This window comes from Crotalus tigris, unplaced genomic scaffold (genome assembly GCF_016545835.1).
Source record: "Crotalus tigris isolate CLP2741 ecotype Arizona unplaced genomic scaffold, ASM1654583v1 scf7180000017740.2609645, whole genome shotgun sequence".
Taxonomy (NCBI): domain Eukaryota; kingdom Metazoa; phylum Chordata; class Lepidosauria; order Squamata; family Viperidae; genus Crotalus; species Crotalus tigris.
In genome coordinates this window covers 1,314,110-1,805,349 of record NW_024096606.1, presented here as the reverse complement: position 1 = coordinate 1,805,349, position 491,240 = coordinate 1,314,110, and the positions used below count along the sequence as shown (strand labels likewise).

Below are 491,240 nucleotides of genomic sequence, written 5' to 3'. Positions count from 1 at the left end.
TTTGAAAGCCAAACTAAGCATCTTTTCAGAAAATGTTATTAAAATACTTATCTTTTGTGAGTTACTTTATTACATCTTTCACTTCAATGCATCTGATGAAGAGACTAATTATCAAATTCTTTTAAGTTTGAAAGGTAAAGAAAATTGCAATTCTATGTCTCTTCAATCAGAAATTAATAATTAAGATTTAGCTTGTGAGTATAGATGCATTCCAACTCAGTCTTAACACCCATTGCAAAAATATTTGGGGAGAAGGTAAGATTTTCAAGTCTATTGAAAATCAACTTAAAACCAGTTAAGACCAATTTGTTATTTACCTTATGGTTTTAACCTATTTGGGAAATATACCGTAGATTAGGGGTTTGGTTTCAGATATAGTAAGTTGGCATATTTTACTTAGTTCTACTTGTTTGCATGGGGCAGAGTACTGTATATTCAGCGCTGTCTGTTCGTTTAATCAACAAAGTTTGAGTTAACGTGGTGAGTAAACATGGTTGTAAGTTTTTTTCACACTCAGCTTCAGCTCAAGCCTTCTCCACAGTTCAGCATGATACAAAAAAACAAGACAATATAGTTTGCTAGTGAATACTATAACATTGGCACATTTCTCAGTCAATTTAACATACTGTAACTGCATTTGTCAATTGCTTTCCTATTTTATAGGCATAAGAATGAGCATAAAGATGTAGAAGCTCAACCATTCTGAACATTTGAATTCAAATAATCACAAAGACGGGACAGTATAATGCACAATAGTTTCACACAATGACATACGGGAATTAATAATTGTGCCGCAATGAGCAATTTTTCATTTCCGTTATTGTTATTCATTTATAACATAAAATGTAAATATATAAAAGCAAATAGTAGGGGACAACAGTAGAGAAAGGGAAAACAAAAAAAGTGTGAAGAAAGGGAGGGGAAGAAACAAAAGGCATTGACTTCTGACTCTATTGCAGTAAAATCAGACATTAAAATCCAGTCTCAACTTTTTACATTTGTATAGTAGTATGCACTAGCCATTTCTGTATTGGCAAATCAGTCTCATCAGTAAAACACAAAATCATATCATTTTTTCCCACCTCAAGCACAAAGTCCAGAAGCGGTTTCCAAGTAGAAACAAAGGTACTTATGTTCTTTTATCAACGCAGTCAATTTGGCCATCTCTGCTAATTCCATCAGCTTTTGTAACCATTCATCTATGGTAGGAATTGAGGCATCCTTCCACTTTTGTGCATAGAGCAATCTTGCTGTTGTCACCATATATAAAATCAGAGTTCAAATTTTTTTTCCAGTTCTCTTTCCATTAGGCCTGGAAGGAAAGTTTCTGGTTTAATCTTTATGTTCACTTTAAGAATTCTTTGCGTTAATGTATGAATCCTACTCCAATAGAAAGAGCATCTTTGGTAAAACATTTGTTTTAATTACTGAAATTCTGCCAAGTAATGATAAATGTAGTTTGTCCCATCTTTGTAAATCTTTTTTGATATCATTCCAAAGAGGTATATAATTATTTAGTTTTGTCTTTGTGTTTGTCAACATTACCCCAAATATTTCACCTTTATCTTCAACCTTAAAACCAGCCATATTACCATCCTGGGAGGATATATTCTTGATCAACGTTGTTTTCTGTATTTATTTTAAAACCTGCTACAACTACAAACTCATTTAATTTCCTCAATATATATTCTATCTTATTTTTTGGGTCCTGTGGGAATATAACCAAGTCATCAGCAAATGCCCTCAATTTATAAGCTTCTTTCTTGATATTTATATCCATTATTCTCTCATCTTGCCTAATATCTCTATTTAAAATTTCCAATGCCAAAATAACAAGGGAGACAAGGGGCATCCTTGTTTCATACCCTTTTGAATATTGTAGAGATAGAGGTCATGTGGAGTTCGTGTGCAGCACACTGCTTCGGCTCAAATACATGATTTCACCTAGTTCACACCAACAGGATGTTGCAGAAAACTGCCCCTGGCTGGTAAATTCTTAAGTATTGACAAGGGAGTATCCACCAATAAAAGTGCTGTTGCTATGCTGTTGCTACTTTATCTTTTGCTGCTTGGAAAAACTGTATAAAAGCAATAAACACTGCAAAAGGCACTCTGCAATGACTGGCCTCTGATTCCGTCACCTGGCACCCCAGATGGGACCCCCCTGTGGGTAGCAACAGCCAACATACTTACCAGCATCTGGAACAGACCCCTAGGTGTACCTTCGTCCTCCAGGACCCCTCAGTGGTAAGTATGGGTTGCAATCTATCTCAACACCAGCAGAAACATGTACAGGTACTTCGATTCCTGTTACACAAGTCAGGCGTGACAGCGCCTGAGGCAGACATTAGGAAGCTGGTAGGGAGGTAGGGAACATTGCCCCTGGTATCCAAAGCGCAGGACGCTCTGTTTACGAGATTGGGTAAAGATAGGGCATACTTTACATCTTGAACCCCGGGCTCCAGTACAGATATGACATCGATGATATCAATGCCGTCAAACATTGGAAAAATTTGGCTCTGATGCTTCGGCAGGGCAACAATTAACTACAAGCCCCCCCCCCGCCTGATTACGATCAGGTAAAACTTATTCCCCCGAAAGCATCTCCAATTGGACCTTCAGCTCCTTCTGAAGAGGCTAATTCTTTTGCTTCTTTACGGCCATTGTACACCCCCATAAGGAAAATATTAGAGGAACTGTAGGATGCTAAGAAAAAGACGCAGGCATTTCTTGAGCAGAGGTTTGAAGCAGCAGGACACAGCTTGACAAACTCTTGAGTTTATTCCTTCTTATATACTTTTTACATACGTAGGCTTTGCCATTAACTGCTGACGTTTTACATTTAGAAGTTTAACCTTTAGCTGTTGACATAAAGTAATTGAAAAATTCCTTCATATAAGCAATTATTTTCTAGTAACATATTACATGGTCAGAGATCAGGTAAAGACAAATACGGGTAGATGAAAGACAGGAAGAGATAAAGATGGGAAAAGATAAGGGAAGGAACTAAGCATATCTGTTTAGGTAGATAAGATATTAAATCAAAAGGGGGTGATCTTTTGGCTGCTTCCTTGGGACAAAGGGTATCAAAAGGTTATGAGGTTTGTGGGGGGGGGGGAAGCATGGCAGTTTGCTGCGCGTGCAAATTCCCCCACATCTCACTTTTCTCTATTTTATTAATGAGGACATTATTCTAAGTGGAGTAGTTAGTGGGTCTTAGTCAGGAGACATATAACTTTGCACTTGTTTATACAAAGCATAACTTGTTCTTGAGGTAAGTTAATGGTAGTTTAGTGTGAAAAATTGAAAGTAGAGGGAAAAAAAGACATTGAATAACCATATATGTGCATAATTAAAAGATATCTCTTGAAAGGAGGTACAATTTAAAATTCTTTGACTGACATGTATACAATGAGGTTTTTTAGATGAAGTAGTACAATTGACAATTTTTTCATAAGTAAGATTTGTAGGAACAGCTACAATTGGTGTATGTAAAACAATAGCATCAAGGGTTAACATGTAAGAGCATGACCCTAACATGACATAGTTGCATAATGAAATTCATTGTCTGATAAAAAATTGCTTAAACCAGTATAATTTTTTAAAAAAAAATTGAAGCTGGAACACACAAAGGTATAAGACAGGTAGAGAGTAGATTTTCCATATCATATGATTCAGAAATACAAAGGTCTGTCACTTTTGTGATATTAGCTAATTGCACCCAAATATTATATTTCATCCGTGATTCTAAAGGATGAGTGGGAGAGCTTGAGCCCCCACACAGCAATTAAGAAGGAAAGAGAGGCAAAGAATGACTAAGGAATTTGCAGTCAAAACCACAAATATGGCAGCGCATAAATTCTCTGGTGTAAGTTCTTTTCCCTGTTGCCACAGAACCATCTGTGCTTTGAAGATTAGGTTTTTCACATCGTCCCAGGTTGTTGGTCAGCTGCGATGGCGAGAGCAAAAGGGACGTTGTGCTGTCTGAAGAGTCACCTGCTTCATTTCTAGTATTGAGTTCTGGACTTGATGCCATGACATCTTTGGCTGGTTGCACACACTGGGCTGGAATCCAGAGAGGGCCTGTAGGAGCAAGCAGAGCAAGCATAGCCTCGCCCCCAAGTTAGTAAGGGAATTGGATCTAACCAATTGCTGATAACATACCAATGGATTAGGGAGCACAGCTTTCTGCTGAAAGTGACACTGGTAGGCAGTAGTTTTTTGAAAAGAAATATTTAGCTGATTTAAAGTTATTAGGACTTTATTGACTTGATGATTTATCCATGCCAAATTAGGTACCCTTGATCCCTCCTTTTTTATTTGTTTATGAAGGCAGTCCTTAAAGGACCGATACATATGTGAGAAACAAAGGATAGCTGCTGTAAAGTTAAAAACAAAGCCATAAGATTGGGGTCGATCCTGGGCATGATGTAAGCACCTGTAAGATTAAAAATAAGTTGGCACACATAATGAGAATAAGAGATTAAGTTAAAAATCTGTTGAGAAAAGGTGTGGAAAGCTAAAATAGCAGCAGAAGAGATAAGTTATTCTGAAAATAAAATTGAAAATCAAATTTTGGGATAGGAATAACAATATTAATTAAATCAGTCCCATTTCAAGGACAAGCTTGATTGTGTCCTAAGGTTATTTCAGCAACAGCCTGGATAAAAGATAAAACATTTTGGGATGGGATAAGTAAAGCCATTCAATACAATATACTTTTTGCGCTTCTAACACAGCTAATATTCCTGTAAGTATCTTACTAGTAAGAAATATCAAAAGCGTTAAGTGACAATTCCTATGTGGAATTCTGTCCACAAATTGAGTACTCAAGTACTTAATTTGCTCAACTGTGGTAAATGCTGGAACTACAAATGAGATCTCCAGGTTGTTTTCCTTTGGTCAATAAGTTAAATTTCAAGTTAATCAAAGATGGAAACAAATTTATATTAAGTAGGTTAAACATTTACAAAACTTAAATAAAACAATTCAGAGTTATTTCTTTTGGTTGATAGATAAAGATTTTGCCAACTGAAACTGCAAGAGCGGGGATTAAATTTCATCTCCATTTGCAAACTGGAATTCTAAGCAGAGAGGAAAAAAAAGTTTAAAATGAACAGTCCCCCCCCTTCTTCTTTCTGTCTCTCTTGCTCTTAAAGCAACACAGCCAGTTGAAAAACAAAAGAGACAGGAAAAGTTTTTGTTACAAACTTCTCACCACTAAAAAATAGTTTTTTCTCCTTGACATGCATTTTCCATAAATTTTCTCACACATTCTCCATGGGACTCTTCTCATGCAAACACTTACTATTACTTTTCAATTACAACAATAAAATCTGCAGTTTTTTATTTCTTTTACAGCCTGGGAGAGAGTGGGTGGGGGTGGGGTTTGAGGGATAACACACAAACATACGTATCAACAAATTAATTCATTCATTTTCATTCTAACTGCTTGTATAAACAATTCCACATACAAATATTTCATTTCATACTTTCTCCAGGCAAACTATTTATTTTTAAATAAGGCCTTTTTGTATTGTTGTTATCAGAGAGGGTTTGACCCTCTTCCAAGTCTTGGAAATAACACAGAACAACACAGACAAACACATATATACAAATACCAATAAAACAACATTGATTTAAACATATGGCTTGTCCTGCAAAAAGCGAGAAAAATCATGAGATGATTCCAACCAAACATGTGTTTTTTGTTTTTTTTAAATAGGGCCCTTTTAATCATCTCCTATTTTTCTCACCATTCCAAGCCCAAGCATAATGTTCTGGGTGGCCACACAAACATATACACATATACACACATATACATAAACAAAAGACACATCAATTTGGGGTTTGAGGCTAAAACAGGCCTCCCCTTTTAATTAAAAAGGAGGAGAACATTTATGGTTACTTCCAACTTATCCCAGCAATTTCAAAAGACATTGGTGAAAAAAACCACCAATGAAAAAGAGGAGAGGAGATCGTGGAGGATGAATGAAAACTTATTTAGACAAGAAAAGAATGTCCAAAAATTAAAGGAGCATTTAAAGGACTATTTTGTTTTAAATATGCATAAGGGAACTTCAATGTCTATGGTATGGGATGCAGGTAAAGCCTTCATGCGAGGGATTTTAATACAAATGAATAATGCTTATAGACAGAAGCAGATTCAGAAACGTAAGGAATTGGAAAATGAGATTAAATTAAAAGAAAAAACCTTGATTTTAAATCCCACAGATGAGAAGGTTAAAGAATCTATAAAATTGCTTAAATCACAATTTAACATGCTGATGGCTGACCAAACTGCAACTAATTTATTGTATATGAAACAAAATACATTTTGTAATGCTAACAAACCAGGGAGATGGTTGGCATATCAATTGAGAAAGAAACAGAGACAGAGAATTATAGATAAAATAAATTATAATGGTAAATTGGTATATCAGAAGGAGTTGATTAAGAAATCTTTTTTAGATTACTACCAAAAATTATACAAGAGTACTAAAGTACAGGTTTCAGATATAGATAACTACTTAAATCAAGCCAACTTCCCTAAATTAACAGAAGATCAGAAACAAGAAATTAATGGTTTGATTACTAATGAGGAAATTGAGATGGTGATTAAAGAATTAAAATTAGGTAAAGCACCGGGCACGGACGGCCTGACATCTATTTATTATAAAACTTTGATACAAGAGATGGTTCAACCTTTAAGAGAACTTTTTAATAATATATTACAGGACTCAGAGATTCCCCCGTCATGGAGTAGAGCTTTTATATCTTTAATTCCAAAAGAAGATCAAGATCTTACTTTACCAAAGAATTATAGACCTATATCTCTTTTAAATGTAGATTATAAGATTTTTGCGAAAATTTTAGCCAATAGGCTCATGAGGGTTTTGAATCATGTTATACACAGAGACCAAACAGGTTTCATAACTGGAAGGTATATAAAGAATAATGTCAGACAAATTATTAATTTATTAGAATACTTAGATAAAAACAATCAAGTTTCCGCAGGATTGATATTTTTAGATGCTGAAAAAGCTTTTGATCAAGTGGATTGGCAATTTATGTTAAGATTAATTGAGAAAATGAATTTTGGAGGAAAAATTCTACAAGCTCTTGGTGTTATTTATCAAAAACAAATGCACAACTTATAGTTAATGGGGGTTTGTCAGAGGTTTTTACAATAGAAAAAGGGACTAGACAGGGATGTCCATTGTCACCACTGCTGTTTGTTTTAACTTTGGAAATATTGCTGATTAAAATTCGAGAATCACAGCAAATAAAAGGAATAGAAGTCAATAAAAAAGAATATAAATTAAGAGCTTTTGCAGATGATTTGGTGGTTACCTTATCACAACCTATTCATTCTGTAGTAGAGTTACTACAATTGATACATCAATATGGACGGGTTTCAGGTTTTAAAATTAACAACAATAAGACTAAAATATTATCCAAAAATAGGACCAATCTTGATAAGCAGACCTTGGTTAATTTGACAGATTTTGAGGTTGTTGATAAGGTAAAATATTTGGGGGTTATTTTACCTGTCTCTAATGCAAAACTGTATAAAAATAATTATGAAAAGCTGTGGGTCAAGATACAAAGAGAATTGAAAAATTGGGAGAAGTTGCAATTATCTCTTCTGGGAAGAATTGCGGCGATTAAAATGAATGTTCTGCCAAAGTTTCTTTTTTTATTTCAAATGATACCTATTTTAAAGAATGAGGTTAACTTAAATGAATGGCAGAAAGGTATCAACAAATTTATCTGGGCAGGGAAAAAACCAAGAGTAAAACTTAAAATTATGCAAGATACTCGTGAGAGAGGTGGACTCAAGGTACCGAACTTGAAATTGTATTATGATGCTGTGGTTTTAACATTAATTAGTGATTGGATTAACTTAACAAATGTAGAAATACTCCTCTTGGAGGGGTGGGATCTACTTTTTGGATGGCATGCCTATTTAATTTTTAATAAAAAGATTGACAGGGTTTTTAAATCTCATATTATAAGGATTTCCTTACTTCGAGTCTGGAGGAAATATTATAGAACTGATTCTAAAATTCCATTATCGGCCATACCATGGCATGCGATAGAGGGGATAAGGAGAGGAGTTAAGATGGATAGTGTTTCTTATGCACAATTACTTAGATGGGATGGTAAAAATTGGCAGTTAAAATCTTTGGAAGATTTAGCACAAGAAAATATTATATATTCATGGTTTCAGTACAGATAAATTGTGGATAGATGGAAGGTAGATTGTAATGTGGGTTTGCTTAGAGAAGATGAGAATTTTTTTAAACAAGTAAAAGATCAAAGACGAACTCACATTAAGAGAATTTATGGGGTGTTAGTAGAATTGGACTCAGAAGCAGAATTAGTTAAAGAATGTATGATTAAATGGGCACAAAATTTTGGTGAACCGGTTTTATTAGATACTTGGGAAACTATTTGGGTGAGAAATGTTAAATTTACACAAGCTCAGAATTTAAGGGAGAATTTTTACAAAATGTTTTACAGATGGTACCTTGATCCACAAAAAATGTCTCGTATGTATCCTGACTTACAGCCCAAATGTTGGAGATGTGGATGTCTGGATGCTACTTATTATCATATCTGGTGGTCGTGTAAAAATATAAAAGCCTTTTGGATTAAGATATGGTGGAATATTCCAAGAATTTTTAGAAGGAGGGTAAAATTTACCCCACAATTGTTTTTGTTAGGTATTGTTATTGATTGTGATACCAAGGAGATTACATTGATGTTAAATTTAATTACAGCTGCAAGATTGTTAGTAGGGCAATGTTGGAAGAAGGAATCTTTGCCTACTTTGCAAGAGTGGTTTCTCAAAGTTTCTTACTTGGCGGAAATGGCAAAGATTTCGGCTTTCTTGAAGGATCAATCGCAAGAGAAGTACGTTGCGGTATGGAAAAAATGGATAGATTTTATACAACATAAGTTGGATATAAAAAAATATTATTTAGTTTTTTAATAATTTATATTTAAAATGGAATATTTTGCTTCTTTTTTTCTCTTTTTTTTCTTCTTTCTGTTCTTCTTTTTTCCCTTTTTTTCTCTTCCTCTATTTTTTTCCTTGTTAAACATTTATTTATTTATTTTATATATATATACTATTGTTAATTATTTTATAATTTTTCTAATTAATGTATTTAGATTTTTAACTAATGCTAGACTCATTTATGGTTTATATTTTTTTTCTTAAGTTTTTTTGGTCAAATTTTAATTAAGCCTATATTCAGCTCTGGGAAGATTGGGGGTGGGAATGGGAGGGTTGGGGAGGTGGGGGGGAAGATTGTTTTGTTTTTGTTTTTGTAAAATTTTAAAAATTTAATAAAAATTATCTTTGAAAAAAAAAAGACATTGGTGAAAGACTAAAAGGAATATTGAAGGTGTGAAGGGTGAGGGAAATGTAGCAGCCTCCTCTCCTTACCTCTTGACAAAAGGGAATTGAATAGAGCCAGATTAAAAGGGGAAAAAAGAAAAAAAAATTGCTTTCAGTTCTTTGAATTTTCTTTTCTTTTTTCTTCCGTGGCTTTAGTTGTTATCAGATAAACTAGCCAGCCGGAGGTTTACAAAATTTTTCAGTGTTGTCTTGTTAAAGATTATTTATACTTCCACACATCAACACAAAGCACCATCAGACATTGTCTGACAGGGTTAAACTTAACAGCTACTTGAAGTTTCAAAACATCCCAATTGTTCAAAACACATTGCAGAGGAGTACATTTTAATTTAATTTGTTTCTTTAAATTCCTCTGACCATTCCCCATATATATTTTTTCTACTTCAAGATTGTTCCTCTAATATTTTCCTTATGGGGGTGTATGGTGGCTGTAAGGAGGCAAAAGAATTAGCCTCTTCAGAAGGAGCTGAAAATCCAATTAAAGATGCTTTCGGAGGCACAGTTTTTACTTTGATCCTAATCAGGTGTGGGGCTTGTAGTTAATTGTTACCCTGCTGAAGCATCTGAGCCAAATTTTTCCACTGCTTGATGGCATTGATGCCATTGATGTAATACCTGTACTGGAGCCCAAGATTCAAGATGTAAAGTATGCCCTATTTTTTTCCCAATCTTGTAACCTAAGCGTCCAGCGCTTAGGATATCAAGGGGAATGTTTCCCTACCTCACCCATCAGCTTCCTTTTATCTGCATCAGGCGTTTTCATGCCTGATATGTGTAACAGGAATCTGAGTTCCTTTGCTGGTGCTGAGATAGATTGCAACCCTTACTTATCACTGAGGGGTCCCATAGGACGAAAGTGCACTTAGGGGTCTATTCCAGATGCTGGTAAGTAAGTTGGCTGTTGCTCCCTCAGAAGGGGGGGCTGTCCCAGTTGCTCGATGGGAGGGCTGCCCCACGTTGGGCACCAGATGTAGGATGCTAAGAAAAAGACACAGGCATGTCTTGAGCAGAGGTTTGAAGCAGCAGGACACAGCTTGACAAACTCTGAGTTTATTCCTTCTTATATACTTTTTACATACATAGGCTTTGCCATTAACTGCTGACGTTTTACATTTAGAAGTTTAACCTTTAGCTGTAATTGAAAAATTCCTTCATATAAGCAATTATTTTCTAGTAACATATTACATGGTCAGAGATCAGGTAAAGACAAATACAGGTAGATGAAAGACAGGAAGAGATAAAGATGGGAAGAGATAAGGGAAGGAACTAAGCATATTATCTGTTTAGGTAGGTAAAATATTAAATCAAAAGGGGGTGATCTTTTGGCTGCTTCCTTGGGACAAAGGGTATCAAAAGGTTATGAGGTTTGTGGGGGGGAAGCATGGCAGTTTGCTGCGCGTGCAAATTCCCCCACAAGGAACAATTAGAAAAGGGGGGGGGGAATGTAGAAGAAATTGCTGATATGCTTTCTGTTTGTCCAGTACACACCATGGGACAAGTAAATCAGAATGGAGCTCAAATAGTGGAATATCGCCCTTTGTCATATGCAATTTTAACAGAACTGAGAAAAGGAATTAGAGATATGGGGTTGGGAAGTACCTATGTGCAGGAAATGCTGGAAGCCACCATGGGAAATCATATCTTAATACCTGAAGATTGGAAAACTACCTTTTGCATGTTGTTTACTCCAGCGCAATATGTAGTTTGAAACAGCGAGTTTAAACATCAATGTGCGGTGCGTGCTCTTAACTTGGGGGAGGGTCTTTATTCCTGATCAATCAATTGCAAGGTGCCTTTTGAAGTATGGACTGATCACAAAAATTTGGAGGCACTGAAACCCACCCATAAACTGTCTCCCAAACAAGTTCAATGGGCTCAATATTTTAATCATTTCAACTTTACTCTAAAGTACATTCCGGGAGGGAAAAACATCTTAGCAGATGCCCTCTCCAGGCTACCCCAGTACAAGAGCCATCATGAAGAGATCGTGAATTCCATCATTGCACTACCACAAACAATCTCTCAAATAACCCCAGCTGGCCAATTACAAGCAAAGCCATCTGAGCCAGACAGCTCACTGACAAAAAAGTTGAAGAATTGAAAACTGACTCCTGGTTTAAAGAAAATCAGACCATACTGACTTATCGAGATGGGTTAGCTTGGAAGGGGTCAAAACTGTATTTGCCCAAATCTCTTAGTCCAAGCACTTCAGCATAGTCATTATACCACACAAGCTGGCCACTTTAGATATTTAAAAACTTTAATTTGGTCTGGAGGCAGTTTTGGTGGCTGGATTTGAAAAAAGATGTTGAAAACTATGTAAAAAGCTGTGCAATGTGTGCAACGATGAAGAAACACCCTGGAAGACCCCCTGGACTTTTGCAGCGAATGGCGGATCCTTCCCAAACATGGGAGGAGATTGCCATGGATTTTATAGTGGAGTTACCGGAAAGTAGAGGAAATATGGTAATATGGATTGTGGTTGATCTTTTCTCAAAGAAAGCCCATTTCATAGCCTGCTCAGGTCTCCCTTCTGCCCAGAAGTTAGCAAAAAATGTTCTTTGAGCATATCTACTGGCTCCACAGAGCACCAAATCAGATTATTTCAGACAGGGGAGTTCAGTTTACTGCTAGGTTTTGGAGAAACTTTCTTAAATTGATTGGATCCACACAAGGGCTGTCATCGGCTTTTCATCCATCTATGAATGGAGCCTCTGAAAAGGTGAATGCAATGGTGGAAGAATACATCAGATGCTATGTGGATTACCAGAAGATGAACTGGGACCTCCTCCCTTTCGCTGAAGTGGCTTACAATAACACCGTGCATAGCAGCACTAGACCCATTCCTTTTAAAATAGCTACTGGTAGAGAATTCATCCCTATGCCTGAATACCCACAGGACCCTCCTGCTTCTCAGACTTTAGATCAGTTGGTGGCATCCTGGAAGCTGTTTGGGACAATACTAAAAAAGCTTTAGAGAAAACTTCAAAAATCTACAAAGAACAAGCTGATAAAAAAGGGCTCCTCAGAAACCATTCTATGTCGGGGAGAAGGTTTATCTTTCTACAAAATATTTAAGACTCAAGTTGCCTAGCAAAAAGCAAGGACCAAAATACCTTGGACCTTTCCCTATAGTTCGGATTATAAATCCAGTAACAGTAGAATTAAAACTCCCTCACCTCTTGGGAAAAACCTACCCAGCATGTGGGTCGTTATGCCCACAGTAAAAAATGAAAATAAAGGTTATCTGCCGCTTGCCAGCTACGCCTCGGCCGGCACAGGGGGTGGCACCACACATGCGCTGCCGGGCAGGGAAAGTCCTCGACTTATGACCGGTTGGGTAGTCCTCGACTTACGACTGGTTGGGGGTCGCTGCATTAAAAAGGTTGAGAACTACTTCTGTATTGTTTAACAGTTGCTGTTACTGAAAGCCAGACTGGCTGTCTCCAAGCTGATAATGAGGTTTGGGGCAGGAAACTGTTACTTTAAACCTATTGGTTGCCACTTAGAGGCTAACTGTATAAATAGCTGTGCAGCAGCCTTTAGGGCTGCTTCTGTTCTGCGTTAATACACTTGTTTGCTGTTTCAATACTCTGCCTCGCTCAATGCCTAAAGAACCAAAGATATAACAATCTTCATTTTAGATGTCAAAAGGGTTTTGCGGCTCCCAGTGTTTTCTTTTGGGTGGGAAACAGGTCCAAGTGGCCCTTTCAGTGTTTAAGGTTGCTGACCCCTGGTCTAGTTATACTTTTTAGATACACTTTCCACTCTAGCAGGCAAGCTGGAAGTAATATGCAAGGAATAAGTTTTTGTTATCTGTTCTGATGTCAATCCTTAAGACTACAGCTTCTTGCCACCAGTTCTTACTTTTTGCATACCAGGCACATCTATTGTATCTATACTTTGCCTATCATTAAATAAGCAAACAGCAATGACTGCAATTCTTCTTCTGCCTTTTCTCCAGTTTTCTTTTCCCAAGGAAACTCCAAAATGTCTGCTACAGCAGGGGTCTTCAAACGTAGCCCTTTTATGACTTGTGGACTTCAACTCCCAATTGTGATTTTAAAATGTGTATTGAGTGATTCTGTGGGACTAATAAACCATGGCTTTCCATAATTAAACCATGGCTTTCAGAATGTATGAATAGAGTCTCAAAACAGATTCAATATGCATATTGTGTGCTTAACTATGGAGAAGCTGCCATTGAATGGGTTCATGCAACATGCAAAAATAAAATCAAATGCATCATTTAGGTTAGTATAATACTGTATGTGAACGGGTTAGGGTACATTATTATACTAACTTAAATGATGCATTTGATTCTATTTTTGCATGTTGCATGAACTCATTCAATGGCAGCTTCTCCATAGTTAAGCACGCAATATGCATATTGAATCTGTTTTGAGACTCTATTCATACATTGTGAAAACCATGGTTTAATTATGGAAAGCCATGGTTTATTAGTCCCACAGAATCACTCAATACACATTTTAAAATCACAATTGCTCCCCGATATGGACAGCTGTAACGTCATTTGCCTTTGTGATTTCGGATGCAGACTCCTGAACTTCACATTTTAAGTTCATTCATCCATTCATTTGGCTTTCATTATGAATATTTGGCTCCTTTGATCCTGGTTGACTAACAAATGACAAAAACTTAGGTTCGTCCTTCGGGGTGTGCTGATGGTGGTTCTGAAAGGGCAGATCTGAGGGTTCCTTCTCGACTCATTTCTCCCGAACCAGTTTTGGCTTCTGATACACTAGAAAAGGCGACCTTCCACTCCTTTTGCGCTTCCTCGGAATCCGGCTACTCAGGAAAAGAGGCGGCCGCATTACCACAAACGGCAGCACCCATGTCTCAGCCTTTCACAAAGGCGCGAAAAGAGACACTAATAGCCATTGCACCCCGGCCGCCTTCTCAGTAGCTGCTCAGTGCAGGCGCCGCCCCTTTGGCTGTGGCCGCTGAGGGAGGGACCCAAGCAGAGAGAGCTCGGACTTCGAGTGCTGATTTCTCGATTACGTTGGGCTCCTGCCGTCTCCTTTCCCAAAGCCGTGAAGTCGACCTCGCAAAGCAACTCCAGACCGCCGGCCTCTGGAGGCGAGCCATCTGTCCGCCTGCGAGAGACCATGGGTGAGTAGAGCACCGCAGCTGCGGTTCGGCTTTCCTCCGCCTCCCAAAACATTCCTAAACTTCTCCGGCTTCTCATTCACCGTTAATTTCTTCCTTGGCTGTGGTAGATTTGAATCCGAAACGAAGCGTAAGAGCCCCCACGTGGGTACCTTGACCAAGATAATGCATGTTACAGAAAGATCTCCTTAAGCTTCGGGCTTCCTGGCTCGTTTTTATCCGGATTGGCGAGACATCTTTTGGCTTGGTGGACTGAAATAGGACAGACTCTATACATGTTCTTTGGTCACTGCGTTGGGCATTCTTTTTTTTGGAGAGGGGAAGGAGGCTCTCTGACACTGAAAAGAGATTGCAAGGATTTTCTCTTTGGTTGTGGTGTTAGAGACATGGTGGAAGAATATCTAAGAGATTGCTGGATGAAGCACCCAGTGAAGGTTGTACAATAGAGGGAACACCCAATTGCCAAAAAGGCTGTTTCTCCCTTAAGTCTGTGGAGCTCTAGATCCACTGTGCCTCTATTTGCTGCATATTTTCTTGCACCAGTAGAATCATATATCCTAGATGGAGCCCATGGTGCCCATAAAGCAGCCTTGGAGAAAGCACAGTAAACTTAAACTAGATGGTTTCTATACTTGAGTTTGACCACTCTCCTGATTATTACAGCACCACTTTGGTTTTTCTTTTTGTCCATGTTTTTTTTTTTTTTGAAAGTTAGAACTACATCCTGCAGTCTGGTTAGAACTGGAAAAAGGTGGTTAATAAATTTAAGACTAAAGGCAGATGTATTTCAGAATAATCTTAACTACTAAACAGAACTAGGAATTTATAGTTGGCTATAAATCATTTGTCTGGATTTGTGTACTTCTTGGATTTAAAAAATGCTTCATTAACTTGATCTTTGAAAGTCCGGGAGTTCCCCAGTGAATAGCTCTTTGTTGAACTGAAGTACAACATCTTTCCTTTTCATATTAATATTAAGCCATTGTTAAAGCATTTGGGTTATTACAATAGCTTCTCTGAAGCTTAGCATTCACACTGAAACAATATTGCAAAGATGGTGCTAATTTATTCCAGCTGTAGTCAAAAATTTCAGAGATCTCTTGGATAGAATGAATTAGACATGCTAAACGTTCTCTGTGGCACACCTAACCTTAATACTTGTGCAATGAGCAAAGTTTTTTTAATGTATAATCAGACACTACTCAAGTTGTGCATGTGTTTGTATGTGCACTCATGTTTGTGTGTGTATAATTAAAGAAATATCAACAGCTCATAACTGGGGTAACTGATTTGAATTAATTGTTAAGGCCAGCTTGCTCCTTTGTTTGGGAATGGAGAGAGAAAATAAGTCACAATGTCAGATGTCCAGCTAGTGAATCCAAGAAAGGAACTCCTGGGACATAATTCTTCCCAAAAGTAACACTTTTACTGAATACACTACATTGGTACAAAAGAAGCAAAACCAGCTCTGAATTTCCCACTTGAATGTCCACCTAATTAAACTTGAATTCCCCCTTTGACCATTGTGATGTCCAATCACATATGCTCTTTTTGTTATGGGAACTGCTTGGACAGCGTGACCTTGAAGGGAGAAGCAGGGTCTCATGATTTGCAGATGGATTCTTGGCATTCCATTCCTACCCAATACAATTCAACCACCTCCCTTCTGATTGTTGCCAAGTTGAGAGCAGAGAAAAAACTAGGTGAAAAGCAAATCACTCTTAACATGCCAATCCACCAGAAGAATAAAACAGCTATAATGAACACAGACACACAAATTCATAAACAATTACCATGTACAAAGCATTGTTTCACATTGGTCGCTTAGAATACCTGGCGTGAAAGTTCTTTACCAGTCTAGCCACTCTAACGTCCTTTGCTGCCACCCATTCAGCATCTGCTATGAGATAGCCCTTTCACTATACAAGGTATTGCAACTTTCCCCTAGAATCCAAGATGCCCTTAATCTCATAGTGTTCCTCCCTTTTTATAAGGATCAGAGCAGAAGGATCCCCCTGACCAGTCTTAGCTTAGAATCTTGAATGGACTTTAGTAGACTGCAATGAAACATTGGGTGGACCCACCTAAAACTTCTCAGCATCTGTAGCTCCACTGTCACCGGGTTTATAATTTGCACAATGGAGAAAGGACCCATATACTTAGGACCTAACTTCTTACAGGGCTGTTTTAGGTTTAAATACTTTTTGGCCATGTACACTTTATCCCCCACCCTGAACTTCCTTTGAGGAGCTCTCTTTTGATCAGCTTGCTTTTTCTGGGCCTCTCTTACTTTCCCTAGTGCTTGTGCATGATAATCCAAGTGTGTCATGCCCCTGTCGGAGCCTGAATCTGCTGAGGAAGATGAGCTAGAACTGGAGCCGATGGAGGAGGCATTGTTGGCTTCAGAGGAATATGGGGAGGAGCAGGCTGAGGCAGGCCAGGGCCTTTCAGGATTGGGATGGCTTGAAGGCAAGGAGGAACAGGGGCAGGAGAGACAGAGCTCAGGTGATGAGCAAGGGCTTCCCCCTCCTGATCCTAGAGCACAGAGAGTGGAGAGAAGGAGGGAACAACTACTTGGGAGGAGAGCGCCCCGCCTCTCTCCACAAGGCACATCTGGGGACTGAGACTTAAGGAGACACTATGGGGAGGGGCATTTGTCAGGAACAAAGGCTGAATTATTGGAGGTTTGTGTGCCGTTGCTGACATTGGAAACAACTCTCTGATATCTTGTTCTGTGTTGTGTCTACCTGTAAACCCTGAAACTCTGACCAATTGACTGGCTGACAAACTTGATTTGGTGCTCCAAGCTCAGTTTGAATTTTGGCTTCTCTTCTGAAACTACTTAGGCAAGCTTGTATTTCCACGGACTCATTAGATTTTGATGTATATTCCTTTCTTTGTTATCTACTTGGCCTTGAGTAAACTGCTGTTCTAATCTAAAAAACATTTGAAACTACTTGCAGCCAGAGGCTGCTGAAGGTGTGTGTGTGTGTGTATCGTTACTTGTTCTAGGACTTGCCAGGAACATGGGAACATTTGGGGAACATTTGGAGCAATAAAGGAGCAGTTTGAATGGCCAGTTGACTGTGTTGCCTCTGTGCCGTGCGCTGAGTCATCACAAACTACCTCTCAGAAAGTCCGTCCATTCTGCCTGTGTAGTGGAAGTCGAGGTCCTGGGGGGAAGCTCTGGCATGGCTATGTACTCAACCTCCATAGCCACCTTAAAAGGGGTAAGTCTTGTGCTGCTATGCACCGAGTTGTTGTAGGGCCAGTGGTTCTTAACCTGGGCGATATTGCCCCCCAGGGGGTGATTTTGTTTTTCAGGGGGGCGATGGAACAAAAAGGGGTGACGTGGGGGCGAAGGAACAAAAAGGGGGCAATATGGGGGCGATTGAGCGAGAAGTTTTGGGGACGCTTTTGAGACATTTTCGTACAGTGAATCGCTGTATATCTGTTGTACAAAAACATCAGATTGCTCGCTATTAGTGGATTGAATTGTGTTTTCAAATGTTCCTCCAGCTAGCTTCAGTACAGAATGCTGTACATATGTGAATATGCATCACTTATCTTCATGCGCGTTCATAGCAGCCTCTACCCATACAGTGGTGCGCCATTGGCCAGAATGGGCAGTGATGAAAAGGGAGCACTTCTTTCGAAACATCGCATGCTGAGTGCTGTCCCCTGTGATGTCAGCTGTAGTGTTGACATCATAGTTTGAGTTTTCAGCTTTGTTTTCGAATTTTTGTTGTGATCTGTAAAACATTTTGTGTGTCTCTTTGTATTGTACTTTTTTAGCGTGCACTTCAATTTGATATTATATTTTCTTTGTGTCTTTTTAATCCTTTTTACAGTGTGCATGACTATATATACTTTCCTCAAATCTTAATTTAGTTTCAGAGTTTTCGTCTTGAAATTCTTAGTTCCTGCATTGCGGTTTGTTCTTATGCCCTTTTTATATTTCTTTTTGCGTCTTAAATTTCACTTGTAATTCAATCATTAAATGTTACTGTTTTTCTTTTCGGGCATTTCACTTTCTTGCAATTGAATTTTGTTTTCAGCGGTCATTACATTTAAGTGTCTTGAATAAATAAGATAATAATGAAATACATGTATCACGAAGTTTGGGAATAAAGTGACGGGTGGCATCAAAATTTTTCACACAGTTGAGATATGGGAAAAAGACTGGAAATAAACTATTTGCATCAATATGTCCTGATGACAATTTTAAAGAAAACAAAAAAAAGTGTTTGGATAAATTGAAGAATTATTATGTTGTGATTGAGAGGTTATGTTGGGGGAGGGGGGATGACAACTTCCTCATTGGCTCAAGGGGGCGATTTGTTCAAAAAGGTTAAGAACCACTGTTGTAGGCTATCTCAGCAAACAGTTGCAGGTCAGCCCAGTTAGTTTGCTGATAATTTACATAACTTCTTAGGTATTGCTCCACTATTGACTTTGTTTGTTCTGCACCTCGTTAGTATTGGGATAAAAAGTGGAGCTAAGCCCCTGGGAAGAGCCTATCAGGCTCATGAACTCCCACCAGAACTTTGCAGTAAACTGCACCCCCAGTCTGAAATAATCCTCTTTGGGACCCCATGCAGTCTGTAAATGTGTTGCACAAACAATTTTGCTAGAAGTCAGGCTGAGTGGAGTTTTGAACAAGGTATGAAATGTGCCTGCTTGAAGAACAGGTCAACAATGGTCCATATTACAGTGTTCCCACCACTTTCTGGCAGCTCAGCTATGAAGTCTATCTCTTCCCACAGCAGGGTTGGGTTGGCTACTGGCTGCAACAATCCAGGAGTTTTCTCAGGCAATCGCTTCATAGATGTGCATATAGGGCAACTTGCCACATAGGATTCTATGTCCTTTTTCATCCTTGGCCACCAAAATGGCCTTTTTATAAAGTGCAGGGTCTTTACAAATCTGAAGTGTCCCGCTGGCTTTGCATTGTGACTCCTTTGTACGGCCACTGTTCTCTGGCTGGCTGGGACATACACTTTACTCCCCTTCCATGCTAAAGCTTGCTTCAGCATCAAGTCTCTCTTATGCTTTTGGAACTATCATTCCCTCCCAGGGCTTCTCCTAGTCGCTGGATCAGTGAGTCTCCTCCTGATTGAGGGGGTTCTTCTGTAGCTGTCTCACAGCGTGCCAGTGCCACAAGTTGCTGAGATGGGATGATAGAGTTAATTATCTCTTCCCTAGTGCTCTTATATTGAGGCAGGCATGAGAGGGCATTGGCGAGGAAGTTTTTATACCCCAACAAATAATGTAAGGTGAAATTGAACTGGTTGAAGTATTGAGCCCATCGGACTTGCTTAGGGGACAGTTTCCTTGGGGCCTTCACTGCTTACAGATTCTTGTGGTCAATCCAAACTTTGAACTGGATTTTGCTTCCCTCTAAAAACTGTCTTCAGGTGAGGAGGGCCCAGCAGACAGCATAAGCCTCCTTTTCAGAGATTGCTCACTGCCTCTTGGAGTCAGACAGTTTCTAAGACATATAGGTGCAAAGTTGCAGCTCTCCCCTTACATTTCTCTGCATTAAGACTTCCCCCATGGCCACATTGCTGGCATCTGCCTGGATCATGAATGGCTTGTCTGGGTGCAGGTGTTTCAATATTGGCTCAGCAGCAAAAAGTCTCTTTAGTTTTTCAAAAGCCGCTTGGCAAATGACAGTCCAGTTCAAGGGTTGACTAGGTCTGGGCTTCATCCCCTCTCCCATTTTTTCATGATGGGCAGGGCTATCTGTGCGAACATGTGAATTAATTGCCTTTAGAGGTTTGCAAATGCCGGGAAACTCTGCAGTTGCCTTCTGGTCCATGGGGACTCCCATTCTAATATTGCCATTGCCTTTCCTGGATCCATTTCTACTTCCTCCCTGGAGATATGATAACCTAAGTAGTCTAGACTGGTTTTGCAGAAGTCACATTTGGATAACTTCGTGTACAGCAGGGTTTTTAGCAGCTTCTCTAGCACAGCTCTAACTAGCTTTATGTGTTCTTCCATGGTCTCAGTATAGATGAAAATATCATCCAAGTACACCAGCACCCCTTTATACAGGTGTTCATGTAGGACGTCATTAGTTGTATGAACATGGGGTGCCCCTTGCAGTCCAAACAGCATTGCTCGAAATTGGTAGCATCCCAAGAGACTGTTGAATGCAGTCTTCCACTCATCCCCTTCCCTAATTCACACTCAGTAATATGCTTCCCTCAAATCCAGCTTGGTTAAAATCTTCCCCTTGGACAAATAACCCAACATGTCCTTCGTTAGGGGGAGGGGCTACATGTTCTCCATGGAAATGGCATTTATCCCCCTATAATCCATGCACATTCTCAGGGACCCATTTTTCTTTTCTCTGAAAAGCACAGGGGCTGCCACCCTCAATTTGGCTGGTTGGATGAAGCCCCTGACTACGTTCTTATCTATGAATCCCCTAAGCTCCTCCATCTCTCTAGATATCATGGAGTACATGTTTGGGTCTGGCAGTTTAGTCTCTGACATAATTTCAATTTCTGTTGGGCAGTGAGGTGGCAGTACATCCGACTTCATCTCACTGAACACCTCAGCAAGATCACAGTATTTCCCCAGAATGAGTGGTTCCAACCCCTCACCCTTGGTTAGCACATTAGCCGGTTCCACTTTCACCTCTCTAATTTCAGGCTCGGGGCTGATACTTGGGGCTTTCTTCAGTTCTTGCTGCTTAGCCACCCCTTTTTTTCATGCACCACTTGCCATCACCACAATCTACTGCCGGGTTCCACTTCTTCAGCCAGGCTACTCCCAGGATCATAGTCTCTGTCATTCCTGGGGCTGCAATGAAGTGGATAGTCTCTATGTTCCTCCCAATCCTTAGGCTCACTGGTTCCATCAAGCAGGTTGCTGGCACTCCCCCGGGAGGGAACTGTCTAGCTGTTGAAATCCCATGAGTCACCTTAGTTTCCTGAGTCTCAACCCCCCAAGCTGATCAGGCACCAGGTGCAAACTGGCCACACCCATCCCCCACCCCGGCTTACTTTTGGGGTAGGGCTTATATTAGGCCCACCCCCAAAAATCAAACTAAGTCTTATTTTGGGGGTAGGTCTTATTTTCAGGAAAACACGGTAGTGACAGCTAAAACATCTTTCCCTTATTATGCCCAAAGTTCCACAGGTTAGGCTGTATATACTGAATGAATGAATAAATGAATAAACAAACAAACAAGCCGAGGTGGCGCAGCAGTTAGAGTGCAGTACTGCAGGCCACTTTAGCTGACTGTGTTCAGCAGGTCAGCGGTTCAAATCTCACCGGCTCAAGGTTGACTCAGCCTTCCATCCTTCCGGGGTAGGTAAAATGAGGACCCAGATTGTTGGGGGCAATGTAAATATATATATACATTGCTTACTGGTGTACACCGCTTAGAGAGTGCTTGCACTTAAAGCGGTATATAAGTCTCATAAATAAATAAATAAATAAATAAATAAATAAACAAAAGTAACTATTGGAACCATCTGGATGCTTAATTGTAGCAGCGTAGTGGGAATAGATAAATGAAAGAACTCCAATCTTCCTGCTTATGCTTTCTCGTTAAAGAGCAGCAGCATGCTAGGAAAAACTTACCAATTTCATTTATTTGACCATAGGGAAAGAACTAGAATAAGATTCAATAGGGAGTTTATTGAGCAATCTGTTTGAGACAGTCTGTTTCTCGTTTATCTCAACCTTTCTTATATTATTGTTGGGGAGAAGGCTAATGAGTTGAAAGCCCCTTGTAAGTTGACTTCTGTTATGTGCTCCTGGCTACTTTCCTTCATGACCAGAGGCAAGCTTGCTGACCAATAACCAGCCAAGACACAGTGAAGGCCTTTTGTTTCATTTATTGCAATAAGCGGGGAGAGAAGCTATCAAAGCTTGGTTCTCTCCAAAGTTTTAACCCAAAATATCTCCTTCTTTTATTCATCCCTATCACCGGCCGCTACACCCCATTGGCTGAGGTAGTATGAGGTTACACTCTTTCCATCAGCCTATACACATTTCCTGATAACATACTAAATCATATTCACTTATACAATAAGAATAAGAAAAATTAGACATGGAAATGGTTATTTTAAACTCAGTATAAGTTAAACAATAAGTTCTTTTCCTGCTTTTCAATTCAATGTGCCTCTCTTCTTATCTTATTCAGCTTATTTTCCTATTTTCCATTCAACCTTCCTTCCTGGCTAGCCATTTCTTTAAAAAAACTATTTATCTATTTTATGACTTTCCTCTTCCTTTCTCAGACCCAACTATTTTTGCCTTATCTTACTTCCTTAATCTCTTCCTGACTCTCACCATCTGTATTTTTCTTATTCAATTAGTTTCCATTGTCTCTGAAGATTTATCATATTGATGCATATTTATCACTTGTATGTTCAGGGGCAAAAACATAATACAGTATAAATAACAAATAAATGGGAGATGGCATCTCTGCTAAATATATTGAATAATCCCTTTTATAAGTGACAGGCTGCTTATAAAAGCTATATTCACAAATGGAAATGAGAGATGATGAAGTTGCAGGTTCTAAATGTATGCCCTTTTGTGTGACTCCCTGCTGATTTTTTTTCCTAGGAGTCAATGGTCAGGGATAAAAAAAAAGTTCTTTCTGTTTTCTTCTTATGATGTGGTAGGAAGATTTTGTGTCAGTTGGAGCTGGCTAATTTCTTGTATGTTCCTTATTTTCAATTTCTCAACTCCATTTTCAGAGAGAACCCTGTTACGTACATGGGAAAGATCCTCATAGCCAGATTCTTTGGCATGAATGTTTCTGAACTGAATAGGTCTTAAACCAGCAGAACACTCTGGTTTTCATAAGAGAAGAGGAAATAAGGCCATTTCTCTCTCTCCCTACCATTTTAAAGTAGATGGTTAGAAAATACTAAGGCAACAGTGATCATCAATTGTTCGAATAGTGTCTCCTTTTCTGAGAAGATTATGCATATTTTCAAACAGTAGTTTGAGAAGGGAATTTTGGCATTTACTTCAATGGGCCTTGCTTTCAAGTTCAAGTTCTGCCTTGGACTAACTCCACAGACAAGGATCGGATTCTGAAAACACATGGTTTTTTGGCTTCCTCAGATGGGGACAGAGATGAATATGTGCCTATTTAACTATATTTTATTTATTTAATTAAAATGTTCTCTAAATAATGGATTCCAAAATGGCATTCAGAACTAACTAAATTAGTCAACATGATAACCATGTAAGAAAAATAATAATGTTGTTGACCTTGCACTATACTAGCTATCATAGTTAAACTTACATTGTTGATGAAAAGTTAGTGCTGGGTGCTACTTTGAAACAGAGAAGTTAAGAATGTATTTTTATTGTCCGATACAAGGTTTGCTGTGTAAAATTTGACCCAAGAAAAGAAAGACAATTGTGTTTGTGTTTCAACTGTGCTTTCTTCTTTTGAACAGCTGGAGACAAACTCTGAAAGAAAAGCAATCCTCTTTCTTCCTATTGAGCTCTACAGTTTGTTTGGGCAGGATTAAAAATCCTTTATGAGCCACAATAATGGTCAAATTAGATTAATATTGGTCATTATAACTGGCTACATTTCAATTAGAGGATCCTTTTAGACCATTCTTCCTTCCTTCCTTCCTTCCTTCCTTCCTTCCTTCCTTCCTTCCTTCCTTCCTTCCTTCCTTCCTTCCTTCCTTCCTTCTATTGTTCTATTGCCCTTTTCATTTGTTCTATATGAATTATTTTCCACAGAAACATACAGGGATTAAATACATTATGAGTACAGGTAGTCCTCAATTTATGTTGCTAAGCGAGACATTTGTTAAGTGAGTTTTGCTCCATTTTACGACTTTTCTTGCCACAGTTGTTAAGTGAATCGCTGCAGTTGTTAGGTTAGTATCATGGTTGTTAAGTGAATCTAGTTTCTCCATTGACTTTGTCAGAAGGTTGCAAAAGAGGATCACATGACTTTGGTACACTGCCACAGTCATAAATATGAGTCAGTTGCCAAGCATTTTAATTTGGATCACATGACCATGCAGATGCTGCCACAGTCGTGTGAAAAATGGTCATAAGTAGAGGATTACGTCTTTATGAAGCAGATGTACAGATTTATCTACTAAAATTCTTTTTTTCTTGATTATATTTATTTAACTACAGGTAGTCCTTGACTTACAACAGTTCATTTAGTGACCGTTCATAGTTACAGTGGCACTGAAAAAGTGACTTATGACCATTTTTCACACTTTTTTTTTGTAAAAAAATGTTTATTTTCAATTTTTCATTACATTCATAAAGAGTACTTCAGATAAAGAATAGAATAAGTTTATACACACAACTTTCGGTATTGCTCACCCATTTCCCCCCAAATCGCATCCACCCTCTAACCTCTTCTCTCACTTCCCTCTTTCCCTCTTCTTCTTCACTCTCCCCCTCTCCTCCTTCTCCTCAACCTTACTACTTACTTCTCCCCTTCCTCCTATCTTCATTTTTCACACTTATGACAGTTGCAGCATCCCCATGATCATGTGATCAAAATTCAGACCCTTGGCAACTGACTCATGATAGTTGCAGTGTCCCAAGGTCATGAAATCACCTTTTGAGACCTGACAAGCAAACTCAATGGGGAACAACTGGCAAGAAAGGTCGTAAAATGGGGCAAAACTCACTTGACAAATGTCTTGCTTAGCAACATAAATTTTGGGATCAATTGTTGTAACTCAAGGACTACCATAGAGCAATTAAAACATAAAACATCATTAATATCACAAGAAATACAAAAAAGCAGCATGGATAGCAACTATCCCAACCCCAATCCCCAGTGGCATTATCAGGTCTTCAGAGTCATCCAAAAGACTACCAGGTTGGAGTTAGTATAAGCTATGTGGGGATGGTGTTTTGAGAAACGAGCCCTTTGACAGAAAAGTTTTGTCTGTATGTTGCAAGTCATGATTCCTCTAAAGTTAAGGATAAAAATCCCATGCATATTGCAGTTTAACATTAGAGCTTGGAATATCTTTGGGTAACTGTTTTTTAGTTAAGTTTTGAAATAAAGGTCCAGATAGACTTAAGGTTACTTTGACCTTAATGTGTATTTATTTCAATTTAGTCTTTTGAAAACTCTGTGCATTATTACTACTTGATTTGATCTGGCAGAGTTAACATTCTCAGAGTTCCTTTGAGGAAACCATGCCACCCCTCAAACCTAGAAGTGTCCTTCTCTATAATTGCACCTATGTTATGGAATAATGTTTCCCCAAGATCTGGAGGGCCCTCGCCCCGCTAGTGTTTTGAAGAGCCTTGAAGACCTAACTTGTTACCCTGGCCTTTGGTGAGGGTGAATGAAAACCCCTTTGGATTGTGTGCATGTGCCAGGGCCCCTAAAATTTATTTGCCTTCAATTCCCTTATTTCTTCCTTTCCAGCTTTTCCCTATATATTCATTTTCGGGGCCTGCCATTCTCTTGGGGGAGGGGTGCTTGAATGGGGGAAAGAGTTGCTTTGTTTTGTTCTGTATGAAATGCTCTCCCTCAAGATGTGAGGAATGTGACCTGAAAACATCTGTCTTATCTCCAGACAATGGAACCTGCGATCGTTGGGAAACAAAACCGAGAGAGTCCTTGAAAGAGGTGCTAAATCCCCTGGTTCTCCAGCAGGATGGATGTAGAATCTACCGATGGGTAATTTCAGCCTTCCTGCTCAGTGAGACTAAGACAAAGCTTTAGCCACGCATCCCTCTGGGTGTGTCTTCCCAGTTTTTGTCTTAGTCTCAGCTCATTAGGGCGTAAAAATTTTAGGCTCCATAGCTAGATTAGATTTATTCAGACTTGATTGGATTTTTCTCAACTTCTAAATTCTTAAATTACTTCAACTAATTGGATTTGGCTCAATTGGAAAGTATTTGGCAAGGACTCTGTCCTTTCAAACATTTGGAGCTCTTTCTGTGCACGGGGGTTGAAGGCTGCAGGCCTTAATCAGGTGGGGGCTCCCATCCCGACGGATCAAAGCTCTCCACGATTCAGACGACCAGCTGGTCAGCGGAGAATGGAAGCTTTCTTGAGAGCGGCCGCCGGGGTTCCTTTTGCTGCGAATGTCGAAGCTACGAGGCTTTTTTCCTGCAGCCACAACCGGATTGCAGCGGAGGCTGCGCAATGAACCACAAGTGATTTTCGCAAACGGGGGGAACAGGGACCGTCCTGTTTAACCATTTGATTGCTGGATTTGTGGTTGTGTCTGGTTTTTTCACTGCCCCTTCTTGCTAGAACTTTGCTCTTAGCTTCTTGGGAGGCTCAGAAGGGAGCGTGGCCGCCATTTTGACCACATGGTCATAGCGCGGCCGCCATTTTGAGAGGCCCACAAGGCAGACGCCATTTTGTTGGGACCTATTGTGCTACATAGCAACATCTGATATTGCCTTAGTGCCTTGGTCTGCGAGTCAGGCCCGTACCGGGATGTAAAATAATTCTCCTACACCCACAGCAAGTGTGGTAAAACTCTAGGGTGTTTTTTTTTTCCAAATTCATGGGGCTTTGCCTTGCCTTAAGTGTATCATTGTGTTAACTTCTTATTGAGGATCAGGTTCAAATCCTTAAGACCTGTGTAAGTGGAGTGAGGAGGTAATCTTTTTGACCACCTGTTTCAATTAGTCAGTGGCCTTTAGCCACAGGACCTAGACAGGCAGTATTAGAAGACTGTCTGGCTGTTCTTGCCATTGCCATTGTTCAGAGCGAGGATCGGTTTCCCATCTCTGACTACTTGATCTGCGTGCTTGGGTTCCCCCCACTTCTGGATATCCCTGACCAGGATTATCTAGACTGCAATGGCAGACAGTTCCTCAGCCCAGGCACCTCAAGGTTCCAGTGTCCCCCCCCCCGTGCAAACAAAATGCAAATCAGATGAATTGGAAGTGGGGGGGGGGGAGAAAAAAGCCAAAACAAAACATTTATCAGTCAAAGAGACTTCTAAAGCAGCCAAGCGAGAGGCCTCGAGGAGACATCTGGCGCTGGAGAAAGAATTCTCCAAGGCACAAAGGCTCAGGTCCAGTGGGACTGAAGTGGTTTCCCCCATCTCATTGAACACTCCCACGTTTGAGCCACCTCTTGCCTCTTCACAGGATGCCCCGCAGGCATGGTCTCCTCAGGGGGAAACTGAGCGCTCTTCTTCTTCTTCTTTGCACCAGGGAACCGAGAGCAGGCGTGCTCCAACAGAGGTTGGGGCCAGTTCTAGGGAACAGGGAGACATGTGGTCCCAAAGCCAATTCCAGGCATTCATGCATCACGCTTTTAAGCAATTTATGTCCTCCTCTGGGAGTAGTCAAGGGCCTTGACATCTCCCTCCTCCCCCACCTATTCCTCCTTCCCAGGTGGAATACGACACGAGACCCGGTTCTGGTGTCTCCAAGACCTCCTCCCAATTAGGTGAGGAGGGTTCAATAGACCTGGAAATAGCCGACACGCCCTTGTCTGAGGATGAGGAGGCAGCACCTGAGCAGGTGACTACTTCGGGTCTCTTTGACCCTTCTCTTTTCAGGTCTCTTCTCTTAAAGGCCAGTTCCACGGCCAGCCTGACCTCGGCTCAGGAGGACAACCATCCACCTCCACTAGCCAGGAGTCCAACCCCTTATTTACAGAGAAGGTCGTAGAGGAGAAACAAATTCCCTGTCTGCTAGTTTTCCGGACTACGGTAGAGAAACAGTGGTCATCCCTGGCCACCACTCCTTCTCCAAGCAGTATGGAAAAGAAATTCTATAATGTCTCTTCTTCCTTTGCCTCTCTCTTAGAGGTGCCGGCCGTGGACGCTCCTTTAACCTCTCTGTTCTCCACCACTGCTATCCCAGGGGACATGGCTGAGTTCCTGAAAGTGGAGGACAAAAAGTTCTAGTTCTCTCTTCGCAGAGCTCACCAGTCTTCGGCATGGGCGATCAAGGTGGTGACCTTATCCTCTTTCTTTGCAAGATCATCAATAATGTGGCTCCAGGATCTTCAGGCGCTCATTCCTCCGGACCAGGTCAGGGCACATCAGACACTGGGGAAGCTAGTAGCAGCCTCAGAGTACGTTGCTGATGCATCTCTTCATTCGGTCAGGTGCTCGGCCAGATTTATTGCTGCCACAGTTGCCTCTCATATGATGCTGTGGTTGAAACAGTGGCGAACTGACTTAAAGTCAAAGTGGCGCCTGTCAACCTCCAAGTATAGTGGAACACACTTATTGCAGTCCTAGAACCACATGTCATTGAGGGCAAGGACAAGCGTAAGGTCCTGGCGCACCCCTCTAAAAAATCAGATAGGCGGCCTCAACAGGAATACCATAGACAGCCATTGCGTCCCAGTGGACCTTGGGAGTGGAGGCAGCCCTTTCGGGCAGGGCAGTCCTGGGATTGGCCCAGAGGCTTACGATCCTATCCCCCCAGGCAGGATCGTCAACAGGACCGCCAGAATAGTGGAACCAGGGGTCAATCCCAAGCCAAACATCCTTTCAGGGGTTCAGGCAGTCATCCTTACAGGCGGTCCAAGTGATGCCAAGGAGGACTACCCCATAGGGGGTCGCCTGGCACTGTTTTACAACATCTGGGAGGGCATAACCACCGACGCTTGGGTCAGAGAAACCATAAGACAGGGTCTTTCTATAAAATTTCAATCTTCTCCCCCAGATCGTTTCATACAGTGCCTGGTTTCAAGAAACATGACAAAAGCACAATTAGTCACCACAGCCATCGCCCACTTACTAGACATCAGGGCCATAGAACTGGTACCTCAGGATCAGATAGGAGAGGGGTTCTACTCCATCCTATTCATAGTTCCCAAAGCCTCAGGAGAATGGAGGGCGATATTGGACCTAAAGGGTCTAATTATTTCTTAACCTACAGAAGGTTCAAGATGCAGACCCTAAAGTCCATCTTGGCCAGCATCAGGAAGGGGAACTTCCTTTCCTCCATCGACCTGACAGAGGCTTACCTTCACATCCCGATTCTCCCAGAGCACCGCAGGTTCCTGCGGTTCTGTTATGCACACCAGCATTACCAGTACAAGGCCCTCCCCTTTGGCCTCTCTTCAGCCCCGAGGGTCTTCACAAAAATTTTGGCCGTACTGGCGGCCCATCTAAGGATGATGCCTGTGCGCGTACAGTGTTATCTGGACGACATACTAGTGCAGTCCAGATCCTTCCAGTCACCTCAGTCAGATCTGGAAGTCACGATTCAGACACTTCAGGATCATGGGTTCTCCGTGAACTTCAAAAAAAGTCACACAACACCTACAAGACGTCTGCTCCACCTGGGAGCATTGATAGATTTGGGTCTATGCAAGGTCTATCTCTCTCAGGAGCATCGGATCAGCATCTGAAAACTAGTCCAACAAGTTCGGAGAGAGAAGATGGTACCCCTGGTACAACTATCCCAACTCTTTGGAAAGATGTTCTCTTGCATGGGCAGGCTTCACTCCAGGAACCTTCAGTGGTTCCTTCTTCCCTTCCAGAAATGGAATATCAGTGCTTCCATCAAGAAAGTCAGGCTTCCCCATCACACGCTGTCATCACTCCTATGGTGGGCCTTGACCGCCATGACCAAGGGCTCCATTTTCAAGGAGCCTCCCAGGATCACCTTGACTACAGACGCCAGTCTGTTCGGTTGGGGGGCCCATCTTCAGAACCACCTGGCCCAGGGTCAGTGGTCCAGGTCAGACCTGGCTCACAACATAAATTGGCTCGAGCTCAGGGCCATCCACCTAGCTCTCCAACAGTTCTCCTCCCTTGTGTCAGGGAAACACGTATTGATCCTGACAGACAACATTGCAGCCAAGGCTCACATCAACAAGCAGGGAGGGACCCGCTCCTGGTCACTCATGCAGGAAGCCCTGACCATAGGGCTTTGGGCAGAGTCTACTCTGAGCTCCATCAGAGCGGAACACATCTCGGGGGAGGCAAATCAACAGGCAGACTCCCTGAGCAGGGCCACAGTGGACCACTCAGAGTGGAGGCTGGACCCGAACCTGTTAAGGGAAATATCGTACAGGCCATCCATGTCTAAATCTCTTTGCCTCCCCGGGGAATGCGCAGCTCCCCAGATTCTTCACCAGGTTCCCAGCAAGGGGGCGGAGGGAACAGACGCCCTCCGGTACAGGTGGCCTGAGGGCATGCTTTATGCCTTCCCTCCCCTCCCGTTGCTGCAAGTGACAATATGCAAGCTGATTCAAGAGCAGGCGGAGATGGACTTCTGGTGGATCTGCGCATGCGATGGCGGCTACTTTGTAGCCGTCCTCCTGGGTAAGTGTTTGAATCGCTATGAACAGCGGCCATCAGCTGTTCAGCGGTTCAAAATCCCCCTCCCGGGCAAAGGGGGGGGGGAAGAGGGTTGTCTGAATAGTGGTAGAGCCACTCTCATGCACCCCCAAGATTTTTTTGGGGGGGTGAGAGGAGTGCTCCCACGGAGTTCAGACTGTCTCCGCTTCCCAGCTGCTTTTGTCCCTAGGAACAAAACAAGCCGCTGCAACCACCTCCGCGATTAAAGTGATCTGGTGAGTTTTTTTAGAGGCGGACAGAGCTGAGTAGAGGATTTAGCTTTTGCTTTCTTTGATTTTATTTGGATTTTAAGTTTAAAGATTTACTTTTACTTTTATATTCCCTCTTTTTATTTTTTTCCTTTTGTTGAAAGGGAAAGTAAAATGGCAATCGGCAAGCCTTTCGGTTTTTTTGGGGGGGGGGAAGGTAGAATGGCGATCGGCAGGCTTTTTGGTGTTTTTTTTTATCCTTTTCCTTTTTTTAATGATTGGAACGGAATGTGGATTTGATTTTGATGTTGGGTTTGGATTTTAGAAGCATTATTATTTTTGTTTAACTTCTTTGTTTTGCTTTTTGTACTTTTAAAAAAATGGAATGGATTTTTTCTATTTAATTATTTTTTTCTTCTTCCCTTTTCTTTTTTTAACTCCTTTCTTTTTATTATAATGATCTCCTTTTGAAGGATTTTTTGATTTTTTGGAGTTAATCTCTCTTTTTCTTTTGTTTAATTTTTGTAACTTTTAAGAAGGAGTAAAGATTTTTCTAAGATGGCTCCAAAGCGTTCAGTATTTTTTTGTTATAATGATCTCCTTTTGAAGGATTTTTTGAATTTTTTTTGGACTTAATCTCTCTTTTTCTTTTGCTTAATTTTTGTAATTTTTAAGAAGGAGTAAAGATTTTTTTTAAGATGGCTCCAAAGCGTCCAGTAATTCCTACAGCTCCTGAGGTGGTTTCTTCTTCGGTGTTATCATCAGTGCAACAACCTAAATCAATAGCTTCACCCTCTTCCTTGGTACAGCCAATAATTGTGAAGGATTTGCAAGATATGATGGGAAATGTTATATCTCAAATTAGGGCAGAAATGAAAGAGATTTTAGAGGAAAATAATAAGATTTTGAGGCAAGAGATAGTTTTGGCTCTAAAAGGAGTTGCCTCTGTTCTTGAAAAGCTGAACTCTCGTGTAGAAGAGGTAGAAGAAAAAAGTGGAATTGATGGAGGGAAAATTTGAAAGCATGGAAAAAGAAATGGAAAATGAGATTCTTATGCTTCAATATAGACAAATGGAATATGCCTTAAGAATCAGAGGTTTGGGAGAGTCTGTGCAAGGAGATCTGAGAGAGATGGTTGCAAAGGACTTTGCTGTGATTTTGAATAAAGAAAAAGAGGAAATACTTAGTGAAATTGAAAAATTATTTAGAGTTAACTCTTGGTGGCAGTGCAAAAGAATTTGCCAAGAGATGTGGTAATTTACTTTGGGAAAAGATCCCTGCGCAATGAAATTATACAAGCTTTTTATAAGAAGAGGTTTCAAATTGCTTCACAAGATGTTATAATTTTAAAGGAGATCCCATCTAAAATTTTAAGAAGAAGAAAGGAGTTTGCTTTTTTAGCAGATGAACTTAAAAAGAGACGAATCTTGTTCAGATGGGATGTTCCGATTGGAATGGTGGTGAATTACCTGGCGATATGTTATAGACTTAATACTGTTTCTCAAGCAAAAGACTTTTATACTTCGGTCCTGGGGGTATGTTCATCGCCATCTATTAAGTTTAAAGCTTTGGAAGAAAAGAAGGTAGAATTGCAGTCTGAAGAGCCTATACTTATGAAAATTGGGAAACCTCAGTTTGAGGGGCCTCAACAAGTCGAGATGAAGGAGCAGAGGACAACTCGTGCAACATATAATCGTAAAGAAAAAGAGTAACAGAAGAAGGAGTTTAAGGAAGCCTCACAAGTATTGGCTCCTGAGTCTGTGGGAGAAGCAGGATTTATAAACTTTTTGGAGCTACATTTAAGGACAGATTTCAAAGCACTTCTTTCGAGATTTATGGATACAAAGATGGAGATCGAATGAAAATTCTAGATAAGAAGTTTAAGTTTAAGTACTTAGTTTAAGTATTCAAAAGAGTACTGAGTCTGTGGGAGAAGCAAGATTTACAAACTTTTTGGAGTTAGCTTTAAGGGCAGTTTTCAAAGCACTTCTTTTGAGGTTTATGGACAAGAGAGACTGATAAGGAATGTGTTTATTATGGATGGAATTTGTTATTGGTAAAGATTTAAATGTGTATAAGGGAATTTTAATGGTTTATGGACAAGAGAGACTGATAAGGAATGTGTTTATTGTGGATGGAATTTGTTATTGGTAAAGATTTAAATGTGTATAAGGGAATTCTAATGTTTTAAGTAATGTTCAAATTTGTGTTTTGGAGGGAGTTTATAAAGAATGATGGATAATAACATAAGTATGATATGAAAAGGTTCAGAGTATATTATAATGTGTTTAATGATTGGGTTTTTATTATTATTATTATTATTATTATTATTATTATTATTATTATTATTATTATTAGAGAAGATAACTTGTTTAATTAAATGTACCTAGATTTGTTTAGGATTTATATGTTTTTTAAGTTTTTTTTTTTGATAGGAGAGAAGATTATGGAGATTGAATGAAAATCTTAGATAAGAAGTTTAAGTTTAAGTATTTAGTTTAAGTATTCAAAGAGTATTTAGTTTTAATGGTATAATGAAGGTTTATATGTTTATTTTTGTGTTCTAGGATAAAGAAAGAGGGAGAGATTAGATTTTATATTGTAGGTATAGATATTCAAAGAAAGTAATGTTTAAATTTGTGTTTTGGAGGGAGTTTATACAGAATGATGGATAATAATATAAGTATGATACTAGAAAATGTTTAGAGTATATTATAATGTGTTTAATGATTGCAATTATTATTTTTTAGAGAAGATAACCTATTTAATTTAATGTATTTAGATTTGTTTAGGATTTATATGTGTTTTAAGTTTTTCTTTTCTTTTTCTGAAAAATTTTAATTAAGCCTGTACTCAGCTCTGGGAAGGTTGGGGGAGGGTTTGGGAGGTTTGGGGAGGTGGGGGAGGGTATGGGAGGGTGGGGGGGTTTGGGGAGGGGATTTGTTTAGTAAAATTTAAAAAACTTTCAATAAAAAAAAAGAGCAGGCGGAGATAATCTTAATTGCTCCGTACTGGCCAAGGTGTCCGTGGTTTCCCGACCTTGTGGATCTGTCGCTCTCACTACTGTGGAGGATTCCCCCGGACCGAGTGGCCCTCAGCCAGGGGAATCTCCAACAGCCAGATCCACAGTGGCTTCAATTAGCCGCCTGGCACTTGAGCGGGAAAGTCTGACTAGGCAATCCTATTTCTCCGGGTTGATCTCGATGATCCAAGCCTCCAGGCACACCTTGACTAATAGGATTTATGATGCCACATGGAGAAACTCCTGCTCGTGGTGCAACAGGCAGTGGCTCTCGCCGCTCTCTGTAACCATTCCAGACATATTGGAGTATTTACTGGAAGGGCTAAATAAGGGTTTGTCACCCAGTACCATACGCAGGCAGGTAGCGGCATTATCAATGGTTCTCACCTGTGACAACCTAGTTCCCTTGTTGCAACACCTAGCAGTCAGTGCTTTTCTCAAGGGCGCGGTTAACGCTAGGCCACCTACGGTACATCGTTACCCATCTTGGGATTTGTCCAAGGTGTTGCAGGCTTTAACCTCACCCATTTGAACCTCTTAGCCCTTGCTCCCTTCAATTTCTTACCTTGAAGGTGGCCTTCCTAGTGGCCATCACGTCAGCCAGGAGGATTTCAGAATTGGCCGCTCTATTGGTCAGAGATGACCTATGTACCTTCCATGAGGTTGGATCCCTCCTTTATTCCAAAGGTTAATACAGGGTTCCATAGGTCCCAGGACTTGGTCCTCCCTAACTTCTGCCCTAATCCCTCACATCATCTGGAAAGACAGTGGCATAAGTTAGACATGCGCAGGGCCCATGTCATTAAGAGAACCTCGACCTTTCAAAAGTCGGAGGCTTTGTTCGTGTCCTTTCAACCCTCTGCAATGGGTCGGAAAGTTTCTTCTTCCACCATTGGCAGATGGATTAGGGCTTGCATTTCTAGGGCTTACCTTTCTCAGTCTCTTCCAGTTCCTTCACACATCACGGCTCACTCAATGCGTAGGGCAGCGTCTTCAGCGGCCTGGTCTACCCAGGCTTCAATTGAGATTTGTAGGGCAGCGATATGGTCTTCTCCCTCTTCCTTCATTAAACATTATAGGATTGATCAGTTTGCAGCAGTGGAGGCTGCTTTTGGTAGGCGAGTCCCACAGCAAGTGGTTACTTCTCAGGGGACACAGGCCTAGACTTCCCCTCCCTATAGGGACATGAGCGGCTTTGGTATGTCCCATCGGTGGATTCTACATCCATCCTGCTGGAGAAGGGGCGTTGTCTTACCTGAATGCCTTTTCTCAGCAGGATGGTGTAGAATCCACACACCCCCATTCAGGTAGTCTAGGCATGTGTATTAACTTTTTATTTGGAGCCTTGCGCCAAGACTTTGTCAGAGATACTTCGCCTCGACAAAAACTGGGAAGACACACCCAGAGGGGGGCGTGGCTAAAGCTTTGTCTTAGTCTCACTGAGCAGGAAGGCTGAAATTACCCATCGGTGGATTCTACACCATCTTGCTGAGAAAAGGCATTCAGGTAAGACAATGCCCCTTCTCATAATAACCTGGAGCCTGTGGATTGGCTGGATTTCAACCAGATGGTTGGACATTGGGGGGAGGAGTTTTGAATTGCCATTTTCACATATTCTTTCATGCACTAAATCTTCAGACCTTGCTTTGCTCTCTTGCCATCACTAACTCTCAATAAAAAGTTCCTTTTGAAATGATGCCTGTTTCAAGAGTTCTATTTCTTGAGAAGTCTAGTTGAGGCAGGTCCTTACATAAAGCAAGGTCTGCAATAGTACCCTACCGAGGGGCAAAATATGTCTCTGCATGGCAGCGACATGGGAGAAACTGGAATTAAGGACTGCAGTGAGCTGCTCATCCAGATCTATTCCGGAGAAGGCACCTCCACCTGGGTGGAGGAAGCTGCTGCCCTAAAAGACTCCTTGAGGCTGAGATGGTCGCTTGGCATTGGGAAAAAAGAGGACTGGGAAGAAAGAACTCAAAGAGTTACTTTCACCCGAGGAGGTCAGAAGAAGACCTGAAAGAAAAAGACAGAGCTGCTTTCCAATGATGAAGAGCCGGATAAGCAATAAGCTTTGATGGAAAGGATTCTGAAGTGAGCCATGACTTACATGATGGAAGCTTTGGAGGACCTAAAAGCCAAATCCCTGGGCTTCCCAGAAAAAGAAGAAGGATTGGTTGAGAAGGTTGAGCATGGAGGAGGCAAGACTGCAAGGACTGAGGCCATAAATGGGGCTGCGGGTTCAACTGAAACAGTGATGGCCACTCCAGCGGCACAGCAGCGAGCAGCCCCTCAGAGAGCTCAGACCCTATAACAGCCCAGAGAGAGGACTCTCCCAGACAAGCCAAAGTTAGTTCCATTAGGAGTCAAGTTTGACAGGTATCCCCAGCAGTTGGTGTTCTTCCTGGCTCACATCCTCACATACATGCAAGTGTATAGGAGGTCTCTACCCAACGATGCAGTCAAGATCAAGGTCATCACCCTAGCCCTGGAAGGAACTGCAGCCAGATGGATGGTAACCCTGTATAACTGTGATGCGCCTGAACCCAGAAACTTCAACCGGTTCATGACCACACTGTTTTGAGGACTGCCTGACAGACTGAAAGGCTCAGGACTATATAAAAACAGTAAAACAGGGACATCGACCGCTATCTGAATATATGGAAAAGTTCCGTGACCTGGCCTGCCACCTCAACTGCTAATAAGCTGTTTCCAAGATGGGTTAAACAATGATCTGTATAATGTGTGTGTTGCCTGCGAAGCACCTGCCCTACTATACGAATGTATGTCCTGGCTAAAGAAGTGGAAATTGACCAGGCCCGTAACCTGAACCATCCCACAAAGCCAGGGAAACGCAGCCAGCCTGAGAGAAGGGGAGAGGCCAGCAAAACTCCTGCTAACCAGCCGTGCTCCACCACCTGTTTCAAGTGCAGCAAGGAAGGGCATCAGACCATAGAATGCCGTAGCAAGACTCCAGATAGGAAGCCAGATCGCTCTTATGGGAGGGAGTCAAGCAAGCTGAGTCAACACCCGAAAGACACAGCCCTGAAGTCCATCGAGGTCATGGGGTTCCCCGAACCCCAAAGACAAGGGGTAGAGCTCCAATTCCACTGGAGTTGGGGATGTTGGAGAGCGAGTATGACAACGACCCATTGGTAAGTGGGCCAAGTGACCCCATAACTATGACCATAGAACTATCAATCCTGGCACAGGCAGGAGGATGGCCCTAACCACACTGCTGGACTTGAGATGCACCCAGTACCTCATAAGCTCCAACCTAGTCAGGAAAATGGGGGTTCCCCTTAGGAAACTCAAAGACCCCATTGCATTCTGCCAACTTGATGAGTCAGTAGCAGGGGGCGTCCTGGCAAGCTTTGTCACTGAGCCCCTGGGACTAACCATGGGAAGACACTCAGAGACTTTGGTGTTTATTATGGCTCCCGGCATGGAATGGCTCCTTGTCCTTGGGCTAGCTGGGTTAAAAAAATAGAACTCCCTAATTGACTGGAGAGAGGGATGGCTAAGGTTCCTAAGGAGGAGAGCTCCCCCCCCCAGGATTGCCCAGAATTAGAGTGGAAGGTCTGAAGTGTTAGCCTCCGCAGTAAGCGAACAGGAGCTCTAGAGCATTCTGAAAGAGTACCATGATCTAGCTGAGGTTTTCTGAGAAAAGAGGTCGGATGAGCTTTCCCCTCACCCACCTATGGACTGTGCAATTAAGATCATTCTGGGGGCTAAATTGCCTAAACCCAAGCTATATTTCATGACTCCTAGGGAGCTGGATGAACTATGCAAGTTCATCGACAAGAACCTAGCCCAAGGGTTCATCCAGACCACCAGATCCCGGGTAGCAGTCCCCATGCTATTCAGAGAGAAGAATTATGGGTCTCTTTGCTTCTGCATAGACTATATATGTTTGAATGCAGTATCAATGGAAAATGTGTACCCCCTGCCTCTGATGCGGGACATGCTAGCTCACCTGGCAAAAGGGAAAGTTTTTTCTAAGCTAGACCTGTGGGATGCATACAATTGCATCAGGATTAAAGAGGGAGCTGAGTGGAAGACTGCTTTCAACTGCCCTCTGGCTTGCTTCCAATTCAGGGTGCTCCCTTTTGGACTACTTCATGCAATTAATCAATGAGGTCCTACATGAGCACCTGTACACGGGTGTTTTGGTGTATTTGGAAAATATCCTGATCTACATTGAGACAAAAGCCAAACATGTGAAGCTAGTTAGGGCAGTCCTAAAGAAGCTCTGTGCTGTTAAATTGTATACTAAGCTCTCGAAGTGTGAATTCCACAAAGCTAGAATTGATTATCTGGGCTACCGCATTTCCCATGAGGGTGTGGAGATAGACTCTGAGAAAGTGCAGGCTGTCATGAAGTGAATCCCTCCCTGCACCCAGAAGCAGCTACAGAGTTTTCTGGGGTTTGCCAACTTTTATAGGCAATTCATCTCTTTGTTTGCCCAAATTGCACTCCCTATCATGAACTTACTGAAAACTAAGGGAGGGGATAAACTGAAGCCTAGCCAGTCATTAAATGTACTGCTGAATGTCAAGCCACATTCAAGAAACTTAAAAGACTTTTTTCCGCAGAACCGATGCTAAAACACCCAGACCTGGAAAAGCTGTTTGTGATTTAGGCAGATGCTAGAAATGTGGCAGTGTAGGTGGTGTTACTGGAGAAGAATCAGCAGGGTCAGTTACAACCCTGTGCCTATAGGTCTAAAAAATTATCCGAGACTGAACAATGATGGACAGCTTGGGAGAAGGAAGTCTATGCTGTGAGATGGGCACTCTTGACCTGGAGGCATTTCTTAGAAGGTAGTAAAATCCCTTTTCAGGTCTGGTGTCAATGCTGCTAACACTGGATGTTCTTGCTTTGACAAAATATGCAGAGCTGTGTGGTATTTTTAGAGTTAACTTAGATGATGCTGGGAGGGGAGGAGAAAGAATGTTTGTGTGGGTTACTTTAGATAAGAATCCCGCGCTACAGAAACAGAAGAGAACCTTTGGCCTTCAAACTGATTGGAGAACGTGATTTATGACAGCAAATTAAGGGAGGGAAACATGCTGGCAAAATATGTGCTCAGGAGAGGGGAATTCAGATCTTGGCATCCCTCCATGCCATGCCGACACTTTGTTACGTGAGTAAAAACTTTTTAGGATAAACAATGCATGGAAGTTCTTTGAAGTGTTTCATTAGTCAGAACCACGACTGATCATAAGAATCTTGAAGCTTTGTAAATCCCTAGGAGGCTGTCTTCAAAACAGGCTTGCTGGGTCCAGCACTTCCATCATTTTAATTTCTCCATCCACTATCTGCCAAGAGGGAAAAAATTCAGGGCAGATGCTTTGTCAAGGATGCCACAATATAATAGTGTGAAAGCAGAGGTAGTTAAGCCTCTACTTTCCCCACAAAAACTAGCAGCTCTGGCCACCATGAGAACGCAATCTAAGAAAACCCCACTGTTGGACAACATGGTGGTTGGGGAGTTCAAGAAAGCACTGGAAAAGGATGAATGGTTCCGCAGCCATACAAATATCTGTTCAATACGAGCTTTGGATGACGCCAGAGAGGCTTATAAGGCACAGACTGACAAAAAAAGAATAAAGCCTAAACCTTTTCATGTGGGGACAGAGTTTACCTTTTCACTAGATTTTTACAGTCACTACAACCATCGAAGAAATTGGGACCAAAATACATCGGCCCTTTTCCCATTAAATGCATCATTAATCCTGTCACAGTGGAGCTGGAACTCCCTAAGAGTTTGAGACAAATCCACTCAATTTTCCACTGCTGTTTTTTGAAACCTGAAATCACCTCTAAACTACGGCTGGTTGCTGCTCCTGTCCCTCCACCCATTATGGTAGAGGGTGAGCAACACTTTGAAATTAAAGACATTTTAGATTCATGCAAACATCACGGTGTGTGCAGTACTTAGTAGCCTGGAAGGACTTGCCCACTTCACAAAATGAATGGGTTTATAAAAAAATGCATTAATGACCCTAGGTTGCTCAAATGCTTTCATAAACATTATGCAGATAAACCTGATTGATGTTTGTGTTTTCTCCTTTCCCCTCCTATTTTGTTTTGCAGGTGGATTTGTCTTTCTATTTGAGGGGTATGTCAGGGCTCCTAAAATGTATTTGCTTTCAATTCCCTTATTTCTTCCTGTCTTGCTTTTCCCTATATATTCATTTTGGGGCGTGCCATTCTGTTGGAGGAGGGGTACTTGCATGGGGGAAAATAGTTGCTTTGCTTTGTTCTGTGTGAAATGCCCTCCCTCGGGGTGTGAAGAATGTGACCTGAAAACATCTGTGTTATCTTCAGACAGCAGAATCTGGGACTGTTGGGAAACGAAACTGAGAGAGTCCTTGAAAGAGGCGCTAAATCCCCTGGTTCTCATAACAGCCTGGCACCTGTGGATTGGCTGGATTTCAGCCAGACGGTTGGACATTGGGGGGATGAGTTTTGAATTGCCATTTTGACATATTCTTTCACGCATTAAATCGTCAGACCTTGCTTTTCTCTCTTGCCATCACTAACTTTCAATGAAAAGTTCCTTTGAAATGTTGCCTGTTTCAAGAGTACTACTTTCTTTGGAAGTCTAGTTAAGGCAGGTCCTTACAGCATGCGTTTATTTTTTGTTTCTGTCTATTTTTGTCATCCTTACCACCTTCTTCATTTTTTAAAATAGTACTTCTCTTGTTTTTAATGTTTTTACTTGTGAAGTTGCCAGAGTCATGGGGAGTCAGATGGCACATAAATTCATAATTTTTAGTGATACTTTGGCTGAATACAGGCAGGCATCAACATAATTGATTTAGCAAGAACAAAACATTTCCATAGTCTGCAAATACTTCCCAGTTGGTGGCTTTTTATTTGACATTAAATTTGTCACCAAAAGTTTGCTGGAAACCATATCATTAAAAAATGAGAACAATACTTGAAAATTGGTCTGTTAGAACTAAGAAAATATTAATGAAAGAAAAGTATCAAGTAAATATATATAAATTGATCTGTTAAACTTTTCAAATTCCACCTGTCTTTTCAAATATTTCATTTGAAGACCAAAAGGATTTAATTTTCCTATTTATTATAAATTCTATGTGTGTACATGCACATGGTGTCCTTTTTAAAAAAATATTCTTATGTTTTTCTTGGAACCATCTGACCAGTTGCTACTTTGTGTATCAGTTTTCTCAGGCTCACAGATTGAGCCATCATTTTGCTGATCCTATATATCTGATTCAGCCTTTTTCTTAACAAAAATACTATTTTATGACCACCGGTATCTCAAGAAGCAGAAATTAAACCATCTACTCCTTCTCAATTTCCCTTTGGGAGTTGATTTGCAATACTGTGTTTATAAATGAATTATATAGAAAATAGGGGTGACATGATAGCAGTATTCCAGTATTTGAGGGGCTGCCACAAAGAAGAGGGTGTCAAATTATTCTCAAAAGCACCAGACGGCAAGACAAGAAACAATAGTTGGAAACTGATCAAAGAGAGAAGCAACCTGGAATTAAGGAGAAATTTCCAGACAGTGAGGACAATTAACCAGTGGAACAGCTTGCCTCCAGAAATCGTGGGCGCTCCATCACTGGAGGTTTTAAAGAAGAGACTAGACAATCATTTGTCTGAAATGGTATAGGTGCTTGATCAGGGGGCTGGACTACAAGAATAGGATAGGATAGGATAGGATCTTGGAGGTCTTCTAGTCCAGCCCCCTGCTCAAGCAGCAGAACCTACACTGTCTCAGACAGGTGAATGTCTAGTCTCTTCTTAAGAACCTTCAATGATGGAGCACCCACGATTTCCGAAGGCAAGCTGTTCCACTGGTTGATTGTCCTCACTGTAAGGAAATTTCTCCTTAATTCAGTTTGCTTCTCTCTTTGTTCAGTTTCCAATCATTGTTTCTCGTCCTTCCATCTGGTGCTTTAATGAACAATCTGGCCCCCTCTGCCTTGTGGCAGCCCCTCAATACTGGAATACTGCTATCATGTCTCCCCTATTTCTTCTTTTCTTTAGATTAGCCAAACCCAAGTCCCTTAGCCGTTCTTCGTATGTTTTAGTTTCCAGGCCTTTGATCATTTTAGTTGCTCTTCTCTGAATTTTTTCCAAACTCTCAACATCTTTTTTGTGATATGGTGACCAAAACTGGCTGCAGTATTCCAGGTGTGGTTTTATTAGGGTTTTATAAAGCAGTACTAATACTTTGTGTGATCTTGATTCTATGCCTCTATTTATACAACCCAGGATTGCTTTTTTTGGTTGTTGCTGCACACTGCTGGTTAACTGTCAAGTGATCGTCCACTAGGACTCCAAGATCCCTCTCACAGTTCCTGTTTTTAAGCCAGTTCTCTCCAAATCTGTATTTGTGCCTTTAGTTTTTCCTACCTAAATGTAAGACTTTGCTTTTCTCTACATTGAAACTCTTTTTCTTGGATAGGGCCCATTGTTCAGGTTTGTCAAGATCTTTTTGGATCCTGAGTTTGTTTTCTGGGGTGTTGGCTATTCCTGTCAGTTTGATGTCATCTGCAAATTTGATGAGTTCCCCTTCAATTCCCTTATCTAAGTCATTGATGAAGATATTGAAGAGTACTGGGCCTAAGATGGAACCTTGTTGTACCCCACTGCTTACTTCTCTCCGTATGGATGTAGTGCTGTTAGGGACTACTCGTTGAGTATGGTTTGCCAGCCAGCTACAGATCCATCTGGTGGTGATGTTATCTATTCTACCTTTTTCTAGCTTACCAAGGAGTAGGTTGAGGTCTACCTTCTCAAATGCCTTACTGAAGTCTAAATATACTACATCCATAGTATTTCGTTGGTCTATTAGTTTAGTTACTTTGTTGAAGAATGAAATAAGATTGGTTTGGCATGATCTGTTTTTAACAAAACTGTGCTGGCTACTAGTTATACCTTTGTTTGCTTCTAGTTGTTCACAGATATGTTTTTTGATTATCTTTTCTAGGATCTTCCCAGATATTGATGTTAAACTGATTGGTCTGTAGTTTCCTGGGTCCGTTTTTTTTCCTTTCTTGAAGATGGGGATCACATCAGCCCTTTTCTAATCCTCCGGTACTTCCCTAGTGCTCCATGATTTTTAAAGATGTGGTGCAATGGTTCTGAGATAACATCCGCCAGCTCCTTCAGAACTCTGGGATGTAATGTGTCAGACTCCAGTTATTTATATTCAGCAAGGTCAGATTACCATTTTCCTGCTTATTTTTATTTTTGTTTCTAATTTATCTTTTGCAGTGTTTTTTTTTTTTTTTTTTGTATATTGGGCTATAGTTTCTTTTTGTGTCAAGACTGATGCAAAGTAAGAGTTAAGCAGCTCTGCTTTCTCCCTGTTGCCTGCTATCTTCTCTCTTTAGTGGACCTACAGTTTCCTTGGCTTTTTTCTTGTTTTTAATATGTTGGAATAATTTTTTTTTATTATCCATGATTTCTGTTGCAAGTCTTTGTTCGTTCTGAACCTTTGCTTTTCTGACTTCATCTTTGCATGTTCTGGCTGTCTGCTGATAACCGGCCTTAGTTATGTGCCCCTCTGTCCATTTTTTGTATTTGTCCTTTTTGTCTTTCAGTTTGTCAGAGAGATCGTTGTGCAAGCATAATATTGAAACTCTGGACCTGGTCTGTTTTCTGATCACCCCCTCAACACCCAGTTGAGAATGTGGCTGAGTGTTCTGTCAGTGGCATTTTCAGTGACCACATCTTCCGTGTGTAATGGTGTGTCTGGAAGATCCTGGATTGCCAGGGTGCGAGCTGTAGGGGCTGGATCTGGATCTGTTTGTGGTGGGGCAGTCAGCTGAGTGCATCAGCATGGCCCATTTCCTTGCCAGGCTTATGTACTAGCCTGTATGAATAGGCAGCCATAAAGATTGACCATCGCAGCATCCTTGGTGACAGGATCTGCGGAGTTTGCTTGTCAGCCGTAAAAAGGCCAAGCAGCGGCTTGTGATCTGTAAAAACTATAAAGGGTCACCCATATAAGTAATCATGGAATTTCTTAATTCCTGCAACAATACTGAGAGCTTCTTTGTCGATTTGAGCATAGTTTCTCTCTGCTGGAGATAATGTCCTAGAATAGTAAGCAATAGGGGCTTCCTGACCGTTTAGCATTCAATGACTTAACACTGCTCCAATGCCATAAGGCAAGGCATCACTTCTCGTTAAAGTGAGCTAACACGGAGCTCGAAGATAGTGATTTGACTGCTCTGAATGCCTTGTCACGGTTCTTTGTACAACCCAAGGTGCATTTTTGTTTAGCAGATGGTGGAGTGGCTCTGCCAATGCTGCTTTGTGTGGCAGAAATGAGTGATAAAAGTTTAATAGTCTTAAGAATGCCTGTAGCTCCCTCTTGGATTTAGGCCTGGGGGCTTGCTGAATGGCTTTAAGCTTAGCCTCAGATGGATGGATCCCAGCAGCATCTATCCGGAATCCCAGGAACTCAGTAGTCCATGCCAATTTGTCACTTGCCCTTTTTTAACTTAAGTTCCGCCTCACGGAAACTTTGAAGCACTGCCCTGAATGATTCTGCTAGGACTGCAGCTGACTCTCCTGCAATTAGGACGTGATCGAAATAAGGGCAGACGCTGGTATATCTTTTAGTGTCCTTTCCATAACACTTTGAAACAAGCCAGGGGCTACACTTACCCCAAACAGCTGGCAGCGTACTCGGAATACCCCTCTGTGGGTGACGATGGTCTGCGCTTCTGTTGTAGCATCATCAGTTGGCAGCTATTGGTATGCTTGTGCAAGGTCTAGCTTGGCAAACAGACAGCCCCCTTGGAGTGAAGCTAGAATGTGGCTTACCACTGGAACCGGGTAAGCGTGCTGTTGAAGTGCCTTGTTAATTGTGCACTTGTAGTCTGCACAGATGTGAACTTCTCCATTCGGCTTTACAGGAGTCACTATGGGAGTCTCCCACAGGCTATTGTCCATGGGTTGGAGCACTCCCTGTTCACTAGTTTGTCCAGCTCCGCATCTATTTTTGGTTTTAAAGCTAAAGGCACTCTGCACAGTTTAATTCTAATTGGAGTGACTGTTGGGTCAAGGTTTAGGAAATGGTGCCCCTTTGTATCGTCCTAGGTCAGAACTGAACACATCAGCATACTCTTGGCATACTGCTGCCAGGTCATCTGTTTGTCTGCGATGGATGCCCGTTATACGGATGCCCAGGGCTTCGAACCAGTCTAATCCAATGAAACTGGTGCGCTGACCATCGACGACTACCACTCGGAGGGGGACCCCCAAAGTCTTTGAATTTGACCATTACAGTGGCTTCACCCCTAACAGCCACGCAGCAATTTTGAAAATCAGTCAGGATGAGGCTTGACGGTTTGATTTGAACTCGCCTCTTGCCTTGTCTACAAATATACTCGAAGGTCCTGTATGAAATGATAGATAGAGCTGATCCAGTGTCTAGCTCCATTGAACATGGACCCCTTGAAGCTTAACTTGCAGTCTCAATTTCTCTTTGAGGAGGTATTGGGCTCCCGTCCGCTGAATACTCCTCCCTGAACAGTATCCAACCCTGTTCTGTCCCGGGGCCCATTTACCTTTCTACGGTAGATCTGCAGGGCTAACTTCTTTCTGGCGACCTTTACAGACCCTGGCGATGTGGCCTTGCTTTCCACAAGCTCGGCACATGGCTGTGCGAAACCTGAACTCAGTTATTTTATGTTGTCCTCCACAGCTAGCGCAGTTTAGAGGAAGGATTGCATGTTCTACTGTGTGATGCTTTCTGACAGGTTCTTTCTGGAGCCAGTCAATCTCATCAACTTCTTCTCGTTCACTCAGTCTCTCAGTAGTCTCCTGATGTATTGCTGTGGGGCTGAAATGTGTTTTCTGAGACCAGACAGCCTTCACTGCTCCGCCGGCAGCCTCATCTGCCATGACTTCCTTCAGAGTATCTTGGAAGGTCAAATTCTCCTTTGCAATAGGCGCTGTTGCAACTGTGTTCAATAGTCCACACACGAGTCTGTCTCTTAGACTATCTTCCAAGTCAGGGAACTCACAGTTGTGAGAAGCCTGACGAAGCACTGCCACGAACTCAGCTACTGATTCTCCTGACTTTTGCTTCGGTTGCTCAAACGCGTGATGCCAAGCGATGACGGACAACTTTGGTTCGAAGTGCTCCTTTAGCCTCCTCTTTAAGTCAGCATAGGTTACTGATTCGATGCTGGCTGGTGCTACCAGATTCTTGGCGATGTCGAACGTAGCCTGTCCACACGCACAGAGTAAGGTAGCCACTTTCAAGCCATCTTCTCTAACCTAGTTGGCCTGCAAGTAGTTGTCCACCCTGGAGATGTAAGAATTCTACTGTTCTGGATGGCAGACATTGAATTCGTTCAGCCTGCCCAGCTTGGCCATGGTAGAATTTTAGTGAGGTCTTGGATGCTGCCTCTCTTGCTGCGATTGGAAATGAGCTGCCTAGATCCTGGGGACGGATCCCTCAGGACACTATGCCTCTAGTTTGGCTTACTGGCAGGCAGGGTGGGGACATGGTCCCAACAGGGCTCTGGTACCTGAGCTAACACCCTGTGACTTCAACTCTAATAGACATCATTCTGTTTGTCAGCAAGATCCCACCTTCGTCGCCACTGTTGCATAGTGGGTTCTTGGAGGCATTGACCAGGCTGGGTTAATGTAACATCATTTATTACAATAGGAAATAGAACTGGCTTAACCAGCTGAATGACGGCTATTTATACTTGCCACCTCTAGGCGGTGACCAATCAAATCAAATTGTGTTTTCCTGCTCAAACTTAAAGTTAAATTTCCCTCCAAAACGGTTGGAGACACATTTAAACCAAAACATATCAACTCTTAATATCAATACATAACAAGAACTAACTAGCAATTCTTTTATTCCAAATGACAATTTTGTTGGGTTCCTGTGGCAAGGAAAAGGTGAATGGAGTGAAAATACTGCCATTCAGTTTGTCACAACTGTGTACTTTATTGTACATTTAAAATGCTAACATTCATAAATTTTGAATTATATAATCGTAGAACTGTGGCACTGGAAGGAATTGCAATGATGGTTGTCCAGTTTCTTCTTAAAATATCCAAAGGTGGAGAAATCTTGCATAAATTGATTGTTGCATGTTGTACATACATGAGTTTCCATATATATAAATGAAATCTACGTAGCTGCAAATTATTTCCATTATTTTTGTCTTAGTTTACGTGGTCATGATAATAGTTTATAATCATCTTCTCTGTAGCTCTTTTTTATGTTTCCGAATAAAGCTATCACGTTTCCCTGTTAATGTTATAAACAAATATTTAAAGGCTCATCACTCAGTCCTGGTGAAAAAAAGATCCATTAATAGCTACCAGAAACAAAAATGTAAATATTTTAACCCTGTTCAAATAACCCCACTTTATATTCCTTCTATTTCTTTTTAAAAAGCTCGATCTTTGGCCTCCTTAAATAATATCCCATAAATTGATTTCATATTATTTTCTCTTTATCTCTTCTCCAGCATGATGACTGAAGAATCCACCAATGGGTTATTTCAGTCCTCCTGCCCAATCAGACTAAGTTGTCAAGTTGTCACGCCCCTCTTTGTCTGGGACCTCCCAGTTTCATCTTAGTCTTTCGCCCATGAGGACGTGATAACCTGACTCTCAGTTCATTTGGATAGCAGGTCAGACTAGATATTAGCAATCCATTGGTGGATTCTTCTTGAGATTGGGAGAATTAGTGGTGATTATTCCTTTCTCTGGGAGATCTGAATCCTTTTTCCCTTTCCCTTAAGGGCTAGAGTAACATTCCTCTCCAGGATAGGGGGAATGGTGTCTTTTCCTTGAATTCAGCAGTCTGCTGAGTTGTTCCCAAATCTGTGCTAGATAGGAGTGGGGAGAGTGTTCCCTTCGTTATAGTTAGAGGGGGATTGAGTATTCCCACTCCCCTGGCAAGCGCGCGTGTTTTCTGGCTAGTGACCGCCATTTTGAGGCCACGTGGCTTCTTCTCTGACCGGGCCCGGTTAGTGATTCCCCATAATGGCTGCCATTTTGACTCTGTGGAACTCAGCTTTTGCCGAAGTTTCCTCCAGCTGAAGAGCAGCTGAGTTGATCGCTTGGAGTGTGCGACGGGCGGAATATTGCCTAGATTTTGTTTGTTTTCTCTTCGGCTGCCAGTGAGCCGTTCGCGCCTAACAACTGTTAGGCACGATTTGCTAAACTGATTTTCTGCATTTTGGAAAAGCCTCGAATTTTGCCTTCTTAACTTCAGTGTACCTTTTGACTGTTTTACGGGTTTCATCTTACCTCCCCCCCTTCCTTCCTCATCTGAGCTCAAGGCGTCTGCCATTTTGAGGCACATTTCCACAGGGAAATGTCCATTTAACACCCAGGCTAGGATGCCATTTTGTAAGCTTGCTCAAATAACTTTCTGCAGATATATTTTGTTCTGCATGGTTATAACTGGTATAGTTACATATATTTCTACATTACCTATATTAACTCTATCATTGAGCTTAAGTTTCTCAGAACCTATTATTCCTATTGAAGACATCAAATCTCAACAAAAGTGTGGAATCATTGCTGAAGCTACAGTCCTTCAGGCCCTGCTCGCCACATTGCCTATATCTGCCACTCTGCATTTAGTGGTTGCTTCAAGATCCTGACCATTGCCACTATTGTGAGACAAGTGTGATTTTGTCACCAACTTGGCCTCAGGTCCACTGCATTGCCTTGGTGACGAGCGCTTCGGGCGCCAAGCGTGAGCCCAGGTTAGCCAGTGGGCCAGCTCACGCTAATCCACGTGCAGTCAGTCCCTCTTTGGGGGGCCTCCTGACGTCTCTTGCAGAGCGAGTCAGTTCCAGAATTGCCTCTGGGGTGCATCTTGATTGATAACCACTGAGCCACAGCCTTTGGACACAGACAACACTTCCGTCCAAGCTGAGCCGGCATCCGAGGCAACTAGAGGTAAGGCCAAAGCCAAATCAAAGTACGGCAGAAAGGCTGGCAAGGCAAGTGATAGGCAGGCTGACCGAACACACAGAGCCCTGGAGAAGCAATTCTCCCAGGCCCAACGCTTGTCAGCTGAACGTGGTCATATGCTTCCAACCTCCACACCACCTGAGACGGGGGCGTATCTACAGTCCACATCGAGAGCTTGGTCACCTGAGAATGTGCTTCAGCAGGTCTTGACTCAGACCTTTGGTCAGGGAGGACCACCTCTGTTTGGGGAGGACCTTCATTTGCCTGGCCCGTCAACGGCACCCACCGCTGCCATCACACTGACTGCTGTGGGGTTACGGCTTCTGCTTGAGCAGTCCTTCTCTGACCAGCTCCAAGTGTGGATATCACAGGCTGTGTTCCAAGCCATGGCATCATCGGGTCACCATCAGGCGTCCCCCATTCTGGGGCCTTCTTCTGCACCTGCCACCTCCGCATGACCTCCACTGGATCGCTTAGGTATGGTTTCCCCATCCCATTCTCCTGAATCTGACCCTTCCAATGTTTCGGATTATGAGGAAAGTATGGACCGTTGGTCTGATTGTGAGGAACCTACCCATGAGTCTCAGCCCATGGCAGAGCTCTTTAACGCATCGCTTTTCCTTCCTTGCTGCGCAGGGCCTGTACAGCGGGTAAGCTTTCCTCCCATCCGGCTCCAACCCCACAGCCTTCCTCTGATCAGGACACTAATCCCCTGTTTGCTGAGCCTGTAGTCAAACACCTCCAAATTCCCTATCCCCCATTATTCCTAAAGAATATTCAGGGGCAGTGGGAATCACCAGCAGCTCAGCCGACCCAGGGAGCGGTTGAGCGCAAGATAGTGGACATGGCAAAGAATTTGGCAGATTTATTGGAGGTGCCCAAAGTGGATGAGTCACTGACTCCACTTTTTTTGACAGCCAGTCTCCCGGCAGATGTCTCGGATGCCCTTAAGGTGGAAGATAAAAAATCTGAACTGGCCTTATGCAAAGTTCACTTGGCATCTGCATGGGCAGCAAAGGCGGCAACTTCCACTTCTTTCTTTGCCAGGATTTCCATTACCTGGCTTAGACAGTTGCAAGACAGAATTCCCTTGGAGGAGGTCAGGATCCATCAGGATTTAACCAAACTAATAGCCACATCCGAGTATATGGCGGATGTCTCCTTGTACTCGGCCAAGCACTCAGCCCGAGCAATGGCTTCCAGCGTAGTCGCTCGGAGGCTTCTATGGCTTAAAAACTGGAGAGCTGAGAGCAAACATAAGTGGTGTGCGGCCACTGCCCCCTTCACAGGTGGCAGATTATTTGGGGATGCTCTAACTCCATATATCATCGAAAACAAACAAAAACAAAAAGTTATTTCTCATTTGGCAAGGAGAACTAACAGACGTTTGCTTCCTTACAGTCGCCATCAGTCCTTTTGGACTGGGGCTGCAACAGATCCTGGACAACCCTACTGACCCCCAGCCCCTAAGAGTGAGTGCTCCTTTGACAGGGCAAGCTATAGGGACAGAACCCGGTACCAGCCCCAAAATAAGCCTTCCTTTCGTGGCAGAGGGGGTCGCCCCTTCCGTTGCACCAAGTGACTCAGAGGAGACCTCCCCCGTTGGCGGCAGACTTACTCTCTTTATCCGCCAATGGGAAAACACGACCACAGATTCCTGGGTTCTGCGCACCATAAGAGAAGGCCTGTCCCTGGAGTTCAAATCCATGCCAGTAGACCATTTCGTGTCTTGCCCAGCCATGAGAAACTCAATAAAAAGAGGGCTCATGGAGGATGCCATCCAACACTTACTCAGCATCAAGGCCATAGAGGAGGTCCCCCTGAATTAGGTGGGACTGGGGTATTACTCCATTCTATTTGTAGTCCCAAAATCTTCAGGGGGATGGAGGGCAATCCTCGACCTCAAGGGGCTGAACTTCCACCTTCAATACCGGAGGTTCAAAATGCAGACGTTACATTCCATCTTGAGCAGTATCAGTATCTATTGACTTCAATAGATCTAAACGAGGCATACCTGCACATTCCTATCCTCCCGGACCATTGCAGGTATCTGCGGTTCTGTTATCTCAACCGCCACTTTCAATACAGGGCTCTACCATTCAGCCTCTCCTTGGCCCCCAGGGTCTTTACCAAGATCCTGGCAGTGCTGGCAGCTCATTTAAGGTTGGTCCCGGTATGGGTCCAGTGTTATCTGGATGACATTCTGATCCAGTCTATGTCAGTCTCAGCAGCCCAGTCGGGTTTGGCCCTCACAATAAGGACCCTATAGAACCACGGGTTCTTGATAAATTTCAAAAAGAGCCAGATGACTCCCTCGGCCCGCCTGTTACATCTGGGCACGGTGATAGACACGGACTCTTGTCACATGTACTTATCAGAGGAGCAGCGCAGGAACATCAGAGAACTGGCACTCAGGGTGTGCAGAAGCAGGGCTGTGTCATTGGCCACACTTTCTCCATCAGAATGGATGTAGAATCCACTGATTGGGTAATTTAATCCCTCCTGCTCAGACTAAGAAACAAAAAAACTTTGCCACGCCTCCTTCTGGGTGTGACTTTCCCCAGTTTTTTCTTAGTCTCGAGCTCAGCTAGACGCGTTTTGGAAGGCTCCTCAGGTAGCTTGCTTCTCTAATTTTTTTTTTTTGGGATTTATCGTTGAACTTGGCTACTCTTAAATTCAAAATTGATCTAAATTGGCTTTGCTTCACAACTCAGAAATCCTAGGAGATTGTGTGTGTGGGGGGGATAAGGACTCTGTCCTTGCTCCTCTGCAGCCCTTTGAGCTTTGAAAAAGGGGAGGCTGCAGGCTTTCGTTCGGAAGGGAGCTCCCTTCGACAATCTGTAGACTCTTTGCGATCCATCAATCAGCCAGACAGTGGAGATCGTTTTGCCTGCGTGGAGGCCTCCGGAGCACTATTTCTCACCTCGAGGCCTCGAGGGAGACTTTTCCTGACTCCGGATTGCAGCTGCTACCAATCGCAAGTGCTTGGGGACCTGGGGGGGGGGGGAGGAAACAAAAAAGTCAAGCCTTTTTTCGTTTTCCAGATTCTCCTTTTAAACAGATCCCAGGGTTTTCCCTCCTTGCTTCTCCAAGGGTTTTCAGGCCTAGCGGCCGCCATTTTGACCACGTGGCTTAGCGCGGCTGTTACTAAGAGGGCCCATGTGGCGGATGCCATTTTGGAGGCCTGTTTAAATTTATTTACAACATCATTTGCAGTTATTCCTGCATTATCGCAGATTTGGATTTGTTGCCTGAGTGCCTTGGTCTGTGAGCAGACCCGTTCGGGGGGGGGAAGATATTTGTGTACCACAGTGCTTGTGGTGCAGCTTGCTGGGGCTACCCCAGGTGTGGGCCTTGCCTGCATCTGAGCAGGCCAAGGTGTTATTTTCTGGGCTTAAGGCCTAGAAAAGGAGGGCGAAGAGATCTTCTTTTTTGACCACCTGTTCTCAGTTAGTCAGTGACCTTTTGTCACAGGGCCTGCGCAGACAGCATTAGAACACTGTCTGGCTGCTCTTGCCATTGCCTTCTGTTCAGAGCGAGGATCGGTTTTCCATCTCTGACTGTGATCTGCGTGTTGGTTCCCCCCAGCTCTAGGTACAATTGCCTAGAAGTACCTAGATTGCAATGGCAGACAGTTCCTCGCCCCAGGCATCTCAGACCAGTGCCCCCCCACACAAGTAAAGCGCAGATCAGAGGAATTGGACGTGGGGGGGAAGAAAAAAGCTAAAACCAAACATTTGTCTTCTAAAGATACCTCCAAGTCAGCCGGGCGAGAGGCCACAAGGAGACACCTAGCACTGGAGAGAGAATTCTCCAAGGCACAAAGGCTCAGGTCCAGTGGGGGCTGAAATGGTTTCCCCCGCCCCACTGGATGCCCCTTTGTCGGAACTTCAATTTGAATCATTGCAGGATGCCCCAAGGCCTCGGTCTCCTCAGGGGGAAACTGAGCAGGTTGGTCCTCCTCGTTTCTCCCCTTCACTGTCACACCATACAACTGAGAGCAGGCGTGCCTCAACGGAGGTTGGGGCCAGCTCCAGGGACCAAGGGGAAATGTGGTCCCAGGCTCAATTCCAGGCCTTTATGCACCATGCATTCAGGCAGTTTATGTCATCCTCTGGAGGTAGCCAAGTGCAGTCGCATCCTACTTCTCCCACTTCCATTCCCCCACCTCGGGCGGAGCGTGGCACTAGACCTAGCTCCGATGTTTCGGAAACCTCCTCACAATTAGGGAAGGAGGGGTCAGTGGAGCTAGGAGTAGCAGACACTCCTTTGTCTGAGGAGGAGGAACCAACACCTGAGCAGGTGACCTCTTCCGGTCTCTTTGATCCGTCCGTTTTTCAGTCTCTCCTCACAAAGGCCATTGACACGGTAAAACTTACCTCGGCCCAGGAGGAGGCACCATCTTCCTCGGCCAACCGGGAAGCAAACCCCTTGTTTGCGGAAAAGGTCAAGGAGGACCCGCAGATCCCATGTCCACTAGTCTTCAAGACTATGGTGGAAAAGCAGTGGGCTTCACTAGCTACCACGCCTTCCCAGAGCAGTTTGGACAAGAAACTTTACAATGTCTCTTCTTCCTTCGCTTCTCTTCTAGAAGTTCCATCTGTGGATGTTCTGCTGACTTCTCTGTTCTCCAATACAGCAGTTCCCGGAGACATGGCTGAATTCTTGAAGGCTGAGGACAAAAAGTTCAAGTTCTCCTTTCGTAGAGCTCACCAATCTTCAGCTTGGGCCATAAGGGCGGCAACCTCTTCCTCCTTCTTTGCACATTCAGCAATCATGTGGATGCAGGAACTCCAGGCGCTCATTCCACCGGATCAGGTCAGAGCGCACCAAGCAATAGGCAAAGTCGTGGCAGCATCCGAATATATTGTGGATGCTTCCTTGCACTCGGACAGATGTTCGGCCAGATCTGTTGCTGCCTCAGTGGCTTCACGCAGGCTGCTCTGGTTGAAGCAATGGAACACTGATTTAAAGGCAAAGTGGTGCCTAGCAACATCTAAGTACAGTGGCACTCATCTTTTCAGCCCAGTCCTAGAGCCTCACATTATTGATGGCAAGGACAAGCGCAAGGTGATGGCCCATCCCTCCAAAAAATTGGATAGACGGCCCCAGCAGGATTATCATAGACCAGCATTCCGTCCCAGTAGCTCCTGGGACTGGAGACAGCCCTTTCGGGCAGGGCAGTCCTGGGATTGGCCCAAAGGCTCGTGATCCTAATCTTTCAGACAGGATCGCCAACAGGACCACCAGTTTAGCGGAGCCAGGGGTCAGTCCCAGACCAAGCGCCCCTTCAGGGGATTGGGCAGTCGTCCTTACAGGCGGTCCAAGTGACGCCAAGGAGGATTACCCCATTGGGGGTCGACTGGCACTGTTTTACGACATCTGGGAGACCACAACCACGGACGCTTGGGTCAGGGAGACAATAAGAAGGGGTCTCTCCCTAGAGTTTCGATCTTCTCCCCCAGATCATTTCATACAGTGCCCGGTTTCAAACAATACTTCAAAAGCACAACTAGTCACGACAGCTATCGCACATTTATTAGAAATCAGAGCCATAGAAAGGGTTCCTCAGGACAAGATCGGGGAAGGGTTCTACTCCATCCTGTTTGTAGTTCCCAAAGCCTCAGGTGGTTGGAGGGCGATACTGGACCTAAAAGGTCTAAATTACTTCCTCACTTACAGGAAATTCAAGATGCAGACCCTAAAGTCCATCTTGGCAAGTATCAGAAAGGGGGATTTCCTTTCCTCCATCAACCTGACAGAGGCTTACCTACACATTCCGATCATCCAGGAACATTGCAGGTTCCTGTGGTTCTGTTACACACGCAGTCACTACCAGTACCGGGCCCTCCCGTTCGGCCTATCATCTGCCCCGAGGGTCTTTACAAAAGTCTTGGCCATGCTGGTGGCTCATCTAAGAATGAAGCCCGTACGGGTACAGTGCTACCTAGACGACATACTGATACAGTCCAAATCTTTCTGATCAGGTCAGTTGGACCTGGCAATCACAATTCAAACACTTCAGGATCACGGGTTTTCCGTGAATTTCAAAAAGAGTCACACTACCCCCACAAGACGCCTGCTCCATCTGGGAGCATTGATAGATTCCAGCCTATGCAAGGTATATCTCTCCCAGGAGCGTCAAGTCAGCATTCGGAAGCTGGCTCAGCAGATCCGAAGGGAAAAGAGGGTACCACTGGTACAACTATCCCAGCTCCTGGGGAAGATGGTCTCTTGCTTGGGCATTGTTCCATGGGCCAGGCTACACTCCAGGAACCTCCAGTGGTTCCTCCTTCCCTTTCAAAGATGCAAAGTCAGTGCCTCCAACAGGAAAGTCAGGGTTCCCCATCACACTCTGACCTCCCTTCTATGGTGGACTTCGTCTGCCTTGAGCAAAGGTACCCTTTTCAAGGAACCTCCCAGAATTACCCTGACCACAGACGCCAGTCTGTTCGGTTGGGGGGCACATCTTCAGAGCCACATAGCTCAGGGTCAGTGGTCCAGTTCGGACCTGACACACAACATAAATTGGCTGGAGCTCAGGGCCATCCACCTGGCTCTCCAAAGGTTTTCTCCCCTTATGTCAGGGAAACACGTGTTGGTCCTGACAGACAACATTGCGGCCAAGGCTCACGTAAACAAACAAGGGGGGACCCACTCTTGGTCACTCATGCAGGAAGCCCTGGCCATAGGACTTTGGGCAGAGTCCACTCTGAGTTCCATCAGAGTGGAACACATCTCGGGGGAGGCGAATCAACAGGCAGACTCCCTGAGCAGGGCCACAGTGGATCACTCAGAGTGGAAACTGGACTCAGGTCTGTTCAGGGAAATATCACACAGGTTCAGGCAGCCCATCTTAGATCTCTTCGCCTCCCCAAACAACGCTCAGCTCCCCAGGTTCTTTTCCCGGTTCCCGTCAAGGGGGGCGGAGGGAACGGACGCCCTCCGGAGCAGATGGCCGGAGGGCGTACTTTATGCCTTCCCTCCTCTTCCGCTACTACAAGCAACTATCCGCAAGCTCCTCCAGGAACAGGCGGAGCTGATCTTAGTTGCTCCATATTGGCCAAGACGCCCGTGGTTTGCCAACCTGGTGGACTTGTCGCTCTCACCACCATGGAAGATTCCCCCGGACCGAGTAGCTCTCAGCCAGGGGAACCTCCATCATCCGGACCCGCAGTGGCTTCAATTAGCCGCTTGGCACTTGAGTGGGAGAGTCTAGCCAAACAGTTTTTCTCCTCTGGGGTTATCTCTGTCATCCAGGCCTCACGGCGTCCCTCGACCAACAGGATCTATGACGCCACTTAGAGAGGTTTCTGCTCTTGGTGTACCAAAAAGCGACTTTCACCACTTGCTATCACCATTCCAGACATATTGGACTTCTTACTTGAGGGGTTAACTGGAGGTCTCTCAACCAGTACCATATGTTGGCAGTTAGCTGCCTTGTCGACGGTCCTCACCTGTGACAACCAAGTTTCCCTGTCTCAACATCCAGCAGTTAGTGCCTTTCTCAAGGGCGCAGCCAACGTAGGGACACCTACGGTTCATCGTTACCCATCCTGGGACCTGTCCAGGGTGTTGCAGACCTTAGTTTCTCCTCCATTCGAACCTCTGAGCACTTGCTCCTTTCACTTTCTTACACTGAAGGTGGCCTTCCTAGTGGCCATCACGTCGGCCAGGAGAATTTCAGAATTGGCTGCCTTATCGGTCAGAGAGGACTTATGCACATTCCATGAGGACAGAGTGGTCCTCAGGCTGGATCCTGCATTCATTCCTAAGGTCAATACAGGGTTTCATTGTTCTCAGGACCTAGTCCTTCCTAACTTCTGTCCTAACCCTTCCCACCGTCTGGAGAGACAGTGGCATACCTTGGACATGCGCAGGGCTCTGCGCCATTACATTAAACAAACCTCGGTCTTCAGGAAATCTGAGGCATTATTTGTGTCCTTTCAGCCCTCTACCATGGGTCGGAAGGTCTCTACTATTGGTCGGTGGATTAGGGCGTATATTTCCAGGGCTTATATTTCTCAGTCCCTTCCAGTCCCTTCACATATTACAGCTCACTCTACACGTAGTGCTGCTGCCTCGGCGGCCTGGTCTATCCAGGCATCACTCGAGATTTGCAGGGCAGCGACTTGGTCCTCTCCCTTCTCATTCATAAAACATTACAGAATAGATCAGTTTGCAGCAGTGGAGGCTGCTTTCAGAAGGAGAGTCCTACAGTGAGTGGTTGGTTCTCAGGGGACACAAGCCTAGACTTCCCTCCCTGTGGGGACATGAGCAGCTTTGGTATGTCCCAATCAGTGGATTCTCCATCCATTCTGATGGAGAAAAGAGCGTTGTCTTACCTGAATGCTTTTTCTCATCAGGATGGTGTAGAATCCACACACCCCCTGTTAGTGTTAGTCTAGGCATGCATGTTTTTGTTTGGAGCCTTGCATCTGGATGCTTTGCCTCGAAAAAACTGGGGAAAGTCACACCCAGAAGGAGGCATGGCAAAGTTTTTTTGTTTCTTAGTCTGAGCAGGAGGGATTAAATTACCCAATCAGTGGATTCTACACCATCCTGATGAGAAAAAGCGTTCAGGTAAGACAACGCTCTTTTCTCAGCTTCTAGGGAAGTTAATATCATGCATAGCAATAGTGTCGTGGGCCCGACTACATGCGCGGGCCCTTCAGTGTTTCCCCTTCCCATACCAGAGACAGCACACCAGTACATCCAACTAGTTGGTACGCGTTCCTCATCAGGTATGTCTCTCTCTTGGCTGGTGGACTTCATGGGCCATTCACAAGGGGATTCTATTCAAAGAGCCCAGTCGCATCAGTGTGACCACAGACGCAAGTCTCTTCGGTTGGGGTGCACACCTCCAAACCCAAATGGCTCAGGGTCAGTGGTCACAGACAGACCTGAGGCACAGCATAAATTGGTTGGAGCTCAGAGCGATCGACCTAGCTCTCAAACAATTTCACACAGTAATCAGAGGGCTACATGTGCTGGTCCTGACGAACAACATGGGTGCAAAAGCTCACATGAATCAGCAAGGGGACACCAGGTCCAAGTCCCTCATGACAGAGGCTTGAGCATTGGGCTCCTGGGCAGAGAAACATCTGCTCTCCATCAGGGCCGAGCATATATCGGGAGAGGCAAATAGGCAGGCAGACTTCCTCAGCAGGTCGATAGTGGACCATTTGGAGTGGATGTTACATCCAGATATCTTCAGGGAGATCTCGGACAGATTTGGTCGTCCGATCGTGGACCTGTTCACCTCGCCAGGGAACATCCAGCTGCCCAGATTCTTTTCTCGGTTTCCCCTCTCGGGGAGCGGAGGGGGCAGATGCCGCAAGGCCCATTGTACACTTGTCTCCCACTGCCTCTGCTTCCAGCAGTTATCAGAAAGATCCTGGAGGAGCAGGTGGAAGTGATCTTTATTGCTCCTCACTGGCCCAGGAGACCATGGTTCGCAGACCTGGTGAGCCTTTCAGCCTCAGCCCCATGGAGGATTCCTGACAACCGAGTACAGTTGACGCAGGGAGATCTTCAGCATCCAGACCCCCAATGGCTTCAGTTGACCGCCTGGCACTTGAATACCGCACCCTGACTGGGGAATCATATTCGGCGGAGGTGATAGATATGATCCAGGCTGCCAGGAGACCGGCGACTAACTGTATTTATGACCATACGTGGAGAAACTTTTGTCACTGGTGCAACAGGAATCACATAAATCTGTCACAGGTAACCATTCCCAAGGTGCTAGAATATTTAATGGAGGGCGTCAAAAAGGGGTTGGCGCCCAACACTATCTGCAGACAGCTATCAGCACTTTCCTCTGTACTTTCATGGGACTCCTCAGAGTCCTTATCTAGGCACCCTACCATCCGGTCCTTCCTCAAGGGAGTCACTAATAGTAGACCCCCTGTGGTTCATAAGTATCCTTCCTGGAACTTACCCCGGGTTCTTCAGGCACTAACCTCATCTCCCTTTGAACCACTTAGAACGTGTTCCTTATGGTACTTGTCACTCAAGATCTCCTTTCTGATTGCAATTACTTCGGCCAGGCGCATATCGAAATTGGCTACCTTATTGATCAGAAAGGACCTGTGCATGTTTCATGAGGACAGAGTGGTCCTTAGGCTAGACCCTTCATTTATTCCAAAAATAAACACAGTATTCCATAGAGCACAGGAGGTCATTCTTCCAGACTTCTGTCCTCGCCCATCGCATGACTTGGAATGGTAATGGCACTCACTTAACATAAGGAGAGCCTTACGCTGTTATATCAAGCGCACGGCGCCTTTCTGTAAGTCGGAAGCCCTGTTTGTTTCCTTTCAGCCTTCTTCAATGGGCCAAAAGGTGTCAGCTTCCACCATAGTTAGGTGGATCAGGGCCTGTATCGCAAGCGCGTACGTCTCACTTGCCCTTCCCGTTCCTGTTCATGTGATGGCTCACTCAACCCACAGTGCTGCCACAACTGCAGTGTGGGCAACCCAAGCGTCCATTGAAGACATTTGCAGGGCGGCGACATTGTCTTCGCCTTCCCCCTTCATTAGACATTACCGTTTGGACAAATTTGTGTCGGCTGAGGCCGCTTTCGGTAGGCGTATTTTACAACAAGTAGTCACACCATCAGGGGGACCGGCCCCAACTGACTCCCACCCATAGGGACTTCGGAAGCTTTGGTATATCCCATTGGTGGATTCTTCAGTCATCATGCTGGAGAAGGAGCGTTGGCTTACCTGAACGCCTTTTCTCAGCATGATGATGAAGAATCCACGCCCTCCCTTCTAGAGGTCAGTTAGGTCCAGGTTGGGGGCCTGTTCTTCTTGTTTTTTTCTGGGTACCTGCTTGAGAGTCATCACGTCGAACTGTTGTCATTGGCTACGCCGTCAATGAAACTGGCAGGTCCCAGACAAAGAGGGGCGTGACAACTTGACAACTTAGTCTGATTGGGCAGGAGGACTGAAATAACCCATTGGTGGATTCTTCATCATCATGCTGAGAAAAGGCGTTCAGGTAAGCCAACGCTCCTTCTCAGGAACATCTTCAGTAGTTCAATACGTTCCTTTTGTAAATCCAAGATAAAAAGTCTTTTCCAAGTCATTCTTCTGATTTCTTATTTGTATGTTCCCTTTAATTATTAATACATCACCTGGTTTTATGTGTAAATCTATTATGACTTCTTTTTCCATATCACTTTTGTAGTCCAACATTTTAAAATGTTTTTTTCAAATCCACAGCATCATTTTCTCTATCAGTCTTGTAGTCTGACATTTTTTAAAAATCCATTTTTAAATCCACATTCAAATCAGTCTCAGTCTCTATTTTGTCCAATAAAATCTATTCTCACTTATGTAGCCTCTATTAAATCCCTTACAGTGGCAGATAATCTTGAAAGTAATTTCTGAGTACTTCATTCTCAGAAAACCCTAATTTCTTTTATAGTCAAATAATGTTACTCCATTTTATTAAAGGGCCACTTCTCCTTTAGTTCTCTCTGGTTCCCTCTAGTCAAGCTTCAAAGCCCTCTCTTATCATATGTTTGTTTTCCAATCGGCAAAATGTTCCCGTGGGAGGATTTCTTATAATTTCAAAACCTTCATTTATACTTTTGCAAGATTTTAAACAACCTATAAAAATATTCTTTCGAGTCCCACTTTTGCTGTTTTCCAAAAATTAATTTTTTCTCTTTAATCCTTAAACTTATATGAAACTATTTTCATGAAGGGTAGAAGGAAACTCCCCTAGTGTGATGAAACTTGCATTTCCAACTAAAAAAATGTATCAATAACTAGCAATTTCCTAAGGTGGTTAAGAAAAGAAGTGGGCAAATTCAGTGTCCAAATGAAGGAAGGCATCAAACTTCAGTTTAGGCAGGATAATTTTCCCCTGGCTTCCAGGGCTTTGAAAATCCATTGAATATTGCTATTTTACCATCTGTTCATGGGGAGTCTCTCTATGAGCATATTTGAGGGTGATTCTAGTCCTGTTCTTGATCAGAGGAGTCAATCCATTTACTGGTTCTTCTTTCTGCTGCGGCCATTGGCTCTGCTCTCATGGAGCTATCTTCGCTCTGCCATTGCTTCCCTGAAAGTCCCTTATCACCTTTGTTGGTGTCCTCTGAATCTTTTTCAGACTATATATGGCCTTAGAAAAATAAACTATCCATAGTAACTCTAGATTGCCATTGCCAAATGGAGACAGGCAATGATTTTAATGATTTTTGTAACATCTTTCTAATGCAATCCAGAGCCGGATTAGCCCTTCTACTAGATGTCTCACACTGCTGATTTATGTTCAGTTTATGGTTAGTGATCACACCCAAGTCTTTCTCAGATGTAATTTTCCAAGCCATGAATCACACATCTTGTATATGTGATCTACATTTTTATTCATAAATATAACATCTTGCATATATCCCTACTCCTTTCAACCCAGCCTTCCAATGCATCCAGATTAGACTGCAATTTCATTTTGTCATCTAGGCTGTTGGTTTGACTTCTCAGTATAGAAGTTTGCTCTTATGCTGTGGAATAACTTGTTAATTATTCAAGGTAGAAAATAAAAACATTGTTACATGGAGAACCTGTGGAAAGAAAGACAGACTACATATATTTCTATAAGTGGTTTCCATGAGCTGAGATAATGAAATGCTGTATACCAGATTTTAGCTTCTCTATTTGTTAACTATTTGAAAGATACAGATGAAAAATCATTACATAGTACTTCTGATTGAGTCTAGAGAAGACTATTGGGCTGTTCATTTGGAAATGACTTCCTTTTTTCAGTAAACCAGAACCTGAATTTACATATTATTATATGGCTTAATCAAATTTTCTTAGTTTGGACTGACATGTTATGTGAATTTGTATGTTATGGTGGTAAATGAGAGTTATGATTTAACATGTTGTGTTTATTTCATAAATATTAACTCATCCAATCATGCTGTGCCATCTTATTGTCTCAATCAATTATGTTAATCATATGAATAAGCATATTCATTGCTTATACATTTCTTAAATTTATATCCCTTGTTTTCACCTGGATAATACAGAAAGAAATTAGTTGTACCAATCAAGGAGATTATTCAGGGTTGAAATGAGGGGGTAGCACTGAAGATGTTACCTAGTTTGGTTAATGAAATGTCTGCAAAAAAACCCTCAACCAAGCTCCGAGAGCACCAAGGACCCCTCAGAACTTAGTTGGCTTTATCTCCATAACAAGTTGTAAAAATGCTTGGGTTGATGCTTGCAGACTATACTTATGATATCCTGATCTACTGCATGGGGAATAAAACTAGATTTAAATCTAGTTTTTCCAAAGCCAAGTCCCAAGCAAATTCAGTAAAAAGACCTCCCATCCTTTTTTTTTTTTAAATGACTATTTGAATAGAAATAGGCCTTAGTAAAGTTAGCTGCTGATAGAATTGGTTTTGTAAGATATAGCAAGGAGATTTCTATACAGGATAATGAAAAGAACAGCATTCGACAATGAGAATATTATATCAAACTTGATAACACAGATAAGTTCAAAATTAGATATACTGTATTTCTTTTATTATAGTGTGAGTCAAGAGATAATGTGAAGTGCATTGTTGCTAACCACAAATGAGATGAAAGAATTCAGAGAGTTCTGAGAAACAATTACCCTTTTGCTTCATATTCTTTTTCTCTCTCTGTCATTCACAATATAACACAATGAAAGCATTAGCTTCCCTCAAACTCTATTCTGGAAGATGATAGCAGCTTTCTAGTGTTGATCTCAGCAACCACTATATAAAATATGCTCCCTATGATTCAGGGAGTGGTAAATGACCATTAGCATGAGGAGCCATCAGTAATCCAATTCTTCATGAACCCTTTTTAAAATAATACAAATGGGCTGCCATTGGCAGCAACTGCTGACTTCTTATTTCTCCATTTGTATGCTAAGTAAAAATAAAATTATTCTATTCTGAATTTTCCTGCATCTAGTTTCAATGGATGATCGTGAGTTGTGAGTGAGAAATAAAAAAAATCTTTTTTAAAAAAACAAGTGTTATTAATTTTCCAGTTTTACATCCAAGTATTTAGGAAGCAGCATGGTGATTGGGTAGTCAATGATCCAGTAACAAAATCTTTCATACATGTCAAGGATTACATCATCAAGAATTCCCTCTCTATTTCCCTTGATTATTATATCACATTCAAATTAATACATTTCTAATTATAACTCAATCAATTAGAGCATTTATCAATATATTTTAACTTACACATATCTGTTGAGTCCTTGGTGAAAAGCAGACACGAGAAGCAGTTGTAGTTCTCAGGTTTTCTTTTATTCTGTGTTCAGCTTACAGGTGAAGGCTTCAGCAACGCCCAAAACCTCCCAGCCTCTTATATAGGCAATCCCCGGGTCAATGTGTTACTTTTCCCGCGCCAGCACCCGCGCATGCACACAGGCGCTGGCGACAGCCTGTCTGGTCCCGGGCAGCTTGCACCTGCCCGGGACTGCCTGCAAACGCCCCGAGTCCATTTGCAAGGCTCGGGACATAACACCCCTTTCCCCCGGGTTAAGACTACTACCAACATACAATTAGTTCTTGAAACAGTGTTCTACTCCCCAGTGCTCCTACTGTTCACTGGCTTTTGTTTAGCCAGCAATGTTATGTAATCCTCTAAGTACTTAGGAGATTTCCTTACTCTCTGTGACCTTCTCAGCTCTGGGTTTCTGATAGGTGTTCCCTGACTGGAGGGAGATGTGAGCCTGTTCTCCTTATCATGCCTTGGTGCCTTCCAAGGACTGTGCCCCAATGCCTGGCCTGCTTGCTTGCCCACCGGGCTCGTCAGGCCAGGGCTTCTGTCACTTTGTGACCTGGTTGACCCGCCTAGCTGTAGGCCCTCGGGCCTCTTGAAGTGATAGCCACTGCTGGGCATCTCTGTAGAACCTCCTAGGTCCGTCCAAGACCTGTCAGGAGGCTGTCCATCCCCTAAACCCCGTTCTGTGTCTGGGCTTATGTAGGTTTCTGTGCCTTCCCCAAACTCAGTTACTCCCTGATTTGGGCTAGAGGTGTTGTAGTCGGGACTTGGTTCCTCGACCACCTCCCTGTATGTTTGACCCCCTGTAGGACTTGGGGTAAGGTCAGGCCAACTCTGGGGATTATGTGCCAGCTCTCTTGCGGGGTATGATTTATTGGGATGCTCCCGGGTATCCTCCCTGACTGGAGTACTGTGCTGTGCAGGTGAATAGTGATTGTACCCCCGGGGTGACTCCCTGGCTGGAGTAGGCGTGAATGCCTGGTAGTTGGATAGGCTCTTAGAATTCCTGTTTGGGGCACTCGCGGAATCTTGGAATGGGCCGTTTGTGGCTCCATCATTGGAGGTGGGCAGCAACTCGTGCCCCTCCCTTTGCTCTAAAGGGTCCCCCTCCCCCCCGGAAAAGACCCAGGGGTCTCATCTGGAAGATCCCGCCTAGGGCGGAGTTGGTCAATGTGCCGACGCAGGACATGACCGTTGTCCAGGGCTACCTCATAGGATAGAGGACCTGTGACCCTGGAAATAGAAGCGGGCACCCATGTATGACCAGGCCCGTAATTGCGAGTCCAAACCGGGGCACCCACAAGTAATTGTCTAGGTGCCCGAGGATGTGAGGTAGATGAAGGCAGTCTGTCTGGATGCAACCGGTCAAGTTTTGTAGTAAGTTTACGCCCCCAGCGAAGTTCAGCTGGGCTTCTCCCTGTAGAAGTGGACGGTGTGGTGCGGTAAGAAAGGAGAAAGTCAGCCAACCTGTGATGCCAGTCCCCATAGGTGAGTCTTTTCAAGGCGTCCTTTGTGATGTGGACCATGCGTTCAGCCATACCGTTGGTGGACGGGTGGAAGGGTGCAGACGTGGCATGACGAATCATGTTAGCCTGTAAGAAAGCTTGGAATTCGGAGGAAGTAAATTGAGGGCCGTTGTCAGACACAATGACATCTGGAAGCCCGTGTGTAGCAAAAATCCCCCTCAGTACCTGAATAGTCTTTGCAGTGGTGGTGGATGAGACAGGTACAACCTCAAGCCATTTTGAATGACTGTCAACGAGGACCAAGAAGAACTGGCCCTGAAAGGGCCCAGCGTAGTCAATGTGCACCCTAGACCATGGGGACTGTGTATCCTCCCATCTATGCACAGGAGCTTGGGGCATCTCTGGGCGAGAGCGCTGGCACAGGTGGCATGCATGCACCTTAGCCTCAATGTCCTTATCTAAACCAGGCCACCACAAGTGGCTGCGCGCAAGGGCCTTCATGCGAACAATGCCAGGATGACCCTCGTGGAGGGACTCTAAGATCCTAGTCCTCATTGAGGTGGGAATGACAACTCTGTTTCCCCAAAGCAGACAACCCTGAGAAGTGGACAACTCGTTCCTTTTGGACCAGAAACTCTGAAACTCAGGACTAGGGCAGTGCTCAGGCCATCCAGACAAAACCCAAGAAAGGACACGTGAAAGTGTGTGATCTGTGCCTGTTTCAGCGGCAACATCCCTGGCATTCAGAGGGGACTCGGGCAAGGCTTGGATGGATAGAATGTTGACAGCTGGCGCAGGGTCAGCTTCTACTACTGGCAGGGGCAATCTACTGAGGCCATCAGCATGGCCCATTTCTTTCCCAGGCTTGTGTAGTAAGGAAAAATCATATGCAGACAGAAAAATAGACCACCTAAGCATTCTAGGGGAAATGATTTGGGGAGTTTGTTTACGTGTGGTAAACAGTCCCAGCAGAGGCTTATGGTCAGTGAAGACCGTGAAATGCCTGCCATACAAGAAATCATGGAATTTTTTAATTCCAGCAACAACAGCCAGAGCCTCCCTGTCTATCTGAGCGTAGTTGCGCTCAGCAGAAGACAGTGTTCTGGAGTAATATGCAACAGGAACCTGAGTTCCATCAGACCTGAGGTGGCTCAGGACGGCTCCTACCCCGTAAGGGGAAGCATCACAAGCGATGCACACAGGAAGGGACTCATTGAAGTGTGCAAGTACACTGTTAGAAGTGAGTAAGGCCTTGACCTCATTGAAACTAGCCTCATGTGTTTGTGACCATTGCCACACTGCTTGTTTGTCTAATAGCCTGTGAAGAGGCTCAGCTACACTAGCTTTATGTGGAAGAAAGGAATTGTAGAAATTCAGGAGGCCCAGAAAGGCCTGAAGTTCAGCCTTAGACTTTGGCCTAGGTGCTTCTAAAATGGCAGTTAGTTTGGATTCAGCAGGGTGAATCCCAGCAGCATCAATTTTGAATCCCAGAAATTCAGTAGAAGGCACCCCAATTTTGCATTTGTCTTTTTTGAGCTTGAGGCCTGTTTTCCTGAATCTTAACAGAACAGCCCTTAGCCTTTCAGCTAGAATGTGTGTGGAGTCTCCTGCAATTAAGACATCATCAAAGTAGGGGCAAACCCCCGGTATGCCCCGTAGTGTGTTTTCCATTACGCTTTGGAAAATCCCAGGAGCGACATTCACTCCAAACTGTAGCCTTTTTACCTTAAAGGCTCCCCTGTGGGTCACAATAGTCTGAGCTATAGCAGCATCATCATCAACAGGCAGCTGTTGATACGCTTGAGCTAGGTCAAGCTTTGCAAAAACGCGCCCCTCCTTGAGGGAGGCCAGAATATGACTGACCACAGGAACAGGATAGGCATGTTGCTGCAATGCCTTATTAAGAGTGCATTTGTAGTCAGCACAAATGCGAATGTCCCCATTTGCCTTTAGAGGCGTGACAATGGGGGTCTCCCAAGGGCTGGAATCAACAGGTTCTAGGATTCCCTGTTGGATCAGTTTGTCTAACTCAGTGTCAATTTTACTCTTTAAAGCAAAAGGGACCCTTCTTGCTTTAATTCTAATGGGTGTGACAGTGGGGTCTAGTTTTAAGGACACAGGGGGTCCCTTGAATGTGCCCATCTGGGGGCTGAAGACATCTGCAAATTCTTTGCAGACTTCCTGTAGGTCGAGTGTTTGTAAGCTGTTGAGCCCCGTGACGTGTATCCCCAAGGCTTCAAACCAATCGAGTCCTATGAGACTCGTTCGTTCACCCCCTACTACTAATATGTCTAGTGGACCTTCAAAATTCTTATACTGTACGTTAAGGGTGGCCTCCCCCTTAACACACACTCTCGAATTTTGAAAGTCTGTTAACACAATGTCAGAAGGCCTTAATTTAGCCTGAGTTCCACTGCCGGAACAAATCTTCCTAAATGTATGTAAGGATATGATTGAAAGGGCAGACCCCGTGTCTAGTTCCATAGTTAATGGAACCCCTTGTAGCTTCACCTTGAGTGACAGCTTTTTCTTGATGGGCTTGTGTGTGCCTGTCCTGAAGATGCTTCTTCGCGAAGCGCAAAAACCTACCCTATTCTGGCTGGGGACCCTGGTACCTTTCAGGCACAGTTCTTCCTGAGGTTGTACCTTTCGTCGGCCCAGACACACAGCTGCAATATGTCCTTGTTTCCCGCACGCCCGGCAGATAGCGGAGCGGAACTTGCAGTCGGTTCTCCTGTGGCGACCTCCACAGCCGATGCACTTGAGGGGAACTGCAGAGCTTCCTTTCTGATTCCCTTCCTTCGTGGGGTGGAGACGGTCGACTTCCTCATCCGGATCCTCCTCGGAGTTCCCTTGGACGTCCTCTTGGTGCACGGATGCAACATCTGGACTGTTCCTGATCGGCCGCATGTTTTGACGGCGCCGCCTGCTGCTTCTTCTGCGGTGACCTCTCTTAAGGCATCTTGGAAGGACAAGTCTTCTTTGGCGAAAAGCCTCTGTTGTAGATCTCGATGCCTTAAGCCGCACACGAATCGGTCCCTCAGTCGTTCTTCGAGGTCCTTGAACTCGCAGTGCTTGGCGGCCTTCCTCAATGCGGTGATGTATTCTTTGGCCGACTCTCCGGATCGTTGATCCCTCTGCTCGAAGGTGTGGCGCCATGCGATGACGGACATCTTGGGCTGGAAGTGCTCCTTCAATAGCTTCTTTAGATCTGCGTAGCTGACAGACTCTAATGGGACAGGCGCTGCAAGGTTCTCTGCGATTTCGAAGGCGTCTTGACCGCAGACACAAAGCAGGGTGGCAGCCTTCAAGCTATCTTCCCTCACTTGGTTTACCTTGAGGTAATTTTCCACCCTGGCTACGTAGGACTCCCACCGCTCTGGATGTGAGACGTCGAATTCCGAAAGCCTTCCGACTTTTGCCATTTTCAGAAGACGGGTCTATCAGCCAGCCTACCCCCGAATGCGCACTGGATTGGCGGGTAGCTGCCGAGTCAACGCCGTTCCGCCGCTCAGGACTCACTTGGGTAAGCTTACACCTCTTCCTTTCCAGGCGATGTAAGGCATCCCACCTTCGTCGCCAGTGTTGAGTCCTTGGCGAAAAGCAGACACGAGAAGCAGTTGTAGTTCTCAGGTTTTCTTTTATTCTGTGTTCAGCTTACAGGTGAAGGCTTCAGCAACGTCCAAAACCTCCCAGCCTCTTATATAGGCAATCCCCGGGTCAATGTGTTACTTTTCCCGCGCCAGCACCCGCGCATGCGCACAGGCGCTGGCGACAGCCTGTCTGGTCCCGGGCAGCTTGCACCTGCCCGGGACTGCCTGCAAACGCCCCGAGCCCGTTTGCAAGGCTCGGGACATAACAATATCCGTGTCATGTTTTTAAATTTTACCTAATTTCAATTACAGTATTCCAGTTTAGCCTTTAATATATATAATATTTAGATTTTGGATAACCCAAATGTCCCTTATTTCATTACAAATAGTTGTCATATCTAAAATACACATATTGTTTACTTAAGTACATTCTTACTTTATTTCACAAATATATTGTATTTCTCATCCTAGTACCTCATCATTTACTAATAAAGTATCCTTTATTGTCTCAATCCAACTTCCATGTTATAATTCAAAACTATAATCTAATGGCTAATTTTCATTTCCCTTATAAATCTAAGTCCTAAATATTAAATCAGTTAATATCTTTTAAAACCTCCTTAGCCCATTAAGTAAGATTTTAGGCTCTTCCATTATAAGTAAAAAAAAAATAAAAAAAAAATCCCATTTTTAAAGTCTAACTATAGCTTTCTTTTTGTGCCAAGCAGGCTTCTATACCAGTGCCTTTAGATCCTCAAGTGGATCTCCCTTCATTCCTAGACATGTTATTTGAATCAAGGGAGACCATCCAGTTATCAATTTTTCAAAGGAATTGGCCCCTTTATAATCATTGGATTGTTGCCCTAATAGTTAAAATCTCCCTGTTTGGTTTAGAATATTTGTCGTCAGTTCAGTCTGGTCTTCTTCCAGTTTCATCTGGCTTGAGTAAGAGGTCATGTCCAATATTGTAATTGTTCTTTGGTTATCTAGGTTATCTAGGTTCTCAATATTGTGTGTTTGTTAATCCTTAGCACCCTCCATCTTAGTGTTGCTTTCTTCGGTTTCTGTTGCTTTTTGAGTTGTAAATTTTTTAGTTGAAATCAAGGTTTGACTGTCAAAGTTCTCAATAGATTGTGCTTGTTGTTCTTTAAAGTCTTCTTTGATATTAATTTGTTTCATTAGTTGAAATCTGGGCTTCATTTTGTAAATTTAAGGTGGAACCTTTGTCTTTCAATCTGGAATTCATTAACTCAGTAGCTTCAAGGATTTTTCAAGTATAAGTTTATAGTTAAGTTGTGGGTAGTATTTCTCCATTTCTATGGTGTTTACAGATAGTCCTTTAGTGGAGACTATTGTTGATGAAAGTCAGTGAATGTCCGCCTCCACTATTCCTAGCGGTTGTTTTCATCACCCAGCTGTTTCAAATTCTTATCTTTTTGAGATAGTACCAAGGACAAATCTGGGCAGTTAGCAGGTCTCATAGTCAAAAGAAATTCACTTGATATACCAGGCTTTGCCACAAGATGTCCCCAATAGCATGTAAGTCTTTTTCCAAACTGAAGTTAGGCTTTTATCCAGTTTATTTTTTTTTCTTTTTTTTTGAACTTAATAAGTAGATAAGGTAATAAGTCCCTGTAGAAATGGGAACTTTTGGGGACCCCAAATATCCAAAAAGTGCAAGTCCAGTTATTTAGTTGTTTAGTTTAGTTGTTCTTTTCTTTTCAAAGCTTTATTTTCCCAGAGTAGGCAGACGTCGCAATGTTAAAAGGGGGGGAAAAATTTCAAGAGGCTTTTACAGGAAGATAGTTGGGATATAAGAAAAGTAAGGTAACGTTTCACCCAATTCCTCCGCGGTGCTATCATTGTGCTTGGTGGTGATTTTGGCTTTTGGCTGGTATGGCTTAGTGATTGGCCATGTTGATGGCCGATGTTTTCTCCGTCAGTCCAAAGGAGCTGCCTTGAATCAAATGGAAGGGCTGCCGCCCTTCCGCAATCTGTCGAGGGTCCTCCTCATGGTTGTCACCCCTCCAGGGCGACTTTCAACCCTTTTCAGGGCCTCCCGACGAAGGGAAACTGGGTGGCGGAGAGGGCGCTCCCTGCACACATCCGCCAGTGCTGCGATCGCAAACCAGAAACCAGAAATAAAAAAATTCTATGCAGTATCTAGATACTGTATGATTTGATATACCTTCCATTACATTTCTCTTTACTTCTTTCATTCCAGGCTAAAGAAATCCAATTGCTATAATATTTTTCCATTGGCTAAGCTGCTTTAGGTCTCTAAACATTTTTGCTCCCTTTCATCATTTTGTAAGCCATGCTGATTTATTTCAGCAAGCATTGTTCTTTGTATTTGCTTATTTTGTCACAAATCATATTTCCAATATGTATTGGTTGGTCATAACTTATATTCCTGAGAACATATGTGACCAAAAGTTTTCTTTATTGTCCCTCCCATCATTTAAAAAAACAACAACCATGGGGTAACATTGGCTATTTTCCAGTCCCACTCAGATGCTAAGGTTCATGAGAATGTTTGAATTGTGAAAAGATCAGCAATTTCATATTTAAGATGTTTAAGAAATCATTGATGCATATTGCCAATTCTAGGGAGTAATGCTCAAAGGACACAATGCTAGATCAGTCATGATTGCTATCTTAAGAGAGTGGTTCCAGCTTTTTTTTTTTTTTTTAAACAACCCATATCTCATCATTGTATAGAGAAAAAAAGTGCTGCATGCTTTAGTTTCTGCTGGATGGATAGCTTCTGTACTGCAATTTCCCACTAACTGCTACTAAACCTGGCTTCTTCATCAACCTTCTTCTCAGCCAGGAAGGAAAGTGGCTATTAGTGGACTTAAAAACTATATGTTTCTATGATCTTCAGAGGCCCAACATGGAAGAAAATAGAAAAAGAGAATTTAGAAAGAATCCAACAATTATAGTAAAATGCCATGGGGACACTTTTTATGGTTATTTATCCATTCATATTTTAAGTAGAAGATATACCTGACTTGTCCAATCCTGTTGGGGATTCAGCATCCAAAATTCTCAAACAGTTTGCCATGTTAGTTGAAGATTCCAGCAGTTTATATTTCCAACTCATATGGAGGGCACTAGTATAGGAAAACTAAGCTTGAGAGAAATGTATATTGTAAAGCATATTCAGTGACTTCATTCTAAACATATTTCCCTTCCAAGATTGTTCTCCCATAAGCATTGTATAATATCTCCAGCTGAATGACTTATTCATTATTTCAGCAGTGTTTAAAACTGTGCATTTTCTGTGTCCCATTCAAGTAGATCAGACATCTGCTTTGCTTTTTATCAGGAATGTTTATTTTTACAGCAGTTGAGAAGTTGACATTGTTGTAAGTTCCACTGCTAATAAGAATGGAAATTAAACAAGCTAATAAACCATATTTCTATTATCTTCTTATATTTTAGAAGAGATTTTAGAATAATCAGAAATAGGAATGTACCAGGAATATTTGTTAGTGTGTGTTTATTTAAATATTGTGGTTAATTCTTAAAAGGCATGGATTATCTTTCAGTCACCAAAAGCTTTGAAAGTATGATGAAGAGAGTGCTCTCCATATATTCTCTTTCTTAGGGGAAGCCACCAAGAAAATACTTCCTAAGTGTACATATATTTTTGTGGAATGTATGTTTATTACAATCCTGGACTTATTAAATAAGGTCTTATCTACACTTCAGATCATTTCTGTGTTTTAAATATTTTGTTTAAAAACAGTCAGCTAATATTTGTTAGATTTAAGGCTTAGTTGTGTGGAAATCACTGAGTAGTTGTCAGCTCACTTGGTATTCATCTGTTCAAGATATTCCACGAAACCTGATCCTTTTCTCTTATTCGTAATGGCTGGTGGTCAGAAGCCATTGAGTACTTTTCCTTCTTCCTTTTCTTTGGTTTGGCTGCCTTTTCCTAATCTTTTCCACTTCCAACTCTGGGGAAAAATAGCTGAGCAAAGGGAATACAGGAACAAAATATTTTTCCTTCTTGTAAAACAAAAGATTATTGTAGAGAAAATAAAGGAATAATAATGGGGGGGAGGGAGAGAGCATTCAAGCTGCCAAAACTGATTGCTATTAAAATTGCTGGGGTGGTGGTGATGGTGGTGGTTATATATGTGAAATGGATAAAATATATCTCCATAATTTAATAAGGATTGATCCTAATCTGAGGACATTTCCAATGACAAGGAGGTTCAGATGACTGAAAAAGAAAAGTTTATATAAAGCACCTTTTACTATCCTGGATACCCTTCAGATGGATGGATCAGTTTCCACAGTTTCTTAAACCACCATTGCAGTTACAGAGATTTCTGAAAATTGAACTCCACACCCTTGTTGATGAAGTCTAATCTAGGAATAGAATTTTAAATGACTTGTGTTTCCCTATGTACATGAGAAAAGTATATCTTCCTTCCCATGTCCTTACTACTTTCTGTAGAGGGACGATTGAAAGCATCCTGTCATATTGCATTACTGTCTGGTTTGGAAACATTACTGCTTCAGACAGGAAGGAGGTACAGAGAGTGGTATGGATGGCAGAAAAGATTATTGGTAGTTCATTTCCTTCTATCCAGGATATAGTATATAAGTGATGCTTGAGCAGTGTCCGCAGCATTGTCTGTGACGCTACATATCCTTTTCATGACTTGTTTTCGTTACCTTTTTGGAGAAAGCTTCGTGGTATCTGAAGTAGAACATCCAGATCAGTCACAGTTTTGTTCCATATAGCATCAGCCTTGTGAACTCTTTTTTAATGTGGGCCAGTGTGCTCATAATAAAAAATGACAATAAAGGTTATCCTATCCTATCCTATCCTATCCTATCCTATCCTATCCTATGCTATCCTACCCTACCCTACCCTACCCTACCGTACCGTACCGTACCCTACCCTACCCTATATAAATAATATCTAGGAAAGGGTTGCCTTCTTCTTTTCAGCAACACGCAAATTATTGCCTGATTTCTGTTCACCCTAAATTGTAAGAAAATTTAGAAGTGTCTAAAATGGCTTTTAAAAAAATATAGCAAATCACTGGATTTTCTCCAGCATGATGACTGAAGAATCCACCAATGGGTTATTTCATTCCTCCTGCCCAATCAGACTAAGATGTGAAGTTGTCACACCTCCTCATTAACTAGGTCCTCCCAGTTTTCATCTTAGTCTTTTGCCCATGAGGACGTAATAATTTGACTCTCTTCATGAAAAGCAGATCAGGCTAGATATTTAATTCATTGGTGGATTGTTCCTGGAGTATAGTAGTGTTAGATTGGTTTCTTTCTCTGGGCAGTTTTGGTTATTTTGTTTGCCTTCCTTTCTTTCTCTTTCCTTCTATTACCTGGGAGCAGAGCTTATCCCTCTCCTGGCTGGGGGGGGGTGTCTGCCTATGTTTTCCTAACTATTCAGTTAGCTGCATTAATTCCCAGGGTAACATCAAGGTGTGTGTGTGTGTGGGGGGGGGTTGTTCCCTTCTTCTCGCTAGCTAAGGAGATTGTTTTTGATCAGTATTTTGGAACTAAAACCAGTTCCTTGTGGCGGCTGCCATTTTGAGGCCATGTGGAGCCTTCTCTGACTGGGATCAGTCAGAGTCCTTCTAGTGGTGGCCATTTTGAATTCCCAAAGTTAAAGTTAATTGTTGCAATTGGACTGTTAGCAAGCTTCCTCCTTGCTCATTGTGCAAAATTGGTTTAAAACAAAGTCATTATTGTTTCCAGAGCCATTTATTCGGCTGCCGCTAAAGGAGGCAAAGCCTCATTGCTGCAGCAGACTCGTGGGCACTTAGGAAAAAAAGCCTCATTTTTGCTCCTTTTATTATTTACTGACATAGTCCTTTTGGAATTCGACTGAGGTCCGTTCCTTCGCCTACTCCTATCTAGCAAAGGTAGTTTTTCGTCTGAATCGAAGCGTCTGCCATTTTGCCAACTACTGTCTCATTGGGAAATGCCCAGGACAGGCAGGGATGCCATTTTTGGAGTTGGTTGTTTATAATTACCTCACAATTTAATTAATATTGCCTTTCTCATATTTATTTTCATCCTAATTTGCGATTAAGGTTCTGTTTCAGAATCTACTATTCGTTGCAATTAGCAACAAATTTGGGGCAATTATCATTGCAACGGAGGTCCAGCAGGCCCTGCTCGCCATTCCCTGCCTGAGTTCTGCCACCCTGAACCTAGTGGTTGCCTACAGGATCCTGACCATTGCCACTAGCGAGACACATGTGATTTCGTCACCATTCTGATCTGGTTGAAAGTGCTTCCAGCACATTGGTGACGAGCGCTCCACAGCGCCCAGCGTGAGCCCAGGTTGCCAGGGGCGGTTCACGCTTTTTTCTCCACGTACAGTCAGTCCCGCTGAGGGCTCCTGATGTCTACTGCAGGGTCACTCAATTTCTGAGTCCTGCTTGGGGGCATTACATCGACATGGCAGAACCCACTGAGCCACAGCCTTTGGACACCATGGTCCAAGCCGAGCCAGTTTCTGAAGTGCCTACAGGTAAGGCCAAAGCAAAATCTAAATACAGAAGGAAGGCTGGTAAGACAAGCAATAAGATGGCTGACAGAACACATAGAGCCCTGGAGAAGCAATTCTCCCAGGCCCAACGCTTGTCAACTGAACAGGATTACATACCTCCTGAGACACATCCCCACCTGAGACACATGTACCGTCCACATCGGGAGCATGGTTGCCTTTGAGCCCAATCTAGCAGGTCTCTGATCAGACCTTTGGTCAAGTGGGTCCACCCATGTTTGGGGAGGACCTTGATTTGCCCGGCCCATCATGTGTGCCCACTGCTACATTAACTCCAATGGCTGTGGGGTCGCGACCTCCGCTAGAGCCATCTTTTTCAGCACAGCTCCAATCGTGGATATTGCAGGCGGTGATCCAGGCCATAGCATCATCGGGTATCCACCAGGCCTCACTAGTTCCTGGTCCTTCCTCTGCACCAGCTTCCTCATCTCGACCCACAGAGGATCGTTCAGGTAGGGTTTCCCCATCCCGATCTCCAGACTCCGAGTCTTCCAATGTCTCGGATTATGACGAAAGGGGGGACTGCTGGTCTGAGTGTGAGGAGCCGACCCATGAGTCTCAGCCCATGGCAGAGCTATTCAATGCCTCGCTCTTTCTGTCATTGCTGTACAGGGCTTGTGCAGTGAGCAAACTTTCCTCCGTCTCTTCTCCGGCCCCTCAGCCTTCCACAGATCAGGACTCAAATCCTCTATTTGCCGAACCGGTAGACAAGCACCTCCATATTCCATGTCCCCCCATATTCCTGAAGAACATTCAGGGACAATGGGAATCTCCAGCTGCTCAACCTTCCCAAGGAGCATCTGAACACAAGATTGTGGACATGGCAAAGAATCTGACTGACCTTTTAGAGGTGCCTAAGGTGGATAAATCCTTAGCCCCACTGTTTTCTACAGCCAGCCTTCCGGTGGATGTCTTAGATGCCCTTAAGGCGGAAGATAAAAAGTCTGAATTGACCTTACGCAAGGTTCACTTAGCATCCGCTTGGGCTACAAAGGCGGCAACTTCCATTTCCTTTTTTGCAAGGATTTCAATTATCTGGCTCAGACAATTGCAAGACAGGATTCCTCTGGAGGAGGTTAGTATCCATCAGGACCTTACTAAGCTTATAGCCACATCTGAGAATATGGCAGATGTCTCAATGTACTCAGTCAAGCATTCAGCCAGGGCAATGGCTTCCGGCATAGTCGCCAGGAGGCTACTTTGGCTCAAGAACTGGAGAGCTGAAAGCAAGCACAAGTGGCATGCGGCCATTGCCCCCTTCACGGGTAGCCGACTGTTTGGGGAAGCATTGACCCCATACCTTATTGAGAATAAACAGAAACAAAAGGTCATCTCTCACTTAGTTAGGAAATCCAACAGGCGTTACCTCCCTTACAGCTGCCGTCAGTCCTTTCGGACTGCATCCACATCAGAACAGGGACAACCTTACAGACCCTCAGCTCCGAAGGCTGACGGCCCCTTTGACAGAGCGGGGTATAGGGACAGATCCCGATACCAATCCCAGACCAAACCTTCCTTCTGTGGCAGAGGGGGCCACCCCTTCCGCCGCTCCAAGTGACTCAGAGGGGACCCCCCCCATTGGCGGCAGGCTAACCCTTTTCATCCGCCAATGGGAAAGCACCACCACGGACTCCTGGGTTATGAGCACCATAAGGGAAGGCCTGTCTCTGGAGTTCAAGTCCCATCCAATAGATCACTTTGTCTCTTGCCCAGCCATGAGAAATCATATAAAAAGAGGTCTCATGGAAGATGCCATCCAACATCTCCTCAGCATCAAAGCCATAGAGGAGGTTTCCTTGTCCCAATGGGGATCGGGGTATTACTCCATCCTCTTTGTAGTTCCAAAATCCTCAGGAGGATGGAGAGCAATCCTAGACCTCAAGAGGCTGAACCTCCACCTACAATACAGGAGGTTCAAGATGCAGACGTTGCACTCCATACTAGGCAGTATCAGGATGGGAGATCTTCTAACATCAATAGACCTCAAGGAGGCATATTTGCATATCCCTATCCACCTGGCACATCACAAATACCTGCGGTTTTGTTACCTCAACCGTCATTTTCAATACAGGGCCCTATCATTCGGTCTTTCCTCTGCCCCCAGGGTCTTCACCCAAATACTGGCAGTTCTGGTGGCCCATTTAAGGTTGGTCCTGGTGCGCGTCCAGTGTTATCTGGATGACATTCTGATCCAATCGCTGTCAACAACATCCGCCCAGTCAGATCTGGATCTTACAATCAGGACTCTTCAGAATCATGGGTTCTTAATAAATTTCAAAAAGAGCCAGACAACACCATCGACCCCTCTGTTACACCTGGGAGCAGTGATCGACACGGACAATTGTCACGTGTACCTATAGGAGGAAAGGCGCAAGAGCATCAGAGACCTGACACTCAAGGTATGCAGCAACAGGACAGTAACATTAGCTCTCCTTTCCCAGTTACTGGGGAAGTTGATATTCTGCATAGCGATAGTACCGTGGGCCTGACTACATGCTCGAGCCCTACAGTGGTTTCTGCTTCCACATCAAAGACAACATATAAATACCTCCAACCAGCTGCTGCGTGTTCCTTGTCAGGTTCATTGTCTCTCAACTGGTGGGCTTCCTCGGCCATATGCAAGGGGACCCTATTCAAAGAGTCCACTTGCATCAATATGACCATGGACACGAGTCTTTTCGGTTGGGGCGCTCATCTCCAAACACGGATGGCTCAGGTTCAGTGGTCACAGACAGACCGGAGGCACAGCATAAATTGGTTGGAGCTCAGAGCGATCCACCTAGCTCTCAGACATTTCCACTCAGTAGTCAGGGGGCAGCATGTGCTGGTCCTGAAAGACAACATGGCAGCAAAGGCCCACGTCAATCGACGGGGGTACCCGGTCAAAGTCCCTCATGGCAGAAACTCGGGCATTGAGCTCCTGGGTGGAGAAACATTTACTCTCCATCAGGGCAGAGCACATTTTGGGGGAGGTGAATCGGCAGGCAGATTTTCTCAGCAGGTCAATAGTGGACCATTCGGAGTGGAAGTTACATCTGGATGTCTTCAGGGAGATCACGGACAGATTTGGTCATCCGATAGTGGACCTGTTCACTTCGCCAGAGAACACCCAACTACCCAGGTTTTTCTCCCGGTTCCCCTCTCGGGGGGCAGAGGGGGCGGACGCCCTATGCAGTCAATGGCCGCGAGGCCTCTTGTATGCCTTTCCCCCACTGCCTCTGTTACCAGCAGCTATCAGGAAGATCCTGGCGGAGCAGACGGAGGTAATATTTATTGCTCCTCACTGGCCCAAAAGGCCATGGTTTGCAGACCTGGTGAGCCTTTCCGTCTCTGCTCCATGGAAGATTCCAGACCATTGCATTTGGTTGACACAGGGAGATCTTCAGCATCCAGATCCCCAATGGCTTCAGTTGACCGTCTGGCACTTGAACGCTGCACCTTGACTCGAGAGTCCTATTCGTCAGGGGTGATCGATATGATTCAGGCTGCCAGGAGACTGTCGACTAACCGTATTTACAACCATACATGGAAGAACTTCTGTCGGTGTGACAGGAATCACGTGAGTCTGTCACAAGTAACCATCCCCAAGGTGTTAGAATACTTGCTGGAGGGCATCAACAAGGGGTTGTCGGCCAACACTATCCGTAGACAGCTAGCAGCCCTTTCCACAGTGTTTTCTTGGGACTCTTCAGAGTCCTTGTCTAGACACCCTACAATCAGATCTTTCCTAAAGGGAGTTACCAATAGCAAACCCTCTGTGATTCATAGGTATCCCTCTTGGGATCTACCCAAAGTCTTACAAGCTCTAACCTCTTCCCTCTTTGAACCACTTAGAACATGTTTGTTGCGGTACCTGTCGCTGAGGGTTTCATTTCTGATAGCCATAACTTCTGCCAGACGTATATCGGAATTAGCTGCCTTGTCGATCAGGAAGGAGGACAGGGTGATTCTTCAATTAGATCCCTCGTTTATTCCAAAAATAAACACGGTGTTCCATAGGGCACAAGAGGTTATTCTCCCGGACTTCTGTCCCTACCCGTCACATGACTTGAAATGGCAATAGCACTCCTTAGACGTGCGGAGAGCTTTGCGCTGTTATATCAAATGCACAGCATCTTTCTGTAAATCAGAAGCCCTGTTTATATCCTTCCAGCCTTCCTCAATGGGCCAAAAGGTTTCGGCTTCCACTATAAAATATAAACTGTTGATTTAAAATCATCCAAAACATGGAAAGTTCTATAGAAAAAGTTGAATAGAATAGAGCTAGAAGGGACCTTGGAGGTCTTCTAGTCCAGCCCCCTGCTCAAGCAGGAGAACCTATACCATTTCAGAAAAATGATTGCTTAGTCTCTTCTTTAAAACCTTCAGTGATGGAGCGCCCACGATTTCTGAAGGCAAGCTGTTCCACTGGTTAATTGTTCTCACTGTCAGGAAGTTTCTCCTTAATTCCAGGTTGCTTCTTTCTTTGGTCAGTTTCCAACCATTGTTTCTTGTCCTGCCCTCTGGTGCTTTGGAGAATAGTTTGATGCCCTTTAATTAGCTTATTATACTGTGTTTTTTATTTGCATTTATTTTGTAAATGGTGCTTCCTCCTGTATCCTAACCTTGTCTTTAAAATTGCAAAAGCATTAAGAAGATTAGGGGCTCACTTCTTAATAAACAATATTTCTTTGATATTTAATATTTTTCTTTTTCTGTTTTGATCAGTAGAAAAATTGTATATTTGTTAGTAAGCAAATATTAAAAAATGGTAATTGTATTCTTCTTTTCATTTTAATTAGAATCCTGTCATTCTTTTCTCTTTAAAGTAGGAAAAGACCTTAGTTCAACTTTGCTTGTTCAAATATTCATTAGTGTTGCCAATTATTGGATTGGTGCCTCAGATGGTTTTGAAAAGGTAGAGTTTTTGATAATGGGTGTCTACATAATGAAGACAAAATATATTAGGCATTTGGATTCCACATTTAAAATATATTTTACATTAATAATAATAATAGTAGTAAAGTTGGAAGGGACCTTGGAGGTCATCTAGACCAACCCCCTGCTCGGGCAGGAAACCCTACAACATTTCGGACAAATGGGTGTCCAGTCTCTTCTTAAAAACTTCCAGTGTTGGAGCATTTACTGCTTCTGGAGGCAAGCTGTTCCACTGATTAATTGTTCTCACTGTCAGGAAGTTTCTCCTTAGTTCTAGGTTGCTTCTCTCCTTGATTAGTTTCCACCCGTTGCTTCTTGTCCTGCCTTCAGGTGCTTTGGAAAATAGCTTAATTCCCTCTTCTTTATGGCAGCCCCTGAGATATTGGAATACTGCTATCATGTTATAGTTAACTATAAAACTATAATTTGTAACTAGACTTTTTTTAAAAAAAATGCAACTGTTTTCTATGAACAACATATATCTAAAAATACTCTGTTTGGAAGAAAGGATTTATTAAAGGCAAGGCAGTTGGATTTCTAGTTGGGTGTATCTGTTACAGGTAGTCCTCGACTTACAACAGTTCATTTAGTGACCCTTCAAAGTTACAACAGCACTGAAAAAAGTGACTGATGACCATTTTTCACACTTATGATCATTGTGGCATTCCCCATGGTCACATGATCAATTGACTCATATTTATGATGGTTGCAGTGTCCCAGGGTCCTGTGATCCCCTTTTGCAACCTTCTGACAAGCAAAATCAATAGGGAAGCCAGATTCGTTTAACAACTGTGTTACTAAGTTAACAACTGCAGTGATTCACTTAACAACTGTCTCACTTAGCAACATTAATTTTGAGCTCCATTGTGATTGTAAATTGAGGACTATCTGTATTTTGTTTTTTGTCTGTATATTATACCTGTATCCCATCTCGTTATTAATTTGTATTGAATGCATGCTTCCTGGTGAAGATTGGACTTTGATCTGTAAAACACTTATTTCTTGGCTTTTTTGTTGTATCAACTTCCTTTGTTTCCACCTGTTTTGAGTTTTTGTGCATTTTGTGCAGTTTTATCTTGTTCAGTTAGTCTTGCTTGCTGAAATTTTGGCCTTTAGTTATCCACATTGAACCTTCTGGGCATCTGACTTGGTTCTCCAGCTCTTCACAACTCCTGTCCCAATTTTGCATGGATTTGAGCATTCAGTTCTCACTATGCTCACAAACACAGTCAATGGAATATAAGAGCAATTTTTGCCAAGAACCCCAGACAGAAAAAAGGTTGATAATCTTAAGAGTTCTCATGCAAATTGTTTTTAATATTTGAACTTAAAAATATGTTTAAACTGATGACCAGAGTGAGCATTTTGAACTACAAATAAGGTTTAGTTAGGAATATTATTATATATAATTTTGTATTTTCACACTCTTCATTCATAAAAATTGTAAAATGTCAAAAAATATTGAAGATGAAAAGCAACAGGTTCCTAGTCTAATGCCTCTACAACTATTATCTATTTTAACAATTTATTGCATAAGCTTAATTCTCTTTCCTCTTTCTTATCTGGTTTTCAGTGACTAAAGTTGTAAAACATGTTGCTTTCTGGAATGAAATTTGTATTTCCTGTATAAGACCTTGTGGAGGCAGCTTGGCCTAGAAAGAGATACAACATTGCTATATTCTGTTCTAACTCTGAAAAACTGAGGGGATCTTTGGAATTAAATAGGGCAAGTTGCCTGGATATATTCAGTTTTGAACAAATACTGCTTTGTGTTTTGGCATCCCCATGCTTTCCACCCCCATCTTTTGATAACTAAAGAGACAGTGAGAAAAAAATAACTGGTAAAAGAAAATGAGAGAAGAGGAAAAAATGAAGAATATTAATGGATGCTATAAAAGTTGGAGGCATCATTTTAAATCCTTTGTTTATCTCTAAAGTATTAAAAAGTAACCTCGGTTTTGTACAATTAAGATTAATATTCTATCCTTCAAAATCTTATTAAGAAATAATAAGATACATAAATAAAAAGTACCAAACCTTTTGAAAGATCCTTCAGAATTTCCAGAGTAGCAATCTTTCTGGACCGTCCCTCTCTCCTCACCTTATGATCAGGTGAATTAGGAAGAAGCCTGTCTGAGGAGTTTTCTCAAATTAATTTCTTGGAATGGATTTAAGCTGCTCTTTTCTGATTGTTTCCTTGGTAACAGATTTTCCTACTACCCTTCAGGCCAATGCCTATGCTTTCTACAACTTCTGATAGACTTGAGCAGCCACAGAGCATTCTATATTTCTATCTTTTTTATATATATTGAAGGAACCTAGTCATGCACATCAGCCCTCAGTCCTTCGTTATTTGCTGACGTTCTGTAAATGCCTTCTTCTGCCTTCTTCAAGATGCCATCCTATAAATGAAATGTGACTAATGTTCCTGAATATCTGGCCACCTGAGTCAACAAGCTAGAAATCTTATGAATTAGAATTTTAATATATCTAGAGCAGTGGTTCTCAACCTGTGGGTCGGGACCCCATTTGGGGTCGAATGACCATTTCACGGGGGTCACCAAACCATGCTGTCCGCCATTTTTTTCCCTTTTCCCTAGCTGTCCTACTCCCTAATTGGTGGCCACACCCACTTGGGGGTCACCACAACATGGGGAACTGTATTGTGGGGTCACGGCATTAGAAAGGTTGAGAATCACTGATCTAGAGAATATCAGGTTAGAGAGGTCATCAAACTTTAAAATTTTGCAGTAGCACCTGATTTGCTGAAATTTTACAGAGCTAAGCAATTATATTTAATATATCTGTTAACATAGCCATAATGGATAGAACAGTTTAAATCAAGAATAAAGATGAACTATCTTTCTCTCTCTCTCTCTCTCTCTCTCTCTCTCTCTCTCTCTCTCTCTCTCTCTCTCTCTCTCTCTCTCTCTCTCTCTCTCTCTCTCTCTCCCTCCCTCCCTGTCCCTCCCTCCCTCCCTCCCTCCCTCTGTGTGTGTGTGTGTGTGTTTTGTTGAGGTTGGATGTGGTACAATTTAAGCATAGCTTTAAAAATGGGAGGCATTGATATGGGTTTAAAAATTGCAGCATCCACTCTATAATACTTAGAAAAGTATGTTTTTCCCCATTTTCATTAATATTAATTTTGTCCCATCCTTTCTTGTTATACTGAAGGTATTCTCAAAATAAAGCATTGGGCACTAAAACTGTTTTGTAACATCATAGTTATTCATAGGATAATTCATTTCAGATAGTTTATATTACATAAACATATGATTGTAATACTTGCTGCATGTCCATGTATATGGAGTGCCCACAGTTCAGGTGGTTTTTTTTAATGGGTTTAAGTATATTGAAGAGAACCAATTTAGTGCAGTGGTTAAAGACACAGGACTAAAAATCCAGAGATTGTAAATTCTAGTCCTTCTTTGGGCACAAAGCCAGTTGAATTACTTTGAGCGAGACATACTTCTAAGAAAGAAGCAATGGCAAATCACATCTGAAGATGTTGCTAAGAAAACTGCAGGCACCAGGAGTAAAGAAGGGCTATAACCTTTATGAGACTGAATATACCTGTTGTCTCTCCTCTCCTCTTATGGGTCACAGCCACAGTTTTCACTTCCCAAGAGGGTGGGAAGAGTATAACTAAAATAGGAAGTTTTAGGTGATGTTGCTGCACCCATTTATCCTTCCCTTATACTAAAAAAATATTTCTGGGTTATTTATGCCATGTCCTGCCTTGTCATTTTCTCAACTCTCCTCAGTTCGAGATGTTTAGAAGCAGGGTTAGCATTAAATACAACTGCAAATGAATATTTTTCATTTTGTGCTTTATTTTTGCTGATTCATTCTTCAATTTCCATTTGATGTTGCTTCATTCATTCATTTTCATTTCATTATTGTCAGGTTCTTTTTATCATCCGTTTCACATCTATTTTAAAATAAAGTTTGTTTTCTGTTATTTCTAAAATCAACAATTTCTGTTTGAAGATGGCGTAAGTCCCAAATGTTGTCAGTTTTCCGATAGGATCAGATCTGACAATTTCAAACAAATAGCAAAATTGGTCTCCTTATATTGGTCATTTCCAGATGTGTTGGGTGCAGTTTTCATCAAGTCCATTCATCATGGATATTAGCCATAAGAGTGATGCCATTCAACTTAGGAGGGGAAAAGGTAGCTACAAAGGTCTGCTTCTCCTCCCCAATCCCCAGTCCTTTGTATTGCTAAGCATTGTGATGCAATATGTCTTATTAATTTCATGAATCCCTCTTTGGAAAATAAATTGAAGAAGTAAAACAAAACTTCTTTCATTTCTTCCTCTGTGTTTGTTTCTCAAAGAAACATATGGAGAGTATTTGTTTCATTTAGAAATAAATGTATACCTCTGTGATTGCATGTAGATAGCTAATTAGTACCAGCAGCATGCCTTTAGTGCAGTGGTTCTCAACCTTTTTAATGCTGCGACCCCAACCAGTCGTAGGTCGAGGACTACCCAACCGGTCGTAAGTAGAGGACTACCCAACCGGTCGTAAGTCGAGGACTACCCAACCGGTTGTAAGTTGAGGACTTTCCTTGCCTGGGAGCGCCGCGCATGCGTGGTGCTGCCCCCTGCGCCGGCCGAGGCGTAGCTGGCAAGCGGCAGAGACGGAGCAGGCCGACCACCGGCTGGGCCACCAGCTGGCCCAGCCCAAGGGAGGTAAGGCATCCACCGGGCCCCACGCGCACCAGCAACTCTCCCTGTGCCCGCCGGCCTCCCACCTCCCACCCCTGGCCCTCTTTTACTTACATTTTTAGTAATTGCTCAGCAGGGAGGGGTGGAAACTTCCAGACAGCTCACCTTCGCTGCAGACAATTTGCAGCACCGTTTGCAGAATGGGATTTTTGGCGGGCTCAGCAGGGCAGAGAAAGCCTGGACAATTCCTATTGGCTTTTGAAAGCCAATAGAATTAGACTCTATTCAAGAGAGCCTATTCTATTGGCTTTCAAAAGCCAATAGAATAAAAGGGAGTAGCACAGCTAAGGAAAAGGGGAAAAAAATGGCAGACTGCGTTGTTTGGCAACCCCCGTGAAATCGTTGTTTGACCCGAAATGGGGTCGCGACCCACAGGTTGAGAACCGCTGCTTTAGTGTTATGCCTTCAAACCATCTTCCGGTCTTTCTTTCTTTCACAGCAATGAAACTGATCTCCCTAAAGTGGGAGAAGATCTTCTGCTGAAGACCTTACTTCTGAGGGCTTATATTTATATACTTCTGTTTTCTGGGTTATTCCTCACCAACATGGTAGCATCCAGATATCTTGGAATACAACTGATATATATATATATATATATATATATATATATATATATATATATATATATATATATATATATATATATATATAAGGTACCTGATGAACAAAGATACTGTAGGTTATCCTGTGTTGAGTGTGAATTCTGGGCGATAATAGTCCCGGCACCAGATTATTATTTGAAACATCCTTTTGGTTCAGAGTTTTAAATGCTGCTTTTTCATTAATTTATATACAACTGTGTACTGAAAATAGAAGTCAGAGCAGTTTAGTGATCTCAGCTTTGAATTCCTTGAATTAAAGGGTCTTTTGTATACAACAAACACACCACATCTGTAACTGTGCACTATAGCTAAGATGTCTGAAATTGGTCAGATTGATTATGGTATCAGCCATTGTGACTCAGTCATGACTCTTTATGTGTTCATGGATTGAGCATCACCAAGGAAACGTGTAACTTTTAACCTTCTCTAGATTTATCCAAGGAGTGAAACTTCATTTGTAGTATAAAAAAATGTTAGGAAGGACTTTGATTTCTTATGGACAATAGATGCACCTCAAGAGTTTAACAGAAAGCCAGAAAAAGTAGCTGTGGTTGTTCAAAGAGGAATTATAGTTCAAATACAAAGATAGTCATTTGGGATGGTCAGATTTCTATTTGTTACCCTTAGAATGAATATGTGTGTAAAACCATGTCTGCAGACTATATCTTATTATGTGTGGAACAATATATTACTTTTGTAATGCACTGGGTTATCTGTTCATACATCCTAAATCAAATATGTATCCATGTCCTTTGGATTTTTCATAGGAAATGCTACAGTACTGCTTGTATGTCCAATGTTTCATTTTCACTAGGAAAGCAATGATGTGAAAGGAAGTAAGTAACAGCTGCCATTTTTGAGATATTAACTGTGGGGGTTTGCTTTCTGTCACCCACGTGTGCAATCTGTTAATACACATCCTGTTCATTTTATATCTGCATTGTGAGATTTTTACTGAGCCATCGGATACAAGTAACACATTAAGTTCCAACCATGGTAATATGCTAGTGATCTTGATATGTTGAAAATACCACAGTATTCTCTGTGTTCTCATGATTAAAGGCATAATATTCTTTCACAAACATCAGTGTTAGTTTGTGAATATTAAACTCTCATTTTTATTGTAAGGTAGGAGGGCACGCTCAGGTTGTTCCGTGATGAGACATATACCTGTGCAAACCCACAGTGCTGTGTTAACACACTACCTTCAGTAGCAGGACTGAGAAGAGATTATGGTCTATTTTCACCAATGTAGAATTAAGTAGATCAACAGACTGACGTGGTGTGAAGAGTTTTATACGGTATGTTCCTGGGAAAGGATATAAATATTTTCTTCCTATGTTTTAAATACTGCATTTGTTTTGTTTTTAAGCACTTGTTCTTCAGCTTCTTTGATAAACATGATAGCCCTTGCATAGAAGCAAGTACTGGTAAAGAAAAGGACAAGAAAATTTAGCATTCTTAAGCCTTAACTTTGGGTTGTTGTTCCATACAATGTTTAACTGCATATAGTTTTTAATCACTATATAAGTGTTACATTGGAATGATTTATGTTGGAATGAAAAAGTGATTAGGAACATGAATTATTGCTTTTATTGTTGCAGAAAGAAGCTCTGATCCTTAGCTCATCATACTAACTGCTATATTGACACAGAATAGATGTCAAGCAGAAATATGAGACAGTTTAGTTTCTTACTTAATTTGAACATCTTCATTTATTTACTGCTTTGGACAATACTAGTTCCCCAAACTAATTGCACATTCTTGTTTTACATCACATTAGATGTCAGCGTGCCATTTCAAATCTTCCCCTAAAAATTGGAAGCCAGGGTTTGTGCATAAACACAATGAACTTTTTGAGGGTTATCTAGATCAAAGATGGGAAATCTGTGGCCTCGTACATCTTGTCAAAAGTGAGATCAAACTCTCTTTAAAATACACTGTGATATTATTGAACATCCAGTTTAAGAGCACAGCCTGACTGTAATGAAACTTGTACCCTCCATAGGTAACTGTCTAGTCCCATGGTGGCAAACCTATGGCACGCGTGCCACAGGTGGCAAGCAAAGCCCTCTCTGTGGGCACGCGCGCCATCGCCCCAGTCCTAGACCTTCAGCTGGGTTTTATAAAACCTTTTCGCTTTAGGCCTCTGCCCTGTGTGCAAAAAAAAGAGGTTCAATCAATCAATCAATTTCAACTTCTCACGGGGAAAAAAAGATCTCGCAAAGTTGGAATTGATTGATTGAACTTTTTAGTCCCACCCAGTCTACCGTTACCACCAATTGCGCCCACCCAATTGGCCATACCCACCCAGCACCCGATGATACATAAGTGGGTTTTGGGTTGCAGTTTGGGCACTCAATCTCTAAAAGGTTCGCCATCACTGGTCTAGTCTGTGCCCTTATGGTTTGATGGTCAATGTAACAAATCTTCTCTATCACATATGTTTGGGGGTTCTGAGCCATTTCCTATTTGGAGGCTGCTTGGCAGATGCTTCAGTACATTAAATATTCTTCTTTTTTGTGTGCTGTGATTAAAACAGAAAAGAGGACTTGGAGGAGGGAAAAGAAGGAAATTAAATGTTCCTCAAGAGGAAAGACAAGGGCACCTATGCTTATTTAGGCAAAGTGAGAAAAACATTCACCATCCAAAATAATACATTTGGAATTGCAGAAAATCCTCCCAGGGAAACCAGTATAGAAATGCAGTAATATATTTGCCACCAACAAAACTAGCATAGCCTATTGCATCACTTGTTGTTCATCAAGCCAGTTATAGTTTTTTGCCATACACTGTAGCTAACTTCTCTCCTAAAATCATTCTATCAGGCTGCAAAGAGGGAAGGCAAGAAACAATTACTCCCCAGGTCAGCTGGGACCAATAACTTTGTTTCACATCTTTAAACTGTTTTTGTTCTAATTGGTTGTAATGAAAAGACTGTCAAGAGCCAACTTACATCACAATGTACAATTGCTGATCATAATAACCATGAATGCTGGAAGTGGCTTGTACTAGCTCACAAGAATTGAATGTTAAATGTTCTGGAATTTTATGAGCTGGTTAAAAGTTGAGCTGAACTGTGACATTTAATGTGCTGGTTGGAGGTTAATGCCATAGTGCAGCACAGTGGTAATAATGGCATTGACAGAGCCAAATATTAAACATTGACCAGCACGACTGCTTGTAATGTTAACAATTTGCATTTTCCTTCATTGTCTTTTATCTCTCCCCGCCCCCTTTTATCTGTACAGACTGAAAGAACAGAGCAAGGAGAGTGATTTCTGAGCTCCATTTGGAGACTCTCAGTGGAAGTGAATAGTGTGTTTATCACACTTTGTTTTGTTGTTTCTGGTCCTAAACAGGCAACAAAATAGGAAGTGTATCAAACATATGGTGCAAAAACTTTACATGAATTTGTGGCTTGTCAGTTCCACACACAATTTAGGCTATCCTATCCTTTTTCAGAAAGCATTGGAGAGATTTCCTTGCTTTTTTTTTCTGTTGTCAAGTAAAGCTTTCAATATCTAGTTTAATGAAGAGAAGGACGAGGGGGGACATGATAGCAGTGTTCCAATATCTCAGGGGCTGCCACAAAGAAGAGGGAGTCAAGCTATTTTCCAAAGTGCCTGAAGGCAGGACAAGAAGCAACGGACGGAAATTAATCAAGGAGAGAAGCAACCTAGAACTAAGGAGAAACTTCCTGTCAGTTAGAACAATTAACCAGTGGAACAGCCTGCCTCCAGAAGCAGTGAATGCTCCAACACTGGAAGTTTTTAAGAAGAGACTGGACAGTCATTTGTCCGAAATGGTATATAGATTCCTGCTTGAGCAGGGGGTTGGACTAGATGACCTCCAAGGTCCCTTCCATTTTATTATTATTATTATTATTATTATTATTATTATTATTATTATTATTATTATTATTATTATCGATCATCGCACAGTCAGCCAGATGTTCAGACTGGATTTGGCATTTTGTCTACCTATCGAGTCCTTACCCAGGACCTGGGATAGGCAGATGTGATGTTTGATGGTATTACAGATATCGTCGCAGGATGGAAGCAGTTCCTAATAAGGCCGCCTTTTGCAATTGACTAATAGCGAATTTGTCAATGCCAATGGTGTTCAAGTGGTGCTCCAGTTTTTTGGGATTGCACCCAAGGAGCCTATGACTATTGGTACTACCCTTGCTTGCTTTTGCCACAGTCTTTCTATTTCTATTTGTAGGTCTTTGTATTTTGTTATCTTCTCCAGTTCTTTCTCTTCTATTCTGCTATCTCCAGGCACTGCCACGTCCACTATCCAGACTTTTTTGTCTTTCTTATCGACAATTGTTAAGTCTGGGGTGTTATGTTGCAGGTGCTTGTCTGTTTGAATTCTGAAGTCCCAGAGCAGTTTAATTTTATCATTTTCTATGACTTTCTCTATTTTATGATCCCACCAGTTTTTGCTTACAGGCAAATGATATTTTTTGCAGATCTTCCAATGCACCATTGTTGCTACTTTGTCATGCCGCTGCTTGTAATCAGTTTGTGCAATCTTCTTGCAACAGCTTACCAAGTGGTCCACTGTTTCTTCAGCTTCTTTGCATAGGCGGCACTTACTGTCTGTTGCTGTCTTCTCAATTTTGACTTTGTATGCATTTGTCCTTAAGGCTTGGTCTTGTGCAGCCAGAATTAGTCCCTCGGTCTCTTTCTTCAATTTTCCTGCTCTTAGCCATTGCCAGGTTTTATTATTATCTGCTTTCCCAGCTATTTTTTTCATGTATTGACCATGTAGTGCTTTGTCTTCCCATGCCTCTAATCTGTTCTTCATTTGGTCTTTCTTGTAGGCCAGTTTGGTCTCTCCAGTAGTCAGTAAGCCTTCCTGATATACTAATTTCAGTGCATCTTCATCATTGTTCTTCAGATATTCTTCCAAAGCCATTTTTTCTTCTTCAACCATCTGATGTACTTGTAGCATTCCACGCCCACCTATTTGCCTTGGTAGATAAAGTCTATCAATGTCACTGCGTGGATGAAGGGCATGATTCATTGTCATTATTTTTTCTGGTCTGCCTATCCATTGCTTTTAGTTCTGCTTGAGTCCAGTCCACTATTCCAGCTGTGTACCTAATGACTTTGCCCAGGTGTTGATGCCTTTATGGTATTTCTCCATTGAGTTTGGATTTTAAGATCTTCTTCACTCTCTTGATGTATTCACCTCTAATCTTTTTCTTGACTTCAGTGTGCTTGATGTTGTCAGCTTGAAGGATACCCAAGTATTTGTAGTACTCTTCCTCATCCAGACTCTTAATGTTATTTTCGTGGGGCATCTTGATTCCTTCAGTTTTCATTATTTTTCCTTGTTTGATAGTAAGTGTGGCACATTTGTCCAAGCCAAACTCCATTACAATATCTTGGCTATATATACGGACAGTGTTGAGCAGCGATTCTATTTCAGATGATGTTTTTCCATACAGCTTCAGATCATCCATATAAAGGAGGTGGGATAGTCTGGCAGATGTTTTTGATGTTTGATAGCCATGTCCTGAGTTATTCAGTATTGTTGACAGAGGAAACAGTGCAATAACAAATAGTAATGGTGATAATGAATCTCCTTGAAATATTCCTCTCTTGATATTAACCTCTCCCAGCCTCTCACCATTGATCTGCAACTGTGTCTTCCATTGTGCCATCGATCTTTGCACAAATTTTCTGATGTTTCTACTGACTCCTGTTATTTCTAGGCACTTTATTATCCAATCATGTGGCAGAGAGTCAAATGCCTTTTTGTAGTCAATCCATGCCACATTCAGGTTGGTCTTCCTTCTCTTGCAGTTTTCCAAGATCATTTTGTCTATTAGGAGTTGATCTTTTGTTCCTCTGCTATTGGGGCGGTTTCCTTTCTGCTCAGGTGGAAAGAGATTGTTTTCAACTAGATGCTGTTGTACTGCATCAGCTACCACACCAGTTAGTAATTTGAAAGTTGTTGGTAAGCAGGTAATTGGCCTGTAGTTACCTGGTGTTGCCCCTTTTGCTGGATTTTTCATTATTAGGTAGGTTTTCCCAGTTGTTAGCCACTTTTCAATTTCTCCTCCTTGTAGTATATTGTTGAACTGCTTGGCAATGAGTGGGTGTATAACAGTTAGATGTTTCAACCAAAACCCATGCAGTTCATCTTCACCTGGTGCTGACCAATTTTTGATTTTCTTTGCTCTTTTTTCTACCATTTTTGTTGTTATTACTAGTTCTTTCATTTCAACTTCTGTTTTATTTGCATCCACCTCTTTTAACCAAGCCGCATCCTTGTTGTATTTCTTTGGGTTATCCCATACCTGCTTCCAGAACTGCACTGTTTCTTCCTTGTCAGGTACTGACTGATTCCTTGCAGTTTCTCCATTGATGGATTGGTAGAAATGTTTCTGATTGGATTGAAATTGGAGGTTCTGCCTATAGTTTGCAATTCGAGCTTCATATCTACTGATTTTCCTGGCTATAGCTGTTATTTGTTGCTTTATTATTTCCAGTGCTTCCTTGATCTTCCTTGTTTCTAAGTGGTATTTCTTGATTAGGTATTCTTTGGTCTTCTTGTTCTTCAGCTTCTTTTCTTTCATCTGTTCTAGCTTGCTTGCATGTGATCTTAACTTGCTGATCTTATTTTCTAGTCTAACCTTCCATTTTTCTGGTGCACTGTTTGTTTGTTTTTCTTTTTTGTTGATTTTGCATCCCAGGTATTCTGTTGTTGTTGTTATTATTATTATTATTATTATTATTATTATTATTATTATTATTTAGTAGTAGTAGTAGTAGTAGTATATTTTGTCTTTAAAATATATGTTTTGTTTCATTATGAAAGTTGCAATATTGTGTAACAATATGTTAAAAGTATACCAGTAGGGGCCATCAAATACCTATTCAAAATTACACACCAGATATGTTTTTCTATATCAGGGGTGTCAAACTGCCGGCCCAGAGGCCGGACACATCACACAGAAGCCGCGCCCACCCCATTGCCGGCAATGGCAAAACTCCTGATATGTTGCGTGACATCATGTGACATCGTGAGTTTGACATGTCTGTTCTATATGTAGAAGATATTTTATTATACTTAGAATAAATGATAGAATCAAGTGTCTTCTATACACAAAGAACACTACCCTGTTTGCTAATTTAAAATAAGTATCTCAGAGGGCTCCTACTGCAATTTTAAATGTTTGCAAAAGAATTGCTGAGTTTTGTAGCATGTCAAAATATTCTAAAATGTTACATTTGAAATGTATATAATAAAGTGTTTTGCAGTGTCATCTTGTTAACTGTTTTTCTAGCAAAAAAATTAGATAACAGAAATAGGTTTCTAAAAATTTGAATTTGTGGAAACTGTAACAAAGGTTACATACATTTTCTTGAAGAAGCTACACAATCTTTTAAGAATTATTACATTTGTTATTTTATGTGGTAAATAAGATACGGTAAACAAAAGTTGATTACAAAAGAAGTTGACAAGGAGGCTTTCGGTTTTGTGCAGTAGTGCAGCAGCCAAGGGATCGCAGGGCTCCACACTCTACAGCCGATTTCTGCCTGCTAGGGGACCCTAAATGGGCCTGATGTTGCCCTGTAGAGGCAACAAAGAAGGAAGGAAATCCCACCGATTGCGGAGAGATGGTGGTCAATCTGATCGGTTTGGGAAAAGCCCTCCAGAAACCAGCAGGAGAAAGGTTAGGTTAACTTCAGAGTCTAGCCCAAGCTACAAGCAGCCGAAGCCCAAAAGCACTACTTTAAGCTAATTGTAAACAACGTATTTGGAACTGGTAAGAACAGTGATTTTCTCTCTTCTACTTGAAAATTGATTTCCTGGAGAAAAAAAGAAAGAAAAACCCCAAGAAGCAAAAAGCCTCCAAAAGTGAGAAGGGGAGGGATCTTTGCCCCACCCTCCTACAGATGGAAGCGGTGAATTAAACTTTTCAGGGGGAACAGAAATATACTGAAATGAAATGAATATATGACTTAATTTGGATAAGTTTGAAATTGGTGGAATCTGTTAAGATTTTCCTTTTAAATCATGAAAATAGAAGTAAACAATTGTCTATTACTGACTGGTGCTGACATCTAGTGGTGGATGAAAATATACAACAGCAGTTGCTTTATTACAGGGACTGGCAAAGCCCAGGAAAAGATAACTTGGTTTTGGTGACCTTCAATGTCTTAATAACAGAGAACAGCTGTAACAAAAAAAGAAAGAAAACATTTTGGGCAATCTACAAAGTGAAAATTATAAACTCTAAAAAAAAAAAAAAGAATTGACCTTTCTGGATTACAAATACCAACTCAATTGTGACTCTAAAGCTGTTTGCAGAGAAAGGGAAACCCTGATTTTTAGCTGTCATGGAAAACCAGTGATCTGCAGAAAGAATATACCAAGAAAAAACAAATACTTTCCAGAAGGAGATCTATTCTATGTTGCAACTAATCCAAACAACAAGGATCTCAAACCACAAGGAAATTAAAAATAACTTTGAAAATATAAATGAACACATCTCCAATTTAATTTTACAACACAAAAATTCTCAGAATATAAAAACAGAGAATGAGCAGAAAAAACAGACAACTGAATATGAGACAGAGGAGAGAGATTTCAAGATGGAACTTAACAATAGAAGAAAGTATGACTTAGATGGAAAAAAACTTACAGGAAATACTGGATATGGAAAAGGTAACCTATATCCTAAGATTACAAAATAAGTTTGAGGACAAGAAAAAAGATTTGACAAAATGGATTCTGCCAGGAGAACTATGAGAACTTGAGAGACAAAAAATGATAAATAAAATCAAGAAGGAACGAAACGAAAAGATTCTCAATGAATATGGTGAAACCTTCCTACAAAAACATCTTACCTGTTTTGCCTTTTGTACCTGCAACAACACTTTTAAGATTATGGATAGATACTTTGATTCAGTGAAGCATATTGATCATGAAAGACGTTCGGCGCAAAAAAAAAAAAACAGGCTAAAGTGAGAATTAAGAAATTAGATGATGGGGTTTACCAGAGGGAATATTAAAAATTAAACATCTATTTGAATATGGTTAAAGAAATAGAAAGATTTTGGATATAAATGAAGATTAGTTTAAGAGGGATGAACCCCTCAAGTAACATAGTATTTTTTCTTTCTTTTTTTCTTTGTATTTTGTTTTTTAACATGAGAAATATAAAAATGTTGGGATAGTTTATATCAGGGGTGTCAAACTCAATTTCATTGAGGGCCACATCAGCATTGCGGTTGCCCTCGGTGGGCTGGATGGGTGTGGCCAGGGTGGGTGCAGCCTACTGGGTGGGCATGGATGGAGAGGGTGTGGCCTACTGGGTGGGCATGGCCAGCTCTACATCGTTTGTGTCAAGTGTGCCTGTGGGGGCCTGGGAAGGAGTGGGACAGATCTGAGGGTCTCAGGCAGAAGGGGGTGAGACTAGGGCAGGTGCCAAGGCATGGTCCACTGGAGGAGCCTCACTGTTCCTCTCAGGCCATGTGGGGTGGCTGGATGGTGGTGTGGGCTGCCCGGAGCCCTGGGCAGCAGAGGTCAAATACCCAGCCTCACCTTCGAGCACCTGCGGTGCCAAGCCCAGTCCCACTTCCCCAAGGGGGCATCCAGCTGCACTTATCTCCTTCTCAAGGCTGCTGCTCTCCTTAGTCAGGTTGCTCATGATATGTATGAGGGCAAAGTCAGAGGGAGGCCCATTCCCTCTCCATGGGAGTAGACCCGGCTTTGTATCCAAAGCTTCCTTAGCAATAGGATGGGAGAACGCCAGGATAGGCCAGGAGGAGGAGCAAGGGGATGGTGAAAGGGCAACAAGGCAGGACTAAGGCAGGAGTTCCCTCAGACCCTCCCTCTCCTTCTTTCCTTCCTTCCTTCCTAAGTACAGAGTGGTGGGAAAATATTTGAGATGAGGGAGTGAGAAAAACAGGCAAGGAATACAGTTGGGGAGGTGTCACCCTTCATGAGGAATGAAGAAATGCACCATCACCTGGAAGTAGCCAGCACACGGCCCTCACCTACTTCACACATCTGGCTTGGTGGGCTCTGGGAGAGGGGATGCCATGAGCAGTGTGAGAGTCAAATTGCCTGCACAATGCTGCCCAGCCCCCAGCCCCCAGCCTGCGGGGCACTCTCCTCACAGCGCCGAGAGGTTGAGCCGGGCGGTGCAAAGCTCGTCAGCTTTGCACCTTGCTACCAGCTGAAACTGGGCAGACTGGGGGCTAGGTAGCATTGCACTTCTCATCAGATTCATGCCACCCAGCTCAGTTCTTGCCGCTGTGAGGAGAGTGCCCCACTGCCTGCTGAAACTGGGCAGGCTGGGGGCTGGGCAGCCTCACACTTCTTTTGGGATTTGCGTCGCCTAGCTTAGCCTCTCGGCTCTGTGAGGAGAGCACCCCGCTGCCTGCCAAAACCCCTCCCCCAGATTTCATCAAGCCGGATATGTGAAGTAGGCGAGGGCCATTTGCTGGTCACTTCCAGGCGATGGTGCATTTCTTCATTCCTCACAAAGGGTGACACCTCCCTAGCATCCTCGCTGTTTCCAGACAACCTTGTGGAGCTAAGACTGAATGCGTTTCAGCATAGATGGCCACCACAAAATTGTACATTGGCTCCCAGCCAGCCTGGGCCAGGGCCAAGGCAGAGGGGGCCATTCTCTCACTGTTTCCAGGATGGCTTCGCGGGCCAGATGAAACCACTTTGCGGGCTGCATCCGGCCCCCGGGCCTTGTGTTTGACATGTCTCGTTTATATAAAAGAAATGTTTTCTCTGTTTTTCTCTTTTTTTTTAAGATATGAGAAATGTAAAAGTGTTGGGATCGCTTGTTTGAGAAAAAAGACTTAAATACTTAAGTTCAAGTGTAACTAATTTGAGAAAATCTTAACTGATAAGAATGTTTTGAATATTGTGGGGAAAACAAATTTAAATAAGAATTCTGTAAACAGGATCTGTGATGAGTAATTATAAAAGAATCTTTATATTAATGTAGTTATTATTTGCAGAAACATGAGAAAAATGTCTATATTTAATTGTCATTTATTCAAATAATAAGAACTGTATTTAAGGTTGGCAAAAGAGAATATTATTGGAAGAAGAGAAAATCAAGCAAAGCCATTATATGGACTATAGAATTATAGAAATTAACTGTTATTGACTGTTTTTTAAATACTAACCCAGACAACATGCTGTTTACCAAATATTAAGGTGAGTATGTTAAAATCAATAAAACATTTTTTTTAAAAAAAGAAGGTGACAAGACTCCTTAAATGTTTGTTTTCCAAAGTGTGAAAAACCATCTTTGACATACAGTAGAAAAAACATACATTTTAAAGTCTGCTTCTAATTTGACTTGGCTTGGGTCCTTTTGCTTAACTGCCAGGGTGGTTTAAAACAGGGATACAGTGTTGCAATAACGCCGTGATGCTTTCATCCTTTGTATGTTGAATGGAAAAGTTGAAAACTATCTGTTCAAGTGGACTTGAATAGACTTGAAAAATATCTATTCATAGGACTTTTACAATTACATCAACATGGCCACCCCTGCATGTCCTCAAGTGTGACTTAGCATCCTTTTGTCCATTGTGTTGAATGGACATTGAAGTAGTCTGTATTCAGAAGCCTCATTAAGGTAATTGCTTGAATCTTTCTCATTTGCTTTCAGGTAGACTGGACCTCACACATTTCACATTGTTGTTGTACAACAGTTATAAGGGTATCTTCTTAGAACTAATCGGCAATAAATATTTATTAAGTATTCTCCCCCTTTTACTACTGAGGCTGTGTAGTGAGTTTCCCCTCCTTGTATACACAATTTCTTTATAGGCAGTTATATGTAAAGACAGTGTAGCTTTCATGCTATTATTTTAAAATAGTCTGGACACCAGGAGGGCAGAACAGAATGTGAGGATGATGTAGAGGGGCATTATTTATTTTCAATTTGGGAATGAGTTCTCGCTAACTCATGGATGATTGCCCCTGAATCCTATGCATTGCAGAAGTGGCTAGCCCCACTGGAAAAGGAAGGGGCTGGGCTTGTATACTGGCATCCAGAAATTCCACCTCATTATAAGACCAGAAATGGAATTTGTACTACACAAAAGCCTTGGAAATGCCACAGCCCCTGTTTTGTAAAGTAAAGTAGATCACAGCTTACTTGGTCAGTAGAAAAATGTGGGATAGACAGTACTACCCCCCAGAGGAATTTGCAGTGGAACTCAGTGGTCCTTAATGGAACTGTATCTATGTGGACGGAAGCATGCAGTGCAGTACCTGCATACTTCCCTCCAAGTTGCTCTTCAGCATCTTCATAAGTGACCTAGATGAGGGGATAGAAGGAAAACCCATCAAATTTGCAGACAATTCCAAGCTAGAGATGAGAGGAATTGCCAACACTTTGGAAGATAGACTCAAAATTCAGAAGGCTCTTGACAGACGTTAGTATTGGGCCCTATCCAACAAAATGCAGTTCAGTGGTGAGAAAAGTAAGATCTTGCACTTAGGTAGAAAAAAATCAAATGCACAGCTATAGAATAGGCAGTACCTGGCTCAACAGTAGTAGCTGTGAGAGGGATCGAGGTGTCCTATGGATCACCATTTAAGTATAAGCCAGCAATGTTTGCAACTGCCAAAAAAGCCAAAGCAGTCCTAGGATGTACCAGCAGAGGAATAGCATCAAAATCATAAGAAGTGACAGTACTGTTCTATACTGCATCAGTAAGGCCACACTTGGAATACTGTATCCTGTTCTGCTCACTATGATACAAAAAAGATGTTGAACCCCTAGAAAGAGTGCAGAGAAAATGAATGGCTAAGGGAACTAGTATGTTTGGCTAATGAAGTGATGTGACATAATAATCATCTTTCAATTCTTGAAAGGCTAACACAGGGAAGCACCTGAGGGCAGGACAAGAAGCAATGGGTGGAAGTTCACCAGAGGGAGATCCAATTCTGGAACTAAGCAGAACTTTCCTAACTTTGAGAACAATATGTCAGCGGAACAGCTGCCTTTTGGAGTTGTGGGTACTGTATCACTGGAGGTTTTCAAGAAAAGATTGGACATTTATCCAGGATGGAATAAGGATCCTGTCTTGGACAATGGGTTGGATTAGAAGACCTTCATGGTCCCTTCCAGCCCTGTGATTCTGTATGCTTAGAGGAGGCCACAGACAAACTTTTTTTCTTGCGTGAAAACACATCCATCATTTTGTGTGTGCATACCCAAAATGGAGCAATGACATAGGATGGGGAAGAAAACAAAGTTGTATAAAATTGCCCATAGAACACATAATCATGAACTTATGCTTGGTTTTTTTAAAAAAAATTTGGATGGTTGTGGTAAATGAATGTACAGTGAATCTTAGTGGAAATAATCATGCTATATTTTGGGATGATCTGACCTTGTAATTCTTAGGTGGAATAGTACATTTAATACAACCATTATACTTCATGTTCTCTATTTTAGCCAGAATATGAGTTATGGAGTTTTTGTTCCTACTCTATTACCAGGTTCATTTCTGAGGTGGGAATAAACATGGGCAGTTGCTTGAATCAGAGATGAAGTTTATTCTGAGAGTGCAATATTCAGTCAGCTGTCAGAGGTGGCCATGCCAATCCCTACCCTGCAAACCCTTATATAGGGAAACCTTTGCCTTTGATTGTCTTGCAGTGGCTCTCAATCTTTTGGGCACCAGGGACCAGTTCTGTGGACAGAGGTTTTTCAGCAGATTGGAGGGGTCGTGGTTTCGTGTGCTGCCTACATCCCGCAGATGAGGCTTTGTTTGTTTGTGCAACCCGATTTCTGACATGCCGCAGACCAATGCCAGTCCATGGACTGGGGGTTGGACCCCAGCTCTGAAGCACGCAAAAGCATTCCCTCTAGCAATTCCAAGAAAATACACTTATCCTGAATTAAGAGAAATGCCACTTTTGCAGTCAAGCGCTGTTGAGCTGTGATTTCTCCTTGTTTAACATTTGTTAATTAAAAGCAGTGATTTCTTTGGGGGAGAGGACCTTCTTTTTTTATTTAATCAAAGACATTTTCTAGAACCTATTTTACTTTACAATTTTGAATCTTTTGTCCTGATTACCAAAGAAGAATGTGTAGTGGGAGCACTATGATTTTATTTCTACAATTTATATGTGAACTATAAGTGTTGAAAAACCAAAATTGTAGGAGTCACCTAAAGTTTTGGTATTAAGAGCTGATCTTTAGATTAATTTAGAAACTAGTATATTTTTGACAAGCAGAAGAAGCAAGAGGGTTTAACATTTTTGTATGTAATTAGTAAGATTCAGTGGGCAAATATGTTGTTGCTTGAAGGAAACAGAAAAAAATAGATGCAAAACTACTATCAGCAGACAAAACAAATTTTAAAATATTTGTTTCAGTATTTAAGTTGAGTATTTAAACTTCATTGATAAATAAGCACCACAGCTTTTAATTTTTCTTGTGCAAGTTGCTACCTAGCTCTTAAAGATTATTTCAGTTCATGTTAAAATTTCATTTGTATGGGAGAATGTACAGGACATTGCAAGTGGAAAATGTTGCTTCTAAAAGTTGACAAAGCTGCATTGTAGAACAAGAAGCAACTCAGATTGTCCATTGTTCTCATTTTAGTTTGGCAGTAAGATGCTAATTCATTGTGTTTTTGATTGGATACTTTTAAAAATGTGTTTGTTTCATGTCATGAATACAAAGATATGTTTTCTTTCATCTTTACAGTGTTTAACCTCTTACTGAATATACTAAAATATCAAAGACTGGCTTATGTAGCATTACCTAATATATTAACTATAGTGGAATGCATATTTTATATGTATTTTCTCAAAATTAAATCTCACATGCTTCCAGAAAAATACCTATAGTAATAATATGGAAATATTTCATAATATTTATGAATATGAGTTTAACTATTTGTTTGTTTGTTTGTTCTTTTTGTTGAGGTTGAAGTGTCAGACTGATAAAGATAATGCCTTGCTTACATATCCATTACACTCCATGATACATTTCCTATTTACAAAACTGTTGTTCTCAAGTAATAATCCCCACATGTAGTTGAAATATATTGAAGCAAGAGGAAAATAGCAATATAACCAAAATTTGTTCCAGAAAGATATTATGTGTGATGAGCAGCAATATTTAGCTTTGGGGTTTATTTCTTTGGGTTTTTTTTTTTAAAGAGGCAGATATTACTGTATGAACTCACTTCAGAAAGGAGCCTGAAGAATTATAATGTGACACAATCATGGCTGTGAGGAATTCAAAGGATTATGTTGCTTCAATCTTTCAAAAGAATTCTAGCTCATAGAGAGTGATATCAAGTGACTAAAAGAATTAACAGAAGGAATCGGATATGAAAAATTTCTGTTTGATTTATCTAACCTCCTATCCTGTTTACCTGGATACCTGGTTACCTATCCTGACCTACATTGGTTAAAAATCCTCTTTTTTATATATATAAATATATTATTAAGTTTTTATAGTTACACATCTAAACAATGAGTTGTCTGGGTTCACATATTTAACATTAATAGTAATACAACTTCCATTTCTACTCTCTACTCCATTTTTCTAGCCATTTATAGAAATTATCCCATGTTTGGAAATATTCTATATCTTCTTTCTCTTTCATTTTCAGTGTGAGCCTATCCATTTCTCCAGCATAGGAGATGGAGAATCCACCAATGGGTTAGCTCTGTCTTCCTGCCCATTAGACTAAGTCAGTCAAACTTGCCACGCCCGTCCTGGACCAATACACACCCAGTCTTGACTTAGTCTGCAGCCCAGATGTACATGACAATTTTGGCTCCCAGCTTAGCAGCAGGTTGTACTACACCTATCCCATTCATGGATTCTTTCCCTTTTTTTGATCTCCGCGGTCATCTCAACAGCGCTGGGATCAACTGGCTGGAGGCTTGGGATTTCCCCAGAGCCCTACGGAGTGCGGAGGCTTCAGCTCCCTCAATTCCGAGGCTGATCATTTTCCTCTCACAGCGCTGGGATCAGCGCTGTTTCCGGACGCCCTCGTTACAGCCCTGGGATTCCCCCACGCCTGTTTGTCATTGTAGGGGCGTCCGCTTGGTTTTCCTTTTGACCCGACCATTTAGGCTGCCATTTTAGCCACCACATGGCATGCCGCCGCCGCCAATCGACCTCATCTGGACGGCTCACAGCTTCCCCTTCTCGGTGCAGCACTGAGACTTTCCCAAGTGCCCCTCAGTTGTTGTGCAGGTTTTTTCTCCTTGGGATCTTTAGTGGCCTGACCGGCGCGGCCGCCATTTTGATCACCATGTGGCGAGCCGCCGTCACCAATTGAAGCTCAGGGCCCATCTTTCTCCTTCTCAGCTGGTAAGCAGCGGAGGATCATCCTCAGGGCCCACCCCTTCCCCTTCTCAGTTGGCAAGTGGCAGAGGACCCTCCAGCAAAACTAAAAGGTCACTCTGTCCGGTTCTCACAGGCCCAGGCCCAGCAGAGGCTGCAGCAACTGTGGCCGCCATTTTGGACAATCTCAACAGCCGGGAATCGATCACTTCCAGGGAGAACACGTGCAGGGGGGAAGGTGCTCATAATCAGACAGGGCCACTAAGTATGCACAAACAGTCCTCTTCACTTCACAAATAACAGTCTATTGCAAATAGGCCTACAGATAAGGAACACAGGCCTCAACTGGTGCCTCATTTACTGACCTGGCCACCATTCAGTAGGCTATGCATGTGCTGGCTGTCATCACGTATGTGATTTTGCCACCTCCATAGATTCAACCCACTGCGTGAACATGCTGACACTCACCACCTTTGGCATTGTCACCACCAAGCGCTCTACAAGCAAGCTGGCTGTCATTGCTTATGTGATTTTGCCGCGGCCATAGACATGACCAGACCACTAACGGGCAACTACCGGTCAGGTAGCCAGGGAAGCAGGGCAGACCAAGCAAATATTACTTAAGCATCCGCCTGCTCCAACCTTACTAGTCTAATCCACTGAGTGATCCACGGTCACATCTTGTACTTGGCTTCATTGACCCGAGTTCCCTCTCAGCACAACCTGAGATATCTCACCTTATGATGGATGACACCACGATGCCCCAACCTCAAGACACCACCTCTTCATCCATTAGTCAAAAGAAGCATAAATCCTCCAAACAGGAGGCGGCCGGCAAGATCAAGGCCAAGGCAAAAACCATTTCGGGAAGGAAACTTTCCAAACTGGCAGAAAAACAGGCTAGCAGGAGGCACCAGGCTCTGGAGAAGGCATTTTCCAAAGCACAGAGGCAGGCCAGGGCAGAGACGGAGCAGACAGAGACCTCAGTCTTTTACCTCCCTTTGGGCCCTCCAACTCTGCTCAAGGGGTCTGGTCCCCGGAGGAGATTCCCACACACCTCCCTTCTTCTGGGGAGGATCATAATCCAATCATCCATCAGCCATCATCAGCGCTGTAGGCCCCACAGTCGGGCCCAGAGGCCACTTTCACTCCCACAGCTGCTGGTCTCAGGATATCTGAGCCTCAAGGAGCCCTTTCCACTGAACACCTTCAGGCTTTAATCTCAGGCAGTCGACCAGGCTTTTGCCACCAGGTCTTACCATATGTCCAGACCCGAGTTGGTTGCATCCATGCTTCCATCATAACTTCTCCAGTCGGGAGCACCAGAGTACCATGGTTCTCCCTCGCCATCCCGATGCACTCATAGCAGGCCCTCATCTCCTGTGGAGCACAACCAACCAGACATACCATGGTCAGAGGAGGGAGACCCCCCCTGACCCCCTGCCATTTGGAGGTCTCTTTTACCCGGCTCTTTTCTTGCCACTGCTTTGCAAGGCCAGCATTACTGCTAATATAGGTCCTGATCGGATTCCTCAGCCAGGCCCTTCAACTAGTTCAGATCCAAACCTGGTGTTTTCTGAGCCCGTCGTGACTCAGCACCATGTCCCCTGTCCCCCTTTATTCTTGAACGCCATTCGGAAGCAATGGGCTTCACCTGGCACCTTCCCTTCTCTGGGAGGAACGGACAGGAAACTGTTCAGCACAGCACCAGACTTGGCTGATGCTCTTGAGGTGCCAACAGTGGATGAACCCTTGACCCCTCTCTTGTCCTCGTCTGCGGTGTCGGGGGATATGGCCGAGGCATTGAAGGCTGAGGACAGGAGTTGGGAATTGACGTTCTGCAGGACACATCAGGCGGCTACTTATGCATCTTTCTTTTCCAGGATCTCTCTCCTCTGGCTCCGTCAACTCCAGGCCAGGATTCCTCCAGAGGAGGTACGCATGCACCAATAACTGAGCAAATTAGTTGCACATCAGAATATGTCTCTGATGCTGCATGCAGCCAGGTTTTCCTCCAGGACCATAGCCTCCAAGGTCACAGCACGATGACTATGTGGCTCAAGCATTGGCAGGCTGACGCCAAATCCAAGTGGCGTTTGGCTGCGGCCCCTTATGAGGGTGGTCAGCTGTTTGGAGAGGCCGTAGCTCCTTATTTGACTGAGAATAAGGATAAGCAGAAGGTGATGACCCACCTCAGCAGGTGGGCTGACAGGCGTTCTAATCCATACACCTGCAGGCAGTCCTTTCGGTCAGGGACAGGCTCGGGTTCCACATAGCCCCCCCCCCGCTTCTTCACAGCCAGACAGGACCACCCGTCCAACAGATCGGGCTCTAGACCCAGGCAGCAGTACCAGGGCAAGTGGCCCGTTTGGGGGGGGTTGCCCATTTAGAAGGTCCAAGTGACTCTTGGGAAGTACCTCACATAGGTGGCACCACAGACTCCTGGATCCTCCAAACCATCCGATATGGTCTGTCCCTAGAATTCATGTCCAACCCACCAGGGCATTTCATTTCTTGCCCACAATCAAAGAACCCAGTCAAAAAGGGCCTCATGCAAGAGGCCATTCAACACCTCCTGGAGATAAGAGCCATAGAATCGGTGCTGGCTGGTCAACAGGGGAGGGGATTCTATTCCATCCTCTTTGTGGTTCCCAAGGCCTCGGGAGGATGGAGGGCGATTCTCGACCTCAAAGGTCTGAACTCCCATATTGCATACAGGAAATTCAAGATGCAAACGCTCCAGTCCATCTGTAAGGAAAGGATACTTCCTGACTTCCATAGACCTCACGGAAACGTATCTCCACATCCCCATCCTCCCTGACCACCGGCAGTTTCTCAGGTTCTGTTATATGGGCCATCATTACCAGTACAAAGCCCTGTCATTCGGCCTTTCATCAGCTCCAAGGGTGTTTACCAAAATCCTGGCAGTGCTCACCACACACTTGAGACTGGTATCGGTACACATTCAATGCTATCTGGACAACATTCTCATCCAGTCGCCTTCCATGCTGGCTGCCCAGTTGGATCTGACGTTATCGACCAAGACCCTCCAAGACCACGGATTCTCGGTGAACTTTCAAAAGAACCAGACAGTTCCCTCGACCCACCTCCTCCACCTAGGGGCAGTCATAGACACACTAATGCCAGGTCTACCTGTCTCAGGAACGTCAGGACAGTATCTGAGTCCTGGTCTGCAAGGTCCGCAGGGAGCGTGTGGTGACACTGGCAATGCTTTCCCAGTTACTGGAAAAGATGATATCCTGCATCACAATTGTGCCTTGGGCCAAACTGCACTCCAGGAACCACCAATGGTTCTTGCTCTCATTTCAAAGATTAGGTACCAGCTCCTCCAACCAAAGGGTAAGGGTTTCTGCCCAGATCCTAAGTTCCCTTCGGTGGTGGTCCTCCCCAGCAGTAGCCAGAGGGTCATTCTTCAAGGAACCTGTTCAGCTCACCTTTATGACAGACGCCAGTCTGTTCGGCTGGGGAGCACACCTCAGTCGCAGTTGGCTCAGGGCCAGTGGTCCTAGTTAGACCTGAGGCACAACATCAATTGGTTGGAGCTCAGAGCCATACACTTGGCTCTCCGCCACTTCTGCAACAGCGTTGTGAGGCAACACATGCTAGTCCTCACGGACAACATGGCAGCAAAGGCCCACATGAACCGGCAAGGGGGTACCCATTCCAGGTCCCTCATGGCTGAGGCCCAATTGTTGGGCTCCTGGGCAGAGACCAACCTTTCTTCTCTCAGGGCCGAGCACATCTTGGGGCAGGCAAATCGACAGGTGGACTTTTTAAGCAGGTCGACTGTGGATCATTCCGAATGGTGCCTGCACCCAGACCTCTTTGCAGAGATATCGGAGAGGTTCGGCTGACTGGTTCTGGACTTGTTTGCTTCTCCAGCGAACTCCCAACTCCCAAAATTCTTCTCCCAGTTCCCATCTCCGGGGGCGGAGAGACCAGATGCTCTCTGGAGTCCATGGCCACGGGGCCTGCTTTACACATTTCCTCCTCTTCCTCTGATCCCAGTAGCTATCCGCAAGATACTGCAAGACTGGGTGGAGGTGATATTAGTGGCTCCACATTGGTCACGGAGGCCGTGGTTCGCCGACCTGGTGAATCTCTCCAGATCTTCCCCATGGAGGATTCCCCCAGGTCGCACAACTCTCAGCCAGGGAATTCTACAACACATAGAACCCAAGTGGCTGCAGTTAGCCACCTGGCACTTGAACGCCAGATCCTGACTCAGGAATCCTATTTGTCAGGCATAATTTCCATGATTCAGGCCTCCTGACGGCCGGCAACGAATCGCATCTATAACTGTTATTGGTGCGAAAGGCAGCAACTCGATATTTCAGATATGACTATTCCAAAGATTTTGGACTACTTACTCGAAGGCCTCAATAAGGGCTTGGCGCCTAATACCATCTGCAGGCAGGTTGCGGTTCTATCCACTCTACTTACCTGTGCCAACTCAGTGCCTTTGGTCCAACATCTCACGATATGTTCCTTTTTTTTTTTATTGAAAAATTTTTAAAAACTTTTACAAAGACAGAAAAAAAAACAATGACAACTACAATAAGACAAAAAACAAAACAAAACAACACAACCCTCCCCCAACCCTTCCCAAATCACCCCCTCCCTCCCCCCCGAGCTTCCCAGAGCAGAATATAGGCTTAATTAAAAGAAATTAACAAAATTATAAGATAATTAAGAACAAAATATATATGAATAAAGAATTATAAACCTTAAAAAGAAAAAATATTTTTTAAAAAAAAAAAAGCAAAGCAAAGAAAAAAAAGTAGAGTTTTTATACAAGTTATAAAAAAGCTAAATGGTATTTTTTCATATCCAATTTAAATTGTATAAAATTTATCCATTTTTCCCATACAGCAAAAAAATTCTCTTGCATTTGCTCTTTTAAGAAAGCCGAAATCTTTGCCATTTCCGCCAAATAAGATACTTTAAAAAACCACTCTTGCAAAGTAGGCAAAGATTCCTTCTTCCAATATTGACCTACTAGCAGCCTTGCGGCTGTAATCAAATTCAACATCAATATAACCTCCTTAGCATCACAATCAGTAACAATACCAAGCAAAAACAATTGTGGAGTAAATTTTACCCTCTTTCTAAAAATTCTCTGAATATTCCACCATATCTTAATCCAAAAAGCTTTTATATTTTTACACAACCACCGAATATGATAATAAGTGGCATCCAAACAGCCACATCTCCAACATTTAGGCTGTAAGTCAGGATACATGAGAGACATCTTTTGTGGATCAAGGTGCCATCTATAAAACATTTTATAAAAATTCTCCCTTAAATTCTGGGCTTGTGTAAATTTAACATTTCTCACCCAGATAGTTTCCCAGGTATCCAGTAGAACTGGTTCACCAAAATTCTGCGCCCATTTAATCATACAATCTTTAATTAATTCTGATTCTGAATCCAGTTCCACTAGCACCCCATAAATTCTTTTAATATGAGTTTGTCTTTGATCCTTTACTTGCTTGAAAAGATTTTGATCTTCTCTAAGCAAACTTAAATTACGATCCATCTTCCATCTATCTAATAGTTGTCTATATTGAAACCAAGAATAGGTAATATTTTCATGTAACAAATCTTCCGAAGATTTTAACTGCCAATTTAGACCATCCCATCTAAGTAATTGTGTATAAGACACCGTATCCATTTTAACACCTCTCTTTATCCCCTCTATCGCATGCCAAGGTATAGCCCATAATGGTATTTTAAAATCAATTTTATAATATTTCCTCCAGACTCTAAATAGAGAAATCCTTAAAATATGAGATTTAAAAGCCCGATCCACTTTTTTTATTAAATATTAAATAGGCATGCCAACCAAAAAGTAAATCCCATCCCTCCAAATGGAGTATCTCTGAATTTGTTAAGTTTACCCAATCACTAATTAACGTAAAAACCACTGCATCATAATATAATTTCAAATTCGGTACCTTGAGTCCACCTCTCTCACGGAAGTCCTGCATAATTTTAAACTTTACCCTTGGTTTTTTCCCTGCCCAAATAAATTTGTTAATACCTTTCTGCCATTCGTTTAAATTAATCTCATTCTTAATCTCTACTTACCTGTGCCAACTCAGTGCCTTTGGTCCAACATCTCACGATATGTTCCTTTTTCAAGGGTGCCACCAACACAAAGTCACCCGTGGTTCATAGGTATCCCTCTTGGGAGTTGCCGCAGGTCCTACAGGCCCTCACCAAGCCGCCGTTTGAGCCTATCATAACTTGTGCCCTGCAGTCCTTATCTCTCAAGGTCGCCTTCCTGGTAGCGATTACATCAGCCAGGTGAATCTCTGAGCTTGCGGCACTGTCTGTCAGGGATGACCTATGCACCTTTCACCAGAACCGGGTGGTCCTTTGCTTGGACCCTACATTCATCCCCAAGGTCAACACCTTTTTTCATAGGGCTCAGGAAATTGTACTGCTGGATTTTTGCCCTAATCCGTCTCATGACTTGGAAAGGCAATGGCATACACTGGATGTCCGCAGGGCATTACGCTACTATATCAAGCGAACGGCAACCTTCCACAAGTCTGAAGCCCTCTTCGTTTCCTTTCACCATTCCTCAATGGGACAGAGGGTATCTGCCTCAACTATAGGCAGGTGGATCAGGGCTTGCGTCGTGGGGGCGTACCAGTCGTATTTCCTGTCAGTTCCAATCCTGTCATGGCGCATTCAATGCGCAGTGCTGCGACCTCCATGGCATGGGCCACACAGGCGTCAATTGAGAACGTTTGTAGGGTGGCGACGTGGTCTTCGCCTTCCCTATTTGTGAGGCATTATAAACTGGACAAGTTTGCCTCTGCGGATACCTCCTTTGGACGGAGGGTCCTCCAACAAGTGGTACCTAGGGATGAGACACTGGCCCTGACTATTTCCCTCCCATAGGGACAGTGAGGCTTTGGTATGTCCCATTGGTGGATTCTCCATCTGCTATGCTGGAGAAGGGGCGTTGTCTTATCTGAACACCTTTTCTCAGCATGGATATGGAGAATCCACTCCCACCCCTTAGGGTCAGTCAGGTCCAGTGTTAGGGGTCTGGGAGCCAATACGTAAGACTATCGTCAGTGGCTTTCGCCCTCGTCAAGACTGGATGTGTCCTGGTTTTAGGACGGGCGTGGCAAGTTTGACTGACTTAGTCTAATGGGCAGGAAGATAGAGCTATCCCGTTGGTGGATTCTCCATCACCATGCTGAGAAAAGGCATTCAGGTAAGATAGCGCCCCTTCTGCACAATCTAAAATTTTTCCTGATTATGTCTTCTTCCGATGGTGTTTCTTCATTTTTCCAATACTGTACAAATGCAATTCTCGCTTCTGTTAATACATATAATATTAAATATATACATTTTTGTCATAGTTCTCTGTAATTATACCTAAAAGAAATAATTCTGGCTTAAAATCTACATGTTTTCTTAACATTTTTTATAACCACATGTGTAATTTTCATCTGATGACATATATCGTCAAACACTGTTTGATCTTTATAGAAACCATATGTTTTAGCATCTTTTTCGTATCTCATTTGCATTTGCAAGTGTGGCCACCCATGATAGCTCAATACCCTGTTCTTCCAGTTCTTGTTTAGTTTGTAATTTCCCATCAGTATTCGAAATGTCTTTGTATGTCATAAGTTTCTCATGGTTGATTAAATTTGGGTGCACAAACACTTCCATTGTCGAGATCCATCCTGGTATTTTCATATAAGTTTTCATTTTTATCTTTTCCCATGTCAAAAGCAAGGCATTTCTTATATAATGATTTTGAAAGTATTAATGAACTTTATTCTTCCCATACCATAGAAAGGCATGCCATCCAAGTTATAGGTCATATCCTTCTAGGTATAGTAGTCTTTTGTATCTAAGTGTTATCCACCCTTTTAGCCATGTTGATGCAGCTGCTTGATAGTATAGAACCCAGTCTGTTAGCCCAAATCCTCCTTTTTTTTTTTTTTTTGCTTCTTGTAGCAATTTCAGTCTTATTATGGCTTTTGATGAATTTCAAAGTTAATGCATTTAACTCATAAAAAAATTTCTCTAATTTTATAGTTATTGTTTGGAATAGGAAAAGTAGTTTTGGTAAAATATTCATTTTCACCATCATTATTCTTCCCAAGATTGATAGTTGTAAATTTTTCCATCTTTCCAAATCTGCTTTTATTTGTTTTAATAGTTTAAGATAATTATCTTCTTGTAATGTCACACACCTTGCTGTTAAATATATGTCCAGGTATTTAACTTTCTTAACTATCTGAAGATCTGTTTTTTCTGACAATTGATTTTTTTATCTATATGTAAGTTTTTTAACTATCACTTTAGTCTTATCTCTGTTTATTTTCAATCCTGCAACTTCTCCAAATTCTTCAATTTTTGTCAATAATTTAGGGCTTGTCTCCAAGGGATCTTCTAAAATAAATACCAGATCATCCACAAATGCTTGTAATTTATATTTTTCCTCTTTTATCTCTGTACCTTTAATTTCTGGGTCCTGTCTAACATTTCTATTCAGCATTCTAGAGTTAAAAAAAATAATAATGGGCACCCTTGTCTTGTGCCTTTTTTAATATTAAAATTCTCTGTAAAATCTCCATTCTCCAGCATATAAGGAATGTAGAATCCACGAATGGGTTTTAGAAGTCCTGTAGCCCAATTAGACCAATCAATCAAAGTTGCCACGCCCCTGCTGGACTGGACCATGCCGCAGTTTCTTTTTGGTCTCAGCCCAGAAGAGACGTGGTACTTTGGCTCCCGGAATAGATTTAGGAGGACAGGTAGTATTTGCCTTATCTCATTTCATGGATTCTTTGTTCCTTTTGTCAGCTAGCCAGCACTGGGCTCAGCGCTGACCTAGCTTGCAAATTAGCTTTGTTTCCTTGCCCTCGACAAATTCCAACCGCTGATCAGCTGATCGTTGCAATCGCTGCTTCCTGTGCAGCACGGCGATCGGATTCTTTTGATTATAGCCTTGCCTGGGTTTGTTTTGTTGATTCTGCCCGATCTTTTCTTCTGTTTCTTTCAAGAATTCCCAGACCTCGTTTTAGCACTCGCCTTTTGATTTCCTCTCACAGGCCGTCGTGGGCGCCATTTTGAGGCTCGCCGCATGATCGTTCCTTTTCCCAGCTATTTTTCGTTGCTTTTGCTTGTTTCCTTCCTCTGACAGCGTGGGTAGTCAGGGCAGTGGGAACCTTCTCCCTTAAATTTGACCAGCGAGGGACAGTGTTCCTCAACTCTCGCTGGGGGTATAGGGGCTCCTATATCCCTCATTGTATTCCAGTCCCTTCTCCATTCTTGCGGACGCCATTTTAGGCCACCATGTGGCTGGCAAAGGGAATTTCAGTTCCCATTTCTCTTCTGTTTCATCTTTCCTCTGCATCGTACAGATTTATTTACCATTTATCAGTTGTTATCTGTATTTTTCCTCTGAGCATACAGTGTTAAACACCTTCCACATTCCTGCCTGCTAGATTGCTCTAACCATTGAGCTACAATCAATTGGGCTTTTTCTTTTCCTTGCCTGTTTCCGGTGTCTGCATCTAGTGGACTGGCAATTGCTGTCCTAGCTGCCACTAAGTGAGACATAAGGGTCCCCGTTGCAAAAAAATAAAAATAAATAAATAAAAATATATATATTTTTAATAAATAACAATAATAAATCAATTGTTTATAATACTGATAACCAAGGACACTGAACAATTGAAAGGGGAGAGGACAGCTCCCTGGGCGACGCGCGACTTACATTACGCAGTGTGACTCTGCGCTTAACGGCGGGCCAGACTTCACAGACCCTCGTGTAGGCCTATACCACCTAGATGGGCCGTAGCCTCACCTCCTGCGGACCAGGACAGCTTCAGTGATCTGCTGGAAAACTCCTGTTGTTTATTCACCATGGCAGACAACACCATTCCACAGGCTTCCAGTGGAAATAGGAAACACAAGTCACCCAACCAAGAAGCGGCCCCAAAGATCAAGGCCAAGACTAAGCGGGCCTCTAAGATGGACGAAAAGCAGCCTGGTAGCAGGCATAGGGCGTTGGAAAGACAATTTCCCAAGGCCCAACAACGTGCAGCAGAGGTACTACCTGCCTCAACTTTCCCCCCTTACATGCACAACAGAGGGCCCACGCCCCTTGCCCTTTGCGTGCACTTGGTCCCCTGAACAAGCTCTAGATCAAGGTCCCTCACTTGGATTCAGCCGGGATCACCATTCTCTCTTTGAACAGGATCTGAGAGTGCAGGTTCAAGATCCAGTACTGGGCACCGAACTCATCTCTCCCTCAGTGGCTTGTGGAAACCCAGGGAGTTTCTCCCTAATGCAGTGGTTCTCAACCTTTTTAATGCCGCGACCCCCAACTGGTCGTAAGTCGACTACTCAACCGGTCGTAAGTCGAGGACTACTCAAGTGGTGCAGCATCGTTTGCATGGGACTTTTGGCGGGCTCAGCAGGGCAGAGACAGCCTGGACAATTCCTATTGGCTTTTGAAAGCCAATAGAATTAGACTCTATTCAAGAGAGTCTATTCTATTGGCTTTCAAAAGCCAATAGAATAAAAGGGAGTAGCACAGCTAAGAAAAAAGGGGAAAAAATGGTGGACTGCGTTGTTTGGCAACCCCCGTGAAATGGTCGTTCGACCCCAAATGGGGTCCCGACCCACAGGTTGAGAACCACTGCCCTAACAGGTCTGCCTCAGGTTCCGTCTGCATCATTCACTCCTATGGCGGTCGGCCTTCAGTCCCCGGAACAACCTTCATTTACTGTCCAGCTCCAGACCATGATTTCACAGGCAGTTGCTCAAGCCATGGCATCTTCAGCAAGGGCCCTACCGATCCTGGGGCCATCAAACTTCCCTCCATCCATGGGGACTACACGGTCCAGGGATTATGGGTTCCCAGACCTGGCCACTCCTCCACATTCTGGTGGCAGCGAGGTATCTGAATATTCTGAGCAGGTCCTCGAAGAGGGTCTGTGGTCAGATGACGAGGATACCCCCATGGAGGCCACTCCCTTGGTCGGAGTGTTCAATCCTGCTTCCTTTCCTTTGCTCTTACGCAAGGCCTGCACCACCGGAAAGATCGAACTAGTGAAACTCCAAGTGGCCGATCAGGATTCTGGACGGAGTTCTGATCCGCTGTTTTCAGAACCAGTCACAAAGAACCAGCAGATCCCTTGCCCTCCCATGTTTTTGAAATCTGTTCAGGATCAATGGGGATCTCCTGGCACCTTCTCAGCCCTTGGGCGGAAACTTTTAAATATGGTCTCTATCCTCAATGACGCTCTGGAGGTTCCGGGAGTAGACTTTGTTTCTCCCATTTTGTCAGACTCCAAGATTCCAGGGGATATGTCTGAGGCTCTGAAGGCCGAGGACAAAAAATCAGAGATTTCTTTCTGTAGAACATACCTGGCCTCGGCATGGGCGATAAGAGCTTCCACATCAAACTCCTTTTTCGCCAGGATTTCACTGATGTGGCTTCACGAACTTCAGTCCAGGATCTCCCCAGACAAGGTAAGGATGCACCAGGACATCACAAAATTATGGGCAGCATTAGAATACATAGCGGACATGTCTCTGCAATCGGCCAGGTTCTCGGCCCGTGCCATAGCCTCTAACGTTGCCGCACATAGATTGTTCTGGCTTAAGAACTGGCGTGCTGACACTAGACACAAATGGAGGGTGGCTACTGCCCCTAATCAGAGTGGTCACCTCTTTGGGGAGGCTCTGACTCTTTACCTGGTGGAAAACAGAGAAAAGAAGAGAGTACTCTTTCAGCTTTCCAAAAGAACAGACAGACGTTTCAATCCATACAACCGCCATCCTTCCTTTTGGGCAGGCTCAGACCAGGCTTCAGGGAGCGTCTCTTGGTCCTTTCCAGCAGGGCCGAACCATTCCTCAGACCAGTCTGGCTACAGAGACAGGCCCAAACCACAATTTCAGAACAAGCGGCCCTTTTGTGGTAGGGGAGGTCATCCCTTCCATAGGTCAAAATGACTCAGAACGGACTCCTCCCATAGGCGGCAGACTGGTTTATTAGTTCCACAAATGGGAAAACAGCACCACAGACACTTGGGTTCTCACCACCATCAGAGACGGTCTATCTCTGGAGTTCTTAAAAAAAACCCTCAGCAATTTATCGCTGCCCCCTGTCGCAAAACCCCAAAAAACAGGACCTCATGAAGCTAGCCATTCAACATCTATTAAACATAGAGGCCATAGAGCAGGTACCGTCGGATCAATTGGGGCAGGGGTTCTACTCCATCCTCTTTGTGGTTCCGAAAGCCTCGGGGGGATGGAGAGGGATACTTGATCTCAAGGTCCTAAATTTGTACCTAGTATATCACAAGTTCAAGATCCAAACTCTTCACTCCATCTTGGTCAGCATTCATTGGGGGATTTCCTGATGTCAATTGATCTTACAGAAGCATACCTTCATATTCCCATATATCCAGGTCACAGATAGTTTCTCAAATTCAGGTATTCCAACCATCATTATCAATACAAGGCTTTGCCATTCGGTCTGTCATCGGCCTCCAGGGTCTCCATCAAAGTCCTGACGGTGCTTGCCGCACAGCTCAGATTGGTGCCAGTCCACATTCAGTGTTACTTGGATGACATTCTAATCCAGTTGTCCTCGGCACCAAACGCTCGGTCGGACATGGCTTTAACAATCAAGACACTTCAGGATCATGGTTTTTTGATCAACTTCCAAAAGAGCCCCTTGACTCCAGTCAACCGACTGTTACACTTGGGCGCAATATCAACCTATGCCAAGTTTTCTTATCTCAGGAGCGTCAGGTCAGCATATGTACACTGATTCTCAAAGTGTGCAGGGAAAAACGGGTTACCCTAGCCCTGCTCTCACCGCTGTTGGAAAAACTGATTTCATGCATTGCCATAGTACCCTGGGCCAGACTCCATATGAGACAGCTTCAGTGGTTTTTGCTCCCCTACCAGAGGAGGGGTGTAGCTTCCTTTCTCCAGAGGGTACGGGTCCCAGCACAGATGCTCACATCCCTTCTCTGGTGGCTATCCCCGGCTTTGTCCAAGGGATCCCTTTTCAGGGAACTGGTTTGAGTAACCTTGACCACGGACGCCAGCCTATTCGGATGGGGGGCACACCTCCAATTTCAATTCACCCAGGGCCGGTGGTCCCAGCGGGACTTCAAACAAAACATCAATTGGCTAGAGCTCAGGGCCATACACCTGGCACTTCGCCACTTCCTCAAATCGATTGTGGGTTGCCACGTGTTGGTCCTGACAGACAACATGGCAGCAAAGGCCCATGTAAACAGGCAGGGTGGAACTCGATCTCAGGCCCTGATGTCCGAGGCCCAGCTACTGGATCATGGGTGGAATGGAATCTTCTTTCTCTGAAGGCAGAGCACATCTCAGGGGAGGCGAACCAGAAGGTGGATTACCTGAGTCGTTCTATGGTAGATCATTCAGTGGCGTCTGCATCCCCGACTCTTCCGGGAGATTACGCATCGGTTTTGTCAGCCCATGGTTGACCTATTCGCTTCTGCGGCGAACATCCAACTACCTTGGTTTCTTTCTCGCTTCCCCTCTCGGGGGGGGGGAGGGAACAGCTGCCGTCCGCAGTCCTTGGCTGGAGGGACTACTATATGCTTTTCCTCCTTTTCCTCTGGTTCCGGCTGTCATCAGAAAACTGTTGCAGGAACAAGTGAAGCTTATATTTGTGGCCCCACACTGGCCGAGGCGTCCATGGTTCGCAGATCTCGTGAACCTCGCCATAGCTCCTCCGTGGAGGGTTCCTCCAGATGGATAATTTTAACGCAAGGGGCCATACGACACCCAGACCTGCAGTGGCTCCAATTAGCCACCTGGCATCTGAATGCCAGTTCCTGACAAATTGGATTTACGATGCCACTTGGAGAAACTTCTGTCACTGATGTGACCGCAATAGTTTGCCTATCTCTTCTGTCACTATCTCGAGTATCTCTTGTAGGGAGTGGATATGAGCCTAGCACCCAGCACTCTCCATAGGCAAGTGGTGGCACTTTCCACAGTTTTCACCTGTGCCAATTCTGCACCATTGTCTCATCACCCGAGGGTGCGATCCTTTATCAAAGGGGTTACAAACAGCAAGCCTCCTGTAGTCCATCGTTACCCCACTTGGGAATTACCCCAGGTTCTACAGGCTCTTACCGGATCTCCCTTTGAACCCATTAGATCTTGCACTCTTCATCTCTTGTCTCATAAGGTGGCCTTCTTGGTTGCAATCACATCGGCAAGGCGTGTTTCGGAACTGGCAGCTCTTTCAGTTAGGGAGGACCTGTGTACCTTCCACCATGACAGAGTGGAACTGCAATTGGACCCCTTGTTCATCCTCAAGGTAAACACCTTGTTTCATCGGGCACAGGAGATCGTGTTGCCGGACTTTTGTCCCATGTCCTGGAGCAGCAGTGGCACTCCCTGGATGTGCACAGGGCGCTACAATATTACCTTAAGAGGACTTCTCCTTTTCGTAAATCTGAGGCACTCTTTGTCTCCTTCTGTATGGGTTCCAAGGATCAGAAGGTTTCTTCTTCTACTATTGCCCAGTGGATTAAGGCCTGCATTGCAGAGTCATATCAGGTTTGCTCCTTGCCTGTTCCAAGATGTCTAATGGCATATTCCATGCGCAGTGCTTCCACATCGGCTGCGTGGCAAACTCAAGCTTCCATAGTTGACATCTGTAGGGCGGCGACATGGTTATCGCCTTCCCCTTTCATCTGCCATTACAAACTTGACAAATTTGCTTCTGCGGAGGCCTCTTTTGGCCGCTGGGTCTTACAACAGGTGGTCCACTTCAGCACCGACATTTGACCGGCCTGTGTCCCACCCATGGGGTCACATGGGCTTTGGTATGTCCTATTTGTGGATTCTACATTCCTTACATGCTGGAGAAGGGGCGTTGTCTTACCTGAATGCCTTTTCTCAGCATTTCTCATTTCCGCAGTCAGGTCAGTGTCAGTAGTCCAGGAGCCAACATGTCACACAATCATTGGCTTCACCCTTTTCGAAACTGGGGCATGGTCCAGTCCAGCAGGTGCGTGGCAACTTTGATTGATTGGTCTAATTGGGCTAGAGGACTTCTAAAACCCATTCGTGGATTCTACATTCCTCATGCTGAGAAAAGGCGTTCAGGTAAGACAACACCCCTTTACAATTACTTTGGCCGTTTGTCTATGGTAAATTTTTAAATTATATTTATAAAATTTTCTCCAAAGTCCATATAGTTTAATTGTTGTATCATAAATTGCTAGTTGACATTATCAAAAGCTTTCTGTGCATCTAAAACAATTAATGCCATTTGTTTCCCTGGATGCATTTCGTAATATTCCAAAGTATGTAAGATCATTCTTAGATTGTTCTTTATTTGTCTCTTTGGTAAAAATCCATTTTGACCTGGATGTATAAATTCAGTCAAAAATCTCTTCAGTCTTTCTGCTATTATTGAAGCAAAAATTTTGTAATCTGCATTTAATAAAGATATTGGTCTGTAATTCTTTATCTGAGTCAAATTTGAATCTTTTTTTGGTATTAAAGTGATATTGGCTTCTATCCATGTATTTGGTAATTTGGCCTCCACTAAAACTTCATTACATACTTCTTGCATTAATGGGCTTAGTAGTATATCTTGTAGGCTTTTATAAAATTCTCCGGGTAGCTCATCTGGGCCTTGTGTCTTGTCATTTTTTTGTCTTTTTATAGTTTCTGTCAGCTCCATCACTGTTATTTTCTCATTTAACATGTTTTTGAAGTTCTCTAGAATCTTTGGTAAATTAGCATTTTCTATATATTGCCTTTTTTTTCCTGAGTAATTTCTTCTTTATCATAAAGTGTTTCATAAAATTCTTTAATTATTTTTTTATTATATCATTTTGGTATTGTAAATCGCCTCTCACATCTTGCAATTTATCTGTTTTTTCTCTTTCTTTTTTCAATTTATAGGCTAACCATCTGCCCGGCTTATTAGCATTTTCAAAAAAGTTTTTTTTTTGCTCTTTTGATTTGTTGGGCCATTTCTTCAGCTTCTATTACGTTTAATTTGTGTTTTACTATCTCCATTTGATTTTTAAGCATCTTCTTTTGGGGGTCTCTTTGTAATTCTAATTTCATTAATTCTTCTTTTAGTTTTGTTTGTTCTTGGTTTTTTCCTTGTTCTTTTTTGCCATTGTAAGTTATAGCTAATCCTCTAAAATATGCTTTGGCTGTATCCCAAATGTTTTGAAGTAATGTATCCTCTTTCTTATGTTCTTTAAAGAAAAATTCCATTTCCTTTGCTACTTTTTGTATAAAGATTTTGTATAAAGATTGATTCAATGTCCATCTTAGTTTTTTCTTTGTTCCTCTCCATGTCATCTTTATCGAATTGTGATCCGCCTATAGATTAGTTTCTATCTCAATCTCTTGTATATTTATTCTTAGTTCAGCAAATATCCATATCATATTGATTCTATTTATGCCTATTTGAGTAAAATATGTATTGAGATTTCTTTGGGTTTTTCTATCTCCATATATCCTGTATACAAATTTCTTCTGCCATTAAAAAAAAAGCCTTAGGTAGAATGTTCCTACCTTTTCCTCCTATTACACTACTTCTGTAATCTAGCTTTCCATCTACAATTACATTAAAGTCTCCTTTTTTTTTTTTACTGAAAATTTTTTAAAAGTTTTTACAAAAAACAGAAAACAACAATACAACGACAAAAAAGAACAGGATTAAACAAAACAAAACAAAACAAGCCTCCCCCAACCCTCCCCAAACCACCCACACCCTCCCCCCCCAGAGCTTCCCAGAGCAGAATATAGGCTTAATTTAAAAAGTTAAAAAAATTGTATAAAAAGAAAAAAAAGAAAAAAGAAAGATTAAGAATAGAATATATATATATATATATATATATATATATATATATATATATATATATATGTCAAAATAATGATCACCAAGAGAATATCTATCAAAAATAGAATTTAATCCACCAAGCTTTCGTCAAATACATTTGACATCGTCAGGGTTAAAAGGCAAACGCCGGGAGAAGTCTTATATACAGTTGTTTAATGCCTGTTTCCGGCTCCTGGAGCGTGTCATCGGCCCCAGCTGATCGAGTTGAGTCTCAAGCGCACGCCCCACATCAGCATCTATCCTCTTTCCATTGCTAATTTGCATTCTGTCATACGTTACTCCGTTAGCTGTTTCAGAGTTGGGGGTCAGGATCTTTTTGTCTCCCCTGCTCATAACTCCCCCACCATCCCACACACGGCTTCCCTTAGGGAGCGGGGGTGGGCAATTATTTAAATTGCTTCCAATATCCCTGCAAGCCCCAAGACCACTTTGATCTTGTTTATCTATCCCTCGGGGTTGTAACGCAGGCTCATAGTCACCACCCATGCTATTCCTCCTCCCCTCCTCCTTCCCGTGAGTTCTCCTAAATGATCTACTGTTCGTTTCCACGCTCTCTCCCTTGCGCACACTCAAGATGTTTTCTGCCATTGTCCCATTGTCAGTGCCTTGTTGTTCCGTCCATTGTCGGTAAGCACCATTCCCACTCATCCCCAATTCTCCATTCTCACTCCGTACGGGGCTCTTCCCCTTTAATTGCAGTCGCTGTTTCACTCCGCAGCTTTGTGTTGAGAATGTCAGAGGGGGGTGCCTTCCTCTGCTCGACTGCGACCGGGTTATCATAATGTGCCTGGTAGTATCCTCAAAGGGGGATTCATCCTCGTTCTCATCGTCCTCGTTAGACTTTATTATATTCCGTTTTCCTTCCGGTTCCTCAAGCCCCACTCCATCTCCATTCCGTCCCAAAAAGAGTCTGCTCCCGGCGGATCGTGGCAAACCTAGCCGCAGTTGTCCGCTGGAGTTAGTCTGTTGTCGATCCGGGAGGGAGGAGCTGTCAACAGAGGCTCCATTGGTGTAATTACGCAGGGAGGGGGGCCGGGTGGTATTTTGATTACAAGACCTTGTTTAAATGGGTGCAATCGCACTGCAGCACCATGGAGTCTAAGGCAGAAGAAAGAAAACATCTATTCCGCATATGCCGGATGAATGGGTACCCCCTAAGGTTTATTAAGCGACACAGTATGGTATCAGACCCCCGAAACGGACAGCAAAGAGAGGAACCCCGGACACGAACCGTACAGGTGTCTCTACCGTACATTAGTAATGTGTCAGAAGCCACAGCCAGGCTTCTGGCACCCCACAATATACAGGTAGCCCACAAACCTACCCAGACCTTACGAGCTAAAGTGATGCGCCCCAAGGACCAGCTCCCTACCGCCGAGAGATCAGCTATAGTTTATAAGATCAACTGCATGGGGTGCCAGAGTAATTATGTAGGCGAGACCTCAAAAAAAGACTCGTCTACATGAGCATAGGTTGGCTATTAGACGAGGCGAACAACATTCGCAGATTTGGGCCCATGTAGCAGAATACGACCATTGCTTTGACTTTGAGAATGCCCAAATCTTGGCCAACGACACGACAAAAGGAGGTCGCCTACTGAAAGAGGCATGGTTTTCAGGAACGGAGTCCATCAATCGGCGCGTAGACTTGTGTGCAGCGCACCAAGCTCTGAAAATGTGGAGTGCCAGCAACCGTACTAACATGTGGGGGGGACCCAATCAAAAAACTTGTAATCAAAATACCACCCGGCCCCCCTCCCTGCGTAATTACACCAATGGAGCCTCTGTTGACAGCTCCTCCCTCCCGGATCGACAACAGACTAACTCCAGTGGACAACTGCGGCTAGGTTTGCCACGATCCGCCGGGAGCAGACTCTTTTTGGGACGGAATGGAGATGGAGTGGGGCTTGAGGAACCGGAAGGAAAACGGAATATAATAAAGCCTAACGAGGACCATGAGAACGAGGATGAACCCCCCTTTGAGGATACTACCAGGCACATTATGATAACCCAGTCGCAGTCGAGCAGAGGAAGGCACCCCCCTCTGACATTCTCAACACAAAGCTGCGGAGTGAAACAGCGACTGCAATTAAAGGGGAAGAGCCCCGTACGGAGTGAGAATGGAGAATTGGGGATGAGTGGGAATGGTGCTTACCGACAATGGACGGAACAACAAGGCACTGACAATGGGACAATGGCAGAAAACATCTTGAGTGTGTGCAAGGGAGAGAGCGTGGAAACGAACAGTAGATCATTTAGGAGAACTCACGGGAAGGAGGAGGGGAGGAGGAATAGTATGGGTGGTGACTATGAGCCTGCGTTACAACCCCGAGGGATAGATAAACAAGATCAAAGTGGTCTTGGGGCTTGCAGGGATATTGGAAGCAATTTAAATAATTGCCCACCCCCGCTCCCTAAGGGAAGCCGTGTGTGGGATGGTGGGGGAGTTATGAGCAGGGGAGACAAAAAGATCCTGACCCCCAACTCTGAAACAGCTAACGGAGTAACGTATGACAGAATGCAAATTAGCAATGGAAAGAGGATAGATGCTGATGTGGGGCGTGCGCTTGAGACTCAACTCGATCAGCTGGGGCCGATGACACGCTCCAGGAGCCGGAAACAGGCATTAAACAACTGTATATAAGACTTCCCCCGGCGTTTGCCTTTTAACCCTGACGATGTCAAATGTATTTGACGAAAGCTTGGTGGATTAAATTCTATTTTTGATAGATATTCTCTTGGTGATCATTATTTTGACAATATGAATACCCCCAAGAGTCGCATTTTTGTTTTTATTTCTATATATATATATATATATATATATATATATATATATATATATATATATATATATATATATATATATATATAAATTATAAAAAAGCTAAATAATCTTTTTTTATATCCAATTTAAATTGTATAAACTTTATCCATTTGTCCCAAATAGCAAAAAATTTCTCTTGCGATTGTTCTTTTAAGAAAGCTGAAATCTTTGCCATTTCCGCCAGGTAAGATACTTTAAAAAACCACTCCTGCAAGGTAGGCAAAGATTCCTTCTTCCAGTATTGTCCTACTAACAACCTTGCGGCTGTGATCAGATTCAACATCAATATAACCTCCTTTGCATCGCAATCAGTAACTATACCTAACAAAAATAATTGTGGAGTAAATTTTACCCTCTTTCTAAAGATTCTCTGAATATTCCACCATATCTTAATCCAAAAAGCTTTTATATTTTTACACGACCACCAAATATGATAATAGGTGGCGTCCAAACAACCACATCTCCAACATTTAGGCTGTAGGTCAGGATACATGAGAGACATTTTTTGTGGATCAAGGTGCCATCTATAAAACATTTTATAAAAATTCTCCCTTAAATTCTGGGCTTGTGTAAATTTAACATTCCTCACCCAGATAATTTCCCAGATATCCAGTGGAACTGGTTCTCCAAAATTCTGCGCCCATTTAATCATACAATCTTTAATTAATTCTGATTCTGAATCCAGTTCCACTAGAACCCCATAAATTCTCTTAATATGGGTTTGTCTTTGATCCTTTACTTGCTTGAAAAGATTTTCATCTTCTCTAAGAAAACCCACCTTACGATCCAACTTCCATCTATCTGCTAATTGTCTATATTGAAACCAAGAATAAGTAATATTTTCATATACTAACTCTTCCAATAATTTTAACTGCCAGTTATGTCCATCCCATCTAAGTAATTGTGTATAAGACACCGTATCCATTTTAACACCTCTCCTTATGCCCTTTATCGCATGCCAAGGTATAGCCCACAGTGGTATTTTAAAATCACTTTTATAATATTTTCTCCAAACCCTAAGTAAAGAAGTTCTTATAATATGAGATTTAAAAACCCGATCCACTTTCTTATTAAATATTAAATAGGCATGCCAACCGAAAAGTAAATCCCATCCCTCCAGATGGAGTATCTCCAAATTTGTTAAATTTACCCAATCACTAATTAATGTTAAAGCCACTGCATCGTGGTATAATTTCAAATTCGGTACCTTGAGTCCACCTCTCTCACGGGAATCTTGCATGATTTTAAACTTTACCCTTGGTTTTTTCCCTGCCCAAATAAATTTATTAATACCTTTCTGCCATTCGTTTAAATTAATCTCATTCTTCAAAATCGGTAACATTTGAAACAAAAAGAGAAACTTGGGTAGGACATTCATTTTAATCACTGCAATTCTTCCCATGAGAGATAGCTGCAACTTCTCCCAATTCCTCAAGTCTTTCTGTATCCTAACCCACAACTTTTCATAATTATTCTTAAACAGTTTTGCATTAGAAACAGATAAAATAACCCCCAGGTATTTTACCTTATTAACAATTTCAAAACCAGTCAGATTAGCCAAAATTTGTTTATCCCGAGTAGTCATATTTTTAGGTAATATCTTAGTCTTATTAACATTGATCTTGAAACCCGAAACCAGTCCATATTGATGAATCAGCTGCAATAACATTACTACAGAATAAATAGGTTGAGACAAAGTAACCACCAAATCATCTGCAAAAGCTCTCAACTTATATTCTTTTTTGTTAACTTCTATTCCTTTTATTTCCTGTGACCCTCGAATCTTGATCAACAAAATTTCCAATGTTAAAACAAACAATAACGGCGACAATGGACATCCCTGTCTAGTACCTTTCTCTATTGTAAAAACCTCTGACAAACCCCCATTAACAATAAGTTGTGCCGTTTGTTTTTGATATATCGCAGTAAAAGCTTGTAATATTTTTTCACCAAAATTCATCTCTTCAATTACTCGTAACATAAAATACCAATTCAGTTGATCAAAAGCTTTTTCAGCGTCTAAAAATATCAACCCTGCAGGAATTTGGTTATTCTTGTCCAAATATTCTAGTAAATTAATAATTTGTCTAGCATTATTTTTCATATATCTACCAGTTATAAAACCAGATTGGTCCCTTTGTATGAGGTGGTGCACAACCCTCATGAGCCTATTAGCTAAATTTTTTGCAAAAATCTTATAATCAACATTTAAGAGAGATATAGGTCTGTAATTCTTTGGTAAAGTAAGGTCTTGATCCTCTTTTGGAATCAAGGATATAAAAGCACTGCGCCATGATGGAGGGATCTCTGAACCCTGTAAAATACTATTAAAAAGGTCAGCTAATGGTTGTATCATCTCTTCCATTAAAGTTTTATAATAAACAGATGTCAAGCCATCCGTACCCAGTGCTTTCCCTAATTTCAATTGTTTAATTACTATCGCAATTTCCTCATTAGTAATTAAACCATTAATTTCATGTTTCTGATCTTCTGTCAATTTAGGGAAATTAGCCTCACTTAAATATTTGTTTATATCTAGAGTTTGTACATTAGTAGATTTATATAGTTTTTGATAGTAATCTAAAAAAATTTCTTAATCAATTCCTTCTGGTACACTAATTTACCCTTATAATTTATTTTATCTATTATTCTCTGTCTCTGTTTCTTTCTTAATTGGTAAGCCAACCATCTCCCTGGTTTATTGGCATTACAAAATGTATTTTGTTTCATAAACAATAAGTTAGTTGCAGATTGATCTGCCATCAACATATTAAATTGTGTTCTTAGCAACTTTATAGATTCTTTAATCTTTTCATCTAAAGGAGTTAAAATCAAAGCCTTTTCTTTTAATTTAATCTCATCTTTCAATTCTTTACGTTTCTGAATCTGCTTTTGTCTATGAAAATTATTCATTTTTATCAAGATCCCACGCATAAATGCTTTACCTGCATCCCATACCATTGACATTGGTGTCCCCTTATACATATTCAAAGCAAAATAGTCCTTTAAACACTCCTTTAACTTTTGAACATTCTTTTCTTGTCTAAATAAATTTTCATTCACCCTCCAGGATCTTCTCTCCTCTTTTTCTTGAATCAGCTCCATCCAGACTGGACTATGATCCGTCAACGACCTAGGAAAAATCTTTACATTCTTTACCTTATTATATAAATCCGTTGTAATAAAAAAAAATCAATCCTTGAAAAGGATTGATGTCTATCTGAAAAAAAGGTGAAGTCTCTCTCCTCTTGATTATGTTCCCGCCAATAGTCTCTCAATTCCCAGTCTTCTTTCATATCAAAAAAGGCTTTAGGTAATTTAGCCTGTTTAAAAAGAGGAGAAGAACTTTTCTTGTCCCTTTGTGTGTCTAAGACACCATTCCAATCCCCCATTAATATCACGGATCTATAATCCAGCGAGATTATTTTCTGATGTAACAGTCTATAAAATTGTTCCTGTTGTTGATTTGGTGCGTAAAGTCCCACTATGAGTATTTTCTTACTATATAAACCAAGTTCAATCATTACATATCTTCCTTGGGGGTCTGATTCTACCAGACAAACTGGTAAGTTTTGCTTAACATAAATAACCACTCCCCCTTTCTTCCCAGGAGCAGGAGATACAAAATGAGATCCCAGACGGGCATTAGCTAAATATTTTTGATCTTTAAGTAGGATATGAGTTTCCTGCAAGCAAATAACATCAGTGTTATGTTGTTTTAAGTAGTGAAAGATTTTCTTTCTTTTCTGAGGGGAATTAAGACCGTTAACATTCCAGGTCAGAAACTTTGCCATCTCCCTTAACCAGGAGCCTGGAGAAGACTGCCTGAAGATCTGCCATTGCTGTATGTGTTGCAGAACTCTTGGGTCTTGCTCCTCCCACCGGCAATGAGGCACTTTCCAAAGAAGATTCTTTAGTTTCTTTCTTTTGTTGCTCCTTTTCCTTACGTCTATGTGCTGCATGGGTCATCCTCTGCTCTTTAACCTCTGTTTGACGTTGCCATTCCAGTTGTAACTTCCCGGCAGAGATCAGACCTAATGCTTCAGATTGCTGTTCCAGCTCTTTACCACTCAAAGGTTTCTGAACAGATGACGCTGAGCCTGCACCCAGGACCGTATTATAAAACTCTTTAGCTTTAGCAACCATATTCAACCTATAACGCATCCCCGCATGGCTCAGAGCGATACCCATCGGAATCTCCCATCTGAATGGCATCAATCTTGCTTTAAGCTCATTAGCTAAGAAAGCAAAGTCTTTCCTGTTTCTTAAAATTTTAGATGGAATTTCCTTTAAAATAATAACATCTTGAGCAGCAATCTGGAATCTCTTGTTATAAAAAGCTTGTATGACTTCATTACGCAGGGATCTCTTTGTAAAATAAATCACCACATCTCTGGGCAAATTCTTCTGCTTTGCAATCCAAGAATTAACTCTATAAACTTTTTCCACTTCTCTGCGTAATTCATCTTTATCCATATTCAAAGCAACAGCTAGGTCATTAAGCACCATCTCTGTCAAATCTTGATTCATGTCCTCCTTCAGACCTCTGATTCTCAAAGCATATTCCATTTCTCTATACTGGGACATAAGAATATCCTCTTGTGAAATCTCCATCTTCCTTTCCATATCTTGAAATTTATCCTCAAAAAAATCAACTTTATCTGTGACTTCCTCCACCCTCGAGTCCAACTTCACCACCACGGAGGCCAGGCCTGATAAGGCTGTAACTATATCTTGCCTCAAAATAGTATTATTATCCTCTAATAACTCCTTCATTTCCTTCATTTCCTTCATTTCCTCTTTGCTTTCAGATTTGATCTGTAGAAAAAGCTGCTTCATTTCATCCCTAATTTGGGATACAGCATTTCCCATTATGTCTTTAATCTCTTGTGCAGACAGGCCTGGCAAAGGAGGGGAGGGTGGGGGCTGCGCTGGTGGTACAGGTTTAAGTTGTTGTTGCACAGTTAAAGTTGTGGGAGAGGAAACCACCTTGGATAGTATAGAAGGCGGTTGTCTCTTTGAAGCCATTTTTCAAAACAAAATTATCTCTTTCCTTCTTTCCAAAAAAAAAAGAAAAGGGAAATAATAATTAAGAAAAAAACAAAAATACTGTAAAATACTTTTCTTTCCAAAAAGAAAAAAAATCAAAAAAGGAGTCCAAAGCTCACTCAAGAAGAAAGAAAAAGGAAAGTAGAAAGAGAAAGTCAAAAACAATCATTTAAGTCCATTTCCTTCCAGAGAAATAAGAACAAAGAGAAAAGAAAAAAAAACCGAGCACTTTCAAAATGCCATCTTAATTGCTCTCTCCGTACCAGCAAAAAGGAACAAAGGGAAAAAAGACCAAAATTAATTAAAAAGGAAAAGTAAAATACTAAACTCTAAAAGAACATCCTTTAAACCGCCCTGTCCGCTTCAAAAGTAACTCACCGAAACTCTTTAACTGCGGAGGTGGAAGCGACGTTTCCTTTTGCTTCCGAAGAAGCAAAAACAGCTGGGAGGCGGAGATAGGCAGGAGCTCCGAGGGAGCGCTCCGTCTCCCCCCTCAAAGAAAAAAATCCAGAGGGGGTTCGGAGGTTCTACCTCTACTCCTGCAGTCTCTACCCCTTCCCTTTGCCCGGGAAGGGGATTCCGAACCGCGGGCCAGCTGGTGAACGCTGCGCTCCGCGGATCTGACGCCGTCCCAGGAGGACGGCTACAAGGTAGCCGCCATCATCGCCGCTGCCTACCGGAAGTCTCCTTCTAAGCAAATATTTTGATATTCCATTTCCATTATTTTCTTATGTATTTTTTGATAAAATTCTTGTTTGTTATTCAGTGCATAAATTGCAACCATCATTGTTTTTGATTTAACATCATTTCCACCATTAACATTCTTCCTTCTTCATTTGTATAAATTTGTTTTGGGTTCATTGTTTCTTTAATATATAAAGCTACTCTTCTTTTCTTTTGTTGTTGATGAAAAGAAGAGCTTTCCAATTTTTGGGCATTCCAGAAATTTATAATGTTGTTTTTTAATATGTGTTTCTTGAAGACAAACTATATCCATTTTTAGTTTTTGTAGTCGTATAAATTTTTTTCCTCTTTACAGGGGAGTTCAATCCATTTATATTCATTGAAAGAATCCCGTTATCCTTCTTCATCTTTTTCAATTATTTTTAGATTTTATTCTTCTAGTTGTTCTTATCAGTCTCTGTTCTTTTCCGTTTGCCCCTTCTTGATTTATATTATCTGTGTCTTCTTCTTCCTTTTGTTTAGCCACCCCTTCTATTGCTGTCTCTTCCTGTTTTCTAGATTCCCATTCTGATTGAAATTCCAAGCTTCCTTCTTCAAAAAAACCTCTGTGTCTGTCATAAACTCCATTGCTTTAAAGACAGAGTCCAATCTGTATCTTTTGGAGTCCTAATTGAATAGTATCCCCTCTGGCATTAACCATCTAAAATTCACTCCTTTTTTGATTAGTTTTTTGGTCAAGGATTGATAGTCTCTTCATGAGTCCCTTATCCTTCTAGGTATCTGCCTCAAGACTACAATTTCTTTTCCCTTGTATTGCAGTGGGTCATCTCATCTCTTATTGATTTTTTGACAAATTTAATATCTACCTCTCTAGGAACTTCATTTCTTCTTGCATAGCTTGAATCAATTCTAAATGATCAATCTCTCCTTCCATTTCCTGTTTTCAGTTTCCAACACTCCAGCTAGCAGTTCTGTCATCAAGTCCGCAAGATCTTCTTTATCTTCCTTATGTTCTGAAATCTTAAAAAGTGAGATGCCTTTTCCATTTCCAAAACCGCTATTGAGTCTTCCAGTTCTTTATTTGCCTGCATCAATCTTTGATTTTCATCTTTTATTTCTTCCAGCTTTTGATATGTTTCTACTGATTTGTCTTCTGCTTTCTGAATCCTTTGCTCATTCTTTGTAATCTTCTGTTGAAAGTTTTCTAATTGAGATTTCAAGTCATGGATTTCTTCTTTCATTTTATCAAAGTTATCTTTCATCTCTTTGTGATTTCTCTTCATGTCTTCTTTGTGTGAAGTAATAGCCTCCTGGATTGCTTGTAATGTAGTTTGCATTTCCTTCTGGAAGCTGTTGGTTTTTTCTAGTTGTAACATTGCGTCAATTGATCTCTGATGCATCGGACTGGGTTTAGTAGATGATGGTGCTGAGTATGGTTTTTTGCTAATTTTAGCTAGATTAGGAACACTCATTTTTATTCCCAACCTCTAGACCTCCTCAGTTCTAATATATTCCCCAGTTATCAATCTTATACAAAACCTTCAGTCTTATAATCAATATTACAATACGTCCTTTAAGTTTGTATCAGACGATTCTTATAGTCTTTATCTGTAGTCTCTTGTAATCTAATAGGTTTCCCTCCCCCCAACAGGGGGGAAAAGGAGGGAAGAGAATTTGTTAGTTCAGTTCTGTTCTTCAATCTTAACTCAAATAATTATCCAAAAGTCCAATGTTATCAATCAGCTCCAATTTGTAGGCCAAAAAGAGTCCTATTGTGTAAAGGTTATAATCCACAGGGTCTCCCCCAAATGGAATCACCAAGAGTCAGATTTCTTCTGCCTCTAAAAATAAAAATCTATAATCCAATAGATTCCCCATGAAAAAAGGGAAGAAAAAAATTTATAACCCACTTTTGTCTTTCCACACCAACTCCAAATAGTTATCCAATAAACCAAAATCATCAATCAGTCAAGGTTTATAATCCTCAAGGCCCTACTATTCCAAGTTAATAATCCATAGAGCCTCTCCCAAAGAGAATAAGCAACTGTCAAGTTTTTTCTGTCTCTGAATAGTTCTTGATGTTGCAGCTCAAGCAATGTTTATAATCCAGGAAAGCCAGATGGCTTCAAAGTAGTTTATATTTATAATCCATCCTGCAGGAAAACAGCCCAAAGAGTTCTTCTTCTTCAGATTGCAGTTCAGCTGCAATCTGAAAGGCTGAGAAGTTCAGGCACATCAAAGAACCTATCTCTCTATGGGCTTGCTTAAAGAAGACGAAAACCTTTTTAAACATGTAAAAGATCAAAGGCGAACTCATATTAAGAGAATTTATGGGGTTCTAGTAGAACTGGATTCAGAATCAGAACTAATTAAAGAATGTATGATTAAATGGGCACAAAATTTTGGTGAACCAGTTCTACTGGATACCTGGGAAACTATCTGGGTGAGGAATGTTAAATTCACACAAGCCCAGAACTTAAGGGAGAATTTCTATAAAATGTTTTATAGATGGCACCTTGATCCACAAAAAATGTCTCGTATGTATCCTGACTTACAGCCTAAATGTTGGAGATGTGGTTGTTTGGATGCTACTTATTATCATATTTGGTGGTCGTGTAAAAATATAAAAGCCTTTTGGATTAAGATATGGTGGAATATTCAAAGAATTTTTAGAAAGAGGGTAAAATTTACCCCACAATTGTTTTTGTTAGGTATTGTTACTGATTGTGACGCTAAGGAGGTTATATTGATGTTAAATTTGATTACAGCCGCAAGGCTGTTAGTAGGGCAATATTGGAAGAAGGAATCCTTGCCTACCTTGCAAGAGTGGTTTTTTAAAGTTTCTTATTTGGCAGAAATGGCAAAGATTTTGGCTTTCTTAAAGGAGCAATTGCAAGAGAAATTCTTTGCGGTATAGGAAAAATGGATAAATTTTATACAATATAAATTGGATATAAAAATATCATTTAGTTTTTCAATAACTTATATATAAATTTTAATATTTTATAGATTGTACTTTTTCCATATCTCTTTTCTTCTTTCTCTTTTTTTTTCTTACTTTTTTCTCTTTCAAGTACTTTTTCTTTTTAATATTTATGCTTTTTTCTTATATATATATTATTGTTAATTACTTTACAAGTTGTTTATGTAATGTATTTAGATAAACTTATGATTTATATTTTTTCAATTTTTTTTTTAAGACTCTTAAAAATTTTAACTAAGCCTATACTCAGCTCTGGGAAGGTTGGGGGGGATGGAGAGGGAGGGTTGGGGTGGGTGGGTTAGGGTTGTTTTTTGTTTTTTGTCTTTTTTTTTCTTCTTTCTTATTTGTAAAAACTTTAAAATTTTCAAAAAAAAAAAAAAAAGAACCTATCTCTGTCTGGGCTTCAAGCCAAGGTCATTCTTTCCAAACAGAGTGCAAAAAAAAAAAAGTCTTAGTGCTATTCCTCTTTTCCACCACTAGATCTCATTAAATGTCTATCTTTCAACCAGGACTTATTTCTCAAAAGTTCAATCTGGTATTTTTCAAAGCAAATAAAGTTTTTAAGATATTTGAAGTCTCCCAAATTTTTCAATATTACAACTTTAAATTATTTCCAATTTAGTTTTATAATCTGACTATTTTTCTCTCCAAAGATGTTAAACCACCACTGTTCTTCTAGGGGGAGGGCACTAAGAACTCCCCCCCACTTGCTTCTGGGAGCTTTGCCTTTTGGAATTATTTTTTCCAGGGAGATTTTTTTTAAAAAAGTAGAGCAAGAAAAAAAAGTAATCTCACCCGCTCCAAATGCATTGCTTAAATTTTCTAGTTGGTGCTCCCCCCCCCCGGTTGACAGGAGCTTCTGACTGGCTGCCAAACTGCAGCCAGTCTTTCACCAGCTGATTTAGAGGGCTTCCTCAGATGAAACGGATTGACTGCCATCAATCCGTGATCTATGAGGATCCCCTCTTCGTCACCTCTCCAGGGAGATTTTAGGCCCTTTTCAGGCCCCCAGCAGGATGAAATCGAACACAGGAGGAAGAGTCCTGCTTCCCTGTATCCGTCTTGCTCCAACACGATACTGAGAAGCCCATTAAAAACCCTCTTTTTATGAGCCATTGCACTCACCGTTGCAGGAACCCTTTTCTTCTGCCTCTGTCAATGCCTTCCCCTTTGCATTAACAGTTTAAAAGCTTACTTCCCTTCATCCCAGAATCCCAATAAAAGCACTCATTAAGACTCCTTGATGATGTGTCAAATTGACAAAAAATATCAAATCAGTTCTTAATCTTGTGCCAGTATAACTATGGGTGACACCCTCCCACACAACTTATTTGGCACAACGTGGGGAATTGTAGTAAAAATGCACCCCAGCCCCTTTTCTGTATCCCCAAAAACATAAGAATAATGCTCAAAGCAAGAAAAAGCTCCCAGGAATCGCTAAAAGTAAAAGAACGCCATCTCCCGTTTTTTTCTCTAAGCTGTCAGATAGTAGCTGCAGGCAAACTGGCATGTGCCTCAGCTTAAAGAAAAGAAACAATGTTGCAATCAGGAACCTGAATGACCCCAGTTATTGCAAAAAGCGGAAACATCGTCTCAAGCCTCTAATCACAAAAAGAACTCGCTAGAAGCAATAGAAAGATTAAAGATAAGGGGATAAAAATAATTACATTTGTTTGACAGGATTAAAACCCAAGGAAGCCAATACTTTAGACTTATCACCCATTGCTTGTTTTTACAAAACAAGTAAACCAATCAAATAATAAAAGCAAACAAAGCAAGACTTTAAATTACAAAATGCTGTAAAAACTGTATAAAAATCCTTGTACTCACTAAATTAATATTTCAGCTGTCCCAGAGCCGCATGCTGTTGTCGTTTCTGCCCAATTAAAGATCTTCTTTTCAAGCTGCTGTCTTCATCCTTTATTTCCTGCAGTGTGCCCGTTTCTCCGAGCTGGGGACCCAAGCCAATTTCTTCCAACAGTATTAAAGTATTAATGAGAACCAGCTGGTACAGTTATTAAGGCATCAGACTAGAAACTGGAAGACTGAATTTTGATTCCACCTTAACCACGAAGCCAACAAAGTAACTTTGGGCAAATCACTCTCTCTCTCCCTCTCTCAGCCATAAGAAGCAAGCAATAGCAAACCACTTCTGAAAACACTGCAGAGAAAACTGCTAGGACTTGCCCAGGCATTTGCCAAAAGTCAAGAATGATTTGAAATCACACACATCACAGAACAGTGTAAATAACATATTTTCCAGCACTGGAGATGGATAATCCACAAATGGGTTAACTTAATCCTCCTGCCCAATCAGATCAAGTCAGCCAAACTTGCCACGCCTGTCCTGGGCCTGTTTTCTCAGTCTCGACTTGATCTTGCCCAGAACAGACATGCATGTTTGGCTCACAGGCAGGTAGATCTTAACCTATTGGTGGATTATCCATTAGTCTTCTAATAGCTTTAATAATTTTCAATAACTTCTAGCCCTCTGAGTAGCGCTGGGACCAGCGCTCTTCTAGAGGACTCTACCTTCATCTGATTCCCATTGGGATTCAGTAACAAACAGAGGCTTCCGTTTCTCCCTTCCCTTTCTAACACAGCGCTGAGCTCAGTGCTGTTGCAAATTCCCCCCCCCATTCCCCCCAGCTCACCTTCGGTGTCGGAGCTTCCGTTTGCAGCTCCGACGGACCTTACGGCGTTCAGATCAGCCCCATGGAGGCCGCGGGGCCTCGGCTTGGAAATCATCGCACCGGAGGCTTTCAGCATTCCCGAAATGCCTCCGATCAGCTGGGGAGGCCGTTTTGCCCCCATCTCTTTCCGAGAATCGCGTCTCGGGTTGGGTGAGCATTGCAGCCGTTTGAAACTGGAGGGGGTGAATGGAGTTTGGGACATGGCCGCCATTTTGCAGACCGTGTGGTCATCCCCAGTCCTTGCCGGCTGCAAGGGGAGGCGGGGGGAGGCGGGGAAGGGATTTCCACCCAATTTCTGCATTTGTTAGCTTTCCTTTAAGGGTCATCTCCCCTTCATTGTATATCAGTCTGGGAATAAAAATTCATCTTAAGTAGAAGGCCCAGGCCTAGGCAGGAGCCCCACTGGTTACGGCTGCCATCTTAGAGGCCTCGTCATTTTCCCAAGGCTGCCATTTTGGAGGCTCCTCATGCTCCAGCCCAAGGCCTTACTGAGACCTTTTTCTGATCAAAGCCCTTCCTGAGTTCCTTGTATCCAAGGATTCCCTGGGATCTTTCTCTTGTCATCCCTGGAAATTCCTTTTGTGACATTTGTCCTTTCCTCTTTCATTCCTTGCATAGGCCCAATTAATTTAATTGGGCCCTCTGGTGTCTCCAGTCCTGGTCATCACCTGGCTAGCTGATTAACACAGTAGTTCCCAGCCTCTGACTCTATTAGTTGCCATCTTTTTACATCGCTGGCCTGGCAACACAGCAAGCCTCACTAGCAGGCCGCAATCCACCCTCTGGGGGAAATTATAGCAACTGCAAGTAGGACTGGTCTTTTGGATACCACTGGTGACCAGGGGAGGGGGGGAGGGCAGTTCTTACCAGCCGTTGCCCTACACCTTTATTAGTCAATTGATCCTTTTTCCAGGGGTACCTTCTCGTGCACCTGAAGTTTTTATACCAACATGGAGGATAACATGGCCTCCCAATCCAAGGATGCCTCCCCTCCTTCCTCCATCTGGAAAAGGCCCACGTCCCCTAGCCAAGAGGCTGCTGGTAGGATCTCAGCTGAGGTCAAATCCAAGGCTCTCTCTGGTGGGGAAATCTCCAAATTGGCTGAAAAACAGGCCAGCAGGAGACACCAGACATTGGAAAAAGAGTTTTCAAAGGCTCAAAAACAGGCTAGGGCCGAGACTGCTCAGACTGAGTCTACCTGTTTTGACTTGCCTCTCGGTCTCTCCTCTTCTGCCCAGGAAGTCTGGTCTCCGGCAGAGCCTTCTACTTCCTCTGGTCAGCCCGGGCTGGAATCTGACACACATACATTCAGGTCTCCAACCACCCCACGGGTACAGCAGGCCACAGAGGCCACCTTCATGCCCACGGCCGCAGGGCTCAGAGGAGAGGAGTCTGCCTTTCCTCCCCTAGAGGATAGGCTTCAAGTCCTGGTGGCTCAGGTGGTGGAGAGGGCTCTCGCGGCCAGGTCTCCACTGGTAACCAGGGCGGATTCCTTGCTTTCCCTTCTTCTTTCTCGCCCAGCTCATCAGAGTTCTCACGATCCTCCCTCCCCTCCCATTCCTCGTATAGTGGGGTCTCATTAACCCCGGAGCAGGAGCAGGCGCCGGATCCGCCCCCGTTCGGCGGTCTATTCAATCCATCTCTCTTTCTACCCCTACTTCGTAAAGCTAGTTCTCCAGCGCACATGGGACCTGACCGGTCCGCTCCAGCGACAACTGCAATGGATTCAGAGGGGGACCCCATTTTTGTCAAACCATGTTCCCTGTCCACTGTTATTCTCAATGCAGTTAAGAAACAATGGGCTTCCCTGGGCACCTTTCCTCTTCCAGGTGGGAATGATAAAAAGTTGTTTAGCATGGTCTCAGATTTAGCAGAGGCACTGGATGTGCCCACAGTGGATGAGCCCCTGTCCTACCTCTTCTCCCCTACCACTATTTCAAAGGATATGTCTGAGGCCTTAAAAACTGAGGAACGCAGATCAGAACTGGTATTTAGGAGGACACACCAGGCGGCAGCATGGTTTATTAGGGCTTCTACTTCAGCCTCATTTTTCACTAGATACACCCTCATCTGGCTTCGTTAGCTCCAGGCCAGGATCCCCCTGGACGATATCCGCACACATCAGGACCTGAGCAAGTTAGTGGCCATGATGGAATACGCTTCCGATGCAACTCTACACGCTGCACAGTTTTCCTCCAGGTCCTTGGCGTCCAATGTGACAGCTTGTCACCTGCTATGGCTAAGACACTGGCAGGCAGACACCAAGGCCAAGTGGTGTTTGGCAGCAGCCCCATACCAGGGTAGCAAACTATTCGGGAATGCTTTAGCCCCGTTTCTGACTGAGAATAAGGATAAAAAGAAAATTTTGGCCCACCTTACCAAATGGTCCAATAGGCGGACTAATCCTTATAACCAGAGACAGTTCTTTTGATCTGCCCCTACTCCTTCAACTATGCAACCTTCACGACTCTTCACTCCCAGGCAAGATCGTCCGGTCGATAGACCGGCCACAAGACCCAGGCAACAGTTTCAGTCCAAATGACCCTTTTGAGATGGGGGACGTCCTTTCCACAGGAAGTGACTCCTGAGTGGATCCTCCCATAGGGGGCAGGCTGTCCTATTTGTCACTCAATGGGAGGTCACCACCACAGACGCCTGGGTCTTGGACACCATTCGACACGGTCTATCCCTAGAATTCACTGCCAGTCCACCAAGACGGTTCATTTCTTGCTCCCAGTCAAAAAAATCACTAAGGAAAGGTCTCATGCAGGAGGCCATCCATCACTTATTAGACATAAGGGCCATAGAACCGATACCTCCGGCTCAATGGGGTTGCGGATTTTACTCCATTCTCTTTGTGGTCCCCAAGACCTCGGGAGGATGGAGAGCAATATTAGACCTAAAAGGCCTGAAATTTTATCTGGCATACCGAAGGTTCAAAATGCAAACACTTCAGTCCATCTTAGGCAGCATTCGAAAGGGGGACTTTCTAACATCCGTAGACCTCACAGAGGCATACTTACACATCCCTATCATTCCCGGCCACCGCCAGTTTCTCAGATTCAGTTACATGGGGCATCATTATCAATACAGGGCACTCCCATTCAGGCTGTCGTTGGCCCCAAGGGTGTTTTCCAACGTCCTGGCGGTCCTAGCCGCACACCTGGGGTTGATGCCGATTCAGGTGCAATGTTACCTGGACGACATCTTAATACAGTCGTCTTCTCCCTGGGGGGCTCAGTCAGACCTGAGACAGGTGATCGAGGTCCTGCAGAGTCACGGCTTTTTGGTCAACTTCAAGAAAAATCAGACAGTCCCATCGACCAGATTGCTCCACTTAGGAGCCATAATAGACACAATAGAATGTCGGGTTTATCTGTCCCAGGAACGCAGGGATAGCATATGGGACCTGGTTCTCAAGGTCTGCAGGGACAGGACTCTGTCACCCTCCGGTGTCTCCAGGCTTCTGGGAAAGATGATATCGTGCATCTTGATTGTTCCCTGGGCCAGGTTACACTCACGGACTCTCCAGTGGTTTCTGCTTCCATACCAGAAGCAGGACACCAGAACTTCCACCCGAGAGGTAAGGATTCCACCACAAATCCTGCGCTCGCTCAGATGGTGGATCTCTCCCACCATGGCCAGAGGGTCTCTTTTCAAGGAGCCTAGATCATGATAGATGCCAGCCTGTTCAGCTGGGGAGCACACTATCAGTCACAGTGGGCCCAGGGACGTTGGTCTCAGTCAGACCTGAGGCACAATATCAATTGGCTGGAACTCAGAGCCATACATCTAGCCCTCGGTCACTTCCGCCACAGCATTGCGAAACAACACATATTAGTCCTCACGGACAACATGACGGCAAAGGCCCATGTGAACCGGCAGGGGGGTACCCAATCCCGTACCATCCTGACCAAGGCCCAGCTGCTGGGTTCCTGGGCAGAGACCAACCTTGCCTCAGTCAGGGCAGACCACATCTTGGGATAGGCAAACAAAAGGGCAGACTTTCTGAGCAGGTCAACTGTGGACCACTCAGAATGGCATCTGCACCTGGATCTATTCAGGGAGATCCTCCCTATCATAGATCTGTTTGCCCCCCAGGCAAACACACAACTTCCGCAATTCTTTTCGCGCTTCCCAACTCAAGGGGCAGAGAGAGTAGATGCCCTTGGGGTTCCATGGCCAGAAGGTCTCCTCTATGCCTTTCCCCCTCTTCCTCTTCTCCTGGCGGTCATCCGCAAGCTTCTGCAAGAGAGGGCAGAGGTTCTCTTGATAGCCCCTTACTGGCCGCGGAAACCTTGGTTCGCCGACCTTGTCAGCCTTTCCCTGTCATGCCCTTGGAAACTTCCTCCGGACCGGGTATCACTAACTCAGGGGGATCTGATTCACCCGGACCCTGTTAGCTGTATGGCACTTGAGTGCCGGCTCCTGTCCCGGCAGTCCTGTTTGCCAGGGGTCATTGCCATAATCCAGGCATCTCGTAGACCGGCTACCAATCGCATCTATGATGCCACGTAGCAGAATTTTTGCTGGTGGTGTTCCACTAACCACCTGCCTTTATTGGAATTGACCATTCCAAATATTTTGGACTACTTACTTGAGGGTCTGAATAAGGGATTAGCACCTAACACATTGTGCAGACAGGTGGCAGCCCTCTCTACATTGATTACTTGCAACACTGTTAGTTCTCTGGGCCAACATCCCTTGATCTGTTCCTTCCTCAAGTGTGCAATAATACTAGGCCTCCTGTCGTCCACAGATATCCCTCGTGGGAATTGCCTCGGGTCCTTCAGGCTCTCACAAAAGCTCCTTTCAAACCCCTCAGTTCATGCAACATGAGATCCTTATCCCTCAAGGTCGCTTTCTTGGTGGCCATCGCTTCGGCCTGGCATATTTCTGAGATGGCAGCACTCTCAGTCAGGGATGATTTATGTATTTTTCACCAGGACCGTGTTACCCTTCGCTTAGACCCCACCTTTGTCCCCAAAGTCAACTCTCTTTTTCATAGGACTCAGGATATCGTTCTCCCTGATTCCTGCCCTAATCCTTCCCATGATCTGGAATGACAATGGCATTCCCTGGACATCTGCCGGGCTCTCCGTTATTATATCAAGCGGACGGCTACCTTCTGCAGCTCTGAGGCACTTTTCGTCTCGTTCCACCCTTCTTCCAAGGGTCAGAAGGTCGCAACCTCCACGATCGGCCGGTGGATAAGAGCCTACATTGCGGGGGCATACCAGTCCGATTCCTTGCCGGTTCCACGTCATGTTACGGCCCACTCTACGCATAGTGCAGCCACATCTGTGGCTTGGGCCATGCAGGCTTCCATTGAGGAGGTGTGTAGGGCGGCCATGTGGTCTTCGCCATTGCCATTCATACAGCATTACAAACTGGACAGGAACGCATCTGCCGAGGCCTCCATTGGCAGGAGGGTTCTACAACAGGTGGTGCCCCGTGACACGGGTCCAAACTTGCCCGCTTCCTCCTGTAAGGACAGTGGGCTTTGGTATGTCCCATTGGTGGATTATCCATCTCCAGTGCTGGAGAAGGGGCATTGTCTTACCTGAACGCCTTTTCTCAGCACAGAGATGGATAATCCACACCCACCCATTTAGGTCCTTAGGCCTACGGTTAGTTTCTGTGAGCCAACATGTCATGCTATCAGTCAGTAGCTGCGCCCTCATCAAGACTGGGATAACTGGCCCAGGACAGGCGTGGCAAGTTTGTCTGACTTGATCTGATTGGGCAGGAGGATTAAGTTAACCCATTGGTAGATTATCCATCTCCGTGCTGAGAAAAGGCGTTCAGGTAAGACAACGCCCCTTTAATTTAGTTTCACTGGTGTTTGAGTTTGAATTTTTAAATTTTCATATGGTTTCACTGGACTCATATATACATTTTACAATTGCAACTGATATCATGTGCAAAAATGGCAGAAACCTATATTGCTGATTTATAGCAATTTGCCATCCATTTTGGTTTTTTGGATTTTCTAGTACTAGAAACTAACTAGGGATCTTGGGGGCTGCAGGGAGATAATTGAGGAAATTATAGGTCCAAGGTAATAGATAAATAACCAGTTTAAAATACATTTTTTCAAGATTATAGAAAAAAAATCTTGGAGAACAATAACCCAAAAACTATCTATGAAGAGTTTATTTTGGAATTATTAAAGATTATTTGAGCCCACTCAGCCTTCTTATAATTTTTACTTTAAAAATATCTCTTGTAACAAATGTACAAATTGAAGAGGCAAACCTTGCCAACAAATTATGCCAAAGATCTGCTAAATCAGAAAAACAAGTGGTGAGGTGTTACTTCTAAAGCTAACTTTATAAAAAAAATAGTACGTTTTAATTAGGACATTGTTCTGCCCTCATGCAGCACAGCCTCCATAGATTCTTTTTTGAATAGTTTCTGTTGTATATGTGTTGTTATTTGTTCATCTGTGATATATTTGCTTTGAAAGAGATTCGGTGAAAGATTTCAACCTTTTTTATAATACCTGATTAAAACTTTGCAGGTTTAATGTTGTTTGAAGAATCTGTGGTAGAGTCCTTGTTGTGCTCTCTGAGCTTGGTTTCTTTCTTTCAGACATTTCATTACCCAACTAGGTAACATCATCACTGTTAGAAGGGAATAGGGTTTACTCTCTGTTTATATACTAGTGGGTTGCTCTGTCAGTGTTGGTGGGAGTGTTCTTTGTGGTTCCTTGATTAGATTGTTGCTTACTATTAGCTTGTTTGTCTGAGTTCGTAGTTCCTTGATTGGGATATTGACCCCAAAGTTCAACCTGAACTGCAACTATTCTCTTCTATCGAAGAATCTGTTATCTGTCAGAACAATGCTGTAGAACAGAATATTAACTGTTTCCCTTTAGAGGTTTATGGCCTTTGGATATCTGTATCATTTCAGATGATTCCACCTTTAAATATTAAAACTGAGTTTGTTATACTGAGAATATGGAATAGATTCAAATGCAGGCTGTGCCCGAAAACACCTTTGTGGGTCTTAGCACAAGAAGCATTTTAAATCAGAAATAATAGGCAAGCACTAATAGTTAATATAATTGTGAGATACTGGAATTCTGTCAAGAGAAATATCAAATAAAATCAAGTCACATAGGGGAGATGGGCAGAATATAAATTTAATAAATTTGGCAGAGGGACATAGTTGTCAATGATTTTCTTATTTACAGTAGTGGCCAAAATTGTGGAAACCTTTTGGGAAAAGTATACAGTAGAAATGCCACCTTTGGTTAAGTTTCCACCAATTTTTCTTCTAATTTCTGTATAATTGTAGCCTTGTTCACTTAATAATACTATTTTACATCGCTTTCTGGGCAACCAGTCAACTCTTTTGCACCATTACTTTAATTTTATTAGGTTTTACAAGCTCACTGAATGAAAGGACACAAAAAAACCGAACCAACTTGATAGAGATCACTCTCAGCTTCAATACATGACATCAATAACTGAATCCTACTGTGATCTGATTGGCTCATTGCCGAAACAAGATGACACCTGATTGACTCTCTAAACACTCATGCTCATTGGCTACAGTCACATGAAGGAAAGCTACCTGATATCAACCTAAGCAAGTTGTGCTTCCTTTTTCTGATTATTTGGCTATAACTTTTCATACAATACAGTACAGATAATTGAACAAACTTTGTTGCATTACATTCTTGATTAAATTATCTTTCCATTGATATATAATTTTATGGTATTACTCCAAAAAAAGTGGTGTTATTAGCCATCAAACCTCAAAAATACACTTTTCCCAAAAGGTTTCCACAATTTTGGCCACTACTGTACAGTTATCAGAAAGATGTAAAGTAGATAAAATTTTGTGGTATGGAACATTGTAAGACTTTGAAACATAATTGGATACAAATGATATAGTTGTGATTGCTAAAATGTATAAACTTGACATTTGAAGCAGAAGAACAAGTTAAGGAATGTATTATACAGATGGAACAATGGGGAAAATTGGTTGAAAGGAGAGATTTACATTATGATATCTTAAACAGATTTTTTTATAAAATGATGTGTAATTGGTATATGACACACTAGAAAAATTATCTAGAATGTATGAAGATACTTCAACTTTATGCTGCAAATGTGAACAACTAGAAGGATGATTTTATCATGCTTGGCAGACATGCAAAAAAGCTAGAAAATGTTGGGTGTTTCATAGAATTTTAAAGATTTCGACTGAAACCAGAAATTTTCCTCTTGGGACTGATGGATAAGCAGTTGGAAAAAAAAGTTATGGAATACTGTTTTTATATATGATAAGTGCAGTGAGATTATTATATTCACAAAAACAGAAAGATTTTTCTGGTACCATTTTTCTTTTTGCCCTTTTAGGGTTTTTTGTTCCTTTCCCCCTTTTTCTCTTTTCTTTTTCACTGTAGTTTGTGGTAGTCTTATTCTTGTGTTTAAAATTTTCAATAAACTCAGTGCATTAAAATGAATACTAAAATTAAGCCAATCATTAGTTTATTGAACTGCATACCCTTTTGGTATATATTATCATTTCTTAAAAGTAATCTTACTTGTCAAGAAGCATTGCCAAACATTCCTGAATAAACCTAGTAGTTTTATGATAAGAAAGTGGATTTTATATGGATCAATGATCAATTTAAGAACAAGAATTCAAGCAAAATAACTGTTCTGATTTGTATTAGTAGTGTGAGAAGTATTAGACTTCTGCATGGGCTCCTTGCATAAAGGACACCAATTGATATCAACATAGCAAGTATGATCCTGGAGTACTAGGGAACTACCAGAGGACTGGAAAAGTGCTGATGTAGTTCCCAACTTCAAAAAAAAGGGGGGAATGGGAATTGATCCAGGAAACTACAGACCTATCAGCCTGACCTCAGTACCTGGGAAGATTTTGGAAAAAATAAAGCAACGAATTAGCAAACACCTAGAGGCAAACAAAGTCATAATCAAAACCCAACATGGATTTGTCAAAAACAGATTATGCCAGACAAATCTTATTGCATTCTTTGATCAGGAGATGAAATTAGTGGACCAGAGGAATGCTGTGGATATAATTTACTTGGACTTCAGTAAGGCATTTGATAAAATAGACCACACCGTACTACTTGATAAAATAGAAAAATGTAGGTTAGACAGCATCACCAGCAGACAGATTTGTAGCTGGCTGATCGGCCATACTCAATGTGTGGTCCTCAATGGAACTGCATCTACACGGAGGGAAGTGTGTAGTGGCTCTGTTCTGGGCCCAGTGCTCTTTGTCATCTGCATCAATGATTTGGATGAGGGGATAGATAGGGAACTCATCAGATTTGCAAATGACACCAAGCTGGCAGGAATAGCCAACACTCCAGAAGATAGGCTTAAGATACAGAAGGATCTTGACAGACCTACATATTGGGCGCTATCTAACAAAATGAAACTCTATTATTGCTACTGTATACATATATACATATCTTTCATATGTCCTTCTTCCATTAAAGTTTCTGATCTAATCTTGTGAGAAAAGTCTGCTTATCACCTTCATTTTTTCTTAGCTATATTTAGAAATGTCAGTTTCTACTGACCTGAAGAAAACTTGCTGCATTCAATTAAACTCTTTCCCAGTATACCTTATATTATACAGATGGTTATTTTGAAGATTTTCAGTACAATCTTGCTAACCTCCTGTGCTATAACACAAATTTACTTTGTAACCTGATGAAATATCTTATTTTCCTTTTCTTTTCCTTCATCTTCATGAAGATAGTGCTTAATACCATATGTTCATCCTGAGGTTAGGGAGCCGTGATTCATAAGTGGCATTTGTTCTTGTTAAGTATTGCTTAGTGCTATTGGTTTCCAGCTTCAGTTATTTTTAAAAATTCCAGTTCTGATGCAAAATTATGCAAAACCAAGGCCATATGGGAACAGTTTTCTCCAGATCTATGTACTGATAAAATCATCAACTTTTTTTTAAAGAAAGCCATGTATTTTCTGACATTATAGAATTGAAGTTAGAATTTATTACAGTTTTCTCTTGCTCAGTAAAAAATTACTTATGATGTTAGTAAAACATCATTCTGTAATTAAAACCTGGTATTAACAGCAAGATTTCTGTTATCCATTCACATGTTCTTTAGTTTTTGCTAAAAAGCAGTTATACAATTCAGCATATTTTAGAACATAGGACTTTTTATTATTTGGAATGGATATTTGAGGTTTTATTTGTTATAAAATCTGGCCAAACTTGTTTTAGTATAAAACATGACAGTACCCATGTTCCAAAGAGAAGTGAAGTAAATTTATAGTGTTTCTGTACATTCTCTTCTACCCATCTGCCTATTGGTTTCTAACCTATATTGGTTCTGGCTGATTTAGTGCTTGGTAAATATCTGTTGATGTGATAGATACTGTGTTAAATGAATTGATATTAAAAAGTGTTCATAGAATATTAAATTAGTACTAAATATTAAATTAGTAAACCAATGAGTAGCTGTGGAGATAGTATACTTAGACTTCATCAAGGCATTTAACAAAGTAGATCACAACCTACTGTCAAGATGGATTTTGACAGACTTGAACAATCTAACAAAATGAAATTCAATGTAGAGAAAGGTAGTCTTATATTTTGGAAAGAAAAACAAAAAGTACACATATAGATTGGGTGAAACCAGGGTTAATAGCAGCAACTGTAAGAGGGAACTTGGAGTCTTAGTGGACAATCAATTAAATATGAGCCAACAGTGTGCAGCAGCAGCCAAAAAAGCCAATGCAATCCTAAGTTGTATTAACAAAGGGATTCAAAAGATTGTGTGAGGTACTAATACCACTCTATAAAGCCTTAGTAAGACCACATTTAGAATACTGCAACCAGTTTTTGTCTCCACACTATAAAAAAGATGTTGAGACTCTAGAAAAAGTGCAGAGAAGAGCAACAAAGATGATTAGGGGCCTGGAAGCTAAAACATATGATGAAACTAACAGGAACTGGGTATGGCTAGTCTAATGAAGAGAAGGACCAGGGGAGACATGACAACAGTGTTCCAATATTTGAGGGGCTGTCACAGAAAGCAGGGGGTCTACTTATTTTTCAAAGCACGTGAAGCGAGACAAGATATAACGTTTGGAAACTGGAGAGATTCAACCTAGAAATAAGAAGACATTTTCTGACAGTGAGAACAATCAACCAATGGAACAGATTGCCTTCTGAAGTTGTGGGAACTTCACTGGAAGCTTTCAGGAAGAGACTGGACTGCCATCTGTCAGAAATGGTGTAGGTCTCTTGCTTGGGGGGTTGGACTAGATGACTACAAGGCCCCTTCCAACTCTGTTATTCTATTTTATTTAATTATTAGTCTTGTATATCAGATGTGCAGAGATAGGTGCCTTAGCTATGGAGCCATTTGGCCACATTTTGAAAGAAAATATTTTGCATTATTCACAAGCCAGTTACTAATTGAACATTAACTCTGGTATTCCTTCTCCTGCCACAAAGAAGAGGGGGTCAAATCACCGGGACCTGATAGACTACATCCCAGAGTTCTGAAAGAGCTGGCAGATGTTATCTCAGAACCGTGGCACCACATCTTTCATAAATCCTGGAGCGCCTGGGAAGTACCAGAGGATTAGAAAAGGGCTGATGTGGTCCCCATCTTCAAGAAAGGGGGAAAAAAGGATCCAGGAAACTACAGACCAATCAGTTTAATATCAATACCTGGAAAGATCCTAGAAAAGATAATCAAAAAACATCTGCGAACAACTAGAAGCAAACAAAGACATAACTAGTGCCAGCACGGTTTTGTTAAAAATAGATCATGCCAAACTAATCTCATCTCATTCTTTGATAAAGTGACTAAATTAGTAGACCAGCGAAACACAATGGATATAGTATACTTATATTTCAGTAAGCCATTTGACAATGTAGATCACAACTTACTCCTTGGTAAATTAGGAAAAGGTAGAATAGACAACATCATCACCAGATGGATCTGTTGCTGGCTAACAAATTGTACTCAGCTAGTAGTCTCAATGGCACTACCTCCACATGGAGAGAAGTAAGCAGTGGGGTACCACAAGGTTCTGTCTTAGGCCCAGTACTCTTCAATATCTTCATCAATGACTTAGATGAGGGAATTGAAGGGGAATTCATCAAATTTGCAGATGACATCAAACTGACAGGAGTAGCCAACACCTCAGAAGACACCTCAGGGTCCAATAAGATCTTGACAAACTTGAACAATGGCCCTATCCAACAAAAAGAATTTTAATGTGGAGAAAAGCAAAGTCTTACATTAAGACTTAAAAACAGTAACTGTGAGAGGGACCTTGGAGTCCTAGTGGCAATAACTTGACTATTATCCAGCAGTGTGCAGCAGGAACTAAAAAAGCTGGGTTGTATAAACAGAGGCAGAGAATCAAGTTCTCACAAAGTATTAGTACCGCTTTATAAAAACCTAGTACCATTTGGACCTGTTTCCTACAGAAAAGAAAACAGCAGGAGCCACAAAACCCTGCTGCTTCCCCCCCCCCAGCATTCCACCACTCCACTGCTGCTGCTGCTTCCCCCCCCCCGTGTGCAGAGCACCCTACCACTGCTTTTTCCTCCTACCTCCCGTGCCTAGCTGTCGCTTCTCCAGCACTGGAGATGGAGAATCCACCAATGGGTTTAGACTGTGTTCCTGCCCAATCAGATCAAGGCAGTCAAAGTTGCCACGCCTCTCCTGGGCTAGAAGATCCCAGTCTTGACTTGACCTTGCCCATGGACAGATGTGCCAGTTTGGCTCTTAGGCAGGTATAGTCTCCATTGGTGGATTTTCCATCTTTCTTTGACTTTAAACAGTTTTCTGCTCAGTGCTGGGCTGAGCAGTGGGATCGGATTGCTGTTTATTTCCAACCCCCCCCCTTCCCCTCTTAGCTTTAAAGTGAGGCTTAGTTCAGCTTCTCTTTCTGCGTTTGGTTAGCTTTCGGTTTCATTTTTTTCCATTCCTCCCTAACCTTCTTTATTGGTTCTCTATTAAGTTCAATACCTTTTATTAATTCTTCACAAACATCAATAGTTATTTTTTTCTCTATTTTGCTCTGCTTTCCTTCCCTGGTTGGGGTTTGCAACCGCAGCTCCAAGGCTGCGATTCAGGAGGGGGGGGTAGAAGTACTAATCAATCAGGGAGGCTTCCCTGAGGATTATTTTTGTTTCGTTTTTGTGTGCATAGGTCCAAGGACGCAATTGAATTAGGGCAAAGCAGGAAGGCTTCCCAATATTTTAAAACGCTGTTTTCATGATTTACGGAGCTGCCTTTGCAGTTCTAGCAGTCTAAAGGCTCATTCTTTTCTAATTGCAGTCCTCGTCACCAGCTGAGCACACGCCGCTCCGAACTGGGTTTTTTTTCATTAAATCAGCTGGCTGGCGGCTCCTTTAGGCGGCTAAAAAGGGCAGAAGACGCAGGCAAGCTCCGTTTGTTTTTTTGGAGGCTGCGACCACGCTGCCTAAGCTATTGATTGATTTCTCTGTTGGGAAAGTCCTCTGGATTCTTTAGGGACAATCAAACCACATCGTGGTGGCCAATTAGCTCTTTCAGAATTGCGTCCACCATTTTGTGGACACTGGGCACCATTCTCTATTGTTTAATAGCCTCAGTGAGTTTCATTTTCACAACGGCCGCCATTTTGAGAACTAACAGTTCTCTTCATATTCTATCTGCCAGTCCTGGTTTGTTTGTTTGTTCGGAGCCTACACTAATCCTCTTATCCAATCAGTTATTCAATTGATAACACTAATCCTTCTGGCAGAATTTGAATTGGTGTCTCCTCATCTACACTTAACATTATTTACATACACAGTAGGTCCTTGACTCTCCCTGTATAGCAGTATTGGATTCCAGGTGTACACTTTTGTGCACCTGTGTTATCCATAAATTGGCAGTCTTTGGATACCAGGTGTACCCCATCGTGCACCTATGCTATCCACAAATTAGTAGCCCTTGGATACCAGGTGTACCCTATCATGCACCTGTGTTATCCATAAATTAGCAGTCCTTGGATACCAGGTGTACCCCATCGTGCACCTGTGTTATCCACAAATTAGTAGGACTTGGATACCAGATGTACTCTATTGTGCACCTGTGTTATCCATAAATTAGCAGTCCTTGGATACCAGGTGTACCTCATCGTGCACCTGTGTTATTCACAAATTGGCAGTTCTTGGATACCAGGTTACCCTATCGTGCACCTGTGTTATCCACAAATCAGCTGTCCTTGGTTACCAGGTGTACCCTATCATGCATCTGTGATTATCCAAGTAGACAATAACAGCTGTCTCTGGATTCCAGGGGTACCCTATCGTGCTCCTGTGCTTATCCACAGTAGACAAACAGCTGCCTCTGGATACCAGGAGTACCCAATCGTGCTTCTGTGATAATCCATGAGGATGGAGGAGCCTGGCTCTTCCAAGAAAGGAGCTTCACCACTCTCATCAGCCTCTAAAAGACAGAAGTCTTCTAATCAAGAGGCGGCAGGAAAGATTTCAGCCAAGGCTAGGTCTGCAGGCAAAACATCAAAAAAGGAGGAAAAACAGGCCAGTAGGAGACACCAGGCATTAGAGAGGGTATTCTCTAAAGTTAAAAGGCAGGCCAGGACTGAAGCAACTCAGGCTGAAGTTCCTTCATTTGATTTACCACTGGGACCCTCTGCTTCCCCTCTGGGAATCTGGTCCACAGGGGATACCCTGTATCTCTCTACTAGGTGATTCATCTCATCAGGAACACATCGTGCAGCCTATGGCTCAGCGGGCTCATCAGTCGGCCCCGGAAGCCACATTTACTCCTACTGCGGCTGGACTCAGACCAACAGAGCCGGTTCCTCTTCCCTCAGAGGACCGCCTAAATGAGTTGATTGCACAGGCGGTAGCACGTGCCCTTCAGGCTGGATCTCAGGTGCCTAGGTCTACCTCGGTTTCCCCCTACCGATCCACCAGCCAACTACCGAGGCATATGGTGCACCTAATTCACTTTCACAGTCTTCTTACTCTGAGGGTTCATCCTTTCATGAGTATGATGCGGATGTGGGGATTCCAATGTTGGATGAGGAGGAAGACCCTCCCGAAATGCCATCCTTTACGGGTCTCTTTAATCCGTCTCATTTTGTCCCCTTGCTCTGAAAGGCCACTTCAACGGCCCATCTTGGCCCGAGCCTTCCACATCAACATTGACTGCTGCTCCGGACTCAGAGGCAGATCCGAATTTCATGGAATCGGTAACCACACAACACCACAGACCTTGTCCATCTATGTTTCTAAATGAAATCAGGAAACAATGGGAATCCCCGGGTACCCTCCCCATTCCCAGTGGCAATGAGAAAAGGCTTTATAACATGGCCCAGGACTTGGCAGATGCTCTGGAGGTCCCCAAGGTGGACGAACCCTTGGGACACCTGGTATCTCCCACTGCCACTCCTGGAGACGTGTCTGATGCCCTAAAGGCAGAAGACCGTAAAAAGGAGCTAACTTTTTGTAAGAAACACCAAGCTACAGCTTGGGCTATTAGGGCAGCTACATCAGCCTCTTTCTTTAATAGGTCTGCTCTCTGCTGGCTCAGACAGCTTCAGGCCAGAATTCCAGTGGAAGATATCCGAACCCACCAGGATTTGAGCAAGATGGTGGTAGCAATGGAATATGCTTCCGATGCAATGCTACAGGTGGCCAGATTTTCATCCAGGGCAATGGCTTCCAACATTACTGGATGCTGTATGCTTTGGCTGAAACACTGGCATGCAGATGCCAGGTCCAAATGGCGCCTGACTGCCGCCCCTTACCGGGGGGGGGGAAGCTGTTTGGGGAAGCTTTAGAGACGTACCTTACAGAGAATAAGGATAAGCGTAAGGTCCTCAATCATCTTATTAAGTGTCCGAACAAAAGATCCAACACATACTCACAGAGGCAGTCTTTCCGTACAGGGACTAGGCCCAATTATTGCTATCCACCCCGTTTCTTTCCTGTCAGCTAGGACAGACAGGACAGACAATCAGACAGAATGGGCTCTAAGCCCGTACAACAATTTCAGGGCAAACGGCCCTTTCATGGGAACGGTCGGCCCTTCCGTCATTCCAGATGACTCTCCAACGGTCCCTCCCATAGGCAGCAGACTTTCTCTCTTTGTCAGTCAGTGGGAGGTCACCACCACAGATTCATGGGTGCTGAACATGGTTCGCTACAGGCTCTCCCTAGAATTCCTCACCTACCCTCTGAATCGCTTTATCTCTTGTCCCCAATCAAGAAATCTCACAAAGAAAAGGTTCATGCAACAGGCCATTCAGCACCTCGTAAGCATAAGGGCCATAGAACCGGTACTGTTGGATCATAGAGGTCAGGGATTCTACTCCATCCTCTTCGTCGTCCCCAAGGCCTCGGGGGGATGGAGAGCAATCCTAGATCTAAAAAGACTAAACTGGCATCTTGTTTATCACAAATTCAAAATGCAAACGCTCCAGTCACTTCTCGGAAGCGCAAGAAGAGGAGACTTCCTGATGTCCGTAGACCTCACGGAAGCTTATCTTCACATCCCCATCTCTCTCAGCCACCGCACTATCAATACAGGCCTTTACCTTTCGGTCTAGCCTCGGCCCCGAGGGTTTTTACTAAAGTCCTCGCTGTGCTAGCAGCTCACCTCCGGATGGTGCCAGTCAGAGTCCAGTGCTACCTGGACGACATTCTGATTCTGTCATCATCAGGACAAGCCATTCTGGCGGATCTAAAATGGGTGATCCACCTTCTTCAAAACCACGGGTTTTCGGTAAATTTTTCCAAGAGTCATTTGTCCCCCACAACAAGACTATTACACCTAGGGGCCCTCATAGACATGGTCGACTGCAGGGTTTTTCTATCCCAAGAACGTCGGGACAGCATACGACAGTCCTACAAATCTGCGGGAGCAGCATGGCAACACGAGCAAGTCTCTCCCAATTACTGGGAAAATTGATATCGGCCATTGCCATCGTGTCTTGGGCCAGGCTCCATTCCAGGACACTTAAGTGGTTTCTGCTCCCTTTCCAGAGACGGAACCTCAGCTCATCCATTTGGAGAGTGCGGATCCCACTCAAAGTGTTGCGCTCCCTGGTGGTGGCTCTCACCGGCCATGCTCAGGGGGTCCTCCTTCAAGGAGCCGGACCGAATTACTCTGACGACCGACGCCAGTCTGTACGGTTGGGGTGCACACCTACAATCACAGTGGGCCCAAGGCCATTGGTCCCGATCTGACCTATGACACAATATAAACTGGTTGGAGTTCAGAGCCATACACCTGGCCCTGCGTCACTTCCGCAACTCAGTAGCGAAACATCACGTACTGGTCCTCACGGACAATATTGCTGCCAAGGTCCATGTGAATCGGCAAGGGGGCACTCGATCCTGTGCCTTCCTGATTGAGGCTCTTCTTCTGGGTTCTTGGGCAGAGTCAAATCTGGCCTCCATCAAGGCAGGTCACATATCAGGGGAGGCAAACACGCAAGCGGATCTCCTCAGCAGGACGACGGTGAACCACTCAGAGTGGCGCCTGCACCCGAGGATTTTCAGGGAAATATCCAACAGTTTTGGTCTTCCGATTCTAGACCTATTCGCCTCCTTGACAAATGCTCAGGAACTGAGGTTCTTCTTCCGTTTCCCATGCCCAGGGCAGAGTGCACAGACACTCTATGGAGTCTGTGGCCGGAGGGTCTGCTCTACGCCTTCCCTCCTCTTCCTCTCCTCCCAGTGGTCATACGCAAGATCCTCAGGGAAAGAGCGGAAGTTCTCCTAGTGGCACCATACTGGCCTCAGAGACCGTGGTTCGCCGACTTAGTGAACCTCTCACTAGCGGAACCGTGGAGGATTCCTCTGGACAGGGTCTCGCTCAGTCAGGGGACACTACTTCACCCAGACCCCCAATGGCTTTAGTTAGCCATATGGCACTTGAGCATTCAGGTTTAGCTCAGGAACACTGCTCGCCAGGAGTCATTTCTATAATCCAGGCTTCCCGTCGGGCCTCTACCAACTGTATTTATGAGGCCATGTGGAGAAATTTCTGTTCATGGTGCTCAAGGCACCACTTGACTTTACTGGATCTGACAATTCCTCACATATTGGACTACCTACTGGAGGGTCTGGAGAGGGGTTTGGCTCCCAACACACTACGCAGACAGATTGCTGCTCTTTCCACCATCCTTACATGTGAATCTGCAACTTCCCTGGGTCACCATCCCTTGATCTGATTATTTATCAAGGGTGCTACCAACACCAAGCCCCCTGTAGTCCATAGATATCCCTCCTGGGAATTACTGAGGGTCTTGCGGACTCTTACCAATCCGCCCTTTGAACCCCTCAGAACATGTGATTTGTGATTCTTATCACTCAAAGTAGCATTTTGGTGGCTATCACATCCGCGCGGCAGATTTCCGAATTAGCTGCTCTCTCCACCAGAGATGATTTGTGTATCTTTCACTGGGACTGAGTGGTCCTTCATCTTGATCCGACTTTTGTTCCAAAGGTAAATTCCTTATTTCACAGGACTCAGGAAATTGTGTTACCAGATTTCTGTCCTAATCCCTCACACGATCTGGAATGGCAGTGGCATCTGCTGGACGTCCGCAGAGCACTCTGTTATTATATCTCACGGACAGTTGCCTTCCACTCTACCAAAGCCCTTTTCGTTTCATATCATCCTCCTTCCAGGGGCAGGAAAGTGTCGTTCTCCACGATTGGCAGGTGGATTAGGGCTTGTATTGCGGAGGCGTATAGGGAGGATTCAGTGGCGGTTCCAGGGTGCATCACGGCCCATTCCACCCGTAGCACGGCTACTTCCGCAGCTTGGGACACTCATGCGTCCATTGAGGACGTTTGCAGAGTGGCCACATGGTCCTCTCCATTAGGCATTACATTAGGCATTACAAAATTGACAAGTTTGCCTCAGCGGAGGCATCCTTTGGCAGAAGGATTCTGCAACAGGTACTATCTCAAAGTGCCACACTGGGCAGGCCTGATTCCCTCCCTTAGGGACAATAAGCTTTGGTATGTCCCATTGGTGGATTCTCCATCTCCAGTGCTGGAGAAGGGGCATTGTCTTACCTGAACGCCTTTTCTCAGCATGGAGATGGAGAATCCACTCCCACCCTAGCAGGTTATTAGGTCTAGTTTTACATTTATGAGCCAACACGTTTTGCTGTCAGTCATGCCTTTGTCAAGACTGGGATCTTCTAGCCCAGGAGAGGCATGGCACCTTTGGCTGACTTGATCTGATTGGGCAGGAACACAGTCTAAACCCATTGGTGGATTCTCCATCTCCGTGCTGAGAAAAGGCATTCAGGTAAGACAACACCCCTTTCCCCTCCTACCTCCCCCATGTGGAGCGCCCTACCATCGCTTTTCCCTCCTACCTCCTCTGCCCTGCTGCTATTTTTCCCTTCTACCTCCCCTGTACGGAGCACCCTACCACCGCTTTTCCCTCCTACCTCCCCCGCACAGAGTGCCCTGCTGCCGCGGCTTTCTCCAGCAGCAAAGATGGAGTTTGGGAAGCAGTGGCAGGGCATAGCCCAGGCATGGCCCAGCAGCAAAGCTTGTCCTCCTCACTCAAGAGGCCACCAGTGGCTCCTTGGCTCTATCCAAGTTGAAAGTGAAGATGCAGCAGCAGGATTGTTCTCCAACAATTAGAGCCACATGTGCTGCTCGCTCGTGTGTGCCCGTCTTATTGACAGCAATCCTGCTGCTGTGCCTCCACTTTGATGGAGCAGAGGAGAACAAGGAGGAGAAGAGTGGTGAGGCCAGTCAGGTAAAGGGTAGGTCGGGCGATGGTGGCTGGCTGGCTGAGGGGAATCATGGCCACTCGGGGGGGGGGGGATCTGCCAAGCCTCATGCCAGTGGAATTGGCAGCTCCCCCCCACTCGGCCCGTATTCCTGGCTCCATACAAGATGCTTGGTAGAACACCCCCGTGCCCCCAGTCAGATCCACGCGACTCCGACACAGTTCTCCATCACTTCTTCCACCGCTGTGTGCAGTCTTCTTTTGTTTGTGGGAGTAAAAAAAAAGTTCAATCAATCAATTCCAACTTCGCGAAATCTTTTTTTTCCCATGAAAATTTGGAATTGATTGATTGAACTTTTTTTTTTAGGTGGGATGAAAGAGTTGCTTGTGGCTCCAGAGCCACAGGTTGCCAACCCCTGCCCTAGTAAGACCACACCTGGAATACTGCAACCAATTTTAGTCACCATATCACAAAAAGATATGAGAATTGGAAAAATTTCAGAGAAGAGCAACTAAGATGATCAAAGGTCTGGAGACTAAAACATATGAAGAATGGCAATGGGATTTGGGTTTGGTTAGTCTAAAGAAAAGAAGAAATAGGGGAGACATGATAGCAGTGTTCTAGTATATGAGGGGCTGCCACAAGGCAGAGGGGGCCAGGTTGTTCACCAAAGCACCAGAGGGAAGGACGAGAAACAATGGTTGGAAACTGATCAAAGAGAGAAGCAACCTGGGATTAAGAAGAAACTTCCTGACAGTGAGGACAATCAACCAATGGAACAGATTACCCCCATAAGTACGAGCAGTTCATCACTGGAGATTTTCAAGAAGAGACTAGAAATTCACCTGTCTGAGACAGTATAGGTTCTCCTGCTTGAGCAGGGGGCTGGACTAGAAGATCTCCATGGTGCCTTCCAGCTCTACTCTACTCTATATACTCTACTCTACTCTACTTTACTCTACTCTACTCTAATCTACTCAGCACCTGAAGGCAGGACAAGAAGTAATGGATGGAAATTAATCAAGGAGAGAAGCAACCTAGAACTAAGCAGAAATTTCCTAAATGAACAATTAATCAGTGGAATGATGTGCTTCCAGAAGTTGTGGATGCTCCAACACTGGAGGTTTTTAAAAAGAGATTAGATAATTTGTCTAAATTGATATAGGGTCTCCTGCTCAAGCAGGCGGTTGGACTAGAAGACCTCCAAGTTTCCTTCCAACTGTGTTATTCAGTTAAGTAAAAAAGAAGCAATCTTCCTCATCTTGGTACTATACAAATATTTATAAATATATTTAAACAGAGGCATAGAATCAAGATCACATGAAGTATTAATACTGCCTTATAAAACCCTAGTAAGATCACACCTGGAATACTGCAGCCAATTTTGGTCACCATGCCACAAAAAAGATGTTGAGAGTTTGGAAAAAATTCAGAGAAGAGCAACTAAGATGATCAAAGGCCTGGAGACTAAAACATACAAAGAACAGCTGCGGGATTTGGGTTTCACTAGTCTAAAGAAAAGAAGAAATAGGGGAGACATGATAGCATTATTCCAGTATATGAGGGGCTGTCACAAGGAAGAGGGTCACATTGTGCACCAGAGAGAAGGATGAGAAACAATGGTTGGAAACTGATCAAAGAGAGAAGCAACCTGGAATTAAGGAGAAACTTCCTGACAGTGAGGCCAATCAACCAGTGGAACAGCTTGCCTCCAGAAATCGTGGGTGCTCCATCACTGGAGATTTTAAAGAAGAGATTAGATCAATCTTTAAATCAGAAATAGTTGCTTTCAGGGGAACTTGATTTAATTTAAAGTTGTTTATGTACTAAGACAACTATCAACCTTGGCTGTCTATCAAGGGGCAGGCTGATTACTGGTGCACTAGAGACAACAGTGCTCTCTGGGAACATACGTTATCACATAGCACAGGCTTTTCAGCTAGGACACTTCATAATTCCTTGGTAGAGAAGTAGAAAAGTATTTCAGGCATCCAGTTATCACTTTTGCAATAAAACATCATAAAGTGCCATTTAGCACATCTATGTGTGGGTTGATACTGCTGAGTAATGCAGTTATTTTAGAGCCAGGTGCTAAGCAACACTACTGAAGTTGCCATGGAGAAAAACTTTGCTTTTCCCTCCCTCTTGATTATTTTAATATATGCTTGGAACTTACCTTTCAAATTATTTGACTTTTTATCCCACACTCTCCTATACATAAAGCCTTATAATATTCTTTTTCTCAACAGTCCTGGAAGTAGGGAAATGGGACTCATTAATCCTATTTCACAGATAAGGAACTGCAGATCATGAAGATTCTTGGCCAAAAAAATTTAGAAGGAAAAATATGCAGAAAAAATACTGAATTTTGATCAAAGAAGTTGATAGCATGTATATTTAGGACGAGGTGGAAAAGCTCTGAAAGGCCATATCTCAATAGTACTTTTTGAGAATGACAAGACTCAAAATACAGATAACGTTTACACAAGCATAAACAGTTCTGGTTTTCAGTGTAAGTGAATTTAAAAACGCAATGTTCTTAAAATTAACGATTTGTCTGGCAAATATGGCTTCATTGCAAGCAGAGATATACAGCATAACATTTCATTCTAGGAATCTTCAGGGATACTGAACTTCAATTCTCATAATTCTTAGCTGGTACACCAGAGGCCATGTTGACAGGAAATTGTGAAATCTGAACATTAGAACAGAACAGAATAGAATAGAATAAAATCTGTAAGGGACCTTGGAGGTCTTCTAGCTCAAGCAGGAGAACCTAGATCAATTGCCTAGAGTAGGGCTTTTCAACCTTTTCACCGATTGTACCACTTTTAGAATATGGCAATATTCGAGTACCATCAGATGCCTAGCAAGGTGTCAAAAACCTGATGACTAAACAATCCCAGAAAAAAAGTGATAAAGTACAGGTAATCCTTGACTTACAACAGTTCGCTTAGTGACTGTTCAAAGTTACAATGGCACTGAAAAAAGTGACTTATGACCATTTTTCACATTTATGACCATTGCAGCATCCTCAGGGTCATGTGATTTACAGTTGGATGCTTGGCACCAATTCATATTTATGATGGTCACATTGTCTCAAGATCACGTGATCCCCTGACTTGGGGAAACCAGATTCACTTAACACCATGTTACTAATTTAACAACTGAAGTGATTCACTTAACAACTGTGGCATTAAAAGTCATAAAATGGGGCAAAACTCATTTAACATATTTCCCCCCTTTTTATATTCTCTCTTCTCTCCCCCTTTATATCCTCTCTTCTCTCCCCCCTTTTATATCCTCTCTTCTCTCCCCCCTTTTATATCCTCTCTTCTCTTCCCCTCCGCAGAAACTAGGCAGGCAACACCTTGCTCAGCTCCAGCTAAATATCTGCCTGAAGACTGCGTGAGGCTTCCTGCCACCCCCAATCAACTGGAGCTGTGCGCGCTGATCCTGGACTCTCAGCAGGATCCAGGCAGGCAACGCCTCATGCAGCTCCAGCTGAATCTCTGCCTGAAGACTGCCTGAGGCTGCCTGCCACCCCCAATCAGCTGGAGCTATGTCCACTGATCCTGGGCTTTTCGCAGGACCCAGGCAATGCCTCACGGAGCTCCAGCTGAATCTCCACCCCAAGACTGCGTGAGGCTGCCTGCCAACCCCAAGGCCACCGCAAAATCAGCTGGAGCTATGCGCTTCGATCCTGGGCTCTTAGTAGGACCCAGGCAACACCTCATGCAGTTCCAGCTGATTTTCCCACAAGCCTGTGCAGCCCTGCCACCGCTTCACCTCATCCACTTTTACACTTTTTTTACACTTTTTTTTTTACAAGTGCTGTTCAACCCTTTGTATGCATACCACTTGCTAGGTGCCAACATACCACTAGTGGTGCACGTACCACCGGTTGAAAAGCCCTGGTCTAGAGAATGTCATTCATGGCAGTCATGAGAATAAGAATTGAATTTTTATTTCTTCCTTGGTGCATATGTTCTGTATTATCTCAAATGATTCCTTATAGAACCATAAAAATTTAATAGAAGTACAAAAATGTTTTACCAAGTACCTTTTTAAAGCTACCTGAAAATATTGCATTATTAACTTTACTATGTTCTTAAGCGAATTACAAAAGATGAATATTTTTTATACTTTTTACATAAAAAGAGAAAAACAAAGAAAAACATAGGATAATGATACTGAGAGTTATATAAATTCACATTGTTTCTTAAATTCTTCAGTTTTATTCTATGGTCTTCAAATAATAGTGCAAGGAAACAGAATTGTTTAAAATAGAAGCAATTTATATAGGGATTAGGTGAGCTTTCTTTTTAAATATGATCCCTTCACCCCAAGACTAAAAACATTGCCAGAGAGAAACTGGGATGAATGTTGAAAAGCTGAGGACCAGATTGAAAAATGAGGTATTATGTGAATTACACCTCCTGAAATATCTGAAAATTCATGTGACTAGGATGTCAAGCCCTCCAGGCTGGACACAAACGTGTGGGGGGAGGGCGAGGACAGCGCAAAGGGAACGAACAATGGCAGCAAGCCACCCACCCCCAACCAGCCACAGCTGCCACCGCGACCTGCTGGTGTATGGGTGTACACCGGTCATCCTTGGAGCCTTCGCTGAGTCACCAAAACTGCCGACAGGCTGCCCATTATCCCTGGCGGTGTTCCTGGACTGGCAACCAGCTGATGGGCTGGCAGATGGGTGGACGGTCAAGGGACAGTTCGCTGACAGCCCACAGGACAACTGGATGTTGGGGACTTACAGGGAGGCAGCTAAGGCGTTAGCGAGGCGGACGGGTTATAGGCAGCGGAGACTGATGGGGTTGCTGTTGGTCGTTTAATAGATTCCCAGCCAGATGCTGGTCAGATGGGTGGGGGTGGGATCTGGTGTGTATTTAAATGGCACTGGGAGGCGATTTCTCCCAGTGTGAACTTTGAGAGCACGTGAAGCACAGTTTGTTTGCCTTGCATGTCAACAGTTCCTCACAGTAAACCTTGATTCTGCTTGTGATTTGCTTGCCTCGGGGTCTTTCTTGCCAGAAGTCAGGTAGGACCATTGACATAGGATTTTACTAAAGCACATCTCCTGGATGATGCTTTGTATTTATTCTGGTGAGGATAACTATATAATATTATAAACAATGCATGTTCTCTGTCAAGCGTGTATCATGGAGGCAGCCCATCCTGGATGGGTTGCACAATTTGGGAGTTGCAGAAATGCTATACTAATTATTAGAGGAAAGGTAGGCAACTCCTTCAGCCTGGAGAACTATGAACTCTAGAAGAGCATGTACCCACTTACAAGTATATTTGTACAGATACTGATTTAAAAATGTACACATCTGCACTTTGATCACAGGATGTGAAGAATTAAATGATGGTTTCAAAATATATTGCCATAAAAAGATCTCTGTGTATTTGAAAACTTGAGAGTATCTTTTTGGAAATTACTTGGAGTATTTGAATAAAGAAGATTGAGAGAGGAAGAGGGAGAGGGAGAAAGAGATCCAATTTTTTCAAGAAGATTGTTGAAATTGTGGTGATGTGAGAATTCTTCAAGAGTCGAGAAGTAGAGCACTTTGTGGTGAAAACAGTATAGAACTGTTAATTAAATCACTTCAATACCAAATCAGAACACAAATGGCTACTGCAGCTAATCCTTTTAGCACTTCCGCTATATAATCCTTTTTGAAAAAAATAGAATCTGGATTCTAATTTAAAAGGGACAAACAGCTATTCCTTTAGCAATTACTATATATGAATAATGTGCTGCTTGTATGCATAGTTGTTATTAAGTGATCATTAAAACTTGCTTTGCCCAATTAATAATCACAGAAATGATCCTTATTGTTTAATCTTTATTGTTGTAGAGCAGGGGTCCCCAACCCCTGGCCTGTGGACAGGCACTGGGCCATGGCATACCAGCAGCCAGGTCACGCAAACAAGCAAAGCCCCATCCATGGGATGCATTCAGGACGCAAAACTGCTCCCCCTCCAGTCTGTGAAAAAAACTTTCACTATGGAACTGGACCCTGGTGCCCAAAAGACTGGGGGCAACTGTTGTAGAGCATAGTAACAGAATCTTAAAAATCTGCCAAGCCTTGGTCTTTCCTAACTTATACTAAAGAAAATCAAGGCAGGTTTATTTTAAGTTTCTTTCTCATGCCTTCTCCTTTTCTAGGACTGAATTGTCTTTTATTTTTCCTTATTTGTTCCTGCGTGCTTTCTTCAACATTATCTCCATATTCCTTTACATAGAAATGCTTTAAATCTGATTTCAAAAATGAAAAAAGAATAGCTTTAAATATGGTAAATAGTACGAGTTCAACATAATAAAGGGAGAGAAAAAAGCCTTTTAAAGCTTTTGTTTCCATATGCAATATTCTATAGACTATTGACCCATAAGCGAAGTCTTGCTTGGCTATTAATCAGATCCCTCATGTGAACCTATTCTTGGATTGAAAAAATAAGCTAAATGTTGATTGCCATATAAGATTGGCAAAAATTAAACCATGTGTTTTAAATTAGGTTATTTAAACAGTTCCTACATATCATATTTTATAGACAAAGAATCCATTTTGGAGAGACTCAGGGTTTCAGTAACAAGTTAGAAACAGTTGCTAAAATATATTAATGACTGAATGTGATTATTAAAATTCATACTGGATCAGTGGTTTATTTTTTTTCATTCAGTATTTCAGTAAGAAAAGTTAAAATAAGACTACATCTTGGCACCAGTTCTGTTCATTCTGTATATTCCTAATGGATAATTAAAATGTCCAGTATTCCCCTATACAGACAATATAGCTTTATTTTATGCTCGTATTTTAAAAAAAACCCTTGTTCTAGATTATAAAATCGTTATTTTATTACTTTACAGATTTTAAATATATTGAAGTATAAAGTCTTTGTTTTTTATTCTAGCAAGACTAAGGTGTTATTTGATCACCCTGAATTGTCAGGTGCAAGAAACCAAGAGGCAGGATAGAGTTCAGAAAGCACTGTGAGTTTATTCCATGGAACCTATACATAAAAATCTAATCTAATAATGATCAAGGTAAATTGGTACCAGATAAAAGTCAACAGACTTCAAGGGGGACTGGACTTAGTATCTTCAGGGGCATAGGTATTCTAAACTGATGATGTGTTTGACCCTACCCTTGGGCTCATTCTCATCCACTCTTACATGAATAGTGCAATATACTTTATTTGTGGGTTGGGTTGTGTGACAGCATACTGAGATATACTGTAAATCAAGAAACAATTGAATTGCCTCTACTTGCCTACTCATTGGAGGCCACAGAAAAATTAATATGTATACCAGAGTTTCTCAACTTTTGCAACTTTAAGATGTGCAGACTTCAGCTTACAGAATTGCCCAGCCAGCATGGTTTGGTTGGAGAATTCTGGGGATTGAAGTCCACACATCTTAAAGTGGCCAAGGTTGAAAAACATTGATCTGAAATATAAGTGTTTAGTAGAATTACTGCTAAAAATATTTGTTTCCAAGACAATGACTTAGCTGCTACAGTGCAGGAATTTGAAATACATATCTAGATATTAACTTGCTATAATTAAAAGTAAATTTTGTATATCTTTTCATCAAAACCATCCAGCACATAAGTGGCTATCCTAGTTTAAAAGCTTCTATCCACCTATAAAAACATATGCATCCTTTTGCATTAGTTAAAAATGTTAAGACCAAATCAACATCTAACAACTTTTTGTTTTTTAAGATTTGCAGAATAGTTATGCACCTCTTCTGGCTAAACTGCATTCTATAATGTATCTCACTATTTGGGGTATCAGTCTTTTCATACTCAGGTGTTCTCTTGGCTTACAATGGTGCAGTTCTCAACTTTAAATGCAAATTCACATATATTTTCCCAACAAGTTTAAGCAAAATGGCTGTTTCACAGAAACAATAGAATGGTGCTTAAAGAAACATCTGTAAGATATATCTAGTAAAAAAAATTACAATTACCCTCTAAATCAGTAAATGCATATTGACTTACATGAAATAAATCTGATGAATGTGCAGTCACAATTCAAATCCAAAAATATAGTAAAACATACCTTATAACCTCCCCTCAAAAAGTGCAGACAAATTCATATCCCCTTATCATACAGAGACATAATAATAAAGAAAATTCATATTCTATACTCACTCTTTGGGGCTCTTTTGTCCCAAATGCCCTGATAATTTAAATAAAAGTACTAATATTTCAGAAATATCTTCCCTTACACCCAGGTGCTCTTTGCATTCCTCTAGTAAGAGACAATGTAATTGTTCTGTCACTATTTGAAAACCCTCTTCAGCACTTTCTTTAAGGACAGTTTCTGTAGATTGGTTTGATTTTGTTTGGAACATGGCTCAGATTTCCAAAGACAAACAAACTCACTTGGGATTTCAGGAACAGAGTTTTATTGAAATAAAGCTTTTGCATAAGCTGGTGGTCTTAAATGTAGGAGATTAAGCCACACACATAATTTTTAAAAGCACATATTTATATCCTCTCACAAAGCTGGTCTCCCCCCCCCAATCATACTCAACAGCCCACCTGTTCATCCCGATCATCTAATCCGAAGCACCTAAACAGAATTCATTTCAGTTCATCCCCTCCCTGGAAAAAGCCCTTATATTTCATATACCTGCTAACCATGACCTTTTTTTTTTTGCATGTCCAAGTTTTTTAGTAATTTTCCGATATTGCATTTACATATTTGAAAAGTAGCGTGGCTGTTGAGCATCGTAATTCCATTACATTTAATTATCATCAGTACAAATCTCAAAGTATTACAACAAAAAATTCCCTCTCTTTCCCCCATAAGATCTACTATCATATTCAGCTCAATACAGCTCTTATTCTATCAATCAAACAGAAAATACCTTTCTAATATTCATCAATAATCTTCAGTCTATATATATCTTAATTAATTTGACATTCCATATTTTAGACAATCACCTAATAAGTTTTTCTTAACTTTAATTTTGCATTAATATTTAAATTTAACGTTTAATCTTTATCATTTCCAGATTTTAAATGATCTCAATTTCTCAGTCTCCTGTCTCATATTTAGGGCTAATAATTTTTCTTTTCTTTTCCTTTTTCTACTTTTTTCCTTTCTTCCTTTCCAGAAAAAGAGAAAAATAAATAAATAAACCATCAGCATTTATACCACAAGCTAATATACGAGTTTAATTATTAGTATTTCTAAGTTTTATTTAACCTATGTCTCAACTCATGACAATATCGTAAATTCAAGTCTTAGTTATCTATAAACATTCTAACTTTTAGCAAATCAGTAACCTGGTAATTGATTTTCCCTTAATATTTTAATTTAACATTTAATATTTATCTTTTTTCCAAATTTTAATTAAACACAATTCCTTTATCACAATTCCTCATGTGATCTAATATTTAAAATATAAACCTTATATGTAAATTCTATCATATATCTTAACAAACTAATAAGACAATATAATATTCTTATTTCAATATTTATATTTCTAGATTTTATAAAACCAATTTTTTTATCTCAAATCATTACAATATCTTATGTTCAAAATACATATTCTATCCATTTAAATATATTCTATTTTAGATATCATATATAGATCAAAATCCCAATCCCTTTCAGTCTAATTCTAGCTTTTTTCCTCTGCCAAATCATCTTTTGTACTTTTGCTTGTAAATCATCAAAAAGATCTCCTTGTATTGTTGTAACTATTGTTTGATATTTTTTATTTTTGTAAAAAGTTTTTATTTTCAATTTTACAATACATTACATTCTTAAAAATACTTCAGATAAAAAATAAAACAAATTGATACACACCACTTTTGGTATTGCTCACCCATTTCCCCCCAAATCACATCCACTCTCTAACCAACTTGCCTCTTTCCCTCTTCTTCCTCTTCCTCACTCACCCCCTCTCCTCCTTCTCCTCAACTTTCCTACTTGCTTCTCACCTTCTTCTATCCTCTCGCTCTGGATGCGGTCCAGGGTAAATGCCCGAGCAATTCCTCTCTCCAAATTGAATCATCAATATTATATACAATAAAACTATTTCTACTTATCTGAGTTACTTAAACTTCAACCCATCCTCTCCCCACCCCCCTCACCCACCCACCCCCGACTTCCCAGAGCAAAGTACAGGGTTATACAAACATATTAAACATAATCTATTTAAGTTTACTAATTATACGATAACCAAAATCATACTAACCCTTAACTCTCTTCAAACTTTAACATCATAAGTTAAAAACAAATTCATTACTCATAAAATAAATGAAATTTGTAGTTCCATACTTCTTCTGAACATATTCTATCCATTTTCTCCATACATTAAAATATCTCTCTTGTGAATGGTCCTTTAAATAAATAAGAAATTTTAGTCATTTCTGCTAAATTAGAAACCTTAAATACCCATTCTTCTAAAGAAGGCAGAGTATCCTTCTTCCAATATTGACCCACCAATAACCTTGCTGCTGTTATTAAATTCAACATTAAGATAGTTTCTTTAGCATCAAAATCCACCAAAATACTCAAAAGAAACAACTGGGGAGTAAAGTTAATCTTCCTTTTAAAAACCTTTTGAATGTTCCACCAAATCATAATCCAAAAGGCTTTAATATTTTTACAAGTCCACCAAATATGAAAATAGGTTGCATCCAAGAACCACATCTCCAACATTTAGGTTGCAGGTTTGGATAAATACAAGACAACTTTTTAGGATCCAGATGCCATCTATAAAACATTTTATAAAAATTTTCCCTCAAATTTTGAGCCTGTGTAAATTTAACATTTCTAATCCAAATTACCTCCTATAAGTCCAATGAAATCGGTTCCTGAATATTCTGGGCCCATTTAATCATACAATCTTTTACTAACTCTGTTTCCGAATCCAATTTTATTAACTCATTGTAAATTCTTTTAATATGGGCATGTTTCTGATTCTTAATTTGAATTACCAAATTTTCATCTACTAGAGTAATTCCCACTTTCTTATCTAAAGTCCACCTCTGCACTATTTGCAAATATTGAAACCACGATTGTAAAATATTTTCTTGCCTTAACACATCTGAAGACTTTAGTTGTCAATCAGTACCCGACCAAATAAGTAACTCTTTGTACGAAATGTTATCAAAATTCACCCCCTTAGAGACCCCCTGAATTGCTTGTCCAGGAATCCCCCAAATAGGTATTTTATAATTTAACTTATAATAATATTTCTTCTAAACTCGAAGTAGAGCATATCTTAAAATATGTGACTTAAAGACCCAATCTACTTTCTTATAAAAAATTAAATATGCATGCCAACCATATAATAAGTCCCACCCTTCAAGAACAAGAATATCTTTATTTGTTAAATTAAGCCAGTCACTTACTAAAGTTAAAGTGGCTGCATCATAATATAATTTCAAATTAGGTGCTTTAAGTCCACCTTTTTCTCTAGCATCTTGTAAAATCTTAAACTTTACCCTTGGTTTCTTCCCACCCCAAATAAATTTATTAATACCCTTCTGCCACTCATCCAAATTAGCATCCTTCTTTAAAATAGGTATCATCTGAAACAAAAAAAGAAACTTTGGTAGGACATTCATCTTTACTACTGAAATTCTCCCCAGTAGTGATAGTTGCAATTTTTGCCAATCATTTAAATCTTTTTGAACTTTAACCCATAAGCGTTCATAATTGTTCTTATACAATTTTCCATTAGATGTTGTAATATATACTCCTAAATACTTAACCTTGTTAACTACTTCATAACCTGTTGCTTCAGCTATAAAATCTTTTCCCTTCATAGACATATTTTTCAACAATATTTTAGTTTTATTCTTATTCACCTTAAAACCAGAGACCTGTCCATACTGTGCTAAAATTTCAACCAAATCTTTGACCGAATCTGTTGGATGGGATAACGTCACAACCAAATCATCAGCAAAAGCTCTCAGCCTGTAATCAATCTTACTTATTTTTATTCCTTTTAATCTAGATGAATCTCGAATTTTAATAAGTAAAATCTCCATTGTTAATACAAATAACAAGGGGGATAAAGGACAACCCTGTCTTGTACCTTTTCCTATTTTAAATACATCTGTTAATCCCCCATTAATTATAATTTGTGCCAATTGTTGCTGATATATGGCCTTGAGAGCACACAAAAATTTATCCCCAAAATTCATTTCCTCTACAACTTTCAATAGAAATTTCCAATCTAATTGATCAAAAGCTTTCTCAGCATCTATAAATATTAAAGCAGCAGGGATTTGGTTGTTCTTATCCAAATATTCTATTAAATTGACATTTGTCTTACATTATTTTTCATATATCTTCCCATTATAAATCCAGATTGGTCAGTATGAATCAGTTGTTTCAAAATCTGCATTAATCTATTTGCCAATATCTTTGCAAAAATCTTATAATCTGTATTTAAAAGAGATATAGGCCTGTAATTTCTAGGTTGGGACAGATCCTGGTCTTCCTTTGGAATCAATGATATGAAGGCCGTTCTCCAAGATGGAGGTAACTTTGCTCCGGACAAGATATCATTAAAAAGTTCCTTTAACGGTTCTATCATTTCTTCAGATAGCATCTTATAATAAATTGCTGTTAGCCATCAGTACCTGGAGTCTTACCAACCTTCAATTGTTTAATAGCAAAAATAATCTCTTCAGAGGTAATTAAACCATTAATCCCATCACGTTGGTCACTCGTAAGTCTAGGAAAATGTGCTTCCTGTAGATATTTTTCTATATCTGAAGTTTGTGTAGTTTCACTAGCATATAACTTTGAGTAAAAATCTAAAAAAGACTTTTTAATCAGATTTTGTTGATAGACTTCTTTACCTTTATAAATTATTTTATCTATAATCCTCGATTTCTGTTTCTTACGTAATTGATAAGCCAACCATCTACCAGGTTTATTTGCATTACAAAATGTATTATGTTTCACATACCTCAAATTAGTTGCCATCTGATCCGCTAATAACATATTAAATTGCTCCTTCAGCAGAGTAATAGAAACCTTTAAATTATTATCCATTGGGTTTGATATTAAAATCTTTTCCTTACATTTAATCTCATCCTCAAGATCTTTACATTTCTGAGTCTGTTTACATCTATAAGCATTATTCATAGATATCAAAATCCCTCTCATATATGCTTTACTAGAATCCCATACATTGGCATCGAGGTACCCTTGTTCATATTCCAAGTAAAAAATTCCTTTAAATAACCATTACATCGCTGTATATTCTCTTCATATCTAAATAAGTTCTCATTCAACCTCCAAGACCTTCTAGTCCTTCCTTCCAACGAAATTTCCAACCATACAGGACTATGATCTGAAATTATTCTAGGAAATATCTTGATATTCTTCACCCTAGAAAGGAAATCATTAGTAACCAAAAAAAATCAATTCTAGAATAAGATTGGTGCCTATCTGAAAAAAAGGTAAAATCTTTTTCCTCAATGTTCCATTCTCTCCAAATGTCTCTAAGTTCCAAATCATCCTTTAAATAAAAAAAAACTTTAGGAAGTCTTGCATGATTAGAAACTTTAGAAGAACCCTTCTTATCTTTGCTTGAATCTAAAACACCATTCCAATCTCCCATCATAATAACTGACTTGTAATCCAAAGAAGTTAATTTCTGGTGAATTATCTTACAAAAATATTTTTGTTGTTGATTGGGAGCATATAATCCAACAAGAAGAGTTCTCTTATCATTTATTAATAAATCAATAATAACATATCTTCCTTGTGGATCAGAGTCAATTAACTTCGGTGAAAGCTCCTTTCTCACATAAATAATTACACCTCCTTTTTTCTGCAAAGCAGGAGCTATGAAATGTATCCCCAGCCGGGGATTAAACAAATATTTTTGATCTTTAGAAATAATATGAGTCTCTTGTAAACAAATAATATCATTTCTGTGTTGTTTCAAATAATGAAAGATTTTCTTTCTCTTCTGTGGTGAATTAAGCCCATTAACATTCCAGGTTAGAAGCTTTGCCATTCTTGGCAGGTTGAAGCTTTGGAACAAACCTCTAGATTTGCAGTTGATGACCTCTTTGGCTTTGCTCCTCCCACTGGCTCCGAAGTAGACTGTGATGAGACTCCATCATCTACCTTTTGTTGTTGTTGCTGTTGTTGTTGTTGTTGTCTTTCTCTGCGTTTATAAGCAACACGTGTAATTCTCTGTTCCCTTGGGTCTTCCGTTATTTGCAAATTCTGTTGCATAGATTCAACCAGTAATTCTTCTCCCAAAAATGGCATTGAACCTACAGCCAACTGTGCTTCTGCCTTACTCTTATCTTTTTTTGATCTTGGAGATGGTGGTGGACTTCCTTTTAAAATAGTAACATAAAAATCTCTTGCTTTTGAAATTGTATTAAGATGATATCATGTGCCAACGTAAGTCACCACTATCCCCACAGGTATATCCCATCCAAATTGAATTTGTCATTTCTTAAGTTCTTCAGCCAAAAAAGCAAAGTCTTTTCTTTTTCTGAGAATTTTGGAAGGTATTCCCTTTAAAACTATCACATCCTGAGCTGCAATCTGAAATCTTTGTTTGTAGAAGGCCTGTATAATTTCATTACGAAGTGATTTTCTCGCAAAATAAACAACCACATCTCTTGGTAATTTTCTCTGTTTTGCAACCCACGAATTAACTCTGAAAATTTTTTCTATATCTCTCAACATTACTTCAGGATCAAGTTCCAAAATAGAAGCCAGTTCTACTGCAATTTCTTCTTTCAAATTCTCCTGAACATTTTCCTTCAAGCCTCTTATCCTCAAAGCATACTCCATTTCTCTATATTGTGACATTATAATTTCATTCTGTGCAACATCCACATTATCTTCTATTTTTTCAACTCTATCTTGTAATATTTCAACATTTCTAGCCACTTCATCCATCCGATCATCAATCTTTTCCACAAGGCCAGCAAGCCCTCGGAGTGCCAACACAATATCTTCCCTGAGCTCATTATTTTTTTGAGCCAGGAGCTCTGCTGTTTTTTCTAGTGTCTTATCTAAAGCATGTAAATCTTTAAGTGTAGGTGTCTGAGGTGGAGGCGAAGGTGGAGAAGGTTTAGGTTTAGGTTGTTGTACAGTCTGAGTTACTGGAGAGGCAGTTGAAGTTTTAGGAAGAGAAGAAGGTCCAGGACGTTTTGAAGCCATTTTTAAAAGAAAAAAAAAGAAAGGGTTCCCCCCCTTCCTTTTTTCAAAAAGTAGTAAAATAAGAATAAAGGAGAAGAAAAAGCAATTCCCCCTTTAAAAGAAAATTTTTTTCTTTAAGTAAACCAAGTCTGTTACGTTGTTAAAACTTTGTTGCCAGTTAGAAATAGTGAATGGAAAGTAAAAAGTGAAAGTTCTCAGACAAAGAAAGTAACAAAGAAGCAGGATTCATCTGCCATATTTCTTCACTCCAATTGAAATAATATCAGGAGAAGATGTTAATTCTCACTGAGTTAGGTTTAAAATAAAATCATCCAATTCTTATCTTCCTGACCGCCCTGTCTGCTTTTAAGTTGACTTACTGTTTTCATTTAAACAGCAGCAGTGGAGGCAGCGTCTAGCTTCGTTCTCCCGCCGGAGAACAAAGGCATCCAGGAAAACAGAGCAGCACCCAGACTCCGAGGGAGCTCTCACTGTTCATCTCCCAGGGAAAAATTGGGAGACTTGTGAGGCTCTACCTCTATCCAGGCAAGGGCTCACCTTCCTCCCTTCGCCTGAGAAGAAGGTTTCAGGCTGCAAAACAGCTGATCGGTGCTGTTTTGCCAGCTTTTACACTTCCCTGTGACGATGGCTGTCAGATAGCCGCCATTGTCACTGGCGCAGCCACCGGAAGTCCAACTATTGTTTGATATTGATAAAGGCATTCAGTTGCTTTTTTCTTAAGAGAGCTAGCTGATTTAACAGGTCGTCTCTTTATTTTTCCAGTTCGATGCAGTTGTCCCAAAGTATTTATCTTGTCTTTTATCTGTTTTTCTTTTTTGTCTTTAAATTCCTTCTGGTTTATAAGAAAAATCCTTTTCTTGTTCTCTATTATCAGTTTCCTCTCTGTGTTTTCCTCAGTTTGTATTTGTTGAGTATCTAAGTCTTCTGTCATAACATTTGGTTGTTTCCCTTTCTCTATAGAATTCTGTATATATGATTCTTTAGTTGAAGTCATAGTTTGAGCTTGCATACAAAGAGTTTGGATAATTGCTTTTAACATATAAAGAATTTGTTCCTGTACTTCCTCTGTGGGAGAAATCCATTCCTGTTCTTCTTCCATTGTCGTGTATTAAACTAAACAAAAAACTTACAATCAGAAAGTCCACCAAGTAAAAAGCTGAGCTGAGTTTCTTGCAGATGGTGCTTCAAGGTTACTTTGTATCTTATCTGTTTTTAAGGCAATCAACAAGTCTCTCTTAAAGAATAGCAGGTTACAGTCTCAAATTTAGCCAGCAAATATCATTTCAGAGTTAGTTAGATCTTTTCAGTTTTCTTTTTCCCCTCTATTTTAAAGGGGAGAAGAAGAACCCAAATCTTCAATAATAGTTAGAGTAAAAATCAGAGAAGAAGAAAAAAACAGAGAACATAAAGTCTTATAATCCACCGGTTTTAAAAAATAGAGTTCCAATTAGGATCCCAGTATTTTTCCCAACATTTTAGACTCCCAAGTGGTTGATAGCTGCTGTTTCTGGAGGGAGGGCTAAAATCCCCCTTCCCTCACCACAGGGGAGAAAGTACTTTAGCAGCTTAGGCAGGTAATTAAGTAATTAGGATGTAAGAGAGGCAGATCTCACCCAATCCTTTCCACACTGCTTTGAAGTTGCCAGATGTTAATGTGTCTTCGGCTGTTAGCAGCCTAGGGACGAGCCATATTTCTATGGCCGGTCCTTTTGTCCGCCGGTTTGGAGAGATTGCCATGTCTAACAGGAGCGTTACTGCTCTCCTGCGATCCAGCAAAAGCCCCTCCTTGCTGATCCCCTCTCCGGGGCAATTTTCAGCCCTTTTCAGGGCCCCCTAGCGATGCAAAACTGAACGGGGGAGAGAGAGCAGATCTCCCAGCCGTCCATAGCAGCTGCGTGACAAAACCGGAAGCCCATGACCTTTTGCTGACATTAGCCCTATCTTTATTTTTATATTTTCTCTTGCTTGCGGTTATATCTAGCTTCCTACAAAACCTATATATTTCAAAATAATTATCTTGCATATGTCAAAGGCCCTACTTCTAAAAGCTGAAGTTACTCCATTTTGCCATTATTTAGCATACTCCTTAAATTCTTATTGAATGTCTTTATATGACACAGCCAATGTGTTACTCTTATCTGTATATCTTTAAAATAGATGGATTTGTACTTTCATATATCATTAAACAATTTCTGTTATTATTTTATCTCTTACAATTTGTTCCTTTGAAGAATTTTTTTTCAAATGACAAATAGTTAAGTATAACCATTGGCAAAAAGCCATTAAATGCCAATTGGTATAATGCTGTTCTTCAAGCTCTAAAATTATATCAGCAAAATAGATTCCATTCCATTAATTTTGTAGGAGAGCAACATTTTATTTTCTACCCAAGCTTTGGAGCTCCATGGTAGATATGCTTTAGAAACATTCTTGCTAATTTCTTTGTGGAGGGGAGACTGGTACAGGCAATGCAATGAGCTTGTTTAGAAAAAAGGTCTATCACAGTCCATATTACTGTATTTCCCCTACTTTCCAGCAATTTTATAATAAATCCATGGCTATTTCTTCCCAGGGTTGGGAAGGATCTGCAACTTGTAATAATCCAGGGGGGGTTTCCTGGACATTTTTTCAGGTTGCACAAGTTGTGCAGCTTTTCACATACTTTTCAACACCCTTCTTCAGTCCCAGCCACCAAAACTGCCATCGAATCAAATGTAAAGTTTTCAGATCACCAAAGTGACCCGCTTGTTTGCTATTGTGATTGCATTTGAGAGCCTGAACTCTGAGAGACTCTGGTAGATATAGTTTCAATCCTTTCCAAGCTAACCTGTCCTGACAAGTCACTATGGTTTTATTTGCTAAGAACCAGCAATCAGTTTTCAACTCTTCCATTTCAGTGTTTTAGTAATTGGGTTATCCGGATCAGTTGATTTCGTGTGCGATGGGCCCCCTGTTTTCACTTGAGAAACCAACTCTGATTGCAGAATAATGGAGTTCACAATCTCTTCTTGATGGCTTTTGTATTGGGGCAGTCTGGATTGGGCGTCAGCTAGGAAATGTTTTCCTCCCGGAATGTATTTTAGTGTAAAGTTGAAACGGTTAAAATATTGGGCCCATCGGACTTGGTTAGGGGATAATTTGTGAGGGGTTTTCAGTGCCTCTAGATTTTTGTAATCAGTCCATACTTCTTCAAAAGGTAAATCACTCCCCTCAAGACAATGACATCAAGTAAGCAGAGCCCATCTCCAGCAAAAGCCTCTTTCTCCCAGGTTGCTCACCTTTGTTCAGTGTCAGTTAATTTTTGGGAGGTGTAAGCGCAAGGCTGTAAATTTCCATTGTCATTCTTTTGCAAAAGAACAGCCCCCACTGCAACATTGCTGCATCAGCTTGAATGGTAAATTGCTTTTCAGGATCAGGATGTTTGAGAATAGATTTTCAAAAGCAGTTTGGCACTAAATGGACCATGGAAGCAGTTGGCAGGGTTGCAGCTTCCCACCCACTTTACCTGTCTGTCAGGGCCCACTTTAAAACCTCATCTCAAGAAAGCAGGACTCTTGGAACAGTTTCATTCCAAAAGAACTTTTATTAGGAGAAGCTGATAGCAGGCATAATAGGCAGGACCTGAGGGTTTCCCGCTCAGATCAATAGGTTAGAAGAGTCCCAAGCAAACCCCACCCCAATACTTCACCTGGTCAGTTTGAATGGGCCAATCCTCAGTGTTAAGTCTGCTGTGGGAAAGGAGCTGATAACGGGGTCCGTTCCCATGCTTGTGAAGATGTTGTTGGGTCTTCGCAACTTCCTTTCCACAAGGAGAGATAAGCTAGATGTCTGGAGGCACATTCCTTTCTCACCCCAAGGTAACATCAAGAGAGAGACAGTTCAAAGAGTAAGTTTGTAGAAACAGTGGAAAGGATACATTGTAGCAAAGCAGAGAAACATACCACAGAGCCTTCCCCTCTCCCTCTCAGGAGAATGGCAGAACCCTCAGAAAGAAAGGAAGAAAGAATGGGTTCTGACAGTCTTTAACAGCTCTGTCTGTCCCTGCTTCTGAAGCCTGACCTGGCAATTGGGGCTACCATAGCACCAACAGTGCTCAGGGCTTTTAGGACATCGGTAATGACTGGGGCTAAGTGAATGATGATACCAATCTGGGCTATGGGGATGCCTGTAATATTCTGATGGAATGTCTGTAATATTCCGGACTGACCTGTCGTTTGGGTTGATCTGGACTGGCCTGGTGTCAATAGCGGTCCGGGTTCTGCCAGTGCACTGGGCTCGATGTCAGGTCAGGCTTCAGAAGCAGGGAGGTGGCCCGCTTGATCACCACAGGGCTAGGGCTTTGTTGGGATGGTGGATTTTCCTGCGACCACTTGTCCTCTCGCTCACCTGTAAATATCTGGTGGATAGCCTGTATCCCTTCACCCATCTCCAGCTGATCAAACTTCTCCCTTAGGCCTTACACTGAGTGGCTGTGGATGGCAATCAGATACTTCCACTCACTGGATTTATCCCAGGCTGATGGTCGCTTTGCCTTCATCGGTACAGGTGAAGGGAGACCTTGCAATGAAATCAGTGGGAATTCAAACTCTGCAGCTTTCAACCTGCTCTTTAGTAGCAATACAGCATCAGACCGCCAAGTCCTCCTGAAGACACTGGCTTCCTTCTCCTGAGTCAGCTTCTCCACCAGGACTTCATGGGACTTTGGTCTCGCTCCAGCTGCCAGGACCACACTTTCCACAAAAGTAGCAGCCTACATCCCATACGCTGCAGCTGCCCCCAGGCTCGGGATTGATTCCCCTTTTTTCCCATTTCTGTGTCTTCCTTGAGTCTTTGTTTTCCTCCCAAGGTTTGGGTAGGTGACCGGGGCTCAGGACCCCATGGATAAATGGAATTTGGAGTCTTGGTTTAATGTCATGGTTCCGATAGATGAGACCAGAAGAAATAAGAACTCTGAGGCAATTGCTTTCCTCAAAGAACACTTTTAATGGCTACATAATATCAGTATGAACAAAGGTGAAACCAAGACTGAAAGTTCCCTCCCCCCCCCAAAGATTACAAAGTAAAAGTTGAACTTCCCATCCATTTGTGTGTCATAAATCACAATCCCCAACTAACACCTTTGGCAGGCTTTCTAACGGTAGCTCCAGCCCGCCAAACAGTTAAGATGCTTGACTTTGGTTCCCACAAGAAAGTTATTGTTTTGACTAAACTATAAGAATGCATCTTCCCCCCCTCTCATTGCTGTGGCAGCTGAAAAATGAAGAAACATGGCTGTATTCAGAGTGTTTGAAGGTTTGAAACAGGTATTAATAAGCTTTGTTCTAAGAATTAGACAAGAAAAGGGCAAAAACAAGTAGACCCATTAATGAAGAAGGGGAACATGAGGAAGGGAGGGGTGGAGAAAAAGAATCCTGGAAACTTGTTGGATGCTGTAAGGACTTGCCTCCGTTTCTCTACCTAGAAATCAGAACTCTTGAAACTGGCATCATTTCCAAAGGAACTGTTATTGGCAGGTACATAAAGCAGGAAAGTTAGGCAGGATCTGAATACTTCCCGGCCAAATCAATAGGTTAAACCTGTGAAACAATAACCCTTCCCCAGCTGTCGATCCGGTCAGTTCAAACAGGCCAATCCATAGGTGACATTGAGCTGTGGGAAAGCAACCAATAAGGCGCCTCTCTCAAGGTTGTTAGGTGTTCTCCAGTTCCTCCCTGCACGCTGGGATAAGGCAGATGGCCCCAAGGCATTCCTTTCACACCCCATAAATGATACATCAAAGCAGATAGAGGAAACAGTCGACATGCACTACAAGCCCCTGGCTACCCCCCCCCCACATAGAAGAATGGCAGAACATGAATAACCTAAACCCAGAGAATATGCTTGATTAATAATTAAGGGTTCTGACATGCTTTCCCCCCTAGAAAAATGAGAGGTCCACCTGGAGATAAAGAAAATAACAAAGAGGGAGAGAGTTGAAACAACAATGTTAGGCTTATCTGGCTAACAAGCATGGAAGTTTTTTAACAGTCGGGGAACCCTGGTATGCTTTTTATGCACCCACTCATTTTGTGATGGTGAGAGGTCTTTCCATGCCACCAAGTATTGGGTCGACCCAATGTTTCATGGAGTCTAATAACTCTTTAAATTCAAAATGTTGCTCCCCTTCCACCATAATGGGTTGTGGGGGAGGGAGCTTTTGCTGGCCTTAAAGAGGAGATTAGTTCCTGTTTAAAGGCTGCAGTGAAATACAGGGTAGACCTGTCTCAATGGTTTTGGGAGTTCCAATTCCACTGTTACTGGGTTAATTATGCATTTTATGGGGAAGGGTCCTACGAGTTTTGGTTCTAGCTTATTCGATGGCTGCAGGGATTTTAGAAATTTGGTTGAGAGATATACTGTACTTTCCCCCCTGTTTTGAATGGTTTAGGTTCCATTCGTTTCTTATCTGCCTGAATTTTATAAGCTTCCCTCGCTTCATCTAAAGCTTTTCTAACCACAGGGCCAGGTGTTTTGCAGCTGTTTAATTCACTCTTTCAAAGAGGGGATGGTGAGCTCGTTAACAGGTAACTCGAGCATTGGGTTGAAACTTTGTCCTGTTGCCACTTGGAACTCAGTATTAAAATAATACCTACGATGCTTCATAAATTACCAACAAGACAACTGGACTGAGCTGTTGCCTTTCTCAGAAGTCGCTTACAACAATGTAGTGCATTCAAGTACTTTTCCCACACTGCCCACCTCTTTTCTATTTCAGTGAGCTTTTTGGATGTGTACGCACAAAGTTGCATTTTCTCTTCCTGAATCTCTTGGAGCAGCACTGCCCCCACCGCAATATCGTTAGTGTCTGCCTGAATGACAAATGGCTTCCCTGGCTCTGGGTGTTTTAATACCGGCTCAGCCCAAAAAAGTCTTTTTAATTTCTCAAAAGCTGCTTGGCACTCCATAGTCCATAACGGCTGACTAGGTTTCAGTTTTTCCACCCCTTTTGTTTTTAGTAGGTTTGTGATGGGGATGGCAATTTGGGTGAAAGAGGGAATAAACTGTCTGTAGAAATTCATGAACCCAAAGAAGATTTGCAATTGCTTCTGTATGCGAGGCAGCACCCACTCCAACACTGGCCATACCTTCTCTGGGTCCATTTCTATCCCCTGGTGGGAAATCTGGTAACCCAAGTAATCAATTTTTCCATGTGGAACTCATACTTTGATAGCCTGGCATAGAGGCGTGCTGCACGTAGCTTGTTTAAAACTGCTCTGACCAATTTGATATGTTCCTCCTTCGTCTTGGTGAATATTAGGATGTCCTCCAAATACACTAGAACCCCCTTGTACAAGTGCTCCTGGAGAACCTCATTTATCATCTGCATAAATACTACGGGCACCCCTTGTAATCCAAAAGGCAGGACTCGGAACTGGAAGTACCCCAAGGGGCAATTACAGTAAATGTCATTTTCCACTCATCCCCTTTCTTTATCCTAACTCAGTAGTATGCTTCTCTTAAATCCAGTTTGGAGTATATTTTCCCCTTGGAAAGGTGGGCCAGCATGTCCTTCATTAATAGCAAGAGGTAGACAGTCTCACAAACAGTGTTTAGAGACCTTTAATCCATACACAGGCGTAGAGACCCATCTTTCTTCTCCAGTACAGGAGATGGAGAATCCACCAATGGGTTTTCTCTGTCTGCCTGCTCTTGAGACCAAGTAGCCAAACTTGACATGCCCCCTCTTGCTAGGAGATCCAGTCTTAACTTGGTCTCAAGCTCTTGAAGATGTATCTGGTTTGGCTCTCAATAGCCAGCAGGTTAGAGATTATTCCTTTGGTGAATTCTCCATTTCTCAAATTGGCAAGATCCAAATTAAAACTAATAAAGCCCCACTTGTACTTAAATCAGTATTAAACAACTGAGTTAACTGTAGGTGGGGTGGGGGGGGAAATCACACTAACGCCACCCCTTTTTTCCCCAGGGACCCAGGGGGGAAATCTTATAGGGGCTCTTGGGAACGTGTTTCCTTTTTTCCCCAATTTCCCTCCTTAGGGCTTCTCCTTGCAGGCTGATCATTTCAGCTCAGCCATTTTGCCTTTTGCCTCGGAGGCTTCCGAGGCTGCTGAAACTAGCCGCGGCCACCATTTTGTTTGCCGTTTCAGGCAAACAAACCTCGGACCTTGCTTGTTCACCTCGGAGGCTTCCGAGGCTGCCTGAATCAGCCACAGCTTTCATTTTGTTTGCTGTTCAGGCAAACAGAGCTCTTAAATTTGCATTTTGACTCGGAGGCTTCCGAGGGTGCCTCAGCCAGCCACGGATCCTAATTGTTTGCTGTTCTCATGCAAACAAAGCTATTTCCACCTTCGTGAGTTGCCTGTCGCTCAGGAGGCAGACCACGACGGGGAAATAACACAGGCACTCCTGCTTCTCAGCGAGAGCTAAGGAGACCAGGAGGAATTTTTAGGGGGCCGCACAGCCTGTTCTCGGCGGAGAATGAGTCGCAGCCACCATTTTAAAACAGCGTGACTCAGGAGACAAATATTAAGTAAACATCAATTACTGAAATTATCTTCCTATGCCTAATCAATCATACTTCAGAATACAATCTCATCTGAAAACGTGATTCCAACTGAGGAAATACAGGCAAAGGGGCTCCTCTAGGCCAACAGGCCCATTTCTGCAGCAGTGGCCATTTTGAGGTCCACGTGGTGGCACCAAGGCCTAGAGAGGCCTGACTTTAGTGAATACACAGGCCCAAAACACAGAGATTCTTATCAATTGCACTCGCATCTTCCTGTTGCCCACTTATATTTCCTGAGGCCTCTGCACCCCTCGTGGGTACTTTGCCTATTTTTCCATTCTTCTGGTGCACCTTGACTGGCTATCTAAGGCCTTCGGGCGGAGCCCAGACAGTGGTTCCAAACATGCCTTTGGTATCTTACCCAAGAACCGTGACCATAGCCCAGAGAGAAATTTTTTTTATATCTGGTCAGGTGGTCAGGGGAACAAGTCTTGTTGCTAGTTCCAATCTCACTCCCACCAGCTGCTTGCGTGCCAGAGTGTACTCTCAGCTTGCCTGGGACGGCTCCACTGGGATGGAAGGCTCCATGTTACCTCAATCCTTGAGCACTGCCTCTCCATCCTCCAGTCACAGCTGCACTAATCCCCCGGAACAGAGGGCGACAGGCAAGGCAAAATCCAAAACTAAGCAGACACTCAAGTCTTCCAAGCTGGCAGAGAAGCAAGTCAGCTGTAGGCACCAGGCCCTGGAGAAGGCGTTCTCCAGGGCACAGAGGCAGGCTGGACAAGATGCAATGCAATTGACGGGCCCTGACGTGGATTTACCACTGGGGCCCTCAACCTCGACTCAAGGCGTGTGGTCCATTCCTGGGACGCCGCTCACTTTAGGTTCTTCACCACCTTCAGTGGCACAACACACAGCTCTCTCCCCAGACACAGTACCAGAGGCCACTTTTACTCCCACAGCGGCTGGGCTCAGGGGACCGGACCTTGGAGATATTTTCTCTAATGGCCGCCTTGAGGCCTTACTATCAAAAGTAGTGGACAGAGCCCTGGCTCAGCGCTTCCTTCAGCCACCGATGCAAGGGGCTCCAATATTTTGTGAAAAGGTGGCAACTGAACACCATGTCCCGTGCCCTTCTATTTTCCTGAAAGGGATCAAGAAGCCATGGGCTTCCCCTGCTTCCTTTCCTACCATTGGCGGAAATGACAAAAAGATTTTTAGCACCTCCACAGACCTCTCAGACGCCTTGGAAGTTCCTAAGATAGACGAGGCATGGACACCCCTGGTATCGCAGACGGCGATTGCGGGGGACCTAGTGGATGCGCTTAAAGCAGATGACAAGAAATGGGAGCACACCTTCTGGAAGACCCATCAATCTGCAGCATGGGCAATTAAAACAGCTAGCTGTGCGTCCTTTTTTTTTCAGGACTACCCTATTATGGCTGCGCCAGCTTCAGGCTAGGGTACCTGTTGAGGACCTGCAGACTCACCAGGACCTGAGCAAGATGGTAGTGGCCACCAAGTATGCAGCGAACATTACGCTCCAGTCCACAGTTTTTGCCTCTAGGTCCCTTGCCTCTAACATCACTGCCAGACGAATGCTGTGGCTCAAACATTGGCAGGCTGACCCCAAACTCAAATGGCGTCTAGCGACTTCCCCTTATCTGGGGAACAACCTGTTTGGCGAGGCCTTGGCTCCTTACCTTGTGGAGAACAAGGACAAGCTCAAGGTCATGGCTCATATTACCTAGAAGGCCGAAAAAAGACCTACCCCCTACCTTTGTAGGCAGTCCTTTCGGCAGTCAGCAGGCACAGCAGTCCCCCAACCATCCTGATCATACACCTCCCAACAGGAAAGGCCGTATGATCGCCCTTATGATAGACCAGGGTTCCGACCAAGACAACAGGCCCAGACCAAGAGGCCATTTCGAGGGACGGGACATCCCTAGAGAAAATCCAAATGACTCCTACTCTGTTCTATCCATAGGGGGAAGACTGACCCACTTCTTCCATCAGTGGGAACTCACCACCACAGACAACTGGGTCACATTTATGATTCCACTTGGAAAAGTTTTTGCCATTGGTGTCATAGACGACAGTTAGACATTCAGATAGTGGAGTATCTCTTGGAAGGTCTGGACAAAGGCCTCGCACCCGCAACGATTCACAGACAGGTGGCAGCCTTGTCCATAATACTTACCTGCGCGGACTCTGGACCCCTGGCCCATCATCCTAGGATTCGCGCCTTTATCAAGGGCGCATGTAACACCAGACCTCCTGTGGTACACAGGTACCCCTCCTGGGAACTACCTCGGGTCCTTCGCGCCCTAACAAAAACGCCCTTTGAACCTTTAGCAACTGTCCTGTTGTGGAGTCTTTCTATTAAGGTGGCGTTTTTAATTGCCATCACATCGGCCAGACATATCTCTGAGCTGGCCACCCTTTTGATCAGGAATGACCTCTGCATCTTTCACAGTGACTGGGTGGTCCTTCGCCTGGACCCCACGTTTGTACCCAAGGTAAACTCGCTTTTTCATAGAGCATAGGAAGTCATACTACCAAACTTTTGCCCAGATCCTTCCCATGACTTGGAGCCAGAGTGGCACATGCTGGACGTCCACAGGGCCCTGCAGCATTATATCAAGCGCACGGCACCTTTTCATAGATCCGAGGCCCTATTTGTATCTTTCTGTCCAGCTTCTCTGGGACAGAAGGTTTCAGCTGGCACTATAGGCAGGTGGATTCGGAGCTGCATCGCGGAGGCACACCAGTCTTCTTCCCTGCCAGCTCCAAGTCATCTCACAGCCCATTCCACTTGCAGTGCTGCGACTTCTGCAGCATGGGCCACTCAAGCGTCCATCGAGGAGATTTGCAGGGCTGCGACATGGTCCTCGCCTTCCCCATTTGTACACCATTACAAAATAGACTGATTTGCCTCTGTGGATGCCTCTTTTGGCCAGAGGGTCCTTCAACAAGTGGTCTCCGAATACACTAGTCCAGGCTTATCTGTTTCCCACCCATAGGGACAGTGAGGCTTTGGTATGTCCCATTGGTGGATTCTCCATCTCCTGTACTGGAGAAGGGGCGTTGTCTTACCTGAACGCCTTTTCTCAGTATGGAGATGGAGAATCCACACCCACCCTTTAAGTCAGTTAGGCCTTATTTAAGGGTTTGAGAGCCAACACCTCGTCCACCTTCAGCCACTTTCGCCCTCGTTAAGACTGGATCTCCTAGCAAGAGGGGGCATGTCAAGTTTGGCTACTTGGTCTCAAGAGCAGGCAGACAGAGAAAACCCATTGGTGGATTCTCCATCTCTGTACTGAGAAAAGGCGTTCAGGTAAGACAACGCCCCTTCTCCCAGAATAACACGGGAGTAGCCGTCTTCAGCCATGCCGGGTGAATGAACCCCTATGCTAAATTCTTTTCGATGAACTTCTGCAGAAACTGGAATGGGGAACCATCTCCACCTGTTCTGCCATGGGAAAAATGAATTGACCTGTTTCCCCTTCTGGAGAACAGGCACTTGGAGCAGCAGAGGTTGAAGGAGCTTGTTGAGAGCCAAAAAACGATGCTTCCATGGATCAGAAGTAATCTGACCAACCTTTGCCTCATTCTTTTGCCTTGCAGCTTTGGAGAATTGTTTTTTTTAATGCCTAGGGCCTCCTCCTTGCTTCTTTCTCAGCAGCTGGAAGACCTTTTGCCAGAGATAGCTTTGGATCTGAGTTTTCCAGAAGCCTCCTGCTTGGCTGATCTGGATTTCTTGTGCCTGGAGGAACGGCTGGAGGCACCTTGAGATATCTGAGCTTCTGTGGTTTTATCTGCCATTGCAAAATCAGAGATATCACAGAAATGGCAATCTCAATGTGTTTGCAACAGAGAGGTGATCCCAGTAGCAAGGAGCCAACTTGTGGCTGGAAGTAGTGGCTGCACAACCAACTTAATGGGAGAGCCGAGGTGGCGCAGCAGTTAGAGTGCAGTACTGCAGGCCACTTTAGCTGACTGTGTTCAGCAGGTCAGCGGTTCAAATCTCACCGGCTCAAGGTTGACTCAGCCTTCCATCCTTCCGGGGTAGGTAAAATGAGGACCCAGATTGTTGGGGGCAATGTAAATATATATATACATTGCTTACTGGTGTACACCGCTTAGAGAGTGCTTGCACTTAAAGCGGTATATAAGTCTCATAAAATAATAAATAAATAAATAGCCAGGATACTCACAATGCTGGTAGTGGCAGGAAAACCAGCTTAATGCGGTAGCCAGCATACTTATGATCCTGTTAGTGGCGGCAAGACCAACTTAATAGTGTAGCCAGCACACTTCTGATCCTGTTAGTGGTGGCAGGACCAACTTAATGGGGTAGCCAGCATACTTATGATCCTGTTAGTGGTGGCAAGACCAACTTAATAGGGTAGCCAGCACACTTCTGATTCTGTTAGTGGAGGCAAGACCAACTTAATGGGGTAGCCAGCACACTGATAATCCTGTTAGTGGTGGCAAGTCCAACTTAATGGAGTAGTCAGCACACTTATAAGCAGTGAAATCGGTGGTAGGAAGAGGCGCTGAAAATGGCAGCAGTTAAAGCAGGCACTCAGTCATGCCCTGAAGCCTTTGGAAATTGAGTCCTGAAGGAAGCTGTTGTTGTTGCCTCTAATTGTAATAGCCTTGGTATGTGGCGAGCTGCCAAGGAGCCTGGGATTAGAGAAGTAGAACCTTCAAAATATTGCTCCTTAACTCTGGCCTTCTGAATGGCCTGAGAGTGTTTGTAAGGCTTTCAAAATGGTGGCCGGTAATAAGTGACCTCCTGCACCATTGTTATGTCCGAATTAATAAATGCGGCAGCTGCTTCTATGGCTGACTAATAAGACTGCAGACTTAATTCTGGCCAAAATTGACTCTATTTGAGTCTAAACGGCCCTTGCTGGAAGGGAGGGTCCCCCCCACTCAGGAACAATAAAAGTGGCGCTCAAAATGGTGACCGCTGCACTTCTGCCCTGCCTGGGAGCTATAAATAGCTCGAGGCTTCAGCCGAAGCTTACAAAACCACTCTGACACTCAGCGGTTTGAAAAAGCAGCACTGATATCAGCACAGAGAAGGGAAGGGAAGAGAAGAGAAGGTACAACCTGGGAAAATCCACAGTTTTGTCTTTCTGCTAGAGCAAGAGCCAATCTTCACCATGCCTCTCTTGGGCTATTCTTACTTGAGGAAGCGGTCAGAGCGCGTTGGCCCCTCACCCTCATCTTTGCTGACATTTAGCGATCTCTCCATCTCATGCTTTTCCAACTGGGTTGATGGCTGCCACGCTTGAGGGTGACTTTCCAGGCTTTCGTGTCCCAGTTATCCTTCCCCACTCCGATTGACCACCTCGGTTTCTCACGAGTGTCTGCCTCGTTGCACGAGCTGGTGGAGTCCAAGCTGCTGCTGCTCGGGCAAGCCTTTAGCAAGGCCCCCTCCAAGTGCTTGGTTTCTCTCTTCTCAACTCTGTGATTAGACATTATTTTGCATGGTCCCCACAGTAGGATTACTGTGGGTTGACCACTTTATAGATCCTGCCTAAGGTAAGGACCTGCCTCCATTTCTCTACCAAAAAAGCAGAACTCTTGAAACTGGCATCATTTCAAAAGGAACTTTTATTGGCAGAAACAGAAAGCAGGAAAGCTAGGCAGGATCTGAGGACTTCCCGCTCAAAGATGTTGAGACTCTAGAAAGAGTACAGAGAAGAGCAACAAAGATGATCAGGGACTGGAGGCTAAAACATATAAGGAACAGTTGCTGGAATTGGGTATGTCTAGTCTAATGAAGAGAAGGACAAGGGGTGACATGATAGCAGTGTTCCAATATCTCAGGGGCTGCCACAAAGAAGAGGGAGTCAAGTTATTCTCCAAAGCACCTGAAGGCAGGACAAGAAGCAATGGATGAAAATTAACCAAAGTGAGAAGCAACCTAGAACTAAGGAGAAATTTTCTGACAGTTAGAACAATTAATCAGTGGAACAACCTGCCTCCAGAAGCTCTGAATGCTCCAATACTGGAAGTTTTTAAGAAGAGACTGGACAGCCATTTGTCTGAAATGGTATAGGGTTTCCTGCCTGAGCAGGGGGTTAGACTAGATGACCTCCAAGGTCCCTTCCAACTTTATTATTGTTGTTGTTATTAAATCAATAGGTTAAACCCGCGAAACAATAATCCCTCCCCAACTGTCCATCCACTCGGTTCAAACAGGCCAATCCACAGGTGACATTGAGCTGTGGGAAAGCAACTGATAAAGCACCTCTCTCAAGGTTGTTAGGTCTTCTCCAGTTCCTGAGATAAGGCAGATGGCCCCGAGGCATTCTTTTCACACCCCATAAAGGATACATCAAAGCAGATAGAGGAAACAGTCTACGTGCACTACAAGCCCCTGGCTACCCCCCTCCCCCCATAGGAGAATGGCAGAACCTGAATAACCTAAACCCAGAGAATATACATTATTAATAATTGAGGGTTTTGACAGATGCTTTGTCTTTGTCAAAATAGTAATTTTAATATGTATCTTGCCTGAGGGTACCTCTCATATTACCATTAAAGAAAATGTCTTGGACCAGTCCAATCTAAGCAGAAGTTTTTATGCCTTTTCTTCAAATCTAATAGGAAATAAATATATGTCATGACATAATATGGCTTGATAACCTTAATAATAACATTAGCGGGATTCATGTCACTCTCTTTTTTCTAAAATGCTAAGCTCTAAGTACTACTCTTCCATCTTCTACAGATACTGAGAATGTAAAATTATAACACTCAAGGTTCTTTTGCTATAAAAAGTAAAGTAAAGGAAATACATTAAATCTGCCCATTTTATTATAAGTTCCCTCCATGTGATTAAAATGACTTGCTAATGTTTTTTGACCATTTTGAATTTGCTTAAAATCCTAAAAACAAGGCAACCTGTGAAAGATACCAAACTCTAATACCTATTTTGTTATGTATATCTTAAGACCAAAAGGCATGTGGTTCCTTTCTGTTGAATACCTTTTTCATTTGGGATGGTGAAAAAGGATAGATTCAATTTTGTCATCTCTTGATCAAACTTAATTTAAAGTTCTTCAAAAAAAAAACCATTGCTGTAGTCTGTCTCTTGAGAATCCTTTGACTCTTCTATCATCTTTTGCTGACAAGAAACTGCAATTCTGAAGGATCCCAATAAAGGAAAAAAATTATCCTGCCATACTAATATAAAATTGCAGGGAAAGAAAAATTGTACCTTTTCCAAATCAGCTCAAATTGTTCTGGCAATTTCTAAGTTTTCACATCATGTTGAAAACCTGTGATATTTCATGATGCTTAGATAATATTAAACTTCCAACTGGAAACAACTTATTTCTACTGTAGGTTGGAAATCAATGGTCAGGTTGAGTTGACTGGCATATTGAGTATATGCTACCTATACTATAGAAGTTACAATTCTTTTCTTAATCTGACACATTTCCAGCAATACTGGGACTACAGAGTGAATGGATGTTTTGCTTTGGTTATCTTCTAGTTATCTTCATATATGCTGGATGGAAATTAAGAACATTGAAATCCAACCTATCTGGAAGCTGATTTAGTGAATGAAAAGGCAACATGTTACCACTGAAGAAAAACTAAGTGTTGCATTGAATTATCAAAAATAGGCTCCAGGCTTGGAATGCATAACAACCAGCTTTCAAAATACCATATCCACATCCAAATCAAATTCTCTTTGATTTGTAACACATTTTATTTATCATATTTATGATTTTGAAAACTAAAATTTCAAACAGAATATGCAAAATAAAATAAACCCCAAACAGCTTAGAGATAGGCAGACTTCAAACTTCAAACAAACTTTTAAAAAAAAAAAAAAAAAAAAAGTCTGGCTGCTTTTTGTTTAGGCTTTGAAACTGCAGCAGCTTAATGCTTTCATTGTGTGAAGGGGATATATGCTAATTTGAAGTCTATTTCCCATCAGAACCCCTTTCGGTCATATCATAGTTGAGATATGAATGATGATAAAAGGGGGAAGTATAGAGAGGCCTATATTATGGGAGGATTGCTCTTCTATTATTATGACTTGGGAATAGAGCTGAGGAATTCAGTCAACCATGAGGACTTGTTGGCTATTTAGGGCTGAGTGAGTTTGCATGGGTTAAGTCTGTTTGCCCTCTCCAACTGATTTTTGTGGTAATTATTATCTCTTTGGGAGCCTCTTCACGTATTACTCTTCACATATTACTCTTCACATAATTGTGTAAAAGTGACAAGGTATTATGAACAGCCCCACTTTGATACTCTCAAATAAACTAATTCACAAGCCAATAGCAAAACAGGAGTAGCTACAAAAATGAGGTTGTATTCCCAATTCTGCTTAGTTGGAAGTGTCAAAGAAAGATATGAGTTTTGAACGTCATGATATGGTATCCATTTGTTTTATCCATTTATGCGTCAGAAACTGACACAGAAGTAAATGAGCTACATAAGGAGGATATTTCTTCAAGTCAAGCAGGAAACCTAATTGATTATAGGGAGAAAAAACCAACATCTATTGAGCAGAAAAGTACAACTTATATGGTACAGTAGTTATTAATGGGCAGTGAATATTAAGAAACTTCTAGAAATGTTGCCTTGCTTCTTTGGATGTTTGAAAATGATACATCATACATGGGCTTGATATTTGATAAAATTGATAGTTCCAAATCTTCCTTTAATTAGGAGATTTTATTTTCACATTTTTGGGTAAAAGAATTGTCATATTATTTCCCCTCCATTATTACAAAAATGGTCAACTAAATTAAGATACAATGTATTTGTGGTGGCCTTTGTTATTAAGAGCAGATCTATCTATTGGCCTTTGATGCTTTGGAAAGAGAGGTGTTTGGGTTTTTTTCAATTTGTGCCTCAAGAAATTTCAAGAGTATTTACAGATCCATGTGGGAGAAAACTGGCATGTAGAGGGGCTTGGAAGTGAGGTAGTGTCTTATCTTGCTTCCCAGAAGTTTGAATGAATAAGGATTTTTTTTTAAAAAAAAGAGGCAATGGGAGTATTTTATGCTTCTTTTACAAAAATATTAAATGTCCAATTTTAACAATAAAAATGTATGGCTGTCCTTAACCTCAGCTTTAATACAGGACTTCTGCCAGTCAAACCACAAAGGATTTTATTTATTAGTGCAAGATTTTAATCTGTTTGCAATCTTATCAAAAACAGTAAGACCACATCTACATGAGCCACCAGTGAATCAGCACCCTGCCTGCAATTTCCCATGCCACCCCTTCTCTTTTCATCAGATGAACCAATTTATTGCCAGATCAATGCATCTCAAATCAGATTTAAAGCAATTTTCTTTTATAGTGTGGTTAATCTGAGAGGGGGCAGGTTTTCCACTGGATGGAACTCCAGCATCACCCCGCTTCCCTTAGACTCAGTGCTGATGGCCCTGGCGAAGGGGAAGGCCTTCTCATCCCCAAGAGGCAGCCAGGACTACTTTCCCTGCTGTGCCCTGCCCGAGCCCAGCCCCAGAGCTGCCCTCTGCGAGAGTCAGGATGCCTTTTGAGGCTTGCCCTCTGATCCTGCCTTTCATCCCTCACCTATTTCTCGGCCCTGCCCACCATGCACCTCACTCACATACCTCGGGGTCCTGCAGCCAGGTCACCCCTTCCCACTCCACTATCTGTCTCACCTTGTCTCACCCCATGGCGACACCGGCAGAAGCAGCAGAAATCCTGTCCAGCAGGATCCTCATTGCCCCTCCACTCTCCTCCAGCCCTGGAAGCCCAGCCTGGCCAAGGAGAGCGAGCATAGCAGCAGCAGCCTCAAGGAGGAGGTAAATGCAGCTGGGTGCCCCCTTGGGGAAATGGAGCTGAGCTGTGGTATCCCAGTACCCTGGGAGCTTGAGGGCACAGCTGGGCAGTTACCCTTTGCTGCCTAAGGCTCTAGGTAGCCCAAGGGACCGTCAACACTAACTGGATGCTCAGATTGTCCTCTGGGTGGATCCATGCATTAGGCCATGGTGTTCCGTCAGCCCTGTGTCCCAGGGCTCGGGGCACAGTCGTCCTTCTCTACGGGTGCTCATGTGTCACCAGATGCCCAGCTTTTCCAGGCCATGGCTTCACATCTGGTGTGAATGCTGCAATCCCTTCTCCAGCCCTGCCACGCAGCAGAGAGGGTAACTCAGAACTGACCCCCCCCCCAAATGCTCAGCTCCTGCTGACCCATGCTCATGTCTCCCTGCCTTTTGTCCTATGGCCCATCCCGGCTCTCGAGCTCTCGGGGCACCGGGACCCTGCAGCCCAGTCCCATTTTCCTGAGGGGGCACCTGGCCATGCTTATCTCCTCAAGACTACAGCTGCTGCGCTCACTCTTCTTGGGGGACAGTGAGGCTTCTCTGGTAGATGACACTTTGGTGCTTGCCCTGGTCTTGCCTTCCTCCACTGGAGACCTCCAGATCCCCCCTTCCAGCCTTGCCTGGCCCCCCACAGGCACTCTTCAACATGAGCAATGTCAAGCTGGCCATATCTATTTGGCCATGTTGAGTTGGCCACACCCACCCAGCCATGTCCACCTGGCTCTTTGAGGGCAACCATAATGCTGTTAAGGCCCTCAATGAAATTGAGTTTGATGCCCCTGGCATAGGATAATAACCACATTACTGAACAGAGGTTGTGTCAATCCAGGATCATTTGTTAGATATGAAGCTCACTGGGTGATATCAGCTGGTATCATACATGTCTTTCTCATTTTCATTCTTTCTGCGCTCAAGGTAATAACATGAAAAGATAGAATTATGCAAGTCACTGAAGGAAAGAAGGAAGGGAGGGAGGGAGAAAGGAAGTTGCTATAGGGTTATTTATCTCTAGGATACAGAGCAAAAGGTGTTCTAATAAAAGAAATGTGTATTCATGCACGTAATGTTAATGTGATACATGTATTTATATTTCACAGTATTTATAATGATCTAATCTTGAAGGAATCTGGGTTTATAAATCTGTACCATTTTTGATAGGTTTATTCATTTCTTATTTTCACCAATACTTCAGAATTGTCCAACTTTGCCTTGCTATTATCATGAAGTGGCTTATTATTCTCCCTATCTGATCCCTATCTCTCTGGTAAATCTATATGACAAGGTAGATTACATACTATTCAGTTTTAAAAGCCTACATGCCATCTCTGAGTGTTGATATTGGCATTATTATAGCTTTAGGAATAGGCCTTCAGTTCTAATCAACCACTGCACACTCAGATATGTTCACCAACATGTGTGTATATGTGCAAATGTTCTAGTATCCTGAATTGTTCTCTGGAAAAGGTGCTCACTATCAATGGAAACTAAATGCTTAATTTTATATCAAAGGCAACATTTGTGAAGATATATGATTTACGTATAAATGATCCTGTAACAGTGCCACACAAAGCACATTTGTTATTTTAAATAACTGCATTTTTAAACATGTAGAGATATTCCGATTCTTTTCTTTGATTAACATTTAGTTTTGATTGTGACTTATTTTTCATGACTTATTCAAGACTTATTTTTATTCTTCAGTATTCAGATTATTGTGGTTTGATTATGTTTCATCTATGCCAGGGGTGTCAAACTCGCAATGTCACGTGATGTGTTGCAATGTATCGCAACTTTTTTGCCATTGCTGGCAATGGGGTGGGTGCAGTTTCGCTATGATGCATCTGGCCCATGGGCCACCAGTTTGACATCCCTGACCTATGCCATTCTCTCCATTGGGGATGCGACCACTTACTTCAAGCTAGACCTGTTAGCACCATGTGGGGCTTTAAAGTGCTAGATCTGTCTTTTTTATAATAAAGTTTGAGTTTGAAAATCAAAATAAAATTTGTTAAAGTGCAATTGTCATAAAAAGGCTACAGTAGAATAAATCAATAAATTGTATTGTTTAGTTAATGTGATGGTTTGCTTTGCTTAATAAGTGATATTATAAACTTGCAAATATATTGATTCTTGAAATGGAAAATATAATTTCGTGTGTTCTATCTATTTCAGTGAATTTTTAAAGAGAACATTTCTTCATGGACTCAAGTGCTTTCCTAGAACCTAAGAAAAAAGGAAAATCTGTGGATTCAGTGGTCTTTCTCCAGTAATTTGGAAATATCTACCTCAAAACAGAGTTGTTTCAAACTGAAAACTTCCAAAATGATTGAAACATCATTGAAACCACTGGTTTGAATGGCTTTGCATCCAGTATCTATCTTTAAAGCATATCATTTTTACTTTACTTTGTAAGTGTAGTTTATTATTTTCTGAGAACAGTGTTGAACATTTAGATGAAAAAAGCATATGGCACAGGTTTTATGCCAAAATTTAACAAGAAAGATTCTCTCTAATGCATACACTTATTATGAGCTTAAGTCTCTGGAAATACTCAATCAGTGTGGCAATAAAGAATGCCAAAAGGTAGTCCCAATATGTGTCTAAAACTTATTCTTATCAAAGGTAAAATATATGTAATGGTTTTTCAGTTTCTGGAAAGTATAAAATACATAAGCAAACAAAGAAAATATTTTGATTTAAAGGAACATATAGATAACTTCTATTATATTATAATATATTTATTCAGCTTCTACTAAAATCTGGATGTAGCTGGGCATTGTACCTTAGAAAACTAGTTAACTTTTTAAAATTATTATTTACTTTAAAATCTAAGATGATGAGCACAGCATCTCAGTTATTTTTAAAACCATCCTGTCATCTTCTAAGGCTTTAAGAATGAGATGACCCATTGGGAACCAGAGGTTGAGATGTTACGTATCTCATTTAGTCTCACCTGCACATGTGTGTATCTGTCTGTACTTATGAAACAATGTTTAATTGCTCCAGGTTGCTGACTGGCACAATGATGGCTTATCTATTGGGGAGGGGGGTTATCATTTCCAAAAATTGAATTAAAAATCCTACATCCATGAAATTAAAAGTTAACATATAAATGGGCACATTCCAGGTTTTATGTAAAACCATTGAGCATATGGAATAAATCAAAATGCAAACATTATCTTGCAGTCCTGCAGGACAAAGTGCCTTGTTTGATGCTATGGAGCCTCCCTAGAGATGGTGCAGAAAATGGGCTTGGGTGATTGCTGAGTAATCCAGCAGGAGGGGTTCCATTCATTCCCTCAGATGCAGCCCTTTTTGGTTGTCACAAATCTATTCTTCACTAAAGAATTGATTTAACAGGCATAGGGAGAAGCGGAGAATGGGGAGCATGTGAAAGAAAAGGAAGCTAACTGATCCTTCATGTTTCCTTTACAAATGTGTGGAGGGAAAGGAGACAATCAAGCACAGAACTGGGGTCTCTGACGTATAGCTGAGTGCTTCCAGCAGAGATCTTTATAGACCAGTAGGCAGATCGAGACTGAAGCTGACCAGACTTTGTGCATCTTGGAAAAGAGAACTATCTACTATAGTGAGAAACGAAGTCACTCAATTATTGCAATAGCAAAGAAGTGACAGAAGGAAAGGAGGAAGGAAGACTGTACTGGGGACAGGAGCGAAAGCATTTTTGGTGGATGGTATAAAGCCAGCCATGGAAACTGCAGTGGAGGAAAATAGAGAACAAAGGCAAGAGAAAAAAGGTACCCAGAAGTCAAAACAATAGACTGTTTAAATCTTTTTAAGCGCCTCCAGTTCTGAAAAGATTGAGGCTGTGTTTGATGCTCTCTCTTTAGAGCCCTGCTTAAATGATCATTTGTTGTATCTTTCAGTTTCTGTGTTCTGCAGGGCTTGATAGCTGATTAATGGAACTGTTACCTATTACTTCAGCTCTGTATTATTTTCAGTTCTTCTCATTTCCACAAAAATTCAGTTTGCAGAAGAATAGCGAGGTATATGGATGTGCCTTATGCGTATGATTTGAATCTGTATGATTTAAATCAGTGTGAAGCTTTGTACCAACATGGGTTTGATATGAGGCTCTATGGGGTCTGTCTTTCATTAGACAGCATCTAGTTATATCTTGCATTTCTCTAACATACAGGGAGAGATTGGTGAACACATTTGCTGCAAATAAGAAACAACACCATATTTGAAAGAAATGTTCCAAAATAGATTTGTAGAGTTCAGAATGGCAGGGTGGCAAGTGAGAATGAATTTGAATATTGCTGGTGATATATTGTTCTGAAAGATTCATACACATCAAAATTGGCAAGTTTTGTAATGCTTTGTTTAATTAACCATTTCTTATACTCAGGTTATGCACAATACTGCTGAAAATATTATTGACGTGTAATTGTCACCAAAGCTATTGACTTGAAAGGGAATGAATATAGATAGAGGATTGCATTTAATGGTAATAGGTTGTCTTGTATGATATGGCTTTTAGCCCATTTGAGTATTATTTATTATTAGTAACATTTTAGTTTTTGTTTTGTAACCACTAATTTAATATCTGAATAATACAGATTTGAAACAACTAAAATAAATATGTTAATTAAATAATTTAACTGTATAGAGATCTGTTCTGCAAATTAATTTCCTCTTTTTACAGTAATTAATTTCTAGCTACAAGAAGGGTTTCTAAGTTGAATAAAATAAATTTTTCAAACAGCTAGAGCATCCGCATCATCCTCTAGAGAAATTATCTAAAATTTAAAATGCTAAAAGCTTAAAATCTGGAAAAAATTATCCATTTTCCACACCAGTAATCAGCAACACTGAACGTTTTTTTAAAAATACAACATTGTTTTAAAAGATGCTTTAAAAACCTAAATAGCTTTTAATTCTCCACAGCTCATTTTTTAAAACTGAGTTTATAAATAGCTGTCAGTTACAGTTACTTTTGCATATGGGAATTGAATCAGTGGTGTGCTTCATAAGTCATGAATTTGTTTTTCACAGATTAATAAAATTTAAACAATTTATAATTGAACATTTCTATTATAAATAGCTGATCCAGGATATACCTGAAATTAATTATAGTTGCTTAACCAGGCTTTGACGTCCTGATAATTTTTCATTTAATTTCTTTACTGAAATTGTGAAGATTTTCCTCCAGATTTGATTTGTAGTATGCATTCAGTGATCTTTATGAATGTTACTATGTAGTGATGTTTAAACAATTATTTCCCAAATTCATTAATGTTTTTCCAGTAAGTATTATAAGCTATAGATAAATATAACTACCTTTTTAATTATCAACATTGTTGATAATTAATTTTTAAATTTAAAAAAGGTAATTTTTTATCTTTTTAAGGTATAATTCTTTTTTAAAAAATTGAGCTTTGATGTAGTTTATACATATTTTTTCATTTGATTAGCTTTATAATAGTGAAATTATTAATGCAATTGTCAGCACTAAATAAGGCATCAATATATTTAATTTAACTTTTAAAAAGTTTGGCCCATTATACCCATCCATTTATATACTGATAATATTTGGAAGTCCTTAGGATGTGATTAAAAATATTTTGGATGGGAATGTGTTCCACTTATTTCTACTATTGAATATAATAAAATTCTAAACTAGAAGTTCTAGAGGACATTAGTTTGCCCCTGTGGGATATCTTTGTTTAAATCAGAGATATATTCAAATCTATGTTCTTATTTATTTTATTTTATTTTTCCGCATTGCATTTTGATGAAAAGCTAAAGATTGCCATTATAGACAGAAAATGTCTTCAATATACAGCATACAAACGACATTTAGATTGCTGTGAAATTAACATAAACCATTAATCAAAATTGACTGAATCTTATTGTAGGCTAGTGGGAAAAAAATGAAGGAAACCATTAAAACAACTTCCTTTGGGCAATACACAGTCATAATATACACACAGAGTTGTAATATCCTTAAAATATCTGTTTCTCTCAAGATGAGCTGTTCTGACACCTAACTTCATTTTAATTGGAGAATCTGCATGGCATTTATGTTAATATAATGATGCATTCTGAAACATAAGAGCATCTTGTAAGGAATAAGTTATTCATGTAATTGTTTAACAGATATTTTACAGAGCTGTGAAAGTGATTGATTGCATTTAAAGCCAAAAATGTATAAATTATTTTAAATGACAGCATTTATCTTGCAAGCATTAAATTAAATAAAAAACGGAAGCTGAGAATATAGAGATTTATTGAGATTGAATAAATCAGTAATGCATGTCACTTTCTATCAGTATTAGAGAATGTATACCCTGATGTATATTAGCACAGACAAGATATTTTCATTTAACGTGGGGAAAAAGTTGTAAAATGCCACAGACATTTATTCTAGATGTCTAGAGAAAAGGTTAGTGAATTAAAAAAACAAATCAGAAGTACTGCTGCATGTATAATATGTTTAGTTTACAAAGGAACTGAACAAAATTTCTACTACTTTGTGGACCTATTTGGGAGTAAGCTCTGTTAATATCAGTGGTGTCTACTTTTGAGTAAATATACAAAATATTTCACTATATGAGAGGTGAAAGCTAATAAATATTTGAAGTTTGGTCACGGTAAGAAAGAATTAGAGATGTCAGATGAAAATCTTACTTCTACTTGAATAAAATTGAAATAGTAATAATGTATATTAAGAAAGTATTAATATTTAATTGTAAGAGTTTTTTTATAAAAAGTAAGTTATACTACAATAGACTTACAACAGTTACATAACATTTTATTCCTTTTAGGAGAAACCACTGAATAGGGGTAGCATCCTTGACATGGCCATTTTGTCTTCTCCAGGAAGTTCAGAATAGTGTTATTCTAATATTCAAGGATTTTTTTTAAAGGTCAAGAGCCTAGCCTAGCCCCATTTCCCCAAGAGAGTGCCCAGCTGCGCTTACCTCCTCCTCGAGGCTGCTGCTGCTGTGCTCGCTCTCCTTGGCCAAGTTGCTCATGGTGTTGCGGGAGGGCAAAGTGTGTGGGTCAGAGGGAGGCCCACTCCCTCTCCGCGCGAGGAGACCCAGCTTTGTAACCAAAGCATCCTCAGCAATAGGATGGGAGACCACCAGAAGAGGTCAGGAGGAGGGGACAAGGGGATGGTGAAAGGACAGCAGGGCTGCTCGTGGCCAAGTGCTAAGGCAGGACTTCCCTCAGACCCTTTCTCCCTCTCATTATAATCTATCTTCCTTCCTTTCCCCCCTTTCTTCTTTTTCCTTCCCTCTTCATTCTCCTTTCCTTCTTCCTTCCCCTCTTTCCTTCTTTTTCCTGTTTGTCTTTCCTCTTTCCCTTTCTCCTTTCCTTCTTGGATGCTCAAGTGCAAAAGGGGAAACATTTCTAGATGCCTCTTTGCCTTGTGATCAAATGCCACTTTTGTGGCCATTTAAAAGACTGAGAACAAACCAGGCTCAGTTTATCCCATGCTTGCATTTAGTGGGGGCGTCCACAAACAACAGTACAGCAGAACTGTCAAAATGGTGGCTGTGACAATTGATCAGAGTTTCTCTGTTTTTTATGTGCAACAGCTTTAGCATTTAGGAACAGAGGTAAGTTAGTTGCTTTTCTATTAATACATAATTCTTTAAAAGAGCTCTCCTACAGGGACCCTGCCATGGTCTAATTCAGACTGGAAATATAGCAAAGGAAGATACTTCCCCCCTACTCTGCTTTGTCCTGTTTTCTCCACTGGAAATGACTGTTAGCAGCACACAAGGAGGGGATACTTTCCTAAGAGCTCACAATTCAAGAATACCAGTGTTAATTTGGATTGCTAATAAAGTCCTGTCTGTGACAAAAGAGAACACAAAATTGTTTGTCCTTTGAGCCCAAGTCTCAATGGATCCAGGATTGAAGCAGAACTGCGTGAACTAGGGCATCTCCAACCAAGTTGCTTCTCCTTCCTTCCTTTTTTCCTTTCTTCCTTTTTTCCTTCCTTCCTTCCCTGTCACCCTCTCTTCCTTCCTCCCTCCATTCCTCCCTTCCCCCATCTTCCCTCCCACCCTCCATTCCTTTCTCTCACCCTCCATTCCTTCCTTCCTCCATTCCTCCCTCCCTTTTTTCCCTCCCTCCCACCCTCTCTTCCTCCCTCCTTCCATTCCTTCCTTCCGTTCCTTCCTTCCTCCATTCGTTCCTTTGCATTCTCATCTCTTTCCTTCCTCCATGCTCAGGAAGGGGTGATGGGAGAGAGACAGATTGCCAGAGATTGCTATCTCACGTGGGCGGGTGGGAACTGTCCTGGTGAAAGAAACGCCTCATGGCTGCCAGGCTGGAGGTGCTGGTGGGAGGGGTGGCGGTGCTGATCTTCAATCTGGTTGCATCCATCAAAGCTGAAATGCGCTCCACGGGGCATCCCCACCCTGCCTCCTGTGTCCGTGTGCATGCAAGCAGAGTCTGGCATCCCTGCTGGCTGTCTTGCCCTGCAGGCTGACTTCACCCAGGATTCTGGGGCTGCTCCGGTGCTGCTCCATGGCTGCTCTATGGAACCTTCATTCCTTCTGTCCTTCTCATGTCTTTCCTTCCTCTGTGCTCAGGAAGGGGTGATAGGAGGGGGAGAGTTTGCCAGCGCTGCCATGCAGCTCAGTCCATCAAAGCCAGAACACGCTCAGCCTTAATCCTGGAACCAGCAAGGAGCTGCCCCACCGCCTCTGCCCTGCCACCCAGGTGTGCACACAGGAGACGGCCAGCACCGGCGTCCTGGGTGAAGTCAGCCTATGAGATAAGACAGCCAGCAGGGATGCTGGACTCTGCACGCGCGCACACCCAGGAGGAGGAGCAGGACTGCCCCGTGGAGTGCATTCTGGCTTTGGTGGACACAATCATGTTGTAGATCAGTGCCACCACCCCTCCCACCAGCACCTCCAGCCTCGCAGCCACAAGGCTTTTCTTTCACTGGGACAGCCCCCGCCTGCCGCAAGACCAGCAGCAATCTCTCCCATCACCCCTTCCCGAGCTCAGAGGAAGGAAAGAGATGAGAAGGAAGAAAGGAACGAAGATTCCATGGAGCAGCCCTGGAATCAGCAAGGAGCTGCCCCACTGCCTCTGCTCTGCCCCCTGGGTGTGTGCAAAGGTGATGATCAATGCTGGCATCCTGGGTGAAGTCAGCCTGCAGGGATGCCGGATTCCATTTGCGCGTGCACCCACAGGGTAGAGCACAGCTGAACACATTCTGGCTTTGATGGATGCAACCTCGTTGTAGATCATTGCCCGGTCAGCCTAGGTCATTTCCAGAACAGGTCCTGGGCCGGACAGAACCACATATTGGGCTGGACCTGGCCCGCAGGCCTTGTGTTTGACGTGTCTGCTTTAGATAAATCCATGACCGGATTTTTATTTATCCCTTCTCCTAGGTCAGCTTACTAGTCATACTATCTTCAGGAGATTGTCAGTGAAAAGAAACAGGCCACAAGTACCTCTCCCTATTGGCACTCAGAGTCATTTCAGCTTCACTCAGTGTCTGCCTTTTTCTTTGTTTTATATTATGGCTTGTTGGCATGGAAATAAAATAGTTGCAATCTGTTGCATTTCAAAGTGATTTGGTTGCTTTAGACAAGTCAGGTTTTGGCCATAACAGTGGACTTGGGCATGATTCTCCCCAGTGCCTCCTTTACCATTACACTAAATCAGGAACAGTTGCTCAGATGCAGATAAATAGATAGATAGATAGGTGGATAGGTAGGTAGGTGTTGGCATTTTGGTTCATGTAGGAACACACTTGGTTCAAAAAGAAAGTTAACTTGTCAGGGTCTCTGTTAACTTGTCAGGGTTTAAAAGGTGGGGGTGTTATGGATTGTTGCCTGTCTAGCAAGCCATCCATACTGTTGCATCAGGCCATGTTGAATGCCCCCTGCCTGATCAAACCTTGGCATGGGCCCTGGGCTGATGTAGCATCGTTGATGGTATTCAGGGCTGCGTGGCTGATGGCAAGGCTCAGGGCTTCAACAATGATAGTGATGGTCCAAGCTGTCCCGGTATAGGTGACGATCAGGGCTCTCCCTACGCAAGTGCTAGTCCGGGCTATGGTGGCATGGATACCGGTCGGGGCTCGCATAGGGGTGGCACCCTTGGGGCTAAAATACCACTCTCAACACCTTGGGCTGTCATGTCGCTGGTGGTGGTCGGGGCTAGCACGCTGCCGACGATCCGGGCTTTTCCTTTGCACTGGGCTTGAGGTTAAAGCTGGTGAGTTTGGTCGTGGGGAAGTGGTTCTGGCCCCACCGATGGGACTGGGGCTTCTCCTGGGCTGAGAATGGTCTTGGAGGTGCCTGACATCTTGTTCGCTGGTAAGCAATGGGCGGGTGGCCTGCTCCTTGCTTCCCACATCTAGCCCTTCGAATATCTCCCTCAAATGCTTGACTGACTGGCTTCGGATTGCTGTCAGATACTTCCACTCACCTGACTCATCCAATGGCGCCACCGACTTAGCTGCTCTACAATCAGGAGAGTGCAACTCCTGGGAGGCAAGCAGTAGAAATTCAACTTCAGCGATCTTTGAAGCATTCTTCTTTGGCTGGGCCATCTCTGAACACCATGAGTCTCTGCTAGGCAGGCTCCATTCCAATGACCAGATGTGATCTTGGGTCTTTGGTCTTGCCCCTGTCACTGGAGTCTCAGAAACCAGACTATCGGTGCGATGGCCTGCACTCCATCAGCCAATGTAGTAGCTGTGGTTATGGTGCTGGTGACAGGTTCCTCCTTCTTCGCCATTTTGGGATCTTCCCTGAGTCTTTGTCAGCCTCCCTTCTGCTTTGGGTAGGTGACTGGAGCTCAGGTCCCCATAAAATTAAAGAAAAAGTCAGTCTTGGGTTAATGTCATGGTTCCGATAGATGAAACCAATTAAAAAAACTTCAAGGCAAAGATTTCTTCCTTAAATAACATTTTATTCAGGAAACAAAGTATAGGCACTTATATAGTTGAACCCAAGACTGAAGTTCCCTCCCCCAGATACAAAGTAACAAGTTGTAATTCCCATCTCAGAAAAGCTGTCATAAATCACATTCACCAATTATTCCAAAACGCGGGCTCTCCTCCCAACTTCTCAACTTGCCAAAACTTTATCTAACATTAACCTTGAGTTCACACACACCTGCAATTGTTATGGCTAACTGAAAATGCTCAAGCATTCCCCTCATCCCCCCTTCTACATCTAAATATCTCAAACAGCAGAACAAGCACAGTAAAAGCAAAAGGTAAAATGGTTGCAGTTTCTTAATTGTCACAACGTTGACAGGAAGTACATTACAGAAGACCCATAGGTTATTCACTCCCTTACCAGCACAAGAATTCCCCCCATAGAATGGCAGAACCCAAAAATGAAAGCATAACAAAGAAATACATTGAGGGTCTGACATGCCACCCCTCTTAAAAAAGAAAGAGATCCACCTGGAGAAGAGAAAATAATAACAGGGAGAGAAAATGAAACATACCGGTTAGTCAGGTTTATCATGGTAATGAATATGAAAATGTTTGAGCAGTCTAGGGGCCCTCACATGTTTCTTGTGTATCCACTCGTTCTGGGAAGCCAGGACGTCCTTCCATGCCTCTAAGTATTGGGTGGCCCCATGGTGCTTCTTGGAGTCTAGGTTTTCCCTGATTTCAAAATTTTGTTCACCTTCCACCATGATAGGTTGTGGTGGAGGGGCTACTGTTGACCTTAAGATTGAATTTGTCTCTGGCTTTAGCAAGCTACAGTGGAATACTGGATGGATCTGTCTTAATGTCTTGGGGAGTTCAAGCTCTACTGTGACTGGGTTGATGATGTGTTTAATAGGGAAGGGTCCCACAAATTTTGGCCCTAATTTCTTGGATGGCTGCAGGAATCTAGTGGAGAAGTATACCTTGTCCTCCACTCTAAAAGACTTGGACTCCACCCTTTTTTTATCTGCCTGGGCTTTATTGGCTTCTCTAGCTTTGTCTAAGGCTTTTCTAACAACTGGCCACATGTTTTGCAATTGTGAGATCCATTGGTATGACATAGTTGGCATAACAGAAACCTGGTGGGATGAAACCCATGAATGGAATGGACTGATAGATGGATACAAATTGTTTAAAAGAAACAGGTCTACAAAAAGAGAAGGGGGAATTGCACTATATGTAAGAGAATACTACATATCTACAGAAATGCACATGATCAAAGATAAAATCCCCCCAGAATGTATTTGAGTCAATATAAAAGAAAAAAAAGTGACATTGCCATAGGTGTATATTACAGGCCACCCAACCAGTCAGAAGAAATAGACAAACTCTTTGTCAAATGCATGTAGGAAGCATACCACAGTAGTAATGGGAGACTTCAACTATCCAGATTCAACTGGGAGACAAACTCTGCAGTGAGTAAGAGATCAAACAGATTCCTAACCAACCTAGCCGACAACTTTGTCACCCAAAAGGTAGAGGAGGGAACTAGACATAAAGCTATACTTACAAACAGAGAAGAAGTCATAGAGGGAATCGAAATTACCAGAAACTTGAGCGAAAGTGGCCGCTGGAATTTATTATAATAAATAAATACTGGAATTTAATATAATGCAAACTCTAGCAACAGAAAACAATCCAACCAATGTCCTAAACTTCAAAAGAGCCGACTTTAACAAACTCAGAGAGAACCTAGGAAAAATCTCATGGATGAAAATCCTAAAGGGAAAAACAACACAGGAAGAATAGGAAACCCTGAAAAATGTGATTACAAAAGCCCAGACCAGCACAATACCATTGAGAAAGAAAAACGTATTTCATGTCAAGGGGGGGGGGAGTCTTACATTCAGGATGGTGAGTCCTCCTTCTTCTGGCTCTGCACCTATCACCACTGGCTGGTGTAGTTCGAGCTTGGGTCCTCGCTGCAGTTGTGGTTCCCATGGTGTCCGTGGTGTTGGCTGAGGTGCCTGAGTTGGAGGATTTGTTCTCCCCCCTTCCAACTCCTCCACCAGCTTCTCCTCATCCTTGGCAGGGGCCTTTTCTTCCTCTTTGAGGTTTTTAAAAGCCTCCACCATCAGACCTATGGCTTGCTTAAGGAAGCAGTAGTTACCATGGAAGCAGATTAATAACAGCTCAGTAGTTTGCCTAAAGCTGACAGTGAACCTAGTTACAGATTTAACACACTCACAAAAAGAGGCCAGTTAAAAACTGGACCAATGTTATTCTCTGGAAATGAAAGCTTTTGAATGCCAGTGTGCAAATATATGGACACATGCACACCAACACCTTTTTTTTTTTAAAGAGAGAGATTCAAATAGATGAAAAACAAAAATTCTCTCTTCTGGAAATTGTTAGATACAGATGCTGCAAAACAGACTAACAATCCACTATGTGCAATCAGTGCACAAAAGAGTGCAATAATACGAACCACAGACAACCATCCCAGGATTATGTTTTGATCTGAATATTGTTGTAGAGGGAATCTACTGAAAAATACAGGAAATGAATGTCTGTGTGAATTAAACATAAAAGTATAAAAATTAAATTGTACACAAATAATTTCTAAGGTGAAAAAATGCTACCATTTTACACTTTTTCCTATCATTTGTGCTATAAAAACATTTGAGAGAATTCTTATCAGTTTTTTTTTAAATCCATCATTTCATCATTCCATCAGTGAAGAAGAGGGAGATTTGTCTTCCCCATTTTACTGGCAAAGTTGTTAAAAATGCTTTCCTGGGTTCCTCCAACTAACTTTCTTTTAAAGATCCAGTAAATAAATAGAAAACAAAAACAGAGATTCACTGATTGAGGTGCTTTCAGGAAGGAGCAGTCCAGCAGCCCAGGACAAAATGACCATATAGGAACATTGATACTTTTCAAGGCATGCAAATTATATTTGTTTCCATCATATTCTGGTTCATTCATTGCTTTTGTGCTTTGATTTGTTTTCCTGCAGAACCTCATGAACCACATTCAGCTATGGATTTGCCAGTCAACCGTAGCTTGCAATCAACCCATTTATCCTTTCTATATAACAAAATCATCTTAACGTAGCTGTTTCACACTAACTGTCGACTTTTCTACTGAGTCCACATTCATTCAGCATCCATACAGTCTTGACCTTATGTCTTATTTCTGTATAATAAATTCCAGATGCATTTTTCATTGCATCATGCAGTCTGCCCAACATTTGCACTTGGGTTCTCAACCGACGTGACATGATCTTTTAAACAAAAGTTCATATGGATTTACATCTTCAATTTTACATATAGGATCATTCAATTCTTACACATTTATCTGTAAACAGCTCAACCAACCAAGTTTGCAATAATGGCTAATATCTGTATCTTGGGTGTAGGATGAGAATGAAGGTTCATTCTGGCTGTCATTCTCCAACCTCTAGGAATAGCAATAGTGCTTAAACCCACAGCCACAATCCGCCAGGAATTATCCAGAACCAAAGACAAGACACAGAAGGATGATATAATGATATAAGAATACTGTATAATGTAGAAAATCAATTGTAACAACAGCAACCAATTCTACGTGGGACAAACATCACATCAATTAAAAACCAGAATCCATGAATACCAGCTGGCAGTCAAATGCCACGATCCCAAATCCTTAATCTCTACCCACACCAACACCAAACAGCACCAGTTTGATTGGAGCAATACAAAAATCATCGGCCACACTACCACCCGCCATGCTTATGAGTTTATCAAAACCTGGCCCTCTGCAAGCAATTCCATCAACAGACAACCTACAACCAGCCTGCGAACCCCTCAGAATTGAAATCAATCGCACAGCTAACAAGAGACAGCCACTGACCCTCAACCATCCTATGCAAGCCCCCCAAGCAGCACTTTACCTCCCCGTGACCCTCACATGATGTAACCTCCCCATCACAAGACTCCCACTGATGACTCCCACTTGACCCATCACAAGACCCTCACTTGACACACCTATACCTGACCCATCACAAGACCTACTGATCATACGAAGCCCTTATAAACAGATGAACACTGACAATGACATCCCCTGAACTCTGCTGAAGGTGTTAGCTAGCCTGGTAATGAAACGTTCGGAAACCAACCCACAAGCTTGGACAATGAACCTTCACCCTCATCCTTCTCAGTGTTGAACTACTTGCTATACATTTCATTCACAGCATTTTATGACCTTTTTTTTTCTTGGAACACTTTTGCAGTTTTCATTTTCCAATTCCACTCATCAACAAATCATCACAATTTGTGCATAAATCTCTAGGATATTACTTCAATATCCCAAATCATTCCATAATTTTTATTCTAAATTCATTCAGTCTGCTGCAGCATTCTTGCTTAGACTATCCGCTTTCAAAACAATCTTTTGTTTTCATTGCTCCATGTTTTCTTTGCTTTCATTAACTATATTATTCATTGAACTATCCTTTTCTTTCTATACACATGTCTGTCTCTCATTCTCAGTTTTGTAGCATTCTTCTTTCCCTCATCTGTATCTTCTTTCCTTTTATCATTTCATTTAACATTCTTTATTGTTTCATTTAACATTTACCAGAACCTTGAGCAACAGCTACCACGTCATACTGGAATTTAATATAACACAAACACTAGCAACAGAAAACAATCCAACCAGGGTCTTAAACTTAAAAAGAGCTGACTTTAACAAATTCAAAGAGAATCTAGGAAAGATCCCAAGGATGAAAATCCTAAAGGGGAAAGCAACCCAAGAAGCATGGGAAACCCTGAAAAATGTGATCATAAAAGAGATTGATAAGGATGTAGTTTTTTACGGATGGAATTAGTTATTGGTGAAGATTGAAATGTTTAATGTGTTTATTAACTTTGTTGTTTTAAGTTTTGAACCTTTAATGATAATATTGTTTAAATTTGTGTTTTGAAGGGATTATAATTTGCTTATTTTAGTGAGTGGATTCTAATTTTTAAATTTTAAAAATTTGTGGTTTTGGAGGGAGTTTATATAGAGTGATGATTGTATTTAGATTTGTTTAGGATTTAAAAGTGTTTTTAGTTTTTAAATATTATTATTAATATTTTTAAGACAAAATAATTTGTTTAATTAAATGTGCTTAGATTTGTTTAGGACTTATAGGTTTTTTAAGTTTTTTTTTTTTTTTTCTTCTTTTCTAGGAGAGAAGATTATGAAGATTGAAGGAAATATGTACTTACTTTAAGTTCTTTAAGAGTATTTAGCTTTAATCAAAGATTTGTATGTTTATTTTTTCGTTTTAGGATAAAGAAAGAGGGAGAAATTAGATTTTATATTATAGATATAGATATTCAAAGAAAGTAATGTTTAATTTGTGTTTTTGGAGGGAGCTTATATAGAATGATGATTGTATTTAAATTTGTTTAGGTTTTAAAAGTGTTTTAAGTTTTTTTTGAATTAAGCCTGTACTCAGCTCTGGGAAGTCCAGGGGAGGGTTTGGGAGGTTGGGAAGGGGGGGGGTGAGGTAGGGGGGGGTATGGGAAGGGGATTTGTTTAAAAAAGCCCAGTCCAGCAGAATACCATTGAGAAAGAAAAACAAGACATCCAAGAAGAAACCAGCATGGCTGCACAAAGATCTGTCTAACAAGACAAAAAGACAAATACAAAATATGGAAAGAGGAGCACATAACTAAAGCCAATTATCAGCAGATAGCCAGAACATGCAAAGATGAAGTCAGGAAAGCAAAGGCTCAGAATGAACAAAGACTTGCAACAGAAATCAAGGACAATAAAAAAAGTTTCTTCCAACATATTAACAACAATAAAAAAATCAAGCAAACTGTAGGCCCACTAAAGAGAACAGATGGCAAGGAAATTACAGGCAACAGGGAGAAAGCAGAACTGCTTAACTCATACTTTGTGTCAGTGTTCACACAAAAAGCCCCCTGGTTATTGTGGCTCTTCCACTGACAATGTCCCCGTAAGCTGGGATGGGGTTGGCTACATCAGCCACCATGGTCTATGATTAATCACACCTTTCTCCTTGCCTTCCAGGTGGAGCCCTGCTAGAGGGGGCCGCCTGTCAAGCCTCTGTGGGCTCGACACTGATGGGAGGGGGAGGGGGACAAGGACAGCACCTGGGGCATCCAGATACAGAAGAGGAGACCAGCGACAAAACCAACGGCAACAGCCCTTCCCTCCCCCGTTACCTGGACCGTCGAAGAGGAAGCTGGCAGAGCATGGCGCCGTGGCCATTGGCTCCGCAATATCATCCCAGTTAACAGCTGACTGGCTCCATGGCTGGCCTGCCAAACAGCTGTTCATTGTAGGGAAGCACCAGGACACCAGAAGACTCCAGTGCATGCTGACGAGTAGCTGGTCGGTGCAGGGAAGCTACACGGAGCCAGGAGCCTGCAGTGCATCCTGCCTGGCTGCTCTTATCAACGCGCACACCAGATGCTGGTTAGGTGGGTGGGGCCCAATTGGTAAATGCATATGTAGGAGCTGGGAGACAATTGCTCCCAGCACTCCTAGCCCTAACTTTGTTTGCTGTTTCTGTGACTAAATGCATGCCAGAACGTTCCGTGATTAAAGCCAGCCACCTGTGAATTCAATGGCTTGTTTCTTGTTGGAGCCAGGGGTGTGGTAAGGACTTCTGACACCAACACATCAAAAAAACCACTGCAAAAGGCATACTAGAAAGAAAAATTAAAATAAGCAAGAAAATGGTAAGGGAACACTTATCCAACCTTAATGAATACAAATCACCAGGACCTGACAGGCTACATCCCAGAGTTCAGAAAGAGTTGGCAGATGTACCATATCTTTCAAAACTCCTGGAGCACTGGGGAAGTATCTGAGGATTGGAAAAGGGCTGATGTGGTTCCCACCTTCAAGAAAGGGGGGAAAAAACAGACCCAGGAAACTACAGACCAATCAGTTTAACATCAATACCTGCGAAGATCCTAAAAAAGATAATTAAAAAACAGATCTGCAAACAACTAGAAGCAAACAAAGTCATAACTAGTAGCCAGCACAGGTTTGTTAAAAACAGATCATGCCAAACCAATCTTATCTCATTCTTCGATAAAATGACTAAACTAGTAGAACAGCAAAACACAGTGGACGTAGTATACTTAGATTTCAGCAGCAACCAAAAAAGCTACTACAATCTTAGGTTGTATAAGTGGGCATAGAATCAAGATCACGTGAAGTATTATTATCGCTTTATAAAATCCTAGTAAAACCATACTTAATATACTGCAGCCAATTTTGGTCACCATATCACAAAAAAGATGTTGGGAGTTTGGATAAAATTCAGAGAAGAGCAACTAAGTTGATCAAAGACCTGAAGACTAAAACAACAAAGAATGGCTATGGGACTTGGGTTTGGCTAGTCTAAAGAAAAGAAGAATTAGGAGAGACATGATAGTAATGTTCCAATATCTGAGGGGCTGCCACAAGGCAGAGGGGGCCAGGTTGTTCACCAAAGCACCAGAGGGAAGGATGAGAAACAATGGTTGGAAAGTGATCAGAGAAGCAACCTCAAATTAAGGAGAAACTTCCTGACAGAACAATCAACCAGTGGAACAGCTTACCCCCAGAAATTGTGGGTGCTCCATCACTGGGGATTTTTAAGAAGAGACTGGACATTCACCTGTCTGAGATGGTATAGGTTGTCTTGCTTGAGTAGATGGCTGGACTAGAAGATCTCCATGGAGCCTTCCAGCTCTATTCTGTTCTGTTCTATTATTTTCCAGTACAGGAGATGGAGAATCCACCAATGGGTTTTCTCTGTCTGCCTGCTCTTGAGACCAAGTAGCCAAACTTGACACGCCTCCTCTTGCTAGGAGATCCAGTCTTAACTTGGTCTCAAGCTCTTGAAGACGTATCTGGTTTGGCTCTCAATAGCTAGCAGGTTAGAGATTATTCCTTTGGTGAATTCTCCATTTCTCAAATTGGCAAGATCCAAATTAAAACTAATAAAGCCCCACTTGTACTTAAATCAGTATTAAACAACTGAGTTAACTGTAGGTGGGGTGGGGGGGAAATCACACTAACGCCACTCCTTTTTTCCCCAGGGACCCGGGGGGGGGGAATCTTATAGGGGCTCTTGGGAACGCGTTTCCTTTTTTCCCCAATTTCCCTTCTTAGGGCTTCTCCTTGCAGGCTGATCATTTCAGCTCAGCCATTTTGCATTTCGCCTCAGAGGCTTCCGAGGCTACTGAAATTAGCCGCGGCTGCCATTTTGTTTGCTGTTTCAGGCAAACAAACCTCGGACCTTGCTTGTTCACCTCGGAGGCTTCCGAGGCTGCCTGAATCAGCCACAGCTTTCGTTTTGTTCGCTGTTCAGGCAAACAGAGCTCTTAAATTTGCATTTTGACTCGGAGGCTTCCAAGGGTGCCTCAGCCAGCCGCGGATCCTAATTGTTTGCTGTTCTCATGCAAACAAAGCTATTTCCACCTTCGTGAGTTGCCTGCCGCTCAGGAGGCAGACCACAACGGGGAAATAACACAGGTACTCCTGCTTCTCAGCGAGAGCTAAGGAGACCAGGAGGAGTTTTTAGGGGGCCGCACAGCCTGTTCTCGGCAGACAACGAGTCGCGGCCGCCATTTTAAAACAGCGTGACTCAGGAGACAAATATTAAATAAACATCCATTACCGAAATTACCTTCCTATGCCTAATCAGTCATACCTCAGAATACAATCTCACCTGAAAGCGTGATTCCAACTGAGGAAATACAGGCAAAGGGGCTCCTCTAGGCCAACAAGCCCATTTCTGCAGCAGTGGCCATTTTGAGGTCCACGTGGTGGCACCAAGGCCTAGAGAGGCCTGACTTTAGTGAATACACAGACCCAAAACACAGTGATTCTTATCAATTGCACTCACATCTTCCTGTTCCCACTTATTTTTCCTGAGGCCTCTGCACCCCTCGTGGGTACTTTGCCTATTTTTCCATTTTTCTGGTGCACCTTGACTGGCCATCTAAGGCCTCCGGGTGGAGCCCAGACAGTGGTTCCAAATGTGCCTTCGGTATCTCACTCAAGAACCGTGACCGTAGCTCAGAGAGAAAATTTTTTTATATCTGGTCAGGTGGTCAGGGGAACAAGTCTTGTTGCTAGATCCAATCTCACTCCCGCCAGCTGCTTGCCTTCCAGAGCGTACTCTCAGCTTGCCTGGGACAGCTCCACCGGGATGGAAGGCTCCATGTTACCTCAATCCTTGGGCACTGCCTCTCCATCCTCCAGTCACAGCTGCACTAATCCCCCGGAACAGAGGGCGACAGGCAAGGCAAAATCCAAGACGAAGCAGACGCTCAAGTCTTCCAAGCTGGCAGAGAAGCAAGCCAGCTGTAGGCACCAGGTCCTGGAGAAGGAGTTCTCCAGGGCACAGAGGCAGGCTGGACTAGATGCAATGCAATTGATGGGCCCTGACGTGGATTTACCACTGGGGCCCTCAACCTCGACTCAAGGCGTGTGGTCCATTCCTGGGACGCCGCTCACTTTAGGTTCTTCACCACCTTCAGTGGCACAACACACAGCTCTCTCCCCAGACACAGTACCAGAGGCCACTTTTACTCCCACAGCCGCTGGACTCAGGGGACCGGACCTTGGAGATATTTTCTCTGATGGCCGCCTTGAGGCCTTACTATCAAAAGTAGTGGACAGGGCCCTGGCTCAGCGCTTCCTTCAGCCACCGGTGCAAGGGGCTCCCACTCCAACCATGCCACCGTGTGGGCTCCCCACCGACCTTGCCATACCCCAGGAGCCCACTTCTCCCGCACACTCATCCATGAGCGAATATTCATCCCCTCCTGGTGAGGAGCTACTGGATATCATCTTATCAGAGGATGAGGAACTTCCCCCTGAGCCCTCCTCCTCGGGAAGTCTTTTCAATTCGGCCCTTTTTCTTTCAATCCTAAGAAAGGCCACGGCAACAGCCAGTTTTGGTTCTGATCATTTCCCACAACCTCAGGTCCTGTCGGACACCGGCCCCAATCCGATATTTTGCGAAAAGGTGGCAACTGAACACCATGTCCCGTGCCCTTCTATTTTCCTGAAGGGGATCAAGAAGCCGTGGGCTTCTCTTGCTTCCTTTCCTACCATTGGCGGAAATGACAAAAAGATTTTTAGCACCTCCACAGACCTCTCAGATGCCTTGGAAGTTCCTAAGATAGACGAGGCATGGACACCCCTGGTATCGCAGACAGCGATTGCGGGGGACCTAGCGGATGCGCTTAAAAGAGATGACAAGAAATGGGAGCACACCTTCCGGAAGACCCATCAATCTGTGGCATGGGCAATTAAAACGGCTAGCTGTGCGTCCTTTTTTGTCAGGACTACCCTATTATGGCTGCACCAGCTTCAGGCTAGGGTACCTGTTGAGGATCTGCAGACTCACCAGGACCTGAGCAAGATGGTAGCGGCCACCGAGTATGCAGCGGACGTTACGCTCCAGTCTGCAGTTTTTGCCTCTAGGTCCCTTGCCTCTAACATCATTGCCAGATGAATGTTGTGGCTCAAACATTGGCAGGCTGATGCCAAACTCAAATGGCATCTAGCAACTTCCCCTATCTGGGCAACAACCTGTTCAGCGAGGCCTTGGCTCCTTACCTTGTGGAGAACAAGGACAAGCGCAAGGTCATGGCTCATATAACCAAGAAGGCCGAAAAACGACCTACCACCTACTTTCGTAGGCAGTCCTTTCGGCAGTCAGCAGGCACAGCAGTCCCCCAACCATCCCGATCACACACACCCCGACAGGAAAGGCCGTATGATCACTCTTACGACAGACCAGGGTTCCAACCAAAACAACAGGCCCAGACCAAGAGGCCATTTTGAGGGATGGGATGTCCCTACAGAAAATCCAAATGACTCCTACTCTGTTCTACCCACTGGGGGAAGACTGACCCACTTCTTCCATCAGTGGGAACTCACCACCACAGACAACTGGGTCTTACAAACCATCTAGTTCGGCCTATCCCTGGAGTTTCGATCACAACCCCCAGATCGACTAGTGGTCTGTTCGGTTTCCAGGGATCCCCTCAAACAGGGTCTCATGTAGGAGGCCATCCAACATCTTTTGGACATTCAGGCCATAGAACCGGTACCGACAGAGTACAGGGGCAGAGGGTTCTACTCCATCCTCTTTGTGGTTCCCAAAACGTCAGGGGGTTGGAGAGCAATCCTAGACCTCAAGCGTCTCAACCATTACATCACTTACAAAAAATTTAAGATGCAATCCCTCCAGTTCATCCTGGGAGGCATTAGGCAGGGAGACTTCCTGGCGTCCATAGACCTCATGGAAGCATATCTGCACATTTTCATTCATCCAGCTCACAGAAGGTTCCTAAGATTCTGTTACAAGGGCAGACATTTCCAGTACAGGGCACTTCCATTCGGCCTCTCATCAGCACCCAGGGTGTTCACCAAACTCCTGGCCATGCCAGCTGCCCAGTTGAGGAAAGTTCCAATACGCGTCCAGTGCTACCTGGACGACATCCTGATCCAAGCATCATCAGCCCAGGCAGCTCAGGCAGACATGAATTGCACCATTCAGGTCCTTCAACAACATGGCTTTTCAGTCAACTTTCAAAAAAGCCAGATTGTTCCCTCACCCAGGCTTCTGCACCTGGGAGCTGTCATAGACACCTCCAATTGCATGGTCTATCTCTCCTAGGAGCGAGTGGTCAGTATTAGGGAGTTGGCTCGCAGGATATACAGGGTTCGTTCAGTTCCACTAGTCTTACTATCCCAACTGTTAGGGAAGATGGTATCCTGAATAGCCATAGTTCCCTGGGCCAGACTTCACCTGCGGGACCTCCAATGGTTCCTCCTTCCCTTCCAACGACTGAATGTCAGTGCATCCAACCGTCAAGTCAGGGTGCCGCTTCACGTTTGCAGATCGCTTCGCTGGTGGTTCTCTCAAGCGGTGACCAGAGGGTCGCCATTCAAGGAACCGGATCACATCACCATCATGACAGATGCCAGTCTGTTCGGTTGGGGAGCTCATCTTCAGTCTCAGTTTGCACAGGGCCGTTGGTCCAGCGCAGACTTGAGACACAACATCAATTAGTTGGAACTCAGGGCCATCTACCTGGCCCTCCGCAAGTTCACACGCACAATCAAAGGTCACCACAATCAAAGGTCCAGGTCCCTTATGTCTGAGGCACGGACCCTGGGCTCCTGGGCAGACTCCAACCTGGCCTCCACCAGGGCCGAGTATATCTCGAGGGTCAACAGTCAACAAGCGGACTCCCTGAGTCGAGCCACAGTGGACCCCTCGGAGTGGGGGTTACATCCGGAGCTGTTCTCTGAGATTTTTCACAGGTTCGGAAAACCGGTCATCAACCTGTTTGCATCATCGATCAATGCCCAACTTCCCAGGTTCTATTTTCGCTACTTTCTACCGGAGGCGGAGGGAATGGACGCCCTACAGATTCTGTGGCCACCGGGGCTCCTCTACGCTTTTTCACCATTGCCACTCATACCGGCGACCATTCGCAAATTGCTCCAGGAGCAGGCGGAATTGATCCTCGTGGCCCCCTACTGGCCACAGAAGCCGTGGTTCGCTGACCTGATGTCTCTTTCCAAATATTTCCTATGGCGGATTCCACCTCATCACGTATCTCTGCATCAGGGTTCACTCCAACATCCGGACCCCCAGTGTTTGCAGCTAGCTGTCTGGCACTTGAACACAGCATAATGACACAAGAGCTATTCTCCCCTCGTGCCATCACTATGATTCAGGCGTCCCGCCGTCCAGCGACCAATCGCATTTATGATTCCACTTGGAAAAGTTTTTGCCATTGGTGTCATAGTCGACAGTTAGACATTCACAAACTATCCATCCCTTAGATAGTGGAGTACCTCTTGGAAGGTCTGGACAAAGGCCTCGTACCCGCGACGATTCACAGATAGGTGGCAGCCTTGTCCACAATACTTACCTGTGCGGACTCTGGACCCCTGGCCCATCATCCTAGGATTCGCGCCTTTATCAAGGGCGCATGTAACACCAGACCTCCTGTGCTACACAGGTACCCCTCCTGGGAACTACCTCGGGTCCTTCGCGCCCTAACAAAAACGCCCTTTGAACCTTTAGCAACTGTCCCGTTGCGGAGTCTTTCTATCAAGGTGGTGTTTTTAATTGCCATCACATCGGCCAGATGTATCTCTGAGCTGGCCGCCCTTTTGATCAGGAATGACCTCTGCATCTTTCACAGTGACTGGGTGGACCCCACGTTTGTACCCAAGGTAAACTCGCTTTTTCATAGAGCACAGGAAGTCATACTACCAAACTTTTGCCCAGATCCTTCCCATGACTTGGAGCCAGAGTGGCACATGCTGGACGTCCGCAGGGCCCTGCAGCATTATATCAAGCGCACGGCACCTTTTCATAGATCCGAGGCCCTATTTGTATCTTTCTGTCCAGCTTCTCTGGGACAGAAGGTTTCAACTGGCACTATAGGCAGGTGGATTCGGAGCTGCATCGCGGAGGCATACCAGTCTTCTTCCCTGCCAGTTCCAAGTCATCTCACGGCCCATTCCACTTGCAGTGCTGTGGCTTTTGCAGCATGGGCCACTCAGGCGTCCATCGAGGAGATTTGCAGGGCTGCGACATGGTCCTCGCCTTCCCTGTTTGTATGCCATTACAAAATAGACCGCTTTGCCTCAGCAGACTCCTCCTTTGGTCGGAGGGTCCTTCAACAAGTAGCCTCCGAAGACACTAGTCTGGCCTTATCTGTTTCCCACCCATAGGGACAGTGAGGCTTTGGTATGTCCCATTGGTGGATTCTCCATCTCCTGTACTGGAGAAGGGGCGTTTTCTTACCTGAACGCCTTTTCTCAGTATGGAGGCGGAGAATCCACACCCATCCTTTAGATCAGTTAGGCCTTATTTAAGAGTTTGAGAGCCAACGCCTCGTCCACCTTCAGCCACTTTCGCCCTCGTTAAGACTGGATCTCCTAGCAAGAGGGGACGTGTCAAGTTTGACTACTTGGTCTCAAGAGCAGGCAGACAGAGAAAACCCATTGGTGGATTCTCCATCTCTGTACTGAGAAAAGGCGTTCAGGTAAGACAACGCCCCTTCTGTTCCTTAAGGCAGGGGTCGGCAACCTTAAACACTCAAAGAGCCATTTGGACCCGTTTCCCACAGAAAAAAAACACTGGTAGCCACAAAACCCTGTAGCCACAAAATTCTGCTGCTCCCTCCCCCCCAGAATTCCACTGCTGCTGCTGCTGCTGCTGCTTACCCCCTTCACGGAGCACCCTGCTGCTGCATTTTCCTCCTACGTCCCCCACACGGAGTGCCCCCACCACTTTTCCCTACCTTCCCCACACGGAGCGCCCTGCCACTGCTTTTCCCTCCTACCTCCCCTGTACAGAGTGCCCTGCCGCCGCTTTTCCCTCCTACCTCCCCTGCCCTGAGCACCCTGCCACTGTGGCTTTCCCCAGCAGCAAAGGTGGAGTTTGGGAGGCAGCGGCAGGGCATAGCCCAGCAGCAAAGCTCGTCCTCCCCACTCAAGGTGCAGCAGCAGGATTGCTCTCAATAAGGCAGGCACACATGAGCGAGCAGCGTACCTGACTCTTATTGTTTGAGAGCAATCCCGCTGCTGTGCCTCCGCTTTTTTCAACCATAATTTCCCCCCCTCCCCAACCAGCCAGCTCTTCATGAATTTTACATGGTCATAAAAATGTTTCACCACCTTTATCAATATTCTCAATATGGTGAATAATTCTGCTGCTGCACCTCCATTTTCTTCAGCCATCATCACCCGTCCCCAGCCAGCCAGCCAGCATCACCGATCTTCTTCTCATGATCACCCCATCCCAGCCAGCCAGCCACCATTGCCGATCTTCTTCTCATAATCCCTCCCTTTCCAGCCAGTCATCACCCCTGACCTCATAATTGCCCCCTCCCCAGCCAGCCAGCCACCATCCCCGACCTCCATCTCAACTGGCCAGCTGGCCTCATGCTCTTTTCCTCCTCCTCCTCCTCCTCCACACTCAATCGGCTGCTAGCGGCTTGGGTGGCTCTGCTCCATCCGAGTTGAAGAAAGCAGAGGCGCAGCAGAAAGCAGCTTTCTTCAATTTGGATGGAGCAGAGCCAACCAAGACACTAGCAGCCAATTGAGTGCGGAGGAGGAGGAGGAGAGCGTGAGGTCGGCTGGCCAGGTAAGGAGTAGATCAGCGATGGTGGCTGGCTGGCTGGCTGGGGAAGGGGTGATCATGAGGAGGAGATCAGTGATGGTAGCTGGCTGGCTGGTCAGGGGGATCATGGCCACTTGGGGGGCTTTGCAAAGCCTCATGGCAGTGGCACTTCCCCCCTGATGACAGGGGCTACTAATTGCCTTGTGGGCAATAGCGGTTTGACTATTTCAGCTTTCATGCTGTTGTATTGCGGCATCCGTGACAGGGCATCTATCAAAAAGTTTTTCTCTCCAGGTAAGTATCGGAGAGTAAAATTGAATCGGTGGAAGTGCTGGGCCCATCAAGCTTGTTTAAGGGACAGCTTCCTGGGGCACTTTAAAGCTTTGAGGCTTTTATGATTAGTCCATACTTGGAAAGGAATCTTGTTCCCTTCCAGGAAGTGCCTCCAGATAAGGAGGGCCGAGTGCACAGCTTCCTTCTCCCAGACAGCCCATCTTTGCTCATTTCTGTGAGTTTCTTTGAGGTGTAGGCACAAAGTTGCAGTTGGCCTTCCTGGTTTTCCTGGAGTAGTACCACACCCACTGCTATGTTGCTGGCATCAACCTGGATGACAAACAGTTTTTCTGGATCATATTGTAGGTCACTCATTCCTTGAATACAGTATAAGGTTTTCTGCTCTCAAAGTTGTCTTCTGGAAACTATCAAAGATAGATATTCTGGAGAACATGATAATCAGCATTCATGCTTCCTGGATTATGATAAATTTGTGCTTTTACTAGTTTTTAGGTTTTTCTTATTTTAAAAAAAAAACTGATAATACTGTGTATATAAATAAAATAAATAAATAGAACAGCTAATATACAATGTAACTCAAACTTCAAACAGCACATTAAACTTTAATACAAATCATGCTGATTAAATTTTTCACAGTATTGGCAGAAATTGTTTCACATGTAGAATATTTTCCATTTAGAGTTGTAGCTCGGAGTTCTAGTTTTTCCACCAAAGTAATACAGTTATAGTTTCTAGACATGCATGCTAACTCCAGTTTGATGTGACAAACAGATAATCGTTTGCACAGCCAGTAGAAGTTAATGTACAGTTGAATGCATTACAAATGTGCATAGGGAAATACTAAGAAATGATTATGTTAAATGGTTCTAGCTTTTAAGCAGAAAGATAAGATTAATTGAATGAAAATACCATATTCTATGAGATGGTAATGTCTATTTGGATTTCTGTCCAATGTATCTAAGAGTCAGATTCTTACAGTAACAAAATTAGTGGTATGAGATTGGCATAAGTAAAAAGATTTCAACTCCCATTTAAACAATTAATATTTTATATACTATTTTAATGATAGGGGTGCTAATGGAGTGGTATGTTAGTTGCTGATTTACATGAAACATTACAGAACATTACACTTACTTGCCTCTAACCCAAACTCAGCTGAAGATTGATTTGGAATCAGTGTTCTTCCAATATGTAAGTAAAATGTTTGATTATATTCAGCAAACAAAATTACAGTTCCCTTAATTTTCCAATGAGTTCCCATTTAATCATTATATAAATTAGCAGGGATTTTATGAAAACAATGCATTTAGAGAATCTGATTCCCTTTCATTTGTGTTCTGCTACATAATATTGTCTCTTAGGAATTAATTAATAAATTAGGGAGATAACTGCTAAAGGAAAAAATCAGTCTATTTTAGGAAGAACATGAGTTTAGGTTGAATCTTTGGCAATTCCATGATTTTGATACAAAAATGCATCTTTGGAGCATTTCTGAATAGATATTGCTTTGCAACAGATTATAAAATAAAATAAGTTCTTGCAAATGGCCAACTCCTAGCAGACAAAATATCTTATTTGGACCCCTTAGTGGGTTGGGTTTTTTTTGTACTGAAAAGGAAGAAAAATGGCCAAAATGGTGGGAAAATATAGGAAGATTAGAAATTATAAATGAAATATGATGCTGCCTCAATTCCCTAAACCAATCCATAAATTGGAGTAGGTGATAATTGCATTATAAAAGCTGTATTTAGTTATGACTATCTACTATATTGGATCATTCAATTTTACCTATTCCAGAAAATAGGAGAAAGAGGAGGAAAAAGTTATTTTTCTGTCTTATTTGTAAATCACCACTTCAGCTAGATTATCACAAAAACATGCTCAATTGTATGGTAGTGGAAAAAAATCAATACAATATATTGCAACTCCATTTTATCTACCCCACCCACCACCCCAAGGCATTAACTTTGTAATACCACAACAATTGAACTGATTCACTTTATTATACTTTCTACATCTGGAAATGATTTTCTTTGGCTGGCTTTAGTGAAAAGCTAACAATAATACATGTGTTTTAGCACAATTAAATTACTTTAGTTTTTCTATTCTATCAGCTGTAGAAGGGCATTTTGCCAGTAAAGAAGGCATTGAAAGAATGAATCAGATGAAGAATAAAAATACAATTTTAAAACAAATGATTTTGTTTAGCACTGAATATTATTAATGATGGAATGGATTTAAAATACAAGTTTATATGTTTTGAAGAATCTAATAGGCAGTCTAGATTTTGCTATTATCTGTGGCTTCTAAAATTTGATGCTAGTTAATTTTTCCTCTTTTTACTGAAATCTGAAAGTGGTTATTTTTGTTCTGAATGCTCCCTGTTCCTGCTTTTTGATATTTAATATTGAATTGAATGAAGTAATAAAATATGACTATGTTGGAAACTCTGACATTTTACCACCTAAAATTGGCAGTGATCACCAGACCAGAAATGGAAATTGGCATGTACCAATGGATACACAAGAGCTCAAGGCTACACCAGTACCATCATGTGTCACCATTGAAAGGCAATATTAGTCAAGGTAAATAAAAGGATGGAGTCAAATATCTACATGAGTTTAAATACAATAAGAATTGCTTTCATGAGCTTTAGCAATATTTCAAAAATATGTGACTTTGATTTTAGATTAGAAACTAATTATTACACGTGGCTTATTTCTTTTGCTTTTGAACTTATTTGAAGAAAACTTCAATTGTATGATTTTAAAAGCTACCATTACTATTCAGAACAAATGTTTTTTTAGTATCTTTGGGGGATCATCTATTTGACTTCAGTTCCTGCTTCCTTGAATTGAATATTTGCCTAATCCCATTACAGTTTTGAATGTTGTGGGACAAGCCATGTAGGGGTGGGAAGGTACTGTAAGATTTTTTTTAAAACAAATTTCTTGATAATTAATATCCTTTACAAAGCTTTAAAATTAAATTAAAAAATAATTAGCCACTTTCCATTATGAGGAAGGACATGTCTGTGCTTTGTATTATGACCATGATCAGAGCTGGATCTCAAAGTATACTTTTCATTAAAAAAAAAAAAATCTATAAAGCATTTGTAAAATTTGAAGAGCATCCAATAATGTCTTAGTTTGAAAAACCCAGAGTTATTTGTCTTGGATACTAAGATAAATGAATTTATGAAACCTTCAAAATAGCCCTAGCATAGAAAATACTCTAAATAATATTTAGTCAATGGTCTATATGGTATTTTCCCCATGCAATGGGTTTTTTTTTACAGTTCAGTAGATATCAGTATTAATTCCATCTTTTAAATGTTTTCAGAGGATATGCTTCTTTGACAAATGAGTTTTGAAGAAGGGGCCATGTTATACTAATTTTATACTGGTGGCTAATTAAGCTATAAAGAAGAGCTGTTCCAAATAGACCAGTTTTGTAATTTGGTTCCACACTGTTTGTCACTGAAAATTCTTGTATGTTGGTGGTTGGGTAAATTTTCTTTTTGTTTACCTCCTCTTTCCCCCGCCTTCTCAAAAAACTTTCCTCATAGGGAATGTTCTGGTTTTCCCTGTAAGGAAATTTTTTGGAGATTATTTATAGAATAATCTTTGCTTATCTTTTGTCTCTTGTTCCATAAGGTAGAAATAAGAGTGGGAATCAGGATTAAGAGTAAGACTCAGAATATTACCAGCAGATGGATTTCTAACTGGCTGACAAACCATACTCAGTGAGTAGTCCTTAATGGTACTACATCTACATGAACGGAAGTAAACAATGAGGGACCGCAAGGTTCTGTCTTAGGCCCAGTACTCTTCAATATCTTCATAAATGACATAGATGACTAGAAGGAGAACTCATCAAATTTTCAGATGACATTAAGCTGGCAGGAATAGCCAACACCCAGAAGACAAGCTCAGGATCCAAAAAGATCTCAACAGACTTGAACAATGGGCCTATCCAACATGAAATTTAATGTGGAGAAAAGCAAACTGTTACACCTAGGTGGGAAAAACTAAAAGTACAAATACAGAATAGTGAAACCTGGCTCAAAAACAATAACTGTGAGAGGGACCTTGGAGTCCTAGTGGACAATCACTTATGAGCCAGCAGTGTGCAGCAGCAGCCAAAAAAGCTAATATACTCCTTGGTTGCATAAACAGAGGCATCACATGGCTCAAAATCAGAATCAAAATCATGTGAAGTATTATAAATTATTTGTTGGAATATTCATGAACAGGAAGAGTCATGTGGTAACTCAGTAAGCCAATGTGAAGAAAGTGCTACTGAGTCTGTGCAAAAGAGTATTGAGTTAGGAGCTGGATTTCCAGTCTCATGTCTGTCTCTGGTCTGTCTCTGTAAGAAGTCTTCGTTAAGCTATGTTGCTGTAAAGAAGAATGGTATTGTAAATATTTTTATATAAATATAAAGTTATTTGAATCAGCTAAATGCAGTCAACTGTGAGAGCTTCTGATTTATTTTTCACCAATAGAGAAAATTAAAAATCTCTAACAGGTTATGGGCCCAGAGCTTACTAAGGACTGCATTGTAATTTAAAGCTGGAAGAAATTGCCTGTGTTTAGAAAGTATAAGAACAAGGCAGAATAAGCAGAATGGCTGCAATGGAATTTGAGGAAAACTCTGTGCCTCGTTTAGGCCAGAAGAATTACACTGTATGGGCTGCAAAAATGGAATGTTTGCTGAAAGCTAAAGAGTTGTGGTATATTGTTGAAAATCCACCACAAGTGTTTGCAGCTGCAGATCAGAAAAGCCATGATCAAGCAATGGCTTATCTCATCTTGAATTTAGGTGATGAACAATTTCTAAATGTTGCAAATTTAAAGACTGCAAAGGAGATTTGGTTGAAGTTGAGAGCTGTGCACGTGAATGTTTCTGCATGCAATATAGTGCAATTGTCAAGAAAACTTTACAGAGCCTGTTTGCAACCAGGTGAATCTGTGGAACAGCATTTAAATAAAATGCAAAGTTTATTTTTGGACTTAGAACAACGTGGGATTATATTCCCTGAGTCCCAGAAGGTTTTATTGGTGTTGAACAGTTTAGATAAAACCTGGGACACAGTTTCTGCAATATTTGAGTGCAAAGAAGAGCAAGACTTAAAGTTTGAGGCTTTAAAGGCATGTTTGCTTAATGAAGAACAAAAACACCATTTTAGAAGCAGCCAGGAGGAGGAGAAATTCCTGAGGAGGGGGTCCAGACTGCAAGTCTCCAGAGGAGAAGAAACAAGCAGATCAGACCTGGACCAAATTGCAACAAAGGAGAGATTTTGCAAGCAGAGAGCAAGCAGAGAGCGGGAAAAGACTTGCTACATTTGTGGAGAAAAGACACATTTGCAAAGGAACTGTTTGCAGAGGAACAATTTGCAGAAAAAGACATTTGTGCAAGGAAAAAGGACTGTTTTGCAAAAGGAACATTTTGGTGTTGCAAAAGTTTGCAATAGCAACAACAGAGACAAGTGGCTAATAGATAGTGGGGCAAGTCAAACAATTGTTAATGACTCTGAATTATTTTGCAGGTTTGTTCCAGTAGCACAAGAAGCTGTGGCTTTGGCAAATGGTCAGAAAGCAAAAGTCATTGGAAAAGGCGATGTAAAAATTCCATATTTGGAATCAAAGTTTACCAATGTGCTTTGTGTACCTGAGATGGAACATAATTTGTTAAGTGTGTCTAATTTAGACAAACAAGGTTTTGAGATCATTTTTGTAAATGGGAAATGTCTCATCAAAAGGAATGGGAATATTTGTGCAGAAGGCATAAAGGAAGATAATCTATATGTATTGCAGGGACAAAAGGTTCAATGTTCCCATATATTTAAGAATGTTGATTCATGTGTTCATCTTCTACATAGAAGACTTGGCCATGTAAGCTTTAAAGTTTTGCAGCAAATGCAAGATTTTGCAGAAGGGCTAAATTTGAAGGGATGCAAAACATATTTGGACTGTGCAGTATGCAAAGCATCAAAGTCAAAGGCATTCCCAGTTAGTAAATGTAGCACAAGACAAACAAAAAGAGTTCTAGAGCTGGTCCATGCAGATCTGGTGGGACCTATGCAAGCCAGTTTGGGAGGAGCAAAATATGCACTGGTAATTGTTGATGATTATAGCAGGTATTCATTTTGCTACTTGCTTAGAGCAAAGACAGAGGTGCTACAACAATTCAAGCAGTGTGTAAGTTTTGTAGAGAGAAGGTACAGACAACAAATGTGTCAGTTGCAAACTGACAGAGGTACTGAATTTATGTCAACTAAATTCCAACAATGGTTGGGGCAGTTGGGGATAAGACACAGACGTACAAATCCTTACACAGCAGCAGAGAACGGTGTAGCTGAAAGAAGGAATGGTGTTTTGCAAACAATGAAAGATTCATTATTGGAGGATTCTGGTATGAGCAGAATCATATTGGGGAGAAGCCATATTGACTGCTAATTATATAGTTAACAGGCTGTGGAGTTCCTCCATTAATAATACTCCATATGCCATTCTATATGGGAGAAAGCCATCATTAGTATTATAAGTATTATTTATAAATCCTTAGGAAGACCATGCCTGGAATACTGCATCCAGTTTTGGTCACCATATTACAAAAAAGATGTTGAACTTTGGAAAAAGTGCAAAGAAGAGCAACTAAGATAATTAAAGGCATGAAGACAAAAACATATGAAGAATTGGTTGCAGGAATTGGGTATGGTTAATGTAGAGAAAAGAAGGACTAGGGGTAACATGATAGCAGTATTCCAGTATTTGAGGGGCTGCCACAAAGAAGAGGGGGGTCAATTTATTTTCCAAATCACCAGAAGGCAAGACAAGAAACAACAGATGGAAACTAATCAAGGAGAGAAGCAATCTGGAATTAAGGAGAAACTTTCTAAACAGTGAGAACAATTAACCAATGGAATAGCTTGCCTTCAGAAGTTGTAGGTGCTCCATCACTGGAGGTTTTTAAAGAAAAGACTGGACAGCCACCTGTCTGAAATGGTATAGGATCTCCTGCTTGAACAGGGAGTTGGACTAGAAGATCTCCAAGATCCCTTCCAGCTCTATTCTGATTGAGTATTCCATTAGGTAGAAATAAGTTGATTCTATCCAACTCTCTCCCATATCTTTACATCATATTGGGCAAATACAATTATGATATAAAATTGCAAAATTACAAATGATGTACACATTGATTGAACAGCAACCGTACATTCTGGAGCACTTTGCAGAAAGACAACCATCCACAGTTATCAGCTCATTTTATTGATATAAATTCTAAATAGTTTTCAAGAAACTTCTTGTATTAAGGTGCAGTATCTTTGATATGATTGATAATTAAGAACTTTTAAAGGACTGGTTTGTAAAAATCTTTTCATTTTTTTTAATAGACTCAATATGCCATATCTCTTTTCATGCTTGATTTCTTGACTCCATTACAGTAGTTGCTTCTCTTGATCTTTCCTAACCAAGTTAAATAAATTAGAAACAAAACTCAAATTTTGAAAATAAAAGCTTATTCCATTTTTCCCATTTGCATAATAACCCCACAACATAGGAATATTTAGGAGACAATTTTGTTATTGAACATCACTTAAAATTCATTTATGTCTTAATGCACTTAAAGATAGAACTTGCAGAAAGAAGCTGAGATATCCATTTCTATGTTGACTCCTAGATAATTTTCCATAATGCTACCTCACATGTTTTTACTTGGGAAGAGATGTTGATGTGTCTGTTCCCAAGTTCCATGCCTTAACAAACTGAAATGCATACTCATGTTTTCTAGCAGTAAAGTGGATTCCCTTAATCAAATATTTCAGTATCAAGGTTCATTTGCATAGTTTGATTTACAGTACAGATAAATACATACAAGTAATCCCTATACCCCTAAATAAAACTGAATGAAGATAAAAGTAGGAAAAGCAAACAGTATATATTAAACTTAGAAAAACAAAAAAAGAAATGGAAAAGATGGATAAAAATTCAAGCAAACCTTTGTTGTAGGGCTGTTTGTTGTGACAAACAACAAAAGGACAATGAGAAACATTTCTGCAAAATGCATACAAACTTTAGCAAATGCCAGCACATATCAAACAAAAACACCTTACTAATTGTTGGAAGCATAAGGAGAAGATTATCAGACTAAAATTACCTTCCCTCCTAAGAAAAGAGGAAAAAGGGAATTTCAACAGGTCCTCCAATCAACTGTCCACCAAAGAACACGCAAGAAACAAAAATAAAGGTGAAATGGAAGACAGATTGCTCCATTGAGAGTATAAGCCACTAACCTTGTCTCAAGGCCAAGGATGTATAATGTCATCCTCTATCTGCTCCCAATATTCCAGGAAGGCCACTTCCACCCATCCTTTCCTGCTATACATCAAAAGTAGCATTCTGTGTCATATGCTGGCCCAACAAGTACAAGCTATTTTTCCTGCCATTCTTCATTCCATTGCAGGCAAATGCTTCTAGTTCAGTTGACTACTGTGCTCTGTAACAAACACAACTCCCTCCCCAACAGTTATGATCTCTGCCTTCCAGAGCCATTTTGTCCTGTTTTCCCCACCCTCTTCTGGTGAACCTCTGGTATCTCCTCCTTTATTTCACTGTTGGACCAATAACATGCTGTACTTCTTTTGTTTTTACAAGTTCACAGGTGGAATAATGAAAAGCTACAATTTCTTCTTTTTTAACAAGCTGACCAATAGAATGATAAAAGGTTGAGGTTATTTTCTTTTCTATCTTTCCTTTTTCTCCCTTTACTGTTTTTAAACTAAATTTTCTGATGGAACAGAATGGTGCTGAAAGTCAACATCTTTAGCCCCAATTGGATGAGGAGTGTGATCTGAGATGACTTAGAGGCTGTCTATATGGATTTTGTCTGGTGTGGGGAAAGCAGAGAAGAATCAGGGCAATTGGTTCTTTGAGGAGTGATGGAACAGGCAATAATATCATGGTGGTGATGGGCAGAGCCAGATGTGACAGGGAGAGGGGCAAACAAACCACTTGCAGGAAAATCAGTTTTGACATCTGAAATCAATTCGGTGTTCCAGTTCCCATGATCTGTGTGACGGAATATCTACAGATTGTGTAAACCCAGAGGAGGAGCACAACGGAACTCCCAACTCCCAGCTGATCACAAGTGGCTGTAAAAATGACTGTTTCTGCTGCCTGGTCACTAAAATCAACTGTCTGAAGAATGTGGGCAATCTCTAGATATCTTTCTTACAGAGAGAATTTTGACAGTCTGGATCTCACATATAACTGCGTTTTCGCCTGAAATGCTCCTGCAATCTGCACAGAGTGGGGAAAATGTGAGCACTAGTTTTGTTCACCTCACTAGAAGTCCATCATGTTCTGAGCCATAAATAAACTTTATTTTTTGTACTATCTCTTTAAGATTGAAAAATCTTCAGAACTACTAGCCAACACATCACTGACTGAGTTTCCCTTCAACCTTTTTAAAAGAAAGAAAACTAATTCTTTTCAGCTTTGAAAAGAAGCTCCAACTTTTTGCAATAATACAGTAAAGGGGTGACTTAAATTTTAGACTTGTTTCTAAACAGTTAAAATACTAAGACTGTGAAAATGATTTAAAGAAGGATTTTGAAACTAATTAGAAAGATTCTCATATGAGAAAAAAATCTGCTTTGTTTATATGTCAATGAAAAACAAGACTTTGAAGGACAACTACTAAAGCATATTATGGCTACTTTAAAGGAACCTTTTGATCTGTGGGTATGTGAAGTGCTTGAGCTTTGTAACACTTTACTAGAATTAAAAGTTGTTACTGAAGATGTATAAACAAATTCCTTTGAAGACAATAAAAATGGACTTTGAAATGGACCTAAAAGTTACAACTTACAAGAAAGAAATGGAAATTTAGATTTACAAGTAGAATTGCATAATCATTTAAAAACCAAAAAAGATGTAAAATAATGTACTTAAAGAGTGATATGAATTATCCTTTTAAATTGAAATATAAGGGATTTATTGTAGTTATTTCATGGACAGTACAAATGAATTTAGATAAAGATGATAAGAACTTTAAGAGAACAGACAAAGTGACTAGAAAAAACAGGAGTTAAATATTTATGGGATTTAAGGAAGAAGGAAGGAAAAAAACTGGGAAGAAGGAAAAAAACTACAAAATTGGCTTATTTGGTTATAGTTAAATAAGGAGTGTTATTTAATGGCTACCTGGATTGTATACTGTGTTTCCCCGAAAATAAGACTAGATCTTATACTTATTTTTGCTCCAAAAGACAGATTAGGGCTTATTTTCGAGTGATGTCTTATTTTTTCATGTACAGGAGGTGTCAAGCACATGGGGACCAACGGTATCTGGCAGCAGCTGCAGCCCACTGGCCCCTTGGCCAGTGCACTCTGGTGCTGCAAAGCCCGTGCAGCGCAGGTGAGCGGGAGCGTTGCTACTGCTGTCCCACCGTCTGCTTGCCCATGGCCACAATGGGACAGGTGGCCATGCGGCATATCCGGCAGGCCAGTGCCGCCACCATGAAGTGAGGCAAGGCAGGTTGCGGAGCACCAGCCCACCGGATGCACCACGCGTCCACCTGCCCTGTTGCAACCATGGTCAAGCAGACGGTGGGACGAAGAAAGTAAAGCCCATTGTGTTAAAAGGTTTCCTTCTCAAATAAACGTAGAGTTCTCACAGTGTCACAAGCTACCAGCATTAAGAGTTATTTTCTAAAATAAACTATGTGTGTACGTGCACACACACACCTATCATAGCCAAAGATCTTCTTTGGGAGGAATAAAACCACCTAGACATGATAAGAGCCAAAAGGAAACTAATGGCTGCCAAAGTCCTCTCCTGAGCCTACTTCAGTCTTACAGTGTCTTGTCTGCTGAAGGGCAGGGCTGGGCACCACATAGCTGCTGGCCAAGGAAATTGACGCCTGCAATGCAGGCAACGTAAACAGAGAGTGTGAGAGAGAAGCGGATTGAAGTTTGCAAAGGGGTATCCTGAGGCAAGGTGCGGCACAGAAAACCAAAACTGGGGAGCCCAGCCACAACAGGCTAAAGTCTGACATTTCCACCCGATGAAAATAAATTAACATATACATGAGTTCAAACAAAAGTTTGGTACCTTCCTGTAAGTTGAACGCCTCAGCCCCTTGCCATTCCTGCCAGATGCCCAGCTGTCGCCTTCCCGGGACTGTGCCAACTTCTTTGGAGAGAGTGGCTCACACTTCCCCCTCCTTCTTAACATGGGAAGGGATGCGGCTGCAGGAACCTGGCAGCAGCACATGCCAGAATGTCAGCAGCAGCCAGCGAGTCAACCAGCCAGCCAGGGATTGAGCAAGTGAGCGAGCAAGTGTGACATCAGTCAGGCGGGACCCTAGCATTTTGTATTAGCCAGGAATCCCTTCTGAGTGACTTGGGAGTGCGCGGGTATGCACCACTGAAGACCCCTCTGTCCAGGGAGGTGGAGGTGGCAGCAAAGGAAGGGGAACGAAGGCAACAGGAGTTTCTTTGCCTGACCCCAAAGACTAGAGAGGAGAATCGCTTTATTTTTGGATGAAAAATTATGCCAGGTCTTATTTTCTTATTGAGTCTTATTTTGGGGAAAATACGATAGTTTCTCTTTTGGAAATGTTCAATGATATAATGGATTACTTTGTAATATTTATGTTATTATTTTGGTGTAATAAGAAATTGTTGTTTCTGGTAATGTATAATAGCTTTCAATTTTATTATTATTAGTATTTTGTAATATTTAATTATTAAGAGAGGGTTGAGGACACTTTAGGCTAAATGGAAATGGAGATTATATACTTATGTTCTTAGTATTTTTATTAATTTTTACTAGATTTTGTTAATCAATAAAGAGAGCTAAAGATTTAGAGATGAGTTTGTATAAAAAGCATGGTAAAAATAAAAAATTCCTTCTCACTCTTATGGGTGGTCTGTGTCTTCCTCAGTCTTGGGTCCTCTATCAGAGGCCTGGGAGTTTGAGGGTTCTGTACAGTTCAGTATCTTAGCTGTTCCTAGCTCTGCACATTTCTGGATGGAGAGCTCTGGTGTTGTCCCTGGATCTGTTGGAGCCATTCTCACAGTTCAGGAGTCACAGCCCCCAGTTCTTCTCCCACCACTGGGACCACTTTGGCTTTTACTTTCCACATTCTCTCTAGTTCCTCCTTCAAGCCTTGGTATTTTTGCAGCTTCTCATACTCCTTCCTGATGTTATTGTCACTTGGCACTGTTACATCTATCACCACTGTTATCTTCTGGTCTTTGTCAACTACTATGATGTCTAGTTGATTGGCCAGTACCTACCTGCCTGTATATCTGGATCTGGAAATCCCACAGGATCATAGCTTTCTTATTTTCCACAATCTTCTGTGGGATCTTGTATTAGTTGTTTTGCTAGCTTTCTTTATTTAATATAATTCTTAATACATTTTTTTAAAAAAATAAACATAGAGGAGAGAGAACAGAGTAAGGAAGGAAACAGGGCTGTAACAGAAGAGATTCTTGAGTGTAGGCAAGGCGGGAAGCATGAAAAGAGTCTCAGACTACACATTAGTAAGTACACAGTAAATTGTGTGAAAGAAGTCCTTAGACGAGCTTTTAAGATTAATATCGGGCTCTGAAAGATTAGCAAACTCAAGAAGAAGAACAAATTACATTAAGTGCCAAGTGCAACCACACCCTTAATATCCTGAGTCTGTCTAATACAAGGATCCCCAACTCCCGGTCTGTGGACCAGTACTGGGCTGCGGCATGCCAGCAACCGGGCCGCACAAACAAGAAAAGCTCCGTCCGCGGGATGCAGGCAGAATACAAAACCATGCCCCCTCCAGTCTGTGGAAAAACCTCTCTCCACATAACCGGTCCCTGGTGCCCAAAAGGTTGGGGACCTCTGGTCTAATAGATGAAGTTCAAGAATCAAATTGAAGATTACAGACAGTGGGTATTTTTGTTAGGTGCCATGATATAACTTGATAAGTTGTTGAGAGACAAATGCACTTATAATAACTCTAATGCTGAGTGGAGGTACTAAATTGAAATGCAATGAACAAAAGAAAGTAGAAACCCGTATCTTTTTAGAATGCACTTTATACAGTACATTTCATATTAACTACATCAAAGGATTTTTTAGCATTCAACAAAATTAGAACAACTGATTTCAGTTTGTCTGCCATGATATCCATAGTATCAGTCACAAGAAGGATATGGTCAAATACTTTGTATTTTTTTATAAATCCAATTTGAGATGAATGAATTACAGACAGCATTGTTTTTGTAGCCTCCTGATTAGAGTTGCAGTTAATATTTTAATATTCACATTGTAAAAATATTGGTTCTATTGTTTGTTCATCTTCTCTTTCTCAGGCTTTAATATTGCTGCAATATATAATATTGCTGCATTATATAATATTGCCTCATAAAATAATACAAAAATAAAAATTAAATGATTGATTATAGAACTCCAGTATTAGTGCTAATAAGTCCGTAAACATTATTTCAAAGATATGGGTCAAAAAGAATGTCCTTGCTCTTGTTTTCATGTGTCTAGATATATTTATTACCACAAACGGGAAAGAGATAGATCAATACTGATGCCAAACATGGAATCAACTTCTTGCATTTAGAAGTCACGGATCAAGCATACTTCTATTTGTTAAATCCTATATTGACACATATCTTCACTGACTGTCAGACAAGTTGACTTCTAAATGCCAGGCTGTTGATTAACAGTTGCTTCTTCACAAACTGACCAGCAAACTGTTCAAACTAGTTTAAATTGAAGTCACATAACAATATTTATTTTCAGTCAAAAGTATGTCATTATGGTTAATTGCCCTGATAAATCCTAAACATCTGTCCATATACCTTCTAGTTCAGTGGTTCTCAACCTTTTTAATGCTGCGACCCCCAACCAGTCGTAAGTCGAGAACTACTCAACTGGTCGTAGTCGAGGACTACTCAACTGGTGCAGCACCGTTTGCAGATGGGACTTTTGGCGGGCTCAGAGATAGCCTGGACAATTCCTATTGGCTTTTGAAAGCCAATAGAATTAGACTCTATTCAAGAGAGTCTATTCTATTGGCTTTCAAAAGCCAATAGAATAAAAGGGAGTAGCACAGCTAAGGAAAAGGGGGGGGGAATGGCGACTGCGTTGTTTGGTGACCCCCGTGAAATGGTCATTCGACCCCAAATGGGGTCCCGACCCACAGGTTGAGAACCACTGTTCTAGTTGATGGGAAGAGAGTAATACAATGTTCTCTTGCAAGGTATTCTCTAAATTAGTGATCTTGCTTTACAGAATGGAATTAGAATAATGACCACTTCATATGAATCTACTTAGAAAAATGTGTTTCAAATACATAGTGCAAATACATGGTCTATTTGTACATAGACGTAGTAAAAGAATGAATATAAAAGCAGAAGTGATTTGATTCTTAACAATGAAAATTAATAGAATCAGTGAATATTACAAGAATGATGAACTGATAACAGAACTATCTGTTTTGGGGGGCAAATGTTAGGAGTAGATGTTGGGGAGAAAAGGATATTGGAGAAAAATAAAAGTAGAAAAAAGGTTAAAGTAGAATGATTGCAGTAAAAAAAGTACAAGACTTGAATGAAACAATGTAGAAGACAGCTTAATCTCTGAAGAGAATGATTGGAAAATAGGCAAAAGGAAAGAGGAATTGCATGTTTCTTGGAGCAGAGCAAATAGAAATATATTTCATAGAATCACTGAATGTCAAAATGGTACAAGTGGAAAATATGAATAGAATAGAATAGAGCTGGAAGGGACCTTGGAGGTCTTCTACTCCAGCCCGCTGCTCAAGCAGGAGAACCTATACCATCTCAGACAAGTGACTGTCTTAGCCTCTTCTTAAAAATCTCCAGTGATGGAGCACCAACGATTTCTGGAGGCAAGCTGTTCCACTGGTTAATTGTCCTCACTGACAGGAAGTTTCCCCTTAATTCTAGATTGCTTCTCTCTTTGATCAGTTTCCAATCATTGTTTCTTGTCCTTACCTCTGGTGCTTTGGTGAATAAACTGACCCCCTCTTCTATGTGGCAGCCCTTCAAATACTGCAATACTGCTATAATGTCTCCCCTATTTCTTCTTTTCTTTAGACTAGCCCAGGGGTAGGCAACCTGGGCTCTTTTACGACTCGTGGACTTCAACTCCCAGAATTCCTGAGTCAGTGTAGCTGACTCAGGAATTCTGGGAGTTGAAGTCCACGAGTCATAAAAGAGCCGAGGTTGCCTACCCCTGGACTAGCCAAACCCAAGTCCTGCAGCCGTTCTTCCTTTGTTTTAGTCTCCAGGCCTTTGATCATCTTAGTTGCTCTTCTCTGAAATTTTTCCAACTCGATTACAGTTTGCCAGCCAGCTACAGAGCCATCTGGTGATGATGTTGTCTATTCCACCTTTTTCTAGCTTACCAAAGAGTAGGTTGTGGTCTATCTTATCAAATGTCTTACTGAAGTCTAAGTATACTATGTCCACAGTATTTTGCTGGTCTATTAGTTTAGTCACTTTATCGAAGAAAGAAATAAGGTTGGTTTGGCATGATCTGTTTTAACTTTGTTTCTAGTTGTTCGCAGATCTGTTTTTTGATTATCTTTTCCAGGATCCTCCCAGGTATTGATGTTAGACTGATTGGTCTGTAGTTTCCTGGGTCCTTTTTTCCCCCTTCCTTGAAGATGGGAAAGATGGAAGATCAGTCCTCTTCCAGTCCTCAGGTATTTCCCCGGTGTTCCAGGATTTTTGAAAGATATGGTGCAATGGTTCTGAGATAAAATCTGCCAGCTCCTTCAGTACTCTAGGATGTAATCTGTCGGGTTCTGGTTAAGGTCAGATAGGTGCATTTTCTTGCTCATTTTTATTTTTGTTTCTAGTTTGTCTTTTGCAGTGGTTTTTTTGGTATGTTGGGCTATGGTTTCTTTTTTGGTGAAGACTCATGTATGAGTTAAGCAGTTCTGTTTTCTCCCTGTTGCCTGTAATTTCCTTGCCATCTGTTCTCTTTAGTGGGCCTACAATATCCTTGACTTTTTTCTTGTTAATATGTTGGAAGAAACTTTTTTTATTATCCTTGATTTATGTTGCAAGTCTTTGTTTGTTCTGAGCCTTTGCGGCAACACCCTCTCCTTGACCCCCGGGGGCCTCCCGCGTCTCTCTGTGCCAGATAGCAATTGGCCACACCGGTCAGCTGCTTCGCTGGCGGCCGTGGGCTTTGCCAGCTTCCTTCCGCGCTGCTCAGCTGTTTTGTGGCTGGCCATCTGCCTGCTGCTTCAGCCCGTCGACGGTGGCTCCCCTGGAGGTACGTTGTTGACCAGCTGCCCCCCCCACAGTCTGGCGGTTCCATTGGCGGCTCTGAGTTCCCTGTCCTGGGAGCGGCAAGCCGTCGGGCTGCAAAGAGAAGGGGGAACAGAGGGCCGTACTTGGCAGCCAGCTGGTCCGTTCTTGTGGCTGGGGCAGCACTGGCATTTTCCCAGCTCTGTGGCGGCGTCCGGCATTGGAGCGGTGGCTGGCAGCTGTGTATCACCCCCCAACCGTGATTGGCAAGCCCTGTGGGGCTTGACATGTGGCCCCCTCTACCACGGGTCCTCCTGGAAGATAAAAGGACGTGGGTGAATACATGTTACTGCAGCTATCCATCCCCGGTTTCCCTGGACACCTATGGTGGAATGCACATACCAACTGAGGGGCGTGCACGTCCTCCTCCCCAACCCAGGACACCTCTGAGAGGGGGTATCCTTTCCACCAGAGAAGGTATTGCACCCGCCCCCAACGAGTTCAGGAATCAATACCTTGTATTGTGACCCCACAACCAGTCCTGGTGCGTTGGACGTGGGAGGGGTCCCATGCTCTAGTTTTAGAAGACTTCCATGAAACACGGGGTGTACCTTCCCCATAAATGGAGGTAACCGCAACCGTACTGTTACCGGGTTGATTACTTGGGTTATTTGGAATGGCCTATATATTTGGGTCCTAACTTCCTACAGGGCACCTTCAATCGGAGGTACTTTGTTGACAGGTATACCCAGTCACCCACCCGGAAGGGTCTGTGCTCAGCCCTCTTTCTGTCGGCTTGTGCTTTAACTGTTTTTTTGGCTTGTGCTAAGGCCTCCTTCACTTTTCCCCACAACCCAGCCAATTGTGTCATCCACATCTGGGGGGTGTGCTGGGTGCTCACCCCCTGTGGCCACTCAGGGATGGGGACAAACTCCACCCTGTGCACCACCCGGAAGGTACTGCTGTGCACCGTATTGTTGTACACCACTTCAGCAAATGGTAGGAGATCCACCCAATCCGTTTGCTGGTATGTGATATAACTACAGAGATAACGCTCGACAATGGCGTTTGCTCGTTCTGCCACCCCTTTGGTGCTGGGGTGATATGCTGAACTGAGGCCCTTGGACAACCCCACCAGATGGAGGAAATCACGCCAAAACTGTGCCATAAACTGCACCCCTCGATCCGAAATTACATGACGGGGCACCCCGTGGAGGTGGTAGATATGTTGTATGAAAAGACTAGCCAGACGTTGGGCTGAAGGCAATCCTTTACAAGGGACGAAGTGGGCTTGTTTGGAGAAAAGGTCAATGACCATTCAAATCACAGTGTGACCACGACTCTCTGGTAAGTCCACCATGAAATCCATCGCGATCTCCTCCCACAGTTGCATCGGGTCAGCCACCTTCTGCAACAATCCCATCGGCTTTCCCACATGGGGTTTGGTAGTGGCACAAGCGTGGCAGTCCTTTACGTATGCTTCCACGTCTGGTTTCAGCCGGGGCCACCAAAACTGCCATTGCACCAGGTGCAATGTTTTCAAAAACCCGAAGTGGCCAGCCTGCTTAGCGTCGTGGCATCGCTGGAGGACAGTTCGTTGTAGGCTGTCAGGAACATACAGTTTGTCACCCTTCCAGGCCAACCCTGCGCTCTGTGTTAATAGTCCTGGATGGTCACGCAGGCACGCCTCACCTAACACAGCCACCCGTAGTTCTTGACGTGTATCATCCGCCACTGTACGTGGGGCTATCCGAGCTACCCCTTGACTATAGGGAGGCATAATTGCTTGCACCACTTCCTCTCTCTTGCTGTGGTATTGTGGCATGTGTGATAACGTGTCCGCTAGGAAATTCCTGCCCACCGGGATGTATTTCAAGGTGAACTTGAAATGGGCAAAGTATTGAGCCCACCTGACATGTTTGGGCAACAGGCATCATGGTGTTTGTAATGCCTCGAGGTTTTCATGGTCCATCCATACCTTGAATGGCACTGTAGCTCCTTCCAGGAGATGCCTCCACGTCGCAAGTGCCCACCGTACCATGAAAGCCTCCTTTTCCCAAATAGCCCACCCCCTTTTGGTTACGGTGAGCTTGTGGGATATGTAGGCACAGGGTTGTAACACCCCTTGGTTGTTCTTTTATAGAAGCACTGCTCCAACGGCCACGTCACAGGCATCGGCTTATACCACAAAGGGAGTATTGGGATTTGGGTGAAGCAACACGGGCTCTTCCGCAAAGAGGGCTTTTAGGTCCTTGAAGGCCTTCTGACAAGCCATGGTCCAATCCAATGGTTGGCCAGGTCGGGGTTTGCCGGCTAGGTGCTTCGTCCGCAGCAGCTCCTTTAACGGATGGACCACCGTGGCAAAGGAGGTTATAAATTGCCGGTAGAAATTAGCAAACCCCAGAAAGCTCTGCAACTGGTGGCGCGTCTTGGGGGCTTGCCACTCCAGTACCGCCTTTACTTTGTGAGGATCCATCTCTACACCGTCCCCTGAACTCCAATATCCCAGATAGTCCAGACGCTCCTGATGGAATTCACATTTCTATAGTTTTACATACAAGTGAGCGTCAAGGAGTTTTTGTAACACCTGCCTTACGAGACAGACGTGTTCCTCCATGGTGGTGGTGTAGATCAGGATATCTTCAAAGTAAACCAGGACCCGCGGTATAGATGCTCATGCAACACTTGATTAATCAGCTGCATGAATACCGCAGGGGCCCCTTGTAGCCCAAACTCGGAATTGAAAACTACCGAGTGGGCAGTTAAAGGCTGTCTTCCACTCGTCTCCATGCCATATCCGCACCCTGTAGTACACTTCTCAAAGGTATAATTTGGTGAACACCCGCCCCTTGCCCAACTGGGCCAGCAAATCCTTCATAAGCAGGAGGGGATATAGATGTTCAACACAGACTGCAATGAGTCCTCGAAAATCGACACACAGACGAAGTGACCTGTCCTTCTTTTCCTTGAATAACACTGGGGCAGTGATCTGAGAATGGGCTGGCTGAATAAACCCCCTTTCCAGATTCTGGTCAATATACCATTGCAGCTCCTCGAGTTCCTTGGGCGCCATGGCATACATTCGGGGCTTCGGGAGTTTGACCCCCAGTATAATCTCAATAGCGCAATCCGTTGGACAGTGGGGCAGTAACTGGTTACACTCTCTCTCACTAAACACATTGGCCAGATCGCTATACTCCTCCGGGAAAGGGTCCATTTCCCCTCCCCTTCATTTTGTGGCTGACCCGTAGTCATGTGCACCAGGTCCTGGTCTTTGGAACTCGGGCTAGATGGTTGGGGCCAACCCTCAGGTGTAACCGACGGTAACCACCTTCCCACCAAATAGTAGGGGCCCATTTATCTAACCAGGCCAGACCTAGGATTACTGCCTCAGTCATGGATGGAGCGACAGTAAAACGGAGGACCTCCCAATGTGCCCCAGCTCCAAATGACGTGAGTGGCTGCCCCCCCCCAGCAGGGACCCATCTACCTGCTCAAAGCAGACAGGGTGGGCCAACCAGTGCAGTTTGATACCACTCTCTACCACTACTGCTGTACTTATTAAGCACCACATACACCCGGTGTCTATAAGAGCCTGACACTCCCTCCGCACCCTGGTCTGTGGACTGACTAACACTATGGGTAGGACGAAGGGGCATATGGGCTCACTCACCATCGGGTCATCTGCTGTGTCATCTTGACTTTCATCATTGGCCACCCAATACCTCACCACTACTGTGGCATCCTCATCCACCAGAGGTACCCACTGGAGCGTTGGGGTCATCGCCTGTTTTGCCGCTCTCAACCTCTCTGGCCCTTTTTCGGTGTTGGAGTAGGCCCACTGGTCGTCGCGGGACTCCGTGGGGTGGAGGCTGGACATTCGACTGCCCGTGACCTGGCTGATTACACCGGAAGCAACAGAAGGCAGACCCAAAGGAGGGCCAGGAGGCCTGGCAGGCTGATTGATTGGCCCTGTCCACCCTCCCGTGGTCCCCCCAATGGCCTCTGCAGCTGGCTGGTGTCCCCTTCCCCTCTGTGGAACTCTTTCAGGCCTGTATCCAGATCCACTGCCACTTTACACTACTCTCAAAGGCAGTGTGGCACACCACGGTACACACAGGCCTGGCATAGTTCTTGATCGAGGCCTGCCTGAAAATGGTGGACCAGCAACCGCTCTGGCCAAGAGGAACACAATCTGCCCACCAGGCTTTGGAAATCCCGGACATAATCTGCCGCAGACCGGCCCCATTGTTTCAGCGACAGGATCTCTGCTTCAGCCCGCTGGAGACGTGATGTGTCTTCAAACTGGGCATGCAGGGCTTCTAAGAGCAGGCCTGCGTTGCCCAATTCCTGGGTGTGGTCACTGTAAAGGACAGCAGCCCACGCCACTAACTCCCCCTGCAGTCCTGCTGTGACCGCCAACACCATTGCCCATTGAGATGGGTACATACGGGCATAGCGATCCAGGTGACTGATCACATGACTCAAAAACATGGCCAGCTGGTCAGGGTTCCCATCGAATGAGATGGGTATGGGTGGCGGTCCCCACACGCCTCCTGGACCCCACGGAGCTGCAGGTTGTCCGATGGCCCCAGCAGCGTCACCTCGAGACCCAGGACCAGGGCCTTGTGATCTTGGTGTTCTGCCTGCAGATGCAGCCCAGGCATCACCCCCTGACCCACCTGGCCATGTTGACTGGAGCTGCATGGCTGTCCCACCGGACAGAGGACCTTTGGCCCCTGGAGCGCTCAGGGTTGGTGGCAGCTGAAGCCGCAGACTGCTTAGCCAAAAGTGGGATGACTCGGTGCACCCTGAGGACCCATCCTCCCGTTGCCACGAAGAGGCTCCCTGGTAGCTGGCCTCACCAAAGCGGTCACGTAATACGTCCATCGTGTACTGGCCAGGGGTAGTTGAGTAACTCCATTCCTCCTCCTCATCCCCCGTGACATGCCTCTCCCTCCATTCCATGAGGGACAGCTTGGCGCTTGGTGTGCGTATCTGGCTGGTATCCACATGAGCCAAAGCCGGATTCTGCCACCACTCCCCCAGGACCGGTGAAGCCGTGACCTCCTATGCCTCAACCAACAGTGCCGTGGGCTGTACTGTCTTTGGCCTGACCACCGGTTGCTCCTTTTGGCCCTCTGTGGCTGGGTTAGGGCCTGCTGCTCCAACCGGAGCAGCCTCCTCCATCTCCTGAAGAACCTCCTGTTTGCCCTCCACCATTCCCTCCAAGAGTAGGGGTAAGGGCAGGGGAAAGCAAACAAGACAAGACTTACTGTCACAAACATCCTTTGTCGTCCAGGAAAGCAAAAACCAGGAACGTAGGTACAAGGTGAAATCAAGGGTTTAATCCTTAACAAGCAAAAAGTCAGCACTGGGAGTGAATTGCTCCCAGTGCTTTACATAACTGTGCCACACCTGAGAACCCCACCCCCAGCTGCTAACCACCATCTGCCTGACTATTCTGAAAGCCTCTTCCATTCAGCTATGCCCTTCCTCTGGAGTTGCCCCGCCCTGCTGTTTTCCAATCTGGCTGCCCAGGCTTGGTTCCACGCTTCCAGGGTCTTCCGAGCCTCTGCTGCTCCAACTAGCCGGCAACGCCCTCTCCTTGACCCCCAGAGGCCTCCTGCATCTCTCTGTGTCAGATAGCAATCGGACACGCCAGTCAGCTGCTTCGCTGGTGGCCGCAGGCTTTGCCAGCTTCCTTCCGCGCCACTCAGTTGTTTCGTGGCTGGCTGGCTGCCTGCTGCTTCAGCCCATCGACGGCGGCTCCCCTGGAGGTACGTTGTCAACCGGCCATCCCCCCACAGTCCGGCGATTCCATCGGCGGCTCTGAGCTCCCTGCCCCGGGAGCAGCAAGCCGTTGGGCCGCAAAGAGAAGGGGGAACAGAAGGCCGTACTTGGCAGCCAGTTGGTCCGTTCTTGCGGTTAATGCGGCACTGGCGTCTTCCCAGCTCTGTGGCGGCATCCGGCATTGGAGTGGGGCTGGCAGCTGCATATCACCCCCCCCAACCGTGATTGGCAAGCCCTGTGGGGCTTGACATCCTGACTTCATCTTTGTATGTTCTCTTTGTCTGCTGATAATCAGCTTTAGTTATGTTCCCCTCTTTCCATTTTTTGTATTTGTCCTTTTTGTCTTTCAGTTTATTAGAGAGATCTTTGTGCAGCCATGCTGGTTGTCTTGGATGTCTTGTTTTTCTTTCTCAGTGGTATTGTGCTGGACTGGGCTTTTATGATCACATTTTTCAGGGTTTCTCATGCTTCTTGGGTTGCTTTCCCCTTTAGGATTTTCATCCTTGGGATCTTTCCTAGGTTCTCTCTGAGTTTGTTAGTCAGCTCTTTTGAAGGCCCTGGTTGGATTGTTTTCTGTTGCTAGTGTTTGTGTTATATTAAATTCCAGTATGACGTGGTCGCTGTTGCTCAAGGTTCTGGTAAATGTTAAATGTATTGATAAAGAATGTTAAATGAAATGATAAAGGGAAAGAAGATGCAGATGAGGGAAAGAAGAATGCTACAAAACTGAGAATGAGAGACAGATATGTGTATAGAAAGAAAAGGATAGTTCAATGAATAATATAGTTAATGAAAGCAAGAAATGGTTAAGATTAAAGGGGGCAAAGAAAACATGGAGCAATGAAAACAAAAGATTGTTTTGGAAGTGGATAGTCTAAGCAAGAATGCTGCAGCAGACTGAATGAATTTAGAATAAAAATTATGGAATGATTTGGGATATTGAAGTAATATCCTAGAGCAGTGATGGCGAACCTTTTAGAGACTGAGTGCCCAAAAACTGGCCCCACCCCCGCTTGCCTGGAGGGCCACTCACTGCCTCCAGGGCCCGCCACAGATCGCACAGGCAGCCCAGCAGCGCCATGGCAGCCACACCCTCTGCCCGCACCCCACAGCATCAACTGTGCACGCTGCCTGGCTACCATGTCCTTGGCTGTGCTGCTCCGCGTGGGCCACACTCTGGGGCAACTCTCCTCCAGGGGGCTCCTGGTAAGGAGGGGGTCGTGGGGGGAGGCAAGGCTGGGGGTTGTGGGCGGAGGCAAGGCTGGGGCAACAGCATGTGTGCCCACAGAGAGGGCTCTGAGTGTCGCCTCTGGCACCCATGCCATAGGTTCGCCACCACTGTCGTAGAGATTTATGCACAAATTGTGATTTTGTTGACAAGTGGAATTGGAAAATGAAAACTGCAAAAGTGCTCCAAAAAAAAAAGGTCATAAAATGCTGTGAATGAAATGTGTAGCAAGTAGTTCAAAACTGAGAAGGATGAGGGTGAAGATTCATTGTCCAAGCTTGTGGGTTGGTTTCCGAACATTTCATTACCAGGCTAGCTAACACCTTCAGCAGAGTTCAGGGGATGTCAGTGTCAGTGTTCATCTGTTTATAAGGGCTTCGTATGATCAGTAGGTCTTGTGATGGATCAGGTATAGGTGTGTCAAGTGAGGGTCTTGTAATGGGTTTTGTAATGGGTCTTGTGATGGGTCAAGTGGGAGTCATCAGTGGGAGTCTTGTGAAGGGAAGGTTACATCATGTGAGGGTCACTGGGAGGTAAAGTGCTGATTGGGGGGGGCTTGTGTGGGATGGTTGAGGGTCAGTGGCTGTCTCTTGTTAGCTGTGCGATTGATTTGAATTCTGAGGGGTTTGAAGACTATTATAGGTCAATGTGTCTGTTTATGGAATTGCTAGTGGAGGGCCAGGCTTTGATAAACTCATAAGCATGGCAGGTGGTAGCGTGGGCGATGATTTTTGTGTGAATGATCCTAAATGTGTAAGAACTGAATGATCCTATATGTAATATTGATAATGTGAATCCATATGAACTTTTGTTTAAAAGATCATGTCACGTCAGTTGAAAACCCAAGTGCAAATGTTGGGCAGACTGCATGATGCAATAAAAAATGCATCTGGAATTTATTATACAGAAATAAGACATAAGGTCAAGACTGTATGGATGCTGAATGAATGTGGACTCAGTAGAAAAGTCAACAGTTAGTGTGAAACAGCTACCTTAAGATGATTTTGTTATATAGAAAGGATAAATGGATTGATTGCGAGCTACGGTTGACTGGCAAATCCATAGCTGAATGTGGTTCATGAGGTTCTGCAGGAAAACAAATCAAAGCACAAAAGCAATGAATGAACCAGAATATGATGGAAACAAATATAATTTGCATGCCTTGAAAAGTATCAATGTTCCTATATGGTCATTTTGTCCTGGGCTGCTGGACTGCTCCTTCCTGAAAGCACCTCAATCAGTGAATCTCTGTTTTTGTTTTCTATTTATTTACTGGATCTTTAAAAGAAAGTTAGTTGGAGGAACCCAGGAAAGCATTTTTAACAACTTTGCCAGTAAAATGGGGAAGACAAATCTCCTTCTTCTTCACTGATGGAATGATGAAATGATGGATTTAAAAAAAAACTGATAAGAATTCTCTCAAATGTTTTTATAGCACAAATGATAGGAAAAAGTGTAAAATGGTAGCATTTTTTCACCTTAGAAATTATTTGTGTACAATTTAATTTTTATACTTTTATGTTTAATTCACACAGACATTCATTTCCTGTATTTTTCAGTAGATTCCCTCTCAACAATATTCAGATCAAAACATAATCCTGGGATGGTTGTCTGTGGTTCATATTATTGCACTCTTTTGTGCACTGATTGCACATAGTGGATTGTTAGTCTGTTTTGCAGCATCTGTATCTAACAATTTCCAGAAGAGAGAATTTTTGTTTTTCATCTATTTGAATCTCTCTCTTTAAAAAAGAAAAGAAAAAGGTGTTGGTGTGCATGTGTCCATATATTTGCACACTGGCATTCTAAAGCTTTCATTTCTAGAGAATAACATTGGTCCAGTTTTTAACTGGCCTCTTTTTGTGAGTGTGTTAAATCTGTAGCTAGGTTCACTGTCAGCTTTAGGCAAACTACTGAGCTGTTATTAATCTGCTTCCATGGTAACTGCTGCTTACAAGCCTGAGGGCAAAATTTTGTTCTTTTGCTAAACAGCACAAGAGGTTCTAGTGATACTTTAGACAAAATGACCATTGAAAGGCAATTGCATTGATGTGTATCAGTCATGCATATTTTAAACTCGAAGTATTTTGGTATCTTGGGATAGTGCACATGATCACTATACTTTCACATTCTATTTTTAATATTTTCCTGTGCAGTTTTTTTATTGTTATTTATGCCATTTGTATTTGCATTTTACATATACAGTAAGCTTTTATCTCCTCAAAGAGAGATATAATTTACATAATTTAAATGGAACAATTCTTTTCTTGGTAATTGCTAATATCTGGATAGTGTTTTCTTTTTTGTATGCCACCCACAATTATATTTAGTATCTTTTTATTTAATTAAGGAAATTATACTAATAAAATTATTTCATAAAACAAAAAGATTGTGAAGATTTAATCACAAATCTTTTGAAGCAACTCACAATGAATCCACAAAAAAAAAATTGGTGGAAAATCTATTTTATTGACCAAATAAAAAGAATGACTTTCTCATTGGCTTCTGCTTTTTATGTGAAAATAGTATTGTTGAAAGAAAAATCAGGTCCAGTTTCAAGCCAGGAATAAAAAACATTGGAGGCTTACTCCTTAGGAAAGAAGGTATTGCTTAGCAGAACCAGCAACAGCATGCAGTTCTGGGACAGCTGACAAAATAGCTGAGTGAGTAGATGGATCTTTATAGGATTCTGATTGAGATGCTCCAGGGGGCTGTGCAACATAGTGAGCCTTGTGCCTTTCCTATTCTAATAGTGGTGGGTTAATCCTATTATGTCCTAAAGCTCATGTCCTGTCTTTAGAATTTGGGTGGGAAAATGTAAATTCTTAATCCCATCAGCTGTGGGGGCTGAAGGTGTTTTGTTTATGAATAGATTAGCCCAGTCTTTTTTAATAGGTAGAAAAATATCCATCTCTTCTGCTTGAGGAAGACTGGGGCTGCTTTCTGTCTTTGTTAAGATTTTTCTCCATTTATCCTTTGGGGAAATATAATATTCTGCCTCTTTTTAATATTAAGAATAAAGGATATTTTAATCTGGGGAGGGGGGGCTTCCTACAATCCCCCCTTTGTACCATATAAGTGTGTGTGACACACTTTTACTGGCACAAGATTAAGAATTGATCTGATCAGGGAGACTTGATGGGTGCTTTTATGGGGGGGGGTGTCCAGGGTGCGGGGAAGCAAGTTCTCAAATTGTTAATGCAAAGGAGAAGGCATTGATAGAGGCAGTAGAAAAGGATCCCTGCAGTGGGTCCCGAAAGGAGAGCTTTCAACCCATGAAGGTCTAGAAGCCAGGGCAAAAGTTCTGTGAAGTAGAAAATTTTTTTATGGTATCCAATATTCTGTGCCAATTCTTTTGAGATGTTTGATGTCACTTTCTGTGAACTTTCAGCCACATTTGAAGCAAACACATGCCCCAAAATTCTTCGCAGCTATGGTTTTGCCTTAGTAAATAATTACTGGCTGCCCATTTTCAAGGGTTGCTTCCTGAATATGCCTTAGCTTTTAGTTTAATACATCCAGGGTTTGTGATGTCAAATTGGGGTTAGCCAGTGTGCAAGCCAGTCTATTTTAATTTCCTAAATTACACACAGTGAGCCCTAGGACTCCCACTAATGAGTCTACCAGTGCAACATATTATGCCTTACTGGGCAGCATCATTTGTAAGTCACAATCAGGGGTTGGGGTTTGGAGATCTCTTTTCTGTTATCTCTTCAATGTGTGCATATGGATTGTTAATCATCTGAAGTGGCATGCTGCCTCCCATGGAATTGGCAGTAAGGTATGACTGCATGGACCTTAGTGCCACAGAGCAAGAACCAGCCTAGGGGAGCTTTACATGGAGGTAGGTGAAGGGGATAGCCTCAGTGTGGTTCTGAATGGTGTGGGTGCGTGGACACACTTCTACAAGACAGGTAATACAGATTTCCCTCCCACCAGACAGAAGTCTGAGGTGTTTGGGACTTGCTGGGCCAACCACTTTCAAAAATGCATACATTTAACTAGTTAATTACAAGATAAATGAGGAAAGGAAAACAAAAACTTTACAAGGAGTTTCCGCCCTCCCCCCATTGTCTTTCCACTTTTCTTCTGAGGCTTTATGTGGGGGGGGGGCAATGAATCCAAAAGTCCTTCTTTTCTCTGCAGCTTTCACAGGCATCTGGGTGATGTAGAACCTGGGAAGATCTGTTCCACTCTGGTTGCATGGTGACTTTCTAGTAGATGACTGGATCCAAACCCAATTCCCCGGCTCAAATGAATGGAGGGTCTCTTTTGGAGGCAGCATCTGGGTCAGTGTGCTCTGCTTCTAAAGGTTGCGGAGTTGTCTGTGTAGGACTGAAATATATGAGAACAGGGCCCATTCCTCCTTTTGTGGGTGACCATTCCAGAAGAGGCTGTAAGGACCCACCCCACTTTGCATCTTAAGAAGACAGAACTCTTGGAATAATTCTTCCAACAGGAATCCTTTATTAAGAGAAAATGTTTGCAGGCATTCTAGACAGGACTTGGGTTCCAAGCTCTCCCATTCGAGGTTTTAAGGGGTTCCCCAGTAGTCCCACACAATCACCCCCCTCTACCAGTGACAGTTCAGGCATCACAATCCCACCCCTGTTTCCTTTCTACCGGCTGGATGGAGACTTCAGAGAAAACTACATGAAAGGTAAATAGCCTCCTTTTTTATGATAAGGCCTTTTGGTGCTATCCACATTCAAACCCTTTGAAGTTGTACCAAAGGAAGTGAGGGCCATAAAGCCCCTTTGTTCACCCCCTTCTCTTTCTTTATGACAGAATCCAGAGAGAGCAGAAATGGGGTTTTCTATAATTGATAACTGGAGATGAAGTATAATTGGATTCTGACATCTGGCCCCCTTAAAAATAAGAGAGTTCCACCTGAAAGAAAACAAAACAGGTATACAAGTTAGTCAGGCTTGTTAGGATACTCTGTGTGAAACTTCTTCAATAGCTTCGGGGCTCTGACATGACGTTTATGGACCCACTCGTTTTGTGAGGGAGGGAGGTGTTTCCAGGCAACTAGGTACTGAGTTGCTCCATGATATCTCCTAGAGTCAAGGATTTCCTTTATTTCGAAGTGTTGTTCGCCCTCCACCATGATTGGAGGTGGTGGGGGGGGATTTTTGGCCATAGAGGTGACTGATGCTCTCTTTTCAGCAAGCTGCAATGAAAAATTGGGTGTATTTGCCTGAGATTTTTGGGTAATTCTAATTCTACTGTTACTGGATTTATGATTCTTTTAATTGGAAAAGGTCCTATATATTTTGGTCCAAGTTTTTTACAGGGCTGTAGGGACTTTAGGTATTTTGTAGATAGGTACACCATTTCACCTATAATGAATGGTGTAGGCTCAATCCTTTTTTTATCGGCTTGTGCTTTGTATGCCTGCCTAGCTTCATCTAGTGCTTTTCTAACTATTGGCCAGGTGTTTTGTAGTTTTTCCATCCATTCTTTCAGTGATGGGATCATTGGTTCGTTTGGGGTTAATTCTGGCATGGGGCTGAAACTTTGACCGTTGGTTATTTGAAAAGGAGTGTAGCCTGTTCTGGAGTGGACTGCATTATTGTAGGCAACTTCTGCAAAAGGGAGTAAGTCTGTCCAATCACTTTGCTGAAAATTTAAAAAACATCTTAAATATTGCTCAAGTACTGCATGACAAAGTTCCGTTTGTCCATCTGTCTGAGGGTGATGGCTAGATGTCAGTCCTTGAGTGGTCCCTAAGAGGGATAAAAATTCCTTTCAAACAGACGTAAATTGCACTCCCCTATCAGAGATGATGCGTTGGGGTGCCCCGTGCAATCTGTAAATGTGCTGGATGAAAAGTTTTGCTAAGGCCTTTGCAGTGGGAATTTTTTGGCAAGGGATAAAGTGCACCTGTTTGGAAAATAGGTCCGTGACTGTCCAGATAACAGTATTCCCATTGCTTTCTGGCAATTCCACTATAAAATCCATGGCTATTTCCCTCCAGGGGGCTGAGGGACTTGCCACTGGTTGTAATAGCCCTGGCGATTTCCCTTGCAACCTCTTTGCTGATGCACAGGTTGGGCAGCTGGCAACATAACTTTCTATGTCCTTTTTTATTGATGGCCACCAAAATTGCCGTTTAATTAAGTGTAAAGTTTTTACAAATCCAAAATGCCCTGCTGATTTTGTGTCATGGCAAAGGTGCATGAAAGTGACTCTTTGAGTTGTTGGTATATATAACTTTTCCCCTACCCAAGGCAACCTGTCTCTCATTGTGCACACATTTTTGTTTTTCTGGAACCATTCATCTGTTTCCAAACTTTCTCCCTGGTAAATGTTTGAGCTTGAATTGGAACTGGTGAAAATGCTGGGACCAGCGGGCTTGTTTGGGATTGAGTTTCCTGAGCGTTTTCAGGGCTTCCAAATTTTTGTGATCAGTCCACACCTGGAAGGGGATTTTGTTGCCTTCCAGGAACTGTCGCCATGTGAGTAATGCCCAACGTATCCCATAAGCCTCCTTCTCCCATACGGGCCAGCGATCCCATCACTGAAAGAATGGATGGAAAAATTACAAAACACCTGGCCAATAGTTAGAAAACCAGTACTAAGGCACCCAGACATGGACAAGCCCTTCGTAATACAGGCAGATGCAAATGATGTGGCAGTGGGGGCTGTTCTATTACAAGAAAATGATGATGGAGTATTGCAACCCTGTGCATATACATCCAAGAAACTCATAGAAACAGAACAGCGCTGGCCTGTATGGGAGAAGGAGGCTTATGGGATACGTTGGGCATTACTCACATGGCGACAGTTCCTGGAAGGCAACAAAATCCCCTTCCAGGTGTGGACTGATCACAAAAATTTGGAAGCCCTGAAAATGTCCAGGAAACTCAATCCCAAACAAGCCCGCTGGTCCCAGCATTTTCACCAGTTCCAATTTAAGCTCAAACATTTACCAGGGAGAAAGAACTTCCTGGCAGATGCACTATCTCGCATGCCTCAATATAACAGCACACGAACCACAGACTCTAAAGCAATAATGGCAGAGTCACAACTGGCAGCACCAGTAACCACAAGAACCCAAGCCAAATTAAAACCACAACTGGACAGCCAAACTGGAATTGAATTCAGAAAAAGTTTGGAAACAGATGAATGGTTCCAGAAAAACAAAAATGTGTGCACAATGAGAGACGGGTTGCCTTGGGTAGGGGAAAAGTTATATATACCAACAACCCAAAGAGTCACTTTCATGCAGCTTTGCCATGACACAAAATCAGCAGGGCATTTTGGATTTGTAAAAACTTTACATTTAATTAAACGGCAATTTTGGTGGCCATCCATGAAAAAGGACATAGAAAGTTATGTAGCCAGTTGTCCAAAATGTGCCATGGCAAAGAGGTTGCAAGGGAAAGTGCCAGGACTATTGCAAACAGTGGCAAGTCCCTCAGCCCCCTGGAGAGAAATAGCCATGGATTTTATAGTGGAATTGCCAGAAAGCAATGGGAATACTGTGGTCTGGACGGTCACGGACTTGTTTTCCAAACAGGTGCACTTTATCCCTTGCCAAAAGATTCCCACTGCAAAAGCCTTAGCAAAACTTTTCATCCAGCACATTTACAGTTTGCATGGGGCACCCCAACGCATCATCTCTGACAGGGGGGTACAATTTACAACTACATTTTGGAAGGAATTTTTATCCCTCTTAGGAACCACTCAGGGACTGACATCTAGTCACCACCCACAAGAAAATGGGGGGGCTGAAATAATGAACTCCGTACTTAAGCAATATTTAAGATGTTTTCTTAGTTTCCAGCAGACCGGGTGGGCGGACTTACTCCCTTTTGCAGAAGTTGCCTACAATAATGCAGTCCACTCCAGCATGGGTTACACTCCTTTTCAAATAACCACCGGTCAAAGTTTCAACCCCATGCCAGAGTTAACCCCAAACGAACCAACGATCCCTTCACTGAAAGAATGGATGGAAAAACTACAAAACACCTGGCCAATAGTTAGAAAGGCACTAGATGAAGCTAGGCAGGCATACAAAGCACAAGCCGATAAAAAAAAAAGGGTTGAGCCTACACCATTCATTATAGGAGAAATGGTGTACTTATCTACAAAATATCTAAAGTCCCTACAGCCCTGTAAAAAACTTGGACCAAAATATATAGGACCTTTTCCAATTAAAAGAATCATAAATCCAGTAACAGTAGAATTAGAATTACCCAAAAATCTCAGGCAAATACACCCAATTTTTCATTGCAGCTTGCTGAAAAGAGAGCATCAGTCACTCTACGGCCAAAAATCCCCCCCACCACCACCTCCAATCATGGTGGAGGGCGAACAACACTTCAAAATAAAGGAAATCCTTGACTCTAGGAGATATCATGGAGCAACTCAGTACCTAGTTGCCTGGAAACACCTCCCTCCCTCACAAAACGAGTGGGTCCATAAACGTCATGTCAGAGCCCCGAAGCTATTGAAGAAGTTTCACACAGAGTATCCTAACAAGCCTGACTAACTTTTATACCTGTTTTGTTTTCTTTCAGGTGGATCTCTCTTATTTTTAAGGGGGGGCGGATGTCAGAATCCAATTATACTTCATCTCCAGTTATCAATTATAGAAAACCCCATTTCTGCCCTCTCTGGATTCTGTCATAAAGAGAGAGAAGGGGTGAACAAAGGGGCTTTATGGCCCTCACTTCCTTCGGTACAACTTCAAAGGGATTGAATGTGGTTAGCACCAAAAGGCCTTATCATAACAAAGGAGGCTATTTACCTTTCATGTAGTTTATCTGAAGTCTCCATCCAGCCGGCAGAAAGGAAAAAAAGGGTGGGATTGTGATGCCTGAAACTGTCACTGGAAGAGGGGGATGATTGGGTGGGACTACTGGGGAACCCCTTAAAACCTCGAATGGGAGAGCTTGAACCCCAAGTCCTGTCTAGAACGCCTGCAACCATTTTCTCTTAATAAAGGACAGAGGCATTGTTGGTCTAACATAGGAATAGAGAACAGAGGATAAGAAATGGAGAGATGGAGTGGAGTGGGTAGCTTGCAGGCAGGGTTTGAAATTCTGCATTTGTTAAATAGACAGATAAAATCCACGTATAACATATACAGTAAATGCAAGAATAAACTTTTTTTCTCTAAATGAACTTAAAACATTCCCTCCAGACAACCTTAAGCTGTTAAAGGTACAGAGGGAAGGAAAAAGGGAACACAATTCTTTTCACCCTGTTTTGCTAGCTAGGCAAACTAGATTGAAGATATTTTCCTTTCTTGTGGCTTATTTTAACATATTTTTTTTCCTAGCAGAATTTTAAATTCCTGTCTCTAGGGATTAGAGACATTTAACAGTTACATTTACCTAATACACAAAGACTTTGACACACATACACACACAAAGACAAGGGAAAGAGAAAAGGAAAGAAAAACAGAACTCTCAAGTTTTCACAACCTGGTCATTCCCACCATAAATCTCAGATAATTCAAATTAAGGAAGGCAGAAGTCTTAACAAACATATTAAGTGGTTTCATAGAAGAGAGAAAGGGGAAAAATCAATGTTACTATATATTTTCTTTTCTTTTTAAGTAGGACAGGCACCAGCCTCTCATCCCAAGCCACAAGCAAGTCTCCTAGAGGGGATCCTGGCAAGACCCTTGAACTACAGCTTCCCTTGTTCCCCTTCCGATATGAGGTTCAATCGGCTTAGCCGGGTCTCCCTTGTGGCCAAGCTTGCCTGTCAGTTTACGAATAAAAAAGGGTCCAGGAGGACTCTGGTTTCCTATCAGAGTAAGGGCATCTCCTTCCATGGGAATACCCACCAATGGTTTTGAGACCAAAAGGGGGTCCAGGATGACCTGCTGCTCCCCTTGCATTGAATATAGGGACCTCGTTCCAACGGCCTACCTTGCCTCATGGTTTTCAGATCCAGGAGAGTCTGGGAGGATCTGCCGCTCTCCTCAGCAGTGAGTACGGGCACCTCCTACTGAATGGACTTGCTCAGTGATTTCCCACCTGATTGCCCAGGTCTGACTCTCTCACTTACTTTTCCATTCCATTTTCACACAGCCTCTCTTTTTTGCCTAACAGAAGATCCTGCACTCTGGCCAAACCCCGTTGCTTTCCAGATCTAGGTGTAGCTAGGAAAGGCACAGAGGGAGCAGAATCCAGCTGTGTTTGAGAGAAGGGTCCTTTCACTCACACACAAAGGCATACACATATTTTCCTTGCTGTACTGGGCTTTAAAAGTTAAAATTTAGAGGTACTCACCTTCTTTCCAAGCAATCATTGAGCTTGAGACTCAAAACTCCCTTTACTACCCTTGCTCCAAATGGGCAAGGTCCAGGAAACCCACCCACAGACACAAGTGGTCTGCTACTGGCAAGGTGGAGGCTTATCCATGCCCAGTCCATTGGTCAGGTTAGCTTGGAGTCCCATATGGGGTGCCCAATTGTTGAAAGAAAAATCAGGTACAGCTGAGAATAAAAAACATGGAGGCTGACTGCTTAGGAAAGAAGATTCTTGTTTATTGATGAGCAGAACCAGAAACAGCATGTAGTTCTGGGACAGCTGACAAAATGGCTGAGTGAGTGGATTGATGTTTATAGGATTCTGATTGAAATGCTCCAGGGGGCTGTGCAATGTAGTGAGCTGTGCCTTTGCTATTCTAATAGTGGTGGGTTAATCCTATTATGTCCTAAAGCTCATGTCCTGTCAAATAGCTTCTTTTGACAAGAATTAATAGTTTTGTTTCATAGCACTTGTTCAATGTGCTTCTCATTGTATATCCAGGGAATATATAAAACCATTTGTCAAGAATGTGAATGTTCTCAAAGCCAGATGAGGGTGACTTTTAATGTGGAGAAATCAAAATTGAGAGATGAAACAAATTTATATAGAATTGAATCTGGATTATCCTGGGACATATATGTTTGCCTTAGTTCATAAGATTTATGTACGTTTTTCAGCACTGTTGGGGCAAGAGGGGCAAACCAGCCCCTTTACTGGACTTCCATGAAGTTTTGGTCCTGATTATTACTATCCATTTGGAACAGTGCTCATTTAAAAGCCACTTTTTCAAACAACTGGGGAGCAGCAGGACTTCATGGAGTGTATACTGAGTTTCAGTGACAGAAGTCTAAGAGTATCTAGAAATCCATCAGACAGATTACCAGCAAGCCCCATTTCATTGTAGCAGCAGAGTGTGAGAATCCTTTGCTTTCCAAGGACTGAACACAATACAGCATAGCAAATCTGTACACATTGCTTTATTGCAGTACATAATTTTACCTTCCCTAGTAATAGACTATTACTCTCCACTCTTCTAGGATTTTCAAGGTAATATTGCCATGTAAATATGTCTTTAAAACTCAGCTTTTTAATACTTAATCCAAACAAAATCTCAAAGTCTATAAAGTAGCATACAATCTTTGCCTTTCCCCTAAAGTTCTTGTTCCATGTCTTTTTTCCTTTTCTTTCTTTCTTTCTTTCTTTCTTTCTTTCTTTCTTTCTTTCTTTCTTTCTTTCTTTCTTTCTTTCTTTCTTTTTCTTTTTCTTTCTTTCTTTCCTCCTTCTCCTTCATTTATATAGCTGTCTATCCCACCAAATTACTTTGGGTGGCAAACAATAATCAGATAAAACTGTGCTAGTTGGAATGGAGTGTTGGTGTGATTGTTCCTCTCCAAATTGTAACTAAGTTCCAACAAAGCTCCAGTCAGGACTCCCACTACGATATGCTGCTCATCAGAGTTTGTTGTCCTAGTAGTTGAAAGATTGCTGCCAATCTCCAGATGTCACCTCCGCATCCTGTCTCTGTGTTGTTTACTATCACCTTTCCTCCTATACTCCTCTCTGTTAGTGTTTGCTTTAGTAAGTGAAGGAGTTGGGTGGCAGTCACACTGCCTCTGGACGGGGACACATCCTTCAAAACACTAAGGTGTCATTTAACAGTGGCTTAGATGCTTATGAGTAAAGTTATGAATGAATGTACAAATGTATGAAGGAAATGAGGATGGGATGTGTTTCTACCTGACTGCAGCTGCTTTGTCAAAGTGTGCATAGCAACCCCAACTTGGTCCCTTACAGAGAATGATGATTCCTTTATTGTGACTTGCCCCAACATTCTTTATTCTCTGTCAGTAAATTCTTTTGAGCATTTACTCTAGTTTGAGTCTGATTGTTAGCTGTTTTGGCTTGCTGTATTACTTAGATTTTGTTTGCTTTCTATATTTAATGTAACAAATTCATTTGGTATGATGGATACCACTTTCCTTTGCTGTCCTAATCTACCCTTCTTCTTTCTGTACCTGACATAGAACAAATAATTTCATTAACGCAATGAAATTATTTGACTTCAGTTCCTATGCTTATCTATGCATTCAGATCCTACAGTTAGTTTATTTCAGTAAGGAAGGGATTAACAATCTCTGCAAACACCTCCCCTGTTACATTCCAGGTTGTCTGACATATATGAAAGGGTTTGCTCCATGGAAGGAAATATTATTGCTACAATTTCATCAAATTATGTTCCAATACAACTGTTACATATATCCTTTTCAAAGAGAACTATATAAAAGTATAGCTCAAAAAACATTTGAATTGTATTGTTGAAATTTGAGAAATCTGATCCTATCATAAAGCTGGGTTTTAAATATCCAATTTCGTTTTTAAAAATAGCTAAATACTGTAATTCTTTCAGTCATAGAAGACAATGAAATAAATACGTAAATTCTGGTCTTTCTAACACTTTGTCCATATTCAGACATCAAATTGGATTAGTTCTTTTTTTTTTTTTGCAAGTCAAGACTGAGGGGCACATGACATGGATTTTGTAATTTGTTAACTAACAGAGTTATTTTGTATTTTAATTTGATGTATTTTCTCTGTTTTAAAATAATGTTGTTCATTACAGATTGGAATGTAGGAAAACTTTTATCCTATAGATGTATGGATTGATTAGATAGCCTTTAACATTTTTAAACTGAAAAGATAATTTACAGATAATATTACTGATAATAAAAGTTTGTTAGTACAAATTGGGGTCTGGTTTATCTCTTTTCTGAACTCCAAACAATCTTTTTTCTTACAATTTACGCCCCTTCTGATGTCAGACCTCATTTTAATGAACATGGGTGATATTATGGGATGCAAATATGTAACATGTTGGGCTACATGTAACTGATTTCCTATGCAAAGGTGAGGCTACTTTTATATTGTCCAATCAACTTTCCTCTTTCATTTTTCTTTGTTATGTTAACTATAAAAAGAAATGTAACATGGGGCTCGAGGTTCTCTCACCTTTTGATAGAGAGACCGCACTTTATCAGAATACTCTAATAAACTGCTTTTAAATGATCTTCTGACTCTGTTGCTTATTGAGAAAGTAAACCAAGGCAAAACCTAGTGCCATATTTGGCTATCAAATGGCGAGCCAGCCACAAGGTCCCTATGTCAGCCAGTACTTTCTTGGGCTACTAATTATCAATGGAAAAGCTCATTTCAAAAGAATTTCTTTTGATATTGATTTTTATCTGAGGTCCAGAAGACTGCTGTCAGAGATGCAAAATATCTTTTTAAGGAAGATTATAAATTATAAAGGGGCACTAAAATATCGAGCAGCCATCCATCCATCCAGATGAAGTTTATTCAAAACAAGTCTGGTAACTGTTGAGTTGTTAACTTTTCTTTCAGTTTCTAGTGAGTGAGGGAAGGTTCACTAAATGACTCTGAGTCTATTGATATTCTAATGAGCGAAGTAAAGTTCATTAGTTGATCCTGGAGAGATGGAAATCTCCTCGATTGTAAAACAATTTGGGCCCACATGGCATGGAAAGCCATGAAGAAAGGAAAATGTTGTTCTTCCCATCTGGGGTTCAGTAGGTAAGTTTAGGCTGTCTGTCTGAATGGGAAGTTGGAATACTGAATACTCAGATCATTTGGATGTAACTTCTGTTCTGTTGATGTGTCTCTATAATAATTTTCTTAAAGCTAACAGGATTGGAATTGAATTGAAATTAAATTGGATAGAAAAGAGACAGGGCTTGTTAAAATGGTGTGCAAATGTATGGGCATCTGAAGGTAACTTAGAATATGTTTACATAAAAATTCCTTTATCTATGTATAATCCCAATTGGGCAGCTGCAGCTCAAAGCAAAACAAAAATGAAAGAAAAGAAAAAACTGTTGACATGTTTGGCCAGCCAAGAAATTAAAAATTGGGCTTCTTGGTTTGGCTTAAAGCAGTGGGGAACAGATAGGCAATGGTTAGGGTCCCCCCCCCCCACATTACATTTTTATCAGAATCATTCCTTGCATTTTCCTCACTGCCTGGAGAACAAGCCATAAGTTGCCCTAGGAAATAAAAAGTGGAAATTTAAAGGGACGAAACCTCCACAGGTCTGGGAATGATGTTAAATGGTGTGTGTGTATGTGTGTGTTTCTAAGACCTGGGGGGGGAGGGCTAGTTAACCTTTTCTTAGTAATTAGAAGGACAATAGAATGTATTAAACAGAATTGCAATGAACCCATAGAATGGAAAGATTTTGGTATATGTAAGAGTAACACGAGAGAGAGATTGACAGACAAAGTATGAGTTTTTATGCCTGGCCAGGATGAAAGGTGAGAACTTTGATCTTTTATTTTGTAAGAGAGCTTAATGAGTTAAATTGATAATTGATCTATAGAAAACTCATAGAAACTTATATATTTCTTTAGGAGTGTGACAAAAGAGAGAAAATACATCAAATTAAAATACAAAATAACTGTTAGTTAACAAATTACAAAATCCATGTCACATGCCCAGTGATGGGATTCTAATAATTTTAAATCCAGTTATTTGCCCTAATGACCATTTTAAGTATAAAAAAATGATATACTGAAAGGTAGTTTATTATTTCATGCATTTAATACTTAAATAAGAACAATAAAAGAGATACACAAAAATTCCTAGAACTGTGCAATTCCTGAAAGTTTTCAAAGAGCTCAAAATAGATTGTTATAAGAAAGAGTTTTAAAATATTAATGAAAAAATATTAAATAATACCTGACAAAAAACAATAACACTGTTAAGATATTTCTATACTGCTTCTTGATTGGCGTCCTTAGTTGCAATTTTCTTTGCTTTTATTTTAGCATCATTGGCTGTGTGATTTATTAACCATCTTTTCACTGTAGTGTGGGATCCCATTCCTTTAGAAGTAGGCTGATGACTAATAGTCATTGTGTTTGATATATCAAAAACAGTTAGGCGATGTCATGCCTCCGTCCGAGCCAGAATCCGAGGAAGATATGGAGTTCTCTGTTGAGGCCCAGGAGGGGGAGCTGAAGGCGGTGCACCAAGTAGTTTGACACCAGCTGGAGAAAGTCAAGGAGGATTACAAACGACCGTTGCTGACCATCATCGTTGAGATGTCCCTCCATTATCTGTGGGTGATCGGGTTTGGCTTTCCACACGGCACCTACCCACAGCACAGCCATCGAAAAAACTTGATCAACATTACTTGGGGCCGTTTCCAGTCGAAGCGGTGATCAATACGGTAGCGTTTCGCTTGTCATTGCCCCAGACCATGCAGATTCACCCAGTTTTCCACAGGTCATTGCTGGTTCCAGTCGTGGCTGACGATCCACATCGGCCGGCTCCACCACTGCCAGGTCTGGCAACCCCTCATGGAGATGTGGAGTATGAAGTAGACAGTATTCGGGATTCACGTTGGTTGCAGGGCCGGTTTCAGTACCTTGTGGCGTGGAAAGGCTATGGACCTGAGGACTTCATGTGGGTCGATGCCACTGACATTCACACCCCTTGTCTGGTCCATGACTTTCATGCCCGGTTCCCACACTGTCCCAGTTCACATGGTCCCAGGGAGGGGGTCCTGCAGAGGGGGGAATAGTGTCATCCCTCCGTCCAAGCTGGAATCCAAGGAAGATATGGAGTTCTCTGTTGAGGCCCAGGAGGGGGGTGTCTGTGGCTTTGGAGGACTGTAGGGAGGAGCAGGCTGAGGCAGGACAGGGCTCTTCAGGTTTGGAACAGGGAAGGCAGAGTTCAGGCGAGGAGCAAGGCCCTCTCCCACCAGATCCTAGAGCAAGGAGAGCAGAGAGGAGGAGAGAACAACAGAGGCAGGCTCAATTGCTCAGGAGGAGAGCGTCCCGCCCCACTCCACAAGGCACACCTGGGGATTAAGATTTAAGGAGACGCTGTGGGGTGGGGCATTTGCGAGGAACAAACTATCTTGAGATAGTGAATTGTGCTCTTGTCTTTGTTTAACCTGGACACTTGGAATTACGGACCAGTTGGTTTCCTGCTTCACAACCACAGTCTGCATTTCTGGGTCTCTCCTTGCAGACTGCAGGCAAGCTGAGAGTTAAAAGGACTCTTTTATGTTTTTGTTTTGTTTTCATGTTATCTGTCTTGCCTGGAGAACATTGTAAACTTCCCCGGCTGTATTGCAATTGCCTTTAGCCAGAGGCAGCTGAGAGGAACGTATTTGTGTGCTTTGTTTGAACTCTTGCCAGCATATGTGGGAGCTTTTGGGGAACATTGGCAGTAATTAAAGGATTGTTGCTCTTGCCAGCCGACTGCTTTGCCTCCATTCGGGACCCTGGGTCATCACAGGCTACTTCTCTGAACATATGTTCATCTTTGAAAAACCCCTTTCTGCTTCTGCTGCTTATTATATTAAAATGCTAAACTAAGGTTTGATATATGAAATTGAATTTCTATTATTTAAATTTAATTCATAGCTCTTGGTATAAAATAGGAAAGCCCATTCTGCTACAAAGAACTATATTAGAGTTTAATGCATGAAATCGCAGAACCCTTTAAGAGCTTTCCTGCTCATCATTAGTTACACTCTGTATAGCTAGACAGGAAAAAGTTCCAGAGCCACAATCCCAGCTAATATTATGAAGTGTCTATTCCTGAAATTACTTCTGAGAAGCACCACCTACCATGTTTCCCCAAAATAAGCCTGGGTCTTATATTTATTTTTGGGCCAAAGAACCCATTAGACTTATTTTCAGAGAATGTCTTACTTTTTTCCTGATACCTGCCTCGCCTTGCGGCGGCGGTACCAACAACCCCATCTAGAAGCCATGGGGCTGCTACCTCAGTTCTTCTCTATCATGCCAGTGCCGCTGCCATAAGATGAGGCAGGTGGGGGAGCTGCCCATGTGCCTTGCAACCACTTACTGTGCTGAAGAGCCCCCACAGCTAGGCCTTCCATGTCCCAACATCTATTGTGCCTCACCTGTTTGATAGTGCTTCTCCCACTTTCTCCTTCTTCCTCCGCCTTTGAACAGCCCTTCATTCCTGTTGCTTTTTCAGTCCCAGATCTTGGTTTGACTGGAGCCTGTGCAGAGGGTCTTTGGAAATGAAGCCTGGATCAGGTGGTGTGGGAACGATTCCCTTTGCTTTTGGACTGGCTCTGAAACGGCCAGACTAGTGTGCATTCACGTGCCTCCAATCCCTTGCTTGCTGAAATCTGGCTTTGCAGCAAGCAAGGGGATTGGAGGCACGTGAATACATGCTAGTCTGGCGTCTCAAAAAAATGGGTTTTTTTCCCTGCTCTTGGATTTTCACTGCCAGATTGTTTAACTTTCTTTAAATTTTATTTGATGCGGAATGCAGATCCTTCCCATTCTGCATCAAGTAAACTTTAAAGAAAGTTAAACAGTCTGGCAGCGAAAATCCAGGAGTGGGGGAAAAACCCTGGTCTCATGTATGGGGAAGGACTTTTGCTACCAGACTGTTTAACTTTCATTAAAGTTTACTTGATGCAGAATGGGAAGGATCCACATTCTGCATCAAGTAAACTTTAAAGAAAGTTAAACAGTCTGGCAGCGAAAATCCAGGAGGCAGCGAACAGTCTGGCAGCGAATATCCCCTTCCTTGATCCTAATTCTATAATATGCCTCCCACAGGTCCAACTTAGAAAATATTTTTCCTTTCGATAGGTGGGCCAGCATATCTTTCATGAGAGGCAGGGGATACACATTTTCCACACATACAGTGTTCAGATCTCTATAAACACAGAGATGAAGAGACCCATCTTTCTTCTCTCTGAACAGCACGGGTATGGCCACCTGGGGTCTGGCTGGTTTTATGAACCCATGGGCCAGTTTTTTGTCAATGAACCTACGTAGTTTGCTTAATTCCCTGGGGGTCATCCAATACAGCTTTGGCTTTGGTAACTTTGCCCCAGAAACGATCTTGATAGCACAGTCTGGGCCAGTGGGGAGCCAGTTCGTCTGAACCCCTTTCACTGAAAACCTCAACCAGATCCCGGTACTCCCTGGGTATGGTTTGCATGGCCTCACTGCTCAAAGTGGCCACTATCTTCCTGATCTGTTCCCTTCCCAGGTGGATTCGTTTGCCCGATAGGGGGTTCTTTTCTCTGGGGAATTTCAAACATCCCTTTCTCCAGTCTATCAGCAGATTCCATTTTTTCAACCACGCTAACTCCATTCCAGGTGCCATGATGAAGGTTAAAGTCTCTGAGTGGCTTTATGTAGGGGTTCTGTAGCTAGCATGGCTGGGATGCCCCCTGCAATGGATCTGCAAGTTGGCAGGAGGAGATGGAGTTTCTTAACCTCCTTAACTGAACCCCTAATTTCCCGACTAGGACTGGACTGACCCGGCATCTGGTGCACCCTGAGTCTAAAAGGGCAGTCAGAGTTACTTTTCTTTCTATGCCTGTAATTAACAGTTCTATGGGCATGGACATTGGTGCGATCGGCCCACTTACCAATGGGTTATTGTCGTAGTCACTTTCTGGCATCCCGTGTTCATCTTCTGGTGGGGTCGGAGTTTCACCCCTGGTTTTGGGATTGGACAGGACTCCACAACCTCTGCGCTCCATGTTTTTAGTGTTGGCTGGGCTTAGTCGAGTTTTCTCCAGATTGCCGATCACCTCTTTTTTTGGAGTTTTGCTGCAGAATTCCATGGCACGATGACCTTTTTTGCCACATTTGAAGTAGGTAGTTGAGCGGGGGGGGAGGCACAGCTGAAGTTTTTGCTGTTTCTCTCTTCTTCTCCAGTGGGGACCGTTTCCACGTTTTCCCAGAGTAGTACAGGTTGCAGTGCTGGTCGATTTCCACCTCTTTGGCCAGGAGCACCAGTCATGTAATCGAAGGAGGGCACCCCTAGCCATACACACTGATAAGGGATGATTCCCAGGCACTTCACCAGATCTTGCAATGGATTGGAGATAAGGCAGATGGCCCTTGGCACATTCCATTCCTCTTTTCACACCCAAAGAGATATATTAAAGTTGAGGAAGAACAAAGTAGAGGAAGCACAGCCATAAGCCCCCCACCCAGCAGATGAAAGCCTCCCCGCTCCCACTAGAATGGCAGAGCCCCAAAAAGAAACATTGAAGGGGTTTCTGACAATCAGTTTGTATTTACATTGGGGATTACCTGGCTCCTATTCTTCACTCATTAAATTGCAGAAATATCCTAATGTAGCATATGGTGCATTAAATATGTTTACATTTTATTGTGTTACCTAAAATATATATTTCTTTCCTTTTTTTGTAGCATAGACTATTTAAGCTTTTTCATCATCAGTAACTGTTAAGATAAGATAACCTTTATTGTCATTTTTTTACTGTGGGCACAACGGCACACATCAAAAATGAAATTTAGTTGCCCGCTCACAAAGTGAAACATATACATGAACAACATACTATGAACAACATATGTATAGACCCATACCTCTACATATGCGTAGCAAATAAATATTAAATACTGTCCATCTTGAATATATAACGAAGGAGGAAGCTTGAGAGTTCACAAGATTAATGCTGTATGGAATGAAACTATGGCTGAATCTGGATGTTCTGCTACGGATACCACGAAGCCTCCTCCCAGAAGGTAACAAGGAAAACAGGCCGTGAAAAGGATGTGTAGTGTCCCAGATAATCTTACGGACCCTGCTCAAGCAACGCCTCTGTGCTACGTCCTGGATGGGAGGGAGGGAACTGCCAATGATCTTTTCGGACATTCTCACCACTCTCTGCACCGCCTTCCTGTCTGAAGCAGTGATGCTTCCAAACCAGACTGTGATGCCATATGACAAGATGCTCTCGATCATCCCCCTGTAGAAAGTGGTCAGGACAGGAAAGGAAGACGTGCTTTTCTCATGTGATGCAGAAAATGCAGGCGCTGCTGTGCCTGCTTCGCCAGTTTCTCACTGTTGAGTGACCAAGTTAGCCTATTCGTTAGCTGTTGTGGAGTTAAATATAATTATGATCTTTATTTTAGTGAAAAGTTCTTCACTTTTTGCGACCCCCAGATTTCCTTTCCTGCTTTGTTTGTATTGCTCCATTGGTTTTTGGAAGCTCACCTAATGCTCAGAATTAGGTTTGGGGGGAAAATATGAAAAACGTCAGCTAGTTGCTTGTGTGGCCAGAATCAATTCCACAAGCAGGAGAATTATCACTATTGTATTTTAAAGTGACAGGTATATAGGGAAGTTAATTGGTTAAATTAAGTGCAACCCATTAGTACTCATGGTTTATATCAAATGGAAATCTAAATAATTGTTCTCAAATGTCCCCCCCCCCTTTTTTTTTCTTGTCTAGGTTGTTTTGAATGTTGCATTAAATGCCTGGGAGGAGTTCCATATGCTTCACTTGTGGCAACAATACTCTGCTTCTCTGGAGTAGCATTGTTTTGTGGCTGTGGTCATGTGGCTCTTGCAGGAACTATATCTATCCTTGAACAGAATTTTTCCACAAATGTGACTGATCATGCTTTGTTATCTGAAGTGTAAGTGTGAATCTATTTTTTTCTTTATTCAACAAAGACAGTGAAATTATTAGCCAGTGAAATTGCCAGAGCAATGATAACAAATGTAAGCCATGTTATACATGTCTGTTCTTCAGAGAGATCAACACTTGAATAGAGAATTTATCAAAAGGAAAATGTATTAATTTCTGGAAAACTTTTCAAAATGCTATATGGTTACTAATGATATTCAGTGGGGCTAAAAGTGTAATGAATAAAAATTGGCTGCTAGGATTCAGTATGTACTTTCGCTTCAAATGTTTTGTTTAATTCAACAGGGGAAAGAAAATTAAATGTAGCAATCGATCTCAGAAAGAGGGCATAGTTATCTAACTCCATAACAACTGCTGGAGGGAAAAAACAAGCTGTTGCCAGGAGATTAAACTCACTAAAATATACTGGAGAAAAACATGAGAAAGAAACACTGCAAATTTTAAAGATAAAATAATAAATATAATAAGTAACTTGAAGGTTTCATGAAATTTCTTTCATCCTTGTGACAGAATTATATGGAAGATGTATAATAAACTACGATCTCCATCCTAGGCCTGAAGCTAAAGTATATTTAAAGCTTTAGTTTCTATTTTCATTGGGATACAGAGCTCAGCTTGTTTATAACTGGTCATTGCAGTTGAATTAAACAAATACCCAATGTATTATATAAAAAATAAAAGATAAAATTAGTCTTTATAAATCAAGATTGCTGGATTTATCTAAATATAAAAATATGTTTCCTAGTTGAATTATGATTCAGCAAAGCAAGGATACAATTTACAAATATACTTTATTTTACAAGCTTCTTAATATAGTTATTTCACATTTGTCTTACAACTTTTAGAGCATTTTGATGAAAACATTAAGAAAGTGGCTTTTTCTTAAATTCTTTTTAAAAAGCTTGAGGTCTAGATTTATATGAAGTCTGGAAAATCAAATACTTTTCTTTCATTAATACCTCACATCAAAAGAGAGTATGAAAGTATTTAATTACTGATCCATAATGGCAACATTATAAATAATATTGTTGCTTAAACATTCTGCCATCAAAGAATATTAAGGGCATTACATCAAATATTTCAGCAGTTGGTTCTTATCTCAAATTGATTTTATCTATTTTAAATAAATGGCTTATGTATATGGAATTTATTAAGTAAACTCTACCAATAGCTTATACTGAAACATCCTCCATAGCCCTTAAATCAGGGGTGTCAAACTCGCAACTTCACGTGACGTGTCACGATGTATCGCAACTTTTTTTCCATTGCCAGCAATGGGATGGGCGTGGTTTCGGCATGACGCATCTGGCGCACAGGCCAGCAGTTTGACACCCCTGCCTTAAATTATCCCAGCAGTTTAGAACTCTTAAGACAAAATCTTCAACTCCAAGTAAGTGTCTGCATCAACAGAGAGGAAATTTGAGATACTAGAAACTTTCTGAGCTATTCTTTCTGCTGCAAGATAGTAATAGTAGTAAAGTTGGAAGGGACCTTGGAGGTCATCTAGTCCAACCCCCTGCTCAGGCAGGAAACCCTACACCATTTCGGACAAATGGCTGTCCAGTCTCTTCTTAAAAACTTCCAGTGTTGGAGCATTTACTGCTTCTGGAGGCAGGCTGTTCCACTGATTAATTGTTCTCACTGTCAGGAAGTTTCTCCTTAGTTCTAGGTTGCTTCTCACCTTGATTAGTTTCCACCCGTTGCTTCTTGTCCTGCCTTCAGGTGCTTTGGAAAATAGCTTAATTCCCTCTTCTTTATGGCAGCCCCTGAGATATTGGAATACTGCTATCATGTCCCGCCTTGTCCTTCTCTTCATTAAACTAGAAATCAGGAGCTGGCAGTGAGCAACTTACCTCCAGGAACTTTGTTGCTAACTGATGTGGTTGTTAAGCACATGTCACATACAGTAGTCACCATTTACAACCTTCTGATAGCTTTCCTATTGTATCTGCTTGTTGGAAGCCAGGAGTGAAGGTCACAAATGACAATCGTGTATAATCATATGCAACTCTTGTAACTCAAGCTGGTTACCAGGGACGCAGATTGCCATCACATGATCATGGGATGCTGTGATGGTCACCATTTCAAGGACCAGCTGTTAGTCTTCTTCAACACTGTCGTAACTTTCTAGCACTGTGTTCTACTCTTCATTGTCAACTCTACAATGGGCATGGCTGCAGCCATTTTTTCTTCTCATTCTAGGTTGCCACATAGATCAGAGTGAGGGGGTTGCCCAGGTGCTTCATTAGTCATAATAATCTTCTGTCCCATGAGAACCAAGGTCATCTTCTGCTCCCATGACTAGGGACTGGGTGTTGCATAAAAAGACCACCAAATGAGTATATTGGGAAATGTAGCTGCTTGCATAGTTTTGTGGGTGAGACATTTTACTGTGTAATTGGGTAATTGTTACTTGTGTATTCAGACTTGGTTTCACTTTTGACCATGCTGATACTTTATAGCTAACAAACATGTTCTTTGAGGGATTTTCAAACCTCAGAGTTTTGCTTTATTCGTCTCTGTCTTCGGAACCAAGTCTCCTAAAACTTTAGTTTTCTTTTGGGGTGCTGAGCCCGACCACCTACCCATCCTTTGGGAGAGTGGTAAAGACTTGGCGAAGATTTGGGGATGGAAGAAAAGAGTGGAGCTGTTGCCGGCCGCAATGGAACTCTGGCTGTAAGCTGCTGCTCCAGCCACCAAGGAGGCGGCACTGGCAGGGGCTCAGCCAAAGTCCCGGTTGATCCAACCTGGGAAGCTGGTACCGCATGGGAGAACTACGATCCTAGCAGACCTCTATCTAACTGAAGCTTCCCCTCAGTGGAGGAGCACTCCTATTGCTGCTGAAGAGGAACTCCTGTTGCTGCCACCTCAGGGGTTTTCATCCGTGGCATATCAAAAGGAAAAGGGATTGATTGGAGGGGATGACTCCAGCGACTGGAAGTTCCAATCTTAGTCCACAGCCCCTTGCTCAAACAGCTGAAGGAGAAGTTCGACAGATTGGAGGTAAAAGAGATGGTTCCCATTGCCCAGGATGTGTACACCATGGGGGAAATGCCAAGGGCTACCCATCTCTTCCCCCCCACCAGAGACCCAGCCCAACTGCAGGAGCCCGTGCCACCTTACCTATTCCCCAGCCAGTTGTCATGTCAAGCCTTGTATCCCACCCCAGCCTGCTGCCACAGCCTCAGACTGTCAATCCAGGAGCCTGGCCAAGGGAAGTCTGGAGGGTGGTTCGGCCATGTCCCCAGGACCAACAGGCAGCCCAGCATCAGATGCAGGCGGCTCTGCCACTATTTGAGTTGCCTCCCATCATGCCCACCTTTGATGGGGACCCCAAGAACCCAAGTGTGGGTTCATCTAGATCGCTATGCTTATGCCTACCTCGATGATGCTCAGATGGTGAATGCTGTGGCAGCCAATGTGGAGGAGGAAGCGGCTGACTGAGTGACCAACCTCCATGATGAAGGGGCTCCTGAACTGCAGAATGCTAACCTATTCATGGAGCAACTGAGAGGTCATTTCGAAGATGAATCCCAGACCCTGTTAGTCGAGAAGGAGATCCATTGTCTGAAGCAAAAAGGCCACTCCACTAAGGAATATGTTCGTGAATTCAGGTGAGTTGCTGGTCAGCTAGGGCAGTGGCCGGAATGATCATTGATCAACTACTTCAACCAGGGGCTAGACTGCGACTTAGTCCAAGCCTGCATCATTTGGGGTTTTCCTAACCAACTGCATGAATGGTACAGCATGGCAGTGATGCTGGATATCGAATTGGACCGCCCCAGAAAGCCAGGCATAGCTGAACCTGCCACTGCGTGTCCAGGAGAAATATATTTTTGACTGATGTTGCCAGGCCACTACAAACACTGGTGTCCCCAAGCACCAGCCAGGGCTTCTCTCAAGTGCTACCGATATGATCAAATGAGTCACTGTGCTGTGGAATGTCCGGCTCCCAAGCCCCAACCCAGAAGCGCACCAATTGCCACCACAAAGCCACGGAAAGCTCCCAGAGGAGGAAGAGAGAAGAAAAACTGGGCATGTCAAGAGCAGGTTGTCAAGGCCTCGTCCCCCATTGAGCTTGAGGCAAAAGCCCGGACCGAGCTGCTGCAGATGCAGGCGCCCTATAAAAGTAATGAGGGAGGTGAGGATGATGCAATGGTAATTCAACCCATCCCACCTTTTGCCATTCCCGCCAAGATAATAGTATTCAAAACCAGGGCCCAAATGGACTTAAATGTATTAATAGGTTGCATCAGGTGCCTAATTAATCTACCCACAGTGCTCAAGCTGGAGATTCAGGCAAGGCTGTTGCCCCAGCCATGAGATCTGAACAAGCTGACAGGCCCCTTATTGGTGGTGCACCTGCCACGCACTTGACAGAACCAGTGCGATTGGAAATGGGTCAGCATTGAGAAATCATCCATTTTGTGGTGGTGCCAAAAATGACTGAGGCTGTGATTTTGGGCCTGCTCTAGTTTGACAAGTGGTGTCCAAACATCTAGTGGGAGAATGGAGTGTGGAATTTAAGATTGGGGATAGGCCACTTGCCCCCTGCCACCACCAGTGATACAAAAGACTATACCATAAATGAGGATAAGGAAGAACACCCTGAAACACTAAAGGCTGTTGAAGAAAAGTGCCAGGAATCCAACTTGCTCCAAGTGAATATCATGATTTAGCCGAGGCGTTTAGTGAATGCGCCGTCCTCCCCTTTCACTGGCCTACAGACAGGGCCATCGAAATCTTAACTGGACCCAAGTTCCCAAAGTGAAAAATGTACTCAGTGACACCAGAGAGATAAAGGAGTTAAGAGAGTACATTGATAAGAACCTAGTTCAGGGTTTCATCCAACCAGCAAAATCTTGTGTAGCAGCTCCTGTATTGTTCAAAGAAAAGATGGGTTGCTGAGATTATGCGTGGATTTTAAAGGATTAAACACTGTCAGCATAGAGAACATGTACCCCCTTCACTTAATGAAGGACATGTTAGCCCATCTGGGAAAGGGAAAAGTTTTCACAAGGTTGGATTTAAGAGTCTGGATTGAGGGGAACGAATGGAAAACCGATTTCAATTGCCCCCTGGGAAGATTCCAATTTAAAGTGATGCCTTTTGGACTACAAGGAGCTCCTGCTATATTTATGTAGTTAATCAACCAGGTGCTCCATGATCATTTGTATAAGGGGTTTTTAGTTTATCTTGATGACATTCTCATTTACACTGAGACTATGAAAGAACACATTAAATTGGTCGGTGGAGTGCTGAAGAAATCTGTTCTCAAGCATCCTGATCCTGAAAAACAATTCATTATTCAAGCAGATGCGAGTGATGTGGCTGTGGATGCTGTTCTCTTACAAAAAAATCACTGGGGGGGGGATTACAACCCTGCACTTACATTCCCTGGAAGCTAACTGATACAGAGAGGAGGTGGGCCACTTGGGAGAAGGAGGCTTTTGCAGTACGATGGGCACTACTAACATGGCACCACTTTTGGGAAGGGGAGGAGATACCTTTTGAAGTGTGGATTGATCACAAAAATTTGGAAGCTCTGAAATTCCCCCCCAAATTATCCCTGAAACAAATCTGGTGGGCTCAATACTTCAACCATTTTAACTTCACTTTAAGTTAAGCTAAGTTACTTCCAGAGGGTAAGAATTTTTTAGCTGACGCTTTGTCTAGAATGCCTCAGTTCAAATGACACTGAGAGGAAATCATTAATTCTATCATTCCTCTACCGCAATTGCCTCACAAATAAACATTGGAGCTCAATTGTGAAAGCAATCCACCGGTCCTGATGACCGCCTACTGAAAAGATTCAAAGAGCAATTAGAGACTGACACTTGGTTCAAGGACAATAAAACTCTATTAACCCTTTGGGGAGGGCTAGCCTGGAAGAGTTCTAAGCTGTACCTTCTGAGTGCCGTCAGGATTGAAGCCCTTCAGCGCAGTTATGTTGCAAAGCAAGCTGGTCACTTTGGGTTCCTGAAAATGTTACATTTGGTGTGAAGGCAGTTTTGGTGGCCAGGCCTGAAGAGAGTTGAGAGTTATGTGAAAAGTTGTGCCACCTGCACTGCTATGAAGAAACATCCTGGAAAGCCTCCAGGGCTCTTGCAGCAAGTAGCTGACCCTTCCCAGCTTGGGAAGAAATAGCTATGGATTTTATAGTGGACCTGCCTGGGAGCAAGGGAAATACTGTAATAGGGACTATGATTGATCTATTTTCCAAACAAACTCATTTCACTGCTTGTTCAGGTCTCCCTTCTGTGCAGAAACTGACCAAGATGTTTTTGAAGCACATCTATCAGCTCCACAGAGCTCCTAAATGGATTATTTCGGACAGGGGTGTTCAATTTACTGCAAAATTCTTGAGGGAGTTAAGCTTATTGGGTCTACTCGGGCTTTCATCGGCTTTTCATCTGAGTACTAATGGAGCAGCTGAATGTATGAATTCAATGGTGGAACAGTACCTCAGATACTATGTTAATTACCAGCAGACTAATTGGGCTGATCGCCTGCCTTTTGCTGAAGTAGCCTATAATAATAGTGTGCATAGTAGCATCGGTCTTAAACCATTTAAGATAGCTACTGGGAGGGATTTTGTGCCTATGCCTGAGTATCCCCAGGACCCACCTGCCTCCCAAACTCTGGATCAGTGAGTGACCTCCTTCCAAAGTGTTTGGGCAAATGTCAAAAAAAGCCTTAACCAAAGCCACTAAAGTTTACAAGGAGCAGACTGATAAAAAAGTGCTCCCCTCAAAGACCATTTTATGTTAGGGAAAAGGTTTATCTTTCAACTAAGTATTTGAGATTGAGGTTACCCAGTAAAAAATTGGGGCCAAAGTTTCTGGGTCCTTTTCCTATCATCTGAATCATACTGTTACTGTGGAGTTAAAGCTTCCACGGCTTTTTGGGAAAGTCCACCCTATGTTCCATTGTAGTTTGTTGAAACCTATGTCGGAATCCCCTTTAAGACCTATTCCAAAGAAGCTGCTGGGTCCAATAGGGGTAGAGGGGGAGACATATTATGAAATAAAATGAATTCTTGATTCTTGGTTGTGCAAGGGGATGTTACAATATCTTGTTCAGTGGAAAGGCTATCCACTGTCAGAAGCTATGTGGATGAAATGTACAAATGTGAAAGGAGACAGGTTGATAAAAAAAATTATGACAAATATCCTCACAAGCCTTGGGGAAATACTTAACATGCTTTTTGTTTCCCCTATAGGAGACTCTTTCCTTTTGAGGGGGGCCAATAGTCAACTCTACAATGGGCATGGCTGCAGCCATTTTTTCTTCTCATTCTAGGTTGCCACATAGATCAGAAGGAGGGGGTTGCCCAGGTGCTTCATTAGTCATAATAATCTTCCATCCCGTGGGAACCAATGTCATCTGCTATTCCTGCGACTAGGGACTAGGCGTTGCATAAAAAGCCCGCCAAATGAGTATATTGGGGGACATAGTTGCTTGCATAGTTTGGTGGGTGGGACATTTAACTGTGTAATTGGGTAATTGTTACTTCTGTATTCACACTTGGTTTCACTTTTGACCGTGCCAATACTTTGTAACTAATAAACATGTTTTTTGAGGGATTTTCAAACCTCAGAGTTCTGCTTTATTCGTCTCTTTCTTCGGAACCATGACATTAAACCAAGTCTCCTAAAACTTTAGTTTTCTTTTGGGGTGCTGAGCCCGATCTCTATATGTCGGAACCATAATATTCATATGATGATAAAGGACATAGTCTTAAATGCCTTATTTCCTTTTCAGAATAAAACTTATGCAATATGTGATCTATGGAATTGCATCATTTTTTTTCTTGTATGGAATCATTCTGCTAGCAGAGGGTTTTTATACCACAAGTGCTGTGAAGGAGCTGCATGGTGAATTCAAAACAACAATCTGTGGTCGTTGCATCAGTGGAATGGTGAGTATGTTTTAGCATAAATCACTATTTCTGTAGTAAAAGCTTTCAAGCATCAGATTAAATTTTATCAATAATGCATAACTGTTCCATTGCTAGATAGTATTTGTACTTGGAAGAGCTGTTCACAAATCCGACTTCAGAAATACTGACCTTATCAGGGCATCCTTCATTCTGAAGAGCAACAGAAATCATTTTCAGATATGTATTTTACCACATATCATTTGATACAATCTGAGGCTTCCTTGTTCATATTGATTTTCTTGTAAATTCCTTCTTGTGCTTCCAAGCACATGAAATACAGCTTGGAAGGCTTTTCTTACTGCCTACAAATGCAAAATGCTCAAATTTCCCTTTAAAATGAAAAATGTATTGTTTCATTAGAAAAGAATTAACCTAGGTTTTGAAGAAAGTGTTATTCTTTACAGTTTTGCAGGCTAGTTTTGTTTACTTCAGGATCTTTTATTGATCCAGTTTATTTTTCCACCAGATTTTAAAGCTGAAGCTACTTAATCTCTGATTATCTAAGACAGGGGTGTCAAACTCAATTTCACTGAGGGCCACATCAGCACTGTGGTTGCCCTCGGGGGGCTGGGTGGGTGTGGCCAGAGTGAGTGTGGCCTACTGGGTGGGTGGGTGTGGCCAGTTCTAGACCATTTGCATCAAGGGTGCCTGTGGGGGCCTGGGCAGGAATGGGACAGATCTGAGGGCCTCTGGCAGAAGGGGATGGGACCGGGGCAAGTGCCAAGGCATGGTCCACCGGGGCAAGTGCCAAGATGGCCACCACAAAATTGTACATTGGCTCCCGGCTGGCCTGGGCCAGGGCCAAGGCAGCAGGGGCCATTCCCTCACTGTTTCCAGGATGGCTTCGTGGGCCACATGAAATCACTTCGTGGGGCGCATCCGGCCCCCGGGCCTTGTGTTTGACATGTCTGATTTAAGATATAGGAAGGTCAGTAACATTTTGCTTTCTGCTTGTGAGCTGACTTTCTTGATGCGGTTGAAAGACAGATCATTATTTTATGTGCTCATTGTTTAATGCGCTTAAGAATTAGGTTGAATTTATTAATTCAAGCTATTCTCCCCACTTTGAAACACAGCTCCCCCCCCGACCAGTCCACCCGCAGCCAATATAGTGCTGCAAGATTTTTTTGAGAATATCGAAGCACAAGACTGATAACAGTTCATCTTCGGGGCACAGTGACCTTGGTGTTAGGCTGGAACTGGCTTGGAAGGAGTCCTTTCCATCTCCGAAGACGATCCCCCTCCCTAATTCCCAAACAGCTACAGCAAAAGCAAAAGTATGCAAAGAATGCTTCCCCAAAGAGGCCTCCTCCCCAGTCCACCAGGATGGCAGGGCACCTGAAAAAAGGGACATGACACACAGCCAAACTACATGGACATTAGATAAGAGTGTTTACTTAACGCTTGTTCAAAGTTACACAATAAGTGCCGCCTAGTGTTTATGAGAAAATTCCAAAATTATAAATGTTGTAGCACCACAGCAGTTGTTTGCCCTTACAAATGACTGCAGAGCCTCTGCAATATTCACTCTATTCCCCCCATCCCCCACAACTGCTTCGCCCTCCCTTCCTGCTACCTCAGACTCATCTTGAGAAGATCTGTCTCCTCTCTGCCGTGATTTCTGCCTTTGAGGGAGAAGAGAGTAAAGGAAGCTCCTGGATGCCATAATATCGCACGAGTTTAAGTACCCATACTCTTTTGCAGAGAATGGGTACCTGAACTCTTTCTAGATCATGGACCCCAGAAACTTTTATTTTTGGTACAAACTCAGTACCTGTCTCCTGTTCCCCCCATCTCCTTTCCGCTGCCACCGGAATACTTTTTATCCAAATGGAGACCTTGGGGAGATGGTAAGCATAACGAATACTTTGTGCTCATAATGAAAACTTGCTTGTGTAGCTAATCCCTCACTATATTTATTGAAAGCTGAAATTATTATTTCATTAAGCACAATTTAGAAAGTCAGACTATTTTGATAGGGATATATTTTTAAACAAAGTATTGTGGTTTTGTTGGATATGGAAGGCATTTATAGAAAGGTAAGTCAAGGCCATGTGAAATATCAATAATGTGCCAGTTTCCTCTCACTCAAATTCACTATAAATAAAGATTTCTGCATAAAATGTCTGTTTTCTTCACAGTTTGTTTTCCTCACTTATGTTCTTGGGGTGGCCTGGCTGGGTGTTTTTGGATTCTCTGCTGTGCCAGTCTTCATGTTCTACAACATGTGGTCAACCTGTGAGGTCATCAGATCACTCTCAGCAAATATGACTTCAGCAGACCAGATCTGTGTGGATATCCGGCAGTATGGTACTTACTTTAATCTGATTAAATGTTTTATCCTGTTTACTTGTCCTGCTTTCAAGATGAATTGTCTTATCCTCATGAGATGAACTGAGAAGCAACTATGTGTGGATTTTCTGAACACATTATTGCTTTTGCAATTAATGCAGATTACACTGCATGTATATAGATATCTTTTACCCTGTTTTCTTATTTTGAAATGAATATACTTATTAATTGGTCAGTAAATGCAGCGATAAAAGGTTAACAATGAGGCTGATATTTTATACACATAGTGGAGAGCTTAACATAGTGTTTTGTTATTGTCAAATCCAGTAATGTAGTAAATGATATATGAAAAGTGGACAAAACAATTATAAATGTATGTAGAAAGTTATTCAATGTAATGAAGAGCCAGAGAATTAAAGTTCTAGTTTTAACACATCTAGGCCATGGCGGGATTCAGCTGGTTCGCACCACTTCGGCAGAACCGGTAACTAATTTTTTGTTGCCCAAGCCCAGAATGGACTTCTGGAAGCGGCATCCACACAGAGAACCAGTTGTTCACATATTTGAATCCCACCACTGATCTAGGCCATATATCTACAGTATCTTAAATTAGTTTCAATTTGCTTGCTACCATGTTATTTTAGATACTGTATTAAATGAGAGATAATTTTTTGTTGCAGTGTTGGATAGTGATCCAACATTTGGATATTTGGAATGGGGCTGCAGATATTATCATTTAGAGAGGATGTGAGAAAAAAAACTGCTGCACTTACAAATGCACTATGAATTCTAAAAAAATAACGTGAATATAATATTATAAGTAGCATAATGCATAAAGATGGATATAGTAATAAAATATGGCCTGCACAAAACGATAACCCATTATCTTTTTGATAACCTATAAAAATAATTCAGACTAAACAGTTAACAGAAGGCAAGACATTTTCCATACAAAAAAATTCCAACTCCTACCAATAGATTAAGCCAATGTTTCTCAATCTTGACAATTTTAAGGCATGTGGACTTCAACTCCCAGAATTCCACAGCCAGCATTGCCTTAAAATTGTCAAGATTGAGAAACACTGGATTAAGCTAAGAATCGTGACTTCCCATATTTTATGGAATGAGCCAATGTGACTAGTAGTGAAGGATGCTGGGAATGCTAGACAGCTGTTTCCCCACCTCTGGGTAAAGTCCTATTTAAACAAGCAAAGAAACTTGCCATGATCATTTGGGACTTCAGTTCAGATTTGTACCCATTGCATATTTTATGGCTATTACAGACCTGTAAGAGATTTCTGAATACATACTTTATTGCTTATATTCACAGTCACAATAATAGAATCTTCTAAAAAGAGAGACATGAAGGCACAAATATTTGGGATGATAAAAATTTACCCTTGTACGACACTGAGAGTTTTGATGTTACATGATGAATGTTTGTTAAATACAGAAACAAAGAGAATAAAATGGATACTTACAAAGTTGGGTAGTGGAAAATAGAAACAGAGATTCTGGTATGATAAAGCAGCTCACGTAGATGAAAAAAAAAAAGCTAGGTCTGAGTGGGATTGTTCTGACAGTAGTTGCAACATCACACTCTAAACTAAGGTAAATCCTGAAAAGCAGTTTTTACCTAATGAATATAGGCAACAAGCACAGCAAATGACATTGTCCTCGATGACTAAAACAACCATTTGTTTACCATATGAGAATCCTAAATCTGAGAACACATTTTGACAAGGAGAACACAGCTTAGTGAATTCATACTTAGTAATGCCAAGTCCAGACTGCATTGGGCAACATGTAGGTGAATGATAAAGTAACAGAACTTGTCCACAGGTGGGAGGGAAATTGAATTTCAAGAAGGGAAGTGGTGTTAACTAACATTAAAATGTTTTATTTGGTATTTAACTTCAGGAATCATCCCTTGGAATGCTATTCCCGGTAAGGCATGTGGATCGACCTTAGCTAATATGTGCAGCACTCCTGAGGTAAAGGAGACAAAATGCTTCATTATTCTCATCCATATTTTAATAAAATTACCTAACAATCAGCTATCTAAAAATTAATTAATCAAGAAGGAACAACACATTGCTCATGAGATAGTGCTAATAATGCTAATGCGAGGCTAAATTAATCTAGGGAGAACAAGTGTGCTCTTTATACCAGATGAGGGCTCATTATGTTGTGAGCATTAGGAATACAGCCTATATATAGTCCTACTGCAACTGCAGCTTGAAGTATGTTTTACTTTAAAAGCAAACACATGCACATTGTAGACCAGGGATGTCACACTGCTGGCCCATCCACCCAGCTCCGGCAATGTAAAAAAAGTCACAATACATCGTGACATGTCACATGACGTGGCGAGTTTGACACCTGTGTTGTAGACAAATTAGCTAGGTTTTCCTTATTATAGTGTGAAACAGGAAAACAGGAGGATGAGAGTGTTTGGATATGTTCACCACTTTGAGTTAGTTGTAATATATGTGGGACACAAATAACAAACAAACATCCCTGTAATAGCATCAAATATGACCATAACAGCCAACTAAGATTGTCAAAAACATGCAAAAGATCAATCCCATCCAGAACAATTTGACTATCATTCATCAGCTGTTTACAATGGCCAGGCACTGATTATACAAAGATTGAGACAGAAGTGTAAATTATTGATGCAATTTCTTTCTATACTATCAGAAACCTCACTTGGCTACAGTAAGATTATAATAGAATGTATTCTAGAAATTTGTAAAAAAAATATTACCTTAGTGAAAATGGTCTTCTGGTGCTTAAATGCTTTCAAAGATCCTGTGTAGCATCTCTAGTGTGAGGAACAGAAGTAACTTGGGAATGGCTTACAGTATTGTAGTATATGTATTCCTAAGGAAAAATTAGTATGAGAATTCACATACAAAAGAGGAGTATCAATATTTGCATTATATTATTTTTTTCCACACCATAGAATGAGATTGCCAGTTAGGGTCCAAGAACTGCTAATCTGAAACTGTCGTTTGTTTTATCCTTACAGTTCTACTTGTCATATCACCTGTTCATTGTGGCTTGTGCTGGAGCGGGTGCTACTGTTATAGCTCTAGTGAGTATCATTATATTCTTTCAGTTCTAAAATAACTAAAACCCCTTGTCAAATGAAACCAAGTATTTAAACTGAAGCGAAATTATACTTTTTGTGTTGGTTGGCACTGGCTATAGTTTTGTGAGGATACTCCAAACAACAGGAAGATTTATTGTTACCAAGAAAGCTTTGCCTAAGCAGTAAGATTTATTATTGTTGGGATTTTTTGAAGTCATTTTGGCTATGTTATTTAACTCCATTCTCTTGCATGGTCAAAATAAGGCATTTCCTTATAGAAGTATGCTGGTAATAATGAAATATTAGAATACTTCAAAATGTTCCTCAACTTTGGAATTAGCTTTAATTAATAATCTTCTCTTTTTTTCCCTTTAAACATTTATATTTGTTTCAATTTAAGAAACTTTACTGAAGCAAAGCACATTAGCTTATTTTAACTATCTATAGTAGATGTAGAGGAAGTACTAGTGAGATTCATCAAGGAGTTTTTTGCATTGATTAGATTTTAATTTGTTAGTCAAGTGCAAAGACTATTCCTTGGCAGCAAAATGCCCTTCTTGTGGCCAAAGTGAGGGGTAGAGAAACCTAACAGACTTTAGATTTTTTGTTATTAAGTTTTATTAAAATGGAAATCCTTGCCTGACAGTCTTTTTGTGATCTAATACAAATCTAATTGCCAAAAAGGCAAATTATTGTCTCTTATCTGCTGTATTTTGTTCTCTTCCACCAGCTGATCTACATGATGGCTACTACATATAACTTTGCTGTTTTGAAGTTTAAGAGTCGGGAAGATTGCTGCACTAAATTCTAAATTGAATAAGCTGCATTATGTAGTTTAAAATGCCACTGACACCCTAGACCAAGAGTCTAGATTTTTAAAGTTTGTTACAGTAAATTGTAAATAGCTTCAGTAAGCATCTTTAAGCATTTTAGATTAATACAAATTATTTCTTGTATACAGATAACTGTGTGAGTGAGGCCTGGCTATTTTCTATCCTATGAGAGAACACAATCTTAAAGTGATGTTGTAAATCATCCTTTTAAAGCAGGGGTATCAAACTGCCGGCTGCATCATATGGAGACCATGCCCACCCCAGCTCTGGCAATGCAAAAAAAGTCATGATATGTTGCGACACATCACTTGATGTGGCAAGCTTGACACCCATGTTTTAAAGGAAGAGGGGCTTTCATTTACTATCAGGCTATTTTTTCCTAATAATTATTTGTGAAACAATGTTTGAGTCAATTAAGCTCTGTAATACAATAAGTTATTCTATCACTACTGTTCACTAATATGAAAAACAATAAAATGTGTTATACAGTAGACAACACATAATATATGAGCTTGCTTCTTGATAACACCCAATGTCATAGAAATACTAGATTGTTCACAAAGTTCTCAAGTCTCACTCAACTTTCTTTTAGCAATATAAAATAAAACTAGCTGTAACTCCAATGAAGTCTTTTATTACTCAATTGCTTTGACACAACTAAACTTCAGAATACCTGTTCACTAGTTTAGCATTTCATTCAAACATATCCATTCATTTTCCAGTCAGACACAAAGCCTATACAGTTCACCTGTAGCATGTCTTATTTACATTGCTTTTTGTGGATTTTTTTACCTATGGAAAATAGAAAACTTTCCACTTTTGATAACTCATCTCTTACCTGATAATTCCCATAGTGTAATTATTGACTATGCAGCACCAAATAAACATTTTTTACCCAATATCTCGTTCTATTTACTCCCAAGAAATACAATGGAACATAATCAAGTGGTCAACTGTAGAGTTTCCTTTCCTTCAGGTGGCAGATGAGAATGGGAAGAACCATTACATATTTGATTTGCTTGGGAGGCTTCAGCATGTAAACATGGACAATGTTCTCTCAGCTTTTCTGTTTCCGTTCTTTCCCATTAATTGTTTTTCTTCCTTTTCCTTCCTAACTTTTTGCCAGCTGCTTCTTTGTTCAGCATGCAGCATTCTACATACTTTTAGAAATAAACTTTCTTGCCTATTTTTAATATATTTTTAGAATGACTTGGTATTAATCTTACTAGCTGCCAGCTTTGCCTCTTGACATACTCACTAGCCATCATGCTCACCCTTCTCTTCCAGATCCACTCCCTCATGATACTATCTTCTAACTGGGCCTACTTAAAGGATGCAAGCAAAATGCAGGCTTACCAGGATATCAAAGCTAAAGAAGAGCAGGAACTTCAAGATATCCAGTCTCGGTCCAAAGAGCAACTCAATTCTTACACATAAATGCTTGCCAGAGCCTTTTTCCAGAAGAATTTTGTAGCTCCGACAAATCATCAAGCAGATATATTGTCCAAGCACTCCTGGGCCATATCCATAGGAAAAAGTTACAGAGAATATCCTTAATTCCTTTTAGCACTGCATTTGGAATTGGGGGGAAAAGGGTATCACATTCCAGGCCACTGTAAAAAAATAGTTTGCTAACTAAAACACCTTCATGGATTTCTCTTGGCAATCATAACATTATTATTATTGTTATTCCTAAGCAGGGTACCAGAGTTGGTATTATCCAGCCCTCTAATGTCTAGAAGATTTGAAAAGGCTGTATATAATTGCACAGGTGTAACTCAGATTCTAGGATTTAACTAGATATTTCCTTTATTCTGAATGCTTGTTTGATATGGTTTCAGAACATTGTAAATCGACATTCAGTTCCTGTCAAAATTAAAACTGGACCTTGCACATTAAAGCTGCAATGAGACTCTCTTGTTTTACTGCACTTATCAGAGTAAGCGGGGAACTCTTGCCCCAGGGGATTTTTAAAAATTGTTTAATAAAATAGACCAAGACTCCGAAATCAGAATAGTGATTCCCTTCTCCGAAAATAAATGTCAGCTTTGCCTTAATGTTTATTTTCTATAAATGTCTCTGAGCATTTATAGCATACAGCAGCTGGGATATCATTATCCTGTCTCAATTTTATCAAAGCAGAAAATATTACTCTCTGGTCAGTCACTCAATTGTTTCAGGTTGAAGATGAAAACTTTAAAGAATTTAAAAACTTTTAGCCCCTCAGATTACAGGTCAACACTCACCTCAGTTTTGGTGCTCAATCCAATAAGCTGTAATAGTTTTCTCTTATGAAAAATTGTGATGTTTGAAAAACAGAGGGTGCCATTTCAAACTGTCTCCCTTAATATCTCTGCCTTCTAGCATTTTCAGAAATTTCAGTGCTAGCTTACTAGTGATGCTTTTTTTGGTGTGCTATTTTTTTAAAAAAACAAACACATAAATGTTTGAAGAAAAATAAAATGCATCAGTGAATTTCAAATCAGTGAACAATTAAGTCATGCATCCCTGTTTTGAATGTGTGCTGAATATGAATGCTCTTTTAGAACATAAAAAAATTGTTGAAAGTGACAGGTTGAACAAAAAAGATTGGTATGGAAAATGAAATCAGGTATTACTTTGCATTTAACTTGTCTAAAGCTGACTTTTTTTAAAGAAGCAAAATCTATATAAAGCAAGTAAGAAATAGTTTAGTGTTTTTACCTGTTGCATGAAGGAGACAATTTTCTACAGCAATGCAGGTGTTCTTCTAGTCCAGTGTTTGCATAAAGGTAACAGACAATGTCTTAAAGCCTAATCCTTTTCTAATTCTTTGTAGCTATTACTGGGAGTTTTTTGAAGTTTTGTTTAAGTAGCCTATTTTTTTTATGTAAAAGTATTAAATTTTGCTATGTATAATTTTTTGTAACCTAACCGTGAATCAATATTTTATATCAGTGCCAAGGGCTTCCTGTAGTTATATCGAAATGTTACAAATAAATATTTGTAGATAATAGACTCAATAGTTGTGTGTCATTAAAATAATTGTGACTGTACATTCCTTCTGGTTTTGGGGTAGCACACAATTATAAGTTTGCATGTATTACATGTATAGTTGGAGAGTTCGTATAAAAAGAAAGATAAGTCTCTCCGTGTTGCTATACATATTTTTAATCTTTTTGATTTCACTTTATTTGTATATTGCAACAGTTTACATAAATTCAACTTCAGCCTGTTTTGCCCACCAGTTCCAGACAAGATGGAGATGTAAAGCTGTATATTATTAATATGCTAATAATGTTCCCCACATGCACAAATGATTTCTTCAGTCACTTGCATATAGTTGTTCTAAAGCTGAATTGAATTGGGCTGACTTCCCTTCAATCACAGACTGGAGTGAAACCACTGTAATACACTGATTCCAAATCCCAAGCCTCACAGACCTGAGATTCCACTTGCAGTAGACAATCTCCAAGGTAAAGAGGATCCTAGCCACAAAAGGCGTCTTTTTTTTAAGGAAATGATCAGTACCACATCCCAAGCTGACAGATGACCTGTCTCAAAAGCTTAAGGTTATTAAAGAAGCCCTGGAACAACTCATACTGAAGTGTCCAATGACTCAACCGTTATTTCTGCAATATTGCCCAATAAAAGTGCCCTTCAGGAAGGAGCAATAAAACAATATTCTCAATCTCTTGACCCTTGGAGGTGGCCCAAAACAACAATAGTGCCAAGTGTTGAATTTTCTTTGAGACCTCAGTCTTACAATGATGAAACTTTAGATAGCTTTTAGCTGGGATATAGTTTTGCTAAATTGAAAAGAATCATGTATTTACTTATCTGAAAATCATCTCGGGCACCTATTTATCACCATACATAAATTGTATTTCTAATTATACCCATAGTTATAACATTATCAAGTAGATTAATTCAAACCTTTGTAAATAAGCAGTTAGATTTCCTCTTTTAGGAGATGGCATAAAACAATAACGCTGCCAATAGTATTGAATTTTCTTTGAGAGATCTATCTTACAATGATGGAATTTTGGATAGCTTTTATCTGGGATTTATTTTTGCTAAATTGAAAAGAGTCATTTTTCTACTTATCTGGAAATCAGCTCAGGGGTACCTATTTATGACCATACATATATGTTCATAAATGTATTTCTAGCTATATATCATATCCACAGTTATATTACCGTGCAGATTAATTTAAACCTTTATAAATAAGTAGTTAGATTTCCTCTTTGCATACCCCCCAAAGGTCCAATCGCAGATTGTCTAAGAGTGATTAATGCAATTTCCAGTTTGCTATAGCCCAATCTAGACTAGATGGAAGTCATGTAATGTGCTTTATCCATAGCCCTATGTAATTGCCACTCCACGCAGAGCAGAGCAGAGCAGAGCAGAGCAGAGCAGAGCAGAGCAGAGCAGAGCAAAGCAACTTTTATTGTGCCATTAACCAGCTCTTTATAACTTTCCCTAGGAAAAAAAAGTTGGTGATAATATGAAACACTGGATTTTTTGTTTTTGGGACAAACATATTTTTCAAGGTTGGTAAAATTAATGCTTTTTTCAAAGATGCATTCACATCTGGAATCTATCCCCTCTTGCAGCTAGTATCAATTATGAGAAACAGATCAAGCTCACAGGTGAGGGACTTCATCCTTGTTTCACAGGCTCAAAAGTATCCTGGGTGATCTTTCAAGACTTTATGCCACTTCATGAGAACCTATTCATTCAGGATCCAATTCAACAAATGTGAACAAGTTTATTTGCAAAATACAAATGTAAGGCACTAGTATATAAATGAGAGCAAACCTCACTCCCTTCTAGCATTGAGGATGTTACGTCCTTTGGTAATGAAATGTCTGCAAGAAAACAACCAATCTCAGAGAGCAAGGATCCTACATTATTTTCATTTCCAAACTTTCCCTGAATAGCTTGAAGAAAAGTCACCATGAATAATTTTTGCTTTAACAGTAAGATATAATAATCACAAATACTTTTAAAAAGAGGTTTAATTGTGTAACAAGTGTATAATTATTATTCCCCTATTTTAAAATTGGAGAACTCATCAAATTTGCAGATGGCACTAAACTGGCAGGAATAGCCAACACCCCAGAAGACAAGCTCAGGATCCAAAATGATCTTGATAAACTTGAATAATGGGCCCTATCCAACAAAATGAACTTTAATGTAGAGAAAAGCAAAGTTTTACATTTAGGTAGGAAAAATCAAAGGTACAAGTACAGATTAGGTAAGACCTGGCTAAAAAACAGTAACTGTGAGAGGGACCTTGGAGTTCTAATGGACGATCAATTGATTATGAGCCAGCAGTGTGCAGCAGCAGCCAAAAAAGCTAATACAGTCCTGGATTGTATGAACAGAGGCATAGAATCAAGATCACGCAAAGCATTAGTACCGCTTTATAAAACTCTAGTAAAACCATGCCTGGAATACTGCAACCAGTTTTGGTCACCATACTACAAAAAGGATGTTGAGACCTTGGAAAAGGTTCCAAGAAGAGCAACTAAAATGATCAAAGACCTGGAGACTAAAACATATGAAGAAACGGGTGCAGGACTTGGGTTTGGTAGTCTAAAGAAAAGAAGAAATGGGCAGCATGATAGCAGTATTCCAATATTTGAGGGGCTGCCACAAAGAAGAGGGAGTCAAACTATTCTCCAAAGCACCAGAGGGCAAAATAAGAAAAGAAACAATGGTTGGAAACTGACCAAAGAGAGAAGCAACCTGGAATTAAGGAGAAACTTCCTAACAGTGAGGACAATTAACAGTGGAACAGCTTGTCTTCAGAAATTGTGGGTGCTCCATCACTGGAGGTTTTTAAGAAGAGACTAGACCGCAAGTTGGCAACCTGCGGCTCCGGAGCCGCATGCGGCTCTTTGAGCCTTCCCTTGTGGCTCCCAGCCTCCTCTGCCATTTGCAGAGAGAGACAGAGACAGAGAGAGGCACTTCCGCTTCCCTGCTTCTCTGTCTCTCTCTGTCTCTGTCACTGTGTTTATGTGTGTATGTATGTGTGTGTGTGTAAAAGAGAGTGGACTCACTGTGTTCTCCGACAAATTGAAATCTTTTTGGGCATGGCTCCTCCCTTTGCTGCATCTCTGCAGGAAGCAGGAAGGGCAAGAGAGAGCTAGCTAGCCCAGCTATGCTGACTCAGGAATTCTGGGAATTGAAGTCCATGAGTCATAAAAGAGCTAAGGTTGCCTACCTCTGAGCTTGTTGGAGAACAGCTTGAAGCCAGCTTGCCAGGTCAGCAGAAGATAGGAGGGGGGGAGAAAGAGAGAGAGAGAGAGGGAAGGAGAGAGAGGGGGGGAAAGAGGACTGAGAGACCAAGGGCAGAAAGAAAGAGAGGGAGAGAGAGGGAGGGAGAGAGAGACACAGAGACCCTTTTGATATCTAAAATGAAGATATATCCTTTTTTACCTTTATGATATATATATATGTATGTATATATGTATGTATGTATGTATATGTATATGTATATAGGTCTTTGGTTGTTCGGGTTTTCTCCCGCGTGAAATTGGAAGTGTCTTGGCGACGTTTCGACGAAGTCCCATTTGTCATCTTCAGGCTGGTGTTTTCAGCTTCGTGCTTCGAGGAGCAATGTGTGGTCTTAGCTGTTTCTTCCTTTTAACTGCCAGTGGGGGTATGAACTGATTGGGTGGGAGCTTGGCTGTGTTCTGATTGGTTAGGGGCTTGGCTGTGCTCTGATTGGCTGGGGGGTTGGCTGTGCTCTGATTGGCTGGGGGGTTGCCTACCCCTGGACTAGACAGTCACTTGTCTGAAATGGTATAGGTTCTCCTGCTTGAGCAGGGGGCTAGACTAGAAGACCTCCAAGGTCCCTTCCAGCTCTATTCTATTCTATTCTATTCTATTCTATTCTATTCTATTCTATTCTATTCTTTGTACAGGATATGAAGTGAGAGGATATAAAATATGGCTGTTTCTAAAAGTGTTTCGCTTAGTTCAATGTACAGTTAATATTCAAAAAATAAAAAATCTTCAAATGCATTCTGTGCAAAGATGCAGATTTTAATTAATGTTAATGATACTTTGGCTACAGAGAGCTATAACTCACTATTTGTGAATGCAATATTATGGAACAATAGAATTCAGATACAATGAAACTGAGAAATTTTCAACTTCTATAATGATTGTAGCAAAATATACTTTTTAAAATTAATTTAAATTTAAAATAAAAAAACTTTTTAAATCAATTTAAGAAACCTTCTGTCCACTTTATACAATAAAACAATTTAAGCAGTTTTTTCACAATAGCAACATTTTCTAAATAATACAAAGTATCAAAAGTGTTCTCTCAAGGCCTGCAATACTACAATATTACTAACAGCAATGTATACCAATATATTATTTCTTCATTAATTATTTTATAGACATAAATATTTAGGGTTGTTCAAAATAATTATCCTTACTGTCCAAGGATTGTTTTCCATATCAATCACATTTTTTTTCCAGTTACCACTATTTCATCTTCACCAAAAATTGTCATCAGGTCTTTCCTGGGGAATGTCTGCAACACTAACGCTATGAAAAAAAAAAGTTAATTTTGGGAGCATTAGCTATGGAGAAACTTACATTCTTGTGATACCCCCCCCCCCATATGCTTTCCTCAACCCACTGCTCTTTTACTGAGAAACCTTTGGGCTTGAGTACTACATAACCAAAGGGAAAGCATAGCAGTGTCGAGCAAGGTAGCACTGCTTGCCTCTCAGCCTGAGGGTTGCAAAGGGAAGACTGCTATCCAGTGGAAGCGCCTCACTATGGAAGAGGAAATAATGCAAGTTACTGTTTGCTCTAGTTCTGAGTTCCACAATCCTCAGAAGCAAATCTTTGGAAGGCACAGGAAGCTGCAGTGGAGAAGGAGAATAAACAAGCCTTACATTCTCTGCTCCCAATCTGTTCCCATCTAGGGACCTTGGATCTTAAGGCATGGCTCAGTGACTTTTTAACTCAGACAAGGAAAAAAATGAACGATGCATACCTGTCCTCCCTTTCACTGCTCAGTAGTGCCTCAGATGATATTTCAAATGCTTCTTTCTCAGCCTTCTGACAGAAAGAAGAGAGTTGTTAACTCGGTTTATAAATGTCTCGTGAGCTTCGGAAGCATCCCTGAGGCAGAAGTGTTTCAAATATTTAATCTGTGTTCTACTTTGGAGCTCGGATAATTTCTAGGGACCAGTGGGATAAATAGAATTTTGAGGTTAGGATTATTTATTATTTATTTATTAAACTGCAACAGTTGTTAGAGGAGATTCATTTAAAAATTGAAAAGATTGGAGGCAATGAAAAAATTATATGACCAAATAGCTATCAGTTAACTATACCTGTTTAAATCTAAATATTTACATCTAACTATCCAAAAATAAATCTAAGTATCCAAAAATTATATAAAGCAAGCAGCTATCAGTTAACTACCCCTGTTCAATCTAAGTCAGTGATTCTCAACCTTTTTAATGCCGCGACCCCCAACCGGTCGTAAGTTGAGGACTACTCAACCGGTCGTAACTCGAGGACTACTCAACTGGTGCAGCACCGTTTGCAGAACGGGACTTTTGGCGGGCTCAGCAGGGCAGAGACAGCCTGGACAATTCCTATTGGCTTTTGAAAGCCAATAGAATTAGACTCTATTCAAGAGAGTCTATTCTATTGGCTTTCAAAAGCCAGTAGAATAAAAGGGAGTAGCACAGCTAAGGAAAAGGGGGGGGGGGGAAATGGCGGACTGCGTTGTTTGGCGACCCCCATGAAATGATCGTTCGACCCCAAATGGGGTCCCGACCCACAGGTTGAGAACCACTGATCTAAGTGTTTACAGTCAGACAAATCCTTGCCATCATTTTTTACCATTCAACGGATACGGTGCAAAATATGGTGAAGCAAAGATAAAAAATGAACTCTTTAAGTTTAGTTTGACAATATTTCAGGGAATGGCCAATGCAAGAAACAGTTAAAAGAGGTAAGGAACTAAATGGCAATTGGCTTTCTTTCAGCTTCAGAACTGAACTGATTATTAGAATTTGGAATGTCTTATCACTCATCTTGTATGCTCACCACCTAAGCTAAAATTAAACAAAATTAATGATTAGTGAAATGAGCCAAACTACTATAAAGTAGACAAAGAAAAAGATTATATTAAATCAGTTAATGCCTTGGTGAAGCCATATACATTCTGGAATTCATAGCTGGTATTCTCTTATCTGTAGATAATCTTGGATTGTGTAAGATTTGATCTTGCATTTCTTGAAAAGTAATCAATGAATAATATAACAAATAGCTATGTCAGTAGTTTTATGTTAAAATTCAAATTTAAAGCCATGTGCTAGAATCTGAGGACATTATCATCATACCCTGCAATGCAACATAGCCCACCAGGAGACAGGATGTTCAACAGGGTAGCTTGAACTTCTGAAACTCATTTCTGGTTAGAAAACTAATGAATTTCCTTAAAAAAAAAATTGTATGTTTAGCTATTTTTGTCCAAATCATAGTCTATAGTTTCTTTTCTTGTACAACAAAAATATGTATATGCAACCATTCATTTTTGAAGAATATCACCCAGACTAAATGCTATAACTACCTACTAATTGTGTACTGATGCAAGACTGAAAACTAGAAAAGTACACAAGAAAAATATGGAAATATGGAATGAGTCAGTTTAAAATATAAGATATATAATCTTTTTAAATTCTGATATTAGACTGAATTATACAAGTCATTCATATTTACACTGTATGCACAATTAGGCAAATGAGTATTTTGACCATATCATCATTTTCATGCATATTTTCCAAGCTGTATAAACTTAAATGCTTATATACACTATAAGCGTATCAGGTGATGTGTATTTGTGTAATGAGGGAGGGTTTGCATAATTATTAGTCAGCTTCTTTTCCTCAGGCAAAATGGGCCAAAAAAGAAATTTAATTGACTCTGAAAAGTAAAAAATTGTAAAAAGTCTTTCAGAGGATTGCAGCATTCTTGAAATTGCTAAGATATTGGGGCATGATCACAGAGCCATCAAACTTTTTTTGCAAATAGTCAACAGGGTTGCAAGAAATGTGTTGAGAATTAACTGCCAAAGATTTGAGAAGAATCAAACGTGAAGCTACCAGGAACCTATTATCCTCCAGTACTGTCATATTCCATAACTGCAACCTACCTGGAGTGCCCAGAAATACAAGGTATTCAGTGCTCAGAGACATGGCCAAGGTAAGGAAGGCTGAAACCCGACCACCACTAACAAAATAGATAAGTTGAAATGGTAAGCCAAGAAATAACTGATGACAGATTTTTCAAAGGTTTTATGGATGAGATGACAGTGACTCTTGACCGATCAGATGGATGGGCCTCTGGCTGGATCAGTAAAAGGCACAGAGCTCCACTTTGACTCAGACACCAGCAAGGTGGAGGTGGGATACTGGTATGGGCTGGTATTATTAAAGATGAGCTAATTGGATCTTTTCGGGTTGAAGATGGACTCAAAATCAACTCCCTACTGCCAGCCTTCCTTACCTTGGCCATGTCTCTGAGCATGGAATACTTTATACTTCTGGGCACTTCAGGTAGGTTGCAGTTATGGAATATGACAGCACTAGAGCATAATGGGTTCCTGGTAGCTTCACGTTTGATTCTTTTCAAATCTTTGACAGTTAATGTGCATCTTTTTTCTCAACTTGTTTCTTGCGACCCTGTTGACTATTTGCAACAAAACGTTTGGTGGTTCAGTGATCATGCCCCAATATCTTAGCAATTTCAAGAGTGCTCATCTCTCTGAAAGACTTTTTACAATTTTTTTTACTTTTCAGAGTCAGTGAAATCTCTTTTTTGGTCCATTTTGCCTGAGGAAAAGAAGCTGCCTAATAATTATGCACATCTTGATATAGTGTGTTGATTTCCTTAGGCCACACTCTCCCTCATTACACAAATACACATTACCTGATATGCTTATATCCATTAAGCATTCAAGTTTATACAGCTTGAAGGTGGAAAATATGCATGGAAATGATATGGTCAAAATACTCACTTGCCTAATTATACTTGTGTAGTCACCCTAAGCAACCTCCAATTTTTTTCCCACAAGATAAAATTTTGGTTTTCACTTTTGATTGGTTATGTCTAGCAAAGCTTTTACTTTAGTGAGAAAAGAACTATACAGTTGGTAGGAAATGTATATAACTATACTTATGATATCTTCAAATTACCTTATTCATGTTAATTCGAAATATTACCTTTTTTTCCTGTTCTTTATCTTTATTCTGGTGTATTATTTTCATGTATTTTTCAAGTGGATTGGAAACATCAGTGCCTGAACGTTCTTCAGACTTCAGAGTACTTGTCTGTACATTTGTTACTATTTCATTTTGAACCTCTTCATTCATCTCCAATGACTCTTGGATACGCTTTCAAAAAGCATTAAAAATAACATGTAATTGGAGCAAAGTACATTAAAATTGACCCAAGTCCTTGTATCTCCACCCAGTATTTTATCTGTGACAACATACACTACCCTGTGGTAAAGATACATTTCAATTTGGTATAATCAAAACATCCAAGCATGTTTAATCTCCTCCATTTCTGAGAAAGGCAAGAATCATGTGACTAGTAGAGCCTGGGCTAACATCATGTTGCTAGGCTCTAGCCTTGGTTCTGTTAACCACCAAACCTTAGGACCACTTCTTTCCTACTGTTTCTATTCAGCCCATCAGCTGTAAAAGTATGATGATACTCCAGATCCCATTATCAAAGATTAACATATAGACTCAGCAGCCTTTCCTGTCATAGGACCTGCCCTTTGGAGCAGCTGACTGACCATGATCAGGTTTACTGGTGTTTCAGAAACCTTGATGACCTGGATGGGATCCCAGGCATGAGGGTCAGGTTAGTTTAAGCTTGGGAAATTTTGTTAAATATCATCCCAGTTGCCATTTCTTGCTCCTTATTGTTATTTTTATATTTTTATTTGTTTTGTACTTGGCAGTCTTTTAAACTGCTGTTAGCCATTCACAATCACTTTTGCAAGATGGGCAGCCAAATAAATAGAAGAAAATAATTAACCAAATACAGACTATGAAAAAGCCTTATCAAAAAGAAACGAAAGCAAAGGAAACATAAAGAAAAAAGTCTATCTCTTAATTCTTCCTGTCTCTCACACACACATTGTTCCCAGTTCCGTGGTGGCACAGAAGTTAAAATGCAGTCTAACTCATTGCTCACTGCCAGGAGTTGGATCCTGACCGGCTCACAGTTGACTCAGCCTTCCATCCTTCCAAAATCAGTAAAATGAGGACCCAGATTGTTGAGGGCAAACAGCTTAGAGAGGGCTGTAAAGCACTATGAAGTGGTATATAAGTTTATGTGCTATTGCTTCTCAGGGAGAGTTGGCAAACACTAAAAGAAATGCATTTTCGACTTCCGGTTTTGCGTCGTGAAGACATGAATGCAGGAAGGCAGGGCTCTGCCTTCTGCGCCTGATTTCACCCTGCTGGGGACCCTAAAAAGGACCTAAAGTCGCCCCGAAGAGGTGATGAAGAAGGAGGGGTGTCTCGTTGATCATGGAGAGACAGTGGTCTTTCCGTTCGATCCAAGAAAAGCCCTCCAATCGGCAGGGGAAAGACTGGCTACATTCCTATGGCCAGCCATTAGCTGCTGACAACTGAAGAAGAAAAGACCAATTAACACATCGTAAACAACATGTTTGGAACTGGGTGAGAATATTGATCCTTTCTTTACTATTTTAGAACTGAATTTCCTGGGAAAGGCTCCAAAGAAGCTAAAAACCTCCGAATGTGAATGGAAGTGGCATTTTAATTTCTATGGGGGACAGAAATACACAATATTGAAGTGGAAGCTACAGTTTTAAAATTTGAGAACTGAGATAATTGCTAAGATTTTCTCTTTGGAAAAAAATCATTGAGGTGAAATATAAGAAATCAATCCTTTGTCTTAAGAGTGGAAAATGGATTCTGAATGACATCTAGTGGTGGATTTGACTAGCTAGCTGGCTGCCTGATGACTCCTAGCTTAAGGGAGAACAGCTGGCAATAAAGGAAAATATTTTGGCATACTCATCACCCGGCCTTTTTGGACTATCAACACTTACTGAGCTTGGACTTTTAATCTCAAGAGCTAGTGGGAGAGAAAGAAAAATTTGAACTTTGATTACGTCTGGCTGGCTGTTATGAGGGAGGTTGAACATTTTGAACATTGTGGATTATAACCTTACTTGACTGACAATTTTTGGATGCCTGAGAAAAAGGATCACTATAAAATATTGCGTTTGGGACTGGACATGTATTCTGGAAACTATTGGATTATAGGGGCTACATAATAAAAATCAGAAAGCTAGAGAAAACTTAGTTCTACTCTTACTGAGACTGGTGATATTAGAGGATCTCCAGGAATGATGCCTCAAGAAAAAAAAACACCTTTCAGAAGGAAATATATTCTACGTTACAACTAATTCACCAAACAATTGTTGCATACAAAGAGGACATAAAAAGAAACCATGAGACTAAAAAAATTAGATAATATAAATGAGCAAATTTCCAAATTAAACCTACAACAAGAAAGTTCCCAGACAATGACTACAAAGTTCCCAGATGACGACTACAAAGTATAAACAAATAAACCAGAGATCAGAAGATGAAGCAGAGGAAATGGACTTAGAGATGGAAGAGATGAAAGAAGGAAAATATAAACTACCACACTCAAATAAAATTCTGCAAGACTTACCCATAACAATGAAAATGCAAAAGACCCTTTACCGTTTAAGTCTGCAAGATGCACCTGGTGACAAGGAAGATTTTGGGGAATGGAACATAAAGCTGTCAGGGGAAATGTTACGATTTGGGAGACAAAAGATGAGAAGAGAAATTGAGGGAGAAGGAAGGTGGGAGTTGCTTAAGGAACATAAATGGGCAGAATTCCCCCCCAAAATACCCTACCTAAATTGTCTTCCTCGTGCTAAGCAACTTTCATAAAAATAGAAAGAAAATTCCTGGGTGATTTAATTGTCTTGGCTTGGAAAACTACTTGGTAAAGAAAGAAAGAAAGAAAGAAAGAAAGAAAGAAAGAAAGAAAGAAAGAAAGAAAGAAAGAAAGAAAGAAAGAAAGAGTTAGATTTAAAAAAATAGAAGATTTTAATATGTTTAAATACTTGTTTGAATACGATTAAAAGAATGGATGACTCTTAGATATAATTAACTTTTATAATGAAAGATATGATTTAGAATTAAAATAGCATTTTTTCTTCTTTTGATATGGGCAATATGAAAATAAGAGGATTGGTATGAATAAAACTTTTAGCTATATAAATGTAATTAATATTGAGAAAATCAATCATATTGACAAATATACTTTAAATGTTGATGGGAAGTCAAACTTTAACAACAGCACGAAAAACAGGATATTGATTTATAAATTGATATTATTATTTGTATAATATTAGTAAAATATGATGAAGATGTTTATATCTAACTTTGTATATATCAATAGTACCAAGAATTGTAATTGTGTAATGAGAGGAAAATGGACAAATTTGGGGGAAAAAGGAGGACCAGGGAAAAAAATACTTGATTGTGCAGTACTGAATAGATTTATATCGAGGAAGTCAATGTTAAATATGTGAACCCAGACAACATGTTGTTTACTAAGCTCTAAAGATTGTAACTCTTAAAAATTAATAAAACTTAAAAAAAAAGAAATGCACTTTCAATCAAATAAAAGGAGTGGTATTAAACACAGCAGCCATACTACACTACACTGCAAAGAACATCCATAAAAAGTAATCAGTATTCCCTTCTCTGACTGAGGCAAGGAGCATTCAAGATAGGTTCTGGATAAGAATATCCTAAAGTTAAGGGAAGAAAGCTTCAGTGACCAATTAGACCGGTGGAATGACTTTTTACAAAATGAATTTTCCAAAGAGATCTATGATAATGTTGTTCAATTATCTTGGAAAAGATAATCAAGCAACGAATCAGTGAACACCTAGAGGCAAACAAAATCATTACCAAAAGCCAACATGGGTTTGTCAAAAACAGATCATACCAGGCAAATTTTATTGCATTCTTTGACCAGGTGATAAAATTAATGGACCAGAGGAATGCTGTGGATATAATTTACTTGGACTTCAGTAAGGCTTTTGATAAAGTAGACCACAACCTACTACTTGTTACGATAGAAAAGTGTGGGCTAGACAGCATCACCATCAGATGGATTCGTAGTTGGCTGACCGGCCATACTCATCATGTGGTCCTCAATGGAACTGCATCTACATGGAGGGAAGTGTGTAGTGGGGTACCCCGGGGCTCTGTTCTGGGCCCAGTGCTCTTCAACATCTTCATCTATGATTTGGATCAGGGGATAGATGGGGACACTAATCTGCCAGGAATAGCCAACACTCCAGAAGACAGGCTTAAGAGACAGAAGGATCTTGACAGACTTGAACATTGGGCGCTATCTAAAAAAATGAAAGTAAGGTTCTACATTTAGGCCAGAAAAACCAAATGTGCAGGTATAGTATAGGTGGTACCTTGCTCAATAGTAGCAACTGTGAGAGGGATCTTGGAGTGCTAGTGGACAATCACTTAAATATGAGCCAGCAGTGTGCTGCAGCTGCCAAAAAAGCCAGCACAGTGCTAGGCTGTATTAACAGAGGGATAGAATCAAGATCACGTGAAGTGTTAATACCACTTTACAATGGTTTGGTAAGGCCACACTTGGAATACTGCATCCAGTTTTAGTCCCCACGATGTAAAAAAGATGTTGAGACTCTAGAAAGAGTACAGAGAAGAGCAACAAAGACGATCGGGGACTGGAGGCTAAAACATATAAGGAACAGTTGCTGAAATTGGGTATGTCTAGTCTAATGAAGAGAAGGACGAGGGGTGACATGATAGCAGTGTTCCAATATCTCAGGGGCTGCCACAAAGAAGAAGGAGTCAAGCTATTCTCCAAAGCACCTGAAGGCAGGACAAGAAGCAACTAACCAAAGAGAGAAGCAAACTAGAACTAAGGAGAATTTTTCTGACAGAACAATTAATCAGTGGAACAACCTGCCTCCAGAAGCTGTGAATACTCCAACACTGGAAGTTTTTAAGAAGAGACTGAACAGCCATTTGTCTGGTTTCCTGCCTGACCAGGGGGTTGGACGTGATGACCTCCAAGGTCCCTTCCAACTATTATTATTATTATTACTATTATTATTACTTCATAAAAAAGGAAATTAGATCAAGTACTGCTCTAGAAATCTATGCAGAACAGCACTAGTCACAAAGACAACTGGTGTAATCCCTGAAAATTTCAAAAGTTGTATTCTTAACTGAGCACGATTTCCAATTCTGTTAAGTAGTAGTACGGGGAGCAGGAAAAAAAGAAGAAAGAATAATAATGGGTAGGATTCTGCTTCTATCTGTTAAAAAATATATTGGGTTAAAGATGTGGATATTTGATAGTGTTGGCTGGATTCAGTCTTGATGGGCTAACTGTGACTCATGATCACAAGCTTGATGCTTAATCATCAGGAATATAATTAAATATAAAACCAAAACCCTGATCATCTATTTTCTTAACTTCAACAATCTCTCCAAAGCCTATTCAAATTAATGCAAGGTAAATTGAATATTATAGGTAGCATGTTCCTTTTGATTTAGACCAGTGGTTCTTAACCTTTTTGAACAAATCGCCCCCTTGAGCCAATGAGGAAATTGTCATCGCCCCCCTCCCCCAACATAACCTCTCAATCACAACATAGGAAATAATTCTTCAATTTATGCAAACACTTTTTTTGTTTTCTTTAAAATTGTCATCAGGACATATGATGCAAATAATTTATTTCCAGTCTTTTCCCCATATCTCAACTGTGTGAAAAAGTTTTGGTGCCACCCATCACTTTATTCCCAAACTTCATGATACATGTATTTCATTATTATCTTATTTATTCAAGACACTTAAATGTAATGACCACTGAAAACAAAATTCAATTGCAAGAAAGTGAAATGCCCCAAAATAAAAACAGTAACATTTAATGATTGAATTACAAGTGAAATTTAAGATGCAAAAAGAAATATAAAAAGGACATAAGAACAAACTGCAATGCAGGAACTAAGAATTTCAAGACAAATTTCTGAAATTAAATTAAGATTCAAGGAAAGTATATATAGTCATGCACACTGTAAAAAGGATTAAAAAGACACAAAGAAAATATAATATCGAACTGGTGTGCATGCTAAAAAAGTACAATACAAAGAGACACACAAAATAGCATGCGATGTTTTGAAAAAAGCGCTCCCCCCTCCATCACTGCCCATTCTGGCCAATGGCGCACCACTGTATGGGTAGAACAGGGGTAAGCAACCCAAAACACTCAAAAAGCCACTTGGACCCGTTTCCCACCAAAAACAAAACACTGGGAGCCGCAAAACCCTTTTGACATCTAAAATGAAGATAACACTGCATATATCCTTTTTTACCTTTATTATATATATATATTCAGTGTTATCTTCGTTTCAGATGTCAAAAGGGTCTCTCTCTATCTCTCCCTCTCTCCCTCCCTCCCATTCTCTCACTCTTTCTGCCCTTGGTCTGCCAGTCCTCTTCCCCCACTCAGTGTGTGTGTGTGCGTGAGAGAGAGGGGGGGGGGAAAGAGAGGCACTTGCACTTCCTCTCTCTCTTTCCTCTCTCTTTCTCTCTCTTTCTCTTTCCCCTCTCCCTCTCTTTCCTCTCCCTCCCTCCCCCTTCTTTCTCCAGGTGAGGAGAGAGAGGGGGAGAGAGAGGCACTTGCGCTTCCTCTCTCTCTCTCTCTTTCTCTTTCCCCTCTCCCTCTCTTTCTCTTTCCTCTCCCTCCCTCCCCCTTCTTTCTCCAGGTGAGGAGAGGGGGGGAGAGAGGCACTTGCACTTCCTCTCTCTCTTTCCTCTCTTTCCCCTCTCCCTCTCTCTTTCTCTCTTTCCTCTCCCTCCCTCCCCCTTCTTTCTCCAGGTGAGGAGAGGGGGGGGAGAGAGGCACTTGCACTTCCTCTCTCTCTTTCCTCTCTCTTTTTCTCTTTCCCCTCTCCTTCTCTCTTTCCTCTCCCTCCCTCCCACCCTATAAGAACACAATACACTCATTAAATACATGCACAGAGAAATCTACCATTGTGATATTATATTCTTCAAGCTGTACCTTAAAAAATCAAAATAAAGTCTCAGAATCATTTTTTTTTAAAAAAAACCTACCATTATACTGTTCCACTTTGTACAAAGATATTACAGTCAAGAGTTATTCCACAATGTTGCCTCTGGAACACTATTTAACTGATTTATACGACTATCCCACAGTTGCAATTAAAATATTAAAAACAATAGAAAAACCAGTATTACCAAAAGTGTAAAAAACTACACTAGCCACCAAGAACAAACCCAATAAGCAATAACAATAACATTTCATAGGTTATATAATCTTCTAGCACCCATGACCCCTATCGAGTATGCTCAATGTGCAGGACACATTTTAAATAAACATTTGTGAAATTGTAAGAATGAGATACATTACTATTTCCTTATCTGGTTTCTCTTGGTCTCTTTCCAAAGACCTCTCACTTTGTGTTTTCTCTTCTTTGGCCCCTTCTTCTTCCAATTCTGGCTCCTTTTGTTCTTCATGATGTTTTCCCTCTAGGACAGTTTTCTCTGTTCCACCTAATATATAACAATGCAAATAATGTACATATCACAGAGAACAATAATTTGCCTATTAGTATGGTATGTCTGATTCCAGGGCATGTGTGCTCTTATTAGTACTGATCCATGATGCTTTTGCTTTTTCATAATTGCTAATACTGTAGGCTTCCAAAACAAAATAATTTTTTTATGTGGATTGCAGAATTAGTTGGACAGAACCTGGCATCTTCTATATTTAGTTTTTTGTTTTAAAAGACCTATGATTTGGGGAACAGTGTTACTGGATATATTCTGAAGAGATTAATTTAGAAAGACAGCCTGTTTAGCTACTAACGAAGACAAGTGCACTGTTGTGATACTATGTCACTAGTATCTGTTTTCAACTGTTTCATTTCAGGATTATACACTATTTCATTTATAGTGTAATACAGTTTAAAGATTGAATCTTTCCTCTCTAAATATTGGAAACAAATTATCCAAGAGGCAATAGGTGACATACAAGGAACAAGATGGACAAAGGAGCTAAGTGAATTTTCTCCTTGAATCTTTTATTCCATCCACATCAAACATGCCTTCATTACACTGTTACATTCAGCAGTTTCATCATTATTTCATCATTAAAGTCAAATGTGCTGGAACATGTATTTTAATACTTTGTGTGTTTTTTCTTTAAAAATATCATTAAATATCTTGTTCTTGAAATGCTTATCTTTGTATTGCAGATATTAGCCATTTATTGATGTCTGTTTGTAATAAAATATATTTTAGTTCATTAGAGGGAATCATAATCTCATTATGTACTTTCTTAAATTACAGCATTCACTTCCTAAGGTTAATGCTATAAGACTTACTTGAACAAAATTTTCATGATTTCAGATTCAGTGAAATGTTCATGATTTCATTGATTTGGTCTCTCAGGTCATTAGTACAACAATGACAGACAAATCATCTATATTCACTGTTGTCTCCAAACACTATTGTACTGAAATAATAAAAGAACCTGACAATTGAAAAATAATTGCAAACTTTTTTTCTTTTTTGCTATCTTGCTTAGTCTAAAGCTGCAGCATATTGAATGCTTCTAGAAATAAAAAATTAAATTATAATTTCCTTATTATGTATAGTAATAGCTTAAAGAGCAGCATTTGATGTAATTAAAAAACAATTATACCAAAACCTTCAACTTCTGTGCGTTATAATAAACAAACCATCTACAAACAAAGCATTCCCACAAGTGAACTAAACACTTACTTATCTCCCACTGTGAAATGCCTGTTGCTGGCATGGAGGCTGGAACATGGTTCCAACTAACTATGTCTCCAGATGGATGTGATACATTGCTTTTGAGCTGTTCTGGAATGTTCTCTTGATCTAGAAAATAAATATAAACAAAAACTTCATTATTCTGCAATTATCCAAGCCAAGAAGAGGAATGGAACACAGTGTGGCTCACGCCTACTTCTTCAGTAACTCCATCCAGCCACCTCATTCTCTGTTGTCCCCTTCTTCTATTGCCCTCAATCTTTCCCAGCATTAAGCTCTTCTCCAGTGAGTCCTTCCTTCTCATTAGGTGGCCAAAGTACTTGAGTTTCAACTTCAGGATCTGGCCTTCTAAAGAGCAGTCAGGGTTGATCTCCTCTAGGACTGACCGGTTTAATCGCCTCGCAGTCCAGGGGACTTGCAGGAGTCTTCTCCAGCACCATAGTTCAAAGGCCTCAATTCTTTTTTTTTTTAATAATATTTTATTAGTTTTCCAGTTTTACATTTAAGTATTTAGAAAGCAACGTGGTGATTGGGTTGGTTAATAATTCAATAACAAAATCTTTAGTACATATCTCAGGTTGCATCATCAAATATTTCTTCTCTATTTCCAATAACATTTGCTATATCATATTTAAGCTAATAAATTTCTAATTGTATCAAACTCAGTTAAAACTTCATATCACATTTATCAATACATTTTTGCTTATACATATCCATATCCTGTTTTTAAGTTTTAAGTTTTACCTAATTTTTAATTACAATACTCCAATTTAACTTTTAATATCCATAGTATTTAAGTTTCGGGTAACCCAAATTTCCTTTGTCTCACTACATAAAAGTTATAATATCTAAAATACACATATTACTTACTTAAATATGTTATTATTTTAATTCACAAACATTTTCTATTTCTCATCCTAGTACATCACCACTTAATAATGGAGTATCTTTTGTTATCTCAAGTCCATCATCTATATTGTCTGGGCTAAACAATAATTCAAAATTATTTCCTAATAGTTAGTTTTCATTTCCCTTGTAAGTCTAAGTCCTCAATATTATGCCAATTAATCCCTTATTTTTTATTATTTTCCAACAATTTTTTTTCCAAACAATTTTATTGATTTTTCCATTTTTACACCAGAACGCTTAAGAAACAACGTGGACATAGGGTAATCAGTTAGGTACAATAACATCATACATATATAGCTCAAATAATGCTGCTTAAAATTTCCCTCTCTAACAATTAGAATAATATAGTCAAACTAATACATTTCTAAGTAAAATTAATTCATTAATACATTCCTAAATAAGAATCAATTAATCAATAGAAATTATCAGCAACCTTTCATCGATGTAAATCAAACCCTGTTTTTAGGTTTATTAATTTCCAAATACCATATCTAACTTAGTCTTAAACAAAAATATTCTTTACAATTTGAGTGCATTTCTCAACTATATTCTATTTCTTATTCAGTAATTCATTTATTAATTTGATCTCTTCCATCATTACAATCTTTTTATCATTATAGCTCCACAAATTATCTATCATATCTAATAATAAAAAAGCATAGGAAAAATAGAAAAAAATAATAGAAACAAAAAGAAACCAAGAAAAAGAAAGAGAAAAAAAGTATATATATATATATATATATATATATATTCTTACTATATTTCAATGTTAAATTTTAAATCTTATCTTAAAAACACCTTTTAAAAATCCAAATCCAAATCAATCCACATCTCTATAAAGCCATTGCAACCCATAAATGTAATCTTAAATTCCATATTTATATCTTATTCTAGCTTTCTTTCTGTTCCAAATGGGTTTCCATAGTAAGGCCTCTAAGTCCACAAATAAAACTCCCTCCATTTCTTGCCGTAACGCATAAATCAGGGGAGAATCTCCCATTGTCCATTTTAATAGGCTAGTGAAAAAGTTGTAGCGATTCTCAATAGCTCGTGGTTGAAGATCCATCTTCATCTTTTTTGAAGTTGCGCCTAGTTTAATTACAGTCATTTTTGAATCATTCAGAGTCTCAATAGATTGTCTATAAAATAATGTAGAGTCTTCTTTACTATTATTTTGCTCTCCTCCTATTGGTTTTTTATCTGTCAGGTAATCAGTTGGAGTCTGGAGATCAGCCTGCCCTTCTGGGGTAACATCTTTAGTTTCCGTGCTAAAAGTCATTTGTTCATTAGCATCAGAAGTTTTTTCCAGTGTAGGTTGGCAGTTCTGATGTAAGTTTAATTCCTCCATCTCAGTAAATTATGGATAAGGTTGAAGATGAGTCTCTTGAGTATATACCCCTTCTGCTGTTTCTTGGCTTACAAAGTGCTCACTTACACCTTGCGCTTTGATTTGTCGTTGAAAAATAATCTCTTTTGTATAGACAATTATTTGTTCAGTATTTTCAAGAATTTTGTCCAATATATACTTGTAATTGAAATCTGGACAGAGTTCTTCCATTTCAATAGTATATAAAGCCATTATTCTTTTGGTGGAGGCTGTATTTAATAACAATTAGTCAATATCCGCTTCCACCCAGCTGTACAGCTTCTTTATCTTTCCCTTTTGAGATAATTTGAAGGTCAAAGTCAGACTCAGAGTCCAAAGAAAGGGAATAACAATTTCAGTAAATAATTTCACCACAAGATGTCCCCAGAGGGTTAACCAGTTGTTCAGTCTTTCCAGACTCCTAATAAAAATATTTATTTATTTATTTTATTTATGAGATATATATATATATATATATATATATATATATATATATATATATAAATAATAATTTCTTTCCTCTTTTCCTTTTTTCCTTCTTTTCTTTAGTTATAAAAATAGTAGAAAATAAAAAAAATTCTCCAAATTGCTAACATATTAAGTTTCTATAACAAGGATTTTAGGACTCCCAAATATTCAAAAATAAAATCAACCATTGAAAAAGTTAAAATTAATTTTTCTTTTGTTCCAAGGCTTTTCTTCCCCCATCAACAAAGCTGCTTTAGAAAGTTAGGGAAATGATTCCAAAGGCTTTTCACAGGAGTAAATAGGAAAGGGAGAGGTAAGGAAAGGTCTCACCGAATCTTCCACAGTGATTCTATTTCGTTTAGATGTTCTTGTGTCTTAAGGCTGGTGCAGCTAAGTGATCGGCCATTTTACTGAATGATCTTTACTCCGTCGGCCCAAAGGAACTCGCTTGGACAGCAGAGGGCACCACTACCCCTCTGCAGTCAAACAGGCAGCCTCCTCAACTGTGGTCACCCCCCCCCCCAGTGTGACTTTCGACCCAATTAAGGGTCTACCGGCGGGGGAAACTCAGCTGGCAAAGAGACAAGTCTCCCTGCACGTCCGTAGCACTGCTTACCCGGAAACGGAAGCCATTTTCCAACAATTTTTAAATATAATAATCAAATTTCCCTTCATCTTAAAATCTCCCTTTAGCCCATTAGTTAAGACTTTAGGATCCTCTCTAATAAATCAAACAACCTCATTTTTTAAATCTAACTCTAGTTTTCTTTTTATGCCAACCAGGCTTCCATACCAATGCATTTAGATCATCAGATAGATCTCCCTTCATTCTTGTACATGTTACTTGAATTAAAGGAGAGCATGTAGTTGTCAATTTTCTGGAGGGACTGGCCCATTTATAATCATTAAGTTGTCGCCCTAGTGGCTCAGATCCCAATATTTGCTCTAGTATAGATGTCCTCAATTCAATATGGTCTTCTTCCTCAGGTTTCTTCTGGTTTAGGTAGAAAGTCATGTCCAATTTTGTAGTTGTTATTTGATTGTCAAATTATCAGTAGGCTGTACTTGTTGATCTTCAAAGCCCTCCATCTTGATATTACTTTCTTCTGCTTCTGTTGTCTTTTGGGTTGTAGGTTCTTTAGTTGCAGTCAGGGTTTTGCTTTGTAGATCTAAGCTGGCACCTTTGTCTTTCAGTCTAAGTTTGATTATTTTGGTGGTTTCAAGAATTTTTTCAAGTATAAGTTTATAGTCAAGCGACATCTGTTGCTGGTCTTCCTCCATTTCTGACATAGTTATAGATCAGCGGTTCTCAACCTGTGGGTCGGGACCCCATTTGGGGTCGAACGACCATTTCACGGGGGTCGCCAAACAATGCAGTCTGTCATTTTTCCCCCTTTTCCTCAGCTGTGCTACTCCCTTTTATTCTATTGGCTTTTGAGAGCCAATAGAATAGACTTTCTTGAATAGAGTCTAATTCTATTGCTTTCAAAAGCCAATAGGAATTGTCTAGGCTGTCTCTGCCCTGCTGAGCCCGCCAAAAGTCCCATTCTGCAAACGGTGCTGCAAGTTGTCTGCAGCGAAGGCGAGCTGTCTGGAAGTTTCCACCCCTCCCTGCTGAGCAACTACTAAAAATGTAAGTAAAAGAGGGCCAGGGGTGGGAGGTGGGAAGCCGGCGGGTGCAGGGGGGGTTGCTGGCACGGGTGGGGCCCGGCGGGTGCCTTACCTCCCTTGGGCTGGGCCAGCTGGTGGCCCAGCCGGTGGTCGGCCTGCTCTGTCTCTGCCGCTTGCCAGCTACGACTCGGCTGGCGCAGGAAGTGGCACCACGCATGCACGGCACTCCCGGGCAGGGAAAGTCCTCGACTTACAACCAGTTACTACCTGTTTTCCCAGGTAGTCAAACACCGCCATTTTAGAACGTGGGGGGGGGAGAAAGTTCCCTTCCCTCTCTCCTCAGAAGGGGAACAATTTCAAAAAGCTTTTAACAGGAGAGCTACTTGGGGTATAGAGAAGGTAGAGTCTCAACCAATTCCTCTGCGTTGCTTTCGAAGTCTTGTTTGTAATTTTGGCCTTGGCTGGTAGCAGCTTAGTGACGGGCCATGTTGATGGCCGGTCTTTTCCCCATCAGTTAGAAGAGCTGCCCTGGATCAAACGGGAGGGCTGCCGCCCTTCCACGATCACTTGGGGTCCTCTTCACGCTCATCGCCCCTCCAGGGCGACTTCCGACCCTTTTTAGGGTCCCCCTAAAGAGAAAACCAGACGGTGGGGAGAGCGATCGTCCTGAACATCCACCTGCACCGCGAATGCAAACCAGAAGCCCAAGGGCCTCAATTCTTTTGTGCTCAGCCTTTCTTATGGTCCAACTTTCACAGCCATACATTGCACTGGGAAAGCCATGGCCTTGACTATAGGTGCTTTTATTGGCAGGGTGATGTCTCTGCTTTTTAGTATGCTGTCTAGATTTGCCATAGCTTTCCTCCCCAGGAGCAAGCGTCTTTTAATTTCTTGGCTGCAGTCCCCATCTGTGGTGATCTTGGAGCCCAGGAAGATAAAATCTGTCACTACCTCCATTTCTTCCCCATCTATTTGCCAAGAATTGAGAGGGCCGGATGCCATGATCTTGGTTTTCTTAATGTTGAGTTTCAAGCCAACTTTTGCACTCTCCTTCTTCACCCGCATCAAGAGGCTCTTTAGTTACTTTAGTTCTTCACTTTCTGCCATTAGAGTGGTATTATCTGCATATCTTAGGTTGTTGATATTTCTCCCGGCAATCTTAATTCCAACTTTTGATTCATCTAGCCCTACCTTTCTCATGATGTGCTCTGCATATAAGTTAAATAGGCAGGGCGACAGAATACAGCCTTGCCGGACTCCTTTCCCAATTTTGAACCAATTAGTGGTTCCGTGTCCAGTTCTCACTGTTGCTTCTTGACCTGCATATAGGTTTCTCAAGAGACAAATAAGATGGTCTGGTACTCCCATCTCTTTAAGAACTTGCCACAGTTAGTTGTGATCCATACAATGAAAGGCTTTAGAATACTCAATGAAGCAGAAGTAGATGTTTTTCTGGAACTCCCTAGCTTTCTCCATGATCCAGTGTATGTTGGCAATTTGATCTCTAGTTCCTCTGCCTCTTCAAAATCCTACCTGCACTTCTGCAAGTTCTTGATCCACATACTGCTGGAGTCTAGCTTGTAGGATTTTAAGCATAACTTTACTTGCATGTGAAATGAATGCAATGATGCGATAGTTTGAACATTCTTTGGCATTGCCTTTCTTTGGAATTGGAATGTAAATTAACCTTTTCTAATACTGTGACCACTGTTGAGTTTCCCAAATTTGCTGGCAAATTGAGTGTAGCACTTTTAGTGCATCGTCTTTTAAGATTTTGAATAGCTCAGCTGCAATACTGTCACCTCCACTAGCTTTGTTGTTGCTCAGCTTTCCTAAGGCTCATTTCACTTCACATTCTAGGATGTCTGGCTCGAGGTCAGTGACCACCCCATCGTGGTTATCAGGGAGGCTAAGCTCGTTCTTGTATAATTCTTCTGTGTAATTTTGCCATCTCTTCTTAATCTCTTTTGCCTCTGTTAGGTCCCTGCCATTTTGGTCCTTTATCATGCCCATCTTTGCATGAAACGTTCCCTTCATATCTCCAATTTTCTTGAAGAGATCTCTGGTTCTCCCTATTCTATTGTTTTATTCTATTTCTTTGCACTGTTCATTTAAGAGGGCATTCTTATCTCTTCTAACTATTCTCTGGAATTCTGCATTCCATTGGGTGTATCTTTCTCTTTCTCCCTTGCCTTTTGTTTCCCTTCTTTCCTCAGCTATTTGCAAAGCTTCCTCAGACAGCCATTTTGCTTTCTTGCATTTCTTTTTCTTTGGGATGGTTTTAGTGCTACCTCTTGTACAATGTTGTGAACCTCTGTCCATAGTTCTTCAGGCACTCTATCAGATCTAATTCCTTAAATCTATTTGTCACCTATACTGTATATTCATCAGGGATATGATTTAGTTCATACCTGAGTGACCTAGTGTTTTCCCCTACTTTCTTCAATTTAAGCCAAATTTTGCAACGAGAAGCTCATGATCTGAGCCACAGTCAGCTCCTGGTCTTGTTTTTACTGACTGTATAGAACTTCGCCATCTTTGGCTGCAGAGCACATAGTCAATCTGATTTCTGTTTCGGATCTGTCCCAACCTAGAAATTATAGGCCTATATCTCTTTTAAATATAGATTATAAGATTTTTGCAAAGATACTGGCAAATAGATTAATGCAGGTTTTGAAACAATTGATTCATACTGACCAATCTGGATTTATAATGGGAAGATATATGAAATATAATGTAAGACAAATTGTTAACTTACTAGAGTATTTGGATAAGAACAACCAAATCCCTGCTGCTTTAATATTTATTTATAGATGCTGAGAAAGCTTTTGATCAATTAGATTGGAAATTTTTATTGAAAGTTGTAGAGGAAATGAACTTTGGAGACAAATTTTTGTGTGTTCTCAAGGCCATATATCAGCAACAATCAGTACAAATTATAATTAATGGGGGATTAACAGATGTATTTAAAATAGAAAAAGGTACAAGGCAGGGTTGTCCCTTATCCCCCTTGTTATGTGTATTAACAATGGAGATTTTACTTATTACAATTCGAGATTCATCTAGATTAAAGGGAATAAAAATAAGTAAGATTGATTATAGGCTGAGAGCTTTTGCTGATGATTTGGTTGTGACGTTATCCCACCCAACAAATACGGTCAGAGCAGTGTTTCTCAACCTTGACAATTTTAAGGCATGTGGACTTCAACTCCCAGAATTCCACAGCCAGCAATGGTGGCTGTGGAATTCTGGGAGTTGAAGTCCATATGCCTTAAAATTGTCAAGGTTGAGAAACACTGGGTCAGAGACTTGGTTGAAATTTTAGCGCAGTATGGACAGGTCTCTGGTTTTAAGGTGAATAAGAACAAAACTAAAATATTATTGAAAAATATGTCTATGAAGGGAAAAGATATTATAGTTGAAGCAACAGGTTATGAGTTAATGTTAAGTATTTAGGAGTATATATCACAACATCTAATGGAAAATTGTATAAGAATAATTATGAACACTTATGGGTAAAAGTACAAAAAGACTTAAATGATTGGCAAAAATTACAACTATCGTTGCTGGGGAGAATCTCAGTAGTAAAGATGAATGTTCTACCAAAGTTTCTTTTTTTGTTTCAGATGATACCTATCTTAAAAAAGGATGCTAATTTGGATGAGTGGCAGAAAGGTATCAATAAATTTATCTGGGGTGGGAAGAAATCAAGGGTAAAGTTTAAGATTTTGCAAGACACTCAAGAAAGAGGTGGACTTAAAGCACCTAATTTGAAATTATATTATGATGTGGCCACTTTAACTTTAGTAAGTGATTGGCTTAATTTAACAAATAAAAATATTCTTGCTCTTGAAGGTTGGAATTTATTATATGGTTGGCATGCATATTTAATTTTTGACAAGAAAGTAGATCTGGTTTTTAAGTCACACATTTTAAGAAATGCTTTACTTCGAGTTTGGAAGAAGTATTATTATAAGTTAAATTATAAAATACCTATTTGGGGGATTCTTGGACAAGCAATTCAGGGGGTTTCTAAGAGGGTGAATTTTGATATTTCATATAAAGAATTACTTATTTGGTCGGGTACTGATTGGCAACTAAAGTCTTCAGATTTGTTAAGGCAAGAAAATATTTTACATTCATGGTTTCAATATTTGCAAATAGTGGAGAGGTGGACCTTAGATAAGAAAGTGGGAATCACCTTAGCAGATGAAAATTTGGTAATTCAGATTAAAGATCAGAAATATGCTCATATTAAAAGAATTTACAATGAGTTAATAAAATTGGATTCGGAAACAGAGCTAGTAAAAGATTGTATGATTAAATGGGCTCAGAATATTCAGGAACCGATTTTATTGGAGTTAATTTGGATTAGAAATGTTAAATTTACGCAGGCTCAAAATTTGAGGGAAAATTTTTATAAAATGTTTTATAGAAGGCATCTGGATCCTAAAAAGTTGTCTTGTATGTACCCAAACCTGCAACCTAAATGTTGGAGATGTGGTAGCTTGGATGCAACTTATTTTCATGTCTGGTAGACTTGTAAAAATATTAAAGCCTTTTGGATTATGATTTGGTGGAACACTCAAAAGGTTTTTAAGAGGAGGATTAAGTTTACTCCCCAATTATTTCTTTTGGGTATTTTTGTGGATTTTGATGCTAAAGAAACTATTTTAATGTTGAATTTAATAACAGCAGCAAGATTATTGGTGGGTCAATATTGGAAGAAAGACTTTCTGCCTTCTTTAGATGAATGGGTATTTAAGGTTTCTAATTTAGCAGAAATGGCTAAAATTTCTGCTTATTTAAAGGATCATTCACAAGAGAGATATATTATTGTATGGAGAAGATGGATAGAATATGTTCAGAAGAAATATGGAACTACAAAATTTCATTTATTTTATGAGTAATGGATTTGTTTATAAAATTATGATGTTAAAGTTTGAAGAGAGTTAAGGGTTAGTATGATTTTGGTTATTGTATAATTAGTAAACTTAAGTAGCTTATGTTTAATATGTTTGTATAACCCTGTACTTGGCTCTGGGAGGTTGGGGGGAGGGGGCGGGGGGAGGATGGGTTGGAGGTTAAATAGGTCAGATAAGTAGAAATAGTTAGGTTTTTTTGCATATAATATTGATGTTTTAACTTGGAGAGAGGAATTACTCGGGAATTACTCGAGAGAGGAATTACTCGGGCATTTCCCCTGGATCGCATCCGGAGTGAGAAGATAGGAGGAAGGGGAGAAGTAAGTAGGAAGGTTGAGGAGAAGGAGGAGAGGGGGAGAGTAAGGAAGAAGAGGGAAAGAGGGAAGTGAGAGAAGAGGTTAGAGGGTGGATGCGGTTTGGGGGGAAATGGGTGAGCAATACCGAAAGTTGTGTGTATAAATTTATCTGAAGTACTTTTTATGAATGTAATGAAAAAATTGAAAATAAAAAAAATCTTTTACAAAAAAAAATCTGATTTCTGTGTTGACTGTTCGGTGATGTCCTTGTGTAGAATCGTCTCTTGGGTTGTTAGAAAAGAGTGTTTGCTATGACCATCATATTCTCTTGACAAAATTCTATCAACCTGTGCCCTCCTTCATTTTGTACTCCAAGGCCAAACTTGCCTGTTATTCTGGTTATCTTTTGGCTTCCCATTTTAGCATTCCAATCCCCCATGATGATAAGGATATCATTTTTTAGTGTTGATTCTATAAGGTGCTGTAGGGCTTCATAGAACCGGTCAATTTCATCCTCTTCAGCACCAATGGTTGGGGCATAGACTTGGACTACTGTGATATTGAATGGTTTGCCTTGGATTCGCACTGAGACCATTCTGTCATTTTGGGAATTGTATCCCAGTATTGCTTTTCCTACTCTTTTATTGACTATGAAGGCTACTCCATTTCTTCTGAGGGATTCTTGCCCACAGTAGTATACCTGATGGACCTCTGAATTAAATTCACCCATTCCTGTCCATTTTAGTTCGCTGATTCCTAAGATGTTAATATTCAGTCTTGTCATCTCTTGTTTGACCACGTCCAGCTTGCCTTAATTCATGGATCTTACATTCCAGGTTCCTATGGAGAAAAGATCTTTACAGCATTGGACTTTCCTTTCACCACCAGATGCATCCACAGGTGAGTGTCCTTTCGGCTTTGGCCCAGTCTCTTCACTCTTTCTGGCGCTACTAGTACTAGCCCTCTGCTCTTCCCCAGTAGCATATTGGACACCTTCCGACAAGAGGGGCTCATCTTCCAGCATCATATCTTTTTACCTTTTGGTCCATGGGGTTTTCATGGCAAAGATACTGGAGTGGCTTGCCATTTCCTTCTCCAGTGGATCATGTTTTGTCAGAACTCTCTGCTGTGATCTGTCCATCTTGGATGGCCCTGCACGTCATAGCTCATAGCTTCACTGAGTTACGCAAGCCCCTTTGCCACAACAAGGAAGTAATCCATGAAGGAGAAAATGAGCCATAATAAATATAAAAACAGTTTGCATTACTTTCTACAATATTTCTTCTTTTATATGTCAGGTTTCCATTCAACTACAGTACAATTCCACTGTCAGCATTTACATTATTGTTACAAGAGGTATTATAATATAGCAGCCTCTTAGGTTGATCTATAGGTTCAAATCTTGAGCCACGCCTGGGATATCAGCACTACTCTCATTTACCTACTATAGTTTTCATAAGCTTTGGTCAAATCTATTTAAATTCTACCTCTGTAACAAACATGTGCATTTTGTGCATGTACCTGTTCTTTTACTTTTCTGAAAACAAATTCCTCCAAAATTGCATTCAATTAGTGTCTTCTACGTATTTCTTTTTTTCCTTGTTTGTTGTGGTTAACTCAAATCCTACCTTGTATTTTCAAATAATGTTCCTATTATACATTGCATTTTATAATTTTTCAGACAGATGCTTCTATTCTTTCATCTCCAAATTCTGACAATCATTATTTCTGTTCCACCTTACTTTAAGCTTTCAATAATACTCTGTAACAGCTCCATAGATTTTATTTAGTTCCTAGAGTACCAGTTAACAAAATCACTAACACTATATATCTCTTAAGCCTGGAAAGAGCATTATGCTTCTCACATATAAAATCAGCTTTATTCTTAGCATTATAGATACATGATATTACTTCTCAAGCAATAGTAAACTGTAGGCTATTTAGACTGGTTTTCTATCACGTTAGACATTAATTTCAAGGAATTAAAAGACATTTTTTTTTTGTTTATCTAAGAGAAAGTTTAAATATTATCCAAAAAAAAGATCAAATCTTTATGCTCATAAGCATGGACACTTATTTTCAGGATTAAAAATCTTGTAATGTTTATATAAAGGAAAAACTTACAATCGCTAACAAGATTGTGGTTTCCTTGGTCTTCATCCAACAACTTTACAGGATTTGCAGTGTTGCTAATATTTTGATGATTCTCTAGTTCTTGATATAGACTAAAAAAAATTAAAATTTAAGAAAACTATAGACTGTAAAGGTACAGTCAAATTTGGAAAGAAAACACATGTAAAAGAAATATATGCCCATATGAATTACAAATACCTTAAGCTGATGTAATCATTTTCAACTGATATTGTTTTGCCCTGATTTATAAACACTCTAAAAGAACAGTTGCTTATATCAAATGCAGTGGGAGGATGAATTGCCAAGACCAAACTATCCCTAAGAATGTTAAAATGAGTGAACCAAATGATGCTGACAAGGAATAGTCTGTGATATTTTACCAACTCTGAATGATGAAGATAGATCATGGATAACTTCAACTTAAGACTAAAGAAAATTAGGCATATAGCCATACTTTAGAGAATAATATATATAGGATGGCAAATACAACTACAGTAACTATCAAATGCCTCAGCTAAGTGAAGTTCCTGAAATAATCTTTGATTAAGAGTAACTGAAAAAACAGGTATCACTTAGTTAAATTTTCTAAAACAATTACCTTAACTTTTGTTTATTGGGAAGTGGGGATGAACAAGCTGAATCAGGAGATGCGCAATCTCCTATTCTTAAAATAGGAGACAGAGGCTGATTAGCATTCTCAAGAGGAACCGCAAGAGACGAGCCAGTGATATCTATAAAGCAGAAGTCAACTGTTTATTCTCAAACAATAATCTTAATCAAGCAACATACCTGACATACCACTTGAATGATATATTTTAATAGTTAAACAATCCTCAGCAAATAAGTATAATGTCAAAATATTCAAAATTTAATACTGGCAAATCTTGTGATTTTTTTTAAAAAATCACTCTTGAATTTGCTAAATGAAATAATTCAGATTAAATGAGTTGAATATTTTATATTAAGGAATGCACTTTATGTGAAAAATATGTAGTGGGCCTTCTGTATATATTTTAAATGAACCCTCCTGGACAAGAGAAAAAAACTGAGGAATCATTAGGTTGTTCTAGTTCATCACGCTAAACAAAGGAGCAAGGTAGCTCACAGAAAATGTACATGGCTCACGATGGCTGAAAAACTGCAGAATAATTTAAAACGAGCTCACATGCAGGCATGTTCTAGAACATGCATGGCACTTTGAGACATTGGTACACTATATACTAGTTGGGAGAAAACATTTAATTGTGATATAAGAGTGAATTATTTGTATCACTACCTTAATCTCAACTTTAATTCCATGTATATTTTAGACAACAGAAGTGAAAGCACTTTATTAAAATTGAAGTACTCCACAAATAGTCCTTGACTTATGACCAATCACTCAGCAACTGTTCAAAATTATGGCAGATCTTCACAGAACTGCTTACAACCCAGTTCCAAAGGTCCAATGGTCAAGTGATTACTTGACAATTAGCTAGCATTTATGGCCATTTGCAGCATTCTGCAGTCATGTGTCTATGATTTATGACTTTTTTTTTCAGAGACCAGTATTGTACTTCTGTTTTCTAGTACAAAATGCCCATGGACTACAATTTAAAGGTTCATTTAATGACTGTGGTGTTTGCTTAATGACTGCTGTAAAAAAGTCATAAAATCAGGCATAGTCATGTGATAACCCACTTAATGACCGCCACAACTTATGCCTGTAATTCTGGGCTCGATTACATTCCTAAGTCAAGAATTATCTATATCAGGGCTTTTCAACCAGTGGTACAAGTACCACCTGTGGTACACTGGCACCTGGCAGGTGGTACACGACCATCCTAGAAAAGTGGTAGCGGGGGAGGGAAATGAGAGCGCCGCCGGGCGGGCAGGCAGGTGTCTTGCTTGGCTATGCCTTGGGGGGCACTTTTTTCAGTGTCATTGTAACTTTGAACAGTCACTAAGCGAACTGTTGTAAGTCGAGGACTACTTGTACTTTATCACTTTTTTCCTTTTTTTGGGGGGGGGGTCATCAAGTTTTTGACACCTTGCTAGGCAACTGGTGATATTTGGATATTGCCGTATCCTAAAAATGGTACAATGGGTGAAAAGGTTGAAAAGCCCTGATCTATATGCAGTGATTATGTGATGACAAACATTCCCATACTGCAAGCAATGTGTTGAAATAGTGTTTCCATTTCAGCAGTGAATGGGAAATTGGAAATGATCTATGAAACGGACTAATGAATTATGACACCAGTTTGACATCAATAATACTTGCAACTCACACCAACCACATTTCATAATTGTATCCAATTGCATACCTTCATTAAACAGATTTTTACTGATGTTCCACCTTGCTTTGGAAACAGGAGTAGAAGAGAGACGCCTGGAAGGTTTTTTTGGAGTGGTACTAAAATGATTTTCATTTCCTGATGACCAGGTATAGCTTTTACTTTTTTGAAAGTGAAAGGAATGTTCCCGAGACAACAAATTCTCCTGTATAGATCTCTTTCTTTGTTGAGATGCTAGGATACGGTTACTTGGTGATTGGGAAGATGATGGGATCTTTGTTGGATCAATTGCTCTTTGAGTGACTTTGTGCTGGTAATTCCTGTAGGCCTCTTGCAAGTATTCAGCTTCTCTTTCCAGTTCTTTTATCCTAGCTTTTGTACTAGCTACAAATTCTAAATCAGAATCTGGTGATGTGTTGAATTTTACAATGTGATTATAATGACTGGGACTTGCTGTATTTCCCATTCCAACATCGGTCACAGGCTTTTTCAAGAAAGCATGATCTACATAAATATCATGTGGAACAACCTTTTCATCAATCAAGTCAATGACTGAACGATCAACCAGAGAAGGCTTAGGATTCCGATATACTTCATTTTGTAGTGCTAGATAATCAAGAGTTTTGTATAGAAATAAAAAAATATATATTTTAGGGAACATTGTAAGTGTGAATGTTGATTTGGTCATATGATTAACATGTAAAAATAACCTTTCCATTTGAAGCCTACCTTAATATTTGTATATATTTTTTCTACATCCAAATCCAAATAGCAAAATTATCCCAAGTCAGAGTGATGAGACAAAATTCTAAATAAAACATCTGAGTCATGATAACAAAACTTGCAATGTAATATAATGTAATGTGCTCCTTTCACAGATAAAGGCTGCTTTTACTCATAGCAAGGGAAGCTCCCTCGTATCTTAGTCAATAACTGAGAATATCCCTGACCCTTGGGCTCATCCTCTTAGAACTAACATGTGAAGGGTCTGCAGTGAGAAGAAAGACTTGAAAACCCTGCTTGGAGAACTCTGCCCATAGCCATTAGGATCTATCTGGGTTCTCTAAGAATCAACCTTAACTCCCTAAGATTGAATGAAAGCATATTTAGCATTCAACAATGTCAAGTTAGCTGACTGTGCCTTCAAGGCACAAAAAGAAAAAAGCATGCCAGTAAATTTTTAATACAGTATCTGTCCCCCTTTCCTCAAAGTAGTTTGCCATAGACTTTTGGAAAGGTAGATGCAGGCCCAAATTCTTGTTTGTGCAAGCTTATGAACACAAAACTATCAGAATACATACTCCCAACAACTACCCAACTCTGCTTTTGACACTACTCTGCAATTTAAGAACAAGTTACAGCTACGGGGAATAGAGTTTTGTTACTTTCTTTCATTTCTGTGTTGGGCAGACCAATAAAATTTAAAAATCAAATGGACAACTAAATTGCAAACTGAAATGTTAGAAACTAGAGGGCAGTTTTGAATTATTTCAAAATTAATTTTTGGAAACAAGGAAGCTATCTTTGAATTTAAAAGACCTTTTATAAGAATTGCTACTAGCCCAAATTATTCCCTATGTTCCGTAAAACAAGGTGTTCTCCTTTGCAATAAATAATTATATCCAAGAAACAATACTTTATTTTAAAAATGGGCAATCATTCATTATGCATATAACATTTCAATAATTTTATTTCCTTGTAATTTAGTTAATAAATTGTGGCAAAAAATAATCTATGTTTAAATAAAATTGCCTCACATTTGTATCAAATAAAAGAGAAAGAGGCTTGAGTTTGAAGGCAAAAAGATGTGAGAAATCAAAATGTTCAAACCTGTCTGTGTTTGCTTCCATTGTAGTTTTAATTCTTCTATCTGTATATTTAACTTCCTGATGGTATTTTCATAGTCTGACAACTGGGCCTTTAACTGTATACAGTGATCCATCTGAAAACGTTACAAAAAAAAAAATACAAAGGAGTTATTAATACAAATAAGAATAATAACAATTCACACTGGAAGCTAGATTATACTTATATTGCCATTTTTCTCTACTGAGTATCTCGGACAGAAATCTATTCAAAGATTATTGGAAGCATCTGCAAAACCCAAAAAAACCTACCTCCTTTTGTAACCGTTTTTCCAAGATCTGTTTATGAGTTTCAGACTCTTCACAGTCAAGCTTTTTGGCATGTTCTATTCTTTTTAACTCTGCCTGAAGGACCATAAAGCCAGATGATGGACGACTCAGCTCTGTAAGTTTAGGAGACTGAAAATTATTTTTTTTAAATCACATCTTGCCTTCACTCTGAAATACTTTATGCCAGAAAATATATTCTATCATGTATCTAACTTCATTTTTAGTGCTTTATAAGGTATGGATAAATTATTTTTCAGTATCCATTAAAAAATGGGTAAGGTATTTATTTCTTGACCAATCACATACAACATAAAAATACAACAAAAATATCTCACATAGGAAAAAAACCCCAAAATAAAAAATAATACAGCAGAGAACAGGAAAATTAGACTGACCTGACAATTTTATTTAAGAAAGAAATTTGAGCTACTGTATATGAGTTTTTGTCTCTTGGCCCTACCATCAAATTTGGGTAATGTTTAATATGATATTAGCCTGCAATCTTAGTGTAATAAGCAATCTGAATAGTTTTAAATAGTAGTGAAATACACCAAGTAAAACAAAAATATGTACTTTCGTGACTGCTATGTAAAATCTGGCTAAGAAGCATATAACACTGTGTGACAAACTAACAGGAGGAATGAGATATGCACCTCATCTTCTCTGCCTGTAAAATTTTATTGCAGTAATTACTTTAGGCTTGGAGAAATGACTGATTCAAAAGAATGACACTAGATTCAACCTGGTCACTGGTGTATATATAAAATACAGATAAATATGTTTTTTCTTTAACAAAGGTTCTGAATATTCCCTTCAGTTTCCTAAAGATACAAGAATAAAATATTTTAATGGTTTGAGGAGTAAAAAAAAGCAGTCATTTCCCACCCTCCTTAAAGAATATATGACATATAATGGATGTGTGTCCAATTCTTCCCAAAATTTAGAGTACCGTGTCTTTATTTAAATAAATGACAGAGACAATTGCACAAAATCACGCTTTACAGGACAATGCTAACTGCACTTCAGTTATAATGCTTCTGTACTTTTGCTAATACTTCCTGAAACACTACAAAAACATCAACACTTAGGACAGAAGTACAACAGGAAAGAAAACAAGTATCTCACATCCAATGTAATAATGCTATCACAGATAGTACAAAATTATAGTATCTGTGTAAATCCTTGCCAATAAAATGCCAGAGTAATAGATTCATACTAACTGTCTTGGAGCAGTAGGTTTTCATTGTGTGCTTCCTCCAGCTGCTGTTCAAGTAGTTTATTTTGTGCTTGATACTCTATTTTCTCCTCTTTTAGTGTAGGATAATTTGAAACTTCTTTCAGTTTTTCAGTCAACAACTGATTCTGTTTGTTTAGTAATAAAACTTGAACCTTGACTGAATCTATTTCCAGCTAGAAATAAATAGCAAGTTAGAAATGAAATTATCAGACTTGTTCAGAGATTTACAGTCTATTCATTTGGCATGTCCATTTCAGAACATGCTAAAACTTCTGTATTTAAATTTCAATTACCTCAAGTTCTTTTGCACGCAAAACAGCTTGGCTGAATTCTTGCTTTTTTGAATTAAGCGCAATAGTTTCCTCATGCAAAAGCATAGCCTTTTCTAATCAGAAAAACAAAAAGTTTTAGATTACATTTATTTTGAAAATAGTTTACAAGACCAAAAGTTATTTGCCTTTTTTTTTTTTACTAGTTTACCTTTTTGTTCTGTCTCATTTTCAGCAAACTTTTTTGTCCTGGTTATGTATTCTTCTTTTAATTCAAGTTGATATCTAGAAATAAAATAACATGCTGGCAACTGATTTGACTTAACTTGTGATGCTAAAGCTCACTTTTTAAAAAAATTGCCTTTGAGTCAATCTTGGCTCATGTTTATTGCCTGTTCTAGTTCTTAATTACTAATTTTTCTTTCCAAAAGAACACAATGTTGAAGAATGCAAGTTTGCCAATCTTCTTTTCTGTCATAAAGTGAATGTTAGGATGAATACATTTTGAAAAGAAAATCAACTTGGGCACACTGTACATCAAAAACTAACATCTATCACTACCTGCATAAAAGTTACAACCATAACTCACAGCAAAAGAGAAGCATCATCAAAACTCTTAAGTGACTGAGCCAGCATTGTCAGCTTTATTTGTGGCTTCTACTTCTAAATGATTGCTTTTTAAACAAATTCATACCATCCAGATTTAAGTGTTAAATTTGTTTCAAATCTAGACTTCAAGCAAATTATATTTTCTGATATTATATTTACGCCTTTTTATTTATTTTATTCGCTTTAAATTTCAATTATTTTAATATTTATTTCTTGAAATATTTCTTGAAATAAAAATGCATTGTCCTCAAACTCAATGAAGCTTAGTTCTTCATTAATATGCCTAGAATTGCATTTTGGATTTTTTGTATCAAACTGGATATGGAAAAAAGAGTTAGTATGTCTGTATATTCACAACAGCAGCATATTCTTTTAATCATAGCAACAGGTAAATAAGGAAACAAGTTTTATTATGGGTTTAAGATTTTAAAAATCTACCAGTAAATTAAAATCCATGTCCTTCTAAATAGGGCCCATCACTACAATCTGAGCAAGCAGCATGAAATACATGCACTCTTGACTGGAAAAGAGTCAAGAATAACAAAAGCCCTACTTCCCCTTCTTCTTCCATCTCCCTCTAATAAATATTTTCATAATATACAAATATAATCCAACAATTTTTGGATGAGGTGAGTTGTTCTCTACAGTGAGGGGAAAAAAGTATTTGATTCCCTGCTGATTTTGTACGTTTTGCCCACTGACAAAGAAATGATTAGTCTATAATTTTAATGGTAGGTTTATTTTAAAGTGAGAGACAGAATAACAACAAAAAAATCCAGAAAAATGCATTTCAAAAAAGTTATAAATTAATTTGCATTTTAATGAGTGAAATAAGTATTTGGCCCCTTCGCAAAACATGACTTAGTACTTGGTGGCAAAACCCTTGTTGGCAATCACAGAGGTCAGATGTTTCTTTAGTTGGCCACCAGGTTTGCACACATCTCAGGAGGGATTTTGTCTCACTCCTTTTTTTTAAATAAAGATTTTATTGATATCCTTTTACATACATGTGTTAATTTTTCAACCCATGAGCAGTCTGCTAATACATATTCAATCCCTAATCCTTCATTCTCTCCTCTAGTCAACAATAAAATAAATCCCAAGTTTGGTAGTAATCTGTGTTTTCTTTATTTTTCAATCTCATTGTTAATCTGTCCATTTCTGAGCATTCCAATATTTTTCTAATTATTTCTTCCTCTGATGATAGTCCTTCGTTCTTCCAATATTGCGCAAAGATTATTCTCGCTGCTGTGGTGACGTGTAAACCAAATATAGACTTTGCTTATTAATCTTTTCAGGCATTATACCTAGTAAGAAAAGTTCAGGTTTAAAATCAACATGTTCACCTAATATTTTTTCTAACCACGCATGTATCTTTTTCCAATAAGCCTTTGCTTTGCCACATGTCCACCAAATATGATAGTACGTGCCTGAACTGTGCTTACATTTCCAATATCTATCTGATATATTTTAAAACATTTTTGCTAATCTTGCTGGTGGCAAGTGCCATCTATAACAGGGCTTTTCAACCAGTGGTACGGGTACCACCTGTGGTACATTGACACCTGGCAGGTGGTACGCGACCATCCTAGAAAAGTGGTAGCGGGGGAGGGGAATGAGCTGAACTGGTGGCAGCACCACACAAGCCTGAGTGAGAGATGGCTGGAGCTGCAAGGCTGTTAGGGCTCAGCAGAAGCGCCAGGATCAGTACCGCTTTCCAGCTGATCGGCGCTTCTTCGGGGCTGTCAGGGCTCAGTGGAAGCGCCAGGATCAGCACCAGGCTCCAGCTGGAGCTTGGCGCTGATCCTGGTGCTTCTGCTGAGCCCTGAAGAAGCACCAATCAGCTAGAAAATGGCACTGATCCTGGCGCTTCTGCTGAGCCCAGAAGAAGTGCCAATCAGCTGGAATGTTGCAGCATCTCCAGGGTCTTGTGATTTATATTCAGATGCTTGGCAACTGATTCATATTTATGACGATCACAGTGTCCCAGGGTCATGTGAAATGACCAAAACCTGCTGCAACCACCCGGCAGACGGGGGAAATAAAAACCAAACACCCCATCACCCCACCCCCGCTGCCAATCCTCAACAGAAATGCTCACAACAATGAAAACCTCGGACAGGAGGAAGAGCATCGCCAAGTGGGCAGGCAGGTGTCTTGCTTAGCTGTGGCTTGGGAGGCACTTTTTTCAGTGCCATTGCAACTTCTAAGAGTCACTAAGCAAACAGTTGTAAGTCAAGGACTACCTGTACTTTATCACTTTTTTCCTTTTTTTGGGTCATCAAGTTTTTGACACCTTGCTAGGCGACTGGTGGTACTCAGATGTTGCCATATCCTAAAAGCGGTACAATGGGTGAAAAGGTTGAAACCGCCCTGATCTATAAAACATTTTACATACGTTTTCTTTATATGAAGTTGACATTGTTAATTTGTAATTTCTCTCCCATAGCTTTTGCCACTTTTCTAGTTCTATATTGTAGCCAAAATTTTTCACCCATCTTATCATTGTTTCTTTAACTTGTTCACTTTCCATTTCCAAAATTAACAAATAATTATACATTTTCTTAATTAATTTCTCATCTGAGGTTAACAAAATCTTATCAAATACAGTCTGATCTTACATTTTCACTTCTTTTTCAGATCTATTTTGCATCTGTAAATATGCCCACCATGACAGGTTGATCCCCTGATTTTCCAGTTCTTGCTTAGATTTTAAATTCCCATCAATATTTAGAATATCTCTATATGCCCATATTTTTTTCAAAATCTACCACGTTCGGATGTATAAATGCCTCCATCGTTGATAGCCACCCTGGAATTTTTAAGTATATTTTAGCTTTGATTTTTTTCCATACTATTAACAAGGCATTTCTGGCTTAAGATACACACTTGGCTGGAAAAGATGACTAAAAGACAGATAGATTTTAAACCAGAACTGTTTTTGTTAGGAATATTAAGAACCAAGTATGAGAAGGAGAATGAATATTTAATATTGCACGTACTGACAGCAGCGAGAATAGTTTTTGTCTAGTACTGGAAAAATGAAAATTTACCAACTGAAGAGATTTTAATTAAGAAAATTTTAGAATGTGCAGAAATGGATAGATTTAACCTTAGAGATCAAAGAGAAAGAAGGCTCAGTTTATTTTAGAACATGGGATAATTTTTACCAATGGTTAGGAAAACGAACTAGTGAGAAATGAATGTGATATGTTATCTTGAATATATATTAGTAAGAAGAATGATATGTATTGACCAACTGATACTGTTTATGATTATCGTTTATTATAATTACTACAGCTATTTACCATTATTTTAATCAATGTTAGCTGAAAATATGTACCCAGACAACGATCTGCTTGCTAAAGCTTGAAAATGTTATTGGGGGTAACCCCGATGTTGTTTCCAATCCTGTCCTAATCCTAATCCTGATCCTAACCCCACCCTGAACCTTAATCCCTATCCTGGTCTTAACCTCTCCCCTATAAAACTCAGTAAAAATTTCTAAAACAAAACAAAACCCAAGGCATTTCTTATATAATGGTTTTGGAAATACTTATGAGCTCTGTTTTTTCCATACCATAAGAAAGCGTATCAACCTAATTGTAAATCATGCCCCTTTAAATAACCTTTTATTTCTAAGCATTATCCATTCTTTCACCCATGTTAAGACAGATGCTTGATCGGTGGTTCGTGCCGGTGATGGCGGCTACTTTGTAGCCGTCCTCCTGGGAGAAGCGTGAAAACCACGGAGAACAGCAGTCATCAGCTGTTCAGCGGTTTAAAATCTCCCTCCTGGGCGAAGGGGGGGAGAGGAGTATCACCTGAATAGAGGTAGAACCTCTTAACCCCCCCAGAATTTTTTTAGGGGGGTGAAAAGAGAGTTCCCTCGGAGTTCGGGTGTCTCCGCCTCCCAGCTGTCTTTGATCCTTCGGGATCAAAGCAAAACGCTGCGGCCACCTCCGCGCTTAAAGGAGCCTGGTGAGTTACTTTAAAAGCGGACAGAGCTGGATAAAGGATTGGATTTATTAGACTTTAATTGGACTTTAGTTTGAAATGTGATCTTTTTACTTTTTTTGTCTTTTTTCTTTGTCTGGAGAGTGAAAGTAAAATGGCGATTTGAAGTTGTTGTTTTTTTTTTTCTTTCCGGAAGAAAGTGACTGAAACGTTATGGATTAAACAGTTTTCTTTTTAAAAAAACTTTTTTTTTTGAAGCTGGATTTGTGTTTGGTGTTTTTTTTTTCCTTTTAAACTCTCCTTTGTTGTTTTTTTTTGAGGATTACTTTTATTTTTAAGAAGGAAGAAAGAAGAAATAAGACCTTTTTGAAAATGGCTTCAAAGAGGCAAGCAGCTGCTACAGTTTCTAAGGTGACCTCTTCTCCAGCGATCCTACCGGTACAACAACCTAAAGCTACACCACCACCTTCTCCTCCTCTGCCAGCAGTAACGGTACAAGATATGAAAGATATAATGGGAAGTGTTGTATCTCAAATCAGAGAGGAAGTGAAGGGGCTTTTAGATCAGAATAAAATTGAAATCAGAGGGGAAATGAAGGAGCTCTTAGATCAGAATAAAACTCAAATCAGAGGAGAAATGAAGAATCTTTTAGAACAGAATAATACTATTTTGAGGCAGGATATAGTTACGGCCTTAACAGGACTTGCTTCTGTGGTTGAGAAATTAGACTTTAGAGTTGAAGAAGTAGCAGAGAAGGCGGATATGTTGGAAGAAAAGTTTGAAGGCATGGACAGAAAGATGGAAATGTCACAAGAGGATATTCTTATGTCCCAGTACAAAGAGATGGAACATGCATTAAGAATCAGGGGCCCGAAAGAGGACAAGCAAGATCTGATTGAGATTCTTGTAAATGACTTTGCTGTTATTTTGAATAGAGAGAAAGAGGAAATATTCAGAGAAGTTGAAAAAAATTTATAGAGTTAACTCCTGGATTGCTAAACAAAAAAATTTACCAAGAGATGTGGTGATTTATTTTGCAAAGAGATCTCTGCGTAATGAAATCATACAAGCCTTCTATAATAAGAGGTTCCAGATTGCTGCCCAAGATGTCATTATTTTAAAGGAGATCCCATCTAAAATTTTAAGAAAGAGAAAAGAGTTTGCTTTTTTAGCTAATGAGCTTAAAAAAAGATTGATTCCATTTAGATGGGAAATTCCGATGGGTATTGTTGTGAGCCATGCGGGGACCCGTTACAGACTAAATACAGTTTCTAAAGCAAAAGAATTTTATAGCTCGGTCTTGGGAGCAGGCTCACCATCATCCAAGATGCAGAAAGTTTTGGATGGCAAAGAGGTGGAACAGCAGTCTGAAGGAGCAGGAGTGATGGTTGCTGGAAAGGTACAGCCACAGTGGTTGCAACAAACAGAGATCAAAGATCAAAGAATGACTCGTGCAGCACATAGACGCAAGGAAAAGGAACAACAGAAGAAAGAAGATAAAGAATCTCTTCAAGAAATTGTTTCGTTGCCGGTGGGAGGAGCAAGACCCAAGAGTTCTGCAGTACATTCTTCAATGGCAGACCTCCAAGCAGTCTTCTCCAGGCTTCTGGTCAAGGGAGATGATAAAGCTCCTGACTTGGAATGCTAATGGCCTCAATTCTCCCCAAAAGAGAAAGAAAATTTTCCATTATTTAAAGCAACATAATAATGATATTATTTGCTTGCAGGAAACACATATTATACCTAAAGATCAAAAATTTTTAATCAATCCTCGTTTGGGATCGCATTTTGTATCTTCAGCTCCTGAGAAAAAAGAGGGAGTAGTTATCTATGTTAAGCAAAATTTAGTAGCCAGTTTGGTGGAATCTGATTCTCAAGGGAGATTTGTTATGATTGAAGTTGGTTTGTATGGAAAGAAAGTACTTATAGTTGGACTTTATGCACCAAACCAACAACAGGGACAATTCTATAGATTGTTACATCAAAAATTAACTTTGTTGGATTATAGATCTGTTATATTAATGGGAGATTGGAATGGTGTTTTAGATACACAAAGGGACAAAAAAGGATCTTCTATTTCCTTTAAACAGGCTAAACTACCTAAAGCTTTTTTTGATTTGAAGGAAGACTGGGAGCTACGAGATTATTGGCGTGAACATAACCAGGAGGAGAGAGACTTAACCAGGAGGAGAGAGACTTCACCTTTTTTTCAGATAGACATAAATCTTTTTCAAGAATTGATTTTTTCTTGATTACAACTGATTGATACTTTAGGGTAAAGAATGTTAAAATTTTTCCTAGGACATTGACGGATCACAGTCCAGTTTGGATGGAACTGGTTGGTGAAAAAGAGGAGAGGAGATCGTGGAGGATGAATGAAAATTTATTTAGACAAGAAAAGAATGTTCAAAAGTTAAAAGAGCATTTAAAGGATTATTTTGTTTTAAATATGCATAAGGGAACTTCAATGTCAATGGTATGGGATGCAGGTAAAGCTTTCATGCGAGGGATTTTGATACAAATGAATAATATTCATAGACAGAAGCAGACTCAGAAACGTAATGAATTGGAAGGCGAGATTAAATTAAAAGAAAAAATTTTGATTTCAAATCCTACAGATGAGAAGGTTAAAGAATCTATAAAATTGCTTAAATCGCAATTTAATATGTTGATGGCTGATCAAACTGCAACTAATTTATTATATATGAAACAAAATACATTTTGTAATGCTAATAAACCAGGGAGATGGTTGGCTTATCAATTGAGAAAGAAACAGAGACAGAGAATTATAGATAAAATAAACTATAATGGTAAATTGGTTTACCAGAAGGATTTGATTAAGAAATCTTTTTTAGAATATTATCAAAAATTATACAAGAGTACTAAGGTGCAGATTTTACATATAGATAACTACTTAAATGGAGCCAATTTCCCTAAATTAACAGAACTTCAAAAACAAGAAATTAATGGTTTGATTACCAGTGCGGAAATTGAGAAGGTGATTAAAGAATTAAAATTAGGTAAAGCACCGGGTACGGATGGTTTGACATCTACTTTTTATAAAATTCTGGTACAAGAAATGATTCAACCTTTAACCGAGCTTTTTAATAACATACTACAGGGTTCTCAGATTCCCCCGTCATGGGGCAGAGCTTTTATATCTTTAATTCCAAAAGAGGATCAAGATCTTACCTTACCAAAGAATTACAGACCTATATCTCTCTTAAATGTAGATTACAAGATCTTTGCAAAAATTTTAGCTAATAGGCTTATGAGGGTTTTGCATCATGTTATACATACAGATCAAACAGGTTTTATAACTGGAAGGTATATGAAGAATAATGTTAGGCAAATTATTAATTTATTAGAATATTTAGACAAAAATAATCAAATTCTTGCAGGATTGATATTTTTAGATGCTGAAAAAGCTTTTGATCAATTGAATTGGCAATTTATGTTAAGATTAGTTGAGAAAATGAATTTTGGAGAAAAATTTTTACAAGTTCTTGGTCTTATTTATCAAAAACAAACGGCACAACTTATAGTCAATGGGGGTTTGTCAGAGGTGTTTACAATAGAGAAGGGGACTAGACAGAGTTGTCCACTGTCACCGTTGCTGTTTGTTTTAACTTTGGAAATATTGCTGATTAAAATTCGAGATTCACAGTAAATAAAAGGAATAGAAGTTAATAAAAAAGAATATAAACTAAGGGCTTTTGCAGATGATTTGGTGGTTACCTTATCTCAACCTACTTATTCTGTAATAGAGTTATTACAATTGATATATCAATATGGACGAGTTTCGGGTTTTAAAATTAATAATAATAAGACTAAAATATTGCCTAAAAATATGACCAATCTGGATAAGCAGATGTTGGTTAATTTGACAGATTTTGAGGTTGTTAATAAGGTAAAGTACCTGGGGGTTACTTTATCTGTTTCTAATGCAAAACTGTATAAAAATAATTATGAAAGGCTGTGGGTCAATATACAAAGAGACATGAAAAATTGGGAAAAGTTGCAATTATCTCTTTTGGGAAGAACTGTAGCGATTAAAATGAATGTGTTGCCAAAGTTTCTTTTTTTATTTCAAATGATACCCATTTTAAAGAATGAGGTTAACTTAGATGAATGGCAGAAAGGTATTAACAAATTTATCTGGGCAGGGAGGAAACCTAGAGTAAAACTTAAAATTATACAAGATATTCGTGAGAGAGGTGGACTCAAGGTACCGAATTTGAAGTTGTATTATGATGCTGTGGTTTTAACATTAATAAGTGATTGGGTTAATTTAACAAATGTGGAAATACTCCTCTTGGAGGGTTGGGATTTACTTTTTGGATGGCATGCCTATCTAATTTTTAATAAAAAGGTTGATAGGGCTTTTAAATCTCATATTATGAGGACTTCTTTACTTCGGGTTTGGAGGAAATATTATAAAAATGATTTTAAAATTCCATTATGGGCTATTCCATGGCATGCGATAGAAGGGATAAGGAGAGGGGTTAGGATGGATAGCATTTCTTATGCACAATTACTTAGATGGGATGGTAAAAATTGGCAGTTAAAATCTATGGAAGATTTAGCACAGGAAAATATTATATATTCATGGTTTCAGTATAGACAAATAGTGGATAGGTGGAAGATAGATCGGAAGGTGGGTTTGCTTAGAGAAGATGAGAATTTGTTTAAACAAATAAAAGATCAAAGACGAACTCACATTAAGAGAATTTATGGGGTCCTAGTAGAATTGAACTCAGAAGCAGAGTTAGTCAAAGAATGTATGATCAAATGGGCACAAAACTTTGGTGAACCGGTTCTACTAGATACCTGGGAAACTATTTGGGTGAGGAACGTTAAATTTACGCAAGCCCAAAATTTAAGGGAGAATTTTTATAAAATGTTTTATAGATGGCACCTTGATCCACAAAAAATGTCTCGTATGTATCCCGATCTACAGCCTAAATGTTGGAGATGCGGATGTTTGGATGCTACTTACTATCATATCTGGTGGTCGTGTAAAAATATAAAAGTTTTTTGGATTAAGATATGGTGGAATATTCAAAGAATTTTTAGAAGGAGGGTAAAATTTACCCCACAATTGTTTTTATTAGGTATTGTTACTGATTGTGATACTAAAGATATTACATTGATGTTAAACTTAATTACAGCTGCAAGGTTGTTAGTAGCACAATGTTGGAAGAAGGAATCTTTGCCTACTTTGCAAGAGTGGCTTTTTAAAGTTTCTTATTTGGCGGAAATGGCAGATTTCGGCCTTCCTGAAGGATCATTCACAAGAGAAGTATGTTGTGGTATGGAGGAAATGGATAGACTTTATACAACATAAGATGGATATTAAAAAATATTATTTAGCTTTTTAATAATTTATATTGAAAAGTTAACTTTCTTGAAAAGCCAAATTTTTTTCTTTCTTATTTTTTTTTCCTTTTTTTTATTTTTTTCCCCTTTTTTTTGTTTTTGTACTTATCTTTTATATATATATATTTTACTCTTAATTATTTTATAATTTGTTTAAGTAATGTATTTAGATTTGTTTACAGTTTTATAACTTATATTGAAAAGTTAATCTCTTTCTTATGTTTTTCATGTATTCCCCTTTTTTTCCTGGTATTTATGTTTTTTGTTTTTTTTTGTTATATATATATTGTTGTTAATTATTTTGTAATTTGTTTAAGTAATGTATCTGAAGTGGGCCTTAGAAAATCTGAGCAACAACAAAGCTAGTGGAGGTGACAGTATTCCAGCTGAGCTATTCAAAATCTTAAAAGACGATGCAATAAAAGTGCTACACTCAATTTGCCAGCAAATTTGGAAAACTCAACAGTGGCCACAGGATTGGAAAAGGTCAGTTTACATTCCAATTCCAAAGAAAGGCAATGCCAAAGAATGTTCAAACTATCGCACCATTGCACTCATTTCACATGCTAGTAAAGTTATGCTTAAAATCCTACAAGCTAGACTCCAGCAGTATGTGGATCGAGAACTACCAGAAGTACAGGCAGGATTTCGAAGAGGCAGAGGAACTAGAGATCAAATTGCCAACATACGCTGGATCATGGAGAAAGCTAGGGAGTTCCAGAAAAACATCTACTTCTGCTTCATTGACTATGCAAAAGCCTTTGATTGTGTGGATCACAACAAATTGTGGCAAGTTCTTAAAGAGATGGGAGTACCAGACCATCTCATTTGTCTCTTGAGAAGCCTATATGCGGGTCAAGAAGCAACAGTGAGAACTGGACACGGAACCACTGATTGGTTCAAAATTGGAAAAGGAGTCCGGCAAGGCTGTATACTGTCGCCCTGCCTATTTAACTTATATGCAGAGCACATCATGAGAAAGGCAGGCTAGATGAATCAAAAGTTGGAATTAAGATTGCCGGGAGAAATATCAACAACCTAAGATATGCAGATGATACCACTCTAATGGCAGAAAGTGAAGAGGAACTAAAGAGCCTCTTGATGCGGGTGAAGAAGGAGAGTGCAAAAGTTGGCTTGAAACTCAACATTAAGAAAACCAAAATCATGGCATCCGGCCCTCTCAATTCCTGGCAAATAGATGGGGAAGAAATGGAGGTAGTGACAGATTTTATTTTTCTGGGCTCCAAGATCACCTCAGATGGGGACTGCAGCCAAGAAATTAAAAGACGCTTGCTCCTGAGGAGGAAAGCTATGGCAAATCTAGACAGCATACTAAAAAGCAGAGACATCACCCTGCCAACAAAAGTGCGTATAGTCCAGGCCATGGTTTTCCCAGTTGCAATGTATGGCTGTGAAAGTTGGACCATAAGAAAGGCTGAGCGCAAAAGAATTGAGGCCTTTGAACTATGGTGCTGGAGAAGACTCCTGCGAGTCCCTTGGACTGCAAGGCGTTCAAACCGGTCAGTCCTAGAAGAGATCAACCCCGACTGCTCTTTAGAAGGCCAGATCCTGAAGTTGAAACTCAAATACTTTGGCCACCTAATGAGAAGGAAGGACTCACTGGAGAAGGGCCTAATGCTGGGAAAGATTGAGGGCAATAGAAGAAGGGGACGACAGAGAATGAGATGGCTGGATGGAGTCACTGAAGCAGTAGGTGTGAACTTAAATGGAATCCAGAAAATGGTAGAGGACAGGAAAATCTGGAGGAACGTTGTCCATGGGGTCGCGATGGGTCAGACACGACTTCGCAATTAACAACAACAACAACAATGTATCTAGATTTACTTATATTTTATATTTTTCTTAAGACTTTTTGAAGAAATTTTAATTAAGCCTATATCCAGCTCTGGGATAGTCGGGGGAGGGAGGGGGAGGGTTGGGGAGGGATGGGGAAAATTGTTTTGTTTTTGTTATTGTAAAATCTTAAAAGTTTTCAATTAAAAAAAAAAAGACAGATGCTTGATAATACAACGCCCATTCCGGCAACCCAAATCCTCCATTTTCCTTAGCGTCTTGTAATGTTTTCATCTTAATTCTAGCTTTCTTCCCCTGCCAAACAAAGTTCAAAATTAATGAGTTTAAATCTTGGAAGAATTTTTTCTCAAGTTTTATTGGAATTGTTTGAAATAAAAATAAAATATTTGGCAATACGTTCATTTTTACTGTAGCAATTCTTCCTAATATTGACAATTGAAGGTTCTTCCATCTTTCCAAGTCCAGCTTCATTTATTTCAATAATTTTATATAGTTATCTTATTTTATTGATGAACATTTGACCGAAAGATATATACCTAAATATTTGACTTTTTTCACTATCTATTTTTTCTAGCATTTGCTTTTTCTGTTTATCTGTGAGATTCTTAACTATTACCTTGGTTTTTTCTTTATTTATTTTTAGTCCCGCTATTTCTCCATACTGTTTTATCTTTCCCCATAGCTTAGGAATCATCTCTAAAGGTTCTTCTAGAATAAATACTAGATTGTCAGCAAATGCTTGTAACTTGTATGTTTCGTCTTTTATCTTCAGTCCTTTAATTTCTGTATCTTGTCTAATCCTTCTATTTAAAACTTCCAAAGTGAAAATAAATAATAGTGGGGATAATGGACATCCTTGCCTTGTGCCTTTTCTTATCTCAAAGTTCTCAGTACAATCTCCATTCACAATTACTTTTGCTGTCTGGTTGCTATATATTGTTTTTATCATATTTGTAAAGTTCTTTCCAAAGTCCATTATTTGTAGTTGTTGAGTCATAAATTGCCAGGAAACATTGTCAAATGCCTTTTGGGTCTCTAAAAATATTAATGCTAATTGTTTCCCTGGATGTAGTTCATAGTATTCTAATATGTTCATTATCACTCTTAAATTGTTTTTAATTTGTCTCTTTGGTAAAAATCTGTTTTAATCTGGATGTATAAATTCAGCTAAGTATTTTTTCAGTCTCTCTGCCATTATTGAAGTAAAAATCTTGTAATCCACGTTAAGTAATGAAATCGGTCTATAATTCTTAATATACATCAAATCTGTGTCTTCTTTTGGTATTAAAGTAATATTTGCTTCTATCCATGTATCTGGGAGCTTAGCCTCTAACAAGAGTCCATTAAAAATATCTTTCAGTGATTCGCTTAATACATCTTGTAAATTTTTATAGAGCTCCGCTAGAAGCCCATCTGGGCCAGGTGTTTTCCCATTTTTTTGTTGTTTTATAGCCTCTGATATCTCCATCATTGTAATCCTTTCTTCTAACATAGTTTTAAATGCCTCTGGAATTTTTGGAAGTTTACTTTCTTCTAAATGAGCTGTTCTCTCTCTTGAAATCTCTTCTTTATCACACAATTCCTTATAGTATTCCTTAATTATCTTTTTTATTTCTTCATTTTTGAATTGTAAACAACCTGTTCCATCTACTAAGTTGTATATTATTTTCTTCTCTTTCTTTTTTTTGAGTTTATAAGCTAACCATCCTCCTGGTTTATTAGCATTTTCAAAAAAGTTTTGTTTTGCTCTCTTTATCTGTTCCGCCAGTTTGTGTTTTATTATTTCCATTTCTCTTTTCAAGATCTTTTTCTGTGGGGTTTTTTGTAGTTCTGCTTCTAACTTTCCAAATTTTGCTTTTAGTAGTAGATATTATCTTCTCTGTTTATTTTTCTTTGCCGTATACGTTATAGCTATGCCTCTGATGTATGCTTTGGCTGTATCCCATAGGTTTTGTAATGATGTATCTTCTTTTTTGTTTTCTTTAAAGAAGAATTCCATTTCTTTTTTCACTAACTCTATAAATTCTTTTTCTTTTAGTACTGATTGGTTTAAAGTCCATCTTGGTATTTTTGTATTCCTTTCCATGTCACTTTTAAAGGATTATGGTCTGCCCATTTACCTATTTCTATCTTGATTTCCTGTATATCCATCCTCAATTCAGGTATCATCGAAATCATATCAATTTTGACCAGGATTTGTGGCTATTTGAATAGAAAGTATATTGTAGATTTTGTGGATTTATTTCTCTCCAAGCATTTTGTATTCCAATTTCCTCTGCCATATCAAAAAATGTCTTAGGTAATCTTCTTCTTGCGGATTTTCCTGTTTTATTGCTTTTGTAATCCATTGTTCCATCTACTATCGCGTTGAAGTCCCCTATTAAAAAATATTTTGGTATTCCATTTCTATTAATTTTGACATACTCCTCTTTGCAGAGCCTCTCCAAGTCATTAAGGTTTCGAGGCTGACATTTGGTAGCTTGAAACCTCAGCTCCCTCCACAGATTTTCTATGGGATTAAGGTCTGGAGACTGGCTAGGGCACAACAGGACTTTAATGTATTTCTTCTTGAGCCACTCCTTTGTTGCCTTGGCCATGTGTTTTGGGTCATTGTCATGCTGGAACATCCGTCCACGACCCATTTTCTGGCTGAGGGAAGGAGGTTCTCACCCAAGATTTGATGGTACATGGCCCTGTCCAGCTTCCCTTTGATGCGGTGAAGTTGTCCTCTCCCATTAGCAGAAAAAAAACTCCTAAAGCATAATGTTTCCACTTCCATGTTTGACAGTGGGGATGGTGTTCTTGGGGTCACGGGCAGAATTCCTCCCTCCTCCTCCTAACATGATGAGCTGAGTTGATGGCAAAGAGCTCGATTTTGGTCTCATCTGACCACAACACTTTCACCCAGTTCTTCTCTGAATCATTCAGATGTTCACTGGCAAACTTCAGGCGGGCCTGCACATGTGCTTTCTTTCTTCTTCTTTGGGAGATCTAGTTGAGGCAGGTCCTTACATAAAGCAAGGTCTGCAGTAGTGCCCAACCCACTACCTGCAGTAGTGTCTGCCCTATTGTGGGGGGGGCATGCATGATATGCCTTCACCTGGCAACGACACAGGAGAAGCTGGAACCAAGGATTGGAGTGAGTCGCTCACCCAGGCCTGCCTCGAAGAAGGCACCTCCAGGTGATTAGAAGAGACTGCTGCCCTGGAAGACAATGAAGCCAAGATGGTCGTTTGGCATCAGAAAGAAAAAGGACTGGGAAGGAAGAACCCAAAGGGTAACCCTTCACCTGGGGAGCTGGAAAAAAAGCTCAGAAGAAAAAGATGGAGTGTCTTCCAAAGATGAAGAGATGGACAAACAGTCGGACCTAATGGAGGGAATCCTGAAGCGAACCATGCAATACACGGTGGAAGCTTTCAAGGACCTAAAGGCTAAATCCCTGAGATGCCCCTCAAAAGAAGAACTGACTAAGGAAATCGAGGGCAGAGGAGGAGAAGAGGTGACAGGGGGAGCGAAGGGATCAATGGAATTGGCGGTAGCTACTTCAGCCGCACAGTGGCGAGCAACCCCCTGGAGAGCCTGGACTCCACAGTTACCCAGAAAAAGAACCTCCCAGGAAGAGCCAAAACTGATTCCACTGGGGATGAAATTTGATGTAGATCCCCAACCACTGGGAGAATTCTGTCCAACGATGCGGCAAAGATTAGAGTCGTCACCCTAGCCTTGGAAGGGGCTGCAGCCAGATGGATGGTCACCCTACATAACTGCGATGCCCCTGAACTCTGGAATTTTAACTGGTTCATGACAGTGTTGAGGCACTGGTTTGGAGATCACCTGGTAGACTAGAAGGCTTGGGACCACATAAAAATGGTGAAGCATGGGCAGCGACCAGTGGCCAAATATACAGAGAAGTTCTGCAATTTGGCATGCCGCCTCAACTGGCCTGAAGACATCCTGGTAAGCTGTTTTCAAGTTGCGTTGAGTGACAATCTATACAATGCCTGTGTAGCCCGCGGAGCACCTGCATGCTTACATGATTGGTGCATGTAAGTAGAAGTAGAAATCGACCAAACCCGAAACCAGTACCATTCTGAGAAACCCAGGAAACAAATCCAACAAGAAGGGGAGACTCCAGCAGACCCTCCACAAACCACCCACGGTCAACCGCTTGCTTCAGGTGTGGCAAGGAAGGCCATCGTGCTATAGGGCAGGGGTCCCCAACCCCTGGGCCATGGACCAATACCGGGCTGCAGCATGCCAACAACCGGGCTACACAAACAAGCAAAGTCCCATTTGTGAGATGCAGGCAGCACGCAAAACCACGTACTCTCTGGTCCATGGAAAAACCACTCTCCACGGAACTGGTCCCTGGTGCCCAAAAGGCTGGGGACCTCTGCTATAGAGTGCCACAGCAAAGTTCCAGCCAAGAAGACAGGCTGCCACGCTGGGGGAAAACCAAGTAAGCCTGCTCTGTGTTCAAAAGACACAGCCCTGAAGACCACCAAGGTCGTGGAGCTCCCGAGCCCCAAAAGTAGAGGGTAGAGCTCCAACCTCACCGGACGATTATGATGACGATCCCCTGGAAAGTGGGCTGATTGATCCCATAACCATGTCCATGAGAATTGTCGATCCCAGATGTGGGCAGAATGGCCCTCACGGCATTGTTAAACTCAGGATGCACCTAGTGCCTAATAAGCCCAAACCTAGTTAGAAAACTGGGGGCTCTGCTAAAGAAACTCAAAGACCCAATCACTTCCTGTCAGCTCAATGGGTCCGTGACAGGGGGCATCCCGGCAAGCTTTGTCACTGAGCCCTTGGGACTAACCATGGGAAGCCATTCAGAGACATTAGCTTTCATCGTGGCTCCCAGTATGGAGTGGCCTCTTGTCCTTGGACTAACCTGGTTAAAGAAGTGGAACCCCCTTATCAATTGGACAGGGGGCGATTAAAAGTCCCAAAGAAGAGAACCCCTACCCAAAATATGTGTAGTTATAAAGTAGAGGGCTTGAAGCAGGAATTGGCATCTTCCTTGAGCGAGCAAGAGCTGCAGAGCATCCCAAAAGAATATTGTGACCTGGCCGAGGTTTTCAATGAGAAGAGGTCAGACGAGCTTCCCCTTCACCAACCTACGGACTATGCAATTGAGATAAACCCAGGGACCAAGCTACCAAAATCAAAGCTATATTCCATGACTCCCAGGGAATTAGATGAGCTATGCAAGTTAATCAATAAAAACTTGGCCCTGGGATTCATTCAACCAGCCAGAACCTGGGTGGCAATCCCTGCTCTATTTTGGGAGAAAAAGGAGGGGTTTTTTGCATACGCGTCGATTATACATGTTTAAAAGCTGTGTCCGTGGAGAATTTGTACCCTTTGCCCCTCGTGAGAGATATGCTGGCTCACCTGCTGAAAGGGAATTTTTTTTTCAAAGTTGGACCTGCAGGAGGCCTACTATTGTATCAGAACCAAGGAAGGGGATGAATAGAAAACTGCTTTCAACTGCCCCCTGGGATGTTTCCAGTTCAGGGTGCTCCCCTTTGGACTACAGGGGGCACCAAAGGTGTTCATGCAACTGATCAATGAAGTCCTCCATGAACATCTGTATAAGGGGATTTTGGTGATATCCTGATCTACAGCGAAACCATGGCAGAGCATATGAAACTGGTTAGAACGGTCTCAAAGAATGAATTTCATAAGGATAGCATTGACTATTTGGGCTACCGCATTTCTCATGAGGGGATAGAGATGGATCCAGACAAGGTGCGGGCTGTCCTGGATTGGGCCCCTTCCTGCACCAGAAAACAGTTACAAAGTTTTCTGGGGTTTGCCAATTTTTACAGACAATTTATCCCCTCATTTGTGCAGATTGCGCTCCCCATTACAAATCTGTTGAAAACTAAGGGAGAAAGTAAGCCAAAGCCTAGCCAGTCGTTAAAATGGACTGCAGAATGTCAAGCCGCATTTACAAACATTAAGAGACTTTTTTCCGCAGAGCCAGTGCTAAGGCACCAGGACCCGGAAAAAACGTTTGTGACTTAAGATGATGCTAGTGATATAGTGGTAGGTGTGGTACTGCTTCAGACGAACTAAGGGGGTCAGTTGCAGCTCTGTGCTTACACATCCAACAAATTAACTGAGACTGAACAACAGTGGGCTGTTTGGGAGAAGGAAGCTAATGCAGTACAATGGGCTTTCCTAACTTGGAGGCATCTTTTTAGAGGGGAGTAAAATCACTTTTCAGGTCTGGACTTATCATAAGAATCTTGAAGCACTGAAAACCTCCAGGAAGTTGACTCCAAAACAGGCATGCTGGGCCCAGCATTTCCACTGATTTAATTTCTCCATCCATTATTTGCCATGGGGACAGAATTTCCTAGCAGATGCTCTGTCAAGAATGCGGCAATATAACAGTATGAAGTCGGGACCAGTTAAGCCTCTATTTTCCCCACACCAGCTGGCGGCCCTGGTCACGACGAAAGCACAGACTAAGAGCTCTCTGCTGTTAGATAATGAAGTGGTTGGGGAATTCAAAACGGTGCTGGAGAATGATGAGTGGTTCAGGCCCATAAAAACCTGTTCAGTGCAAGATGGTTTAGCCTGGGCTGGTGGAAAGCTATATGTTCCTGTGAATCAGAGACTAAAGATCATGCAATGTACCATGACTCAAAGTTAGGGGATCACTTTGGGTTTGTGAAGACCCTCCACTTACTTAAAAGAGTGACCCTCTTTAAAAAAGGACATTGAAAGTTATGTGGCTAGTTGGTGGCCCTTTTTAAACAAAGGACATTGAAAGTTATGTGGCTAGTTGTCATACCTGTGCAGTGGCTAAACGAAGGCAAGGTAAAATGCTGGGGCTCCTATAGCTGATGGTGAGCCCTTCAGCACACTGGAGAGAGATTTCTATGGACTTTATTGTGGAGCTCCCCAAAGCAGAGGAAACACTGTCATTTGAGTTGTTACTGAACTGTTATCCAAACAGGCCCATTTTATTCTGTGTCAGAAAATCCCGACTGCAAAAACTTTGGCTAAATTGTTTATGCAGTATATCTATCCACTACATGGGGCCCCACAGCACATAATATCGGATAGAGGTGTCCAATTCACTTCTAAGTTCTGGAAAGCCTTTCTGGAACTTCTGGGTTCTGATCGAGGACTGTCATCTAGTTATCATCATCAAACAAATGGGGGGACAGAACGAACAAACTCTGTTCTAGAACAATACCTTAGATGTTTTATTAATTATCAACAAGATAACTGGACTGATTTGTTACCATTTGCTGAAGTGGCCTATAACAATGCAATGCACTCCAACACTGGTTTCACTCCCTTCCAAGTGGCTAACGGACAGAGTTTTCTCCCTGTGCCTGAATTGCCTGCTAATGAACCTTCCATTCCTTCCCTCAAGGAATGGGTATATCAATTGCAGAACATTTGGCCTGTTGTTAGGAAAGCTCTGGATGAAGCCAGGACAGCATATAAGGTCCAGGCAGATAAAAAATGGATGCAGTCTAAACCCTTTCATACAGGGGATAGGGTCTACCTCTCTATTAGGTTCTTACAGTCGTTGCAACCATCCAAAAAGTTAGGGCTGAGGTATATCGGTCCTTTTCCCATTAAACATATTATAAATCCTATCACTGTGGAATTAGAACTCTCTAAAACTTTACGACAAATCCACCCAGTCTTCCACTGCAGTCTGTTGAAACCTGAGATTACTTCTGCATTGAGGCCTGCCTCTGCCCTTACCCTGCAGCCCATTATGGTAGAGGGTGAGCAGCACTTTGAAATCAAGGACATTCTAGACTCTCGTAAACATCATGGGTCCACTCAGTATTTAGTTGCCTGGAAAGATCTTCCTGCTTCGCAGAATGAATGGGTCTATAAGAAGCAACTCCTAGGTTGCTCAAACGCTTTCATGAACGCTCTCCCGATAAACCTGATTGATATGTTTGTTTTCCTCTCTTCCCCCCTTTCCTTTTCTATGTTTTACAGGTGGATCTGTCATTCTATTAGGGGAGCTCTATGTCAGAACCCCTCAAATGGATTTGATTACAGTTTACTGCTTGTGCCTATGTATTCATTTTTGGGGACTGCCACTCTGTTGGGAGCGGTCTTGTTCATTGGGGAATGTATTTGCCTTATTCTGCTTTGCCCTCCCTCCATGTGAAAGGAATGTGACCTGAAAACATCTGTCTTATCTCCAGACAATGGAGCCTGGGACTATTGGGAAACAAAACTGAGAGAGACCTTGAGAAGGGTGCTAAATCACTAGGTTCTCAAAACCACCTAGTATCTATGGATTGGCTGGATTTCAAATGGACAGTTGGACATTGAGGGGAGGAGAGAGACCTGAATGGGCATTTTGATGTAACCTTTTGCACGTGAAATCTTCAGACCTTGCTTTGCTTTCCTGCTAGTACTAACTCTCAATAAAAGTTCCTTTTGAAACAATGCCTGTTTCAAGAGTTATGCTTCCCTTGGAGATCTAATTGAGGCAGGTCCTTACAGAGCCAGAAATCTTGCTGATTGATAGGGGATCAAATACTTATTTCACTCATTAAATGCAAATCAATTTATAACTTTTTTGAAATGCATTTTTCTGGATTTTTTTTTTTTTTTGTTATTCTGTCTCTCAGTTAAAATAAACCTACTATTAAAATTGTAGACTTATCATTTCTTTGTCAATGGGAAAATGTACAAAATCAGCAGGAGATCAAATACTTTCCCCTCTCACTGTATATTGACAGTCCTCCTAACGAGCCGGAATGTTCTTCTATACAGATACTACTTACTGAATTATCCTAACTGGGATCAGAATTTCCATCATTAATGATGTGATTAGCAAGCACACATCACGTGATTGCATCACTTAGCAACGGCGGTTTCAGTTGTTCTGAAGTTCCTGAAGAAGTTAGGTTGTGGTCATTAGGCAGGACTGCACTGTCATTAGATGAGGACCTCATGCGTCTCCTGTTCTGCTATGCTCATGTCTGTTTCAACTCCCCCCACCCGCCTATTTCTACCCCCATGTCTGCCCTTTCGGCCATCTTGAACTCTACCATTTCTATTGTCCTGCACTCTGCTGACCCCGTATGTCTGAACCCCACCATACATTCTGCTTCTCCTGCGACTCCTGGCTGAATCTTTACCATCTTATTCCTCCCATAGGTGATGAGGCACACCTGTCCTGGATCTTTGTACCTTGTGAAGGATCACACCAGGTATCAACATCAGAAGGAAGACAATTGCAAATGTCGGCTGGGGACAATGGGGGGGACAGGGAGGTTGACATGTTGGCAGGACAGCAGGGTCAGTGGAATGCAGGGCACCAAAAAGGGCAGAGATAGGGGGAGGAGTTGAAGTGCACTCTGCAGTCATAAATGCGGGTGAGCTGCCAACACTCAAATTTTGATCATGTAATTTCAAAGTCACTGCAACTGCCATAACTTAAGGGATTGGCTGTAAATACCTTTTGTTCAGCGCCAACATAACTTCGAAGAGTTGCTAAACAAATGGTCACTAAGAAAGGACTACATGTTTAAACATTCTCTAAAGACCACAAGCAAATATATTACTTTAACAGCTCATTCCTCAACTTCTGGTCATAGGTCTCCTCAATGTTCTTCACATTAATCTCCCGCCGATGAAGTGAATCTTCAATAGTTTTATTCTTTGATTCTTGAAGCTTTTGAGCTCTAGGAAAACAAAAGAAAATGTCTGGTAAGCTTCAGAAATGAGTCAATACAACGTTAATGTCAGGTCTGCCTCCGTTCAAATCCTAAGAAAGAAAACCCCAACTCCATGGATTTAAAGAAGAGGTACTTTTATTAAGAATGAATTGATAGCAGCAAAAGCAAGGCAAGATCTGAATAAAAACCGCATGAATATTACATACTGAATGCTTCCCCACAGCCCTCCCCCCCAAGGTCCAGCCCAAGCAGGCCAATCAATGTCCAATATGATGTTATGAGAAACCCTCTTCAGCAGATGATGTGTGCTGTAGAGGCCCAGGATGGTTGACCTTGGTAAAGTCTAAACATCTCCACTCCGTTGAAGGGGAACAATCCTCCCAATTCTCACAGGAACACTTTACACCAGCTCACTTCCCCACCCCAAATACCAGATGCCCCCTCCCCCATTACTATGGCAACCGAGGGCAAGCAAAAGGCAAACTGCAAACTGGAAATTCTGCTGACAATTAGAAGGCATAGTTCTAACTTCCATTGCTGTTTGAGAAAACAATATCATTACCTTTCTCATATCAAAAAATTCCCCCATAAAGAATAAGTAAATATTCTCTTAAAGAAACATTTATGATATTTATTAAGTCTTATCAAGCAAATTCCTGCCTGTAAATCAAAAGTCAATTTGAGCAATAACCCAATGACAAATGGTATAATTTATTACTTCAAGCAGCTTGCCCACATTCACAGGTATCAAAAATTGAATATGATTTATAACGTTCACTATCCCAGATATTAAACTAAGACAACAATCCAACTTAGAATTGGCAATGAAGATATTGAAGTGGTGAATAACTTCTCCCTTTTAGGAACAATCATCAACAGTAGATGGAACAAGCAGTCAAGAAATATTGCCATAAACTAACATTCGGTAGAGCTACCATGAAAGGTATTGGAAAAGATATTTAAATGCAAGTGATACGACTATACCTATTAAGGTCAAATTTGTGCAAGCCATATTCTACTGCTGGGGTCCCCAACCCCCAATCCATGGACTGGTACCAGGCCGTGGCATGCCAGCAACTGTTCCCCACAAACAAGCAAAGCCCCATCCATGGAATGCAGGCAGCACACAAAAACACATACTCTCCGATCCGCGGAAAAACCTTTCTCCACAGAACCGGTCCCTGGTGCACAAAAGGTTGGGGACCTCTGCTCTACTGAAGCAAAAGTTGGACTTCAAAGCTGCATAGAAAAATTATATTCCTCAACTTATGAGAGCACTCAGAACCAGAATTTTCATTACTAAGGGATATACAATCATAATGTGCAACTGCATTGTTTAGGAATGGCAATCTCTGCAGTCCTGGTTGCCATTGTTAACCATGACATTCTTCAAAGCATAAATAACTTGTTTCCCCGAAAATAAGACTGGGTCTTATTTTTTTCCTCCAAAAGAGGTACCAAGTCTTATTTTGGGGGGAGTCTTTTCCACTCACCTCCGGCACTGATAGCTCTGCCCAGCCAGCCCGTTTCTGTGGCCGAAGGAGCAGCTTCATTCTGCAACTGGGAATGGAGCTCCAGCCTGTATTTTGCAGTCAGGCCTTTCTGGAAGGCCACTGTAGCTGAGTCCTTAGCTTGATTCTCGGCTGCAGAGGGCTTCCAGAAAGGCCTGTGACTGAGAAATGCAGGCCTGGGCACGCAGCAGAAGAAATGGGTCAGTAGGGAGAGACCTGACTGCAAGGTAAGTGGGTGCAGGGCACATGGGGCATCTCCCCCCCCCCTTGCCCCAAAGCTAGTGCTTATTTTTGGAATAGGGCTTATATTAGGCGCACCCCCAAAAATCAAGCTAGGCTTATTTTCAGGATAGGTCTTACTTTCAAAGAAACACGGTATATGAATGCAAAATAACATTGAATGAATTGCTGTTGGCATCTGTATGACTGAATACTTCATGAAAACCATGTTTCTAATGTAAGACTCAATAGATAAAATAGCAGGAACATACAGTATGTTTATGACTGTATGTTGAATGTCTCCTAAAGAAGTAGCACAATATTTATAGCAATTTTATCTGTTTACCCTTTCAATTTAAAAGAATCCATTGAATAACAATAAGAGGGCTAAACATGCTAGATCCAAGCCTTTCTAAAAGCATTTGGGGAAATTACAGAGAGTTAATTGTTCCCCTAACATGTCCTGGGATAACTGAAATTTATGGAATATTTAACACTGTTTAAATAGTTTTTGTTGTTGTTCAATGATTAAGTCCTGTCTGACTCTTCACAACCCATGGACACTATCCCTCGTGCTGGAGTTTGCCCAAATTCATGTTCAATAGTACTTATTGTTTATATTTTATATAAAAACAGTAGTTTGGTCAGAGAATAATTAGAGAGTAAATGCCCAATTTTCTATACATGTTTTTAGTATTTGATAGAAGATCAAAGGCTAGAAAACCATTTCTACATTTCTGTCTATTGAGATGAATCAATCAATCAAAAAACTAACATTGTATACAGAAAAAGAAATCCAGTTACAGATAGAAACATGTATACTAGATGACTGAACAGATACAAAAACATTAATTTGCACAAAAGGTGGGACAGAAGAATCAATAATCAGAATATAGGTTTAGTCTGAGGAAGCACCATTTAAGCAATCTCATTTTCTGTATCAAAAATATTATTAGCAGTTTCTGATTATTCTTTTCATGGACTTCTGAAATGGAAAGGTTGGCTATATTAAAAATTTCTATTCTTTCACACATTAATTGATTTCTTGATTTTCTGTATTTCCAAATATAGACCAACTTCTTTCACATTTTCTCCATTTTATGCACAGCTTAAAATATGGATTTAAACATGTTAAATACATACAGGTAGTCCTCGAGTTAGAATATAATGGAGCCTACCCATTCCATTCATAACTCGAGGATTCACAGGAGCGAACCTCATACCTTGAACGCGATCACTCCCTGCTTTTGCCCACATATTCGCTAATTTAATGCGTGGGCAAATGCGCAGCTCTTTAAGTAAACATGAGGTATCTCAGGGTGGGGAAGGACATGGGGGGGTGCTAGTGATGGAACAGTCCATCTGCTTCAGTCCACCCAAGGCCTCCCCTGACCCATTGAAATACCTCATTCTCTCTCCCCTCGGGTCCCCACAATTGCTCCCCTCCATCCTGCTGCACCGGGTCACTTACCTTGTGAAGATCTGTTTCCTCTCCAGCCTCTCTGTTTGTTCGTCTACTCCTGGTGAGAGCAGAAAGAGAGCAGGACAAGCATGCCCTGCTTGGTTTCTCTGACTCACCGGGCTGACGGCCACTTCTGGAGTGGCAGGCAGCCTTGGTGATTCTCCTCCAAAGGCTTCAAGCTCAACTTGGAAAAGCATTTGCACGCCGAAGGAAGGTTTGGGGCAACAAAATCACGTTGCTTCAAATCTTCTGTTGATGTGCAAACACTTTTCGCATAGAACCTGGAAGCTTCTGGACGCCGTGATCTCGCGGGAAGTCAGGCTCCTGTTCTTTGCAAAAGCAGATGAGCACAAGATTATGGCCCCCAGAAGCTTTCGGCCTTTGGCCAAAAAGTATTTATCCTGGAGGAGGTCTCTAGAACAAATTTCCAGAGCCACGCAGCCGCTGCTAACCTCCGTTCTGGGTCGCAGAGGCCTGGAAGAAGCCTCTGATGCCAGAACGGACCTCCGGAGCCACGTGTCCATTGCCCCTGGCCTCCTTTCTGAGCAGCAAAGCCTTCCTCCAAGCCTCTGCTGCCCAGAATGGAGGTCGGGGCTGGCCATGTGGCTCCGGAGGCCCGTTCTGAGTGTCAGAGGCCTCCTCCACGCCTCTGTTGCCCAGAACAGAGGGCAGGAGGGTAGCTGCACGGCTCCAGAGGCCTGTTCTAGGTGTCAGAGGCCTCCTCCCAGCCTCTGCCACCCAGAATGGAGGTTGGGGATGGTGGCTGCATAGCTCTGGAGCTCTAGTCTGGACATCAGAGGCCTTTCCTAAAGGCCTCTGCCAGTGAAATGGAGATCAGGGACAACACACACATCACCCCGGGGCTCCATTCTCAGCAGCAGAGGCTTTTTACAAAGATGGCAAAAGGCTTTGCAAACAGAGGGAAGGATTCAATGTTTCAGACCTTACCTCCATTTGCAAAGCCTTTTGCCACAGTTCTTGCCCAGGCCTCCATTTGCAGAGAACAGATGTCAAAGTACTGTGAGAACATATGAGGTCTGTAGCATGAGATCTCGCGCCACTGATCTCGCATGATCTTGCGGTACTTTAGGTCTCCATTCTCTGTGAACATGCCGGAAGCCTGAAGCAGTGAGACAGCCAAGAAAATGAAGACTCTCTTGGTTTTCACAAGGTGAATATCCACAGGCCTAGTGCCTAGGGAGATCCGGGGCGGGGGGAGGGAATAGCTAGGGTGAATGTTGCAGTGCCTCTGTGGTCATTCATAAGGGTAAATGATTGCCGTGGTGCAGCAACATTCATAATTTCAGGACTTTTTTGTAAATACTAGGGTGTGCTTATCCCATAACTTCGAATGTTCGCTAAGGGAATGTTTGTAACTCGGGGATTACCTGTATAACCCAGAAAATAATTCCTATATTAGGGAAGAAGGTATATACAGTAGAACACAACGGTTCCTCAGCAGACTTTCCAGGATCTTTTTATTGTTTCTTAATGAAATGAATCATAATTTTTTTGTCTATAAAGTATGATATTAAAAAATTAAGATAGGGGGAATCGCTTCACAAAAGAAATATTCCCATTGTTTTTAGAAACTCACATTTCAAAAGCTTCTATTCTCTTCTTCAGTTCTTCCTCTCGGCTTCTTACTGTTTCAATATCTTTTAGTAAGGTTTGTCTTTGCAAGTAAATTTCCTTTGCATCAATCTGTTAGGACAAACAGTTTGGGTGATATATCCCTCAAAAATAACAGTTTGAAAAAAACAGGGTGTGTTTGTAATATCAACTTCCATAAGTTCCTACTTCTTTCAGTGGCTTATTGATAAACAAATTACTTGGCACAAGAAGATATGGAAACTGCAGCTTAGGTGAAATAACAAGTATGAGGACAGATGAATATGAAGTAATGAACTCCAAACTATATAACCAAAAAAAAAAAAAAACCCCTCTTTATCACCAGGGTCAAGCAAAACATTTTAAGCTTAAAACAGATGTTTCAAATAGCTTGAAACATGTTTCATAATGTCATGTATGAAGTAAAGTTGTTTTGCAATTCTCTCTAAATGGGATAGACTTAGGCTTAAACTGGTGATCTGGGGAGGGAGATCTAGCAGGCATTTTAAGGAACACTACTATCATCATTATAAAAGATTCATTCTAGAAAAGATTATTCTCCAATGATGCTATGATGCGGAATGACTGTCCAGAAAAGGGGCGTTGACTTACCTGAACGCCTTTTCTCAGCACGGAGATGGATAATCCACGCAGTGGGTTGAGACTGTATTCCTGGCCAATCAGATCAGTCAGCCAAAGTTGCCACGCCCCGTCTTGGACCATGATCCTTAGTCTTGACTCGAGCGCAGCCATTGACTGACAGTAAGACGTTTTGGCTCCACTAAATATACCCTATTATTCTAGTCTATAAGGGTGGGTGTGGATTATCCATCTCCGTGCTGAGAAAAGGCGTTCAGGTAAGTCAACGCCCCTTCTCCAGCACTGGAGATGGATAATCCACGTAGTGGGACATACCAAAGCCTATTGTCCCTTGGGTTGGGGAATAGACTGGTCCTATGTGCAACTTTGGTCTAGCACCTGCTGGAGAACCCTCCTACCTAGAGGAGTACCTGTCGATTTTGTAATGACGAATGAATGGAGAGGGCGAGGCCCAAGTGGCTGCCCTGCATACCTCTTCAATAGAAGCCTGCATGGCCCATGCTGCTGAGGTGGCAGCACTCCTTGTGGAATGGGCCGTGATATGCTTGGGGACTTGCAAGGACTCCGCCTGTTATGCCCCAGTGATGCATGCCCTAATCCACCTACCGATGGTAGAGGACGAGACCTTCCGGCCCCTAGTAGCGGGGTGGAAGGATATGAAAAGCGCTTCCGAGCGTCGGAATTCCGCTGTGCGTGAAATGTAATGTCTTAGTGCCCTGCGTACGTCCAAGGTGTGCCATTGTTGCTCCAGGGGATGAGCTGGGTTTGGACAGAAGTCTGGTAGGACTATTTCCTGTGATCTGTGAAAAAGGGAGTTGACCTTTGGAATGAATGAAGGGTCTATTCTTAGGACTACCTTGTCCCTGTGAAAATGGCACAGGTCCTTCCTCATTGAGAGAGAAGCTAACTCGGATATCCGCCGAGCTGACGTGATGGCTACCAAGAATGCTACCTTATGGGTCAGATAGCGAATGTCACATGTTTTGAGTGGTTCGAAGGGCGCTCTGGTAAGAGCTTGTAGTACTCGTGGTAGTTCCCACGATGGATACCTGTGCACGGTTGGCGGTCTGATGTTCGCAGCCCCCTTGAGGAAGGATCGTATTAAGGGATGCTTGCCCAAGGATTCACCGGGGCTGGCAGAAAGTATAGTTGAGAGGGCGGCGATTTGCCTGCGCAGTGTGTTTGGCGAGAGGTCCCTCTCTAGGCCATCTAGTAAAAATTCTAGGATCTTGGGAATTGTGATCCCTTCGAGTAACAATTCCTGTTTAGAGCACCATGATTGGAAGCTTCTCCACGTGGCCTCGTAGATACGGTTCGTGGAGGGGCGCCTTGATGCCTGTATGACCCTAATTACACCCTGTGAGCAAGCCCCCTTGGCTAAAATTGACCGTTCAAGAGCCAGACGGCTAGTTGTAGCCATTGTGGCTCTGGGTGGGAGATCTCCCCCTGCTTGAGGGAGATCCTCTCCGGAGGAATCCGCCATGGATTCGTGCGGGAGAGACTCCTCAAGTCTGCGAACCAAGGTCTCCTTGGCCAATAAGGGGCCACAAGGATTACCTCGGCCCTTTCCCGCAGAATCTTGCGTACTACCGCCGGAAGGAGAGGTAAGGGTGGAAACGCGTACAGGAGCCCCCTTGGCCATGGGCTCCGTAACGCGTCCGTCTGCTCTGCTCCCTTGGATGGGAATCGGGAGAAGAAGCGAGTTAGGTGGGCATTGGAAGGAGAGGCAAAAAGGTCCACCTGGGGAAGCCCGAAGCGGTGACAGACCTCCCTGAAGATCCTCGGGTGTAGTTGCCACTCCGAGTGATCTATTGTTGATCTGCTCAACAGATCTGCTTGGATGTTTGCCTCCCCCGATATGTGGTCGGCCTTTATGGAGGCCAGATTTTGTTCCGCCCAGGCCCCCAGTAGGAGGGCCTCGGCCGAGAGCGAGCGAGAGTGTGTGCCCCCCTGACGGTTTATGTGGGCCTTGGCTGTCACGTTGTCCGTCAGGACCAGTACGTGCCTGCCTTTTATGCTGCTGTGAAAATGCCTTAACGCTAGGTGAATAGCCCGCAGCTCGAGCCAGTTTATGTTGTGTCGGAGATCCACCGCTGACCAGCGGCCCTGTGTCCACTTGGTCCCCAAGTGGCCTCCCCAGCCGAATAAGCTCGCATCTGTTGTGACTACTACTCTGTCTGGTTCCCTGAAGGGGGACCCCCTGAGGAGAGCTGGAGATAGCCACCACCTGAGGGAGTGTCGTACTCTCAGAGGTATGCCTACCCTCTTCCGGGATGCACTGATTTGTTGTCTCTGAAACGGGAGCATGAACCACTGCAGTTCTCTTGAGTGCAGCCTTGCCCAAGGAACTATTGCTATGGTCGATATCATCTTCCCTAGCAGCTGGGAGAGGCAGACCAGCGTCACTGACTGACCGCGGCTTACCTGTTTTACGGCTTTCTTTATGCTGCTGAGGCGTTCCTGTGATAGGTACACCTTGCATTCCTTTGTGTCTATGACCGCTCCCAGATGGAGTATTCTCGTAGTTGGGGTTAGATGGCTCTTTGGAAAGTTCACCGAGAAGCCGTGGTCCTGCAGCATTTTTATCACTAACTTTAGGTCCGCCCGAGACTGCTGGGCGGACGATGACTGGATTAGAATATCGTCCAGGTAGCACTGGACTCTGACTGGTACGTTTCTTAGGTGTGCTGCCAGAACCGCCAGAATCTTGGTGAACACCCTGGGCGCTGATGACAGGCCGAATGGAAGTGCCCTGTATTGAAAATGGTGCCCCCTGTAGGCAAACCGTAGAAAGCGGCGGTGAGCCAGAGAGATAGGGATGTGCAAGTATGCCTCCGTGAGGTCGATCGATGCCAGAAAATCCCCTTTCCTTACGCTTCCAAGGATGGAGCGTAGTGTCTGCATTTTGAATTTGCGGTATTTTATGTAGAAATTTAGCCTTTTCAAATCCAAAACGGCTCTCCAACCCCCCGAGGGTTTTGGGACCACGAAGAGGATAGAATAAAACCCCTGGTCTCTCTGGTTCATAGGCACCGGCTCTACGGCCCGTATGTTTAGAAGGTGCTGAACGGCCTCGTTCATGAGCCTTCTCTTTGTTGGGTTTGTGGGACAGGGGCACGGGCGGAAGCGGTTCGGGGGCTTTGAGAGAAATTCTAGAGATAGACCATGACGTATGGTGTTCCTGACCCATACGTCCGTGGTGGTCTCTTCCCACTGGGGAGCAAACCCTGCTAGTCTGCCCCCTATGGGAAGGTCTGGGCGGGAGTCATCTGGTACGGCGGAAGGGGCGGTTGTTCCCCCGAAAGGGCCGTCTTCCCTGTGTTTGCCTATGTCTTGTGTTCTGTCTGTCCCCCTGTCTTTCCCTATCCTGTCTAGCTTGGAAGGGTTGGGAATTTTGAAAGTAGTTGACCCTGGCTTCCGTACGAAAGGATTGTTTCCTTCCCCAGGAGCCGGGTCTCTTGTCCTGCCTTTTAAGCATGTGTTTAAGGACCTTGCGCTTGTCCTTGTTCTCTGTCAGGTATGGCGTTAGTGCCTCACCAAACAGCTTTGCCCCTTGGTACGGAGCCGAAGCCAATTTCCACTTGGATTTGGTATCCGCCTGCCAGTTCTTTAGCCAGAGGATGCGCCTGCTCGTGTTGTTTGCCGCCATTGCCTTGGCTGAAAACTTGGTCGCTAAAAGTGTTGCGTCCGACGCATATTCCGTGGCCGCTACCATTTTGCTGAGTTCCTGGTGAGTGCGTATATCTTCCATGGGAACCCGGCCCTGTAACTCACGGAGCCAACAAAGTGTGGCTCTGGTGAAAAAGGACGCGGAGGTAGACGCCCTGGTAGCCCAAGCTATTGCCTGGTGCGTTCTCCTGTAGTTGGACTCACTCTTTCGGTCCTCGGCTTTAAGAGCCTCAGCAAAATCTCCTGATATGGCCGTGTCCGATATCAGGGGACCTATGGGTTCGTCCACCACCGGCACCTCCAATGTTCCCTCTAGCTCCCTTGCTACGTTAAATAGCTTCCTCTCCGCATTGCTAGGAAGCGGTAGGGAGGTTGGCGCTGCCCACTGTTTCCTTATTGTGTTTAGGAACATGGTCGGGCATGGTATGCGGTGTTGAGTGGTTACCTTTTCGGCGAACGTCGGCTCAGCCTCCGTGTCAACTGTGACAGGCTCCGCTGGTGTCCCATGCCCCAGATGGGCTGTGGCCTCAGCCTTGCGCAGAATAGTAACAAAAAGAGAAGGGTTAAACAGGCCGCTGAAGGACGGCCCTTGAGGTGAGGTGTCCTCCTCCTCCTCAGACATTTGAATCCCTTGTGACGTACCTGGCTGGTCCAGGTAAGCTTCCTCAGAGACCGACGAGTCTGAGACGGAGGAGAGGTCCTGATGGTCCTCCGTTTCCTCCCGATGTCTCGTTCTAAGTCCTAGAGGCTTGGCTTTTGAAGTTTGAGCCCTGGCCTCAAATGCACGGTCCACTGCCTGTGCTATTAGGGTAGCTAGCAGATCCCCCGTCAATGCAGGAGGAGTGACCATTGCCTGCGACCCTGCAGGTGCTGTGGTTAGCATGGTCCTCGGGGTTTCCTGTAACCTCCGTGGGGAGGGGGATCGGGAGAGCGATGAGAATTCGCCTATCCCACCCTCTGTTTGGGACTGTGATGAGCTCCCTAATGACCAAATGGCCCGTGGGGATGAAGGGAGACCCAGCGGTAGATCAGGACCTATTCCCCCATTCTGCCTATTTTCAATTCTGGCCCTTTTCTGGGCTCTGTCGAACTCTTTTTCTAGGGCTTGGTGTCTTCTGATTGCCTGTTTGTCAGCCTTCTTTGATGACTTCCTTGCAGCCTTTCTAGGGGCTGCAGAGGATTCCGAATCCTCTGAAGCAGGTGCTCCAGAGGATGAAGGTGGGGCTCCAGTGGAGGGAATGATTGCTTCCTCCATTCTCCACTAACGCTGGGCCGCGATAGGGGGGACCCAGGTAGTAGGAGAGCTCCAACTTTGAGTAAGGACAGGCGCACTACTGGGGGCGTCTGGAACTCAGGAGCAGACTCTGCAAAATTGTCAGAGTTAGTCACTGTGCACGGATAAGAACAGGCACGCTAATGGGAATGCCTGGAACCCGGCTTGACTATGGTGGGTAAGGACAGGCACGCGACTGGGGATGCCTGGAACCCACCACTAAATCCAGAGGCGTACGGGCCACTAATGGGGGACCCGAAGTCTGGAAGGAGCCAAAGGCAACTAAACACAGTTAGTTATGAAAGGTTCTTATTTACTTTAGGTAGAAGACACCAAGTCCTGGAACCAGTAGCTATGTGTCTGATTTGAATGTCTCTGAATGAATAATAGATGCTTTAGTACCCCAGTACTGCTTGCCTATTAATTCACTCCAGCGGCTGAACCTAGCTTTCTCAGTGAGCTTTAACTCCCCTGTTTGGACAAAAAATATGGCCGCCGCTGCCAGGAGGCTACTGCGCATGTGTTAACAAGGCTGCCTATGCCATGTGCGGTTGTAACAAAGAGCTGCGCGTGCTTCCAGCTGTGCAGACAATGGCGCCTCGTTTAAAAAATCCTGAGCAGCCTGGAGTGAAAAGACTGCTCCTTCGCACGCCAGCTGTTTCCCTTAATCAATCTCCCTCCCAGCATGCGTCCCCTTTGTCCTCCGCTTCCCTCGCTAACTGCTTGCCTTTCTGTCTTTTTTGTTTTGTTTGTTTTAAACGCGAGGGGTTGCCCGAGCCTCCCCGTTTGTTTAAGGCGGCTGCCGGCTGCTGGAAGGTGGCTGGGGTTTTTGGGTTAGGGAGGGGAGTTAGGGATTTCCCCCTTTTAAGTGGGGGTGGTTTCCCCTGTAGGAATCTGACTTCCTGAGTCTTACAATTTAGCAAGGAAATTTTTGAGTGATCAATTAAATTGAATTAAATTATCTCTAATTAACTTTTAAACTAAGCAATTTCAGCTACTAGAAAAAATCCCCCCTAATGGAAAGGAACTATACCTGCCCAGGAGCCAAAAGTTGTAGGTGTCTCTGTATGGCCAGATCAGTCAAGACTAAGGATCATGGTCCAAGACGGGGCGTGGCAACTTTGGCTGACTGATCTGATTGGCCAGGAATACAGTCTCAACCCACTGCGTGGATTATCCATCTCCAGTGCTGGAGAATAAGCCACTCCTATTATAACTAGAAAGAGCGGGACAGAAGACAATTCTGTAATTTCTTTATCTGCATCTCTTTCAATCAGCCTATAGGACAAAGGAAGGATATAGTCCTGTTTCAGTTCAAGGAAGCATGGGAAAAAGATGAAACAAATGTTTGCACCCACACCAATTTGCCAAATACTGATAGGCTAGCTTTTCATGTTATGCTCTATCTATTCTTTTGATCATGTGGTGAAATTGGACCAAGAGGCTTGTTCTGTATTCTCATTTCAAAAGCTTTTCAAAATTTTCAAGCCATAGAACTGGTAAACTTAAAAAAAAAATCCAAGAAACTTTGATCATGAGGTAAACTTGGCTGTGTTTAAGTGAAATTGGCTTTTTTCCCCCTTTTTTGTTTAGTATTTCACAAAAGCCATCAAATTCTCAACACACCCTAAGTTCTATGGAATACTAATTGAAAAATTCATCCTAAATATTTGAAATATTTCATTTCAATAAAGCACAAAATACTTCAAGCATTTTAAGTTTTATTCTGTTATAATGCAGTCAGTGCAAAGCCTTTTGATGGAACACTCCAGAATGGATGTTTTCTTACAAGCGCAAAACAAAATACATTTCCCATTTCTTTCACAATTCTATTTATCAAAATGTAAGCCATTAGCTGAATAAATCAATATATCTTCATTTTTCTCAGTACAAACTGAACATTAGTAGCATCCCACATAATAAACCATAATGTGACACGTCACCCCATTAAAATCGTCTTAAAAATCCCATTTTTAATATGAGTATTTAATTCATTAGTAACCCTATATATCACAAACCAAGGCAAAATATATGTAATTATTTTCAGAAACTTTCTGAAACAACTCCTAATATTGGATAATTCACTAAACTGTTTTTAAAAAATTACCTCTTGCTGTTTATGAAGTCGCTCAATAGCATTTCTTTCTCGAGAGACGAGAGCCTCTGACTTGGCCTGATGATCTCTTTGAAACTCTTTCTGAAGTTCTGAAAGTTCTTTCTGGAATTTTGCCCTTTCATCCATTTTGATTTTGGCAATTTCAACATCCTTGAAGTGTTGTAACTGTAACATTTATAAAACAGAAATTGAAAACACTGAAAACAGATATGCTGGCCAGAAATTCAACAGCCTTTTCCTGTGCTTCAAATGTACTGTTCAGCTCGTAATTTCTTTAAATTCCTTAATGACATTAACATTTATTCATATAGTATATTTTCAACTTTTGAGGGAAATTTGAAATAGCAGCATTCACCTAGAATTAACAAAGCCATTTATCTTAAAATGCAGATATTCAGGGAATACTGTTGGAATCTTAAAGCATTTATGCTTTATTTACTCTTAAGCATGGATGCATTTCCTCATTTCTGCAGTCAATAACATTTCAGGTATTAGGAAAGAAGAGTACAGAATGGCACAGTGATTAGAATATAATATTGCAGGCAAACTCTACTCATAGCCTGAATTCAATCCTCACCAGCTCAAGGTTGATTCAGCCTTCCAAAGTTGGTAAAATGAGGAGCCAGATTGTTGGGGGCAATGTGCTGATTCTGTAAACCACTTAGAGCAGGGATGTAAAGCCCAATCACATTGCGGGCCGTATCGTGATGTATCATGATTTTCTTTGCTTTTGTGGGGACGGAGTGGGCGTGGCCTACAAGCGCTGCATCCAGCCCGCACGTTTGACATGCCTGGCTTAGAGAGAGCTGTAAAGCACTGTGGAGCAGTATGTAAGTGCTATTGCTGTTGCTATTGCTTAGACAAGCACAAGATAAAAGCAACAGAGAAGTTCATTTGAACATCACTGGGTTGCACTAGACGCAACCAGTATTTGTGGGTCATGTTATTAAGAATATATACAATTTGATTTCAAAATACATATATTCAGAACCTATTTTTACTTTTCCAACAAGCAGGGAACAGGAAAAGAAGCACCAACATATTGCAGAGGAATCTGTTAATACCTCCTTTTGATGCACTACATCCCTATGTCAAATTGTCTCCTGTGGGGGAAGAAAATATTTGGATCCAATTGTAGCTTTTCTGAGACCCTCTCAGCTGTAGATGATAGTATAGAACATAATCCAATTAGCTGCTTCTCTGTGCTTTTTATTTTAACAATTATGCAAAATATTATTTACATCACATACTCTAAATAGGGAAAAATATTCTCTTTTATAATAGACAAATTCCTTTTACCCATAATATCAATAATAATGTTAAGTTCAACAAATATTGATCCTTTATTTTTCTTCCTTAGGTTTTACTTTCTTAAGAAAAAGACAATCATAAAAACAAAGAGACAAACTTAAAACAACATAGGCATGAATATGAATATATGAAATTACAACAATTTCACATAACTAACTATCCCTTTTGTCCTTTCCAGCTGTTGTTACCTTTTGCGACATTTCTGCCTGCAGCTGCTGTTCTATTTCTCTTTTATATTCAGCAAGTTTTACATGAAAAGACTCAGATAAATGACGCTGAGGATACATGTCTGCAAACTGTTCATCAATTAGTTGAAGTTTCTCAGCTACAAAAACAAAATATATGAAGTGTTCCATTACTGAGGTATAAATGGATAAAAATAATAAAAAATATCAAAAGATATGGAGAAGAATATGAAACCAAATTGTTTTGTATTTCTTATTATATTCATAAAATGTAGTACAATGGAGGTTGAAAACAGAACTTAAAATGCAGACAAAGTTAGAAAACTGATTTAATGTGCAAATGAGAAGCTGACAATGGAATTCTTCAGAGAAATAAATGTTTTGGGAATCATGTGAACAGATGCCATGATTTAATCTTACAATTCTATATACTGTATATGGCAAGGGAACAAGAATAATAATTCTGCTACTCGTCCTATAAAAAACAAGAATAATAATTCTGCTACTCGTCCTATAAAAAACAATCTGCCAAGAAACATCCAGTGTCAACATTAATGAAAGATAATTGTGCAATCCTTGGTGTTCCTTAAAAGATTATTGTGGTATCCTTGGTTGTTTGCTTGCAGATGTTTCATTACCTGACTAGTGCTGGGAAATGTGGAGTTTTATCCCTGTTTATATACAATAACTTGCAAGCTACTATATATAAACATGAAGCAAACTCCACACTCGCTAGCACTGATGCTACCTGGTTGGTAATGAAATGTCTGCAAGCAAACCACCAAATTCAGAGGGCATCAAGGACTACATAGTTCAATCCTGAGCTATAGATATTCTCTTCTATTGGAACATAACCTCTATTTACAAACTGTAATATATCTATGTCTAACAAAATTAAGGCAAATGTAATTGAGGACTGAGGGGTACCTATACACATTTTATATTAAACTGCCTAAGAGGTTTTGGCACTCATTTAAAATCCTGCTAAAGAATATACACACATTCACTGAGGCTACATAGATAATTTGCCAAGTTGCCTGAGGATAAATCAATTATAATACTAAACTTACCAAGAGATTCTTTGTAGAGTGCTGAACTTGTCTGAGTTTCTGCATTATAGGTCTCCTTACAGAGATTGTATTCTACCAATTCTGTTAAAATCTGTATAAGAAAGCCTTGGAGAAGTACAATTAATAACAAATCTATATATCATAAGGAGAATGTCAAAAAAAATATGCTATGCTGTAGCATAGGGTCCCTTACCCCTGGGCCGTGGATCGGCACTGGTCTGTGCAAGCAAGTGAAGCCCACGGGTGGGATCCAGGAAGTGCGAAACCACTCCCTCCCGTCTGTGGAAAACACCCTCTCCAAGGAACACATCCCCAGCACCCAAAAGGTTGGGAGCTGCTGCCATAACAGTAAGAAGGCAAAGGAGAGCTTACAGAATTTAAAAGAAAAATATGATCTTCTAACATTGCAGTCATATCAGTTACCAAACCTATCCCTATTTTGCCCAATTGATTTCCTCAAAACATTACACTACATTACAAAGTGACATTTTACAAATTCATTTTCTAATGGCAGTTTATGTTTTTAAATATACTGAATGGTACTCATCCTTCTGCTTTAATTTTATACTGAAATAGAAGGTTTGTTTTAAAGCAGGCACCGACAGGGTTTCTGTAGTTGGGGAAAATGTTTTTTTAAGTTCAATCTGCACAGTGAGCAGAAATAAGATTTCTGTAATGGACAAGTTAGCATTTTTAACATTTTATTTAGTTAGGAAGTTTTTATGACATCCATTTCCTTAACATCTTTGAGTAGTTCATAATGACAAGTACATATCACTACATAGTTTAAAACAAGTAAATCAAAAGTCGTACCTTTCATGCTGGTTTTTGTTAAATCTGAAATCTGTAAACAGAAATGCATTTATTCAAAACAATGTTCATTACTAGGAGCTGCATACATACATCTTCTTGAAGTAGTATTCTTTTACCAGCATTTTATAAAGGTCACTTGTTGGACTGATCCTAATTAGCCGGAGCAGATCTTGTATATTAAGCTCCTATGGAAAAAGAAAAATAAGTTGTTAACCATCAGCTACATATTTTAAATTCTACATACCCAAGAACAATAAAATAAAACAACATGATATTAGAAATGGCAAAAGACAGTACTTCATCATATAAGTCAATATTTTCTCCTTTTCTATAGCCAACGAAGTGTCTCTATCTACAATTCCCACAGTCACATATACATCTATTACAATCAGTCCTATAAATATTGTATTCCTCAAACCATTAAGTAATACAAAAGGTTTTTTCAAATGCCTTAAGTATATGGGACAATTTTAAAGACGGCTCAAAAATTCAGCTACAGAATTACTAACTAGCACTATCCAAAAAGATTGTGTGATACCAATGTTTGATTAAAACTGCTGGATCATCAGTCCTTTTTCAAATTCCATTAACAGGTTTCTTTGGTACTGATTTTAAAACCCTGAAGAATCAGGAGGTAGAATACCTCGAGGAAATCTTCAGATGTTAGTTTGTCCTCTCTCTAGAGAAATGCATTTGACCTTTTTCACTGCCAAACAGGACACAACTCTTATACCAAGCGTTTATATAGTTTTTTTACTTGATATTAGTGCCTTATTCAGCATTAGAAATTACATTTTTCTGGACTACTAATTCATTGCAGATTTTTTATTGCTTAACATTGTTTAAAATCTTTTTGATATACGAGGACAATTTGGAAATAAACCTCCATTTGAGCATGCAGGAAATAGGCGGGATAGCAACATCCGTCCTATAGTGCCATGCACAGTAGTTCAATAGGCAGTGAGGAGTGGAAGGAAGTTGTGTTGCAGTTGACGTGTCCGCTAGATCAACTGAAAATGAACCCTGCTATAGAAAATCCCACCAAATGTGAAGATGCCAAAGGAGTACTGCTAGTGAAGTTCATGAAGCATGGTTCGACCACTAATTCAGAAGTCTACTATGAAATGTTACGAAAACTCAGACAAGCCATCCATAACAAGCGTTAGGGCATGCTGACTTCCAGTGTGGTGTTGGTTCACGATAATGCTCGCCCGCACACCGCTAAATGCACCCAACACCTTTTGAAGCAGCTCCATTGGGATATTTTTGATCACCCCCCCCCCATAGCCCAGATTTGGCCCCAAGTGACTACTAAGGAATTTCAAATCTTGTAAGACATTATGACAAGTGCCTCAATTTGAATAGCTATTATGTAAAAAATGTTGTAGTTTTCTAATGTGTATAATAAAAGTTCTGTATCTGTGAGTGTCTGTCATTGATAACCGAACAGATTTCCGAATTGCCCTCATATTAACTATGCAATATGCCAAGAGCACCTTGGTTATTAGATAAAAATGTAAGAAACAAACATACATCCCAATTTAGATTTTCTGTCACCTTTGAAAAGTTCTCTTTTCATGTCTGTCTAATATTCCTAAAGAACTTTGTCTTTCCACTTCTGCTTTCAAAAATACTTGTGGAGTTATAATCCATTCTTAAGTTTCTTAAGGAAAATGTATATGCCTTTTACATATAAACATATAAAAGTACTGCAATTCTCTCCCTGGCTCCTTTACCCCATTAGCATCATGGGGTATGCGTTCACATGAGTAGATTGTTTTAGATTGTATATAGGTATGACACATTTGAACATTACCTATAAAAAAAAGTCTCTTCAAATACTTCATAGGTTTACCTATAAGTTAGCAAAAAAAGAATTTGTCATTTCTTACTTCTATCACAATATTGCTCTAATTAATCAAACATTAATATAAAGCACCTTCTTGTGCTCATAAAATACTACAAAGTTGCCTACCTCTAATACAGTATTAAGAGAATTTGTAGGGACACTTCTTGCCAGGTTCTTAATCACTAAACTAAAATCGAAAATTACACTTTAACTCTTCAGTTTTGTTAAAAAATGCTATTAGCTGCCTCAAACAAAATGCAGGACACTAAATAAATAAATGGGAGCTATGAAGAAACCTAGCTTAAAGCTGTTTGGAAAAATTTAGTGATTTCAAATTTTTATGGATTTTAGTGACAATCAGTGCACAATTTTGACATTTTACTTGGTGGCATGCACCCAAGCAAACTGAAAATCCTAGCAGGAGTTTGAAGTCTTGCTTGAATTTCTGCTCCTTCTTGTCTCTGGGTGCTGGCTGAAAGAAAGAATTTCCTGCTACCAGGCACAGAGTATGAACAACCTTCAGCAGGGAGCTTTCAGCTAGCCTCAAAGATGAAAAGTCCTCAGCATGATGGCATAGCTTACAACCTGCCATGCTGACTAGCTTGCTCGCCACTGGAAGCAGCTCCATTGGGATATTTTTGATCACCCCCCCCCCATAGCCCAGATTTGGCCCCAAGTGACTACTAAGGAATTTCAAATCTTGTAAGACATTATGACAAGTGCCTCAATTTGAATAGCTATTATGTAAAAAATGTTGTAGTTTTCTAATGTGTATAATAAAAGTTCTGTATCTGTGAGTGTCTGTCATTGATAACCGAACAGATTTCCGAATTGCCCTCATATTAACTATGCAATATGCCAAGAGCACCTTGGTTATTAGATAAAAATGTAAGAAACAAACATACATCCCAATTTAGATTTTCTGTCACCTTTGAAAAGTTCTCTTTTCATGTCTGTCTAATATTCCTAAAGAACTTTGTCTTTCCACTTCTGCTTTCAAAAATACTTGTGGAGTTATAATCCATTCTTAAGTTTCTTAAGGAAAATGTATATGCCTTTTACATATAAACATATAAAAGTACTGCAATTCTCTCCCTGGCTCCTTTACCCCATTAGCATCATGGGGTATGCGTTCACATGAGTAGATTGTTTTAGATTGTATATAGGTATGACACATTTGAACATTACCTATAAAAAAAAGTCTCTTCAAATACTTCATAGGTTTACCTATAAGTTAGCAAAAAAAGAATTTGTCATTTCTTACTTCTATCACAATATTGCTCTAATTAATCAAACATTAATATAAAGCACCTTCTTGTGCTCATAAAATACTACAAAGTTGCCTACCTCTAATACAGTATTAAGAGAATTTGTAGGGACACTTCTTGCCAGGTTCTTAATCACTAAACTAAAATCGAAAATTACACTTTAACTCTTCAGTTTTGTTAAAAAATGCTATTAGCTGCCTCAAACAAAATGCAGGACACTAAATAAATAAATGGGAGCTATGAAGAAACCTAGCTTAAAGCTGTTTGGAAAAATTTAGTGATTTCAAATTTTTATGGATTTTAGTGACAATCAGTGCAAATTTTGACATTTTACTTGGTGGCATGCACCCAAGCAAACTGAAAATCCTAGCAGGAGTTTGAAGTCTTGCTTGAATTTCTGCTCCTTCTTGTCTCTGGGTGCTGGCTGAAAGAAAGAATTTCCTGCTACCAGGCACAGAGTTGAAAACCTTCAGCAGGGAGCTTTTTCAGCTAGCCTCAAAGATGAAAAGTCCTCAGCAGATGGCAGCAGCTTACAACCTTCCCACATAGCTTCCCCACTGGCTTTCTGGGAAAGCTGGCAAAGAAGATTACGGAGATCATGTGACTGGAATATGCTTGGCAACTGGTCATTAGTACAAACAGGTTGCCAAACACCCAGATCGTGATCACATGAGGGATGGTGCAACATTTTGCGACAGTTGAAAGTGCTTTACAGGCCATAAACCACCCTTTCCAAGACTGTCATTAATCTGAACCACAGTTAAGCAAACTGCCTTAGATTGAGAAATTCTGGTAACAGCTTAAAAAAAATTATTTAGATACCAGTTCTAAATTAAGAAGGCACATTGTCACAAAAAACCAGAAAAAGCTACACAGCTCCTATTTTGGTTTCAGAAACTTGAAAGTCAGGATGTAACAACAGGATTGCAACTTGATTGGCAGAAACATGCTCAGGGAATATCTCTTCATTTTCAGAGAATAGAATAGAGATAGAATAGTTTATTGTCACTTTAAATGTACACTAATCAGCATACATTAAAATGAAATTTCATTGCATTCAGCTCTCAAAAAAATACCATTATGCATATACCCACATACACACACATATATAACACAGAGAAATATCAGTCTAGTTCGAATGTATACATACAACAGGGAAAAAAAAAGAATCCTGTGTATTTACAAGATGGATGGCATAAGGAACAAAGCTGTTACAGAATCTAGTAGTTCTGCTATATTTTGAAACCTCCTCCCAGAGGGGAGCAACAGAAATAGACTGTGAAGTGGGTGTGTGGCGTCTCTAAAAATGCTTCGAACTCTAAACACATAGCGCTTATAAGCAGTATCCTGAATAACAGAAAGCGACCTTTCTATATAATCTTCTCAGCTGCCCTTATCACTCTCTGTATGGACCTTCTATCTGAGGCACTGCTACCATCAAACCAAATAGTGATGCAATTTGTTAAAATGCTCTGAGTCGTGCCTCTGTAAAAAGTGGCCAGGACAGAAGGAGAAAGATGTGCTTTCCTCATTTGATTCAAGAAATGCAAACGCTGGTTTGCACGCTTCAGTAAAGATAACATATGAAGAAACCAAGTCACATTATTAGTTATCTGCACCCCCAGATACTTAATACTATTGACCACCTCCACACAGCAGCCTTGATACAAAGTGGAGTATGAGTATGTGGTTCTTTCTAAAATCAACAATGATCTCCTTAGTTTTATTAACACTCAAAATCAGGTTATTTTTATTGCACCAATCCAACAATGCCTTCACCTCCTTCCTATAAGAATCTTCATTATCATCCCGGATAAGACCCACTACTGCCGTGTCCTCCGCATAATTCACAATATGATTCGCAGTAGTCATGGTCATCATGGTGAATAGTAACGGACTCAAAACACAGTCCTGTTGAGAACCCATGCTCAAAAAAATGGAACTGGAAACTTTTCTTCCAACTCTCACAAATAGAATAGAAATAGAATACTCTTTAAATGTACACTAATCAGCATACATTAAAATGAAATTTGATTGCATTCAGCTCTCAAAAAAATACCATTATGCATATACTCCCACACACATATATATAATACAGAGAAATATCAGTCAATAAGAAAGTCAAGTATCTAGTTATGTAAGGAACTATCAATAAGAAAGTCAAGTATCTAGTTATGTAAGGAAGTATTAAAACCTAATAGGCCCAATTTGTTCACCAAATGCTGAGGAATGATTGTGTTGAACGCCAAACTGAAATCAACAGCATTTCCACGTGAGTATTGTTCTCCTCCAGATGCACCAAACTAAGATGAAGCACACAAGAAAGTGCATCATCTATAGAGCAATTCTTCAAATAAGCAAACTATAATGAGTCAAATGTAGGGGGAAGGCATGAAACAATATAGTCCTTTACCAAGCTCTCAAGACACTTACTTTATCCTTTTCTAATCCACTTTCTGGGTAAAAGACAGACAGTGAATATTCATAGCCACATCTCCGCAAGTGATCTGCCACCAAACTATTACACGCAACAATGATCAATGAACTGCATTCACTAGAAGTAGCCTTTGGAAGAATTTCTCTACATAAAACTGGATTTATTAGTTCATGTATGAGCTGCTTACGGAGTTGCATCTGAAACAAAAAAAAAATTAATTACTGTCATTTTAAACTTCCCTCCTGAAGAAAAGCAGGGTATATACATTATACCTAGTGAAGTTTTAAATCTGGAAAGGTAAAACTGAGTTATGTATTATAGGTTATGTATAATGTGGTATTGGTTTTGTAATAATTTACATCAAGGAGAAAGCTATGGTTTGGGGATATACTTTGGAATGAGTTTAGAGAAGCACAAGGTGGATATCACTAATTAAATGGCTTTATATTATGAATATTATTTCACACATGCCTAATTAAAGTTAATGTTTTGATCTAATCTGCATTGAGAATATTTGAAAAGCTCCCTTGAATAAAATGAAAACATATTTAATAATAATAATAATAATAATAATGATGATGATGATGATAAAGTTGGAAGGGACCTTGGAGGTCATCTAGTCCAACCCCCTACTCAGGCAGGAAACCCTATACCATTTCGGACAAATGGCTGTCCAGTTTCTTCTTAAAAACTTCCAGTGTTGGCGCATTCACCGCTTCTGGAGGCAGGTTGTTCCACTGCTTAATTGTTCTAACTGTCAGGAAGTTTCTCCTTAGTTCGAGGTTGCTTCTCTCTTTGGTTAGTTTCCACCCGTTGCTCCTTGTCCTGCCTTCAGGTACTTTGGAAAATAACTTGACTATCTCTTCTTTGTGGCAGCCCGAGATATTGGAACACTGCTATCATGTCCCCCCTCGTCCTTTTCTTCGTTAAACTAGACATACCCAATTCCAGCAACCGTTCCTTATATGTTTTAGCCTCCAGTCCCTTAATCGTCTTTGTTGCTCTTCTCTGTATTCTCTCTAGAGTCTCAACATCTTTTTTACATCTTGGTGACCAAAACTGGATGCAGTATTCCAAGTGTGGCCTTACCAAGGCATTGTAAAGTGGTATTAATACGTCACGTGATCTTGATTCTATCCCTCTGTTAATGCAGCCTAGCACTGTGTTGGCTTTTTTGGCAGCTGCAGCACACTGCTGGCTCATATTTAAATGATTGTCCACTAGGACTCCGAGATCCCTCTCACAGTTACTACTATTGAGCAAGGTACCCCCTATACTATACCTGTACATTTGGTTTTTCTTGCCTAAATGTAGAACCTTACTTTTTTCACCATTGAATTTCATTTTGTTAGATAGCGCCCAGTGTTCAAGTCTGTCCAGATCCTCCTGTATCCTAAGCCTGTTTTCTGGAGTGTTGGCTATTCCTGCCAGCGTGGTGTCGTCTCTAATCTTAAAGCTTAGGACTGGGCAATTTTTTGGCAGCCAAACAATAATTTGAGCGGAGCAAGAGCTTTATGAGAAAAACTGTTAGTCACATCATAGATATGGGTAGTGCTGGAATGCTTTGATTTCCACAACAAAGATGTCTTAATTTGTATATTATGGTTAAATCTATCGTAGGTGTCTACCAAAGCTTGCACACTTTAAAATGGCAAGAGTTTAAAATTTAATAATTTATATGAAAGTGACTAAAAAGAGAATGTTTCATACCTCTGAATTTAAACTACTGTTTGAATCTTAGATAACAGGGGTTTTTTTCTTTCCCAAAAATGCACCGAAAAAAGTGTATGTAACTGGTAAAGATATCTTTCTAATAGATGTGTGAATCAACAAGTCATCATAAACTGCATATCTATAAAGTGTCACATATGTTATCACCACCACTAACAATATACTAAATATTTTAGTATACTCAGCATCATTTAAATCGCAAGCTAGTGCATTTTTAACAAAAGTTTAAACTGGTATAACTTGAACAAATATTCAGCTGACTTTGCCAAGATTAAGACCCAAATTATCCTAATTTTAATCTAGTTTAAATCAAAGACCTTAAGTGTGTCCAAAACACCTCGGGTTTTAAATGTCTGGTATAATTGTTTCCGGAGATCATCTTGTGAAAGAGCCTTAAATTCAGATGAAGACATCAGAATCTGAAAACATGAAAAAATTAATGTAATATTTTTAGATTTATAAACCAATCCACAGTAACATATTTGGCAATATAAATGAACTCCATTAAAATACTTAGCACCACATGATGAAATCTAGATTGCAACATTTAAAATATTAAGTGTTTGGAAGAATGAGTAATGTGCTGCAGCAAAACAACAATAAAAATGCTATAAACATATCCCTCTTTTACTACAGCTTTCTTTACTACAATTTAAGCTTTCATAGATTAGAATTCAGTTTGTCAAATGCACAAAGACTTAGACAAAAATATTTAAATGCTTAGTTTGAATAACTGAACTACATAAACAATGGTACAGATTCATTTTGGGAAGTTAAGATCATAATGATAGCTGTGATCAACTCAGTTTAGATTTGAATTATATTATTTTTATAGAATTAAAAAGAACAGATATCTAACTAAAAATAAATGAAATACTAAAAGCTTCAATAAAAACAATCATCAGTAAAATACTCTTATTATACAAAGTCCATATATTATTTTATTATTTTTATTTATTTGTATCCTACCTTATTTTAAAAAATAACTCAGGGCAGTGAACATATCCAACACATCTTCCTCCTCCTATTTTCCCCACAACAACCCTGTGAGGTAGGTTGGACTGAGAGAGAGTGACTGGCCCAAAGTCACTCAGCTGGCTTTCATGGGCAAAGTTCAATTCACAATCTCCTGGTTTGCAGTCTAATGCCTTAACCTCTAGAGCAGCGATTCTCAACATGTGGGTCGTGACCCTTTTGGGGGTCACACGAGCCTTTCACAGGGGTCGCCTAAGACCATCGGAAAACACATATTTCCGATGGTCTTAGGCAGGGCTTGTCAACCGCATTCTCTCCCTCCCCCCCTCCGCTCCACCTCACTTGTTTGTGGAAAATATGCTGCTTGGCGGCAGTCTGCACGAACTCTACCAAATGTGCCCTGCAGGGGGTGCATGAAGAGCGCAGGCGCAGAGCAAGGCCCTGCCCTCCCCAGAGACTCATTGTGCAGCAACCGGATTGACTTCTCGTGCACGCAGGTCAGTAAAGGGGAGGCCGTTGCAGCACCCAACTCTTGCGCCCGTCAGCTGGCAACCCCCAAACTTGCGCCAGCTGACGCAAGAGGGAGGGAAGGAGGAAGGGACTCTTCCTCATCTCCTAAGCTTCAAAGCACGATTGGCTTCCCAAGGGCGCCACAATCCTCATGAAAGCGGGGGAGGGGGGGAGAAGCAAAGGGGGTGAGAAAGTTCCCGGCGGGCTCGAAACAGCACCTGCCAGCGTTGGTGACGAGAAATTTCCCACAAACCCAGGGAAGGGATGGAGAAAAGGAGCCCCCTTTGGGAGGAAACCGCCACCTTCTTCTCCTTGGCTTTGCACTCTTCTGTTTCTCAGCAGCCGGGCTGGCAAGCCTCTGCTGGCTGGAACTTCCTTTCCTTCCCTCCCTCTTGGTCTCTTCCTCCTTCCCTCCGTCTCCCATTGTCCCTTCCTTCCTTCCTTCTTTCCTTCGCCTCCCTTTTTATCCCCTCCCTGTTCCCCTTGTCCCTTCCTTCCTTCCTTTCACCTCCCTCTTTGTCCCTCCTTCCCTCCCTCTCCCCTTGTCCCTTCCTTCCTTTCCTTTGCCTCCCTTTGTCCCTCCTTCCCTCCCTCTTCCCCTTGTCCCTTCCTTCCTTCCTTCCTTTTGCTTCCCTCTTTGTCCCTCCTTCCCTCCCTCTCCCCCTTGTCCCTTCCTTCCTTCCTTCCTTCCTTTCCTTTGCCTCCCTCTTTGTCCCTCCTTCCCTCCCTCTTTCCCCTTGTCCCTTCCGCCCTTCCTTCCTTCCCTCTTGTCCAGATCGGGGTGAGCCTCTACAGCTGATCCGCACTTCTGCAGCTGTAGCTGCTCTCCTTGGCTCCTGCCCAGCAAACTTGCTAGCTAGAAAACATGCACTTGCTAATTTAGCAGAAGCGCGAATCAGCTGTAGCCCGGCGCTGATCCTGTAGCTTCTGCTAAGTTAGCAAGCGGCATGCCTTTCGGCAAAGCTGAGCAAGTAAGCTGGGCGAGCTCTCCTCGGTCTCTGCCTGTGTACAAGCAGGTTTGCCAGCAGTAAAGCCCCCAGTCACACCGGCAGCCTATCCCCGTCCCCTTGTCCCTTCCTAGGCATGGAGGGGGGGAGGAAGGAAGGGATGAAGAGGGAGGGAAGTAAGGAACAATGAGGGAAGGAAGGGAGGAACAATGGAAGGGAGGGAAGGGAGGAAGGGACAAAGAGGAAAGGAAGGAAGGAAGGGACAAGGGGAGAGAGGGAGGGAAGGAGGAAGAGACTAAGAAGGAGGTGAAGGAAAGGAAGGAAAGAAGGAAGGAAGGGACAATGGGAGAGAGGGAGGGAAGGAGGAAGAGACTAAGGGAGGGGAAGGAAGGAAGGAAGGAAGGGACAATGGGAGAGAGGGAGGGAAGGAGGAAGAGACTAAGAAGAAGGTGAAGGAAGGAAAGAAGGAAGAAAGGTACAATGGGAGAGGGAGGGAAGGAGGAAGAGACTAAGAGGGAGGTGAAGGAAAGGAAGAAGAGAAGGAAGGAAGGAAGGACAAGGGGAGGGAAGGAAGGCAGGCACCCACCCCAGTCCCATCCCAGAGACCCACAGATTCTCCCCCCCCCAGGCACTCTGCAACCTGAGTGATCAGCTGGCCACACCCCCTGGCCATTGATCACGTGACCCTGGGACACTGAACATCATAAGTATGAATCAATTGTCAAGTATCCGAATGTAAATCACATGACCCTGGGGAATACTGCAACAATCATAAGTGTGAAAAATGATCATAATTCGCTTTTTCAGTGCTGTTGTAACTTCAAACAGTCACTAAGCTAATTGTTGTAAGTCGAGGACTACTTATACTTTCCCATTTTTTCCTTTTGGTCAAGTTTTTGATACCCACCCGGCCAGCTGGATGGGGGTTGGGGGTCACCACAACATGAGGAACTGTATTAAAGGGTTGCAGCATTAGGAAGGTTGAGAACCACTGCTCTAGAGTCACTCTAGTCTAGACCAAACTGGTCTCAGTTGTAATTGTAAACAATGGATTTTTTTTATCAGTTGCTACTTAACTTTTTAGCCTTCAACTTGGCTCTCCAGATGTGCTGTATTTTAACACCCGTAGCTTTCAGTATTGGGTACTAGTGAGATCCAGCACATCTGCAGACCAGGTTCTGAAAGGAAGGTTAAGTCAGACTAGATGTCAGAATCCAATTATATTTCATTTCTATCTACCTACTCTGATAAAACCCAATTCTCACTCTATTCTGGATTCTGTCATACTACGAAAGGGGAGGAGGATAAGCAGGATTTTTTTTATGATTCTCACTTCCTTCATTAACAACAAAGTGACCGTTTGTGGATTCTCTTCGAGAGGACTAAACATAACAATGCGGCCATCTGCCTTTCATCTTAGTCCCTCTGAAGTTCTCCTCTTTGCCGGCAGTGAGGAAAAAGGGGTGAGGGGGGGAATCCAACGCGTGGGATCTGGGAAAGAGAGGATGAGTGATTGTGCCAACAGAGCAAATCGAATCGCCCGGAAGAACTGTGGGGCGGGGGCTGCTCGGGAACACTTTAAAACATTGAAGGGTGGGATAGGATCCTGTCTAACATGCCTACAATCAGCTTCTCTTAATAAAGATTCCTGTTGGAAGAGATATTCCAAGAATTCTGTCTTCTTAAGATGTAAGATTGAGGTGGGTCCTTACATTAGACAGGATCTGCAGAATTAGTCCACCTGGAAGGGAGAACCTTGCCGGGGGACTTTGCAAAAAATACCATGTCAGACGATGGAGCAGGGAAGGGAGAAAGCCCCCCAGAGAGGGAGCCACTGCCCCGACTGAAAACCTGCCAGATGTCAGGATCTGAGAGGTCAGACTCCTCAGAAGAAGAGATGGTGGAGACACGTAACCACAAACCTCGGTGGTCAATAGGCGTTGGAAAAAAAGGCGAGTGGGAAAAGAAATCAAGAAAGGTGACTCTGAGACAGGGGGCCAACCAACCAGAATGGAAGCAGAAGATGGAGAAATCCCTGTACACAAGCGAAGAGGAAGGGAGCTGGGCATCGCACTCGAGCTGGATCCTAGAGAAAGCTATCGACTTGATGAAAAGAACCCTCAGTTCCCTAGGAGAGGAGAATTCTGAGTCCCACGGCCGCGCCAGCTTCTGAAGAGCCGCAACTGGAGAAACACTTAGGGGGAATTGGAACCTGCAGCTCAGGGGACGTCCGCTGATCCAGTAGTCCCCACTCCCCGCCGACCCGCAGAAGGTGATCTGGATGGAAGAAAATACCACCAACAACGAAGGCACCGATCCATTCAAAGACTCTCGCCACTGGACGCAAGATTCAAGGGGGAGCTGACACACTTGAGGTTTTTCCTAACCCAAGTCCTCAGCTACATGGAGGAATATGGGCGGCACATCCTTAGCAACAAAGCCTGGATCCGGATCGTGCAATCTGTTCTGGATGGGCCAGCCGCAGATTGGGTGGTGAATTTGCACAACTCCAATGCCCCAGAGCTCAATGACTTCAACCGGTTCATGTCCTCTCTGAGAAAGCGATTTGAGGACCCCCTGGCTGATCGCAAAGCCCACAAAAGGATCAAAACGATGAGGCAAGGCAAACGTCCAGTAGCCGAATATATGCAAGAATTCCAGGCCATTGCCAGCAAACTGAACTGGCCAGAAGACATCCTCCTTAGTCATTTCAAAGATGGCCTAAATTGCAACCTATATGACACTTGCCTGCCCCGAGGGGACCCACACCAACCAGAAATACCAGAGGAATACAGAGATCTGGCTAAAGTTTTCAGTGAGGAGAGGGTGGATGAGCTCTCCCCCCCCACCAACCCACGGACTGTGCCATTGAATTCAAGCCTGGGGCAAAACTCCGAAGCCCAGATTATACTCCATGAGCCCAAAGGAGAAGGAGGAAATGGAAAGATTCATCAAGAAAAACCTAGAAAGGGGGTTCATTGAACCAGCCAAGCCTAAAGTGGCCGCCCGGTCCTCTTTAGAGAGAAGAAGGATGGCTCTTTACGCTTATGCGTGGATTATAGGCTCCTGTATACAATCAATGAAAGCAACCTATAACCCCTACCCCTCATGAAGGATATGTTATCACACCTCTCGAAAGGGAAACACTATCATTAAAAGTTACCAGACTCTAATGCCCTAAGCCCAGTTTATGCATTTTTATTTACTTGCTAGATTTATATTCCTGTTTTGTGTCTTTACAATGACTCAGAAAAGGTTTCATTTGTTACTTTTCCATTGTGTTTCATATAAAAGTTTGATTTTATTTACAAATAAAAGAAACTAACAAAGGCTATTTTAATTACTCTAGGTAGAAAGCTTCAGACTTTAACATTTAAATAACAATACCCAAAGTAGCATTCCACTCATTGCTCTGCAAAAAACGTAATAAAATTCACCGCACTTAAAAAACATTCCTCCAAAATATCTACTCCATTTCTGTCTGCTACATATCACACTACCCAGGCTACATTCCCACCCTTCACAGACTTACTCGCTTCAGGATTTATTTTGTACACACTGAGGATCGGAGAAACGGGGGAAGTGAAAACTTGCGCTAAGAACACACTCACACAACGCACCAAACTCGACACTGCTACAAAGAAGAAAACTGCACTTCCACTACCGATCCACCAAAAAAACAAACGGGCAAATGATCTCCTCACGCCCCACCCCCAAAGAAATCGCGTTCAATGACGAAGCGCCCTGAACCGCCTCTTCCATTCCTGCTGTTGCTGCTATTGCTACCATCAACGATCAGACGCGTTGCTATCCCAGAATTCTCACGAGAACGCGCGGGGTTATTTTCTAATTCGCGCTTTAAAGGGGAGGGGGGGGCTTCTGACGACATCAAACAGCGCCGACTGTTCTGCAGAGGGAGGATTTGTTTCTTCTCATTTCTACCGTCTTAGAAACCTAGTCGCTGTACGGACTCGGGGAAATTGTTTTTCTTTTCTTTTCACGGATTCTCTAAAAGTGGTATTTATAGTAGTTTGTTTTTTAATGGGAAAAGAAATTAAAAACAGCATTGCACTATAAAACTCAAAATTTTCAACAGGGAATAATTGACATATAAGGCTGTTTCTAACCATGGTTTGCACGCTACTTGAAAGACTTTCAGATGGAATCTTTGGTGTAGAATTCAGATATTTTAGATTATCTGTGGCCCGCCGCTGGGGGGCTATTGAATTTGGAATTAGCATCCTCTGGGTAGACAGTTTTTCCTATTCAACTTTTTAATATGATCACCTGAAATATATTTTCCAATCTGTGCCTTCTATTATCTTTCCTTACGTTTAAGCCAGCCTGTTCAGGTTTATCTCCATAAATGAACAAATAGTACAATTCTCTGAAACTTTGCTGACTTTACTTTAAAAAATAGAAAGCTTTATTCTGATCGAATACACTATGTTTTTTTAAAAAAATAAACGTAAGCATAATTATATCCTGGTGAAAAGGTGAGGATAACATCATGCATCCCATTCCCCATAATATTTTTTAAAACATATTTACATAAATAATTGTGAGAAATGTTCAACTGTCAAGAATATAAAAAAGATAGAATTATTTTTCCTAATGTTCTAGGGTATTTCATTACTTGTATTTGCTATTGAACAGTAGAATTGATATTTATTGGAATACAGTGAATACAATATAAATATTGGAACTGATATTTCAGTAAATGTGAACTAGAATTATACAATTATATAAATTTCAGATAAGAGGTTGGGAAAGAACTTTGCATTGTTAAAATGCTACTCAAACAAAATTATAACTTGTGACTTTAATAGTAAGTTTAAATTGTAAGCATTTTCTTTGCAACCTTTACTATAATCCGTTAATAAAAATATATGTTTAAAATTTTCATTGCCATTGAGGTGGAGCCAATATGATACTTTATATATAAATATATTCAAATAGTATCAAATAGCAATAACTTCATAGGATTCATTATCTGCACTAATCAAGACTTAGCTGTACTGTTAGAAATGCTTTAACATTTAATATATATCACAATATTTTTTTCTGCAAACCACTTCTTTTCCAGCTGCATGATTCTATTCTCTTTCAGAATAAGCCATATTTTCATTATGTCGGGAAGCTACTATTTTGTAATTGTGGGTCACCATGATAATCCTGTATTTGAAATGGAATTTCTACCAGCTGGTAAAGTAGAATCTAAGGTATGAAATATTGTTCAAATGCAGAATATATAATATCAAATCATTCTATCCCCTAATCAATCAAGTTCTTTGTTAATTTGAATTTGGAACTTAATAGCTTTTTTTATTTGTTGCTATTGAAAATTATTTTATTCAAGTTATATGCTGCCCATCTCACCTGGATTAATTATCCTGATGAGCATCCATTTATTTGATTTCTGTCTTCCTGTCCCCCACATAAATTGGACCAATTTTTATGCCTTAAGTATGATTTATTATAAAAGGATATATTTCAATATAAATGTTTGGAATTACCTTTTTTTCTCCTAAAAATTGCAAAAAATGCATTTTCTAAACTACATACAAGTACCGGTATATAGGTTAGTATCTAATACCGCATTAGTCTGTACTTATTTTCCTCATAGTTATATATTCTGGTACATATATTACGCTGTTCAAGCAGTTGCTTAATATTGTATGTTATGCAAACATATCATGCATGAAAAAATATCTAAGATAAAGTTATTTTATACTTTTTGTTTCCAGTATTTAGAGCTGAGCTTTATTTTTTCCCCTCAGGATGACCATCGCCACTTGAATCAGTTCATCGCTCATGCTGCTCTTGACCTAGTAGATGAAAACATGTGGTTAACAAATAATATGTACTTGAAGACTGTGGATAAATTTAATGAATGGTTTGTTTCTGCCTTTGTTACTGCAGGCCATATCCTTTTTTGTTGCAATGCTATAAGAATAACATTTTAGAATAGAGATGGAAAGACTATGGCCTTCCAAACTACAATTTTCCACATGTCTTACCATTGCCATAGCCATTGAAATAAGTATTGTATTTAAGTTGCATATAGAGGTCTATAGCAGTGGTTCTCAACCTTTTTAATGCTGCGACCCCCCAACCGGTCGTAAGTCGAGGACTACTCAACCGGTCGTAAGTTGAAGATTACTCAACTGGTGCAGCACCGTTTGCAGAATGGGACTTTTGGCGGGCTCAGCAGGGCGGAGACAGCCTGGACAATTCCTATTGGCTTTTGAAAGCCAATAGAATTAGACTCTATTCAAGAGAGTCTATTCTATTGGCTTTCAAAAGCCAATAGAATAAAATGGAGTACACAGCTAAGGAAAGGGGGGGGGGGAAATGGCGGACTGCGTTGTTTGGTGACTCCCGTGAAATGGTTGTTCGACCCCAAATGGGGTCCCGACCCACAAGTTGAGAACCACTGGTCTATAGGTTTTTCATCCATTTTATAATATGTAGTTATCAAATCAATTTAAATAACCCCCATCTCACAAATGTGACTCTTGCTGGTTAAAAATACAGATATTCAGCAATAAGTATAATATTTAAAGCCCTTAATGGCATAGAACCACATTACTTGCAGGATCGCCTCTGTCTATTTCACCGGGTCCCTTAAATGTTTTCTTCTAGCAGAAGCTAGGAAGTGCACCCTGCCCTATGGAATATCCTCTATACCAGAGATCCCCAACATTTTGGGCACCAGGGACCAGTTCTGTGGAGAGAGGTTTTTCTGTAGACCGGAGGGTGTGTGGTTTTGTGTGCTGCCTACATCTTGCGGATGGGGCTTGTTGGTGCAGACCAGTTATGCCATGCTGTGGCTCGGTACTAGTCCATAGACCAGGGGGGTTGGGGACCCATGCTCTTTAACAGAGATCTGCTAAGCTTCCACCCTCCTTCTAGTACATGGGTCCCCAACCTATGGTCTGAGGCCTGGCCTGTTGGCCACCAGGCCACGGGAATAGCTGGTGAACCCCCTCCCCCATTCTTGGTAGCCACCACATAGGGGCTAGCAGACTCATTTGCACATGCATGGATGCACTAATACTGCCACCAGTGTCACACAGGCGTGTTTGCATGGGCGCCAGCATCCCAATTGAATCTCCCTCAGGCTGAGGCTCCATGCAAGATCTCTCCTCGTGAGAATAGCAGTCTCACTCTTCATATCCGAACAAAATGCTGTGTTTATGGCGAGGTTCACTCTACTTAGAAGCAGTTTTCAATTAGTCCTTCCCCTGGTGCCCTTTAATTATTTTAAACAGCCCTCCTTTGATGGATGATATAGTGCCCTGCTCTTACCAAAGGGTTAAATTCAGAAATTGCATATTGGGCACAGAGTCTTTGTTCAATACATTAAAAAAAACACCCTGAATCACCTTATTTTGTGTTTCTTATTACTTCTAGATATCAGTCAACTCTATCTTGGTTGTGGAACAGGTAGTCCTCGAGTTACGAGTGTAATGGAGCCTGCCCATTCCACTCATAACTTGAAAACGCATAGAGCAGTGGTGACGAACCTATCGCACGCATTCCTGACCTACTAAGATACCTTATGCTTCCCCCTCCCTTCCTGCTGCACCAGATTCACTTACCTTGAAAAGATACGTCTCCTCTCTGCCACGGTTTCTGCCTTTGAGGGAGAAGAGAGTCGATGGAAACTCCTGGGTGCCCGTAATATTGTGCAAATTCAGGCACTGATCCTCTTTTGCAGAGAATGGGAGCCTGAACTGTCGCAGTGTTTGCTCCTGCCCCCAACTCATTTCTGCCACTGCCAGAACAATTTTCACCAGGATGGAGACCTTGAGGAAACTGGAACTCCGTCCGCATGCAAATGCACCCTTAGAAATGGAGTGCCTCGCTTTGTGGCTCCATTTTTGCTGGAAAAAGCCATTTCTCAAGCCGCTTCCTGGTGAAAACAAGCCTCCGGAAGCAGCACGCTCGCTTGCTCCGGAGGCTTGTTTTCGCAGGATTGCTCTCAATGAGAGCGAGGCGTGCTCGCTCCAGAGGCTTGTTTTCGCCAGGAAGGGGCTTGAGAAATGGCTTTTTCCGGCGAAAACAAGTTTCTAAGCCCTAATGCTGGCTAAGTGAGGCAGCGGCAGCCAGAGCAGACCCTTCCCCATCTCCCCTCGCTTCAGCAAAGCCTCCCTTCACTAACCACCTTTCCAGCTCCCTTCTCCGCCACCGCATGCAAGGCAACAAAAGAAGCCTGTGGGACTACCAGTAAAAAAAAGTTCAATCAAACTTTCCAACTTTTTGAGATCTTTTTTTTTTCCACAAGAAGTTGGAAGGTTGGATTGATCTTTTTTTTTAGTCCCACGAACTTCTTTTTTTGCCCTGCATACAGAGAACTGAGTTGGAAAGTTGATTAGTGAAAGAATATGGTTGCCCTCAGGTGGGGATTAGGATTTGGCATTGTGGATACCCTGGGGGTGGGATGGGAGTTAGGATTTGGCATTGTGGATGCCCTGGGGTTGCATGGAGTTTAGGATTTGGCATTGTGGATTCCCTGTGGTGGGGTGGGAATTAGGATTTGGCATTGTGGAGTGTTTGTGCTGTGGTGGGATTCCCTGCATTTTGAAGCACTCTGTGTGACTGCACAGAAAGGAGCCCTCCGTTTCTCAAGTGCCCCATTCCAGGCATACGGGGCTTGCAGTTTCTGCCAGATCTCCATTGGGATAAAAAGTCTTTTAGTATCTATAGAGGCTTCCAAAATCAGCCAGTCCTTGTGTTTGGAAGCACTCCATAGGTGCTGAAACATTTTTTTTATCCCAACAGAGATCTGGCAGAAGGCTTCATTTCTCAAGCGCGCCATTCCAGGCATACGGAGCTTGCAATTCTGCCAGATCTCCATTGGGATAAAAATGTGTTTCAGCATCTATGGAGCACTTCTAAACGCAGGGACTGGCTTTTTCTGGTGAAAACAAAGCCACAGAGCAAGGTGTGTGTGCTCCAGAGGTTTATTTTTGCCAGGAAAAAGCCATTTCTCAAGTCCCTTTCTGGCGAAAATGGAGCAATTATTGAGAGCAATCCTGCGAAAACAAGCCTCCGGAGCAAACCGGCCTTATTGAGAGCAATCCTGCAAAAACAAGCCTCCATTGCAAGTGTGCCTCACTCTGTGACTCCATTTTCGCCAGAAAAAGCCATTTCTCAAGCCCCTTCCTGGCGAAAACATGCCTCTGGAGTGAGCATGCCTCGCTCTCATTGAGAGCAATCCTGCGAAAACAAGCCTCTGTTTCCTTTCACTCAGACAGAGCAGACAAACTCAAGCCTGCCGCTCAAACACCTTTCATCCGAACAGAGACCTGAGTCACATGGAGTTTCAAGCACAGAGCATTTCTTTCCTTCCTTTCCGTTTCTGATGTGCCCCAGTGCATGCACATGGAACTTCCAATCTCTCTCAGCTCTGTGTTTGGATAAAAAGTGTTTGAGCGGCAGCAGCTTGAGTTTCTCTGCTCCATCCTGAAGGAAGAAACGGGAGGTGCAGAGCAGGATTGCTCTCAAGGAGACGCAGGTGCTCTCCATGCGCCAGCCTTATTGAGAGCAATCCTGCTCTGCGATTCTGTTTCCTTTCACTCGGAGCAGAGAAACTCAAGCTGCTGCCACTCAATGAGTGAGGAGGATGAGGAGAAGAGTAGTGACAATTTGCCAGCCGGCCAGCCAGGCAAGGACTAGGTCGGGCAGGGTGGCTGGCTGGCTGGGGAGGGGATCATGGCCGCTGAGGTGGCTACTGCTGCTGCCAACTTGGATGCGGGTGCAAGGGATCTGGCCCTGCGATGCCTCCCCGTTCAGTTGAAGGCTTTGTTCCTGCCCTCAAACTGAGGCTGGCGCACGTAAGCAAGCAGCGCACCTGGGCCACGGACAGCATTGGTTCCTGCGCCTGGCCGACTCCAATTCCACGCTTTGCCCCATAGGCATGCAAACAAAGCAAACACTTCTTCCCCCCCCCGAGAATGGAAGCTTCCGGGGGCCATGATCTCTTTTGCAGAGAATTTGTGTTTGAACTCGCACGATATTACGGCACCTAGGAGCTTCCATTGCTGGCACAAAAAGCATTTCCAAACTGACTCTCCTCTCCCTCGATGAAAAAGAAGCCGCAGCAGAGAGGAGACAGATTTTGCAAGGTAAGTGAGTCCGGCAGGGCAGGAAGGGAGGAGGAAGCAGTTGTGGGGAGTGGGGAGAGGAATAGGGTGAATATTGTAGAGCCTCTGCAGTTGATTGCTCTTAAGAGTGAACGACTGCTGTAGTGCTGCAATAGTTGTAATTTTGGGATTTGCTCATCACGTAACTTTGAACGAGCATTAAATGAACGTTCGTAACTTGGGGATTACCTATATTTGTTCTGCTGAAGCACTGTCATTCTGAAAGTCACCTGAAAATTTGCTAGTATGCTTCTTTCTATTGCCACTGCATAGCTTCTCGGTGTAGTATTTCATAGTACTATATACTTAATTCTATTTTAAATTCAATTTCCAAAATTCATATCACACATTGAATTAGCTAATCACCAGGGGTAATTTAGATGGCTAGTTTCTGGTTTGGTGTATAGTGTGAACATATCCAAATTCTGATCATTTTAGGTAACCATATTGATGAAATCATAGAATGCATAGGCATTATGGTATCCATTCTGCTTATATGCAACAAATTGAGCTTTTGTATTGGTTTTTGTATCATGGGTGATCATTGGGTCATAAAAAGTAGCTTCTTGATGTCATATTTGGAACAGGGGTTAAGGGAAAAATTATCAAATGTTGTATGTTTAGGTTTAAATATTAATTTCTGGTTAGAACTCATCCCTCTGGGTCTAAATTTTCTTACCTATTTCTTATCTATTCTAACTTTCCCATAAATTGCTTATATCTGTAATACATGGAAGAATACAGGTAGACTTACAACCGTTTGTGTAATAGTCATTTGAGAGTATAATGGCACTGGAAAAAGTGACATGATTGTTTTTCACATGCTACTAGAGCATCACCATAGTCATGTGATCAAATTTTGGACTCTTGGCAAATGACATGTATTGAATGTAAGGATGAATTCCTGTGGGATACTACAGCTGCCATAAGTTTAAATAGGATTGTATGTAGCTTTTAGGAAGGGGTGTCAAGTTCAAAAGATTGTTACTGGTGGTTTCTCGAAGACTACTTGTTCAACAAAATATATCTACAGACTTACCTTTTCTATGATTATCTCTTTTTTCTTCTTTTTCCTCTTTTAGCCTATGTGTTTTCAGTAATAAGTATTTCAATCTCAGATAGTCATTCTATTATTTATAGCATCTATTGCTTTCTTTATATCTGTAAAAAATATATTGATTTAAATCGATACAATTAAAAGCAGGGAACTATCTCCATAAATAGAGCAAAAATTAATAAAGCAAAAAACAGCAAAATCCTGGGCAAAAAAAGTCAGTTTTGTGGTCATGAATCAAAGAATAGTTTCTGAAAAACTTGTTTTTTATAAGTTACAGATATTAAACAAAAACTTGTAAGTGTCATCTATATAAAGAAATGTAGTTTCTAAAACAAATGAAAACCTAATTGGAAAGGCTGCACTCATTTGCTAAGAATGGGATTTCAAAGAAACTTAAAAGATGCTATAGTCTAGCACCTGGATACTTGGTTGTATCCTTCTCCATACCCTTCTTAGTCTGAGTCTTAAATATGACACTGAGTGAAGTATTCTAGGGTCATTTTTCCCAGCTGTCATAGCTTAAGGCAGTGTTTCTCAAATATGGCAATTTTAAGATGGGTGGACTTACCAGTATTCCTAGAAGTTGTCCATCCATCTTAAAGTTGCCATATTTGAGAAACACTGGCTTATGGAGTTCTCCCTTGGAATATATTTGCATGTGTCCACTTCAAATTTTCGCATATATTTGGCTTGGAAAATATATTCTATTCAAAAGGTTGTTTTTTTATATACTTTGCTTTGCTGCCTTTTTTTATACAGGATTTAAATTGTGTGGCATGTAAATCCTTACAAATAAATTTGTGTTCTTAACTTTTTCTACATATGAGATTTATAATGCTTCATGATATAAGACAAGAAGATGGAATCAAAAACTTCTTTAGTGATGTCTATGATCTGTATATAAAGGTAAAAGCTATATCAATGTTATCTATCATACAATGAATTATGTATTAAATGATAATTTGGCTTAGGAAATAGCCTACAAATAGTTCTCAACTTACAACAGTTCATTCAGTGACCATTCAAAGTTACAACAGCATTGAAAAAGGTAACTTATGACCATTTTTCACAGTTCAGCCTTTGCAGCATCCACATGATCATGTGATCAAAATTCAGATGCTTGGCAACTGGTTCATATTTATGATTTGCTGTGTCCCAAGGTCATGTGATCACCTTTTGCAACCTTCTGACAAGCAAAGTCAGTGGGGAATTCAGATTCATTTAACAACTGGATTACTAACTTAACAACTGCAGTGATACTTGCTTATACATTGATAGGCAGTGAAGGCCTAGCATACTTGCATGACAGATACATTAAACTGCTGTGTTAGCTGTATAAAACCTGCTGTTCTGAAACAATGTTCTAGTGAATTCAGTAATGTTCTATTCCTCCTCTATAATATGTTCATCTGGTCACAGGGTAGGAAGAGAGTTGAGGAATTCTCTGGAATATTCTGTTTCCAGAACAGCAGTTTTTGCATACATCTGTGAGCGGGATGGAAATAGAATGCATTTCTTTCAAAATTGTTCCAGCATCTAAAATCACTATGATAGATTAGATAATTAACGTAGATCAATATTCTTTGAAATTCTCCATTGCAGAAATAGAAATAAGTCTTCCTGGAGAAGAAGCAAGGCATTATGTGTCTATTTTTCCATCTAAAACCAGAATCAATCATTAATAGTAGATTGCTATAAATTTCCAGAACATTAGCACAGACCAAGTGCTTCAATATAGATCTTCAGACAAGTTGATTCTTAAACTGTTCTCACTTAATTCTTTCTTTCTTCAGTTTGCAATGAATCCTTTTTATGAAGCTAATTCTCCAATTCGATCCACTGCTTTTGATAGAAAGGTTCAGTTTCTTGGGAAGAAACATCTTTTAAGTTGAATTATTCCATCTGCAACATGACATGAAAAGCCTATTGAGTGAAGCAACAAAGAACAAAGTGTTTAAGCTTTACAAAGCAAGGAAACTTCAGAAGTCCAGCAATTTCTCCATCAAAGCTGACAACTTTAAATATGTGTCTATACATATATATGTATATAAATGCCAAAATAAATGCTAATATGTGTGTTGGAATTTTCAAGCATCATTTATTAAAATGATTAATAACACAGACTACACTTTCTGTGAAGTTTTTATTGTAGAAGAGTTTCAGTTCAGGGCTACAGTATGAAGGTAATTAAATATAGTGAGGGGAAAAAATATTTGATCCTCTACTGATTTTGTATGTTTGCCCACTGTCAAAGAAATGGTCAGTCTATAATTTTAATGGTAGGTTTATTTTAACAGTGAGAGACAGAATAACAACAAAAACATCCAGAAAAACGCATTTCAAAAAAGTTATAAATTGATTTGCATTTTAATGAGTGAAATAACTATTTGATCCCCTATCAATCAGCAAGATTTCTGGCTCCCAGGTGTCTTTTATACAGATAACGAGCTGAGATTAGGAGCACTCTCTTTTTTTTTTTTTTATTGAAAATTTTTACATTTTACAAAAACAAATCCCCTTCCCATACCCCCCCCTACCTCACCCCCCCCCCCTTCCCAACCTCCCAAACCCTCCCCTGGACTTCCCAGAGCTGAGTACAGGCTTAATTAAAAAAAAAAAAAAACTTAAAACACTTTTAAAACCTAAACAAATTTAAATACAATCATCATTCTATATAAGCTCCCTCCAAAAACACAAATTTAAACATTACTTTCTTTGAATATCTATATCTATAATATAAAATCTAATTTCTCCCTCTTTCTTTATCCTAAAACGAAAAAATAAACATACAAATCTTTGTTATACCATTAAAGCTAAATACTCTTAAAGAACTTAAAGTAAGTACATATTTCCTTCAATCTTCATAATCTTCTCTCCTATCCAAAAAGAAAAAAAAAAAAAACAAAAAACTTAAAAAACCTATAAGTCCTAAACAAATCTAAGCACATTTAATTAAACAAATTATTTTGTCTTAAAAATATTAATAATAATATTTAAAAACTAAAAACACTTTTAAATCCTAAACAAATCTAAATACAATCATCACTCTATATAAACTCCCTCCAAAACCACAAATTTTTAAAATTTAAAATATTAGAATCCACTCACTAAAATAAGCAAATTATAATCCCTTCAAAACACAAATTTAAACAATATTATCATTAAAGGTTCAAAACTTAAAACAACAAAGTTAATAAACACATTAAACATTTCAATCTTCACCAATAACTAATTCCATCCGTAAAAAACTACATCCTTATCAATCTCAATTATATTAGTATTATTAATTATTCACATTCCAGTTTTTTCCATTCTCCATTCTTCCATTCTTCCATTTCCCTTCTCCATTCTTGTATCAAACTCGTAAGAAATGCTGCAAGTTCTGCCTTAGGAGACTGCTCCAAAATTCCTGAATCTCCCATCGACTCCGAAGCCAATAAGGGTTCCTTAAATTCCTCCTTGTATTGATCTTTACAATTGTAAGTTGTACAAGTTATCCTCTGCCCGTTCCTCTCTTGTTGATGCCCCTCAGACTGAGATTTCCCAGTTTCCATTTCAGGCAACAATTCCACCCTTAAAGATTGCTCCAAAGACTTTGTAGGTCTAACATCTCCCAGAGATTCAGAAACCACTAAATATGAAACTTCCTTAACCTTCTTCTGTTGCTGCTTTTCTTTGGGATTATATACTACACAAGTTGTCTTCTGCTCCTCAACCTGGACTTGTTGAGGCCTCTCACACAAAGATTCTCCAGTTTTCATAAATATAGGCTCTTCAAACTGTGATTCTACATTCTTTTCTTCCAAAGCTTTAAACTTAATTGATGGCGATGCACATACCCCCAGGACCGAAGTATAAAAATCTTTTGCTTGAGAAACAGTATTAAGTCTATAACATGTCCCCAGGTAATTCACCACCATTCCAATCGGAACATCCCATCTGAATGAAATTTTTCTCTTTTTAAGTTCATTTGCTAAAAAAGCAAACTCCTTTCTTCTTCTTAAAATTTTAGATGGGATCTCTTTAAAAATTATAACATCTTGTGAAGCAATTTGAAATCTCTTCTTATAATAGGCTTGCACAATTTCATTGCGTAAAGATCTTTTACCAAAGTAAATTACCACATCTCTTGGCAGATTCTTCTGTGCTGCCACCACAGAGTTAACCCTAAATAATTTTTCAATTTCATTAAGTATTCCCTCTTTTTCTTTATTCAAAATCAATGCAAAGTCCTTTGCAACCATCTCCTTCAGATCTCCTTGCAAAGACTCTCCCAGGCCTCTAATTCTTAAGGCATATTCCATTTGTCCATATTGAAGCATAAGAATCTCATTTTCCATTTCTTTTTCCATACTTTCAATTTTCCCCTCCATTATGTCCACTTTTTCAGCTACCTCTTCCACATGGGAGTTCACCTTTTCAAGAACAGAAGCAACACCTTCTAAAGCCAAAACAAAATCTTGTCTCAAGATCTTATTGTTTTCCTCTAAAATCTTTTTCATTTCTGCCCTAATTTGAATTATAACATCTCCCATCATGTCTTGCAAGTCCTTCATAGTTATTAGCTGACCCCCAGAAGAGGGTGAAACTGTTGATTTAGAAACTGTAGAAATCCCTGGACGCTTTGGAGCCATCTTAAAGAAAAACCTTTAGTCCTTCTTAAGCAATTATAAAAATTCCTTCAAAAATATAACTCCCTCCAAAGAAGGTCATTATAATAAAAAGAAAAAAGGGAAAAAAAAGAAGAGAAAAAGAATTAAAAAAAAGTTTTACTCCTTCTTAAAAATTACAAAAAATTAAACAGAAAAAAAGTCCTTCAAAAAAGGGTCATTACAATAAAAAAAAAAGGGGGAGTTCAAAGGAAAAAAAAGGGAGAAGGGGAAAAAAAAATAATTAAATAAAAAAAGTCCGTTCCAAAAAAAATACTTAGAGATACCAAAAACAACCATTCCAATCATAAGGAAATAAAAAGAGAAAGGGAAAGGAAAGAAAGAAAAACACCAAAAAGCCTGCCGGTCAGCATTCTAACTTCCAGAAAAAAAAACACCGAGGAGTTTGCCGATCGCCATTTTACTTTCCCTTTCAACAAAGAAAAAAAATAAAAAGAGAGAATAAAAATAGAAACAAATCTTAAAACTTAAAATCCAAATAAGTCAAAGAAAGCAAAAACTAAATCCTCTACTCAGCTCTGTCCATTTAAAAAAAAAAACTCACCAGTTCTCTTTAAGCACGGAGGTGTTTGCGGCGGCTCGTTTTGTCCCTGAGGACAAAAACAGCTGGGAAGCGGAGACAAGTCTGAACTCCGTGGGAGCACTCCTTTCACCCCCCCAAAAAAAAAAACTTGGGGGGTGCGAAAGAGGCTCTACCACTATTCAGACACTCTCTACCCCCCCCCTTTGCCCGGGAGGGGGATTTTGAACCGCTGAACAGCTGATATCTGCTGTTCATAGCGGTTCTTACACTTACCCAGGAGGACGGCTACAAAGTAGCCGCCATCACGCACGCAAAATCCACCGGAAGTCCGAGCACTCTCTTAAAGCTGTCCAAGGAGGTCAGGGACAAGATTGTAGAACTGCACAGACTGGAATGGGCTACAAGACTATCACCAAGCAGGTTTGGTGAGAGGGTGACAACAGTTGGTGCAATTATTCACAAATGGAAGAAACACAAAATAACTGTCAATCTCAGTCTGGGGCTCCATGCAAGATCTCATCTCGTGGAATTTCAGTGATCGTGAGAATGGTGAGGGATCAGCCCAGAACTACATAGGAGGATCTTGTCAATGATCTCAAGGCAGCTGGGACCATAGTCACCAAGAAAACTATTGATAACACACTACGCCATGAAGGACTGAAATCTTGCAGCACCTGCAAGGTGCCCCTGCTCAAGAAAGCATGTGTATAGGCCTGTCTGAAGTTTGCAAATAAACACCTGAATCATTCAGAGGAGAACTGGATGAAAGTGTTGTGGTCAGATGACACCAAAATCGAGCTCTTTGGCATCAACTCAACTTGCCTTGTTTGGAGGAGGAATGCTGCCTATGAATCCAAGAACACCATCCCCACCGTCAGATATGGAGGTGGAAACATGCTTTGAGGTGGTGTTTCTGCTAATGGGGCAGGACTTCACTGCATCAAAGGGATGATGGAAGAGGCCATGTACCATCAAATCTTGGGTGAGAACCTCCTTCCCTCAGCCGGGCATTGAAAATGGGTCGTGGATGGGTATTCCAGCATGGCAGTGAACCAAAACACACAGCCAAGGCAACAAAGAAGTGGCTCAAGAAGAAGCACATTAAGGTCCTGTTGTGGCCTAGCCAGTCTCCAGACCTTAATCCAATATAAAATCTGTGGAGGAACCTGAAAGTTCGAGCTGCCAAACATCAGCCTCGAAACCTTAATGACTTGGAGAGGATCTGCAAAGAGGAGTGGGACAAAATCCCTCCTGAGATGTGTGCAGACCTGGTGGCCAACTACAAGAAACATCTGACCTCTGTGATTGCCAAGAAGGGTTTTGCCACCAAGTACTAAGTCATGTTTTGCGAAGAGGTCAAATATTTATTTCATTCATCAAAATGCAAATTAATTTAATTTTGAAATGCGTTTTTCTGGATTTTTTTGTTGTTATTCTGTCTCTCACTGTTAACATAAATCTACCATTGAAATTATAGACGGATCATTTCTTTGTCAGTGGCAAAACATACAAATCAGTAGGGAATCAAATAATTTTTTCCCTCACTGTATGCAACTGTGAGTTGAAAAGAAAAAGTAAAGGGATGTGCATGAAAAACTAAGTATTTCTAGTCATGAACAAAATGAATCTGCTTTTAGTTTGCATACCATATTTGATAAGCTAATACAGATAGCCCTCAACTTATAACTGGTCATTTAGTGACCATTCAAAGTTATGACAGACCCTTCCCCTCCAAAATTACAGCCCAATTCTGAAGTTCTGCCCCCCTGCAGCCACATGACTGTATTTCAGTCACTTGGCAACCGGCCACATATATGGCTATTTGCTGCGTCCTGTGATCACATGACCACAATTTATTACATTTCCCCCCGAAAAGCCCACATTTACTTCCATTTTTCAGCAAAAATGCCCCATATTGAACAATGAGTTTGTTCAATGACTGCCCCAAATAAAGGTTGTAAAATCAAGTCAGATGTGTGCTGCCTGCCTTATGACCACCACACTGTTCCATTATGGTTGTAAGTTGAGGACTAACTATAAATGAATGGCATTAAGTAATCTAGAACAGAGGGCCCCAATCTCTAGGCTGCAGCCTGTTCAGAACGGCTGCGGAAGCAGGTGAGTGTGCGCAGTTTCACTTGCACATGCAATGGGCGGGAAAGTGAGCAACAATTCCATCTTCTTTGGAACATGAAAATGCACACAAATAGAGAAATCCTATGTTGACAGACGACTTACTCATAATGTTGGAATATATTTTCAGTTTCTGAATATGTAAGCATTAATCTTTGTATTTTTGTTTTCTGTATTGCGATTTAAATATGGACCACTTCTGCACTTACAATTCCTTATTTTCAGTAACTATACAAAGCAAAATGAATTTAAGATCAAATGTTATAACATACCCTTATCATTGGGATGTCATCAGAAGACAATTCTTTCACCTTTACATACAGGTAAGTCTAGAGAACACAGTGAGATGGGTGCTTAAGAAAAAGGAAATATAAATAAATAAAATATAACAAATTCTCAACTTGAGTCTAAAGTCTGTTCTTAAATTTATTGAATAATGTGGTGCAGTCCCCTAAAACTACATCAGTGTACTTACATGAGCATATTCTGCTTTTTACCAGAATAGTATCTAAACACCAGAGGAATAATAATTCATAGATTAGTACATAGTAACTATATAAACATATATCAAAATAGAAATGTAAGGATGGTATAATTGGGAATGGAATTAGAGATGTTTGACTTGGAGCAATGAACATTTCATTTCATGGTATTTGTAAACACCATGTGATTTGCAAGTTGTCTTGTTCCAAGTTAGCTCTACACTTGTATTAAGATTTCTGCCCTGTAAAAATATTTATAGTGTACAGATAGTTCTCGACTTACAACCATTACTTTAATGACACGTCTGTTACAAATGGCAATGAAAAAAGGGACTTATGACCATTCTCACACTTAACCATTGTAATATCCCCATGGTCACGTAACTGAGGTTTGGCTAGTCTAAAGAAAAGAAGAAATAGGGGAGACATGATAGCGTTCCAATATCTTTTTTTAAACATTTTACTCATTGTCTAGTTTTGCAATCATAAGCACTTAAACATGTTGTCTGAGTCCATTAGTAATTCAGTGGTATATATTAACTTCTTCAATCTAGGCCCAATATTACACCATTCAATGCTTCCTCTTCTTCTGGTAGTACACATTTTCCCACACTAGGCAAATACAATTCTTGTTAATATATATACAATTGAATGTCAACATCTTTGTTACATTTTCCTAATAATATCAATAATGTCAGTTTAAAATATCTTTTATATCCAAAATATATCTTAATTGCATTTGCACTTAATATCCATTTGTTCAATTAACACCCTGTTTTTCCTGCTTTTTAAAAAAATTTAATTTCCCATCAGTGTTCAAAATGTCACTTATAATCTCTTGTAAGTTATATTTTGGTAACGTAAAGGTTCCCTTATTCAAACACTCTTAGCATTTTCATATTTCTCTTCTCATACCAAAATATAATATTCTAGTTACAAATCCTATCTTTGTAGTTAAAATAATACTTCTATTTCTAACTATTCTCAGCCACGTTCAAACATCTGATTAATAGTATAATATCCCATCTAATGGGTCAAAACGTCTATTTTCTTCAGTTTTACTCTAGCTTTCTTCCTTTGCCAACTAACTTTCCAGTTCAATGCATTTGAATCATCAAGTAATTCTTCCTCTATTTTTGTGTATATTGTTTGGAATAAAAAAGACAATTAGATTAAAGTATTTTTGGAAGGACTCTCAGCCCATTGATATTCATTAAACAGCCTCCCCCTTTCTCCAATTTCCCCCAATTCTCTTAACAGCTCTATCTTCCATTCAATCAGCAATTCTTTCTTATCCTCAAGTGTGTTCTGAGATCTTGACAGGTAAGATATCTTTTCTATTTCCGATATTATCGCTGCACCTTCTAATTCTTCGTTTGTCTGAGTCTGTTAGCTCCTTTCTTTAGGTCCTCCATCTTTGGATCTGCTTCCTCTGATTTTCCTTCTATTTTCTGGATTGCTAGTTCCTTCTTTGCAGTCATTTTCTGAGTTTGTAGATTTGGATTAAAAAATTGTTCTTTTATCTCCTTTGTTATTTTTAGTCTCATCATGAGCTAAGGCAACTCTCTCTCATATATATATATATATATATATATATATATATATATATATATATATATATTTGTTTTCTGAGTTTTTCGCGGGTGTTTGTATGTAGGTCTTTGGTTGTTCGGGTTTTCTCCCGCGTAAAATTGGAAGTGTCTTGGCGACGTTTCGACGAAGTCCCATTGGTCATCTTCAGGCTGGTGTTTTCAGCTTCGTGCTTCGAGCAGCAATGTGTGGTCTTAGCTGTTTCTTCCTTTTAACTGCCAGTGGGGGTATGAACTGATTGGGTGGGAGCTTGGCTGTGTTCTGATTGGGTGGAGGTGTGTTCTGATTGGTTAGGGGCTTGGCTGTGCTCTGATTGGCTGGGGGATTGGCTGGGGGGTTGGCTGTTTGGTTGTGCTCAGGTTAGTCTGAGTTGCAGAGGGGTTTAAGATTTTGGGCTGCCTTGCTATTTTTGGCTTCGCGTTCGTGGTCGTGCCTCCTCTTCATGGAGGGTGTCAGTTTGCTTCATGTTGGATTGGAGGGGTTTAAAGTGGCTAATGATGCAGCTGTGGTCTGGCTTCTGGTTTGTGGTCGTGCCTCATCATCGGTGTGGCTTTGGGTTTGTTTTTTGCGTGGATGTGTGGTGGTGACATCCTGTGTGGTTTTTGTGAGTGTGGGTCTGGTATCATTTTTTGTGTTAGGGAGTCGTTTGTCAATAAGGGCCAAATGGCTGGTAGGCGGTCAATAAGGGCGGTTTCCAAATGGCTGGTAGGCGGGAGGTATCATCTCGCTTGTTCATGCTGTGTGGGCGTTTTTCTATCTCGATGGCTTCTCTGATTATTCTGTTATTAAAATGTTCACTTTTGGCAATGGTTCTGGTATTTTTAAAGTCAATTTCATGTCCTGTGGCTTTAAGGTGTTGGACCAGGGAAGATGTTGGTTCCTCTTTTTTGACTGAGTTCTTATGTTCTTCAATGCGTGCACTTATTCTTCTGTTGGTTTGTCCGATGTATGTGGTGGGACAAGTGGTGCATGGGATTTCGTATACTCCTTGATTTTCTAATTCAATTTTATCTTTGGGGTTTCTAAGGATGGTGGATATTTTTCTGTTTGTGCAGAATGCTGTTTTGATGTTGTGTTTATGGAGGATCTTACTGATTCTGTCTGTGGTGCCTTTTATGTATGGGAGGAGGGCTTTGCCGTTTTCTTGTTCTTTGTCTTGGATTTTAGTGGGGGTTTCTTTTTGGATTAGGTTTGTAATCTTATTTCTATGGAATCCAGTGGATGTTAGTACATTGGTGAGAGTGTGTAGTTCGGTTTTTAGGTGTTGTTCGTCAGCTAAGCGTTTTGTTCTGGAGATGAGTGTCTTGGCTACAGAGTTGATCTGTGCTGGGTGGTGGTGTGAGAGAGCGTGCAGATAGCGGTTTGTGTGTGTTTTCTTCTGGTAGATGGTGTGTCCTAGGGAGCCATTGGATTTCTTGTAGACTAAGACATCCAGGAAGGGAAGTTGGTTGTTAGCTTCTGTTTCCATGGTGAACTGTATTTTGGGGTGTAGGCTGTTGAGGTGTGTGAGGAAGTTGTCCAGTTTTTCTTTCCCATGTGGCCAGATTATGAAGGTGTCGTCTACGTATCTGAGCCAGAGTTTGGGTTTGTGATCCGATTTTTCTAGAGCTTGGGTTTCAAAGTGTTCCATGTAGAGGTTGGCAATGACAGGTGAGAGGGGTGATCCCATGGGTGCTCCTTCTGTTTGTTTGTATTTTTGTCCATTATAGATGAAGTATGTGTTGGATAGGCAGTGGTTGGTCAGATCTAAGATGTGTTTGGGGGGGTTATATTTGTTTTGGATAGCTGTCAAGGCTTCTTTGATAGGCACTTGGGTGAAGAGGGATATGACATCGAAGCTCACTAGTAGGTCGCTGGGCTGTAAGTTTTGTTTCTTTATGATCTCTATAAACTGGAATGAGTTTTTTACGTGTGAGGTGATGGATTCTGCATAGGGCTGTAGTTGTTTGGCAAGAAATTTGGCTAGGTTTTGTAGAGGTGAGCCTATGGAGCTGACTATAATAATAATAATAATAGTAAGTAGTAGTAAAGTTGGAAGGGACCTTGGAGGTCATCTAGTCCAACCCCCTGCTCGGGCAGGAAACCCTACACCATTTCGGACAAGTGGCTGTCCAGTCTCTTCTTAAAAACTTCCAGTGTTGGAGCATTCACTGCTTCTGGAGGCAGGTTGTTCCACTGGTTAATTGTTCTAACTGTCAGGAAGTTTCTCCTTAGTTCTAGGTTGCTTCTCTCCTTGATTAGTTTCCACCCGTTGCTTCTTGTCCTGCCTTCAGGTGCTTTGGAAATAGCTTAATTCCCTCTTCTTTATGGCAGCCCCTGAGATATTGGAACACTGCTATCATGTCCCCCCTTGTCCTTCTCTTCGTTAAACTAGACATACCCAATTCTAGCAACCGTTCCTTATATGTTTTAGCCTCCAGTCCCCTAATCATCTTTGTTGCTCTTCTCTGTACTCTTTCTAGAGTCTCAACATCTTTTTTACATCGTGGTGACCAAAACTGGATGCAGTATTCCAAGTGTGGCCTTACCAAGGCATTGAAGAGTGGTATTAATACTTCACGTGATCTTGATTCTATCCCTCTGTTAATGCAGCCTAGCACTGTGTTGGCCTTTTTGGCAGCTGCAGCACACTGCTGGCTCATATTTAAGTGATTGTCTACTAGGATCCGAGGTCCCTCTCACAGTTACTACTATTGAGCATGGTGCCACCTATGCTGTACTTGTGCATTTGGTTTTTCTTGCCTAAATGTAGAACCTTGCTTTTTTCACCATTGAATTTCATTTTGTTAGTTAGTGCCCAGTGTTCAAGTCTGTCCAGATCCTTCTGTATCTGAAGCCTGTCTTCTGGAGTGTTGGCTATTCCTGCCAGCTTGGTGTCGTCTGCCAATTTGATGAGTTCCCCATCTATCCCCTCATCCAGATTGTTGATGAAGAGCACTGGGCCCAGAACAGAGCCCTGGGGCACCTTACTACACACTTCCCTCCATGTAGATGAGGTTCCATTGAGGACCACATGCTGAGTATGGCCGGTCAGCCAGCTATGGTGGTGATGCTATAGGTCTGAGTGGGGTTCCTTCTTTGTGTATCTTGGGGAGACCATAGAGTTTGGGGCATCTGGATGATTTCTCTCTGGGAATGATTCTTTGCTGGATCTCTTCGCTAATGGGGGAGGCTTTTATTTTGGATCTGGTGGTTTTTTCCAGGTAGGTGGTGGGATCTGTATTTAGGGGTTTGTATGTGGAGTCTTGGAGTAGGTTGGTTAATTTGGTTTGGTAGTCAGATGTGTTCATAACCACCGTGGCGTTGCCCTTGTCTGCTGGTAGGATTATTATGCTGGTGTCTTCTTTCAGGTTACGTAGTGCTGTCTGTTCCTCTTTGGGTAAGTGCTTTTGGGTGGCTTGCTGGTGCAGAGGATGTTGGTGATTTCGAGTCTGATTTTGTTAGCGTCGTCGGGGTTGATTTTGGTCAGGCTGGTTTCAACTCCACATATAACGGTTTCAGTGAGGATGGTAAACATTTTTTCCACACTAAGCAAATACAATTCTTATTATTGTAAGTAAATATAGAATTGTCTATCGCTATTTATTATATTTTTTCTAAAAATGTCAATATCAGTTTAAAATATCTTTTCTAACCAAAACATATCTTAACTGCATTTGCATTCAATATCCATTTATTCAGTCTAAATCCTATTTTCGCTTTTTACAATTTTAATTCCCTGTCCATGTTCAAAATATCCCAATCATTTATAATTTCAAAACAAGTTATATTTAGGTAACCAAAAGTTTTCCCTCTTCAAAATTCTTAACATATTCTTCTTTTCCTTTTTATATCAAGATATGATCTTCTGATTACAAATCCTATCTAATTATAATAATATTTCTATTTCTAACAATCTATTCTTAACCATATTCAAACATCTAATTGATAATGTAACATCCCCTCTAACAGGTCAAAGCTTCTGTTTCTTTCAGTCTTACTCTTGCTTTTTTCCTTTGCCAACTAACTTTCCAAGTCAGTACATTTGGATCATCAAATAATTCTACCTCTGTTTTTGTATATATTATTTGAGTCCAGAGAATCAATTTAGTTAAGGTGTTTTTGGAAGAATCGGCCTGTTGATATTCATTAAACAGCCTTCCTCCTTCTCCAATTCCCCACAGTTCTATTGACAGCTTTCTCTGTAGAATGTCAGCTCTATTTCCAATATTCTCATTGTGTCTTCTACGTCTTCATTTATCTGAGTCTGGTCACAATTTTCTTCCTTCAGATCAATATTTATGTCAGCATTTTCTATTTTTTCTGAGTTGCTGGTTCCTTTGTATTTATTTTCTGGGTTTGTAGATTAAAGTTAAAAAATTGTTCTTTTATCTCCTTTGTGTTTCTTTTAAACTCATTACGAGCTAAAGTGATTGTTTCTTGTATTGATTTCAACATGGAGAGAATTTCTTTCTGTGATTCATCAGTATTTTCTTGGTAATATGGCAAACTGAGGCTTCTGGAAACAGGTGTTAAAGATGGTTTTTCACCTTTAAAGCAGGAAACATCCATTTTATTTTTTGTAAGTAGTCTTTATGAGTTTATCCAACCAACTAGCTGTTCTAAAACCTCCCCTAAGCAGATATAAAGTTCAAATTTTTCTGTCCAATGAGAAAAATATATTTTTTGTCCAGGGAGAAAAAAGAATTATTACAAATTATTTAATAATCAAGATTTATAATCCAAAGTGTTCCATCATATCTGGCAATAGTATATATGTCTTCTTCAGGAGAATAGATCCACAATACAGTTCTAGAAGTCAGTATTTTTGTTCATAGTTCAAACAGGCCAATTTTAAAATGATATTGTCTCTGCCACACAGATAAGCAGTCCCAAGCCTGTTCCATTTTCATAGCTGCAATCTCAAAAGTCAGAGCTTCAAGGCCAGCCAAAGTCTTATCTCACTCTGGGCGTTAAGCCAGGTTGCTTTTAGGCAAAAATAAATTGTAGTGCCGTACATTCACCACCAGATGTCAACAACGCCATTTTTCAGTTTTTAAAACCAAAACTTATAAGCTTTTCCAGCCTTTTTAAAAAAAAAGTCTTAGAAAACACAAGTTAGTCTTATAGATTTCTCCTTTTCCCCAGGTAATTAATTTGCCGCTTTCCTGAGGGAATGGGGTGGAAATTCCCTCTCCCTTCTCTTTCAGGGGAGTACTTTGGGCAGATTTTCAGGAAAAGGTCTTAAATTCATAAAGAGGGGCTTAGATCTCACCCATTTTCATCCATGTTGCTGTAAACTTGCTTAGTAGTACTTGGTGTCTTCCGTTGACAGCAGCTTCTGACTGGCTATGCAAATGTAGTCAGTCTTTCCCCCGCTGGTTTGGAGGGCTTCCTTGGATCAAACAGGAGAGCTGCCACCCCTGTGATCAAACAAGGGTCCCCTCCTTGTTTGCCACCTCTGTGGGGAAGCTTTTGACACTTTTCAGGGTCCCCCAGAGGGGCAAAATCAAACGCGGAAGACGGAGCTCATCTTCCAGTGTCTGCCTCGCCGCGACACCATAACCGGAAGCCAATTGTCTCTTTTATTGATTTTAACATAGAATTTCTGAAATTCATCAACATTTTCTTGTTGGTATATCAAGCTGGGGACTTTGGCGACAGGTGTTAGGGATGGTTTTTTACTATTTGAAGCTAAGTATGGAATATCCATTTTGTTTTTGTATGTAGTCTTTATAGTCCGATCAATTTAGAGATTTAAAGAGTTTCAATTGTCATTTGAACTCCAAATTATACAGCCAGCCTATCAGTTCATCCTTAAGTCTCCCCTCAGCAAATAAAAGTTTGAATTTTTCAAATTTTTCTGTCCAATGAAAAACACATCCTTTCTGTCCAGAGAGAAAAGAGCAATTAAAATTTGTTCATCTATCAAAGGTTTATAATCCAAAGTATTCCATCATCTCAATAATGCATGTTTCTTCTATAGGGAAATAGCTCCATTCTTATGGAAAAATAAAGCCTTAAAAAAATAAAGGGCTTTTACGAAATTCCATGGGTGAAAGAGAGATCTTTATTTTTGCGCAAAAAGGTTCAGAAGTGACTTAACAATCAGCAAATTTCTGAACAAGGGGGAGGGTCTAAACTAAAGCTTTATAAGTTTCTTTCTATCAGGAACAAAGGAAGCATAGATGGAATCTTACATTGTATATGGAATCTACTTTGTGTAACATTCAGATAGTTTCTCACACGTTAGCTCCATTTCTCATGGGAATACAATGAAGGCAGTTTTTACTTTTATACAATGTTTCTAAATATGCATTAGGTCATTCACGTACTGTTAATACAGCTTTTGGCTAACACAGCTTTCTTTCAGAGATTATGCAGACACATGATTTTTGCTTTTAGTGATTTTTCATTATTATTATTATTATTACTTTATTCTTCTTTATTCTATGTTATTCTATTTCTTTCCCACTTTACTCCCCCCTTTTGGAAGTTTTCCAGCTTAAACTTCCATTATTCTACCTCTGATTCCGGATCTCCTGAAGGTACCATTTTATATTCCCATAAGGCTAACATTGTTTCATGTTTTGCTGTTAATTGGGCTGTACTTTCTGAGATCCTCCGAATCATGGCTATAAGACAGGGGATCAAGCAAGGAATTAAAATACATCCTAGAATTAACAAAACTTGCAGGCCTACAAACCTTCATAGTTATAGCAGCCTTGTTAATTCCAAGATCCATAGCAGTGGTCTCATTGGTTCCAGACCACCATTTACCATTTTCCCATATCCCTGTGCATAGGAGGTCACCTACTGCTACACAAGATTCTGTCTTGTTTCTTGAGTAACATACATGTCCTACCAAGTTGGAAGTGAGACCCCAATCACCATCTTTCCCACTTGTATACGTTAAATTATTATTTTTAGACATTTCCAGTACCTTGGTATAATTTAACTCTTGTGCCTCCCACGGCCACCTTTCTCCCATGTTTGTTCCACCACACACAAAACAGTTAGACACGCCTAAAGTATGGGCAATGTCTTCTGCTAACTTAACAAAGGTATTTGTTACATGTCTAGGTACTTCAGGAATATGTAGGTTCTCCATTTCCTCATAATATGACCAAAATAATGATTTTTGTTCTGGTCTTTTGGTTGCAGTTATAATTTTGACTTCTATTTCTGACATTGGGTCATAGCCATTTGTATCTATTCCTATCCCAAACATCCATTTCTTACTTTCCCACCTATTTTGTTCTAGGAACCAACTACCATTCTTGACTGTGAGAGTCACCAAATTACAGTTATCCATTCCACAGGAATTTGCTTTTGTTTCATTCTTTTCAAACAAGATGTGGTCTATCTCTTTTGGTCTTGGGTATGCCACTTAATACATGACCACCACTTACATTTGACCGCACATCCATCTGGTGGGCATAAGTACTTATGTTTTGGGATAAAATTGTGAATATTACCGATCCCTCCGCAACCATATGTTGGAGTCCAATAATTAGCTGCTTTGCAAACATCAAAGGTGACGCTAAAACTGGAGTGTTATCTGGTCCAGGAACCAACACCTCTGGGGCAATATTTTCTTCTGTTTTTATTTCTAATTTGCTCCTGGTGTGGCTAGAAACTGAGGTTTCACTTTCAAAGTTATTCAAGCTTTTATCTGTTTCTTGAAGGGATCCAGCTGTTGCTAATTTTCCTTACTCACCAGCTTCTGGCTGAAATTGGGCTTCTCTTTCAGGCAGAGGGGGTGGAATTTGCTGATTTATTCTCCCTTCTTCTCTTCTAGGAACGTAGGGGGGTGGTCTGGCAATTTCCTCCCTATCTTCCTGGCTGAAAATCTTAGCTTTTGTTTGAGGCTTGGCTTTTTGGCTTGCCAAATATATCTTTGCACACTCTATCTGACATTTTGCTAACCATCTCGGTCTTTCTGCAATGTTGATTTTCCATAGGGGTACTGGTCCCAATAACCATTTCCAGTCACAATTTGATGAACCCGTGCAACGAGTTCAGGATTCGCCGATCCCATTTTTGGCCACCCTACGCCCAGGGCAGTCCACTCAGATTCACAGAATCTTTTTAACATGGCTGGATTTGGTTTTGGATCTCCATAATCCCTAGAAAAACCCTTTTTGAAATTCTTTAACATGCACTGGAGTGGCGTCTGGTCAACGCTCTCCTTTGACTTTTCCCCACCCATCTCTCTAATACACTACCATCGATCACTCAGCATGAGCTAAAATGGTTTAACCTCCCATACAATCCTGCCTATTGAAGGCTTAAGGATGCCACCTTTGCCTTCTCAGGGGGCGATCAGTCCCCTCTTCCGATCCAAAAGGGATCAGGTTTCCCCTGTTTTACAATACTTGCCTGCAGGCGTTTTCCAGACTCCTTTGTTGATTTAAGATCTGTCTGTCACCCTCACGGATCCTCAGACTGGAATGCTTCCTGATGGGTTAATTCCCTTTCCTCCCGTCGAAGTCTCCTCGTAGTCAAGAGCTACGGAGCCGGCTTTGGAGCTGTCGTCGTTTAGGAGAGGGGGGGCCCCACCAGGGCAATCCGTCTGGGAAGGTTAAATCCTTTTTCTTAAAAGCCCTTAAAAATGTCCCGGCGGAGAAGTCGCCATACCATAACACGACTCCCAAAGTCAGTATTTATATTTGTAGTCCAGGCAGGCCAGTTTCAAAATAGTTTATTGTCTCTGCCCCACAAATAAGCAGCAGCCCAAGAGGTTGTCCCCCCCCCTTTTCCCAGCTGCAGTTTTCAAAAGTGAAAGTTTCTGAAAACAACAAAAGTCTTATCTGAGTCTGGGCTTCCAGACAAGTTTTCTTTAGGCATAATAAATTGTAGTGCTGTAGTTTGCCACTAGATGTAGTTGACACCATCTTCCAGCTTTTTACATCCAAACATATATTACAAGCTTTTTAAGTGTCTCTTTTTTTAAAAAAAGCAACCTGGAATTAAGGAGAAACTTCCTGACAGTGAGGACAATCAACCAGTGGAACAGTTTACCCTCAGAAATCGTGGGCACCCCATCACCAGAGATTTTCAAGAGACTAAACATTCACCTGTCTTGAGACCGTATAGGTTCTCCTGCTTGAGCAGGGGGCTGGACAAGAAGACCTCCAAGGTCCCTTCCAGCTTCTATTTCTACTTCTACTTCTATTCTTTTTATTTATATTTCTATTATTTCTATTTTCTATTCCTATTCTATTCTAATCAAAATTTGGACATCTGGCAAATGACAGGTGCAATCTCCAGGGATCACGTGGTCACCTTTTGTGACCTGACAAGCAAAGTTAATGGAGAAGTCCAATTCAATTAACAATCATACTACTAATTTAGCAACTGCAATGATTCACTTAAGAACTGTGGCAAGAAAAGTCATAAAATGGGCCAAAACTCATTTAACTGCCTTGCTTAGCAACAGAAATTTTGGGCTCAATTGTCATAAAGTCAAAGACTACCTGTAACTGGTTCTCACAAACTCAACAAACCTGTTTGGGATTTCATTCACAGAATTTCAATCAAAACTGAGTCAAGCTAATGTAGCTTAAAAACCTGACAACTTATGCCAAGATTTAAGAGAGATTGCAATCTCATTTTTTTAAACAAACCAAGTAATGTATTATCTACTGCCCACTGTTGGGCAAGAAGAGCAGATAAAGACAAACACACACAGGCTCCATATATGCATATTTATTATCTAACTTAAAATCTACAGGCAGCTCAGTGACACTAGACAAATAGCAAAAGCCCTTAAAATGTTTATATTAAATCAGATTTTTTTTAAAAAAAGATTAAAGATGCAATTGTGAATAAAAATGTACTATCTACTAATATTGCTTTATGAAAAAGGTTTTAGTGAAGCAAAACATGGATTAGTGACCTCAAAATATACATGTAGATATAAAATTTCTATTCCTCATCTGAGTCCCCAAATAGTGCTTCTAGAACTTTCAAGTTTTAGTATATAATTTATTATTCAAACAACATTTAAATTAAATGAATTCTCAAGTTAATACCTTCCCCAAATGTCAGATACCATTTATTTAGCAATAGGTCACATTGAAGAGAATCCTCTGGCTAGCACATAAAGCAGTAAAATATTACAGTTTAATATATTAGAGTGTCATCAATGAATCATATGTTTTATTATTATTCCCAGTTAAGAATGATAATTGAACCAAGAGATAAAGCTAAACAGTCAACAGCATGATGAACTAGACATAGGTTTTTGGTGAAGATTTATCATATCTGTTTGAATCAAGTGATCTGATCTATCATCAGTAGCAAGGACTCTTCGAACCGCTTCCTCAAAAGCTGCTGCAACGTTAGTGGCATCTTTTGCACTCATTTCAAAGTAAGGATGATTGCCATTGTTTCTGCACCAGACCTGGGCTTCCTCTGTAGATACTTGCCTCTCAGTTATATCAATTTTATTACCCAGTATCACAAAAGGAAATGTTTCAGGCTCTTTCACATCTGCATAGTAAATGAATTCTTTTTTCCAGTTGCTCAGATTTTGGAAGCTTTGAGAATCATCTACACTGAAAGTGAGAAGACAACAATCAGAACCTCTGTAGAAGGGTGTCCTCAAGCTCCTGAACCGCTCCTGGCCTGCAGTGTCCCATATCTGCATTGTAACAAAGTGTCCATCTACTTCCAGATCTTTATTTAAGAATTCTACACCTATTGTATGGAATAACTGGGTATCAAATTTGTTAGTAACATATCTGTTCATAATTGAACTCTTTCCAACTCCTCCATCTCCTAAAAGAATTACTTTAAGGAGCGATGATTTTGTTGCCATTGTTTCAAGAATAGATCCTTTATGATCTCCAGATCTGCAAAATAAAACAAAATTCATATGTTGCAAACATTTCAATATAAACCAACATGAAATATTAACTATATGCTAGTGAATCAATATTTTTTGATGTTGGGAAAGATTGAAGGCAAAAGGAAAAGGGGATAGCAAAGAATAAGATGGTTAGTGTCATTGACACAATGAACATGAATGAAAACTCCAGGAGACAGTGGAGAACGGGAGTCTGGTGTGCTATGGTTTACAGGAGCCGCCGAGAGTCAGACATGATTTAGAAACTGAACAACCACAACTCTAATGGAGAGGACACTATAATGACGCAAAATAAGCTTGGGTGGCAACACTTGACCAACCTTGGCTGATCTTGAAAGAGCCAAGTCTTATTAGGACTAGGATGGGAATGAAAAACATTCCAGAAAACCATCGCCAGAAATCAAACTTGACTTGAAGTTTTTTAAAGATCCTTTTAATAGCATTTTCATTAATATGATTACATTATACTTTTGATTCCAAGTCACCCTCTTTAATTGTTAAATATTTAATTATTGCAATATGGCAATTTAGATATGAGCCGAGGTGGCGCAGCAGTTAGAGTGCAGTACTGCAGGCCACTTTAGCTGACTGTGTTCAGCAGATCAGCGGTTCAAATCTCACCGGCTCAAGGTTGACTCAGCCTTCCATCCTTCCGGGGTAGGTAAAATGAGGACCCAGATTGTTGGGGGCAATGTAAATATATATATATACATTGCTTACTGGTGTACACCGCTTAGAGAGTGCTTGCACTTAAAGCGGCATATAAGTCTCATAAATAAATAAATACATTCCCCACAGTCTAATTTTGAAGACATGCGAGCTGTAAGCGTCTCTCCTGTCAATGCTGCAGACTGGACAAAATGGGGGGGTGGGATGCAAAATTCCAACTTCCCTGTCATATGACGAGAACAATGCAAAGAACAACAAGAGTCTAATTAAGAGAGAATTTGGGGGAACTGTGTAAGTAGCATGTAAAAACAAAAGGAAAAAATACATTTCTTACAAACTTTTCAAAGTGACTAAGTAGTGCTAAATATAAAGGTATGAACCAAAACAAAGCACTTTATTCCCCACCTCCTTCTTTGATAGTATACTCCTATACAGTCTGACTATCATGTTTAAAAACATTTTCAGTAAAACCCAGATAGTAAGAATTATCCTCAATTTCAGGTCTTATATTAATAAGAATCGCCTAGGTCAGGGGGTCCCCAAACTGTAGCAGTAGCCTATTCACAACCGGGCTGTAAGCACATGTGCAGGCAGATGCCAGCACTCGCAGCCCCACTCATGCAAGCACCAGCACTCACAGCCCCACTCACCATGAATGGTGGGTGGCAGCAGTTGTAACCCAGGTATCAGCACCGGCATTCATAGCCTCACACGAGCAGTGGGTGCCAGCACTCACAGCCCCACTTATGCCTGCTGCTCACATAAATGAAGCTGTGTACACGTGCACAGCTGCCCCTCACACAAAACCACCCCCCCTCTGTGCTGGAAAGGTTAAAGAACACTGGCCTAGGTAATCAGGGTAAACACTTTAATTTGCCAAATAGTAAGACACATTAAATATAAATATATTTGTTATAGTTATCCATTTATTTATAAGGCCACCCAACTGAAACTGTGACTCTAGGTGCTGTGAACCTTAAAAAGTATAAAAAATACAAATATAAATACAAATTATAAAATATAAATATTCTACAACTTATAAAACATAAAGCCCTATTTGATAACTCCTTCTTTATTAAGTACTCAGAAAATTTATTTTATGTATAGTCAACCTTTTTCAAACCAGTATGATTCAATTTCCTTAAATGTGACAAAATGTTATTAATGTATAGTGCTTGTAAAATTCATTGTGCTTACATTGCCTTAATGATATCCGTTTATTGCATTTAAAAGAGAAATTGCTTATCAATCTGCAGAATTATGGTCAGCAATCATTATATAGCACTACAGGCAATCCTTGCTTATCAAGTGCTTATTCAGCAACTGTTTGAACTGAAGCCTGAAAAAGGAGATTTACAATACTCCTCAAACATACAGCCATTGCAGCATCCCATGGTCATGTGATCACAATTTAGGCATTTGACTACTGGTATGCATTTATGATAATCCAGAGTCACATAATCAACATTTGCAACCTTCACAGCTGGCTTCCAACAAGCAAAGTCAACATGGAAGTCAATAGTAAGTCAGAAGCCATGGTCATGTGACCTTGCACTTAATGACCACAGCCATAACTAATGCCCTAAGTCAGGTTTCACTTTACAACCACATTGCTCAGCAATTGTTACAATTTACAATTAGTAAGTGAGACTATTTATTTCCTCTGCAGTTTGTCATACATAATATTGTGTTTATTCAGAAAATAACAGCCTCTACATTGTTTTTATTTTAAATGAAATGCTCACTCTGTTGCTGATTAAGGAATTAGAGAAAACAAAGTATTACTGTAAAAATGCAGTGATGCTATTTCAAATGAAACCCTGAACAGAGTAAATTTATGTTACTGTTCAATGAACATATTTTCCTTTAAAATAGTTTCTCTGTATCTAGATGCAGAAAACATGACAAATATTTTTTTAAAATAATACAGTACTATACAACCAAGAAATGACACTTGAATATATGAACAAAGAACTCAATGCTTCTTGTGTTCAATAAGTTAAACAAACTTTGGTACATTACTCACCTATCTATGTAACTGCTTTCTGGTAAGATCCATTTCATGCTTAAATAGTAACAATCTTCCTTAGGCATCAATTATTTGGCTGATTTTGTTTCTTTCAACTTTGCATTTTTATTGACAAAGCAATAAAATATTTTCTGATTAATGAACTATTCCAAAGAATAAAGGTTTTTTTTTAAAAAATCTGTTGATAGATACTTCCTTATATTCTATTTGCTTTTGAATTGGTATATTAGTATCAGTTACTCTCAGTTTTCCCTTGAATACTGCTCTCAATAGTAAGAAATCATGCTCTATAATCATGGGAAATTTGGATATCTTCTACTTTATTTTTGTACAATGGCAACTTTTTGCAAGCAATGCTGTCTACCTCCCACCCAGAGGCCTTTTCTTATTAGAAAATACATCAACATTAAAATAAAAAAATTAAAATGACCTTACTTTATCCCAGTGGTTCTCAACCTGTGGGTCGGGACCCCATTTGGGGTCGAACAACCATTTCACTGGGGTTGCCAAACAACGCAGTCTGCCATTTTTTTCCCCCTTTTCCTTAGCTGTGCTACTTCCTTTTATTCTATTGGCTTTTGAAAGCCAATAGAATAGACTCTCTTGAACAGAGTCTAATTCTATTGGCTTTCAAAAGCCAATAGGAATTGTCCAGGCTGTCTCTGCCCTGCTGAGCCCGCCAAAAGTCCCATCTGCAAATGGTGCTGCACCAGTTGAGTAGTCCTCGACTACGACCAGTTGAGTAGTCCTCGACTTACGACCGGTTGGGGGTCGTGGCATTAAAAAGGTTGAGAACCACTGCTTTATCCAATAGTAACAGTGCCAATATTATACTATGATCCTCTTTTTGAGATGAAATTGTCATTTGTAGTATAGTAGGAAAAAATATTCATAAGGTTAGAGTATATAAACTGTGGTGATGCTGCACTTTAAATAGTGCTAGTTTATAATTAACTATGAATGGAAAACAATGTTTTTCTATTTTCAATATACAAAAATGGATCAAAAGGTATACACTAGACCAGCGATGGCGAAACTTTTAGTGACCGAGTGCCCAAACTGCAACCCAAAACCCACTTATGCATCGTCGGGTGCCGGGTGGGTGTGGCCCATTGGGTGGGTGTGGCCCATTGGGTGGGTGTGGCCCATTGGGTGGGCATGACTGCAGTGGTAACAGCAAACTGGTTGGGACTAAAAAGTTCAATCAATTCCAACTTTTTTTCCCACGAGAAGTTGAAATTGACTGATTGATTGAACCTTTTTTTTTGTACACGGTGGTGGAGGCTTAAAGCGAAAAGATTTTATAAAACCCAGCTGAAGGCCTAGGACTGGGGCGACGTCAACCACGCCCAAAGAGAGGGCTCTGAGTGCCGCCTCTGGCACCCATGCCATAGGTTCGCCACCACTGCACTAGATATACAATAAACTCCAAAATATTCTGTGGTAAATTAAATTGATTGGACATGACTTGGACATGACCTCTCTATAGAAGGCCTCATAGCTTACAATGCATACTGTAGCAGAACAAAAGCCATGAGGTCAAAGGAACTGTGTACAGAGCTCAGACACAGAATTTGTTAGGTCCATCACTGTCAGCTTGGCACCTCGCTGGTGTCCTGCTATCAAAGGACAAATGGGCAATAAACCTGTATGCATCTATTGTGGGAATTAGGGAGGGGGGAATGACAGCTGAGGAAGAGCGGATCAACATGGAACCAGTTCATGCCAGACATCTTCAAGGCCTTTTAAACTGAGTGGGAAAATTTACCAGCCCAAACACCTCAGCATTTCCAAAACATCTCAGCAGTATCACATTGGCTGGGTTTGGATTGGTCATGGGGGGAGGGATGGGGAATGAAGGAAAGTTTTGTATTGTTGCGTGGGAAACTCAGATTCTGCCTGACTTTATTGCAACCAGCATGTTTTAGTAAAACTACCTTTCACTTCAATCAAATGGAGTCAAGGGCTTTTCTTTCCTAAGGTATCAGACTGGTATGACAGGATTATTGCAAGGCACAGATCTGGGGAAGGCTACAATCCAGTTTCTGCTGCACTGAAGGCTCCTAAGAGCACAGTGGGCTCCATAATTCTCAAATGGTAGATGTTTGACACAGTCAGGACTCTTCGAAGAGTTGGTCGTCGATCAAACTGAGCAATTGGGGGAGAAGGGCCTTAGTAACAGAGTTGACCAAGGACCCGATGGTCACTCTGACTGAGCTCCAAAGATCCTGTGTGGAGATGTGACAGAGTTCCAAAAGAACAAATATCACTGTAGCCCTCCAACGATTTGGGCTTTATGGCTAAGTGGCTAGACTGAAGCCTCTCCTCAGTGCAAAACACATGAAAGCTCTTTTGGAAGTTCGGAAAAAAGGACCTGAAGGACTCTCAGACTGAAGAACAAGATTTTCTGGTCTGATGAAACCAAGGATTGAATTTGGCCTCAATTCTAAACATTATATCTGGAAGAAACCAGGCACTGCTCATTAGCCTCCAATAGAAGTTCATTACACACATCTTTCAATGGTGCACTTAGTATATCTTGTAAACATTTATATAACTCTGCCGGTAGCCCATCTGGTCCCGGTGTTTTTTCATTTTTTGTCTTCTTATAGTCTCTGTTAATTCCATCGTTGTTATTTTTTCATTTAACATTATTTTAAAGTTTTCTGAAATTTTTGGTATTCTTTTCGATATATTGAATCATTTTCTCCCATGAAATTTCTTCTGTATCATAGTTTCTCATAATATTCTTTAATTATCTTTTTTATTTCTTCATTTTTAAATTGTGAAGAGCCTTTTTCATCTACTAAATTATTTATCAGTTTTTTCTTCTTCTGTTTTGTAAGTTTATAGGCTAACCATCTCCCTGGTTTGTTTGCATTTTTGAAAAAAAATTGTTTTGCTCTTTTAACTTGCTGTGCCAATTTTTCTGATTCCATTAAATTTAATTTATGTTTTATTATTTCCATTTGTTTTTTCATTTTCTTTTGTGGATATATTTGTAGTCCTAATTCTAGTTTTTTAAATTCCTCCCTTAATAGTATATACTGTTGTCTTTTTTCTTTGTTTTTTTTTTTCACCATATATGTTATAGCTGCACCTCTAAAATATGCTTTGGCTGTATCCCATACATTTTGTAGTGTTGTATCTTCTTCTTCTTTTTTTTTTTTTAAAAAAAGAACTCCATTTCTCTTTTTGCTAATTGTATAAATTCTTTTTCTTTTAATATGGATTGATTAAAGTCCATCTTATTTTTTTCTGTATTCCTTTCCATGTCATTTTTAAAGGATTATGATCTGCCCATGTACCTAATTCTATTTCAATCTGCATATTAGTCCTTAATTCATGTGTCATCCAAATCATGTCAGTTCTGGACCAAGATTTATGACTATTCGAATAGAATGTATATTGTAATTTTTTGGGATTAGTTTCCCTCCAAATATCTTGTACCCCAATTTCCTCTATCATATTAAAAAAAATCTTCCACTTTTTCCTGTTTTGCTGCTTTTGTAGTCCAATGTCCCGTCTACTATTGCATTAAAGTCTCCTATTAAACAAATATTTTTTCCATTTCTGTTATTTTTCTATGGAGATTTTGATAGAATTCTTCATGTTTATTATTTGGTGCATATATTGCTACCAAAAGTGTTCATTTTTGATGTAACAATATTTCTACCATCACAATTCTTCCTTCTTCATCTGAATAAATCATTTTAGAATCTATTGTCACTTTAACATATACAGCTACTCCTCTTTTTTTCTGTTGTGCTAATGCATAATAGAATTTCCCAATTTTGGGGTATTCCAAGAGTTTATAATATTGTTTTTTTATATGTGTCTCTTGCAAACAAACTACATCAATGTTTAATTTCTGTAATTTTTTGAAATTTTTATTTCTTTTTGATGGGGAATTCAGTCCATTTATGTTTACTGAAAAAAAATCAATTTTCTTTCTCCATTTTGTTTACTTATATTTAGGTTTTGTTGATCTTATGAACTGCATCCAGGGAAACAATTGGCACTAATATTTTTAGATGCTCAAAAGGCGTTTGATAATGTTTTCTGGTAATTTATGACTCAACAACTAAAAATAATGGACTTTGGACAAAACTTTATAAATACGATTGAAACAATATATCATAAACAAACAGCAAAAATGATGGTGAATGGAGACTACACAGATAATTTTGACATAAGAAAAGGTACAAGACAAGGATGTCCACTATCTCCACTGTTATTTATCTTAACCTTGGAAGTTTTAAACAGAAATATTAGAGAAGATATAGAAATTAAAGGACTAGAAAGAAAAGGTGAAACTTATAAACTGCAAGCATTTGCAGATGACTTGGTATTTATTTTAGAACAACCTTTAGAAATGATTCTTAAATTATTGGAAAAGATAGAACAGTATAGAGCAGGGCTTTTCAACCAGTGGTACGGGTACCACCTGTGGTACATTGGCACCTGGCAGGTGGTACGCGACCATCCTAGAAAAGTGGTAGCGGGGGAGGGGAATGAGCTGAACTGGTGGCAACACTACACAAGCCTGAGCGAGAGATGGCTGGAGCTGCAAGGCTCAGCAGAAGCGCCAGGATCAGTGCTGCTTTCCAGCTGATTGGTGCTTCTTCGGGGATGTCAGGGCTCAGTGAAAACGCCAGGATCAGCGTCAGGTTCCAGCTGGAGCTTGGCGCTGACCCTGGTGCTTCTGCTGAGCACTGAAGAAGCACCAATCAGCTAGAAAGTGGCACTGATCCTGGCGCTTCTGCTGAGCCCAGAAGAAGCACCGATCAGCTGGAATGTTGCAGCATCTCCAGGGTCTTGTGATTTATATTCAGATGCTTGGCAACTGATTCATATTTATGACGGTTACAGTGTCCCAGGGTCATGTGAAGTGACCAAAACCTGCTGCAACCACCCAGCAGATGGGGGGAATAAAAACCAAACACCCCCACCCCACCCCCGCTGCCAATCCTCAACAGAAATGCTCACAACAATGAAAACCTCGGACAGGAGGAAGAGTGCCGCCGGGTGGGCAGGCAGGTGTCTTGCTCGACTGTGGCTTGGGGGGCACTTTTTTCAGTGCCATTGCAACTTCTAAGAGTCACTAAGTGAATGGTTGTAAGTTGAGGACTACCTGTACTTTATCACTTTTTTCCTTTTTTTTTGGTCAAGTTTTTGACACCTTGCTAGGGGACTGGTGGTACTTGGATATTGCCATATCCTAAAAGTGGTACAATGGGTGAAAAGGTTGAAAAGCCCTGGTATAGAGAGTTGTTGTTGTTGTTAATTGCGAAGTCGTGTCCGACCCATCGCGACCCCATGGACAACGTTCCTCCAGGTTTTCCTGTCCTCTACTATCTTCGGGAGTCCATTTAAGTTCACACCTACTGCTTCAGTGACTCCATCCAGCCATCTCATTCTCTGTCGTCCCCTTCTTCTATTGCCCTCAATCTTTCCCAGCATTAGGCCTTTTCCAGTGAGTCCTTCCTTCTCATTAGGTGGCCAAAGTATTTGAGTTTCAACTTCAGGATCTGGCCTTCTAAAGAGCAGTTAGGGTTGATCTCTTCTAGGACTGACCGGTTTGAACGCCTTGCAGTCCAAGGGACTCGCAGGAGTCTTCTCCAGCACCATAGTTCAAAGGCCTCAATTCTTTGGCGCTCAGCCTTTCTTATGGTCCAACTTTCACAGCCATACATTGCAACTGGGAAAACCATGGCCTGGACTATACGCACTTTTGTTGGCAGGGTGATGTCTCTGCTTTTTAGTATGCTGTCTAGATTTGCCATAGCTTTCCTCCCCAGGAGCAAGCGTCTTTTAATTTCTTGGCTGCAGTCCCCATCTGAGGTGATCTTGGAGCCCAGAAAAATAAAATCTGTCACTACCTCCATTTCTTCCCCATCTATTTGCCAGGAATTGAGAGGGCCGGATGCCATGATTTTGGTTTTCTTAATGTTGAGTTTCAAGCCAACTTTTGCACTCTCCTTCTTCACCCGCATCAAGAGGCTCTTTAGTTCCTCTTCACTTTCTGCCATTAGAGTGGTATCATCTGCATATCTTAGGTTGTTGATATTTCTCCCGGCAATCTTAATTCCAACTTTTGATTCATCTAGCTCTGCCTTTCTCATGATGTGCTCTGCATATAAGTTAAATAGGCAGGGCGACAGTATACAGCCTTGCCGGACTCCTTTTCCAATTTTGAACCAATCAGTGGTTCCGTGTCCAGTTCTCACTGTTGCTTCTTGACCCGCATATAGGTTTCTCAAGAGACAAATGAGATGGTCTGGTACTCCCATCTCTTTAAGAACTTGCCACAATTTGTTGTGATCCACACAATCAAAGGCTTTTGCATAGTCAATGAAGCAGAAGTAGATGTTTTTCTGGAACTCCCTAGCTTTCTCCATGATCCAGCGTATGTTGGCAATTTGATCTCTAGTTCCTCTGCCTCTTCGAAATCTTGCCTGTACTTCTGGTAGTTCTCGATCTACATACTGCTGGAGTCTAGCTTGTAGGATTTTAAGCATAACTTTACTAGCATGTGAAATGAGTGCAATGGTGCGATAGTTAGAACCAGGCATTGCCTTTCTTTGGAATTGGAATGTAAACTGACCTTTTTCAATCCTGTGGTCACTGTTGAGTTTTCCAAATTTGCTGGCAAATTGAGTGTAGCACTTTTACTGCATCGTCTTTTAAGATTTTTAATAGCTCAGCTGGAATACTGTCACCTCCACTAGCTTTGTTGTTGCTCAGATTTTCTAAGGCCCATTTCACTTCACATTCTAGGATGTCTGGTTCGAGGTCAGTGACCATCTCATTGTGGTTATCTGGGATGTTAAGCTCATTCTTACATAGTTCTTCTGTGTAGTTTTGCCATCTCTTCTTAATCTGCTAGAGAGATAGCAGGTCTCAAAAAATAAACAGAGAAAAAACTAAAGTGATAGTTAAAAATCTCACAGATAACAAAAAAAAAAGTCAGGAAAAATAGAACTATAAACAGTTAAAAAGGTTAAATACTTGGGAATATATTTAACAGCAAGATGTTCAACTATAAAAGAAGATAACTACACAAAATTATTGAACCAAATAAAATTGGACTTGGAAAAATGGAAAAACTTGCTATTGTCGATGTTAGGAAGAATTGCCACAACGAAAATGAATATATTACCAAAAATACTATTTCTATTTCAAACAATACCTATAAAACTAGAGAAAGTTTTTTTGAAGACTTAAATTCATTAATTTTGAAATTTATTTGGTAAGGAAAGAAAGCTAGAATTAAATTAAAAATACTACAAGAAACTAAGGAAAATGGAGGTTTTGGCTTGGCAGAGTGGGTTTTATATTATCAAGCATCTGTATTAACATGGGTAAAAGAATGGATAACTCTCAGAAACAAAAGGTTGTTATATTTAGAGAGACATGATTTACAACTTGGTTGGCACACTTTTTTATGGTATGGGAAAAATAAAACACATAAGTACTTTCAAAACTACTATATAAGAAATGCATTATTATTAACATGGGGAAAAATAAAATGTAAAATATATTTGAAAATTCCAGGATGGCTTTCAACAATGGAAGCATTTATACATCCAAATTTAGTTAACTTTGAGAATATATGGACATATAGAGATATTCTAAATTCTGAAGGGAATTTAAAATCTAAGCAAGAGATGGAAAATCAGGGTGTAGATCTATGATGGTGGACATACTTATTAATGTAAGTTAGATATGATAAAGATGTTAAATTGTATGGATTCTATAAAGATCAGACCTTGTTTGATCAGACAATATTAACCTCTGCTGAGAAACTAAGAAAATCTATACATTTTTATTGAATTTGAAAATGGAAGATGAACAAATTAAAAAAACAATAATATGGGCAAAGAATTTTGGATACAACAATAGAATTAGAAAAATGGCAAAACTTGTGGGAAAGAAATTATAAACTGACAATGGCAGCTTCTTATAAAGAAAATGTATATAAAATGTTTTATAGATGGCACTTGCCACCAGCAAGATTGGCAAAAATGTTTAAAAATATATCAGATAGATCTTGGAAATGTAAACATAAGTCAAGTACTTATTATCATGTATGGTGGACATGTGTTAAAGCAAAGAGGTACTGGAAAAAAAATACATACTTGGCTAGAAAAAATGTTGGGAAAATATATAGATTTTAAACCTGAACTTTTTTTATTAAGTATAATGCCAGAAAAGATTGATAAACAAACTATATATTTGATTTTACATGTGATAACAGCAGCAAGAATTCATATTTGCACAATATTAGAAAAATGAAGAAATACCATCAGAGGAAGAAATTATTAAAAAACTACTAGAACATGAGGAAATGGACAGACTAACTATGAGGTTGAAAGAAAAAGAAGAAACAGAATGCTATCAGACTTGGGACTTGTTTTATCAATGGCTAGAGAAAAGAACAAAGGATTAGGAATTAAATTTGTATTAGTGAATGATACAAATATATAAGTACTATTGAATTGTATGTAAAAAATTAATAAATTTTTACAAAAAATAATAGAACAGAACAGAACAATAGAGTTGGAAGGGACCTTATAGGTCATGTAGTTCAACTCCAGTCCAAGCAGGACATCCTACACCATTTCTGAAAGATGGCAGTCCAGTCTGTTCTTGAAAGTTTCCAGTGATGAAGGTCCCACAACTTATGAAGACAAGATGTCCCATTGGTTGATTGTTCTGTCAGAAAATTTCTCATTTCTAGGTCGAATCACCCCTTAATCAGCTTTGGTTATTCCTTGTCTGGCCTTCAGGTGCTTTGGAAAATAGGTTGACCCCCTCCTCTCTGTGACAGGCCCTCAAATATTGGAACACTGCTATCATGTCTCCCCTGGTCCTTCTCTTCACTAGACTAGCCATGCCCAGTTCCTGTAACAGTTCTTCATATGTTTTAGCCTCCAGTCCCCTAATCATCTTTGTTGCTCTTCTCTAGAGTCTCAACATCTTTTTTACAGTGTGGAGACCAAAACTGGATTCAGTATTCTAGGTGTGGTCTTACTAAGGCTTTATAGAGCGGTATTAGTATCTCACATGATCTTGATTGAATCCCTGTTAATGCAACTTAGGATTGCATTGGTTTTGGCTGCCACCGCACTGTTGGCTCATATTTAATTGATTGTCCACTAAGATGCCAAGATTTCTCACAGTTACCGCTATTAAATCTGGTTTCACCCAATCTATATGTGTACTTTTGACTTTTCTTGCTTAAGTGTTAAGACTTTACTTTTCTCTACACTGAATTTCATTTTGTTAGATAGGGCCCAGTGTTCAAGTCGGTCAAGCTTAGTATCATCTGCAAATTCGGTAAGTTCCCCTTCTCTTCCCTCATCTAAAATGTTTATGAAGATGTTGAAGAGTACTGGGCCTAGGACTGAGCCTTATGGTACCCCACTGCTTATCTCCATCTAGACGTAGTACTATTAATAACTACTCATTGAGTATGGTTTGTCAGCCAATTACAAATCCATCTGATAGTGATACTATCTATCCCACTTTTTTCTAGCTTACTAAGAAGTAGGTTGTAGTCTAGTTTGTCGAATGCCTTGCTGAAGTCTAAGTATACTATGTCCACAGCATTTCGCTGGTCTACTAATTTAGTCACTTTGTCAAAGAATGAAATAAAGGTTTGGCATGATCTGTTTTTAACAAGCCTGTGCTGACTTTAGTTATTACTTTACTTGTTTCTAGATGTTCGCAATCTGTTTTCTCATTAGCTTTTCCAACATGTTCCCGGGTATTGATCTTAGGCTGATTGGTCTGTAGTTTCCTGGGTCTGTTTTTTTCCTTTTTTGAAGATGAAGAACTACCACTGGTAGTTTCCCAGTGCTCCAAGATTTTTGAAATATATGGTACAGTGGTTCTGAGATGATATCTGCCAGCTCCTTTAGAACTTTGGGATGTAAGCCATCAGGTCCCAGTGATTTATATTCATCAAGATCAGACAGATGTTCTCTTACCATATTTTTTTTTTGCTTAGTTTAACTTTTATTTCTAGTCTGTCTTTTACAGTTATGTTTTTGGTAGGTTGGACTATAGTTTCTTTTTGCATGAAAACCTATGCAAAGAATGAGTTAAGCAGCTCTGCTTTCTCTCTGCTGGTGTTATTTCCTTGCTGTTTTCTCTCTTTAGTGTTTGATTTTTTTTCTTGTTGTTTATATGCTGAAAGAATTTTTTTTATTATCTTTGACTTTTGTTGCAAGTCTTTGTTCATTCTGAGTCTTTGCTTTCTTGACTTTGTCTTTGCAGATTCTGGCTATCTGCTGATATTCTGCCTTAGTTATATGTCCCTCCATTTTTTGTAATTGAGAGGATTTGCAAGGAATGGCAGAAAAAAACCCAATCTGGATGTGCAAAGCTTGTCACATCATATCCAAAAAGACTCGACGCTGTAATTGCTTCCAAAGGTGCTTCAACAAAATACTGAGTGAATATGTCAACGCTGCTAATACTGAATATTCTTGCTTTGACAAAATATGCAGAACTGTCTGGTATTTTTAGAGTTAATTCAGATGACAGAGAAAGGGGAGAATTATAAGGAAAGCCTGGGAAAAGGAACGGAAGTGAATCTTTGCCCTCCAGGTTAATTGGAAAATGTGAATCATGACTCCAAAATAGGGGAGGGGAAATGCCTGTAATGTTATGTGCAAAAGAAGGGAAATTCAGATCTTGGCATCCACCATGCTGACCCCCCTCTACACTAATAAAAAGGCTTTTTTAGGTTAAACCATGCCTGAAAGTTCTTTGAAGTGTTTCATTAGTCAGACACATGAAATCATGCCAAGATCCACAAATTTTTTAAACCAATTAAGAGGTCCTGGGCCTCGGTCACTATTCCTAAACTAAAGGTGATAGACTGACAAAGATCCGGGGAAGATCTCATTATGGAAGGAGAAAGGTGGCTTGAGTCCAGCACCTCAGCAGCAGCAGGCTCCCCAGGCAGTGGAGCGGCAGGCAGGCAGCCAGCCAGCGGAGAATGAACTCTGGCAGATCTCCCAGCTGGGAGCAAAGATTTCAAAAGCAGAATGGAGAGACAATGAAGTTTTGGGTGAATCACTGGAAAAATTTCAAAACCCAGAGGTGAAAAGCAGAAATCAATTCCTGGAGAGAGGGAAATCCAGTCTGAGGCATCTGCAGCAATGAGTGGATTAGGTTCCCCAGCAGATGGATGGTCAGCAATAGCAGGTAGAATAGAGGGGTGGCCTGAACAATCCCTAATCCATCACTTCATTGAGGGATTAGACAATCACCCCTCTCAGGCCTGCATCTATCGAGCCATACCTGATCAGGTGCAAGAATGGTACCAGGCAGCAGTGAAGCTACACGTTCAACTTGCCCGCTATAAGAAGCCTCCCCCACCTGAATCCAAGCAGCCGCCAAAGCAACCTGGACAGCAATCACCCCCACGAAAACCTCCAACTACTGCGATGGCTGAGAGACCCAGACCACCAGCAGGCCCGTCAAATAAGTATTTTCGGTGTGGACAAGAGGGACATTGAGTGGCAAATTGTCCAGTCCCCTACCCCCGACTGCAGAGCAGACCAGAACCAGCGACGAGAAAGAAACCTATTCAGCGGCTAACAAGAGAAAAATCCAACCGGGTCACACAAGAACCTGTTGCCCAAATTACACCCCCACAAAGGAGGACACCAGGACTCCGGGTGGACCTGCCCCTGCTCTACCTTCTTTTGACAGCCACGATGAAGGAGAGAACGACCCGATGGTGAGTCGACAAATCCCGCCTTTTTCACTGGCCGCCAAACTTATAATCCCTAAGTCTGGGGCACAAATGGACTTAAACATGCTAATTGATTTTGGATGTACCCGCTGCATTATTAGTCTACCGTTTGCCATGAAAATGGGCATACAGACAAAACAGCTTTCCAAACCTGTGAGGTTTGAGCAAGCCGATGGCTCCCTGATGGGCGGGACTCTTGTCACACAAGTAACTGAGCCCTTACGCCTAGAAATAGGGGCACACTGGGAGTTTATTTATTTCCTAGTGGCTCCAAAAATGACCGAGACTGGTTGGACAAATGGAAGAAAGGAATGAGAACTGTGAAACTACCTATAGGGCCTAAACCTCCCGCTGATTCAACCGATGTTGCAAGACATCTTAGGTCTCCCAATGAGCGAGCGCACATAGCTGTCTCACCGCGGTCAAGTGAACCACTCATTCCCAATGAATACCGGGACCTGACAGAGGCATTTAGTGAAAAAGAATGCGATGCCTTGCCCCCTCACAGACCCAGTGACTGCTCCATCGAACTGGTGCCAGGAGCCAAACTCCCACGCCCGAAAATGTATGTATGTCCCCCCTCGAAATGGAGGAGATGCAGCGATATGTGAAAAAAAACCTAGCGAGGGGGTTCATTGACCGGGTCAAATCTATTGTGGGAGCTCCTGTGTTGTTTAAAGAGAAAAAAAGATGGATCACTTCATTTCTGCGTAGACTATAAGGGTCTCAATGCTGTGAGTGTGGAAAATAAATATCCCCTCCCCCTCCTAAAGGACTTATTAACCCATCTGGCTAAGGGGAGTGTCTTCACTAAATTAACCTGAGAGAGGCATATTACCGGGTGAGAATAAAAGAGGGAGATGAGTGGAAAACTGCCTTCAACTGTCCTATGGGAAACTATCAGTTCAAAGTCATGCCATTTAGACTACAGGGGGCCCCAGCCGTATTTATGCAATTGATTAATGAGGTCCTACATGATCACTTGTACAAAGGGGTTTTGGTGTATCTTGATGATATCCTGATATATAGCACGAGTATGACTGATCACATAAAGCTGGTGAGAGAAGTGTTAAAGAAACTATTGAATGCCAAGCTTTATGCCAAATCGTCGAAATGTGAATTTCACCAGACCTGATTATATTATCTTGGCTACAGAATTTCCAACCAGGGCATTGAAATGTATCCAGCCAAGGTGAAAGCTATAATCGAATGGCAGCCCCCAAAAACTCGCAAACAGCTCCAGAGCTTTCTGAGTTTTGCTAACATTTATCATCAATTCATCCCCTCTTTTGCCGAGATTGCCCTACCCCTTACAGAACTACTCAAAACAGGCAAAGGAGGAGAGAAGCCACGACCGGGCCAACCATTAGCATGGACGATGGGCTGTCAAACAGCTTTTGAAAATTTAAAGAGACTATTTGCTGCTGAACCAGTCCTAAAGCACCCCTGCCCAGGAGAGCCCTTTGTGATACAAGCCGATGCCAGCGATGTGGCAGTTGGAGCTGTGTTACTACAAAAGAACAAAAGTGGGGTCCTGCAACCCTACGCCTACACCTCTAAGAAATTTACTGAAAGCGAGCGGAGATGGGCAATCTGGGAGAAAGAGGCCTTCGCGATTTGGTGGGCACTATTAAACTGGCGACACTATCTAGAAGGAAGCAAGGTGCCATTTGAAGTATGGACAGATCACAAAAATCTAGAAGCACTGAAAACTCCCCGCAAATTGTCCCCAAAGCAAGTGCGGTGGGCACAGTACTTTAACCACTTCAACTTCACTCTAAAGTACATACCAGGAAGAAAAAACTTCCTAGCTGATGCGCTATCCCAGTTACCCCAATACAAAAGCGAACGGGAGGAAGTTAACGAGGCATTTATCCCCAATCTACAAACTGCCGCTCAACTTACGCCTCATAAGGTCCCCAATCCTAATGATCCTGGGGTAAAGAAAATAAAATGAGAGCTCCTCGCCGATCAATGGTTCAAAGATAATCAACCCTCCCTAACGTGCAGAGATGGCTTGGCTTACAAAGGAGGGAAACTATTTTTGCCAGAAGCCCTCCGTCTTAATGCTCTCAAACACAGCCATGATGTAAATCAGGCTGGACACTTTGGATATTTGAAAACCCTACACCTCACCCACCGGCAATTTTGGTGGCCGGGGCTGAAAAGGGATGTGGAAAACTATGTAAAAAGTTGTACTGTATGTGCCACAATGAAAAGAATCCCAGGGAAAACTCCTGGGTTACTGCAACCCGTGGCAGACCCTTCTCAACCATGGGAAGAAATAGCTATGGACTTTATAGTAGACCTACCTGAAAGTAGAGGAAATACTGTCATCTGGACTGTGATAGACCTGTTTTCGAAGCAGGCTCATTTCATCGCCTGCAAAGCACTCCCATCTGCCCAATGACTGACCAAATTGTTCCTGAAACATATCTACCAGCTGCAAGGTGCCCCTAAGCGAATAATTTCGGACAGGGGGGTGCAGTTCACAGCGAAGATTTGGAGGAGTTTTCTTAAATTAATTGAATCATCTCAAGGTTTATCATCTGCTTTTCATCCTGCCACCAATGGGGCTGCAGAATCCAATGGGGCTGCAGAATGGTGGAGCAATATCTTAGATCAGTGATTCTCAACCTTTTTAATGCCGTGACCCCAACTGGTCGTAAGTCGAGAACTACCCAACCGGTCGTAAGTCGATGACTACCCAACCGGTCATAAGTCGAGGACTTTCCCTGCCTGGGAGCACCGCACATGCGTGGTGCCGCCCCCTGAGCCGGCCAAGGCTTTGCTGGCAAGCGGCAGAGATGGCGCAGGCCGATCACTGGCTGGGCCACCAGCCCAAGGGAGGTAAGGCACCTGCCGGGCCCCACGCGCGCCAGCAACCCTCCCTGCGCCCGCCGGCCTCTCACCTCTGACCCCTGGCCCTCTTTTACTTACATTTTTAGTAGTTGCTCAGCAGGGAGGGGTGGAAACTTTCAGACAGCTCACCTTCGCTGCAGACAACTTGCAGCACCATTTGCAGAATGGGACTTTTGGCGGGCTCAGCAGGGCAGAGACAGCCTGGACAATTCCTGTTGGCTTTCAAAAGCCAATAGAATAAAAGGGAGTAGCACAGCTAAGGAAAAGGGGGGAAAATGGCGGACTGTGTTGTTTGGCGACCCCCGTGAAATGGTCGTTTGACCCCAAATGTGGTCCTGACCCCCAGGTTGAGAACCACTGTCTTAGATGCTGTTTCTTACCAGCAGACGAACTGGACTGACCTCCTCCCTTTTGCGGAGGTGGCATACAATAATTCTGTGCACAGCAGCACCGGCTACACACCTTTCAGAGTGGCCACAGGAAAAGAGTTCAGCCCAATACCTGAATACCCTCAGGTGCTCTCTGCTTCCCAGACATTTGGTGGGAAGAAGTTTGGAGAAACACAAAAACTGCTTTAAAAAACTTTTGAAACCTATAAAAAGCAGGCTGATAGAAAGAGGGCTCCCCAAAGAACATTCCAAGTTGGGGAAAGGTTTATTTGTCAACTAAATATTTATGCCTCAAATTTCCCAGCAAGAAATTGGGACCAAAATTCTTGGGGCCTTTCCCCATTGTAAGGATCATCAATCTGGTCACCATAGAACTAAAACTCCCTAGACTTTTAGGGAGAATTCACCCAGTCTTCCACTGCAGCTTGTTGAAACCTTATCGGGGCTTCACTTTGAGACCTCTCCCGAAGAAGGCACCTGGGCCCCTCGTAGTTGTGGGACAGACCCACTATGAAGTGAAACGTATTCTTGACTCTAGAATTTTTAAAGGGAAATTGCAGTACCTAGTATAATGGAAGGGATACCCGTTGTCTGAAACTACCTGGGTGAAATCCAATGAGGTGAAAGCTGACAGGCTCGTCAAAAGGTTTCATGCGAAATACCTTAACAAACCGAGAACTAGTCATTAACATATGCTTTTGTTTACATTACAGGATCTGTCCTTTTTGTAAGGGGGGCGGATGTCAACATTGCTAATATTGAATATTCTTGCTTTGACAAAATATGCAGAACTATCTGGTATTTTTAGAGTTAATTCAGATGACAGAGAAAGGGGAGGAGAATTATAAGGAAAGCCCGGGAAAAGGAACGGAAGTGAATCTTTGCCCTCCAGATTGTGAATCATGACCCCAAAATAGGGGAGGGGAAATGCCAGTAATGTTATGTGCAAAGGAAGGGAAATTCAGATCTTGGCATCCACCATGCCATGCTGACCCCCCCCCCTCTACACTAATAAAAAGGCTTTTTAGGTTAAACCATGCCTGAAAGTTCTTTTAAGTGTTTTATTAGTCAATCACATGACAGAATACTTATGCCAATGTGATATTTCATTTTTTTTGTTTTGTTATGACCCAGGTGGTCAATGCAAAACAAGCCTCTAAAGCAGTGATGGCGAACCTTTTAGAGATCGAGTGCTCAAAAACTGCCCCAATCCCCTGCCCCACTCCCACTCCACTTCACCCCTGCCCCATCCCCACCCATCCGCAGGGCCACCCACCACTTCCATGGCCCAATTGTCCAGGTGGCCCAGCAGCACCAATGCAGTCACGCCCTCCATTCATGCCCAGCAGCATCTGTTTGTGACTGGGCGCAAGGGCGGAGTCTTGTCCCCACTGCCTGGCTGCCATATCCTTGGCTGCACTGCTCCAGGCGGGCCATGCCTGGGGCAACTCTCCTCTGGGGGGGCTGCTGGTATGGAGGGGGCTGCGGGGGAGGTGGGGCTGGAGCAACGGCACGTGTGCCCATAGAGAGGGTTCCGAGTGCCACCTGTGGCACTTGTGCCATAGGTTCGCCACCACTGTTCTAAAGAGTTCTTTATTTCTCTGTTTAAAAGTTCCAGCCAATGACCTTTCAACAACAAGTAAGACTCCATCCTCAGGCTATCTTGAAGGCAGCCACCCTCAATCCAACCCCCCCCCAAAAAAAACAACAGTCCCTATAGTACTAAGAAAGTCCACAGAGTAGGAGCACGCTCACAGAGCAAGGTCCAGGGTTCCAAGTCCAAACCACCAGGTCCAGGCACAAGACCAGGGCAGTCCTAAGGCAAGAAAGAGGTTCCAGAAAAGAAGCAGTTCCAAAGCCCCAGTGAAGCAAAGGCCAAACGTAGCTACTAGAGAAGGGCAAGGTCGAAAACAAAATCTACAGCAACTGGTACGAATAAAAGCTGGAGGAATGTAAACTAAAGCAAACAATTGTTCCTGGCAAAGACTAACTCCCTGTGGCTTCTCCTTAAGTTACTCCCTTCCAGGTGTTCTTTGTGAGGAGGGATGGGCGACCTCCTCCTGAGTAGCCTTGCAGCCCTTCTCTGGGCTTTCCTACATTCCACTCTCCCTGCCCTTGGATTGAGGGCAGCTGGAGCAGGCAGCTGTTCGTCAGAGGAGATTAGCTGCCTACCTGCACCACTGCTGGTCAGTAGCTGATCCTCCCCTTGTCTGTGTAAGCAGGCAGCTCTCCGCTTGGTCGACCACCTCTCCCAGTGCCTGAGGAACCTGGAACAGCATCATCCTCAGCCCCTGGCGTACCTTCCCTGTTGGATGGTCCCAGCTCTAACTCCTCCTCCAAACCAGCCTCTGAGGGGGCCATGACATTAATAAATTTACAGACATTTCTAAAATTTGGTTTTCACTTTGTCATTATGGGGTATTAAGTGTAGATTAATGAAGAAAAAAATGAATTTCAACAACTGTAGAATCAGGCTGTAGCATAACAAAATTGACAGGGATCTGAATACTTTCTGAATGCACTGTAGCTTGGGAGACTGCTGACAAAGTATAACTGCAACTGAAATGCCTAATACTATTATGTATTAATGTAGTACATTTGGCATGTTTATACATTACACATATTTACTTTTATTTTGTAATTTAAATCTATTTTTATAATTGTTCTTATCTGTATGTATTATTACATAATAAAATATGTGTTATTATTACTCTGCCGCTCAGAGTCACTTGTAAGATGGATGGCATATAATTCTAAAAAATAAATAAATTTGTTACTTTGAATTTGCTGCATTTATAGTTGCCTTCTCAGTCAATTTGGGTTTTTTTTTCCAAACCTGAATATCTTAACATAAATACTGGGAAACAATCCATTTGAAACCTCTTTCCAACATGCATTATGCCTGTCAGATCTAGATTAATATCTAATCTTCCTTTGCCACTTCTCTTTATCTGGATGTGCACATAATAAGATGATCATATTTACATTTTTGTCACAAATGTTTTATTTATAATTTAAATATAAGTATTACTATGTGAAGCATTTAATCAAAATAGTTACCTTTACTGTTCAGTGTAAATCATAATTAAATAACTGCCAAAAAATATGTATTACTACTGAAGATATATTGCCAGATATGCATTTTAAAGCTTATACTGTTTTATTGTGATATGGAATATACTTAATATGTTCAAAAGGAAGTTATAATCACATTATTCTTATACATTACATAAACATTTATTAAATTTCACTACCTTCAACTTGTTTTCAGTGAAATGAAACCTTTGCATGCCCATTTTTAAAAATTACATTGAAACCTTATGTATTTCTACTATACACTAGTAAGTCAGAGGAAGAAGACAACAACATAACATACAGAATTTAAACTTCTTATAAATATTTTGTATTAAATTAGCCTTTGGGTCATTCCATGTCAAGTAGACAGACAAAGCTAATTATTACTCTGTATGCACATTGTTTCTTCAATGATGATACACAGTGACTTTTCTTGTTTTTTTCTTAAAGTCTGCAAATCCCTGGCTGGTAACCTTGCCTCACTATTGGGAATTATCCCCTAGGTCAGGCATGTCAAACTCGCGATGTCACGTGACATCGTGTGACGTATCGCAACTTTTTCCCCCATTGTCGACAATGGGGTAGGTGCGGTTTTGGTGTGACACATCCAGCCCATGGGCCAGCAGTTTGACATGCCTAGGTGATCGAGTTGCCAATTTTGCTAAACTGACAGTAGCTTAGTCACCATAACCAATACAAGGTAATTAATATACCACAGTTTTGCAACACCCTTGATGATTGATTTATGAATTTATGTCTTAATGAAATACTGAAAGCATAGCCAGCACAATAAATTCAACTGAACTGTGAAATTTTACACCTCTAGCTCATTTATGTCATACAGTCTGGTGGTAAATGTAACTTTTTTTTAACACAGAGCACCCATGCATGCAAATTATGCATGCCTTGGGGCCTTAATTCTGACCAAACAAGGCTGGATCCAAAGTAAAGCATTGGTTAGTTTTGTAGCAGAAATGACTCTTTCAAATGACATAAAAACAAATTAAAAACTACAAAATGGAGATACTTGCATCCAAAACAGGGTGAAAATTTGCATAAAACAGTAACATCACGTATTTATGTACGTGTCTTTCCAGTTAGTTGGTTGCAAAGACTTTTACTGCAAATCCTGGACGTATGGTATGGCTGGAACTACTGGTCCAGTTATGTCTTCAATCAAAGCATAAGGATCAAAACAGGCAATAAATTTCTTTCATGAAATGTTTCATTTACGTTGCTGATCTATAACAAGGGAGGCAAAATTATATTATGCTTCAAACTCTGCATAGGAATTTAGACCAGGATGTGTGTTAACTCACAAAGTTTCAGCCCTCTGACGGCTTTTATTGGGCTACAGTACCTGCACAAAGTGGCCACTTTGTGTCACCCAGAGCATAGTATACCTCTAGCTTTGATCCAATAAAGATTCATCTGAAAAATTTGGCATGGTCTTGCTTCAGAACATAGAAAGCAGCTAAACATTTTTTTGTTCAATTTGGAAGAAGCAGAGTATGGACAATTTTCAAAACTGGTCTACTTGACGTGGAATCGCCCTTATTTCACTATAAACACTAATTAAAAGTGTTTATTTTAGCAGGATTACACAATAGAAAAGAGATTTCCTTCTACAGCAGGAATATTTTATATTTAAAAAACGATTTGTCAAAAGAATTTAAAAGATTCAATATAGTAATGTAAAAATTAACAACATATGGTTTCATTTAAATAGGATACCAAAAAGCAGATATGTGCTTGTTATATCTTGACTTTTCCTTCAAGAGGTTAAGATGTGATGTATAGCAGCACTCCCTTCTATTTTTTCCCCACAATTACCAAAACGTTAGGTTGGACTATGAGAGGGAGATTGGCTCAATCACCCAATGAACTTTCATGGTTCACGGGTGAAACTCCATCTGGATCTCCCAATGTTAATACAATATATTGGCAACTGTACCACAATGGTTATAGGAAGTATTAACATATTCATAAAAAATAGATCAGGAGGATAAAGTGGATACTTTCAGATATAGTATATTACAATTTCCACAATCTCTTGCCATTGGCTATTCAAATGTAAGGGTACCATGCTGCTAGTTCTGGAATAGTTTGTTTTATCCTACATTTAATCATCATATCTATTGAAATAATGAATGCTAATATTTTTAATTTGTATATTCCACATTACTTTCAGAAGCATCAATTAAATGCTCAATTTTTTAATTCAATTATGCATAGTTTTACTTTTTTAACAATGTTATCCCCACTTATATAAGTCCAGCTGATACACATATTTGTAAGTCTTGGGAAAAAAACATAGTCGTATTCAAATAAATCTATAGAAATAATCATACAGAAACTAACCACATATATACTTGACGCTATTTAAAACTGCAATTTTTCGGTAATCTAGATAATAGATGCCACTGATCACTAATTTGTAGCAATTCTGTTTCCATTAAGAAACAATTCTGTACAATTATTTTGTTAGAATTTTGAAATTATTGTGTAAACTATGATAAAGTTGAACTATGATAAATCCTATAATCCCTCCAATGTATTTATCTGCATATTATTGCTTTGCCTGTGTATTCCTTTTCAGGGTCTGCCATTCTGGTGGGAGGTGGGCTACTTGCCTGGGGAATGTATTTGCCTGGCTCTGCTCTGTCCTCTTTGAAACACCCTCACTTCACGAGAAAGGAATGTGGCCTGAAAACATCTGCCTTATCTCCAGACAACAAAGCCTGGGAATGTTGGGAAACAAAAGCAAGAGAGACCTTGAGATGGGCGCTAAATCACTAGGTTCTCAAAACAACCTAACATCTATGGATTGGCTGGGTTTCAACTGGACAGTTGGACACTGGGAGGAGTCCTGAATGGGCATTATAATGTAACCTTTCACGCTCAAATTCTTCAGACCTTGCTTTGCTCTATTGCTATCACTAACTCTCAATAAAAGTTCCTTTTGAGACAATGCCTATTTCAAGATTTCTGCTTTTTTGGGCGATCTAGTTAAGGCAAACCTTTACATAATCACTGGAACAATTTGCCAGGGACTGTTGACCATATATCTCCTTAAAGAAATAAACCCAGCTTCTTAATTGTGCCACTAATAAATATGGAACTTCTGAAAACAATTCACTGAAACAATACAACAAAACTATAACTGTATGTCAAAACATAAGTCATAGTAAATATGAAATATTTAATAATGAGCATATTATGATGTGCAAAAGAATTCAAACAGAGCTTTAAACCACTTTTATTTAGTGTTTGAAATTGAACTTATTCTGATCAATACTATGAAGAGCAACTGGGGTAGTTGGGTATAATATAGCATAACAAATTCCTATATTCATTACATCCAATTGAGAACTATAAAATGCAAGATTTACAGAGTAAAAGCACATACTTTTGAGTGGACTATAATATAGTTTATGGGCTTGGGGGGGAAACCTACTGCATCTTTAATTACAGTTAATCATGGGTTTTGTTTTGTTGAAAACAAAAGTCAGGGTAGTTCTTTACTCTTTTAGTTTTCAATTAAAAACTGCTTTTAGATACTGAACTTTTAAAATATTGTGTCATGCGTTAAATACAGCCTACAATTTTTCATTTTGCTAAAGAAGAAAAAGAATTTTTAAGAATCTGATTGTTTTCATAATCTGCTAAAAAGTTATTTTGCTCTCTTACCCACCTAGACACAGCTTACATCACCTAGGCAACTTTTTACACTTAACTGCACAGATAGAAGGGGGAAAAATACTTTTTAAAACTCAATTTAATCAAAACAAAAACAGGCAGAGCAGCAAACTAAATAGCTTGATTATCTCTTTGAGGAGGGCAGGAATTTTCCACGTGAAAAATGCAACAAAAAGGACATACATAAGTTGTTGAACCGTTCTTTGACAGTCCAGTGATTTTAATCAGTTTGCCTTATTTGCCCCAGGGATAACTTGGTAATGCACCAACTGATAAGTACAGAAGGGAAGCGATTTCCCAACATAACCGCCGTCTCCTTCTGATCATGGGACTTTTAATCACGCCACTGAAAAGAACAGAGGGGCATTTTAGTATAACTTTCTCACTGTAGGTAAAAAAAAACAAAAAACCGAAGTGGCCCTACTTATGAGGGATAAGGCATTTACTACCTGCCCCACGAAGGCTTCGTTTCCTCGGGTTTCACGCTAGGAAGCACTACAGCCAAGACCATTTGCAAGAGACTCTGCAGCCCACAATTGTCGAGGCGGGCCTTTTTCCAGTGTCCCTACAAGCAACGTTGTCTTTAGGATCTCCCTTTTGCATCAAGGAGCGATCAAGAGCCACCCTGGACCGGACTCCCAGAAAACCTTCCCAAAAGATGCCTCCTCCCCATCTACTGTAAGCCATGAAAAGCGCAAGCCGACGCCCCGAGTCCTCAGCGCCAGGAACCGCACCCGAGAAGAACTGGGTTCTTTCTTGAGCCCATCCATGGTAAAGGCCAGAGATGGGACGCGCTCACCTGTCAAGAAAGCGGAGAGCCGATAACTGGCCCCGAGCCACTTGCGGCCACCGTAACAGAGGAAGGAAGGGAGCGAGAGGGAAATAACATGGCCGGGATTGCGCTATGAGGGCGGAATCTGTCCTTCACGTGACATCAGACGAGGACAGCCTCGCCTCCCCGATTCTCATCCCAACAGAGCGGAAGGGAGGTTGTTGCTAGGCTACGGGGCCTCGTCTCCTCTAGACTCGCTCTTCTAATTGGAGACTATCTGCCCCGTCCCGCCTCTTTACGTATGTCCGCGCGGCTTGCTGGGCCCCTGGAAAACAGCGAAGTTAATACTGTTCCTGCTTGAAAATGTTCGCGGAAAAACAAGAGTTAGTTGATCTTCCTGCAACTCTTCTATTCGCTGCAGGTTTAATTATAAAATGTTTATTTTCTTGGATTCTGACATTTTATGCCTTGAATTATGCTGCTTGGACAAGATTGTTAAGAACCAGCCCATCAATATACTTGATGAAATACACCCATAGTAATCACTGGAAGCCCTAATTATGCAACTGAAGTTTAAAAAATGTTGAACTCATAATTGTTTTTCCGAGGAGATACTAATGCTTAATAAATTCATTGAAATGCAATTTAAAAAAGGGCCTGCAGGAGGTAAGGTATATAGTTGCTATCACTGCTAATACAGATATGAATGTATAAGACAATATTTAGTGAAATGAGGCCTTATTGCAAATCTGCCTTGGGAAAAATACCACCTTTCCATTACAGCTTGTAGTGTGAAATCACTAGGCAAATTTCAACTATGTGTGAAGTAGCCCATTTCTCTATCCTTTGCACTGAAGAAGGCAGAGCACAAAGGTTTGGTCTAGCACACGATCTGTGCTGAATGTTGCATCAAAACTTTATAATGGTTATCAGTAAAATTCTCACCTAGTCATCCACATTTTCAAAAGAGAGGCATGATGCTTAGGGAACAATATAGTTTTTTTAAAAAGTCATTTTCACTTTGCTTCATATAAATGCACACTAAACTGCCTAAAATTTGCAGGATACAGAAGCCTATATTCACAGCTCAAAACTGAATTTTCAGATTTCCAAAGCCAAGATAACCTATCAGAATGTGAAAACATGAGCTAATTGTGAAAAAGAATCAGGACTAGGATTGTATGTCTCGTTTTTGAAGCACACAAAGTAGCATCATTATTAACTCTTAGAATATTCACCTATACATCATAGCAGAACATCCTTTCTGCTATCGTTAAGCAATGTATGAAATAATAGATATGTAAGGTGACCAACTTTTTTACAATGAAAAGGAGGACACAAATAAATTGAAGAAAAAATATCGTAAATAAAAGAAACTTTTATTCATTTCAACAATAATACAGACAACTTGCATGTGCAAAGTTTGCTAGCTGGGTGTTTTGGCGCGCTTAGCAGCAATTCTTACTGGCTTTTGAAAGCCAATAATGGGAGTAGCAAAGCTCATGCAAAAGTTGAAAAAAAAAACATCAAAAAAAGGTGCCGGAACGCCGTTCTGAGCGTTCTATGAGGGGAAAAAAAGCACTGCAGATTAGTCTTCAAATATCGAAAAGGAGGATATGAAGGAGGACACTTTTTGAGGGAGGACAGAACTTACAAAAGGAGGACTGTCCTCCCTAAAGGAGGACGGTTGGTCACCTTAAGATATGACAACTCAGCACTAAATACATTACCATCTAGAAATTCTAAATTCACTTTGGAGTTGGGGAACTCTGTATCATTGAAGTAGCACTGCACTGAACTATATGAATCTCTTGCATTGCAATACAATTTATACATTGTGGAAAGGAGTAATTTGCTAAATAAACCACAGTTGGTTGCATTTATACAACTTACCAAGCCAAACAAAAAGATCACATTGAAGTCAGCACATGTGAATCCAGCCAAATGTTAGCCCTAAGAAATGAAAATTATACAAAATGGTATGGTTTTATGTCAGTTTGAAAAGTAAAACATTTTGTCAGAATCCAATTATATTTCATCTCTAGTTATCGACTATGGAAAACCCCATTTCTTCCCTCTCTGGATTCTGTCATACTATGAAGGGGAAGGGAGATGAGCAAAGGGGTTTTATGGCTCTCACTTCCTTTGTTACAACTTCAAAGGGACTAACCAAAAGGACTAACCATAACAATAGGGCCCATCACCTTTCATTTACTCCTTTCTGAAGTCTCCCACCGGCCATGAGGAAAAAGGGGGTGAAAATGTAACACCTGGGATTGTCGCTGGAAGGATGGTGGGTGGGGGCTGCTTGGGAACACTTAAAACCTTGAACCGTAGGGTTTAGGCCCAGGTCCTGTCTAGAACGCCTGCAACCATTAAATAAAGATGCCTGTTGGGAGAAATATTTCCAAGAGTTCTGTCTTCTTGAGATGCAAAGTGGGGTGGGTCCTTACATTAGACAGGACTTGCAAAATTAATCCACCTGGAAGGGAGCCCTTGCTGGGGGATTTTGCAAAAAATTACCATGTCAGACAATGGAGCAAGAAAGGGGGAAAACTCCCTGGAAAGAGAGCCGCTGACCCAATTGGAACCTTGCCGGATGTTGGGATCCGAGAGGTCAGATTCCTCAGGAGAAGAAGTGGTGGAGACACGGGACCACAAGCCTCGCTGGTCAATGGGCGTTGGAAAGAAAAGTGAGTGGGGAAAGGAATCAAGAAAGGTGACCCTGAGACGGAGGCCCAAGCAACCAGAATGGAAGCAGGAGATGGAGAAATCCCTGCATGCAAGTAAGAGAGAGAAAGCTGGGCACCGTACTCAAGACTGTATCCTAGAGAAAGCTATTGACCTGATGAAGAGAACTCTCAGCTCCCTAGGAGAGGAGAATCCTGAGCCCTATGGCCGCTCCAACTCCTGGAGCCACAAAGGGAGAGACACCAATGGGGAAGTGGAACCTGCAGCCCCGGAGACATCTGCTGATCCAGTAGTCCCCACTCCCTGCTGATCTGCAGATGGCAATCCGGATGGAAAACACTACCACCGACAACCAAGGTACCGATCCATTCAAAGACTCCCGCCGCTGGACATGAGATTCAAGGGGGAGCTGACAAGGCAAATGCCCAGTAGCCAAATATACGCAAGAATTTCGGGCCATTGCCAGCAAACTGAACTGGCCGGAAGACATCCTCCTTAGCCATTTCAAAGACAGACTAAATTATGACCTATATGATGCTTGCCTGCCCTGAGGGGACCCACACCAACTTGATGAATGGTACATTTTGGCAGAGGAAGCAGAAATCGACATACTGAAGAGGTACCGCCGAGGAAAACAATGGAGCCGCTCACTGCCTGAGTTGACACGTGAACCAGTGAAACCATCGGCTACGGCCAAGAAGCAAATGGGGTGTTTCAAGTGCAGGAGAGAGGGTCATCGGGCTGTAGAATGCCGCTCAAAAGCCCCCAGCACAACCCAGACAGATCACCGGCCAGCAAATCCGGGAAGTCTCCAGCTAAGCCAAAAGAACCTGCCATGAGAATGATGGAGGCTATGGAATCCCCCACCTCTCCTCATCGGGGAAAGAACTCCAGCCTACACCGCAGGGCTGGTGGACACCTCAGAAACAGCTGGGAGGGTGAACCCCTGGTAAGTGGAAACATCACACCCATCCTCAAGACAGTGACTATATTAATTCCCCCCATGCCCGAAACCGTGAAGGTGAAAGCCTTAATAGACTCTGGCTGCATCCGCTGCCTCATTAGCCCGACGCTAGTGGAGAATCTGGGCATTCCGTTGAGGAGACTGGAACAACCAAGCTCATTTGACCAGTTAGATGGGTCCATAGCGGGGGGGTGCCAGCTACCCTAACCACTTTACCAATACACCTCTCCCTGGGCAAACATGAGGAAGACATAGCGTTTGTAGTGACCCCAGGCATGGAATGCCCATGATCCTAGGGATGGAATGGTTAAAAAAATGGAACCTCTGGGTAAATTGGAGGGCGGCAGAAATCAAATTCCCAAAGGGGGACCCTATGGACTTAAAATCCCAAGGGGGGCTACCAAAATTAAAAATGGAAAAAACATCCATGGGAGAGGAAAAGGGACTACCAGAAATACCAGAGGAATACAGAGATCTGGCTAAAGTTTTCAGTGAGGAGAGGGCGGATGAGCTCTCCCCCCCCACCAACCCACAGACTGTGCCATTGAATTCAAGCCTGGGGCAAAACTCCGAAGCCCAGATTATACTCCATGAGCCCAAAGGAGAAGGAGGAAATGGAAAGATTCATAAAGAAAAACCTAGAAAGGGGGTTCATTGAGCCAGCCAAGCCTAAAGTGGCTGCCCGGTCCTCTTTAGAGAGAAGAAGGATGGCTCTTTACGCTAATGCGTGGATTATAGGGCCCTGAATACAATCAGTGAAAGCAACCTGTACCCTCTACCCCTCATGAAAGACATGTTGTCACACCTCTTGAAAGGGAATTTTCTTTCTAAACTAGACCTAAGGGAAGCTTACTATCGTGTGAGAATTAAGGAAGGGGATGAATGGAAGACAGCATTTAACTGCCCCATGGGGTGCTACCAATTCAAAGTCTTGCCATTTGGATTACAAGGGGGGCCCACAGTATTTATGCAATTAATCAATGACGTTCTAAGGGAGAACCTATTTAAGGGGGTGCTGGTTTACTTATATGACATTATATCTTATATCTTCACTGAATCAAAAGAGGAACATGTCAACCTAGTCATAGCGGTTTTAAAGAAACTGCGAGCCGCCCACCTATGTTCCAAACTCTCGAAAGCGAATTCCACCAGGAAAGGATAGATTACCTAGGTTATCACATATCCCCACAGGGCATTGAAATGGACCCAGAGAAGGTCAGAGCAGTATTAGAATGGGCACCACCCCGCACAAGAAAGCAACTGCAAAGTTTCCTGGGCTTCGCAAACTTTTACCGCCAATTCATTTGCCCAGATAGCCCAGATAGCCTTGCCCCTCACAAACTTACTAAAAATGAAGGGAGCATCCTCAGTAAAACCTAGCCAGCCACTAACATGGACAATGGAGTGCCAAGCAGCGTTTGAGAGATTAAAGAGACTTTTTTCTGCTGAACCAGTACTGAGGCACCCAGACATGGATAAGCCCTTCGTAATACAGGCGGATGCAAGTGATGTGGCAGTGGGGGCTGTACTATTACAAGAAAACGATGAAGGGGTATTGCAACCCTGTGTGTATACATCCAAGAAACTCATGGAAACTGAACAGTGCTGGCCCATGTGGGAGAAAGAGGCATACGGGATACGTTGGTCATTACTCACATGGCGACAGTTCCTTGAAGGCAACAAAATCCCTTTCCAGGTGTGGACAGACCACAAAAATTTGGAAGCCCTGAAAACACCCAGGAAACCCCAAGCAAGCCCGCTGGTCCCAGCATTTTCACCAGTTCCAATTTACGCTCAAGCATTTGCCGGGGGGAAAGAACTTCCTGGCAGATGCACTATTTCGCATGCCCCAATATAACAGCACGCGAGCCACCGACTCTAAACTGATGATGGTAGAATCACAACTGGCAGCGCCAGTAACCACCAGAGCCCAAGCTAAATTAAAACCACAGCTGGGCAGCCAAACCGGAATTGAATTCCAGAAAAGTTTGGAAACAGATGAATGGTTCCAGAAAAACAAAAATGTGTGCACAATGAGAGACGGGCTGCCTTGGGTGGGGGAAAAGTTATATATACCAACAACCCAAAGAGTTATATTCATGCAGCTTTGCCACGACACAAAATCAACAGGGCATTTTGGATTTGTAAAAACATTACACTTAATTAAACAGCAATTTTGGTGGCCATCCATAAAAAAGGACATAGAAAGTTACGTGGCCAGCTGCCCAAAGTTTGCAACTGCAAAGAGGTTGCAAGGGAAATTGTCCAGACGGTTACAAACAGTGGCAAATCCCTCAGCCCCCTGGAGGGAAATAGCCATGGATTTTATAGTGGAATTACCAGAAAGCAATGGGAATACTGTTGTCTGGATGGTCACGGACTTGTTTTCCAAACAGGTGCACTTTATCCCTTGCCAAAAGATTTCCACTGCAAAAGCCTTAGCGAAACTTTTCGTCCAGCATATTTACAGATTGCATGGGGCACCCCAACGCATCATCTCTGATAGGGGAGTGCAATTTACATCTGCATTTTGGAAGGAATTTTTATCCCTCTTAGGGACCACTCAGGGACTGACTTCTAGCCATCATCCTCAGTCGAATGGTCAATGGGAAAAATCAAACTCTTAGTTTCCAACTGTGGGAGTGGATGGACTTACTCCCTTTCGCAGAAGTTGCCTACAATAATGCAGTCCACTCCAGCACAGATTACACTCCTTTTCAAATAGCCACCGGTCAAAGTTTCAACCCCATGCCAGAATTAACCCCAAACGAACCGGCTATCCCATCACTGAAAGAATGGATGGAGCAATTACAAAACACCTGGCCAATAGTTAGAAAAGCACTAGATGAAGCTAGGCAGGCATACAAAGCACAAGCCGATAAAAAAAGGGTTGAGCCTACACCATTCATTATAGGAGAAATGGTGTGCTTATCTACAAAATACCTAAAGTTCCTACAACCCTGTAAAAAACTTGGACCAAAATATACAGGGTCTTTTCCAATTAAAAGAATCACAAACCCAGTAACAGTAGAATTAGAATTACCCAAAAATCTCAGGCAAATGCACCCAATTTTTCATTGCAGCTTGCTGAAAAGAGAGCATCAGTCATCGTTACGGCCAAAAATCCCCCCCACCACCTCCAATCATGGTGAAGGGTGAACAACACTTCAAAATAAAGGAAATCCTAGATTCTAGGAGATATCATGGAGCGACTCAGTACCTAGTTGCACGGAAACATCACCCTGCCTCACAAAACGAGTGGGTCCATAAACGTCATGTCAGAGCCCGAAGCTATTAAAGAAGTTTCACACAGAGTATCCTAACAAGCCTGACTAACTTTTATACCTGTTTTGTTTTCTTTCAGGTGGATCTATCTTATTTTTAAAGGGGCAGGATGTCAGAATCCAATTATATTTCATCTCTAGTTATCGACTATGGAAAACCCCATTTCTGCCCTCTCTGGATTCTGTCATACTACGAAGGGGAAGGGAGATGAGCAAAGGGGTTTTATGGCTCTCACTTCCTTCATTACAACTTCAAAGGGACTGAATGTGGATATCACCAAAAGGACTAACCATAACAATAGGGCCCATCCCCTTTCATGTACTCCTCTCTAAAGTCTCCCGCCGGCCGTGAGGAAAAAGGGGGTGGAAATGTAACACCTGGGATTGTCGCTGGAAGGACGGTGGGGGGGGGGCTGCATGGGATCACTTAAAACCTTGAACCGTAGGGTTTGGGCCCAGGTCCTGTCTAGAATGCCTGCAACCATTTTCTCTTAATAAAAATGCCTGTTGGAAGAAATATTCCAAGAGTTCTGTCTTCTTGAGATGCAAAGTGAGGTGGGTCCTTACACATTTGTTATGGTATAAGTTTTTCTGGTTTGCCAATTTTTTGCTCTTTAGAATAACATTGGGAAAAAGTACAATTTATTTTACATTTAATTTAGAGACAATAAGATAAGTGTGTATTTTAGATTGCACAATATGGAACTGTAACTATTAAGCTGAGTGCATTAAAAGCAATGTAGGAACCCCTGAGTTCAAAGTTCATGCCACAGGAACAACTCCAAACACAAAAGCCCAAGAAGGTATAAAAACCCATTACTTCCAGCAACATGTGGTCAGCTGCTCCAGAGCCACATATCTTGTGGTTCTGCTCTTCAATAAACTACAACCTTCTTTCAAAGCAGTCTCCATTTTGTTTATTCCCAGCTTGGACTGGACCCTGATGAAGATTTTTCTTTCAACAATTTGGCACTCCAGATGAGACTTCAAGCTAACATCTCCAATGGACTGGGCTTGGGTAAGCCTCCATCTTGCTAGCAGCAGACCCCTTGTGTCTGTGGGTGGATTTCCCAGACCCTGCCCATTTGGAGCAGGGGTAGTAAAGGGAGTTTTGAGTTTGAGCTCAAGGGCTGCTTTGGAAAGATGGTGAGTACTTCTAAATTTTAACTTTAAAGCCCAGGGGAGTGAAGGAAATGTGTGTATGTCTCTGTGTGTAAATGAGAAGACCTTTTTTCCCAACCACAGTTGGGAAACTGGCCTTTCCCAACTGCAGAAAGGATCTGTCCACCTGGAAAGCATGGTGGTTTTGCCAGAGCGCAGGACCTTTTGTTGGGGAAAAGGGAGAGGCTGTGTGAAAATGGAAGGGAAGGGAATATGAGAGAGTTGGATTTGAGCAAGCAACTGGGAAGTCAGTGAGCAAGCCCGGATTAGGAGTGCCTACTGCTTAAAGGTGCAGTAGGTCCTCCCTGACTCTCCTGAGTCTGAAAACTGTGGGCACGAAAAGTGGGCAGGAAAAGGCCATTGGAAGAAGGTGCCCGTACTTACTGCATAGGGGAGCAGCAGGCCCTCCTGGATCCTTTTTGGTCCAAAAACCATTGGCGATGTTCCCTTGAAGGAGGTTTCTGTACTCTGCTAGGGAACCAGAATCCTCCCAGACTGTTTTTTTTTAATTTTTGGTCTGAAAACTGTCAGGCGGTGCAGTAGGGATTTTGCTGCAGGGAAAGACCTGGTTAAAGTCAAATTGAACCCCACATTGGAAGGGGAACATGGGAAACTTTAGCTTGAGGGTCATGCCCGGATCCCCTCTAGGAGATTTATTGTGGCGTGGGATGAGAGGCGAGTGCCCGTCTTAGCTGGTATGAAGAGAAAATGAGCAAGGGAGATATGTAAGGAATGGGCTTTGCTGGGAAACCAATTTGGCTAAATAAAGGTACTTAAAAGGAAAAGGAAAATAAAATATAGGAATAGTGACTTTTTCCTCTCTCTTTCTATGCAACCACGTGATATGTTAAGATTTGTGCCATCCCTAATTTGAGTTAACTGAGATTTATGGTGGGAATGACCAGGGTGTGAAAACCGACTGTTCTGTTTTCCTCTCCTTTTCTCTTTGTCTTTGTATGTTCTTGAGGTAAATGTTAAAATTCTGCTAGAAATTTTTGCTTAAAATAAGTCACCAAAAGAAAATACCCTCACCCTACTTTGCATGGCCAACAAAACAGGGTGAACTGTGTTAATTTCTCTCTCTCCCCCCCCTCCCTCCCTCCCTCCCTCCCCCCCTCTCTCCTTGTAAGAACAGTCCAAAGTTGTCAGGAAGGAATGTTTTAAGTTCATTTACAGAAAAAAATTATTCTTGAATTTACTATATGTGTTCAAGTGGGTTTTATCTGTCTATTTAAGATCTGCAATGTTAACCTTAATGCCTTTTCAAAACCCTGCCTGCAATCTATCCATACACACACTCCTCATTCCACTTCTCCATTTCTTATCCTCTGTTCTCCATTCTTCATGTATGACCAGCAATGTCCCTTCTGGGAAATCACCCACAAAGTGGGAAGGGGACCTTGTTCTCAAATCTTTCAGCCCTGCACAGATGACTCAGCAACCCTTGGAAGCAGACCACACTGACCCAGACGTTGCCTCCATTCATTTGAGCCAGGGAATTGGGTTTGAATCCAGCCATCCACTAGAACAGGGGTTGGCAACCTTAAATACTCAAAGAGCCATTTGGACCCATTTCCCACAGAAAAGAAAATACCGGGAGCCACGAAACCCTGCTGCTTCCCCCCCCCGCACGGAGCACCCTGCTGCCACTGCTTTCCCCCACCCCCGACAGAGTGTTCTGCCACTGTTGCTTCCCCCCCGATTGGAGCCACACGGCATCTTCTTTCCAGCTCCGATGCAGTCCTCCATCACTTTCTCCGCCGTGTGCAGTCCGTGTGCAGTGTGTAAACTTTTGTTTGTGGGACTAAAAAAAAGTTCAGTCAATCAATTCCAACTTCTCACAAAAAAAAAAAAGATCTTGCAAAGTTGGAATTGATTGACTGAACTTTTTTTTTAGTCCCACAAACTTCTTTTGTTTGTGGGACTGCACACGGTGGTGAAGGAAGTGACCAAGGACTGCGTCGGAGCTGGAAAGAAGGTGCCGCATAGATCCAATCAGGAGCGGGGGGGTGTTCTGCCAAACATCTTGGCAGTGGCTTTGGTGGGCATGATGTGGCTCAGCCGAAAGTGGGTGCAAAACAAGTGGGGCGGCATGGGACAGATCCCCCCTCACCTGCCCACCCACCCTCTTCCCTTTCATTCCCCTTCCAAGCCCTCTTTGCAGCTCTGCCTCCATAGCCACCAAAGTGGCAGGTGGAGCATCAGAGCTGGAAAATGCCTCCATTGCATTTCTCTGCCGTTGCGCAGCTGGAGAGCTTACCCCACCCACCACTGGCTAGATGCCCTTGCTTGTTTCCCAAACCATTTATTTTCTAACCTTTCCAGCTGTGACACAGTACGTCATCACTTCCTCCACTGCCGTGTGCAGTCCCACAAACAAAAGAAGTTTGTGGGACAAAAAAAGTTCAATCAATCAATTCCAACTTTGCGAGATCTTTTTTTTACATGAGAAGTTGGAAATGATTGATCAAACTTTTTTTTGTTAGAACAGGGAGCCACAGCAGAGGGAGGAAAGAGCCATATGTGGCTCTGGAGCCACGGGTTGCCAACCCCTGCACTAGAAAGTCACCATGCAGCCAGAACAGATTTTCCCAGGTCCTACCATCACCCAGATGCCTGTGGAAAGCTGCAGAGAGAGGAGGGACTCCTGAATCCATTGGCCCCCATGTGAAGCATCAGAAGATAACAGAAAAGACTACGGGGGAAGGGCAGAAACTCATTGTAAGGTTTTCTTTCTTGCCTCATTTACCTTGTAATTAAGTAGTCACATGGATTCATGGAGGGATGGATTTGGGAATGGTTGGTACAGCAAGTATTGAACACCTTGGATTTCTGTCTGGTAGGAGGAAAATTTGTCCAGGATGTTTGTATTGCCTGTTTTGTATGAGTAGTTGCATACATACACACACATACTGTTCAGAATTACACTGAGGCTATCCCCTTCACCTACCTTCAATAAAGCTCCCCAGGCTTGTTCTTGCTCTGTGGCACTAAGGCGTTTGCATGCACACCTTCCTGCAAACTCCATGGGGGAGGGGGGGAGGAACCATGCCCCCTCAGGCTATTTACAATTCATATGCCTTCAATGAGGAGGTAGCAGGAAAAGATCTCCAAACCCAAGCCGTGAATATCTTGCACTGGTAGACTCAAAGTGGGAGTCCTAGGGCTCACTGTGTGCCATTTAAAGATATTAATAGCCTGACTTGCACACAGGCTATCTTTAATTGGACATCACAAACCTGGATGCACTAAACTAAGAGCTAAGGCAGGAAGCAACCCTTGAAAATGGGCAGTGGTTATGTACTGAATCAAACCATGGCTGTGAAGAATTTTGGGGGAATGTGCAAACCTGACTGGAATCTCAAACTGACATCAAATATCTAAAAATAATTGGTACAGAATATTGGACACTATAAATTTCTTTTCCACCTAACAGAACTTTTGCCCTGACTGTTAGATTTTTATGGGTTGAAAGGCTTCCCTTTTGGGAGCCACTGCAGGGATCTTTTTCTGCTGCCTCTAATAGTGTCCCTTATTACATTAACAGTTTAAAAGATTGTTTCCCCACACCCTGGAGCACCCATAGAAGCACCTATCAAGTCTCCCTGACCAGATCAATTTTTAATCTTGTGCCAATTAAAGTGTCACCCACACTTATATGGCACAAAGAGGGGATTGTAGGAAGGAAGCACCCCTCCCCCCCAGAGAAAGAAATATTTTGTGGGATATTAAAAAAAAGAATATATTTCCCCAAAGGAATGAAAGAAAATCTTAGGCATAAACACCTCTACCCAAGTCTCTCTGCCCAAGCAGAGGCCAGCTTTGTAGAAATACAGATTTGATAATCCTTTCAGAAAGACTGGAGCCAGAAAGCTTAGAGCTGATGGGATTAGGAAGACAAAAACCCCTAGAATCAACAACCCCTCACCCAAAAAATACAACACAGGACATAGCCATCAGCCACAGCACCAGGGAAGCAGGACATGACCTTTAGGACATAATAGGATTAACTCACCACCATCAGAATACTAAAAGGGCACACTGAATCTCAGGTCAAAGTTCACGCCATAGGTACAACTTTAAACACAAAAGCCAAATAAGATATAAAAACCCACCACTCCTAGCAACATGTGGTCAGCTGCTCCAGAGTGACATGTCTTGTGGGTTCTGCTCTTCAATAAACTACAACCTTCTTTCTAAAGCAGTCTCCAATTTATTTATTCCAGGCTTAGACTGGACCCTGATAAAGATCCTTCACTTTTAATGTATTTATGGATACAAGAATTCATTGTGATGTTAGAGATATATTACTTGGAGATGTAAACTCACACTTTTATACAGAGCCAATGCTGTGTTGTTGATTTATAGTCCTAATAATTTGCAGCAAATGACAAGACTATATGATTGAACAAAGAGGATGAATCTGAAATGTACCCAACACCAATGTACTTATTCTTGATAAGAAAAATGCAGTGAACAATTGATAGTTATAAATTTAAAAATTAAAGCAAGTAGATAATTATGTCTATCTTAGCAGAATGCTTACAAATGCTGGGGGAGTGGTAGGATAAATTTTAAGGTATGCAGATGCTGAGTGTAAGGACCTGCCTCTGTTTCCCTACCAAGAAAGCAGAACTCTTGAAACTTGCATCATTTCAAAAGGAACTTTTATTGGCAAGTACAGACAGCAGGAAAGCTAGGCAGGGTCTGAGGGTTTCCCCACCCAATTCGATAGTAAAACCCGTGTAATAATAACCCCACCCTAACTGTCCATCCTGTCAGTTCAAACAGGCCAATCCATAGATGACAATGAGCTGTGGGAAACAGACCAATAAGGCACCTCTCTCAAGGTTTTCAGATTTTCATAGTTTCCTCCCTCCACATCGAGATAAGGCAGATGTCCCCAAGGCATTCCATTTACACCCCAAAGAGGATACATCAAAGCAGATAGAGGAAGCATGCACTACAAACAGTACAAACCCTTTCCCTCCTCCCCCTTCCCAGGGAGAATGGCAGAACCTGACAGATAAAGCACAATGAATATCTGAAATGGGGGAATTAATAAATGAGGGTTCTGACACTGGGAGAAAGATAACAAGTAGTTTGAATGAAGTGTATGTCAAAAGTAAAATGACCAGGTGAAAAGAATGCTTCTGCTCACTTATATAAGACAGTGAGAGCTGGTTATGTCAGGAAAGTCATAAGATCAATGCAGTGTGTGATAAACAAGAAAATATGGGGTCAAGAATGAATGGGTGCTGCATGAATACATATTGAATATAAAATTGAATAAATAGTACAAAATAAGAACATAGAGGTGATTTGGTCATATGGGAAAAATGAAGAAGGAATTAATCACAAATATGTAACTAGTTAAGAGTAAAGGAAGATTGAGGAAGTTGTGAATAGATGGTTGATAAGATCCTTAATAAGAAAAAATGAAGTTTTAAGAAAAAAAGTTAATGTAGAAATAGAAGTATAAATATTGATATTGAACTAAACTCAATTTTTATTATTTCAAACTGGATAGACAATGGTCTAATGATTAAGGCACAGGGTTAGGAAGCAAGAGACTGTGAGTTCAAATCCTGCCTTGCTATGGAAGCCACCTGAGTGACCTTGGGCCAGTCAATCTCAATCCAACTCACCTCACAGGATTGGTGTTGTGGGGAATACAGAAGGAGGAAAGTATGCTGAAGATGTATGCTGTATGCTGTCACCTTTGCAAGATGCTAAGGAAAAAGAGAGTTTGGGTTTACCAGACTTGAAACTATTTTGACGCATGTTGCTGGCCTGGTTAAAAGCATGGGTGAAACTCCAGAATAAAAGGCTACTTGATTTGGAAGGTCATGAACTAAGGTTTGGATGGCACAGTTACTTATGGTATGATAAAGTCGAAGTTAATGTTGATTTTAATAATCACTTCATCACACATGCCATACTATGAATTATGGAACAAGTATAAAACAAGATTTTCCACAAAATTGCTTCTTTGGGTATCCCCACAGGAAGCTTTTTTTTTTTAAACAGAAATGGTTGTGAAACCGGACTGGTGGACCTACAGTAAAATAATACTTTTCAACTCAGGTGACCCTATTCTTAAATTGAGGAAAGAGTTAGAATAAGAAGATTATGTTTGTCATTGGTTTATATATCAACAACTGAAAGAAAGATTTAAACTAGATAAAAAATATTTTGGATTTGACTTCATTTAAGTTGAAGTTGCCAGAACCTTGGGGGAAAGTGACCACGTCATACTGGAATTCAATACAATGCAAACACAAGCAACAGAAAATAATTCAACCAATATCTTAAACTTCAAAAGAGTTGATTTTAACAAACTCCCAGAGAACCTGGGAAAGATTCCATGGATGAAAATCCTAAAGGGGAAAACAACTCAAGAAGCATGGGAAACTCTGTAAAATGCTATCATAAAAGCCTGGAGCAACACAATACCACTGAAAAAGAAACCAGCATAGCTGCACAAAGATGTCTCAGACAAACTGAAAGACAAAAAGGACAAATACAAAAAATGAAAAGAGGGACATATAACTAAGGCTGATTATCAGCAGACAGCCAGAACATGCAGAGACAAAGTCAGGAAAGCAAAGACTCAGAATGAACAAAGACTTGCAACAGAAATCAAGGATAATAAAAAAAGTTTCTTTCAACATATTAATAACAAGAAAAATGCCAAGGAAACTGTAGGTCCACTAAAGACAGAAGATAGCAAGAAGTAACAAGCAATAGGGAGAAAGCAGAGCTGATTAATTCATTCTTTGAATTAGCCTTCACAGAAAAAGGAATTATACCACAATATACCCCCCCCCAAAAATACTGCAAAAGACAAACTAGAAACAAAAATTAAAATAAGCAAGAAAATGGTAAGAGAACACCTATCTGACCTTGATGAATATAAATCACCAGGACCTGACAGATTACATCCCAGAGATCTGAAGGAGTTGGCAGATGTTATCTCAGAACCATTGCACCATATCTGTCAAAAATCCTGGAGCACTGGGGAAATACCTAAGGATTGGAAAAGGGCTGATGTGGTTCCCATCTTCAAGAAAGGAAAAAAAAACAGACCCAGGAAACTACAGACCAATCAGTCTAACATCAATATCTGGGAAGACAATCAAAAAACAGATCTGCAAACAAAGTTATAACTGGTAGCCAGCACAGGTTTGTTAAAAACAGATCATGCCAAACCAATCATATTTCATTCTTTGATAAAGTGACCAAATTAGTAGACCAGCTGTGAACATAGTATACTTATATTTCAGTAAGGCATTTGACAAAGTAGACCACAACCTACTCCTTGGTAAGCTAGAAAAAGGTGGAATAGACAACATCACCACCGGATGGATTTGTAGCTGGGTGACAAACCGTACTCAACAAATAGTCCTCAATGGTATTACATCCACATGGAGAGAAGTAAGCAGCAGCGTACCACAAGAGTCTATCTTATGCCCAGTACTCTTCATTATCTTCATCAAAGACTTAGATGAGGGAATATAAAGGAAACTTACAAATTTGCAGATGAAACCAAACTGGCAAGAATAGCCAACAGACAATAGACAAGCTCAGGATTCCAAAAAATCTTGACAAACTTAAACAATGGGCCCTATCCAACAAAATGAATTTTAATGTGGAGAAAAGCAAAGTTTTACATTTAGGCAGGAAAAATCAAAGGTGAGATTAGGTGAGACCTGGCTGTTCTGGATCGTATAGCTCTATGTAACCCTAACTAGAGAGCACGTATCAGTAAGTTAGAATATCTGGCATTTATTGAGTTAAGTGCTGTTTCCTTAAAAGATGGATTATGGGAAATGCAGTTTAGCTAGTCAGTCATCTCATGTTAATGGGTCAGTAGGAGGAGCTTCTGAGTTCTTCTCAGGACATATTGGCTATGTGCCCAGTTTGGAATGCCTTTGTTCATCCAGCCTCATGTCTCCTAGCCACACGGCTTGGAGGTCCTATGCCAACATGTGATGCTTATGCAGAAAAAGAGGGAAAATTCAATATCAATTTACCTGTGGAATGAACCCAATATTGCAGAAATATACTTTTAGACGTATCTCTATATAACTGTAAGTCATTGTTTAGGATTCCCAGAATAAAGCAATATTTTCTGTTTATTCTTCTGAGTTATCTATCTGTCCTGGATTGGGCTGAAAGCAGTTTGTTCTGTCTGGGACAGAATATTGGCTCAAAAACAATAACCATGAGAGGGAACTTGAACTTCTAGTGGATGATCCCTTGACTATGAGCCAGCAATGTGTAGCAGCAGCCAAAAAAGCTAATACAATCCTGGGTTGTATAAACAGGCATAGAATCAAGATTATGCTAAGTATTAGTACTGCTTTATAAAAGCCTTGTAAGACCACACCTGGAATACTGCAATTAATTTTGGTTACCATACTACAAAAAAGATGTTGAGAGTTTGGAAAACATTCAGAGAAGAGCAATTAAAATGGTCAAAGGCCTTGAGACTAAAACATATGAAGAACAGTTGTAGGAGTTGGATTTCTAGTCTAAAGAAAAGAAGAAATAGGGGTTACATGATAGCTGTATGCCAGTATTTCAGAGGCTGCCACAAAGAAGAGGGGGTCAGAGGAGTTCACCCCAGGCATCATGCTGACATGGATGAAAGAAACCGGGGCTCCAGATTCCTAGTTTGATTTCGCTTCATCTGGAGACTCAAAGAGGTCAGAAAGTCACCCTGGAGAGGCAACGAGGAGGAAGGGAAACCTTGGGAGTTCGGAGCCAACGGTGGTTGGCCCAAATGGACCGAGGAAACTCTTCAAACAGGTGGGAGAAAGGCTGCCAGCAAGTACACAGACAGCCCAAGCTACAGACATCCAGGGAAGAAGTGAAGAGCCGCAGCAGCGCTGCCAAACAGCTGACTGTCAACAATGTGTTTGATCTGGATGAGATTCTTCTTTATTTCTCTTCCCTATGGACTTTTAAAATATAATTCCCTGAATTGGATAACTTTTAAAAGTAAAAAACCCCAGGAAGACCTGGGAAGAAGAGAGTTAAAAGCGGTGAGAAATCTGGAATGGGGGAATGAAATTAAGGAATATAAAAAATATTCAGAAAATATTTGAGACTGATTGAAAAGAAGAAAATGATAATATGTTGGCTAATTTTTTTGATTTGGGAATTTTGTTTACTTTGTTGTGAAAGAGCATTTTAAATAAAAGTTTTACTACTGGATAGAGACACTATAACTAATGAGGACATCTAGTGGTGAAGGAAGATACTACAATAATACAGAAAAAAATCAGAAGAGTGATGACCTTGAAACAACACCTGTGCTAAACAAAGAACATCCTGTATTTCTACAAAAGAAAAAAACAAAGATTTTTTAAACTACATCTTTCAACTTTACACATAATTATTATGAAACTATTTAGAGATAGGTTTTTTTCTCTTTTCTTTTTTTCTCTAATATTTTTGAACTGACAGAAATATTTGGATTAGATTTATACAGTTGGTGTTTTTTATTTTGCTGGATTACAGCTTAAAGTAGCTGGCTTTTTTTAAAAAAAAAAACTTGGATTACCCTAAAGCAGTTGGCTCCTTTCTGAACCTGGATTATAGCCTAAAGCAGTTGGATTATTTTTAAATTTAGGTTATAGCCTAAAGCAGTTGGCTCACTTTTAAACTTGGATTATAGCCTAAAATAGTTGGGTCCTTTTTAAAGTTGGATTTTAGCCTAAAGCAGTTGGATTTTTTTTCTCCCTGTGAATTTATAAAATTTGCCTGATTGAACAATGAGTGCACCAAACCTCACTAAAATTACAAAAAACAAAAAACAAAAAAACAAAAAAAAAAACCAAACCCTGGTTCTGCACCCTCTTCTGGAACATCCAGTCCAGCAAGTCAGGAATCTATTGAAGCAATGTTACAATGAGAGATGGCAAACAACCTCCAAAAAGAGATGCATGCGATCTTACAATTAATACAAGAAATGATGCAGAAGAATCATCAAGAAACAAAAAACAACCTTGATAAGCTAAACGAAGAAATGCTTGACATAAAGACACAATTTGAGATTCACCAACAAATGGTCCTTAAAAATAATATTCAGGTGGTGGAAGATCAATCAAAAGATAATGGGGAAAAAATTGAAGCACTAATGACAGAGAATGAAAGATTAGAACAAGCGAATCAAAACCTAGAAGGAGTGGTCATTGCTTTGGAAATGGAGAAGGCAGTACACTGTTTGATATTCCAGAACATACCTGAAGATAAAGAGAAAAATATAGCAGAAGTGATTATTAATCTATTAGCAGAGGCCCTAGAAATGAAAAGACCGGAGAAGCAGCAAGAAGTGGATGAAATATGTAGAATGAATTCAAGTTATGTAAAGAAACATAAATTGCCCAGAGAAGTCCATGTAAGATTTATGAAGAAAACAACAAGGGATGAGATATTAAGAAGAGCTAGAGAGGATCTATTACAATATAAAGATAAATAATAGTGCTGAAACAGATTCCCAAGACAATAAGGGATACTCGAAGACAATATCATTTCTTGACTACAAAGCTGATTGCAAAATAAATAAATTTTAGATGGCTGATACCAGAAGGGATTTTAATCAATTGGAATAACACAAGATATTGTTTGGACTCAATATGGAAAGCAGAGGATTTTGATAAATGATATAGAGCATTTCTGGGAGAAAGAACACAATATCAACAAGAGGATAGAAAAAGCCAGAAACAGACAGAACAAACAATAGAGGAAACAATTACAGAGGTGGAAAAGGAAAAAGAAAAGATGAATCAAGAAGATCAGGGAATAGTAAAAGAGCAGAGGATTACGAGATCAACAAGACCTAAATATAAGTAAATTAAAATGGAGAAAGAAAATGGAATCTTTTCAGTGAATATAAATGGATTGAATTCCCCATCAAAAAGAAAAAGAATTTTCAAACAACTACAAAAATTAAACATTGATATAATTTGTTTGCAAGAGACACACATAAAAAAATAACATCATAAATTTTTGGAAAATCCAAAACTTGGAAAACTTTATTAACATCAGCTCAACAAAAAAAGAGGAGTAGCTATATATGTTAAAGAGATTCCAAAATGATTTATGCAGATGAAAAAGGAAGAATACTAATGGTAGAAAATAGATACTTTTGATAGCAATATATGCACCAAATAACAAACAACAAGAAGTTTATCAAAACTTTCATAGAAAAATAGTAGAAATGGAATATCAAAATATATGCTTAATTGGGAATTTCAGTGCAATAATAGATGGGACATTAGATTATAAAAGCAGTAAATCAGGGAAACAAGGAAGAAAAAGATTACCTAAGACTTTTTTTAACATGATAAAGAAAATTGGTGTACAAGATATTTGGAGAGAAACGAACCCAGGAAAATCACAATATACATTTTATTCTAATAGTCATAAATCTTGGTCTAGAATTGATATGATTTGGCTGATGCCTGATTTAAGGGTTAATATGCAGGAAATTGAAATAGAATTAGGTACTTGGGCAGATCATAATCTTTAAAAATGGAGTGGAAAGGAATGCAGAAAAAATTAAGATGGACTTTGAATCAATCTATATTAAAAGAGAAAAGAAATTATAGAATTAGCAACAAAAGAAATGGAATTTTTCTTCAAAGAAAATAAAAAAGAAAATACAACATTACAAAATATATGGGATACAGCCAAAGCATATTTTTGAGGCGTAGCAATAGCATACATGGCAAAAAAATAAAGAGACAACTATGTCAAGTTGTTAAGAGAAGAATTAAAAAAATTAGAACTTGAACTACAAATAAACCCACAAAATAAAATATTGAAAAGACAAATGGAAATAATAAAACATAAATTAAATTTAGTAGAATCAGAAAAATTGGCACAGCAAATTAAAAGGGCAAAGCAAAACTTTTTTGAAATTGCAAATAAACCAGGAAGATGGTTAGCTTACAAACTTAAAAAACAGAAGGAGAAAAAAATTGATAAATAATTTAGTAAATGAAAAATTTAAAAATGAAGTAATAAAAAAGATAATTTAAAAATACTATGAGAAACTGTATGTTAAGGAAGAAACTTCATGGGAGAAAATGACTCAATATATGGAAGAAAATAATTTACCAAAATTCCAGAAAATTTCAATACTATGTTAAATGAAAAAATAACAATGATGGTATGACAGAGGTAATAAAAAGACAAAAAATGAAAAAATACTGGAACCAAATGGGCTGCCGGCAGAGTTTTATAAATGTTTATAAGATACATTAAGTTTACCGTTGAAAGAGGCTTCCGGTTCTGGATTGCGGTGCCAGCAGACGTGCAAGGAGAGTGGTCTCTCCGCCATCCGGTTTCTCTTCATCAGAAGACCCTGAAAAGGGTCAAAAGGTGCCCTGGAGGGGTGACCACCACTGAGGAGGACCCTCGCTAGATCGCAGAGGGGTGCCAGCCCTTCTGTTTGATCCAAGGCAGCTCCTTTGGACCGACGAAGAAAAGATCGGCCATTAACATGGCCGATCACTAAGCCGTACCAGCCAAAAGCCAAAAGCACTGCCAAGCACAACGAAAGCAACACGGAGGAATTGGGTGAGACCTTACCTTACCTTTCTTGCATCCCAACTACCTTCCTGTAAAAGCCTTTGGAAATTTTTTCCTTCCTTTCTAACTTGGCAGCTTCTGCCTACTCTATAAACATGAAGCTATCGGGGGGGGGGGGAGAACAACTAAACTAAACAACTAAATAATTGGACTTATAATTTTGGGGTATTTGGGGCCCCAAAAGGTTCCTATTCTTACACGGACCTATTACTTTACTTATTTGTTAAGCTGGAAAAAAAGTTATTTTTTCAAGCCGGATAAAAGCCTAACTTGAGTTTGAGAAAGACTTTACATGTCATTGGGGACATCTTGTGGTGAAATTTGGTACAGCAAGTGAATTTCTTTTTGACTGGGAGACTTGTGAGATTAAGATTTGGCCTTGGTACTATCAAAAAAGATAAGAACTTGAAACAGTTGGGTGGTGAAAACAACTCTCTATAGTGGAGGTGGACACTATTGACTTTTCTCAAAAATAGCCTCCATAAAGGACTATCTGTAAACACCATAGAAATGGAGGAATACTACCCACAACTTAACTATAAACTGATACTTGAAAAAAATCCTTGAGGCTACTGAGCTAATGAATTCCAGACTGAAAAATAAAGGTGCCACCCTAAAGCTACAAAATGCAGCCCAAACTCCAACTGATGAACCTACAATCCAAAAAGCAACAGAAGAGGAAGGAATTAATATATACCAGCTGCAACCTACTGAGAACCCTGATACCCAAACCTTGATCTTAACCAAAAAACCTGCAATTTTAACAGCATCAGAAACTGACGAAAGCAACACTAAGATGGAAGGTGCTGAAGATTTACATGTACAGCACATTGAAAACCCAGATAAACCAGACAACCAAACAACAACTATAACAATGAACATGACTTTCTATTTAAACCAGCTGAAACTGGAAGAAGAAGAGGACCAGACTGAACTGAAGACAGATGTACTGAGTCAAATATGGAGACTTGAATTATTGGATCAACAATCTAATGACTATGAAGGGGCCAGCTCCTTTGAAAAATTTATAATTGGATGGTCTCCCACGACCCAAATGACGTGTAGGAATGAAGGGAGATCCACCTGAGGAGCTAGAGGCACTGCTATGGAAGTCTGCTTGGCACAAAAAGAAAGCTAGAATTAGACTTAAAAAATGTTTTTTTTTATGTGACCTATAATGGAAGAGTTTAAAATCTCTTTAAAATCTCACTCAATGGCCTAAGGAGAATTTAAAAGATACTAATTGATTTAATATTTAGGATCTAGATTTATAAGGGAAATAAAAATAGTTACTAGAATAATAGTCTTGGATTATAATATAGAAGTTGGATTGAGATGATAAAGGTTATCTTATTAGTAAGGGATGAGGTATTAGGATGAGAAATAGAATATGTTTGTGAAATAAAGTAAGAAGCTATCTGAGTAAATAATAAATGTATTTTAGATATGACAATTATTTTGTCATGAACTAAGGGAACTTTGGGTCACCCAAAATCTAAAGACTATGGATATTAAGTTAACTGGAATACTGTAAATGAAATTAGGTAAAATTCAAAACAGGATATGAAGGCTTATAAGTCAAAATATATTGATAAATGTCTTAACTGACTGAGTTATAACTAGCAATGTATTAATCTGAATGTGATACAATAACTAAGGGAAATAGAGAGGAAATTTTTGATGATGTAACCTGACATATGTATGAAAGAGCTTGTTATTTGATTATGGACTACCCAATCACCATGTTGCTTCCTTAACACTTGGAGCTTTGTAATATTAAAAAATTAATAAAACTTATTTTAAAAAAAGTTTACCATTGAAAGATGTATGTAACAAACTTTTATTGGAGGCAAAACTCCCAAATACATGGACAGAAGCAAATGTTACTTTGATACCAAAAGAGGACTCAGACTTGACCCAGATAAAAAACTATAGACCAATATCACTATTAAATGTGGACTACAAAATCTTCACTTCAATAATAGCTAAGAGGCTAAAAAGATATTTTATTTAATGTATCCAGCCAGACCAAAATGGATTTTTGCCAAAGAGACAAATAAAAAATAATTTGAGAGTAATACTAGACATATTGGAATATTATGAACTACATCCAGGGAAACAACTGGCATTAATATTTTTAGATGCCCAAAAGGCATTTGATAATGTTTCTTGGCAATTTATGATTCAACAACTAAAAACAATGGACTTTAGTCAAAACGTTATAAACATAATTCAGACAATATATCAGAAACAAATAGCAAAAGTGATTGTAAATGAGGATTATACAGAGAATTTTGATATATGAAAAGGCACACGACAAGGATGTCCATTATCCCCACTGCTATTTATCTTTACTTTGGAAGTTTTAAATAGAAACATTAGGCAAGATCCAGAAATTAAAGGATTGAAAATAAAAAATGAAACCTATGAATCGCAAGCATTTGCAGGTGATTTGGTATTCATTTTAGAGGAACCTTTAGAGATGATTCCTAAGCTGTTGGAAAAGATAGAACAATTTGGAGAGATAATAGGATTAAAGATAAATACAGAAAAAACTAAAGTGATGGTTAAAAATTTTACAGATAAACAAAAAAGCAATTATCAGAAAAAAATAGAATTGCAAATAGTCAAAAAGGTCAAATACTTGGGAATATATTTGACAGGAAGATGTTCAACAATAAAAGAAGATACTATATGAAATTGTTAAATCAAATAAAGCTTGATTTGGAAAAATGGAAGAATCTGCAACTGTCGATATTAGGAAGAATTGCTATGGTGAAAATGAATATATTACCAAAAATACTATTTTGTTTCAAATGATACCTATAAAACTGGAGAAAAAATTCTTTCAAGATTTAAACTCTCTATTTCAAAAATTTATCTGGCAAAGAAAGAAAGCTAGAATTAAATTGAAAATGTTACAAGAAGCCAAGGAAAATAGACATTTTAGCTTGCCAGAATGGGTTTTATATTATTAAGCATCAGTGCTAACATGGGTAAAAGAATGGATAACTCTTAGAAATAAAAGATTGCTATACTTGGAGGGACATGACCTACAACATGGTTGGCATGCTTTTTTATGGTATCGAAAAAATAAAATACATAAATACTTCCCAAACCACTATATTAGAAATACACTATTATTAACATGGGAAAACATAAAATGTAAAATTTATTTGAAAATTCTGGGATGGCTTTCAACAATGGAAGCATTTGTACATCCACATCTAGTCAGTCTCAATAAAATATGGACATATAAAGATATTCTAAATTCTTTTTTATATATAAATTTTATTTATAATACAATTAAAAACAAACAAATATTGGATTTGATGTGACATTCCAGTATATACATTCTTATCAAATTATTCCACTTTTTACAATCAATTATTCATCTCTACATATACATCTAAGTTTTATATACAATACTTGTTCTAAAATAACATATATTTCTATCTTAATATTCGTCTTTAATCCCTACTGTCCTTTTCAAATTCCTCCAGCGGTAAAATTTATCCCAGGTTTCATAATAAAGTGATCCACATTTATCTTTTAATATCATTGTGAGCCTGTCCATTTCCGCACATGCTAATATTTTATGTATTAACTCTCCCTCTGTGGGAATTTCCTTGCTCTTCCATTTTTGCGCTAAAGCAAGCCTAGTTGCAGTCAGGATGTGTAGCAGCAGGTAGATTGTTCCCTTGTCGTATTTTTCTGTCATTATTCCCAACAAGAAGAGTTCAGGTTTTAACTCTAAGTCCAGTGTTAATATATCCCTCAACCAGTTTCGTGTCCTGTTCCAATACTCACGGATCTTTGGGCATTCCCACCACATATGGTAGTATGAACCTAATGCTGTTTTACATTTCCAGCATAGGGGTGGAATGTTTGAACCCATTTTGGCTAACCTTATGGGTGGGAAATGCCATCTATAGAACATCTTGTAAAGATTTTCCTTATATGAGGTAGTTAAAGTGAGTTTCCTATTCCTTTCCCACAGTTCTTGCCAAATATGTAGGTCAATACTAAAACCAAAATCCCTACTCCAAATTAACATGGTCTCCTTAACCTGTTCTTCATACATTGTCTGATCTAAAAGAAAATGATATATTTTTTTAATCATTTTATCCTCGGGACCTAATAAAATTTTATCTAGTTCTGTCGGTTCTATCTTTATACCCCACTCTTTTTTATCTTGCCTATATCTTGCTTGTAGATGGAGGTACGCCCACCATTCTAATTCTATCCCTGCATCTTGGAGATTCTTCCTCGATTTTAATTCTCCTCTCTCGTCTAGTATGTTTTTATAGGTTATTACTTTCCCCAACTGAATAAACCTTGGGTGTATGTACATTTCTAATGTTGAGATCCAATTAGGGACCTGCCTGTAGTTCTGTCATTGAATTTTGATCCATACATCTATTAATGCCCATCTGATATAGTGCCTCCGGAAGTACTGGTGAACTTTATGCTTCTCATCCCATAACATGGCATGCCATCCCGTCTACATGTCATGACCTTCCAGTTTTAATAATCTCCGATTTTCCAGTTGAATCCAATCCCGCACTCTGTGTACTCGGCTACCTGGCAGCAACCTTGCCTCATTGTCTTAATGTAGTCTTGTGCTTTCCGATCTGCCAGGGGGTCTTCAAGTCACCGTCTCAGTGCTGCCATGAAGTGGTTGACGTTCCGGAGCTCTGGCGCATTGGTATTGTGTAAGGTCATCATCCATCTGGTTGTGACACCTTCCAGGGCTAGGGTGACAATGCTGACCCTGGCCTCCTTCACTGGGGAGCTCCTGGCCATATTCCTTCATGTTATATGAGGACGTGGGCATGGAAGAATCCCAACTGTTGAGGGTCCCCATTGAACCTAACACCCATAGGAGGTGTATTTTGCTCTGGTCATGGGGCTCCCCTTCTGCTGGCTCTCTGGGCATTCATCCCAGCTGGTACAACCTGAGGTGGAATGGCTGGGATGGTCATTGCCCTTTCTGCAGAAGCAGTGGTGTCTGCTGAGGTTCCTGGGGTGGGGGACTCGCATCTCCCGCAGGCTGGTTCCTCCACTGGTTCCTTGCTTTTTTCCACGCAGCTGCCAGCTTCTTGCCCCTTCAGGTTCTGGAAGGCTTCCACCATCAAGTGTATAGCATGTTTCAGGAACCCGCCAGCTTGGCTTGGCTCTTTGCCCATCTCATTGTCGGCATAGAGTAGCTCCATCTTGCGCTTCCAGCCCAGCTTCCTGCTGCCATGGATGAGATTGACCCTTTGGGTCCTCCCTTCCCAGTCCTCCTTTTTCCCCACTCCAATGGACCATCTTGGCCTCTGGGTATCCTCCACAGCAGCTGCTTCCTCTATCCACTCAGAGGCGTTCTCCTCATGGTGGGTCTTTGTGGATGTTTCTGCCCAGCATTCAGCTGCCTCCTGTTGGTGGAACATGTGCACAGTCCCCACGGTAGGGCTGTAATCCCTCTGGGTTGACAACTTTACAGATCTTGTCTAATGTAAGGTCCTGCCTCAGCTAACGCTCCCAAGAAAGCAAAACTCCTGAAACTGGCATTGTTTCAAAAGGAACTTTTATTGAGAGATAGTGAAAGCAGAAAAACAAGGCAAGATCTGAATATTTCCCATGTGAACTGTTACATTAAAGGCCCAGTCTTGAAACCCCTCCCAAGTGCCCAGGTACCCAGTCCATTTCCAGCCAATCCACAGGTGTGAAATTGTTATAGGAACTGGAAGGTGAAAGAGTGTTAAAGCGCTGTTCCCAGGCATTGCATCTTCTTCCCGGTGAAGTAGAGATAATGCAGATGCCCCCAGGCACATTCCTCCCTCCTTTCACACCCAAAGAGATATATCAAAGGTTGAAAGAACAAAACAGAGGAAACACATCTCAGAGCCCACAACTTCCCCCCTCCCAACAGAGCAAAGCCTTCCCCCTCCCAACTAAATGGCAGCGTCCTGGGAATATTTCACGGGGCCTGACAATAGCACAGTATTATCTGCATATAAAAGCTTATATATATTTGCAACATACCCCTAATGTCACAACAAGAATTCTTTATACAGAGGTCATTATTTGTTAAGCAGAGGAAAAGAACGTTGCACACATACTTGTCTTATTCTTGGATCAATATTGTACCATTCATTAAGCATGACATTTGATTAGTTGATTATGCAGCACCAAATTGTTATCAAGTCCTAGTACTACATAGATATATTTTCATAACACAATCTGTCCCTAACCTGGTCCTTCAGGTATTTGAATTGTACATATTTGTACATGTATACTTATCAATGGACATGATTAAATCATAAGTTTGAAACAGATCTTTTTTTCTAAACAGAAATTCATCTGTTATAATTCTTATTCATTTGGTGACCAAAAGCCTAATCACATTTTTTATGAATTCTCTTGTTATTCCCACCCATTAATTTATCTCACTTAAGTATTTTTTCCCCAAACTTATCTCTGTTACTTCTGTTATCACCATTCACTGGAATGGAATATACACCATTACAATCTCTGAATTGCTTTTTATATATTCACCCACAACAACTTTTATGTCACCATGCATACGTTCTCTTCAACATATCATCATTATTCTTTTAATATATATATATATTTAAATTCCTTTAAATATATTTTAATGTTTTGTTCATAATTAAATCTACATCTCCACTTCCCCTTCCTATATTCATCTAAATTAAGATCATGACATGTGAATCAATTCTATTATCTCCTACCCCTTCTATTAGTTTCACAGGTACCAATCATGTCTATTCTTTCTTTGATTTTGTTCATGTTCTTTTCTATTTATTCCTCCTACACTTCAAACTGCAATCTTCAATATGCCATGGATATGTAGGCCACATGAGCCCTTGGATCTCTGCTGCCCATTGTAGCTTTGGTTAATCAGAGTTTTCACCTAAAGAGTTTTTTATATATATATAAGATATAGAAGTAACAACTTCAACTTCACTCATGCCACATGGAGCATTCTCTGCAGATAGTATGGACAGTACTGTTATTTTGCAAATTTTGGGCAGTAGTCCACATATTTAAACAAAGCTTATTTTTACCTCAAGGATTGTCTGTAGCCAGTATCTTTAGATAATACCAGGCAACTCAACATAATGCTGCCTTCATCTCACTAACTAAGAGCATGCAGTTGGCCAACATATACTTGGGATGTGCATATTAGGGTTATTCTTTAATATTTATTCTAGAATTAAAGTTGCTATTTCTTTCATTTTTATATAAAGCACGTGCCAGATTTTGAGAAATATTTGGAATAATAATATTAAACACATTAAAACAACTAACATACCTATGCAGGTTTTTCCATTTGGTGCTAACTGATATCCACTTGATGGACCCAAGCATCGCACATTGTCTTTCATTTCTTCACAACCATATTGGCAATTCACCATGGTGCATGTCTTGGAATCTTTTAAAACATATTGTCAAAACCTACATAACTAGAAGTACCTAGTTTAGAAAATTATGCTTACTAAAATTATGCTTACTAAAATAAGTCTGAAATAGACTTATTTTAAAATCTATTTAATACAAAGACATTGGGATGCACAAATCAGCACCTTTGCATCTTTTAATTGCTATTTTGACTGTTGCCATTCTTATTACCAAAATGACACAAACTTTTGTTAAAGTTAACTTAGCTCACACTGATAAAGGCTTCAGAATAACTGTATTTTTAATTTTTAGATAGCTAGAAGGCTCTCTAAGCACAATACAAAATGATGGTGACCTATCAATCCTACATGGATTGTTATATATCTGAACCATTTTACCTGATATGTACCAGAAGCACATTATTTGAATTTTACACTGAATGTTCTTTCCAGATGTTGTTGTACATGAAGTTAGGCAAGTAAGATCGGAGGATAAAGTACTTTTGGTCATGCCATCAGATGCACAAAGCGCTCCAACCTGTTGCAGGTTGATTTTGATTTGTTTTTATAGCGTCACATGAATACCCCTTTGATGGCATAGTGGGGCAGTGGTTAGAATGCAATATTGCAGGCTGACTCTGCTCAACCTTCCATCCTTCAGGGGTCAGTAAAATGAGGACCCAGATTGTTGGGGCAATATGCCAACTCTGTAAACAGCTTAGAGAGGGCTGCAAAACACTTATGAAGTGGTATATAAGTCTAAGAACTATTGCTATTGCTATTTTATTAGATTTTTCTATGTTTGAAAGTTATTTTTACTCGCCCCTTTATTTGCTATACTGAATTTATTGATCTGTATAACTGCTGCTTCTATGTTTTCTCAAGTTTAATTCTGAATTAGATACATTGATGTAAATAGTTTAATAGGCATGTACAATTTCCTTTTTTTACATTATAGCTATTCAATATATTTTTTAGATATAATTAGGAATCATAATATTCCCCAGTTGCTCTAGCAACTCATCTCTCTGTATACTTTTTTCCCCGTGTGCCTTTGAAAGCCCAACTGACATTTCATCCTACAATGTTTTGTTTCATATTTCATTTAGGTCCATGAGAAAAAACAAACTTTTCTGTCACTAAGAAAAGTAAAGTAAAAATAAAATTACTAATAAAAAACTTGTTAGTACTACAAGTCATTTAGTGAGCATTTCCCTGGCTTATATTTCATTTTCAACATTTATTAAAAGTAAATAATTGGTTCAAACTTTGTGCTTTACTCCTTCCTAATTTTTCTTGATTCTACCGTAAAAGTACATTACACACCTAAAGTGGAAAAAATGATAAGATCAAATATTTAAAAATATGTTCAAAACCCCACATTTATTTTTCCTTTTCTCAAGCTTTTGAAGACAGCTAAAATGTCAGATTAAGCATCTAACATCTGTTCCCTTCTTTTCTATCTTTGCACCATTTGTTTTTGTAAATTAGATGGCTCAAAGATTAGATTAGAATAGAATAGAGCTGGAAGGGACCTTGGAGGTCTTCTAGTCCAGCTCCCTGCTCAAGCAGGAGAACCTATACCATCTCAGACAAGTGACTGTCTAGCCTCTTTTTAAAAATCTCCAGTGATGGAGTGCCCATGATTTCTGGAGCTATTCCACTGGTTAATTGTCCTCACTGTCAGGAAGTTTCTCCTTAATTCCAGGTTGCTTCTCTCTTTGATCAGTTTCTAACCATTGTTTCTTGTCCTACCCTCTGGTGCTTTGGTGAATAATGTGACCCCCTCTTCTTTGTGGCAGCCCCTCAAATACTGGAATCCTGCTATCATGTCTCCCCTATTTCTTCTTTTCTTTAGACTAGCCAACCCAAGTCCTGCAACATAGCATGTTTTTTCTACATGCAGTGGGAAATGAGTAGAACTAAAGCACAGGTCGGCAACCTGCGGCTCCGGAGCCGCATGCAGCTCTTTGAGCCTTCCCCTGTGGCTCCTAGCCTCCTCTGCCTTTGCAGAGAGAGACAGAGACAGAAGGAGGCAATTGCACTTCCCTGCTTCTCTCTCTCTCTCTCTCTCTCTCTCTGTGTGTGTGTGTCTGGGTGTGTGTGTGTGTCTGGGTGTGTGTGTGTGTGTGTGTGTGTGTGTGTGTGTGTGTGTGTGTAAAAGAGAGTGCACTCACAGTGTTCTCCGAGGAGCTGAAAAGCTTTCTGGGCAGAGCTCCTCCCTTTGCTGCGTCTCTGCAGGAAGCAGGAAGGGCAGGAGAGAGCTAGCTAGCCCAGCTAGGCTGACTCAGGAATTCTGGGAGTTGAAGTCCATGAGTCATAAAAGAGACGAGGTTGCCTACCCCGGAGGTTGTTGGACAACAGCTTGAAGCTTGCCAGGTGAGCAGCAGATAGGAGGGGGGGGGGAGAAAGAGAGAGAGAGAGAGAGAGAGAGAGAGAGTGGGGGAAGAGGAGTGGCAGACCAAGGGCAGATAGAGAGGGAGGGAGAGAGAGAGACCCTTTTGACATCTAAAATGAAGATAACACTGCATATATCCTTTTTTTACCTTTGTGTGTATGTAATTTTATTCTCTTAAAGCATTCTCTTGGTGATCATTGTTTTAATAGTATGGGTATTCCCAAGAGTCATATTTTTACTTTTATTTTTAATGTGTGTGTGTGTGTGTGTGTGTGTGTGTGTGTGTGTATACACATATACACATACACATACACACACCTATAATAAAGGTAAAAAAGGATATATGCAGTGTTATCTTCATTTTAGATATCAAAAGGGTTTTGCGGCTCCCAGTGTTTTGTTTTTGGTGGGAAACGGGTCCTAGTAGCTCTTTGAGTGTTTTGGGTTGCCTACCCCTGAACTAAAGAAATAAGTCTGTGGTTTGCCTCCTAAAGGTACAAATTAAATAACTTGTAACTTCATCAACACTGTCATCACAGTCATTTCCACATAATATCTACAACATAGATTTAACTCTCAAATCTCAAGTTAATATTGACACTTACTGGCACAGGTGCCATCTGGCATGAACATGTATCCATTTAAACAATAGCATTTGTAGCTTCCATGAATGTTCATGCCTCTGTTTGCAAATGTGGTTTTAATCCATATTCATTGATATCTGCAAAAATGATTAGAATAACTGAGTTTGGAGATCTATAGCGGAAAATAAATATACATCAGATTATGATTTGTGACTTAAATTTGTATTGGAAAATGTTACTAGTATGTTTGTTATTACAAACAGGCTAGTATAATTTAATATATTCAGAAAATATATTAAAAAATAAATCAAGGACTAATTTCTTTTCAATAGTCTGCTAAATATCTTGATTTCAATGGTAAGTTTGGTGATCTTGATTTAAAACACCCATTTGCATTAATGTCACTGAAGGAGATTTGTATTTGACAGAACAATTTGCAGAGAGATTCAGCCATGGCTATGGATGTGTTTATTTTTGTTCCTCCATACTCAGTAGAATCGAAGATACCCTTCCATAGTCAATGGAATTGAAGATCTTAAACATAATGCCGTTTTGAAGATCCATGATGTAATCTTCTGAAAACAAATGTTTTTTAGGTTAAAACTAGATGTGAAAAATTCAGTATAATGACAATGAAGATTAGGAATATAATAATTTAGTTGATTTATACAATAACCCAAAGACATACACATGTACACACATCTATATGTATGTTTATATCTCTATATAATTTTACAGTATTTTTAATCCACCCTTTATGGATGCTATGCAATTCACAGCACAGCAAAAATAAACACAATAAAAGCAAAAAATTGTGAACCAAAAGAAGCTTGCACATACATGAATGAAGGTGCCTGCAATCAGAGTAATATCTTCTCCCCACCACCACTCCCTGCCTCTCACAAAAACTTCATGGAAGAGGGGATTGAATCAGAAACAAAGGAGAACCCTACAGTCTCATATTTCATTGTGTGGGAAGTCAGCCCCCTCCCGAGAAGGAAATATTTAAAGGGCAGAATATTATATTTCTTCAAAGGATCTTAAAGAGGAAGAAAAACATGCCCAGCTTTTCTTAATAACCCCAAGTCTCCCTCCCCCAAGCTGAAACCAGCTCTGTAGAAATGCAGATGTAATAATCCATTCAGGAAGGTTGGAGCCCTCCAGCTAGAAGTTTAGGAAGACAAAGACACCTAAACTCTAAGACAAGACATAATAGGATTAACCCATAGATGCCAAAGGGGCACACTCAGACTCAGGTCAAAGTACATGACACAGGAAATACAAAGCCTCAAACAGGAACAGGAAACAACTTCAAACAAAAGCCCAAGATGGTATAAAACCCCTCCCTACTACATGTGCTCACTCTCTTTTCTTCCAGAGCCATCTTTCTGTCTGGCTCTCCTCTTCAATACACTGCAAACTTCTTTCTAAAGCAGTCGCCATGTTGTTTATTCCTGGCTTGGATTGGACCCTGATGAAGACTTTTCCCTCAACACTTGGAATTGGTTGAAAACAATCAGAAAAGCATTGGGAAATAGTGAGTTTGCCCCCCCTCTCATTTCCTGGTTACTCATCCCTATCCTCTTTGCTGGCCTGTTTGCACCAATTGAGCCATCATTTTTATCTTATGTTTATCTCTCTCCTCTTCTCTCTTTGCATATACTTTCTGAGCCTCTCTTAATAAATCTTCTATTGTTTTAGTTTTCCACGGGTCTAATTTCTGCATTTTTACCCCAATATCTTCCCATGCTTTCCATATAAATTGATTTTTCAAAATCATTTGATGTCCTAGATCAGTGGTGGCGAACCTATGGCACGGGTCATGCCTGGGGCAAGCTGAAACATGCACTGAGCATGCTTGTCACATATGCGGCTACACGCTTTGTGAGCATGCACGCTAACACACGTCTACAGTGCTTGCTCAGAATGCTATGCTGGGGCAAGCCTGAACATGATCTGTGCATGGTTGTGATACACATGGATGTGTGACACATATTTATGTCATTTTACATTTAGCCCCTAGCCCCTCAAAACCCTCCCAATAGTCTTTACTTTTTTCTTGTTAAGGGCCTTTTTGGCTGTATCTGTATTTGATGGCTTATTGCAAGTTCAGTCAGATTCTCCACCCTGTTAATTTATTTTCCTGCCTTTTAATCCCACACCTTTTGGAAAAGTAAAACAAAAAAGGCTTTTTGCAACATAGGATTTATTTTTTACATTTATTCAGTGTAAAACTGCCTAGAAAAAAAAGAGGACACAATGCCCAAATTCCTTGCATTACAACAGCTAGCAAGTTGCGCGTTGGGCAATGTAGGAAGCAGTATCAGATCATGGGGAGAGAAGTTACTGAACTAAGGAGGAAGATACAAGGAGAGGGGGGAAAGGGAGGAAAAGGGGACAGAAAGTTAGATAAGGAAGATTGAAAGGATAAAGGAAAAGAAGAAACTGGGGTAAAGAGGAAAACACCAGCAAAACAGCAGTGCAGCGAATGAATGGCTGCATGTGGAGTAGGAGGCAGCTGGCAACAGAGAACGATAGATCCAGTTCAGGAGCCCAACTAGGCAGCCCAACACTGGAAAAGAGGCAACTGAGAGCAGTAAACCAGCGGATGAACAGCAGACAAGAAAGGAGAATGTTGGAGGCAGCGAACTGGTGGATCATAGTATATTCAGTAACTGCCTAGACCTGTACTCCAATCTAAGTAGCCCAGCTCCAGGGGGCAGCCAGGCATCCCAACCCAGGGCCCAGCAAACTAGAAGCAGCCTGCCACAGCCCTGCCCCTGCATCCTTCCAGCCTGGCAGCCCTCCCAAGTGACTTGCCCCAGGTGGAGGACTTGATCAACATTCCCTCCCCAGAGACATCAGCTGCCCTCCCCCCCGCCTCCTACGACCCCAGCAGCCCTTCTCCAGGGCTGTCTGGTGGAGGACAAATGGCTTGGAGCAACTCATCCAACAAAGGGAACCAGTGGCTGTAAGAAATTGGTGGTGGCAGAATCTGTGGAGGGGAAAAATGCAGCAGCAGAATCAGTGAAGGGGAGAATCATAGCAGCAGAATCAGTGGAGAGGAGATTGTAGCAGCAGCAGAGATGGGAAGCACAGTAGCAGCAGAGGTGCATCGAGTTAGAAACCTCTGATCTCTAAAGCTGAGTAGCCGGCTGAGTGGAGCAGACCAGACAGCAGAGCTGAGCTGACCAGAATGGCAGGCCTTACTAGAACAGAGACGAGGCCGAAAAAAACCCAAGCACCGAAAGATAGAACAGAGCTGGCAGAGAAAACAACAAGAGGCCAGAGTAGCAAACAATGGAAGTGAAGGCAACAGTAAAGTAGAGAATAAAAATAAATACAGGATAGAAAATAAAAGATAAATAAATAGGCAAGTAATAAGGACAAAAGTGGAACATTAAAAATTAAGGAATAGGATTAATAAAGAGGCAAATCTTAACAAGGCAAATCTTAAATAATAAGGTAATGAGAAATTGGAGTTCAAAAACTTTTAAAAAACAGAAGAAAGGGATAAATAAAACTAAGATAATAGTAATGAGGAAAGTCAGAGCCCCAGAGAAGGAAATATTAAAAAGGCAGAAAAATATATTTTCTCAAAAAGGATTTTAAAAAGCAGAAGCCAACCCTGCCCCCAAATCTCTCTATCCTAAACAGGAGCCAGCCCTATACAAATGCAGATGTAAAACTATCAGGAAAGCTGGAGCCAGAAGACAAAGACCTAAAATCTGCATAACCCACATGAGATAGGATATAATAGGACTAACCCATTACCATCAAGTATACCAGAGAGTCACACCTAGACTCAGGTCAGAATATGTGACACAAGAAATAGCCTCAAAGTTCATGCCACAGGAACAGGAAACTATTCCAAACAAAAGGCTAGAGAGGGTATAAAAACCTACTACCCATGTGCTCACGTCCTTCTTTCCTCTGGTCTTTCCCGCAAGAACCATCTTTCTGCCTCTTCAATAAATTGTAACCTTCCCATGTTGTTTATTTATCCCCGGCTTGGATGAACCAGGATGAAGACTTTACTTCCAACAATTTGGCGATCCAGAGGGGACTCCAAGCTAACCTCTCCAATGGACTGAGACTGGTAAGCCCCATCTTGCCGGCAGCAGGTCCCTTGTGTCTGTAGATGGGTTTCCCAGGCCTTGCCCCTGTGGAGCCAGGGTAGTAAAGGGAGTTTTGGGTTTGAGCTCAAGGGCTGCTTTGGAAAGAAGGTGAAGGTGAGTACCTCTAAATTTTAAGTTTAAAGCCCAGGGGAACAAAGGAAATGTGTATGTCTGTGTGTCTGAGTGAGAAGGGGCGTTGTCTTACCTGAACGCCTTTTCTCAGCACGGAGATGTAGAATCCACCAATGGGTTAACTTTGCCTTCCTGCCCATTAGACCAAGTCAGCCAAATTTGTCACGCCCTTCCTTGGGTGACCACTCCCTATTCTTTGACGAGGGTGAAGCTGACTGTAGTTTGACGTGTTGGCTCCTGGTTTCCTAATATGAACTAGTTATTCTTAAGGGTAGGAGTGGATTCTACATCTCTGTGCTGAGAAAAGGCGTTCAGGTAAGACAACGCCCCTTCTCCAGCACAGGAGATGTAGAATCCACCAATGGGACATACCAAAGCCTTACTGTCCCAATGGGAGGGAAACCGGAGAGGCCGCTGTCACGTCCCCCGTGATTACCTGTTGGAGAGCCCTCCTTCCAAAGGAAGCATCCACAGACACGAAGCAGTCTATCTTGTTGTGTCTGATGAATGGAGAGGGCGAGGACCATGTTGCCGCCCTGCAGATCTCCTCCTGTGAGGCCCATGCCATGGAGGTCGCAGCACTGTGAGTGGAGTGTGCTGTGATCTGCCCTGGTGCTGGTAGGGACAGGGATTGATATGCTTCCTGATCCACCTGCCTATAGTAGAAGCCCTTTAGAGGTATGATGGAATGAGACAAATAGGGCCTCCGACTTGCAGAAGGGCGCCGTTCGCTTGATATAGTATCGCAGTGCCCTGCGAATGTCCAGTGTGTGTCACTGTCGTTCCAGGGCATGGGACGGGTTGGGGCAGAAATCCGGTAGGATGATTTCTTGGGCCTTATGGAACATGGTGTTGACCTTGGGAACAAAGGTTGGGTCCAGACAAAGGACCACACAGTTTTGCTGGAAGGAACAGAGGTTCCCCCTGACTGACAGTACTGCGAGTTCTGATATGCGCCTGGCCAAGGTGACCGCGACCAGGAAAATGACCTTGAGAGACAAGTCCCTCAGAGTACACAACTTGATGGGTTCGAACGGTGCCTTGGTAAGGACCCGGAGAACTCGTGATAATTCCCAGGTGGGATACCTGTGGACTATGAGTGGCTTTGTGTTGGTGGATCCCTTAAGGAAAGCACAGATTCTGGGGTGTTGTGCCAAGGGAGCTGAATTTACATATGTAAGTAAGGTGGATAGCGCCACAACCTGTCTGCAGATGGTATTGGGGGCAAGGCCCTTGTCTAGGCCGTCGAGCCTAGTAATGTTTGGGATTGTCAGGTTCTAGACCTCAAGTAGTCACCTTTCGCAGCAACTGCAGAAGTTCCTCCATGTGGAGTCATAGATGCGGTTAGTCGCCGGTTGGCGGGATGCCTGAATCAATGAAATTACTCTTGGCGGGTATAATTCCCCACTCAAGAGCCAGCGTTCAAGTACCAGGCGGCTAATTGAAGCCATTGGGGTTCTGGATGTTGTAGAGTTTCCTGGCTGAGTGATATTTGGTCCGGCGGAATCCTCCATGGGGGGAGCTGGAGAGACTCACCAGGTCCACGAACCACAGTCTTTGTGGCCAATGTGGTGCCACAAGTATGACCTCCGCCCATTCCTGTAGTACCTTGCGGATGGTTGCTGGGATCAATGGAAGGGGAGGGAATGTGTAAACTAGGCTCCCCAGCCATGGGGCATGCAGGGAGTCCGCTCCCTCTGCTCCTGGAGATGGGAACCTTGAGAAGAACCTCGGTAGTTGGGTGTTCGTCGGGGACATGAACAGATCTACCTCTAGTTGTCTGAACTTCCTCCCTATTTCCGCGAATAGGTCTGGACTCAGGCGCCATTTGGCGTGGTCCACAGTTGCTCTGCTTAGGAAGTCTGCCTGTCTATTTGCTGCCCTCGAGATGTGTTCGGCTCTGATGGAGGCAAGGTTTGCCTCCGCCCAGAATCCCAAGTCTTGGGCCTCCCTCATGAGGGTTTTGGACTGAGTTCCCCCCTGCTGGTTCACGTGTGCTTTTGCTGATACATTGTCTGTGAGAACTAGGACATGTTGTCCTGCTACCCTGTAGTGGAAGTGATGAAGGGCCAAGTATATGGCCCTTAATTCCAACCAATTGATGTTGTTTTCCAGATCCGCCTGGGACCATTGTCCCTGTGCCCACTGAGACTGCAGATGCACTCCCCAACCAAACAGACTGGCGTCCGTCATGAGTGTGAGATGGTCGGGTTCCTTGAAATTTAACCCTTTGGTTACTGCTGGTGATGCCCACCATTTGAGAGAGCGCAAAGTTTCGGGTGGGACCCTTACTTGCCTGTTGGAAGAGCTGAGTCTCAGACTCTGGAATGGCAGAAGAAACCATTGGAGTTCCCTGGAGTGTAACCTGGCCCAAGGAACTATTGCAATGCATGACACCATCTTCCCCAGGAGCTGAGACAGCCTGACCAGTGGCACTGTTTGGTCCCTGTGTACCTTTAGCGCTAGGGATAGTATGCTGTCGCGACGCTCCTGTGACAGGTAGACCTGCCCCCTGAGGGTATCTATGATGGTGCCCAGGTTTAGGATACGGGTGGATGCATTGGTCTGACTTTTTTGAAAGTTGACTGAGAACCCATACTCCTGGAGAACCCTGATTGTCTGAGCTAGGTCCGACTGAGCGAACTGAGGAGAGGGAGACTGAATGAGGTTGTTGTCTAGGTAGCACTGGATGCGCACCGGTATCATTCGGAGGTGTATGGCCAGCACCACTAGGACCTTGGTGAAGACCCTTGGGGCTGACGAGAGTCCAAATGGACTGGAAGTGGTGTCCTGCGTAGCAGAACTTGAGGAACCTGCGGTGCCTGGGGACAATGGGAATGTGGAAGTATGCTTCCCTGAGGTCTATGGATGTCAGGAAATCCCTGTGTCTTATGCCCCCCCAGGATGGACTGGAGGGATTGCATTTTGAACCTTCAGTAGACGATGTGATGGTTCAGGCCTTTAAGGTCCAGGATTGCCCTCCAACCCCCTGAGGTCTTGGGAACCACGAAGACGATGGAGTGGAACCCCTGCCCCCGGTCTTCAACTGGAACTGTTCTATGGCCTTTATCTCTAGGAGGTGCCGGATGGCCTCCCGCATGAGATTGCTTTTGGCGGGATTTCTTGCTTGAGGGCAAGAGATGAAGTGTTCTGGGGGACTGGATATGAACTATAGAGACAAGCTGTACCAGATGGTTTGGCGGACCCAGGAGTCTGTGGTGGCTTCCCACTGGTGGGAGAATAGCGCCAGTCTGCCACCTATGGGGGGGGAGTTTGAGAGTCACTTGAACCTTCTGTAGGGGCACCCCCCGAAAGGGCCATTTGCTCTGGCCCTGGTGCCTGGGTCTGGATCCAGACCTGTCTCGTTGACGATACTGTCTAGGCATGGGGCCCCAGGGTGGTTGAGGAAAAACCGTGCCCATTCCGGACCAAAAGGGCTGTCTGCGGGGGTTTGGGTTTGAGTGTCTGTCAGCCCGCCTGCTGGAATGAGCCAGCACCTTACGTTTGTCCTTGTTTTTGGTCAAGTAAGGGTTCAAAGCTTCCCTGAATAGCTGCCCACCCTGGTATGGGGCTGTGGCTAGGCGCCACTTGACTTTTGGGTCAGCTTGCCAGTGATTGAGCCATAGCATCCTGTGTGTCGATATGTTGGATGCTAACGCACTGGATGAGAACTTGGCCGCATGTAGTGTGGTATCCGAAACATATTCTGATGCAGCGGCCAGCTTGCTCAGGTCTTGTTGTGTCTGTACTTCTTCCTGGGGAATTCTAGTTTGAATTTGACGAATCCAAAGTAAGGAGGTGCGTGCAAAGAAGGATGCACAAGTGGTGGCTTTTACAGCCCATACCGCTGCCTGGTGGGTCCTGTGGAAGGCAAGTTCCCATCTCTTAGAAACCATACCCCTTGAGTAGATGGTCCCAAGGGAAGATCAAAAGGCACCTCCTTCATTTGTTCTGCCTTTGTCCTGGCCTGCTTTTGCACTTTGGAGAATTCCCTCTCCAGAGCTTGGTGCCTTCTGTTAGCCTGTTTCTCTGCCAACTTGGAAGGTTTCCTTCCAGAAATGGACTTAGCTTTTGCTTTGATCCTGCCTGCTGCCTCCTGCTTGGAGGATTTCTGTCTTTTGTGGCTGGTGGGAAGGGAGGCGGTGTTCTTGGATTGAGACACCATGGACTCCTTCATCCTGGATTAAGCTTTCTCAGTGGCACCGAGAGGGAGCTCTGGCAGGGGATTAGTTGGCGGGATAGGCTGAACAGGTGCAGCAGGGAGTGGTCATCCTGCTCTTCTGACCACTTGACCGGTGGTAGGAGGTTGTCTGGTCTGTCTACTGTTGCAGCAATGCTGCTGGCTGTAGACTGCAGGTATGCTTAATGTGGTCAGGTTAACAATTTGTACCACATTGGTTTGCAGGCATTTCTGGGAATGGATTGTAAGACTGAGTAGATTTTATTTATTTATCTATTATTAGAATTATTATTATTGTTTTATGAATTGATGTCCTGTAATTAATATTAATATTAATAAAATTAATATCTGCTCTGTGTTTATTATTTACTGTTAAAGGGGATAGGCAATAGGGAGAGGGGGGTGGAGAAGAAGGATGTGTGTGTTAAGGGGAGAGGGAGCTTTTCTTCCCTGCTTGTGGGGAAGGATGAAGGATAAGGAGTGATTTAATCAATCCCGTGAATAACTGTGCTGAGGATGGGACAGCTGTGGAGACTGTTTGATTTTAAAGGAAAAATGGCAACCGGAGCAGTCTCTGGACAGGAAGAGTGGGCAGTGCTTACCCGGCTGCTGATCCAGTGGCAGGAAAATTAAATCAGAAGAAGAAACAGGCTGCTTCCTGTCACTGCGGCATGCTCCGGTTTCCAAAATGGCAGCTGGAGCAGCAGGGAGTCACAGGGGAACGATCGCTCCATTTAATCCAGCAATCTCACAGGAAAATCTCCCAATCCGAAGGTTCTGCCGCTAGGTCACTCCCCCCCTTTCAGATAGCTAGGCACTGGAAAGGAAAGGAGACTGGTGTAACCACAGAGAAAATGGCGGCCACTGGTCCGACGGGTGAGCCCTGTCCGCTGCTGCGCTGAGCCCAGCGCTTAGCAACTGATCGGCTCCTTCCCGGGTTCTCCCCCTCTGGTCTCTTTGCTGTTAGCCCTGTCGGCTGCCGCGCTGAGCCTAGCACTTCACAGCTGATCTGATCTTCCTGGGGCTTTTCCCTTTGTTTTAGTTGCTAGGAGTCCTGCCAGCTGCAGCGCTGGTTCTAGCGCTTAGCAGGTGATTACCTAGGGATTCCCTCCTGTGGGAACGGCTGCTGCACTGGTCCCAGTGCAGGCAGTTGTTTTCCCTTGTTTTATCTTGAAGCCACAAAGGAGCCTCAGATCTGCATATGAGTGAGGAAAGAGAAACCCCCCTTCCTTGTCTTTTACAGCCGATTTCATCCAGCGCTGATCCCAGCACTGTTGAAAAGGCTGTGAATGGAGATATAGAGAGAATCCACCAATGAATTAATATCTACTACCTGCCTTAGACTGGGAGCCAAATTTATCACGTCCGTCTGGGCGAAGACAAAGTCAAAGAATGGAGAGTGGTCACCCAAGGAAGGGCGTGACAAATTTGGCTGACTTGATGTAATGGGCAGGAAGGCAGAGTTAACCCATTGGTGGATTCTACATCTCCTGTGCTGGGGAAGACCCTTTTTTCCCAATCACAGTTGGATTTTGCTCCTTCTGGTCTTTCCTAGCTGCAGAAAGGATCTGTTTAATTGGCAGAACCTGGAAAGCATGGGGGTTTGGCCAGAGTGTAGGACCTTTTGTTAGGGAAAAGGGAGAGGCTGTAAGAAAATGGAATTGAATGAGTGAATGAGAGAATTCGATTTGGGCAACTAGCTGGTAAGTCCCTGTAAGCAAAGCCCAATTACAGGAGGTGCTGGTACTAGTGCACAAAGCACAAGTCCTCCCAGATGTCTCCTAAGTCTGAAAACTGCAGGCAGGGTGTAAATGGAGGTCAGGTACCTGTGCAACAGGTCCTCCTCAGACAATGTATTTTTGAGGTCTGCAAAGTGACGGAGTTCCCTAAACTGGAAGGCCTTTTACTCCATGTTGGGAAACGAAGTCTTCCTGGGCAATTTTTTAGTGCCCAAAATCTGAGGCAGGGTGGCAGGGTTGTTGTTGCTAAAAGCGGCTGGGAAGTGCTGCTAGGGAAAGAAACCTAACTGTGCCAGATTGGACCCCACATCGGAAGGGGAACATGGGTAGTTGCAGTTCGAGGGTTGGAATTAGGACACTTATTGGAGATTTGCTCGAGGTGTGGGACGAGAGGCCGAGTGCCTGTCCTGAATGGTATGAAAAAGAAAAAGTGAGCAAGACAAATTTGTGGAAAATGGGCTTTGCTAAGGCTTTGCTGGAAAACCAGTTTGGCTAAATATAGGTACTTAAAAGGGAAAATAAGAAATAGTGATTCTCTTTCTTTCTCTCTGTCTCTCTGTCTCTGTCTCTCTGTCTCTCTCTCTCTCTCTTTCTCTCTGCAACCACGTGGTATGTTTAAAATGTATGCCTTCCCTAAGGAGTTATCTGAAATTTATGGTGGAATGACTAGGATGTGTAAAACTAAGACTTCTGTTTCCTTTTCGGTTTTCCTTGTCTTTGTGTATATATGTGTGTCAAAGTCTTTGTGTGTGAGGTAAATGTGACTGTTAACTATTTCAAATCCAAAGAGAAAAGAATTTTAAATTCTGCTAGAAATTTTGCTTAAAATAAGCCACAAAAAGGAAATACTTCACTCTGTTTGTCTGGCCAACAAACAGAGTGAAGAAAAATGTGTTTGTTTGTTTTTTCTTTTCCTCTTTCTCTCTGTGTACTCTTAAGAACAGCCCAAAGTTAGCAGGAGGGAATGTTTTAAGTTCATCTGCTAGAAAGATTTCACTCTTACATTTAATAATATATAATAAAGTTGGAAGGGACCTTGGAGGTCATCTAGTCCAACCCCCTGCTCAGGCAGGAAACCCTATACAAACGTTATCAAATGCCTTACTGAAGTCCAAGAAAATTATATCCACAGCATTCTTCTGGTCCACTAATTTTGTAACTGGGTCAAAGAATGCAATAAGATGTATCTAGCATGATCTGTTTTTAACAAACCCATGTTGGCTTTTAGTAATGACTTTGTTTGCCTCTAGGGGTTTGCTGATTCTTGTTTGATTATCTTTTCCAGAATCTTGCTGATGGGTCTGTAGTTTCCTGGATCTATTTTTTTATTTGTTTTGAAGAGGGGAACTATATCAGCTCTTTTCCAGTTCTCTGGTAGTTCCCCAGTGCTCCAGGATCTTTGAAAGATATAGTTCAGTGGTTCTGAGATCACATCTGTCAGTTCCTTGAGAACCTTGGGGTGTAATCCATCTAGTCCTGGTGATTTCAACTTGTCTAGGGTGGATAGGTACTCACTTACCATTTTCCTGCCTATCTTAACTTGTGTTTCTAATCTATTTTTTATGGTACTGTTTTTGATAAGTTGGACTGTTTGCTTTTTTATTATTTTTGACTTGGGTCACAAGCCTTAGTTCATTTTGAGCCTTAGCTTTCCTCACCTCATCTTTACAGGCTCAGACTATTTGCTAACATTCTGCATAAAGAGAGTTCTTTATGCAACCATGCTTGTTTCTTTTGAGAGATATTATTTTTCTTCTTTGTTAGTATAGTGCCAGACTGGGTTATTTTTTTAAAAAAAAATTTCCCCAAGCTTCTTGTTTTCCCCTTGAGGATTCTCATCCATGGAATCCTTCTCAAGCCCTCTCTACGTTTATTGAAATGAGCTCTCTTAAAGTCCAAGACTCTAGTTTGATTGTGTTCTATTGTCATGTACTTCCTACGAACCTTAGTTAGCTGACTAGCAAAAAGTTCATCTATTTCCCCTTTTATATTGACCCAAATGCATTCAAGACAGTTTTCATCATTGTTGTGCCCTATTTCTGTAGATATGTAGTTATTTCATATAGAGAGAGAAACTCCGCCTCCTCTTTTATTTGGTCTGTTTCTTTTAAACAATTGAAATCCCTCTAGCTGAGTGTTCCATTTGTGGGTTTTATCCCACCATGTTTCCATAATGACAACTATATCATATCTGTGTTGTAAATGGGTTTGTGTTCTAAATGGGTTTTATCTATCTATCCTTTTCCTGAAAAATGTGTGTCTAGCTATAAGAGCTCCTGTAGCTCAAGTCTGCTTGTGTGGGGAAATAATTTTCTAAAGTTACTTTTCTTATCCTATCACTAATTGTTGAAACTACTATAAGCATTTCTCAATCTCTAAAACAATGTGGTCTATTTTAGAATAAACATTAAAGGCAGATTCTCCTGCCCCTGGAAAATTGCATACCTTAAAATATTAGGCTTTTAAAATTATTTGGAGCTTTCAGATTCTCAATGCCTAGCATTTTTTTTCTTCAAGTTGCAAGTCCTTGTCCTTAATATGTTGCAAATGTTCAAGTTCAGAAGTGAAACATTTCATAGATGTTCTCTTACCAGAATCCAGGTTTTTCTTGTCCTCATCTGTGATTGTCTTCATTTTGTCTTCCTATCTGTTTCTTTAACAACTGCAGTATTAATGTCTTTTCAAACTGCCTGCAAGCTACCCCCCAATTCTTTTCTTGTCCTTTGTTCTCCATACTTTTTGTCTGCCTTTCCTGGGAGAGTCCACCAGAAAGGGGGAGGCAGAATCTTATTCTCATGTCTTTCAGCCCTGCATAGATGACCCCCCCCACACACACACAACCTTTGGATGCAGAACACACTGACCCAGATGCTGCCTCCATCTGTTTGAGCCATAGAATTGGGTTTTGAATCCAGCCATCCACTAAAAAGCCACCATGCAACCTGAGTGGAACATCTTCCCAAGTCCTACCATTCTCCCAGATGCCTGTGAAAAACTACAAAGCAGGAGGAAGAAATCCTGGAGCCACTGGTGCCATGTGAAGCCTCAGAAGAGAAAAATTAGAAAGACTATGAGGGGAGGGTGGAAACTCATTGTAAAGTTTTTCTTTCTTGCCCCATTTGTATTGTAACAAGCCAGTTGAATGTATTTATAGAGAGATGGCATTTGGGAATAGTTGGTACAGCAAGTACTGAACACCTTGGACTTCTATCTGGTGGGAGGGAAAATTTATCCAGAATATTTGCATTGCCTGTTTTGTAGAAGTAGCTGCACATACACACAAACACACCATTCATAATCACACTTGAGTCTCTTTCACCTACCTTCAGTAAAATTCCCCAGGCTGATTTTTGGTCTATTGCACCAAAGCTTTAATAGGAACAACTTCCAACAAATTCCAAGGGGGAGGGAACCAGGCCCCCTCAGGTGATTTGCAATTCATATGCCCTGACTAAGAAAGCAACAGGAAACAGATCTCCAAACCTCAGCCCTGAATATCTTGCACTGGTGGACTCAGATTGGGAGTCCTAGAGCTCACTATGTGCAGTTTAAGAAAAAATTAATAGCCTGGCACACTGGCTAACCTTAATTGGACATTACAAACCTGGATGCACTGAACTAAGAGCTAAGGCAGGACCCTTGAAAATGGGCAGCCAGTGGTTATGTACTGACTGGAAGCTAAAAGTGACATCCAACATTTGAAAATGATTGGCACAGAATATTGGACACTATAAATTTCTTTTCCATCTAACAAATTTTTTTCCCTGACTTTTAGAACTTTATGGGTTGGAAGCTCCCCTTTTGGGAGCCACTGAAGGGATCCTTTTCTGCTGCCTCCATTAGTGTCTTATTTTTTGGCCTAACAGTTTAAAGCTTGTCTACCAAATTTTCCTGACCAGATCAATTTTAATCTTGTGCCAATAAGTGTGACATTCTCACACTTAAGGCACAAAGCGGGGATATTGAAGGAAGTCAGAGCCCCAGAGAAGGAAATATTAAAAAGGGCAGAAAATATATTTCCTCAAAAAGGATTTTAAAAAGCAGAAGCCAACCCTGCCCCCAAATCTCTCTATCCTAAACAGGAGCCAGCCCTATACAAATGAAGATGTAAAACTATCAGGAAAGCTGGAGCCAGAAGACAAAGACCTAAAATCTGCATATACCACCTGAGATGGGACATAATAGGACTAACCCATTACCATCAAGTATACCAGAGAGTCACACCTAGACTCAGGTCAGAATACGTGACACAGGAAATAGCCTCAAAGTTCATGCCACAGGAACAGGAAACTATTCCAAACAAAAGGCTAGAGAGGGTATAAAAACCTACTGCCCATGTGCTCAGGTCCTTCTTTCCTCTGGTCTTTCCTGCAAGAACCATCTTTCTTCCTCTTCAATAAACTGTAACCTTCTTCCCAAAACAGTCACCATGTTGTTTATTTATCCCCGGCTTGGATGAACCAGGATGAAGACTTACTTCCAACAGTAAGAAAATTAAATAAATAACAAGGTTGAAAAATGAGCACAAACAGGCAGGAAAAAGAATAGAAAAAAATAGGCATAATTACATAGAACAGAGAAAGTATAAACAAAGCTAACAGCAAAGAGGGATTTTCAAACAGCAAACTCATGGAATGGGTGACTACTATTGTGGTATGCCATATATGTTCAATGTATGTGCTTATGCTCAAAGAACACCCAAATTATACATGTATTGAATGTAAACTATGTGAACTACTAGAGGCAACTCTAGCCAAACTCCAACCTACACAAGAAAGCTATACCCAAATTGAACCAAATAATGAACAAACAACTCCCAGAGGATCTGACAAATGGAGGTATGGCATACATAAAAGGAAACATAATAATCAAAGAAAGAAACAGCAGACATCTAACCAGAAGCAGCCTCATTAAAACTGAGCAATTGATTTCTCTCCCTAGCTTAAAATACACACACTCACAACCTCCCCCTCAAAGAAAATATGCAGACACCTAGAAAGGAGACATCATCAAATATCCCTAAGAAGTCACATCAACAAACACACCTGAGATAAACAGAAAAGCACCCCAGACTGCACCCACCCAAAAAGGAAGGTGAGTGTTGGTGAAAGGAGATTCTATCCTCAAAGGAACAGAATCAACCATCTACAGACTGGACATACAATCTAAGGCAGGGGTGTCAAACTGCCGGCCCATGGGCCGGTTTCAACATACCGGAGCTGCGCCCATCCCATTGCCGGCAATGGCAAAAAAGCTCCGATATGTCATGTGACATCACGTGACGTCGCGAGTTTGACATGCCTGATCTAGGGAGTATGTTGTCTCCCTGGAGCAAAAATCAAAGATGTGGCTGAGAATCTAACCAAAATAATTAGGCCTACAGATTACTACCCCTTCCTCCTCCTCCACATTGGGATGAATGACACAACAAAGAATCTGAGTACAATATTGAGAGATTATAAGCAACTAGGCAATAAAATTAAGGAGCTAGGAGCACAAGTAGTGTTCTCATCAGTATCCCCAATGAAAGCCAAACACCTACTGAGGGAAAAAAATATTCTAGAAATAAACCACTGGCTAAAGGGTTGGTGTTACCAAGAAAACATTGGTTTCCTGGACCATGGATTGCACTATCCACACAAAGGACTCTTGGCAAGGGATGGGGTACAGCTCATGAAAACAGGGAAAATTGTACTTGGAAAAAGACTGGCCCAACTCATCAGAACAGCTTTAAAATAAAATTGAGGGGAAGGGTGTCCAATCTTTACAATCTCTAGACCACAAATCCCAAGAAAACAAATCAAACAATGAGGTAGGGAGTGATGAGAAAAAACCTCAAGCAACAATAAGGAGATGCAGAAACATATCCATGGAAAAGCATAAAAGTCTTAAATGCTTATATAAACATGCTCAAAGCTTGGGGAACAAACAGGGTATGACATAGTTGCCATTACCGAAACCTGGTGGGAAGGAATCCATGATTGGAATGTACTGATAATAATAGGATAGGATAGGATAGAATAGAATAGAATAGAATAGAATAGAATAGAATAGAATAGAATAGAATAGAATAGATAGAGCTGGAAGGAGGTCTTTTAGTCCAGCTCAAGCAGGAGAACCTATATCATTTCAGATAAGTGACTGTCTAGTCCAGTGATGGCGAAGCTTTTAGAGACTGAGTGCCCAAACTGCAACCCAAAACCCACTTATGCACCATTGAGTGCTGGGTGGGCATGGCCCATTGGGTGGGCGTGGCTGTGGTGGTAACAGCAGACTGGGACTAAAAAGTTCAATCAATCAATTCCAATTTTGCAAGATCTTTTTTTTCCTCGCGAGAAGTTGAAATTGACTGATTGAACCTTTCTTTTTTTTGCACATGGCGGCGGAGGCTTAAAGCAAAAAGGTTTAATAAAATCCAGCTGAAGGCCTAGGACTGGGGCGATGGCACGCATGCCCACAGAGAGGGCTCTGAGTCTGCCTCTGGCACCCGTGACATAGGTTCGCCACCACTGGTCTAGTCTCTTCTTAAAAACATCCAATGATAGAGCTTCAACAATTTCTAAAGGTTCCACTGGTTAATTGTCCTCACTTTCAGGAAGTTTCTCCTTAATTCCAGGTTGCTTCTGCTTCTGATCAGTTTCCAATCATTGTTTCTTGCCCTGCCCTCTGGTGCTTTGGTAAATAATGTGACCCCCTCTTCTTTGTGGCAGCCCCTCAAATACTGCTATCATGTCTCCCCTATTCTTTTCTTTAGACTAGGCCAGGGGTAAGCAACCTTGGCTCTTTTATGATTCATGGACTTCAATTCCCAGAATTCCTGAGTCAGTTATGCTGACTCAGGAATTCTGGGAGTTGAAGTCCATGAGTCATAAAAGAGCCAAGGTTGCCTACCCCTGGACTAGGCAAATCCAAGTCCTGCAGCCATTTTTCATATGTTTTAGTCTTCAGCTCTTCTCTGAATTTTTTCCAGACCCTCAACATCTTTTTTCTGATATGGTGACCAAAATTGGTTGCAGTATTCCAGGTGTGGTCTTACTAGAGTTTTATAAAATGGTACTAATACCTCACGTGTTCTTGATTTTATGCCTCTAATACTAATAAAAAACTAATACAATCCAGGATTGTATTAGTTTTTTTGGCTGCTGCTGCACACTGCTGGCTCAAACTCTAGTGATCATCCACTAGGACTCCAAGGTCCCTCTCACAGTTAATGTTTTTAAGCCAGGTCTCGCCTGATCTGTACTTGTACCTTTGATTTTTCCTGCCTAAATGTAAGACTTTGGTTTTTTTTCCACACTGAAACTCATTTTGTTGGATAGGGCCCATTGTTCAAGTTTGTCAAGATCTTTTTGGATCCTGAGGTTGTCTTCTGGGTGTTGGATACTCCTGCCAGTTTGGTGTCATCTGCAAATTTCACGAGTTCCCCTTCAATTCCCTCATCTAAGTCATTGATGAAGATATTGAAGAATACTGGGCCTAAGACGGAATCTTGTGGTACCTCACTGCTTACCTCTCTCTATGTAGATGCAGTGCCATTGAGGACTACTTGTTGAGTATGATTTGTCAGCCAGCTACAGATCCATCTGGTGGTGATGTTGTCTATTCCACCTTTTTCTAGCTTAACAAGGAGTAGGTTGTGGTCTACTTTATCAAATGCCTTACTGAAATCTAAGTATACTACATCCACAGCTGGTCTACTAGTTTAGTCACTTTATCAAAGAATGAAATAAGATTGGTTTGGCATGATTTGTTTTTAACAAACCTGTGCTGGCTACTAGTTATACTTTGTTTGCTTCTGGTTGTTCACAGATCTGTTTTTTGATTATCTTTTCTAGAATCTTCCTAGGTATTGATGTTAAATTGATTGGTCTGTAGTTTTCTGGGTCCATTTTCTTTCCTTTCTTGAAGATGGGAACCACATCAGCCCATTTCCAATCCTCAGGTACTTCCCCAGTGCTCCAGGATTTTTGAAAGATATGTTGCAGTGGTTCTGAGATAACATCTGCCAGCTCCTTCAGAACTCTGAATGTAAACATCCGGTTTTGCATGATAGTTACTGATTCTCTGCACCCCTGTGGCTAATTTTGCCCTGCCTGGGGACCCTAAATGGGTCTAAGTCACCCCGGAGAGGTGACAAAGAAAGAAAGGTGCTCCAGAAATTCTGGAATGGCGGCTGCCATTCCGTTTGACTTGGGGAAAGCCTTCTAACCTGACAGGAGAAAGGCTGGCCATATTGCATCAACCAGCCCAAGCTACTAGCAACCAAAGTCCAAAAGCACTAACCAGCACAACTGTGAACAGCGTGCTTGAAACTGGGTGAGGAATTCAATCTTCTCTTTTCTATTCTACATTTAATTTCCTGGAAAAGATCCCCAAGAAGCAAAATACCTCCAAAAGGGAAGGAGAGGGATTTCCACCCCACCCTTATACTAACGGAAGCAGTGAATTAATCTTTTTATGCAGGATCAAAATATATGGAAATGAAATACATATAAAACCTGAAATTTAAAACTTAAATCTGGATAAATCTAAAATTGTTTGAATGGTTAAGATTCTCATTTTAAAGATAATTGTTTATTTTGGAAATTGAAAAACAAATAGTTGCTGACACCTAATGGTGGACAAAGACTATGATAGCTATGACTTTAATATAAACTTGGCAAAACCTGGGAAAAGCTCATCTGTGTTTGTGACCTTCAAAGTTTTAACAACAAAGAACAGCTGTGACAAAAAAAGACAATAATCTGGGCTGTAGACAAAGAAAGAATTATAAATTTCAGAAAAAAAAACTTTTTTGAACTATTTGGATTACAAATATCTATTTAATTGGGACTCTAAATCTATTTGCAGAGAAAAGAAAGGAAGAGAAAAAGTCAAATTCTTGGCCATCATGGATCAGAGAACTGTAGAAAGAACATATCAAGAAAACATAAATACTTCACAGGAGGAGATATGTAGTATACTGCAACTAATTCAAACAACAACTTTAAACCACAAAGAAATCCAAAATAACTTTCAAAATATAAATCTCTACAACATAAGTTATAGAGTTAAGTTAACTCTACAACAAAAAAATTCCCAGAAAACAACAACAGAGAAGGAGCAGATAAAACAGATAAATGGATATAGAATTGATAATAGAGACTTAAAGATGGAACTTAACAAAACAAGGAAACATGATTTAATCCTAGTGGAAAAAAATTCACAAGAATTGGAAAAAACAGCTTATCCCTTAAGACTCCAAAATAAATCTGAGGACAAGAAAACATATTGGATTAAATGGACTGTACAGATGTTAGGAACATTGGAGAGAAAGGAAATGATAAGAGAAGTGGAGAGAAAGAAAAAGATTTTCAACAAATGTGGAAAGGCAGAAGTCCATACAAAGACACTTCACCTGATTTACTTTTTATATCTACAGCAACATTTACGAACATATGGAAAAACTTTTTGATTCAGCAAAATACATTGATAAGAAAGATACTGGGAAAAGGAAAAAGACTAAAGTGGAAACCAAGAAAATAGATGATGGGACTTACCAGAGAGAATACTTAAAAAAGAAACATTTGTTTGAATATGGTTAAAGAAATAGAAAAGTTTTGGAATATTTATGTCATTCTAAGAGGGGTGAATTCTCTAAATAATACAGTATGCTTTTTTCCTCTTTTTTGTTCTCTTTCTTGATATGAGTAGCATAAAAAAGTTGAATTGACTTAGATAAAGAAAATGTTTTAGATACTTAAATGTGATTGAATTTAAGAAAATTATAATGGATAAAATGTTTTGAATAAGAGTTAAAGGACTAGATGACTAGATATATTAAATGGAATGTTTAAATATTAAACATATTTTTAATTATGGTTAAACAGAGTAAGAAATTTAGGAAATAAATATATATTAGCTTAGGAGGGATATATATTTTAAGTAGTATGTTATTTTTTATGTTTCTTTACTCATTGTTTTATCTATTCCTTAAGAAATGTAAAATGTGAGGTGGTTCATATGGAAAAAAAGAGTTAAATTTTTAAATGTAATTACTTTTTGAGAAAATATTAACCAGTAAAAACACCTAGAATTTGGTGGGAGAAACAAATTAAAATAAGGACTGTAACAGGACCTATGATAAGACAACCAGAATGATTAGATAGAAAAGAAATATTATATTGATGTGATTATTATTTTTAGGAATATTGGGAAAATATATATATTTAATTGTTATCTATCAAAACAATAAGAATTGTATTAACTCAATGTTTGCAAAAGAGGATATTTTGGGAAAAGAGGAAATCAACTAAAACCATTATATGGATTATGAATTATAGAAATGAATTGTTAATGCTTGTTTTAAAAATGTCACCCAGATAACACACTGTTCACCAATTATTGTGATTTATGTTTTTTAAAAAATCAATAAAATATATTACAAAAAAAAAGAACTCTGGGATGTAGTCTGTCAGGTCTTGGTGATTTATATTCGTCAAGGTCAGATAGGTGTTCTCTTACATTTTCCTGCTTATTTTAATTTTTGTTTCTAGTTTGTCTTTTGCAGTGGGTTTTTTGGTATGTTGGGCTGTAGTTTATTTTTGTGTGAAGACCGATGCAAAGAATGAGTTAAGCAGCTCTGCTTTCTCCCTGTTGTCTGTTATTTCCTTGCTATTCTCTCTCTTTAGTGGAGCTACAGTTTCCTTAATTTTTTTTTCTTGTTGTTAATATGTTGGAAGAAACCTTTTTTTTTTAAAAAAAAAAAACAAGTTTTATTAATTTTTCAAATTTTAACATCAGGTACTTAGGAAGCAGTGTGGTGCTAGGGAAATCAGCCAATAACAAAATCATTCATATATATCTCAGGTTACATCAATAATATTCCCTCGCTGTTTCCCACAAATATTATGTCATATTCATGTTAATAAGTTTCTAACTAGGCTCAATCAATCAGTACATTTATTAATAGTATTTTACTTATATATATCCAAGTCCTGTTTAGAGGTTTTATTTAATTCCAATTTAGCCTTTTATAACCAATGTTTAAACTTTGGATAACCTTGATTTCCCTCATTTTATTATAATATAATTAACATAACTAAAATATACATATTATTCCAAAATTTACCTTCTTTATAGACAAATATATTCTAATTCTCATTCTAATAACTCCTCCTTTAAAAACAAAATATCTTTCATTATCACAAATCTGTTTCCATATAACAATTAAAGTTATAGTCTAACAGTTAATTTTAACTCCTATTATAAATCTAAGTGCTAAATATAAAAAAACATTATCTCTAAAAAGCTGCTTTACCCATTAAGTAGATTTCTAAATCCCATTTTTTAAATCTAACTCTGGCTTTCCTTTTGTGCCAAGTAGGTTTCCATGCCAGTGCCTCTAAAACCTCAGATGTATCTCCCTTCATTTCTACACCTGTTGTTTGAATCAAGGGAGAACGTCCAGTTATCAGTCTTTCAAAAAAAATGGCCCCTTTGTAATTGTTAAGTTGTTGCCCTAATAATTCAAATTTCCATGTTTGGTTTAGGGTATTTATAGTCGGTTCAGTAATCTGGTCCTCTTCTTCTTCTTGTGATTTCATCTGAGTAGCATAGAGAGTCATATCCGGTGTTGTTGTTGTTTGGTTATCTAAAATGTCTAAGTTCTCTGCTTTTGGAGTTACAGGTGCTGTAGTTAAAGTCAGTGATAGAGCATCAAAGTTCTCAGCCACTTGTGCATGTTGTATGAAGTCTTCTATAATGTTAAATTGTCCATCTCTGTTATTTTTGGGGTTATAGGTTGATCAGTTTGAGTCTGAGGTTTAATTTGTAGTTTTGTAAAAATGTCTTCGGCTTTCACTCCTGAAATGATTAGCTCTGTTGCTTCAAGGATTTTTTCAAGGATAAGTTTGTAATTAAGTTGTGGATAGGATTCATCCATTTCCATGGTGATTAAAGATAGTCCTTTAGTGGAGGCTATGTTTAGTAAGACTCAGCTATTGTCCACCTCCACAATTTGGAAGAATTATTGTCACCACAGTTGTTTCTACGTGTTATCTTTTTTGACAGAATGAAGGACAAATCAAAGTAATCAATAAGCACAACTGAAAAAAAAATTCCAGTTGCTATGCCAGATTTTGCCACAAGATGTCCCCAGCAGATCACAAAATCTTTTCCCAAATGCCAATAGCCTCTTATTCAGTTAACATACACAAAAAAGCTGATATTTTGCAGTTAATTATTAAAGAAGTTTAAAAAATGCTAAGTCTCTATAATAAAAAGTTTTGGGCCCCCAAGGTATCCACAAAACAAAGATCCAATTATTTGGTTGTTGAAATTAGTAGTTCTTTCCTTTTCTTTCCAAGCTGTAAAATCCCACGTATGCAAATGCTGCTGAATTGAGAGCAGGGGAATGAATTTCAAAAGGCTTTCACAAGAAGATAATTAAGGAAAAAGAGAGGTAAAAAAGGATCTCACCCAAATCCTCCATTGCTGCTTCATATGCTTAGCTGTTATTGGGACTTTCAGCTGGTGCAACTAAGTGATCAGCCATGTTAATGGCCGATCTTTTCTTCGTTGGTCCTAGGGAGCTGCCTCGGATCAAATGGAAGGGCTACCGCCCTTCCGCGATCTTGCAAGGGTCTTCCCCAACAGTGGTCGCCCTTCCAGGGCAACTTTTGACCCTTTCCAGGGTCTTCCGACAAAGGGAAACCAGATGGCAGGGAGAAGCTTCCCCCCATGTGTCCAAAGGTGTCACATCCGGAACCGGAAGTCTGGAACCAATCTTTTTTTAATTATCCTTGATTTTTATTGCAAGTCTTTGCTTGTTCTGAGCCTTTGCTTTCCTGAATTCATCTTTGCATATTCTGGCTGTCTGCTGATAATCAGCCTTAGTTATATGCCCCTCTTTCCATTTTTTGTATTTCTCCTTTTTGTCTTTCAGTTTGTCAGAGAGATCTTTGTGCAGCCATTCTGGTTTCTTCTTGAATTTCTTGTTTTTCTTTTTCAGTGGTATTGTGCTGGTTTGGGCTTTTATGATTGCATTTTTCAGGGATTCCCACATTTCTTGGGTTATTTTCCCCTTTAGGATTTTCATCCATGGAATCTTTCCTAGGTTCTTTCTGAGTTTGTTAAAATCAGCTCTTTTGAAGTTTAAGACACTGGATGAATTGTTTACTATTGCTAGCATTTGCATTATATTAAATTCCAGTATGACGTGGTCACTTTCACATAAGGTTCTGGCCACTTCAATTCCCTCTATCACTTCTTCTCTATTAGTAAGAATTTAGTATAGCTTTACGTCTAGTTCCCTCCTCCACCTTTGGATGACAAAGTTGTCGGCTAGGTTGGTTAGTAATCTGTTTGATCTCCTGCTCACTGCAGAGTTTGTCTCCCAGTTGATATCTGCATTGTTGAAGTCTCCCATTACTACTGTGGTATGCTTCCTACATAGATTTGTTAACTGGTTGGCAAAGAGTTCATCTATTTCTTCTGATTGGTTGGGTGGCCTATAATATACCCCTATGGCAATGTCACTTTTTTTCTCTTTTATATTGACCCATATACATTCTGGAGAGATTTTATCTTGGATCATGTACTTTTCTGTGAATATGTAATGTTCTCTTACATATAGTACAACTCCCTCTCCTCTTTTTGAAGACCTGTTTCTTCTGAACAATTTGTCTCCATCCATCAGTCCATTCCATTCATGGGTTTCATTCCACCAGATTTCTGTAATGCCAACTATGTCATACCCATTCTCATGTACTATTGCTTCTAGTTCTCCCTGTTGTTCCCCAAGCTTTGATCATTTGTATATAAGCATTTAAGACTTTTATGCCTGTCCACGGGTATATTTCCTGCATCTCCTGATTGTTGTTTGAGTTTTTTTCTTTTTTTTCATCACTGCCTACCTCATTGTTTGATTTGTTTTCTTGGGATTTATGATTGGTTTTGGGTTCTAGAGATTCTAAAGATTGGTCACCCTTCCCTCTCAATTTTAGTTTAAAGCCCTCCTGATGAGTTGGGCCAGTCTTTTTCCAAGTACATTTTCCTCTGTTTTCATGAGGTGTAGCCCATCCCTTGCCAAGAGTCCTTTGCATAAGAAATGCAGTCCATGATTGAGGAAGTCAGTTGTGTTCTGTTAAAAACATGCAGATTATTATTACTTATAATGGAGAAAGTTTGGCTTCAGCAAAAAGAGTTTCTTATGATGTTATGGCAATATAACCAGACTTCTCAATGGATAGATGGGACACCTGTCCAGAATGTGAGTCTTGTTAATTCCTTACCTAGAATTTATGTCCCCCTTTTTTTTTGCACTTTTAAAGAGGTCACAAGCAGTTGTTAACTGTCAATGTGCCTGGGGTCTGTCATTATGGATCTATGCCTGATTGCTGCTATGACTGGAAAAGTAATCAGAAACAGCACTGTGAATGTACCCATACTTTCTTCTTTTTTAAAAAATATATTTTATTATTTTTAAAAACATAAAATCACTTAATAATTGGTGAATAGTATGTTGTCTGGGTTTACATTTGTTAAACAATCGCTGACAATTGATTTCTATAACCCTAACCATACTTACTTGTTGCTCCATTTTTTTTCTATAAAATATGTATAAATTTGAATGAATTCGGCTTACTGTTTGTCCCATTGTCAAGTGTACAGTCTGTTAGCAGGTTAATAGTCCAAGATTAGAATTATGATGTTGAAACCAGCCCCCCCCCCAAAAAAGAAAGAAAGAAAGAAAGAAATTTCAAATGGGAACAAAATCCACCAATGCAGCAAAATTGGGCAGTGATATTGCACGTTATCAATGCTTCCATTCTAAGTTTGCTCTTTCTCTTCCTTTCCACAAAGATAACTCAGAGAAAGAGTACTATTAAAAAGTTGAAAAAAGTCCATTTCTGCATGTTTTCTCTACCCTGTTTACCTTTAATATCTGCCCAAGCCCATAATGATAGACTTGAAAGAAATTCATGGGAAGACAACTTTTAAGTAGGCCACACAGTTATTTATTGTAGAGATCAAGCAAAATATAATCTTTTAAAATATAATCTTTATGTATAATCCATCTTTCATGTATAATATAGCCCAGCTATTGTTCATTTATTCCTGCTTGCTTTCTGTATTGTATTCTAAATTGTGCTGACCAAAGAAAACGTTTCTGTTACTCTGTGTTGTTTCAAGAAGATAGAGAAAGCCTAGCTAAAAGTTGTTACACTTAGTTTGCTTTCTACCCCCTTTCTCCTTGGATTGTAAAAGTATCACTTTCCCTTCTCACTTCTCTACCGTGGCTTTATGCCTCTCTACCAAGTAACAAGTTGAGTTAATGGGCTAATTGCCAGATATTGAGCTATTGTGTTCAGGCTTAGAGATGTAGAAATGCAGCTGAGTTAGGATAGATAAGGAGATTCAAAGGAACTTTTTAGATGGACAGGAACCTTGTAATGTGTATTAGTTATAAAAACAAGAAACTTTTCTGATTAGGTGGTTCTCTTTCTCCGCTGTATCACAGCAGTGCCTGTGTGTGACAAGAGACCAAGACGCCCAGCTTATTCCTTTGATGAAAATAATAAACTTATGTTTATCTCAGATGCCTCGTGTTCAGAATCTCATTGGGATTTATTAGGATTCTGAGCTGAAAAACCTTATATTATAAACAGATGTTTTTCATTAAACAACATAAATTGCCTTCACATTTCTACATAAGTGGAGAATTGATAATTTTGAATTGTTCACTGTAAAAACATTTGAGGATTGCCTGTGCTGGGTCTCCGTTTTAGGCCTCTGGGAAATTAGCTTAACAAAAGCCCATGGTAATTTAATGATATCAATGTTATTATTATTAATAAAAGTATAAATATAAGAGGAAGGTTAAAATATTTATCTGGCTAGATTCTGGCAAGCTACCTAAAGTAATAAAATAGTGACTTTGGATTCTGATTTCCAATAACCTACTAAACTACAACTGAAAGGTTTGTTTAAATTTTTATTGACATGATTTGTAATATTAAAATATATCACAAATCATCATAGAATAGAATAAGAATGAGAATAGAATAAGAGTATTCCTGGTAGATGGAATATCTAATAGTGGTAAAACCAGCTCAGTTGTCCAAAACACTTGGCAACAAGCAACAATGATTCTTGGGTGGTATAGGGTTTGATACGGAAAATATTCAGAGCCAATTGTGAGGTTTTTATTATTCTGGTTTCTTATTATAATTTCCAAGGGAATTATTTGAGCTTTAAATCCTTCCAGAAAGAAAATGGAATGGAACGGAACGGAACAGAACAGAACCGAACAGAATAGAGTTGGAAGTGACCTTGGACCCCTGCTCAAGCAGGAGAACCTATACGGTATCCTGCATGAGCAGAGGAGTAGACTAGAAGATCTCCAAGGTCCCTTCCAATTCCATTATTCTGTCTTCTGTATTCATAGTTTCTGAGAACAGCCAAGATTAGGAGGTGCTGCCATCTGCTGATATAAATTAAAACAAGATTCCTGATATAATCTGCCTGGTCCTTAAATTTCTGACAGTAAACTAAAAATATTTTTCCCCCTATTACAGAACATCCCAGCTGTTAACTGGAGAATCAGTTAACAGCTGGAGTAACAAGGAACAATGGTGTTCTGATTCTTTTTTATGCTAGCTCCCAAAGAAGATTTGTCCCTGTGCTGAATGGTTAAGCTATTGATATGCTACATAGCACTTAGCAATAGCAATAGCACTTAGACTTGTATACCGCTCCATAGTGCTTTTACAGCACTCTGAGCAATTTACAATGTGAGCATATTGCCCCCCAACAATCTGGGTCATTTTACCGACCTTGGATAGATGGAGGATTGAGTCAACCTTAAGCCCCATCAGAATCTAGCTTCAGATTGTGGGTAGTGTTAGCCTGCAATACTGCTCTTTTAAGCACTGTGCCACAGGGCTCCTCCTAGTAATGTTTTTTTTTTGTTGTTGTTGTTGTGGCAGGCACAAAGTTTCCCCTTCTCAAAATTTAAAATTTAAAAAACCATAGCAAAGGGGCAAAAAAGTCATAAAATGAGACACAACTCAACAACTACCTTGCTTAGCAACAAAAATGTTGGGACTCAGTTGTGGTCGTAATAATGCTGTGTGCCTCCTGGAGTCACTGAGTTATATATAAATATGCTTAATTATTTTAGCACCCAAGGTAGTAATAATCAAGATGTGCCAATGTGTTTTTAAAAGATAACTTAAAATTTCAACAAAGGTTTTTTTTTAAAATAAAAATAATGGGAAGGCCCAACACCAGCAGTAATAGGTAATTTTCATACCCTGAAGCAAAAAAATCCCCCATAAAATGTCAACTAGGATTGACCTTTCTTATCACCTTCATAACACAAATTCAAGAATCTGCACTAAATAATACAACTTAACTCATAATTCATTTATAGTGGACCAAGCTGGCTAAAGAACAGTTTTACTGAATTCTCTTTTAATGACCTTAACTTTTGTATATGCAGTCTTCATTGTTTTGCTATTGTAATTACAGTATCATTTGGTACCCAATCTTATTCAAGGCTTCATCTAATTTCAATAATATTCTCCATGAACTTTAATCCATTTTCAAGCCTGTAACCTATGATTGCCACTTACTCATCTCCAGGGAGTCTTGCAGAAAATGTGTGTTTTTCCTTTGCAGACAGGAGGACAATTTTAGAATCCATTATAATCAATAAAGTGGTTCTCCATTGAGTTTTCCTTCAGAGAGATTTCTGCACAATTCATGTTGTACTTGGTGCTGGGAAATATTCTGAGAACATGTGTTCTGTACATTGACTCATCTTGCTTTTTTCTTTTATAAATACCAGTCTTTGCTTCCTTTAAGTGTGTGCCAAAGGACAATCTTTATTAAGAAGTCCAGATTGACTGGCCTGGCATGCTTCTTAAGGCTGTATTGCAAAATATTTCTTCTGCAGGTCCATAGAGGCACAATAATCCTTGCAGTCATTCACAAAGGAAATGCCCTCTCTGTAATAAAGATGAGTTCAAGACCCTCTTTCACACAGTTTTCTGCCAACTTTGACTTGAAGTATTCTGTATTTATTTTCAATTTCAGCATAATAAAGCCCAGATGACTTATTTTTTAACATCGATAGCCTTGTCAATGCCATTCTACACCATGCTCAACAGATGGCAGTAGGTGCCATGCTATATCGAGGTTTTTCACTATTGCCAAATTAAACTGCAAAAAAAAAAAAAAGAAGAAGAAGAAAAAAATGATGTACAGGCTTTGTTCTCTTCCTTTTTTGCACATGATCAGCCTGTAAGCAAAATATTCACCAATCACAGCACAGCAGCAGCAGGCTGGGACTTACTGCAGGATTGTGATCTTTGGACTGTTTCCTGTCTTCAACCTCCTACTCCCCATTTTGTCACAACCCAAGCTGTTTAAAACAACAACAACCCTGATCTGAGTCACAGAAGGAGCTGAGTCAATGGCAGCACTTTTCCTTAGAGCCTCTCTCCCCTTTCTTTTCTTTTTTTGATACACACCGCCTGGCAAAATTTATACAGAGTTATACAGCACTTTCTGTACTCCCAGCTAAGCCAGCAATATTAGGCAGTGGCATGACTTAAGATTTGCAGCTCCCTAGGGAGACAATAGAATGGCCAAATGGAGGAGACAGTTTCATCTCATCCTGAAACAACCAATAAACATCTCTCTGACCCTTTCTGCTGCTTACCACCTGATTTGACCTCAGTTGTAATGCCTAGCAAAGTGATTTGGGGCTCTCGTTGGCTTTAGAATAGAATATAATTTATTGGCCAAGTACGATTGCATACACAAGGAATTTGTCTCAGTGCATAAGCTCTGTGTATATACAAACAACAAAGTAGTAAGTCATTGATCATAAATCATAGTTACAATCATAAGATACCAATAGAAGGTAGTAGGAAAGATGAGAAGGATAATAGTAATACAAACCATACTACATGGGCAAATATTTTTAAAATACAGCAAATATTTAGCAGGGAAAGGCTATTTTAACCTTAGAATAATTTAGAATGACTGTCTTACTCATGGGTTGAGAAGAGGTAGAGTTTTAAAAACAAGGCAGGAAAAAACGTTACCAAGATATTTGTGAGTGCTGTCATGTTAGGCAAGCATGCGCCAGCCGACCTCCAACCCCAATGATTTGGGCAGCCAGCAATGGTAGCTTGGAAACACTTTGGGGTATGAAATATTTCCTTGTAACAGAAATATTCCTTTAATTCCCTCTCCTCAGATTCTTGGGCTCGTCTCTTGTGAGACGTCCTCAGAGGTGCCCCTTCGCGAAGCTCTTTGCAAGCCAGATTCAAATTGAAATTGAATCTGAATCTGGAGGGTGGGTGTAGTAGATCTGTTGTAGCGCTTCGCCATTTTTTCTTCCTTCCGCTCCTGCCTCGAAAAAAGCAGATTTATTTTTAATTGCATATGTTCAGGTCCCGAAATCAAAGGTGCAAAAGCCAGCTTCTGAGCGTCTGTGCTCCGGAAGGGACGGAACTCTGCTTAAGGTTCCTTAGAAAGCGACGGCGAAAGCGTAACTTTGATCCAAGAACGGAGGCTCTTTATTCTTCTCTGTAATTAGGGTATGGGTCGTAAAAACCTGGAAGAGGTTTTTTATTTGCTCAGTCACAAAGGTACACTTTTCTTCTGATGACACCGCCTTTTGTGAAAAAAAAATCAATGCGTCCTGTGTATGCACAAGCACACACCTTGCCCGTAACTCTCTCCGCAAAACCCACATCGTGTTTCGTTAAGCAATAAAAATCCTTGTTTTCTAATTACTCCATTTCGCAACTGTAGCTCGACGAGGAGGTGGAGAAGTGAGGGGCGGGACCGAAGGAACAACGCCCAGTTTGGCTCCGCTGCGTACACAACGAAAGAGGAGGAGATGAAGAAGAAAGCTGCTCTTCCTATTCAATGCTGAAGTCTCTTGCTGCGTCCGCTTGAGTCGCCAGGCTGACTAGTTTCCATCTCCCTTACAAACGAATTGTTCTCTCCCCTTGGACATACTCAATTTCATTCAGAGGATGAATGAAGAGCCTATACCATTTCAGATAAGTGACTGTCTAGTCTCTTCTTAAAAAAACCTCCAGTGATGGAGTACCCACGATTTCTGAATGCAAGCTGTTCCACTGGGTTAATCGTCTTCACTGTTAGGAAGTTTCTCCTTAATTCCAGATTGCTTCTCTCTTTGATTAGTTTCCAACCATTGTTTCTTGTCCTGCCCTCTGGTGCTTTGGAGAATAATTTGACCCCCTCTTCTTTGTGGCTGCCCCTCAAATACTGGAATACTGCTATCATGTCACCCCTCTTTCTTCTTTTCCAAGTCCATATGTTTTAGTCTCCACACCTTTGGTCATCTTAGTTGCTCTTCTCTGAATTTTTTCCAGACTCTCAACATCTTATGGTGACCAAAATTGGTTGTAGTATTTCCAAGGCAATAGCAAAATTTTACCTTACAGAAATCTTTTGGTACCTCTAATGAATTGCTTATAGATTTTTTTCCTCACATATGTAAGAATTAATGTCTGCTGTATTTTAAATTTGTGACTTGGTCTTGGACAACAGACAGAATCTCTCCTTCCCTGGGCACTTTGAATTTGTGGTAGGTCTCAGCAGAATCTGAAATAGATATTTATGAAAATTTCATGATATGCAATAATAGATAGGGGATGTAGACATACTTACAAAAATTGTGTATAGCCATCCACTCTATTGGTACCAGAAGTATAGTAGAAGCAGTGGAGTATTTGCTAGAAAAAAGAGTTAATGATAATAGAAAGATGATCTGAAGCTTGTTTATTTTAAAGTCTGGTAGTGTCATCAGATATTATAAACTTGTTGCATTTATTTCAAAGGCATTATATAAGTGCATTCACATCAAATACTTTTCTAATGTTATTTGTTTGTACACTATGCAGAATAATCTTCTTTAGTTATTATTAGATTGTGTAGCTAGCCAATTTAACATTCACCACGCTGTTACATAGCTAAATAAGGCAATGCTTTTTCTTTTGTTATATGCACTAACTATGAGTCAGGAAATAGAATCAGGAAAGGCCTTGACTGTTTATCTTCTTTAAAGGAAAAAAAAGGAAGATTTTTGTGGTGACTCAACCTTTCTAGGCAGGGAACTTGGACAGTTAAGTTTAGCGGGGGAAGGGGGAAAGTATTTGAGATCAAATGGAGATTTGGATACTGAATTAAATCAGGATGACAAGGTTCTGCTAAAGCAAGTTCTGTCCCTTAGTTTGATATAGGAAAATATACATAAAAGACTTTTTGCATTTCAGTTTAGACATTGCATATGTATTTTTTTCTTTCAGGTTTCTACCACGGTCTGTTCTGTATGCAGATGATGATGCTTCTGTTCAATCCAATGTCCAATTCTCAGTGATTCTGTGGACCAGCTCTTTCCACATTTTCTAATTTTGTATTGTTTCTTTCAGTTGTTTATGCTCTGGGTAGTGTCAGCTTTGATGAGTCTAGCTATTATGCTTTTGGCAGTCTCGTTTCCTTTTACAGTTGACTATTCCAAACACAGTGACTGGCCAATGTGTTCATTTCAGTTAGACAATGTAATCCATTGGCTTTCTTTCATATTCTCATCTACCCCTAGCACAAATTCCTGTTTATTGTTTAGAATTCCCGATAGCCTTACTGATTGAGATAGTCAGATTTGTACTCATTGCAAGTGAAGGCACTAATTTCTAGAATGTTTCTTCAAACTCTCTTGTAAGGAAAAGCAAGCAAGAAGATCCTAGTGACTCCCATGTTTATGTATTTTCCAGACATGCCTGTTATGGCATCAGATATACAAAGAAAAGTGTGGCTTACATTCCCAAAAGTTTACCCACCCTCTCCTATATGTTTGATATGTTTCCCATTCTCTCCTGTCCTAGGTATACAAATTCTATAATCTGTGTCATGTATAATATGCATAATCAGACTTCCCCTTCTTTCTTCTCCCACCTCATCCCAGTTTAAATTCTACATCAGTCTAGCCACTTTGTGGATCTGATGACATAAGCTACAGCTCATGAAAGCTTATGCCTTTTCATAAAACTATTTAGTTGGAAAAGATGCTTATCAAACTATCAGATTTTTTACTTTTTTTGCAGTGTGAGCTAACACAAAGTGGCCATGGTTCATCTAGGTCTTCAAACTTGGCCCTTTTATGACTTGTGGACTTTAACTCCCAGAATTCCTCAGCCAGCGTGCTGAAGGCACACGAAGGCACACACACACACACACACACAGCCATAAGTGGCTTTATAGGTGATAAGTAGTAAAAAGGGCCAAGCAAAACAGTTGTTAAATAGGTTTTGCCCAATTTTATGACTTTTCTTGCCACAGTTAAGTGAATCACTGGAGTTGTTAAGTTAGTAACATGGTTGTTAATTGAATCTGGCTTCCCCATTGACTTTGCTTTTTAGAAGGTTACAAAATATGATCGTATGACCCCAGGATGCTGTAACTGTCATAAATACACTCCAGTTGCCAAGCAACCACATTTTGATCACATGACCATGGGGATGCTGCAACAGTTGTAAGTGTGGAAAACAGTAATAACTCACTTTTTAAAGTGCTGTTGTAACTTTGAATGATCACTAAAGGAGTAGTTGTAAGTCAAGAACTACCTGTATAATTACTAAAAGAGAGAATTCAGGTAAATTGCAAACATTTCCTCTTTAAAAGAAATACTTGTTCTATGTTAGCATTTTTCTTAGTACTTATCAGTAAAACAGAAAAATTAACAAGAGAGGTTGACAAACAGCCACTAGCAAGGCTTCTAGCAGTCTTATCTCACTTCCACATGTGAGCTTTCATTTCTCCTGCTACTCTCAGGGGTGCCTTGTCCAAATTAGCATCACAGCTCTCTTTCCAGCCATATTGGCTTTTCCCTAGGCCAGTGCATATTTATCTGCCTTTTCCTTCTTAAAAATGGGAAGGAACAATGATGAAATTGTGGTGAATAAAAATAGAGTAAGGCTGGTAAGTCAATGACAATTTTGGAATGACTTAATTTCAGATCTTGAAGAACTGCTGTTCAGGCACAACGACAGCCCAGTATCATGAAAAGTCTCATTTTTCACGATTTGCAACATGGCATATTTGTTATATGAATACAACCAAGATCAAATAACCAATGCTACATATTTCTACCCCTTTCCTCTCCTACATGTGCGGACCAATGATACAACAATTAATCTGAAAACAATAACAAGAGATTGTGAACAGCTAGGGAAGAAACGTAAAGAATTAGGAGCACAAGTGGTATTTTCATCTATACTTCCAATGAAAGGCCAACATTCAATAAGGGAGCAAAGGATTTTAGAAATGAACCACTGGCTTAAAAACTGATGTCATCAACAGAACTTCAGTTTCCTATACTATGGTCTACATTACCTACATGAAGGGTTACTGGCAAGGGATGGACTGTACCACACAAAAACTGGAAAGAATATATTCAGAAAATGACTGGCTCATTTTATCAGAAGCGCTTTAAACTAAAATTGAGGGGGACCCAGAAAATCAGCCTAACATTAGTACTTGGGAAGATATTGGAAAAAAAAAAACAGATCTGTGAACATCTAGAAACAAAGTTATAACTAGAAGCCAACATAGGTTTGCTTAAATACAGATCATACCAAACTAATCTTATTTCATTCTTTGACAAAGTGACTAAATTAGTAGACCAGCAAAATGCTGTGGACATAGTATATTTAGACTTCAGCAAGGCATTTGACAAAGTAGACCACAACCTACATCTTAGTAAGCTAGAAAAATATGGGATAGACAGTATCACACCCAGATGGATTTGTAACTGACAAACTGTACTCAACGAGTAGTCCTTAATGGTACTACATTTACATAGAGGGAAGTAAGCAGTGGGGTACCACAAGGTTCCGTCTTAGGCCCACTACTCTTTTTTTTTATTGAAAATTTTTTATTTTTTAAAACATACAATCATTTATAAAAATACAATAAAATTGGCCCAGTACTCTTCAATATCTTCATAAGTGACTTAGATGAGGGAATAGAAGGGGAACTTAACAAATTTTCAGATGTCACTAAGCTGGCAGGAATAGCCAACACCATAGGAGACAAGCTAAGGATCAAAAAAGATCTTTGTGTGTGTGTGTGTGTGTGTGTGTGTGTGTTTGCGAAGAGTCATTTTATTAAATCACTATAGGTCCTGTTTTTGAAGTTCTTTTTTTTAACATTTTAGAATATATTTTATTGATTTTTTTTCATTCAATAATTGGTGAACAGTGTGTTGTCTGGATTACATTTGTAAAAGCATCATTAACAATTAATTTCTATAATCCATACTTCACATATTCATTTTAGTTGATTTCCTCTTTCCCCAGAATAACCTCTTTTGAAAGCATTGGGTTAATACAATTCTTATTATTTTGATAAATAACAATTGAATATATAATTTTTTTCCAATATACCTAAAAATAATAATCATATTAATATAATATTTCTTTTCTATTCAGTCATTCTGATTGCCTCCTCATAAATCCTGTTACAATCCTTATTTTAGTTTATTTCTCCCACCAAATTCTAGATATTCTTGCTGGTAAAGATTTTCTCAAAGATTAATTACTGTACATTTACATTTACAAATTTAACTCTATTTTTTCCATATAAGCCATCTCACACTTTTATATTTCTTAAGAGATAGATAAAACAATGAAAAGAGAGAGAGAAAAGAAGAAAAAAGAAAAGAAAAAGGAAAAGAAGAGTAAAGACACATAAGAAATAACATACTATTTAAAATATCTATCCCTCCTAGGCTAATATATATTTATTTCCTTAATTTCTTATTTTTTTAACCATAATTAAGAATATATACTGCTCAAAAAAATAAAGGGAACATAACCTATAGGATTTCTTATAGGATGTGTTCCCTTTATTTTTTTGAGCAGTATATTTAATCTTTAAACATTCCATTCAATTCATCTAGTCATCTAGTCCTTTAACTCTTACAACATTTTTTTAAAAAAATGTCTTAGATTCAGTCACATTTAAGTATCTAAAACATTTCCTTCATTTAAACCATTTCCACTTTTTTATGTTACTCATAGCAGGAAGAAGAACACAAAAGAAAAAAGCATACTATATTGTTTAGAGAATTCATCCCTCTTAAAATAATAATTTCTATTTCTTTAACCATATTCAAACACAGGGTGTCAAACTCAATTTCATTGAGGGCCACATCAGCATTGTGGTTGCTCTCGGGCTGGGTGGGTGTGGCCAGGGTGGGTGCAGCCTACTGGGTGGGCGTGGATGGAGTGGGTATGGCCTACTGGGTGGGCATGGCCAGCTCTACATCGTTCGTGTCAAGGGGCCTGGACAGGAGTGGGACAAATCTGAGGGTCTCTGGCAGAAGGGGGTAGGACCGGGACAAGCACCAAGACATGGTCCATTTCTTCAGTCCTCACAAAGAGTGACACCTCCCCAGCATGTACCCAGGGGGTGGGGCCGACATGGCAGGGGCTAGTTCCTCGCTGTTTCTAGACGGCCTTGTGGAGCTAAGACTGAATGTATTTCAACATAGATGGCCACCACAAAGTGGTACATTGGCTCCCGGCCAGCCTGTGCCAGAGTCAAGGCAGCGGGGACTGTTCCCTCACTGTTTCCAGGATGGCTTCCTGGGCCACATGAAACCACTTCACAGGCCGCATCTGGCCCCCGGGCCTTCTGTTTGACATGTCTGTTCAAACAAATGTTTCTTTTTAAGTATTCTCTCTGATAGATCTCATCATCAGTTTTCTTAGTTTCCATCTTAATCTTTTTCCTTTGCCCAATATTTTTCTTAATCTGTGTATTTTATTGAATCAAAAGTTTTTTCCGTATGTTCATAAATGTTGCTGTAAATATAAAAAGTAAGTATCTTTGTTAGAGGCATTTGCCCACTGTTTTTTATTAGGATTTTTTTCCATTCTCTTTCTGACTCTCTTGTCACATTTTGTCTCTCTAGTTCTGGTGTTTTTCCTGATATTTCTGTAGAATGTTTTATCCAGTCTTTTTTCTTGTCCTCAAATTTATTTTGTAGTGTTGAAAAATCTAGTATTTCTTGTAAAATTTTTTCCACTTGGATTGGATCATACTCCTTTGTTTTGTAGAATTCCATCTTCAAGTCTCTATCCTCAAATTTATGTTCAGTCATCTGTTTTGTCTGTTCCTTCTCTGCTGTATTTTGCTGAGGATTTTTTTGGTATAAGCTTAAATTGGAGATAGGTTGACTTATATTTTCAAAGTTATTCTGAATTTCTTTGTGATTTGAGATCATTGTTCTTTGAATTAGTTGCAGCTTTACATATATCTCTTGAAAAGTATTCATTTTTTCTTGATAAGTATTTCCTATAAATCTCTGATTTTCCATGATGACCAAAAGTCCAGATTTTTTCCCCCACTTTGGAAATAGCTTTGGAGTCAGAATTGGACAAATACTTATAGTCCAGAGAACAAAGTTCTTTTTGTTGTTGTTATTGTTCTATTTTTGTTCCCTCAGGTTTGCAAGTCTCACTTTATCTACACAGCTGTACTTTGTTATAACTTTGAAGGTCAGAGGCAAGATTAATTTTTCCCCGTTTTTACCTTGACTGTCATAATCCTCATCCACCAGTAGGTGTCATCACTGGTTCATTTTTCAGATTTTATTCCTCTGTGAAAGGTGGAAAAGGATGGGGGTAGGAAAAGGATGGGGGCAACCCCCCTTTCTTCACTTTCGGAGGATTTTTTTGCTTCTTGGGAGTTTCTCCCCTTCAGGAAAGTAGGTAGGATAGAAAAAAATCAATGATTCTTACCCAGATTCAAAGCCCTATTTATGATCAGCTTGAATTAGTGCTTTTGACTTCCATTGCTTACAACTAGGGCTGGACTCTGAAGTTAAGTCCGCCTATCTCCTGTTGGTTTCTGGAAGGCTTCTCCTAGACCGATTGGGTTGACCTCCATCTCTCCTAGGTCCCTGGGATTTCCTTCCTTTATTGCCAACTCTCTGGGGCGGCTTCTGGCCCATTTAGGGTCCCCTCACAGAAAGAAACTCAGCTGAAGATCTCGGAGTCCCAAGTCTCTCAACTGCTTCGCTGCATGCCGGAACCAGAAGTTCAGGATAAAAAAAGATCTTGACAGTGCCAACCCCCGGCTGAAAAGCCCAACCAAGCAAAACATCAGAGCCATTGCAAACTTCTAATGATTACTTTTACTGAGCAGAATCAAATTGGTAGGATCAAAGGGAAGCTAGCTCTAAGGAAATGGTGGGAAGCAGTTAATTAAAAGAACAAAAGTTTTCCCACCTCTCTCTGATGGTACAGGTCACATTGCCCAATACATCTAGTAATTATTATGAGAACAGACTTTAGTTTCGCCAAAAAAATTCTTCAGCAGCTTCAGGTCTCACATTGATAAAGGACGCCTGTAGATTCAAAGCTCTCTTCCCTTCCTTCCTCCTCTGTTGGCAAGTTAGAAGCACGTTGTGGTTCTAAAGTCAGTAGGGTTTGTAGCTGACAGATGGACTTGAATAATGGGCCCTATCCAACAAAATGAAGGTTTTATAGTGGGCAGGAAAAACAAAGGTACAAGTACAGATTAGGTGAAACCTGACTCAAAAATAGTAACTGTGATAGGACCTTGGAGTCCTGGTGAACAATCACTTAAACATAAAATCCTTGATTGTGTAAACAGAGGCATAGAATCAAAATCATGTGAAATATTAGTACTGCTTTATAAAGCCTTAGTAAGACACACCTGTAATACTGCATCCAGTTTTGGTCACCACATTAAAAAAAAAGATATTGAGACTTTGGAAAAAGTACAAAGAAGAGTGATTAAGACGATTAAAGGTCTGGAGACTAAAACATATGAAGAATGGATGCAAGATTTGGGTTTGGCTAGCCTAGAGAAAAGCAGGACTAGTGGTGACATGATAAGAGACTAGATAGAAAGTCACCTGTCTGAAATGGTACAGGATCTCCTGCTTGAGCAGGGGCTTGGACTAGAAAACTTTCAAGGTCCCTTCAAGCTCTATTCTGATTCTGAAAGAGGAGGTGGAGTTGCACTTATATAAGAAATAATTACATCATTACAGAAACAGAGCACAACAATGATGAAAACTGTCTTGAATCCATTTGGGTCAATATAGAAGGGGAAAAATGACATTGCCATTGGTATATATACTAGAGGCCCACCCAGCCAAACAGAGGAAATAGATGAACTTTTTGTTAGTCAGTTGACTAAGATATGTAGGAAGCACATCACATTACAATAGTAATGGGGGACTTTAACTACCCTGACATCAACTGACATCAATTGTAGAGACAGTTTTGTACACCAAGTGGAAGATCAAACAGGTTCCTGACAAACCTAACAGATAACTTTGTCTCCCAAAAAGTAGAGAAGGGAACTAAGGGAATCAGCATATTGGATTTAATTCACACTAACAGAGATGAAATTATAGAAGGTGTTGAAGGTACAATAATCTGGAGGGGGAGTGATCCTGCAATATTGGAATTTAACATAATACAAGCACAAGCAATAGAACAAAGTCAAACTAGAATTTTGTACTTTAAAGAGCTAATTTCAATAAACTTAGAGCTTGGGAAGGATTCCATGGATGAAAATCCTGAAGGGGAAAACAACCCAAGATGCTTGGGAAACTTTGAAAAGTGAGATTATAAAAGCCCAGTCTAGCACAATACAATGAAGAAGAAAAATAACAGCTCTCAAAAGAAACCAGCATGGCATAAAGAACTCTCTGATAAATTGAAAGACAAAAAGGATAAGTATAAAAAGTGGAAAGAGGAGCACATAACTAAGGCAAAATATCAGCAAATAGCCCGAGCCTGCAAAGGCGAAGTGAGAAAAGCTAAGGATCAAAATGAACTAAGGCTTGCAACAAAAGTAAAAAATAACAAAAAAGCTTCTTTCAACATATAAAAAACAAGAAAAAAGTCAAGGAAACGATAGGTCCATTAATGGGAGAAAATGATGACAAGCAACTGGGAGAAAGCAGAACTGCTTAACTTGTTTTTTGCATCCGTCTTTACACAAAAGGAAAAAACAGTCCAACCTATCAAAACAGTACTGTAAAAAAAGATTAGGAAGACAAGTTAAAAAAGGCAAGAAAATGGTAAGTGAGCATCTGTCCACCTAGAAGAGTTCAAATGACCAGGATCAGATGGATTACACCCCAAGGTCCTGCCACTTCCAGATATGATCTCAGAACCACTGAACTATATTTTTCAAAGTTCCTGGAGTACCGAGGAACTACCAGAGGACTGGAAATGAGCTGATAGTAGTAGTAGTAATAATAATAATAATAATAATAATAATAATAATAATAATAATAAGCTGTTGCAAGAAGATTGCACAAACTGATTACAAGCAGCGGCATGACAAAGTAGCAACAATGGTGCATTGGAAGATCTGCAAAAAATATCATTTACCTGTAAGCAAAAACTGGTGGGATCATAAAATAGAGAAAGTAATAGAAAATGATAAAATTAAACTGCTCTGGGACTTCAGAATTCAAACAGACAAGCACCTGCAACATAACACCCCAGACTTAACAATTGTCGATAAGAAAGACAAAAAAGTCGGGATAGTGGATGTGGCAGTGCCTGGAGATAGCAGAATAGAAGAGAAAGAACTGGAGAAGATAACAAAATACAAAGACCTACAAATAGAAATAGAAGACTGTGGCAAAAGCAAGCAAGGGTAGTACCAATAGTCATAGGCTCCTTGGGTGCAATCCCAAAACAACTGGAGCACCACTTGAACACCATTGGCATTGACACATTTGCTATTAGTCAATTGCAAAAGGCAGCCTTATTAGGAACTGCTTCCATCCTGCGACGATATCTGTAATGCCATCAAACATCCACATCTGCCTATCCCAGGTCCTGGGTAAGGACTCGATAGGTAGACAAAATGCCAAATCCAGTCTGAACATCTGGCTGACTGTGCGATGATCGATAATAATAATAATATTGGAAGGGATCTTGGAGGTCATCTAGTCCAACCCCCAGCTCAGGCAGGAAACCCTATACCATTTCAGACAAATGGCTGTCCAGTCTCTTCTTAAAAACTTCCAGTGTTGAAGCATTCACCACTTCTGGAGGCAGATTGTTCCACTGGTTAATTGTTCTAACTGTCAGGAAGTTTCTCCGTAGTTCCAGGTTACTTCTCTCTTTGATCAGTTTCCACCCGTTGCTTCTTGTCCTGCCTTCAGGTGCCTTGGAAAATAGCTTGACTCCCTCTTCTTTGTGGCAGCCCCTGAGATATTGGAATACTGCTATCATGACCCCCCTTGACCTTCTCTTCATTAAACTAGACATACCCAATTCCAGCAGTCTTTCCTTATATGCTTTAGCCTCCAGTCCCCTAATCATCTTTGTTGCTCTTCTCTGTATTCTTTCTAGAGTCTCAATGTCAAGCCTCCAGGGGCTTGCCATGCAAACGGGGGAGGGGGAAGGTACATGGCAACTCACCACCGTCGGGAACCGCCACGCCGCCCGTCACCACGGCAGTCGCCCGAACCGAACAGAGGCTCGCAATGGCCCGTCCCTGGGGGCGCCGTGCTGCAGTGGCCGTACAGACGCTTTCCTTTTAAAACTGTTTATAACTGTTTAAATAAACTGTTAAAAATGGTTGAAATTATTTCTATGATCTGATTCTTATTCAAATGGCTCCAGGGTCTTTTCTTCACTCCATTGCACCCCTTAAACGAAATTAGCAATTATGAGAAATTATTTTGATCAGAAAAACACAGGGGAAAGAAAAGTTTAACTTCTATTTCCTAATACCAATTCCTAGAGATATTAACAAGCCTGCACAATTTCTCTGAAGCAACAAAATAACAACAAAAACAAGATAATCTTGTCTCATACATTACATTTTACCTATTTTAGCTTTTAAAAGCTTTTGTTTGAATTACTGTAATAAAATAATTTGTAGAATACTTTTTTTAATATGGTGTTTCATATCAAGAAGCCCCCCCCGCGGGGGGATAATTTTTTTTTCCATGGAACAAACCAACTGAAGCTTATTTTATGATTTCCTCTACCCTGTCTGTTTTGTTGGTTTCACTTATTTATTCTGTGTGCAAATTATTGCATGGAAACTGAGAAAAATCCATTCCATATGACTAACATTTTTGTTTTAAATGTGGGATTTAGAATGTCTATAGTTTTTTTTAATTTTTGGTCTTTGTAGAAATGGACAAGAAATACACCATAATTAATCATGTTTACAATAATCTGAATCCAGAATTCTTCTATTAAAAGCAACTTGAGAATGCAGTCGTATTTACTAACTGTAAGAGACATATTTTTTATTATTAGGCAAGTATTGCTCAAACAGGTTGCTGCTAAATTAAACACTGTGAAATTCCCTAGTATATCTATAGTGATTGCCCATTCTTCCTTGAGATATGACAGGAGTTCCAAATTCCATCTGTTCCCAATAATGCAGGTCTCCAAGTAAAAGGAACCTATCTTTAATCATATCTTATAGCTGAATAGGTGATTTAATATGCACAAAGTGGGCCAGACAACATCTGCTTCACACATGACCCTCCCAAGTAGTATTTAGTCCCATGCATGCATTAGGCAACATGTTGAATTTGGTATTCTGCTTGATAGAACTGATAGGAAGGTAAATATGTTCTGCACAATTCCATCACCATTGACAGATCCCTCTTTCATTAGTTTTAGTCTGATGGTTGACACAAACTTCTGCAAGAGCAAAAGATTGGTTAAAATGGTTCATACAAGTTTTTCATAAATTCAAGTGGCTTCTTGAATGTACTGATGGAATATTCCACATTCTAATACATTTGATGTCTTTTTTGGGCAATTGACACTCTATATTTTTTCTATATTTTCCAAATCAGCCCTTGGTTATTAGATAGCTAAACATGATGATGTAAATGGGACATCAGCTGGAACTGTAAGGTCTTGCCTCAGCTAGTCCTCCAAAGAAAGCAGAACTCTTGAGACAGGCATTATCTCAAAAGCAACTTTTATTGAGAGACAGTGACAACAAGAAAGCAAAGCAAGATCTAGCATTTTCCCATGTGAAACGTTACACTAAAGCATCCCTAACAGACCCCACCCCAATGGCCAAAAGTCCAGTTTGAGTTCATCCAATCCTCAGGTGCGAAGTTGTTATGGGAACCATATTGATAAGTGTAGTTCCCAGGCACCATTCTCAGGGTTTTGATTTCCTCTTGGCTTTTTGATCTCCTCTCCCTGGTGCAGAGATAAGACAGATAGCCCAGGGCACATTCCTTCTTCCGTTGACACCAGCCTCCTCCTCCCAACAGCAGAACAGCAAATCATTCTCCTCCCCCGCCCAGCTGAAAAGCAGACCTGACCATAGAAAGAAATCCCATATAGGACTTCTGGTTTGCCGACGTGGCTGCCACTGATGCTGGAAGGTGAGCTCTGTCTTACATGTCTGATTTCACATCACTGGGGGACCCTGGAAAGGGTCGAAAGTTGCCCTGTAGGGGCAACAAGTAAGGAGGGGATCCCTGATTGATCGCGGGAGGGTGGTAGCCCTTCTGCTCGATCCTTGGCAGCCCTCCAAACCGGTGGACAAAAGACCGGCCATAGAAATATGGCCCATCACTGGGCTGCAGACAGCCAAAGTCAAATTTACTACTAGGCATCTATAAAGCAGCGCGGATGAGACTGGGTGAGATATGAACCTCTCTTCAATCCTAATTATTTTTTTCTACCTGTATAAGCTGCTCAAAAGTATTTTCCCCTCTGTGGAGAGAGGGAAGGGAAATTCTATCCCACCCTCTAAAAACAGTGGTGACTGACTATCCAACGGAGTTTAAAACGCTGAAAAAATAACTCGATTCTAACTGGATTTTTATCTTTCTAAAATTTGAGGACTAAAAGATTTCTTATTCTTATTGAAGATTTGGGTTTTTATTTACAAAAAAGAAGTAAAATTGAGAAAGGATTATAAAAACTTTGGACTTAAAAAAACCAAAAATCTTAAATGGTGTGGGCATCTTGTGGCTAAACCTGATATTACAACTTGTTATTCTCTAAAAGAGACTTGGCTTGGAGCCCAGACTATAGATAAGACTTTTGCAACCTTGACAGATATCAGCTTTGAGAAACTCACCTGTGTTCTATACTGAGTGACAAAATTATTTTCATTCTCTGATTGTAAAGCTTTTAATTTAATACACCACTAAGAAGACATGGATGAAGATCAGGAACAGATTCTTTTTATGTTGAAAGCAATTTATGAAACTATTCTTACAGCTACTGATGAAATAAGCTGCAGAAAAGAACAAGATGTCAGCCTAGATATATGAACCCAAACTTTGATTACAACTAAAGAACCAACTACACAGAATATAATAGAAGAAGTGGAACAATTAAATACTATGATAGAAGATTCAACTGATCAACAAACACGTTAACGGAAAACCCAGAAAAGGGACAGACAGTACTGAAAATGGAAAAGCCTTTCTATATAAATCAGAAGAAACCTGAGGAAGAAGAAGAAGAATAGACTGAAGGGAAGATAAACATTTCAGGACAACTACGTTGAGATGGAAAAATAGAGAGACAATTTGTTAGCCCTTCCAAAAAGAGGGCGACTGGATGGCCTCTTTTATCTCAAACAACATATATAATAATAGAGGGAGAACTATTTGATGACTTAAAAGTATGGATATAGAAGGTGAGTTGGCAAAGAAAGAAAGCTAGAATAAGGCTGAAGAAAATTGGGCCTTTTAATTTATTAATGAGGATTAAAATAGAATAGACTCAAATAGACAAGATGTGTACTTCGAATACTAGATTTTGTTATGAACTAAGATAAAGAAAACTTTGGTCATTTAAAACTTAGAAATATAAATATCAAAAGTTAAATTTGAATATTGATTTGTTTATAAAGATTGAATGTAAAAGTAATTAAGATAAGCTAAGCTAAAAATCTACAGATAAATGTAATAAACATGTTTTTACTTAGCTGATATAATAAGAATTGTACTAGTTTAAATATGAGATAGTAGACATTAAGAGAAAAAGAGAGTAAGTATTTGATGTTGAAACAAGAGAAATTTTGGTTACTAAATTTAAGACATTTGGAAATGAATAGAAAATAATGTTACACTGTATTATTGATTAGATGATGTAAGATGGCGAGAAATAGAATATATCCAAATAGATAAGACATGTATTCTGAATATTAGACTTTGTGATGAATTGTGATAAAGGGAACTTTGGTCACTTAAAACTTGGAAATTATAAATATTAAATGTTAAATTTAAATATTAATGGGAAACTAAAAATTGGGGAAAACTAATTAGGACATTGATTGTCTATAAAGACTGAATGTTAAAATAACCAGGATATGTATAAGCTAAAATTATTGATAAATGTAAGAATGTTATTTTTATTTAATTGATATAATAAAAAATGTATTAGTTTAACCATGAGACAGTAAATACTAAGGGGAAAAGAGAGGAAATATTGGTAGTTTGAGACTTGTACTAAAGATGCTTGTACGTCATTGAATTTTCGATTAACTCAGCCGCCACATTGCTTTTTAAATACTTAAATGTAAAGTTAGAAAATCAATAAAACATTTTTTAAAAAAGAAAGAAACCCCACATAATAAATGAGGGTCTCACATGGTGCACACACCCAAAAGAATGAAAGATCCACCTGCAAGAGAGAGAAAATAAGAAAATGGGAAAAGAAAAATAGACAGTTAGCAGGGTTTTTCAGGATAGTATTCATGGAAGCATTTAAGTAGCTTTGGGGCCCTAACATGCTTTTTGTGAACTCATTCATTTTGGGAAAGTGGCACATCTTTCCAGGATACCAAATATTGGACAGCTCCATGATGCTTACATGAGTCTAGGATTTCTTTAATCTCAAAGTGTTGTTCACCTTCCCTCATAATGGGCTGTGGTGTAGGAGGTGCTTTTGGCCTTAAAGGCAAGGTTATCTTGGGCTTCAGCAAGCTACAATGAAACATGGGGTAAATCTGTATTACAGTCTTAGAGAGTTCCAGCTCTACAGTAACTGGATTGATAATGTGCTTGATTGGAAAGGGAAGGTTGCAGTGATTGCAGAAACCTAGTGGACAAATAAACTTTGTCCCCAATGTGAAAAGATGTGGGTTCCCTTCTCTTTTTATCTGTTGGAGCTTTATAAGCATCCTTGGCTTTGTCTAGGACAGCGGTTCTCAACCTATGGGTTGCAACCCCATTTGGGGTCAAATGACCATTTCACAGGGGTCGCCAAACAATGCAGTCCGCCATTCTTTTTCCCTTTTCCTTAGCTGTGCTACTCCCTTTTATTCTATTGGCTTTTGAAAGCCAATAGGAATTGTCCAGGCTGTCTCTGCCCTGCTGAGCCCGCCAAAAGCCCCAGTCTGCAAACGGTGCTGCAAATTGTCTGCAGTGAAGGCGAGCTGTCTGGAAGCTTCCACCCCTCCCTGCTGAGCAACTACTAAAAATGTAAGTAAAAGAGGGTCAGGGGTGGGAGGTGGGAGGACAGTGGGCGCAGGGAGGGTTGCTGGCACACGTGGGGCCCAGTGGGTGCCTTACCTCCCTTGGGCTGGGCCAGCTGGTGGCCCAGCTGGTGGTCACCCTGCGCCGTCGCTGCCCCTTGCCAGCTACGCCTCGGCCGGCGCAGGGGGCGGCACCACGCATGAGCGGTGCTCCCGGACAGGGATAATCCTCAACTTACGACTGGTTGGGTAGTCCTTGACTTACAACCAGTTGTGTAGTCCTCGACTTACGACCGGTTAGGTAGTCCTCGACTTACAACCGGTTGGGGTCGCGGCATTAAAAAGATTGAGAACCACTGGTCTAGGACTTTTCTGACTATTGACCAAGTATTTTGTAACGGATTCATCCATTCCTTAAGGGAAGGGATGATGGGTTCACTAGTAGGTAATTTGGGCAAAAGGTTGAACACTTGTCCCATGGGACTTGAAAGGGGGTGTACCTGATGCTGGAGTGAATAGCATTGTTATATGCTACCTCAGTGAAGGGCAACAGGTCAGTCCAATTGTCCTGCTGGTAATTGATGAAGCATCTAAGGTATTGCTCTAGAACTGAGTTTGTTTGTTCTGTCCACCGATTCATTTGAGGATGATGACTAGAACTCAAGTCTTGTTCTGTGCCCAATAGCTCCAAAAAGGCCTTCCAGAACTTTGAAGTAAATTGTACACCCTGTCTGAAATTATGTGCTTAGGGGTTCCATGCAACCGGTAAATGTGTTGGAGGAACATTTTAGCAGTTGGGATCTTTTGGCATGGAATGAAATGGACATGCTTGGAAAATAAATCAGTTATGACCCAGATAATTGTATTTCCCAAATTCTATGGCAGTTCCACAATAAACTCCAAAGAAATCTCTCTCCAGGGTGGTGAAGGGCTCACTACCAGCTGCAAAAGATCAGGAATTTTCTCTTACCTTTGCTTTGCTGCAGTGCAAGTATGGCAGCTGGCCACATAACTTTCAATGTCCTTTTTCAACAATGACCACCAGAATTGCCTTTTTTTATCAGGTGTAGGGTCTTCACAAATCCAAAGTATCCCACAAGTTTTAAATCATAGGAAACTTGCATAGTTTTTAATCTTTGAGTGGTAGGGGGTGAATCCCCCACCCCCACTCATTCACTCCATTCTGCATTGAGCAGAGATTTTTATGCTTTCAAAACCACTCATCTTTTTTTAAAGCTTGTTTGAACACAGTTGAGGCAAATTTGTCCAATTGTGTGGGGCTTCTCTTCTATGACCTCATGACCACCTGGACCACTAATTGCTGTGCTGATAATAAAGGTTTTACAACATCAGCCTTGGAGCTATTATATTGTGCCATTCTGGATAGGTTATCAGCTAAGAAGTCCCCCCCCCAGCAAGTAGTGGAGAGTGAAATTGAATCAGTGGAAGTGTTGCGCCCACTGTGCTTGTTTAGGCAACAGCTTCCTAGGTGTTTTGAGAGCTTTAAGTTTTTATGTTCAGTCTATACTTGGAAAGGGATTTTGCTCCCTTCCAAGAAGTGCCTCCAGGTAAGGAAGACCCAGCACTTTACATAAGCTTCCTTCTCCCAGACTGCCCAATGCTGTTCAGTTTCTGATAGTTTTTTTGGAGGTGTAAGCACATGGTTATAGTTGGCCTTTCTCATTTTCTTGGAGCAATACTACTCCCACAGCCACATCGTTGATGTCAGCTTGAATTACAAATCCCTTTTTGGGTCTTGGTGTTTTAAAGTTGGCTCTGCCGAAAAAAGCCTTTTCAGCTTCTCAAACACTGCTTGGCACTCTATCATCTACTTCTGGGCTGGCAGGGCCTTGCTTATCAACCCCTTTTGTTTTTAACAGGTTGGTGATAGGTAGGGCAATTGGGGCAAAAGAAGGGATGAATTGCTGGTAGAAATTCACAAACCTCAAAAAGCTCTATAGCTGCTTTCTGGTATGGGGAGCCACCCATTCCAGAATGGCACATACTTTCTCTGGATCCACCTCTGTGCTTTCATGTGAGATCCAGTAACCCAAGCAGTCAATTTTCTCTTTGTGGAACTCACATTTTGATAGTTTTGCATAAAGCTTGGCTGCTCGGAGTTTATTCAAGACTGCCCTGACCAATTTTACATGATTTGCCTTTGTTATGGTGTAGATTAGGATATTGTTCAGGTACACCAAAGCCCCCTTGTACAGATGCTTGTGGAGCACCTCATTGATAAGCTGCTTAAACACTGCAGGGGCCCCTTGCAAGACACAAGGGAGTAATTTAAATTGGAAACAGCTGAGGGGGCAGTTGAAAGCAGGATTCCACTCATCCCCTTCCTTTATTCTAACTCAGTAATATGCCTCCCATAGATCCAATTTGGAAAATATCTTTCATTTTGATAGGTGGGGCAGCATATCTTTCATGAGGGGCAGTGGGTATACATTTTCCATGCACACTGCATTCAAACATCTATAACATATACAGAGATGAAGAGAGACAACTTTCTTTTCTCTGAATAATACAGGGGTGGCCACCCGGCGTCTAGCTGGCTGGCTGGACCCATGGACCAGATTCTTA

General features: G+C 41.0%; 4 protein-coding genes and 1 long non-coding RNA gene across 22 annotated transcripts; 2 read left to right on the top strand and 3 right to left on the bottom strand.

Annotated features, from left to right (window-relative positions):
* The first annotated feature begins 14,341 nt into the window (after positions 1 to 14,341).
* GPM6B (glycoprotein M6B) lies at positions 14,342 to 273,573 on the top strand. Of its 5 annotated transcripts, none has more exons than XM_039339845.1 (8): positions 14,342 to 14,563; positions 214,814 to 214,921; positions 256,215 to 256,401; positions 264,177 to 264,333; positions 266,496 to 266,664; positions 268,567 to 268,640; positions 269,681 to 269,746; positions 271,864 to 273,573. In XM_039339845.1, exons 1-8 carry the CDS (start codon positions 14,560 to 14,562, stop codon positions 272,011 to 272,013), a joined length of 915 nt encoding a protein of 304 aa, XP_039195779.1. In that variant the 5' UTR covers positions 14,342 to 14,559; the 3' UTR covers positions 272,014 to 273,573. The 5 variants fall into 5 exon arrangements, with proteins under 5 accessions (XP_039195779.1, XP_039195783.1, XP_039195778.1 ...); XM_039339844.1 differs by lacking the exon at positions 14,342 to 14,563 and adding an exon at positions 189,039 to 189,740; XM_039339846.1 differs by lacking the exons at positions 14,342 to 14,563; positions 271,864 to 273,573 and adding exons at positions 189,280 to 189,740; positions 270,474 to 271,475.
* A 4,013-nt stretch (positions 273,574 to 277,586) lies between these two features.
* Positions 277,587 to 358,881, bottom strand: OFD1 (OFD1 centriole and centriolar satellite protein). Of its 7 annotated transcripts, none has more exons than XM_039339834.1 (24): positions 358,678 to 358,881; positions 353,031 to 353,132; positions 350,979 to 351,179; positions 345,545 to 345,613; positions 345,429 to 345,459; positions 344,809 to 344,982; positions 344,616 to 344,720; positions 343,549 to 343,685; positions 342,041 to 342,214; positions 334,378 to 334,484; positions 329,475 to 329,594; positions 308,351 to 308,424; positions 308,164 to 308,255; positions 307,854 to 308,043; positions 306,616 to 306,746; positions 306,329 to 306,440; positions 304,529 to 305,104; positions 302,821 to 302,953; positions 302,214 to 302,314; positions 290,503 to 290,622; positions 289,127 to 289,269; positions 281,826 to 281,996; positions 278,582 to 278,768; positions 277,587 to 278,124 (listed from the first exon to the last, which is right to left on the bottom strand). In XM_039339834.1, the coding sequence occupies exons 2-23, from the start codon at positions 353,124 to 353,126 to the stop codon at positions 278,601 to 278,603; spliced, it is 3,225 nt and encodes a 1,074-aa protein (XP_039195768.1). In that variant the 5' UTR covers positions 353,127 to 353,132; positions 358,678 to 358,881; the 3' UTR covers positions 277,587 to 278,124; positions 278,582 to 278,600. The 7 variants fall into 7 exon arrangements, 6 of the variants coding, with proteins under 6 accessions (XP_039195768.1, XP_039195772.1, XP_039195770.1 ...); XM_039339838.1 differs by having other exon boundaries at positions 278,582 to 278,646; XM_039339836.1 differs by having other exon boundaries at positions 344,809 to 344,952.
* A 133-nt stretch (positions 358,882 to 359,014) lies between these two features.
* TRAPPC2 (trafficking protein particle complex 2) lies at positions 359,015 to 368,474 on the top strand. Of its 3 annotated transcripts, none has more exons than XM_039339842.1 (5): positions 359,015 to 359,162; positions 360,256 to 360,367; positions 360,926 to 361,070; positions 367,174 to 367,259; positions 368,147 to 368,474. In XM_039339842.1, the coding sequence occupies exons 2-5, from the start codon at positions 360,275 to 360,277 to the stop codon at positions 368,243 to 368,245; spliced, it is 423 nt and encodes a 140-aa protein (XP_039195776.1). In that variant the 5' UTR covers positions 359,015 to 359,162; positions 360,256 to 360,274; the 3' UTR covers positions 368,246 to 368,474. The 3 variants fall into 3 exon arrangements, with proteins under 3 accessions (XP_039195776.1, XP_039195777.1, XP_039195775.1); XM_039339843.1 differs by having other exon boundaries at positions 359,016 to 359,108; XM_039339841.1 differs by having other exon boundaries at positions 359,033 to 359,162; positions 360,232 to 360,367.
* Positions 363,479 to 368,259, bottom strand: LOC120306505. Its single transcript, XR_005556328.1, has 2 exons — positions 368,127 to 368,259; positions 363,479 to 366,457 (listed from the first exon to the last, which is right to left on the bottom strand). It is a non-coding gene; the product is annotated as an uncharacterized LOC120306505 (long non-coding RNA).
* Positions 368,475 to 385,426: 16,952 nt separating the features above from the next.
* Positions 385,427 to 472,977, bottom strand: RAB9A (RAB9A, member RAS oncogene family). Of its 6 annotated transcripts, XM_039339832.1 has the most exons (4): positions 411,899 to 412,062; positions 411,549 to 411,664; positions 411,283 to 411,445; positions 385,427 to 386,589 (listed from the first exon to the last, which is right to left on the bottom strand). In XM_039339832.1, exon 4 carries the CDS (start codon positions 386,553 to 386,555, stop codon positions 385,950 to 385,952), a length of 606 nt encoding a protein of 201 aa, XP_039195766.1. In that variant the 5' UTR covers positions 386,556 to 386,589; positions 411,283 to 411,445; positions 411,549 to 411,664; positions 411,899 to 412,062; the 3' UTR covers positions 385,427 to 385,949. The 6 variants fall into 6 exon arrangements, with proteins under 6 accessions (XP_039195766.1, XP_039195762.1, XP_039195765.1 ...); XM_039339828.1 differs by lacking the exons at positions 411,283 to 411,445; positions 411,549 to 411,664; positions 411,899 to 412,062 and adding exons at positions 470,756 to 471,344; positions 472,235 to 472,977; XM_039339831.1 differs by lacking the exon at positions 411,549 to 411,664.
* Between the last annotated feature and the right edge of the window lie 18,263 nt (positions 472,978 to 491,240).

What these genes read in the sequence shown, in the direction of transcription:
- GPM6B (XM_039339844.1), top strand. Translation starts at nt 189,692, where the DNA reads ATGGAAACTGCAGTGGAGGAAAATAGAGAACAAAGGCAAGAGAAAAAA. An exon ending in GAAAGGCAATATTAGTCAAG is followed by an intron (nt 214,922 to 256,214) that starts GTAAATAAAAGG and finishes TTTCTTGTCTAG; the next exon opens with GTTGTTTTGAATGTTGCATT. An exon ending in GTCGTTGCATCAGTGGAATG is followed by an intron (nt 264,334 to 266,495) that starts GTGAGTATGTTT and finishes TTTTCTTCACAG; the next exon opens with TTTGTTTTCCTCACTTATGT.
- OFD1 (XM_039339834.1), bottom strand. Translation starts at nt 353,126, where the DNA reads ATGTCTTCATCTGAATTTAAGGCTCTTTCACAAGATGATCTCCGGAAA. An exon ending in CCACAATCTTGTTAGCGATT is followed by an intron (nt 290,623 to 302,213) that starts GTAAGTTTTTCC and finishes TTTATTTTCTAG; the next exon opens with ATCAAGAGAACATTCCAGAA. An exon ending in ATAAAGAACAGGAAAAAAAG is followed by an intron (nt 278,769 to 281,825) that starts GTAATATTTCGA and finishes ACTGGTCCCTAG; the next exon opens with AAATTATCCGAGCTCCAAAG.
- TRAPPC2 (XM_039339841.1), top strand. Translation starts at nt 360,236, where the DNA reads ATGATTCTATTCTCTTTCAGAATAAGCCATATTTTCATTATGTCGGGA. An exon ending in CTGGTAAAGTAGAATCTAAG is followed by an intron (nt 360,368 to 360,925) that starts GTATGAAATATT and finishes TTTTCCCCTCAG; the next exon opens with GATGACCATCGCCACTTGAA. An exon ending in TGCCTTTGTTACTGCAGGCC is followed by an intron (nt 361,071 to 367,173) that starts ATATCCTTTTTT and finishes AACTTTTTCTAC; the next exon opens with ATATGAGATTTATAATGCTT.
- RAB9A (XM_039339827.1), bottom strand. Translation starts at nt 470,826, where the DNA reads ATGGATTCTAAAATTGTCCTCCTGTCTGCAAAGGAAAAACACACATTT. An exon ending in GCAAGACTCCCTGGAGATGA is followed by an intron (nt 386,590 to 470,755) that starts GTAAGTGGCAAT and finishes TTTATTTTGCAG; the next exon opens with ATCTGGAGATCATAAAGGAT.